The following is a 576716-nucleotide window of genomic DNA, read 5'->3' as shown; positions in this document are numbered from 1 at the left end:
ATTGAGCTGACCGAAATACTTTCTCTGTGTTGTCAAAGCCCATGGGGTTACCCCCCAGTCGGGGCAAGGCTTTGTAGTTAATTAGGTCCAAATTAGTTGCAAATCTATTGAGAATGTCACTGCCTAAGTAAGAGGCGGAGGTTACATCTGTCACAACCCAACAATTATGTTCGATGCTTTGGTTGCCCATAGACATTTTTAGCATGCACCTGATAGGCAGGAGATGTTTGGAATTGGGAGTTTCTAAGCCAATTTCCCCACTTAACAATCAACTTAAATGTAGGAATGGTCTGATCTTTTGGGAGTTTCCTGAATAAGGCTTCACTGATGAAGCTTCTTCCGTTATTCAGGCATACTCTGGGGAGATATGCTTCCCCCCTCATTTAACTGAATGGGGAAAAACAGCTGTTCACCCTTTGTCTGGATGTCGGTCAAACCGTGAGCTGGTTTTTCATCACCTTTTGTCACAGGATTTTTTTTTTTTCAGATTGTGGATTGCTATACATTCAGAGTATTTCCTTCCAGTGTGAAATGCCACTTAAAACAATTTTAAAAAATGGAGAGGGTTCCCATCACCAGTTTGGTCTCCTACAGAGATGACAATGATGTCTGGGACTTGATTGTTCCTAAAGTGGAATTCTATTTTGTCGGACCGTTGTTCAATCATGTGGCATGTGCCATTTAAACTCAAATAATTAGTACTTTGTTTTAATTTGATTGGCCGGTTAGCCTGAGTCCAGAGGACCTTGTTCACACAGTCAATCAGGGCTGATAACCAACAGAGAAGGTCATTCTCCAGTAGACAAGGTGTGCCCTCTAGAGTGATGGCTATCACTGGTTGTTTCACCCTATGCCGCTCAATATTTTCATCTCCAGATCTGCAGTCCCTTTAACGGAATATCATTTCCATTGAAGTTTTGGAGTTGTCCAGGAAGAGGTGTAAGGAGAATTTGGTGACTCACCCTCTTCCTGAATTCATTTGGCCAAAGGCCTTTTTTGACAGGAGGGTAGCTTGTGATCCAGCATCCACCAGCTCTGAGATTGCACAATGACCCTGTACCTTGACGGAAGCATAAAATGTCCATTTTCTCTCTTCAAAGGGACAAAGAACATTTTCATTTTGTGCCAACTTGACAGTTAATTATTTTATATTGAACTCCAACACTGTGTGATCTTGGACAGTTTTCTGTATCTGAGTCTGGGAATCTGTGAAGAAGATTTTGCGCTCAGATATCTGTGGGATTGGGGAGTCTTCCTTTTCCCCTGTCCTCCTTTTCCTGGAGACAGTTACCCGAACCTGTTTGTGGGGAGGATCCCTCATTGCTTTCAGGGTGATCGGGTGACATTGATGGGGTTCAAGACCTTTTTGCTCTGTGTCAGTCTACATACTTACCCAGTCTCAATCGGGGTCTTTTGGGACACATTTTTCCTTGGGAGGGATCCCTCCATCACTGAAAGAGAAGATTTTCTTCCCTGGATCCTCCAGGGATTCTTCCCCTTCAAACGGGATGATGCAGACTTCCTCCATAAAATAGGCTCTCTTTGGCTCTTGATTTCTCCTACTTACCCTCTGTTCCCTAGGTTCCAGCTTTTCGGGGGTAGGAGATTTGTGTTCAGGTTCAGAGTTTTCCCAGGGTTTTGCTTTGTTGTGAAAGGAAGCTTCTACTAGGGTTTTATCTCCTTTCCCCCTGAGCCCCCTCATCTGGAACCTGTTGGTTGTCAGGGGTTTCTTCCCGTCATTGCTCCGGGGCACCAGACCCGGGTGTTGAGCTGTTCTGGGCAGCAATTTCCATTTGAGGGCTCTTAATGCGACCTTGGTCTTGTGTCAAATGTTGGACCTGGCTCTCCAGTTGAGATAGGGTTTCTGGTTGGTAGGGGGTTCTAGATTCATACCTTTGCTGCTCCCAGAAAGGGTAGCTGTCCCTTCTCCCAGAGTGTAGCTCAGGGATGGAGAGTTTCCCTATATAGGGCTGATATAGGTGACAGGGTCAGATGGAGCATTCGTCGGATACCCTGCCTGGCTGCCATCCAATTGGGTTGGACCAGAGGGTGTCCTCTGCCTCTCATTCTGCTTATTTGTATTACCAGGAGGAGTATTTTTAGGCCCCCATTTCCAAGTCCAATATGGGGGTATTCTTCACCTCTGCCACCTTTGCAGCTTTTGGTGTGTTTGAGGGTGTGGGGTTTTTAGGGTTATTTTTGTTCTCAGGAGGCTTTTGTACTTCATAAATCCAGGTGGCCTGTTCTATCACCCAATACAGAGTCCTGCGCTCATGGAAGTCCCTTACCAGTTGGTTCATAATGTATCTCGGGAGTGCATGGAAATAAGTATTAATGAACTCCCAACTATTTGTTTTCACCCACCTAGAGGGTTGGGCAAATGCCTGTTTCAGCATTTGTTCAAACTCTCTAGGTGCTTGGTCTTCCCCACACTGCAAGTTGTAGGCCGCCTTGAGGGCCTCCTGAGGGTTCCTGTGGATTGTGAAATGCTTTAAGATAGCCACCTTATAGGTGGACCATCTTTGGTGATCTTGATCCTCCAGCCCTGCAAAAAAGCTGGAGTATTCTGGGGCGAATGTCCATTTGATGAACTCCATGGAATTGTGGTCATTCTTGATACCAAATGATGTCATCATTTGGTCATACATTTCTAGATGCTCCCATACTGAGTATTTGGCATTCTTGTGGTAGGAAGTCATAAAGCTCTTTATGGCCTTTATTTGCCAAATTGGGTCTTTCACAAGACCCCCCCCCCTTCTATTTGGCAGCCTTCCTTTTCCACTGCACCTGAGTCCACTCACACTCTGACTCAGAGCTGCTAGTATTGGTGGTCCACTCCCTGTCCTCAATGAGACTGGGAATCCCTCCCAGAATGACAGGTTATAGTCTCTTCTCCCCTGTGGTACTGTGGGCTATCAGGGTCACTTCCCTTGGACTCTTTTGAGGTCTGGACTATGGAGCTTCTCTGTCTGCAAAGCAGACCAGGTGGTCTTTTTGTAACTTTAGTTTCTCCCAGTCCAACTCCTTGATCTTCTCATCATAGGAGCCCTCCTTGTTAGAAGTGCCTGCTAGGGTATTTTTAAATCTGGGTAGAGATGCATATGCGTCAATGTCTGATAATGACTGGCCTTCTGGCTCAGTTGGACTAGGCCCGGTTGAGTCCAGTTGCCTGATGTTTCCCTGAACTTGTACACTGGCAGGCATGAAGTTAGCAGCACCCTGTGCATATAAGGTGGTGAATTGGCTTGAGGTCCCGGGTAAGGAGGACATAATTCCATGATCGGAGGGTGCTTTTCCATACTCTAACTGGTCTGGGTGCCTCAAAGCCTGCTTGTATTTGGCTATCTCCTTTTCCAATCTCTCAGATTTGTCTTTCTCAGCCCCTATCTCTTGGTGATAGGTCTGACTTTCAACTCTGATATGAGGGCTTGAGTAGCTTCTAGTACTTTGTTTTGTACCACTTTTTGGTCACTGAGTCCCTTGTTCTCCTCACAAAGGGTCTCATTTTCTTTCTTTGAGGCATGTATTGTCTGGGCATATTCAGACCTCTTCCTTTGCAGAAGACTAATATCCTCACCGTGTGCACATTTGGCCTGTCTTGCATGCTCGATGTCCAACTCTGCTTGCCTCACATGTTCCATTCATTTTTTTATTTCCTAACCTCATGTCAGTCAGTTCCTGAGAACATAACTCACTTGTCTTCATGTCAGTCCTTAACTGACACACTTCCTGATACAGGGCACGTTTCTACTGACACAGTTTGCTATTCTATTCCTGAGGTTGTTGTTTCAGAGTGCTCAGATTTTGGCACATCTGATCAAATTCCACTTGGGAATTGACCTCCCTAATGATCAACTGGCTATTCTCATCTTTCAATTGTTTAATCTGCATTTGGAATGCGAAAATGTCCTCTAAGCAGTCTCTATTGTGAACCACCTGCTCGCTTAATTTATATTGACTTCCTCTCAGCTTTTCAACACCTTCTTGATACTCCTCTTTCAGTGCATAAAATTGAGACTCTCACTCTAAATTATTTTGCTGCTGCGTCACTAACTCTTTTAGCTGCTGAATACTGTCTTTTAATTTCAACTCTGAATTTTGGCTCTGTTGCGATTTTTCCTCTAATTGTTTCAATCATCTCTGTGCTTGATCCAAAACCTCAGATTGGTTTTAGACATGTTGTGTTCCCCTATAGAAATAGGTAATTAGTCTGTAAATGGAACTAAAGTTGGCGCCCCAGTAAATCCTTGAGCATTAATGGCAATGTCTGACATTCAACGTTTTCCCTCACAGACACATGAACGAGTTGCTCCACTGTCCACAAAAATGAGTACGGCTTGCCTCCTATCGTCACCTTAACCCTTCTCTTGGGAGTCTGGTGTTACAGATAGTACTGGACACATCAAGTCGTCCTGTCCTATTGCAGGTATACATTTATCCCTGTGCCTGTAAAGGGATTCCCTCCTACCACAGTCACACTCCCTAGTTTGGGTTTGACTACCTTTGTAGCTCCCCTGTTTTTCTGTGACTTTAATGCGCCCAGCTGTTGCATTGGAATATATTGTATCTGTTGAGTGGGTGTCTTTTGCATTTGCATAGGTACTTGCTGTTGCTATCCCTGTAATGATTGCATTTGCATTGGTGCTTGTTGGAATTGCTGCGGTTGTGGCACTTGTTTCTGCATTGGTGTTTGTTGAAACTCTTGTGGTTGTGGCACATATGCTTCATTCTGCGTGTGATCTTGCGAATAATATCCTTGTGAATCTGTGTTACATTGTGAAGCATATCCTATCCCCCCTCTTGATGATTGCCAATTCTGTTGTTGCATGGCTGTTCTTCTACATACTCTAGCCATGTTCCCTAATTTTCCACAATTCCAACATAATGACTGTCCACCATTAAATCCATCCCTTCCTTGAGGGTTTTGAAAACCTCCTCATCCTCCTCCTCAGAGCCCATTTCCTCTGCCTCTCGGCACATAATTAATCTGATTCTGATCTTGGGAGTTTGCTATGTTATTTTGCTGTGGGAACTGTACTATTTGTGTAAAACGTACCTCATAACTTGTCAACACTGCTCCCTCTATAGCATACTTTGATAATTGTTTGGGTACCAACTTCCCCTTTTCTTGCTTGATGCCCTCAGTTTTCTTCTTGTCTTTCTCTTTTAGCATTCTGCAATAATGCACGATTGCCAATTGTGTCTCTGGACATGGCCTTCCTTACATTCCCACTTGCTCTGCCAGTCCCTGACATAATATATGGTAAAATAATGCTACAGTTTTATCCCATAGTTCATGTGTCTCTGCACTTCATTTATCTGGAATATTCAGAACAAAGGCAATGGGGTCTTCATCCACACTCATCTTCCTAGTCAATATCGCCCCAACATCCGATGTATCTGGATATTGTACTCTAAGCGCTAGCCATAGGTCTGCTCTACAATTATTTAATGGCGCTCCATCAATCACTGTGTTCTGTGTACTTAGTTTTGGATACCCTGTTTTTTTCCAAATATCATCAGATCTCTCCTCTAGGATAGCTGATAATAGGCCTTTTATATCGCCTATAGCTAACGTCATTCCTGGCGTTTTTTTCTCTAATTCCTTAATCCATTTTCCTGCACTTGAAGTCAACTCGGCGGTGTGCATTTTAAATTATCCTTATCCATCTGGGACCATGGAATATATTGTGGTCAACCCCCACCTTTTCTAATAATGGGAATTGTGAAAACCTTGATCGTTTGTCATAACTACACACACTCCTTGTATTCCAGGCACCATCGTCGTTGCCCATTTGTCTTCTCCTTGGTCATGCCCTTAGTCTACTTATATAAGGTGGGGACGCATCCCCCATACTATGCGATCGTACTGGTGGTTGCTCAGTATATGATACTGGTTCTGGTGTCTTCCTTATAGGGACCTCTAGATCTAACTATTTTACCCCATTGTCTGCGCTCGATTCTCTCAAAAATCCTTATGCACACTCTTCTTGCGTTTTCTTACTTTGTCTCCTTTCCTCATCTGACATCAAATCGTGGGACTATTATCCTCTTTCCCGTCCTGAAGATGTAACCGACTTAAGGATATAGGTCTATGATTGTCTGCTTTGATGTCATTTAAGCTTCCTCCTATTTCTCTAAAGGATGCTCCTTGTTCACCCTCTATACCGTTTCTTATCCCTCAAGTGTCTATATTATTTGCCCAGTCTTGTTCCTATGGTCTCCGTGTCTTCTTCTCTCCATGTTGGCATATCTAATGGTCCTCGCCACCCTTCACGAGATGGTTGAGACACTCTCTCCTCTTCGGTTCGCTCTTGCGTTTCTATGGGTACCATCCTTCTACAGCATACATTTTCAATCTCATAATTTTTTAATATCTGCTTCTGTTAATTTCTTCCTCCCGTCTCCTTATTTCCCTTAATTCCTCTTTCTCTCACCTTCTTTTCAACCTACGTGCTTTCAATCTTTGGGCTTCTACTTCTTCTAGTTTTTCTTCTTCTACCCTCTCTTTATCCCTTTCACCTCATGCTTTCTTCGTTCTTCCTTTTGCTTATATTACTTGTCTCGCTCTTGTTTATATAACCTCTCTTCTTCCTTCTCTTTCGGTCTCTTGTCTTGTTCTTCCTTTTCCTCTCTTGAACTTCACCAATACCTTTGTCATCTAATGTAATCAATATCTGTTCTCCCATCCATTTGTTCTGCACTATTCTCGTACCCTTAGCTATAACTGTCTTTCTTCTTTGTTTCTCTGCCTCTTCTTCTATCTCTGTTTTTTATATCTATCCTTTTCTCATCACGCTGTTTACTTTGATTGTGTGTCTCTATATATTTACATTCTCTACTCTTACTCTCTTCTCCTGTCTTTCACTAGTATAAGCATGGGGTTCATATGATAGATTAGCATACCCCACTGCTGCTTTCAATTCCTTTAGAGGGTAAAACCCTTCCTTTTTATTCTCTATGTTTTGTTTCTCAGGAGGGGAAAGAGGAGCCAAAGGCATTATGTCTTCCCCTTTATGTTGACTAAGCATGCACGCCTTATAGACTAGATCTTCTTTCTTTGCATTCTGGTACATTTTCCAAATTTCTAATACTGCCAATCTTTTCTCTTGCTTCTTTCCCTTATAGGTGGCATGCAAATATGTCATCAGATTTTGTAATACTATATGTGACAATGAACCTCCTGGAGGCCAGGGCATACATTTTTTTTTAATCGTTCCCTTAATCCATTCAGAATGGTACTGCATAATCGTAGCTGTATATCTTGACAGTGTCCTGCATAGGTGTGTGAGAGGTCTCTCTTCCATTATGACAAGCCAATTCAGACTTATGCAAGTTTTTCTCTTACTTCCAAATTAATTAAATATATTGTTTACATATTTTTGAGTAGGCACCATCAATCACCACTTTTTTCCAGAAAATCAGGACATTTTCCCTACCTTTATTTATTATTTTTTTTAACCAAAATGTATTTGACACTATTTTTCTGTCTCCTTTACACTTTCCGCTAATTATTTTTATATTGTCCTTCCTTTTTTAGTATCCGTAGAGTGTCTTCTTTACTTCTATTTTAGTTCAACAAATTCTAACCTTTTTATCAACGTTGATCCTTTGTCAAAATGTATAAGAAAAAATATTTGTTTATTTATTTATCTTGTGCTATTCTTTCGTTGTTTTTGCTGTTCATTTTAAACACATTGGGCCTCATTACGAGTGTGATAGACCAGAATTAAGCATGGCAGTATTAACATACCAGTACCCATTCCAGACCGCCACACTAAATGTCTGAGGGCGGGGGCCATTGCGCCCAGCAGGTCTGACCTGCCTGGTGCAATGGCACCTGTCAACAGAGTTTTCACAGAAGCACCAGCACCGTTACCAACAGTGCTGTTGCTTCCGTCTCCCCTCTCCCATGTAGTCCTATGGGGGTCCATGGGAATGGGGAATAAAATGTACCGCTGCTTGACCTCCCGATCCGCCGGGACTTGTAATGTCCCGGTGGCACCGTGAAGTCAGGCGCCAGTAAAGTGTTGCTAGTCCGGCCACAGTAGTGGCCGTGTAGTTATGGTTAAGTTGCTATTTCCATAGGAAGAGCACTTTTTGGGCGGCTTATAACTCCGCTCCCCCTGGACGAATCCACACCAAACTTTGCAAAAAAAGTGTATGGGCCACTGTGAATATTTTACAAATTATGGTGATGTTTGGTCCAGGGGCGGAAAAGTTATAGGGGGGTCCCAAAACGTCTTTTTTTCCCATAGACTGAATGGGGGAAAAAGTTTGCGCACGTCTACAGCCCAAACGGCTGGATGGATTTTCACCAAACTTGCGGCAGGAGCTTGGTCCCAAAAGCGTGCTTTTGTAAATTTGGTGCCAATCCGCCCAGTACTTTTCTTTAAAATGACCAACAAGGAAAAAATTAGTGATATCTATGTCCGCTCCGCTGACACACTTCCCTGTTCGCTCCGCGGACAAGATACTGATTGGCTAATCCGTAGCGTCATGTTCGCGGAAAATGGCGCATTCACTGATTGGGTGTTGAACGGCGTGAAGTGCGTCAGATTCGGTCGCTGCGCCCGCCATCTTTCATTCGTGTTTTGGTGTACGCGGACATCGCCGGTAAAACATATAAAACAACACAACATTGCACTTGTTAAACTTATGAAATATTATATCGGAAGGTAAGGGCTAATGAGGCTGGGATGGGATGTCACAGCAGGAAGGCAAAATGTGGTGTTTTCTTGTCATCTAAGTCATATGGTAAATAGCGTCGTAGAGTTTGAAATCTGAGGCAGCCACCTGCAGTGTTTGATGTAAACAGCGGCTCTGCAAGTGTATGGGAGTACCACTTCTCATGAATGCGTTGAGACATGTTGTTGAAAAGTCAGAATGTATTTGCATTCTGAGCGAAGGTCACTTGCTTTGCTTTTGTGGTTGCAAGCTCAGTAGGCCCACGCATCCGACTGAAACCAGAAGGGTCAATTGTTTTTTGACCTTGAGCGAAAGTGAAAATTCTGTAAGAATGCAGGGAGTACAAGTTTGGGAAAAATACCATTTGATAAGGTTATGTATTCAATATTCAAAACGTTTGTAAAACACATGTAATATCAGTTGAAGAAGATTATTTGCTGCAAGTACCTCGCTGTCTGGGTTTAACGAAGACAATGGAGACGGTAAATATTGTGTAAGTTTACTTTTGACGACTCTACACCGGAACGTGTTTTAATTTGTTAATACCAGAACAATAACTTTGGCATTATAACTGAGGTACTATCTTTTTGTGTAGTTGCATTTGTTTAAAAAAGTTATGGAGAGTGCAGATTCTCACCGTTTGTAGGCTATTATTAGGTTCACCCATGTGCAACGCTATTATTTCTTTATAATGTCATGTATGTCCACATCGATTGTGTATCAGTTTCCACGTTCTTTTTGTCTTTTTTGCAATTGTTTGGTAAAGGTTGGGTATTGATGTGTATTTTCTGTTACGTTTTCCGAACAGCTACATTCTGCCATACTGTGATTGCCATGGATTCCAGATGCCAAGTGATGGGTTCTTTGGACGCCAGATGCACGTACTCGTGACCGGCTGCCTAACCGTGACTGTATTGTGGGACGACCGGCCCGGCACCATTTGTCCATACGCTGGAGCGGCCATTAGGAGTAACATAACATCTTTTATGGTGGTGTAGTCCAAAGTTCATGCCGACGCTGAAGGGGTTTGGGATTGTCATTCCTCTGTTTGGGAGGGGGATGTGGGTGGGGGTGGGACATGTTAGGGGTGTTATTGTTAGAAAATTGGCACTGGCAGCGAAGGCGGACCGTGGCGCAGCACACACCCACTGGTCCTGGTCACCTTTTTCGACTCTACCACTACCACATCTATGGCTGAGGGGGACTTAACCTTTATGAGTTGGAATGTACGGGGGTTGGGGAATTATAGAAAGATGAGACAACTCCAGCTGCAGGCCGAGCGCCATGGGTCCAAGATCCTCTTTTTGCAGGAGACACACGCTAGATCAGCCCAATGCGTCCGATTTGCCAGGACCTGGGGCTCTCATAGATTCTTCACCGACTACTCGACTCAAAGTCGTGGGGTCATGACTCTCATTCATAAGAGTCTCCGGTTCACTCTCTTCTCCTCACACATTGACCCCCTGGGCAGGTATGTTCTGTTACACGCTACGCTTCAAGGGAGGGAGGTGGTCTTGTTGAATATTTATGGCCCCAATCTCGATGACCCGGAGTTCTACAGACAGATCACGTCTCTCCTAGATGGCTTCCCCCTTGTACCAATTCTCTGGGGGGGTGACTTCAATACTATCTTCGATGTAGCCCTTGATAGATCTGGGTCCAAGCCCCGTCATCTTTCCAGGGCAGCCTATGCTGCATTATCATCCCTGCCCCGGTTGGCCATGGTGGATGCATGGAGATTCTTCTACCCCGATTCCCGCATCTACTCATTCTATTCCTCAGTCCACGACTCATACTCCCGCATTGACCGCTGGGTGATCTCCAATGTCTTGGTCAAGGACGTGAAACAACTAATGATTTTACCCAGAACCTTGTCCGACCACTCTCCAGTGACCATCACCGTGAGTTGGGCCCCTGATCCTGGCCGGTCCCGCTGCTGGAGATTGAAACCCCTAGCCCTGCTCGATCCAGAGTTCCACTCCGAGCTCGAGGACTCAATCGTGGAGTTCTTTGAGCTGAACACGGGCTCGGTATCATCGCTTGCCACACTGTGGAAATCTTTTAAGGCCTATGTCAGGGGGATTGCACTCTCCAAGGAAAACGGGGTTCTTAAGTCAATTCGGAGAGATATAGCCTTGAGTGAAGCTAGGTTGTCGTCACTGGAGGCTGCATGTTCACTCGATTCTACCACGGGTAACCTAGCTGCCATCGGGGAGGAGCTGGACACGTTTCGTTCCCTAGCCGACCGTGAACAGAAGTTTCTGGATAACCCAGGCATCGCACGGAAATACGGTGAGGGCGAACGCCCTGGCCGCTTCCTCGCGAGGTTGATCCGACACGAGACAGGTTCCCCACACATTCCCGGGATTGAGAGACCGGACGGCTCTTTGGCTGTCTCCTCCCGGGACGTCAACACGGAATTTTTCAACTTTTACGGGTCCCTATACTCCAACTCAGACGAGGTGTCAGTGGAGGAGATTGACTCTTTTCTCGACTCCCTTCCGTTGGCAACATTATCCCCTGAGGCCTCGGGCTCTCTCGACTCTCCGCTTACACAGGAGGAGCTCTCCGACGCTATCGATTCCCTATCCTCCGGGAAGGCTCCCGGGTCGGACGGTATCCCAGTTGAATTTTATAAGTCCTATAAGGCACTTCTCCTTCCCCACTTGTTGGCAGTGTATGAGGAGTCGGTGGAGACAGGCGTGTTCCCCCCCTCACTGCGTGAGGCCACGATCACTGTATTGTTAAAGGCTGGTAAACCCCTTCACGTTGTGGTTCGTACCGCCCACTCTCCCTCATAAATTGCGACGCCAAAATATACGCAAAAGCCCTGGCCCTAAGGTTAGCTCCCATCCTTCCATCCATCATTCACCCCGATCAAGCGGGCTTTGTTCCGGGGCGGTCTACCTCCTTGAACCTGAGGCGTATATTCAACATAATTGACAGAATTAGCCCGGAGACTTCGGCTGTGGCGGCCACGTTGGATATGCAAAAGGCCTTCGATTCGGTATCATGGCAATTCCTCTGGCGGGTTCTCGAAAACTGTAAATTTGGTCCCTCCTTTCTCTCTTGGGTCAGGCTACTCTATTCGCTTCCTGTGGCTAGAGTCCGCACGGGCGACCACTGTTCTCCTCTCTTTGGGATCGCCAGGGGAACAAGGCAGGGGTGTCCATTTTCTCCCTTGGTTTTTGCGGTTGCCATGGAGCCGTTTGCGGACATGCTTCGTCACCGCCATGCTCACAGAGGCCTCCGCTCTGCCGGGAAGGCAGACATAGTTTCCCTATACGCGGACGACGCGTTGCTGTTCATCCGCTCCCCATCTCTTAACTTGTCTCCGGTCCTTGAGGATATCATCTACTTTGGTCGGGTCTCGGGCCTCAGGGTGAACTGCTCGAAATCCACCCTCTTCCCACTCACGGAGTGCACTCTTCCCCCTCCTGACACTCTGGGATTCACTTGGGCTCAATCTGCATTCACCTACCTGGGAGTAGTGGTGACGCGTCAACAGACACTGACCCTCGAAGAGAACTTTCGGAAGTACCTTTCACATCTGTCCGTTAAGGTTGCAGCCTGGGACAAGCTCCCGATTTCTCTTGCGGGCAGAATGGGTCTACTGAAAATGGTGGTGCTACCTCAGTTGCTCTACAGGTTTGCCAACGTACCCTTGTGGCCAGGCGCAGACTTTTTCCGAGACTTGACTCGCACAATTACCTCCTTCCTCTGGCACTCGGGGGCGGTTCGACTTAAATATGAGACCTTGTCCACCTCCATGGCTAGGGGGGGCTTCGGGGCTCCGGATTTTCTCAGATATTGGTTGGTATCTCAAATTCAATATGTCTCTTATTGGTTCGACACAACTGACCCCCCCCCTCATGTCCGGCTCGAGAAGTTGGCGGTCTGTGACCGCGAAATCCGCTCCTTACTTATTCAACCCGCTCCTCAGGTACTGGACTCACAGAGTCCGGTCGCCTGCACATCCCTGGCATTGGCCAAAACATGGAAACAGCTCGGAATAACCCAGGCTTTCCACGGCAACCTTCCCCTCTGGAACTTCCTCCCGGGGGTTCCTCAGGTTGCACCATCTACCGTTCGTCGCTGGGCCGAGGCAGGCTACGAGCTGTTGCGGGACGTGTTTGACCAGGGCACATTCATTGAGTGGGCTGATCTCCCCCTACCCTTGAGAAGTGACCGGAGCGTCTGGCTTCAATACGCGTCTCTCCGAAGGACCCTTAAGCGCAACTATCAAACATTCCCTGCGCTACCACCAGACGACCCGGCCATTGAGGAGCTCACTTCCCCTTCACCCATGAAAGGCAAAATCTCCAGGTTGTACTCCATGCTACAGTCCAGATCCTTTCCAGGATTTGCTAAACTTAGGGGGTCTTGGGAGGAAGACTTGGGGGTAGAGATATCGGACGATCGCTGGGCACATTTATGCGACCGCACTCACCGGGTGTCCTTTAACTCCCGATTTAAACTCATTCAGTTTAAAGTGTTGCACAGGTTCCACTACACCCCGGCCAGACTGCATCGCATGTCCAGCGGGCGTTCGTCTAGCTGCCCCCGCTGCGGGCATGTTGATGCGGACTACATCCACATAATCTGGTCCTGCCCCCGCCTCTCACAGTTTTGGGGTATGGTTTGTTCAACGGTTTCCGCTGTGCTCGATCACCCCATCGATCCTTCCCCTGCATTGTGCCTTTTTCACGACCTCCCGGGCCTTCCTCGAAACTCCAGGAAGCTGGCCGGCCTCTGCATGCTCTTAGCGGTTCGGTCCATCTTGCTCTGCTGGCTTCGCCCCTCTCCCCCCACGCATGCCCAATGGCTGAGGGCGGTCACTTGGGCCTCTGACACCGAGGAAACTTGGGCACACATGCAACCCACTCACTCCAGGCCTAGGGACGTCTGGCTTAGGTTCCGTTCCTACATGTCCGACTTCGTCACCTCTCCGGTGGCTTCCCCGCCTGCTCCTTCTCACTAGACTGGCATATTCCCGGTGGATCCCCCACCACCCCCCCCTTCTCACTGGTCTGAGAGCTCCTCCCGTATCGTTTGGTTTAACTACTTTCCCTCATATGTGGATTGAATCTCTGTGCCCGTATCATATTGTATGTAATCTTTATGTGACCATATCATGAACTGTAATGCTAATCTATATTTGCTGGGCGCTGTTCGCCTGTTGTTATGCTGCCATGCTGCCTAATAATAAAAAGAAGTTTAAAAAAAAACAAAGTTCATGCCGACGTCTTGCAAATCACTGTGCGACCGAAGCGATTGCTTTATCGAAAGCGAATACTTTATGTATGCAAAAGGATCAATGTGTGGCTCATGATCAACATTTTCGATGACGACCGAACAAAGAAAGTTACTAGTTGATTGAAAATGGGATTAGTCCGATGGTCTCGGACAGTTTACTGTGAAATTAAAATACTTTACAAATTCTAAAATTGTTAATGTTTTCCATTAAAAAACAGTTTATTGTTTCAAAATGTAACGTGCTACGTTGTACGTCGCTGTGTGTTCATTTGCAGGTTCTGAGTCACTGCACGTAGGTGCATATGGGTGCATTTGGCTACGCTGGAGAGGAACGTCATCCAGAAAGGTGTTGAATATCACTGGGGTTGGTTATGTGACGAGATGTGGGAGTGTTTTCATATTGCACAAGTGTCGTAAAGTAGTTAAAAAACGTTGCGGTATATGTTTATTGACTGAGGGATAGGCTGCAGCCATGGGGACTGGGCAGAATGTCGGGGTCATGGTATAAGGTCATGATCTGCACAATGTGGCTACTGGTCATGACCAGAAGGGAGAAAAGATAGGATTACAGTGGCCATGTCCACCTGGGACTGGCTTTGTGGTAAAATTGTTTGACATTACGATACATTTGAAAGGGAGGAAAAAAGTGCTGGTGGTAATATGTTAACAGTGTTTCCTTTTTGCTATTTGCAGGCTGCCATGGAAAGCGAAGTGGGGCCATGTATGGAACAACCGCCTTCCCTTTCTATGGTGGCTATCTTGGAAAATAAATCCTCTTTTTCAGTAGCACACGTTACTGCTTTGCAAATCTAGATTGTTAATGGTTGCCTACGAATAAGTGTTTGAGCTGTGCAAGCGAAATGTTGAAGGTGGAAGTTCCTACATCAGTACAGTAAAAAATGTATTTCCACACTGTCCACGAGGCATACATCTTCTTGTTAAGTGTGTACGGATTCTCGGACACGTCACCGTGCTGTGCGCCAGCATATGGTCATGTGGCATTCTCTGCAAGGTGTGCAATGAAGTCAGATGTTACTTTACATTATGGTTACTTGCTACTACTACAAAGCGATCAACTTTAGCAACAAAAACTTTGCTAAAGGAATGTTACACTTAAGTTGTGAGACTAAAAAACTATGCAATTCAGTAAAAAAACTTTGTTAAAGGGACATTATGGTTAGGTTGCACTTCTAAAAACCTATGAAATTCACAAAAAAAAACTTTGTTAATGGGACGTTATGGGTCGAAGTAAAACCCAAACACCCTTGAAATTCGCAGGTTATGGTAATCTAAGCAACCATAACTTGCGCGCCACCACCGTGCACTGGTAACACTAACAGCCAGGACATCAAAGATGACATCACAAATATCATTGATTACATTTTCGCAATGAAGAGACAAAAGAATCTCAAAGACCAACTTGTCCATGCATCTTCCTCACAAAAAATTTCCAGATCTACCACAACAAGTTGGGATCTTCGGCTGCTGATGGGTCATTTTCCCTGTGGGTCCTGTTCTATCTGCAAATTTGCAGTCAGGACTAAAACATTCTCTGTGGACGGTAAACCCTGGGAGCTACGACACTATTCAAATTGTAAGAATGCCTGGGCGATTTACTGCAATGAGTGCCCCTGTGGGCTCAAATACGTAGGCAAAACCACACGGCCAGTCCATACTAGAATCACGGAACATCGTTCCAGGATTCCTTGCAAGTCAATCAACTCACCGTTAGTGAGCCATTTTATGGAATATGGCCATACCACAGAGGACTTGCGATGGTGGGTGATTGACATTGTCAAAAATTCTCCCAATCCTTCTCAAGCCCTATCCAACAAGGAGGCTCGATGGATTTTTCAATTGGACACAATCGCCAATGGTTTAAATGAGGCATCTCCATTTTGGCGATAAAGAGCTTTAAATCTAATTTATTCTTATTCAATTATTCTGTATAATCGATGTTGATGCATTACACATGTTTTGGGTTTATCTGTGTCCAATATGTGTTTTATTTCCCCTTGCACGACGTGATTCCTTCTGCACAAAGTAAGATATGCCTGACAATGAATATCTCTTGGCACAGCAGCGCTAGCTTTAGTCCTCCCTCTATGTCCATTAATCTCTGAATACGGTCCACAGTTCCTGCCATAGCATTGTGAAGTTTCAGTCCTCCCTCTATGTCTGCTTTTTTCTCAATGCGGACCATGCCCCCGGAAGAGCGTTACGTCTCCATACCGGCGTCGTCCTCCTACACTGCCAGCAAACAGCTGACACCTGTAGGAGGCTCCAGAAGCAAGCCCCGTGCTGTATTTACTTGGATCTACGCCCTTGGAGGAGGCCCCAGCAGTAAGTCTAGTGCTGCACATGTCCTTATACATGACATGCTTGACTAGTGTGTCTGCTTTTCTCAAAACATTTTTCTTAAACAGTTCGTGTTTGTTGTTGCAGTCACGACGCGGTCCTTCATACTTTCTGAACGATGACTTGATACAAGCTGATACAGGCCCTGACTCTCCGTGTCCCTTGCACCTAACGTGTGCAATGCGCTTCCCTTTAACAAATACGGTGAGTCACTTTACTCTTTGCCTGATTTGCGCGCGGTCCACAAATTGTGCGGCTTCTATACACAAATAGCTGCAACGTTTCTGTTCTTTTTTCAGTTTAGCCTCATATTGAGATTCATTTCTCCCTGGTATGTCATCGCAATGCACTGACTGCATGACATTCTTCTCTTGGCAAGCACGTTATGTGCCATCTGAGGTACGACTCCGTATGATTTGTCCTATGTGTTCACCCTCCGCTTTGCACATCCCTGTGTATAACTATATATTTTTCTTCATAATAGCACATATATTGAATTCCTTCACGTGGGTGACTTTATCTCCACACTACTTGGGCTATTCTATATATATTTTTATATTTTTACTTTTATACTTACCTAAGGGGACACTGCATGCCAGGTGTTGGGGTACTGAGGCCTGATGTTTCCACCATGCACTGATATTTTCCTTGGTTTATCTCCCATCTTTAGCAAAACCTTTGAGCTCTAAATGTCCCCTGTAATTATTATTTCAGGTGGACCTCCTATTCTATTGCTCATATAAAGGCTGATTGTGAAGATCCTAGTACCTGATGAAGGTGGTCTCTATTCATGAATACACCACCGAAACGCCAACTAGTCCCACGTGATAACCGCAGGTGCCGTGTGCCCTTGCTCTTTGTCACTGTGTCCTTACACGCTTAATAGCGGTAGGCGTAGTACACCCCTTTCAGCCTGTGACATAATCTATGCCGGTCTGTGCAAATTACCATGTAACTTCTTGTCAAACCAAAAAGTAATTGTACATTTTCAATTTCACAAATGAATATTTGTGTGACACTGTTAATGCTGTTGTTTTCTTCAGCCAAAAATTAGGCCCAATACACAGCATTCTGTGTGATACTGTTTATGTTGTTGTTCTTTTTAGCCGAAATTAGGCCTCATACACAGCATCTATTGTTCATTCTGTGTGATACTGTGTATGTTGTTGTTCTTTTTAGCCGAAATTAGGACTTGTACACAGCATCTATTGTTTGGTTCATGATCTGTGTTATTGATTTTGATCAACTTTATCCCTTAGACAAGTAAGGGTCAGCCAGGGATAGTTTTATTTCTATCAGCTATCTTGACATTTTTTTGCCAATACCAAATCATTTTTTGGCAGCATGCATATGTTGGTTCCATATGTACAATCCAATGTGGGGTTGTACCCCTACTTTTGCTAATTTTCGTATGATTCTGTTTTCATTGACGTAATTGGTCAAACAGTGTGTTTCTTCTTTATAAACTGTGCTGTTTATGTATGTTCTCTGTTGTATTATGTACTTATCAAATTGGTATACTTTTTGTTATAAACAATAAAATAAAAGAAAGTTTACTTTTCTATATTAGTGTACCTATTTCATTTTCATAAGGTTACCTTGATTGGTGAGATACCAGAAAACCAAATATTGACAATTTGATATAATCTGCTGCTCAGGCTAGCAGCTGAATAGTTACTGATAGCTATGTAAACGATATCTTCAACTTAGTTTGTTCAGGAGCACCCTTGTGTCTTTAGATAGTTTTTGGCTCCATTAAGTTCCTGAACGTGTGGGAGCTCCTCTTTTGTATATATTGTTAAATTGTTTACCCTCTCTAACTTACTTCTCCTGCACTTTGCCTAACTCACATTTCCTGTAACTAGCACCTAGATGTGCGCTGCTATAAATACATAAATAAATAAATAAATAAATAAATAAATAAATAAATTACTACCCTAACCCACCAGGAACATTGAAGGAACATGGAATTGCATTTTCCCAAACAACTTAACATTGAGCGCCAGGAAACCAAGCCCCAAAACATAAACAGGAGCAATAAACTTGTAACACACCATTACTGTTATGAAGACAACCCGCAGGGAAAAAGTGGGTGGGGCTTAGCCCCCTTTTTAACATTTTGCGCTGCACATAAACACCCTGGGAGGGGAATTAAGACCCAAATAGGCCAGAGGACCAATCCCAGGAGAGGAGGGAGATATAAACTGGGGACAGGAAAAAGGAAGTGTGGTTTATCCGAGTAAGGTTAGTGGAGATGGGGGACCAAGAGACAAGCAGGAGGAACGAAAGAGCAAAAGATGTTGAAGGTGTTGTGTTGAGAAGGTGAGGGATTGGTTTTGTGATAACAAGGGTAATGTGGTGTGAATGAGCATGACTGGGAAATAAGGGAATATAGATTACTTAGTGTATGGAGTGTTTGTGACGTGACTGAGAAAGAAGGGGGTGTTGTATAGAGTGGGTGAAGTAGGATAGTGGGAGGAGTGGAGCAGTTGGTGGAGAAGTGTAGCAGTGGGAGGGAAAGTGTAGTAGTGGCGGGGGGAGTGTAGCAGTGGGAGATGGAGTGACATAGTAGGAGTTGAGAGGTATGAGTGGTAACATCTAAGGGTGTAGGTGAGAGCAAGGAGGAATGAAACATTGGGGGGAAAGGTGAGTGGTGGGTGGCATAAGGTGGAGGGTAAGAGAGCAAGAGTAGAAAAAAGAAGTAAGCGTGAGTATGAATGAACAAGGCTGAATCCAACTGACCAAGTGCGAGGCACTTCCCAACCTTCTTAGAACACTAACATCTGGATGGAGTAGGGACAGCTTGTAACTCCCTGAGGGAGTTTAGAGAGCCATTGTTTTAAGAAGTTGTCAATATCCTAAGGCAGAAATAGACAGTAGGGATGACCAGTCGGTAGAACTAAGCTGGGGTTACGGATGCCTGGGTTAGGAAGGAACCCCTAGGGAGACAAGAGAGAAGGGCGTCCCTAGTGCCCACAAAACCTTAATTTGTCCTCAAGCTTCAAGGCCTCATCAGGAATTGGGCAGTATCTCAGCGCTAATTGCGCCGGGATACCGCACAAGGCAATTTGCTTCACTGCTACTCTGTCTGGCGCAATTTGTGCCGGATCACGAGTAGTGGTAAGGCGGTAAATCCCAATTGCCCATTGGGTCCATCGGACCCAATGGGGTTGGGGTGGCACTATCAGCACAGGCATAGATAGTGCTGCGCTAATAGTGCTGAAAATGGCCCAAAAATGTAGATTTTTACCTCCAGCAAAATGCTGGAGGTAAAAATCACATTTTGCAGCAGACTCATATTGGGACAACCCTTAAATGCGGCAGTAATAGCTTTACCACTGCATTTAAGGGCTACGGCCCAAATCATGATGAGGCCCTCAGTGTTTTTTTGTGCCATTTGTGACAATATCCTCTAATTGAAAAAACGTCATTGGCTACCTATCTGCTCCAGGATCCACTTTAAGGTGCTCTGAATCACTCACAAAAATCTCTATGGAAAGGTACCTACATTTTTGCAATGCAAAATCTCCCACTACATTACTCCTGCAAAGGCCTGAAGGCTCGACTCCAACCATTTGGCAGTTCCACCTTCGAAATTGAGGATAACAAGGAGGCAAGCAGTTTTCTCTCCCAAATCCTCTACAATGTCACTCTCTTCTGCCATTCCTCATATATTCTCCTAATCTGCCATTGTCAGATCCAAGTCTTTTGTTTTCCCTTGTCTCTTTTTCCTCGCTTCCCTCAAATTATATTAAATTATTCTTGGAATCATAACATCTAGAAGCAATTTATTGTGTGGTGTGTGCTTTATAAATCAAATCAATGGGATCTCTAGCACAACCGGAATTGATGACTGTGGTGTCCACCAAGAGATCACAGCATCTTGCAACTATTTGTAAAGGTAGAAAAAGCTAACTTGTGAATACCATTTATCCATCTGTGGATAACTTTCATGGGCTGTGTACTCTCCTTACGTTTGTGTCTATATATCTTAAGTTTACAATGTATGTTTAATATGAGTTTTAAGTTTGCATCTTATCCACATAACACATGAGGTCACTAGAGTTACCTTTTCTGCACAGGTGGAATGCTGATTTTTGCCTTCAAAGCCACAATGGTGAATTAGTGATTGGAAATGTATACTCCCCTCCTCTGCCAAGCTTGACCCATGTACTACTGTTCAGAAAATTGAAAAGAAGGAATCGATCTAAGTGACCTTGGTCATGAAAGTGCCATGACCATTGAAACAGTTTGCGGTTTCATACTATCAATGAACTAGTGAACAGCTGGCTATGGGCCTCATCACAAGTTGGGCAGAGCGGTAAAAATGCTGCAGTAACGCTATTTCCTCTGCATTATCACTCTGCCCAAAAATGAGTTGGGTGGAAAGTCTAAGATTTACCTCCAGCGTAAGTCTGGTCACTTTCCGCCCATTTTCAGTGTTATTAGCGCCACGGTAATAGCGCCGATCCAATTGACCCAATATGAATGGGGACTTACCACCCAAGGCAATGCGCGATCCAGTGCTAATAGCACCATACCAAGTTGCGGTAACGCTATTTGCGTTGAGCAGTATCCCAGTGGATTTACCGCTGGGATACCACCCAGTCGTGATGAGGCCCTATGTCTTTAAATATTTCAGTTCTATGGGCTCATAAGAATCCCAAATTGTATTTTTGAAATGCTCTGACGTCGATATGAGTTATGGTTTTGGAAAGGAAATACATACTGTACTTGACATGTATTTGCTACATATATAGGATCAGAGCGGTGGCCTGTGAGAGACATTGTAGCATAAGCTTTACATTGCCGCCTTGTTGAAGATGGTACAGCATTGAAAATGTTACTGATTAAATACCCTGGAGTCCTTAGAAGTTGTTGGAAAACCGTTTCTGATCCACCAAAGATAGATGCAAGCTGCTTACCTCTTACTATAAAAGGTTGATGGACAGCACGTGTGGAAAAGATCTCTGGAAAAGAAGAAGGCGCACCCCAGCAAGGGTGTCTTGACAGTCAATAGGTCTTCTGCAACTGATGCGTTTCTGAAAAGGTATGCTGGCCCACGTCTAGGGTGATCCAACCCGAGACTTAAGTAGAATGGTAGAGTTTGAAGAACAGGGAGGGCTTTCCAAGTTGCACTTTGGCCATTATTCACTGATAAAATCATCAGATAAAGACTTGTACAGAATTGTCTACATTGACCATTTTTGAATTTTTTATTGTTCACTTCTCATGCCATTAATGCTGTCAGACTGTTGTCGTTCTTTGTTCCCCATCTCAGAAGTTCAATCACCTCTAGTTTTTGAACCTAGAGGAACCCTGTACCCTTCATTTGGAAAAGAGCAGTGAGGACAAACTGCATCATCACGTGTTTGGTGGTATCTCAACGGAAAATCCACTGAGATACCACCAAGCAGAATTACTGTTACCGCCACTTTGTGGGAGGTGGTGTTGCTCCCCATTAAATGGACTCCATTGGGATTTCGGTGGAATTTCTGCAGCAGTAATTCCACTGATTTTGCTATTTTGTGGTGGAAATGTGGCAAATTTACATCCAGCTTTTAGCTGGAGGGGAAGCCTCCTCCTCTCCGCCAAACTCGTAGTTGGGCGGTGTGGTAATGCAGCAGTAACGTAATTACTGCTGCATTCCAGCCAATTTTTACCACACCGCCCAACTTGTAATGAGGCTATACGTTTTTATACCTATTATTGGACTAACTAAATACCATGCTTAGATGGAATAATACGTTGCCTTTCGAAGTCACATCGATCTTCTTCATCATATGGTAAAAAACCAAAGTATGGGGAATGAACAATAATGAGAGTGTGACCCCCAACACTGGCATGCAATGAATGCAGTGAGGTGATCACCTTATGCAACGGCTATACACCCACACAACAGCGGAGCTAGCCTGGTGACAGCCGTCGGAAATGCTTGCACTTAGAAAAAGCAATGTTTGTGCTGTGGTTTGAATGGGTTTTTCCTGAACATTTGCTATACAAAGTTAAAGCTGTCCAGTTGTTTGTGCTTTTGCAAACAGAAATGCTTTCTAAATAAAGCAAAGCCTCGTGAATATGAAAGAAATCTACCTTTGCCTTCATAGTAAACCTGTCTCGGATTTTAGAGTTTTGAAAAAACTAAAAGCATATGTTTCTGATGCCAGCCGTTGAAAACAACATCTTGTAGTTCGCAGTTTCTGTGCTTCCAGAACCTGCCACAACAGGCCTTGCCTTCAGGACTCTCTTGGGTTTCTACTGTAGAGAGGGCCGGCTCTCCGCACTGAACCTTTTTGATAAACGCACGGCGGGGCAGGTGGGAGAGGTGGGGTTAGAGACAGGAGAGATATGCATTAATGCAGGGGCCAGTGAAGGAGCACTCCATCTCATCTCGCCTTATCTCTGCGACATACACCGACCTGCGCGGAGGCTGGAGAAGGAGATCCCCCCAGCAGTGCTCTCAGGGAGGCGGTGACCTTGAAAAGGCTGTTTAAATAAGAAATGAAGAGTGCAGTGCGACTGGAGCCCAGCCTCATTAATAAGAGTCGGTCAGGTGGCAGCTATGGACCGTGCCCAAGCACCTGAACAGAGAATGGGTCGCTGCGCCACCACCGCCTGCTGCTCTGACGCACAGCACGTAATGTTTATCCAGCGGCCCAGTGGGAATTTGGCGGGCGTGTTTAGAGAGAGCGGAGACATTGGAGTCAGCCTGTGACTGCGAGTCGCATGAGATAATGAGCAGGAAAGGGGGTGGGGATGTGTGAGAGCAGAATGAGGAAAGCGAGGGGAGATGTTAAGAGAGAGTAAAAATGGGAAAGATAGATATAACCCGACGAAGCCCTGTAAAGGAGGAGCCAAGTACCCCTACTCCAACCGCCCCACCCATGTTACTTGTCTGTTGGAAACCAGAATTTGAGACATACACGGATCAGTTGAGCAGACAAAGAGTATGGACTCTGTGCAGTACCAGTGAAAGTACCAATACCTAAGAAGATCTGGGAGGCAAGGTACCCATTGAGAAAACCGTACCTGCATACAAGAAAATGTGATGGCCATTTGAATGAGATTACTGAAGAGCAGATAAATGGCAAAGATGAATGGCGACATCACACAGAATCGAGCTGACGTCTGAAGAAGAGATGCAGAGACCAGAGAATGCAGATATTCTATAAGGCAACAAGAAAGTACCAAGGATAAGTGACATCTTGGGATCAAAGTGATGAAGCTTATGCCATAGAAACAGATGAAGATATTAAGTTAGTTTAAACGTGGTCAGATGTAAAAGAAACGCAAGCAGACAAAGTAATCTTGAGGCTAGCTTTATAGTGAATATATTGCGGTAAGCGCCAATATATATATATGCATATGGACGAGTAAAGGATGGATGTTTCCACTACACATTATAAGGCGTGCTGGACATTAGCAAGAAGGCCTCATTTCAGTGTGTCGCAGTTAAAAAGCAAATTGAACTATAAAAATGAATCTTAGCAGAAGGAGTTAGATGAGCCACAGAAGCCAAGGTCTTATCAAACTGGAGTGAACTGACATTGGATACAATTTGTGTGAAAGAACAGAAACTCCTGTTCAGAAGGCTTGATGAAAACAAAAGATATCAGAGGACTATTAGAAAATAGTATTTGAATAAACTAAAAGGCTTGATTCCATGGTCTACAGCCACATGGAAGAATGAAGTTGGAAGATTGAGGTCGTCACACCTACACAAGAGGGCAGAGTGTGCCACACTCCTTAAAATTTCTCAGAGCACAGTACAAACTCAAGGCCAGGCTTCAAAGCCCTAATTGACACTGGACAATTGAGGTGATGATGGATTGATTTGCTTATTGGTGGGAAGCTAGTATTAAGACAAGCTCACCGCACCTGGATGTTCAGTCTGCAAGCTGCTAGAAGTAGGTGGTAAAGTACTGACGGGGGTTAGAAGCCAGCCAATTGTAGAGGACCGCGTAATTAAGGGTCCTATAGTTTGTGTAGCCAATGGGACGTCGTGCATTTAGTGACGTTCATAGTGGCCATTTTAAGGGGAGGGCTTAGTTGCCCCACCTGATCTTAAGTACCCTATCACTTTCCTTCACTGTTCTATACTGATATGGAACTTATACTTAGATACTCACTTAGAGCCTATCACTTCCTCAATAGGTTTTTGTAGTTTGCCACGGAGGATGACGTTGGTAATGACGCAGGTCAACACGTTACTGATGACGATTTTGCTTAATATAACCTCAGTTTATTGTAAGACTCGTTGAGTAAGAGGATCAAGCGAGTGCTGATGTTTGTTGTACCCCCTGTTTTAGATAATTGACATTAAAACAGATTTCCTTTTGCCAAACTACCCGAGTCGTTTCGATTATTGATGTATGAATACAATCTGCATCCCCATCCATCTGTGGGTAATTGCTACTCATCAAAGGGGCTGGGATATCCAGTTCAGCCCGATTAGGGTGAAACGCGTTGTTCCTGTCTGTGTGTGCTGCTGCCCTCATGTCCACTTCCAAATGCTTAAATAAAGGACCTTTTCTGCACAGCAAGACCGCCTGGGCCTGAATGTGTGTACTTTTCTACACCCCTGCCTGGGTGATGCTGTATCTTGGACTGTGAGACAGTCCGTTTCCTGTTCATATATATATATATATATATATATGCACACACAGAAAAGCAAGAGATTGAGAAAAGGAGCGAGGTTGGGAGAGAAGGTAATGACAGATAGGCGGAACTATATGGGATGGAGAGAGTGATAAGGTTAAGAAAGAGAGGGAAGAATAAATAAAAAAGAAAGCTAAAGAGAATGAGCAAAGCGAACGTGTGAGAGTGCAAGAGAGGCATGAGATGGAAGAGAGAGGATAGATTACAGCAGACACAAAACAGAAGGCGTGAACAAGGGTGTCGAGAGAAAATAGAGTTGTAGGAAAGACAATGTGAGCGATAAAGCAAGGTGAGGGAGTGAACGTGCTATAAGGAAAGACAAACTGAGCAAGAGGGAAAAAGACAGGTGGTAAAAAGGAGGTCGACATGGAGCGAAAGTGATTGCGGGCGTGGTAGAAAAGATAGGATTGAACGTGAGGCAGGAACGAGAAGCAAATGAGAATGGGAGAGAAAATATGGAGAAAGATGAGATGTGATGAAAAGATAGAGGGGGAGTGGCCTGAAGGATGGAGATAAATAGTGTGTGTCATGTAAGAATCACAGGGAGCAATTGCAAATGAGAAAGAGGAATGGAAGACATGGAGTAGGAAAGACATCGAGAAATACTGACATGCAGCACGACCAAGAGGGAAAGCAGGAGTACAAGAACCTCTGAGGCCAGAGAGGGGTTCAGATACGTGGTGTAACAGGGAATGGGTGGAGTAACGCGATGCCTGCCAGAAGACAATCTTGGGTCACCGGTGGCCTCAAGCATGCAAAAAGAGTTCCATGTTTTGAAAAACCTTTTGTCACCCCATTGGATATAGAAAGATACCATCCATTCTTGAATTCTCCATTCCTTGCCAGGTGGTGAATACGTAGACTGCATAGAATTTTAGTTGGGTAATGATCAAAGACTTCCAACAACTATCAACAACAGGATATATTCCACTTACACCAAAGATGCGTTTTTCATTACTACGTATGTAGTTCTATCAGCATTCGGCATGAATCGCTGAGTCAATAAAACACAGAAGGAAAGCCTAACTTTTTGAAATGTCACTCAAAACCCTGAAGTGGACCATATTGACTCCTTCTCATCTTTCATTTTTATGTTGTGTGTGTGACAGTTCTTCCATTTTCCGTCCTCTGTTGCCCCCATAGAACAACAGTTCATTGTGGGAGAGGGCTGGCATGAAGAACCCACCCACCTGTCAGACTCCCCCATCACTTTACTATTACCCATTGCCCCAAAGCAAAGATATAGTTGGTGTCCTGTTACCCTACCCACTTCCATTATGTTCCCCCCATGTTATTTCACATGAGTGGCAAGAATGTAAACACTACAACAAAACGGCCTGGCTTTTTCTTTTTGTTCATGTTAAATTATAGAACCATGGGGGAAGAGGACTACCTGTCATTATCAATGGACCAGCAGCAATGTAATTCACCCAAGAAAGAGGAATCAAAGAATCCTGTGACATGGAAAGCAGGATTTTTAAACATTAAAAGCAAGAATGGCCTGCACATGCGTTTGCAAATAAAAATGGCTTTAAAAAACCACAATGGAAAAAAGATATCACTGCTCACAGAAAAATGGCAAAAGCAGAACTGATGTGGAGGAGTGACCAAAGCCAATGTACAGGATGTTTCGCCCACAGAACTCCAGTGACAGTTGGAGAGACACTTACTTCAGGAAAAACCTGTTTTCTGGCTGGCAGCAGAAGCTGCACAATGAAAAACCCCACTCCAGCTGGATGTCGCACCTCTGAGCTAACAACCCTGCAATAAAATGTGGTGCTGCTGAAGGCATCACACTCCCCTATCCTGCAGACTGGCTGGCACTAAAGGCAGTTAAAGCAAGGGATTTCAAAGAAGGCAATCCTTGGCTAAAGCATGACAAAAAGGTGTGAGCGCTTGTTGTACCCACTTCAAAAGAGCACACACTGACTTCAAAGGGACTCCTTAAAAAAATCTGGTCACATGCGAGCACAGGTGGACAGATGGCAGTGGGGGATGACGCAGCCCTCCCATATGTTAAGTTATGTTATGTTATGTTACTTGGCATTTATATAGCGCCCTCGGGAACCGCAGTTCAAGTCAGTAGGGAGAGTCATAAGGTGCATGGGCACACCAGATATGTGTGCCGCTGGTGTGGGAATTGCATGATAGCTGCTTCTTAGCGGTAGGTGTGGTGGTGAGGTGAGTCAGTTGGATGTGTTCAGTCTGGAGGGTGGACACCCAGACTGAGTTCTGGATGCGTTAGGTGGTGAACAGACACTCCCAATTAATATTAAAAGACTATTTCATTTTAGGCATTTTGCGCAGTCATCAGACTGAGGATTGATTTAAATTTTATGCCATTTTGGGGATATAAATTGTATTCACCTGTGACTCTGGCAACTCTAATGGCCAGTTAGACTAGGCTTCTGGCTGATCTGAACGTGTGACAATTGGGAGAATTGGTGAAAAGATGGAAAATGAAAATAGGAACATGCTTGATAACTTACATCTTCATAACTGTTGTACATTTTATAAAAATGACATAAATGTGACACATGTCCATGCTACATCATACGGATTTGGCGGTCGGCTTATCTAATTCCCCATGATCAGCTCAAACCGAATACATATTTTATATGGCAGTGGCTAGAACAATTATGAAGTTATCATATATAACTCGTTTTTGCCAAAAAGTTGTAAGGAGAACAAAAGGATGATGACAAATGGAAAAAGAAAGATGGTGCTCTCCTCCCCTGAACCAATCCTGACTGGGGGCGGAGAGAGGGATGGTAACTGTACAATCCTAGCAGCAGGAATAATTGCAGGGTACTCCCCCTAGATAGTAAAATTAGTGATGTCATTTCTGCTATACAAGGGGGGGCTGTACTAGGACAGATACACAAATAAACGGGGAGAGAGAAAAGGGGGACAGAGAGAAGGCTGCTGAACCTTACCATCTCTGAGAGTGGAGTGACCAGACCCCCTGCCCTTTCCTTCCAGAATGTCCTGAGATGCAGCTGGCATTCCTGAATCTTAAACAAAGGCTTGTAAGTAGCAATAACCCCAGCCCTAAATTGCATAAGCCCTTCATTTTGTAGCAGTGCATTCAATATTTCCCCATTGAAATCCCCAATTGCCTGTGTAGTTCAGTCATTTCCGATAGAAGAATCTCTTGTGTGCCTGTATATGTTAGCATATCTCCACTAAGAAAACCCTGCATTTGTCTCTTTAAATCCTTGGTATTTTTGTAAGTAAATCAATTAATTCCCCATTGAATTTCACGGTTAGGATTGTTGAAATTTGAAACCAACAATCTTGTTCCTTGTGTCTTTATTTAATTGTTATCGTCATTAAAGTGTTGCCCCAAAAGAATTATATCCTTTGTGAGCTGAAAACCGAATTTGTCCGTGTATTGTGTGCATTACCAAACAAATTCCTATTTGCATCTGTCAGTATACACCCCAACTGGTTTTCATTAGTGTGAACAATCCCTTTTGCCTAGAAGTCTCTGTCCTTGTCACATAAAATCGATTTTCCTATTGTAAGCTAAACTTCTTTCCCGAGCTGCCTGTCATTGTAAGCCTCAGTGTAGATGAATTTCCATTTGCCACTGTATTTTCCTTTTGCATGTGCTGCCTCCCAAAAAAACGATTTTCCTGCTTCATTCCTATTTTGCCTTGGTGTGCTGATTAGTATCCTCTAAAACTTTGCCTATCTCTAAGTGTAAGCAATACACATTTTCTTCTATTCTGTCCCCTAGCAGTTGTGAGAAATAATCAAAATCCCATTCTTCCATTTTGCTCCAAAAACGGGTTTTGCCTTTCTTTGCTGTGTTCCTAATTTGTGGTGGTGGCCTTCACCCCAAATCCGATGTCCCCCCTATATTCCTACTCCTTGCCACACCCTTCCATTCAAAGGAATCAAGTTTAATTGAGGTTTGGGGTGAGTGTTGCAGGGGGGAGTGCTAAACTGTAGGTGCTATCACTTTGTGGTAAATTGTTCTTTTTCTGTTCTGTCATTAAAAACCGGAATTAACTGTAATAGTATATCTTAATGTGGTTGTTTTGTAGAGATTATTGCATTTACACACCGACCTGGTTCCTGGTCTACTGGGACAAAGGGTGCTGGTGGAGGTTGGGTGTGAGATAGGTTGGAGACCTCCTCACTGAAACCTGGCTCAATGAAAGTTCGGGCCCTGCCCTATCACTGGCCATCCCACCTGGTTACTCCATCTACAGGAAAGACCGCACCTCTCAGAGAGGTGGAGGCGTTGCCCTCATCGCCAAAGACACCCTCTCCATCAGAGAAGTAGAAGGCATCCTTGACAGCAATAGCGACTACCTCCCTCTAAAAATTAACGCATCAGCTAACTGCACCATATCCATGCACATTGTCTACAGACCCCCAGGACCGTGCACCGACTTCCACGACACACTCATCTCTGCACTCTCTCATAACATCAAAAAGACCTCACAGGTCCTACTCCTCGGTGACCTTAACTTAGGGTTGAACGACCCCAAGGACTCCCCTGCAAAACACCTCAAGAAGGCACTCTCCAACCTAGGCTTCACGCACTCCATCTCCCAGCCTACACACATCAAAGGACGCACCCTTGACAGCCATCACAACTGCACCCTTCTCATCAAGGACAACAACCCTATTCCTTGGTCCGACCACCACTACATCCAATTCAACCTCGGAACTAACAAAGCTGCCTTCTCCCCGCCACCACCCTGCCCCGACACATACTCCAGAAGTTCACGCCTTCTCACAGCCGAAAACCTGGCACCCTACCTCCTTAACCCAGCCCTTCAAACCCCCTCTTCGAACAACCCCGATACCTTAGCTAACACCTTTAAGGATATCATCACATCAGCTGTGGATGCCATTGCCCCCCTAACTCTCAAAAAAGCCAAAAAAGCCAAACATGCCAACTCCTGGTTCTCCAAAGAACTCCTTGATCAACGTGCACAGAAGAGGGTTGCTCTCTCCACATGGAAAGCAAACCCGTCTGAAGCCACTAAACAAAAATTCAAAGCCATTTCCAAACTATATAAGACCAACATCACTCGAGCAAAGGCTGCCTCCTTTAACACCAGGATTGCTGACGCTAAGTCAGGCTCCAAGGAACTTTTCACCATCTTCAGGAAACTCGAAAAACCATCTGCCCCCCCCTCCTCTATCATCAAAGATGACAAATGGTGTAACAACATTCAATCTGCCATGCTTGAGAAGCTCAACACTCTCCAAAGCAAAATTCGTGGCCACCAAAAAGCCCTCTCCGAGATTACAGCGAACATGCATGCTAAACCACCCACCAAGACCACGTCCGCCCCGCCGTTCGAATTTAAAAATATCACAGAGCAAGAGGTCATCACCCTGCTCAACTCCATTAAACCTTCCAACTGTAAAGGGGATGCATGCCCCGCCAGCCTCATCAAGGATTCCGCACCCAGCCTAGCCCCCTTCCTCACAGCCTTTATCAACTCATCCTTCCAATCAGGCCATGTTCCACCAGGACTTAAGGAAGCCTGGGTTCGCCCGCTTCTCAAGAAACCTTCTCTTGACCCAACCGTCCCGGGGAACTACAGGCCCATTACGACTGTACCGTTCCTTCTCAAAATCTTGGACAAAGCAGCTTACCTGCAAGTCCAGAAGTTCCTAGAGGACAACCGCCTCCTCGGTCTACGACAATCTGGCTTCCGCACTCGCCATGGCACTGAAACGGTCCTCCTAGACCTGAAAAACCAAATGGACGATCTCAGAGACGCAGGCAAACCGGCCCTTCTACTGCTCCTTGACCTCTCTGCTGCGTTCGATCTGGTCGACCACAATACCCTGTGTCACCACCTAGCCACACAAGCCAACTTCTCCCCTAAAGCCTGCCAATGGATCACCTCCTTTCTCAAAGAAAGGGCCATGAAAGTCTTTTCTGAAGTTGCTGCTGCCGCCCCCAGCCTCCTCACCTGCGGTGTCCCCCAGGGCTCCTGTATCGCACCTACTCTCTACAACCTCTTCACGAGGCCACTGTTCAGCATCTTGGACTCCCTGGGTATCTCATACACCAATTATGCGGACGATACGCAGGTACTCATCCCACTCACAGGCGACTACCTAGCGGACTCTAACACCCTCTCCTCTATCTACTCTACCATCCAATCCTGAATGGCGGAGAATTGGCTTTGCCTCAATGGTGAAAAAACCGAACTCCTCCTTATTGGCTCACCTTTCACCATCGGCAATCTCGGAGAACAGTACACCTCTTTCACCATTGATAATATTCCAATTAAAGTCTCTAACCATGTTAAGACACTCGGAGTCTACCTTGACTCCGACCTGTCGATGGACAGACAGGTCAATGCCATCGCCGCCTCCTCAGCCTACTACACCAAAGTCATCAACGCAACCAGGCCTTTCCTGGCCCGTCAAAGCAGCCTCACGATTGCCAGGGCCATCATCGGATCAAGACTTGACTACTGTAACGCCCTTCTCGTCGGGACTTCCAACAAAAACATCGCCAAACTTCAGCTAGCCCAAAACAATGCTCTAAGGGCAGCCACCGGCACCGCAAGGAGAGCCCACATCTCCGAAATCAGAAGGCAAGTGCACTGGCTCCCTGTTAAAGAAAGAATTGTTTTTAAAACTCTTGCCATCACCCACAAATGCATTCACGAGCTTGCCCCCCCCTACCTGACGAACAGAATCACCAGGCACTCCGCCACCAGACCGCTTAGATCTTTCTACGCCAACACCATTGTCAGGCCTACCTCGCGGAAAGTGCGTGCTGGTGGCTCCAGTTTCCCCACCCTAGCAGCCACGCACTGGAATGCCCTGCCACCTCACCTCAGACTCATCGAGTCACACCTAGCCTTTCGGAAGGCTATCAAAACCAGACTCTTTGTATGACTTCAACCTGTTTCTGCCTATATGCCTGCTAACCTGTAACTAAGAGCCTCCTGCACCCGAATGTAATCTTAAATCTGTGTTTCCTCTGTAACAGCGCCTCGATGCCTCATGGGCTGCAAGTGCGCTTAACAAATGCAAATAAATAAATAAATAAATAAAATAATTTGGCTGTAATAATAAAAAGCATTATCTTGTGCGCCGCCTTCATTGCAAGGGGAGAGATCCTTGACTTGCTGGTGCTGCATAATATATCGTGACAGTTTGTGGGCTTGAGTCCGGGATTAAGAACAGAATGGCACATTGAAGGTACTGTTACATTTAGTGGATGGTAAGCTGTGTTACACCATGAAGCGCCAGCCAAACTTGTACCCTAGGTATCAGAGCTGTGTGGCCAAACAAAATAGCGTAAGCATAAAGTAGGAAGGAGCAGGGTGGAGATTTGCCCTTGCATAGATAACCCAGCAATTACAGGACACTCTTCACAATGAGCACTGTGGAAATTAACATGGCTAGAAAACACCTTCAGTCTAAATTGCTCATTAAAGGGGAATGGGCTGATCAGGGACATGACGCCTGGCATTCTAGTATGATGCAACAGGTGACCTCTATAAATATGGATGTGTGGCAGGGCAGTGGTGTAGAGGAGGAGCCAAGTACTCCCACTCCAACTGCCCCGCCTACATTACCTGAAATGTATGAACCAAAGTATGTGACGTATACTGAACAGTTAAACCAGCAAAGAAAAGAGCATGAGCTCTGTGCAGTACCCATAAGAATACCTATACTAAAGAGAATATGGGATGTGAAGTACCCATTGAGGAAACCATACATGAATTCAAGACAATATGATAGCCATTTTAACGAGATTCCTGAAGAAGCAAAGAAACTGAATGACCAAGATGAATGGTGACGTCACACAAAGTTGAATCGACACCTATATAGAAAGATAAACGGACCAGAGAGGCAGACGATTTATAAATTACAAGAAGTGCCAAGGATAAGTGACATCTTAGGATCAAGATGAAGAGACTTATGCCACAGACCTGATGAAGATATTTAGTTAGTTTAAACATGTACAGATGCAATGAAACGCAAGCAGCAAAACAATCATGAAGCTAGCCACATGCTTTTAAATAGAGTAGACTGTGGCAAGCGCCAACATATACATATATACCTCAATAGATACATATGGACAAGTAAAGGATGAATGTTTCCACTATGTATAAAGCAGTACTGAACAAGACGAGAAAGCCTCATTCTAGTGTCGCAGTTGAGACAAGACATTGAATTAAACAGAATAAAAGTGCAGGTCTTATCAAACTGGAGTTGGCTGACATTGTATACAATTAACGTGAAAGAACAGAAGCTCCTGTTCAGAGAGATTAAGCAAAAACAAAAGATGTCAGAGGACTATTGAGAATAAAATAAAATACACGAAAAGGCTCAATTTCGTGGTGTCCAGTCATGTGATGGAAGAAAGTTGGACGAGCAAGATGATCTCCTTAAAAATACTCAGTGAACAGTACAAACTCAAGGCCAACTTCAAAGCACTAATTGACACTAGACCATTGAGGTGATGAGGGATGATATTTTAATTGGAGGGAAGCTGGTATCAAGACATGCTTATCCGCACCTGGTTGTGCAGTCTGCATGCTGCTAACTTAGGTAGGAAACTTACTGACGGGGTTAGAAGCCAACCAATTGTAGGGGACCACGTAGTTGGGGGTCCTATACAGTGTGTAACCAATGGGACGTCGTACATTTACTGACGTTCGTAGTGGCCATTTTGAAGGGAGGGCTTAGTTGCCCCACCTGATGTTAACTATCCAATTATCTCTTTCTGTTACTCCATACAGATATAGAACCTATGCGTAGCTATTCACTTAGGACCAATCCTGCTTCCCGAAAGGTTTTAGTAGTTTGCCACGTAGGATGACGTTGGTAATGATGCAGGTCAGCACGTCAGTGATGACCACTTTTGGGTACAAAAGCCCAACTTTTTTATGAAGTAGTTAGAGTCAGAGGGCCTCATTACAACCCAGGCGTTAAGGGGTTAACGGCACCGTAAAAGGTGTCGGCGCCGTTAAACCCTTAACGCCTGATTACGAGGTCCCTTTGCGGGTTGCACTTTAACGCCTGCTTTTAGCAGGCGTTAAAAAACCAACCCGCAAAGGGACCTAGGAGCTAATTACGGCACTGTAATTTACGGTGCTGTAATTAGCACCTTCCCCATTCCCATTGAGCCCTATGGGGAAAAAATGGGAATGGGGAAGGGCCATGGCGGCATGGGGAATTACCGCACCGCCAACCTGGGAATGGGGTGGTAATTCCCCATTCCGCCATGGCGGAGTCGGTAAGTTACCGGCATGGACCATGGTGCTATTAGCACCATGGTCCAACGCCTGGGTCGTAATGAGGCCCAGAGTATGGAGCGATTGCTGATGTTCGTTGTACTCCCTGTTTTAAGATACTTGACATTAAAACAGACAAAGCTTGCCTATTTGTGTCGTCTTGATTATTGATGTATGAATAAAATCTGCATCCCCATCTATCTCCAGGGTACCGCTACTCATCTTAAAGGGCTGGAAGCCTCCAGTTCAGTAGCCTGTTACATCAAGCCCTGACCAATTTTTGCATGTTGCAGACCACTAAAGATGAGCAAACTAAAATGGTCCAACTCACTGCATACATGTTCTTCCACAGGATAATCATGGCAGAAATGTACCAGGAGAGTGTAGCCTCTGGGCAGCATCAGTGTGAGTTATTGGAGCAAGTAAAGAGTTAAGGCAGGTAGAGGAGAAAGTGAGAGAGAGCCAAAATTCTGAGTTGGAATTAGGAAAAATCATTCACGAGCTAAAGGAGGAGTTGGCAGTACAGCAACAAACTAACTCAGAGCGGGAGTCCCAATTATCTGCACTGAAAGAGGAGTGCCAAGAAAGGGTTGATTCCCTGAAAGAGAGTCAACTAAAATTAAACCAACAAGTGACATACAATACAGCCTGCTTAGACGACAAGTGTGCATATCAAAAGCAGATTCAGCAATTGAAAGAGGAGAATAATCAGTGGGTTATAAAGGAGGTCCATTTCCAAGTCGATTTTGACCAGGAGCGCCAGAAGTTGGGCGCTATGAAACAGCTGAAAGATCACGTCAGTGAACAGAATAGTAGGCTGTGTCAGGAAAAAGATTGCTGCGTGAATTCGGACAGGGCAGGAGCCCTTTCCCTCAGACTGCACCGTTCTACAGTCACGCCACCCGACTATGCTGCAGGGCAGCCAGATCAGCGGATGCGATCCGCGCTAGCCCAATCCAACAAGGTGAGCAGTCTCCAAAGGGCCGTGCTCTTCATTCAACTGCCCTCTTATCTGCATCACTGTAGCACCTTACGGCATCCTCAGCCCACAAGAAGCGTTTGTCCTGAAGCCTGCCCACCTCTCTAATGGACGCCGCCATTTCAATCACTCAGTTTTCTGGAATGAGGCTCTGATTTGTTGCTTGGCAACGCTCCCCTTTCTGTACCCACAACACCAGCCGGCAGGAAAACAGGCCCACTTCCGATAAGGTCCACTTGAAAAGGCCCTGTTCGTGCTTGAACAACCCATTGCTGCGTGAACTCGGACAGGGCAGGAGCCCTTTCCCTCAGACCATGCCGTGCTCCAGCCACGCCACTCGACTATGCTGCAGGGCAGCCAGATCAGCAGATGCGATCCACGCTAGCCCAATCCAACAAGGTGAGCAGTCTCAGAAGGGCTGTGCTCTTCATTCAACTGCCCTCTTATCTGCATCTCTGAAGCATTTTACGGCATCCTCAGCCCACAAGAAGCTTTATTCCTGAAGCCTGCCTGCCCCTCTATTGACCGCTGCCATTTCATTCATTCAGTTTCCGGAATAAGGCTCTGATTGGTTGCTTGGCAGCAATCTCCTTTCTTTACCCACAACACCAGCTGGCAGGCGGAAGCCGGCCCATTTCCGATAAGGCCCACTTGAAAAGGCCTTGTTCGCGCCTGTTAGCGCGCTGGTGTGCACCACGCCTCTAAGCACCCAGGATCCTCTAGGTAGGTTTTGTTCATCCGCATGACTATTTACCTTGCAACTGGCATTTGAGACTATAATATTCCTCCCCGTTCCATGCCACGTGCTCACTGGAGAAATCACTGCCTCATTCTGCATCCACATGCCCAGACCATACTGACCCGTACACTATATCTAACTATAACTGTCTACCTCTTGTTTGGTTTGCTTTATATCCCTGTATTTCAAGCGCAAACCTGACCGCATCATAGCGCACTCACCTGTGCGCAAACCAGCTTATTCTGCTTCGCTCGCACAATGTTGCATTGCAAATAACATTGACTGCAATTTCCTCATTGTACCGCTCCGCCCGCACGGGGTCTATGCCAATTGTCATTGCACCGAATGTATCGCTGTACCCACATTGCATTTACTGTTAATTGTCACTACATTGAGTGATACGCTCTGCTCCCATTGCATCTGCTTAGCGATTGTCATTGCCTTGATTGTGCCGCACTGCCCGCACTAGGGCCTTTTGCTGTTTATAACTCCCCTGACTGTACTGCACCCTGCCTCACACTCACTGCTCAATCTTGTATCCATTCCCCTTATCTCACAAATGTAACCCTTCATATCCTGCAGACCAGCACTTTCGCTTCCCTGCATTCACCCACCCAGCACTACCACGCTGCATCTCCCTATCCTCTCCCTAACTCTCTGTCTAGCCTCCCTCTCGCTCACCAGCACCATGCCTCCATCTCACACACACCTGGCTCCACCACCTTTCCAGACTCTATCCACCACGACCACTAATTTCCAATATGCCAAACCAGAAGACTATGCCCTGTTACACTCTACGCTCCTCAGACTCAGAGCATGTTCTGATCCTAACTCACACCCTTGCTCCCCGATCACCACAGTCCAAAGGAATCTCAGACTTAGCTCCCGCACCTACTTCATGTCCTTACGCCAACAACAGAACCAGCCCACCAACGAGACCTCTGGATCCACCCCTCCCAACCCCCCTCAGCTCACGACCATTAACTCCCAACTCACCTCACCTCCCAGATCCAACTTAATCTCTCCCTCATGCCCTGCCACCATTTCTCCTCCCACTCCCACCCTCAATAAACTCACTCCTACCCCAGCCCTCAAATGTGCCCTTATCAATGCACGCTCTCTCCCCGCGTACGCACTGGAGATTAATGACCTCATCTCATCCCTTAACCTCGACCTATTAGCAATCACGGAATCCTGGCTCAATGACGCAGCAGGCCCTGCTTTTTCCCTCGCTCTACCCCAAGGACTCACCATCCTGAGACAGGACCGTAAGATTGCCAAAGGCAGATGTGGAGCTCTCATCTATAAAAAGGCACTTCCCTCTAGACTCTGTAACCATCCCTCGGAAAAAAACACTGTCCTCCTCATTGCTAAACTAACTCTATCGTCCAACTGCACCATAAATATTCTAATTACTTACAGACCACCTCATACAGCCCCAGAATATCAAAGGAACCTCCTCCAAATCCTAGGTAACAACTTAAAGATCTCCACTAAAACTGTAATAGTCGGAGACCTCAAGTTAGGCCTGCATGACCCAAGGATAAAGCAGCGTCCTCACTTGCCAAAGAACTCACAGACTTAGGGTTCGCTCACAGAGTCACCAAACCAACACACAGTAAAGGCTGCTCCATTGATTGGATTGCAAACCACAGCTGCTCTTCTTCAATCACCAACATCTCAGCACACCCATGGACGGCCCACCACTGTATCCAATTCACCATTCCCACCAAACCTCCAGCCAAAGTGCTCACCTATGCCCCCCCAGCCAAAGTCAGAAGCACTAAAAAACAAACCAAAGTCAATCTCCTCCCTTTTCTAGACACCCCAGAACTTAAACCGCCCTTTGCCAACAACCTATCAACTCTGCCAACATCTACTCTCACACCCTCACCAAAGCCATTGAATCCTTTGCCCCATTGGAGGACAAGAAGGCAAAACAATCTATGCACTCCAATTCTTGGTTCACGGATGAGCTATCTGCCATACGTGCCAACAAGCGCCTGGCCCTAGCTAAATGGCAATCCTCGCCCAACCAGTCTACCCTGCAAGAATTCAAAAACATCTCATTGACCTACAAAAAAGCTATATTTAAAGCCAAATCTGAACCTTTCAACCGCAGAATCTCCTCAGCCAACTCCAAATCTAAGGAAATGTTCTCGATTTTCAAAGATCTTGTCACCCCTTCCACCAGTCCAGATGAAATCATTAAGGACAAAGCTTGGTGTTCTAGCATTCAGGCAGCTCTCCTTAACAAAGTCAAGCTTCTCCAAGATAAAATCCAATCTCAGTGCCAAACAGTACCCAAACAGGACAGCCTACCACCGCCCACTGCCTACTCTCCGACACACCTCGTTTTTTATTTAGGGACGTCACCAAAATGGAAGTCACAGATCTCCTCCATCACATCAAACCTTCCACTTGCAAAGGGGACATCTGCCCATCAGCCCTAATTAAAGAGTGCACCGATTCACTGACCTCGATTATCACAGCATTCATCAATTCATCCGTCTCCACAGGAATTGTACCACCCAGCCTAAAAGAAGCATGGGTCCGTCCCCTCCCTAGATCCGGCCTACCCCAATAACTACCGACCTATCACTATAGTCCCCGTCCTCCTCAAAATCCTGGACAAAGCTGCTCATTCCCAAACCCAACACTACCTTGAAGCCAATGCCATTCTAGGCAAAAGACAATCGGGCTTCCGCATGGGCCATGGCACAGAAACCGCTCTCCTTGATCTAAAAAACCAAATCACCAATATAATGGACAAAGGCAAACTAACCCTTTTGCTGCTTCTTGATCTCTCCGCTGCGATTGATCTTGTGGATCACAAAATCCTGACCTCTCATCTTTCCAAAGCAGCCCACTTCTCAAAAAGAGCCACATCATGGATAACTTACTTCCTAGAGGGCAGAGCCATGAAGGTCTACTCCGAGCAGGCTAATGCAGCTACCACCACCATTCACTGGGGAGTGCTACAAGGTTCATGTACTGCACCTACCGTCTACAACCTATTTACGAAGCCTCTCTTTAATAAACTTGACTCACTCGGCATAGCCTACATGAACAATGACGACAATACACAAGTACTCCTCCCTCTCACTGGCTCTTACGACCAAGATGCAGCAGCTCTCCTACACATTTACACTACCATCCAAACTGCTTAAATGGAGACAAAACCGAGTTCATCCTCTTAGGTCCCAAGGAAATACTGCCAAAACTCAACCAAAAATATAACAACTTTACTATTGACAACACCAGCATACCTGTCTCCACTTCAGTAAAAACTCTTGGAGTCTACCTAGGCTCGACCCTCTCTATGACACGACAGGTCAGTGCCATTGCCTCTGCCTCTGCCCACACCACTAAACTCATAAATGCCATAAAGCCTCTTTTCACCTCCCAAAACTGCCTCTCCATCGCCTTTGCCACTATAGGAGCGAAATTGGACTACTGTAATGCTCTCCTCGCAGGCACTTCTAAAAAAATCTTCACAAACTCCACATAGTACAAAACAATGCGCTACGCGCAGCCCTCAGTATCTCCAAAGGAGACCACATCTTACAGGCTAGGCTTGCAGCCCATTGGCTCCCTGTGAAGGAAAGAGTCAACTTCAAGATCCTCTCCCTTACACAGAAATGCAGCAGTCTCTCGGCCCCTTCATACCTATCAGAAACCATTACCAAAGACATCTCCACACGCCCAAAAAGAAGTAACCAAGCAAACCAACTCAGAGTTCCCCTCATTAAGAGAGCCAATGCAGGAGGCATTGGCTTCCCCTACATTGCACCTAAACTCTGGAATGCCCTACCCAACACTCTCAGAGCTGAACCCTCATTGTCCACCTTCCGCAAAACCCTCAAAACTACTCTTTTCAGATAGACTCAGCAGCTCTCACTCTCTCACTCTCTCCCAGCCTCCAGCCACTGCAACCTGTTTGCTCACACACACTCTTCCTTTCGCCATATCATGTAACTAAGTTTCTATGCATTCTCTGTAACTTTGAAGCCTTTCTACTCCTTGTAACCAGCAAGTACATCTGTAACAGCGCCACGATGTCTTAGGGCTGATGCACGCTCTATAAATGTTAATAAATAAATAAATAAATGCCCTGTGCAAGGAAGGGTGCCAGTTGAAGACAGACCTGGAGAAAAGAGAGGCATGTCTTCATGGAACTCATTGATATAAAAGTAGAGTATGAAAAATTAATGGGACATATGAAGCTAATAGAATTTGATGTAGAGCAGACAACACAGACCAAAACTGCACAGAGTGAGGAGATAAGCCTCCTGCAAAAGAAGAGGTCTGAGTATTTCCAGATCCTACAAGAGTTACAGAAAGAAAGTGAGGCCCATGGTGAGGAGAAAAAGGGCTCCAGGGCCAAGTAGTGGCCCAAGGTAAGGTCATAGAAGCCAGTCAAGCCCTGGTAGAAGAGTACAAAGCTCAGGCCTCTGCCTACTACCAAGAAATAGGGGCTGATAAATTCGATAGATTAGAACAAGAACGGGTGAGATTTAATCAGGCCTTGAGGAACCCCAAACAGTTAGGGAATGGAAGGGTGACCCATGATTATGGAGTGATGCCCCTGTACCAGGGACCTCAAGCCAGCTCATCACCTTGCATGCGCCAAGCACAGCTAACTTCTTGCCAATGAATCAACAAGAACCAGGAAATATGAGGCAGCTGGACCCAAGCAGGCCTTGCATGACTGAGCAGGAAGGCCAGCCCCCATCAGAGGGTGATGGACGTGCCTCATTGCTTAGGTTTAAAAATATTCTGGCAAATATATTTGACCAGGAGGACTCCTATGAAGAGAAGATCAGGGAGTTTGAATGGCAGAGACATCAGCTACCAAAGGACCACCTGGTCCACTTTGCAGATAAGAAGGAGACTAAGTTTAGGCCACAAAAGAGCATCTTGAAAACCTCCACCCGTTCAGGGAGGTGGGGGAGTTTTCCACCAACCCCGGAAGAAGGGAGGAGTCCGATGAGTACTCCCTTGTGCAAAAGAGGGAGTCCAAGGGAAGCAACCTAGAGAGCCCAAAATATAACAGGGGGAGAAGAGACTAGGCCCGCCACTCTGGGAAAGTCCCAGTCTCAACGAATCAGGGAGCGCCTAGACGATAGGGATGGGGCCACAAATAGTAGCAGCTCTGAATCTGAGGGCGAATGGACTCAGGTAAAGCGGAAAAAGAACACTGCAAAACAAAATAGAACTCTGGTAAAAGACCCCATTAGACAAATAAAAGCCATTAGAAACTTCATGACCCTTTACCACAAAAATGCCAAGTTCTCAGTCTAGGAGCATCTGGAGTTGTATGACCAGATGATGATGTCATTTGGCATCAAAAATTACCAGAATTCTATGGGGTTTGCCAAGTGGACATTCTGCCCAGAATACTCCAGCTTCTTTGCTGGGCACGAGCATCAGAATCATTCAAGGTGGTCTACCTAGAAGGCGGCCAACTTGAAGCACTTCTCCATGCACCGGAACCCCCAGGGGGCTCGCAAGGCGGCCTGCAGCCTGCACTGCAGAGAAGATCAGGCACCAAGAGAGTTTGTCCAAGAGTTGAATCGGGCAGTTGATCAAACCGCTAGACGGCTGGGCACAAACAGTAGGGAGTTCATTAACACCTATTTCCATGAACTCCATAAGTACATAATGACGCAACTGTTTAGGGACTTCCACGATGAAAGGACCCGGGACTGGGTAATAGAGCAAGCTACCCAGATCTATGAGGTCCAAAAGCCTGTGGAAAATAAGAATTCTCCCAAAAACCCCAAACCAACCAAAACCCCCTCTGCTGCGAAGGTGGCAGAGGTGAAGAATACCCCCATTTTTTACCTAGAAATGGGGGGGCCCAAAAATACACCTCTCTCTAACAAACCAAACCAGAGACAGAGAAGACCCAGTCCCAAGCAGGTGATAGCCAGCCAGGGTACCCCACAAATGTGTCACCTGACTCTGCTGACTACATTAGCCCAAGATACATGGGGAACAGACCCATCTTGGGGTACATATGGACTCCCCCGGCTCTAGGGAGGGTCTAACCAGGTGAGTATGGCCCAAGGTAATTTAACTCCCAACTTTCCCCCAAATTTCCCACAAAACTTCCCTCAGGAGGGCAGTAAAATTCCACCCTCAAATTTAAGTTTCTTCTCTGTGTTCCCTCCAAACCCCAACATTCAGAACAATCCTTCTCTCTCTCCCCGCTTTCAGGAGTCTAGACCCCAAACCAGGGAGAAGGGAGACCAAGGATGGATGGCTACACGGGAAACCCTCAATACCAAAGCTACTCTGGGAGAAGGGACAGTTACGCTTCCCGAGAGCCGCAAAGATTTGACCCAAGACACCTGCATCAGCCAGAGAGGGTGTCACAACTGGAGCGCCAGGTCCAGAGCTTGAACCAAGACCTGAGACGCCTGTTGAGGTCTCAGCAGAGCCCTCAAATGAACATGGCTGCCCAGAACAGCTCAAACCCAGGGTCTGGTACCCCAGAACAATGACGGGCAGAAAACCCCGACAACTACTAGGCTCCAGAGGAGGAGGCTCAGGAGGAAGGTGATGCAAAGCCATAGAGGAAGCTTCCTTCCTCACCCGTGAAAAGCGAATGGACTCAGGTAAAGCGGGAAAAGAACACTGCCAAACAAAAGAGAACTCTGGTAAAAGACCCCATTAGACAAATAAAAGCCATTAGAAACTTCATGACCCTTTACCACAAAAATGCCAAGTTCTTTCTAGGAGCATCTGGAGTTGTATGACCAGATGATGATGTCATTTGGCATCAAAAATGACCAGAATTCTATGGAGTTTGCCAAGTGGACATTCTCCCCAGAATACTCCAGCTTCTTTGCTGGGCTGGAGGATCAGAATCATTCAAGGTGGTCTAGCTACAAGGTGGCCATCTTGAAGCACTTCTCTGTGCACCGGAACCCCCAGGGGGCTCGCAAGGCGGCCTACAGCCTGCACTGCAGAGAAGATCAGGCACCAAAAGAGTTTGTCCAAGAGTTGAATTGGGCAGTTGAAGAAACCGCTAGATGGCTGGGCACAAACAGTAGGGAGTGCATTAACACCTATTTCCATGAACTCCATAAGTACATAATGACGCAACTGTTTAGGGACTTCCACAATGAAAGGACCCTGGAATGGGTAATAGAGCAAGCTACCCGGATCTATGAGGTCCAAAAGCCTGTGGAAAATAGGAATTGCCCCAAAAACCCCAAACCAACCAAAACACCCTCTGCTGCGAAGGTGGCAGAGGTGGAGAATTCCCCCATTTTGTACCTAGAAATGGGGGAGGCCCAAAAATACACCTTTCTCTAACAAACCAAACCAGAGACAGAGAAGACCCAGTCCCAAGCAGGTGGTAGCCAGTCAGAGTACCCCACAAATGTGTCACCTGATTCTGCCGACTACATTAGCCCAAGATACAAGGGGAGCAGACCCATCTTGGGGTATGTATGGACTCCCCTGGCTCAAGGAGGGGGATCTAACCAGGTGAATATGGCCCCAGGTTATTTAACTCCCAACTTTCCCCCAAATCTCCCACAAAACTTCCCTCAGGAGGGCAGTAAAAATCCACCCTCCAATTTAAGTTTCTTCTCCGGGTACCCTTCAAACCCCAACATTCAGAACAATCCTTCTCTCTCTCCCCGCTTTCAGGAGTCTAGACCCCCAAATCAGGGAAAAGGGAGACCAAGGATGGATGGCTACACGGGAAACCCTCAATACCCAAGCTACTCTGGGAGAAGTTACCCTTCCCGAGAGCCGCAAAGATTTGACCCAAGATACCTGTATCTGCCAGAGAGGGTGTCACAACTGGAGCGCCAGGTCCAGAGCTTGACCCAAGACCTGAGACGCATGTTGAGGGCTCAGCAGAGCCCTCAAATGAACATTGTTGCCCAGAACAGGTCAAACCCAGGTTCTGGTACCCCGGAACAATGACAGGGAGAAAACCCCGACAACCACTAGGCTCCAGAGGAGGAGGCTCAGGAGGAAGGGGGTGTAAAGCCGTACAGGAAGCTTCCTTCCTCACCCGTGAAAAGCCTCTAGAAACCTCTGAACCTGAACCCAAATCTCCTACCCCCAAAAAACTGCAACCTAGGGAACAGAGGGTAAGTAGGAGAACCCAAGGGACAAAGAAGACCCATTTAGTGGAGGAAGTCCGCGTCCTCCAGTTTGAAGGGGAAGAATCCCTGGAGGATTCGGGGAACAAAGTCCTCTCTTTCAAGGACAGGGGGGTTCCCTCCTAAAGAAAAATGGGTCCCAAAAGACCTAACTTAGACTGGGTAAGTATTGGGACTGACCTAGAACAGCCTATTCCCTGAACTCCAGAAATGTAATCCAGAGAACTCAGAAATAAATGAGGCATCCGCCCCTCCAAACCTGTTCAGGTGACTGTCTCCAGGAAAAGGGGGACAGTACAGAATCAAGGGAAAAAGGGGATTCACAAACTCCCCAAATCTCAGGATGCCACATTTTCTTCACAGATACCCAAACTCCGACACAAATAATTGCTCAAGTTCACACAGTGTCAGAGTTCAAAATAAAGAAGTTAACCGCCCCGCTGGCCCAAAATACCCATTTCCTTTGCCCACTGGAGTAGTAAGAAGGTAGGTTTTATGACCCCATCAAAGTGCAAGGGGAGTGTGCATTTTCAGCACTGATGGATACAGGATCCCAAGCCACCCCCTGTCCAAAAAGGCATTTGAGCAAATCAATTCAAGAAGGGGGAGAGTCACTAAATTCCCCTCACACCTCTTCCTGGACAACTCCAGAACTTCGACGGAAATTACATTCCCGTCGAGGGGACTGCGGATATGGAGATCAAACTTGGGCGACACAAGGTGAAACACCGGGTTATAGTCGTTACCTCAGAGGGAACATCCTGTCTCTTAGGGAATGACCTCCTTTGGAGGTTGTCACCCCTAACAGACTGTGTAAACAAGGTCTTCTGGACACAGACTAAGGGGCCAATAAAATTAAAACAGAGCACCAACTATGTAAAATGGCACATGTCATATGGCTGAGAAGCGGTCTGACAAAATTGAGTTCCACGTAAGGGACAATCAAGTCCCAGACATAACTGTAATTATTGTAGGAGAACAAACTGGTGATGGGAATCCTTCTCCAATCTTGAAAATTATCCTTCCTCCCAGTTTTAAGTAGCACTCCACACCCGAAGGAAATAGCCTGAAAATGTATACTGATCCACAATTTGAAGAAAACCCAAACCCCATGATAAAAGCTGATTAAAAACCAGCTCAAAGCGTGGCTGATATTCAGAAAAAGGGCGCGCAGCTGCTCCTCCCCAGTCAGGTAAATGAGGAGGGGGAGCATATCCTTGCCAGAATATGCCAGAATAATGTAAGAAGCTTCATCAGTGAAGCTTTGTTCAGGAAACTCTCAAAAGATCAGACCATTCCCTCATTTAAGTTGATTGATAAGTGGGAAATGGGCCTGGAACTTCCAATTGTAAACATCTCCTGGTTAGCAGGCGCCTGTTCAAAATTTCCATTGGTAATAAAAGCATAGACCATAATTGTGGGGTCGTGCGAGATGTCCCTTCTGCCTTCTACTTAGGCAGTGACATTCTCAATCGATTCGCAATTAATTTGTACCCAAGTCTGGTCCCAACTGTGTCCTGTGCTTTGGCAATCCTGAAAAGGCTTTTCGGTCAGCTCAATTGCTACTGTATGCAGTGGAAGTTCAAACTTGAGAAGAGGTCACCATCCCAGAACTGGTCCTGCAATTCACCATACCCCTAAGAGAGCAGGACTTGTCGCTGATTAAAGGACCCAGTGAGGGTAGAGCCCAGGAATACTCCAAAGAGTACAGGTAAGGAATTGGAACTGGGATGAAGAAAAAAATAATAATATATATATATATATAAATATATATGTATATATATATATATCTTCAAAGCACTGAAAATGTCAGGCAGGGTGAGTAGCACTCTTCACTCTTCCGAAATTAGCAAGGTCCTGACATCAAATTTAAGAATAAAATATAGTCTTTATTTATGCCTTGCAAATTGGCAAAAAGGTTAAAAAGTCATTGAAGTGAGGCTCTACCAAAGTGCAAAAATATCCGTGCTCGTTAGGAACGTTAACGCGTTTCACGGCTTGCCTCGCCGCTTGATCACAACAATACGTTCCTAGTAAACCACAGAGTTTTAAAACATTGTGCAGAGCGAGCGGCAACCAATTGTGCCGACATTGAAGAGTGACTCCATTTGAAATCGCAGCCCATTCGGAGCTGACCCACGGCGGACATCTTTGTAATGTTAACGCCACACTAGTGGGATGCTGATGCATACTAATGCCCACTGATTTGACTGTGAGGTCCCTTTCAACTGCCCTTTTTAATTCCCCCGCAGGGATCCGGTCCGGATTTGGCCTGATTTCATTAAACCCAATATTTGTCCGCCATAGTCTGCCTCAAAAGATGAGCGTGTCTCAATGGGGCCCCTCGATGCCGACTATCTGTTTAGAATGCATTCCATATGTTTGTTGACATCCTGTTTTTTCTCAGTTGCCAGAGACATTAAACATGTAGTAGACATTAACATAGTTTACAGATCGTAGGAGTCAAATTTTTCAGATTGCTGTTTCCCAGTTCCATACGTAATAGCATAAATGCTTAGTCAGCCCTTTATGTTGTGATTTCGATAAATCAGTATTTCAACAATAATATAATGGAAATGGGATCCTTCTTGAACAAGATAAATGTATGCCAAATCACATCATTAGGTGCATCAATAAACTTAAAATATACTGTGCATATGCATAATCATAGTGAACTTCATACGGTGTTACTGGCTTAGATGTTGAGACGAGACCTGTTTGTTATAAAAACATTTCTTATAAAAGGGTCCTAAGTGCGTTGCCTGTTGGCAGATTGCCAATCTCATGGCTGCCCAACTGAAAACGCACGCCTTCCGTGCCGTCTCCTTTTGCCATACATTATATTGTCTCCGACCCAGCGCTTCATATGCCACTAGATCTAGGATTGCATAATCTAATGCGAAGGTCACTATAAAGTGCATAATGCAAAAAGCATAGTAAAGTGCAACAGTGCCTTTAAAGTGCGTTAGTCACTGTAAAGTGCATAGTGCAGAATGATTTTGTGATGGTAAAAATGTATTGATAAATATAAAGGGAGTAATTTACTTGAAGTCATTGGACAAATGAAAAAAAGAAAAAAAGAGATACAAATTGTTTAGGAAACTAGAAGATGATATGATCTCTCTAAATTATTGTTGTTGGAAATTCTTTGTAACTCTTCTAGGACAAATGTGTGTAAAAAGTCCTGAAACTTGTTTTATTTAATCTTCTATTAGAGAATTAACCTCCTTAAATTGCAGCCTGGAGCGGAGAACCCCGAAGACCTGGAAGGGAAGGGAGAAAGGGGGTGCTGTGCCACACCATCCATCCCAAAGATGGAAGGGGAGGCTGGAGTGCCCAATCCCAAAAGAAGGAAGATAATAGGGTGCTATGCCACACACCCTAACCCAGAGACAGAAGGGGATACTGGACTTCCCACTCCCTGATGTAGGAAATTTACGCAGAAGGAAACCCCACTCTGCCCTGCTCTTCCCCAAAAAAGAGATATGGAAAATCAGGGGGGCATGTGGGGTGCATTTAAGGGCCCAAAACAGATGTCCCTTTCATATGAACAGCAGCTATTTAAACACTGCAACTAAAAACGGCCTGGATTTGCTTTTGCTGTCAGATAAACGGCAGGAATTTAAACTCTGCAACAAAAACGGCCTGGTATTTGCTTTTATTTCACATTAGGGGCAAGGATTTAAGCACTGCAACAAAAACAGCCTGGCTTTTTCTTTTCTTTCATGTTAAATTAAGGAACCATGGGGAAAGGGGCCTACCTGTCATTATAAATGGACCAGCAGCAATGTAATTCCCCCAAGAAGGAGGAATCAAAGAATCCTGTGACATGGAAAACAGAATTTTTAAACATTAAAAGCAAAAACGGTCTGCACATGTGTTTGCAAATAAAAATGGCTTTAAAAAGCCACAATGGAAAAAGATATCACTGCTCACAGAAAATTGCCAGGAAAGCCGAACTGATGTGGGTGGGTGACCAAAGCTAATGTATAGGATGTTTCACCCAGAGAACTCCAGTGACTGTTGGAGAGACACTCACTTCAGGAAAAACCTGTTCTGGCTGGGGGCAGAAACTGCACAATGAAAAACCCCACTCCAGCTGGATGTCGCACCTCCCAGTAACAACCCTGCAATAAAATGTGATGCTTCTGAAGGCGTCAAACTTCCCTATTGTGCAGACTGGCTGACACTGAAGGCAGTTTGTATTTGTATTTGTATTTATTAATTTTTATATAGGCTTTACACCAAAGCGCTTTACATAAAACAAGAGTACAAAATAAGCAGGAAAATACAATTCATTAATCAAATAAACAGGAACAGTACATGGAACAATTTGCTGAGGTCGTTAAGTACGAACCGGGGAAGGGGAGAAGCAGGGGAGGGAGTAGACAAGGACTGTCCGGAGGTAGAATGAAGAAGGTGGGATTTTAAGGAGGAGCGGAAGGAGGAATATGAGGAGATGGAACGGATAGCGAGTGGTAAAAAGTTCCAGTGAAGTGGGGCAAGGAGTTGAAAGGAGCAGAAGCGGGAAGGGGCACAATGAGAGGATGGGACAGAGAGTAGGAAAAGGTTGGCAGAGCAAAAGGGGTGAGGGGGAGAGTAGAAAGAGAGGAGGGAGGAAAGGTAGGGGGGCAAGATCATGAAGAGATTTAAAGACAAGACAGAGGAAGTTGAATTTAAGTTGAGAGTGAAAGGAAAGCCAGCCAAGTGAAGAGAGCGATGAGGAGATGGAATCGTAAGGAGAGAGGGAGCAGAGAGTGTGGATTGCAGAGTGGTAGAGGGATTTGAAGGGGGTAAGATGAGAGCTGAACAGTAGAAGAGACAGGAAAAGATAAGGGAGGAAATTAAGAGTTTGGTGGCGTGGAAGGTGAGGGAGGAATGGATTTTGTGGACATTATAACGATGGAAACAACAGGTGCGAGAGGTAAGAGAGATATGGTGAGTAAAGGAGTTAGAGTCAAAATGGAGGCTGAGATTGCGGGCAGAGGAAAAGATGGGGAGATCAGTAGGGGGGAAGAGGATGAAGGGAGGGGATAGGGGGGAGAAAGAGGAATACAACTTCAGTTTTATCAGTGTTTAGGGAGAGAAAGTGGGAAGACATTCAAGTTTTGATAGCATGAGACAGGAAGAGAGTTTGAGGTGAATATCTGGAGTGAAGGAAGAGAAGGAAAGAAAGAGCTGAGTGTCATCAGCGTAAAAGTGGTGAGAAATGCCAAAGGAAGAGATGATTGGGGTAAGAAATGAGGTGTAGAGTGAGAAGAGGAAGGGGCCAAGCGCAGAGCCTTGGGGAACACCAAAGTCCAGCGAGTGAGTACGGGAGGAACGCCTGCCGCATGAGACAGCAAAGAAGCAATTGGAGAGGTAGGAGGAGAACCAGTTGAAGACAGAGACTTTGAGACCAAATGAGGATAGAGTGTCAAGGAGTAAGGGGTGATCGACGATGTCAAAGGCGGCAAAGAGGTCAAGGAGAATGAGAATAGAATAGTGTGTGGAGTAGCGAGCAGTGAGCAGGGAATTAAGAACGGAGGTGAGAGCAGTTTCGGTGGAATGCTTAGGGCGAAAGCCAGATTGAGTAGGGGGGAGAAGGGAGGAAACAAAAGCTGAGAGTTGGGAGTAGACTAGCGGTTCGAGGAGCTTAGAGAGGAATGGTAAAACAGCGATGGGACTAAAGTTGGTAGCTAGGAGAGGTTTAAAGCAAGGGATTTCAAAGAAGACAATCCTTGGCTAAAGCACGACAAAAAGGTGTGAGCCCTTGTTGCACCCACTTCAAAAGAGCCCACACTGACTTCAAAGGGACTCATAAAAAACAACTCTGCTCACAGGTGAGCCCAGGGGGACAGGTGGCTGTGGGGGATGACGCAGCCCTCCCATATGGTGAACAGACACTCCCAATTAATATTAAAAGACTATTTCATTTTAGGCATTTTGCGCAGTCATCAGACTGAGTAATGATTTCAATTTTATGCCATTTTTCATGTAATTTCCAGGCAGTTTTGGGGATATAAATTGTATTTACCTGTGACTCTGGGAACTGTAATGGCCAGTTAGACTAGGTTTCTGGCTGATCTGAATGTGTGACAATTGGGAGAATTGGTGAAAAGATGGAGAATGAAATTAGAAACATGCTTGATAACTTACATCTTCTTAACTGTTGTACATTTTATGAAAATGACAAAAATGTGACACATGGCCATGCTACATCGTGCGGATTTGGTGGTCGGCATACCTAATTCCCCATGATCAGCTCAAACCGAATATATATTTTATATGGCAGTGGCTAGTACAATTATGAAGTTATGATACACAACTAGTTTTTGCCAAAAGTTGTAAGGAGAACAAAAGGATGATGACAAATGGAAAAAGGCAGATGGTGCTCTCCTCCCCTGAACCAATACTGACTGGGGGTGGAGAGAGGGATGGTAACTGTCCAATCCTAGTGGCAGGGATAATTACATGGTACTCCCCCTAGATTGTAACATTAGTGATGTCATTTCTGCTATATAAGGGGGACTGTACTCGGACAGACACACAAAAAACAGGGAGTCAGGAAACGGAGTGACCAGACCCCCTGCCCTTTCTTTCCAGAGTGTACTGAGATGCAGCTGGCTTTCCTGAATCTTAAACAAAGGCTTGCTATGTAAGTAGCAATAACCCCAGCCCTAAATTGCATAAGCCCTTCATTTTGTAGCAGTGCATCCATTATTTCCCCATTGAAAACCCAATCACCCGTGTAGTTTAGTCATCTCCCATAGAAGAATCTCTTGTGTGCCTGTATATGTTAGCATATCCCCACTAATAAAACCCTGCATTTTTCTGTCTAAATCCTAAGTATTTTTGTAAGTAAATCAATTAATTCCCCATTGAATTTCACATATCGAGAATGTTGAAATTTGAAACCAACAATCATGTTCCTCGTGTCTTTATTTAATTGTTATAGTCATTAAAGTGTTGCCCCAAAATAATTATTTCCCTTGTGAGCTGAAAACCGAATTTGTCAGTGTATTGTGTGCGTTAACAATTGAATTCCTATTTGCATCTGTCAGTTTAAACCCCAACTGGTTTTCATTAGAGTGATCAATCCCTTTTGCCTAGAAGTCTCTGTCCTTGTCACATAAAATCGATTTTCCTATTGTAAGCTAAACTTCTTCCCCGAGCTGCCTGTCATTGTAAGCCTCAGTGTAAACGAATATCCATTTGCCACTGTATTTTCTTTTTTCATTTGCTTTCTCCCAAAAAAACGATTTTCCTGCTTCATTCCTATTTTGCCTTGGTGTGCTGATTAGTATTCTCTAAAACTTTGCCTCTCTCCTAAGTGTAAGCAATACACATTTTCTTCTATTCTGTCCCCTAGCAGTTGTGAGAAATAATCAAAATCCCATTCTTCCATTTTGCTCCAAAAACGGGTTTTGCCTTTCTTTGCTGTGTTCCTAATTTGTGGTGGTGGCCTTCACCCCAAATCCGATGTCCCCCCTATATTCCTACTCCTTGCCACAGCCTTCCATTCAAAGGAATCAAGTTTAATTGAGGTTTGGGGGTGAGTGTTGCAGTGGGGAGTGCTAAACTGTAGGTTCTATCACTTTGTGGTTAATTGTTTTTTTTTTTCTGTTCTGTCATTAAAAAAAGGAATTAACTGTAATAGTATATCTTAACCTGGATGATTTGTACAGATTATTGCATTTTGTGTTGCCACAACATTGTTGGCTGCGTCATTGGTTGATTTTCCTTTTTCATTAAATAATAAATTCATAACTATCTTATTTATGAATCTTATTTATACACACCAGCCTGGTTCCTGGTCCACTGGGACAGAGGGTTCTGGTGGAGGTTGGGTGTGAGACGGGTTGGAGGCCTACTTAAAAGAATTTGGTTGTAATAATAAAAAGTGTTATCTTGTGCGCCACCTTCGTTGCAAGGGGAGAGATCCATGACTTGCTGCTGATGCATAATATAGTGTGACACTAATTATTGTCCCATCACTGACATACACCTTATTTATTTATTGGGTATTTATAAAGCACATATAAAGCAAATAGTGTTTCAAGGCGCATCAAGACACAGCTGAGGCAACAGGGACAAAAACAGAAATGGTGCTACTAGGCCTTGAGTCACTTGGATGGTGGAAATGCAGTAACAAAGTACAGGGGAGAGGGGCGTTACATTAAGTGCAGAGTGAAAAGGTACAACACAGCGCAAAGCTGGCAAAAGAAAAAACAATGGAGCGGGTGCCCAAATTGGGAAAGTCTCACCTCATGGTGCAGGCGGCTACATCATGTATGCAGATACAAGTAGAAAAAATGCAGCATTGGAATGCCTCTCCTCATGGTGCAGGGGGCTACATCAACTATGCATGTACGGGAAAGTAAAATGCAACATTAGAGTGGGTGCACACATTGGGAAAGCCTCGCCTCATGGTGCAGGGGACTACATCATGTATGCAGATACAAGTAGGTAAAATGCAGCATTGGAATGCCTCACCACATTGTGAAGGGTGCTACACCAATATGCAGGTACAAGTAAGGTAAATGCAACATTAAGGAAGGGTGCACACATTTGGGAAAGCCTCACCTCGTGGTGCAGGGGGCTATATCAAATAGGCATGTACAGATAGGTAGTACAGCGCAGGGCTGAGAATGACAGTGTATAGTGCAGCAAGTGCCAACGCACCTTTCATTTCACTCATTGCTTCGACCCTATCGATCTTGGGTCTATCCAAGATCTAGCATCAAGACATGCAGCTACATGTGGTTGATGGTTCCATGCATGCTCAGGAAGAGAGGAAGCCTCTTTGCTCATGCTCAGCAGCTTTCAATACACAGGACAATGCCAACCCATATGGGTTTGTGTGATATGTCCTCGAGTATTTTTTTGGTCTTCATATGCAGCCATACAGATACGATCTTCAAAATCCAATAACCTTCCCATGAAGGGTAGGGTCCCCACAGTTTCCATTGTTTCCCCAATATTATTTAAGATCTTACTGGAGTCTCTGTGGGATGTGAGGTAGGGCCTCAATACCAACCCCAAAACCCCAGTGGTGCTAAGATCCACAGCAGCCACCAGTATGTGGATGAGATGAAACATTACCTGCAAATGCCATCCGAGCAGAAGTCCTCCATCTCTGGGAGTGTCTTGTAACAAAACTGGATGTCTCTGTTTTCACAAAATGCAAACCCTCTAAAACGGAGCATATTCTCTTCTGTAATGTTTTACCCTCTCTCGCTGTCCAGCACTGCCTCTCTGCATTGTTATCACTTGGTATCTCTCTGACTCTTGCTTCTTCTGCTAAATCTCTAGGCTTTACAATTGGCAATTAACTACAATCCAATACCTCCTCAAACTCAAAATTCTGTTGATTCTATCTTTATTTCCCAAAGAAAATCAATCAGTTTCTTTGCACATCTAACTTCCATACAACTGTCCAAACCATTGTGTCTTCCAGGCTGGAAGGCAGCACTAATGTTCTATCATGGTCTCCCAGTATTTGCCCTTGATCCTATTAGAGCTATTCTTCACTCTGTGTCTCACCTCATCCATGGGTCCCACAACTATGAGCATATTACATCCATGCTTCATCAGCTTCACTGGTTACACTTTCACTTCTGCATCCAACTGCGGCGGTGCTACATCACATTCAAGGTCCTTACCCTAGTGACTTCCATGTACGATACGCTGTGAATCTGGATGAAAAGCTGTAGTATTCTGTGGCTTCAGATTTATTTGTAGCCAGAATATCCTTTGCTTGGAAATTCCAAAATTCTGTCTTGCAATGTTCTATAAACGGACACATTGTAGTGATATTGGCATCACATCCCCAGTTGTCTACCGCATTCGACCATCTTTATCTATAATGCTTGCATTTGTGGAATTGGCATAATGTACTGTGGCTTGCATCATATTCTTTTTTTATTTAGTGATCTGGTTTATTATACAAACCCTACACTACTTTAAAAACAGAAAAAAAGGCATTCCTCAAATGTACATTAATACATGCAATAATAATACATTTGTGCACAAACCGCATTACTAACATATCTTAAATATTTATCAAAAGTAATCCCCAGTTTTTCAACAAAATAAGTAATCACCAATTTCAATACTATCTATCAACCACACAACACCTCCAAATCTGGTTTAATTTCAGTGAAGATCCATTGTAATGAAAGTTACTAAAATGGTTCTCCCTCAGTCTATCTAATCCAGATCATTCAGTTATGATATGTTTTAAATATGTGTTAACCCCCTTACCGTTACACCATTTACACTAACCTTACAAAGAGATGTATTGTATTGTCATGTGTGGTCCCAAAGTTTACATGGTGTGTGGCAAGGTTAAACGAAACATCATAAATGTGTGTCATTTATGTTCATTTGGGAATCCCTTAGTATATAGTTGAGTCTGATGATAATCTGTGAACCATTTATCATATTCACCGGCTCGATTAATCTTTTCTCTTGTAGACCCTCCAAATTCACCCTGCGATCTCACTATATCTCCCTGTACCAACCACGTTGCTCCTATCTCAGGCCTTTTTAATCCCAATGAATATATACATTTGTTAGAGTGAGTTGCAAAATGATCCATGACTATATTCGTCCCTTCCAACATTTGCTCTTTAAGCCAATATATTAGCGTGTTTTCTTGAGCATTCATAATCTTTAAGAAATGTACCTTCTTTATGTGTGCTTGCGTGTCCAGTGCCATGAGACCCAACTCAGTTAGAATAATTTGGATTGCCCAACATTTTCTTCCAGATATAGGCTTCTCATTTAGTTAACTATCTAGTAGATACATTATGCTTTTATTTCAAAAGAGAAAAATCACTACATTGCTTAACAAATCTTATCTATGCCATGCACTCGATTATTTCATTTTCAATTTAAGGCATTTCATAGTATGTCCGTTTTGAAATATAGTGACCATATACAATTCCTATACTATTTCTAACTCAGTATTCTCAATGTACTACTTACATTGATTTGCTTCTTTTCTTTTATTTGTGATGCACATTATCTTAGTTTTTGCAATATGTATTTCCAACTTGTTGAGTTTGAAATATTTCACTGTTGCATCAATAGTTCTCTGTAGACCAACCTCCATATGATACAAGATTAAAACGTTATCTGCCTAGCACAGCTATAAAAAATAATCTTTACCTAATTAATTTTGGAAAAAATGTGTACATTTCCTTTAAGCTTATGTCAAGATCCAACATTTTTAATCCCTGCTCATTTTTAAGCTACGTCTACAGCCACCCTTCATAGCAAGTCTTACACATGCTTGTTTGTGTCGAACCAATTACCACATTTAAGCAGCACTCGCCCCCTATGTTGCTAATTTTGACCAAAGTAAATTTCAGTCGACCAACTCAAAGGCTGCGTTATAATCTATGAATGAAAATGTTACATAGGACCGGCTCTTTCCGGGCACTTGCATAATTTTTTTAGACTTCTGCTACCAGGATACCCTAGTAGTCTCCTTGAAAGATCTCTGAAAAGAGCTAAATTCTTTGATCGAAAGTCTTTGTTTACAAAAAAGAATACATCTGGATGTAACCTAACAGTATGTGTCACTATTTTCTGTTCATACAGCAACCAGCTGAGATCACAGATTTTGAGAAATTGGCAATTGTTATAGCTTTATGATCTAACTTTTGGGAAACTCCTTTTTGCTTTAAAATAAAAAAAAGGAGTGAATCTTGAACAGTCTCTGGTACATGCTCTTCATAACCTGATTTACAGGCAACAGAATTATGGAATCAGCTTAATTTGGACCCTGTTTTGGGTCATCGACCATGTGGTACATGTACTGATTGTCAGTTTACCAGTAAGATATAGGAATGTGAACATTAATAACACCTGACTACTTAGACACTTTACATACTGCAAAAGTAAAAATGTGTTTCTATACCTGTAATAAATGCTATGTAGGAATGACACAACTACTGATTCATTTCAGTATTACTGAACACAACTTTGGAATCTGCAATTCAGTTAGAAAAGCACCACTAGTCACTCATTACATATATATGAAACATCATGAAAATGGCTTCAGATGGATTGTTTTGGAGAAGGTTTTAGCAGAATGACATGGCTATTAAGGGCACACGTCTGGATTTATAATTTAAGTTTCCTAATTTATGGGTTACATATATTTTTGAACTGGACATTATAAATCTGATCATGTGTTTAAAACTGAAGCTACTGACAGTAACATGGCAATAATTGTATGTCACAAATTAGTATTTGGAGGCAGCATCATCAGATCACATGATGTGTTTTAGATACATTGCATAGGTTGATCTAATACAAGCTCACGGCCTCCATTTTAAGAGCATTTTTAAAGGTACTGGAGAAATCCTGGCAACACTAAAACTATTTCACATCTTACTGAATAGAGTCAGTCAAACAACTTATATTGGGCATATAACCTTCAAGTACATAAAACACACATAAAGAAAGTTAATTTTCATTTCCGATAGGGTTACAGATGTTAAAGGTAATAGCAAAGAATTAATAAAACCTGAGGACATGATAAAAAAATGATTATACATCAATTCATCAATACCAGCAAAAGTCTTAGTTTACACGAATATACAATAACAGAGAGACATGCGAGGAGAGCATGCTCGCAGCCTAGCAGCAAATTCCAAAATATTAACACTCTGCTCATCTGTGAGTGGGCACATCTCGTCATTAAGTACCTTCTTGTTCCACACTTTTCATAGATGCCTGGTTTATAACCCTAGTTCTTTGTCTCCAGGGTCTGTGTAAGTAGCGTGCTGTCGCAAAAGCCACATGTGGCGCCAGAGAATATGTAAGAAAATTCATAGCTTCACCACCAGTGCGGATCACAGTGAAACTTATAATTGGTCTCAAATCGATACGTTTAAATGCAAGGGTCATTAAACATATCAGAAAAAAGTGGACCACTGTTTCACTTTGAGCCCCACATAAAGGGCATTCACCGTTACCAGTGCCACTCTATTTTCTTGTGAAGGATGCTAGGGGGAGAATCCCCAGCCTAAAATGGATAAACAATGACCTTTCAAAGGCTGGCACAAATATATCTAAGTAGTTTTCATACCCAGCTCCTGTTTTATGACTTTGATATACTGTTCCCAATTTTAATCTAGAGGCCTGCTCTACCAGGCGTTCTGTTGATCTGCTGGTAGAGATTTTCTTTACCTTGGTGAGGGCTTAACCATCTAGACTCTGGGGGTTATCCCAGGCTCCGCTCTCCCCCAGAGAAAACAAAATATTCTTTAAATTTGAGATCCATCTTAAATCCTTACAACCCCTCCGGGTTAAAAGATCTTTCAGTGCCTCCCGGGATTTTTCCAGGCCCTCTGTGTGCCATAGTCTAATCCAGTACAGAACTGGCTTCGGAAAAACGAATTGACCCACCGGGAGTATGCCAAGCTCCAAATGTACAAGTGCAGATGGGGAACTATGTGGGAGCAATAACAGCCATTTCAGAAACTTATGTTCCAAAATGTCTAGTGCGTCAGTACTCTCACATCCCCACAATTCTGCACCATAGATGGAAGCGGGAAGGGCCTGCTTTTAATATAGATCAAGTGCTGGAGAGCTGACACGACTGTGTTGTTTATTAAAAAAAAGGACTTGGTGGCCCCACTATATTTTTCCAGAGTGATACTTGCCTTTACAATCTGGGCACACCAACCCCCATTCTCCTGAAATCTGAATCCTAAATAACCAAAGTGTTTCACTTGTTCTAAAATTGTTTAGTTAACTTTGATTTTCAGGGGGCAGCGCTTGATGAAATGCGGCCTGAAGACCATCACCTTTGTCTTCTCTGTATTCAATTTCAGCCTTAATTCATTACAGAAAGACATCCAATGTGGCCTTCAGTCCTTGTGGGGAAGGGGCAAGGATGAATGCATCATCAGCATTGAATAGGGCTGGGTATTTTTCAGCACCCATCTTTGGGCAGTTCACGCACCCCCTCAATAATGCATCAATGATCCCTGTTACATATATTCTGAAAAGCAGGGGTGCCAACACACACCCCTGCCTCACGCCCATATTGACGTTAAATGGGGATGTTGCTTCTCCACTCAGGCCAAAGCGAACCGCAGCCTGGTTCTCAGGATGAAGTGCCCGAATGATCTAAACCAGCTCTAAGGGGTCATTCTGTGATGATAGTAGATGCCATAGGGTGATCCTAGGTACCCCTTTGAATACTGTCCTGAGGTCTGAAAATACTGCATACAGCTTCATTTTCTTTAGAGCTATGTACTTTTGAACCAACAAGGAGAGCATAAAGCACTGATCTATCATGCCCCTGTTCCTCCTAAAGCTGGCTTGAAGATCATTGGCTTGAAGATCACTGATTACATCATTGGAATCAGCCCATTTGTGTGAGCGATTCAAAATGACAAATGTTGCCTGTGCTGTCCAATAATGATACTGGGCGATAGTTGGCTGGGGAGTCCCTGCTGCCTTTTTGTAGATCAGAACAATGATGGCTTTTTGCCAAGAGGGTGTTACTCTCCCCAAGTAAACTATGGTTAAAGAGATTGAACAATACTGGGGCCCACACTCCCTCCTAATCCTTGCATAAATCAATAGGGATAAGGTCTGGTCCTGCTGCCTTATCACCTCTTTGGGACCTCAATGCTGTCTACCTCTTGTACTGTTAAAACAAAATTTCTGTTTCCTATTGTTGACATCGCCTTCCTATCTCTCCCATGGGGCATGTCCTGTTCAATACAACTGAATAACTCTGCAAAGTGGGACCGCCAAGTATCAGCTAGGATACAACAATATAATATATGGTCCCCGTTCAGTTCAGAGTCAGTAATCATCTTCCAGAACAGGACACTGTCTCCCTCCTCACCTCAAGAGCCTTTGAGAGAGTGCTCCACTGATTGGATGAATTCTCTCTTTTAAGTGGCTATAAGTGCTTTGCACTCGGCCCTGAGAAGTCTGAGGTTGACTTTGTCCACTTTAGAGCATATCTAATACAGGCCGCTATGTTTAGCGTTGGCTCACTGCAAGCATTGTCATACCAGCTACCCTTACGGAAAGCTTTCTTCTTTACCCGGCCTGTAAGAGACTAAATATATGGGATCAGATTGTGTTTCTGGCGTTCAAATTCTCATACCATTTCCAGGGCTGAACGCCCCTTCTCACATACAACACCCAAATTATCTTGGATCACACAATACATAGCAGGTTTTACCGATTGTTCAATAATTTTGACTCACTTAACTGATTTACGGGCATGTCCCGACATGGTGATTGTTTGTGTCTTTAGCTCTATGGGGCAACACGCCCTTGAGCCTGGCTCCCTCAAGTTCTGAGGCACAGAGGGTTGTGGTCACTTTCAAACCTCTCTACTACCTCAAAATGTCCTATTCTTGCCCAGTCTTTGCCCGTGATCAGAGAATGTAATCGATGTCTAAAGCACTGTTGCTACCATTAAATGTATGCTTCACTGTTGTTCCTTCTGTGAGGCGGCCATTACATGCCCTTAAATTCAATTTGTAAAATGCACGGGCAGTGTCTATAGCAAAGTGATGGGATCTTCTAGGGTGGATGGCTGTCAGGGTTGGTATGTCCCATCCAAATCTTGATCTTCCCAAAGGCCTCCCAGCTCACTGATCAAATTGAAGGTTCACGTCGCCCACAGCTTCAGTATTCTGATTCATGGCATCTTGTTTGTTTATTCTAGTAGGAGTACTAGTTCCTGCAGTCCTTCCAACATTGCCATCCACCGTGTACTAGCGGGCCTATTATGAAGAGTATGCTGAAAGAGAGTACCAACATAACACAGTGTGTACCTTTACATTTCTGTTTTTCATAAAGTTTTGTCCAAGCTGGAGCAATAACAGTAGATGCTTTAGTGTTTTACATAATTGTCTTTGCTTATGCCACAAACATGAGTGCTGCAAATATCTAAATTGCAGGTTCAGAAATATCAGCTTGTGTCAACATTCTTCTCTCTATACATGGGATGATTAATTCACAAAGAATATATTTCTTGAATGTGTATGCTGCTACAGGGGAAAAACCATCTTTGTGGAATTATACCGATATGACATTTTTACGGGGTGATTTTAATATTGTACTCTCGCCGAGGTTGAATAAATCCCCTCCAGCCATGCAAATGGTATTAGACAATTTGATCTAATTTTACTGTTCGAATGGTACATCTGATCGAATTTGGCCAGTACCATTTGATCGATGCCCATCTTTGGCATTTTTGGCCTTGGGGGCGGTGCGGGGGTGTCCCCCACTTCCTGAGGATTGGAGGCAGGGGACGAAAGAAAAAAAAAAAGAAGTGGGGACCCTATTTCTATAGCGCCGGAACGCATAGGTATCAGTGCACTTCACAAAAACATACAAGGACACAGGACAAGCACGAGGGCGAGCAAGGGGGCAGGAGAAAGAATTATTCAAATAGGATGGTTTTCAATTTCTTGCAGAAGGGACGCAGAGATTCATCCTGTTGAAGTACCATAGGAAGGGAGTGCCAGGCCTTAGTGGCCACGAAGGTGAAAGATCTTCCATTGCCTCGAGTGGGGTTGGGCTTAGGACACACTAGTAGCCATTGGTTACTAGATCTCATGGTTCTATGTGGGTGGAAGTTCTTGAGTTTTTCCTCTCAGATAGGTGGGAGCTTTGCCATAGACACATTTATAGGGCCTTTAACTGAATTCACGAGGGTATTGGGAGTGAGTGGATTTGTTTTCTGTGCTCTTAGATGTGTTTGCCCCAGCTCGTGTTCATAATTATGCGAACAGCATAGTTTTTAATTATCTGCAGCTTAGTGATGTTGCCTTTCGATGCGCCACCTAAGAGCACGTTGTAATAGTCGATAGAGGATGGTTGCTCTGGCTAGGGTTTCACAGTTATTTTCTGAGATGAAAGGCTTGATTTGCTTGAGGAGATTTAGGTGACAATACGTGGTTTTCACTAAATTGAATCTACTTAAGTGCCTAAAGTTTTGACTTTGCTGAGTGTAGGGATGTAGAAACCATCAATCTCAAAGTAGGCATACCATGGATCTAATTTGGGTCTAGCTTGTTGTGGGCTGAAGAGTACAAACTCTGATATCAAACACTGTGGATAGGTCCAACAGCATCAGGAGGCCACATTGATTTTTATCTACCATGTTGATCATGTTTTTTTGAAGGTCTAGCAGCGCATTCTCTGTGCTGTGGTGGGCCCTGAAACTGTATTGTTTTGCATGGTGAATGGAATGTTGGTACGGGAAGTCTTGAAATTGTATAGTAGCCATGTTCGCGACTATTCTGAGAAGAAAACAAAAATTGATGATGGGTCTGAGATTGGAGGGATCTTCTGGGCTGAGTCCTGGCTTCTTGGCTAGTGGTGTAACAGTTACTTTTTTGATGCAGTCAGGAACAATATTGTGCTTAAAGGAAGAGTTAACAAACGGGTGAGAAAAGGAATAAATAGTAGTTTGTGATCGAGGATGGTCTTCGAAGGTAGCGCATCACCTGGGCAGGTGGTTGGGCGCATGGTAGAAAGAGCTTCTGCTATCTCCGAGGTGGTAATGGCTTTGAAATAGAAGGTTGGATGTTCTTTGGCTGAGTTCTAGTTTCTTGGGGTGATACTGGTTTGAGGTGAGCCACCTGGGGTGGTTATGTGGTTGATGAGGGTAAGGGTTCTGATTTTCTCCCGTGCTACTGAGATTTTATCGGAGAAAGCGAGCTGTATTTTGGGACCTGATGGTTCCATTTACATAAGGCTCAGAGAAATTCAATATAAACTCTTACTCAGGGTTTATCTGATCTCAATGATGATGGGAGTGGGAGATGCACCTGCATGCTAGATGTGTAGACAGGAGACCGGCTCTGTGGGTCATTTGTTCTGGTCATTCTCAATAGTTCAATGTTTATGGGTTAAAGCTCAACATTTAGCTGGATGTCCGGGGCTCACCCACAATGTGGCTATTCAGGGAGACTATTGGTCTATTAAGTGTTTCCTCTATTGAAATACGAGTGACTAATACACTGCGTTTTACAGTGATTAGGGAAATTCAGAGAGCATGGAAGAATCAGAGGGCCCCACCGGAACGTATTTGGCATAGGCAACTGGCTCAGCTAGCAGTAGCTGAGCAGCAAGGCTTAATAAGAGGTTGTTAGCACACCCAAAGGATCAGATAGAGGAAACCTGTGATAAATGACTGTGACATTCATAGGGTACAACCAGATTAAGGAAATGGTAAAGGTATAAGAATCCGAGTACAAGTCAATAATGGGAGGAAGAGGGGAAGTATGACTACAGAATTTGATGGGGAGACCGATGGGAGGGTACTGTATCTATGTTACACACTTCGAAAGTGAAGTGCCAAAGAGTTGCAACATTACACTATGCAAGTTTATTCCAATATAATGAGTGGAATAATGCAGCCTCACTCAGGAGCCTAATTCGTTGGGGGCAGGAAGTGAAATGTATTATGTACAACTTGCTGGGGTCAATAACCAAGGTTTTTAGACCGCTTTTCTTGTGATGTTAAGTTATAAAACGTCAATGAATATCTTATTGCTTTGTCATAAGATTAGAAGTTTAAGAGTCTTGGAGTCCCGGGTATTGAAGATTGTTGAAACAAGCTATCAGATATGGGCAAATGTGTACAAATGCTGCAAAACGGTTTCATTGTATTTAATGAATCTTATGACTAAATAAATTGTATTGTAATAAAATTAATTTGAAAAAAGAAATATCAACATGTACTGGATTCCATGTTACATACACGGAAAGTAAATACATGACTTCTAACATGACATTTTTGCTCTGACTTTCTGATGCATATTTCATGGACATTGCTACCTGCTTTTCCGCAGATGCTAATGTCCCAGGAGGATGAAGAGAAATGGGTTCAGACTTGCAAGTGAACCAGATGCAGCTTAACATTAGGAATCAAAATGGAGGGTTACAGTTTGGTCACGTCTAGTTGGACAAAACATTCTATACGCATGTTTGTGTATTCCTGCACACATGTTTACTTTAAAATTGATGCGCTTTTAAATGAATATATATTTACATGAAAATATATGACAACAGTGAGCTCTAATAGGAGCTGTAACATTATTTGTATCACTGAAGAAGACGAGGCCCATGAAACAACATTTGCTATTCGTCGAAACCAGTGAACACTAGTTGGCAGTACCATTCATGATTGGCAGTAAGTGTCATGATTACAAACAGATGGGGGCAGTAATGTTCTTGATGATGAGGAGATGAACTTATTGTGCCCGACAGTGATTTATTTTTAGTCTGGCAGTGGCTTCTCTTGAACAAGATGACATTTTGACATGAATAAGTGGTTGCAATGATGCAACATGTCTAGGAGTCCCTCTACAGATAACACACATGGCTAAGTGACCTGTTCCATGTGAAAGGTCACGTTTTAGCTCACTGTACCTTTCACATGGGAGAAATATCAATGTGTATATCAGTCTGGTTCCACCCACCCAAGCAGTCCAGCACCGACATGGTTGGCAGGTATCCTCTGAACAAGAGTACCAAGAAGAAAACCCAGACACGTGTTAGCCTAGTTCGGCCTTCTCAGTGATGTTAAGCTCTGCCTCTCTAAGCACAGTGAGCAAGGGGTCCTAGCACTGCTCCAGATTTAAAGTGGGGATATTTGACTCCCGATTTTTTAAAGTTGGGAGTAAAATGATGTTTAGTGAGTAAGAAAGCAAGTCCTGTTGCCAATAGGCATATTTAATAATCAAACAGAAATGTTTTAAATGTAAAACGAATTTCTATTAAATAAATATCTGCACCAAGTTATTTGTGAACATTAAAAATACATGTTTACCTCTTCTGATTAAGCAATAATAATAGTAGGGCTTCTACCTGTGGCACTACATGTACTATTGGGCCAAACATAACTATGTAACGCTTGGATGAAAGCAGGGTGCAGGCTCCTGTCTGTCTGGTTCCCATGTTTCTTGGGAGTATTTTTACTCCATATTTTCTTTTGGGCAGTATTTCCCTATTTCTAGGGAGTAAAAGTAGCTGTCACACCTCTTATCTGTAGGGCTGGGTCCACGTCTGGATTACCCTGAGTAACTTAGGGTGAAACTCTAAGTCCCATAAGGATCATGGTGATCCTATTGAAGAAAGAGTTGATGGCAGTGGATTTCTCAAAGGAGTGTGCTACAGGTGAGTCGGGCAGAGGGTTGATGCAGTGCTTGATGGCTTTGAAGATGGCTCCGCTTTAACTGTTGGCCTTGGCTATAGTATTTTGGTAGTAGTTGGCATTGGCAGTGGGGATCAGTTATCTGCGTGTAACCCAGAGTTACTTCAGCAGGGCGAGGTCAGATGCAATGCAGGATTTTCACAAAGTCTGCTCTTGTTTTCTGATGCTTTGTTTGTTGAAATTCAGTTCTTGAGCGTACCAGGGTGAGGAAGGTTTAGGCTTGAGGGTGAGTTGTTTCACTGGGGCAAGGCAGTTGATGGTGGTTGTGAGGGTGGCGTTGAGTGCTTGGAGGGGCGAGTCTCAGCCTGGTTCATCAGAGGTAAATCAGACATGAGGTTTGACTTCAAAGTGGGCGTCTGGTCCATCAACATTTCTTGGAAAAACACCCCTAGGAGAAGTAGAGAATTAAATGTTTTATGGTGTGGTGTGATGTTATTTCTAATTGAGACAGCATCTGGATACAGTCCAAGGTGGCCAGGATATATTTATTCCCATTCTTGAAGGACCAAAGCAGTCCCATGATATCCATCCCAACAGACGGGGAGGTCAATAATGGGGAGAATTTGCAGTGCTCTCTATATAATTGTGAGAGTTTATTAGGGGGCTCGAGTCAAATCACTGCAGGATGTTTTTGGAAGATTTGAAAAGTTTCATAGAATGCTTGATTTGTAGTTATATTCTGGGCCAAAAGAAGTACCTTAATATATGGTCCTATGTCTGTGCTACACACTGTTGTCCCATAGTCAGAGTGGAATGTGGCAGGTCTAATCATGCCTTTCAAGAAGGGTGTTGGACCAGCCTCTGATAACAACTTTTTTCTGTTCCCAGTGAGGTTGTTTTGTATACATGATGAATGGGTCCCCTTTCTTTCTACAAAGTATTGGCCCAGTCTTTGATGTCCTTCCCCTTCAGCTATCACATCCTTGTAGTGAGAGATTGTTTCTTTGGGCCACTGTCGCTGTGGAGGGTTTGTGAAGACTCTGTATCCCTCAACTCCCTCTGGGGGTGCTTGTTTATTTTTGGAGTTCTATGGGTAAGTAGATGGAGACAAATCTATGTTCCCCTCTTCCAGTAGAGCTGAGATTGGTAGTCTTTTCCTTTGTACTGTGAAGATACATTTCACATATAAGTTGTGCAATATGGTCCCACTATTCTGCTTCAAAAAGATGATTGCTGTTGTTAAAGAGTACCCTGACCAAGCCCTCAACACTCTATTACCCTTGTGAAGAGGGGGACGTAAACGCGGCCCTTGTTACACCCATCCCACTCTCAGCCTGACGGCAGAGAAACAAGAGCTGTACATTGCTCCTGGCTCCCTCCTCCCCGCCATCTTTGATGTATCGCAGGTGTGGGAAATGATGTTCACTCAAACAGCCATTCAGACCTTATCCTCATGACGTCATAGATAAGAAGAGCTTACAATCGATGGAGCAATTTGACTGATTTTAACCACAGAGAGTTGATGATGTCACAACTGCCATCATGAAATAGATGCGTTAGACAGGAAGCATACAGGCATCCATGCACGAAGTTACACAGATATTTAGCTTTATTGATGGTAGACACGAAGGGTATGCTTATGAGTCACATAGTTAGAGCACTGCCACACGTATATTATTTGCTACGCTGAAACCGCAAGATGCACAGAATACATATGAACGGCTTGCTGACGCTTAAATGCAACTAACATGGATGGCCATGCAATCAAAGATGGAAGTAACAGGTACATTGTGGAGTATGAGAAAAGCCGAGGGAGAGTTCAAGAACACATAGAAAACTAACAGACAGATCCTGCTGCAGCATGCAGATCATGTTCCCAATGCAGCTACCGTGTACAGTCGACCAAGAATACTGAGAGTAGGAATGTTTCCAGTTGACAGGGGCGATAGGACACCTGCAGAAAATTCAATCTGAAAACCCTCACAAATGGCACGCAGAGAAGTGCATTTCGTGATCCCTACGCATGTGACCTAAAACTGGCAGAAAGAGCCTATTCATTCCAGCCAGGCTGAGATGGCTGTTCCCATCGAACTGGAGGCAAGGAGATACAAAAGTAGCACAGGTTCAAATCCAAGTGTTCTGTCTCATGGCCTAAGAGATTGGAGAAGTTAACTAATTAGGAACATGCAGCACCTCCTGGGTCGTTCCCACTACCTTGAGTTGTTGCACTTGGCTTGGTACCTGTCCAAGGCTCCAAGGGTGAGAAGACCCTTTCTATCCAATCCCTATTCACCTTCCATGATAAGCTCACAGTTTGTTGCACTGGCCAACCGCCTTTCACTAACCTGAAACTTTGTATTTGTTACATGAAGAGGTGGTCTCAGGAGGAGCCACCAGATATGGCTCACCCAATGAGTGTACTAATCCCTTATAGAAAATATATTTAGTTCACTTCACTAACCAATCCCTTCCCCTGTTTTTGGGATGTAACCACCTTTTTGTGATGTCACGCACTAACAAAACTGGCTTATAACCGCCTAGACAGTGAGAGTGTGTGGAGAATGTTATGTTTTTCATGCTGCAATCCCTGTCATTTGAATTTGTAATAAAGACAGTAAACGTTTGTCCTATGGCTGGGTCTTCCGTTCTTGGTGCAGGGGATTTCCAGAGCCCAGTTCCTCTTGCATGTAGTCGGGGAGGCTGATAATGCTCCCCAGGCCACTTATAAAGGTGGTAGCAGAGAGGATGGTTGCTAAGATCCCTCTGCAATAAGATCATCTTTTTCCCACCACATGCTCGAAGGACTGCGTCGTGACCCACGAGGACCGGACCGAAAAACACATGTGGATACTGAGAGGTCGTCATGAGCCGCCTTGGATAAATTCTTGCCCGCTCCCTGTGGGACACCAAGCAGACCGGATGGCAGAGTGTCAGATTGTCGGAGAGGTGGTGCCTGAGGGCTTCAGCGGATCAATGGAGTGTAAGAATAGACCCAGCCATATAACAAATATTGGGGAGGGAAAGTGTTTGTCAGTTGTTTGCTGTCATTGTTAAGGATACTTGTTTCTGGGTGTTTTAGCTAGGTTACAGATGAAAAAAGAAAAAAGTATACCTGTTTTGTAGCCGCTAGCTTAGTTTGTGGATGAAAAACTAGTTTGTGGGCGGTGCACGGAGAACGCTTTTGTTAATGCTAGTGAGCCAAAGAGGTTGGTGAGATGTTTTGAGAACTGTTATGGTTTCGAAGAACTGCACTTGAGAATTGACAATAACTGTGAAATATACAAATTGGACTAATTGATTGAGTGTTTAAAAAATCCCGACTCGAGGTCAAGTAAGTATTGGCAGTCAGAAAGTCCATGTGAGGATACCGCTTAAGCATTTGTGCAAGTCCCTTCTGCGGTATCAAGACAAAATATGCAAGTATAGCATGGAATGGACTTGCAATACAAAGGGCAAAATGTCGAAGCCATGGCCCCGGGAGTTTCCAAATATGTGCTGCAACACATGACCACGTATTTACATGCTGCCTATAAAGGGAAATATTTGAGTAACTGGTTAGCTATATTGGAGCTATGGAAAATGTTTGAGGACAAGGAAGAGGACCCGCCCAGGAAGGAGTGGATGTTGAGCCAGCACGATGCAGGGGGCAGAGCACCCACATCTCCTCCTCCTAAAGCTCTGCAACAGAAAACCAGGGATTTTACCCCTTGAAAGAACTAAAAGCAGCAGTAGGGTATACCAATCCCATTTATGCACCACCCACATATAGCAGCGAGGACATGTCTAGTGGCACAAAGGAAATGAGCCAGAGAATAGACGCTATAGGCGATGAATGCTGAGAGCGTGGCGATCTGCAAGCAAAATTAATAGGGAATGACAAGAAGACATGGGGACGTAATGGGGATAACAACGTGACAGTCCCAGAAAATGAGTGGATAGGAGGACAGATACTGCTTAAATTAGATGGCAAAGATTCAGGTGAACATAAGAGGAGGAAGCTCAGAAACGCAAGAAGAAAGAAGAGGCATGGGAATGGGCGGATATCATGGAGGAAGTAGAGAACAGAGAGAGAGAGAACCAAGAGCTGCTAAGAAGGGAGAAGGACAAAGCAGAAGAGAAGGAAGAGGAGGAAAGAGAGAGGAAATGACACAAGGTGTTAGAAGCAGAAGTGAGGGGAAAAGCAGAAGAAGAAAAGAAGAGGCAATTGCAGGTGAAAAGAGAGAAGAGGAAGTTGGAGATCAAAAGGCTCGTTAAAGAGCATCGGCATATAGAGGAAGAAGAGAGGGACAGGAGACAGTAGAGGAAATGGGAGAGAAGTAGGGACAGATGCCCCAAGGAGGTAGCAGACATTAAGACAGGGCCAATACGGCAGGATGATGACAAGGAATAGGGGATGCGAAGATTAATAGGGGTACTGTATAGGAGCAGGAGGGATAGCGCTGCTACCCCTAGCCCAAGTAGAAGTATAGCAGGATCCCCATTGAGGGAGGGAGAGCAACTCACTGGACAGAATAACGGGGAGACAGCAGGGGAAACATCCGCCAAGGAGACTGAATTTTGAAGTTGAGGAAAGAGAGGACAATAATGACAGTGAGGGAATCATGGGATCGGATGAAGATCTAGAGGAAAGTGACGATGATGAAGGGAGGAGGCCATGTTGCAAGCCCCGGGCGGGAGACATTATGGGATGGAGAAGAAAACATTGGGAAGAGTAAGCTAGGACCCGAAGGGCACCTTGAACATCCTAAAGGCAGATCGCATAGTGCACACACAATTACCCCATAGGAGCAGAGGGTAAAAGTCTTACCAGTATGGAAAAGAGCAAGTAAGACTTTAGCGTTCACAGCCACTAGAGATGTAGGGAAGCATGAGAGAGGAGTAGAATTGACACAGTTCCCGTTATTAGAAAAGGGTGTCCGATGACCACAGTATATACCATGGCAACAGATGAGTATACAAGTTAGAAAGACTGGCGGCAGGGACGACAATAGAAGGAGGTGACATGAAGAGCTTACTCTCAGCCATTCTTGGGAAGGTAGCTGACGATGTCTGGAAACAAGCAGGGTACCCCGGAGTGACAGCACAGAACACAGTGCATAATGGTGCACCATTTAACAACTGCAGAGCAGTCATATGGCAAGCTCTAAGAGTACAGTACCCAAACACCTCTGACATAAGCGCGATTATGGCAGGCAAAATGCATGAGGACAAAGCCCCACTTCAATATATACAGGCAATACAAGAACATTGGCGTCTCGAGATGAGAGAGCTGTGGGATAAGAAAGGGGGGTTAATAAGCCAAGGGCAACCAGAGCAGGTACAGAAGTAACTAAAGAAGCTAGTGGGGATGGAAGCAAATCCATGGTCAGAAATTCAGTTGACTATAGTACATTACTGTCGATTAATGTAGGAGAACGCGAGAAAGAAAAGCGAGGAAAGGAAACAAGAAGAGGCAAAACTAATGCAGAAAAAGCTATCAAAGTGCCCAATGGAAGGGGCAATGTTGACGAGTGGAGCGGGAGCAGTTACCCAGAATGTGCAGAACTGACCACGGATGGTAGGAAGATGTTTTGCAGGAAGAGGAGTGACCAAGGGCAAGAGGAGGACAGCCCCAGGGAAGAGGGTTTGGATACCGAATGCATCAAGGAGGAGACAGGTTTAGCGGGGGACAGTCAAGACCTCTGGGGGATCCATACATTGCTGGATGTGCGGTAGAGTAGGGCCCGTAGTGAAACAGTGCAGGAATGGATGTCAAATGCAGCAGAATGGGGGGGCAACCTATCAAGCGACATGTCAGACTGATCAACCCGACTACTATGTCCAAGATCACACGCAGACACAGACATATGCACCGCAAATGGTGCCAGCGCAACAGATACCTGACCAGTCGCAACAGCCCATGGGATATACACCACAGACACAAAAGGACATCCAGGTGCTACAGGCAACACAGCAAGCACCAGTACAGCAGAACAATGTAGCCACGCCGCATACAAACTCTACAATGCAGACTGCCGTAAGGAAGCTAGGGGGAGCTACCGTAGTTGTGGGCAACCCTTTCACGAGGACAGGGATGACCCTGTACCCACAATAGGACAGCCCACAGATGGACCTGATGTGTTCATTCCTAGCTGGTATACCCGACCCGAGTGAGGAACCACGTGTATGTGTGACCATAGGTGACAAAACATTCTCTTTACTAGTGGATACAGGGGCGACAAGATCCTGTATTAGGGAAGGGAGATACCCAATGTCAAGTATTGCCATGAATGCGCAGGGATTTTCTGGGGCTACAGATTTGGTTCCTTTCAATGACGAGCCCCCAATCTCTATAGGAGAACATGATCTTACCATGCAATTGTTATATTCCCGACAGACACCAGTCAACATAATGGATACGGACATGATAAGCTGACTTAACATGACCACAAAAAAGGTAGCAGGTGCCCCTCTCTAGAAAGAACATGATAATGTGTCTATGGTTTTTACCCACACTGAGAGTCCACAGTCATTGCTTTTTGCTCACTGTACTTTTCACAAGGGAGGAATATCTATTTGCATATCAGTCTTTGTCCCGCCCACAAGGGCAGTCCAGCACCAAAATTCCTGGCAAACCTCCTTTGAACAAGAGTGCCAACAGAAACCCCAGACACGTGTTTCGGCCTAGTCGGCCTCTTCAGTGAGGTGAAGCTGTGCCTCTCTGAGTACAGTGAGCAAGGGTTCCACGTCTGGGTTCCCAAGCAGGGTATAGTGTACTCGACCCCAGGAATTCACTACATAAATGCATGAGAATTCTTTCAGGCATTTTGCGGTCGGACTGTGCATGGGGTGCCTATAGACCCAGAGTTATTGCAGTATGGAGTGGACGTACTATTAGCATGGCTTCCAAATTGCTTCATTTACCCAACAAGTTTTTATTCAGGCCAGAAAACCCATAGACAAAAAGGAGAGACAAATGTTCCCATAGACACCATAGGTGGCCATAGTGAGAGACGAGAGTGTGGTACTACATGGGACCAATGACTCAAGACAGTGCATTGAGAACGGAAATCACAGTAGGAGAAGGGCACAGACTGACTTGACAGACGAGGAATTGTTTTGAGATGACTATTCAGACCTAGAGACAGTATTCTTTATGAGCATTACCTATTGGGTGAATATTCATTATAGAGAGGTACCATAGAGAATGGCCCTACTGAAGAAGGTGGCACTGCCATTTCCTGAGGAAGATCTAGCACAAGTATAGATTAGCTTATGGACCAATGATGTGGGCCTGTTAAAGGTAGTAGGAGCTGTTAAGATCAAGCTCAAGCCAGGGGCAATCCTACCAAGGGCAAAACAATATCCCATGTCAAGGGAAGCAGGCAAAGGCATTTCTGAAACAATGTCCGAGTTAGTGCATCAAGGAATTTTGGTGCCCTCAAAGTCACAGTGTAACACAGCTGTTTACCCAGTGAAGAAGGCGACAGGGGGATCATGGCATTTTATTCAGGACTTGCGCCCTTTGAACAATATTGTTGAGGCAGGATTTCCACTAGTTCCTAACCCAGTGACGATATTATGTAGCATTCCTCCAGAAGCCACCCATTTCACAGTGATTGATCCGAATAATGCTTTTTTCTCTATACCACTACATGAGGAGTCACAGGACCTGACTTTGTTCCTATATAGAAACACCATGTGGAAAGACACAAGACTTCCTCAAGGGTACTGTGAATCGCCATCCATATTTAATAGGGTTCTCCAAATGGACCTAGGCAACATACACTTAGACAGCATGATCATTCGGTACGTAGACAACATCTTGATTTATAGCAGGTCAGAAGGACAGTGCCGAAAAGACTCAGTGGAGTTGCTGACAATATTAGAAGAAAAGGGTTACAAGGTGGAAAAGGCGAAATTGCAATATTGCCAGAGCGAAGTTTTGTATATTGGTCAGTTAATATCACAGAAGGCAGGAAGGTAACCCCAGAAAGAGGGGAGGCAATCTCCAGAACGCAAAAACCGTGGACTGTAAGAGAAATACAGCAATTATTGGGTCTCTGTATTGATTGCAGAGCTTCTGTGTTCGATTACAGCACATACACAAGACCACTGTTAAGCGGGTTTCGGGAGGCTCAGAGGGGGGATGGTAACCTGACATGGACACAAGAGATGACTGAAGTATTTGAGGAACTAAACAGGGCAATATGTACGGCCCGAGTGTTAGGGATTCCTGACTACCATGAAGAATTCTATTTGTTCTCACACTCCAATGGAGCAGTGATGACTGCATTGCTCACACTGAAAATGACCTTAGGGCACAAACCAATAGCATACTACAGTGGGCATTGAGACCTAGTAATGAGGGGACACTACACATACAAACAAGCATTGGCAGCTGCTGCTTTTGCAGTAGAGAAGTCAGAAAGTGTCACAGTGGGCTGTAGCACCAACCTTTACGTGGAGCATGCCCTTTTCGTCATTCTCGAAAAGCCCAAGAGTACACTGGCCACAGAGAGAGCATCGGGACATGAGGTGATTATCTTGAATCCGGTGATAAAGTCTGTAAGATGCAGAATTGTAAACCCAGCAACATTTATAGCAGAATCAGTAGAGGGAGGAGAGTATGTGTATGACTGTGTGTCACGCACGGCGGTCGCTGGCAGTTGTGGAGACGCTGGCGCTGGAGCGGCCATTGAGTAAGCCATTACGTCGCTGTGCGTTCTCCAGCAGCGGTCTAGCTTTCCGCCTTTTTTCCAGCGGCGTCCTTTATTACGAGCGCCAACCCGGAAGTCCGCGCATTGCAACCTATTCGCGTTAGGCTTCCGGGTTGGTACGATCCAGTCCTTTCTTCAGAGCCTTGCTATTCTCTTCCTTCTCCAGTGATTTTGTCCGTCTTGCCTTGCCTTCCCGGCTTCTCCCGTTCCTCTCTGGCTTCCCTCTCCCATTTCAGTCCTCCTGTTTTTCGCTCCCTTAGGCTCTCTCCTTTCTCCTTTCTTTTCCCCTCCGTTTACTATTCGCCTCTCCCCTCCTACTCCCCCTGTGGAGTTGTGTTCATCCGGTCTAATCCAATCATCCCGACCTGGTATCCTGTCGGCATCCTGTCACCATACCCAACAAGGAAGGGTTTTTTTGTGCCTGTGGGCTTTTTCCCCTTCCCCGGTCTGCCCCGGTTCGGGGGCCCCCCTAGGCCCCGAGTTAGAGGGGCTGGGTGGCTTCCTCTCGAGGCAGACCCCATCTGCATTCCAGAGAAGAGACCTTGAGGATTCGGAGATTCGGACTCCCAGCAGAAGAGGAGACTGCAGGTGAGCAGGAGGGCTTAAGGGACACTTGGGAAAGCGGTGTGGAACCAACTGAATTCGGGAGCGATTGTGACAGTTTGCAACGCCAAAAAAGAAGTATGGCCACCCCCGAACAAATACAAGAATTAGTGGCCGCGGTCCAGGCCATGAACGTTGAATTGCAGAACGTGAAGGCAGATAATGCAGTCCTGAGGCAGATGATCTCTAATCGGGAAGCTAGAGATTACGACTTACCTCCTATGGCCTTATCTACAGGCAAATATGACGGCACCCCGAAGCGCTTAAAAGAATTCTTGGAAGCCTGCTCCATTTATTTTGCCTTTAGACCTTCGATGTTCTCTAATGATCACGCCAAGGTGGGGTACATGATATCTAACATGATAGGAAATGCCTTAGCTTGGGCCACCCCCCTAGTGACCAACAATAACCCTATTATCAGAGATTATGGGGTTTTTTGACCTTACTGCGCCAGACTTTTGAACAACTCGAGATCACACATGTGGCTGCAGAAGAACTCTTGGATGTGCAACAGGGTTCCAGTGACCTGCTGACATACATCTCCACCTTTAAACGTTTGGCCTCTGAGGCAGGTTGGCCAGAAAGGGCCCAGTATACGATTTTCCGTCGAGGATTGAAGGAGGAGATAAAGGACGAGCTGGCCAGGATAGCCCGTCCTACTACCCTGTCGGACTTATTCTCCATCGTAACACAGATTGACTACCGCCTCAGTGAACGCAAGGCGGAAAGGAAGAAACAGAAAGCATCCGTCGCTCCTCTACCAAGTGCCTACCCTATGCCCTCCCTGTCTCACTCCGGTAATAAGGAGGAACCGATGCAAGTTGGGTCCGCACGATCCCCTTTGACACCTGAAGAGAGAAGACGCCGGAGGGATGCGGGCCTCTGCATGTATTGTGGATCCAGTAACCACTTGCTTCGGAACTGTCATGGAGTCCCGCCTAGACGCCCGGGAAACGAACGACCTCGGAACTAAAGGGGACGAGTAACCGAGGTCAGACCGCAAGTCCCTATGTTACAGTGACTGTAGCTTCTCATCCAACCACCATGGACTCCCGCCTTATGGCTGTTCCCATCCAGTTGGAAACCCCGACAGAAGTCCTTACCACCATGGCTCTACTGGATTGTGGCGCCGCCGGAGTATTTATGGATACCGAGTGGGCGCACAAACAAGGTCTTCCTCTGTTGAAACGGGAAGAAGTACAGAAGGTGGAAGGAGTTGATGGTTCACCGCTTTCATCGGGGCCTATCACCCATTCCACTGTATCCTTGAAGGCCTGCATTCTCCAGCATTCGGAACAGATACAATTCGATCTAATTCGAGCAGCCCATTTTCCAGTAATCCTCGTAATTCCATGGCTGAGGAGGCATAACCCGCTCATCGACTGGGCACAGAACACCCTGGCCTTTACCTCCTCATATTGTAAACAAAACTGTTTACTACATGTTTCAGAAGATCTGGTACAAGTCCTTACCCCCCAACAAGAAGGAGTAAATGAAATATGTAAGATTCCCCCAGAATTGGCTAAGTTCAAGGAAGTTTTCAAAGACAATTCTGTCTTGGATCTCCCTCCGCATAGGCTGGAAGACTGTGCCATCGAGCTGGTGCCAGATGCCCTTGTTCCGTTTAGTCGCATGTTTTCCTTGTCTCTATTGGAGAAGAGGGAGCTTCGCAATTACTTGAACTCCCATCTGACCAATGGCCTCATTCGTCCCTCCAAATCACCGGCTGGAGCCTCTTTTTTCTTCATTCCCAAGAGGGATTCCTCGGAGTTAAGACCATGCATTGACTATCGGGGTCTCAACAAGGTCACAGTCCGCGACCGTTATCCAATGCCTTTGATAGCAGACATATTGGAAGCAGTCCAGGGTTCAACCGTCTTCTCTAAATTAGACCTCCGGAGTGCCTACGACCTTCTCCGGATTAGAGACGGGGATGAATGGAAGACGGCCTTTCGGACGCCGTTTGGCCTTTTTGAGTATCGAGTGATGCCATTTGGCTTGGTTAACGCTCCAGCCATATTCCAGCGTTTCATGGATCACCTGTTTTCTGACCTATTATACCTCTGTGTCATAGTATACCTCGATGACATCTTGGTTTTTTCAAAATCCTCCTCCGAACATACATCGCACCTTCAGACAGTCGTACATCGGCTACAGTCTCAACACCTATTAGTTAAACCTGAGAAGTGCCTATTTAATATGTCTTCCGTTCCTTACTTGGGTTATATGTTATCCCAGGAAGGCATAACCATGGATCCAAGGAAAGTGTCTGCCATCCTAGACTGGCCCCCACCCACTTCTTTGAAAGAAGTCCAACGGTTCCTGGGACTAGCCAACTTCTATAGGAAATTCATCGGACATTTTTCACAGATAGTGCTGCCCATTACCTCATTACTTAAGAAAGATGCCAAGCCGTTTCACTGGTCTGAACCAGCTGATCAAGCCTTTATTGATTTAAAGAGGAGATTCTGTTCCGCTCCCATTCTATCTCAACCCGATCAGAACCAGCCCTTTATAGTAGAGGCTGATGCCTCCGCTAACGCCTTGGGAGCAGTACTTCTTCAACTCAAGGAGGGACAGGAACATCCTGTTGCATATCTTTCTAAGACCCTTTCCGCAAGTCAACAGAACTACTCCGTTATCGAAAGGGAACTTCTGGCTCTTAAGGTGGCTTGTGAAGAGTGGAGACACCTGCTTCAAGGCGGAGCACATCCATTTACTTTACGTACTGATCATAAAAACTTGAGGATTCTCAGAAATATGGAATGTGTCAACTCAAGGCAGGTTCGCTGGGCACATTTCTTCAGCCAGTATGACTTTGCTATAACCTACATTCCAGGCACCCAAAACAGCCTGGCGGACGCCCTGTCTAGTTGTCAGACTTTCGAATACCACTCTCCTTCATTTAGTCACCCTATGTTTCCCCGGAACAGAATAGTGGGGATAGTCTCTTCGTTTCTTCAAGAGGTTAAGATGGCAACCCAACCCGATCTGGCAACCACTGTGCCGGGTGCCTTACATCCTCAACTTCGTTGGTCTAAAGGTCTTTTACTGGTGGGACAGCATTTATACATTCCCTCTAGGTCCTTACAACTTAATGTTCTGGAATGGGGTCATAACCATGTTACCGCCGGACATAGGGGTGTCCGAGGTACCATAGAGTTAATGGGCCTCATTCCGAGTATGGCGGTAAGGGATAGCGGCCACCGCTAACGAGAGCGGTGGCGGTAATCCCTTACCGCCATACTCCGAGTTCCCTTAGCGCCATGGTGCTTTTAACACCTGCTTTTAGCAAGCGTTAAATACCATGGCGCTAAGGGACCTTGATGTTAATTACGCCACCGTAATTTACGGTGGCGTAATTGACGCCTTCCCCACTCCCATTATGCCCTATGGGGCAAGAATGGGAATGGGGAAGGGTAAATGGGGATTGGGGAATTACCGCCCCGCCAACCTTGGAATGGGGCGGTAATTCCGCCAACCACCAAGGCGCTGCCGGTCCGGGTACGGCGTCAACCAAGGCGTTAATAGCGCCATTGGTTAGCGCCGTACTCGGAATGAGGCCCAATCTCTCGCTCTTTTTTTTGGCCTTCACTTTCTCTCGATGTAAAGCAACACTGTAGGTCGTGTATGGTTTGCGCCCAGAATAAGAACTCCACCCACAAACCCTATGGGTTGCTGATGCAACCGGACTTGCCAAGCCGGCCATGGTCCCAAATATCCACTGACTTTATAGTAGACCTGCCCCGATCCCAGGGTTCGTCCTGTCTCATGGTTACCATTGATACCTTCACCAAGCTGGCCCATTTCACAGCACTGCAAGGAGTGCCGTCCGCCACTGAGATGGCCGAAGTTTTCCTTAGGGATATCTTTAGGCTCCATGGTCTGCCCGATAAGATCATTTCTGACCGGGGTAGTCAGTATACCTCTCGATTTTGGGGCGCCCTATGTCAACGATTAGATATTAAGAGGGCATTGTCATCAGGCTTCCATCCTCAGACTAATGGTCAGACAGAACGCCTCAATGCCTCCCTTGAGCAATACCTCCGATGCTATGTCAATAAGAACCAGGACAATTGGGTGAGCCTTCTGCCCACCACAGAATTCGCATATAACAACGCGGTACACTCGGCACGGGACTCAGCCCTTTTTTTTGTTCCTATGGTTTCCACCCTCGCAGTATTCTTCCGGTTTTTTCCTCACCCACTAATATACCCACCATTGAATCCACCTTAGATCAAATAACCACAGCCCACACTACCGCCCAACAAAGTTTAGTATCTGCCAGACGCAGGTATAAGGATTTGTCTGATCGAGGTCGTTTACCAGGTCCCGATTGGCAGGAGGGCGATCGGGTCTGGTTATCTACTAAATACTTGCCCAGATGGGTACACCCGACCAAACTAACCCCCCGGTTTATCGGATCCTTCAGAATAATCAAGAGAATTAACCCAGTGGCGTACAAATTACAACTCCCCAAGTCCATGTCTCGAGTACACCCGGTCTTTCACTCCTCCCTTCTCCGTCCAGTTGATCCAGGCACCCCTGTTAGAAAGACCACAGGGATATTGGGTAATCCCAAGTCTATACCAGAAGAATACGAGGTATCTGCCATCTTAGATTCCAGATATCGCAGGGGCAGATTGGAATATCTTGTGTCTTGGAAGGACTACCCCAGTTCCGAAGATTCTTGGGAACCCAGGTCGTATGTACATGCTCCTCAACTGGTCAAGCGTTTTCACCGGACACATCCGGGAAAACCCGGAGGGTTTGGATCTGGAGGGGGGCATACTGTCACGCACGGCGGTCGCTGGCAGTTGTGGAGACGCTGGCGCTGGAGCGTCCATTGAGTAAGCCATTACGCCGCTGTGCGTTCTCCAGCAGCGGTCTAGCTTTCTGCCTTTTTTCCAGCGGCGTCCTTTATTACGAGCGCCAACCCGGAAGTCCGTGCGTTGCAACCTATTCGCGTTAGGCTTCCGGGTTGGTACGCTCCAGTCCTTTCTTCAGAGCCTTGCTATTCTCTTCCTTCTCCAGTGATTTTGTCCGTCTTGCCTTGCCTTCCCGGCTTCTCCCGTTCCTCTCTGGCTTCCCTCTCCCATTTCAGTCCTCCTGTTTTTCGCTCCCTTAGGCTCTCTCCTTTCTCCTTTCTTTTCCCCTCCGTTTACTATTCGCCTCTCCCCTCCTACTCCCCCTGTGGAGTTTTGTTCATCCGGTCTAATCCAATCATCCCGACCTGGTATCCTGTCGGCATCCTGTCACCATACCCAACAAGGAAGGGGTTTTTTGTGCCTGTGGGCTTTTTCCCCTTTACCGGTCTGCCCCGGTTCGGGGGCCCCCCTAGGCCCCGAGTTATAGGGGCAGGGTGGCTTCCTCTCGAGGCAGACCCCATCTGCATTCCAGAGAAGAGACCTTGAGGATTCGGAGATTCGGACTCCCAGCAGAAGAGGAGACTGCAGGTGAGCAGGAGGGCTTAAGGGACACTTGGGAAAGCGGTGTGGAACCAACTGAATTCGGGAGCGATTGTGACACTGTGCCACATACACAATACATTATGAGTAAATCCTCAGTGTAGGAGAGAACGCACTTGAAGGAGGAGAGATACTCTTTATTGATGGGTCCTTTGCCAAATGACGGGGGAGAAACGAACTGGAAGAGCAGTAGTGAAAATGTACCCATGCGGGACAGTTGAAGTAGTAGTAAGCAGAAGATTGCCTTCCTATTTTTCGATGCAGGCGGCAGAACTAGTGGGACTGATGATGGCATCAGAAGCACATGAGGACAAGGATTTCACTGTGTACTCCGACTCCGCCTTTGTGACTTCAACAGTACAATCAAGACTGTCAAGTTGGAAAAGGATGGGCTATCAATGTGCTGACGGCATACCAGTGCAGCACGTGCCCATATTGGCTAGACTCATAGATGCACTACAACTCCCATCAGCTATGGCAGTCGTGAAGTGCCAGGCACACACGAGGAGGGGGATGCGATCTCCCAATTCAACAAAGCTGCAGACACAGAAGCAAAGCGAACAGCATATTTTACCGAAATAAATGAGTTTGAAGCACCACCTTATACACTCAAACGTGTGCTCAGCATGATAGTGAGAGATGGGTATAGCTCATCACCAGTCACCCAAATAGAGTTTTAGGGACGAGCACCAATGGAGAAAGAGCTATAGGTGAAGAGAGGGTGTTTGATATCCCCTACAGATGCACTCTGATGACAGGAAAGCATAGGGAAACTGGTGATTCCTGCTGAATTGTTGCAGATTTGCACTCACGCAGCTGCACTACCCCACTCATCTTAGTAAGGATGTTTGTTCTTGCTGCACATATAGGGGAAAATTGGCTCCATCCGAATCTGGCAGAACTTGTCACTGCTTTTATGGATTCCTTTATAGTATTTCCGAAATACAATGTGGGTCACACGTTGCGCATAGTGTGACGAGCAATACCATGCTCTAATAGGCCATTTCAGCATCTCCATATAGATTATGTGGCTATGATCCAGATTGGCCAAGGATATAGATACATGATAGATGTTGTATGCCCTTTTTCTCTCTGGATCGAAGCCGGTCCATGCTCTCACCCCAATGCTCTTATTGCAGTTTAATTCCTTGTCAGAGAGTTGTTCCCACAATGGGGGTGTGTAAGGTCATGCATTAAGGCAATGGGCATCACATTGTAAATCAAGTTTTTGAGCACATCACAGCCCTGTTGCGGATTAAGCATATGTTTTCTTGAGTTTACCACCCGCAAGCGAGCATAATTTGTGAACGCCTCAATGGCTTGCTCAAATAAAAAATGTCCAAAATAAAAGCAACGCTAAAAAGGGGATGGCTACATTGCCTGCCCCTAGCCTTGTTCGCATTGTACAATCAACTTGGATCCGACCACCACTTAACACCTCATGAGGTGGTGACAGGGTGATGCATGTGACTCCCGCTGGCTCCTCCCACTGGAGCACTGACAGATGCCCAAAGTACTGCTGCTGTCCTAGGTGATAAAATGTGTGTCTACCTCGTTTCATTGATGGCTAGTACTTTTTTTATCTCTCAACAGATTCAATCGTCCCGGCGGGGGAGGTCGAAGTAGGATGAGGAAGATAATGCACCAGTAAAAGACAGTGAACTGCTCAAGCAACCACAGGTTTACCCTGGAGATCAAGTGTTTCTCCAGCATTTCATTTGCTCCTGGTATAAACCTAGGCTTGAGGGACCATGGGCCTCATTACACGGTATGCGCTAAGGGATTACCGGCACGAGGTCCCTTAGCGGGTCCCTTCCTTAACGCCTGGTTTTACCATTACCTTCCTTAACGCCTGGTTTTACCATTACCATTTTACCAGGCGTTAAGGAAGGGACCCGTTTTGGGACTTCACAACTAATAACGGGCCTGTTAATAGTGGGCCCGTTATTAGCTCCTTCCCCATTCCCATTGAGCCCTTTGGGGGCTCAAATGGGAATGGGGAATTGTTCCCGGAATGGGGACTTACCAGTCCTGCCAGGGTCGGAATGACCTGGTAAGTCCCCATTCCGGGAACACGGACCCGGAATGCGTTAAGGGGGTAGCCATGGTGCTAAAAGCACCATGGCTACCGCCTACCGTGTAATGAGGCCCATCTTGTAGAACAAGCAACCGACAAGGCCGTGAAACTGAAAGGGAAAAAGGCCTGGATTTACCTTGGAGACATCACGCCATGCACCCTTCGACCCAACTCATAGACGATCAGAGGCAAGAAGAACAAGAAGAAACACTTCAGCGAATGCAAACACGATCACAGACTACAGCTAGACAAAAAGGAAAAGAAAAGTTAGAGTCATTTCCTCACACAAGGTAATCATTGTCAATGTTTGGACTGATTGTAGCAAAATGATTATATATCAGCACACACCGTGAAAAGCACTTTCTTAAATTTGTCACAACCAGTGGACTAATGATGCCACCTATGGTGTTCTTTTATGTCTTCATTCTTTATGTGGCACATACTTACCCAGCAATAACACAAGGTGATACACCTGGCATTACATTGCTTAATAGTGCAAAGATACTATTTGTTTGGGAACAACTGTTTTTTGCTGCACTGGCTCATTACTACCACAGGAGAGTTTGATTAACATAATGAAGCAATACTAATGTATTTCAAAGACTTTTTCAAGTGGTCTCTGGGACTCTATGGACAATATAAGAGACACCCAGCATTGCAGAAAGTGGAAGTAGTGACAAGATCTATTGTGTTGATATTTTTTGCCTTCTGCTGTCTCTACCACTTTGCCCTCTTTGCACTACAAAAGATTGTATTGTCTCATGCATATGCTTTGATATCTACTAACACAACCCCTATTCCTGCTGTTACCAAAGCCATATCTGGGCGGATGACTAACGCTGCCCGAGACGTAAAGAGACTTAGGCAAAGTGCAGATATAGATTCCAACACATAAACACATACCTAGCTGATTCAGCCCACATGTCTAACAATGTGTGATATCAGCACATGACCAAGGTGGGGAGAGAGACAACGAAGGAGAGCTGCTATTTGTGCTCTCTCATCCCACATGCCATGAGTGCTTCCAGAAAATTAATTGCCACAAATATCCCAAAAGCCAGAGCACAGTGCTTCATGCACCTATCACTATGCACAACAAGGGACCGATTCGAAGGAAGATGGGCCACACTAAGGCGGATGTCACAGAAGACGTTCTCGTATGAGTATAGCTACATCAAGACTCAAGAAATGATAGATGACTATTGGAGCACTGACAAGACAACATAATACATTTCTGATGGCCCAAACAAAGGAGAAGCAAGAATAGTAACACAAAATGAGTTACAATGCCCAAGGACAGGACAAAAGGAGATAGGAGGGATGCCATGGTGCTGGCAAAGAACTCAGCTGCTAGCAGACAAACATTCACAAGAGAAGGATGGAAGGAAGTGATGGTAGGGAGCAAGGGACATGCACTCCTGACAGTCCCAGTAGAAGTGGTACAGAAAGAACATTTTGATTGCCTCAAAGAATGGGCAGCAAGTGCAAAACTGCTCACCGCGGTGGAAAATGAAGCAGGTCCTGTACCGTTCATATGACTCCAGAAGGCCTCCTTACGTTTCTAGAATAATGGTCGAGTTATGGTTGGAGAAAATAAGGGATGCAAACAAATATCAAAATAACCAGGCATGAAGGTCGGTACCGCAGTACTAATGGATCACTACTTGGCATGTGGATCCAAGGCATACATGCAACTATCGCAAAATTGGCAAGGACTATGCTAGTCCAGTCAAACACTCCAGCATTAGTAGTGCCTCAAAAAAACATACAAGTAGATGGATTCCCCAAAATGGATGCACACCAAAGGATGAAAAGGTCTACAGAGCTGACAAGAGTGAAGAGAGGAAATTACATTTCGACGAAGATGGAGGAAGCATTAGACGCAATACCACCAGAGCACAGACTGTTTAGTGGAACTAAAATATTTTTTGCTTCAGTAATCCCAGGAATCCAGGCCAGCTTGAATGCCAAATGGCTCCAACCGCCTAGATGCTGAGAGCGTCTGGAGAATGTTACGTTGTTCATGCTGCAATCCCTGTCATTTGAATTTGTAATATAGACAGTAAACCTTTGTCCTACGGCTGGGTCTTCCGTTCTTGGTTCAGGGGATTTCCAGAGCAAAGTTCCTCTTGCATGTAGCCGGGGAGGCTGCTAATAGTCCCCTGGCCACTTATACACTTGCCTCTATGCCTATACCATACTTCATGGTATATAGGCAAGCCCATACTTGGCTGCTTTCCTCCCATAGATACCAGTGAAAAATGGACTCTAAACCATGTACAATGCTGGCTGCTCCTATGGTGGCTTAGAAGGGCCACTGGGCCGTCACTCTAATTTAACCTAGAAGTTTCATTGGAAGATGATGGGAGACCTACCACTCTGGATTCCATGGATCCCATTCTGCCACCAGCTGTGACAAAGCCTAGTAGATGCCACAGAGGGTGCAACTCATAGGTTATACTCAAAAATGTTTATTCTGGTTCATATCTGCGCAGGTGGGCAAATCAATAGTGGTCAGATCAGCAAACAAAACGTTTTCGAAGGATTCTTCAAAAGTCTTCATAAGCCTTTTCCAGTTCCACTCGGAGTATCTAGACAAAGATGGCTCCCCCAGGCGATGTCTGGGTTGCTGCTAGGTCTTTCCTCATGAGGCCATGAGCAGGGACGCACTGTTTAAGAGTTGTAGGTGTTTGTATTGAAGTTCCAGGGTGTATTGCATCTAGACCCAGAGCATCTCCCAAAGGTGAGGTCGGCTAGGATGATCTCAAAGATCATGTTGGCATTTAGTGTGCCTTTGTGTCTTAGTGTCCTGGCCCTGCTGCCACACAACCCTGTCTCGCTTTCCTCCTCACTGATTTGCTGCTCTCTCGTGCTTTGGGGGCGGACACTTGGCCTAGGCTCTGTCCCATGAGCTGGATGTTGACTGACCTCCTCAAAATTCTCCCACATGCTCTTTGCTCCACCCACTGAAAACTGACAGGCTTGTTTCTATAAACAACCCTATGTTCTCAGCATTCTCCCACTTTATCCTTCCTCTCTCCAGGTGTTGTATCAATCTCTCTCTGCTCTTCCTTTAGCTATAGCTCCTCCCTTACCTGAACTCTAACCTCCTCTGTAAACTTCACCCCCTGAAACATCTTCTGCTCTCTTTCACCCCCTTGGACTTCACCACTTCCAACATCCGTTCTTCTTCTTCTTCTTTGGTCCTCTTCACCACCAATTTCTTCTTCTCTCACCCCTCTTCTTGCTCGATGTTCTGATCCAACCTTCCTTATTTTCCCATCCTCTCCACATTTCTCCTTGTACTGCATTTCCAGCTCTCTGTCCGTCCTCCTCCTCCTTCAGATCTTTCTGCTTATCCACCGTCCCCTGCACCATCAGGTCTCTCCCCACCTCCACTTCCTCTTGCACCTTCAGCTCTTTCAGCACCCCTGCCCTACTCACTGCTCTGCTACTCCAACTCCGTACAGTGCTTCCCTATACCTGTGGGTTTTTATAACTCTCATTTCCCTCCCATGGGTTAGGTGATCCCCAGGGATCTGCAGCTAGGATTCCTGCATGTTCATTCTCAGTGATTGTTGGGGTCCACCTCTACTCATGTTCAGGTGGATCTAATAGAACCATGCGCGTGTTGCCTTAGTCACAGACCAAGCCCTTCAAAGGGCCCTTCTCTATCTTGAGCCCCAAGTCGCACATGCACAGTGGAAGGCTTGTGCTGGATCTTGTGGACCACATTAGCAGAAGTAATCCCGCTCCTAAAAAAGATTACATGGCAATATTGGACATGGAAGATACATACTTTAATCTGTAATGGATAGCGTCCTGCCACGGATTCCTCATCTTCAGATATGTTCTCACCAGCCTGCCGAACTTCGGTAACAATTTCACCCAGCAGAGAGTGGTGTGTGCCTCAGTGCTGACCATGTCCAGTGGATCATTAGGCTCAGGAAGGGACGAGGACTGCAGTACAAATAGAACACATGGCACCCAGTGGTCGCTGTTCCTTTTTTCCAGAACAATGTCTCATCAGAGAATGTTTCTCTGTCATAGTAGGTGCGTCCCGGGGGGGGAACGCGTAGCATTTCCCCCCGGGGTGGTTTTGGGCGCTGCACAGGCCAGCGAGCTGGCCTGCGCATAGCGTGTCTCTGGGGGGCATTTAAGGGGGCAGGGAAGGCTCGGGAGCAGGCGACCGTTGAGGGCGAGCTTTTGTCCGGGTCACCCGCTCCCAAGCCTTCCCTGCAGTGGGCCTGGTGGCAATTTTAGGAGGTGAGGGAGGTGAAGTTAGTGAGTGGTTGGGGTGGTAGTTAGATAGTTAGTTATATAAAAAAAAAAAAAGAAGAAGAAATATCTCATTGGGGGGTTGCCGTAGATAAGGCACCCCATCCCGTACCTGCATCGTGGGGGCCCCGCGTTGTTCGTCGCTAGTTGCAGGAGGGGGAGTTTTCCTTGGCGGGCAGGCGTGCAGGTCCATTTCCATAGTGGTAGGGAGGCAGGGTTTGGGAAGTGGGGCGGTGTACTGGCCATAAGGTCAGAGCAGACCGCTCTGGGGTGGTGAGAGTGCTCTGGCACCAGCATCGCGGGTGGCAGTGATGGGTGCAGGGCAGGGAGGCAGTGCTATGCCCTTAAAGGGGGCGCGCGGCCAGTGGGGCACAACAGTGCAGTGCAGTGCTTGAGCCGCTAGGTGGCGGTGTCCGTGGCCATCTAGGGAAGCGGGAACGGGGGCAGCCACTGGCGGGGGGCCCTGGCCTGCCCTGGGCTACCGGTGCGGACAGAAAAGTTTGATTAGGGGGCATTGTGTGGTTTGGTTGGGCAGGGTGGGCAAATAAAAAAAATAAAACATTTGTGAATAAAACTGCGGCTCCTTTATTAATTATTTATTAGTAGGAAGTAAAAAGTGGTTTCCTTGTTAATAGTTTGGGATAGTAGGTGGGAAATTTTGGATTGTGCGTTATAGTTTTAGAAAAGAAAAAAAAACAAGTTTTCGGTTATATATAGATTGAAGCTGGGATTTGGGTAGGTCTTGCATATTGCATTTCCAGGTTCCCAGTTGCACAGAGGGTGGCAGACCCTGGAATTATAAGCATCTTTCGGGGGGTCAACGCATAGGAGGGAAAAGGCTTGGGGGTTTGCTTTTGGGTGGTTTTAGTGGGGCATTTGCGCAAGGGCATGGTTGGACGCCCGCAGCAGGATGGTGGGACAAGGGGCTGTTCAGAAGGGGTCGGTTGATGCCAGAGCACTGAGGGAGGCCCTAGCAATAATAAGCAGGGCAACTAAGGCCCAAACCGGGCTCCATTACCGGATTCCCTGAATGGGGAATTACCGGGCCATTCTGAGTTCGGAGGGCCCGGTACTTCCTCCCTCAGGGAACCCGGGCCCTCCCCATTCCCATTTGAACCCCCACAGGGCTCAATGGTAATGGGAGAGGGAGCTAACAACGGGCCGATTACGACCGGCCCGTTGTTAGCTCCCTGGTCCCCTCGCGGGACCCAGTAACGATGCCTGGTTTTGCCAGGCGTCCTTACCGGGTCCCGCGAGGGGACCTCGTAATGGTGCGGAATGTTGTTAATGGATCCGCATCCATTAGCGGAACCCGTTAACCCATTCCGCACCGGTCACAATGAGGCCCAATGTGTTTCAAAGCACTTCAGGGCAAGGGAAGGGAACAAGGGAAAATACAATAAGGATGTGAAATTAACTATCGTACTCGGTCTGACGACATTTCAGATAGTGCAAGTGCTAAGACATAGATAAGGAAGGGAGGATGAGAGTAGGAGGTAAATGGAAACAGACAGGCGACTCCTGTACTAGGCCTGACGACATTTTTGGTAGAGCCGGAGAAAAACAAAAGGTGAGGGAGAGGGGTGCAGAAAGCCTGACAACATTTCAGATAGTGCTGGTACAGTAAGGGGAGGTGGGAGGAGAGAGACGAGGTTGCTATCATACTAGTACCAGGGACAATTCTGATACAGTAAGTGCATAAAAGAAAGTAAGGGGAGGAGGGGAGGAGATAGGAGAAGGGAGAGGGGATGATTATGGGATGGAAGAATATGTGGGGCAGTGGGAGGAGGAGGGGTACGGAGTGGCGAGGAGAAGGGATAGGGGAATTATGGGTTTAAGGTGGGAAGGTGAAAGGCAAGAGTAGGGTGGTGGGGGTGCAGGAGGGCGATGGGGAGATTTGCTGGGTGAGACTGTTGATCTGTTTTGTCCCCGCAGCAGGAGCCCAGTGAGGAAGGAGTTGAGGAGCATTGGAGTGGAAGCCAGGCTGCAGATGGGCGACGGCAGGACTGCAAGAGGTGAGCGGGAAAGAGATTGGTCAGCGGCTTGGCAGAGGGGGGGACACAAGGTTGGGGGCAGCAAAGGACAGTGTGGAGGTGCTGGGGGTGAGGAAAGATATTGGCCTGCAGCCTACGGGGGTCCGGGAGCTGGGGAAGAGGGTTTCTTCGGTGGAGGCGCAGACAGACAGGGTGATTGAGCCCGTGGCACCCGAGGTGCAGGCTACAAAGGAGAAGGATGCTCAGGGCAAGGTGAAGGAGAAGAGATTGCCATACATGGGCATTACGAAGCCACTGGGTGCGTACTTGATGGCATCGACTAAGAACAAGATTTGGGCAGGGGAATTTGTGGACGTGTTCAAGCTATTGCATAGGGAGGTCAGAGCCAATGAGGCTTCTAAGGAGGAAGAGAGGGAGCTGGCTTCGCGTCCAAAGGTGCCGGTGACAATTGAGAATTGGACGTCGGCTTTTATCATCTATGCTAGTGTTTATTGCGAGAAATTTTCGGAGAGGTGCGTGGCTCTGTTGAAGTATATGGATGTGATGAGAAAGGCGTTCATGAGATTTGGAGGTTTCGGGTGGGTACGGTATGATGAGGAGTTTAGGGCAAGTTTGGCGGAGGACAGCCAGGAGGTCTGGGGGGAGATAGACATGGATCTCTGGTTGCAGTGGATGGCGTGACGAGGCCAGCTCCGACTTTACATACAGCAAGAGGGTTACCCGTGCCTTACCGGCCCTTTCTTGGTCGACCCGCCCCAGAGGAGGTGGGGGAGGAGGCAAGGGTCAGCAATCGGCAAGATGCTGGGCCTTCAATAAAGATGGCTGCACAAGGACAGTGTGTAGGTTCAGGCATGAGTGCACCAGATGTGCAGGGCCGCACCCAGTCACGCAGTGCTTTCAGCAAGGGGATCGAGGGCGGGGGCGTGGTGCAGGCCGGGGGGTTGTCTGAAAAGGCTTTTACTGCAGTTAGGGTTGAAGTTCTGTAGAAGTGGCTCAGTTTCTATCCAGACAGGGAAGGGGCGAATATTTTGGGAGAGGATTTGTGGGATGGTTTCAGGTTAGGGTACCAGGGTCCAAGGGTGTGTATATGGGAATAGAATTTGAAATCAGCCAAGGAAAATGGGGAAGTGGTTAGGGAGAAGTTGCGCAAGGAGGTGGGCGCAGGGAGAGTGGTAGGTCAATTTTCAGAGTTGCCGGGTGATCTAGTGATATCCCCACTGGGGGTAGTGCCCAAGAAGGTGCCGGGGGAAGTTAGACTGATACATCATCTATCTTGGCCGGAGGGCTTATCGGTGAACTATTTAATTTCCCCTGACGATTGTGTGGTGTCATACGCGAGCGTAGATCAGGCAGTGGAGCTGGTAAGGAAGGCGGGTCGCGGAGCATTTCTGGCTAAGTGTGATATCAAGGCAGCTTTTCGGTTGCTACCGGTTCATTCAGAGGATTTTTGGCTGCTGGGGATGCAATTTGAGGATCGCATTTATGTGGATAAGGCTCTACCGATGGGCTGTGCTATCTCTTGCCCATTGTTCAAGCGTTCTAGTTCATTTTTGCAGTGGGCTTTTACGTATAGCTCGGGGGCAGAAGGTGTCCTGCACTATTTGGATGTTTTTTGTTCATCAGCTGGGCAGGCGATGAATTGGGGTGCAAGAACATGCTGGGGATTTTTCAGGCTCTGATGCAGGAGTTGGGGTACCATTGGCAGAGGATAAAACGGAGGGGCCTGCAGTGGTTTTTACTTTTTTGGGGATCGAATTGGATCCGGTGGCTATGACTTCACGCTTGCCGCACGACAAGGTGAAGGGATTGATAGGTTTGCTGGAGAAGGCGGTGGTTCCGCGGAAAATGACTTTATTGGAGATGCAGCGCCTAGTGGGGCATTTGAATTTTGCATGCAGGGTAGTGGCCCCGAGGCGCACTTTTTGTAGGAACATGTCGCGGTATATTGTGGGAGCAAAGTGCCTACATCATCGGGTAAGGGTTTCCGAGGCGGTACGCGAAGATTGTAGAATCTGGTTGCGCTTCCTGGAAGGTTTTAATGGGGTGTCCATGTGGTTACAAGGAGATCCGGTAGCATGGGAGGCGCAAATATTTTCAGCTGCGGCAGGAGCGGGGGTTTTCGGAGTTTTCTGGGGGGGCAGATGGTGCGCAGAGAGGTGGCCGCTGCGATGGTTAAAGGAGGGGAGGAGCATAGCATTTCTTGAGTTCTTTCCTTTGTTGGTGGCATTGGAACTGTGGGGCAGGGAATTTGAGAACAAGAAAGTTAATTTCAATGTGGACAATGAATGCGTTGTCAATGTGGTTAACAGGCAGTCGGCCAAAGACCAGAGGGTGGCGAGGCTAGTGAGGGAGTTTGTTTTGCACTGTATTGAATGGAATGTGGTGTTCAGGGCAACACACGTGCCGGGTAAGGATAATGGCATCGCTGATGCATTATCTCATTTTCACCAGGAGTGGACCTGAGGGGGCAGCAGATCCTGGAGGAGCTGTGGAAGATAGGAAGTTGAGAGCGCCGTCCTTAGTGGAGGGTTCGCTGGCTCTGGCGTCTAGGGCAGCATACAGGAGGGCATGGAAAGAATTCTTGATGGGGGGAGCGCGTAGCTGGAGGGGTAGGGAGGATGCTGAGGAACACAGAAGGGATGATGTGGTCAATCTCCTTTTGTGGTGTATGGATAGGGGTTGGTCGAAGACAACTATAGCTGGGAAGTTGGCGGGAATAGCCTACTACGGCAAATGGTTCTGGGGCTTCCAGCCGAGTAGTGAGGAAATGGCAAGGATGTTAGAGGGCTGGACGAGGGAAAATAGGAGGGAGAAGGATAGCAGAAGGACGGTATCGGCGACCCTCTTGGTCAGTTTATGCCAGGTTTTGGAAGGGGTCTGCTGGTCGGCTCGGGAAGGTGTTATGTTTCAAGTTTGTTTTACGTGGTTGTTTTTTGGGGCATTCAGGGTGTAAGAGCTTGTGGGGGTAAAGGGAGGAGCAGGTGGGTTGCAGTGGGAAGATGTCCATTTCTTGGATGCGGGGGGGGAAATTTGGATTGGGAGGTCAAAGATGGACCAGAAAGGGAGGGGCTGCGGGGTATCGCTGGGGTGGGGAAGTAGGGAGCTGTGCCCGGTCAGGTCAGGTCTGGCATGGAAGGAGCTATCCAGGTGCAGGTTGGGGCTGGTTTTCCGGCATGAGGATGGGTCAGGAGTTTCAGCAGTACAGGTGCTGGGGGTGCTAAGGAAGGCATTGGTGGTAGTAGGGGAGAATCCGGGGGAGTTTGGAACTCATTCATTTAGGATGGGTGCGGCATCTGAGGGTAACCGTTTGGGGCTATCAGAGGACAAGGTTAAGAGTTTGGGCCGCTGGAGGTCGGGGAAGTGTAAGGGATATATTAGGGATTCGAGGAAAGGTTCTGGATGAGATGGGGTAGAGGGTCGAGGGGAGGGTTGGGGGTTGAAGGGGTAAGGGATGGTGGGGTGACAATGTGATTTCTTTTTCAGAGACGGCGAGGAGGCCGGGGCAGATACTGCAAATCTGGATTGTCGGGCATTCTATTGTGAAGTGGGTGGGTGGAGAGGCTGAGAAGAGTATTTTTGGCAAGCAATTGGGCTGCAGCTATGAGGAGGCAATTGTGGGGTGGTCGGGTCTTGGGGGGTTGCGCTGGGATCAACTGCTGCCTATGCTGGCAGGGATGAAAGCATGTTTTTAGGTCCCGGATGGGTTGATCATACACGCTGGGGAGAATGACCTGGTACGGGATACGGGAGTAGCTCTGCTGAGGATAATGAAAAGGGACCTGATATGGCTTAGGGAGATATGGCCTAAGGTAAGTTTGATATGGACTAAGTTGTTACTGAGGAGAGTGTGGAGGGGGGGCAGTAAGCGAGGGTGCAGTGGAGTGGACAAGAAAGAAAATAAATAGGTAGATGATAAAGTTCTGTGGCTTGGCAGCAGTGCAAGTTTTGGAGCACAAGGAGATTGTATATGAGAATTTTGAGGTTTTCAGGGAGGATGGGGTTCAGTTGTCGGTTTATGGAAATAGCTACTACCTCTTGGATCTGACGTTGCAGGTGGGGGACATGGCAAAGAGTTGGAAGTAATAGGAAGTTTGGTGGTGGGGCAGAAAAGAACACCTCAGGGGAGGGTTTTGTCTGGTGCCGGGGGGCATGGCCCATTTGGATGAGGGCGGAGGCAAGCACAATGGGGGAATAGCGCAGGTAAGGATGGGGGTGGTGCTGTTTGCACGAATGGGCTACCCCGGGGGTGGAGAGAGCGGAGCAGGTCTTGAAGATGGAGGGGCATGACCCCAGGGAGATGATGGGAGAAAGCGGGTATGAAGGCTTGAGAAGATGGTAAGGGGGATGGTAAGGACCTGGGGATAGGTAGGGAGGAAGTTGGGTTTATTTATTTATTTGTTAGGGGGCATAAAGAGTTATTTATTTATTTAATGTTTTGGCAAATTCTTAAAGCAGTTAATTTTAGTCTGCCAGACCAGTGGCCAGGTTAGCGTTTATTTGTGAGCTTTGGCCTGTCACATTAAAGCGACCTTTTCCACTTCAAGTGAGTCTGGGCTTTTGTGCAGTAAGCCCAAAAGCACTGCTCTGGTCCCCTCTGCATTGCCTCCCCTCATGCGCGCGCGCGTAGGTGGGGGGGCTGGGGGGGGGGGGGGGGGGGGGGGGGGGGGGGGTGTGTGTGTGTGTGTGTGTGTGTGTGTGTGTGTGTGTGTGTGTGTGTGTGTGTGTGTGTGTGTGTGTGTGTGTGTGTGTGTGTGTGTGTGTGTGTGTGTGTGTGTGTGTGTGTGTGTGTCCACGCGCGTGTGTGTGTGTATCAGCAAGCCTTACTGTCTCTGCAATGTCAGCAATTATTATTTTGTGTATTCTTCCTCTGCACATTCTGCTGTACTTTCTACATGGGTCTGTCGCCACAGGTCCTGCCTTAAAGGACCCACTGGCCCTTTTGTAATTATTGGGAAAGCTATTTTCGTAGTGTCTTAATATGACACATCGCTAGTTTGACAATCCCCTGCCAGCCCACCCGTATGCTGGGGTGAGGGGTCCACCTCATTTTCCTCCTTGCCTCACATCATGTAGCAGGTGGCGGTGCTCAGTCGCCACAACAGCAGCCATGGCAAGGCTGACGACATCCTCACACCCACCACCTCTGTGCCTCAGGTAATGTGTGTCGGACTAAGGGCATAGGGAGCTTGAGGGCGATGGGCACCGCTGGCAAATATGGCGGGGCTAATGGAGAGGGAGTGAAATGAAACAGGTAGAAAGCAATTGTAAGGGGGAAAAATGAATCAGACAAAGGATACTTTCTGGGGACAATGCGACACAGGTATGGGGCGATTTTCAGGAGGCAATGGGGATTTTAGGGCATATACATGAAATGAAGGTGGGAGAATTTTCTATGGGCAATGGAAAAATACGTAGGCACATGTTCTCAGGGTAATGTGGAAACTAGTACGGCAAATCCTTTTTTGAGGATACACAGAAGAAGGCACTGTTAAAGCGGTCATGTCAGTATGTGATTAACTAGCACTTTTTGGAACTGGCTTGTTGATGAAATTGGCATGACAATGTTTAAATTCACAAGTTGGCACATTGAGCTGACATGTAGCATATCATGGAGTACTGTGGGCTATTTTAGAAGCACCACTGGCCCGTTGGTACCAGGGGTGCTGAGTACTGGGTTGCTTCGGTGCCCCGGCTTCCACCAGAGTTCTGGGCATGTCTCAGAGACAGGGCACTGCCCATCATTCCCGCCCCAGAGCTTTTCCTCACCCTTTCAATCAGGCCCTATTCATTCAGCACAATCTACGGCTCAGGCTGTCTCTATGAACTGTGGTTATATTCCCACCCCGCTGAAAGGCGTATGCTCTGCATTGGTCTTTACCTCTCCTGGGCAATGCTGCATGGGCATCCCACAAGCGAGGCAGAGTAACTGCTGTTACCATCGGCAGCTGGGAGAGGGGCAGCCCCAACCTCCCCGTGCCTGCTCCTCTCCTCCCCCAGCTACGGAGACACGCAGTCTCGGCAGCACAAAGCCACGGAAGGGTAAGGTGCGAACAGTCATCTCACCCTTCCTCCAAACAGCAAGGTGCTAAGCACCATAAGGAAAACAACCGTCAGGCAGGGCCCAGGTTCAAAGATCTGCCCCCACCAGGGGGTCAGACAGTCGGCTATCCAGCCGGGGGCTGTGACAACAGCAGCCCCCACCACATACACAACAAAGACCCAGGGCCTCCCTGGGTCCTATAAATGAGAGCAGCATGCTCAGAGTAAACACAATCTGTTTGTGGACCCTGAACGGGGACCCAAGCAAAAAGGAGGTTCACTGTTTACTCAGTGTCTTCCAAATCTTCTTGCTTCTTTACCACAGAACCCGCCCACCCTACAAAAAGGGGAGAAGAACAAAAAGAAGTACAAGGCACTGTACGGTGCCCACAACAAGTCGTGGGACACAAGAAGGCGGCATGGGTCAGAGGGTTTAACCTCAGGACCCGGTGCCCAAAAGTATGATACCAGCATGACATGTGATATTGTGTGTTTGCCATAACTCATATCTGTACAATAAAATCCTATGGCCTTTTATTGCCAACACTTGACACAAGTTGTGAGCCTATCATTACGGGAGAGGGTTTGGGGTTCGGCCAATACTAATGCATGCATATGGGTCCAGCAGTTACCTCGTACACATGCTATTCGGCCCTAAAGTCCAGACTCCCCCTGGGAAATGTGAAAGATGGCTCCCTTGGCTGGCACATTTGCCATCCTGTTCTTAGCAACACCCTGGATTATTTCAGTAAAATCTCAGCTATGCTTTGAAAATAACCTGGTATTTTGCAGCAGCACCGTTTCTTTATAAAATACTACATCTGAGTGTATTTTACTTCCTCATATTTTTATGGTATTTTAGGAAGAAGCACAAGGTAATGAGCAATGATGTGCATTACATCTCGAGGCACAATGGCCAACATTGAAAGCCAGTGTTCTTTCTAGGGATGGGTCACCCAGCTTGAAGAAGATGACAGAGTACCTAAATCATCGGGGTTCAAATCAGCTCGAAAGATTCAAACCATGTGGAGCTGAGGCTACAAATGCTATGACATCTTTTCACTGGAATTCGAGCTACCCCTGTAGATAGGAGTGCTTTATAGTTCGACTCAGCTCCAATACAGCTCTTTGGTAATATTGGATTCTCAGAGACCCCAACAGCACCCTAGAATTCAGTACTGCTTGTGGTTATGGAAATGGTACAAGAAGGACATAAAACTTAACACAAATTAAAACAAAACAAGGATGCTCTTTTTTAATATGCGTTCATTTTAGAAATGAGCAGATCTCCTTATCGGCAAAGGTGACCAGCACGTTTCAAAGGGACTGTGCAGCAGCGCACAAGTGCGCTGGACAGCTGCTCTGCTCTCCACTCTAATGGACGACAGAATCCCAGCGCCTACCTAGGCGCTGGGAGTGCATTTCACAATGGTGAGCCCTGAATGACCATGTCTTGCGTTGTGCGTCCCACTGTGCCCGCCCCAAACAGGCACGGGGAATGGGGCTATTTTCTGCTTATTTCATTCCGTTTGTGGATTTGGGATGTGCTTTGAAATTGTCCAAAACACTCCCTTATTTGTGCAACTGTGGAATGATGGTGAAAAATGGCACATGAATGTGCGCAAATTCAGACGCCCTTTGTGAATAAGGCTCATGTTTTATTGGAGGAAGTGATGAGATGCACACGAGCATCTGATCTCTTCAGCAACAAAACTCCCCTTATTCACAAAGATGGCCTGTGTATTTCAGGGTGGCAGTGTGGCAGAGCAAGCTATGCGCTGGCCCGCCTCTTTCAAAATATCACGTGTCCGGTGAGACGCCCAGATTTTGAAAGATTGCACAGGACTCGAACTGCAACACCATTAAAGGTATTCAAAGATTGTTGAAAACATGGGATAATGATGGGAGGTCAACTTTTACTCCAGAATGCGAAATAGAGACCAGGGGTCCAGACCTAAATAAACATATATTGGATCTGTGAATCTCCCATCAGACCACGAATAGAAACTTCCAATAAGCAAATATTATTGCAAATTCTAATTTGAATATCATTGGGATTTGCATTTTGAATTGGTTGACAACGGAAATCACTAATTGCAATGGAATATATTGTAAACTGATTTGGAGATTGTAATGGAATATATTGTAAACTGATTTGGAGATTAGATTTAGAACAGGGATTTTTGGAAATTTGAAATTGTATTGACATATATGTATAAATGTGATTCGGTTTTGACAACAGCCTTGATAAAAAACCCTCCGGGGTGAAACGCATGCGCGTGCACCAATTGGTTTGTGCCGGCATACAGAACAGAATTAAAATAAATCTGTATTATTAAAATCAAAAATTGACTTTGCTTTGTTATTAGGGCTGCTAGGACCCAGTGCGCCAGGCCTAATTGACTCCTGGTAAATCTGGAAGTATTATCCAAATGCTGTTGGGTTTACTCTCCAGTGAACCCAGCATTGGGTGGTACATGTAACTTCAGGAGTATTTCTAGGGAATATTGCGACTGGTGAAGAAGACAAATGTTCATCTTGAACACCTACCCATTGTCCTCCACCTCAGAGGTGGTGGAAAAAATTCCAAACCAGCCCCAAAAATATTGCTGACATTTTTTGATGTACTTTTTTGCGAAATGCAGGAACTTCCCTTCTGACCGGTTAAACACATTTTGCAGAATGTGCCATGGTAAAGGGATGACAAGGAGAGCATATAGTATCAGGTAGTATTATCCCCATACATATGGCCGCCATACATAAGGGCCCATGTAAAAGGTTTTGGCAACATTATATATGGTGACCATATATATGGGATCAAGGGGAACAGGGGTTGCGGGGGTGTCCCCCGCCTCGCTTAAGAAGAAAAAAAGGTTTTGAGGGTTGCAGGGGTGTCCCCTGCATGTTCAATGTGATAATGTCCCTGCAAAAAAACTGCAATTATTTGGCAACTTTTTTCCAGGCACCATTTTTGCAGGGACATTATTACATGGAACCGACCATATTGACCACCATTTCACCACCTTGACCATGTAATGCATAAAAGGGCCATCCTTGGCCTGTCTATGTTTTGTCATGTTGATATATACCGCGCACCATGGTCTCCCATCATTGCCCTTTCTATGTTTTGTCATGTGGATATATACCGCGCACCACTGCCATTTCCATGGTCTCCCATCATTGCCCTTTCTATGTTTTGTCATGTGGATATATACCGCGCACCACTGCCATTTCCATGGTCTCCCATCATTGCCCTTTCTATGTTTTGTCATGTGGATATATACCGCGCACCACTGCCATTTCCAAGGTCTCCGATCATTGCCCTTTCTATGTTTTGTCATGTGGATATATACAGCGCACCACTGCCATTTCCAAGGTCTCCGATCATTGCCCTTTCTATGTTTTGTCATGTGGATATATACAGCGCACCACTGCCATTTCCAAGGTCTCCGATCATTGCCCTTTCTATGTTTTGTCATGTGGATATATACAGCGGACCACTGCCATTTCCATGGTCTCCGAGCACTCTGGAGGATCCGGAAGGGAAATTGGGGCTTGGTTGGTTAGGGGCGACGAGGGAAAAGACAAAGACAGTCTGCTCTGCTGTTGGTGTGTGTAAAACCAGGAGTTACAGGTGTCTGTGCTGGTGTGTTTTCCAGGTGTATTTTGGTGTGCAGACCAGAGGCATACTGTTTCCAGACAGGAGATAGCCCGTGTTTGACTTCTCAGGGTTTTTTAGATATTTGCTGAGGTTTGTATGTTGTTGGTTAGAGAGTTGTGGTGATTTGGGGGGTTTTAGTGAGCTGCTTGTCTCCATCCGTCTGAGGTGTGGTAGGACAGTGTGTGGCTAGTGAGGGTGGTGCTGTAGGAGATTGTTAGTATGTTTTTGCGGTATCTGGTTGCGATAACCAATGGGCACATGCGGCTCATCCCCCGCTGGGACACCACCCTCACGTGGGCATGAAAAGTGCATAGTTTCAAACATGATGCGGCAACACTAAGCCCGCCTGGGCATGACGGACAACGATGGGGAATGCTGATGCTGCAGAATTTCTGTCTGTTATATCCCTATACCAGAGGCGTTGAAGCGTGGCGGCTGGGGGGCTAGAGCCCCGGGCCTTTTGGTTGCAGCCCCGGATAGAAGCTCAAGGGCTTCAACCACAAGGCTAGCTAGCCCCGAGTCCCGACAGTCCCGACATTAGCGCAGCCCCGCATCTTTTACAAACCTAGCAACACCCCTGCCCTATAAGGGTATTGGACTTACCCATCTAGTGCAACACGGTCACCATGATGCACCCGGTTTTGTTGCTTATCGAGTTAGATTATATGGGTCCTTGCAACAAAAAAAGTCATAGGCTCCGAGGTTTATAACGCATGGCCACTGTACGGAGACGCGCAACACACCCACAAGGGCAATCATATACAATTAGAGTGCAGCACCGGGGCAGTGCAATTTACCCCACAGGGTCACCTACCTCTGTAGTGCGCCGCAAAGGACAGATGTAGCGTGCGACTTTTGCTAAACCATAGAAGACATAGAGAACCCTCTCTCTATGCATGAATAAAATGCACAGTAGTGCTATGAACCGCTACTGTGTAGTATGCATTATTCCCACCTGCTGGGTGAAGTGGAATACCACTAACGGCATTCCAGAAATCCCATCTCCACTGGTGGCAAACTCGGAATAAAATGGATTTTCTGGAATACCGCTGGCGGAGGTGGTAATGTCTTCGTGAATCCTCCGTTCCTGTTCTGGGGCTAGAAGCGTGGGTGTACGCAAAGGGGTGCGCAGTTTGTTGACTGGAAGCGGAGCCGAGAGAAATCCCTGCGCGCCCCCCCCCCCCTTCCCGCTCCAGAAAGATCAGCCTCGGATGGAAATCTAAACCAAGCGGGAGTAGAAAAGAAAGAGCGGGTAATTTGCGTGCAGGGTGGAGGGAAGTGATGTGCAGGGCGGCGGTTATCCGATTTGCAGAGCCGCGGGGCGGGAGTGTGAAAGAGAAACTGAGGTCACTTTGGAAGATGCGGCTCCTGAGGCGCGCAGGCGGGCGCGGATCCTGGCATTAATCTTGCCGCCTCTGCAGTGACAGCGCCGGGGTAATCACAGCCTGCGGGAGCGCGGGCGAGGAGAGCAGCCTCTCCCGGGGGCCGCCTCGGAGGATGGAGCCGCACCTCCCTATTAGAGGCTCGGGCGCAAGACGCCCCATCCAGGGCGGGAAATGCGGCCTCCGCCTCATCTCCTGACGTACATTATCCGTCTCGAGATGTGACGCAGCGTTGGCAGTACTCGGAGCTTAATCGTCACCTGTGCATCTTCCTCACAGGCCTCCGTAGCCTCGGGGGTTCATTATCCATCGCTTGCGCCAGCTCGGCCGCAGTCCTTCCCAACCTCCGGGGTTGAGAACTCTTCGCTGCTTAGACCTTCAAGGGGTTAATCACTCTTCTCTGCTCAGACCTTCCAAGGAGCCTCACGATGTCCACCACTGGCCATCACACCCCCGCAGGTTAAACGTGCAGCCCGGTGTCTGCCACGTAGGCCTTCCTAAACTCAAGGTTCATCATCCATCTTCACACCCTCTCAGTCAACAAAGCATCTAATGGTGGAGGTCGGGTTTGCTGCCAAAGCGTTCCACGTGAGGCATGAGTCGATACCATTCCACTAGGCATGGGGGGTGCTCACACCAGGTTATAAAAAGAGCAGAGGGGACAACTAATGCCCCTCGCCTAGCTCCAACAATGAGTTAATTCCTGTGACTCACGCATGGCTCTTACACACCTTGAAGGACTGGTCGTGTCTTGCATTTAATGACATTCACAAGCCGCCTGGTTAACAACCCATCCAGTAGTAGAGGCAGGGTTTGTTGCCAGAGGGGGAAAGGGATGCTCATGGCGCACCAATCAATACCATTTTACCACTTTTCATGTGTGGGCGAGGCACACTGGAATACAAAAGGAGCAGGGCGGGTGTCAAGCAGCTCTGCGCTAGTTCAACCACCAACTCTATTCCTGTGTCTCACCCACCGGCCTCACCAACCTCAAGCATTCATTTTGCATTGCATGTAAAGACCTTCACATCCTCACAAGTTAACAGTCCACCTCCCTGCCTCCCACACAGCCCTCGTTAATCTCGGTGGATCACTCACTGTCTCTCACACACATGCCTTATTTACCTCAACAATCTCATCTACAGACCCTCACGTCCCCATATAGGTGAGCAAAGCATTGCTGTCTCTCACACATAGGGCCTCATTACACGGACGGCGGTGGACCAAGGTGCTATTAGCACCTTGGTCCATGCCGGTAAAATACTGGCACCGCCTTGGAGGAAAGGGGAATTACCGCCCTATTCCAAGGTTGGTGGGGCGGTAATTCCCCATTGCCCATCCCCATTCCCATTTTTGCCCCATAGGGCATAATGGGAATGGGGAAGGTGCTAATTACGGCACCGCAAATTGCGGTACCATAATTAGCTCCCTGGTCCCTTTGCGGGTTGGTTTTTAACGCCTGCAAAAAGCAGGCGTTAAAGTCTCCAACCCGCAAAGGGACCTCGTAGTAAGGCGGTAAGGGTTAACGGTCACCGGTACCATTAACGGTGACCGTTAACCCTTACCGCCGTCCGTGTAATGAGGCCCATAGACTTTACTAACCTAAAGGGTTAATTATCGATCTTGTGAACTGACTTAGCACTTCCACAGCCGACAAATCCCCCTCAGTCACTCACAGATACTTTACTAACCTGAAAGATTATGAACCCAACTCATATGCAGACCATCACGATTCCATAGATCATCAATGTTGATTATTCCTAGTAAATTATGAGTTTCAATTATACCTATACTATATGGTGTGCGTGTGTGAGTGTGTGAGTGTATGGTGAAAGGGTGCGCACATAAATGTATGGGTGACGGGGTTTGCATGTGTCTGTATGGTGAATGGTGTGTGTGCTTGTGCTCAGGGGCTGTAACGAAACGTACATTTTGGGGGGCTAGCCTTTCAAATGTTGGGAGAGGCGCTAACTTCACGGGTGGTGGGGGCAGGGCAAACTTATTTGTGCGGGGGCATCTAACTTCTTTTCACATTCCAATGAGATGATTCTACTGCAGCTTCAATGTTACAAGCAGTAACATTCTCCTTTGAGTCTGAAAGCATCCCTTTATTGACTGCTGTGAGTATGAGTGGTCTCATGTCCCCTCTCTACCCTTCCAGTCACTACCCTGGCATGCAAGTACTAAACCCACATCACAATTTCAATTGCCTAAAAAATGATGCATTTGAACGCAGGTACTAACAGTGAAATGCTTTACATTAGTAATTGCCAGACCTTTGTTAACATCGAAACCCGGTGCTGTTTAACATCTTTTCTGTCCGACAACGGCTCTGTCAGTAAGCTTGATTGAGTCAACAAAACCCAACATTTTGTTTTGGGGTTTGGGGGGACTGATGCCCAGTCAGCTCATTGGTGTTGCACCACTGTTTGTGTTTGATGACTTATTGGTAATCTTCATTACTCCCAGCTCTATTCTTTCTCGTCCCATTACTTGTGTATGAGGCACTTTGCATGATATCATGGCAAATGGAGTACTAGCATAGTGGGTTCCTTTAATCTTCATTTTATTGCTGGCGAATGACCCCATTTCAGTGCATAGGAACTCCTCAGCATATGCAGCCACCCCAGGTAAGATACCCCACTCCTTAGAATTCAGCTGAGGGATAGAGCTGGAGAGGAACATAGGATTACGCCTTGAATCTAGTAACTCAAATGGGCCAGGGTCATCTGTCAAATCAACATCAAACACTATGGGCCAACAACGGGCGAGTTCCTCTGCTCAGGAGGGACACATCGTAAATAGCATGTTCTGTGGGAAAGTGCCCACTCCGGGTGTCTCCAATCACTTTCTAGCCCACTATGCTTTACCAGAGAATAAATGCCCATGTGCACATCTGTCTGGTTCCACCCACAAGTATGGTCCAGGCGGTAGGTGGTGTGCAGCGCTGTGTGTTTTTCCTTACTTGCACCTTTTTTCCCTGGAAGTCTTGCTTCAGTGTCTACTGGTAATAGAAGGCGGTTTCAATCTCTACAAAAGCCCCAGACTGGTGCGGAGTGCGGCGCGGTGTGCAGTGCTGTGTTTTTGGTGCTTTTTGGTGCTTCCATGAGAGGGGATTTGAGAGCGAAGTACTGGTAAGGAAAAACAAACTTTTTTTATTGGTCAATATGCCAGTAAGAAAAGTAAGAAAAAGAAAGTGAGCCATTTTTTCTTTGTTTTTATCATAAAGTAACAATTTAAATTAAGATTGCCAATTCTTGTGATTATCTAGAGGTGACAGCGGGCTGGTGGCATTTGAACCTCTGGTAACTAAGGCAATTAAATGGTGGCTTTCTTTTTATCGCACATTGGCCACTCTGCAAGGACAGTTATTTTTCTACTTTGATTACCCAGACGTTACTGCAGGCTGGTGGCCTTTGAACCTCTGGTAACTAAACTGTGGTTTGAACTATTCTATTACTAAGCGGAGGAGGGGGCTGTGGGCTGTCTTTGGCCTTTGAACCTCACTGCGCATAAAACAGCATTGCACTCATGGCTTGGTGCTAACTGTTAGGATTGCAGTATAAAGCTTGCATCCAGTCGAAAATGTTCTCTACATTCAAAGGGACGTGCTGTGTGCACTGGAGTCCTGACAGCAAGTCGGATGCTGAAAAAGAAGGGGAAAGATGCCAAGAATAAACACCAATTGCAGGCAACATTGGCAGGAGTTCCACATTTGATTCTGGACATTAACAAAGTTGCTGCCTCAAAACGTGGCAGGATCACAGTTTTTCTTAAACCAATCAAGAAAACGAACACGAGTGAACCAGCTTTAGTTAATACCCATAAAGACCCAAGCAGTGCCACAACAACTGAGCATAACCAATCTGTGGACAATCCAATTGATAGCAACCCTCTACTGCATTCCTGCCTAAATATTCAGGTGGCGACTAACACAACAATTCAGCCACCCAGTATGGCGGAGCAAACCATAGGAAGTAATGATCCTTGCCCCATACCGCCTACCGATTTAGCGAAATCACCAAATCTTACGGCAATTGCAATGAGCGCCTACTCTTCCTCACCTAAACGCCATAGCAGTTTCTCTTCCAGCGATGCCTCCTCTTTTGATGAACCAACTATTTCAGCCGAGTTTATGACTCTGCTTAAAGCTCTGCTCTCATTATGTAATGTTATTTATAAAGATCAGCAAAACAGGATCTAAACGAGATCGCTGAAATGCTACTCCCTCTATAGACTGCATCGGTAGCAACATGTAATGAGGAAATTACAAATAAGCCAGAAGAGACGAACACACTGAAGCCCATGAGATTTCAAATGTATCCCCGCCATCTCAAGAAATAGTGGTATCAGATAAGAATTCGAACCAGAGGGCATTCAATCCTTTATTTTCGATCCTTTGACTGGACACCAGGTTACCAACTAAGAAATGCGTGTCAAAATCAAAAAGCTTTGTGGCGGCAAAAGGGGAGGTTGTTGGCAAAGTAGGGGTGAGTAGACAAGATATGGCAGCAGCTTTTCCTAGCTATTTGACTTGTCAGGAAACTTGCAAAGGAGTTTACCATTATTCCAAATAAGGTACAAGAAAACAAGAAGAAACCTATGCAGGGATATATACTTGGCCTACAGTTGAAGAATTCGACCAGCCCACAAAATCAAGCGAGGTTGGGCACTAAGGGCCTCATTACACGGTATGCAATAACCAAGGCGCTATTAGTGCCATGGTTGCCGCCGGTATTTTACCGTGTCCGCCTTGGTGGATGGCGGAATTACCGACCTACTCCAAGGTGAGCAAGGCCGGTAATTCCCCATTCACCAAGGCACTTCCTCATTCCCATTTTTGCCCCCATAGGGCTCAATGGGAATGGGGAAGGAGATAATTACGGTAACGCAAATTGTGGTACCGTAATTAGCACCAAGGTCCCTTTGCGGGCCCGTTCCTTAACGGCTGGTAAAACCAGCCGTTGAGGTCGGGTCCGGCAAAGGGACCTCGTAGTAAGGCAGTAAGCGTTCACCGGTACCGGTGCCCTTACCGGTAACGGTACCGGTAAACCCTTACCGCATACCGTGTAATGAGGCCCTAAGTCTATTAAGGATAACTTTTTTGCTCAGTGAATACACACAAATAAAGACAATAAGATGCCTGCCGCATCGGAGAACTTACATTTGGTTTGGGAGCAGGAAGATGGTGGAGATAATACCAACCATATCGATGCTGCTGCCTCAATAGAGGATAGAAACGTTAATTTGCTGGATCTTGACCATCTTTCTGGCCAAATAATCAGCATTGATATGATATGATATTTTATTTGTATCACGCTCATACACAAGTGTTTCAGAGCATGACAAGGCAAGGGAGCGGAACAAGGAAGGACAAAACAACGATCTTACTAGACCCAGTGACAGTGAGAACACGCAAGTGCCGGGGAGGGGGAAGGGGGAAGTGCAAGGGAGAGGGGAGAAGTGGAAAGTGGTGAGCAAGGGATAAACACAACAACTGGTAGTGCAGCCAGCAAGGTGGCAAGTGCAAGTTTAAGGCGCATAAAAGGGATGTCTGATAAGTGCAAGTAAGGGGACTGTAGTGTTGCAAATACAGACCCAAGTGCAGGGGTTGCCAGGAGGTAGTGCCCATGTGTGGTGGATTGGCAGGGACCTGGGCTTGAAATCAGAGGGTAACCAGGTGCACAGTGCCGAAGCCGACAGATCAGCAGGGGAGAGGAAGAGAGAAGGCAGAAGCAAAGAGGAAGGTCTTGAGGTGCTTCCGGAACCGGAGATGGTTCTCCTCAATTTTCAGAGAGGCAAGCAGGCTGTCCCAGAGGGACGCCCCAGCCGAGGAAAGAGAACAACCCCATCTCGTTTCTTGGAGAAGTGACTGACTCTGAGGGAGTTGGAGGTGGAAGAGCGAAGAGCTCGAGTGGGAAGGTATTTACAGAGGGAGAGTTGTAGGTATTTTGGACCCAGGCCCCAGAAAGCTGTGTGGACAATGCAAAGGGTCTTGAACTTGATCCTTGCAGCCACTGGGAGCCAATCAAGAGATATCAGGACTGCAAAGATATGATCTCAGGGCTTGAAGCCAAAGACAAGTCTCACAGTCCTCTTCTGGAAGAGTTGCAGAGGGCGGAGAGTAGAATCAGGCAGATTTAGAAAGAGGATGTTGCAGTAGTCAAGCCTAGACAGAACCAGAGCTCTGGAGACAGTGAGCTTCTCGGGGAAGGAGAGGAAAGGAAGAATACCTCGAAAGAGGTGCAGTTGGTAGTTTGACTTCTTAGAGACACCAGAGATGTGAGGAGAGAAAGAGAGTGTTGAGGTTAAGGTGACCCCACGGTTCTTAGCCTCACAGGTGGGAGCATGAAGAGGGGCAAGGGTGGCAGGCCAGAGAGAGACAGGAAAGGAGGGTGCAGGTCTACTGATGAGGAGAATCTCCGTCTTACTGGCATTAAGGCTGAGATCATTGGTGGCACACTACTCCTGAATAGCAGACAAACAGTCAGAGATGAGAGAAGGAGAAGAGGTGGCAGAGGGAAGCCTGAAGACGAGTTGAGTGTCAAACGCATAGCACTGAAAGTTGGAGCAAAGAGCTGCAATGCGGTGGCCAAGGGGTTCCAGTTATTGGTTGAAAAGCCAGGGAGAGAGGTTAGACCCCTGGGGAACACCACAGGTAGAGAGTGAGATAGAGGAAAGGAAGGACCCAAGTTGGACCTGGGAGGGTCTGTCAGAGAGGAAAGAGGTCATCCAGGCAAGGGACTGATCGGTGATGCCCAGGTTATCACAGACATGGTTGAGCAGGATGGCATGGTTGACCGTGTCAAAGGCAGAAGAGAGATCGAGTAGGATGAGGACAGAAGGGGTGTTAGAGTCAAGGTTGGAGAGCAGGTCTTCACAGACACAGATGTTCAGGACAGCAGTTTCCATGTTCCTGGCAGCTCTAAAGCCAGACTGATGGTCATGGAGACAACCAACAGAATCGGTGTGAAGATTAAGCTGGGAGATGACCAGCTTTTCCAGGAGTTTGCCCAGGAAAGGAGTGATGGAGATAGGGTGATAGTTAGCTGGGAATGAGGGGTCAGATGTAGGTTTCTTGAGAAGAGGGTGCACAAGAGAGTGCTTCAAAGGGGCGAAGAATGCTCCAGAGACGAAGGAAAGGTTGCAGAAGTCGGCCAGGGCAGGAACAAGGGTGTTAATGTGGTCCTTGATGGACAGGGAAGAATCTGTTTTGATGAGACTTTCATGGATTGGACTTGTTTAGAATCTTGTCAGGGGAGAACAGAGGAAAGGAAAAGAAAGAGGGGAGTGGGGGCTGCAAGAAGGCTAGAGTTAGCAGATATAGAGCGGGAAGAGGAGGAGATGAAGATAGGGTGGACAGGATGTCCTGGGTTTTTTAGGTGAAATGAGAGGCAAGGGCCGTGCAAAGGGCCTGGGAGGCGACAGGAGAGGTAGAGACTGCAGAAGGGTTGGCCAGCTCCTTGCAGATTTTAAAGAGTTCGGCTGAGTTGTTAGAAGGTGCAGAGACGTGGGCTTGGATGTGGGCTCTCTTCTTAGTTAGGACAAGGAGCAGGTATTGCCTTTGGAGCTGGCAGCAGGCCAGTGTGTCAGGGGATGTACAAAAAGCCTGCCGTTTCCTCTCAGGCACCCTACACTCACGTTTAAGGGGAGCTAGGTCGGAGTCGTACCAAGAATTGCACTTGGCCTTAGGCTTTAGGCTTCAAGCGGATTCTCATGAAAGGGGCAAGAACATCAAGAGTATCAGAGATAGAAGAGTAGAGCATGGAAAGGGCTGTGTCACGATGTGAGTCAGCCAGCGGAGAAGGAGAGGGAGAGTAAGTGGCGGCGAAGGCCTCAACTGACACACATTTCATGGGTCAGATGACCGAGAAGGTAGGTGGCAGTGTAGGGGTTGGCTTGGTCTGAGGGGTAGAGATGGATAAATGGGAGGAAAGGAGAGAGTGATCACTCCAGGAGAATGGAGTGGTCAGGATGGAGAGGGGGCGGTCAGAGGAGATCAAAACATCCAGTGTGTGCACTGCAGATTGAGTCGGGCCAGAGGGGAGAATAGAAAGAGAGAGAGAGAATCGCAGAGGTCACAAAAGAGTCCAGTAGAGGGACAGGGAGCATCCAGATGGATATTAAGGTCACCTTGAAGGAGGAGTTGAGTGGTTGAGGCAAGGAGGGAGGAGGCGAGGTCTGCCCACCCAGAGAGGAAGGAGGTGATCTGGCCAGGTGGCCAATAGATAGTAGCCACACTGAGAGAATGGCCAGGAGAGAGAGAAAGCTTGCAGACAAGGCATTCGAAAGAGGAGTAGGTCTGCATAGGAATGACAGAGGCAGGAATCCACTCAGGGAAGATCAGGGCTACACCTCCTCCGGAATGGTTGGATCTGGGTGCAGAGAGGATCTTGTAGCCATCAGGGAGGAGAGTGTCAAAGCTTGTGACCGAGCTGGCCGTGAACCATGGTTCGATAAAACCGAGGACATCAGGGTCAAGTTCTTCCAGGAGGTGGCAGATGTCTGAACAGTGTTTGACAGCTGAGCGAGAGTTGAGTGTGACAATATGGAGAAGGTTGCCATCGTTGAAGGACTTCCGGGGAGGGGTACAGATCAGAGGTATGCCCTGCGGAGGTGTAGACAGAGAACAAGGGGGGGCAGGAGAGGAAGGAGGAGAGGGCAAGGTGGCCAAGGGGGAGCCAGAGGTGCGAGGCAAGGGAGCCGAGGAAGGGAGAGAGGGGACAGCAGGAGATGAAAGGAAATTGATGAGGACTGGGAAGCGTCTATCAAAGATGAGGAGGTTGGATTGAGGGCCGTGGACCAAGATGGTGCCATTCAGGTAGACATTAATGATGACCTTAGAGGAGTGGGAGGGGGCCAGGAGGGCCTCCCATTGTGTGCCACCATTAATGGGAGAAGAGGAGAAGGGAGAGAACAAAGAGACCATATGAAGAGTCCATAGATCTGGCTAGAGAACGACAAAGAGGATGTCGCTGAGGGTCTGTCTGGAGGGAGCGCTGGTATAGGTGTCAGCAATAGGGAGCCCAGGGTAGAGGCCAGGATATCCTTTTTGAACTTCTTCCTACCAGACTTATTGAAAAGGGGAGGGTAGTCAATGGAGAAACAGAGAAGATAGGAGAAACATAGAGTGCCCTAAGAGGTAGAGAGAGAGGCAGATGGGGAGGGCCAGGGTCAGGCTAGGAATAGCGTGGCAGAGTAGCACAAAGCAGTCACTGGGCCAACCAAGTTAAAAAGAAAAAGCAAGCAATACAGCCAAAAAAGGGTCACAGCTAAGTACAAGTTACTAACAGTAGGTGAAACATGGCTAAGTTCAAGTTTCCAGAAATAGATGAAACAGTGTGTGTACAGTTGGAGGGAGGACTAACCCATTGTTATGGGAGTGAGAGAGTCATGGAAGTCCAGAACTCCACTGAAGGGTGTTGGAGCAGCAACATAACTGCTCCTGTGAGGGGCCGCAAGATCTCCACTTCACAGCGTACCAGGGAGCAGACAGGGGCCTTCGTTGAGGGCCTTGGGTGTATATGCCAGCCCCTGCCTCCCGGTTGCTGCAATTGGCCTTTAAGGACCAAGGCAACCAATGGGAGGGGGAGTAGGGACTGGCCAAGAAAGTTCACTCGATGTTAGGTGGTGCAGCAATCTTGGAAGGGCCAAGCATATGGAGGCAAGTTCCAGAAAGTAGGATAAATCAGTGAAACCTAGGAAATGGGTTATGAACAAAGAAGGAGAATGCTAGTAAAGCACTCATCTACCTAAACCTGGTGCCAAGCAGGTCCAGAAAGGTGGGATGCTGAATGAGGTTGAAGGATACCACATGTCTCACGGTTTTTGCTAATGTGGTGTGATGGTCCCAATTGCCAATTGTGTATGTATTTTTCTTCTGTGTCTGTTCCAAATGATTCAGTACTCTTCTGGAAAATAAATAATGAGGGAATGGGACCTGTGAATTATTCAACCCCCTTTGTCCCTGTCAGATTTTAATGTTGTTTTGGGTGGGTGGTGGACAAATCCATGTATGAGAGTGAGTGTGCTAGCTAGTGAGACAGCAAATGGATGAGTGAGTGAGTGTGGCAGTGAGTGATAGAATGAGAGAGGGAGCTTGGGGAGAGACAGTGAGCAGGAGATAGGACATTATTAAACTCCTTGAAGGCGGCTGGTGACCTGAATCACGTTTAGCCAAAAACATGCTAAAGAATTGGTAGCAGAAGAGTTAGAAAGAAACGTGTTTTCAATGTATTCTGAAGGCTAGGTGGAGGCATGCATTAATGCAGAAACAAACAGGTGCACGCACACATTAAAAGCACTTGGACCAGTGTGCTTGCCTCCGAGATTTGTAAGAAAATAAATTCCAGTGAGAAAGCAGGAAACAGCACAGGGAGGTCGAGATAGCAATAATTATGGTGTGTCACCGGAAAATTAACACTGCCAGGGGGCGTGTGAGGAAAACAACCACAGAATGCTTCCAGCACCTCTGCACTCCTTAATTACATTTTCATGTAAGAAATCCTATTTACAGCATGTGTGCCTTCACGCTGCTTGTCTGTGTTGGGGGCTAGCATTTTGGTTATAGCCCCTGGCTATATCCGGGCTACAACCAAAAGACCTGGAGCTATAGCCCCACCCCCTAGCGACGCCCCTGCCAATAAATCTTGTAATGCTGACAACACCATGACAGTTGCTTGTTAAACACAGAAAAACATGTTTAACTTTTTATGGCACTATACATGTATTTCACATCATGCAAATAAATGTGCAATCCTGTATCATTTAATTATTTGTTCCTTTTAATGTTTGAAGCACGGCCCTAGCTCAAGAGCAGCAGAGCACTGTACATGGTGTGGGTAGTATTTGGGCTGGTGTCTTAACAGCAGAGCTGAAGTGTGAGTTGTGGTCTGCTCATCAGTCTATACATCCATTGGGATTAGTCCTTGGTTAGGGGTTGTTGAAAAAGTCATGTTTTGAGAGATTTGTGAGATTGGAGAATTGTGGGCGCATTTCCGAGCCAATACCGGTATCCAGTTCTAGAAGGTGGGTGCATGACAAAAGAAGGATAGTTTGTGGGTTATCTCTATGCAGACTCTGGGAAAAATTGATTTGTTGATCTGTCGGATTTTGGCTATTTTTTTTTTAAGTTGTTGATGTTGTCACATTTATTCAGAGTTGCTGGAACTTCCGTGTCAGGTCAGGGTTTGGTACAATGCTTTGTACTTTAAAGAGGGCTTTGCTTCTGTTAGCGCTGCCACAATGGTGGTAGAGTAATAAGCAGCTTTGGCCGTGGTGATCAGAATCATATGGTTCACGCAGAGAAATTTGAGATTTGTGAAAACACAAAGGTTTGCTGTTTTTGTGCCTCCTTTTTTCTATGGCCTGATTGAGCGTTTGTCGTATGCGAGCTCGGGGATGTACCAAGTGGTGGATGGTTAGTCTTAGTGAAGCTGGTTTTAAGGTAGGCATAAGTATCCACCAGTTCATAGCAACAGTGTTGAATAATTCTAGGAAGATCAAATCATTACCTGTGGCAGGAAATCTGTCAAAGTTGCTTCTAGCTCATTGAACGGGATGGTTTTGAATGTGTGCCGCTGATTGAGGGACATTTACCTGGCCTTTGTGGGCAGTGGATGAGTGGGTGATAAACAGTGGGACCAGTGGAGTGGGATAGTGCTACACAGGTGATGAGGGGTGATGATGTGAAGACTAGGTGGAGGGTGTTACCTCTGCTGTGCATGGGGGAGAGCACAATTTGCTTGAGGTCCATGGATCTGGTCAGTGTGAAAAGAGAACTTCAAGTGTGGTTGTCAGTATGACACTCAGGCACGTTAAAGTCTCAGAGAAAGATATTATTAGCGTGTGCTAATTTGGCAGATGAGAGTAAGTTGGAGATGCTGTCAATGAAATAGTCACTCCTGTGAGGTGGTCTGTAGATGAGGTGGAAGGTGATGGATTTCTTGTGAGATAAAGGGAATCAGCAGGCAAGTGATTCAAACAAGCTTGCTCTGGGAGAGAGGATGATGGAGCATGGCCAATCGCTACTATGGATAATTGCCAGTCCGACTCCTGCCCTTCTTTGCTGGTCAGCATGCTGGATGCCATAGCTGTGACGGAGAAGAACATTGAAAACATGGGGGGAGGATGAGCTAATCCATGTATCGGTGATGAAGAGGGCGTCAAGTTTGTTGTGCGAGATTAGGTCAGTGATCATTGAGGCTTGAGCAACTGCTGGCCGAGCATTGATCAGCGTGAGGGGACGTATGGCATGGGGGATGTTGGATGGGCAAGAGCGATATTGATGAGGTTGGCTAGAGTAGTTTACTGGGGCTGCCCAGGGCGCCTGGCCATCCGCATCATAGCAAGAGTGAGGATGGGCTGTGGAGGGAGGAGAAACATGGTGATGCCTTTTGGTGAGTAATTGTGTAGTGACAACTTTTAACGATGCAATACAGGATATAGAGTATGGCCCTTGGCCCTATCCCGCCTGAACAGGTACAAACAGGTGAGGTACTTCATTTGCTGATGATGCCGACAATGAGGACTGTGGGGTATTTTCGGCTCAAGACTAAAGAAAACTGCATTTGGCTACGTTGGGCCTAGAATGCAGAGTATCGAAAATACAGAGAGATGACTGCCAAACTGAAAAGGCAGCATTTCATTTTCAACTGCTACATCAAAGAAAAAGAAATATACTTACTAATTGTGCCTTGATTGCAACTGTCAGAACTCAAAATCAGAGACCTACCTTTCAACACAGGTGACTGATGTCAAAATGCAGCATGTATAAAAGGAATTGTTTACTATTGCAATTCCTTGGCCTGAATCACTTAAATACATTATATAAGGTGTAGGGGACATTGATGTCATGGTGTGAGATTTACAAGGGCATCATGTACGATATAAATGTAATATTCAAAGTGCAAGCTTTCTCTGCCAGAAGAGCTGTGTTCAGCTCAATAAAACATTTTCAGAGGATATTCGAAGACATTTTCACCTTCCCTCCCACCAGATGCAAAGTTGAAACTCTGCCCCAGACCTTTTGAAGCTCAAAGAACCAAGATTAGTGGACTGATCTTGGGCCAGGCCACATGCTTTATGGGGTTAGCAGATGACCCCGTAGATAAACAGAAGACACATTAATGCAAGGAAAATCTTTAAGAAATTAAGGATTTAAATTCAATGTGCATTGTGGCCCAGGACTTGAATGACAAATGACATGTTGCAGAACTGCCTCCTGATGCCGTGGACAAAGGTATTCCATATGGCCTGAAAGACAAGGTCACTCCCGCAGACCTCTGGCTTTGCAAGCGTGATTAATGGTTATACACCAGGCCAGAGTCAGCCGAAGAAGAGAGGCCAAGATCTCTTGTTCAGTGGAGAAATGAAATCTAATGTACTTGCAGTAAAAATATGCATATAACTTGAAATAATTAGGAGGTGGATATTTGAGTGTATGCAGAATCCGAGTTCACAGATTTTATAGGAATCATAAGGCGCTCAGATATCATTTAAATATCACTGTAAAGCTGAGGACAAGGCCTTTCTGTTGCGACAACTCCCATCAAACCTGACTTTTGGAAACCAAATTACAACCTAAAATATGTTTCTAACTCCCCAGAAGATTTTATGAGGCAGAAACCTTGGGAGGTAGTAGCTTAGGGAATCGTGTAACTGCATGTAAAATGTGGTGACACTGACTTTTATTATCTGTGTGTAAATCATGAAAAACCGCTGTTCAAACCTGCAATCTCGTGCAGACATGGGAGTCACTTCATTAAGTCTTGCATTATAAGACAAATGTAAATATATACATATTGTTAAGTTTATTTAGAAATTAGAGAAAGTTGCCATGTAGGAGTTTTTTTAGTGCAAACTGACATGAGGCCTCCCATAATTTAAACTTAACCACGACAGGTGCCTATCCAAAGAGAATGGGCTAGGCTAGAATGAGCGGGTGGAAGAATGTTGTCCAATCAAAACCTATGACCAATGAGGTGGCATGTCATCATTTATACATTTTTGTGGGTGTGGTTTAATATTCTCAAGGAGGCATACAATGGAAATCAGGAAGAGCTGCCTAAAAACATCTGGGTGGAAATACTGAAAGATTGTTTCAGAAGTTAACCTTGCCTGGAAAACTGCTTGAAATTACCTGCGTTGGAACTGCTGATGAGATTGCCAGAGAAAACCAGTACGGGACAGGGGCTAAGATCTGTGACCAAGGAGAGGCAACATAGAGGAATTGAACCTGGAGATTCTGATGGTCCCTGTGCTGTACTTGTAGATGACCTGAGCTTGATGTCCTTTTTCCTGAGCACAAAAACCCCTGAGATTCTATGTAAGTGACTTATCCAACCCAACCCAAGTCTTGTAGGGATCTGTGTGATGTAATTTTCCCTTTATTGTTTGGGTCGGCCGGTTACAATCAATCCTTAGCATGTTATTAAACAATAATTTTATTAATTCCCATACAGCCAACTAACACAAGGTGACTGTTGAACTTCGACATTAACAAGATCAATCCCAGTGTAAATAAAAATCTAGTCTGTAAGGTTTCCTGTTTTTTTTTTGCCAACCCCAACATTCCACAAAGGGAGGGGTTCATTAAAAATGAAATTCCCTACTGCTTCCCATTCCCCTGAACCCTGCCTTCAAGCAGAGGGATCCCCAAATCATAAATGAACATCAGAATTGTTGACATAGAAATGTGTTTTGGCTAAATGGAATAAAGTGAAGTCCCTAATGGAAAAATACCCTCTCTATAGAGAGTGTGAAAGTGGTTCCTGGGAGAAGGGAGTTTTTCCCTGGCATAGTGATGAAAGAAAAAGGGTTGAAAATATAAATCAAAAGGGAAAAGCTTGCTGTGTTATAAAACTGCCAGCATTGCTCAGAGTGGAGTGCCAGTCAAAATTAATTTTATATGTGAGTAAGTTAAATAAATCTGCTAGCATTTTCAAGTGCGCAGAGCGATTATCTTGTAAGGTTTCAAAGTACTGTCTAACATTCTGACATTATGTACATTTCGTGTGTGATAGAAGGTGTGAATTGTTATTTGACCTATGTTCTAGTTACATGAGACCCAAAAATGGTTCTTAATGTCTATTCCCAAAAAGTGAGTTCTTTGTGTGGAAGCTTTGTTTTATGCCAGATAGAAAGTGATGTGTGTAGTAGTTGTGTGTAAATATTAATTGGACCTATTATTTAATAGATATTTACTCTTTCTGTACACCAGCCTGGTTCTTGGCTTATCTGTGGCACAGGGGAGGGATCTACGTGGCTCTATATGAGTCATAATATCCGAGAACAAGATGGGTGAGTAACACCCAACTAAACCGCCGGTATGAGTCATAGACAGGGCTAGATTGAACATCATAGATATATTGAATGGCGCTTTTGATTGGGGAGGGAATGAAATCCCTATTTTAAGGGTTGTCCATAGATATATCATTACAGGAAGCCTGAGAGGAAATGGTGAAATAGGTGGTGGGCGGAGTAGCGGACTGGAGCTGGCCTGGAGTCCTTAAGTAGTCTCCTGAAAGGCGGGAAAACTGGTGCTCCTGAAAGGCGGGAAAACTGGTGATGGGCAGAGCAGCTAAATGGAAGGACCTAGTCACATGACCTCCTCAATGCTTTCTGTAGTCCTTGCATAGGCTCCTGAAAGGCGGAAAAACTGGTGTTGGATGGAGCGACTGATTGGCTGGGCCCGGTCATGTGACGAGCATCCTCCTCAATGACAAAACACTGGTACTGTCACACTGGCTCATCAGAGTTCTATCTTTATATCTTAAAAGTAGAATAGGACATACATCCGTTTACAGCCTTCTGAAGTTTCCTCAAATAAGGTATGGCATAATCAGTCAGCCTGATGCTTAACTTCACTTCATATTGCATTCTGGTACTTGTAAGTATGCATTTATAATGCCAACAAAGGGCAGGTACTGTGCAAGAATGCAAAATGGCATATGCTAAAAGAAGCCAGGGCTGCCGAAGGCAAGCTTGAGTGCAAGCTGTAACTATCGGGATAGTGAGGCTAAGTGAGGAAAGTGGGGTATGGGTAGTGGCATAGCTGCAATTTGTGGGCTTTTGCATTTAATACTCTGCAGCTATTCTATGCCACTTCGCAAGCAAATGCAATTGTACAGCAAACATGGTAATTTTAAGGTGACTTTGGCATGCATGGCCATAGACAGGAATGTAAGACATTAGTAAATGAGAGTTTTTCTTCATGAAACCGTTGATATGTGTGAACTCTGTCCCTGTCCATGAGCCTCTTACAACTTAAATGATTCTACTTCTGTGATTTACTAAACAGTCCATACAAGATTTACAAGGCAGTCCTTTTGCTGTCTTGGCGCGTGTTATGCCCCCTGGTTCAGTCCTGCACATGAATAAACCGACCCCCCAACCTCTAAACCTGCATTCAAACAAAAACACAAGTATAATGCACAGAAACACAACTGAGATACACACACACATATACACCCGCTGGTGCAAACATACTCTGAGAAACTGTTATATGCTTTTATTCTCGCTTCCATTCTTTCGTTCGAACACACTGTACACCCTCCCTCCCCCAACACACACATGCAGCGCACGAGATTAATAGGGTCTCTAATTGGACATCATGGCAAGAGCCTCGTTTAGTTCCTCGGCTGCAGGCTCAGTGCTCCTGGCGCTAATTGCTCCTTCAGGGACCTGCCCAGGAGTTGGATTTCGACCTGTAATGCACGTCAAGGGGGAGGGAATGGGGCTCTGTTATGCGGCCTGCGCTCTGCTGCCTGCTGGGAACCGGCACTCGATTCCCTTCTATCAGACGCAACACAGAAGCCATTGCATAGAAGGGCTCTCCAAGCACGGCTCGTATCTAGCCTTATACACGGGAATAGGGGGTACACAGTGACATATCACTGGGCACCCAGGGGCACCAGATCAATGCAGACCCGTGGAGATCACTGGCGGGTCTCAATAGTTTAAACTGGTGCTTGCACCGGTGCAGCACGAAGGCCATGTTCACTGATAGAACGCTTGAGTGTCCTAGAGCCTTGCTGGACGAAGGCCATGTTCACTGATAGAACGCTTGAGTGAGTGTCCCAGAGCCTCGCTGGACAAAGGCCATGTTCACTGATAGAACGCTTGAGTGAGTGTCCCAGAGCCTCGCTGAACAAAGGCCATGTTCACTGATAGAACGCCCGAGTGTCCCAGAGCCTCGCTGGACAAAGACGATGTTCACTGATAGAACGCTCGAGTGTCCCAGAGCCTCGCTGGACGAAGGCCATTTTCACTGATAGAACCCTCAAGTGTCCTAGAGTCTTGCTGGATGAAGGCCATGTTCACTGATAGAACGCTCGAGTGTCCCAGAGCCTCGCTGTACAAAGGCCATGTTCACTGATAGAACCCTCAAGTGTCCTAGAGCCTCGCTGGACGAAGGCCATGTTCACTGATAGAACACTTGAGTGAGTGTCCCAGAGCCTCGCTGGACAAAGGCCATGTTCACTGATAGAATGCTTGAGTGTCCCAGAGCCTCGCCGGACGAAGGCCATGTTCACTGATAGAACGCTTGAGTGTCCTAGCGCCTCACTGGACGAAGGCCATGTTCACTGCTAGCATGCTCAAGGGTCCTAGAGCCACGCTGGACGAAGGCCATGTTCACTGATAGAACCCTCAAGGGTCCTAGAGCCTTGCTGGACGAAGGCCATGTTCACTGATAGAACGCTCAAGGGTCCTAGAGCCTCGCTCGACGAAGGCCATGTTCACTGATAGAATGCTCAAGGGTCCTAGAGCCTCGCTGGACGAAGGCCATGTTCACTGATAGAACGCTCAAGGGTCCTTGAGCCTCGCTCGACGAAGGCCATGTTCACTGATAGAACGCTCAAGGGTCCTAGAACCTTGCTGGACGAAGGCCATGTTCACTGATAGAACGCTCAAGGATCCTAGAGCCTTGCTGGAGCTGGAGGGCAGGACACACGTGCAGTGCCAGATTACCAATTAGGCAATGTAGGCACCGGCCTATGGGCCCCACTCCTTTTAGCGGCCCCGTGAGAAGGGATCAAAATAATATTTCATTTTATCTTGAACGAAGATTACAATCAAGCTTTCTTAAATTGTTTCAAAAAGATAGAAAAAATGAATCAACTCAAAGAAACAAAACCTTTGCATTAACGACTCTATAGAGAAAATACTGTATTCATGTAAGTTTTCCATTAACAACTTAAAGTACATAAACCAGAGACATCAGATTCACATAACAGTGTTTCTCTTAAAAGCTCGTCTTCTGGCAGCTGTCAGTTTGTAAAAAAATCTGTTGCAAACTACGTACGTGTAATGAACACTAGAGATGGTCATCTCCATCTAGCGGCCGACGTGCACACTTCTTAGTTTAATGTTATTCCACTAGAGCGCATGCATGAGAAACCTCCAGAAACAAAGCTTTGTGGGAGTTAGTGTTTCTGGAGTTCCTGCCGACTCCAGACCCTAGTAGAACATTTGCAAGTAGAAGCTTCGAGAACACTGACAAGTATAGATACCCGACGTCTGCGTTACTAGCTTTTCAGAGTTATAATGCAGTTTGATTAACTTCACCGTCTACCGTAACAGAACAAATCTATCTTGTTCAGGCACTTTTACTCATTTTTGGCTGAGATTTAAGAATTCTTTCATTTTCTTGAACAAAGCGTAAATATTGTTTGTCGTCACACTTTATCCTGAAATATTTCACCACAAACAATTGTGGAAAGTTAATATTTAAAGTTTTGTTGTTTTTTTTTAAATTAAAACAATTTAATTTTTGTTCAATAGCATTAATAATTGTTAATGTTTAGTTGTGTGGGATAAAATCGGTTTATTACAATTGTTGGTTGGTCAAATTAAAAACGAATTAGGAGATCATTTGCAAGGGGTGCCCCGAAATTTTGACTGCCTAGGGGCCACCACAAGGTTTAATCTGGCAATGCACAAATGTGGCATGTTCCTACTGATCGGAAAGTCTTCTAGTCATAGCGAGCAAAGCATTCCTCTATACAGGACACAGTACCACAAACGGCACAGTACAGCGCTTTAAGTGCCACTGGAAAATGAGCCTTGGCTCATCAAGAGGGTGTGGCCTATGGTGGGGGGTCACCTGCACCCCCATGAAGTGCCCTGGCTTAATGGGCTACAGGCACCCATTCCAGGTAGCCCTTTGTAGAGATCGGTACCCTCTCTGCCCCGGTGGAGAGGGTGCTGATCTCTGCATTCATTTACTAACGTCTTGCCTGGCAGGGGACAGTGCCTCGCCTTTTCATCCTTAATGGTGGTGCTGCCCCTCACCAGGCATCATGCCTTAGGAGTGGCAGGAGCACCATTAAGGCTGAAAAGGTGAGGCCGCTGGAAGTTGAGGCCTTTTTTCCTAAAGTTTGAAGCACCTGTGAATTAGTGGGAGCTTCAGTCTTTAGAAAAAAAGGGCCTCGGCTTCCAGCAGCCACACCTTTTCTTCGATAATTGTGGTGCCGACCCACAGACATCTCTTGATTGATTTCAGGTGCCGACACTACCATTTTGGATTAAAGCCATTTTTTTCGCAAGCTTGAAGGTCTCGCATATTATCGAGAGCTTCAAGATTTAGAAAAAAAGCCTTTTCCTTTAGAGGCCAGGGCTGCCAGTGGACCTTAGAGAGCCGCGGCAGGGACCCGCCTCAGAATGATATGTCTGAGCCTGCCGGGGCTTGTCCCGGATAGCCCTGGCCCACTTAAAGCCCAGGTGCAGCAGTCAACATACATGAAGACACATCTTTTTAAACCCAAATTGCCACAATGGGGCATACTTTGCAATGCATCTCTGCAGCGCCTTGTATCGAAATTGAGGATCCCTACTTGGGACTGGATCGTTGCATCTCTGAGTGGAAATATGTGGCTCCTGTAAAACAGACCTAGAGACAATGATTGCAAAATGTATCGCCTTAGAGGCAAATTGAAGAAACTCGTTTTGGGGGAACATTCGAGATCGGTACACGTTTTATGCTGTTCTCAAAGGTTCAACTGGGGATTACTTCAAAGTATGGAGGGGAGGCCTTTAAGTAGGTGAATGGGCAGGACAGTGAAAATCATCATGTGGAGACGATATTGATCAAGTATGCAGCCGAGGACTGCAGATGCCGTCCTTAATCCCATCTACTAGGAAGCCAAAGCAGTTAAGATGGGTCTTTCCATTTAAAAGTGTACATAGCAAGAAACCTGTGTGAAAGTACCATTATCAATGCCTCTCTAGCATTCTCTGCATATAGGTGCCTGTACTATCTCCAGAAATTACCTGCATATGGGTGAATATACTATTTCTAAAAATTGCTGCATTTAAGAGCTTATGTTATTTCTAAATAATCCGGGCATGTATGTACCGTACTATCTCTAAAATGCCCGTCCATGCAAGTACCCGTAAAAAACCACCACCAGATCCCGTGGATCCAATTCTAACTCATTCTTGGAAATCCCAAGATATAAAAGTGAAAGAGCTGGAGTCAGTAGTTTCAAAGTCCTAGCTCCCAACCCTGGAACACCCTCCCAATAAACATAAACAATGAAGCCTCCTTCCATCCCTTTAAAAAAATCTTTAAAAACGTGGGTCTTTAACCTTCTGTAATCCACTTAACCCATGACTGCATTATCGTAACATATGCTCCACTGTATATTACCATTGCTTTCCCTGTATCCACTTATGCAATTGCCATTTTTAAGTATGTATTAAGCTGTCTGTAACTACGCCGTAATACCTCAGGGTCTGGGCGTATCATAAATGTAAAAAATAAATAAATAATGCAAGTACCAGTACTATCTCTAAAATGTCCATCCATGCAAGCACCTGTGCTATCTCTAAAACGTGCATCTATACGAGTACTTGTATGATCTCAAATATTCTCTGCATTTAGCTACATGTGCTATTTCTAAAAAGGTTCTGCATACAAACTACCTGTACAATCTCTAAAAAGCCAGTGCATAAAAGTACATGAACCATCTCTAAAAATTCCCTGTATATAAGTACTTGCAGCATGTCTAAAAGAAAGTCCTGCAATACATGTACTATCTCTGTATCTAGTCTGTGTCCAAAGGGAAATTCTACTCCCTTTTAAAAATTCTCGGCATAAGGAAGGCCCCACTATCCTTTAAAATGGCATTGCACAAAAGAGCCTGAATTATTATTTTATAAATTCCTGCCGAGGAGCATGTGTTCTCTCCTTTTAGAATCTTTCTAGGGAGATATCTGCTATATGCTTCGGAATGTACTTGCATACAGACCAGCACACAGTACCCGGGTATTTCCAAACCACACATATGAACAAGGCAACAAAGCTATCTGCCATTTTTATTCTCTCCCCACACACCTGCCTGGAGGCCATACCAATGTCAGGGGTGTGCTGTATACATCCCAGTAGTACCTTGCCATATCTGTGCTATGCCCTGATACTCCCTGCACAGATCAAAAGGCAAACTCAAAAATCCACAAAGTGGCAGCAGAACAACAAAAACAGAGAAAATGCAGACCAGGCCCCCCCAAGAACCTGCTCTGGCCCCCCTAGAAAGGAGGCCTCTGCTCAGCCTGCACCTCCCTTTTTATTTTCATTCACGTTAAACGTTACGTGAGTGAAAAGAAAATGGTACATGATGATGCACACAGTGCACGGGAAGTTTAAGCCATACAGGCTGCTGCTGGTGCTGCTGTTATTAGATGCAGCCAGGCCAGAGCAGTAAATCACAGGGCACTCGCCACACGCACGCAGGGCAAAACACTGTAGCAACTTGCAAGGCTGCTGGTGCTGGATCTGCGCACAGGCTGACTTAGCCAGGCCCACGCCTGCGCATTGATTGAGCAGTGACTTTCTAATTTCACGTGCCCTCTCTATGCGCAGGCGTGGGCCAAGCCTAAGCACCCTTCCCTTGCTGGCACAAAATAGTACTACAGTGCAGTTGGCCTAGCCCAGGGGTGGAAACCTCACGCTGCGATTGATCTAACCAGAAACTGGCAGACGGGGCACTGGCAGAGAACTCAGGAGTGACAGTCTGACAGGTACAACAGAGAAAAAAAAATGCCTGTCATTAATCATACATGCTTTCCATGCTTCACTTTGCGATTGGGTGCGCCTGGGTCTGCTGCATTACACACAAGTCCTCATCAATTCATGGCTATGCCCACTTGCACTTGGTTGGCACACACTTCATATAGGCTGTGCAAGGGATGGACTGGCAAGCAAAAGAGGCCCTGGAAATAATGTTCAAAGTGGCCCCAAATTACACATCTTCAGCAAGCCCACCCGTTTTCCTTTGAGAGAATGTGGAAATGCCACACAAAAGAAGCCCAGTGTGATGTGGCCTACCAGGGAATCTCCAGAGTTCCCTATAGGCCAGTCCATCCCTGGTGAGTGAGGAGGGAGCGCCACTGATGTGAAGGGGAAATGATAGCGTGAGGCTCAGGAGGGTTGCATGGGGCACGAGGAGGGGCAAGGGCAGCCACTCTGGAGGGGAACTGGAGAGAAACTGGAGGCGAACTGGTGGTGTGTACAAGGGTGGTTGGTGGAGATATTAAAATCCAGGCGGGACATAGCATGCAAGTGGCGTGGCAAAAGGAATGCATCCACATTCAGTGCGCCCCCTGCAGGGCTGCTCCTGCACACACTATTGAACCAGCGATGCATGCCTCAACCTTTGAATTATAGTAGCCTGAGCCCAATGGCCAGTGTCATGGTGGACTCCATCACTTGGCGCTGGCCATTGAATTGATATTGCATTCTGGGACTTGTAGTTTGGCTTTCTCAATCTAAACATGAGACTACAAGACCCGACATGTAAAGTGTTGGCTGTAGCACGGGATGACCATGTCACTCATGCCATGTATGTAGCGAGGAATGTTGAAAACAGCTGGCGAAATCTTTCCAACCTTCCCTGGGGTTATTGAGCATGGCAGTTGCAGAAAGGCGGGGATCAGAAGTCAAACAGCTGAAAGACATTGCAAGGACGTGCTGCACGGATTGCACAGCGAGTTAAGCGCTTGCTGCTGTACTGAATTGCCATCTGCAGGACGCGGATAGGAATACTGTCTGCGCCGATACTCCCTGTGCCAACGTCGATATAGAAAGTACCCCCCCCATAAAAAGCGTGCTACTTGCCATGCTAAAAAAACAACAGAAATGGGTGTAAAAAGCGCTATAAGAAAATGCGCTGTTATTATCTTTGGTGTAAACCCCTAGATAGCAGCGCAGGAGGTCACAGGAAGGCCCCGTGAAGGGGGTGTAAGCTCCAAGTTTAGAAAGAGATTTCTGGATTCTTAAGTGAACAAGGGCAGAGCCGGCTGAAGATGTGTGGGAGCCCATTTTAACAAGATGGTTGGGGCGCCCCTATTTAGAGTGAAAACAACCTGCGGCAGTGACCTCACACTCACAAAAAAAATAATTAATTGTCATTTTGTAACCTGCACTTTTCACTCCATAGATTCCACCTCGACGCACTCAGCTGTAGGAGTGAGCTGACTCGGCCCTGGAAACCCTTAGCACTTGGCAGACAGATAGTTCGTACCATACCTGCGCTGAGCTACAGGCTGCCCTGGCAGCCATAGCAGCACATGCCCATACCTTTTTTGAGTTTGCTTGACTTGTAATGGAACGGAATCCGGATTCAGGCGGCAGCTAAGCCCACCTCGACGTCGGAGGAAGGTCAGCGCGCAGCACGAGCGGTCTGTGCTGCACCTGCACACATGCACATGAGGAGCAGTCAGTCACACGGACAATAGGGCACGTGCGGTTTGCTAAAGGCCGGGCCCCAGGCAGTAACCCTCACACATGCGCAGACGTGAGCCACAGCCTGCGAGTCCCAGGGAGAAATGCAGCAGTCTGTGAAGAGCAAACCATTCGTTCCCATTATGGATCCTTCCCCAAAGCAGGAAAAGAGGCCTTCTGCCTCGAGCCCTACCGGGGAAAGTCCTGGTGTCCTGGTGGGCCAGTCCAGCACTGGGCTGTGCACAGTGATAAGTTCACGTCCATTGGAAGTCAGGGCAGCTAATGTCCATAAGTGCCTACTGGGGTGGTTATGTGCCGTGGGGTGCTGGGCTTGGCTGTCTTTTCGTGCCCACTATCACTGCCACAGGATTTACATTTTGTCAAGACCTGGTGTTTTTTTTAGATAGTTTCACTTATATCTGTTCCCAATTTCTAAGAAGGCCGACAGGCTGTTTGGAATCTATAATCGCCCCCTGTGATTGCCATTGGGTACCGGGTATGGTTTTGCTCCCAGGTGTGTATGGGTGCCCGCCAGTTTATGACCATGCCCATTGCTATGCTGCTGTTGGAAGTTGCTCTCAACACGTCATTAACTCATGTTGTGCTAAGCTGGAAAAGGCACTGGGGGCAGCTTGTGCCAATAAACCCCCCCTCTTTCTCTGGGCCTCTGTGTCATTGATAGCATTCGTCATGGCAACCACGCAGGCTCCCGGGTTGCTGGAAACGTGTGCCCCTGCTCGCACCTTTTGGGGCGCCGTGAATCACCGCCGCACAGGGCTTTGTGCGCCCATTTCATGAGTTTGTTTAAAACCTTTGCGGTTTTGGGATTTTCCCTGCCTGAGCTATTGTGTGCACTCCCGGCCCGAAGCCCGTGGATGCCATGGTCACCCCGAGCTTTGAATTAGGGCCTAGTGTATTGTGTATTGGAGCAGACCCAATGACAGCCACATTGAGGGGGCGCTGGTGGGAAAGGTCAGCTCTCTCCGAACGCAGGGGGTAGGCTGTCCTGGGAGAGGACAGATGCGGATGCGGCTGAGGCTCACAGCAGCAGAGCCTGGAGGGGGTCATTCTCTGCTCCACACGCCCTGGCTGGCACCACACTGCTGAGGATAAATGTAATCCTAACACCACCATGTCTCGGAGAGGGCAGGGTCTGCTCCACAGAACTTGGCACCACACTGCTGAGGGTATATATAATCTTACCACCATCAGGTCTCGGAGAGGGCCTTGTCTGCTCCACAGAATTTGGCACCACACTTCTGAGGGTATATATAATCCTAACACCACCAGATCTCGCCTTCCGAGATGCATGCTCATCGCAATAAAAACAGCTTTGTGGAACATTTCCAAGTTTAATCCAAGAAAAAAACAGTTTCATTTCGGCTTTAGTTGACACCTGGTCAGGAATTGAATAGGAAATATTGCACAAATATATTTTAAAGGAATGCACTTTTACTTTGAAAAAAAAATTATTTTGAATTAAAAGCAGCAAGCAGGACAAATACACATTTTTCACATATTGGAACTTTTTAAGAGAGTGCAAAAGCCGATATAAAGCAAACGGTCCTTGGAAATTCCAATATACTGTAATTGTGACTATGGAAGAGTTTTCACCACAGTGAGGGAACAGGCCCACACAGACTAAATCACCCTTGGGTGTCGTGCTACCAGCTTCAGTGAGAACGAAGGACAGACTGGTCTGGCAGGGAACAAGGTTGGAAAGCCTGATGCTCTCAATGCCGGGCACTGCAGCTCTGCTGCCCTTCTGGGCTTTTGTATTTGCAGCAGGAGGAAGGCAGTGATACATGGTAGTGGGCTAGTGGCTGGTAGTTTGTTGTTGTTGCTTTCTTGGCTGTGCAGGGTTAGAAAGTGAAAGGGAGAGGTGCCATGCTTGTTGGGGAGAGATGCACCACATGTCAGAATGAGGTGCATGGAGAGCTATATTGCATGAGGAAGACAGCATTGTGTGGTGGGGTTGGGAGTGAGGAGGAAAAATGGGAGGAGGCGCCGTAGTAGAGTGGTGCACTTGACAGTAGGGTGCATGGGACGGTTGTAGTCATAGAGGGAGAAGTACACTGAGAATGAGCAGCTTAAGTAATAGTGAGGTAGGTTCAGAGAGCGTGGTCTATGAGAAATATAGCTAGCAGGACCTGGAGACAGGGTTTGCACGAGAGAACTCAGCTGTTTAGGAGAGAACTGTGCACTGTAGAAGTGAGAGTGTGGCAGTATATAGGGAGAACCCAGTGTTGGTTGCTTAGGGGAAGAGAGGAATATGCTGTCGGTGAAAATGCTAGTGTGAGAGGGTTACAGAGACAGGGACTATGCCTTTAAATGCTTTGTTGTGCTTTCTATGCATTGCCAGTCTGTTTCATGCACATTACTCTATCAACCTGTGCCATGCTACGCACAGTCCTGCTTGAATGCCGCGTTAAGACTTGCCATATGTTGTTATGCCATATTGGTACCTGTTATCAATGGTCGATGTGGGGCTAGCCTTTGGGAGCAGACTCCTCTACTTTTTTTCTATGTTTTACTGTTCCTATACTTTTATTTTTTAAAGAAACAGTTCCGGCATGGTTTAGTTTTAAAATAAAAGTGTGGGGAGAAGTTGAAACTGGAACTTCAGTGCACTGCAATGAACGTTCCCTTAAATAGCAGGTATGCTTGTTTGGGGGTTTGGACTGCACGTTGGAGGGGGTGTGGCAGGTCAGCAGGGAACATAGTTCCACTACTTCTTTTCGGACACTTCGACTACTGGGCGCAGATTGCTGGTTAACATATTGGCATACACTGTGGCCACAGTTTCCTTGCATCGGTTCCTTTCATTGGATTCCTGTTAAAACAAGCATTTGCAAAGCCAACAACATTGAACCTAGCATAGGTATTAGATAAGCATTTTCCAGGCGATGTCATACTATGCTCATGTACTAAGACGATTTACCTCCCAGCTGGTGCCGTATTATGAACAGGCAGTACCATCATGGCATTGTCTGCAAAATGCCCATGTGATGCCTGCAAAAATGCTAAAACTGTTTGCCGCTTTGCCAATGCGTGTTCACTCCCAATTGTTTTTTTGTATTGTTTCAATAAGTCCCAGGTGTTAAAGACAGCAGCCTCTCCAAAGAGCCAGAGAGAAGGATGGAAATCTTCTGGTGTCTGTGAATGGGCGATAGGGTATGGCCCAATATCAATGCACAATGTAAAAGCTGCTGCTGGGGGCAAAGTCCATTTAAGGCCCTGTATTCAGGGAGTCTAATCATGGTAGTTGTACTAAACATTACTAAACATCAGGAGAGCTGCAGGTTGCAGACTTCATTGTCTAATCATTCAGTGCAAAGCTTCATTCATGCAACGAGGGGATCAATTTTAATAACAAAACACAGGCCGCTTAGTTGGGTAAGCAGGAGGAATGTGTTCATGTAACACATGGCTCTATTTTAGTTGCACCTTTTCTTTCGCATACGTTTTCAAGGATCTTTCCAGGATCTCAAGAGAGCAACGCATGTTTTACTTTTGAGGAACAAAACAAAGTGCTTGCCATAAAAGGGCAGGTGCTGTGGCCTGCAGACATTTCTAACCAGGTCACTCTGGAGTCCATTTTACTATGCTTAGTTCATATCTAATTATCTTTTTTGTTTTGTTATGTATTGCAGTGTTTTACTCTAGCTCGAGCCGAGCATCATGGACAAATTCGTCATTAGAAGAGGTTCTGTAGAAGCCACCCACAGTGCATCACAGTTTCCATCAAGTTCTCTGTCCGTACCACCCTCTTTTTGTGCAAAAGAGATGAAACGGCCTGATCAGCTAAGCACTATTGACCAAGCACAGCATCAATCACGTGCTAACACAGACAATAGTATTGATTTGAATAGGGAAAAACCATCCCAGCCTTTACTGCAGTCCTAGCCAAAAAGTAAATTTGGTACCCGTGAAAGAGCATTCAATTCAGAATGGTACAAAACCCGAAAATGGCTGGAGTATTCTGTAAGCAAGGATGCTTGCTTTTGTTTTCCTTGTCGTGTGTTTACCACTGGGCAGAATGACAAGGACATTGTCTTTACTGTAACTGGTTTTTGCAATTGGAAACATGCCTTGGAATCTGGCAAAGGTTTTGCGAAACATGTTTTAAGCCAAACACACACCTAAGCTGCTCTTGCTTTGGCAGAAAGTGCAAAAAGAATGCAAAAAGGAGACACAATTTCCTTTTTATTAGATACAAAAGTAATTGAAAACAATAGGTATTACTTAAAGAGCATTGGAGAAGTGATTCAGTTTCTCGTTTTTAATGAACTTCCTCTTCGTGGTGACACAGAAGATGTGCTGTATTTCTCAGGTGGCTTGTTTTTAAAGCTGTTTCAGTACATTTTGAAAAAAGATAAAAATTTGGCTGATATTTCTCAATCCATTCCCAAAAATGCCAGTTATACCTCAAATGATATTCAAAATGAAGTAATAGATACTTTAAAAAGCATAGTTCTCTCTAAAATTGAGCAAAGGTATGACAATTGTGATTCAAAGAGTTTTTGTATCAAAATTGATGGTACTCGTGACAAATGCAACATTGAAAATTTGTCACTTATAGTACGTTTTGTAAGTAAAGCCAAGCCAGAAGAGCATTTAATCGGCCTTTTACAGTTAGAAAAGCTGGAAGCAGAACACATTGCCTAACAGATATTAAGCCACCTGACAAAATTTAATTTTAGACCAGAGCACATTATAGCTCAATGCTATGATGGAGCGTCAGTGATGAGTGGCTGTAATGGGGGAGTTCAGGCTGTCATACAAAGGCGGTTAAAACGATGTATACCCTATATTCACTGCTATAATCATCAGCTCCATCTTGTTGTTATACATGCAATTCAGAGTGAACCAAGTGCATGTCATGTCACGCGGGAGACTGGGGTCTGCCGCTCCCATTTCCTCCTGGCGAGTCTACCCGCGCGTTCGCGTCTGGGGACTCGCCGGGAGGGGAGCAACGGATTACAGGGCCGGCGGCCTTCGGCGCATGCGCGGAGGTCCTCTCTCTCGGTTCCGCGCATGCGCCGTGGGGGCTTGCCTTCCAAGCCTCGTTCTGGGTTCGCCGGCGCCCGGAAACGGAACGGTTTGCGTTCCAGGCCTCTCGGGCGCCGGCGGCCCATAAAAGAGGCCGCTAGTCAAAGCTGCCCGCGTCTCAACGCGGTTTGCTTCGCTTTCCTCGTTGTTCCTGCCCAGCCTTACCTGTGGCCTGTCCTGGGCCTACCTGCCTCCAGCCTTACCTGTGGCCTGTCCTGGGCCTACCTGCCTCCAGCCTTACCTGTGGCCTGTCCTGGGCCTACCTGCCTCCAGCCTTACCTGTGGCCTGTCCTGGGCCTACCTGCCTCCAGCCTTACCTGTGGCCTGTCCTGGGCCTACCTGCTTGCCTCCAGCCTTACCTGTGGCCTGTCCTGGGCCTGCCTGCCTCCAGCCTTACCTGTGGCCTGTCCTGGGCCTGCCTGCCTCCGGCCTTACCGGTGGCCTGTCCTGGGCCTGCCTGCCTCCAGTCCTTACCTGTGGCCTGCCCTGGGCCAGCCTGACTCCAGTTCTTATCCGGGTCCTGTCCTGGGCCTGCCTGCCTTCAATCCTCACCTGGGTTCGGCCCTGGGCCAGCCAGCCTCCAGCTACTACCTAGGTTTTGCCCTGGGTCAGTCTTCCCTCAGCCCATTCCGGAGTTCTGTCCTGAGTCATCATTGTGTAGAGGGGACTTATCCCACACTAGCCTGCATTCCCCCTGTTCCATCTTGGGCACGTTCCTACAGTTCTCTAATTGGCCAGACAACTAGTTCCAACTGTCCTCACTCTTTCCTGTCTTGCCTGACTCCGAATCTCATCCTGTGTACCATTGGAACTATCTGCACCAGCCAAGCTCCTTTGCCTACTACGAATACCTTTCTGCTACACTGGTCTATCTATCAACTATCGCTGCACTGAGGTTCTTGGAAGATTCATGGTCTGGACAACAAGCTCTACCTGGACTATGGTTCCCTCCATCTGAGCCTACATCCTCTTGTCACGCTTACCTGGGAGAGTGCCTTTGTGACATTGGGGGTTGGTCCATCCTTCACCCAGTTCCTCATTTGGGTGGTGGAGAGGCTGATTCCTCGTGCCGCTATCTCATCAGTTCCTGGACTCCAGACTGGCGACCTCTGCGAGACCAACCACCAAGACTACAGGTACGCGGTCCTCTCGGGCCAATCAGCTTGACAGATTGAGACGCCTTCCTCCTGATTCAGAGATGGATGAATCGCAGGACATGAGGAACGAGTTGCTAGCGCTCAGGGCCGAGATGACCGCCCTGCGTCAGGAGAATCAAACATTACGACAAATGATAACGCAAGGAGCACCTAGTACCTCTCAAGGAGAGGGATCATTGGCTCATACAACACCCATCAAATTCGACGGAGACCCTAGACGGGTGGCGGAGTTTTGTAACCACTGCAGAATACACTTTCTCTTCAGGTCTACCTACTTCAACACTGATAGGGCCAAGATTGGTTACATCTTGGGGAACCTAACTGGGAACGCATTAGCTTGGGCAACTCCGTTTGTGGTTACGAACAGTCCTATTTTGAATGACTTTGCTGCCTTTGAAAAGGCCTTTCTTGAGGTATTTCAGACGCCGAACCTGGCCTCCGTTGCACAGAATCAATTGATGGACTACAAACAGGGAAGCAATGACGTCATCACCTACATCAGCCGTTTCCGACTTTTGGCTACTGACTCCCAGTGGCCCGAAATTACACAGAAGACACTGTTTCGTCGAGGCCTGAGAGAGGAGCACAAGGATGAGTTACTTCACATCCCTGAACCAGAGAGCCTTCAACTCTTGATCGATCAAGTACTCCGTATTGACCAAAGGCTAGCCGAACGAAAGGCTGAGAGACGTCGGCTTGACAGAAGCGGTCCCCGGACAACCAACACACCTGCTGGTTCGTTTGGGTCGACCGAGTCCGGACCTGAGCCCATGCAAGTAGGAGCCATGAGGGGACCTTTGACGGAAGAAGAGAAGAAACGAAGGAGGTCTTTGCGTTTGTGTCTTTACTGTGGAGCAGCTGGACATTATTTGGGTACGTGTCCTTTGCGTCCGCAGAAGAAGAAGTCGGGAAACTAGGAGACCTGTCGTATACAGGAAGGGCAACGACAGGTCCCATTCCTTCCTCAGACCCTTCTGTTATTTGTTCTATACGTCTGCCCATGCAACCAGCGGTACTACAGACCCTGAAGGTCCGAATTAAACTACCAGACAAGAACCTGGAAGTATCCGGTCTACTGGACTGTGGGGCTTCCGGCAATTACATCGACGAAACGTTCGTCACCAGACATAAGATACCACTCGTTTCCAGACACACGCCTCTGTCGGTGGAGCTTATTGATGGTACTCCCTTGTCTTCTGGACCCGTTAGTCAGTTCACAGTTGGACTGGCCCTTCTGATTGCTGATCATTACGAGGAACTAGCCTTTGATGTTATCAAGTCACCGAACTACAAGATGGTTTTGGGATTACCTTGGTTGCAACACCACAATCCTTTGATAGACTGGAGAACCCAGACCTTGACCTTTTCATCCGAACGGTGTGCTCAAGAATGCAAGCTACCCGTTCCCACCAGGACCGTCTCGACTTCTCTAATAACGGACAGCAATGGGGTTCATCTATGTTCCACGTCTCTGGTCCCACAGGAATATTCCGAATTCAAACATGTGTTTTCTGAACCTGGCAACATACCCCTTCCTCCACACCGTTCTTTTGATTGCTCCATTGACCTGCTACCGGACCACGTTATTCCCCATGGGAAACTATATGCTTTGACACGTGACGAGAAGCTAGTTCTTCAGGAGTATTTGTCGGAGAGTCTAGAAAAGGGGTACATTGTGCCATCGAAATCGCCTGCAGGATTCCCCCTGTTTTTTGTAAAGAAAAAAGAAGGTACATTGAGACCCTGTGTCGACTACCGGCAGTTGAATGACATAACAGCCAAGGACCGGTATCCTTTACCCTTAATTCGCAGCATCCTTGAAACCCTGCATACTGCGCGAATCTTCTCCAAATTGGACCTCCGCGGAGCTTATCATTTGGTGCGCATCAGGAGTGGGGACGAGTGGAAGACAGCTTTCAAGACATCTTTTGGGCATTTTGAATACAGGGTTATGCCTTTCGGCCTATGTAATGCTCCCGCTGTTTTTCAACGATTCATGGACTACATCTTTGGTGACCTGTTAGGGTTATCCGTTTGGGTTTATCTGGACGACATATTGATATTCTCTAAATCCTTAGACGAGCATGTGGAACATGTTCGTGAGGTCCTTCATCGGCTGTCCGTCAATAACCTGTTCGCCAAAGCGGAGAAATGTAGCTTTCACCAACCCAGCATTGAATTCTTGGGATTTGTTATCAATCAAGAAGGCATTGGGATGGATCCCAAGAAGGTGCGAGCCATACAAGAATGGAGACATCCACACGATATCAAGGCTCTCCAACGCTTCCTGGGATTCGCAAACTTTTACAGGCGCTTTATCCCACAGTTCTCACAGATCTCGGCGCCCCTCACCAGGCTAACCAGCAGCAAGATCACGTTCGAATGGGATCTCGTGGCTTCCCGGGCTTTCGACGTATTGAAGTCGGCCTTTATGGCTGCCCCGATCCTGCGCCATCCCCAGGAAGAGTTGCCTTACATAGTGGAGGCCGATGCTTCCAGCTTTGCTGTAGGGGCAGTCCTTCTTCAGAAAGATCCTATCACGTTGGTAGAACATCCAGTAGCCTATTATTCTCGCAAGTTGAGTCCCAGCGAACGAAACTACGCGGTGATTGAAAGGGAACTGTTAGCCATCAAGACCGCATTCGAGGAATGGAGACATTTTCTCCTCGGAGCACGCTTTTCTGTGGAGGTGCGGACAGACCATCGCAATCTGCAATATCTTCGCTCTCTGCAATGTCGGACTCCTCGTCAAGCCCGGTGGGCCTTCTTCTTCTCTCCGTTTGAGTTCCATGTTACTTATATCCCGGGAACCTCCAATACGAAAGCGGATGCGCTTTCCAGGTCCCTGGAAAACGTAGATGGGACGCCCTGTCCAGAACAGCCACTGATTTCTCCTCGCCATTTTCTGCTGGCCTTGTCCTCTCACCTTAAGTCCATCGCGGAAGCCACTCGGTCGGATCCAGAAAGAACGTCCCTTCTTAGTCGGCAACTAGTATCAGAACGAGACGGACTGTTGTTTTTTCGAAGAAGACTCTACATACCCAGAGGAGCCATTAGAAGGGGCATTCTACACGGATTCCATGATTCACCCATAGGAGGACATCGCGGGGTCAGAGCCACTCGAGAGTTGATATCCCGACAGTTCTGGTGGCCTGGTTGGGCGACCGAGGTCCAGAAGTACATTGACAGCTGTCCAATATGTGCCCAGTGCAAGGTTCCCAGAAGACGACCATTGGGTTTGTTAATGCCCACCGAAGTGGCTCCCTATCCATGGCATACCATCGCCACCGATTTCATTGTGGATTTGCCTCCATCTGAAGGGTACACCTGTATAATGGTGGTTGTGGACAGCTTCACCAAACTGGCCCATTTCATCCCATTCCGGAAAATCCCTACAGCTACTCAAATGGCTTCAGCGTTTCTGCACGACATCTACCGGTTGCACGGCCTACCGGAGAAAATCATATCGGATAGAGGTACCCAGTTTCTTTCATCATTTTGGAGACAGGTGTGTGGTCATCTGGGAATACATAGAGCTCTAAGCTCAGGCTATCACCCACAGACAAATGGGCTAACCGAAAGGACCAATCAGACTTTGGAGGGGTACCTCCGCTGTTTTGCCAATGCCACACAGTCTAATTGGAAAGGTGGGCTAGATCTGGCCGAAGTATCCTACAACAACACTGTTCATGCCTCCATTGGAGTCAGCCCATTCTTCTGTTCCACTGGTCTACATCCTCGGTTAATGCCTTTTCAACCAGTTCCGTCTAGTACTGTTCCCTCTGCTGATGGTCTGGTCTTACACATCCGGGAACAGCAAGAACTTGCACACAAGATCTTAAGTGAAGCCAAGGATCGGATGAAGAGACAGGCAGACAGGAAGAGGAGTGCAGAACCTAATTTCCAGGAGGGCGACAAGGTGTGGTTGTCCTCAAAGAACCTGCCTCTCCGCAATCTGCCCGTCAAACTGGCCCCTCGATATTTGGGACCCTTTGTTATCACCAAACGGTTGTCCTCTGTAGCCTTCCGTCTTCACCTACCCTCTTCCTGGCGTGTACATCCCGTTTTTCACGTGTCCCTGTTAAAACCCTATGTGGTCGATGATTATGGCCGCACCTCTCCTCGTCCGGCCTCTGTTTTGGTGCAGGGGGCCCCTGAGTTTGAGGTACACGAGATCTGTGATGCCCGGTACCGTAGAGGGGTGCTCCACTATTTGGTTGACTGGAAGGGGTACCCGGCCTGTGATCGTACCTGGGAACCGCGCCAGCACGTGCATGCTCCCCGGCTGATACGTGAGTTCTACGTACGGTTTCCCTGGAAGCCTGGGGCCCCGGGTCTTCCTGGGAGGGGGCATAGTGTCATGTCACGCGGGAGACTGGGGTCTGCCGCTCCCATTTCCTCCTGGCGAGTCTACCCGCGCGTTCGCGTCTGGGGACTCGCCGGGAGGGGAGCAACGGATTACAGGGCCGGCGGCCTTCGGCGCATGCGCGGAGGTCCTCTCTCTCGGTTCCGCGCATGCGCCGTGGGGGCTTGCCTTCCAAGCCTCGTTCTGGGTTCGCCGGCGCCCGGAAACGGAACGGTTTGCGTTCCAGGCCTCTCGGGCGCCGGCGGCCCATAAAAGAGGCCGCTAGTCAAAGCTGCCCGCGTCTCAACGCGGTTTGCTTCGCTTTCCTCGTTGTTCCTGCCCAGCCTTACCTGTGGCCTGTCCTGGGCCTACCTGCCTCCAGCCTTACCTGTGGCCTGTCCTGGGCCTACCTGCCTCCAGCCTTACCTGTGGCCTGTCCTGGGCCTACCTGCCTCCAGCCTTACCTGTGGCCTGTCCTGGGCCTACCTGCCTCCAGCCTTACCTGTGGCCTGTCCTGGGCCTACCTGCTTGCCTCCAGCCTTACCTGTGGCCTGTCCTGGGCCTGCCTGCCTCCAGCCTTACCTGTGGCCTGTCCTGGGCCTGCCTGCCTCCGGCCTTACCGGTGGCCTGTCCTGGGCCTGCCTGCCTCCAGTCCTTACCTGTGGCCTGCCCTGGGCCAGCCTGACTCCAGTTCTTATCCGGGTCCTGTCCTGGGCCTGCCTGCCTTCAATCCTCACCTGGGTTCGGCCCTGGGCCAGCCAGCCTCCAGCTACTACCTAGGTTTTGCCCTGGGTCAGTCTTCCCTCAGCCCATTCCGGAGTTCTGTCCTGAGTCATCATTGTGTAGAGGGGACTTATCCCACACTAGCCTGCATTCCCCCTGTTCCATCTTGGGCACGTTCCTACAGTTCTCTAATTGGCCAGACAACTAGTTCCAACTGTCCTCACTCTTTCCTGTCTTGCCTGACTCCGAATCTCATCCTGTGTACCATTGGAACTATCTGCACCAGCCAAGCTCCTTTGCCTACTACGAATACCTTTCTGCTACACTGGTCTATCTATCAACTATCGCTGCACTGAGGTTCTTGGAAGATTCATGGTCTGGACAACAAGCTCTACCTGGACTATGGTTCCCTCCATCTGAGCCTACATCCTCTTGTCACGCTTACCTGGGAGAGTGCCTTTGTGACATTGGGGGTTGGTCCATCCTTCACCCAGTTCCTCATTTGGGTGGTGGAGAGGCTGATTCCTCGTGCCGCTATCTCATCAGTTCCTGGACTCCAGACTGGCGACCTCTGCGAGACCAACCACCAAGACTACAGGTACGCGGTCCTCTCGGGCCAATCAGCTTGACAGTGCAAAACATTTCTTTGATTTATGTAATCTTTTGCATACTTTCTTTCATTGCCATTACGTAAGCCAACGATATAATGGGCCAGCTTTTAAGAGATTGCTTGAAATCAGATGGACTAGCCATTATGAGGTAACCAAATGTGTAGTTGAAAACATAGATCAAATTTCTGATCTTTTATCAGAAATCTATAATGATGACAGTGCTTCATCTGAATTGCGTGCTGAGTCACGTGGCATATTATCTCACATACGAAGAGAAAATGTATATATTGTTGGTACATTTTTATTCAACTTGCTGTTAATCCTGAAACCAGCCCACTCTGCATTCCAAACAGCGCAAACAAATCTTTCAGTTGCTGTAGAGATTGTGCAATCCACGCTTGAGGCTCTAAAAAGTATGCGTGCTGATCCAATGTTTTATATTAAATATTGCTCTCCTTCTACTGCTGAAAATATTTCAGGTGATGTCACACATTTAGACAATGGACCAAAAAGACGAAGAACCCTAAATTGCCGATTTGCAGATTCTGTGGTATGTATCACAGTTGGACAATCTGAAAATGACAATGATTCATCAATTACAGAACAGCAAATGCTAAGGAAACCACATTCTTGACAGAGCAATTGCTGAAATGGAAACTAGATTCTCCCAGAAAAACACTATGCTAATAGAAGCTATTGCTGCTCTGGTTCCCTCATCACAGCATGTTCTGGATGTCAATACATGTTCACCTCTTTTAGACCTAAAACAGATCAGCAAATCTACTTTGGAGGCAGAACTGGTAGTGGCAAAACCATTGCTGCAAAAAAAATCACAGCAGATTCAAATATTGCCACAATTTGTGAAGTGCTAAACAATTATGCAGACGCTTTTCCAGGACTACATGAAATATATGTATCTGCACTTGTCATAGGCATTTCAACTGCGTCCTGTGAGAACTCATTTTCTACTATGTCCGTGTAGTCACAGCCTTTCAGCGCTCAATGCTTCATGATCGTAAAGAAAATCTGACCATATTAGCACACGAGAAAGAACTGACGGGAAATCCTTGCATGGATGACTTTGTAAGGGAGCTTTCAAAGATAAAGAGAAAATTACCCCTTTAAGTGAGTTGCCAAAGGACTATTCTCATTTGTCAAGAATACAGTTTTTTTGCATGGATGTAAATTTCAAAAGTTAAAGATGAAATTACCCCTTTAGTTTAAACCAGTTGTCAAAGGACTATTCTCATTTGTCGAGAATACAGTTTATTGGAGAAAAAAATGTATGTCTTGCTCATTTTTTACTCTATTGATTTTTTCAAATTATTTTTGTTTTTGGGGAGTACACCTTAAGTCTAACCTAATTAATCACAAATATGTATGCAGTTTGAATTCTACAAATGACAACAAATTGAAAGAACACAGATAGGCTGCTTGGTTAAAAAGGCAAGGGCAAAACCAACGGTTTGAGCTTTTGGTTAGGTATGTGGTAGGCATTTTCTAGGCACTAATATTATGGTGGTACTACCTGGCCATGGGTTTGCAACATTGCCAAGAAAATTATGTGATTACCTAGACATTTGATAGGAGTGCTTGGCAAATTCCTATGTAATGCCTATACATAAGCCAACTGGCTTTGTCAATGCTTGTTTTTAACAGGACTTCAGTGCAAGGAACAGATAATAATCAAGTGGCTAATAGCACACTTGGTTAAGACATGTTTATTACACCATTAGCCGTTTACTTCTGCAATACACTCTCAGCAGACTGCTTAGAAATAACTGGCAGACAAAAGTGTGATATTTCAGATTGCTAGAGTGATCTCAAAGAGATCTCAGGGGGATGTGTTTTGGGTGGCTAGGTGCAGGTAGTGGGTGTGGCCCTGGGCAGTCCATGGCTGTGTAAATAACCAAACAGCTGCAAGTTATGTGTCCTTTCTCACTTGCCAACTCCCACTTTGCTGTACTCAAATACAATAGTTTCAGATTAAAGGTGTCACTGAAGCGCCACCTAATAGCCCAAACTAAAAATACAATGGATAAGATGTGCAGGTATGGACTTTGCAGAGCTCTTAATTTTCACACAAACTGCATGCAGAGTGCCAACCTAATAACAATGCTTGATCACTGCCCTAATTGAAGATGCCAAGAATGTGACTTTCACAATGTCTCTCCTATACTTTTGGGTGTCAGGCAGCCTCCCCTGCCTGAAAATGTGTCACGGCAAGAATGATGACTTTGTTCCTCTTCACTCTAAGGGTACCTCTCATAATGATTCCTACCTAATCAGAATGTATTCTTTGTACTTGGGAGGGTTTAGCCGCTTGCCCTGCCTGACAGGGACTAGGGCAAGAGGTTGAGTATGGGCCGTGTTTCAGTGCTTTCTATCATAGGTAGTTATTGGTGGGTTTCTGACCAAGTGTGGAAGACTGCCCGGCCAGAGGATGACATGGATGGGTCTGTTTATAAAGTACTGATCTTTATTAGCTCATGCAGTATGGGTAACTGTCCATAGTGTTTGTATGGAAACAGAATCTAACCCGTGTATTGTTTGTGCTAGAGGTTTGGAAGGCTATATAAAGTAGCTCCAGGGTGGGTTAGGCTACTCTCAAACCAACTGGAATTTGTGCCCCCCCAATAACACCTCTGGCCCACCTAGATGATACATTCTGGAGCCGGGCCTGAGAAAATGGAATGGAAATAGTAAGAATATGTCATTCTGTTAAACTCTATGAATCACCAATTTAGAAAATTATTTCTGTGATCAACATGTATATTATTATGAACTATATTTTGAGTAAGTATACCTTGTTATTATCTCTTGTAAATAATTGTATTTCCTCTGTGGGGATCCAAAATGCTTCATTTTTGCTTCCTTGCATAGTTTCTATCTACTTTCCATAGTTGTAAATTCTACTAAAGTACAAAAAAGTCATAAAGTAATTAATTACTTCAGTTGTTAGATCACCCTTCTAAATTTCTTCATGCAGTTTGCAGTTCTTAGATACAATGTTTCTTTAACATATTGGTCTATTTGCTTTGGAGTCAATTTAAAGCCTAAACATAAGTATACAGAAATATAAAATATAGTATAGAAAAATAAATGCAAATAAGCCTATGTGCTTTATTCTATACCTTAAGTTAATTATATAGCAAGTTTGTTCTTTTCCTCTGGTTTGTACAAAAGAGGTAGCCCCAAATTCCAGCTCTCACTGGTTCGCTAATACCTGTGTTGTCACATATGCCCGAGCATGTATGTTCTCAGCAGCCTGTAAACTGCCTGATATAGGCGTTCCCAATTGAGGGCCACCATCTTGCATCTAGATGTACAGATCATTCTTAGTTGCTGAAACTAAAGGAAAGTTTAATTGTGTCCTCTAGGAATCAAACCACTGCTATTGGCATCTTTGGTGCAGTGAACACACATTATTGTGTGACTTAAATAATGGAAGATCTGGAAAAAAGATAGCTACTTACACTTTGAGTTGTGTTACCTTGGTACATCTTTGACCTTCATTAAACCTCATTCTTTCCAACGTATTTACCTCAAAAGGATTTTATTCTTGCAGGTCACACAATGAAAACGTATAATTTCACAAACATATCTCATTCTTGATGTACACAAAACCTGGTGCTTTACAATGCATTGAAGAAGAGTCGCGTTCCCAAAACTTAACGAAACGCCCGTGACAATAGCAGGCAGGTTGTGTTTTTCTTTCTGTAGTGCAAAACTATCATTTTTTTATTTCTTGATTTATAATTTTGAATGAAAGCAAATATTCAGAATAAAAACAGCCGTTTCTTGTTCCAGACTGTGGGGTGTGATTATTGGGGTGGGTGGTGTTAGGTCAGAGATATTTCTCCATAAAATGAACCACTGAAAATGAAATATATTCTGGAGATAGAAGTCCTGACGCTGAGGGCCAGTGTCTAGTGTCTGAGTAGGTAGACTTTGCAAGAAGCAGGTTACTCCAAATGTTCTCCTGAAGTGAGTCGGGGGGTCTTGCTCCTTCCTTGCAAATCCTAATCTTCACCTCAGTGGCTGAGGGGAGTCTGGACTCAAATTCAAGCGAAGTCCTTCGTCTCCTGAAGCACAAAATTGACTCACTTAAAGGAGGGGGGCTCGCCTCCTTATATACTCATTGTGTTACAGTGGATTGATACAATGCAAGCCTCTGGTAAGTGGGCAATCTCAGTTGCTGTAACCAGAGTTTTGCCTCATGATGTCAGGTTCCAGACTGCCTTGTCTGCAGGAATTGGGGAGCGGGGTGCAGGAAGTATGTTCGTCTTACAGTTTCCAAGATGGTAGAAGCGCTGCACTGCTTGTGTCTTCTTTACTAGGTTATCCTTCTTTCCCATCGCTCACTACCTGTGTTACATCAAAGAGGCAGACTCTAGTCATTGGGCCTCATTACGAGGTTGGCAGTAACCCACGTGTGCTGCCGGCGGGTTGGCGCCATCCCTGGAGCACTGATTCTGCCGCCTTACATCCCAGTGTCATAAGGATATCACAAGTGGCGGCGGAACTGTAAATCCCCATTCCCATGGAGTCCCATCAGGCCCCTACTGGCATGTCTCTCACTGAAGCCCAGTGCTTCTGTGTCCCCATTCCCATATGACTCCATTGGAATAGCTAGACAGAAGTACTGGCACCGTTGCTAACGCAGCCGGTGCTTCAGTGAGAGACATGCCAGTAGGCGCCTGATTTCCTGGCAGGTCAGGCCTGTCGGGGGATCTGTACCCCTATCAGCATTCTCGTTGTACGGCAGGCTGGAAAGGTTGCTGACACGTTGCTACCGGCACCCTTATTGCTGGACAGCCGCACTCGGAATGAGGCCCATTGTCTTTCTGGTAGGACATTCCCAATGTGCTGGCAGAGTTTCCTTTGAAGCTGTGATCCACACCCATTGCCCTCCTGTGCTCCCAACAGAGAACAAAGTATACCCTTTAGGGCTGAGCTCAACCTCTTGATGTTGGTGGACCTCAGCCCCAAACATCACCACAGAACACTCTGACAGTTTGCAAGGGACACAGGAAAGCCAGTTGAATAAAAGACAACAAATGGGGGTTGCCAATAAACGTATCCTCCCTTAAAAGCCACTATAGCAAACCAAATATAGCTTTATGTTTATCGATCAATCGAACTGCTAATAGGCTTTGGAGATACACAATTAGCAATTGAAAGCTGCTTGTTTGCTTTCAAAGGGATTCCAGTTTTGATTCCAAAATGGCCAATGCCAATTTCTCAATGGCTAGAACGTTTGTAGTAGGATTGACAACCAAAAATAAGTGTACACCTTTTATTGAACAGATCGGCTTCTGCGCTTTCTAAAAGTGGAGCCCTTTTGTTGCTGACATGCTGCTGGTGTGTCAATTACTGATGCCCCTTTTGTTGCTGACATGCTGCTGGTGTGTCAATTACTGATGCCCAGCAGCAGAATCCATTAGGGGCCTTACATGTGGATGTGAATAAGTTCATTTATACACGCGATGGGAGGTATCCCCAACTGGCTATACACCCACCAACCCCAGTGTCTAAAACACGGAGCACTGTCTGAAAGTGAGACTGTCTAGCAGTTCGGACTTGCATGGCAGAGTCCATTTAAAGAATCTGGGAGATTCCTCTAGCAGATCGAACTCTGTCTCAGGCTAAAACCAAAAAGCAGTAGAAAATGGGTTCCTGTCAGGGAGGTTTGTACTTCATAAGGAAGTACTGTGATCACAGTAGGACTATGAGTAATAACATTTACCACTAAGTAATCAGGGCGTTTGTTTACAAGAGGGAGGGATGTTGTAGTAGAGAGTGTCACTGTGCACTCCAGTTCATGCTAATAAGGCACTGTTGTATTGTGTTGTCTCTGTTGAGGGAGTCCATGCTGCAGGCTGATGGCCTTTATACCCAGTCCTGTGTATTTATTTATAACATGTGTTGTACGCCCAGACCCGGGGGTATCAAAGCGTAGTTACAGACAGTGTGAGCAACAATCTTAATATTTTTTTTAAATAAAACAATAAGGCACAAATGAGATCACATACATTATATATACAGTTGGTAGGGGGGGACTAGACAGGTGGGGGCCATGGTTAGCATTAGTATTGGTTTGATGGCCGCTCAACCCCTAGTCGGCTTAATAAACAGTGATCTGCCCCTAAACATTTTTTATACTTCCGGAACACCTGCCTTGGGAGGATAGCACTGTTATGTGGGCCATACTGCTGGGACGTCACCAAGATACCGGCACACTCTGACACATTATTGATATCTTAAAACAAGATGTTTCTATTAAAGGTTTGGAGTTTGGAACATTGTATTGCTTCTGCGTGAGTTCCTAGCACAAGCAGCAGCAGTGAGGAAATGCGCCATAGCTGTACACCCTTTTTACACGGCCATTAAGAATAGATGGAGCACTCTCTGTTCTTCGGAACAGTAAAATGTCAACGCGATAAAACAAACCTCTGAAACAAGACACGGATTTGTTTTACAAGAAAAGCTTGTAAAGGCTGCCCTCTTGTGTACAATACTGTAAATTGCAGCGAAAAGAACTGCAGATAATGAGGAAGGCAGGAAGCACATTATTATTTTGTTGCTGTCCGAACATGAACCCTATTGCACCCGCCTACAGCCAATTGATCTGTAATCATGAAATCAGAAACATTTGTTCTGAAAGGTAACAGTACAACATAGACCTAAGAAGCATTATTTCCTGAAAACATGAGGGTGACTGTCACATCCTGTACAAAACACTTACACTGAAAACATCCTTGTTTCCCTCTCTACTCCAGATGCTGCAGCTGCAGAGATATTCACAAACAACACTAGTTCCCTGGTACACCACATTTACAGCGCTGGACTTTCCTTTCCCAAATTATTGTTTTTAGCTGCGTAAATCCATTTTATTCCCATGGAAATGAAAGAAAGACGGCGGGTATCATTACGAGTTCGGCGGTAATGGAAAAAAAGTAGCAGTGACTGACTTTCTGACACCTTTACAGTTCTGCCAAAGTACAAGTAACAGAAACTGGCGGTAATTCAAACACCTGTAATTCCATCCGCAGTGCTAGTGCCGGAGGAATTAGTGCCAAAACCAGCGGTAATTCCTCCACTGCTGATTAGACTAGCCCCAAAAGAGACAGCATTAAATCCACTGTATCACAAGCGGAAATATTGCCAACATAGCACCAAAAAGAGGCAGTAATACCTTCGAAAACATTGTGCAGTTACCTCCAACTAAAAGGAGGTGGTAAAAGCATCCAGGTGATGAAAAAGAATCCACAGGGGCCAACAATTGCTACCCAAAGGGTATTTAAGGTCACACCTTTCTCAAACCCACGTTCAAGCAACATGCAACCAGAAGCAGGCATGAACTATGCCATCCACAACCTGCTACTGTTCATTGAGCTACAGCGGCATGCAACGCCAGAGCAGGGAAGGATAGAGGCACAGCAAAGGCAGAGGAGATGTGTTACCGAGGCCGCCCATATCTCATGTCCATCCGTACCCCTGGTCACTGACTGATGAACAATTAGACACACTGTATCACCTGAACCACCACACCAGACTTGCTGACCCTGACTGAGGGAGGCTTTCAGAGCGCCATCACCATCAGGGCTGCCATCCCACTGAAGTTGATGCCTATCCTGCACTTTCGCTGTACTGCATGGCATGTGCCAACCAACCTTCTCCACAGTGCAGCACAAGTGGTAGATGCATTCATAAGACATGCCCGTCAGCATATATCCCTGCCCACCACCCAGGCCCAGGACCACGTACATGCAGCAAAGGCACGATTCGACCCCACAGCTCACTTCCGCATATCATATAGAGCTGGGGAGTAGGTGTTGCTCGGGATAGCCAGGTAAAAAATGAGGCTCTGGCCTGACCTTGCTTTTGGGTCACTGCCGGCCCAAGGCAGGTGCCACTCAGAAGCCTCACCTACTGCCCAGGCACATCAACAACACCAGGTGTTATTGCCTCAGGGAGATGGACAGACACTTTTAAATGAATGCATAACATGTGCACCACTATTAAGCAAAGGGCCAATGACAAGCCCGTAGGGAATTGGCCATTGGTGGGAGAAGCAGGGGGAAAGTATATTGTACCCACCCCTGCTGATTCCGAATGCTGGCTGACCAAGTAGCAGCTTAAGCCAGGTGCTCCTGCCCTCCGCATCTATAGATAATTTAAAGAAATTACTATAAGCAAAAAGAAGATTGATGCAGCTAATAACATACCCCTAAAGAATCCAGGGCTGAAATGGAAGAAACCCCAGGGCACAAGGACATTTCTACTGTTTTGCTAAAGTTGGCACAGAAGACATGAAATCTACCCTAACAGACCTCTACATGAAAGTCACCAATCTTGATGGTAGAGTTAACAAGATTGAAAAGGACACTGTGGGCTTCGTCACAGAGATATCAGGCAGTTAAAGAGCCTACAACTACATGAAGCATGAACTGGCGAAGTTACAGGCAAAAAACATGGATTTGGACTTGAAAAGCAGACATCACAATTGGAGACTGGTGGGTCTAGAGGAAAGAGGAGAGTCTGACACGTTCCTGGAAGACTACATTGTGAATGTCTTACTGGAGGCGCATGGTCCGGATACACTGCAGTCTGCGGATGTGGACTTTGCCTCCAGAGGTCTTTGGTCCATTTGGATGCCAATTATGTAGGGTTTCAGTTTACGAACTGCCCACATGACCGCAAATGCCTCCTTTTCAGTTGCACTCTCACTTGGTCAAGCACCTACTGAGAAATGCACAAGGTTACTTTACCTAGTCAGAGTTTAGCTGCACTATCATCGCATCAATTCCAAACTCAAAAGCATCTGTCTTTATGATGAATTCTTGCCCATAATACAGTATCTTCTGAACTGGGGCTTGGCATAAGCCATCTTTCAAGCTCTGGAAAAAGCCTTGGCAGGAAGTGGTCCAAGTGACATTCTTTGGCATCTTCTTGGAGGTTACATCATTCAAGGGAATAGCAAGAGTCCCATACCCCTTGATGAAAGGTCAGTAGTACCCAGTGAGGCCCAGGAAGGCTCTCATATGCGTCTGGGTGTGCGGATATCCCAATCTATCACTGCCTGGACTTTGGGCTGGAGAGGCTGTTCCTTACCACTACCCACTTGGTGTCCCAGGTAAGTAACAGTACCCTGCACTATCTGGCACTTGGATGCCTTGATAGTCAAGCCTGCCTTCTGCATGGCTTGAAGCACCTGTTTCAGGTTAGATATATGTTCTTCCCAGGTCTGGCAGAAAACCGCAACATCATCAAGATAGGCAATGCCAAGTATTTTAACCCGGGTTGGACCTGGTTCACCCACCTCTGAAAAGTGGCAGGGGCATTCTTTAAGCCAAAGGGCATCACACTAAACTGCAGTGCCCATCTGGTGTGGAGAATGCTGACCCCTCCTTTGCCTTGTCCGCTAGGCCAACCTGCTAATACCCTGCTGTGTGGTCCAAGGTACTCATGAATTTGGTAGTGCCTAGCCGGTCATTCAGCTTATTTGCCAAGGGTCTGGGGTGCACATCTGTCTTCGTGATAGAATTGAGCCCCCTGCAGTACATACAAATGGAGACTACAATTTTCCCACTGCTGGACTTCTTAGGGACCAGTACCACTGGGCTAGCCCAGGGGCTGTGGGAATGCTCAATCACCCCTAAGTTCATCATCTTGACGCTGTCCTTTACCTTATCAGACATCCAGTTGATTCTGCTCTTCACCGGCTTATCATCTCCAGTGTCAATATCATGGATGCACCAATCAATTTTGGCTGAGCTCAGTGAGAACAGACTGGCGTAATGTCCCAGCAGCTGCTGGCAATCCTGCAACTGCTGTTCACTCAGCTCTGGAGAGATGTGAACTTCCCTGAGAGACCCATCAGTGGACCTTGCATGCAGCAAGTCTAGGAGGGGAGCTGTCTCCTCCTCAGTCTCATAGTCCATCCCAAGAGCCATTCCCAAATCATCCCAGTTATGATGAGGTGTGACGCGTCAGGAATGAAAGACGGACACAAGGTTGCTATGTTTTTGGTTGAAGATTTTCATTGGAAAGTAAAAGGCATTCGGAAAAAGTCCTCTATGACCCTGCACTACCTCAAAAACTAATGATGCCAGGATGTCAAAACCAAAACTGTCCTATGTACAAAGTTTTGATTATGACCCTCAAACTACAAACCTAACTCTAAGGTGAAAAAGGGAACTGTCTTTGACCATAAGTGGGTGGAAAAAAAGTGTCCAATAAGGAAAATGACTTAAACAAAAGTTTCCTCAAGGATGAAGTTATTGGTTCCAGAGGGTAGTTCCCTTCCCCTGGATTTTTTTTTCTACTTGAGTGTTTTTATAGACAACTGTTCTTTGGGGCTCTCTTGGCCAAGTTTAAACCTTGCATAAAAACTATTTTGCTTCACAATCTTGGTGTCTTTCAAAAAACGCTCTTTGAGCCTCTCTTGGCCAAGCAACACACTTGCACAACAACTGTTTAACTTCACAATTGTAATTTCTCTTCAGAACCGTTCTCTGGGCCTCTATTGGCCAAGTGCAACACTTGCATACCAAACTTGTTTGATTTCACAATGTTGGCTTCTTTCAGAACAGTACTTTGGGCCTCTCCTGGCCAAGTGCAACATTTGCACGCCAAACTTGTTTGACACAATCCTATTCAACTGCTTGTATACTCCCCTGCTATATAGGACTTTTGTTTGACATACTTGAAATTGTCTGGTGTATTTCCAAGCCAGGACTTCGGTTTCACACACTTGAGATTGCCTGGTGTACTCTCCCTCCAGGACATCTGCTTCACACACTTGAGATTGCTTGGTGTACTCTCCCTCCAGGACTTTCGGTTTCACACACTTGAGATTGCCTGGTGTACTCTCCTGCCAAGACTTCCTCTTCACACATCTGAGACTGCCTGGTGTGCTTTTTCTGGCAGGACGTCTGCTTCCCACACTTGAGACTGCCTGATGCACTTTGATGCCAGGACTTCTAATGTCCACACACTTGTGACTGCCGGGTGTACTCTCCAGCCAGGACCTCTGCTTATCCGGGTTTTCCACCCGTTCCAAAAGCTCATTGTATATTATATTGGATAATGTGTCTTCTTGATATATTATCCTCTTCAGCTTTTATCATATTGGCTCTTTGCACATTTACATGATATCAAATGGTTTGTTTGTGAATCAAGTTCCCTTTTCTCAATATGTCCATCTTTCTGCTTTCTCTCAGGTAAGTAACTTTCAACAGTCCATGCTGGGCGTATTCGCTGATACGGCAGGTGTCCCAGTTGCTCTCAGGAAGACTTACTGGTTTCTGTAGGCATTGATTTCTTCTCTTGCAGTCGGCCGGTGAAGGATACCCTTTTGCTTCCTTCTAGCGGTCTGCTTTCCTTCGGCCGCTGGTCCTCCAATGCATCCACTCGACATGCCAGCTAAATTCCCCGCTCCAGTAAGCTAAATGCTGCGTTTCACCTTCTGCAAATGGCCAGAAGTTCTTCACCGGCTCCTGGTGGTCTCGTAGTGTTCTTTAGCTCGGCAGTTCATTCTTCCTCCGTTGGTGCACCACCTGGCTCCACCATGCCGGTTCTGGCGTCTCGACTCTCTGCTCCATGCAGAAATGTGAAACTCTCTCTCGCCAGTGATCATAGAAACTGCCTTTCAGTCTCTGTTTGGGCTGCTTAAATATCCAGAGCACAGGTGTTTGTTTCCGGAAACACTAGAACGCTCACTAGGTTTGCAGTCTCACTTGTTCCACATTGCTTGATCCCTCCTCTTCTTTGTCTTAATACTTCCTGAACTCTTGTGAATTATTGTCTTGTGGGATTGGGATGATCATTTTTAAAAGGTTTCAATAGCAAGTCATTTCTGATAGACTGATAAGTGGAATTCAAAATGGTGATTCCATCAGATTGGCATGGTTGGTTGGCATGGTTGGTTCACAGATTTGGTGAAAGGGATTTCCCTGCTCTTCATTGGAAAGGAAGTGAAAACATGACAATAAGCCATGAGGGTTTCAGACATAGGGAGGTTATTCTCAAGTGAAAATGAGGGATACCATGTCTCACCTGATGGAGCCATGGCATCTCCCCAGAGGCTGTCTCCTCCCATGTGATCCTACCCCATACTGCCACCCCCAGGGTCCGGATCAGGCAGCGGCTGCCATTGCCGGGCCATATAGGAGGAGTTTACCACCGGGCAATCAGTGATTACTCCACTGGATTCATCACAAAAGCCTTAGCACATTGACATGAAACACTCTGTGCGTCTGCCTAATGGTATTTGCGTCAATGAGGTTGTTAACCTCACTGATCTTCTCAAGCACCATATAGGGCCCAGTCCACTCATCAGGAAGGGCACTGGGGTTTGATAGGCTCCATGATCCAGACCATCTGTCCTGGAATAAACTCTGTTACTGTAGCCTTCTGGGCATGCCAGTGCTTCTTGAACTAATTGTACTGTATTGTATTTTTTATTTATAAAGCGCCTAGACACAGGCAAGTGATGCAAAGCGCTCAACGAGGGTGGGAGCAATAGGAGAAAAACAACAGTCGCTCAGAGCCCTTGAAATTCTGAGGCGATAATAGTCTGCATAGGCAGAATAAGTGTGTAGAATGCATTTAACAGTTTGAGATTCGACAAATAGGCCTGGCGGCAATTCTGCAGATTATACCAGTGCAATTAAGGAGTGGAGACAAGGGAGGACAGACAGAAAATCTTGGGCACGGAGCGTACGGATCATGCAGGTGCACAATGATAACAGTGAGTGGGAGGTTCAAGTGCACCCGGTCGGTGGAGACTGGGGTAAGTGCAGAGAGAGACAGTCTCTAGGGATGTTTCTCAGTGCAGTGAGTGTGGGTGGGGTGTAGGGCCCTGAGGCAAGTGCGAAAGAGGACTGGCGGGGTGCCAGGGACCTGTGAGACACCAGGCAGCCAGTCAGCAAACTATGAAGGGTGAGTAGGGAGAGAGGGGAAAGAGAAGAGAGCTGGGTTAGCAGGGTAGAGGGAGAGAGAAGGAAGAGGAGAAGAGGAAGGTCTTGAGGAGTTTCCAGAATTTAAAGACATCAGGCTGAAGACGGAGGGCGGCAGGGAGGCTATTCCAAAGGGAGGCACCTGCTGGGGACAAGGTTTTCCTTCCAAATCTCTGCTTGGAGAACTGGCTCACCAGCAGAAGGTTGGAGGTAGATGAGCGGAGGCCTCGGGGGGGACAGTATTTAGGTTGGTATTGCTGCAGATAGGTAGATCCCAGTCCCCAGAAACCATCGTGAACAACGCAGAGGGTCTTGAACTTGATCCTTGCAGCCACAGGGAGCCAGAGAAGGGATTTCAGTGCTGGAGAGATGTGGTCCCTGGGCTTGAGGCCAAGGATAAGTCTTGCGGTTCTGTTCTGAATGAGCTGCAGAGGGCGAAGGGCTGAAGCAGGGCGGTTGAGGAAGAGTCTGTTGCAATAGTCCAGGCTAGAGAGAAGCAGGGCACTGGAGACAGTGAGCCACTGGGGGAAGGTGAGAAAGGGCAGAGTACCTCAGAGGATGTGTAGCTGATAGACTTTTTCTAAATGTCTGAAATGTTAGAGGAAAAGGAGAGAGTGGAGTCTAACATGACCCCACGGTTTCTTGCCTCGAAGGTGGGTGCGGGTGCAGGGCCAAGGGAGACCAGCCAGAGTGAAAGTGGGAAAGCGGGAGCAGGGGTCCCAATGTGAACGATCTCAGTCTTACTGGAGTTGAGGCAGAGGTGATGTGCAGCACACCATGACAAGATAGCGGACAGACAGACAAATATGGGCGGGGAGGAGAAGGAGGCAGCTGAGGAGAGCCTGAAAGATGGTTGCGTGTCATCAGCGTAACACTGAAGTTAGAGGTGAAAGTGGCAATCACACGCGCCAGGGCAGCCATGTAGTTGTTGAAGAACTACGGGGAAAGGTTAGATCCCTGGGGAACTCCACAGGTAGAGAGAACAATAGAACAATAGTCGAGAGTAAGGCTCCAAGTTCAACCTGGGATGGGCGGTCAGAGAGAAAGGAGGTTAACCGTGTGAGAGCCTGACCAGTGATTCCCAGGGTATCACAGAGACATGCAATCAGGATGTTTGGTTGACCATCTCAAAGGCAGAGGAGAGGTCAAGGAGAATGAGGACAGAATGAGTGTTGGTGTCAATTTTGAGAGCAGGTCTTCGCGGGTGTTCAGAAGAGCAGTTGCAGTGCCTCTGAATGCTCTAAAGCCAGACTGGTGGTCATGGAAGCAACAGTAGATTCAGTGTGGAGGGTCAGCTGTGAGATAGGCAACTTCTCAGGGAGTTTGCCCAGGAAAGGAGTGATGAGATAGTGTGGTAGTTTTCTGGAATGGATGGGTCGGCAGAGGGTTTTTTGAGCAGAGGGTGCACAAGGGAGTGCTTAAGGGCACTTGGAAAAACTCCAGTGGAAAAAGGAGAGATTGCAGAGGTTAGCCAAGGCTGGGGCGAGGGAGTCAGTATTGTCTTTGATGGTTTTAGAGGGGGCAGGGGTCAACCTGTTTGGATGAAGCCTTCATAGCTCGGACTTGTCTGGAAACCTCATCAGGTGAGACAGGTGAGAGAGAAGAGAGGGTAAGTGGAGGGGGGCCAAGGGAGGCTCTGGTGTTGGTGTATGCTGTGGTGTGGTAGAGAGGGTGGAAAGGATGTCTTGGGTTTTGGTGATGAAGTGTGCAGTCAGGTCCGAGCAAAGGTCCTGGGTGGGTGTGACAGAAGAAGAGGCTGCTGCATGATTGGCCAGTTCCTTGCAGACTTTGAAAAGTTTGGCTGTGTTGTTTGATGCTGCAGAGATGTGGGCTTGTATAAAGACTCTTTACGTGGAGCGGATGCAGAGTCGATATTGCCTTTGAAGGAGGCAGCAGGCCAGTTTGTCAGATGGTTCACCCGACGCGTTCCATTTCGGCTCAGCTACCCTACACTTGCGTTTAAGGGTGGCTAGGTCAGATTTGTACCCAGATTTGCACTTTTTGGAAGGCTTCAGTCGGACCCCCAGGACAGGGGCAAGAGTGTAAAGAGTGTTGGAGAAAGAGAGATTTAGGTTAGCGCGGGCTGTGTCAGGATGGGAATCAGCCAAAGGAATGGGTGGAGGCGTGTAGGTGGAGGCAAAATCAGCCACTGTCACTATTTTCATGGGTCTGGTGACTGAAGCTAAGTGGCTGTGCCGGGTGTGATGCTGCAAGAGAAGAAGAGAGCTTCAAGTTTGTTGAGAGAATAGAGTGATCAGTCCAAGAGAAGGAGGTAGTGAGAGGGAGAGAGAGGGGGATGTCAGTAGAGATGAGAGTATCCAAGGTGTGACCCACGTGTGCGAGGGCCAGAGAGTAGAATAGAGAGGGATAGAGAGTCACAAAGGTTGCACAGAGTCCAGATGGATGTTCAGATCACCCATCAGGAGGAGTGGAGAGGAGGAGGAGGAGAGTAGGGAGGAGGCCAGGCCAGCCCATTCCAAGAAGATGAGAGTGGACTGACCTTGTGGCCGATAGAAGGTGGCCATGGTGAGAGAAGATTTAGGGGAGAGTGAGAGTCTGGAAGCTAGGCACTCGAAGGAGGAGTAGGCCTGGATGATGGACACATGTATCCATTCTGGGAAGATAAGCACCACTCTACCACCTGTCCTCCTATGCCTGGGCATAGAGAGGATTTTGTAGCCTTCAGGGAGGAGTGTGTCAAAGCTCATGACTGAGCTATCCTTCAACCATGTCTCAGTGATGGCGAGCACATCAAGATCCAAGGGTTCAAGGAGGTTGCAGATGTCGGACGACAGCAGAGCTAGTGTTGAGAGTGGCAATGTGGAGCAGCTTGCCATCTTTGAAGGTCTTCCTCGGGGGGGCGCAGGGGACCATGGTCCCACCGAGGGTGGAAAGAGGGCCAGAGCAATAGTGGAGGATGGCGAGGGTCCCAAGGCTGACAAGGGAGCCAGGACAGTATTGCAAGGCAGGGGAACCTGTGCAGAGGAGGAGGAGGAAGGCACAGAAGGCAAGGGCGCCTGTGCAGAGAAGGAGGAAGGCACAGAAGGCGAGGGAGCCTAGCCAGAGGAAGAGGTGAGGTTAGAGAGGCAAGGGAGGAGCCTGTGAAAGAGAAGAAAGTTGGGTTGAGGACCCTGAACCATGATGGTTCCATTGGGATAAAGCATTAATGATGACTCTGGAAACAAAGAAGAGGTCAAGGAGAACCTCATAGCGAATGTCACCATTAATGAGGGAAGAGGCAATAGGAGAGAGAAAGCCAGCCATGTAGCGGGTCCATAGGTCGAGTGCGTTGACGAAGAAGAGGGTGTCAGTGATAGTTTCTCTGGCGGAAGCCGTGACATAGGTGTCTGCAATAGGAAGCCCTGGATTGGAGCCCAGTATGTCCTTCTTAAGTTTCTTCTGGACAGATTTAGTGATAGGAAAAGGATAGGAGATAGCGAAGCCGTTGGAGAGGATAGGAGAGATAGATAGCGAATTGGTTGGCTGAAATGGAGGGGGGGAGAACATTTACCAGTCTGAGGTGCTAATGCACTCAGAGGAAGGGGTGGAGTGGGAGACACAAAGGAGGGGCAAGGAGACAGAGGCAGAGGGTAGCGAACCAGCTAATGAAGAAACCAAGTAGTCCTAAGGCGAAGCTAGATTCAGTTACAGCAGGACAAGGGGAAAACACTATTCTACAACTGGGCACAACTAAATTTGAATTAAGCAGGGCACGGTGTAAACACGATTTTACAACTGTGCACAGCTAAATTCAAATTAAGCAGGGCAAGGTGAAAACACGATTTTGCACTGGGTACAACTACATTCAAATTAAGCAGGGTAAGGTGTAAACATGATTTTGCAACTGGGCACATCTAAAAAATAATTAAGCAGGGCAATGGGAAAACACAGTATTGCAGCTGAGCACAACTACATTCAAATTAAGCAGGGCAAGGAGAAAGCACGATTCTACAACTGGGCACAACTAAATTCAAATTAGCAGGGCAAGGTGAAAACATGATTTTGCAGCCGAGCACATCTAAATTAGTGAGAGTCCAGATGGGATGGAGTGAGAAGTGGGACAGTCCCATATGTGAGGGAGAGGGTAGATGCATTTATTGAGGGAACTGACCTTCAGAGAAATGATAGACGTTCCTTTGATTTGAGTGTTTCTGGAGAGTAGGGGAGATCTCCTCAGCCTCCATGTGCACTTGAGGGGGGTAGGAGAGAACCCACAGACCCAGCCAGGCAAAGGATAGGGGAACTGACAGCACCTTGGAAAGTGGGCCTATGAAGGGGTGGGCCGGCTAAGAGCTTGCCAATCCACCATAGGCCAATAAGTGTTGCAAGGGGCCAATGGCAGGCAAGGAGGCAGATGCTGATGACTGCAATTAGCCTTTCAGAGCTCTGAATATGCGGTGGCCATCTTTAAAATGCCACGAGGCTGCAGAGAAGGTCTCCTGACGTGGCTCTGACCTCGGCAGAGGGCTCGGTGGACAGCAAGCAGGATATTCATAGACAAAGGATATCTTGTAAAATAAAAAGAAACGCTCCATGTTTCCTTCATGAGGGGCCTTCCGATTGTGAGTGCTCTGTTCTCTGTTCTTGGCCATCATGGACCTCAGGTCAAGCACATAATCCACTATGTCATGGGAAGGAGTTCAGGGATTGCCCTCGCATCATTACTGCACCAGGCTTAGTGGATCCCTAACAGGATAGCCAAACAGAAGATCAAAGGGACTGAACCCTACTGCGCTCTGTGGCACCACCCAGTAGTCAACCAGTAGGCACTGCAGGAAAATATCCAATTTTCTCCTCAGGTGCTCTTTCAAGCCACCTATCATGCCCTTCAGGGTCTTGTTGAACTGCTAAACCAGCCCATTTGTGCGTGGGTGAAAGGATGAGGAGCAATTGTAAGTAACTCCACATATATCCGACCTAGCCTTCACATTTGTGGATATGGAGTATGATGCCCTGTCAGAAATTTCTTCTTTTGGGTATCCCACATGACAGAGTATACATATCAATCAAAATCTTGGACACCACTGTGTACTCATGGTGTACCAGATGGCATGGTCTACCACAAACAAAATGTACTGATTTCCTGAGGCGGTCTGGGGATCCAAAATACCCACAATGTCCATGCAAATTCTCTTGAAAGGTTGCCCAACCACTGGTAGTGGCATTGAGGGAGACTGGGTTGCTCCACCAGACTTCCCGAATGCTTGGCAAGTCTGACAGTACCTTATGAACTCCTTTATTTTGACACTCTTCTAGGTCCAGTAAAAATGGGTGGACAACCTGTTGGCTGTCTTGACCACTCCTAAGTGGCTGCCAAAACGAATGTCATGAGCCAAGTCCAGGAGGAACCTCCTGTGACATTGGCCCTGCCACAGGATTCTTGAGATGAGAGTACAGGAGACCATTCTCCCAATACACTTTGAATGTCCATGGGGCTTTCCCCTGAGCCTGTTTCTCTGCCTGCTCAATGCAGATCAGCCAGATTTGTACAGATGCATTGTGCCTTGGAAAGGTCAGCCTAGCGGGGGCATCGGGCTAAGGACAAGTCATTTAGCTCTTACAGTCCCTCACGGTCTAACACTACTATGTTCTCCACCCCAGGTTGTGGTTCTATGCTAGTAGGCAACCCTGGGGTCACTGACTCTAGTGCCACTGCGGTAGACACCTCAGTGGCCACTAGGTCCTCTCCAGTAAGAGCCGGTCCCTCGGTGGACTCTTGATCAGGACTAGGCAGTAGCGACAACACTGGTCTTTCGCCATCTTCAACTGGTAGCACCATCCATCGCTTTGAGGGTTACTCACCGAGCTGCTTCTTTGGCCCTAGATCTTGTGAACGCTGCAATGATTCTGGCTTCGGGCTTGTCATTCCCTAACAGATAGTCCACTGAAATTGCATCCTTGACAGTGACACGCAGCTGAGGGGGTTTGCCCCTCCAGCTAAAATCTATGATAGCCAGTTGGCATCTGGGGATGCCATCAAATCCCTTGACTAAGCTCGGAGTACCAGGAAGAATCTGGCACTTGCACACCCACTGCCGTTGGACGGTGGTGATACTCGCAGTGGCATCATGGGGTGCAGGTACTTTTCTCCCATTAATGAATACATTGTCCAAAATTATTGCTGTATTAGCGGGAACCTGGGTTTTCTGCTCTCCCAAAATAAGTGCATGAAAGTCTTGTCATTTTTCCCCAATACATAAATAAGGAATGCAGTGTGCTTTTTGGAACGTAAGAACTCATTCACTCTCTCAATTAGGTTGTAAAACTGGCGCTTATCTGGCCCTTTATTAACTCAGATAAATGTTACAGAATACAAAGAAAGATTATAGAAAAGGTTACATCGCCGTTGGCAAATATGCACTGCACTTTATCCCTGCCATGAACTTCACTGGACAGCTTCCCAAACCCAGGTTGCCAAAGAGAAAACCTGCACAACGGGAACAGACCGGACAAGATCCGTCTATCGTCTCTCAGCCCAGCACAAGTAATTGTGCCTTTCTCTGCTAACCGCATTCAGTATCCCCCAATCTAAAGCAGGACAGTAATTCACCAGAGAGGTCAACTGGCAATAGCATTTCACAGATACCCGGCCAGTGTTTGCTGCGGAATGCCAGGACAAGTAAACACTCCCTGTTTCTCATGGGAGCCGAAAGGACTGCTTTTGGCTCCTTGCAGAATGCAAAACAAACCTTGACTGACCTGTACAAAAATAAGATGTTTTTCTACTGTTTCAGAAAATGCAGACGATGTTCAGAACGAAAGCTTTCACTTGGAGTCAAATGTCCACTACTGCACCCAACCCAGTATGCATTTCACTCCATATTTGAGTCAAAGACATTACATTTTTAAATGCCTTACACTGGGTCTCGGTGGGAGACAAAGTACCTTTCCCACATAGCGATATTAGGGTGCATTCACCCAACCCCTGCCCTGGTGGATATTCATCAGCTATAATGCCCACACTGACTTTTGCCTTCTCCTCCATGTAGATTGCACTAATTACAGCCTGCTTGTGTCTAGTCTTGCAAACAGGATCTCCTCTCCAGTGTGGCATGTCCCCATGTAGAAAGCAGCCTCTTGGGGCTGTGGATACTGGTGCCGCAGTCCTAGGGGAGCCCTCACTCTTTCTTTCTGTGGGTGCTGATGAACAATGGGTTAGGGGTTTACCTTTGTGCTTTCGGGGCCCTTTTCTTGCAGGGGGTGAGAGCCTGTGCTCTTGCCCTCCTTTAGTTTGCTTTTATTAGCTGCCTTGTCATCTGGCTTAGATGTAGTTGTCTGAGCCTTGGTTTGGACTCCAATATTCACATTGCTGCCAGCAGCCTTTGCACACTCCCTTGGGTCTGTGATACTCTTGTTCACTAGATTCTGGTGTAACTCCGTTTTGCAGTTCTTAAGGATATTCTCATATACAATCAAATTGAACATACCCTTAAATATGTCAACTTTGTTACCTGTTACCCATCCATTCAGATACTTCAAGGGTTGATGTGCAAATGCCTCAAAGGTTTGTCCTCCTTTCTTGGTGAGCTCTCTAAAGCTCCTGTGGCATTGCTCGGGGGTCTTGCAGAACTTCCTGATGACGGCAGCCTTCATTTTCTTATAAATGTACCTCTCCTCACGAACCAACTGAATAATAACATCAATACCAGCCGTTGCTACACAGCTCATAAGTGCTGCACCCCACAACTCTTCTTCCACATTCTGCATGCAGAAGGCAAGCTCCAGTCTCTCAAGCCAACCAATTATGTCCTTCTGCATCTCATATGAAGGGACTAAGTGCATGGGGATGTGGTGGCTAGTGCGTTCCTGGGGTGCCACCACTGGAGGTACTCTCTTCCCCATTGGAAGACCTCTTTTCTTCCCTTTGCTGCTCTATCTCCATCTTGGGCAGCAGCTCAAAGTCCTGCTGTTTCTGCTCCTCTAGTGACACAGCAGCTTGGAGACAAGGGACCTAATTGAAATGCACTGACAGCTGCTGACCTACAACTACCATTAGAATTCATTCAAAAGGGCTTACTTGATCGCTCATTATAATGTAATGAGCACCACAAAAGAACTACATTTTTTTGTGTTATTATGGTTAAGTAAAACTTTTAGCATGTCATCATAATACATGATAAGATTAAGAACAAGAAACATAAATGTTACAAATACCAGTACAGTAAATAATATAAACATATTTGCTAAACATTTATATCCACTTACAATCCTATAAAAAATCACAAGGATTCATAAAAACACATTACAATCAATCCTAAAACCATCCTAAAACCATCTACATCATTAATGTTAACACCTAATGTACTTTCAGACAAATATGGCGTAAAGTAAAATTCAAGATTGGACATTCCACGGAAAACACCATTCCCCAAGATTTGATCGGAGGCAATATTTCCAAGTTTATATCTTAATTATGGAAACCATTGACATATACTTTGTGTCATTTTTCACAACCTATTAATAGATGTCTGGGTGTCTCAATTTCACAGTTACAGATCCTACATAAGCGCTGTGCAGAGGGTATCCCTTTCCAGGCACCAACACAAGAGACAGTGGGAAGCAAGTCCAGTCTAACCATCATGATGAACCATCTAACTTTACTATCAAAGTGATTAGATACATATTTGCATGGAGTATCTATAGTGAAACGTTGCATTACATATTTTTTATGTGTGCATACGTTGGTCACATTATTATTTCAGTCCCAGTTGTTCACACATTCATTCATTTGTTTTTCCATTACCAGAAGTGGATTCTGCGTATCCATCAAAAAGCCAATGTCATTGAAAAATACAAATATGTCATTTTTCCATCCATTTAAGGTGCTATTATGTTCTTTAAAATCCAGGATAAGTGTATAATCATAACATGTTGACCCTGGGTTATACATTTTAGATATAAGTGAAGGTAAAACATCCCCATGTTTATTCTGTTTTGCGTATTTAGTGAGCGCAACCCCAATTCACAATGTATCCATTCAATCCGAGAATTTTTTGGGTAGCCCTAATGCACTGCACCCTTCCAGTTTCTTTATCCAGTTAGTTTCTTTTACTGTGAATATTTCCAGTCCATAAAGCAAGCATGGCATAATACATGTTTTATGTAACCTAACCAAACCCTCCACATTTGTGTTTTATCTAGTTCAGTACTGATATGAATTTGTTCTCAATTTTCTGAAATACATATCTTTCAAGGTATATCACATTCATGGTTTCCAAGGTAAAGATTCCCAGATAGATGTAGGTTTGAACCACCGTAATGATCTCCTTGTCCAATCTCCATACAAATGTCATGTGCTTTCTCTTGTGGGGGTGGAATATCATTATTTCAGGTTTTTTTAATTGATACTGAGGTTATTCTTTCTGGAGTACTGGCAGAGTTTGTCCAAGCTACGTTGTAACAATATATAGGTTCTATCTAATAGGAGGGTATCACATGGCAAAGCTTTTTTTCAATATTTGTGTCATCAAAGCAAATTACACTCCATACAAAAAATATCATACGAAAACAGAATAGTATTAAAAACCAGACAGCTGGGGGGCGTGGCTTGGAGCGCCATCGATGTGGTCGCTCCTCTGAGGCCGCCCGTGGGATGTCCGCCGCCGCCGTCGAATTCTGGTGGTTCTAGGCGGGGTTTCGAGTCGCTAATGCCATCTACAGCGACCGGAACCGACATGGCATAACCTGGCTAAATATCGTCTTCGACCGTGGCGGCGTTCTACTAGAAATTCGAAGCTGAACTCCTCTCTCATACCCGACGGACGAAACTAAGATGGCCGCCATTTCGGGGCTCAGCAGCACGCTCCGCACCTGCCGATAGCGGCACCTTGGGAGGCAGAAGAACCGGAGAGGGGGAGCGGTACCTAATATAGAAACCCCTGATTTCGGTTGGGTGGCCTGGTTTCCTCCTGGGTTGTTACCGAGAGCAGGCCCCGCTTTGCAGAACGACTGGACCACTGCGGCCATCTTGGATCAGCTCTGCCGAAGTCCTGCCGAAGTCCTTCTCCCCGTTTCACCCTTCCTGGGGCGCCCCTGCCCACCCACCTATACCTGAGCGAGAGCGGAGACCAGGGTGACGGAGTTCTCCGGTTGTGAGCAACATGTCGAGACAAACGAAGGCGAGCAAAGGCACGGACATCTCCGCCATGTTTACGGCTACAGAGAAACCCAAGAAACAGGAACCTCCCAAACTGACCCCACAGAAGCAGCAAGAGGACAGGGGCGACCTTGCCACTAAAGGAGACTTGATAGCCTTCATGGCGGACATCAAGTCCGAGTTCCGCGCTTGCCTCTCGGAACTCGCCACCAAAGTTGATCAAACAGATCAGAGAGTCGCGGAACTCGAGCAGAGGTTCGGAGAGATCGAAGATCATGCCCAGGAGCACACCACCGCTATGGGGGGAAATGCAAAAATCGATCGACTCCCTACAGCACAAATGCGAGATTATGGAATTCAAACAGGAAGATCTCGAAAATAGGTCCCGGCGCAATAATCTCCGCATCCGGGGCATTCCATCCTCCGTCCCCGATAACAAGCTAGCGGACTATGTGGCAAATTTCTTTGAGGCTCTACTTCCAGATCTGGACAAATCTCAGCTCATATTGGACCGCACCCACAGGCTTCGCCAGCGCCGTGGGACAGATTCGGACCCCATTCCAGACGTGATCACCAGGGTCCACTTCTTTACAACGAAAGAAGCGATATCAGCGATCAGCCGCCAAGATGAAGAGATCACTTTCCAGGGCACCCCTCTTCAAATTTACCAGGACCTTTCGCCACTTACGCTCCAGAAAAGAAGAACACTCCGGCCTCTAACATTATTCCTCCAGGAGCAACAGATCCGGTACAGATGGCTGTTTCCGACAGCTCTTCAATTCACATATAAGGGCACCCTACGCCGAATCAGCCACCTGGAAGATGCGGAGAAAATCTTGCATCCGACCGCTCCCCGGGACCCTTCCACGCCACTCTTGGAGGGGACTGAGAACCCTGGTCCGCCTCCCTCCCCAAAAGCTAAACGCACGCCTTGGTCGTCGACACAACGAAATAACAAGAATTGATGCCTCCAAGGTCCCAGGCTCCGTCATCGAGCTAGCCGGGACACAGATATGCTCGTTTGAATTAGAACCCGCTATCTATTTGCCATCCTCTTTTAAGCACACGACGGCGGCGGGGCATTCCCATGGCTCATACCCACCCCAAGGATACTTTCCATCTTCTGTTCCTTGGGAACCCACAGTATGGGACATTTGGCCCTGTTGGCCTTAGGTATGACCGTACTGACAAAGTCGGTCTACCTCCCTGTTAAAGTTGCGATCCCCCGTTGGGATTTCGCGTTAAAACCTCAAGTGCAGAATGATTTTGTGAGTGCTTCCATCAGTCATGGCAGTTGAACCTCCACCCCAGGACCCCCCCCCCTAACGCAGGGAATGGAGAGTGAGCCTTCAGAGGACCTTCAGTCGCTTCGGATCCTCTCCCTGAATGTTAATGGCTTGAATTCTCCCAACAAGCGAAAGGCAATTCTGTTAAAACTCCGCGACGAGGAAGCTGCGATCGCTATGCTTCAAGAGACCCATCTGTTGCCCGCTGATGTATCCCGCCTTCGGTCTCGGCTATTTCCGCTTCAATTCTTTGCCTCCGGCACAAGCAAAAAAGGAGGCACGGCGATTCTCTTCAGGAAAGGCTTGAACCCACAGATTCTGGAAACAAAGACATGCCCAGAAGGCCGATTTATAGCGATCAAATGTCTCCTGATGGGAGACTTGTACACTCTCGTTTCAGTATACGCCCCCAACTCTGGACAATCACATTTTTATGACGCCTTGGGCACATCGCTCGCCAACTTCGTGGAGGGCCAAACGATCGTCGGTGGGGACTTCAACGGGGTTCCTGACCCCACTAAAGACCGATCACACCCCCCGACCCCAGGCGACTTCGCCCAAGCACTTAGCCTCCTTCGTCTCTTTAGGACCCTGGAGATAATAGACTCATGGCGGGTGTTTCACCCTGATGAAAAGGACTTCTCCTTTTACTCGTATGTCCACCGCACCTTCTCAAGGATTGACCTATTCCTGATTTCACCTCACACGTTCCCCTCAGTTAAGAAGGTCACTATCGGCACAAGAGCGATCTCCGACCACGCCCCAGTGCTCCTGGAACTTCGGGTTCAGAACCCTGACCCCACCACCCCGCGCAAATGGATGCTATACGACCCGATCCTCAACGACATGGCCACCAGAGACAAGATCGCAATGGAAATAAAGAACTTCTTCGTGGAAAACCCGGCCTCAGACACCTCATTAGCAAACAACTGGGACGCCATGAAGGCAGTAATTAGGGGCTCCCTGATATCCCAGGGTGCGGCCTACCATCGAGATAGACGACGAATCCGGACGGCCCTGGAACTTGAATTGAGAGAGGCCGAGGCACTCCACAAGGAGAAAGGCTGGTCCCCCAGAACACAACGGGCCATTCGCACGGCACGGAAAAGACTGGAAGCCCACTACGCGGAACAAACCGCCCAACTAATGGCGAAGGTCAAACAGTCGTATTATGCGAAGGGCAACAAAGCAAATAGGTTCCTGGTGGCCAAGCTAGCCAAGCAGAGACGCAGCATTGCGATCATGGGCCTGCGAGATACCAACGGGGCCATACTATACTCAGAACCCGAGAAGCAACGCCTCGCAATTGAGCACTTGGCCCAAATCATGAAGGCAACCCCACGAGACTCAGCACAACAGAAGGAATACCTTCGGCAGGCAGAGGTGCCCCAGCTCTCCGACGCAATGAGAGATGAATTGGAGGAGCCCATCACGGGGGAGGAAATTGAGGATGCCATCAAATCTCTCAAAACACGGGCCCCTGGCCCGGATGGCTTCTCAACCAGGTTCTACAAGCTATTCAGGTCGCAACTGACCCCCCATCTCACCACCCTATTCAACTCCTTCAGGGAAACGGGGGCGGTGACCCCATCGATGCAGGAATCGACCACTATCCTTTTGCCCAAACCTGGAAAGGATCCAAGAAGCATAACCTCGTATAGACCCATCGCACTCTTGAACATAGATGCGAACATTTACTCGAAAATTTTGGCGACCCGCTTGAATCGCATCCTGCCGAACATCATTCATCCAGACCAGGCTGGGTTTATCCGGCATCGGACCGCAGGCGATAATATCCGGAGAACCCTGAATCTGGTGGACCTCGCCTCCCGGAACGCTCAAAAACTAATCCTGGTGGCCCTCGATGCAGCTAAGGCGTTTGATAGGGTAGATTGGACGTTTATGGAACACACTTTAGGGGCCTTCGGCTTCGGACCGGCGTTCCGGACGATGGTGCTGGCCAACTATGATCGACCTACAACAAGCCTGAGGATCAACGGCCACTTCTCGGCCCCAATCCCCTTGTCACGCGGGACTCGGCAGGGTTGCCCGTTGTCGCCCTTACTTTTTGCACTCACCATGGAGCCCTTCGCACAAAAAATTAGGCGGAATGACCAAATCGAGGGCATAACGAGCGGCCCTTCACATCATAAACTTGCCCTATATGCGGATGACATCTTACTTACAATCTCGGAGGCCCCCTCATCGCTTGAACACGCGATTCGCGAAATCACCAGCTATGGCGAAGTCTCGGGCTTCACCATAAACTTTGATAAATCTTCCGCCTTGGGCATTGGCCTTACCCCAGCAGAGCGAGAACCGCTGACTAGGATGTGCCCGATAGTATGGGAAAGAAGTGCCATCCCCTATTTGGGGGTTTACATTCCGGCGGATCCAAAAGAGACGTACAAGTTCAATTTTCCCCGACTTTTCAAGGAACTGGAGGGCGACTTGAAGCGATGGGGGACCCAGGAGATTTCGCTGCTTGGGCGCATCACGGCATGCAAAATGAACCTTCTCCCGAGATTTTTATACATATGCGCCTCACTGCCAGTGGCAATCCCCACGCCGATTCTCCGAGGGATCCAGAGGAAAATGCTGAACTTTATCTGGAGAGGTAAGAAAGCGAGAATCCCTCTCAGAACTATGTTGGGGAGTCCCAAACTGGGGGGTCTAGGGGTTCCAGACCTTCAGGCCTACAGAGCGGCAGCCCAACTGGCTCGGGTCCAGGCCTGGCAAAATACGACAGACCGCCCGAGATGGGTGGAGCTGGAACAGTCGCGGACCCCCCTGCCTCTGCGATTTCTGCCACACATCCCGCCCCCCCTCAGGTCCCATGGGGGAGAGCTCCTGCTTTCGACCAAACACACCCTTAGCACTTGGGACTGGGCGCTGAAACGAAAGGGAGTGCCAAGAGGACTGAGCCCACACTCCCCGGTCTTTCTCAACCCAATGTTCGCACCGGGCATGCATCCCCGCAATTTCCGAAATTGGACCAAAGGCGGGCTAGAAACTATAGACCAGCTGTATACAGGGGAGAAACCACTCACTTTCGCCCAATGTAAGGAGAAGTTCCAACTTCGGGAAGGTGACAGATTTACTTATATCCAACTACGCCACTGGTGCTCACACCCCCAAACCTTGCAAGCAGCGACCCGTCCTTCCACTGCCCTGGAACTTACCCTAGGAGACCTTCCGACCCGCGGCAGCGTATCCACCCTCTACGGACGCTTCTTAAGCGACTTCCTAACTACAAGAACCCGATGTATGGCCCAATGGGAAGCGGACCTGGGACACCCGATAGAGGATCAAACCTGGGTGGACATATGGACCCGGACACATACCGCATCCACCTGCATCACCAACAGAGAATGCGCATACAAAATCATGCTGCGGTGGTACTACTCGCCCCTCAGACTCCACCATATGAACCCCCAGATAGACCACGCTTGCTGGAGAGGATGCGGCCTTCCTGGCTCTTTCTTCCATATGTGGTGGGACTGCCCGAAGATCCGACCATTCTGGAAAGCTTGTCTAGAGTCGATTTCGCTGATTACCGGAACAATGATTCCCTTGAAACCAGAACCGATCCTGTTAGGAGCTCCAATCCCCGGGATCTACCCGCGCTCCGGACCCAGAGCGAAATTATTGACTCAGTGCCTACTGGCAGGAAAAACGGTGGTGGCCCGAACCTGGAAAGCTCCGGAAGGCCCCCACATTGCCCAATGGTGGACCAAAGTATGGGACATTCTGATAGCGGAGAAGGTAACGGCAGCACGAGCGGGGATGCTACATCGCTTTCGGAACATCTGGGCCCCAGTCCTGGAATTCGACCAGCGCTTCCCCGCCCTGACCTATAAGCCCGCCAGAGCCCTCTGGATAGTGACGAACCAGGAGAGCCCGGAGGAAGACTCATGACCGCTGAGGCTCCAGCCGGACCGCCCAGGCGGGAGGAGCCCGCTGGCAAAGACTGTGGGACTGATAACTTAGGGAGGAGGATAGAGAAAGAAGACACAGGGGGGGTCTAAAGACTGGGGGTCAACTTGCTGAGATAATCCGTGCATATAATGTCTGTAATTATCATTCTGCCTTGATTTAAAATAAACAAAGTTAAAAAAAAAAAAAACCAGACAGCTCTACATCACAGCTAAAAAGGGGAACATCAACCCCTTGTTAAAATCAATTAATTAATCAATTATCAAGTTCATCCCCTCCATTCCGACTCAGACTAAACCTCCTTAGCCATGCCCTATGCAGGTACGAAGTACAGAAGGTTAAGATCTCCTCTTTTCCTGCAGTGATCCATTACATCTACTGTCCTTCAGATGCCTTTCAATTTAAATATTGGTTTTAAATACATAGCTCTGTAATCGTTGTAACTAGGACAGAGCAAGACAAAGTAGAGACCGAATCATTCAACGCCCCACACGCTGGGTATTTAGTGCCATTTTACCCAATCCAGTTCTTTTTGAAAGAAGCCGCTCACAGCGTCCCTATTCTCAGATCATAGAAAAGTGAGCAGGCGTGGAGTGTATTTAGAAATTGTAGGTAAGGTTCATAGCCAAATTTTGCCTTGGCCTGCAGTTATTGTTGGCCACAGGAGAACCTTATACGAGCTGCCGCCATTGTTTCTCTGCAGTCCTGCCTGCATGCTAGTTTGGCGACTGCCTTCGAGTTGGCTGGCACATTGAGCGGTTGTTCCCAAAATTACCCGAGGCACATTCTCATGCACCAATATTTTATATGTTTCAGCCATGGGGTTGACCGACTACCTTCCAGCGCCAAGTAGTTTGCCAGCAATTCTCTATACATGTGTAGCCCAGATACTGTCCAAATACGGACACAAAAGAGGAATGGTTTTATAGATATAATTTGCTCAAAGGGGTATAAATCACATTTCTTGTGTAGTATTGCATTGGGCGCACTTCTGGGCTGCAGCAGCAAGGATTTTAAGAATTTCTTTTCAACCACTCTCATGGGCCGGATTTGAGCATGTCCCCCAGATCTCTGCACCATACTGCGATGCTGGGGTCGCTTGAAGTCTATACATTTGTAATGCCTAGGTCAAAGCTCCCTGTCCATGTGACTAGAAAAACTCCCTGATACCCATGCTGTACTTATTTAGAGTACTGGTTGCTTTTGTGACTTGTTCACCCCAAGTTCCATTTTCTGTAAAACACAGGCCCAGATAGTTATAGGAGTTGACCTGCTCCAGTCTAACTCCCTCTATCTCTATGTTGACCTTGACATGATTGGCTGTCCTGCGTCTAAAGACTAGACTTTATGTTTTGCTTTTTTAATTGCCAAGCCAAGGTCGTTACATTTCTTCACAAAAACTGCTGTAGTGTGCTTTATGTCCATTGGAGTAGTCGACAGCAATACCACGTCATCTACACAAAATAAGGCAGGGAAGGGCAGGCTACCCACCCTCGGGGGCCCATACTGCTGGCCAATTATTTGGGGAAAATGTGCAGCATCCTTCAAATAGTGACCCATATCCTAAACATAAAGGTTATATAAAGTGGATGCTAATGGGCAACCTTGTCTAAGGCTAAAGTTAATTTTAATATTTTCGCTCAGTTTACCTTCCTGGTTAAGTTGCACTTGGACCACATTGCAGTGTAAAACTCTTGTATAAGTTTGGCCCAAAAAAGCTGTCGATAAACTGTATCGTAAGCACTGTTGTAATCTATAAAACATGCATATAGAGCACCTTCTTTCTTTTTAATATTCTCAGCAATCAGATATAATAAAGATCAAGCATTTTCATGCGTTCCCATCCCCTGTCTAAATTCAGTTTGTTGTTTGGACAGTATAATGTTGTTCTGTAGCCAAGTGTTAAGTTCTGCCAATAGTTTGAACTAGCATCAGTCACAGGAAGCAATATGTAATTGTTTGGGTCTTGCCTTGCCCCCTTTTTGAAAACAGGTATCAATATAGAAGTTCTCCAACGTACTGGATTAAATCCAGACACAAAAATGTACTGAAATAGGTTAGTAAAGATCGTCGGCAAAAAAAACAAATTTTTCTTATAGATCACATTTGGTATACCATCCGGGCCTTGGGCTTTAGATGGTTTCAATTTAACAATAATACTTTCCAGCTGGTCTACATCAATAGATCATTTAACAGTGCTATTTCTGTCGCTTGCCGTCAATTTACATTTGGATATAGCCTTTGTAGGGGAGGACAGGCCTTGAAGGCCCCCCCCCTCTCCTGCATTATCCTCCCCAGGTGAGGACCATGGCTCGATGAGCGTCCCCTCATGCCACCCGGGCCCAGGTGGAGGAGGGCTCGCCCGCCGATGACATTGCCCCCACATATCCATCATACACACACACACACACACTAAAGTTTAGACAGGCCTAGAAGCCATCGTGCCCAGCAAAGATGGCGTGAGTTCAGCACACTGTAGCGCGGCCCCCACCTTTGGAGGGCTTTCCAAGCATCCCTGCCGCCGCAGCACCATGGTAGATCCGCTGCGAGCGCGTTCCCATGAGAAAGCCGGGTATGAGCCAACCCGAGATGCTAACACTGTAACATTTCGTCGTTCACAATGTAATACTGCACCCCGCATGACCTGGTCCGCGAGGCCGGGGCGACGGGGAAGAAACTGTAGCATCACTATCTGAAGAAAGTAGAAAATAATTCAAGTATTGGTATTAATGAACTACCTCTTTTTAAACAGGTTCTGTAAACTGTGAATTGATCATAAAGATGTAACGTTTATATGATGTCACCCCAGGTCTGGACTAATGCTGCTATAACCACAGAGAAAGATGTCGACGAAACGTATAACCTTTATATGTATAAGTGTTCTTTCAGTTTTATGTAGAAACCTGAACTCGTATATGTTTTCTTAGTCCCCCGTAGCGGCTAGTATCAATCTCTGTAGGCCATAACCTAGAACTACCTCATGTAACGTCTAATGTACATAAAATAACCAAACAGTGAATATAATGTTAGGTAACGAAAAGGTACTCAGACTGAATATATGAACGAAATGCTCAATGAACTTGAAGTATATATGTATGGCACCGTAGTTTAAAGAAGACAAATGATATAGAAGTTTTTGTATTCAAAATTCAGCAACACACGAGGAAAATACCTTTTGTGAATATATGCAAGGCCATTCTCCCTCCCACCCTACGAAGCCTGCCAAATAGAAGAAAGCTAAGGCCTGTGCCGTGCTCCCCCACCTCCCCCGACCAAGCTGGAACCGCTTCAGAGAGTCAGAGGCCCCAACACAGCATCCAAGGCCACCGGCCGCCACCTGTGTTATTTACAGCACGGTAATAAACTCACGTTTGAATCCACTGATCTACCAGCACCCTCTCGTAAATCCCACAATCCCCCAGACCACCCCAAGAAGTCTGACCCCGCACAAACACTACCCCCGACAATGGGACAAGACACAGAGCCCCCTTCATAGTAGCCTCTAACTTAGTAATAAAACATGTACCACCCGGCCCAAGCCCCCAGAGCCCAGCCCCTCGACCTGAAATACCAGACGTCAGAACACCGGTAAATCCAATAGATGACCACCAGACCCCTCACAAGGTGCATTCCTCCTGTGTTGTATTTCATTGATTGAAAGATTTACTGTAGAAGTTAGATATGGGGTTTTAAGTAACTGCAATGTGCATGATCTAGGGCACCCAAGTCAGGGAAGGTATTCATCTTTGTCACAGGCTGCCCCAGCGAACCAACACCGCCCGGATGACCTCAAGCCGGCCTGCCAGGCCCAACCCTACCCACGAGGCTGACCAGTGACGTCCTCCCACCCGGACCAACCAAGCTGCAGCAACACCTATAGTTAGTCGACGCCACCCAATCCCAATTAACTTGTGCCCCCTATAGTGTGTAGGTTCTGATGACGTTTTTTGTATTAGAAATACGCCTGCCTTTGCGATTGTCAGGCAGAGCGCTCTCGGAGGTTGCAGAGTTCTTTGCATGCCATATTCTTTTGATAAACTCCCACTTACGCTCACCCGCACTCTGTCTTGGCCTTATTCCCATTACGGGAGTGTCCATTATTGTCTCCCATTGCGGGGAGGATCGTGCTAACTTGGGGGCGCTTCCACTCAGTGGTGACCCCGATAGCGTGATTTTTCCAAATTATTTTTCCTGAACTCCTTTTAACGACCCCCTTTTGGCACGAGAATCTCCGGTCAAAAAGGGAAACGCACGGTGAGCCGGCTCCGGGAAGCTACCCGCCAACGGCGACCGGTACGCTTAGAAGTGCGCACTCAAACTAGAAGGGGTACGGGATCCCGGTTGCAAAATCCCCTTTGAGTACCGCTCGCCGGAGCCGGGGCTGACTGTTGAGCAGAAAGGCAACACCGCCTGGACGGACCCAGTTTCGGAGACTATCGGTTCAAGACGGGCACGTGAGTACCGAGTGCGAGCGATCATAAAGGGAGAGGGAGGGGAACTTGTGAACAGGAGAACGTGGGCAGATAGAGGAGGGAATCACGGGTGTCTACTAAAGACAGGTCTTAAAACTTTCTTTATCTTTTCTTTGCATATGGCCATTAGGAGTAAGAAGTAAGTGAAGAAGTAGAAGTGACGGAAACCTAGCTCCGAAAGGGGGTGGAAGGCGGCGCCGCATAGTGCTATCTAAACTAGTACTGGGAATATATGAAGAAGTAAAAAATAAGTTATTGGTGTCTGGCAAAGGGAGACACTTAGGATACTTTTAGTGATTGCTATTCTTTCTATTTCTTTTGTTTCCGTTCCACGGGGTAAGGGGTGAAAGTGAAAAGGGTATAAGATAAATATACTTGTAGAAGAACTATAAAATAGGGAGCACATTTGTAGGAGTGGGGATTAAGTAGTGGCACGTACAGACGTGAACACAGTAACCTTAGCAGAAAAACAGGGACAGCTGGCCAGGGAGGAAAGGGAGGAAAAAGACGAGGTGTGAGTGGGAAAGTACTGTGAGGGGTGCGCGCACCGTGTGAGTATTGGAGACGAACGGTTGACCGCGAGGGGGGTGCCAGAGAGTGTTGGCCATAACTAGTAGTTGATTAGTTGTAAGTGAAATCACATGAGAGTGTATGGGAATGGGAAGGAGATGAGTTGTGGTGAGTGAGAAAGGATTTGCGCAGTGAATAAATTTGGGTGATATCGTTGAGACGTCCGCTCTTGTCTGTGCCATAAAGGTATACATACACATATCTACACCTAACTAAAGGTAAAGGAGGTGGACACGGTCGTTGCTAGTGATTTAGAATATGGGGGCAGAAACTCCCTTGTCACATATTTGTAAGAGCCTACCGGGGTACGCTGAACGAATAAATAAATATCACGATCAATGGGTAACAGAATTAAAAGGGGAGGGATTGCCCCAGATTTGGCCCGAGGGAGGGTCTTTTGACAAAAGCGTTCTTGATATGGTACGAACATGCATTAGCCTCAAGTACAAGGGAAAACAATGGCAAAACAGGAAGGAGATATTAGACCTCTGGAGACTGTTTGAGGAAGTACCCCCACCCAAAGATCCGGCACCAAATGTCGATCTGCCGTCCACAACAGACAACCCACTCATGATCCCAAGAGGGGAAAAGGACCAGTTAAGTACAGAACAACCAACGGAGGTGATTAGTTTGTACCCAATATTGAACAAGCCAGCCCCTGCAGCAGGATATAGTGATCCCACTTATGTGCCTCCCCCCACAACTGCTACACCACAACGACCAACAGCCCCCCCACCATACGAAAGCACTAGAGAACGTGCCCAGGCAAGCACACAGAGAGTGAATATAGAAAAGCTAACGAGTGACTTAGAATCGAGGCTTTCTGTGGCCAGGGATGAACTTTCGAGAATAAAGGATATATGTGAGCGCACAGCATGCGCCCCTACACTGTCAGGACATACGTCTAGAGCGTCAAGCGAAGGTAGACATATTGAGGACGGATGGAAAAAGGGGGAAATACTGTTCAGAATTGAGGAAGAGCCGACACGAATAATAGAGATGGGAGCAACAGAGGGGAGCATTGGTGATGTATCGCAGCAGAGAGGGATCAGAGAGGACTTGCTATGTGATGTTAGAGGAGAGGTGGACGAGAGTGATAGGTTGAGCATGGCAGTAGGAGGGGAAAGCGAGGAGGTGGACGGTGCATGCTCGCTAGGGACCATAGATGATGAATGGATGGGACGACTAAGAAATAGAGTGGGGAGGGTGGCGTCATTGAAGTCAGCAGCGACCAAAGTAGGGGAGGGTGCAACTCCAAAAGGGAAGTTACAACTTCCGTTGATACACAGAGGGGGGGGAGACCAAACTATATACCCTGGGCCCAGATGGACAAGGCTAATTTAATGAAATTATTGCCCCCGTTGTCAGGAGGGGCGAGCAAGTGGATATATGCATTTGAGAAACATACCGCCGGGATACCGTTGGCAGTAGGCGATGTGAAAAGCCTACTGGTATCCGCAGTAGGAGATCAAGCTGACAGAGTATGGGTTAAGGCGGGTTTCCCGGGCGTGACGTTGGATTGTGATCGCCATGACGGGGCTTCCTTTAATACAGTGCGAGCAAGGGTGTGGGACGCACTGCGGGAGACATTCCCAGATACCCCTGATTTACAGTCAGTAATGCAATGTACAATGAATGACGGGGAAGATGCTATGGATTACATTCTCCGGGTGCAGGAGATGTGGAGAGCGGAAACGGGTACGCCCTGGCATCAGTCAACGTCTCTGTTTTATTTTATCATCAAGAGAGGGCTCCCAAAAGAGGTGCAGAAGGCAGTCGACAAAATAGCAGGCGTTGAGGCGAAGGGGTGGCCAGAGATCCAAAGCATAATAGTACACCATTGCAAAAGAATAAAAGAAAGAGAGAGGGAAGTAGCACAGAAAAGGTTGGCAGACGAAGCGAAGTTGGTACAATCAAAGCTAGTGAAGGTTGCAGCAGCGGTAGCCGGGCTCCCACTCATGAGGGAGGGAGACGAAGGGGAGGAGGGGCAGATAGCAATACAAGGGAGAATAGCAGCTAATTGGGCCGGACAAGGCCAGCGACAGTGGAACGAACAAGAGCAGAACGGAGGTCTAGCGTGGCAAGAGTGGGCCCCACGAGGGGGAAGAGGTGGGTACAGGGGCCGAAGAGGAGGACAAGGGTATGGAGGAATGGGAGGAAATGGGTGGCAGGGTCCCAGAGGTCCACAGGGGAGCTGCTGGAATTGTGGGAGATGGGGACATTACTCAAGGGAATGCAGAAGCAGACAAAACAACGGGTTTCAGGAGACAGAGCAGTACGGTCACCCCCACCCAGGAAGCCCATACGGCCTCCCCATGGGGCAATACCAACAACCAGAAAATGCAGGACAAAGAAGTAACGCACAACTACACGGACATCAGTACAGAACACAAAACCACCCACAGAATAATGACAATATACAATACACGCCAGGTAACACTTTCGCCACAGTAGCTAATGGAGCGCCTGCCCCCGCACCTTATAGCGGCGTGTCAGTAGTTTCGGGGAACATTTTTGATCAAGGGGGGGCAAGGAGACATCCCGCATAGGACAGCCCACAGAGAGCACTTGCGTGTCCAGTACTATCTAGGACCCACAATGCATCAGAGGAACCATTGATAGGAGCGCAGATAGGAGACAAGCAATTCATATTCATGGTGGATTCGGGAGCGGAAAAATCATGTATTAAAGAGGGCCGGTTCCCGTTATCTAATAAAACGTTAGAGACGCAGGGGTTCTCTGGGGCTGTAATTGAAGTTCCTTACACAGAGGCATTGGATATGACAGTGGGGGGTAAAACAGTGAAAGCACCCTTACTGTATTATGAACGCTCTCCCATTAATTTGCTGGGGAGGGATCTCTTAAGCAAACTAAATATGACAATATCATTCACAGAAAGTGGTATCGTATGTTCAACACCTGGCATATGTCCCCTCCGCATAATGGCAGTGATACATGGCCACACAATCATGCAAGAGATCAGAGGGTTACCAAGAAACGAGGAGATGTTTATTGAGGGCATGAGAACATTGGCTCTTATAGTACCAGAACTAAAAAGGATGGATTGGAGGATCCCAGCCGAATTCCTTTTCCGCCCCATAGTGAGCCCCGACACAGCTCCCGGGTCAGTGCTATCGTTGGATTTACACGCAGTACACGTGTCAGCAAACAGAATATGTGTGATTGGCATTGACATGGAAGGATGCGAGTGGCGGACAGTACTGTGTACAAATGCAAATATCCCACTGCGGGAGCTATCGGACGAGGAGCTATTTTCCGACACTGAGAGAGATGGCGAAATAGTGATGGAACTAGCAATGCCGTGCGACATTGTAGTTACAGCCAGAAAAACTCAAGTTGAATTAATGGCAGTAGTAGGAGCACCACATACATTTTTTGATGACGACATGAGGGTAGTACCAACTAACATATGGACAAATGGCCCCCACGATGTGGGGTTACTACATGGGGTTCAGCCTGTGGTAATAAAACTGAAACATGGAGCAATTCTACCCCGGGTAAAACAATATCCATTGTCACGCGAAGAAGAAGAAGGGATCAAAGAGACAATAGATGCACTGCTAGCGCAAGGAATAATAGTGCCCTCAAACTCCCCATGTAACACATGCATTTACCCGATTAAAAAGGCGAAGGGAGGTTCCTGGAGGATGATACAAGATTTACGCCCACTCAATGATGTGATTCAGAAGGAGTTCCCTCTAGTGCCAAACCCGGCGACAATACTATGCAGTATTCCAAAAACGGCGTCCCACTTCACGGTCATTGACTTGAAAAATGCATTTTTCTCGATTCCCTTAGCAGAAGAGAGCAGGTACTTAACAGCGTTTACACTAGGGGGAAGGAGGTTCGAACATTGCAGACTACCACAAGGATATTGCGAGAGCCCAAGCATATTCAACAGGATACTACATGAAGATCTGGGGAACTTGTCTGTAGAAAGCACGGTGATTCAGTACGTTGATGATTTATTGGTTTGTGCACAAACTGAGGAAGAGTGTAGAAAGGATTCAATAACACTCCTGATATTATTGGCCAATAAAGGGTACAAAGTGGACAAGGGTAAGTTACAATACTGCCTGACAGAGGTCCTATATTTGGGACAGCTGATATCAAAGGATGGCAAGCGGATCATACCAGACAGGGCACAGGCGATTAGAGCAGTTGGGGAGCCCAAAACAGTAAAAGAGATGCAGAAATTCCTGGGTATGTGCAACTACTGCCGAGCATGGATATTGGATTATGCAGCATACACAAGGCCCTTATTACAGGCACTCAAAGAAGCCCAGCAGGAAAACAAACACATAGAATGGACAGAAGAAATGAACACATCATTTAACTCACTGAAAGAGCTGATATCAAGCGCTCCAGTACTGGCAAATCCAGATTATGGGCGCGAATTCTTCTTATTTTCGCACTGCAAAGGAACACTGATGACAGCAGTGCTGACACAAAAGACATCGTTAGGGCACAAGCCACTGGCTTACTATAGTGGCACTCTAGACGCAGTAATGCAAGGTCATTTCGCGTGCGAGCAATCACTAGCTGCAGCCGCGTTCGCTATTGAAAAAAGTGCCACGATAGTAATGGGCTGTCCTGTGACACTATTTGTGGAACACTCACTCTTTGCAATATTAGAGCGATCAAAGAGCACATTGACAACACAACGCGCCACAGCATATGAAATAATATTGTCCAGTGCAAACATCCATATAGTAAGATGCAAAACAGTGAACCCAGCCACATTCATCACAGAGGCGTGCACCATAGAAGACATGCAGAACCACAACTGTGCAACATACACAGGTGACGAAGGTCAGGACCAGGTAGTTTTTGAGAATGCCCTAAACGAGGGAGAGGTGTATTTCGTGGACGGGTCAGCCTCGATAGACATGGAGACAGGAGAGAAACATGTGGGTATGGCAGTGGTACGATTAGAGGAAGGTGAATACGAAACACTAGTGCAACACCGCCTCCCATCACACTATTCAGCCCAAGCAGCCGAACTAATAGCACTAATAGAAGCATTGCATGCAGCTAAGGGATGCGCAGTGACAATCTATACAGACTCAGCATACATGACAACAACAGTACACGGAGGGCTGGCACGGTGGGGGCGGAGAGGGTTTCGACGAGCAGATGGAACACCGGTTCAGCATGCAGAATTATTGAAAGAACTGATTGAGGCCCTGCAAGACCCCACGGCAGTGGCCATCGTAAAATGCCAAGCCCACACTACCAATACAGATCTTATATCTTTGGGGAACGCGGCAGCAGACGCCGCCGCCAAAGAAGCTTCATATTTTCAGAAAAGTGAGGTAGGAGAGTACATGTTGCACCACACAACAAGCCAAGAGGTCCCCACAGGATACAACATGATGCCCACACAAGAAATAATAGAGCTGCAAGAGGGAGCTAGTGCAGAAGAAAAATTGCTGTGGACTAAGAGGGGATGCAGCAAATCGCCGACAGATTTATTGTGGCGACAAGAAAGTTCAGGAAAAGCCGTGATGCCAGTCACATTGTTAGAAATAGCATTTCAACAACTACACTTCCCCGCACATAACGCAAAACAACACATAATGGCGGAGATACAAGAAGATTGGTTTGCACCTTGCCTCCAGGAACACATCACAAGGCTGACATTGGAATGCACGACATGTCAAATTTATAACTCAGGTATGACATTGCGCACACTGAGAGGTACGATACCAAAACCAAATGGCCCATTCAGAGAGCTCCACATCGATTATGTAGACATGGGAGAAAGATGTAATGGGGCTCGCTACATGATTGTGGTTGTATGTCCATTTTCGAGGTGGGTGGAGGCAGGTCCCTGTGCGCGTCCTGATGCGAAGGGCGCCGCAAAGTTCCTAGTACGGGAAGTATTCCCACGCTGGGGAATTTGCGAAGTCATTCGCTCAGATAACGGCACACATTTTGTTAATGAACTATTCAAAGAAGTGACTACGTTATTGGGAATAAAGCACAAATTATGCTCGATTTATCATCCTCAAAGTAATGGCGTAGTGGAAAAGATGAACGGCCTGTTAAAAAGCAGATTGTCAAAACTGTGTTTTTCCCTTAAAAAGACCTGGATGTACTGCCTACCTTTGGCCCTGTTCGAATTGCGCAATCAGCCAAGTAAAGACCACCATTTGTCCCCACATGAGATCGTCACGGGAAGGAGAATGCACACAGCGCACTCGCCTCTCCGTGAGCGTTCTGATGCACACAGAAGCGCAGCGATATTGGGAGAGGAGTTCACAGAGTACTTGAAAAAACTAACACGGGCAGCGCGCATAATAGCGAAGCAACTCGCCCCCCCCTCTACAAGAGAGGAGGGGAATACAACAGAAACAGTAACACTACCTGACAAACCATTACAGCTAATGCCCGGTGACTTTATATATGTCAGAAGTTTTGTGCGAAGGTGGAATGCGCCACGTTTCCATGGCCCTTATGAGGTAGTGTTTTGCACGCCCACAGCAGTAAAGGTGAAGGGCCTAAGATACTGGGTGCATTTGACAGACGTACGCAGAGCCTATAGCGCCGTGGAAGGTGAGGTGCAGGACGAGGCACAGGCAACAGCAGACAGTGGTGTTATGGAGAATGAGTGAAGGTGATTTTGTGTATGTGCAGCGATTGACAATGAATGCAACTGATGACATGGCATTCGTACGGAAAAAGAAAAACCTTTTTTTTATTTTTTTTGTTCTCTCATTTCTTGAAATTTTTCTTTCTTTTGAAGAAGATTTTATATATATTATACAATGATCTAAACGTATTGATTGCAAATACCCTTGTCTGTGGAAACAAACCCTTCCCCTACCCACGTCCATTCTTTATGAAAAAAAAAAAAAAAAAAAGTTAATAACGTCAGGGAAATGTTTACATGTCTGTACTTAATGCACTTTTGTATCTCAAACAGGAATTACCATGGCATCTAATGGGCAGCCTGCAACTAATAGATTTGTTAGGATTAGAGAAGTGTTGATAGATAGACTTACATATTCATACGAATGCGGATTGTCAATTTGTGTTATTGTGTTCTTCCTATCAATATTTTGCCTGGTGACATATTGGTTTATAGCGTTCATCTCTATCGAGATGACCGAGGGGGGAGGGGGGAGTAACATCACCCGAGCTCCTGGGAGCAATACAACCACAAGTGTAAATATAAAAGAAGGTGATTTTTTAGTATGGGATGGATCACACTTTGTATGGGGTTACTACACTGAACCACCAACTGTCGCCCTGTCAAACTCAAGAGGTATACAAACAGAGATGGAAAACAACACAATGTCCACACCTGAAATGTATAGCAGCCCCACTACCCTCGCCACCCCATTAGAAGAAAGTGATTTGTTGTTTATTGAGGAAGATGGGAATGTTATAACTATGACAGAACATAAGGAAACATATCAGAAGATTGACAAGGGGGGTGGGAAGGAGGAAGGGGGCCCATTGTTTCATTTACCAAAAGCAGACGTAGGAGAAGCAAGGATAGTAGGCGGAGAAGAGAGACAAGCAGGAGGGGGTATGATGAGTACTATGGGTTAGGCTTAGACAAAATGGAAGACCCACGGCACCCCCACCAAGCAAATAAATGGTATGCTGATATGAGTGCCACAGCCAAACAAACGACAAATGAGAGCTGTTATGTCTGCTCGCTCATTCCCCATGCATCAGGCACACCTAAAGTGTTGTTGCCCAGAGAATTGCCCATTGTAGATGCCCAGTGTCTCCTTCATCTCACGCTATGCCGAATAAAAAACACCTTCCAGGCACACGACGTCACTTTCAAGATTATACAGACGGAAAAAACGTGCTACCCAAAAGCAGCTGGAGTGGTATGTCTCAAAGAACCATTTTTTGTGATACAAGGGACACTATTTTCTGAAAACAAATGGAAAGATGAAGAAGTACTGTGCAAAGCGGAAGCACTGAGAAGTGTCCAACCAGCCAGAATGCGATGGATAGAAGAAACATGCACACCAGTATGGAAGGAGCACATTTCCAAACTGACATGGGTAACAGCAATGGAGAAACCCTTCAAACTACAAAGTGAGATCAAGAACGAACTATGTTTTAAGGGAGAAGGAAAAGTGGCAATAGGGACGAATAAAAGCTGCAACAAAACTCTCACCATCCCAGACATGAGAAAAGGAACAGCCGCATTAATGGACACATACTGGGTATGTGGGAACCAGGCCTACTTGCACCTTCCCCAGGCATGGAGCGGCAGCTGCTCGATGGCCACTCTGCACTCGGCCCTAATGGTGATTCCAGAAAGCCACGTTGATGAAAATAAAAGGACGCCAGGGAACATGCACCAGGGTGCGGTTCCTCCCACTGCAAAATCACACCTCTATGTCCTGTCCTCCGGAGGGAAGGGAGAAGAGCTATCACGGAACAGACGGGCATCAAATTACATATCTCAAGCTCCATCCGATTTATTGGCACAGATCCCAGACAGGTACCGACTGTTCAGCTCTGTAGAAACATTCTTTGCCTCGCTGATTTCAAGTGTCCAAGCAAGGGCAAATGCAAAATGGCTCCAGATAACACGGTGGGAACTAATTCAATTAGCCAATGACACTGAAGAAGGGTTCAACATAATAAAAGTAGAACTGCGAGCTCTACGCCTGATGACCATGCAGAACAGGTATGTTCTGGACCTGCTGACAGCGATGGACGGAGGTGTTTGCCGAAAAATAGGAAGTGCCTGCTGCACTTTCGTACCTTCTGAAGACGCGGAGAATGGTTCCTTATCCCACGTGATCGAAGCAGTACACAATCTGGGAGAGAAGATGAAGATGGAAGGTGGAGCAGAAGCCAGCACGTGGTTCGACAATATCTTCTCCTGGGTTCCCTCTTGGCTTGGAATGACGATGAAATTTCTGGTACCAGCTGTGGTGTTTCACCTCGTGGCGTTCTGCCTGTGCCAGGTGGGCCTCCGATGTTGTGCAAATGCGGTCCCTAACGGCGCAATGATGATGGTGACAATGGGCAACTCTGGTGGTACAATGAGGGCAACACAAGAAGTACAGGTGCAGACAGGAACAGACAACACCCCCCAGTACCGGTTAGTGCCTACGTACCGTGACAAGTACATAGTAGACAAACTATGGCATACCACTATCAAGGAACCCCGAGACGTGGAATTAGAATGGTACACAGAGGTCTGGGTAGATTTGGAGGAAAGTGGTGACTGTATATATTTAACGTGCACACCAGACGAATATGCTAGAAGAGGGGAGAGCTTGAGGGGGGTGTGCAGGGCATGGATGCCCATCAAGGGAACACCTGCATGGGATGACGCAGTAATAGAGGAACAAGAGTGCAGAAGGTTGGAAGGCCTGAAGAATTCGTTACTTTAGTAACGAAAGGGGGGAAATGTAGGGGAGGACAGGCCTTGAAGGCCCCCCCCCTCTCCTGCATTATCCTCCCCAGGTGAGGACCATGGCTCGATGAGCGTCCCCTCATGCCACCCGGGCCCAGGTGGAGGAGGGCTCGCCCGCCGATGACATTGCCCCCACGTATCCATCATACACACACACACACACACTAAAGTTTAGACAGGCCTAGAAGCCATCATGCCCAGCAAAGATGGCGTGAGTTCAGCACACTGTAGCGCGGCCCCCACCTTTGGAGGGCTTTCCAAGCATCCCTGCCGCCGCAGCACCATGGTAGATCCGCTGCGAGCGCGTTCCCATGAGAAAGCCGGGTATGAGCCAACCCGAGATGCTAACACTGTAACATTTCGTCGTTCACAATGTAATACTGCACCCCGCATGACCTGGTCCGCGAGGCCGGGGCGACGGGGAAGAAACTGTAGCATCACTATCTGAAGAAAGTAGAAAATTATTCAAGTATTGGTATTAATGAACTACCTCTTTTTAAACAGGTTCTGTAAACTGTGAATTGATCATAAAGATGTAACGTTTATATGATGTCACCCCAGGTCTGGACTAATGCTGCTATAACCACAGAGAAAGATGTCGACGAAACGTATAACCTTTATATGTATAAGTGTTCTTTCAGTTTTATGTAGAAACCTGAACTCGTATATGTTTTCTTAGTCCCCCGTAGCGGCTAGTATCAATCTCTGTAGGCCATAACCTAGAACTACCTCATGTAACGTCTAATGTACATAAAATAACCAAACAGTGAATATAATGTTAGGTAACGAAAAGGTACTCAGACTGAATATATGAACGAAATGCTCAATGAACTTGAAGTATATATGTATGGCACCGTAGTTTAAAGAAGACAAATGATATAGAAGTTTTTGTATTCAAAATTCAGCAACACACGAGGAAAATACCTTTTGTGAATATATGCAAGGCCATTCTCCCTCCCACCCTACGAAGCCTGCCAAATAGAAGAAAGCTAAGGCCTGTGCCGTGCTCCCCCACCTCCCCCGACCAAGCTGGAACCGCTTCAGAGAGTCAGAGGCCCCAACACAGCATCCAAGGCCACCGGCCGCCACCTGTGTTATTTACAGCACGGTAATAAACTCACGTTTGAATCCACTGATCTACCAGCACCCTCTCGTAAATCCCACAATCCCCCAGACCACCCCAAGAAGTCTGACCCCGCACAAACACTACCCCCGACAATGGGACAAGACACAGAGCCCCCTTCATAGTAGCCTCTAACTTAGTAATAAAACATGTACCACCCGGCCCAAGCCCCCAGAGCCCAGCCCCTCGACCTGAAATACCAGACGTCAGAACACCGGTAAATCCAATAGATGACCACCAGACCCCTCACAAGGTGCATTCCTCCTGTGTTGTATTTCATTGATTGAAAGATTTACTGTAGAAGTTAGATATGGGGTTTTAAGTAACTGCAATGTGCATGATCTAGGGCACCCAAGTCAGGGAAGGTATTCATCTTTGTCACAGGCTGCCCCAGCGAACCAACACCGCCCGGATGACCTCAAGCCGGCCTGCCAGGCCCAACCCTACCCACGAGGCTGACCAGTGACGTCCTCCCACCCGGACCAACCAAGCTGCAGCAACACCTATAGTTAGTCGACGCCACCCAATCCCAATTAACTTGTGCCCCCTATAGTGTGTAGGTTCTGATGACGTTTTTTGTATTAGAAATACGCCTGCCTTTGCGATTGTCAGGCAGAGCGCTCTCGGAGGTTGCAGAGTTCTTTGCATGCCATATTCTTTTGATAAACTCCCACTTACGCTCACCCGCACTCTGTCTTGGCCTTATTCCCATTACGGGAGTGTCCATTATTGTCTCCCATTGCGGGGAGGATCGTGCTAACTTGGGGGCGCTTCCACTCACCTTCTTCCTGTAATATAACTGTAGTATATGATTTATCCATACCTGCTAAATTATGGCATTTATCTCTTGTTTCACATCCTCGTTCTTTGTGCTGTGGGTTTTGTACAGGTCCCAGAATTTACAGGTATCTGGAGTTCTTAACATATTTTGTAGTTGGAACCAATCTTTAGATGATTTGGATGCCTTGTGCCTTTTTATAACATTCTTATATGTTGTCTTTAGGCTAGCTAGTTTCCTCATTAAGAGGACCTTATCAGCAGTCCTTCCATTTAATAATTAGATTGCCCTGTATTGTTTCCTATTTTCCTTGGCAAGCACTATATCAAAGGACCTGCTCTTTGTTAATACCCTTGATAGTCTTCTACTGGAATGCATTTGTATCTGTGATTTGGATATTTCAGAGATTTCTTTAAATGCTTTAAGTCCACTAGGGCATCACATGTAAGAATATATCTCTCTATGTTATTCACAGCCCAATGATTTCTGCTACCCACAGCATTCACAATACATTCACCCTCAATAGTTTCTTTTGTATAGAAAACGTCTTCACCACATGATCACTGATCACCGTTGGGACAAATGTGAGTTGACCTACAATTTTAATCAAAGTAGCTGGGGAGAGGATGTAATCGTTTAAGACGATTTATCTCATGCCGACCAGATAATCCTTGCATGCTCCTTCAAATATTGGTATAATCGATTAACCAAAGTAATGGAGGACTATGGATTCTTTATATCAACATTGTCATCAACATCCAATATAACAACCTTGCCTAGTTGGTTCGTTATTACATTGAATGTTCCTGCAAATTCCTGTTTCCTTGCTGTGAATCTTGAATAATTCAAGTCGCCCATAATTATATAATTTTCACTGCAATTCTCACAACACCAGTTATCAATGATCTTCACCAACCTATCAATGATCTCAGTGGTTATTGGGAGGAGTATACACATTAATAATGAGTATAATCTGTTCTACATTATTATACAATCCAATGTGGCTGTAAGAATATAAGGGTAGTTATCACCAACACTGTATTCCTTTAATGACGAGTAACTCTTTGCTCCCATTATCAGATCTCCAGACAGTCTACCTAATAATTTCCTTCTAGCTTTTCTTTTAATTATCTGGTAACTGTCTAGGACAAAATCCTGCATCAAACAGGTTTCTTGTAAGGCAAAAAGATCCACCTCTAGTGAAAAAGATATGCCTGTAGGATTTGAGACAAAAGAATGAAACCCTCTAGTATTCAATGTTATCAACCAAAGTTGATCCATGGCTGGACCTTTTTGTCAATCGTTACCTTCACAATTTCTATTCAATGAGCTAATCTGTTCACCATCATGCCCATTCATCACGCCCATGAAACACTTGTGTGCAGGCGCGTTATAAATGCCATTTAATTTCATATCACATTCATATCATTGCCTCTTAAGCCATCGACAATTCTTTGTACCAATATCTCTAAGTTCTATATCACAGCCATCTTTCTTGTTCACCCTCTTGACTTTCTTGTCAAATGGTTCAAGCACCTTGCCTTCCATCCTAAGCATTTCATAACCCAACTCTCTAAATGCATCGGCGTATGCTAATATACACTCAGATATAATAGGAGAGACCAGGTGTAATATAGGCTATACAATGGACCCATATATATATATATATATATACAAATATAACCAACTCATTACGAGTTTGCCGGTCCCGAAACAACGGAACCGGTAAGCTTGCCAGTACTGTTGTTTTCCGGACTGGCAAACTACAAGATCTACAAGCGTGTGCCATTGAGCCCGCCAGGTCTGACCTGGCGGGAGGGACGGCACCCACTCGCAGACCTTGACGGATGCACCAGCACTGTTGCACACAGTGCCAGTGCATTCGTCCTACCCATTCCCATTGAATCCAATGGGAATGGGGATTTTCTTTTTTCCAGCACCGGAAAAAAAATTACTACGGCGGCAGCCGTCCCGGTATTTACCGGCACGGCTACCGCCGAAGTCATAATGAGGCCCAATATCTTTGGTGGACAGAATTGACCCATCGGGTATCTGATGCAAAAGTTCTACAGCATTCTTTCTATTTAAGAAAGGGCTGGGAGAGGAGGAAAATGAATCAGGAATTTTAATCTTTTGTGTTTTAATTTCATTAGGGCAAAGTATCTTGTTTATATTCACAATATTTGATGGAGTTTCTTTCTCACATTCCCAATGATTTGTTTCAATAACCTTCATTTCAATCCGTTCTGTATTTTATTTGCTACCCATTGGCCGTTTATCTATCTTTTCTCTTCCTTCCCAAGGTTGTGTAAGCATGACTTTACTCTTGATTTGTTCATTATCTGTTTCGTTTTTCAACGAGGCTTCAATGGGGCTTTGTTTCTTGTCTTTGTCAATATTTTTACTTATAGTGTATCCGCCCGAGTTCTTTTCTGTGTCCTCTTCAACCAACCGGAAATATTCAGTTGTTTCCACACATGATACTTTATATAATAATAAGTGCCATGTATCAGGCAGGTGATGGACATCAACCAACAGGCCTAGACGGAAAGGTAGGTCAACTACATTTCTTTATTTTTTTCACAAGATAACATAAATTGGGAAAAACCACAAACTGGCACTTTAAACGTAACTCAGAATTTAAAGAAGGCTGTAGAGGAGCTAGTTCTCTATCATTTACAATTAATGCATTTTAGAAAGTTTCTTACATTATAAGTTTTGAACTAATTTCACTTGTATATTGTATGGATTTAAACAAAGTTATGTATTTTGATATGTAGATAACTTATGTGTTATAATGAAATGTATGTGTAAGGTTACTTGTTAAGCAAGAACACAATTAAAAAGGAAATTCAAACATTTAAATAAAGGAGGCTTCATGTGATTTAGAACAGCTCACGTTTGGCTTTGATGGGGTTCCTGCATCCTCTGTCTACCTCCTCTCAGGGATTCTCTCCAAGACTCAATTCAGGCTTCCTTGTTTCCCCCGTCCTTCTTCTATGTCTTGCTCAGGAACCCTCTCCTCCTTGGAGTTTCAGTGTCAGGTTTAAGGATTCCTGCCGCCCTCCTTCTTCCCTTTTGCCCTTGCCCTCTTTGCTATAAGTCCTAGGTGTAAAGGGTTGCTACATCTTTTTCTGGTGATCCTGCTTAGCTCTTCTTTTTTGGTCATTGGTACCAGGGGTTTAAGGGATCCTTCTACAGGCTATGGATATTAGGAGGGCCTCCGTCAACTCCCTCGCTTAGAGTCCTGACTCCTGCCCTATTTGCCAGCGTATTACTTCAGACATAGCCGTGCTCCTCCTCACTTCCATGCACATCCTCAATTACTCCTCCCACCATTGACTTGACCACTTCTAATTGTTTTTATTGTATTATTTATTTATTTATTTTGTTGTTTTTAGTTCACAGCACTTATACAACTATATTCATTCAATAGAAAAAGATATAAATAAAACATTAATTACAAAATGTCATACTGTGAAAGCAAAAGAAGAAATCGAGGCTGAGTACCCCAAAAGGAAATACGCCAAACACGGGTTACAAAGAAAGATACAGAGATCTTTATTCTATAACTGAATAGTTTCAAAGGACCAAGCAACAGATAGCCATCAGGCCCCCCAGTACGACACAGCGAGAATCAGCCCTGTTCGGTGTGCGTAGTGAGTGGAACTGTACATCACAATAATCGCACCTTTCATACAGTACAAAACATGATGTCCAGCCAACCTACAAGTTAATACATCACAGATCTAGGATTCGTGCCGAGTTTGCATCTTAATTTATGCATCTATACATTTAGGGGTTATCCTTAACATATTCGTAAACAAGTTACAATAGCAACAGTGTGTCTTTGGATTCCACATTGATCTTTCACATATATCTTAAACAATATAGTCAAACAAGTGTTCATATTGGATGCTCAAACAGTATTGTGCACAATATACGTTCATGGATTAGTTTCGTAGGTACAGGTAATCCTTTATACACAGGTCAACGAAGGACAAGGTCTCAGTACATGACCCTAACATTTGGCCTGCAGGCAGTTTACATATTAACTTGTACACAGAGGTCAAGACGGCCATGTTACATTCGGAATGACACTGTCCACCATCTCAGAACACAGGGTGACTTTAGAGAGAGAATCTAAAATGGCGGATGAACCTAAAATGGCGGCTTACACAGATCTAAGGTCAGGACCTTGCAACACAGATTTCCTCGTAGATCGACTTGGCCTAGGACTATATATATATATATATATATTATACACGATCTATAATATGGGTATAATATGATTTCCCGTTCGACAATACATGTACAATTCATTCTTAATACATACTAAGTAAAAGTTACATATTATACCACATAAAATTAATTCAATATTTCAAACAACTACACAAGTAACATTTCATTTTTGACAACCACATAAGCTCCAGCATGGACCCACTAAACTACCTTAATGGCTATAGGATTAGCGCTTATGATGAGTTCAAAATAATCGCTACATCAGACCATACCTGATATAATGCTATGAGGAAGGATTCGGAATAGGCATTCAAACAATATTGCCAGAAACTGTCAGATATAAATGAAAGACCAGTCGTGCACATACCGGCCATAATTCAAGTAGTACACATTTTGTAGTCTTGGACAACCAGCCATTACATGTCTCACTGTTTCTAAAGCATCAGTATTCTTACACATACGACAGTAACGCTGGTCATTTGACAATTTCCATTGTGTACCACAAATAGCTCTTACCGGTAGTTGAATCATTCTCAAGAATAACCAGAACTTACGTATTAAGGGATCAGGACAGCTTATCAGAAAATATTTGGGGTGTAAATAGCAGAACACTGTTATGAGGTACCCAATGTTTTGTAAAGAGCGTGCACTTTCACTATTTGAATATATGGAACAAAATCACAGTCATAAATAGATTTCATCTGATGAACACAATGCCAACACAAAATCTATGCAGCCCTTATAGGGTTATTTGTTTATTTGCACACATGAAATGTTTTCAAAGCTAATTATAGAAGCCCATCAAGCACATGGTATATTTACAAAGCCCATTTGATAAGCCAAGCACATGGTATATTTACAAAGCCCATTTAGAAAACCAACACGTGTTTCGACCACCTTGATTCCTTTTCAAGGCTGGACCTATAAAATCCTGAATCATAAAGTTCTTTTCAAAAATAGAACTTTTTTGTGTGTGTCTATGTCAGTAGATTATATTGCCTGAGTTGTTCCTTCTATGTACTTATATTTATGAAATTCATTCATACTCATAAAATTGGCTTCCCAATACTTTTTCCTTAATTTATGTTTGAATGCCAATTTAACCAGTTTATAATGGCCGCAACAATTACGCTCAGTGTTCCATTCTATTACAGTGAATAAAACACGACAGGTATTGTCATATATATTCGTGCGGTCATACTTCCTCAGGTTTAACTCTGGGGTTTTAACTCTGTGACTGGCTCAAGAACTTGACCCTGGCACAGAGGCAATGGGCACCCCCTTTCAACTTAGTGCAGGATGCCTGCTAGGTGGTGGCTTGTGTAAATTGGGAGGGCGCCGATCTCTGCCCCTTTGACCTGTGTCTGGTTAAACGATCCAAGTACCACTTTTTTGCCACATACCTGTTGCACGCTACGCGGTCCAGTGGTCTTTCTCTTCTTCCACTAGGACCACCAGAACCAGGGTCCCTAGCAGTAAAGACCTGAGCGTGCACTGCACCCGCGAAAGCGGCTGCGACAATCAGAATGGCTGATAAACATCACACATTCAACCAGCAATTTAGACGCTCCACTCAATCAGCATATGGACTAGGAAACTGACTATACCTTAACTTTAGCGGACTGCCATTGCCAAACACTGGTTCTCCTGTATATGAAAAGGGGCATGGCTTAAAGCTTTTCATATGCTCATTATATCATTTCTGATGTCTGTAGACTGGCCTCTGGGGAAAATGAAGCAAGCAGTTGGCCCAGGAAACCTGCTGAGGGGGCAGGGGGTCGCCAATGAAAGAAGATGGGAGAGTATTAACAGTGCAGAGGGTGCAAAACAATGTGGGTTGTTCCGGTAAGGTCAACAGAGGAGAAGGCGCGTAAAGAGACCAGGTGGAGGAAGGATGGTACATAGGAGCGTAGAGAAAACTTAGAGAGCATGTGAAAGTTCAGTTATAGGTTAGTAAAAGTGATACTTGGGTGTGAGAGTGTTTGTACGGTGAGTGAGATTAAGGGAGTGTGTATGGCTATTTCGAGTGATAGTGAATGGGAAGGCAGACTGAGAGAATGAAAGAAGGGTGACTGTGAGAGAAGGTGTGGGTGGAGTGTAGAGTAAGAGGAGGAGAGTGTAGTGTAGAGAAGAAAGTAGGAGAGTAGTGAAGGAGGCAAGTGGTAGGAGGGGAGAGTAAGAGTGAGTAGCAGGAGTAGGGAAGGGTAGGAGGGAAGACTAGGAGACAGCAGTAGCAGAGAATAGTGGGAGTAGAGTGTTTGGTGGAGAGTAAAGGAAGGAGTCTGAGGAGTAACAGACAGAGAAGAGAATAGAATAATGAGTACAGGGGAGAGAGGCCATGGGAGGGACAGAAGTGGAAGAGAGAGAAGGGAGAGACTGTGGGAGGAAGAACAGGGAGGAGAGTAGGAGGAATGGAAAGGATATAGCGAGAAGATCAGGGTGAGGAGTACTAGGGTGTGAGAGGGAAGGACAAGTGGATCCTGAACAACTGGAAGGAACCTATTTCAACTTTAAAGATTATTGCTATTCTTGTGGCACCCTTGGACAGGATCCACCTAGGAAATCCCAAAGGGAGACAGCTAAGTAAGGCGTTTGCCTTTAGGCCATCACAATCAGTCAGTCATCTGCTATATAGTAGGGGTTACCTATCTCTAGTGACCACCTTGCAGTTTAGGGATGGCTGGGCTAGGGAGGGCAAACCCCAAGGGAGACGAGAGAGAGAGGAATACGGCCTTAGTGAAGCCCTTCTCCAAAATCTCAATTAAAAAACCTTGAACCCTATTCAAGATTTAAGGTATACTTGATTCCATTTGCGGCACCTCTAACCAATGTCTTATCATACCTTCCTGCACTTGCTAGCTATGTCCCGGCGAGCCCATGGTGCTTTACTGATGTTCTGCAACCTCCTTCCTCTGCCTTACGCCAACCTCCTTCTGATGACTACCTTCAGCTTTCATCTCCAAACTCCACCCTCAAATGCAATTCTTCTCTCCAACTTTGTCCAAACCCCTCCCTTGCTTGCCAATTTCTGGCAAACTCCTGTCACCAACTACCACTCTGTAACACCCTCACTCTCTCACTAAAGGTCTGAGCTTATCTACCACAGTGCTTCCTTCTCTGGAATTGGGCTCCCTGCGAGGGCCTGTACCTGAGGTTGTAACTGGATGAAGGACTGTGTTGGGCTGTGCCTTATTTCTGCACGTGTGCAAGGTTTAGAGCCCTATAGTTGGACCAAGCCTTTTTAAGGGCCTGTCCCTCAACTTGGAAGCGTCTACCTCCCCCTCAGAGACCAATGTCGTTTATCTGATGTATCAGCCTAGGGGTGCGGTTTCACATTTCCTGCACTCCCTACATGAAGGTGAGATGTTTGAAAATATTGTTCAATCCTATACAGTTTCCCTGTCAGCGCGGATTAGCCACACACTGACTGCCAGAAACTGAATGCGGGTGAACTCACTTCGCAAGCCCCATGGAAAACGGGTCGATATATCATGGATGTTCAGGCAGACTCACTGAGCGACTGTCATATGGGATTGACGAGGGTCTCTATAGTCTACATGGGCTCCTCAAATGAGTGTCATGGAATTTGCTTGCCTCCCTGCACTCAGAATGAACTCATTAGATCAGTTCCATAGAAAACTGTGAAGGGCTTCCGAGGCCTATTCGAATGTTCACTACTGCTGTTATAAGCATTCTATGTCCTGTTACCTGATTCCTTGAACTCCCAGAGCTGAAATCTCTTAAAGAAACAGAGGTTGGGTTTGTCTCTGCTCTAGGAACAAGTCAGGGGTTTGCAACCACACCCCAGATGTTTTGGGCTACAACTCCCGGCAGGCTTAAACAGCATAGTCAATGATGAGGGGTTGTGGGAGTTGTAGTCCAAATTATCTTCAGAGTCAAAAGTTGCAGACCACTGAACTAAGTGAACCGCCTTCCCTTGGAAATGGGGAAGGCCATAGTATTCTTATTTCCCTGCAATTTCAGTTTCCACAGCTGGGGTGTTGCTCTTTAAATAAGAAGGGAACACATTCAGCAACTTTTAGGACACATATGAATACTTTCCTTTAGGTGTGAAAGAGCCTGGACTTATTGTCCATTAGTTCTAACGTTGCAGGGTCAAGGGCTGTCTTCCTAAAAGGCACAGTATCACTTACTGCCAAATGGAGGGGAAAAAAGAAGAGAGTTCTCCAAAATGTGTGCCACATGGTATTTAGGTATTGGACCTCGAGCATGAAACTCCCACTAATGTCCAGAAAACTCATGTTTTAATGACAGTGGGGTTCTTAACATTTAGGGGGTGATTATGAGTCTAACTGTAACAGCAATACTGGAGGTATTTATAAAACACCCCCTGAATTACAGTCTGGAGGTTCTGTTTTGTAAGAATACCGAATACCACCAGAGGTAAAGCCCTCCAGTTGATTTTCAGCAAAGTCTTCTTATTTTTATCTCCACCTAAAAGGGGAAGGGCAAACGTTTTAAAATGGTACCACAACCAAAAAATGCATTTTTTGACCGTACAGAATTTAAGAGCTGGTGCTTCCCTTTTAATACAGTTAAACAAACATTATTTGGAGTATAGTAAACGGATTATAAATTGGGCATCGCTGATGTCGATCCCACCAACTTCTCATGTAGTGCAAAAAAGGATAAGTGTTTATCCCTTTGCTTCATTAAAAAAGTACATCTGGGGTGTTGACTACTGCTAATTTGATTTGGTTCATGTATATTGTGCACAACCAGCCAGAACCACCTGCATCTGGGCCCAGTGTGGTACCAGTGCTTTACATTATCCATTTCCTCCTTCACATTGAAAATGTGAATGGGTAGAAAAGGGGTTTTAAAAATAGACTTTAAGTTTACCACTTATACAGATGGTATATATCGAATGTCTCTAATGGTGTCCATCACCATACCAATCAATAAGGGATGCTCCGAGTGAGCATAGGTCGATGAAGAGCCTCATTTTCAATTTAAATAAGGAGAGGACCATATATCTGGGTCCTATATGCAAACTTAAAAAGGCCTTTAATAAACTGCTAAAAATGAAAACGTTATAATATATTGAAAAACGGTGAGATTAATTAGAGCACGCAGTCCAGACGAATAATAGTAAACTGTTCTGGAAGTTAGTGGCTTCGTGGCACCTGACGAAAATAAGGTTGGCCATATTTCGGCTGAGAGGTGGAGATCGCACTTTCACAGGGTCTTCTTTGCTGTGGACAAAAAGGATCTGGAAACAGCCGCTGATTTCTGTGCCAAAGAAATCAAGTTCCGTCCAGGGGAGATTGAAGGGATTTTAGAAACCTTACCTTCTGGCGAAGCAGCCGGCCCGGATGGGACGCACTCTGAAATCATCAAGGGTTTTTCAAACTGATGCTGCCCAATGTTATCTAAGTTTATTAACGCAGTTACCATCTCAGAGGTACTACCTTCTTCATGGTCACAGAGCATTATAAGCCCCATTTTTTAAGAAAGGGGACTATATTGACCCTAATTGCTACACGCCAATAGTACTCTTAGATATACTGGGCAAAGTGTTCGCTAAATGATTATCAACCAGATTAGAAGAATGGGTGGATTCTTTCAATCTAATAAACCTCTAAAACAGGTTTTAGAAGAGGGTGCTCTATGGTTGACCATTGCCTACTGTTGACCACATTAATAAATAAATATTGTTTAGTTAGAGGCAGGAAGTTATGCGTGACCATCGATCTTGAGAAAGCCTTTGATTCAATTCAGCGCATGCTTCTGTGCGGGTATCGTCATGTGGACAGCTGACAAACCCATTTCAAACTAACAATGGAGTGAATGAGGGCTGTGCCCTAGCGCCAATGCTAATAATTCTGTATCTTTCCGATTTTGACTCTGAGGCATTGGGTGCCAAGTTTGATCTCTCCTCTCTTCATGGTACTACTATTGGATCACTTCTATATGCAAATGGCACTGCTTTGACTGACTTGTCACCCGAGTGGTAGCAACAAGGTCTTTCTTATGCAGAGGAATATTTTTCTGTCCATGGGCTGAAAGTGAGTAGGACAAAGACCAAGGTCCTGGTATTTGGTAAGAGACAACATCCTTAATCTTGGGCTCTCGATGGAGAAATGATTGAGGTAGTTAAATGCTATTGCTGCCTCACATTACAGTTCACGAAGAATGGGAAATGGTCAGGGCATATATCGGTCATTGCTAAGAAGGACGGCTGCAGGGTTGGGTGGATTGCTCAGATTTTCCCATATCTACCGAGGTCGTATGTTGGATAAATGCCTTGCATTCTATGAAGCTACAGTCTGTACCATGATGACATATGGGAGTGCGATCTGGGGTATTCCAACTGCTCAATTTTGGAAAAGATCTGAAATAGAATATTGAAAAAACAAGTTGGCCTCCCCCAAGGTGCTCCAAATAGCACACTGCAATTAGACTTGGGTATCCTCACTATTGAAACAGGTGCAAATTAGAATTGTCAGCTATTTTTTCAGTCTGTATGGGCTACTCAAATAAACCTAATTTGAAGAAGGTGGTTGGGGAACTTAGGGGGTCCCCTGCCTCATCAAAATTATGTATGGTATATTGAGGGGTGCAAACCATTGACTATGTGGCGTATTACATACATGTAACACATTGTGTATAGACGCTATATAAATAAACAATCAATCAATCAATCAGTATACTCCAGATTCCTTACTCCCTAATTGTGTGGCTGTGTTGAAACAGAAAGCAATAAGAAGGGATCAGGAAAATAATTTGAAAATATGAGTACTCTCCCTTCACTCTCCCTCTATACCACTTTTAGTGATGTCAACATCTGGGTAAGCAAAATATGTTCTATCAAATCTGATGCATGTAGGAGGATAGTTCTTATCACTAGGTTGAATCTGGTGCCGTTGAATGATAGGAAGAGGTGGGACAAAAATGTGAGGAGCAGGAATTGTCATTGTAATTCTGGCGTGATGGAGGACTTGGGCAATGTTTTTCTGCTCTGTATTTGCTACTCAGGCTGCCATAAGAAATCTTTAAACCATTATTTTTTAAAGTCTCACAATATTGGGTTTTATGGAGATGCACTTCGTTTTGTAATGATACTGTGCTGCATTATAATCTGTATAACTATGTTTCGAGAGCTCTTGCAAGATGGGCCATCACTCACCACATTCTGTAATTTAGCTTGTTTTAATTTTATTAGTTAGGTAAACATTTTTTTGCTATGTACTTCTAATGGAGAAATCCGGACCAAATAAAGAATTCATTAATTCTAAAGGTGTTCCAGAACAACCACCTACGCCAGTGGTAAGCTTGGAGTAGGATGGACTTGCAGAAATACTGCCGCTTCCAGGTAATAGTTACGGCCAGTGGTATGTCTACTAAAAAGTCCACCCAACTCGTATTCCTTTCGTCATTAGTGGATGTATGAAGAACACTTTGTAAATAACATTAATGAAGTATGTTTTGTTTAAAACATGATATGAATTAAATGATTTTCTTCTCTCCAAGGCTTTTTTGGTAAATACGTGGTAAATCATAGTCTGTCTTGCCATGTCTGTGTTTTATAATCAGCAATGGGCTTGTTTTTGCCCAAAGCTGCCCACACATGTGTGTGGTTGCTTGTTGCTGTTTTAGTCAGTTTATCACAGAAAGCATATGCATGTGCTTCGGCTTCTTGGAGCTCAGATGTGGGGGGATGTGGATCGTTGACTGAGGAGGCATCTTCTGCAATCTGCACACCGTACAGCCGATCACTGTGCAGCCAGGGCAGCTTCTGCCTACCTCTCTTACGACTGACATTTATGGCCCTCCCTCCCATCAGCTATCAGGCAGTTTGACACAAAATCATTAGGTGCTTAATTAGAAGGGGTCTCCGCCATGGCAGGCACACCTCATGCTGCTTCGGCTCCAATCAATAAGCAGAGCACCACATCGTTAGGTCTTTTAATTAGTGGGGGGTCCTGTAACAACAAAACTTAATTGGTGTAATTCCCCACCTACCTCACTGCAGCATTTGGAGAATATCAGTATGCAGAAGAGCATGCTTGCTGATAATAGTGTTACTTTCAAACAAAAAAAGTTGCAGTGATTAAGCGTTGTGGATACAGTTAATTTTCTGTTCTTAGATAAGAACGATCACTCTGACCACTCTGCCTTCTACTACTGCAGAGAAATGGCCTGCAGTGTTATTGTTTGCCTTCAGTCTTCTTGCTTGGGTCAGAAGTTTCCAGAATTGACTTGCAATTGTCAAGACACTGCTGCACAAACCGCTTAGCAAAAATCATCCGTTTTGGCGTCTATGTGGAAAGCCCTAGTTTTCAAACTGTGCACGCTACCGATGGCTTGGGGTGTCATTGAGTAAGTGCCTATTTGGATAATTTCAGTTTTGTAATCATTCAGATTTCTTTTTGTAACCGAAGATTAGCAGCACAACATTTTAGAATAATGTTTTCCATCCCACAACGAGGGATTCTCTGCTGATCGCCCATCTCAGACACCCATGACTCTCACACCCATTGTATGGCTGGTGTGTAAGAACACACGCCCACTGTTCCTGAGCTGACATTAATGAGAGCCTTTTCCAGTCTGATAAATTGCACACTCTCTTGGCACTCAGCACTTTAAGAAGGGTCTTGGGATTACGTTTGTGCTCAGAAGTGCCTTTTTTTACAGTTCCAATCAAAAGCCACACAGAGGCTCGGTTACCTACCCCATTCTCTGTCTTGCTCCAACAATTAAAGCGAGTCAAAAAATAAGGCTCCTTTAAAAGGTTAATTTATAGCCATGATGTTTGCAGCATGATACACGAAAACAGTTTTGCCTAAATGTGGAAAACCCCATTTTCATAACTTCAAGCAAAGAGCTGCAAGTTTGCGCCAAACTTTTTGTGGGCAGTGGGCCGTAAAAAACAATTCTGTTAATTCCGTGTGTTTAAGAGCTGAAAGTAAGGTGGTGTAAACCAAAGAGAATATTCAAGCTCCAGTCACGTCTTCTTCTGGGACTTTTTGTCGCCCATTCAGGTATGTAGTCGTTTCGGGGTCCATTTGTGAGAGTACGGCTCCCATAGCCATGCTTGAGGCATCCGTTTCCACCAGGTATGGGAGATCAGGGCGAGGGTGGAGTAAGATTCGGGCAGATGTGAATCTTGCTTTGAGTTCCTGAAAAGCCTCCTCGGCTTCTGTTGTCCACTGGAACTTTTTGTTGCTTTTCCTTAGTAATGACATGATGGGATGCACGATTTGAGAAAATCCTGGGATGAACCGGCGGTAGAAGTTTGCAAAACCCGGCAACCTTTGAATCCCCTTGAATGAATTTGGGGATGGCCAGTTCAGGATAGCATCTACCTTGTGTACATCCATTCGGATTCCATTCAGGCTGAGAATAAAGCCCAGGAATTCCACCTCGGAGACGTGGAATGAGCACTTTTCGAGCTTGGCGTAGAGTTGGTGTTGACAGAGTTTCTCCAATACGGATCGGACGTGTTTAACGTGGTCCTGCTTTGATGCGGAATATACTAGGATATCGTCGATGTACACTAGAGCACAGACATCAATCAATTCCGTAGGACATCGTTCATGAAGTATTGAAATGCAGCAGGCGCGTTGCAAAGGCCAAAGGGCATTACTTGATATTCGTACAAGCCGTATTTGGTGCAAAAAGCGGTTTTCCATTTGTCCCCCTGTTTTACGCGAACAAGGTGATATGCCCCCCTCAGGTCTAGTTTTGTGTAGATTTGGGCATCTTTGACTTGATCAAGCAATTCAGGGATCAGTGGCAGGGGGTAGCGATTTTTTACGGTAATCTGGTTCAGTGCACGATAGTCGATGCACGTTCTCAAGTCCCCCTCCTTTTTCGGTACGAAGAATAGAGGACTGGCTGCTGGAGACTTCGAGGGACGGATGAACCCGTTGGCCAGGTATTGGTCAAGAGAGGCCTTCAGGTGCTGGTTTTCTGGTTCCGTGAGTGTGTAAATTCGCCCACAAGGGATTTGTGCACTGGGTATCACGTCGATTTGGCAATTGTATGATCTATGCGGTGGCAGGGTATTAGCCTGTTCTTTCTGAAAGACATCTTGAAAGTCCTGGTATTCACTTGGTAGGGTGTCGATTGCCACAGTCGCAAGCGTGGAGTTTCTGTTGTCTATTGGTTGTTTCTCTTGGCGATAACATGTGTGGGCGCAAGTCTCGGGAAAGGCCAATTCTTTTGCTCGCCAATCGATTTGAGGATTGTGAGCTACCAACCATGGCATTCCCAAAATCAACCGGAACTGTGGTGCCTTAATGAGGTCGAAAACAATAGATTTTTGGTGCCCATCCTGGCACAGAAGGGTTAAAGCTGCAGTGCATTGGGATACTGGACCAGAAGCTACTTCCGTGCCGTCGACTGTGGTAACAGTGTCGGTGGTTGATTTAGGGCGTAACAGAAGCTGTATCTTTGCCACAAGATCCTGGTCGATGTAATTCCCAACGGCTCCACTGTCTATGTATGCTCTTACTGCGTGCATCCGAGATGGTTGTTGGTGATTGATCAAGACCACAGATAGTGCAAAATAGGAGGTCTGTAGTTCACTTTCTTCGCTCAACAAGTGGACCCCTACACTTGCCGGGCTGGGGAGTTTTCCGATTCCTTGATGGTATCTTCCTTGTCCGTGGCCCCTACCGTCCTCCTCAGTGGCTTCACAGGGCACTGTTTAAGGAAATTACCTGATCTTCCGCAGTACAGACATAACTGCTGCTGTCTCCTTTTATCCCTTTCCGCTTTAGTCAAGGGGGATCTGAACCCCCCCGATTTGCATTGGTTCTCCTGAACCTTCCGTTGTTCGGGCAGTATTGTCCTTTAAACGCACATACATAGGGCGAGGGTCCGGTCTGGTTCGATCTGCTCTTCGGTCCTGCAACCTATGATCCAGTTGATCAACAAGGTCAATGAATTCTGAGCAGTCTTTCGGGGGGTTCACTACCTGTGCAAGAACATCCTTGAGCTCCCCCCGCAACCCTCGATGAAATAACGTGGTTCTCTTCTCCACTGGCCATTCTGCTTCAACTACGAGTCTATTGAACGTGGCTATGTATGTTAATACCAACGTAGGGACAGAAGTTCGTTGTCTAATGCCTGCCCATGAGTGCGACGGGCGAACAGCTTTTCCATCTCCTGCTGAAAGCCCCTGAAGTCATGCAGCAAAGGATCGTCTTGGGTCACAAAGGATACAGACCAGTCCGCGGCGCTACCACTCAGGTAGGATAGCACAAAAGCGGCCCGTGTTTGGTCATTCGGAAAGGCCCCTGGCCTACAAAGGAAGTGCAGGCGGCACTGGTTCATGAACATTGCAAACCTCTTGGGATCCCCCATAAATCGTTCGGGCGGGGCCAAAGGAACTGCCCCAGGAAGGGTTATCTGAACGGGATTAGCTGATGGCGCTGGCATGGAGGGCACGCTTCCCAGCACTGGTGCATGCCCTGCTTGTGACTGGAGAAGTTACCGGCTTAAATCATCAGTGCGTTCTTTGGCTACTATCAGCTCTCTCCTCAGGATGTTGGTCTTCCGCCTGGCTGCATGTACTTCGGAACGTAGCTGCCCCGACTTGTGGGATAACTGGTCGGTTTCTGACGTTCCCATGGCGCCCAGGTGGATTTTGATGTGAGGCTTTGCGTTCTGTAACGCTCACCTGGTATCCACGGGGACGTCACTCAGCCTCTCTGACCTCTTACTTCCTCGAACCCTTCCCTGGAGGCTTTTTTGGCTGGAGACTGGGCCTGAAACACAGGATTGGTAGAGTTTAACACCCGATTAGACAATGTGCTTGAACCCCTTCTTCCCCGGGGACCAACCCTTCCCTTTGATCCACAGCTCACCTTGTTTTCTTGGATAGTGTGCTCTCCGTCCTGCCTTCAGCGCAGGGGCGCGTTGATTGATGTGGGCTCATTGCTGCCTAGTTACTTCACTTGCAAGAGTCCGACAGGTAAGTATAATGAGTCTGTTGAACAGTTCTCTAACTTCGTTCCTTTCCTTCCTTAGATGATGGCCGGCGTCCGGGGATGGCGGCGTGCTGCTGAGATGAGTAGCGCTGAAGGTGAGTGAGAGCGCGATTTGTATTGAACTGAGTTCTTTTTCTGTGTCTTTTAGGTGCCTCAACGTTTTCAGCGTGGATGCCGGTTATGAAGAACAAATGCGGTGGGTAAGCGCGGTATGCGGCGCCTCTAGATGTTTCCATGCTAACCTGGAGTGTCTTTTCCCTCTTGCAGATGGATGAGAAGTTCCGGAGACAGAGTTCCCCAAGAGCGGCTGGGATTCAGATAAGCGTTTGAAGCTCGTACAGTATTTAAAAATAAGCGAAGATTTGCAGAATGCTTACTAATGCCTTTTTTCTGTTCTTTTCCCTTTTCCTTAGGAAGCAGTGTGCCGGGATGGGAATGACACCGCCGAAGATGCCTGCAGAACAGAAGGAGTGATGACTGATGGGCAGAAGCGACGCAAGATCTTTGGAGGGATGGAGAGGCCCTTGAGGGCCATGTAGGTGATCGTGGCCTGGCTCCAGCCTGACATATTGGAGGGCTGGGGACATGAGGGGTAGGAATCATGACACTATCCGCAAGATCGACAATATTCGCATTATTTAGTCCCCCAGAATCTACATACCAGATTGGACTATGTGTTTGTCACGCATGAGTTAACCACGGAAATAGTACAGATAGAATACAAGGCGAGTGTCCTATCGGACCATTTGCCGCTTACATTGACATGGCAGTATCGACCTCTGAGAGCGAAAATACCGACATGGCGTCTCCGAGCGGAAGTGCTGAAGGACAACATTTTTAGGGAGGACATAAGAGAGGAAATAATAAGCTACTTCAAGACCAATACAGGTAGTGTGAAGTCGGCGGGTGTTCTCTTGGAAGCCTTTAAAGTAGTGGTGAGGGCAATAGCCAAGTCCAAAGGGCTACAAAGAGGGATCGTAGCGGACCTACAAGAAGCGGAAAGGGAGCCGGAAAAAGCATTGAAAGGGGGAGGTAGCACCAAAGATAATAATGAAGCAATACTTAGGTTACAACAGAAATGCGTGGGATATTGGGACAGGCTGTGCAATCTAAACTATAAAAAATACATAGAGAGACAGCATGCGGGGGAGATAAACCAGGGAGAGTTCTGGCATGGTTATACAAAAGTGAGACTCCCAGACCAGTAATAAGGACGATAGCAAAAGAAAATGGAGGTATAGAAAACACCCAGGAGGAAGTGAATCAAGAATTTGCAAACTATTACCATATCCTGTATGGGGATGTGGAGGAAAGTGATAATGATGCAATAAGTGAAATTTTAGGAGATATTGGATTGCCACAGATTTGTGCTGAAGAACGAGAGGAGCTAGACGCACCAATCACTCTAGAGGAACTGGAAGAAGTGGTGAGGCAGCTACCCACTTGTAAAACCCCAGCAAATTCTATAAGATGTATAAAAATGAGGTTCTCCCACCGCTCTTGGAAATGCTTAACGAATCATATGAAGTCGGAAAGCTACCAGAATCCTTGAGAGAAGCGATAATCATACCGCTCCCCAAACCCAATAAGCCTGTTGATGAGTGCAGATCCTACAGACCCTTGTCGATGTTGAACCAGGACAGCAAAATACTGACGGCGGTCCTGGCAAATAGAATGAAGAGGGTCATTTCTAAACTAATACATCCTGATCAAACTGGTTATGTCCCTGATAGGAATACATCCAACAATCACAGGCGACTCCATCGAGGCATTGAATATGCTAATGAAAAGACAAGTGAAATGGCAATTGTGTCGCTAGACGCAATAAAGGCCTTTTACTCGGTCAAATGGCCATGGTTGATTGCTACCTTGACAAACTATGGAATAGGGCCGGGGTATCTAAGATGGGCCAAATTGCTATGTAGCGAACCATTGGCCAGAGTGAAGACAGGGGCAGTTATATCAGAGAGGTGGCAGCTAGGTAGAGGCACCAGACAGGGATGCCCATGGTTCCCCATGTTGTATATCCTAGAAAATAGAATGAGATTTTGGGTGAAACTTCCCTTGGCGATGATGGGCAGAGGGGCAATGCTTAAAATGGGGGTCCTGCCAAGACTGTTGCATTACTTTGGGAATATCCCATACTTGATATCCAAGCGATTCTTTGCGAAGCTGAGCAGTATATGCAGGGAATTCCTTTGGCAAGGGACAAGGAACAGGGTGGCCCTTTGGAAGCTGCAAAACTCACACGAGAAGGGAGGCATAAAACTACCAAATTATTAGATTTATTATATAGCAAGCCAACTTCAGTACGTTGCTAAATGGCTCTCTGAGGAGCCGACATCGGAAGCCAGGTTGTTCCAACAGGATTGTGCCCCATTCTTCCATAAAGAGATGATGTGGTTGCCTAAAGCAGACATGGAGGGGTGCCCGAGAATGATGGTACTCGGGTGGGAAATATGGCGGAGAGCTTGTAAGAAGATGAATGACCCTTATCCATGCTCCCTGCAGGTGCCATTGGTAGCTCTGGCGGGAAAAAAAAAACAACTAAGACTAATGATTAGGAAGCATTGGGAGCCTGTGGGGATAGCGACTCTGGGAGATATATGGCAAGAAGAGAATATAAGGGATTTCGAGGGGTTGGTGGAAGAAACGGGGGTACATGCAGGACAATATATTACATATCATAGGGTGGTGCAGCGGATCAAAGAGACATGGCCTGAATAAATACTATCGAGTGAACCTGATACCGCCATAGACACAATATACGACATAGCAGAAGGGGGTCACGAAATATAAAGAATATATGAGCTGATGATGACCAAGACGGGAAAGGAAGTGGTACAACTTAGACAAGATTGGGAAGAAGAAGTGGGGGCCCCAATGAGTGATGGGATGTGGGAGCGCGCTCAAATATATCACAAAAAAGTGTCGAGAAATGCCAGGCTACAGCAGATACAGTTATATATCACCCACAGGGCGTATATGATGCCACAAAGGATAGCTAAATTTAAAAACGCAAGGCGACCAGCATGCCCCAAATGTAATGAAGAAAATGCTGGAATGGTACACATGTTTTGGTCATGCTCAGAAATAGAATGCTTTTGGGGAGAAGTAGCACACAGGATGGAAGATAAAGGGATCAAAGTAGAGGTAGATACAGCATGGGCTTGCCTATTGGGAGGATTCCCTAGATCACACAAGGTAAAGCATGTGAGTAAATTGAAAGACCTGGTGTATATACTAACAAAGAGGAAAATTGCACTGGGATGGAAAGCATGTCACATGGAAGGATCTACAAAAACGGACACAGGCGGAAACAGCAGTATGGCAAGAGGTGAGTAATGTTGGGGGGGAGGACGCAGGAAGCTTTATGGCCTGGAAACAACTAATTGCAGAATTATCTGGGCCCACACATGACGGGGCTAGTGACCAGGACCCAACGGGAATAATCGATACAGAAACCCTATCACGTGATGAAGAAACGGAACATGAAGTAAAATAGGCTTGAGGGGAGGGAGGGAAGGGGTGGAACACAGTGGACAAGATAAAATGATGTGTATTAATATTGTCATGAGCACTGTAAGTTTGGTTTGTGTTGGTTGTTGAAATAAAATCATTTTTAATTTTTTTTTAGTTTTTTATTTAAAAAAAAAACAATCCCAGTGTATCTTGTTTACAATTGTCATAAAAGAGTGAAGATAAAATATTATTGTCAACAGGCTGGACCAACACAGATTTCCGTGGATTGATATATCATCCTTATTGATATTCATCTTTAAGAACTGAAAAAAAATGGGTATGGGGTTGGTGTAACCCTTTGGGAGTCTCGTTCAGGTGTTCTGTAACCTATGGTATGAAAAAGCAAAAACAATATGCTTTTAGGGTGTGCTGGGATCAGGGCTTTAAGTGGGGTAAGAAATCGAAGGGGGGGCCCTCATTTGGGGGCATGGCTTGTCGGAGGGGCGTGGCCTGAAAACTAGGCAAACCGTAGGGTATGCACACAAATATATATAAATGTTATATATTTGTGTGCGTACCTTACTATGGTGTGTGTACTATATAACATTTATATATATTTGTGTGCATACCCTACGGTTTGCAAGCCATCTTTTCTAAACGTAGAAATATGTAACATATTTCTATGTTTAGAAAAGATGGCTTGCATAGTACACACACCATAGTAAGGTACGCACACAAATATATAACATTTATATATATTTGTGTGCATACCCTACGGTTTGCCTAGTTTTCAGGCCATCTTTTTTAAACATTTCGGGTTTATAAAAGATGGCTTTGAAAGTAGACAATTCAATCCGTCTTTTATAAAACTTTGACTACAGACAAAATTGTCCGTCGGCAAAGCTTTATAAAAGATGGCTTGAAATGTGTACTTTCAAAGCCATCTTTTATAAACCTCGAAATATGTCGAGGAATCCCCAGGTTCGCCGAGGGTTAAAGACGCCTCAGCAAAACAAAGGGACAGTAACTGCCTCTGGTGACTTCTCGCGCGAGGGGTCACCAGATGCAGTTACTATGACTGACGGAAGTAGCAGCCAGGCACAGCGTCGCTGTGGTTGGCTGCCACTTCTGTCAGATTGCCTGACTTCATGGCAGGCGCCTCTCCCGTCGCGGCTCCGTCCGCGACGGGATAATGCATCTTGCCATGTTGCGGGCGGTGGGACGGGGCCCCGGCAGGGCCCCGGCTCAGCCCCACTTTTTGGAGACTGCCGGGGCCCGGCCCCAGCAGGCCCCGGCCCACTTTAAGCACTGGCTGGGATAAAGAAAAAGGCAGAACAGAGGTTTACAACAGTAATGCAAGTAGCCACAGGTGGAACATATGATAGAATATAAATAGTATAGTAACATGATTTAGGACCACTGGGAAGGATAGTAACACTACAGTGTTGAATACACAGAGGCCCTGTACAAGAAAATAAGTAGATTCCAGCACTCTTTAACTAGGAGAACAGGTGTGTTACAAGGACTATCCTGGAAGTAATACCTTCCTCTGCTTTTGGACTTAACTGGTATTGAGGAACGCTAGGTAATAGCTTGGCATGGGCCACTTGTATTCGAAAGGGCTGTGTATTTGGCATGTACCCTACTTCATTGTTGTGTGAAAATCAAACATTCAAGGACCTGCAATAGTAATTCAGTGAGTTCTGTGAACAAGTGGACATCATTGGAGTTGCAGGGCATAACATCCTGTGGGGCTTCTAATACAGCTTTGGTATTGTTATCATGAATCTCAAGGAATACTTCTTTGGGTGGAGAATATATGGTGAAATGTAACTTGTATAAAATATACTGTCCTAATAAACTGACTGGTGCAGAGGGACCCAACAAGTCACATCCTTATCTATGATAGGACCAAGTGAGACAAATACAGGTTTAATGAAGGATGTGTTGCAATATAATAGTGCGGATGATAGGGCAATGTTTTCAGATTGTATAGCTGACTTACTAGCTACTATGTATATGAGACATAAAACAGACTTCCCTTCTATAACACATTGCACAAAGGGACCCTCTTGATAAACACGTATCAGGAGACTTGTGACAGCTTCATCATAACACTGACATTTGTTTGGGGCACTAGTTGCTGGTTTGGGCATTTGTTCTTCCAGTGACCCTATGGCTTTCAAGAACTAATTTCATTGGGGCTTTACAAATCAGTCTCCTGGAAATTCTGTAGTAATCCCCTACGTCACCCTCTCGCACCTCCACACTGACATCCTCCCTCCCCATCAAGAGGTCTTTCCTTGGAGGTCCTGCAGATGCAAATCCATGAGTGCGTTTTCAGTGTTTTCTTTCTTTTGCACCTGGCATGACAGACAGTGATTAGCCGCTGTACGCATTTCCATTAAGAGCTTTGTTTGCCAACCTATGCGTATAGTTTTTGGCTGCTGCTGCACTTTTGGCAATAGTCCCTAAACAAAGGTAATTGCCACGGCCTCTTCTGCAGTATTTGTTGGTTTCATTATGCCAGAAAGCTGCAAAAAACACCTTAAGCCAGTCCAAATAGCCCCTTGTTCAATTAGTAAAACTTTGGATTTCACCATAAGTAGCCCAGGGTAATCCAGACGTGCACCCCGTGCTCACTATGCCTTAGGGAGGTTCAGCTCCACAACTGATGAGGCTTGGCTATGCCGAAACCCGTGTCTGGGGTTGCTGATGGTACTCTTGTTCAGAGGAGAATTGCCTAGCATTTCGGTTCTGGACTGCCCTTGAGGGTGGGATCAGCATGATATGCAAATGATTATTTCTCCTTTGTGAAGGGTGCAGTGAGCTAAAACATGGTTGTAGACCCTCTTGAGTCAGAGAATTCCATAGAACAGGGTATTTGACCCATGTTCATTCTCAGTAGAGGGGCTCCCACACCCTTGTTTAATTAGTTAAACTAGGGGTTTTACCCCAAGTAACCCAGGGTAATCCAGACAAGGACCCCTTGCTCACTGTGCCTTAGGGAAGCTCAACGTCACTTTATTGATTTTCATGCAAGGCGTCATGCTGGCGCTGTGTACCTGCTTTCCTTTGAAATTGTTGTGATGAAGAAGCTAGTTTGCCATAGTGAAGACACCAGAAGACAATGTGATGCAGGAAACCAACCCAACGCTACCCAGGGAAACAGGGGAGTGATGAACTGTCCCCACGCCATGGGACGTCCCTTCCCTGATTATCGTGGTGCAAGGACAGTGCGGGACACTAGCAGGGAAGGTCAAACAATATCCTCAAGTCGAAAAGGCATATCGCGATACGACGTGAAGAAGGTGGTAGGCAGGATAGGCGTTGTGGGTGAGATCAAACTGATATGCCAATGGATATTTCTCCTTTGTGGAGGGTGCGGTGAGCTAAAACGTGGTTGTAGACCCTCCTGAGTGAGAGAAATTCCATAGAACAGGGTATTTGACCCATGTTCATTCTCAGTAGAGGGTCTCCCACACCCTTGTTTAATTAGTACACACATGTGTTTGTTCATATCAGCCCAAGAGCATTATATCACTTTATCACTAGCTTAAGTTCATCTGCAAATCTCTGTGGATCCTCATAATGTTTGGAAAGACTTTGATTAGGTGTCTGAGTTTGTTTGTTTGTTTGTTTTAATATTTGTAATGCGCGCCAGACCCGGGGGTATCAGGGCGCAATAGGCATCAAGAGGCTTGTTCAGCTTAGGTTACAATGCTGTGCAGTATCATACATTTATATACAGTCAGTAGTGATAAGGGCAGCTTGTACAGGATAGGCATGAATCTGGTTGGTTACACAATAAGAACACAAAAAACAATAGGTAGTATTTACAATATGTACAAAAGGAGTGAAAATTCCAGTGTGTATATATTGGGATGTTAGATGTCATTCTCCTTGATCCAGCGGATGACGTGAGATCTAAAGCGTGGGTAGGGTAGGTGAGCCCTCAGGGGTGGGGGGAGGGAGTTCCAACATTGGGCAGCTTTAACCGGGAAGCTGCTCCCACCAGTATTCGTGCGTTTAAACCTGGGCACTGTAAGTAGGTTGGTGTTAGTGGTTCTTGTGGGTCGGTTGGCAAATTGTCTCATAAATCTGTCTATGAGATATTTAGGGGCAACTTGGTGAAGGCATTTGTGTGTGAGGGACACTGTTTTGAGAAAGATTTTATCATTCGTAGATAGCCAATTATTAGATCTTCTGTGGTCAGAGATATGGGCTTTCTTGGGAATGTATAGGGCTGCTCTTAAGGCGGTGTTTTGCAAAATCTGGCTCTTATTGGTAATGTATTTATTACTCCCTAGGTATAGGGCATTACAATAATCCAATTTGGACAGAACAAGGGCTCTTGCCAAGGTAATGCAGTAGTTAGGGGAAAGGAAGGGCTTAGCTGCTCTAATTAGTTGGCAGGTGTAAGCTGTTGATGAGGCCATGGCGTTGATTTGCTTTTTAAAACCTAGGGTAGAGTCTAAATAGAAGCCAAGGGTTTTGACTTCCTTGGCTACTGCGATGTTATTATCATCAATTATGAAGTTGGAGTAATTATGGCCTAATTTGTTGAGATTTGCAGGGGTGCCCAGGATGAGGAGTTCCGTTTTGTCATCATTCAGGCATAGATCGTGAGAAGCCATCCATGCCTGGATGATGAGGTACACTCTATTCACAAAGGCCAAATCCTTGTTGTAGTCTCCCGTCAATGGGATGAGGATCTGAGTATCATCGGCATAGTTAGTGTAGGTGATACCCAGGTCGTCTAGATCATTAAAAAGGGGCTTTGTGAAAATGTTGTATAGCGTGGGGGACACGGAGAATCCCTGTGGCACCCCACAGGTGATCGGTATAGGGGGCAGCTGCTGCTATGGGAGAGAAGACACGCATTGTTCTATTGTCCAAGAAGGATTGGATCCATCCTATCGATTCTTGTGAGAAATGGGCGCAGAATCCAAGTGGTTGCATAGGATCTTATGGTCTACTAGGTCGAACGCCGCTGAGAGATCAAGTAGTAGCAGTAGTGCTGCCTTACCATCGTCTCACAGCGCGTCGATCTGTGCCTTGAGGTCTATTAGCGCTGTTTCAGCTCCATGTTGTGGTCTGAATCCTGACTGCTGTACTCCTAATAGTTTGTTGCATTCCAGAAATTGTTGGATTTGGAGGTAGGCCACCTTGTCCAGGATTTTAAGCAGGAATGGGAATGTGGTGATGGGGCGATAGTTGGTGGGTGTGGACGGGTCGAGGGTTTGTTTTTTAAGTAACGGGAGGACCCAAGACTGTTTCAAATTGTTGGGTATGGTACCAATGGAGAAGGAGGCATTTATGAGTTTGGAGATGAAAGGGGAGAGGTCACGTGCAGCGTCTTTTATAATTTGGGCTGGGCACGGGTCACTGTGGCAGTTAAAAGATTTGAGTCCCAGGATGATTTTTTCTACTTCTAAGATGGATACTTTATTAAAGTTGAAGCGAGGTGTATGTTAATCGGGAGGTGGTGGCGGTGGTTGGGATATAGGTTTGGATGTTTTGTTCGGCTTAGAGGCCAAGAGGAGGGTTTATTTTTTATTATCAATCTTCGCTTAGAGAGTTGCTACCTTATTCGATAGGGCACTCTGAATGCTGGTACACCATAGCTTGTCCTTGTGACAGGTATCTGGTGCTATGATGAGTGATTCTATTTCTTTAAGGATTGTGAACAATTCTTTAGTCCTAGAATTGGCTTGCGTAATGCGCAGATTGAAAGAGGATTGTTTGGCAAGTATGATTTCTTTTTTGTAGAGGGAGGCTATTTTGCTAAGGTTGTTTTTATTCGTCTCAGAAGGGTCTTGTCTCCAGATTTGTTCGCGTTTGCGTTTTTCTAGTCTCATAGCTTTCAAGTGAGGGGTGAACCAGGTGTTCACATGTTTTTTAGGTTTGCTCTTTCTATTTTTCAGTGGTGATATGGCGTCTAATGATGATAACGTTATTTTGTTATACTCCTCTACCATGGTGAAGGGGTCTGTGTTGGCGGGGAGCAAATTTTAGGTGGGAAGAATCAATGGGGTAAGTTTCTCAGCTGTAATGTTTCTTTTGTTTCTAGTGGGGATGGCTGGGGCTATGTTAGTGGTGGGTAATGGCGGCGTAGCCTCTAGAGAGAAAGAAATCAGGTGGTGGTCAGACAAGAGTTGGTGATTGATGGAAGTAATGTAGGTCTGGCAGTTGTACTCTGCTACCCAGTCAAGGGTTCTTCCTTTGGTATGGGTGGCAGCCATCACTTTTTGGGTGAAGCCCAGTTCCTTGAGGGAGCATTGATGTGCATGGCGTTGGTGAGAGATGGGTCATTGAAGCCTAAATTAAGATCTCCTAGGAGGAGACAGTATGAGGCGTTTTTGAGATTATCAGATAAAATATTAGTTAGGTCTTCTTCGAAAGAGCCTAGGGGGCCAGGAGGTCTGTATATGAGGTGGATAGACAGGGTCTGAGAGTTCGAAATGGGTAACTTGGCTGTGAGGGATTCGCAAGAGTCTAAGTTTTGGGGTGTGGAGAGTCTCAAGGACAGATTGATTTTGGAAATAATGGCAAGGCCTCCACCTCGGGACTTAGTATGATCTATTCTAAGGAGAGTAGTCCTCAGGGATGGCTAGCATGATTGCCGGGCCTGCTGCTGAGTGAAGCCAGGATTCAGTGATAGCAAGGAAGTCCATTTTGTCTATCTGGAGCAGGTCAGCAATTTCCGTTGCGTGGGCTACCATGGAACGGGCATTTATAAGAGCTCCTCTTATGCTACTCTGGGTGGATTCCTTGGATGGTGACTGGGAATCGTGGCAGTGTTTAGGGTGGATATTGAAGTCTCGAGTAAACCGGCTATTGAGCTGGAGTGGGTGTTTGGTCTTGAAAGGTTTGTGGAGGGAGATGTTAGTATTAGACTGTGGGCTACTGGAAGTATTATTTATGAGAGGGCGGTAAATATTAGCTAGAGGTTCATAGATTTTAGGGAGTGTAGCACAGAGTTTTAGGTTTCTCTGAAGGAGACTGCATGGTCTGGTGTCCAAATTATTGTGGCTTGGAGGTTTGTTATTATGGGACACCGGATAGGGTGTAATAGCTGCTAATGGCGAGGTAGGAGTCATGATGGGATGTTAGGTGCTGATACGGTATAGAATAGTCCTCAGCAGGACAGTATAGGTCATTGGCAAGTGCATAGTTTATTCGTATGATGACTAAGTGGCATCGGAAGTAACTTTAAGGCCGGGATGGAGTGCAGGGTGCTGGGGACTCAGGGGGGCACTGTCATCAGTGGGTAGCCTAGGTTGGCAGTGTGTCTAGGAGCTATATGGCAGACATATCAAAGATTGCCTGGAGCTGCAGATATGGTGGTGCCAGTCTGGTAGAATGCAGTTACAGACTAAGTGACATTGGTCAAATACAATGCAAAATCAACTAGGTGACACTAGGCAGATAAAATGCAGGTTCAAGGCAAGTGGCACTAGGCAGATAAAATGCAAGATCAACTAGGTGGCAATAGGCAGATAAAATGCAGGTTCAAGGCAAGTGGCACTAGGCAGATAAAATGCAAGATCAACTAGGTGGCAATAGGCAGATAAAATGCATGTTCAATGCAAGTGGCACTAGGCAGATAAAATGCAGTATCAGCTAGGTGGCACTCGGCAGATAAAATGCGAAATCAACTAGTTGGCACTCGGCAGACAAAATGCGAAATCAACTAGGTGGCAATAGGCAGATAAGATGCAAGTTCAGGCAGGTGGCACTAGGCAGATAAGATGCAAAATCAACTAGGTGGCGCTAAGCAAATAAGATGCAAGATCAACTAGGTGGCACTAGGCAGGAAAAATGCAATATCAACTAGGTGGCAATAGGCAGATAAAATGCAATATCAAATATGTGGCACTAGGCAGATAAAATGCAGGAATCAGTATAATGTAGTAAAGACATTACTGTGCAGCAGGGGGCTTTGCGCAAAAGGCGGCTGGCTTGAGCCTCATGGCAGTGGTACGGTGCATAGTACTATAGTACGTGTTATGGAATAGGTGCTTTTGAGTCTTACTGTAAATGCCTTGCAGGGCCAGGGGTCCGGGCTAGGCTGACAATCATAAGGGCTGGAGAGTACAAATGCAGGGGTCGAGGAGGCAGGGCTAAGGGACCTGAGGCATCAGGCAAAACAGCCAGCTCAGTCAGCTCAGTCAGCTGCCTTATTCTTCTGCCTTGTTCCGTGGGTCGGAGCTCGCCTGTGCCGGCGAGTAGTGATTGGCTAAATGGGTGCAGCCAATCCAGATGGACCAATGCTTATTAGTTCAGGGTGGAGGAGGTCACATACTGTGGGGCGGCCATCTTGGAGAGGGGTGCACCTCGTGTGGTGCAATGGCGAGTGCGCACAAATAGCGCAAAAGGGCACTCAGCTTCAGAAATCAGCGGAGGTAGATGATCCTGATACTTGTAAGCGGCAGATGATAAAAACGAGTAAATAGGTGGCAGGATGCCGCGCGAGCATGAAAGGGCCTGGGGCTGCTCGAGAATATGCCCAGAGGCTTACCTTACAACCCAGCATGGTGAGTTACCACAGTTGTCACGATGTGTGTACAGTAACTAAGCTTTTTCTTTCATCAAGCTTCCCTGGTAGCTGTCTCAGTGGGGCTTGAGTAAATGGAGTCTCTCTCCTATAGCTCGTGCCTATTTGTGTGACAGATAGCAGCAAGGGAGAGTAGGCAAGAACCACGGGGCAGCCATCTTCTCAGGTCTCTCATTCGTGGTATAGGTGGAGGATTTATTGTGGACATCTGACCTGGGATGTATAATTGGGACGAAAGCGGGTATGGAGCAGGAAGCAGCTACTGGAACACAGGCTGGTGGGCAGCTGTGTAGCGTGTTAGGATGAAGTCCAAATAGTTTGCTCGGGAGCCGTGTATAGTGGGGTAGATGGAGCAGTCTGTTGAGGATAAAGTAAATGGGGTTCCAGCCCCGAATTTACAATCTTCAATTAATTTACCCTTTGATTTCACATTTTTATTTGCTCTCTCATTTTTCTTTCAAGTCCTTTAATTCCTTTAATTTGGAGGCATTTCGTCTGCTTGATGACTCTTCGAACCACATAATTTGGGGCAGATTTGACTCTTTTTATATTCGAAAGCTCTCTTTAAGTTCTATCTTTTAGATGTCAAAGGTACCTTTGTGCAGGAATTGGTTATGCCGATTTTACTGTATTAAAGCATGACATTCCTGTAAGTACCTACATGTTCTACTTGTGAAGAAAAGAACATGTTTATTACTGTTCACCTCTTTGACACCACATTAGCAAACCTATTTCTGCCACTGCATTTCAATGGGCATTCTTATGTTTCAATATCACATTAAAGATTGCTTTGGGTATTGCTTGTTTCTAGAGGACTCTTGGGCATTCGTAGAACTTTGGACTGAAAAGTGTTGTCTTGTAGGAATTGATGCAAACGTCTTTTAGACGCATGTAACCAAATACTGGTTATGCCTGGGAAGGACAAAGGATAGCTAAGAGAGCATGGATGACTACAGAATGGGAAGGGTGCATATGCTCCTTGGTGGGAAGCGTGCAAGGACTCTTCATGACGCGGTAACTGGAAATTTATATCAAAGGAGGACCAGATGTGAATGAAAGGATTTGTGTTTATTGGAGAAGAGATATACCTCTGAGAAGTCCCAGTGAGAGTTTTCAGAATGATTTAAGTTTTAAATCTGTGAGATAACTAGAGACCTGTAAAGGTGAAGGGGTATAGCGGGCGGGCTAGGCTCAAGCAGTCCATTCCTGATTGACGTAGATGCTGTGTTCTGGTCTTGCGAGATTACCATTTAGCTGTCTCTTGGACATCTCCCTAAATGAATGCGTGAGTCTGATTTCTCTGGAATCCTTTTGTATTGAGCGTGCATGCAGTGTGCTGTGGTGCACTTCGGCGGTTTGTCCATATCTTTGGACTGACCTGTCCTGATTATTCTGGTTACTCTGATAGCTACACCCCAAAAACTCAAATCTCTCTTAAAAGAGCCCTACTCCTTGTATACTATACACAAGCACACACACACACACGCACACTCTCCACACATAGGTAAACAACGCTTTTCCGTGGCTCTCAGTGGGAAGATCTTCGGGAAGGAAATAATTCACTCACCAAAGCTCTGAAGATATGCAAAGTACAGGGAGAGAGTTGTCCATTTATGGTGTTCCCCAGAGTCCCTCTTGCTTTCGATACCTACTGCCAAGGGAGGTCCTTGGTTCGGCTGGAAGCAAGAATATTCCCAGACGAAAATAACTTCATACACACCCATTCACATGGTCTGGTGTACAATGCTATCCCCACTGGCTCACCCTTCCCACTACTAGCAATCAAGAGCTGACTACATATCTTACTGAAATATTTTCACAACGTGCTACTTGCTGATTACAGTCACGCCAACTGACTGCATGCATCTGATTAAGTGCAAACATTCCTAACAGTGTTGTGTTTTGTAATTCAGTACATTGCTCCTGTGCATTTTCTGTCGCAGACCTGACTTGACACGACCCTTACAGATTACAGGGCCAACCCCATAACTCTTACAAGTTACAAATAACATCACAAACCTCCCAAAAAAACCTAGTCCAACGCCCTTCTTTCTGCCCACATAAAAATACAGTTTCCTGCATAAACCCAAAAGGGGACACCAATTATGTTCACGGCTCGCTCCGACTACTTTGATGGATATTTATTTAGACAGGCCCTGAATGGCGGCCTGTCTGGGTTAGCACAGGTACAAATAGTGCATGAGTCCTGGGAAAGGGAATCAGTGTTGGAGGGCCAGAAATGTAAGAAGGAGGGGTCGGGTGAGGTTAGGAAAACACGGGAGGGGGAGAATGGAGGGTAGGGGGCAGAGGCACGGGAGAGCTAGGGTCTATTTCTGGAAGAAATCTGGGGATTACGGGGTTGTCCCCTGCTCTAAAGGAGGGTAAGGGGGGTTGGGGCTAAGGCAAGTGATTTCCCGCAGCACCAAAGACAGACCCTGGTAACCCAGCTTCAGCAACAATGGCTGTGGGGAAATCACATGGAGCCATGTCCTTGCTAGCCTACGCTGCTTTCCTCTGATGTTCTGAACCAACAACCCACAGACGAATTCCAACCTCCTTTTCCTGTCTTAAACCAGTCTCCTCTAGATACCTTCCAAACCCTTCCAGATGATGTGCATCCTCCTCTGTTTGTTTTATACCAACCTTCTCCAGGTGGCTTCCACCCCCTTCCATTATCATATAACACCCTCCATCCACTGTCTTACAAGAACCTCCTCCAAATGGATTATCTCCCCCTCTAATCTCCAACTTCCTCCTCCAAACTCCCGCTTCTCTCTCTCTCGAGCCAACTCCTTCCTTGCTCTCCAGTCTCCACCAAACTACTCTTGCATATTCTTACTCCAAGAACCTACACTGTCTAGAGTTCTGGGATGATAGCCCAGTGATCCATCCCCTGGAATTTGGGTTTCAGAGCGGGGGATATGGACTTGCAATTGTGACCGGCTGAGGGGCCATGATAAGCCTTGCCTTATTCTAGCATTTGTGAGAGCTTTGGTGCCTTAAGGCTGGATCAAGCCTTCAAACAGCTTGTACGTCATCTCCCACCTGTCCCAGCCTCTGGTGTCCAAGGACCATCATGGCATTTATCTGATGTAGCTAGGGGTATGATATGATATATGATATGCTATGGCATTTATAACGTGCCTGTATACAAGTGTTTCTAGGCGTACTGAAATTCGTCTTTGAGTAAGTGTTCGTCTGAATTCCAGCTGAAAATGAGATATTCGGCTTGGCCAAATACTTAATAATCACTCGAAATCGAATAGTTTCCCATACAAAACACATTAAATACTGCTTTGACTGGATGCCTGGAATCATTTAGGCATGTCATGTTTATCCTTTAAAAGGATCATTAAACAAAGGCTGCTGTCACTTTTTTGAGCACATGAAGAGCAGAGGTGTGAAAGTGCAAACAAAGTCCATGCCCTTCATGTGCTGGACAGACATTCATCTGGTGGTTTGTTGGGGAGGGGTGAGCTGAAGTAAAACCCTCAATATTTTGAATGCATCTATGGTCTACCCTGTATTTTGCAGTTAAAAACCTTTAAGCTGGAACAATAGTTTATGAAGTTGCTATTGGAAAATATTATTTACTTCAGGCAATTATTGATTTGCTGATGACCTGTGTGAGAAATCTGAAAGTTACAGTTTCCAAGCCCACCAATTCCCAATCCAAATAATATAATTAAGTGGATTAATATAGCTGTTGCAGAGAACCCAGTACGTTCCAAATCGAGAGTAAAAAGCGCAGGAGGTAGTGTGCCTGCAGCAAAGAACTGTATTCAGCCTGCAGGTCAAGGTTATAAAGCAAGTAAGATGGCTCAGCAGCAGAGATGTGCTTGTAATACTGAAAAATATGTTACAATTCCCACCCTCCAAATTTCTCTTGATGCCAAAATGAGTCCCTTTGAAATGAGTAAACGTGGCAGGAATGTGGCTATATTTCTTTTAACCAAAATGCACCAGTCTGTGGCAGCAGAAATATTCCTCCCAACATTAGGGAGTTTAAAAAGAGGGATGTTTGTGTGATAAAGACAAGGAGATGCAATTTTTCAATTTTGAAACATTGAACAAAATAGGTGTACAAGTGAAACAAATAAGTAAAATAAACATGCACATGTCATTTAAAGATCTGAAAATCAGCACTGTCCCTACCCTAGAGTGTCAGCCGAGAACCATGGAGGACTCAGCATTCCCTACAAATTTTTGCCTGGTGTTTTTTGCCATGCCCCAAAACACCACAAACATACCCCAACGGGAAAAGAAAGAAAAATACTATCTATTAATGAAAAGACATTTTTCACATGCCTCATCCCCACTCAGTACCACAGGACGAAGCATGGCTTTAGCATCCCAAAGGAGTGTATTCAGTAGCACTTCCGCATCAGCAGGGTTCTATTTGATGCAATCACTCCTTTTGTGTTTCAGTGCCTTGCTGGAGCCAGAAGTCTAAAAGGTGGGCAGGTCAAAAAGGAACATTTGAAAGTGCAAGTAGACACATCCAAGTCTCCCTTCTCAGTGATTGCATACATGCACACTATACTTTTGGGCTAGTCTTAGTTACTTTGGCCCTGCCTAACAAATGACACCTATGAATGCACAAACATTTAAACTGTATTGTTACTGAACAGTTTCTTTTCTGATAATGTATTCCTTTCATTGTTTACACTAATATCTTCCATAGAAAACAAAGAGAAGGAATGCAATAAAGAATTGGCATATATATGTTTTAAAGTGTGTTTTTAATTTACAAAGTGTTCTTCTTGTCTACATAACTTTATTGAAAAGGCAACTATTCGGCACTGTATTCGGCGTTGGACGAATACTTCTTTAACTATTCGGTACTTAAACATTCTATTCGGTACACCCCTACATGTAACACATTCTGGGGGTCTGTCCTAGCTTCCCCCAGATTTCCCTATACAAAGGTGAGGTGTTTAAAAGTATCTTTAAATCCTCTGCTGTTTTCCTGATCGCACAGAGTACCATTGTGTTGGCAAGAACCAAATGCTGCGCTCATTATCTGAAGTGAACTTGCTTCCAAAGCCTTGCCTTAAGGAAAAGCTCGGAGGTGTAGCTCTGATGTTCAGGTGGGCTCTGGGGGTGGTTGCCTTAGGAGATTGGTGAATGCCACGGTGGTCTTCACAGGCTCTCTGATCGAGTGTATAGAATTCCTTCGCATTAGTAACAGACCTGTTAGATGAGTGCCAAAAGAAACTTTGAGGGGCTTCTAAAGCTGAAGCAAGTGTTTGCTCCTTCTGTTGTACACATGCAATTCCCATGCTAGACGATGCCTTGCGCTCCCCGGGTTCAAATCTCTTAAAGAGACAGTGGTTGCAATTTTCCCAACTCTAGGGTTAAGTGAAAAACCTTTCCTTGGGAATGGGGAACATAATCTCCCTGGTTCTACAGTGCTCAAGGTTCCTGCTGCAGGGAGGCTTACTATTAAATGGGCAGGGAATATTGATCCCTCACTTTTATGACACTTAATTATACTTTCTTTTGGGTGTAGGGGTGTATAGAGAGTCTGACATTAGCAACAACTTGCAGTTCTAACCTCCCAGGATCAAGGGCATTCGCCCTTAAAGGGGCAGAATCACCTTCTGCCAAATGAGTGCCCAATGAGCTAGACTCCTTATAGAATGCTTCCCTTTGTAATTTCGTAGACTTTATATGCTATTCATATCTCCATAATCCCCAAGCTTTTGAGAAGGCACTTTGAAAGACTTGCATACAGTGCTCGCAATAAGGCTCTCTGATCAAGCACATAGTGAGCACATCTCCATCAGTCCCTGCTGAGAAAAAGGGTCTTGATGCATGCATACAATTCATCCCAGTTCCAGGTCTCAATATGGCCATTTAATAGACTTTACTGGGTGACAGATCTCTGCATGACCCATCTCTCAATAGGGCTTATTGATAGACTGGTACAGTGATCAGATCTTTCACAGACCCAGCACACAACAAGTCTCTCTTTTTAGCTCTCAATAAATCAGATCTCCTAGACGTGTTAGTTTCTGATGAGTATATTTTATAGATTTGTGTAGGATAAACTGATGCCACCTCAGTCTGATTTCAAGATACGACTGTCCAAAACTTTGGCACGGAGTCAAAAACCACCCTATTGCTAATTTCCTGAATTCCTTTGCCAGAAGTCTTTCGTGACACGGCTTTTGATTGATTGAATTGAACAGGGCAATCCAAACTGCCCCCAACCTCACGTACGGCTACTTAACAAAATTGTCCCAGTTCTTTAGATCCTGTCTGTTCCACTCTTATTTAGTGTAAAAAGCTGCATTGCAGAGGAAGATCCTCCAAAAGGATGTCAATTAAACAATTTTCAATTCTACTGAAAGAAGAATTCTTTAGGGTAAAGTCTCCCAATCTTTTGATTATCTAATTAGAATTGTGGGCGTGTGAACGATGCCCTCACAATGTTGCGGTGTGCAGTTTGTAACTACCCCATTGCTGCTCTTTTATTAATTCTTCACTCGGATTGCGGGAACTGAAAAAACGAGTCTTTGCAACTTAATGAAGGCGACGTTCTTCTCATAGTAGGCAGCTTCATTAATAAAGCTAGGGTATATAGTCGATTCTCCGTCATACAGGATTTCCTCCCCATTCAGCATCAGGAAAAGTGGGTCCCCAGGGTTCACAGGAAGAAAGTCTTTATCCTAAAAAGAATAAAAAGTATTTTAAAGGTGGATCTATTTTGAAAATTCATAACGGGCAATACTCCGGAGTCGGAGCTCTTTAAGCATTCGTACCCTCCCCAGTCACGATGCCACCACTTGCTAGTAGCGGCATCAACATAGATGGGATAAAATACCCACTATCTTTATAAGTTCACAAAACTCCAAGGTGACTTGCAATATCCTTTTTTATGTACAGTAGAGAATATTTTATTAATTATGATACAAGATCAAACTGTCAGCCCCTTCAATGCATGTGCCCTTGCTTACTCTAGTGCAATAGAGCTGCCAGTTGTGGATACATACAAATGTACATTTGGATTGGATGAAAAAAGACATTTATATGAAACTTGCAATATGCTGCAATACATATTGCAAACAGTTGTGTTGAAAAGCCGTTTTGTGGTATAAATTAACTGATAATATGCAGACAGATTCTTGCTCTTTGTGTTAAACTCCAAAATACATATTTTAAAAAACTAATACAAATGGAAAATGTGCTTTAGATGTGCTTTTCTGAACTAGTTTAAGAAAATATGCAAGTCACCTTATTCTAAAAAAGAGCACCTGTGCACTACAAGGGGGCTGCCTGACTGTACAAAAGGTGCAATGCGCAGCCTCCTTGCATACATTAGTGCCGGGGGCACGCTCCTGACACTAATGTATTACAGGATACCAGCAGCAACGTGGGTGCTGGCAACCCATTTCAGACTTTAAAGAACCTGTCATTGCAAAATGCGAAGAAAAAAAAACATTTCTATCCCTCGTTTGAAGGCTAGAAACGCTGATGTTCCACTTCAAAAGAAATGCATTAGAGGTGCCGGAATCCACCTGTAATGCAGTGCGCACCCCCTCGTGCCTGTTTCTGACAGATGCAGGGGAATAGCTTCATTTACTCAGCATTTTAAAGAATATCCTTCTCACGTACACAGAAGGTGCTTAAAGATACACAGATCCACCCCTGATTTGAGAAAATGTGCAAAGTGTGCATCAGTGACGTACACATTCAAATGCCCTTTCGGTGTTGGGTGCATCATTTTTTTTGGCAAAAGTTATGAGATGTGACAACGGATCTCATTCATTACACCAAGAAATGGTTTGAGAACGTACCCCCCTCCCCGAATGCACAAAATAAACCAACTACTTTAAACATTTCCTTGTCAATTATTGGCTGTAGAAAGCAGGAAAGCATTTCTGAAAAAAGGGAATCTGAAAAGCTAGTAGTGCCTTTAATTGTTGTGCCTGAACACCTGTGAACCCATGCTCGCAAATCTCGACTCCAACTCTCCCGCTGTTCTCATTCACCTTGTTCTCTCTTCTGCCTTTCGACATATCCTCATAAAATTACTCCATGATACCCTCAGCATCACTGGCCGGGCACTGAATTGGCTGACCTCTTTCCTCACTAACCGCCCTTCCCAGCTGCAACTGGGCCCTTTCTCTTCCACCACCACACTCTCCACCTGTGGCATCCTCCAGGCTCTATCCTATCGCTTTGACGCTTCAATATCTATCTTGCCCCTTTTGCTCACCTGATCTCCTCCTTCTTACCTCATTTCCAGTGTTATGCCGATGACACACAGCTTTCCTTCAAACTTCCCTCCACTACCTCCTCTTCTTCCTCTCTCATCCCTGAATGTCTGTTTGCCATTCAGGTATGGTATCCAGCTAATGATCTCTGTCTTAATGCCAGTAAGATGGAGATCCTTCTCATTGGAACACTAGCGCCCTCTTTTCCTTCTACCCTTTGGCCACCCTCTCTGGGCCGTCTACCCCCACCATCCTGTGAGGCCAAAAACCTTAGGGTTATCTTCGATTGTGCTCTCTCCTTCAACCCTCACATCATGGACCTCACCAAAAAGTCCCAGTTCCAACTCCACCTCCTCAGAGGCATTCTCCCTTTCCTCACCTTCCCCCAGAAGCTCAATGTCTCTAGAGCTCTGGTCCTCTCCAGGCTGGACTACTGCAACAGTCTCTTTCTCAATCTCCCTCTTTCCTCCCTAGGCCCCTCCAGCTAATCCAGAATAGGATTGCACGCTTTATCCTTTGCCTCAAGCCCAGGGACTGTATCTCTCCAGCCCTATAATCTCTACACTGGCTTGCGGTGGCTGCAAGGATCAAATTCAAGACCCTCTGCATCATCCACAAGGCCTTCTGGGGTCTGGGACCACGTTATCTCCAACTTTCCCTGCCCCTAAATACTCCCCTGCAAGAGCCCTACGCTCCTAACTCTTTGACTGCCAAACGCTTCTCCAAGCAGATAGTGGGGGGCAGATCTCTCTCTGCAGCTGGTGCATCTCTTTGGAACAGCCGCCCTGCGATTTGAACCAGGGTTTCGTAAGTTCCAGAAACTTCTCAAAACTCTGCTTTTGTTTACCCCTTTCCCTGTTTCCCTTCCCTGTTAATCACCCCACTGCCACTGAGACCGGTGGGCTGATCCTCATGAATTTCACAGGATTTCAGGACCTTCTTCCCAGTTGATACCAGCACCCTCCCCCCACTGCACTGCCCCTGAGGGGCCCTGCTTGGCGGCTCTGCATCCCACCTTTGGGAGTGCCCTGCACTAGCACATAGCCGGAGGTCTCCACCTTGACCTCCCCTTGGCACTTCCCTCCCGGGCACTCCACCAGCTCTTGTCTACTCCTCTGCTTCCCCTCCTTCCATCTCTATCTCCTGCACTTCTCCTCACTGCACTTGCACGTCCGAATGCCACAAGGCCTAGTAGGAACACAACTGTATATTTACTGTTTTTGACATTGTGATTCTTTCCCCTGTTCCCTTCCCATTTAGCCTTGTGGTGCTTTGAAACACAATTCTGTTGTAAAGGTCCTTAACAAAGGCTCAATAAAATAAATATGAATAAATAAAACGAAGGGCTCTAGTGTCAGCTGGGTTTCTACTCTATAGTGGCAGGATTTGTGACCTCACAAATAAACTGTAAGAAGTTATTACAGCTACAGTAGGGATTTCATGTTTCTACTGCTGAGGACTGATGTCATGACTATACTGGAAAAAGGACATTATTTACAGGCTTTCATACCGATGCTGCAAGCTGCCATGTATTTTATGAGCATGAATTGAGCTGCTAGTGAAACACTAAGCTTCTTTTCAATTAAAATTGAAATATGTCAGCTGACCACACAAGTAGTGTAATAATGGGTGCTTCCCAATTTTTTCTTATCGGGGACCAGTTTTGATGCAGGAAGAAAGCAAACAATATGCAAAGAAAAAAGAACAGGTTACCCCTTCCTAATAAACCTGTGACTAGGTAGAGAGTGACTTTCTGGAATACTGTTTCTTATTTCGGTATTGCATTCAAACCAAGCACAATTATTCAAATCCGTATTGCATAGTATATAAGTGTGTCCTTTTGTGTGCCATTCACAGAGTAGGGCCTGTAAGAGACCTATCCATGTGTTTATTTTCTACCAGGGTGCTGAAGAAGCAGCGTGCAGGCTGTTAGGTCTAGCCTGGGAGGAACATCGACATATGTTTCCGCCCTTATGTTTAATTGCGTTATCCCTAAAGCTTTTCAACTGTTGTTGTAGGGCCTTCTTCAGGACGAGATGGTACTGATTTTGTGATTTAACCTGGGAACCCACTTAGATATTTTACAACACCAGCACTATAATTCAAAAAAATATGAAAACTATTAGTTTTGCACTAATTAGTGTTTGGTTTCTATCAAATTACTCATGTAATTATTTTGACATTTGCTAACTAACCTCAATCTGAGTCACTGGGCAGATGGGCAGCATGTTCAGAGAAGTCACTTATGTCTGAAGGTGAGACGACTGGACGGTAATTCTGTCAGTCTGTGTTTCTAAAAAAGTTGCAAATATCATCTCAGTACGCATTTATACTGTGCAATGCGTGTTTTCTTTTGAATCACAGGTATGCGTTCATTCTGTCCAGTACAAACCTTATTTCGTCTATTTCATTCCAATTTGGAATGTTTCTACTGTTCATGTCACTACTTCAAAACATAGGTGGGCAGTGTGTGGAGGCGTTCTCCTGAAAATAATATGTAAAGGGCTGCATTAGTCTGGTGCCCGGTTATATAATTATTGTTTCTGATTTTTTTTAGAACATTTTGTTGCAAAGTTCAAAAGCGAGTCAAACTTCATAAGGTTTGCCTGATGCTTTTCTGCAGTACTAACATGTTCATAAGGTGCAGCATGTTGAATAATGCTGCAGAATTAACATGTTTTAAATGTTTACAGGGCCTTCATTACCAAGCTGTACTAAGTACAAGGCCGACTCGCGTTTTACCTTGTTTGTCCTCGAGGGACGTGTATCTTCTCGAAATTCCTCTGCTGCAGAAATCTGTAATCGCAGGACGACAAAGGTTTTCTTTTCACTTCATCAGCAAATAATGCGTCACATTTCCAGTCACGTGATTTCTGCCTAAGCGGCTTCACATGTCTCTGTGTCATGAATCGCAGGGTGCGCCCCTTTTGGGCCTCATGGTCCTTGTCACAACGGATTTATACTCATTAATACCTCCAATATGGCCGTACAACGCATTCCCTTCTCGCTCCATGCGTTGGACGTAACCTTCTCTATTTGTAGACCACGCCTTCCGCGGCTCCGCACGTCTCAATGCTATAGCGATTAGCGACCAGACGTGTGCTCCGTAGCTCGCGGTTCTTCTACTTTCCACTCCGCTATCCCTTCCTCGAACCCCCCCCCCCTCTTCTTCCTCCTGGATTCTAGTTCTAGCGAACTTACCTTGCCTCCTGGATTCCTGGATTCGACCTCCTGGGAAAACTGAACGCATTCTGGATTCGGCAAAGACACGGGCCGCCTTCTTCAAAACCCGATCCATCCGAAAGAAGGCAGCCTCCAAGGACACCGGTAAAGAACGGATTCAAGTGAGAAGGGGGGAACTCCTTGACAGTTTGAGACGCCACCCAATCGAAAGCGATATATCGACATGGAGGCTGCCGTGCAGAACTTGATGCCTCGTATGCAGGAACTATCAACTGAGGTACAGAATCTGAAAGCGGAGAAAGACGCTCTCAAACAATTGGTCCTATCCCGGGATTCTGCTACAAAAGAGAGTGTTATACTGGGCGGAGTCGTGGATAAATACGACGGCTCAGCAAAGACCCTTCGTACATTCCTGGATTCGTGCTTGGTTCACTTTACCTTCAAGCCTTACTATTCTGCGACCCACAGGGCCAAGGTGGGTTTTCTAATCTCTCACCTTTCCGGGAATGCCTTGACTTGGGCCACTCCCCTCGTTAACTCTAGTGATGTCCTCCTGGACGATTATGATGGGTTTATACGGGCCCTAAAAGACATGTTTGACTGCCCTGAGCAGGTCTATAGTGCACAAGAACGCTTGTTAGACTTTCAGCAAGGGACCCAGGATGTGCTCACGTATGTGACCCGATTTAAACAACTGGCAAAGGAAGCCGACTGGTCCACTGAGGCGAGTTTTACCCTGTTCAGGAGAGACTTGAACGAAGAAATTAAGGATGAGCTGGCCAGAGTGGCACGACCAAGCTCATTCCAGGCATTAATGGATCTTGCCATGCAGATTGACTTCCGTATCCAGGAAAGGAAGTCAGAAAAGAAGAAATCCAGGGGAACTCCTTCCAAGGTATCATTTGAGGGTACCCCCAGACCGGAAATCAACCCAAGCCCAGTTTCAGAATCCAAGCCCATGCAGATTGGGGCCTTTCGTGGACCCATATCTCCACAAGAGAGAATGAGGAGAATTCATACGGGCTTGTGTATGTACTGCGCCTCAGATAAGCATTTGGTTAGGGTGTGTCCTTTAGCACCCCCTCGGCGGTCGGGAAACGCCAGATCCCGATCCTAGATGGAGCAGAGCTTCGGGAGAGAGTTGTTTGCTCCACATCCATTCCATCCTTGAACTCTCCTGGACAAAACAATTTGGTGGTACTGCAGGCCTTTTTATCACCATCCAAGAATACAAACTATTCCATTTTGGCCCTGGTAGACTGCGGAGCTTTGGGAATTTTCATTGATCATGATTGGGTTGATAAACATCAAATTCCCTACGAGTCACGAAGCACCATGCAGCCTGTGGAGGCTATCGACGGAAGACCCCTCACATCAGGACCCATAAGCTTTCAGACCAAGGAGATCCAGCTTTCAATAAATCACCATCGAGAGCTGATCAGGTTTGACATTATTAAGTCAGCTCATTACCCCTTGGTATTGGGCATGCCTTGGCTACAGAAACACAACCCATATATCAACTGGTCTGCGGGTTCCCTATTCCTAGGCTCAGAGTTTTGCATGTCTCATTGTCTATCCCTAGAACCTCCATTAACACACCCAAAGGAACCAACAAAGGAACAACAGACACCACTAATGGTATCCAATGTCATACAAGTTCCTGAAGTCTACCAAGCTTATGCTGATGTGTTTTCGACTGCCATTGTCCAGGCCTTACCCCCACACAGACCTGAAGACTGCGCAATAGATACGGAACCCTCTGCAGTGATTCCCTTCGGGCAGGATGTTCATTCTTTCCGAACCCAAGAAGAAGGCCCTAAGAGAATACCTGGATACCAACTTTCAAAATGGCACCATAAGACCTTAGAAATCTCCTGCTGGTGCTTCTCTATTCTTTGTTCCCAAGAAGGATACCAAGGAACTCACACCCTGCCTTGATTATCGCGGGCTAAATCAATGTACCCTCAAGGATCGGTACCCATTACCCCTGATTTCAGATATCCTATAAGCCGTGAGAGGCGCAGTGATATTCACCAAGTTGGATCTCAGGGGCGCCTATCATTTGATCCGTGTCAGGGAAGGAGACGAATGGAAGACCGCCTTCAGAACACCCTTTGGCCATTTTGAGTACCTAGTCATGCCCTTCGGATTGGCTAACGCCCCGGCAGTTTTCCAATGCTTTATGGATAGGGTGTTCTCTGACATGCTGTTTCTCTTTGTTATTGTATATCTGGATGACATACTGATCTTTTCCAAGGATCCTAAAGAACATGAAGAGCACGTGAAGGCAGTGTTGCAGAGACTCCGAGATCATAAACTCCTGGCCAAATCTGAAAAATGTTTGTTTCATGTGACCTCCGTTCACTACCTAGGGTTTATCCTTACCCCAGAAGGAATCGGTATGGACCCTTCAAAGGTAAAAGCCATATTGACCTGGCCCGCTCCTACTTCCGTGAAACAAATTCAATCTTTCCTGGGACTCGCCAATTTCTACCGGAAATTCATATCTAATTTCTCCGAGATAGTTCAACCGATTGTTGCTCTCCTGAAGAAAGACACTCCTTTCCTCTGGTCAACACCACAAGATATGGTGTTCCAGCGTTTAAAGACAGAGTTTACGCAAGCTCCTATCTTGGCTCAACCCGATACTAGCCGTCCTTTCCTGGTAGAAACGGACGCTTCAAATTATGCCATTGGCGCAGTCCTGAAACAAGAATTAGGAGATAAACTGGAACACCCAATTGCTTACCTCTCACGAACTTTGACTCCTAGTGAAACACATTATTCAGTCCTGGAAAAAGAATTGTTAGCCAGCCGCCAAGCCTTCACTGAATGGCGACATCTACTTTTGGGAGCTAAACATCCAGTTCAGGTCCATACTGACCACTGAAACCTCCAGATTCTACAGTCTTTGGAGTGTAGGAACAGTCGTCAGGCATGTTGGGCATACTTCTTTGCCCAGTATCAGTTCCATTTCACTCACGTTCCTGGATCACAAAACCTGATCGCCGACGCCTTATCTCGAAGACCTGACTACGAGCCTACGGAAGACAAGGCATATCCTCAGATGTTTTCCCCCACAATCTTTGTGGCCCAGGCAGTCAACTTCCTCGAAGAAATCCAAGCCCAAACCCAATCCTCTGATCTGTGGAAGGACAAATCCAAAAGAAATCCTTGGAATGTAAGGGTCCGGGAAGGCTATTTGTTCAAAGACAATCTGTTGGTCATCCCTACAAAAAGACTACAACAGAGAATAATGAATCTCTGCCACGATACCCTACACTCCGTACATCGTGGTGTCACCAATACCCTCCGTCTGATACAAAGGCAATTCTGGTGGCCTAGGATGAGACCCGACGTACGGCAGTACATTCAATCCTGTGTTGTCTGCAGTCAAAATAAACACAATAACAAGAAACCAGCGGGCCTTCTACTACAACCTACATTGCCAACTAGGCCTTGGGAGATTATTGCGATGGACTTCATTGTGGAACTGCCACCATCCCGTGGGTATACCACCATCATGGTTACCATAGACCTGTTCACTCATATGGCTCATTTTACGCCCCTGCGTAAATTACCATCCTCTTCTGAACTAGCAGGAATCTTCCTGGAACACATATAATACATCTCACAATTCTGGAAACATCTCTGTCAATGCTTAGGGATCCAACGTGCCCTTTCATCAGGTTACCACCCTCAAACCAACGAAATCACAGAACGTGTCAACCAAACCCTGGAACAGTATCTTCGATGCTTCGCCACCAAGGTCCAGGATGACTGGTCGCTCCTGATACCCGTGGCTGAATTTGCTTACAATAATTCTGACCATTCGGCACTTAAGATCAGCCCCTTTTATTGCAGTCAAGGATTTCATCCGTCGGTCCTACCTTCTGTTCTTCCCCAATCTACACCAGTACCAACAGTTGACTGCTGGATTGAAACTCTTGTCAACCTACATAAAGAAGCCAAGGAATGTTTGGAGAAGGCCAGGAAACAGACCAAGAAATATGCAGATTCCAGAAGAAGACCTGGCCCTTCTTATGCAGTCGGTGATCAGATCTGGATGTCCTCCAAATTACTACCCCGACATCTACGGCCTAGTAAACTGGCCCCTCGGTACTATGGTCCATTTTCCATTAAAGAAATTATAAATCCTGTTTCTTATCGGATCGAGTTGCCTGAATCCTGGAAAAAGATACACCCAGTATTTCACACATCTTTATTGAAACCCTACTATCCATCCTCCCAAAAACCCTCCAGACCGCCTCCTATACTGGTCGATGACCAATTGGAATATGAGGTATCTCGGATTTGTGACTCCAGGTATAGAAGGGGCCAGCTTCAATACGTGGTTGAATGGAAAGGATATCCTCCTAGCGAAAGAACCTGGGAACCTCTCTCAAACATCAAGGCCCCACAGCTGCTCAGAAGGTTCCACCTCATCCACCCGGGCAAACCATGAGGGAAGGGTCTTCGGAGGGGGCATGCTGTCATGAATCGCAGGGTGCGCCCCTTTTGGGCCTCATGGTTCTTTTCACAACGGACTTATACTCATTAATACCTCCAATATGGCCGTCCAACGCATTCCCTTCTCGCTCCATGCGTTGGACGTAACCTTCTCTATTTGTAGACCACGCCTTCTGCGGCTCCGCACGTCTCAATGCTATAGCGATTAGTGACCAGACTTGTGCTCCGTAGCTCGCGGTTCTTCTCCTTTCCACTCCGCTATCCCTTCCTCGAACCCCCCCCCCTTCTTCTTCCTCCTGGATTCTAGTTCTAGCAAACCTAACTTGCCCCCTGGATTCCTGGATTCGACCTCCTGGAAAACTGAACGCATTCTGGATTTGGCAGAGACACGGGCCGCCTTCTTCAAAACCCGATCCATCCGAAAGAAGGCAGCCTCCAAGGACACCGGTAAAGAACGGATTCAGGTGAGAAGGGGGGAACTCCTTGACACTCTGATATTGAGATCGCCATATTCAAATGATCTCACATCTATCATAGATGTCATGAGTTGTTGATCTGTGGAGCCCTGGATGGTTGTATATGTGTAATACCTTACGAGTTATCATACAGAACCTTATCTATACACTATTTTGTGTTTCTGTGTTTCTGTATTTCCAAAATGTGGACTTCTTTATATGTTCTTTATATGTTCTCATGGTTTATTACAGTACCTCAGCATCGTGTTTGATTAAGGCTGTTTATCAATTGATATATTCTGTTGTGAAAAATGGACCACCCTGCAATGTGCCCAAAGGGCTTAGACACAATTAGCACACCTTTATGCCCAAAGGGCACAGTCAGGAAAGGGCTCTTTTGCATGAAGAGTCCACACTCTATACATGTGTTCAAACCATGTTGTACAGTGTCCAATCTGTGTATCCATTGTTGTTCTGCCTTCCTCAACATTAGATCACGGTCTCCCCCTCGTATTGGTGCTGCAATGGTTTGCATCACCAGGATATGGCTGATGGTTTGTGTTTTTGCTTAAATAAATGAGCAACCAAAGGTTTGTTGTCCACTCTGTTTGTGTTGTATGTGTTAAAGAAATGAAAATTCACATTCCGTACTAACCCCACAATACCACTACTTTTTTAATACTTAAATGTATTAGTTAGCCAAATGTAATTGAAGTATGTTGTGTTCATGTTTTTATAAAGTGTTTTTTATAAATTGATCTTAATAAATTTGCTATACTGATTAGAATAATTGTGTTTGGTTGAATGCAATACCGAAATAAGAAACTTTATTCCAGAATGTCATTCTCTATCTAGTCACGGAGTTATAAGGGTGTTGGGGGGGTAACCAGTTTTCTTTTTTCATTGCAAACTGACCACACAAGTATAGCACTATTAGGAGCAACTGTAAGGTTACCTCACACCCTCAAAACAGGTGCGTCAAAGGTAGCACCAGTACAAGTGCAAGCCTTTATGTGCAAACTCCCAACGCAGGCCTTGCACGAGCAGCAGCAGTGAAAACCTGACTGGCCCAGGTACAAAGCTAGCAGCAGTAGTACATGTCCCTCATGCACACAGAGCAAGTGCAGCACATGAAGAACCGGTCCAGACCCCCCCACACACACACACATATCCAGAACAATACTAGTGGCTGTGGTGTGTTGCCCAGCATTGTGAAATTTCCCTTGGGGTGTAATTGCCCTGGAGGGGGAACTGTTGCCCTAGGTCGAGTAGTGGCAGCTGCCTCCACTTCTTCTGACTGGCATAGTTACGTAGTATTACGTAATGTTACATGAGTCAGAGGCTCTCTGAGCCCCGGCCACCATTTTTGAAGTTTCGCACCACGCTGCTTGGGGACATAAATGGGCACTTCTCGCTGGTGGCCGCCTTTGTAATCCAGTCATCCTGCAGGATCGACACACCATGAAGGAAAGAAAGACGGCTGCAGTTAGTGTTCCCGACTCCAGTTCCTCTCTACCCAGACTGGTGCGGAAAGAAAGAAAGCTGCATTGCCACCCGGCTCTGGAATTGCTCTCTTGTCCTCTGTCATGTAAGGTATGTATGTTCGAGTGACCTGCATGTGACAGTGTGTGCATGTGTGCTGGGATGTATTGTGTGTGATGGGAAAATGTTCCCGGCAAGAGTTCCTAAAAGCTTTATATTTCCCTACCTCAGAAGGACTGCGTGACGGACCTCCAGTTCTGGGTTCACACAGGCCTTTTTTTCTAATCTAATCGGGTCAGAGGGGTTGGTCACTACCATTTCCTTACTTTTCACGGGTATAACTAGGAACTGTTAATTTTGTTAACATTTGAAGACCTGAAAAATGCTTACTTCCCTGCCTCATGCCTTCCGAGGTAAATATGCTCTATATCGGACTATAAGGCAATTCTACAGCAGACGCAACCTGCCCTGTCTGCCCCAGAGTCAGCAAATACCGGCCCTGACATCACATGGTATCCTTGGAACTTGCTTGGAGTTTATTTCTGTGGACAGTCAAAAGTATCCTTATCTGTAGTTTCTGAAATAAAAGCATATTGCTAGTTTGGACAATATGGCCAGATATATCCACCATAAAAACAAGTGTGAAATTTCTGAAAATACAGCTGTTCGCTTCAGTTAGAAAAGCACAATCACCATATTTTTGCAATGCCTGCCACAGTCAGATGGTGTTTTCAAACAAAGGTTTCAAAAAATCTTTTGCAAACAATATTTCTACCAATTACATCTGGGAAGAGATGTGTTCAAGCTCCTGAACTGCAGACTGTTCTCAAATTCTGGCTTCTCCACTTAACCAAAATGTGTGCTCCCGGCCATATTCTTTTATCGCACTATCCCTTATCTGCCAAAATTTAAATTCTATTTTAGGTATTCAGCTCACACTGTCTGCTACTTCAAAAAGTCTTTCAGCTATATTTCCATAGCCAAATATTAACAGTGACAATTCAGCACCCGAAACAACAGCCCAGAAAGCTCTTTGGGCTCTGAGCATTGCTCAAAAACTAAGTAAGTCTTCCTCTTCCAGAACCCACTCTTCCTCTTCTAGAAAGTGGTTACAGCATCAGTTTGAGTAAGACTATGACTGTGTCCCAACTTGTGCAAGCAAGTTCCCAGTTCAGATTCTCGCAACCTACTTTTACTCTTCTCCTACCTTCCTCCCCGGGAGCAATTGGAGGCCTTTGATACAGCTATAGCTAGATATTTGAGGGTCACCACTGCACAATCTCTGATCTGAATCTGCTGTGATAGAGCTTCCTCAACTGCACAGCATACAAGGGGTCCCTGCACTATGATTCTACTTTGGCTGCTCCCTCAGCCCCCGCCGCGACTCATTGTAATCTCGAAAACTGTGCTACTTTGAGGTCTGCATTCCATTCCTCCGGACCCAGGATGTTCTGTTGCTGCCCAGGTCCATCCAGGCGGGAACCGAAGCCTTTCCTGCCTGTAGACGTCAAAGCTCCTTTCTGCAATCTCCAGGGTGTAATGTGCATATGTGGTCCATGGGATAAGGATCTCTTCTGAGGGCTAGCCTTATCTTTCTCTAAGTCTTCTTTGGGCTCCTCAATCTTGGGCGATCCCTGCGTGAGACCTTGGACTTAGCTCCATTGGATAACATTGGGCTATTGATTTCTAATGGGCTGACGACTAACACAGGGGGAGGGGTATTGGAACTCTGGGAACTGTAGGGGCCTGTAAACTGCACCAAAAGCATGGTTGGACCTTATGGGCTTATTTAAAGATTATATGAACCATGTGGTCACGTTTTTCTGTTTCTATCATTCTTAAAGGTTACTCTTAATTACCTATAATAATTGTTAGGTATTACTTTGCACAACTTTTATATAACATAACTATTTTTCCTGATACATTGTGTGGGTATTCCCTTATTATTTATTTTTAAAAAGCGCACTGTGAACGGCCACTAGCACTGTCACTGTTTCCGACAACGGACATCAGACATCAGACAGCAACCTATACTTCACACGTATTCCTCAAACAAATGCTCGAACAGCAATGTGTCATGATGGTTGTGAAACTCAACAGAATAAAGTGTCAGTTTCATAGCTCCAGATGCCTTGGTATAACATGAGGGAGGGGTGAGTGAATGTTTAATAAAGGACTCTACCGAAATAGGGCCACCTCCACCCCTTGCTCCAAAGAGAGTCACAAATGAAGTGTTCATTGTCTAAAGGTTCAACAATCCAAACGTCCGGTGGCAGATGCAAATAAAATGTTCTAACTCCATCAATATTCTGATGGGCTAAAGCAAAAAAAAGGGTTCACAAAGTCTTTCTATTGGTGGAGGCTCCACCAATAGAAAGATCTGCAAAGGAAATATAAACAAAGAGACTTCCCTCTTCAAGGAGGGTGTCTCTCCCATGCTCCCATTCCAGGGGTTGGCAAGAGAGGGGTCTCTTGTCCTTCAACCTTCTCTTTTGGGCTGCAGGCTTCCCTGGGATGCTGACCACAGGCTCTCAGAGTGATTGAGGTGTAGGATCGGAGCCTGTGGGTTACTGCTGTGTACCTTGTTGGAGTTTGGTGGAGAAGCATGGCCCTGTGCTTTCTTTCCACTCTTGCCCCCTCAATGCTGGTACTCAGGCCCTGCTCTAGCATGCCTACCCCTAAGGTATAATATCCTCCCTGGTATAGCAGCACAGTGGCATTCATCCTCCCACCTGTACAGTCTCCCCTGGATCAAAGGGTTCTTCCAGAAACTCTCTCTCTTGCTATGTAGCAGGGTTGGCTCTCCTAAGTAGGATGGTCCAGCTCTATACCTGTCAATAGAGGCTCTGTCTCTTCCTCTCTCTCTCTTTTTCCCTACCCACACCACTCACTCCTCTGATAATATCTCCCCTTCACAATATTATTTACATCAATTGCTGACCCACTCTCTTCTTTGCCAGAGTCCACTCTACCCTCCTCCTCCTTCTTGCTGGCACTTCTTCTCCTCGGAAGGAATCACCAGCTAAGTTCCTGCCTCCTTTCTCCTTAAGTTGAAGGCTCTATCCATCTCCAAATCATTATACACCTGTTTGCCCAAGATGGCATCTTCTTCTTTGCTCTATCTAACAATATCTCAACCCGCCCACAATATCAAATCTCTTGCCTCTCTAAATTGATAACACTCTTCACCAACTTCTCCTTCCATCCTCTTCCTGTGTAATCTCTCCCCTGCAAAATATCTCTCTCCTCTTCCTGGGTGACACTCCTTGCTTCCTTTCACAAGTGGTATTGCATTTCCGCTGCTCAAAAACAATATCTATCCCCTTTAACAACACCATATCTCTCGCTCCAGCAAACTATTTTCTATCTCCAGGAAAAACAGAATGTTCTGCACCACACTCTTACTTCTGCTCCCTGCCTCTAACCACAAGCCTCTTCCTCCCTCTGAAATCTCTCCCTTCTCTCTACTCCATGCTTCTCCCTCCTTAACATACACCAGCATTTCAGCCTTCCCAGTCTGTGAGATCATATTTTCCTCTGTTTGGTTACCTAGTTTAGGGGTCTGCCCGGGTTGGCTGCTCTCCTCTTGTCAGCTCTTATACCAGTAGACACTGGCTGATAAGACTGACTGCCTTTTAAAGCCTGGTCTCTTGTGCCTTTGATGGTGCTTGGGACGTTGGTTGCACTCAATCTGTGTGGAATGGACAGCCTTGTAATTTAGTAATCAGCATTGGGTCATGTGTGATGAAAGGGTGGGCTAACCTTATATCATGCCCTGTGACCGTTCTGGATTTTAAAACAAGCGGCAGGGATCGGTATTATGATTGGATAAGCAGGAGCTAAAAGTAGCTCCTGGGTATCCAGCATTTTTAGCCAATGACCTGAAGCTACCACTGGTGATGGAGGAGCTGCACATATAACTTCCACATAAGATTCATGACCCCTTAGGCTTTAAATTATGGATAGAGGTGTCCTATTGTTTATTTACAGATTGTTCCAAAGGCACATAATTCAATTCACATAGGTGGGTTTGCTCAACATCAATTGGGCTGGGGAGCCATAAATTGCTTCTGAGGGTCCTGGTAGACTGCTCAGCCATACTACCACTTGGAGAGTCAGAATAACTCAGAGAAGCCACCCTACAAGCAAAGCAGATCGATATACTTGGACTCTAGAATTAAGGCTTATGAAAAATCTCCCGAACAGGAGTCTGTGGAACCGCACTCTGACAACTAGTGCTTGGAAGACAGATAGTGAACGCCCGGACAACAATACTATTAGCTGCCATCTACATACAAGCTGACTGAGCATTATATGTAGAGTACTGATGCTGGTAGGAGCATGTTCAAGAATATGAACAGTGTTCTGTAAATGCAGACACGGTACATATAAATGATTTACAGATTATGAGAGTATGTGCCATGAAAGGGAAAGGCTTGGTTAGTTGTCTTTGCCCTGCTGCATGGGACTAACATCAATGCTCAGCTGTCCAGTCACCCTTGGAAGTGCCTTGGTAAAGAGAGATTAATTTCATGGCAAGATATAAAGGTACAGCTCCTGATTTAGATCATATCCCAGTTGCTCTTAAAGAATGCACTTTTTCTGACTTGTTCAATTCACCATATTTGATCAATCATTCTTCACAATTCCACTTATCAATATCAACAATATTTTAATTTCAAATGGCCATGTGTTTCCTAGGTCCATGCAAATTAATCATTCATAACAACTCCATTCATCTAAATCGTGTACAAATTAATTATTTACATTTTAATGACAACTGTATATACAATATCAATAAACTTTTGATTCAACAAATCCATATCTTGCCTATGTCCATGCCAACATGTGTTTCGCTGAGCAGTCACATCTAATCATGTGGCCCCTAGTGAGCTTCTTCAAGGCCAACAACAACAAAAAAGAACTGTCATTTGAAAATTGTCAGTGTCATAACTGTCTGCTCTTTTCTGTGTGTTCTTTGCACCATGTATCCAAGTGAATATTCTGTAACCGCGCCACGATGCCCCAGGGCCGTTGCATGCTTTATAAATTCAAATAAATAAATATCAGGTAAAACAAACAATCTTATTACTATTAGTTTACAAAATGACTTCTAATGTTGAATAATTGTATCACCTAAACTAACAAATAATTGAATACAAGCCTTCTGGGGGATACAGATGATACACTTATTCAACAATAGAAGTCATTTGGGGAATTAAAATATTCTTGATATGGATAAATGGAATTGTGAAGAATGATTAATCAAATATGGTGAATTGAACAAGTCAGAAAAAGTGCATTCTTAAAACGCAACTGGGATGTGTTCTAAATATGTAGCTGTGTTTTCCTTTTGGGTGCTTGCAGGGTTGTACCAGATAATCCTGGTGCTGCTTGTTGTGAATTGCATAAAATGGTAAAGTGTGATGGAGTGATATACAATTAAATAAGTGCAACTTGGATCATTTGTGGTACCTGTACAAGATTGAAGATATAAGGGTATCTTTACTACTTGAAATGCTTATGGACTTATTTAGTTGAAGGCTGCCAATCCTATATCCACAAAGGCACAATATGTTCAAAGCAAGTTTCCAGTACATTGGGCATATTTTGTGATGTTTGGTTTAGTTGTTTTGGGCCAAGTTAGTGTTTGTTTTCATTTTTTCATTAGCTTGGAGGAGCAGCCATGGGCATATCTGAGCAGTGACCCCGAATACAGTACTACTGACCTGGTGGGGGGCTCAGTCCAGCTTTTGGTGTGCCTTATGCATTTCCATTTCCCTTCAGACCTTGGCAATAGCAGGGTGAGTCCTTGGGCATACCCAGCAAACGAAACAGGGAAAATGCCTGAGAAATGTGACCCGAAATCCCTAAAATTGACAACATGAGACATACAGGGTAATTCATAGAATTTCGCTGAAAAGTGTCGCAAGCGGCTGGCGCAGAGTGTCCGCGTGCGATTGACTGCGCCAGGCACGTGCGCTAAAACCGATTTCCGCGCACAGCGTATTCATGGATTTCATGCTCCCAAACCAGCCGTGGCGCAGAGTATCGCAGCGACCCTGCAGCAGCGCCAGTAACGCCCCCAAGAACGCCCTCGCGCAAGGAAAAGCCATCAAAATCGCTAAATCATCGCAAAGGGCTGCGCTAACCCTGGACCAGTTTACAGGGCTGCCAAACAAGGAACGCAAAGCGGGTAACGTGCATATCAGGGGTACGCGTGAAGTCATACACGCGATTAGCCAGGGTACGTGTATTACAGGGGTAAGCGGGAAGTTCAACACGCGATTGGCCAGGGTACGTGTATTACAGGGGTACGCGGGAAGTTTAACACGCGATTAGCCAGGGTAAGTGTATTACAGGGGTACGCGGGAAGTTTAACACGCGATTAGCCAGGGTACGTGTATTACAGGGGTACGCGGGAAGTTTAACACGCGATTGGCCAGGGTACGTGTATTACAGGGGTACGCGGGAAGTTATACACGCGATTAGCCAGGGTACGTGTATTACAGGGGTACGCGGGAAGTTTAACACGCGATTGGCCAGGGTACGTGTATTACAGGGGTACGCGGGAAGTTTAACACGCGATTAGGCAGGGTACGTGTATTACAGGGGTACGCGGGAAGTTTAACACGCGATTGGCCAGGGTACGTGTATTACAGGGGTACGCAGGAAGTTTAACACGCGATTAGCCAGGGTAAGTGTATTACAGGGGTACGCGGGAAGTTTAACACGCGATTAGGCAGGGTACGTGTATTACAGGGGTACGCGGGAAGTTTAACACGCGATTGGCCAGGGTACGTGTATTACAGGGGTACGCGGGAAGTTTAACACGCGATTAGCCAGGGTAAGTGTATTACAGGGGTACGCGGGAAGTTTAACACGCGATTAGCCAGGGTACGTGTATTACAGGGGTACGCGGGAAGTTTAACACGCGATTGGCCAGGGTACGTGTATTACAGGGGTACGCGGGAAGTTCAACACGCGATTGGCCAGGGTACGTGTATTACAGGGGTACGCGGGAAGTTTAACACGCGATTAGCCAGGGTAAGTGTATTACAGGGGTACGCGGGAAGTTTAACACGCGATTAGCCAGGGTACGTGTATTACAGGGGTACGCGGGAAGTTTAACACGCGATTGGCCAGGGTACGTGTATTACAGGGGTACGCGGGAAGTTCAACACGCGATTGGCCAGGGTACGTGTATTACAGGGGTGCGTGGGAATCATCACACGCGATTAGGCTGGGTGGGTCCTCACAGGTGTTCCCTGTACACCCTCCACGGCCCCTGCAGGCAGCCTACAAAACAGGGGACTACCCTGCACACCTGCTCATGTCCCCCTGCACCCCCACCCCCCAGCAGTGCAGGGGCAGCCTCCACCAGGCCCCCACTCATGTCTCCCACCACCCCCACCCTCCCGCCACCAGGGGCAGCCTCCACCAGGCCCCCACCCATGTCTCCCACCACCCCCACCCCCCCCCGCCACCAGGGGCACTCTCCACCAAGCCCCCACCCATGTCTCCCACCACCCCCACCAGTGCAGGGGCACCCTCCACCAGGCCCCCACCCATGTCTCCCAACACCCCCACCCACCAGCACTGTGGGGCACGTGGCCAGCAGGCAGTCAGGCAGCAGCAGATGGCAGGTGGGAGCGTGCTCAGGGCTCTGGGGGGCAGTAATTTGGCCTCCTGGCCAGGAGCGTGGTCTCTCGTGTGTGAACGCGTGGACAGCCTGATAGGGAGTGAAATCCCACACGTCAGCAAAGGCCCTTAGCGCGTAAACCCGTCAACAGCATATGCGCGCCTATAGTCACCTGCACGTGCAGGAAATTGTTGCGTGACACGTCCCAGTGTCAAAGCGTGTGATTGGTGAAAATGGATGTACACGTAGAAGTGACAAAGCGTGTGATTGGTGAAAATGGATCTACACGCAGAAGTGACAAAGCGTGTGAATGGTGAAAAATGATCTACACGCAGAAGTGACAAAGCGTGTGATTGGTGAAAATGGATCTACACGCAGGAGTGACAAAGCGTGTGATTGGTGAACGTACACGCCGCGTAAGTGACGCTGTACGTGTGGGCCTGTATATAAGGTACATGTAGAACACCATTTCCTTGTACGTGCTTTTCGTGGAGAGCGAGTGGGTGAATTCTGTACTTCTTGTCGTTTCACACGCGATTTACTTCACGGCGTTTCCAGTTCGTATTCCCTGTTACCTCTGACAGCTTTTTCTCTTTTTTCTCTTTTACTGGTTTACCTGGGCCTGTTCCCTCAAACAGTGTCCCCTTCTACTGTTGTCCTGTCTTCTCAGACAGCGTACACATCTTCTTTTGGCGGGGGTTTAGCCAGCCAAACGCGCTCATTCTTCACGCTCTTTTACCTGGCAGACGGTGAGTCACGCACGTATCCAACTTCTGTGCTTGCCCCGTGTGTAGCCTACCCCTTCAGAGGTCATTCTAGGCTGCGTGTGACACGCATACGTTCATTCTTGTGTTACTGGGTGCCACAGCGTAGTGCAGGTTTTTCTTTCTGCACACGTGGTCTAGGAGGGGTTGCGTGCACGTCATCTCCCTTTTTTGGGCCTCCTGTGCGTTGTGTGACCCGTCATCTTTCCCCAGGGGTTACAATCAGCCGTGCTAGAGCACTAGGGTACAATTACCATCTGGTACCCAACCCCTTTGACCCCCAATTGCCCAGGACAATTGTCTACAGCCACTCCCATACGCACATTAATATCAGTGCCATGGCTGGGAGGCGAGGATTCCGTAAGGGTGGCAAAGGTGGAAGAGCCACAAGTGGTGGCCGTGGTGGATCCGGTAGGGGACGTGGTCGTAACTTGCAGGGTGAGCCTGTCCCCCCATGTGTGGAGGACCAGTCAAGGGCACCCATCATCCCCCCCCCTCCCCCCCTCCCCCCCTCCCGTTGAGGCTGAAGTGGCTGACACCATCCATGCTCAGCCCTTGTTGGACCAGCCCATTGTGGCACCAGACCTGGCTGACTCCATGGCTGACTTCCAGGTCAGCAGGGCTACGACACGTGCGCTGGTGCACGTTGATGCCATCATGCCACGTGGATCTGGGGCAGCAAGGTCATCTGCTGCACCAAGGAGGCAGGGCGGAGTGGCTGCAGGGGCAGCTGCGGCTCCATCCACCCCAGCCCTCACACACCCAGCCAGGACAGTGTCGGTCCTAGTCCATGCTGCTGACATTCCCCCTGACACCATCACACTAGAGCCAATGCCTGCACCAACTCCCATGCTGAGTGTGCAATCCCACACTCCTGATACAGAGTCCACCAGGGCTCCTGCCCCTAGTGTCCAGAGCGGCGCAGGACACTCAGGATCACCACCACCTTCCAAGCGGAAGAGGAAGAGTGCTCGTCCGGCACAGGCTGATGCCCCAGACACGGCTACACAGTCCGGCCCGTCCAGGAAGCCCAGCTTCACGGATGACGAACTGAATGCACTTGTCGAGTATGTGTCCGGACATGACAACGAGATGGTCATTGTTGCAGGATCCAAGACCACACCTGCACAACGCCAGGCACACTGGCAGACCGTTGCGGACATCGTAAGTGCCCTTGGAATCGTGAGGCGCACAGCCAATGATTGCTATAAGCGCTGGAATGACCTAAAGCGCAGGGCAAAGAGTAAGCTGGCCTCAAGTCATGCCGCAACTCTAGTGACTGGAGGTTGGTCTCCAGTAGTAGACATGGAACTCACTCCACATGAGTCAGTCGCTGGGACCTACGTCACGGAGGAACAGATCCAAGGCGTGGGAGATCTGGCTGATTACGAAGCATTGTCCGGTGAGTGCACATGCATGTGTGTGTCATCCATGTGCATGGTGTGTGTGTGAGGGCTTCTGTTCGGGTGCCAGGTGAGAGTGTGTGCGCCTCAGTCGTATGGGTCAGCCATGTGCTTCATGCAATACTTCCTGCGCAGCTGCATTTGGCCATAGCAGTATCCCTTCTGCCAACAGTAGACATCTAGCACAACTGCACGCCAGTTGCCCTTGTAGTGTCACCTTGACACAACATATTTGCTTATTTTTCACTGTTCATTCAGTCATTTTGTTTGCATTCCACCACTTTCACTAGGCATGTCGCTGTCCACTAGTCACATGTCTGACATGGGTATGGTAAAGTGGAGTGACTTTGTTACCTGGATATCATTTGTACACACATGTCCCTGTGCAATTTGACCATTTCAGACTGGCAGCTCCAGGTGAAAAATCTGACCTGTTAGAATCAGAAAAGCCATTACATGCGGGAACTGGACTGAATGAATAGGTGCTGCCCTCCTCTCCATCTTCACTCAATAGCAATGGTACATGCCATCTGTGTGATGGCATGTGTGTTTCACCTGCCAATCACAGGCCAATGTGTGATGCCACTGCCAGGCAGCATGCAGAACATTTGTTCATCTTCCATCTTGGTGTCATCAGTGTGTGCCATTTGCCTGCACTTCATACGCAGTGAGGGTGCATGCATGGGAGGGTTTTAGTCATGTGGGACATGTGTCAATCAAGTACTGGTTCTCTTGCTTCTCAGCCCTCAATGTGTGCCATGGTGCTAATGCCTGTTTCCATTACTTTGTTTTCATGTCTTTGCAGGGGAAGACGCACCTGATACTGCTGGGGTTGTGGAGATGGTGCAGACCCAGGAGGTGTCCCAGGGCCGACCAACCACCAGTGAGGGACGTGGTGTGGTGGTGGGGGAGAACCCACAAGTGCTGCAGGTCGTGCTCTCAAGGGGTGTCTCTGGCTGCACCTCCCCCGAGGTGTACTCAGGTGTTGATTCGGATGAGACCTACGTGCCGTCGCTGGTGAGTGTTCCAGGGAGGGATTCTGTTCTGTCTCACCCACCTGCACCAGGGTCAGTACCCTCCATGGGGATGTCAGTGTTGGCAGCTACGCCTTCGGTGGTTACGGATGCAGGGTCACACTCCGCGACATCTGATCCTGTTCCTGGGCCAGCAGATCAGAGGGGGAATGCAGTCCTGCAGCCTCAGGCAGTGCCGGCACAGCAAGGCGCAGTTCGCCTTGCCCCAGACAGGTGTGGTGCCCGCCGACGTGGTGGCCGTACGCCACCCGGCAATACCGCATGGGAGCAATCCATTTACGGTATGGCTACCCAACAGGCTGCATCATCCGAGATGATGGCTCAGGCCATGGATAGGGTGGCCACTTCCATTGTCCCCCCAGAAAGGCTGATGGAGCGACTAGAGCAGGCAACCGACTCCATCTGCCAGTCACACAGGGAGGACATGTTGGGGTCCAACAGGGACAGGCGGGCGGCACTGGCGACTCTGCAGGAGGCCATCTCCATTGAGTCCCAGGGCCACAGGGAAGCCCTGAGGCAGGAGCTCCTACACCTCAGGACGACTCTTGTTGAGCTTGAGGCTTCAACACACCAAAGGACAGAACAGCAGCTGGAGCGTCTCACCCGTACGCTCTCAGCTGAGATGCAGGCAACGAGGGCGGAGGTCCGGGCATCCCGTGAGTTGTTGCATGGGGACCTCCGCACACTCATCCTCCAGAACCAGACCTACCACACCCGCATGCTTGCAGCCATGGAGGAGCAGACCAGGGCCTTGCGTGGGCTGCCTCCCATAGTGCAACCACCTCCGGATGCAGCTGCACAGGGTGATAATAGCGACAGCAGTGATACTCCCACAATAGGGTAGCCGTGTGGGCCATGAGCCCATGGAGGTGTTTTATCTTCCCAGGATCCACGCAGGTGGGTTCTGGTGTGCATCCTGTCCTCGGACCTCCTGGGTGGCCTCCCCAACCCCCCCGGGCCCATCAATGGCCATTTTTGATTGTTTCTTTTTTATATTTTTATTTTGATTTCTTTTATTCCCAATTTTTTTGGGACGATCTGTTGGCTCCGATCTGTTGGCGCCGATCTGTTGGCTCCGATCTGTTGGCTCCGATCTGTTGGCTCCGATCTGTTGGCTCCGATCTGTTGGCTCCGATGTGTTGGCTTCGATGTGTTGGCTTCCGTGGTTCCTGTGGGCATACGCTGCATTGTGGCTGGGCACATGCAGGCTTGTAATGTATTTGGTTCAGATGCTTGGGTTTGAGTCACACACACCCCTCCTGCTTCCCGTTTCCATGGGCTTGCAAAGGGTGTGCCCAAGTGACAGTGAATTACACAGTGACGTTGGACTCCCATGAGCTGTGTGGCCAGTCTGTAGTCAATACTGTGTATACATTCATAGTGCATATTGCTGTTGTGTTGTACACTGCATGTTGCATTGATGTGTAACTCTTCTTCTGTGTCTACCTCCCAATTTGCAGGTCCCTTCCTCAAGTCCACACAAGGACCTCTAGTCTGGCGATGGGGACCACGTTGGCAGCAGTGCACCTACAACTCTACATGGCGCCAACACTGCACAGTTGGTAGTGGTGGGAGTGCAGGCATTTCCAGGTGGTGAGACTACTAATATGTAACATTTTTGATGTCATGTTAATGGTACTACGTGCTCAAGTATGTTGTTGGTCCGGCATTGCTGTGAGCATTTCAGGTGTTGCAGGTTTCTAATAGTGCCACTGTACATAGTGAGAGTGATGTCATGTTGTGGGGATTACTTTGTTTACCTGCAATTAGCATGACATGGCACGGTGTGTCGTGTGGCAGTGCTGGGGTTGGGTTGGCTGACATGGCACTGTCCTCTTGTTGCATTTTGCAAGTGGGTATTCATTTTAGCTGCTTCAATGTGTAACTTCACAAAACTGCATTGGTGGTGTCTGTGTGGGTAGGGATGCACACATTGTGACACTTCCAGGTGAACAATCTCAGGCTGATATGGTATTCACGGTTCATTCTCCAGACATTCAGGATCAGTGTCAGGTTGAGTCATCATTGATTGTCAGATGGAATGTGCCAGGGCAGTGTGCACTCCACAGGGGTGTGATTTCTATGTGAAGTAATTAGCCACTAGCTGTGTACGGGCTGCCTCCCCCCGTGCCCTTTCCCCTCCCATGCGCAGCGGCTGTGCATGTGGTTGGGGATGTGGGGCCACCACCATGTCCACGGCCAGGCCCCGGCGTGTTGCAACGTTGTGCAGGACACATGCTGCCACTATGATCCTGCACACTACTGGGGGAGCGTAGAACAGCTGCCCGCCAGAACGGTCAAGGGAGCGAAAGCGTGACTTCAGCACTCCGAATGTGCGCTCCACTATGCCCCTGGTTGTAATGTGGGCTGTGTTAAATCTTACCTGGGGTGGCGTGGTGGGGTTCCGAATTGGCGTCATCATGTGGGGGCTGAGAGGGTAGGCACTGTCCCCTGTGGAGGTGGGGATTGGTATCATTGGTGAGGTTGTGACCTTGCTCAGTATCCAACATGCATGCATGTGCAGTGGCATACATACTCACCAAGCAGCCATGTATCGCCATGCCGCCCAGCTTCTAGGTCCCGGCTTAGGGTGGACATTCGGTAAATGAAGCTGTCGTGGGTGGAGCCGGGATAGTTTGCATATACTGAGGTGATGATTCCCTTGGCATTACATGCTACCTGCACGTTGATGGAATGCCAGTGCTTGCGGTTCCTATAGATGTGCTCAGATGCCCTGGGGGGACGTAGAGCCACATGGGTGCAGTCGATGGCACCTAGCACTTTGGGGAATCGTGCCACTGCGTAAAAATCCAGGGTGGCAGCATGCCTTTCTGCAGGTGTTCTGGGCAGGTATATGTGCCTGCGGACTGATGGGCGTGCAGTCATGATGTTCAAGACCTGGTGTAGGCAGCGTGACTGGGTGGCCTGTGACACCCCACCCACTATGGCACTTGTCCGCTGAAATGATCCAGTGGCTAAGAAGTGCAGTACATTGAGGACCTTCTCCAGGGGGCTGAGTGCTTGGGAGCACAGGGTGGGTGATGTGAGGTCATCCTCCCACTCACTCACCAGGTCCAGTATGATGTGTGGTGGAAACCTGTACCTCCCATACACCTGGTCATCAGGCATCCCGAAAAGGCTGGTTCTGGGTGTGAATATTCTGGCCCTGACTATCCTCCTCCTCCTCCTTTGGTAGCCCACTGCCACTGCTGCTAGGAACGGTATGTTCATCCTGGCGTCTGAGCTTGTTATTGTTAAAGTCCGCAATTTATGCTTAGCGCGTGTTCTAGGCGAGCGTGTGACCCGCGCACCCCTGGAATCCAGTTCCCAGTCCAATAGCGTGTGGAAATTCACACGCACCACGGGATACAGCGTGTGACCCGCGCACCCCTGGAATCCAGTTCCCAGTCCAATAGCGTGTGGAAATTCACACGCACCACGGGATACAGCGTGTGACCCGCGCACCCCTGGAATCCAGTTCCCAGTCCAATAGCGTGTGGAAATTCACACGCACCACGGGATACAGCGTGTGACCCGCGCACCCCTGGAATCCAGTTCCCAGTCCAATAGCGTGTGGAAATTCACACGCACCACGGGATACAGCGTGTGACCCGCGCACCCCTGGAATCCAGTTCCCAGTCCAATAGCGTGTGGAAATTCACACGCACCACGGGATACAGCGTGTGACCCGCGCACCCCTGGAATCCAGTTCCCAGTCCAATAGCGTGTGGAAATTCACACGCACCACGGGATACAGCGTGTGACCCGCGCACCCCTGGAATCCAGTTCCCAGTCCAATAGCGTGCGGAAATTCACATGCACCACGTGATACAGGTTCGCTGACGTACTTGCGTGTGTAAGTGGCCGCGCACCCATTAAATACACGTACATAGGCCAATCGCGTGTACGCGCACTTTTGTCCAATTACACGCGATGACACTCTGACGTGCAGTATCTCCACGTGTGCCCCGTCATCACGTGCTGAGTGGGGAACACCCGTGCGGGTCACGTCACAGACGCGCTTACGCGCTGAGGGACTCTGGTCCAATAGAATCGCGTATGCGTGCTGACGCGCTTACGCGCTAAGGGCCTTTCCTCGGATTTCACGCTGACGTGCAGGATTTTCACGTGCCAAATCACTCCGTATCAAGCTGGCCACGCGAAAACACACGGAAGCCCACGCTCCTGCCCAGAAGGCCGAGTTACTGCCCCCCAGTGCCCCGAGCAGCCTCCCACGTGCCATCTGCTGCTGCCTGCCTGCCTGCCTGCCTGCTGCCACCGTGCCCTGCCATTTGGTGCCTGCACATCAGCCATCTGCAGGGGTCCAGTTGCTGTGTCCACCCCTGCTGGAACTGAAGACTCCCGACTGGTATTACATCGCTCCACAGCCCAGCCCCAGGACCCAGTTGCCCACCCACACCTGCCTCTGGGGTTGCCGTGTCGGGCACTTCCACATCTGGCACCAGTGGCAACCCCAGGCAGAGGGGCACCAGCTTCACTGTCACCGAAGTTGGTGTCCTGGTGGAGCATGTCCTGGGGCAGTATGATGCCCTCTTTGGATCGTCCCGCGCCAGCAAGGAAGGACGGCAGAGGATCTGGGCCGACTGTGTGGTTGCCATCAACGCGGAGGGGGTGGCAACCCGCGACGTCCTGAAGATCAAGAAGCGCTGGGAGGACTTGAGGTCCAGGACCCTTGTGAAGGCCCGGCGCCTCGTGGAGGGGGGCCGGGGCCGCATGAGTTCCATCCAGATGAGGGTCCTGGAACGCGTACGCCCAGCGCTCCACGCCCAGATCCTTGAGAGGGAGGCCCGTCTGGAGTTGAGCGGTAAGTGTCCATGCATTACTGTGTGAGACAGGGCATGTTGCGGTGTGCTGGTTCTATGATACTTGCCTGTATGTGTGCCATAGGCCATGTATGCATGTATGTGTGCAGGGACATCATGGTAATGCATGTGCGACCAGTGATGTGTGATGCACATGGTTGTTGCATGTGTTGAAATGCCGCATGGGGAGCCCTATTCAGATTTTGAACATGAGAGCATGCCAGTCTCTGTACCTGGACATGGGTGGGGGTGAGGGATGGGTGCTGATGCCAGGTACATATATGGTAGCCATGTCTGTGTGCCTGACCTGCGTGTCTGTGACTTGTGCATGCCATGGATGCATGACACATGTGTGTGACAATGCACAGATTCAGTAAAGCAGCCAAATTACCCTTGTAACCGCTGTGTTTGGTGTGTTTGGGGCCAGATGGATGTGACTGAGGTGAAGTGTGTGCATGTGATGGGCATGAGGCATGATGCATGTGAGTTACATATCATTGAATGTTTCAAGAGTCCATTGGACATGCATGGAAATGTCCATGGCATGCACCATGCCTGTTACTGTGTGTGTTTTGCCTGGACTGACCCATGTGTTGTGGAGGGACATGATGGAAGTGTACTTTGACAGTGGTGCTCATCTGCTATTGCTTCCTGTCTAGGGGACCATTGTACAGTGCCCTGATGCTTGTGTTCTTTGTCTCCCTCTACGCAGCGGCTAGTGAAGAAGAGGGCGGAGACGGCGCTGTGGAGCAAGGCGGCGGGGATGCCCCCACGGCTGCAGCGGAAGGGGTGGGTGAGCCCCCACAGGGGCCTGCTACGGTGGGAGACGGTGAGGAGCCATCCAGGTTGGTGGTTTGCACAGAGGAGGAGGAGGCCGTCACTGGGGCACACATGGGGCCTGGTGGGGGCATCCCTGCTGGTGCAAGTGGTGCAGTCCAGGGCCAGGGGCAGGAGGCAGCACAGGTCACCGTGGAGGGGCCTGTGCATGTCGCTGTCCCTGACCCTGTGAGTGCACCACCATGCACCAGCAGGGATGCCCCGTCCCAGGCCTGTCCGCAGGTAGAGGGGATGTCCATGTCACCTGACTCCCCTCCACCTGCGGACGTGGGAACCCCTGGCCGTGCGGAGAAGGTCCTGATTGGGGTCGCGATGCGCACGGCTGTGATTCGTGATGCCGTGCGTGCTTCCCGGGAGGAGCACGCACGTCATCACGAAGTGCACCGTGCCGACGTGGCCCAATTGGGATCGGCCATGTTCGGGGGTTTCCTGCATGTGTTGGCCAATGTGGCGGCCCTCTCCTCCTCTGTGCAGGCTATCCACCAGTCGTTCTCCTTGCCGTCTTCCAGCCCAGATGACACCAGGGCCCCCTCTGGACCTGCCCCGACCAATGCAGCCAGCTCGGTGGGGATCCCATCCCTGCCACAGTCGGGAGTCAGAGATCCAGCAGGGGTGGACACCAGACCAACTGGACCCCAGCAGATGGAGGATGTGACGGCATCATCGGGCAGGGCACGTGCACGACGGCGTCGGTGGTTTCCATCAGCCTGGATGCCGTCGTGCTGGCACAGGCAGTTGCGTCGGAGGCAGCAGCAGGCTCAACGTGGGAGGCATCATGGCTCGGGGCCATCAACATCAGGGGTGCAGGCATCGGCCGGAGGGCAGGAGAACCCTGGAATGGGAGTGGCTTCCGTGTGGGAGAGGTTGTGCCAGCGGATAGGTGCGGAGCGGCAGCGGGCAGAGGAGGAACGGCTCACGATGGTCAGGGCGGAGGACTCCATGCGGAGGGCGCTGAGGCGGGCTGAGTGCCTCGAGGGTCTTCGCAGGGAGTTTGAGCTGGACACTGCGTTATCCCTGCGGGACCTCGGGGCCAGGGAACATGCCCGCCTCCAAGCCATTGACCAGGAGTTCGATGATGCCCTGGCCCATGACAACAACCAGTGAGCCGTCCGAATAGCCCGCTGCCTTTGTATATAGTTGTATAGTTAGGGTTAGGTTTCCTTTGTTTTTTTGATTTTTTTTTGGTTGCGATTGGACAATGCACCACTTTTTTGTATATAGTTCACTTTTTAGTTAGTAGTCAGTTAGGTTTAATTTGGTAGGGCTCATGGACCCAGGATGATCTTCTTAATTGGCTTATTTTAATTTTTCAGAATTTTTTCTTGGACATTCATCTTGTTTTGTTTGATTTGCTTTGTGTTTTTTCTTATTTGCTGTTCAATACATATTATTTTTTTAATCTTCAATGTGTCGTATCATCTCATTGCTTTCAGGCATGTCATGTTGGGTGTTTTGTCATTCACTTGCAGCCATTGTGTGTGACAGACATGTGTTAAATTGCATTATTTACATTGGGGGTGTAACATGTAATTGCCTTTGATATGTGGGTGGGTGTGATAGTTGGTTGGGCCTTTTGGCAGGGGAGGATGGGCATTACGGACATGATTGGGGAATGTTGGGACCCAGGTGCAGGGGGGCATGGATTGGACATGGGTGGGGGCCTGCTGGCAGGTCCCACACAGTGCTGGGGGGTGGGGGTGGTGGGAGACATGAGTGGGGGCCTGGTGGAGGGTGACCCTGCACTGCTGGGGGGTGGGGGTGGTGGGTGACATGAGTGGGGGCCTGGTGGAGGGTGACCCTGCACTGCTGGGGTGTGGGGGTGGTGGGTGACATGAGTGGGGGCCTGGTGGAGGGTGACCCTGCACTGCTGGGGGGTGGGGGTGGTGGGTGACATGAGTGGGGGCCTGGTGGAGGGTGACCCTGCACTGCTGGGGTGTGGGGGTGGTGGGTGACATGAGTGGGGGCCTGGTGGAGGGTGACCCTGCACTGCTGGGGTGTGGGGGTGGTGGGTGACATGAGTGGGGGCCTGGTGGAGGGTGACCCTGCACTGCTGGGGTGTGGGGGTGGTGGGTGACATGAGTGGGGGCCTGGTGGAGGGTGACCCTGCACTGCTGGGGTGTGGGGGTGGTGGGTGACATGAGTGGGGGCCTGGTGGAGGGTGACCCTGGTGGCTGGGGGGTGGGGGTGGTGGGAGACATGAGTGGGGGCCTGGTGGAGGGTGACCCTGGTGGCTGGGGGGTGGGGGTGGTGGGAGACATGGTTTGACATGGGTGGGGGCCTGCTGGCAGGTGCCCCACAGTGCTGGGGGGTGGGGGTGGTGGGGGACATGAGTGGGGGCCTGGTGGAGGGTGACCCTGGTGGCTGGGGGGTGGGGGTGGTGGGAGACATGAGTGGGGGCCTGGTGGAGGGTGACCCTGGTGGCTGGGGGGTGGGGTGGTGGGAGACATGAGTTGGACATGGGTGGGGGCCTGCTGGCAGGTGCCCCACAGTGCTGGGGGGTGGGGGTGGTGGGGGACATGAGTTGGACATGGGTGGGGGCCTGCTGGCAGGTGCCCCACAGTGCTGGGGGGTGGGGGTGGTGGGGGACATGAGTTGGACATGGGTGGGGGCCTGCTGGCAGGTGCCCCACAGTGCTGGGGGGTGGGGGTGGTGGGGGACATGAGTTGGACATGGGTGGGGGCCTGCTGGCAGGTGCCCCACAGTGCTGGGGGGTGGGGGGGTGGGGGACATGAGTTGGACATGGGTGGGGGCCTGCTGGCAGGTGCCCCACAGTGCTGGGGGGTGGGGGTGGTGGGAGACATGAGTGGGGGCCTGGTGGAGGGTGACCCTGCACTGCTGGGGGGTGGGGGTGGTGGGTGACATGAGTGGGGGCCTGGTGGAGGGTGCCCCTGGTGGCTGGGGGGTGGGGGTGGTGGTAGACATGAGTGGGGGCCTGGTGGAGGGTGACCCTGCACTGCTGGGGGGTGGGGGTGGTGGGTGACATGAGTGGGGGCCTGGTGGAGGGTGACCCTGCACTGCTGGGGTGTGGGGGTGGTGGGTGACATGAGTGGGGGCCTGGTGGAGGGTGACCCTGCACTGCTGGGGTGTAGGGGTGGTGGGTGACATGAGTGGGGGCCTGGTGGAGGGTGACCCTGCACTGCTGGGGTGTGGGGGTGGTGGGTGACATGAGTGGGGGCCTGGTGGAGGGTGACCCTGCACTGCTGGGGTGTGGGGGTGGTGGGTGACATGAGTGGGGGCCTGGTGGAGGGTGACCCTGGTGGCTGGGGGGTGGGGGTGGTGGGAGACATGAGTGGGGGCCTGGTGGAGGGTGACCCTGGTGGCTGGGGGGTGGGGGTGGTGGGAGACATGAGTTGGACATGGGTGGGGGCCTGCTGGCAGGTGCCCCACAGTGCTGGGGGGTGGGGGTGGTGGGGGACATGAGTTGGACATGGGTGGGGGCCTGCTGGCAGGTGCCCCACAGTGCTGGGGGGTGGGGGTGGTGGGGGACATGAGTTGGACATGGGTGGGGGCCTGCTGGCAGGTGCCCCACAGTGCTGGGGGGTGGGGGTGGTGGGGGACATGAGTTGGACATGGGTGGGGGCCTGCTGGCAGGTGCCCCACAGTGCTGGGGGGTGGGGGGGGGGTGGGGGACATGAGTTGGACATGGGTGGGGGCCTGCTGGCAGGTGCCCCACAGTGCTGGGGGGTGGGGGTGGTGGGAGACATGAGTGGGGGCCTGGTGGAGGGTGACCCTGCACTGCTGGGGGGTGGGGGTGGTGGGTGACATGAGTGGGGGTCTGGTGGAGGGGGCCCCTGGTGGCTGGGGGGTGGGGGTGGTGGTAGACATGAGTGGGGGCCTGGTGGAGGGTGACCCTGCACTGCTGGGGGGTGGGGGTGGTGGGTGACATGAGTGGGGGCCTGGTGGAGGGTGACCCTGCACTGCTGGGGTGTGGGGGTGGTGGGTGACATGAGTGGGGGCCTGGTGGAGGGTGACCCTGCACTGCTGGGGTGTAGGGGTGGTGGGTGACATGAGTGGGGGCCTGGTGGAGGGTGACCCTGCACTGCTGGGGTGTGGGGGTGGTGGGTGACATGAGTGGGGGCCTGGTGGATGGTGACCCTGCACTGCTGGGGTGTGGGGGTGGTGGGTGACATGAGTGGGGGCCTGGTGGAGGGTGACCCTGGTGGCTGGGGGGTGGGGGTGGTGGGAGACATGAGTGGGGGCCTGGTGGAGGGTGACCCTGGTGGCTGGGGGGTGGGGGTGGTGGGAGACATGAGTTGGACATGGGTGGGGGCCTGCTGGCAGGTGCCCCACAGTGCTGGGGGGTGGGGGTGGTGGGGGACATGAGTTGGACATGGGTGGGGGCCTGCTGGCAGGTGCCCCACAGTGCTGGGGGGTGGGGGTGGTGGGGGACATGAGTTGGACATGGGTGGGGGCCTGCTGGCAGGTGCCCCACAGTGCTGGGGGGTGGGGTGGGGGTGGGGGACATGAGTTGGACATGGGTGGGGGCCTGCTGGCAGGTGCCCCACAGTGCTGGGGTGTGGGGGTGGTGGGTGACATGAGTGGGGGCCTGGTGGAGGGTGACCCTGGTGGCTGGGGGGTGGGGGTGGTGGGAGACATGAGTTGGACATGGGTGGGGGCCTGCTGGCAGGTGCCCCACAGTGCTGGGGGGTGGGGGGGGGGTGGGGGACATGAGTTGGACATGGGTGGGGGCCTGCTGGCAGGTGCCCCACAGTGCTGGGGGGTGGGGGTGCAAGGGGACATGAGTTGGACATGGGTGGGGGCCTGCTGGCAGGTGCCCCACAGTGCTGGGGAGTGGGGGGGGTGGGGGACATGAGTTGGACATGGGTGGGGGCCTGCTGGCAGGTGCCCCACAGTGCTGGGGTGTGGGGGTGGTGGGTGACATGAGTGGGGGCCTGGTGGAGGGTGACCCTGGTGGCTGGGGGGTGGGGGTGGTGGGAGACATGAGTTGGACATGGGTGGGGGCCTGCTGGCAGGTGCCCCACAGTGCTGGGGGGTGGGGGGGGTGGGGGACATGAGTTGGACATGGGTGGGGGCCTGCTGGCAGGTGCCCCACAGTGCTGGGGGGTGGGGGTGCAAGGGGACATGAGTTGGTGTTCATTAGTTCAAGGAGACATGTGCCTTTGCTGGGGGGCATGCCCATGGTGGGTGGGCTGCCTGCGGGACATGACCAGGGATGCAGGGTAGTCCCCTGTGGTGTGGGCTGCCTGCAGGGGCCGTGGAGGGTGTACAGGGTACACCTGGGAGGACCCACACTGTCAAATCACATGTGGAACTTCCCGCGCACCCCTGGAATACACGCGCCCAGGCTGTTCGCGTGTGGAACTTCCCGCGCACCCCTGAAATACACGCGCCCAGGCTGTTCGCGTGTGGAACTTCCCGCGCACCCCTGAAATACACGTGCCCAGGCTGTTCGCGTGTGGAACTTCCCGCGCACCCCTGAAATACACGCGCCCAGGCTGTTCGCGTGTGGAACTTCCCGCGCACCCCTGGAATACACGCGCCCAGGCTGTTCGCGTGTGGAACTTCCCGCGCACCCCTGAAATACACGCGCCCAGGCTGTTCGCGTGTGGAACTTCACGCGAACCCCTGTGATGCACGTACCCTGCTGAAATCGCGTGTTAGACTTCCCGCGCACCCCGGTATACACGCACATGTATTTTTTGTCAGCGGGTGTCCGTGTTTGTGGGTACCCCTTTGCACGTCTTTTTTCCTGGAGGGCCACAGTATGGGACATTCATCATGGCAGTATATAGGTGCGATTTGTTGGCGCACCTTTTGGCGCACATTTCTTACAGCCGCAGAGACGCTACCGCCTGCTTTCTTGTGGCGGTCGTGTTTGTGCCTGTGCGCTGGTTTGAGCGTGCGCTTTTTTCCCCTATTCTATTCCATGAATACGTGTTGTAGGCGAGCGTGTGGGCGTTCCGCGCACTTGTGCCCTGTACTTCCCCCGTGACGCCCACGTTTTGGCAAGTTGTTCCCCATTCCGAGTGTTACGCCCGTGTTCCGCCTACTTTTGTTGCGTGCGCCGCGCTATGTGCGATTTTTGCTGTGGCCTGTGCGATTTTCGCAGTGACCTGGCGCACGCTGTTAGATGGCCTGTGCGCCAACGTGCGCCGCGCACTTTTTATCGCACATCCGCTGGTTTTCTCGCGCACGGCCTTCCATGAATCGACGTGCGCTGCTTTTCGTGCGATTTTCGCAATTGCACTGCGATTTTCGCTATTCCACTGCGATTCGCACGTTTTTGCCCACTTGCGCCGCGCTAATTATTCCATGAATCGGCCTCATAATCGGGAACACATCTTAGGAAGATGCACAGGTGAAAACCTATGGCCAGAAAAGGCACCAGAGTACTGATTAGAAAAAACCTAAAGCGTAAAGCCAGTGTGCAAGCATGCTTCTGAACCCTGAGCAAGAAGAAAGGACTGGCATCTGATATGCTTACAGGGGTGCGGGACAAGGGGCGAGCCACGAAAGTGCATGCACACAAGCTTTCCAATTTAACATCTGACTTTGTGCTGTGTAAGCGTATTTTGGTCCACACCTGAACCATGAGTGACTTCAATTCCCCTGGAGTAAAGGGCAATGGATGCATTATACACTGCTGCACTATCTTCCTGATTTCAAGGCAGCGTTTATGATTGGAGAAATATCACCCATCATGTCCATCTTCAGAAAAGATACACATTAACGTTCCTGAATACTTCCAGTGATATTTGATCTAAATTATATATATTAACTCAGCTATAATCCAAAATCATCAGCAAATGTTAACAGTCTTTAGCATATTGGGCATATCTGCACAAAAAGGCGTTAAGCTGGCTCCCAACGTCTGGGACTATCACTTCCATACTGCTGATTTGCACTCAATGTAAATCTCGTCCGCTTTTATGCTGACCACCCAATCGCCTTTTCCACCACTCTCAGGAACTCTCTCTACCACTTCAACACTGGGCCTCATCCCAAATGAGCAATGCTCTAGTCTCCAGGACTATATTCTGCGCCCTCTCCTTGCTCTCTCATTCTCAATTTTCGATCTCTTACCTCTCAAACGTTTCTCTCAATTCCATATTAAGTCATCTCCCTTATGGGGCCTGACCTGGGAAGCACTATCCTACATGCAAATTGTGTATCACCTCCTCAGCCCCCTGTCATTGGCACATGAGCCATATTGCCATAGCACGTCTTCTCCCTTTACTTCCTGTTCTCCAGACCCCTGTCCACATCCCATAATGAACCACAGCTGCTCCCATTTACTACTGATTTTGGCATCTGCTCTTCAATTCCTATGTCACAGCTCCTCCCTTCTGCCTCCTACTCTCTGGTACTCTTTCCTCACTGCTTTACAAAACCCTCCCCTTCTGTTTCTACACCTATGGCCTCTTCCAACAGATCCTCTCTTTGTATTGTCACCCAGGGCAGGGGGGACAACCAATCAGGTTGCTCGTATCGCGGGCTGAAGCCGATGATCCAAGCCCATGTTCCAAGAAACCGGATGGCTGCTTCCCCCACACTGCTATCTTGCCCTCAACCTCCCTTCCCCTTTGTGTATTGCCCCTCTCACGCCTAGTCCTACTTACCCGATTCCTTCACCAGCAGCGGCGCCCCTGTCGCTGCTGCTGCCGCTTCTTCTTCCTTTTGCCTGCCACGGACTTGGAAGATCGGCTCTGCTTGGAGCCCCAACTTCCAGCTCCGTGGCAGCTATTTTGAGTTTTTTGTGTGAATGAACTGCACATCACCACGCGTCCTGTTCATTCCTACAAAAAACATTTCTATCAGCACCCCGGGTTCCCGGATTGGCAATCCGGAGTGCTAATAGCAATAATAGCGGATCCGGCCTGCCAGATCAGGTGGTAACTGCACCAGGGCCCATTGGTAAGGCCCTCAATGCGCTCAGGCCTGTATCTTGGTCCCCGGGCCATTACCACTCGATCAGGCCAGCCAGATCGGCTAATAATCCTAAATTATGTGACATCCATCAATGCCCCTCTCCACATTACTACACCACACACGTTCTTCCCTCTCGCTCTAGCTTTATGGAATTATTTCTCGCTACAAACCCTAGTGGGCAATTTGCTCAACTTCTCGTAGATAGAGTCTGTGGAAATAACAGAAATACATCTAGGACAGATTAAATCACAATCACTTCACATAAAGTCAAACTGACCTGCAACTTGGAGTGTATAACTGCCTGGGGCTCTCCTGCAGCATTCCTTGGGTAATCCACTCTTTCGAGCACACCAAATGCCTCCATCTCAAAAGCAGGAAACTCTGCACCTGTCGGGGAAAATAGGGACAGGGCTGTGAGGTGGATTCTTGGAAACATGATGCAATGATGAGATTAAGATGCAAGGAATATTCCGATCAGGCTGCGGAAGTGGCCCACTATACCACGGAGGAGTGGAAGTAAATAAGAAGGCGATATGAGATAAGTTTACGAGGGAAGACTAAGGAAACAAAAAATGTTTGGCAAAAGTCAAAGGGAAATTGAGGGCAAAGAAGCACGGCAAGTGGAGAAACGTAGACGGGGAAAATTTGGACAGTATTGTGAGGGAGATCCATGTAAGATAAGAATGTCGAGCGGAGCAGAAAGGAGATCAGGACAAGCGTGCATATAAGCCAAGGAAACATGGAAGATTGGGGAATGGGATGATGTAAAGCAAAGGAAGGCCGGTGAGGCTGAGCCATGGAAATATGGGAGTGTGGGGAATGAGATCATGTAAACCAAGGGAAGAAGGGTGAGGTACAGCCATGGAAATATGGGAGAGTGGTGAATGAGATCATGTAAACCAAGGGAAGAAGGGTGAGGCACAGCCATGGAAATATGGGAGAGTGGGGAATGAGATCATGTAAACCAAGGGAAGAAGGGTGAGGCACAGCCATGGAAATATGGGAGAGTGGGGAATGAGATCATGTAAACCAAGGGAAGAAGGGTGAGGCACAGCCATGGAAATATGTGAGAGTGGGGAATGAGATCATGTAAACCAAGGGAAGAAGGGTGAGGTACAGTCATGGACATATGGGAGAGTGGGCAATGAGATCATGTAAACCAAGGGAAGAAGGGTGAGGTACAGCCATGGAAATATGGGAGAGTGTGGAATGAGATCATGTAAACCAAAGGAAGAAGGGTGAGGCACAGCCATGGAAATATGGGAGAGTGGGCAATGAGATCATGTAAACCGAGAGAAGACCAGTGAGGCAGAGCCATGGAAATATGGGAGAGTGAGGAATGAGATTATGTAAACCAAGGGAAGGCCGGTGAGGCAGAGCCATGGAAATATGTAAGAGTGGGGAAGGAGATCATGTAAACCAAGGGAAGACTGGTGAGGCAGAGCCATGGAAAATGGAAGAGTGAGACACAGGAGAAACATGGCAGCTGTAAGGAAAACCCATTGAAACGACATGGGCAGGTGATTGATTGGCAAGCTGGTCGAGGCACAGGTAAGGAAGCTATTGTACAAGTATCATGGATACAAGGTATCCATTTTGTGAAATGCAAATACACCTGCAATACACACAATGTAGTAATAGGTTTCATGCTGAAGCTATAAACTTAGAAGTAACTGACAAGTTATTTGGTTAAAATCAACTTGAGGTCAGGAACGTAAAGTACATGAAATAAGCAGAAGTTGTTTGGTAGGAAATATGGGAAGTCCTCGGCTTAGGCCTACGTTATTGTGTGATGGGTTCATTTTGATAGTCACACTTCGGAAAAAAGACTTGTACAGCCGTTTGGGAAGCAGTTGGGATCATAGCTCCTGAAAGAAATGTCAAGTAAATGGTATTTGAATGGGACGTTTGTGTGAGGCACGTTTCTAAGCCTGCGTCACATTGCAAATACATGAGGAGAAATGCTGTGTAACACAAATACCATAATTTTGTACTTTCAATGTAATTCTAAAAAAGGTTATCACACTTCAAAAAGAAATCAAGTATCTTTATTCATTTTCATAATTTATGGATCAAGCCAGCAGGCTGGAAAGCCAGCCCACCAACCGAAGGCCCTAAGCAAAGGCTGTCTGAGCTTGTCAGGGCCTGGAAGGGATCGGAGGGCCGCTGCTTTGACCCCCTCCCCACTGCATCATGGAACCACCGGTACTCACACAAAGCATGTAACCTGCACCTGCACGTTCTCTGCAGATAGGCGAGTGATGGCTGAACTCTTCCACTGCTTCCTACATTAACAAACCTGAACTATACCTGTGCCTTTCTTCTGCCCCGCCTCACTTTATCGTCCTCTTCCTTACTGCATTTTGTGCCCTGTTTTTGATCGTCAAACCTAGCTGTGTGCTTTTTACATCCTGCACCCCATGTTGTGCGCATTGCATTTTGTGCCCTGTTTTTGATTTTCAAATGTAGGTGTGTGCTTTTTCCATCCTGCACCCCATATTGTGCATTGGATTTTGTGTCTTGTTTTTGCTTTTCAAACCTAGGTGTGTGCTTTTAACATCCTGCACCTCATATTGTGCATTGCATTTGTGTCCATCCAGTAATCACCAGGCCGCTTGGTGAGTTGGCCAGAACAGTGCAGTGCAGCCTCTCCTCTTTCTGTCAGCTATACTCTGCCACCCTGATGGCACTCAACATCTCTCCTATCTTCTCCAACTACTACACTATCTCCTACCCTCCCTCTCTTACAGAGTCTGGAAGAAAAAAGCACAAAAAAGAAATACTGAGCGCCAACCCTGGCCTACCCATCGCAGACACCTATATCAGTGCAACTTCCAAACAGGTCTTCACTGACATCCTTTTCTCTGCCCCCCCCCAGATCTATGGACTCCTCATCTCATCTGCACTCTCCCTCCTCCCACATCCTCTCCCATTAATGGTGGCACCAAGTGGCCGGCTTCTCATCATCACACTGCATCATTAATGTCTACCACACAGGAACTATCTTAGTTCAGGGTCCTCAAACCAACCTCCTCATCTTTGACCAGTGCCTGCGTCCCTCATTAACTTCCTTTCTTCACCTGACTCCCCCCCTACCACTCTCTCTGGCCCTCCCTCTCTGACTGGTGTACCACGCCCCTGAAATCCACCTCGGAAAACCCTCAAAGGCAGAGACCTCCTTCACTTGACTACTCTTAACGCCCATTCAGCCAACAAACACTCCGCCAACATCTGCCTCCTTCTTGAAGACACTGACCTTGATATTCTCACCCTCACCGAGACATGGTTCAATGCCAGTTCAGTCACTGCTTTGGACTCCCTTCTCCCAGATGGCTTCAAGATAATTTCCAAGCCACAACATCACTGTTCTGGTGGGGGTCGGGGGGGATGCCTTAATCTTCCCGGAGTGGGTTCCTTCTTCCATCATGCACACCCAGCCTCACTCTTCCTTTGAGAGCCTGGTCTGCAAGTTGGTCATCTCTCCCTCCTCCTCTCTGACCATTGCCACTATCTACAGGCCCCATAGCACTACCACCCTGTTCCTCTCTGAATGGGCTGATTTCTGATCCGCTCTCCTCTCAACTACCTCCAAACTCCTACTCTTGGGTGATTTCAACATCCAGTTGGACTCCCCTGTCACAGCATCCACTCTCTTCCTTGACCTCTGCACTTCTCTATCCCTCTCCATTCTCCCCTCTGGTCCAATCCACTCAGCTGGACGCCTTCATACACCCTGACCTCTCTCCCCCCCCCTCTGGTCACACCACTCTCTTAGTCAGACCACTGTCTCCTCTCCGCTCAGCTGCGTGCCCTTGTCCCTCTGACCGCACCTCCGAAAACACAACAAAATGGTGGACCAGTGGATCCACACAATACACATATGTCTATATATAAACATTAAAACATTAGAAAAGAATACTCTAATCTTTCACAACTCAGGCATCCAAAAACTCTCAATCCTTCATTCATACTTCTATACGTAAAACCATGATGGCCAATTCAACAATGTGTAATCACAATCTGGTCCTACACAAATCTTTACAATTAATTATTCCACTTCTCACTTCGCTCTGACCCTGTCCTTGTTGAGAGTGTCATTTACAGTTTGTTTTATAATTTTCAAAAAGCTTGTGTGGTCCAAAAATGTTGTAAAAGTACCTGTATGAGATATAGTGTAACATAAAGGTTTCGGTTACACAGAAAAATAGATAGCTTTTGCTGATGTGGAAGTATGTGTGTGATCAAATGACAGAGAAACTTGCAGTGTGAGCTGAAATGTGTATTTGTATTTGATTTTATGATATTTGTATGTATTGGAGATTGGTAACGATATACACATTTATATATTTTTGTACTGATAAATAACATTTGTATTAAAATTAATTGAGTTAGAATATCCAGTCATCTTGGTTCACTTTGATATATATATCTGTGTTGACTTACTTAAAGAACCAGGGAACTCCTCTGCCTTTGACACAGTCAACCACTCCATCCTCTTAAAATGGCTCAATGATACCCTTGGTATCTTGGAGCGGGCGCTGGACTGGTTGACCTCCTTCCTAAATGACCATTCGTCCCAGGTCATTCTGGGCACCTTCTCCTCACCTACCTCCTTCTCCATCTGTGGTGTCCCCCAGGGCTCAAACCTTTCTCCCTGGCTCTTTAACTCTTAACTTGCGCAGCTGACACTCCTCATTTCCTCCTTCTCTCCAAAATTCCAACATTATGCAGATGACACACAACTCTTTTTCAAACTTCCTCTTGCATCTTCCATCATCCCAAACTGCTTATATGCCATCCAGTCCTGGTGCACATCCAACGATTTCTGCCTCAATGCCAGCAAGACTGAGATCCTTCCTATTGGGACCCCTGGCCCCTCCTTATTCCCCTCACTCTGGCCATCCTCTACGGGCTCCCCCCTTCACCTACATCTGAAGCCAGAAACCTTGGAGTCCTCTTCAACTCCTCTCTCTCCTTCCTCCCTCACACTCAGGACTTTGCCAGGAAGTCCCACTTTCAACTCTTCCTTCTCAAAGGAATTCTCCCTTTTTCTCACTTTCCCCCACAAACTCAATGTTACCCCAGCCCCGGTTCACTCTAGGCTGGTCTACTGCAATAGCCTTCTCCTCAATCTACCCTCTTCCACTCTATGACCCCTCCAGCTAATCCAGAATGGGACAGCAAGACTTATCCTTGGTCTCAAGCCCAGGGACTGCATCTCTCCTGCCCTAAAAACCTGTCACTGGCTCCCGGTTGCTGCACAGATTAAATTCAAATACCTCTGCATCATACATAAGGCTGTCTGGGGCCGGGGACCACGCTATCTGCAACTTTCTCTCACTAAATACTCTCCCTCTAGACCCCTACGCTCTTCTGGCACTAACTCTGTGTTTAAAGCGTTTCGCTAAACAGAGGGCCGGAGGCCGATCTCTTTCTTCAGCTGGCTCACTCTTATGGAACAGCCACCCCCTTCCTCTCCATCTTGAGCAGGACCTCCTTAAATTCTGGAAACTTGTCAAGACTTTCCTCTTCACCTCCGATTTCCCCTCTTCCCTACTCTGCTAATCTCACAGTCGCTGTGATTGGTGACCAGGGCCCTTTTGTGTCCTTCGGGGTCCTGGACTTCCTCACCCAGTCACCTGAGCCTCTGCCTACTCACAGCACTTGTGTCGGCACCCACCTGCCTACATCCTGTAGGCTTGCACTCACCTACCTAATGCGGCTCCATGGTGAACAGCACTTACTATACTATGCACTTACTTCTGCTGCTCACCCACGAGCACATTCACTCCAGCACCTACCGCCACTCCCACTTCCCCTCTTCTACCTGCACTTGCACGTTCCGAATACTCACAAGTCATAGTAGGTTCGTCTTTATCCTCCACTGTATTTATTGTTTCTATCCTAAATTCCCTCCCTGTTGCCCTGTGGGCGCTTTGAAACAGAATTGACTTACTGTATAAGCGCCTAACAAATGCACAATAAATAAATAAATAAATATGATGGCAAAATATATGTCCTAGCTTTATCGGATTCAAACCCCGGTCTACAGGCAACTTCGATCCCACTGTGATGAATGGGAGACATAGTGAAAACAAATTGAGTAAGGTTGGGGGGAGGGGCGGGAGGAGTCAGCTTCTAGCCGATGGAACATTATTGAAGCCTTTGACATTTGGAACTCATCTGTTTAAGGTCTCCATTTTGTGAATCTGTGAGGAAGTCAGAGTCAGTCAGTACTGAATGTACATCTCTCGGAAATTAATCGAATTGGCTTGAAACAAAAATGTGTTCTGTTTGTGTACCAACAAATTTAGATAAATTACGAAAGCTGGCATTATTGCACTGGCATAAACGCTTTATTTATTTTGCAGATTGCTGATCCTTCTCTATGAGCAACATGAAGCGATAATAGCTTATTTGAGATGAAAAGAAAGCCTGTGAAAGACAGGAAAATAGGAAAATAGAAAACGATAGTAGAGGAAATTACAGATCATTACCTAAAATGCCTATGCCATGTTCCTGTTGACTTATAGCAAGTACACTAGTATAATCAAGTTTACTTCATCGAAATTGTTCATTTCTAAAACACTAATTGCTTTGACCAATTATCATTGCCATTATTTTCAGTACCCAACAAGGAAGGCTATTGAGATTAAATTCAGCATAAACCTCAACTGACTCCAGACACTCTCGTGGATCTGAAAGAGTGGAGAGGGAGGGAGGGAGGGAGGGAGAGGTTAGGGGGTTAGCCAGAGGCAACTAGGCATTGCATTCAACTGTTAGTGTCGGTAGCGCCAGGAGGTACTGTCATCTGGGCGAGCGAGTTCTCAGTGTGGTTTCAGTTCTTTCCCTGGAGGTCTAGATATTCAGATGTGCAGTAAGGGAATCTATGGACCTCATCATGAGTTGGGCGGTATCCCAGAGGTAATTGTACTCGGATACCGCCCAATAAAATTAGCATTACTACAACTTGGTCCGGCGCAATTTGCGCCAGATCCCGAGTTGCGGTGGCGCTGTTAGTCCCCGTTGGTTATGATTCCATAGGACTCTATGGGGTTTTTCGTGGTGCCATTACCGCCAGCGGTAATAGTGCCGAAAATGGGCAGAAATATGGAGATTTACCTCCAGCTCAAAGCCCAAACTCGGGTTTGCGCAGAGCAGCAATGCAGCATTAATAGTGTTACCCTGCAATTTTGCTTCTCCGGCTAACCCCTGATGAGGCTCTATGTGTTCTGGGTGTGCTTTAGCAGTTTGATACGCATAGCATTTTGAGTGTGCTGTGGTGGGCTGAGGTATTTTGTTCTAGCAAGATATTGAGTTGACGAGTAGGTGAGCGTTTGTTGAGTCAGGTCTTTCCAAGCTGAGCTTGTTGGTTGGATTCTATGGATAGATCTATTGAATTCCGTTATGCTAGTGTATTGTAAATTGTCTTGTAAATTTGGTTTTGATTGTGTTTTTGTCTGACATAAAAATCTTGCATTCTTTAGCGGTGCCGGCAGTGGTAGTTCTGAAGGGGAAAGGGCTAGGCTTGGGAGATGTAGTCCTGTTTGGTGTTATTCGATTTTTGCGTGGTATGTCAATTTTGGTGTGTCATTCGCTCATAGAATGGTGGAATTGTTGTAGTTTGTTTCCTATCTTTAGCGTTTTGGATCAATCTGTAGCCTGCTGTATTAGAAAGCCAGGTTTTTAACAGTTTCCAAAAAGTTAGATCTTCTGTTTTCCCGATTTCTTTTGGGAATTGTAGTATCCTTCGCGCTACGCGCCCACAAGGTCATGTGACAGTAGCTAACGTGACCGCGGCGAGCGCAGCATTAGAGCTGTTTCAGTTCCACCACTATACTGTGTGGCTGTGTCTCCTTCCAGCGCACGTCGCACTGCAGGCATACCAGGTTGCTGAGACCCGAGATGGCGACAAGGTGATTAACCGTCACTGCCACCGCACTGTGCTCCACTCCAGCATGTCGCTGAGAAAGGTGCGACCAGCTGGAGCTATTCTCCCCGCGAGGGAAGGTCAGGGGGCAGAGCCTACGCCAGTCAGCCAGTACACATGCGCCGGGAGAAAAGGATGCTCATGCAGATCCAGCCCTGGACCCACACGCTGCCGCCTGTCTCGAGACACAGAACTAGAGATAGGAACCCTAGTTTCTGCGACGCCTCCATCACATGAGAGCGGGTGCTCCTGCTGAGCCTGCCCCTGACCTCCACATCTGCTACCTGCCCCAAACTGAGGCTAGAGGTAGCAAATCTAGTTTTCCCACACCGCCACAGCACCTGTAAGGAAAGAAACATGAGGCACACAGGGCTCCATACCAGCACACCGCAGCCCCCCAACACGCGTGCATAAAGTCACAGCTACACACAGCTCCACGTGAGGAGCGCCATAGACCCCAAAGAGAGTCGCCCGAAGGGACTGATCCTCCACCACTGGTAGAAGCATGAGTGTCCCTGCAGAGGCCCAGGATGCTGCTGCAACAGCACCACAAGGGAGGGATGCCATACCCCTGCTACTTCCTTTTGACACGACTGACACCACCAGCCTGGGACCACGATGGATCAGATGGATGAAAGAGGTTGACGCATACTTCTGTGCCCTTGGCCCGCAAGAGGACAATCGTATTATCAGCCTACTCACCATCACAGCTGGCCCAGAAGTGAGGGACATAATCTTTGAACTGCCAGAAGATGTCAAATACTCATAGCCGGACCTTAAACTTATATTGAATAAACACTTTGATGTACACGAAAATGTAGACTACGAGAGGCATGTGTTCCACACCACGATACAACTCCCAGGAGAGAGTATGGCCAAGTTCGTGACACACCTCCAATCCAAAGTGAAGCACTACAAATTTCACATCTACAGGAATGAGGAAGCCATCAAGTCACAAGTCATCGCAGGATGCAAATCAATGACCCAGAAGAAAAAGCTGTTGCAGACACCACACACTGTAGCAGAACTCCTCAATCTAGCAAGAACAACATCTGTGTTTGACCTCCAGATTTACCCTCTGGGCAAAATCTGCATTTCCTCAGCAGTTAAAATAAAAGAGGAGACAGTGAACAAGAACACGACACTGTCAACCCTGGAGCAGGATATCAAGATGGAAAAACAACAATGCTTCAAATGCAGCTACAACCTCCCACATGACGGATCCTGACCGGTCATTGGCAAAATATGTTCTGCCTATGGAGGAGAAGATCACTTCAGAATGATGTGCCGCAACCCCAAAGCTTCCAGGCCTAGCCCGATGAAACAAAGGGCACACCGGCACAGGACATCCCCCCCGACCGTCCCGCAAGCAAAGGACAAGATACGCAGAGAGGAGACACAACAAGGAGAGACGACACATCAGATCGAAACGGTCCCGTCAGAAAGGGAGAAGGCAGAATGCCCGAATGCAAATATCGCAAGCTCACACGAGCACCGGAACTGAAGGGAGCCCATGTGAACATCTACGCTTATGGAGTGAAACAGCCACTCCCATGCCTGGGAGCCTTCATGACCACCTGTCGACACAAAGACAAACAATACTGTGTGCTCATTCATGTCCTCGCCATGGAAGCCTTCCGCGGATACATTCTAAGTTTTAAGTCTGCAATACAGATGGGACTCATCCACATGCTGTACCAAGTGATTGCAAACAAATACATCACTCCCACTGCCAAGGTAGAAGCACATTTCCCGAACCTCTTCAAAGGCATAGGGAGACTGAAGGGGTACAAAATCCAGCTGCACATCGATAAATCGATAAAGCCCATAGTGCAACACTACCGAGGAATTCCCTTCAACATTCAGCATCAGGTAGAGAAGGAACTACTCGCCCTCATCGAAGAAGACATTATAGACCCGGCCTCTGGCCCAACCCCATGTGTCGTCCCCAGTGGTCCCAGTATCAGAAAAGGGACAGGAAGGACACATCAGACTGTGTGTGGACATGCGCGTGCCGAACAGAGCGATACTAAGAGAACACCACCAGTGGCCACACATCACAGATATGATGCACTTATGGAGCCAAGATCTTCTCTCTCTTAGATCTAAACAAGGCATACCATCAAGTGGAACTAGGGGAAGAGTCCCGCTACATCACAATCTTTGCAAAACACTTGGGCCTTTTTCGCTATAAACGTCTGAACTTCGGAATATCCTTGGCCGCAGAAATATTCCAGGAGGAAATCCAAAGTGATCTGTCGCATCCCATACTGTCTCAAATACAGCAACGACATCCTTGTCTTCGCCATTCGGAAGAAGTCCATGACGTGACGCTCATGAGAGTATACTCAGCCCTCAGCAATGCAGATCTGACTGTGAAAAAAAAAAAAATGCGCCTTCAACGGGACCACACTTAAATTCTTTGGACACATCTTTTCCGAGGAAGAGATACAACCTGACCCGACAAAATCCGGTCATTGACGGAAGCACCCTGCCCGACAAACACTGCACAAGTGGGATCCTTCCTAGGGCTGGCGAACTACTGCACACAATACTTACCCTTTTTCGCTTTCACCAGCACCCCACTGCGGACCCTAACTAAGAAAGACCACACTTTCATATGGGAGGAGGTCCAACAAAAGGCGTTTGACAAAATCCAGAGAGACATTGCCACAGCCATCTGCATGTCGTACCTCGACCCCAACCTGCGCACAGAAGTAACAGTCGATGCCAGTCCCATAGGATTGGGCGCCATCTTGGCTCAACACTCCGGCAGTGAACACGCAAAAAGGAAGATTGTGTCGTATGCCAGCAAAAGCCTCACTGAGGTGGAACAGCAGTGCTCACAAGCGGAAAAGGAAGCACATGCAGTTGTCTGGGCATGTGAACACTTCCTCCTATATGGAAAATCGTTCAATATCATCACGGACCGACTGGCCGTGGACACCATTTATGGGAATCCTACCGCACAGATGCCCTCTGGATCGCATGATGGGGAGACTGCATACATGAATACTGTTTTGGCATCATACACAAACCCGGCAAGGAAGAAAACCCAGAGGACTTTCTGTCCCACCACCCACCGCTTGGATCCCAAACCTCAAAGAACTGTGCCGATGGATACGTCAACTACGTCATCCATCACGCCATACGACAAGCTATGCCCTTAGCTGAACCAATGAAGTACACTGAGGATGACTCAACCCTGGCCCTCACGACTACCTGCATTCGGAATAGCCATTGAAAATCAGTGGAAGCCTTGATAGTGAACAACCATGCAATAGATGCACAACTTTTCAAAACACTAACATGATCCAAGGATGAGCTCTCTTTATCGCCCTCGTCCCTAATACTCAAAGGGGATCGCTGAGTACTGACGTCCTCCCTACACCAGAGAGCAATAGAGATTGCGCACGAAAGCCACAGGGGCAAAGTGTCAACAAAGTGAATGCTTTGGAGGAAAGTGTGGTTCCCTAGCATGGACAAAAGAATTGAGAGCACTTTAAAAGCCTGCCACATCTGCCTCAGCTAGCAACCACCATCATTCCCAGGACCGCTTCACATGACACTGCTCCCAGGTGGCATATGGGAGGAGGTTGCAATCGACTTCTTCGGCCCGCTAAGGTCAGGTGAATATGTACTGGTGGCTCCCGACAGACATTCGAGGTACCCAGAGATCCCCACCCTGGTCTGGATATTCTCTGCCTACGGTGTTCCGAAAGTGGTGAAAACTGACAGCAGCCCTCCGTTTACCAGCAACGACTTACGGAACTTTGCCATCTACATTGGATTCCACCACAGGAAGGTCATCCCACTGTGGCCCCAGGCAAACGGATCAGTGGAGCAGTTTATGGAAAATGTTAAGAGAGCCATCAGGATTGCCAACATCACACACAAGCCTATAGAACAGTCCCTATTCCATCTCCTTCAGGACTACCGGAACACGCCTCAAGACTCTACCTGGATGTGCCCGGCAGAACTAGTTTGGTCGCCCCATATGCTCCAGGGTACAGGGTGCCCTACGAAACCTATCCCACAGGGTTTAACCCACAGGAGTAGGGAGACACAGGAAAGGGACGACAGGGCAAAAGAAAAGATGAAAGACTACGCTGACTGCAGACTCCAAGCACGAGAAGGAAATCTGAAGGTGGGAGACCAGGTTCTCATACATACTAACACAGGGACACCCCACCGTTTGACCCGCAACCCCTCACCATCGTCAGCATGAATGGATCCATGATCACTGCGGAGAGAAAAAGACAGACAGGTGAAAAGAAACAGCTCATTCTTTAAGAAATCTCATGGTGGTCTTCCCCAGACAGAGGAGGAACAGAGCAAAGGGGAAACCCGAACCAGAGAGGAGTCGGGATACACGGGGATGAAGAGGAGTCAGAGGCAGAGGAGTGGGGCTCAACACCGAAGAGAGGCCAGCCCATGAGTTGACACTTTCCCGACCCGACGGCAAGCCCTGCCGCACCATGCAGCGGCCCAAACGATAGATTGAATAGATGGAGTAGGACAATGTTATTTTGGGGGGAGATGTAGCATCCTGTGTGCTACGCGCCCACAAGGTCATGTGACCGGACCTAAAGTGGCCACTGGTAGCACGGCAATAATGCAGTTTCAGTTTGACCACTATACTGTGTGGCTGTGTCTTCCTCCAGCGCGCGTCGCACTGCGCACATACAAGGCCGCTGAGACCCGGCAGGATTGAGTTTCATAGTTTTACTATGAGGATAGAAAAGGCCGTTCCTCTGTACTTATTTTTCACCCTTGATTCTTTAAGTATGTTTCTGCTTGATCTCAATGGGTTTCTTGGGTTGAAAGAGGTGAGTTGTGATTGCAGGAATTCTTCTCCCTGTCCATGCAGTGCTCTGTGAATGATGGTTTGAAGTGGATTATTTTCTTTGCAGGTAACCTAATCAGTGAAGGCTTCTCAATGCCAGGGTGATATGTTCCCTCTGGTTTATTCTTAGTATAAGTCTTGCTGCTGTGTTGTGTATGTGTTGTAATTTCTTGGTGAGGTAGTGGGGCCTTCCAAGGTATAAGCTGTTTGCATAGCATAATCTTTCCAGTATCAATGAAACGATGGCCAGGGTTCGGTGTGCAAAGCTTAGGTATTGAAGGGAAAACTTAACAAAGTGGAGGACACATCCGCATGAGGTGGGATTTAGCCCATGACTTACTACTACCCTGCATTATGCTTATATTCACGAAAGTGAGCAAGGCCTTGATTTGAGAAAGCCAAGTTATGTTTGCAGAAACATGTGTCATCCACTAAAGGCCATGCTTAATTAAAGCAATTTGAAATACTTCTTAAGACTTCTTTTTCTTTTTGTGAGAATCCTGCGGCGCATCAACAAGCGTAAGCTCACCTCATCATTGACATTCTGAACAAAGGAGTTGAGGGTCTCTGTCTCTGTAGATGCTTACATGGATGCGACCAATGAGCTAATTATGCAGCTACTATAACTAAGATCTCTCAATTTCTAACTATCAAACATATAACGGGTCGCGAGGTATTACCAGCAAAAGGTGTCAACCAAAAAGTCCCTCATCATCAGTCTAGGTATGGAAGGATACATCGGATTGATCATAAGTGGTAGAAGCATTTTCATATTATTGAGTCGACTTGTGGTTCCAGTGTAAATCAACTGTCCATGAGTATTTCCAGATGTGTTATTACTGTTGATGTTTCCGGTCTCGTATCCATTTCCGAGGGCCAATAGGGAAAAGTTTGTAGTTCATTGTCTTTGCGTGGGGTGAACAGTATTTGCACAAAACACATACACAAACACATCACAACATGCTGCACACAGCAAAACACCAAGAAACACACATTTGTAAACACACAACGTATACAACACAAGGCATGTATTGCAGTACACAAACACATGTACCATACAACACAAATACCACTCAACACACATACCATATAAGCAAAAACCACACAATGCACACAAAACACATACAAAAAGAAACTATGCACACATACTACACAATGGCATATCACATCACCCAATCCACATACCACACAATACATACACTGCAACATGAATGAAACACACACATCAAAAGAAATAATGCATACCACGCAATGTACACCACAATATACATACCAGGACACAATAGCCACACAATGTATATACAATGCATAAAACACAACACACATACTACAATAAACCATGACCATACTAAACCACACAACAAATATATAGAAGAATGCATATACCAGAACACAAAACATACATACCATAACACACCCATGAAGCACTAACCATAACTAGAGGAGTAAAATGTTGAATTTCTTCAGCCTAACTGGCATAATACATCATTTACAAAAAGCAAAAGTATTAATTTATTTTCAAATATGACTCGGGTATAATTGCTATAAAACAATCCTGCAAAAACGTAAATGTGGGATTTTCACCAGCAAAATAAGTAAAGCTCAGTGCAGCTGAGGTCACAAATGGCTGAAACCAAATAGGTAAAAGGGATTTTATTAACACAAAAGCCTTTCATATTAGAAATGGCTTTGTCCTTCACAGTTCACTCCCAAGGTCTTCAAGTACAAGGGTTGGGGAACTCCCCTTTATTGCACTTACTGTCCCTAGACAACAGTTCTGGGCTAGCAGGTGGTTTTGGGTCTCCACCACTTGCTGTGGTTAGTAGCCGAATTTCTCTTCAATTCCCAGAATCAGGCTTAAGGGTCTCCCTTCTGCAGTTGTCCTCTCAGCTCGCTCTTTTCTCTTCTCTCAGGCTTAAAGGGATGGTCTAGTAAAAAATTTTATTTAAAAAATAGATAGGCAACATAAAAAAAAAAATACTAGCATTCTCCGTTTTAAAACTTCCTATGTAAAATTTTGAGCTATTCAAGCTCAAAATTCGCAAAAGCAAGAACATGGACGCATCCATTTTGTGAAATGGAGGCCCTCCAGTGCTGGCTTTTGCTTTTGCGGCACCAAGGAAAAGAAAAGCCAGCCAGCTGTAGTAAACAAAGGCTACCGCTGGGTGGCTTTCCCTTCATTAGTGCTGTAGGAGGCGGACGGGGCCTGGAGACCAGCGCAGGTAAGCTGCAACTGAATCTCCGTAAATGCTATTTATTTATTTTTTTAAAAATAAGCACTAGCTGCGTTTTTTTTCTACGTTTTTCGGGCTGGAGGAGCCCGGAAAACTTAGAAATAAAACCGCAGCTTTAAAAACGTTGTATTTATGTTTGCCAGAAAATACAGCACACACACTGGAACCACACAAACACCCATCATAAAACAACCATACACGCACACCATAAATACACTCATGTGTGAGCAGCATGTGTGGAGATGAAAAACTAGCACGGCACATGTGGCAAATATGTTAAAAAAAACACAACCCCAAGAAAGTCCTTGGAGCAAAGCATGGTATGGCCTGACGAAAACTTGCATCAAATCCATACTTCTACATTGTCAGCGTGGAACCCATACATATATGCAAGCCGAAGGGGGTGCATGTAGCAGATATTGCACTTCTCAACGAGTGCTCTCAGACTCTGCGTGCTCCACTACTGTTTCACCCATTGCCACATTGCTTCAAACAAATGCATACCACTATTGATAAGCATACCAGCCCCATGATAACACCATTGTGAAATAACCTTACACAGCTACATATCTCCCTCTGTCCAGAACTGCTTTAGTCCCACAGCTACAGATCTCTCCCAACAATACAATCGAACTCCTCCAAAAGCACACACCTATAGGACATAGAGAAACATACCCATCACCCCCAGCGCTGCAGCTACTCCATGGAATACTCACCCAGGCACAGATCTGCCATAATATGACATCTGCTCTCTCGGGGTTCCTGGGACAGGTTCTATGGCTCCTTTCAGTAGTGGAGATTCTACGTCTGCTTGGAAGATCTGCTGGTGTTTCAGAGACAAGTTCTTGTGTCTTGGAGGATGATTGCGTGGTCATTCAAGGAACTCTATGCAATATCCTTCTCTTACAGTTGTTAGCACCCACTTGTCTGTTGTGATCTGCTCCCATGTGTGGGTGAATAGAGAAATGCAACCCCATAACTGGGTGGACATAAGAGGGGACCTGTATCTGTGAGTCATTGCTTATAGGGATATCCGAACCCCTAGTGGACTGGCTCCTACCCCTACTATGCCCTTGTCTGAACTGCCTCTGAAAGGAGAATTGGGAGGTTTGCATTTGCCCTTGACTGACATACCATGAGCTGCTTCCTGCACCTGGAAAATAACTGGACTGAGTTGATCTTGTTTATCATTGTGCATGAAAAGTGTGCCAGTTGCTATAAGTCCCTCTTTGTCTAAAAGGCTTGTTGGCAATTTTACCTACAGTTTTGAGGGTCTCGTGTTCTTTTTTAGCTGTTTCAAGGGCATCATCGACTACCTTCCCAAAGAGGATATTGGGCCATGTTGCAAGGTTGGCAGTAACACCGAATCCGGTGCCTGACTTCCCGATGCCACCGGGACATTACAAGTCCTGGCGGTGCAGGAAGGCAGGCACCGGATTCGGTGTTACTGCCTACCTCGCAGTAGTCCCATAGGACTTTATGGGAGTGGAGAGACGGAAGCACCAGCAACGGTGCTTCCGTGACGAATCTGCCCACCAGGGTGGCTGCGCCCGCAAGGGTCAGGACTGCCGGGCGCATGGGCCCCGACAGGCAGACGCGTAGTGTGGCGGTCTGGAAACAACCTTTGGCACCCTTGTTTCTGGACCGCCACACTTGTAATGAGTCCCATTGTCTTCTATGGGCATATTAAGGATAGTGACCTGTGTCTCAGACTTGTACCCTGAGTTCCTAAACCAGGTCTGGTGTTAATTAGTGTTCCCTCATCAACCACTGTCCCTGCTGTGTCTTCAGTGTCAAGGGAGCTTTTAATAATGGCATTAGCCACTTGTTTGCCCTCAGTTAACATCTTTAGGATTTGTGATCGCAAAGGCTCTGGAACCACACTAACCTGCTTTTCTACCTGATCCCACTGGGCTCTGTTGAAGCTGGCCATAAGGGTTGTGTTATTTGCAATACGCATTTGGTATGCTGCAGAATTTGAGCCCTTCTTCCCGAGTTCATACCTTTTTCTTTTACTCTCTTTATCAGGTGGCGCTTCGAAGGTAGCTAGTGGAGTACCGGCCCTTTTGCGTGTGGTTGTAACTACTAGGGAATCAGGTTTGAGGTGACCCTTATGAAGAGAGACAAATGAATGCATCATTCCTTTCTTCTGCCAGTCCCCATCGCAATGCTGCAGAAATGGCAGGTGCATATCACAGGTGATCGCTAACTCATCCCCACCACTGTACCACAGATGGGAGAGATAGTATTCGCTAAGATAACCCTACTGACCCTACCCTACAGGGGTCAAAGAAGCACTAAACCTGCAGGCTATCGAGAAAAGGAACGAGCTGTGATCAAAATGTCATCACTGCTGAATACTGACACATGTAGGTGCATTAGACATGAAGCACATATGCATCCATCACAAAGATACACAAACAATAGGTCCAAGTGAACTTGAAGAATATGCTTGCATCCATTAGGTTAGAAAACATATACTCTCTGATGAAACGCAAAGACGCACAAGAATACATGTAATGCTTGCTTATGCAGAACGCAACTAAAATGAGTGGCCATGCAAACCAAGATGGACGGTGCAGCCACATATGAATGAAGACAGTCGAGAAGCTTTGAGGTTGCAGGGTAAGCTGGCTCGCGGAGTTAGTGGAAAACCCAAGCAGAACTGAACAGACAATAAAGAGCATATGCTTACCAAGGTCTATGTGATTACTGCGACCCGCAGAAGTCTGACGGCCGAAAATGCAGACTTTTATTTCTTTCATCAACCCCCTTTACACCACATACATATCGGCAACTCCCCCATACTTGTATTATATCCCATATATATGTGGTGTGAGGGGGGGGGTAAAAAAAAAAGTCTGAATTTTCAGCAATCGGAATTTTGGAGGCGACATTTTGGTATATTTCCCTAACAAGGCTACACAAGAATAAAGGCCTGAATCAGCACCCAAAAGTACAGATTATAATGGTCCCCAGATGTGAGATACAGGCTTCTTAGATTAGTGAAGAAACAAGTAATATTGGAAGGTCAGATTCCCACCAACCCACACTTAATATTGAGAAGAAAAGTGGCTCGAACAAGTGTCTAGAGGCCAAAAGGCTGCAATAAAAGGGCCAAAATCCTCTTACAAGCTGAGTGGCGTATTCCAAAATGTGGTCTCCACACACGTGACCTAAGGTAGGAGAATAATGGGTCTCATTATGGACCCTGGCAGTCCCGTAATGAATGGTGCCGGTACGGGGCCGGCACCGTTCATTACGGGCTGCCTCATTACGAGGACTGCTGCGGGACCCGCTAAGGAATGCCTGGTCAGACCAGGCGTCCTTGGTGGATCCCGGTAGCAGTCTAGGATGCTAACAATGGGCCCGTCATTAACGGACCTGTTGTTAGCATCCTCCCCCTTCCCATTGAACCCTATGGGGCTTAAATGGGAATGGGGATTCATTTCTACCGGGTCCCAGAAAAGGGCAATTACCGGGTCCGCCAAGGTCTGCATGACCCGGTTATTGTCCTTTTCTGGGACCCGGTAGAAAATCATTACCGGCGGCAGCCATGCCCTTCATAAGGGCACGGCTACCGCCAGGGTCGTAATGATGCCCAATGTCTATTCATTAGAGTCAGAGAGAGACAGAGATCATCCTTCCCATCCATTTCCCAGTGCAGAATATACTAGGTAGTGCAATGTTGAAAGCTAAATGTCCAGACCTGTGGCCTAGAGAATCTGAAATGGTAACCTTACTGGGACAAGTAGCACCTTGATGTCGTTCTCACCACCCACATTCCATACGTGCCATGACTGAGTTCATCACGGTGCTGGTGCATCCGGCTTCCCCATTCCTAATGAGCCCTATGGGGCTCAATGGGAATGGGGAAGAATTTTTCCCGGTGCCCGGGAATGGGCCAATACCGGGTCCGGCAAGGCCGTAATGACCCGGTAATGGCCCATTTCTGGGTGCCAGAAAAAATGAAATACCGTCGGCAGCCTCGTGTACAGATTACATGTTTTCACCTGTTGCAACTTAGAAGGTGGTTCAAGGTGGAGTTCATACATAGTGCCTGTTCAATTATTTCAATAACCCCCACAAACTATACATAGTTGATTTCCTTAACCAACCCCTTCCAACCATAGGTATTTGTAACATGACACATCACTTATGATGTCATAGCCCTTTATAAGATGTTGTGAAGCTTGAAGTCGCTGAGAGCTGTAATTATTTGTCTAATGGTTGTGCTGTGCCTATTTTATATCGGTTTTGTTGAATTAAACAGGTGTTTGACAAATCTTTGGTCTCATCCGTTTTTTTGGCGTGGAATTTCCCCTGGTGCTTTCGAATCTATCCCTACTCCGAGAGCCACTCGCCGGAGTATGTTGAAGGGAAAAAACGATTTCCTCTTGTTGAGTTACACTAGACTTTCTTTGGAGTGTCTCGGACAATGGAGCGATAACTCCTGACTACCTTGACTCTTGTGTAATAATATCAGTCGGCGGCTGTGCTTGGGTAGGTCTTTGTGTATGAATGTTAGGCACAGAACTACTCTTGGTCAGCATGTTTGTGTTCTGAGATGTGTGCCGAAGGATGAGCAATGGACGCAGAGGTCTTCTGATGCACCAAGCCACCTGTTGAAGGGCTAGGTTCTGCAGCTGATTTGCCACTTTTCGGCAGGTGCGCCGAGGGGGTAAGATGTTTGTTTTTATGTTTCCATGCTTGTGGGACGCCTCCCCCGCAGAGCTTTTAGTGTGTGTGTGCTCTTATCACCAGCGGAGCCCTCCATAGCAGTGAGGGATGCCCGCATTCCGGAGCTGTGAACGAGCACCCAGGAGTATTCCATCTCCCGTTCGAACATCTCCCCGGCGTCACATATTGCGCTGGGGCTGTCATGTTCAGCCTCGGATTCCTCTGTGCCAGAGGGGTATTCCGATGATGCTTCAGCCTGCACCGTGTAGGCTGCCCAGCACTTCGACCACCAGTCTTTAAGGGTTTTCGGCCTGGTGGTCATGAGGGAGGCAGTGGTTACACATGTTGTGTGTGTCCTTGCAGGGTAACTTTTGGTGCAAGAGGACCAACATTTAAATGGAGTCCTCTCCATGATATGTGCCGGAAGACAGAGAGGCAGAGGGATTAAAGGGAAATGTGAATAGAGGCATTCTCTAAATGAGAATGTGAAATGTTATCTCCCCACGCCCCATACTGTGTAGGCCGGAGCCTGAAGGTAGGCTGTCGATGAAGTTGGAGGATGTCCGAATGGCTTTCCACTTTGTCGAGCTCCACTGGATGCATCAATCAAGGGCGTTGAAGCTAGCGATAAGTATAAATAAGCAATATTATGCTATGGATAATAAATAAATATGTCTCGGCAACTAATATTAACTATAGCGTGGAACCCCGGTGAAAATGCGACCAACACGATGGCTGAAAAAAACAATATGAGGACCTCGGCGCATGAAGGACCATAGGTACAGTACACGTCACAGTAGGGATAGTATTACAAACACTCTCTGTCGACGTCCCTTTTCAATTTAAAAAAACAAGTCATCGCACCAAACACTAGATGTCGGCATATGCAAAGCATGTGATTCTAAGCAGATCCACAAGCCTCAGGGAGATATATAAAAATAATTTGAGGATATGGGGGTCAAGGGTATTGTGTTTTACTTCATCTTAATTTAATAAGAGAAGATATAGAATTTTAAACTAGGGGACTTGGAATACAATCCCAGCTCCCATACGTGACGTGATCCTGGGCAAATCAGCTTATGCGATTTGGAGTGGTGGGCTGGGGCTGCCGCAGAATAGGCTGAGCTTTGGTCTATGGGCCACTAAGTTGTACGTGACCCAGGCCTAAATATGCCAGTCCCATGGGGAAATGAGTATAGAAGAGGGTATGAGGGTTTGAGGCATAAGGCGTTTGGGAGAAAGATGACTTATGTTTTAGAGGAGTTGATTATAAGGCAATGTAGCGCCATCAACTGATGAGTAGCAGATCGGTGGTTAGTTTTGTGAGAGGGGAGCTCAAGTGAGAATGAGGGAAAGGAGAAAAATATGCGAGTATCATTGCAAAAAGATATGAGAAGCCACAGTAGAAGATGAGTTTGATGAGAGAAGAGATATCGAGGTTGAAGAGGAGTGGACCAAGGACAAAACCTTGTGCGATACCTGCCGAGAGGAGTATAACGGATATGATCATAGAGACTCAGGGAATGAAAAAGACAGAATTGTTGAGGTAGGAAGCCACCCAAATGAGGACAGTGCATTTAAAAGTCAAAATGTGAGATTCTGAAGGAGGATGGGATGATCAACTGTATCAAAGGCAGCTGAGAGTTCAGGGAGTATGAGGATAGATGGCCTTGACATGCAGGTAGTCAGCAATGTGGTTGAGGACTACATGTTCAAGAACTGTGGAATGGCAAAAAAGGAAAAAAATGGGTCGATAGTTGCATTCAGAAGATGTTGAACCCTCATTTAAAATCAGGTCTCCTCATTTCAGGTCTTAAGTCACAGAAGTGATCCTTTTCCCAACTGCCCTTTTATATTTACAGGTGAATTCATGGATTTGCTCATTCATCTGGACTTTCAGCCCAATAAGAATAATATTATGACAGATCACTCTCATGTTGTGTTTTAGAACAGCGCGCTCAGCCTCATGCACCTCTACAGGAACTGATGAGTGGTAGAACTGCACCTATCTGACAAGTACACTGCAACAAAAATAACAGGAATAATGGAACAGCACATCTCAGCAGCATATACCTCACAGGAACTGATGATGAGTGGTAGAAGCACACCTCACAGACAAGTACACTGCCACATAAAACAAGGAATAATTGAACAGAACACATCAGCAGCACACACCTCTACAGGAACTGATGAGTGGTAGAACCGCACTTCTCTGACAAGTACACTGCCACACAAAAAACAGGAATAATGGAACAGCACATCTCAGCAGCATACACCTCACAGGAACTGATGAGTGGTAGAAGGGCCCACTCTCAGACAAGTACACTGCCACAAAAAACAAGGAATAATGGAACAGCCCACCCAAGCCATGTACACCTCTAGAGAAAATGATGTATGATAGATAAGGATACCTTATCAGCAAGAAACCGATGAACGATAGAATAGCCACATCCATCCCAACACTGACTAGTGCAAGATTCAGGAGCACACCTCAGCCAAGTACACCTTTATGACTTGAACGGCAGAGCATCAAAATGAAAGACATTTACAAGAGTGATATGTGACAGGGTAGCTCACATAAACCATACAAACCTCTACAGGAATTGCAACATGAAAGAACAGCACACCTCAGCCAGTTACTTTTTACAGAGAGCGAAGTCTTGATTGAGTATTGCTTGAGAAGACAACCCACTGCAGTCATTTAAGTAAACCTCTACAAAAAAGATGTTTAACACAATAGACCTTGGCTATTTAGACTTCAATAGATCATGAACAGCATCCTCGGGGCATGGCAACCTGTACTTTAGTGTGCTGTTTGGTGGCTAGGCCCTTCTTACCCTGGTTGAAGAGATCCATGAAGTCCAGGCTGCAATTCACTAGAGTCCTCATGCGAGTCAGGATGTCCGCCTTCACTACACCTTGCGGTTGAGGACCTACCTCCAGACCTAAACATTAAACAAATCAAAAAGGTTAATTGAGAATCTGCAAATGGAGATGGTTAATTAAACATCTTCTATTACCAACAGTAAGGGGAAATGAGGATTCTTGACCTCTCTGCCAGACTTATCTGCACAAAATGGCAGGAGAAATATCTCGGAATAGCAGTTTTCTTAGGAAGGTGCTGTTGCTATTGTTATGCACTGCCATGCATTAAAACCCATCAAGGAGTTTAAGGTGGATGGGGTATTTTGCCTAATACCAGGACTCTGCGACATGGAGGTGGCGAGAGTATCCAAGACCAAGTGATGGAGAGAGTCAGGCTGTCAGCCTCTGGGGATTTGGTCACTGCTATTGCACTACGAGGGCTGCCTTTGCCCGGGACTAGTGTGTCTAAGGGGCCCCAGAGACCCCTAAGAGGGGTTTTTCCACAGGATAAAGAAGCATAGAGCTTCAAACTACAGTCCAGGGCTCAAAGAAGCAGTGCAAGTGGCACTTTAAAACCCTATAACTTTATGGAACTATGAGATACCCTGGCAAAGGATCACTAAACTGTTAAAACACAGAAACGGAGGGAGACGAGAAAGAAAAAGTCCTCCTGTTGTTCCCAGTTTTGTATTGGCATCTTTTTTTTAGGTCGGCCCAAACCTATCACTGTTCCTGATACATATATATATTGTTTTGTTTAAATCTAACCAGGTGTGCCTACCTCAGACGGATCACACTCCGCCTTTTGAAAGTTCACATTTCATGCATTACTGTACCACGGGTAGATAGCTTCATGAGGCTTTATATTGCTCCTGATGGCTCATATGTTTGTGATGTTTAATCACTATGAGACAAGTGGATGCAAATTTAGCAACTTCAATGATTTTAGTAATCCTTTCACAATAACAACTTCCTTCGTCAATAGAATCGCCAAAATGGGCCATAAAGTTCCTCATGTTGACCAGTATTCAGTGGTAAGAGATCAGTTACTAGAAACATCAATGTATTAACTGACGCCATTCTTGCACACATCGCAAAACCTTGCCTGGTCACACAGGAGGCAGAGGCAATATAATTCGACAATTACAGCACGGAACAGAGTACCAGTACTATAGGTTGGTTTTATTTGGTGCGTTCTCACTCTACACCTCAGTATAGCACCAATCGGGTATACCAGCTACACCAGTCACAAACTTAGAATGTTTCTGTGAAAACATATTTGTATTGAACAACTATCTGTTACAACTTAATCAAGGTGTCGCCATTGGAGCCAAATTTGTTCCATCCTATATCAACTTATCATCGGTCCGTGGGAACTAAACCATTTGCAGATCACACCTGATTTACTGCTAACCAACCTCATTAAAGACTTTGGGCCTCATTCAGAGTTTGGGGCAGCAGCAAAAGACACTGAAACAGGCTAGAGTTACTCTCAAGAACACCAAAACCACCTATAAGAAATGTGCAGTCCAGAGGAGAAGGGATGCCCCAACATCTCGCATAGGGGACAATGTTTGGCTGCCTACTAAACATAGCCATTTGAAAGGTCCAAAAAGGTTCCACCCAAAATATATCCGTTCCTACCCAATCGGATCCTTGATCAATCCCGTAGAGGTTAAATTGAAGTAACCGTCTACCTTACGAGTGCACCCAGTTTTCCATGTGTCACTGTTAAAACCTGTTCAACCCGGGAGTCCATAGCTAGACCACCTCCGGTAACAACTCAGGATGAGGAACCTGAATACGAAATTGTAGGGAACCAGTGTACATGGGGAATCCAGGACACTATCAATAATGTCAAGACACAAGGCTACCCATGTGCAAGAGACAGTACCAGGTGTACACTTGATTGACCACAACGCTCAAATAGGGATACCATCCACTTCATCACAGCTTACAATTATCAGAGCAATGGCATATTTGATATCTTGCACAAACTCTGTTGTATTCTTCAAATAAGACATGCTCGACAACCTTAACTTGTCAATCTAGACAAGACATCACTTACCGACAGGTAGTGACTCTTGGCGACAAGCTTTGACCTATCTATCTGCAACCAACAATTTTACAAACATGGCTACCAGAAAAGTCCCAAGGGAACGAGGGTTTGTAGAAATGCAGAACCTGCAATGTCCCCCCATTATGCAGAAACAAAACTCTTACCAGAACAACAGCAGTCATATGCTTGCGATAGAAGCATTCACCAATTGCAATATCTATTTTACTTATCTATGTGATTGAGTGAACACGTGGCAAAGACTACACAGGAAATATCTTTCATCCATTACAAAACAGAATTTTGGAACACCAACTGGCAGTTTGGATTAATGACAACTCCTACTTTTTGGCCATACATTGGTTGCATTTACCCCCACTGCATCTTTTTATACATTGGTTGTATTTACCCCCCCCACTGCATCTTTTTGACATTGAACAAATACCACCTTTTAAATGCAGTCAACTCCAATTGAGACGAGTGGCAGCAATTAAAATCCACCAGCTTCAAGCGACTCAAAGGCCAGTCTGCCTTGCATCCAAAATGGAATCGCTTAAATACAATAATATACTATTGTATGCATACCTGACTGGTGTGAACTAGCGTACATGTTCTCAGATTATTTAAAACATTTTGTATAAATTACAAGATTTACGGTTTTTCATATCAAAACCCACTAAAGCAATTTACCATCAAGTTATTTGAGTAACATTGGATAATCATATGGTGCATCACGAGCAGCCGGAATTGCATACCACACCACTGCATCTTGACCGTTTAATATGAATGTCATACCCAGAACAGGGAGAGGGACATGCAGCTCTCTCCTGTGCTGCTTTAACTAGTGCAGATGCATCTCCCTCCCCCTCCCCCCACCCACATATGTACTCTACCAGGTTCTCAGGAGAGGGCAATTAACAGTACTAACATGATTCTAATCAAATAACATCATAATGTGTTCTCCAGTGCAACATGAGGTGGAAAAGACAGGCTCTGAAAGTCATTTTAAACGTGCACTTGGATTCATTTTTTTTTCTCTGTTCACTGTGTTAGCTGGATGCGAAATCTGCATGCCAGGAAATGAGTAGATACAGTTTCTAAACCGTATAAACCAAGCCATTGTTAAAAGAGGAGGATAGATTATTGTGCAATTTCATTGGTGACACGTCACCTTAAGGGCTGTAACAGAGGTCTCTTGGTACATTTCGGGGAGGAAGAAAGGCAGAGGACATTTTGCACAGCTCCGGGGAAGACTTGGCTGTTTCTATGGGGTTTCATGATTGAGAGATATTGTCCCAGTCCATTCCTGACTTTCCCAGGCTGGAGATTCCAGTCAATAAGCACCGGCTTGAGAGACCGCAGATCAGAACTGCATGTCCTCGCTGGGCTGCCTTGAAGGAAAGCCTTGAGCCATTTAAAGAAAGCGACCAGTCCGGGGAGTTCGCGTGCTAAACAGCTACAATTCGCTGCTAATTATCTTGTATGAAAGTGAGGGTGCGGTATGTGCATGAGACCTATTTTAGACAGGCAGTGTAGCGATAGCTTTTCACAGTGTTCAAATGACACATTTTAATGTTGCCAGCTGAAGGCAAAACAAACAATGTCATTTTTCTCTCTCTTGTGCAAATATGAAATGAAATTCGTAGTGTTCTTGCATTTTGTCTTTCTCATGTTTTTATTTCAGAGAGGATTGTCTCACGAATGGTAATGTATCATTTTAAAATGAAATTGTGATAACACAGTCTGCCTAAGAGTATTCTTGTTTCTGTTTCATTTGGTGTCTAAAAAAAATATTATGCCATAGAGGGAATGATGTTTAAAGCGCCAGGTTTCTATGCAGATAAAGTAATGTTATGAGCAATTATAAATAGCTGTGTGTGTGGTTCCATTCTGTGTATATACTTGTGTGTGTTTCTGAGTGGAACATAATTAAATAGTTTGCTGGACGTATATGAGTCAGCAGAAAGAGAGGCCTCTGGAAATAGTTTCACTAATGTAAATAAATTAGTGATTATACCACATGTTATTGTGAATACTTTATGAAAGCATAGCTCACTGGTGTAGATAAATCAGTGATAACAGCCATAAGTGGCATTCCATATGAAAATGTGGTGTTCTTGAATAATGTAGAAGCCTGAGGCCTCTAGAGATCACAAGAACAGTCTAAACAAAAGAAAGGGGTTTTGTATGTTGGGGCCACAAATAAAACAAAGAAATTATGCTCATCACTATACCACAACGAAATGCATACCAACTAAATGTATCTGTGTACTGAAATAATGCATAGCCACTATATTACTATAATACCAAACCCAATCTGAATACAAGGGGTGATTATTGCTGAATTACTTTATTTTTGGCGGTAAGAAAATACCGCTAGGCCCCAAATATACACAAAATACCCTAAAGGACTCAGGCCATGCACCCTCCTAATTGATCTGCTCTCACCTTCACCCTTGTTTGCAAGTATAGGAGCACAAGCATTTTCAGTAGGCTGGGAGGTATGTTTCATGATTCTAATTTCCTCCAGAGTCTGTTACGGTCTACAGTGTTGAATGCTGCGCTCAAATCAAAAAAAGCAACGTAGAGAGGAACCCTCCTCACCATCCATGCTTGCTTGATTACCATGGTCAGAGCCAAAGTATTGATGCTGGTGTGGGACTTCTTATGGAAACCAGTTTGGAAAATGGGGATGATGCCCAGCTGTACTTCCCATTGTGACAATTCCTCCAGCAGTATTCTGGCAAAGGTTTTACCCGGAACATCTAGTATCACTAGCATGCAGTAGTTCTTGGGATCATCGTGGCATCCTTTTTTTAGGACAGGCACAATGATGCTGTCCTGCCATGATGCCAGAATGAGCTGTAGTGCCTCAACGCAACTGAAGAGAGAATGCAGCCGCCAAGGTTCGAGGCTCTGCCTTGATGACATTGCTACAAATTCTGTCCAGGCCTGGACTCTGGACACCTTGGTGGAACAAATTACCAACTCGATGTCCTCCTGCAATTTCTCGTAAGTCCATTTATTCCCTGTGTGTTGCCCCCTAAAGATGTTTAACTCCTTGCCCCCCAAGGCTCAAGCCAATGTGCCTGATCTAGTCGGCCTCGCTGACTCCATTTAGGGTATGGGTGTTTGGGTCCCAGTGGTTCACAATCTTCCAAAATGCAGCAGGATCTTTATTCAGGCTGGTTAACACGAGCTGTGGCCAGACTTGCTTTTGCACTGTGGACCAGTGGTAGGTATTCCATTGCTGCTATTATACGCAGCTCACCTCTCAGCTTCCTCTTTGCATCCCTGATTGCACAATCATAGTGATGAGAGTGCTGGTGCTTGTTCCCTGCGGCCCTCCAGCTTGCTCTGTTATTAGGACGAATAGGACATGCCTGAATCTCCTGTAGATTGGCTTCCAATTGGAGCATTACTTGCTCAGGCGAGGACCCCGCCAGATGCAAAGGCTCTACCAGAGAGGGGGCAAAAAGCGTCCTGGCCAGCCTCAGGGCATTATCCAAGCTAGCATCGCACCATCTAATGGGGCTTGCTCTGGGGTCTATCGTCAGCATCCCGTATCTGTGCCTTCCACAAATACCGCCTCAAGCTTTAATTTTGCTAAGATGCTATAGTGGTCACTCTCAGCGCATTGATTTATGCACATGTCCTCCACCTTGTCTGCTGAATTCGCAATCAACATATATTCCAGTCTGCTACTGCCTCCTTTTCTCATCCTGGTTAGGTTCGGAGGGTCATCAGAGGGGTAGGCTCTGTTGATCATACTGAACCCATAGGAGGATAGCATGTAGGTCCATCCCATCCCCCACTGACATGCCCACCGGGTACTGCCCAGCTGACCTGATGAGGGTTCTTCAGTGTCCCAACTTTAGAGACAAGGGCATTGTTGCATTAAAGTCTCCACACAATATTACTGGGCCTGCCGGATTCAGGCTCCTCAAGAGGGTTTCAATTTCCCGCATTGTGCTCTTCACAGAGGTAGAAACATTTATCCAGATCAGTTCCCGTGCGATGCCTTTTTCTGTTACCTGCATGTGGGTTACTCTGGCAGCGAGGATATTAGGAGAGGAGACCGGGTGCTTGACAATCCATGTTAGACGCTTGCTCCCCATAGCCAGGACACCCTTGGGTCTCCCACGTGGGCCCTTGCTTGCTGGTCTGTGTATGAAGTTCCACCCATCTATCACTAGAGGGTCCATTTGCCAGGTTTCCTGAAGTAATACTACATTGAGGCCTTCAATGTAATTAAATAGGCCATCTCCCTGGAACAGATGGTTATGGCCCCTGGTGTTCCAGCTCATCAGATGGATGGGTAAATGACCCTGGTTAGGAATGTGGCATCCCCCTAGATTTAACTACGGCTTATAACCACACCCAATGGGATTCATTAGAATCATGACCCTGTGCCCCTGCCTCCGCGCTTCCCCTTTATAGATGGACCAAGTAGGACAATCATGCTGACTGCCCACCCACTCCTTCTTCAGCTCGCCCCCCTGGGCGTGCTGGAAATGCAATTCCATGGGATTTCTTAGGGTATTTTGAACCTAATGGACTGCCAAATTGTTGAATGGAACAGTCATAACCCAATTTATATATCTCTTGCTGGCACTCCATGATATAAAGCGGGACATTTGAGTCAAAGAAGTGAACAAATCTATTGGCTTATGAAGCATCCTCACACATGTCCACCAACCTAATGTTTCTGCTGTTTATGGAGCGGAGAGGCAGTACCGCATGGAGTAGCATCATTACTTTGGTGAGGTTCGGGAACAGGATATTTCCCCCGCAGAACAAGCTCTTAATCTTCAGGGCTTTCACTGATAATATTGGCAGTACTCGGTTTGTGGTCAACCGTGTATCCTCCACAGGTCCTTGGGCCCCTATATGGGTTTTATCTAGTGACACTCCCTTCACGGCAACCTGTGGGACTTCAAACAGGGAATCTAAGTTGCAGACTGAGGCTTCGTTAACTCTGCCTCCCTGAGCCGGGCAACAAACATTTTCCCATATGGTAATGCTCCTCAACAGCAAACGGCTCCTTCCAAAAGGTTCTTTTTAGGCGATTAAACCTTTCCTCCAAACAATGTCTTCTTCCTAGATATTAAATAATCCCTTCCAAAGTATCCTCTTTTCTTCCAACTTCAAATACCTCCTTCAACCTCTTTCCTCAATATGCCCCTTGCTTTCCACTCTCTTCCAACCAGTTTCCTCTAGCTCCTACTCGAACAACCTACACTTTCAGACTATTTAAGTCTGCTTTTACAGTGTGTTTCCTCCTCTCCTGAGGTGAAGAGGGGAAGATGTTACACCTCTGTAGTTTGGACTGGCTTGGTCTGCTGTTGACCTATGTGTCTGGGGGTCATACGGTCTACAAGGGTCCTGTCCTGAGGTTATATCAAGTCCTGCGCCGTCTTGGATTCCAAAATGGCCCTGGCCACATGAGGGCAGCTCTCCCTCTCTCCTTGAAACTGTGCTGAGATTGCCTGCTTTCATGCTACTTCCTCTGCCTTTGTAGAATGTGAATTAGGAGTCACATTATACATAGTTGAGCCAGGGAAGGGTTTCTACAATGACAAGCTTTAGTCATGGCAGAGTTGCCACTTTGTAAGCCGCAATACTAGCTAGAACAGGAGAAAAATGGGAGTTTGACAGTGTAACTGTGAGAGTCCAGCAGACATGACGAATTGTGTTTCCAATCATTGTTTTAAAAGTGCATCACAGTCTGTCCTGTGGTCAGCAATGGTCTGGCTATCTGTTTGCGTAATTTCTCCTGCAGCCATACTGAAGAAATTCTTCGTGGTAAGTCAAAAGCGCTCACTTTGCTTTATATGGGGAAACCAAGTTACAGAGGACAGGGATGGGCAACCACTACCCAGTGAGCCGCTCAGAGGGAGGATAGAGAGTGAGCCTTGGGGCTCAGAATCCCACGAGAGGCACAGAATATACCCAGGGTATAGACATCTAAAAGAAACTACATAACTCAGTATTACTGAAGTTGAAATATCATATTGCAGGGGGAGGCATCAATAAGGAAGAGTGGCATCAGAGAAAACTCCCTCTCTGAAAGGCACATACTTTGGTGGATTGTTTTGTAGTATAGACTGGACATTATAGTTATACGTTGTGGATGATTCAGTTGGCTGGAAAATTGCTCTTGTTGCCTAGACTAGTGTTAGACTGGGGGCTAACAGAACTGCAGCAGATTATTTTTTGGGGGAATATATTGATTGGCCTTCTCATTGGAACATTTATTTGGCTAGCAGAGAACATCCATAGAGGCAGGAGGACTGATAAACCAATTCAAAGTTTGGGAACCCCTTGATCCCCTCGCTTTTGTGTTGAGCCAACCCTGACATGTTTCCATCACCATTCTCTAAACCCTATAAGTGTTTTACCAACCCCATTCCAAGATTAACTTTGAATAAAGCTTGGTTGGATCTTATCTTACGTTTCCTTGCTTGTATTGTTGCTCATCATCATTAATATGGTATCATTAGTGGGATTTGAGGATCTGATACATAGTCAAACCGACCTAGCAAACATGACTCCAGCTTTGGTTCAACCAGAAATCCCAATAAACAAGTCCCAGTTCCACCTGAGGAAATACATAAGTACAGCAGAGAGGAAAGTATGTTCTACAACAACTGGCCCAGTATTATTTCTCTTTGGAGGCATTTGTACCAACCTGTATCTCTACCTGGGGAACCTGTTTCCATCTTTATAGCTCCCACCAATATGTGATAATAGGGAAACAAAAGTCCCTGATTTAGACCTATTTGTAACTGCGGTTACCATCCAACTGTTGTGCCTATCGCTCTCATGGATGTGCCGCTCAAACACCAGATGGCACCCCTTGTAGAGTAACTGGGACTGGAAATTCATCAGCATAATCTGCCCTAAACAATACCCACTTATATTAGTGATTTAAGATTACCTTTGCAAGACTTTAGTACGTCCCTAATTCATTTAACAAACTACATATCCCATAATGAACCTTTTGGCAGTTCACGTTATCTGGCTATTCCTATGCAGCAGTGTGAGCAGTACAATCCCCAGAAGCCCTGTAGATCAGTGCAACTTGCACTTTCTGAGGTTCAGATGGCTAGGAGGCTTATTACCTTCAGGTGCAGTGATCCGTGTGCTTTGCACAAGTCTGTTTCAGGCTCAGCAAAACAGCTACCTGCAGTGCTCTTGCATTGAGTTTGTGCCCTGCCTCTCATGCTGTGAACCATGGCTCCCCCTGTGACCTGTTGCTAGTGTTCCCAGACCCTGCGCCAGTTGTTTTGTCTTCTACTGTTTCCAGACCCTGCTCCCGTTCTAACCCTCTGCCCTCTGCCTGCAGTTCTCGGTCCTCTGCCTACAGTCCTCTGCTCTACACCTGCAGCCCCTAGTGTATTGCCATCTGTACCCTTGTTCTCTACCTGAATTTCCTTGCTCTGTGCCTGTAGTCCTTGCTATCTGCCAGTAGTTTCCTTGATTCCAGATGTTAGTTTCCTGGTTACCAGCCTACAGTTCAGCATGTTTTTCCAGTCTAGACTTTCCATTCCTGGTGTTCCTAGTTACAAGTCTGCAGTACGGTAATTGATATGAATCCATGCTCAGTTTCCTTGTTCTTAGTCTATAGTTCAGTCCGCTGTTCCTTGATTCTGGTCCATAGTTTCTAGTCCCCAGTTCCAATCCAAAGTTCCCTTGTGCCTAGATTGCAGTCCTCTTGCTTATGCTCTTACTTTTTGTTGTCTATCTTGATTCTTTCTTAGATATTTCAGAAATTTATCTGAATGCTTGTGTTATTGCTCTTGACCTCACTTTTGCTTGTGAAATGACTTTGTCCGGAGTTTGCCTGCTGGGTAATCCTGTAACAGTGTGCTGGTTACTGTTTAAGGGGCAGTCCCTGTTCTGCTGTACCTGTACAGGCTTCAGTCTTGCGAGTATCGTTTGCTTGTTTGTGTCTTAGGATCCACACAAAAGTCCACCACGCCTACTCTTTTCCATGAGCATTCATAGTGTAGTCCTGTACTAACCTGCTCAGAAGGCTAGAGATTCACCTGACCTGTAGTAAACCCATCCCCCATTCTGTGTACACCCCAAGAAGGAACCTAACATGTTTGTCTTCCTTGTTTTCATCTGGCCCTTTCCCTTCACTGGCATTGCTGCCTGTCTATAGTTAATGGCTATCATCTCTTGACTGCAAGACTCCTTTCACTTTTGCCTCTTATGCATTATTCATCCTTCAGCTTGGGAGGGAGGCACTGGTCTGTCGCTAAGCATCTAACAAATTCACTGTATCATCAAGTAAAACACAATTCCCCAGTTGCAAGTGCTTAACCCCTCTCCAGCCAGTTGGAAGGGGATGCCTTTGTGGAATAGTAGGGCCACTCTCACTTTCTTAGTCGGGGCTGAGGAATTGATTTGTAGCGTGTAACTCGCCCCCTTCTCTGTCTAAACTGGTCCTGTTCTTTTGGGAGAGTCTCCTAGAGTGCAATTATTCTGATACTTTTACTTTTGTCCTAAAGTCCTTAAACAGTTGCATTCTTTTGTTAGGGGTGTTGAGGCCTCTAACAATTAAGGATCCTATCAAGTCTCCCATTGAGTTGTTTTGCTTTTGTAACCCTCTAGCCAAGCTCCTCTTTCTCTCAGCCCTCTGTTCCCAATTCACCTCCCATTATCTGTGCTTTGACTCACCCTTGCCCTCCCTTTACCTGTTGTGTACCAATTAGTTTTGTTTTCCATACCTGGCCTTGCCTTCCCCCTGAATTTCAACAGTTCAAAAACATGCCTAACTACAACTCCAGTAATCGCCATATAAACAACTTTTAATTAGTTTATTCTCGGACTGGAATCCCTCAGCTCTCACTCCGGATTAATGCCATCAGACATTAGCTCTTTTTAATTACCACATGCTGGGCCCATTATGATTTTCTTCCTGTTTCTCCCATTCTTCGTCACCCCCCCCCCACCCTTGGTATTCACCTTGCCCACTGCAGCTCCATGGAGGAGCTATCCTAAGCCTCAAGTATCGCCCGATTGGGTTCCCCCTCTTTCCCTCCACCCCCCCTCACACATTCCCCCTTACCTTCAGGCCTCCCTGACAATCTCTCCCCTCTCCCCGGGGAGATACCCGGGAGGGCATACTCCCTCCAACGCTCAACAATATCCTGTATAGGATGCATCTCTTGTCCTTTAACACCATTTGCTCTATAGGCGCATTATAAATACCCAATAAATAAATAAACAACTTCTTGTGTTGCCTTCTATAAAGTCCTGTCCAAAGTCATGCCGTGGGGTCTCTTCTTGGTCTTTTTGTCTGCCACAGATCCGGGCGTTAGTCTCTTGGACCTTCTTGGTTAGAATTAATTTGTTGGATGTGGAGTAGCTTGAGGCCATTGCTTTAACAATAGGACATTATATATCTGACTGTCGATGTTGAATTGTAGTCCAAATGGGTATGTCCATATGTACTCAATGTCCCTCTTCTGATCTTCTGTGACTGGTCTCATTTCCCTTCTTCTGACCAAAGTGGCCTGTGCTAAGTCCTGAAATATTTGTATCTTGCGGCCCTGGATTTGATGCAACACTTTTTTCTGACGCTGATCAGAATGGACGCCTTCATTTTATACTGATGGAGCTTGACCACTATATCTCAGGGGGGGGGGTCTTTTTCTGACTGGGCTGGTCCCACTCTGACGGCCCTGCTCATCTTCATCGGCATGCTCTGCTCTTCTCCCAGTACGCTCTTGAAGATATCTGAGACACTTTCTTCTATGTCTCTCTCTCTGTACCTTCCTTTAGGAAACAGATTCGTAGATTGTCCCACTTTGCCCTGTTTTCCAAACCCTCACATTTTAGTTAAAGTTTCTCCCTCATATCCCTGGTAAGGTCACTTCTTTCATTCATTTTGGTGGGTTCTTCCAGTGTGGTAATTTGCCTTTCTTCCTGGTCGACCCGTTCCCCCAAGCTGGTGATCTCTCTTCTGTTATCTCCAGTTGCTTCCGTAGGTTCCAATCTGCCAGGATAAATCTGCCCGTAGCATCTTTTATATCTTCTTTTATAGATTGAAGTGTGCTAAGCAGAAACTCTGTGGTCAGTGGCGTTCCCCATCTCTTTTGGCCTCAGTCTTCTCATCCATCTCCTCTCGACTCCACCTGGATTCGCCAATTGGGTCAGTTTTCTTTTTCACTGGTACTGTTCCAGGCTAGCCCCCCAGCGGGCTGGGGAACCACTCCATGGTTTCCTTGCTCTGATCTGCAAATGTGCTCTTTTAGATGTAGGGCTGGCCGGGACAGGGGGTGTGAGACTCCTCAGTCACTTTGGGCTGTGCTCAGCTTCAATCCTTTATGTATGGGAGATGCCTAGCCCTCCTTACTGCCTTTCATTTTTCGCAGTGCTTGTGGGGTGGAATCTGCTTGCACCAAGTCTCCTCTTCAGCTCTTCAGCTGCTTTAACTTAGCAGCCGCTGTGGCTACATATGTTCTTGGGCAATGGGTCAGTGAGTGGTGTCGGAATAGCTGTCAACTCACGCCAGTATCTTGGCCACGCCCCTGTTGAAACTCTTTTACATGAAGAGTGTGGTACATATGAGGTAGCAGATAGGTTTACTGGAAATTATTTATATGGCAAAAGTATAGATATTAAATGGATACGCTTAGGATGTCCAGAAAGTAAGAAGAGTATTAAAAGTTTAACATGAAATATGAAGGATAGCAAACACAAAGCCTAACATTGTGAAAATAGTTAAACATAATAGGCTAGAGGATCATTAGGTAGGAAGGACAGATCAGTTACCAGGTCTATGTTTTTATAAAAAGCATCATCATTACACATACAAAGAAAATATTCTTCCTAATGTTGAAAATAGTTATTGTAAATGTAAAAAAACAAATGGGGTGATTAACATAATAAAACAAGTTTAATAAATCATCAAATACTAACAATTAGCACAACCAAAACTAAAACGCTATTAGTACCTTCTTCTGTTATTTTTACCCTGTGTGCAAGAAACTGACCCAATATAAGAATATAATAGCAGAAAGGAATCTTTTCACAATGTAAAAAACTCAAAATGTCTACAATTTCTAGCTGGAGATCTAGAAAGAAGATTCATAGAAGCAGAACATTAAAAGGACACTCAAAATTGCCTCTCCAATCTTATTCCCAATTATTTTGGTTCTTTAGTTGAACTCATTCTCCAAAACCGGAAAGCAATTGTCATCCATGATGTTGTGTCCACAATTATATAAACACATAATGAAACATTGCATAATTTAATTTAAAGTTAATCAATGAACAAACCAATGTATTTACACAAACAGTAAAAAGACATAGTTCATACATTTGTGCATGATCCAATTGAATCTAACTGTGAAAATTGAAACCCTAATTTAATGTATATAAGAGGGTAAGCAGGAATGGGCAAACGTTATTTAATCAAAATAATCTCCACATTTGTTTGCAAAACATTTAACAGTTATTTTGCAAGAATAGTTTCCGCTCAAACCTTTCAAGCAGCATTCAATATTGATGGACTAACGTTACATTGCCTGTTCATGTTACCAGTTGAACACAACAAACAGAGTATTCTAATTACATGCTGAAGCTGCTTCTAAAACATCACAAAGTTTGAAAAAAAGACAGTTATAATAATTGATGAAGTCAAAATGCTTTATAATGTTTCATTTTCTTAAGCATTAAGAAAATGGTAAGATCAAATGACACTCAACTTCCTGGGAGAAAACATATGCATTTTATTTGGTGATTTGCTACTGTTCACCCATTTAAAGGCCAACCTATTTATAAAACAAGAACTACTACAGGCAGCAGGAAGATACTGGGAAGTATTGATAATATGTGAATTTGCAGAGTTACTTTTCATTTAATGAATTAAACAAAAATGTTTGTTAAAGTAATAATGATATACATGCCAATATACTAAAAGAAATGTGACCAGGTCAAATGAATACATTAAATACATGACGTATATGAAATTTATATAGTTCAAACAAAAAAAAGGGAAAAGGGCTGTGTGTTTAAGGTTAACAATAGACGCTCACCTTCAATTATTATTCGAGGATATCTTCCTATAATTAAAATTAAAGCCATTGGCAAATTCATCAAGATGGCTTAACCGGCACAATGAATGAACAAGCTGAAAAAAGATTAAACAATTCAGAAGGCTGAGTTTCTTGAACTGGTGGATCAGAAAACACTCAAATGTACCCTTTTTACAAAGATGTAATCTTGTGGTTGAATGTAAATGTTTAGGAAGGGTTAGTAAATGAAGCCCTGGAATATATAGTAACTTTTCAAAATCATATCTAGTCACTTGTTTATTGACAGTTTCAAAGTTAAGTTTTGAAAACAGTACGGGTGTTAACAAATATGATTAAAAGTGTGTTTTCAATTCATTACAGCAATGCATGTCACTATAAAACAATTCCCACTCACATCAGCATTTGCTGTAACATGAATCCAAATGACTAAGTTTAATTGCAGCCGATGTAATCTTGTGGTTGAATGTAAATGTTTAGGAAGGGTTAGTAAATGAAGCCCTGGAATATATAGTAACTTTTCAAAATCATATCTAGTCACTTGTTTATTGACAGTTTCAAAGTTAAGTTTTGAAAACAGTACGGGTGTTAACAAATATGATTAAAAGTGTGTTTTCAATTCATTACAGCAATGCATGTCACTATAAAACAATTCCCACTCACATCAGCATTTGCTGTAACATGAATCCAAATGACTAAGTTTAATTGCAGCCATTTTAGATATAGGTAATACAGTATTTACTGATGGTGTGTGTTATGTAGCACTTTCCAGATTATGTACATTTGAAGGATTATGAGGATTATACATTTTGAATTTAAACCCATATGACAATACTGCCCATGTTGCTTGCATTAATAAATATAAGAGATTGCATTATACAATGCCTTACTGACCTCACATTGACCTCCCTAAAAGCATAACTAAAGCAAAAAAAGTAAACATCCTCCATGAAACAAAAATGGAAACAAAACAAAGTAGGGAAACAGCATCTTTAAAAATGGGCAGAAATATCTCAAAGAATATACAACATTTTCCAGCGTTCCATTATAATGCAGGAATAAACTTTTAGGAAAATGTAACAATGCATATAGCTCCTTTAATAAATCAAGCCAACCCCAGCTTTTAATAGTCCATTACTGGAGTCTGCAACATGTGGTTCTCTGGATGTTTTGGATTACAACTCCCAACAGCCATAGCCAGTTAATAGTGAGGAGTAAAGAGTGGTATGACCAAAACATCTGGGGAGCTACAGGTTGCAGGCTCATGGTCTAATTAATAACTACTTATACATTTAAGGTTTATTGTTGGACTGCACTACTTAGAACAAACATAAATCATTCTAGGTTTTCTTTGAATGAAAAACAAGGTCCATTACAGTTGTTACAAGCAATTACTCAAATGTTAGAATTACCAATAACTAATATACATGAAATAATTGGAGTAAATTATACTTGTGTTACAAATTTGACATGAACCAGTCCAGAAACACCACATACAAAATATAAACACAGTGTTTGTGTATATACCAAATGTACACAGCATATCCCTCCTTGTAAACGCATTATGATGTTACGAAATGTGGCAATAATGAAACGAGGCATTGAAAAAATAACCTACATAAATAATTCTGGAGAGTATTTAATTAAGGTATTGCTCAAAACTAACCTACTAGAGCAATATTACACACATTAATTACTCAAAATACTCACAACCATGTTTATATATCTGGAAACAACTAAAACATGCTGCAAATGTATACCACCATTGCAATACAACTACCCTTCATTTTTACATTGTTTACATTCAAATCAAATCTTTATGGTATGAATGAAATGAGGATACCATAACTATCAAAGAAAGACTTCTGTGAAATTAAGTAATGCTTATACAAGTCTATTTAAAAGAGCCACTACAGTTTAGGGGACTTTCCAATAAAATACAATAACGTGAAACAAAACAGGTGTTCTACTTCACAGCTTATAAAGTCTTACACATTAGATTAAAACATATAAAGTGCTTGAGGAATGTTATATCCATATGGTGTACCTTTGAATGGTATTTAAAAGTAATCTATAATACATTGGTACAGTACAATCCACATTCTATGTATTATGAGAATGTAGACTATAAAACAAAAAAACAAAATGAAAACCACCCTTGTTTAAAAATACAAACAATGTTATTGAGAGAAAGTTATTCGTATATTGTAATCCTTGTAAACATCAAAATAACAAAATGGCAAGTTTTCTGAGTAAACTTCTTTGCATGCCAAACGCAAAAAGTAGAAATACAGGCATGTTGACATTATATGCTACTCATAAATATAAAAATAAAAAATGTAAACCGTTTCCAAATGTAACAATTTGCTAAGTCAAAAGTTAGTGGCAGTCGCATTGTGCATTATAAAAAATGTGGTGGCACAAATGAAATGTCTACAGTTAAGATACAAAGCTGTTTACATTTTTGTGTTCTGTATTACATACAGCGCTTACACTTAGAAATTGCGGGGAAGAAAAAAGAAAAGGGACTATGCGGGTACACTTTTTAATGCACCAAATTAATGCAGTGAGTCAAGTAATTTGAGTACAGCTTCTAGTGTGAAATTGAAACAATGCATTATATTTTATTTGTTTGTGTGTGTGCATATATATATATATATTCAGTAAAAAAAACTTTGTTAAAGGGACGTTATGGTTCAAAGTAAAACCGAAAAACCCCTGAAATTCGGCAGTTATAGTAAGATAAGCAACCATAACTCGCGCCACTGTGCACTGCTAACACTAACACCCAGGACATCAAAGATGGCATCATAGGTTTTTAGTAGCGCAAGTTAACCATAAACTCCCTTTAACAAACTTTTTTCATTAGCACGCAGACAATATACAAAGATGGCGTGTAAAAAGCAATTTCTCAGGGATGGCTTTACACAGAATGTTGCAAAGTAAGAATTTATGCTCGTTCACAGTGAGGGTCAGCTGCTTCCATTTTTTGCCCGCGGGCCGGAGTGGCCCACGACTCGCACTATAAGGTTCTATTGTTTTTTGACCTTGACTGACAGGGATCGTGCCAAAAGACTTCTTTTGAAGGAGGGGTGCAAAAACGTAAGAGACGATAAGGATGACATTTCTGAAACGAAACCGCTTTTATATATTATATCACTATGAGAAAGATCGTTGGCACAGACGGAGTCTTATTTAGGGACTGCATTACGCGTAGACAATGGAAAAAGCCAATATAATGTAAGTAACCCTTTAAATTATTTTATACCGGAATATAATAACAATAGCGCAGCGTGAAAGCCCGGTTAAGTTGTACTTGTTTGTTCAATGTGGCATATTGTTTTGTACCGCGCACTATCACCGCCGAAGTTGTCCACTGGTGCTCAGACGGCTCTGAAAAAGGCACAGGAGAGAGGGTGGGTTAGTGGGAATAAGTTAACATACTCCGTTGCACTATCCTTGCTAGCAAATAGTTTGACGCCCTAATAAATAAAATGAATATTTGTAATGAAGATTGGCTCGTGAGACTAATTTATGTTTTTAAAACAGGTACATCCTTCCCTACTGTCAATGCCACGATTTTCAGACCCCGGCCAACGCATTTTTTAACTGCCATGTGCAGCTCCTAGTAAACAACTTCATGACCCTCACCATTATATGGGACACTCGCCAAGGACCAATATGCCCTTACGCAGTACTAGCGGCTAGAAGCAACATACCAACCATTATGGTGGTCTAATGCCTCGTTGTTGGAACAGCCTTCCGATTATCAGTGCGACCACAGTCCTTTTATCATAAACCAACACCCTGTGTAACGCAAAGGAACAGCACGTGACTCAAGATGAACTTTTGCAGATCGACAGCAAAGACAAATGCAAATCGCTGAATATTCTCTAAACAATTGATGTCAAATAAATGTACTTTACGAAATGTACAATCTTGCTGTTTGCTTTTAAATCACAGTTTCATATTCCGAATTGTGGCGTGCTGTGTTTTGAGATGATGTGTGTTGTTTTCCGGGTTCTGTGTAAAGTCGCGTCGGACCAGAGACGACTGGGCGCGTTTGGCTACGTACCCTGTAATGTCACGGAGAGAGGCGGGGAATATGAATGCTTTGATAATGTCAGGCTTAGGGGCGGGAGATATGATTTAGTGTCGCAAAAACAGGTCAGCCAGGTCGATGGGGCAAGTGATAGGATTATCACATAATGTCGGCGCACAGCAGCCTGATTTATCGTTTGTTTAGTGGACAAAAAGTCAGGTAAGGCCCATAGGAAATTGTAATGTCAGCGGACATAAGAAGGGTTCTTAGAACACTTTCAACCTGACAACGAACAATACGAACAGCGTTCTCAGAACACCCCCATTTTGTTTAATTGCAAACATTTCAGCACTGCAAGTGTTCTTAGAACACATTCAACTTGCCAGAATACAATACGGACACCGCGAGTGTTCTTAGCTCAATTTTAGCTTGCTTACGAACAAAACGGACACATACTCCGTCCTCGGAACACCCCACCATTTAGTCTATATAGAAAATTTCAGAACAGCCGTGTTGTCCGCAGACAAATCGAACACAACAAAAGCGTCTAGCGCATAAAAAAACAGAACATTGAACCTATCTCATACTCCCCCACCCTCCCCAAACACTCGTACACACCAACACACTCCACTAAATACATTTTTTAATCCAAGTACCACCGCGCTGTCCGCGGTTGTCGGCGAATGCAAGATGGCGGGCGCCACAAAAAATCTGACGCGCTTCATGCACCACGCCGTCCAATTAGCGAACACGTCGCATGTCCGCGGACATCACGCAAGCCGCTTGGCCAATCGGGGCGCTGTCCGCGGAGCGAACAGGGAAGTCCGTCCGCAAAGCAAACGGAGATATCACACATTTTTTTGCCTTACATTTTGGTCATTTAAAAAAAAACTATTGGACGGATTTACACCAAATTTGCAAAAGCACGCTTTCGGGAGCAAGCCCCCGCTCCTGCCACAAATTTGGTGTAAATCCGTCCAGCGGTTTGGGCTGTAGGCGTGCGCAAAGTTTTTTCCCATTATGTCTATGGGAAAAAACAAAAGTTTTGGGACCCCCCCTATAACTTTGCCCCCCCTGGACCAAACCTCTCCTTGCAAAATAATTCAGAGTGGCCCATATACTTTTTTTGCAAAGTTTGGTGAGGATTCGTCCAGAGGGAGCGAAGTTATAAGCCACCCAAAAAATGCTCTTCCTATGGAAACACCAACTTAACCATAACTACATGGACGCTATCGCGTCCATGTAATAATCAACATGAAGATAAAACCTCATAAATAACAGCTGGTAAGACCACATTAGTTTCTTTGAAAAACAATGAAAGAAATGTAAATGAAAATGTAAGAAGACAGTTAAAGTTACCACCTTGCAAAAGTTAACATTTACAAAATGCTTAATATTCCATTAAGGTTTAAATATGCGCTTTCCAGAAAACCAACTACAAGAACAAATCCAACATAAAATTCAATAAACAGTTAAAACAACAATGTTGTAACCTTACTTGCAAAAAAAGGGCTCACATATTTTTGTAAATTTTGAACAATAAAAATGAGTTTCGTTCCAAATTATTACTCACTGTGGTTTGAGAGGCATAGCGCAACAGCCACATCTCACAGATGCTGCCCAACAAGGCAGAAACATGTGTCTGGGTTGCTGGTGGTACTCTTTTTCAATGGTAAATTGCCAAGTATTTCAGCATGGACTGCCATTGTGAGTGGCACCAGACGGAAAAGCAAATGGATATTTCTCAGCTGTGCAAGGTACAGTGAGCTAAAACGTTGTTGTAGACTCTTCTGAGTAAGAACAGGTTATATGGCCATTTTCGTTCTCAGTAGAGGGGTCCCACTCTTTTGCAAACATTGTTAAGCCTTAACTCGCCCTATAAAAAAATTCTACAAACATGAAACACTTTAAAATTGTATTGGTTATGTAAATATTTTTCATACTATGGTTTGCAAAATAGTTAATTAACTGTAACTTGTTAACAACTTTCCATGATATTTGATATCACAAAAGGTTAAAAGACGACTGTACATACTACTTGTATAAAACTATCACCAACATAACAAAGACATTTTACCCATTACAAAATATTATAAGGCACTTATACAAAAGTGTTCTAAAATCATAAAATCCACCCCTTCACATCAAGCGTACACTTGATATCAAATGTTACGTCATAATAATAGTCAATTACATAGCAAAGTAAAACATCTTCATTCAAATACATGCAATGTGCGCATGCCACGTGATTGCCTTCAAACAGAAAGGTAGCATAATAAAGATTGCCCAAGCACTCAGCGCAGGAAGTCTTGATTCTATTAAAGACATGAAGCCGAGCATTATGCTTATTCTTCTTTATTACGGCATGACCCCAGCCTTTTAAATCTTTCATCATTTATCTTTTTTTTTTTTTAAACAGTGCCAACATGGTATAAAAAATTAACTTAACAAGAAAATCTGATGAGAAGGGGTGACCAAACTACTTCCCCCATGAACCCTAGCAGCTTCGTAGTCCACAGCCTCACTCCTGCTGTCCAATGAGGGATACCCTGATGCCATACATCCTTGCTGCACTAGGTCCTTTCCTCTTCTTTTTTCTCGAGCTGCTTTAAATCTTGAACAGTCTAAGTCCACAGTCTTATATAACTTGAATTATTCTCGCTATTATGTGCTGCTCTGCACTCCTCCATTGCCCTTGAATTTCTTCTTCATAACCTCTCCGCTGAGATCTTATGTAATCACTCTCGAGCATTCTTTTGCTCATCTCCTAAATGAAAAAGAGATCAAAATTGTTAGGGAGGGGAATTCGCCCAAATCTACATTCATATAACATTATACTGTTCATTTGTTCAACCAGTACGAATACCCAGTGGGAGGGATAATGCTTGCCTCCGTGTCTTTAATAGAATCAAGACCTGTGCTGAGCGTTTGGGCAATCTTTGTTCTATGACAAGACCAGAGGCAAGCATTATGCTTGTTCAAAGCTACGCACTACTGCTAAAGCAATGTTGGAGACTGGCTTGAAATAGAAGGTTCTGAAAACCGAGTCACTGGACCAGTCTGCTGCCTTCATTATCTCCTGCAGCGGAACTCCGACTGCAAAAGCTCTGGAAGCCATAGCTTCCCTGGTCGAGAGTGCTCCAAAGACAGAAGTGTCTATACCTGCTAGCTCCAAGACCTCCCTTACCCATCTTGATATAGTAGCTGGAGCTACTGCTTAATAAGGCTTCCTGCACGCTATCAACAATTACATCACATTCCGTGGCCTTATCGCTGCTGTCGCTGCCTCATAGCATTTTATGCACTGAGCTACACATAATTGGGAGTTGTCGGGGAAATATGGGTAAGTGATAGCCTTTGAGTTGGTCTTAGTACGGTGCACAATATTAAACGCCACTGCCTCTGGTTAGAATATTTTTCTGTCTACTTCTAAGGCTTTGACGTCGGATACTCTTCTGCATGAAACTAGGCAGAGTAATGTGGCTAATTTCCCTGATAGCGTTTTTCCTGACAAAAGTTTATTTCTTGGCCATTGCTCAAATAACTGCAGGATCTTGTTCACATCCCAAAGGGATGAGTATTTAGATCGAGGGGGTTTGCTCACCTTGACTCCTTTAAGGAACCTTGTTACTGCTGGGTGCTCACCTACCGAGAGTCCGTCTACTAGCTCATGTCCAGCTGAGATAGCTGACATGTATACCTGTATACCCCTATTGTCCTAAAAGCTTTCCCTCCAGCAGGTAGGGATGCTAGGAAATGTATGACGTGTACTATAGGAGGACCCCTCCCCCTGCACCATAGTTCCCAGGCCTGCCAAGCGCAATTATAGCTCTGCACTGTGGAAGGGGCCCATGAGACTCTGATAAGCTCTGTAGCCTCCTCTGAAAGTCCTGGCAGGCACCACCTTCGCCTGAAATTCTGCAGGCCAGGAGGGTTAGCATCTGCTTCTGAATTAGAGGGTGTGAGGCTCCCGCTGGATCGGATAGGAGATCCGCTCTGTGTTAGATCCTCTGAGGGAAATCCGTGGAAAGTTCCATCAGAACTGGAAACCAAGCTTGTGATTTCCATTCTGGTGTCACAATGACCAGATCTGCCCTGTCCCTGTGTACCTTTGCTAGTGCCCTTCCCAGCATCGCAAAGGGGGGAAAGGCATAATGGGCGTGGCCCCTCCAGCTGTGCAGAAACGCATCCGTCCCTGTCGCGTCTGGATCCAACCTCCACCTGAAATATCTCGGCAAATGAGCATTCAGCATCGAGGCAAATAGGTCTGTATGCAACGGTTCCCGACTCTTTTGTAATTTGACGAAGACTGATCTGTGAAGCCTCCAGTCGCTCGAGTCTATTAAATACCGGGAGTTCCAGTCTGCTACTGTATTCTTTGCTCCCGGAAGGTATTCTGCCTTGATCGATATTCTTTTGTCCAGACAAAAGTGCCAGAAATCCTTCGCTAGCTCTGCTAGTATCTTGGATTTTGTGCCTCCTAACTTGTTGACATATTTCACCGCTGATACGTTGTCTATCCGCAGGAGGATGCAACATTGTGCTCTGTCCTTGGTAAAGGCTTTGACTGCGAAGGAACCCGATAGGAGCTCCAGCCAATTGATATGGAGTGCTAGCTCCTCCCAAGACCATTTTCCCCCTGTTTCTATGTGCCCACATCTGACTCCCCAACCTGACCTGCTGGCGTCTGACTCTATAGTAAGTGTCATGATTCCTGCCCCTCATGTCCCCAGCCCTCCAAGATGTCAGGCTGGAGCCAGGCCACAATCACCTACATGGCCCTCAAGGGCCTCTCCATCCCTCCAAAGACCCACTTGGAGTCAGACTTGGTGCTTGTGGCACCAGACTCACTCACTCCCATAGGATAACATTGGGGATTGGACTTGCACCTGCAGCGTGACACTCACTGTGTTCGGTTCGGTCTCCAGTAGGCCTGCATCTTTCTTCTGCGCTCAGCTCCTGCAAGAACAAGAACACTGTTAGGAACAGCCTTACCTTGCAGCGCTTCTGCCCATCATTCATCGCTCCTTCTGTTCTGCGGGCATCTTCGGCGGTGTCATTCCATCCCGGCATGCCGTTTCCTAAGTAAAAGGGAAAAGAACAGAAAAAAGGAATTAGTAAGCATTCTGCAACACTTCGCTTATTTTTAAATACTGTACGAGCTTCAAACGCTTACCTGAATCCCAGCCGCTCTCGGGGGAACTCTGTCTCCGGAACTTCTCATCCATCTGCAAGAGGGAAAAGACACTCCAGGTTAGCGTGGAAACATCTAGAGGCGCCGCATACCGCGCTTACCCGCCGCATTTGTTCTTCATAACCAGCATCCACGCTGAAAACGTTGCGGCACCTAAAAGACACAGAAAAAGAACTCAGTTCAATGCAAATACGAAAGGGGTGCGTCGCGCATCGCGCTCTGACTCACCTTCAACGCTACTCATCTCAGCAGCACGCCGCCATCCCCGAACGCCAGCCAGCATCTAAGGAAGGAAAGGAACAAAGTTAGAGAACTGTTAAAAAAACTCATTATACTTCCCTGTCGGACTCTTGCCAGTGAAGTAACTAGGCAGCAACGAGCCTGCATCAATCAACGCGCCCCTGCGCTGAAAGCAGGATGGAGAGCACACAAGGTGAGCTGTGGATCAAAGGGAAGAGTTGGACCCCGGGGAAGAAGGGGTTCAAGCACACAGAGACAATAGGGAGTTAAACTCTACCAATCCTGTGTTTCAGGCCCAGTAGAATAGCCTCCAGGGAAGGGTTTGAGGTTGTAAGAGGTCAGAACAGGCTGAGTGACGTCCCTGTGGATACCAGGTGAGCGTTACAGTAAATTCTGGTACGTCGCCAAATATAGCGCGGCCGTTCCATGCCTCCATGTTGTGGAGCCACCAGAGAAGCTCTGTTTTGCTGCCTGCATCTAGGGGAACCCGGTGATGGTATCTCCATCCTCTGTGCAAGAACTTGATCTTGAGCCTCTGAAGGGCTCAATAGTGTAATGGGCCTGGAAATATTGCCTGTATAGAGGCTGCAAGCAGTCCAACTATCCTGGCTAGATTCTGAAGCGATATAGCCGGTCTCTTCAGAGCTGTCCTCAGATTCTTCTTTATGGACCTTATCTTGGGCGCTGGGAGCTCTAGGGTAGCCATCCTTGTATCTATCACGAATCCCAGAAAGTCTATCCTTTTGCACGGCCTCAAAACCGATTTCTCCGTACTGACTAGAAAACCTAGACCCGCAATCAAGGATGTTGCACTTGCTTTTGCAACCTCTCCTTGTCTTCCGCCATAAGGAGGATGTCGTCCAGATAGATGATCATCCGGATCACTTGATCTCTCAATGCTGTTGCCAGTGGTCTCAGAAGCTTCATGAAGGCCCATGGCGCTGACGCTAGCCCGAATGGCAGGGTCTTGAATTGCCTCAGTTCCTCCTCCCACCTGCATCTTAGGAATGGTCAGAACTGAGGCGCTATGGGCACCGTCAGGTATGCGTCCTTTGGGTCTAGACGCGCTAGCCATTCGTCTTTTCTGAGGAGATTGGCTAACAGATGGATTACCTCCAACTTGAAATGTCTGTAAACTAGCCAACCGTTTAGCTCCTTTACGTTGATTAGTGGTCGTACCTTGCCCTTGCGGTGCACCCGAAACATGTTGCTCAGGAAACCTGCTGTGTGCGGATGAGCTCTTTCTATAGCGTGTTTGTCCGCTAGCGCCTGAATTTCTGCGTCTAATAGCATAATTGAGAGCTGTACATGCGCGCAGGGGGGCTTCGCTGCACTGGCGCTTCTAGGAATTCTAGATGCAAGCCGTGCGCTGTCTGTAAGACTCATGCGTCTGCTGATAGCTCGCGCCAATTGCATATGAAAAGCGAGGTTCTCCTTCCTACTGGTGGTTATATCGCTATGCGCTGTCTCACCTTTGGTGTTATTCGGATGTCTGAAGTAACCTCTGCATCTGCGGCCCCTGAATCCTCTACTTCGGTTGGGAAAGAAGGCGTCTTGTTGGTGCGTCTCTCAGTATTGGGCTCTCGGACCTTGGGGCTTTCTATTTGAATTGCACTGGCCAGACGAGCGCCCTTCTATATTGACTGGCCTCTGCAAAACACGTCCAGGGAACACTTTTCTTATTGATGCCTGGGCTTTTTCTAGCGCAGTGCAAGTTCCCACAAATGTGTTAATTTCTTTTACAAATGTGTCTCCAAAGAGCAGACCTTGAGCACACTCACCAGCCTCATGTGAGGCAAGATCTCTGAGCTTGTTGTCTATCTTTAGTAACATTGATCTACGCCTCTCGGCTGAATTTGCGCTGTTTGCGTTCCCAAGCAAGCATACGGCCCTCTGAGCCCAGCCGGCTAGGGTAGCTAGATCTATGGGTTCCCCCATGTCCTTGGACCTCTCTGCCAGGTCCATAATCTTCACGATGGGTCCTGTCAGGTCCAGGACCTTGTCCTGGCATGACTTCCAGGCGCGGTCCATACCTTTCCTGCCATCCTTTTCCAGCTTTCGTAACAAAGGTCAACATTTTAGGGTCCAGCTGTGGTGTATCAGTTACTTTGCCAGCAAAGTCTGGTCGAGGACACTCGGCTCTAAGGCGGAACCTGGTCTCCTTTTCAAGTGGTTGCCACTCTTGGAGATGGGGTCCATTTTGTGGACCTTGGGTGCCTAATAGTGTCTGGCTCAAACATATCAGATATATCCTCATCCTCTGGGGTACTCTCCACTATGCTGGCTTTATTCTCGCAGTGTACCTTGCTCTACGATGTAATGCTCTCTTTACCTAGAATTCTGTCGTCATCCTCTCTATCTTCCTCTTAGTCAAACTCCTCTGAGGATGAAAGAGCATCCCTATGTTTTTTGCCCCTGGTGGAGGGGGTACGAGGATGGGCACTGCTGATTTTGAAAGAAAAGCGTTTCTAAGCCTGCTAAAGGCCTCCACCGCCTCCTAGGGCTTTTCTCTCTTCCCCATCGATGGGCCCTGGGTGGTAGACAAGTGTTTTCTCTTCCGGGTGAACTTACACCCCCTTGTGGTGGTTTCCAGAGGCTTATTGGTGGAGGTACCCTCACCTGAGACGTCATGTATGCCAGCACTGGTGCCCAGCATGTTCTCGAGTGCTAAAAGCCTGTCTTGCAGTGGTTGCACTGCTTGAGCTACAGCCTTCCCCATAGAGTCTCCTAATACTCTCTTAAAACTTTGTGAAAGGTCAATCTCTTCCTCCTGCAGCTCTTGTTCCTGATCGCTATATTCACTCCAGTCTGCCTCTCTCCTGTCACAGGCCATAATTATACAGTGAGTAGGGAAATCACTGCTGCAGGCTCTGTTAGTCTATTGATTTATGCCTGGCTGCACCGTACTTTGCAGTCCGGGCTAAGCATTTCAAAATGTTTTTTTAATCCTACAAAATCGCAGTGAATTTCGCTCTCTAAATGCTTCTGAAATTCACTGGCGCGTTGAGGGTTCTCTGCCGTCCGATTTCGGAACGTTGGGTGACTGGAGGCTCTCGCGCATGCACGCGATAAATATGGTGCGTCATAGATCTGTGGAACTGATTCTCTCATGAACTCCTAGATCCCAGAGAATGCGGCCGGAGTCTATATGCGAGCAAGATCACTCGCGGCTCGTCGTTTCTATGAGTAAATGCCAATAAAAGGAAATAATTAGGACGCCGCCACGTTAATACGCATCCGTCCTGAACACGAATGCTCCGTTCCTTGCAGTGAAAATAAATCACGCTGCGCTTCTTATCTGAACTATTATTATTGTTACCTGAAATAGCACTTTACGCGCTACGCGCCTCCTGTATAATTCTTTATATTCTAAATTACATTAGTGAAAGAGAAGGGGTACTTAGCTGTGACAGCAGCAAAAAAGAAGAGGAAAGGACCTAGTGCAGCAGGGATTTGTGGCATCAGGGGATCCCTCATTGGACAGCAGGAGTGAGGCTGTGGACTACCAAGCTGCTAGGGTTCATTAGGGAAGTAGTTTGGTCACCCCTTCTCATCTGATTTTCTTGTTGTTTTGTATGCCATGTTGGTACTGTATTAAAAAAAAAAAAAAAAGATAAATGATGAAAGATTTAAAAGGCTGTGGTTATGCAGTAATAAAGAATAAGCATAATGCTCGCCTCCGGTCTTGTCATAGAATACACCTTTACTACATATTTCTCTTGCATACAATCACAGATTTGCAAAGACAATTACACTTTTATTACAAAATCTTTTAAAAAGCTCACAATCTTGTAAAACTAAGTCAACAAACAATTGAAATATACATACTAAGATTTAAACATGGGAATGCTATAGAGTACTATTAAACAAGGTTTAAAGATGTAAATATCACCAGACAAAATCTCAGTAAGCCCATTCCAAAATATGCATACTTTTGAAAATGCAAAGGAGCATCTTAACCTTACTTTATAAGTTTGCAAATCAAACACCCTCAATTACACTAATAGCCACTACTTATTTCAAATACATTCAAAATATACACCTACACAGTACAACATTACAATTACCAATTAAAAAACACACACCAGCAAGTCATATGTTAACATTCTAACCTGAACAAACGAGCGGAATGGATAATATGGATTTAACCCCACCGTCAGTGGGCGGACATGTGCAGTAACATGCCACCAGATCGAGTTTAGGTAGGCCCGAACGAAGCGAGGGCCTCACCAAGGGCTGGGGAACGTTACCAGCCATGTCCACCGCAGACGCATGGGTGAAAGCCTTTGACACCCTGGAAGTTTATCTGTGGTGCAAAAGGTTTCTTTTTTTTTTCCTCAGGAGATTGGCTGCACTTAAAAAAAAAGAAGATGCCCGCCACCTCATGGAAAAGGGACTAAGTCCCTTTTCCATTTCTGTGGTGGTGGCCGGAAGCAGGAGGCGTGCCGGGACCAAAGCACGAAGCTCTGGTCCAGCAGGTAAGTAGGGAGGGACTGAGGAAGGGGTATGGTTTGTTTTGAAGGGCTGGTTGGGTGGGGAGGCAACAGGGATCAATTTACACCCAGAGGGTCATGTGACTGACATGAACTTTTTTTTTCTTTGCCACATCCTGCTCAATGGGTCTGTGAGTGGCTCTCAGTGAGCAAGAGGATCTTGTAACTGATTGGAGGTGTGAATTTTGTTCTTTCTTTTGGCCACATCTTGCTTTTCCAGAGGACACTGTGCACCACCGGATGGTTGTGCCTGTAACATGAGCTCCTTAGGCTTACAACATCTAGAACTCTGCCTGAAAGTAGTCTCGTAGGCTCCCAGAGGGCCATGATGCACTGCCCCACTTATTCAGTCTCCCCTGGTCATCCTGGGTGTTTGCAGCAAAGGGACAAAAGCAGCGGAGGACATCTTCTTGTTTGGGCCTTTTAGGGCTGGTGAGGTTCTAGGGGCAGAACCCCAGCCCAAGACAGGACTTATCTGAGCTTACCATTTCCCCGACTCCTCCTTCCACAAATAGGGTTCCTTCCACATTGGCTATCCGTTCCCTGCAAAGCTTCTCTTACCGCAAAGGAACACAGAACATTACTGTTTGGGTCCTGTTAACTGTCTTTAAGTTAGTTATAGCCCCATTCTAGCCCAACTCAGAACTTAAACCTGCTTCTACTCAGCCAAGCATCCGCCCTTTCCCATTCACACACCTACCCTCTGTCTCTCTCTCTTGAGCTTCACCATTTCTTCATTGTCTTCACTTGCCTAACTCTTCAACCCTCCATCATGCAGCTTCACTTTGCTCCATTCCTTCTTCCAATCACTCTTCTGCCTCACACTCTGGCCTCCCCAGCTCCCTACTTCTCCCCTGCACCCACACCCCTCAAACAAGATGCTCCCATTTTCATGGGATCTCCAACTTCATCTATCCCTCTCACGTACCGCAAAATACCTGCTCCTCTCCCCCACATCCAATCACTCTTTCACATGGCCTCTGGAATGCACAATCCCTCTGCAACAAGTCTTCCTACATCCCTGACCACTTTGACTGTTATAACCCTCAATTTACACTTTTTGTTATAACACAAACCTGTGGTTGTTTTGGCACTCAAACAACCCCTTTCTCCTCTCAACTCTTCCGTTCCCGATCTGAACCTTCTTCTTGAGTCACTTCCTCCTGACATCCTCATTGTCACGCTGGGAGTCTTTAACCTTCCCATGCTGTCTGCAGACACAAGTATTCCACTTAACCCCTCCTATCTGATCACTCCTTCCACGCCCAGCCTACCCATTCTGATGTGCACTCAAATTCACTCTCCTACTCTGACCTCTCCATTGACCCCTCTCCCTCGGATCACACCGTTGTTCCCATTTACATGTCAGTCAGCCACCACTCCCCCCTCCTCTCCTCTCTTCAATGACAGAGGAAATTCAGGCCAGACTCTCTTTGCCCTTACCTTGTTGATGTGAAGACCTCACTTCTGTCTCTTTTTTTCCCTATTGATGCCTCATACATTGCTTTTTTCTGACTTTCACTATGCACTTATGACTTCATTTGACCTCAGTCTTGAATTGCATCTAAAAATCAAACCATCAAAACAAACCCGTCCCGTGACCTATGACACTGGTAGAAATTAGAGACCCCTACCTTACAAAATTTCCCTTGACACCCCTAGCTCTGCCAAATCCTCCTACTTCACAACGATAACCTCACCCCACAAACGTTCATCTACCCCTCAAGTTTTGCTCACACCTCCAAAGACAATATTTATAGCCTCCTCCCTTCCTGCTAATGACCTTACTCACTACTTTTCCTCTAAAATCCTTGACTCTCACAGCCTTCCTCTCTCTCCCTCCCCAACCCTCCTATCCACCACCTCCCTCAACTCTTCTACCTCGTCTACTCTTGACTATTTTCCTATTGAATTAGCACCCATACTTCATAGCCCCAACCCATGTTGTGCTCCTATCTACCCTTTGACTCTCCAAATAGTCAAATATGTAACTCTCTATCACCCGACTTTATCTCTCTGAGCTCTTGAACCTCCCTCTCTCCACTGGACTCTTCCCTGTCTCCTTCAAAATCTGCAATTGTCTTATTGCCAACTTCTCAAAAGAGGCCATGATCTGGATTGAATCCTTCCTGAGTGACAGGAATGGGGTCTGCTGCAGCTGAGGGAGCAAAGACCCTCATAGTTCTATCAAGTGTGGTGTCCCCCAAGGGTCCTGTGTCTCCCCTACTCTATACAACATATTCACTAAACCCTTCTTCGATGATCTGGATCTTCTTGGTATCACCTACACCAACTATGCAGATGATACCCAGAGTCTCCTCCCACTTTCAGGGGATTATGGGGAGGATTTGGCCTTGGTGAATAGGGTGTATCTCATCATCCAGGCATGGATGGCTACTCATGGGATATGCCCGAATGATGAAAAAACAGAACTTATCATTCTGGGCACCAACACCAACCTAAAAAACTAGGACAGGCTTACTCATCCTTCATCATCGATGGGAATCTCCTTAAGGTATCCAAGGAGGTAAAAACATTGAGCTTCCACCTTGACTCTACCCTCTCCCTAGCTCAACAAGTCAATGACATGTCTTCTGCCACAGCTTACACATGTAAGCTGATTAGAACGGGTACACCTTTCATCTCGGATGACTATTGCATTGCCCTAGCAACAGCCCTAATCCTATCCAGGCCTGACTATTGCAATGCACTATATATTGGCGCCAACAAATCTGTCATCCAAAAAATCCAAACCCTTCAAAATAATGCCCTAAGAGCAGCACTAGGCGTGCCTAAGAGATCTCACATCTCAGCGATAAGGCGCCAATACAACTGGCTCTCTACTATGAACAAGATCCACCTAAAAACAGCCTCCCTGACACATAAGGCACTGAAAGATGCTGCCCCAGCTACCTCATAAATAGATTTCAAAGAAGAACCTCTACTAGACCCACACGATTCATCAATACTAACTGCATCATTACTCCAAGATTTAGGCTCTCCAAGGTTGGCGGTAACAGCTTCCATGTCAAAGCTGCCCGACTATGGAGCTCCCTTTCACCCCACATTAGGGAAGATCAATCCTATCCTAAGTTCAGACTAAGCTACATCAACTGGCTTAAACTGAAGGACATCTAACCGCTATCTCTCACAGATACTCTATCCGGAATTACACTGCGGCACTATTGCTGTATATTTCTGTATATTTGTTAATTACTGGGTATTTTATATATTTGTACTTTGTTTTGCCTGTATTGTGTACTAAACTGTAATGACTGTATATGTATACCCTGCATAACTATTTAACCTGCTAAAAAAGCCCCGCATTATCTGTACTGTTGCACCCTGTTACCCTTGGGTCTGGTGTGCATTATAAATGAATAAACTAAACTAAACTAATCTAAACTAAACTAAACTAAACTTCTATTGAAGAAAGCTTTTGCTAACCCAAACATTCCAGCAAACTATCGCCCAGTGTCTCTTATTCCTCTGCTCTGGTTTCGCATGGATCATCTTCTTAGTGGAAGGTCGATCCTTTAAAATCAACTGGAACGTGGATGCCTCTGACCTCACCCTTCTCCCTGCCGATATCCCTGAAGGATCAATCCTTGGACCTCTGCTCTTCCCCCTCTATACCTCTGTCCCAGAAGAATTCTCATTCTTTGACTTTTACAATCACCTTTTTGCTGATGACACTCAAATATTTGTCTCCCTTCCCTTCAGCCAAGCCATCTCGGAACAGTTTACCAGCTGTCTCAATACCATTCATCACTGGACGGCTCTCTGCTGAATCATACTGAACTCTTCAAAAACTGAAGTCATTTTCTCCCAGTCTTCAATGCCATTCCTCCCTTCCCTCTCCTATATCTTCCTCCCTCGCTCAAGGCTCACAACTTTGGGGTTCTTTCTGATATCGACCACCTACTGCTCAGAAAACTTGACTACTACTTAAGCCAACTCTTTGCACTTTCTCTATACTCCTTCCTGCCTGTATATGTGCCTCATTAAGAGTATGGCGGTACAGGGAAAACTGGCAGTAGAGTGGTGGTAATTTCATTACCGCCTCATTACCGCACCATCATACTACAAGTTCAACAGTGGGGTGGTGGATTTACCTCCAGCTAAGAGCTGGGGGACAATCTGCCACCTTACTGCCAAAAAAACAAAACAAAATCAGCGGTTTTACCAGCAGTGTCAATTCCACTGAAATCCCCATGTAGTCCTATGGACTCCAATAAATGGGGACTAACGTTGCCTACAACCACTTGTAATTCCGCTGGACCAAGTGGCAGTAACGTTAAATACGTTTGGTGATATTTCAGCGGATTTACCGCCGAAATACTGAACTCATAATGAGGACAAACTTTTCTGACCGCCCTTTCTTCAATGTACCAAGACCCAATGCTTACCCCATCGCATCTACCTACCGACAATATGCTGGATGGAACTCCATGCACAATATCTCCCTTTTCATGTTCCTTCTCCTGGTGTACAAGCTATCAATGGTCTTGCTCCTCAGTACCAGTCTACCTATATCTATGTTTACTCACCATCTTGTTTCATCCGAACCTCCTCTGCATTCAACCTCACTGTCCCATTCCCTCCTGGCTGCTCTATTCCTCCATATTCGTCAGGCTTAACTGGAAACCGCTGCCCATTACAATTTAAGCCAACCCAGCTGTTTATCTTTTCAGAGCTCGGCTTACATTTCACTTACTTGCTAAACAGAGAGCAACTCCCTCCAGTGACGCTTGATAGTGTAATTTTGTATGATTTGATATTGATATATTTTATTTATAGCGCACCTATACACAAGTGTGTCACAAGTATATTTAGATAGCACTCCTCTTTAGTTTGAAGCACTTGCCCACTTAAGTCAATGTTATCTTAGTAAGTCACCTGTTTTCTTACTTTATATTTCTCCGTTTGTTTTGTTTTGTCCCTGGTATATGTCCCACTTTTTCACATTCTCATAATTTGGCTCATCTCTTGTTCATTTGTTGTCATCTTTGTGGTATTGGACAGGCACCCTTCATGGGAATGCCTCCACCATCTGCAATTGTGCTATTGTAAGTAATTTCTCAATAAAATTGACATCCCTGTTCTTCAAATAAATAAACAAATATACTTATATATATTGAATCCACACTGATGCACAATGATGTCAATTCACCACCGGCACACCATATAAGCATTTACACAACTTTATATCCCACTAACCCCCTTGCAAAGTGCTCTGGGGCAGCATTGTACACAATCAATCAATCTCTCTCTCTCTCTCTCTCTCTCTCTCTCTCTCTCTCTCTCTCTCGCTCTCTCTCTCTCTCTCTATATATATATATATATGTATATATATATATATATATATATTCAAGGAAAACACTTTAGTTGCAGGGACGTTAAGGTGAGCAATACATTGTAACAAAACCCTTCAAAATTCAAGGAAAAATCGTTACTTCGAGGACGTTAAGGTGAGAATTTATTGAAACAAAACCCCAGAAATTCTGCTAAAGCCACCTTAACTTTGCACCTCCTGTTGCGCAAACTATGACCACAATGATGACATCAATTCAGGAGCGCGCTGGTACTGTCTCTTTCCGCCCCAACTGCCTTTTGAACATATATCTGACAATATACTTGGACTGGGAAATTGCACATCTGAATTTCTCAGGACTCCATCTCAATGGAGAATAGTCTAATCTTACAGGCTCAGACAGCGGCAGCTGCTCCCCCTTTTCAGAGCCTTGTCACGTTAAGATGGCAGACAAACTTTAGGTTACACCAATGTTACAGGTTCAGACCACAGAGAATAGAATTAGACACAGTGAAAGTTAGGCAATATGAAGTCATCTTTACAGATCTTGAAATGCCTGGACAGAATTCCAAAAGATTTGTATTTTATTTATGTATTGGATACTTATAATGTGCCTATACACAATGGCCCTCATTACGACCCTGGCGGAAATTGAAAAACGATGGCGGAAATGCAATACCGCCATCGAATACCGCCCGTTGCGATTATGACCCGTCACCGTAAAGTACGATGCCATTAGCGACACCGTAGTGAACGCCAACGCTAACTGCACCAAGTACGCGCACGCGCGCACTGCGAAACCGTAATTACCACCATGGCGCAACGGTACGGGAATTCTGACCCTAGCGGACATGGACCTAACGCCATCAATCATGGCGGAAAGTACCATTCCGCCATGGCGAGAAGTACGGCATCGCAAACCAACCGTAAAAGGCCTTACTGAGTGCCTGTACACCACTCCCTGGCCACATTGCACAACTCCTCGTAGGTGCAATGAAGTCAAACAATGCAACCAGTGAAATGTACAAGTCACCCACGCATGCCAACGAACAAATTAATGTAGGGGCTCCAAGTGCCTTGTGAGTGGCCATCCATATTAGCCATGGCACCATTGCCGTACTGATGCAGCACAGGCATGTGAAGCTCCAAGTACAGCAACATGAACTGAAAACTGGGACAAACAAAAACAGGCCCCCCATCGCTTGACACCAGTGCAAGGCAACATACAAAGCAGTATCCTGAGTGAGACTGCACCAGCCCTGTACTCCTGCCAGTAAACAAACCAACCAGCAGCATAAGCATGTACCACACAAGTTGGCAGAGTGACTGAGCAGCCAGGCACATCTCAAGAGGGGCCAATGGGAGCAGCAGGGCACAGATGGCACGAATACAGAAGCCATTCCAATGGACATGACCTCAGTCTCCCTCAAAGAAACGCACGCAAACACAGGCACCTGTGACCAGCCATATTCTGAAAATCACATCATTACACCAATCCACCTGGCTGACCGGCATCTGTTACACAAAAGCCAATCCCCCTCCCATGAGCATGACATCATTAAAACAATCATAATGGCAGCCCCTATCCCTGACCTTACTGGCCTTCGTAGGCAAACGCGCCCAGTACAGTACCACGCGACTATGCTCAGAAGGCCGAACCCAAAGCAGATCTCCTCACAATACATCGCTCCCCAAATAGGAAAATGCTACATTACTTGCAAAGAATAACGCTACAAGGTCAATATCATGATCAAAATTTAATGCACAACAAAATCACCCGGCCCATACAGCTATTAGGTCATGAACTCCAAATCATATCTCATAATTGTGGGCTGCATCCGCAATAAATGACCAGCTTCTTCTTGTGTGACGCCCTGTTCCTCCATGGTACACAGGGGCTACATCCACGGTCAAAAAGGCAACATGGAAGCGCCTAGAACCGCAGGGCCGTCCCATTAGGTAGGCACTAGTCCAGCTGAAAGCTCGAAATGTTGCTCCTAGCCACTAGTACTGCGTAAGGGCATGTGGGCCATTGGCGATCGTCCCATAAGATCGTAATGGTGCTCCACTGATCAACACGAAGCAGCAGGTGTCGGGAGTAAAAGCCATCTGCAGGAGTGGCATACAGATGGCAGCGGCAAAAGGGGAGGAGATACCTGTCACCCAAATGAAACGAAAAAGAATAGTATGAGCATCTGAACTCCATTTGAATTACTCACTTCAAAGATCACACTAAATCCACAACCATATGCATGCTAGCCCACTCAAAAGGATTATTCGCACACAATAATCACTTGCGAATCATAACCATATAAATCGAGGTGAAAACGCTATTACAAACGAGTGTTTGTGTGCATGCGTCTGTTAAAACAGAATCCATTAGATGGGATTAGTAACGTGCATAGACACAAGTGTTTGAAGGCGCGTCGAGATAGGGAGGGTTCAACAAGGGCAGATAGACGATGGTCCCACTATGGCAGCCCTGCATCACATAGCGCAGATGAAGTTGATAGATTCCAAAAAGCCATGTACATGGCAGACTCTCTATTAAATCATCTGTCCATGCATCCATACATCATTCCCTCATCCCGGTATAAAAACGCCTGATTATTTACTCACATCACATTAGAAATTTCCATTGAATCTGTGCTAAATGCAGTCTGCAAAATCCACTGTGCTCCAGGCCGGAATTCTAGTGTTGTGAAGTAACATGTATTTGGGAACGTCCTGCCTTATCCTCCACTACGCTATTGCGCATCCCATACTATTCATATCAATCATTGCATTCTCGGCATGGCCCCTGTCCCAAGGACATGAAACAATAGAACTTTCTATCTGCAGTCAGACCTGTGGGCGTCTCCTCGCCGCTAGCTGGAAACCGAAAGCGCTGTCCTTCGAATTCCTCATTTGCAACATCACGTCGGAAAGGCACCTGTGACCGCTTGAAATCACAAATCCATCCATTTAGTGCGGCAGTGTGTGAAAATGGCAGCTGGCTACACTCACAAATGGGAAGCCCCGCCCGTCGGTGAACCGCGGTACAGCGCTGCATGAGGGTCCACCGTTAATCGAGTACTACATTCCAGGGACCCTTCACAAGTATGTTCCCGACTGCAAAGATAGTATGTGAAACAATGGGAGCATAGCAGATTTAACATATGAAGCAAGATCTCGCTGCCATCGGGATGAAATACATGATATTAATAGCAAGATGCCATGCGTCGATTTGCAGCGTTGTGTGCGGGACGTGCTCGCCCAAAGGGGATTGCAGCTTGCACAGGTGGAATGAATCACCACAGGTGGAGGCTATACAGCTTGGAAACACATAAATTGCACACCCAACCCCCTCCCACGACCACACCCACTCCAAATGAAGAAGACGAACACCAACTACTACAACAACCGGCCGCACAGAGGAGACGCAGGAGGAGGAGGAGGGCAAGGCAGGGCCAGCAAGGCCCACCAGCACAGCCACTACCACCACGCAGGCAGCCCGCAATCCCACGCCTCCGAGCACATCCGTTCAACCTCACTGATGAGCAGATCCACACCCTCTACCGTCTGGACCGGGACACCATAACCGCCATTGTGGACATGACACACGCTGACCTTGTCAGCATGATAGATAGCCCAACCGCCATCCCACCCCTACTGAAGGTGGTGTCTGTACTCCACTTCCTGGCCACAGGCACCTACCAGCACACAGTCGGACAGTTGCATGGCATTTCACAGCCACTGTTGTCACGGACACTATTGCAAGTGCTCGATGCCCTCCTGAAGCACGCAGACGACTACATCTCTCTACCACGCTCGGAGCAGGAAATTACGAACACAAAAGTGGGATTCCATGCACTTGCCGGCATACCGGGTTGCATTGGTGCTATCGACTGCACCCATGTGGAATTGGTTGTCCCACATGCCATGGAGGCCCAGTACCGCAACCGAAAACAATATCATTCTCTTAATGTACAAATGGTGTGTGACTCAAACCGGATCATCACACATTGTTGTGCCCGATTTCCTGGATCAACCCATGATTCCATGGTCTTACGGAACTCTACAATACCACGCTACATGGAGCGACGTGCAGGGAACAGATCCTGGCTACTCGGTGAGTCTCTTTTCATGCATGATAATGTGGGGTATGTGATGCAGCAATGACCTGCCAGGAAGGGGGGGGGGTGCTTACGTAGCAATGTCATTCCTCAAACATCCTTTATTGTCCACATACAGGTGATGCCGGGTATCCACTGAAGAGATGGCTCCTTACACCACTCCGGAACCCACAGGACCAGCATGAGGAGGACTACAACCATGCCCACTCACGTACCCGTGTAGTCATAGAACAGGCATTCGGCCTACTGAAGGGTCGTTTCCGCTGCCTCAGCAGGTCTGGCGGGGCACTCCTATACCGCCATGAGAAGGTTGCTAAGATGGTCATGGCATGTGTCATGCTACACAACATGTGCATACGTAGAAATGTGCCCATGCCCCCTGACGCAGAACTGCAAGCACCAGAATATGGTCATGATGTGGGTGGGGATGTGGCAGAACCTGAAGGAGTCAGCGAGGCACAGGAGGCCCGTGAAATTCGTCAGATTATCATAGATTCATGCTTCTAGCACTCACGCCTGGTGGTTGATACATGGACACGGGAGTTGTGGCACTGTGTGTGTCTGGAACATGCACATTATGAACTGTACGCCTATGATGGCCTTGTACACAAAGATCAATGTCCACACATCTCATTGGATGATTGTGAAATGTTTATAGCAAATGTGAAATTGTGTTACACACCCCATCGACCCGCCACCCAAGTAAGCCCAACACACCCCCTCCACCCTCCTACCTCCCCCCCGAACACCAGTGTCCAAGGATGCTCATTGTCAGTGGGCAGACGCTATTGCAAGCCCCCTCTCCGGGTATCAGGGGCACCCCTGCCTGTGGAGCGCAGGTTCCTCCCAGATCTACGTTGGGGGCTGCCCTGGACGGAACTTGCAACGGATGATGTCTCTGCCTGCTCACGTCCATGCATGTCCCTAAGGGTTTGTGAGAGCTCAGTGAGCACACGGCGCACAGCGGCAAGTTCAGCACATACGTCTTTGGACGTCGCATGCAGTTCCCCCCTCAGGCTCTCGGTGCTTCTCTCCATTTGTACTCTCAGGCTCTCGGTGCTTCTCTCCATTTGTTCTCTCAGGCTCTCGGTGCTTCTCTCCATTTCTGCCCTTAGTGTCTCTGTACATGTTTCTATGGCTGCCTTGGTACCCCCACATTCATCAGCATGGTCCTTGAGGAGCGTGGCCAGTTGCTGCTGTTGCACGATCACCTGGTCGAGGGACTGTTGCCTCTGCTGGGCCATGGACATTTGCGGTGGTGTCACAGAGGGGCTGATCACCTCATGTTGCCTTGACACAGGGCTTGTGGGGGATGGCCAGTCGTCGTCTTGTGAGTGCCCCTGCGTGGTATCCTCATGTTGTACGGGATGAAACAAACAGGGGGATTGAGACAGGTCATGGATGGATCGTACATCGACATCACCGTTTTCTGTGTCAGAGCATGCTGCCATTAATGCAGTGTCACCTATGGTGCTGCTGCCACCAGAAGCAGTGCCTTCTGTGGCATCCATTGGGGGGGCCTGTGGTGGTGGTGGTGTTGTGGCCATGCTGGCTGCTGGGGTGCCTGTTGAAGTCCCCTGCTGTGTGCTGCCACTTGATTTGTGCTGCTGCCGTGTCTTGATGCGTGCAGCTGAGGTGGAGGGTCTTTGGCCGTTGGTCTTGGCCCTCTTTGCAGGTGTGCTGGTAGGGGTGTCCTGGAGCTCGTCGTTTGAATCGGACCCTGTGGTGGAGTAAAGGAGGGCGAGCGTTATTAATGGGTCTGTGGAAATTGGAATGGCAATGTATCACATGCATTGGGGTGGTACCTGAGGGTGATTTGGGTCAGGGCCTTGGAGGTGGTTTCATTTTTGTGTGGATTGAGGGTGCAGTTGTATTGCAGCCTGCAGTTAGGGGGTGCCTGCTGCACGTGTAGAGGGTGTTTTTAGGAATTTTAATTATTTATTTATTTAATTTGACTTTTAATGTCCGCTATCAGGCCAATGTAAGTGGACGTTCTCCTGGACATGTGTTTCTGTTGCACTATGTGGACACATGGTACTTCACATGATTGGACATTGTGGTTTTAGCATAGTTTTATTTGGGCCACCTACCTGATTCTTCGGATGTCTGCACTCCTTTCTCCATCCCTCCGACTCCCTCTATGGTCTCCATTCCAATGGTGGAGGCACAGATTTCTTCCCAGGGGGTCAGCTTGATGGGTGATTCCGATCCTCCCCCGGTAGCTGTGGCAATGTTACGGTTGGCGGATAGTATGCTCCGTACGCGTATCCGCAAGTCGTCCCATCGCTTTCTGCATTGCTGTGGGTTGCGGGGTGCGGTCCCCACCGCACTTACCCGCTGTGCCACCAGGGCCCATATGGCCTTCTTGTTCGCAAGTGCCGTCCTGGTCATTTGCGTCGAGAAGACGACGGCAGCATTCTCCTGGAGGGTCTCTGTGAGCACCGTGAGTTCCTCACGTGAGAAGTGGACCTGCCGCTTGCGGTCGCACGCTTTTTTCGCTACTTTTCCCATTGTTTTGGTTTCACTAGGGTGGATGACGGGTTGGGATGTCTCTCAGGGTAGTGTTTTTAATGGTTGTGTGAATGTTCTGATTTTATAGGTATACGGCGTGCTGTTTCCCGTTCCGGGACCATGTTTTTGCTTCCGTTTCCGTATATTTACGGTCACCGTATTTTCCGATTGCCGCTCTCTACGGTGACCGCTATGTACGGTGGCGGAATTGCACCTAGGTCGCCGTACGACGGCGGTGAGGGGCGTTTTGGGGACATTTCCGCCATCGCGGACTTTGCACTTCCGCCAAGGCGTAGTGCTCGTGCCCGATGGGTCAGAATTAGCCGCACTTTACTCTGTCGTGCCATGGCGGAAACGCTATTTACGCTATGGCGGTCAGGTCAGTTGCTTTCCGCCAGGGTCGTAATGAGGGCCAATGTGTTTCGAGGTGCAGCAAGACAGGGGGGAAGGAGAACAGGGAGGACAAAACAAAATAATCCTACTAGACTTTGTGACATTCGGAATGTGCAAGTGCAGTAGAGAAGTGAAGGGGAGAGGGGACGGTAGGAGAGGGTGAAAAGGCCCGCGAGAAAAAGCGAGTGCCAGGGGAGGCCAGGTGGACAGAGTCTGGGGAAAGCAGAGAGTGCAGGGGAAGGAAGGTCCACAAGCTAAGTGCGAGGTAAGGGTCTGGAAGGGCTGCAGGCCCAGCCAGGCAAGTGCAGGGGGAGGGGAGGAGAGGAGGAGGGGAGGAACAGTGCAGGGGTAGATTAGAATGGGGGGCCTGGTGCTCTGAAGACTCTGAAGGAACCAGGCAGCCAGTCAAGAAGCAGACAGGACCCTTAGCAGGGGAGAGGGAAGGAAGAAGAGAAAATTAGGGTCTTGAGAAGCTTCCGGAACTTAAGGAGATCCAGCTCAAGTCTGAGAGGAGCAGGGAGGCTATTCCAGAGGGGGGCACCTGCAGAGGAGCGAGATCTACTCCCACTCTCTGCTTGGAAAAGCGTCTGATCTGCAGAGAGTTAGAGCTAGACGACCAAAGGGCTCTAGCAGGCAGGTATTTAGGGAGAGAGAGATGAATGTAGAGGGGTCCCAGGGCCCAGAAAGCCTTGTGGATGATGCAGAGGGTCTTGAACTTGCTCCTCGCAGCAATTGGGAGCCAGTGGAGAGATGTTAGGGCTTGAGAGATGCGGCCCCCTGGGCTTGAGGCCAAGTTTAAGTCTTACAGTCCTATTCTGGATTAGTTGAAGGGTGCGAAGAGAGGAGTTAGGCGGATTAAGGAAGAGGCTGTTGCAGTAGTCCAGCCTGGAGAGGACCAGAGCTCTGGAGACATTGAGTTTCTGGGGTAAGGTAAGGAAAGGGAGAATGCCTCTGAGGCGGTGCAGCTGAAAGTGGGCCTTCTTGGCAAGGTCAGTGATGTGAGAAGAAACGGAGAGAGAGGAGTTGAAGATGACACCATGGATTTTTGCCTCACAGGAGGGTGAGGGGAGGGGGCCAATGGAGGGCAGCCAGAGTGAGAAGGATCTCTGTCTGACTGGTATTAAGGCAAGATCGTTGGCAGAGCACCAAGCCTGAATAGCAGACAGGCAGTAGGAATGAGAGCGGAAGAGGAGGAGGTGGAGGAGGGAAGCTTGAAGGAGAGCTGCATGTCATCCAAATAACACTGTGTCATGCTACTTACCTGGATGGCTGGACGGGGTCGCCAGGTCCGGCGGACCCCGCCATGGAGGTCTACCCTTGGTATAGTCTGTGGAGGCGCTGTATTCTTGCTACCTCCATTTCCTCGGGTACCTCTGTGTTAACTCACCGTGTCCAGCCTTGCACGCATGCATGGTCCGTTTGGCACTGAGCAACGCGGGCTTGGTTTGCACGCCCCATTCTGGCCACAGTGCCACATTGGGGCTCCGATCACGGAAGCAAGCCGCGTCTCAATGCGGTTTGCTTCCTGATCGCTCATTTTGCTCCATAAAGCTCTCCTAGCTTTGATCCTGTTCCTGCCTTTCCTTGTGATCCTTGCTCCTGCCTCCCTGGGTAATACCCCATCCTGCTCTCTGGTCCTTGGGCCCTCCTGCCTTCTTGCTTCTCTGGCCTGCCAGCCACCTTGGTTCTTTTGCTTTTCTGGCTCCCTGGGTTCCCTATGTCTTCCTGGCTCCCTGGTTCCTTGGCCTCCCTGGGTTTCTGGGTTCCCTTGGTCTTCCTTGTTCTCTGTTCCTCTGGCTTCCTCGATTTCCTTGCTTTCTCAGGCTTTCCTGTGCTCTCCTGTCCATCCTTCCCTAGCCTGGTATTTCTGTCTCTTGATTCCTTTGGGATTACCCTTACCCTGCCTCCGATCTATGCCTGGGTACCTTGCCTCCAAAGACCATAGTCTGCCATTTAAGCTTTGGTCTATAGCTCCCGAGTCCAGTAACAGACTACGGAGCCCAGCGTATCAATACCATCAAGAGGTTGGCCTTCCCTGCCAATGCGTGCACTGTCCTGACCCCACACTAATCAGGGAATCACACATTCGTGGCGGTGGGAGCCAGTCCACTTCCGACCCTTTTGTTTCTACGGGTGGGTGTTGGACTGGTTCCTTGTGCTATCCCTCCTTCTCTTCAAACCTTCTGGACAGACTGGCTACCTCTCTGCATCCCTCATCTGGAAGTTCAGGTAGGCAGCGCCCTCGGGACGCTTTTCTTAACACACTGGAAGTAAGGAGAGAAGGTGGAGATCAAGTGGGCTAGAGAAGCCAGGTAGATGTTGAAAAGCCAAGGCAAGAGGATAGAGCCCTGAGGGACATTTCCTGCCTTTGACACAAGAGTATGGCCAGCCTACAATGCATTGCTCTTTCGGGACTTTGTTTCTGCAACTTTAGGGCCAACTAACTCCTCTTTCCCACTGTTTTTCTGCTCTTTACCTTTATTGTCTGTGGAAAATGATCTCCCATATCTTCATGAACTGATCTAATATCCAATGAATACTTTTTTGACTGGAGAATTCACATGCTAATTGCACTACAATCAGCTGATGAAGGCAATCAAAAATGTATTCTTGAAATCAATCGAATTGACATCAAAGGCGTCATCAAAATGTTAAAATGCCCTTCTTAGTGTCTGTAAAAATTGCACAGGGATTCATCTGGACCTCCCGACAATACATAAGCCACTGGCTTGGCTTCCTGAAATGATTTGTAGGATGAAAAATATTTTCTCACCTCTTCTTGGTATCTCTCCCACGAGACAACCTGCTGCTCAGTTAGACTACGCAAAAACCCAGCATGTGTCGGGTCGGCTGTCCAATGGAAGAACCAAATGCACTGCTGTTTTGGAATATTAAGTGTTTGATACATTTGTATGACCTGATCAAAATGCTGCTCAATGGATGCATCAGAATCCTTTGTAAATGGCCTTTTATTCTCTTTAAGTGACTTCATAACCTTACCTGTATCTATATGTATTGTATTTTTTTGTTAAGGCCCATAGCTGTGAGATCTGTGTAGAACTCTGTCTGTTCCCTTTTCCCAATACCACACTTCTGCACACTTCATGTTTAGCTGTGAATCATTTTTCCTTCTCATTTGTTCTGTTGTGTACATCTCTCGCCACTGAGGGAAAATTCTTCTCTCCTTCTGACTCACAGTCCCCTCACCTCTCTATGCCAGCTCGAGGCGCTTCACATCCTTTCCCCACTGACCCTGGCAGTCAGCCATTTTTTGGCAGCTCAACTGCTGTTGGCTCAGCTCCAAGGCCCTGGAATACCAGAGATTCACTAATTGACACATTCTTCAGTTCATTATGACGTAAATGTGTCCTTTTGAATCTGTTTTGTGTTTTTAATCCTCTTATCTGTGATTCTAAAGGTTTTATTTCATCCTGAATAGTGTCAATTTTAGATTGCTCCTGTTTCAGTCTCACAATCAATGCATTAAGTTCTGTGACTCGCTCCTTATAATCAGCGACTATTTTTAGGCTTCTTTTGCTCTCTGCCATCAAATTAGTGATTTCATCTTCTAAGCACTGAATTGTTTATTTTCTTCACGTAACGATTTAATTTCTACTATGGCCTCATCCCTATCGATCTGAATCTGACCTATTTCCACTTTTAACTGTTCAAGGTGTTCTGAATAGTCCTGTATGTGTTTCCGTTTAATTTCCAACTCATTCCGCAATGTGTCCTATTGCTGCGGACTAGTTTGTAAATGTGACAATTCCTCCATTAACTCCTTACATCTGATTTGCAGTTGTAAAAACTGCTGCCTCTCCTCGCCTGTGGTATTTTCTAGTTGACACAATGTTTCACATACTTCTGTCAATTCATTTTGATACATTACAAGCGTGTGCAATTCATGACTCCAAATTTCCAATATCCTGTTCAGAATGAACCCTACTTTTGCACCCATCCAAATCAAGCTGTCCTTCTGTGACCTTTTATCATCGCAGTCGCATAGTTTAACTAGACATGAAGACCGTGCCCTCTTGAAACAAGTGATCTGAAGACTCTTTTTCAATCTCTGAAATTAAACTTTTATGCCATAAATTCATAGTATCTGTGACCATGTTCCTAAACCAAAGAATTTAGATACAGCATAGTCTTGTAAATCTGCCATGCTAACCTCAGACATATTTCACCCTGTTTGCGCAACGAACAATGCCTAAAAGACACTACAATACACCTTTATCTTTAGAGTTTACGTAAAATACAGCACATTATTGGCAATACAATGTCACGACTGGCTGGTGCACTAGCTAAAAAGTCCCTGGCAGCTCCACTAAATATGTAGGAAGAAATAGCCTGCCTCTTCCTTTTTGCTAATTTTATTATTTCCCCTCGGTACTTCAGCTATGCACCATCAGGCTTAGTACTGTGACCTTTTGTTAATTAGGCTCATTCACGTCTAGACGCAAAAGGGACGGGCCATAGGCACAATTGAAACCGCTAAACACTTTTAATTTACGCACTTTATATAGTTAATCATCAGCTTGTATCCGTCAATCTTGTTACATCACTTCTTGCACATAGCCACAAACATATGAAAACAGCAAATATAAAGCACATGTGCAAATTAACATTTACTTTAGAATAGCATTCACAGCACATGTGATTTGTTAGAATCCTAAGCGACCTTCCCGTGCATTCATTTGTTATTACAGTGATATAAAAACATTTGGATTTCAGCCTTCTGTGATCCTCCTTTCCTCATTTATCATTGGATGGCACGTAATACTAAAACCCCTTGCACCAAAGGGACGAACTCCCACTCAAAAATTTAAACGCAGCTCACTTCATTAACCTTTTAGTACAGTAAAGGCTGAGAAAGTATTGCTTTGTGTCCAATAAAAAACACATTCTTAGTTCAAGTCTCACCTGTAATCATGAGCCTAAAGTGGTTTGGCCACATGTCAGCAGTCATGAAGATTTTGCATTGGAAACTAATTTAGGAACACATAGGGCCTCATTACGAGTATGGAGGTAGCCATGCCCTTATCAAGGGCATGGCTGCCTCCATACCGGGTCCCAGTACCGGGTTCCTTCAATGAGGAATAACCGGGTCATTCTGACTTTGGAGGACCCGGTAATTCCTCCTTGAAGGAACCCATCCCCATTTCCATTCCCATTTGAGCCCTCATAGGGCTCAATGGGAATGGGGAGGGAACTAATTACGGTGCCGTTAATAACCAATATCACGGTTGGTTCTACAGCAAAGCAATACTCAAAGCCAAAAGGTCATGGCTAACAGGGTCATGAGTGGGGCAACCGGGTGGCATAACAAACAGAACATCTGGCTCCATAACCAGGACGAGGGAGACTCCCAGCATGTGCATTTGCCTGAGGCTGCGCAAATCCTTGAACCATCTTTGCACAAAACCTAGTGTGAATTTGCCAGAGGAAGCCCAATGTTTAAAGGATGAATTTGCTCATGTTTAAGACTCCTCCAGAAGAAAATGTCCTTTTTTCCACCCGTCACAAACATGAAGAACTACATTTCAGGAAGGCACTGAAGTTTAACTTATGTTGGGTCTAGAGAAATTAAGCTGATGGCCTCACCCTCTGACGCCTGAGATGTTCCTTCTTCTTCATCACCTCTCAGCCGTCTGAAGTGGCCTCCTATTGGCTTCACATGCTCATGTACCATCACCAGATGCCTTTGTACTCCCATAAGAAGTTCAATGCCCAGCTTTTATCTTCAGTTTCAGCCTCACATGAGCACAACCTGCTATCATATTTCAGGACAAGATTTATATGCCTAAGTCCCATCAACACATGCCATAAATAGCTAACTATTCCCATGTTCAGCCTCACATGCACAGTGACAGCTGTATACAGTTGCTCAGTTGACTAATTGCCAGTTGACCCCTGCACCTCTTTCGTTTTGGTGCTCCGGTCATGGTGGGGTTAAAACATCAGGCTGGATCTTCATTGGCATCCTAAAATGTGGATCATAATTGTGGTCTTTCCTTAATTCCCTTTATTAAGGCATGTCACCAAAAACGAGTCCAGTCCTTGCTACATGGTGCATCATTTTCTCATGATCTCTTTTTTAAATAGCTAGATTGTTTAGAGGAACAACCTTGGCGTAAAGTACTAGGCCTACCAAAGAGCCTTAGGATTCACCTATTAAGGGTTGAACTTAGTCTAACATAATTAGCTATCCTATTAAAAATTTGGAAATTCACATCATTTGTAAAATATAAGTTTGACACACCGGATAAGTTACTTGCTGGTTTTTTAGATGCTTAAGGAAAGTGTGAAGGCATCATGATACAAGACACAGATAACAGATTCAAAATTCAAATAAAAGATCTTTATTAACTCAAATGTCAGGATGTCATAAGGCCTAACTTGCAAAAACATGGCCTAACTTGCCCTATACTAAGGTGGGATTTCCCTACGGGTCCCCAGACCCCTTTTCCATAGACTTTCGCTTGACCGGCAACTACCGTTAGACACACCATTTCCCCTGAAATGCCGCGGCCTGAGTGATGCTTCCCTGTCACTCACCAATGTGCATCCGTTCCTCGGGGTGCTCTGGTTTGTTCTCGGGTTCTCGCTGTCTCTGCTCCCTCCACCACAGAGCTCTGGCGAGCAGCGCTCGCTTTCCCCAGACCTTCCAGCAGCTTCTCTGTTCTCCCCACTCCCAACGGGGAACAGACAGCAATGGGCTCTGCTCAGCTCCAGACCCTCTTGTGGCCCGCGCCGGCCACAATGTCTTTCTGGCTTCTCTGCAGTCAGGGTCCTTTTTACCAGCTCCAACTCTGATTGCTGTGCTCTCCTGCCCAGCTGGTTCCCTTCTCTGCTGCCTTCCTCCTCTTTTATACACCTGCAACCATTTAACAGGTTGCAGGTGTGAGCCCTTAATTCTCATTTCCTGACCATAGTTATTGTGACATGCCTGACCCATACAAAAGTCCTCAGGCCTCCTCCTCATCTCAGTTCTAGAGTGGTGAAATAGCATGTTAGTGTGCATTACTCCTAGACGCCTCTTCCTCGTCCCAGTACTATGATGGTTTGAATGGGGAAAATTGAGGGAAGACAGTTTGCAACAGCCTATAAAGGCAGGGGGAGGGTACGGTTGGTTCTCCTCAGAAAAAGAGGGATACCATGCCTTGCCTGCGGATATCCTTTCCCCAAAATGCACTGACCCTCCACCCAGGTGATCCTCCCTCGCATCTCCACCCACAGGGTCAGGATCCAAAAATCAATGACCTTTCCCTGGCCACCTGAGAAGAGGATCAAAGGGAAGTAGGTGTGAGGATACCCTCAGGTGTATCACAAAAACCAATTACAAGGCCTTGATGGATTTTAAAATAGGAAATGAAACCTTTGGGGAGGATTTAGGGGCAAAGATTAACTGGTCACTCCCAGCTAGATCTTTAATAATTCACTTCAATAAGAAAGCTATTTTTCAAGATTGCAGTAATAACGTTCAACACCTAAAATCCAAATGTCTCTTTCGCAAATACATCTAATATTTCCTACTTAAATATCCACACAAAAGTACATTCAACTCTTCCCAGACAAGAACAAAAGAAGGGAATTTATGTTGTTTCGTTTTAATTGTATTCGAGAATTTGGATGGGTTGGGGTTACCCAGTTGACGGAAAGGATCCCATATGAGTTGAAAGGAGACAGGAAGGGGAGGAGAGCGAGGAAGCGGGAACGGAAGTTAGCTCATGTAAGGAAATAAAAGAAGTAAGACGTATGACCACGTCTCTGTATTTCTTTAAGTCTAGGCCTAGAGAGCAGAACGCAACAACTGGCGATGAGCCAGGAACCCACTCTGGCAGCCTCCGCCGCAAGGAGGTGTGCAGAAAAGTAGAAAGAAGCATTCGGCAAGGCTTGCAAAGTAGACCAGGGCCGACGGACACAAGCGGGACGCAGAAGCTGGGAATACGACCTGCCAGCTGAGGAGGGTACAGAGCCCCCAGTGAGAAAAAGATGGAAGCTAAGAGAGGTAGTGGCAACGGCTACAAAGAGGGAGAGAGACGCCACCGAGCAACAAGGATGCGGTAGACAGCACGCAGACTGCAGCGGAAGACGGCATCACGCGTCAGGGTCATCGGCAGAGCCAGCAGGTATGCAGCACGCAAAAACCCACTAGAAAGCAGGGACTCGGAAAAAGAACGAAAACTAATCGCATATAAGCCACTAGAAAGCGAGGATCGACGCCATCACAGACATGGCGCACGCTGACAAAGCACAACACATATAGCGAGGATTAAAAAAAAAAGGAAGCGCATGTAAGCCACTAGAACGCGAGGATCGACACCATCAGTGACACAGCACACAACACATATAAGTCATTAGAGCACGAGGATCACCGCCATCATGAGCACGGCACATATAAGCCACTAGAACGCAAGAATTTATCCAAAAAAAAAAGGCTAAGAGCCCACAGGCTCAGGAAACATCCAAGCCACAGGACTAGGAGCCTCAACCTTTGCACAAGCTGCTCAGTGCTCTATGAAAAGGAAAGTAAGAGCGCTGCGGAAGCTGACCAGAAAACAGTAGTCACATCACACACCAAGGAAAACCGACATGTCTCAGCCAGTAATAGAACCAGCAGACCAGGCAGCCCAACCCGCTGCAGGTGTCCCACCAACCAGGTATCCTTCCTACGCCGCCTGAACCCTTTCACATTGGAACCACATGAGGACCAAGGCCAAAGATGGCCAAAGATGGCAGGAATGGATAGACGAGTTCAAAGAATTCATGAGAGCGGTAGGAAACCAAGACGCGCCCAACAAACTAGACATCTTCACCAACCTAGTGGGGAAAGAAATGAAGTGTCATCAAAACCACCCCCCCCCCAGAAAGGTCTACCTACCAGCTGCTCACAACCGCAATCCATGGCCGCCTGGTCGTACTCCCCAACAGGGACTACAAACGTTACACCTTCAACCAGTGTACCCAGAAACCCCACGAAACGATCGGACAATTCATAATACGTTTCCAAAGAAATATAACATTTTGTGACTTTGTGAACTTTAACGATGACGAGGCCATCTGACTAAGAGTGATAGAGGGGTGTGTATCCTCGCAATTTAGGAAACACCTGCAAAAGAAACCCCTCCCATTAAAGGAAATAGCTGAGCTGGCATGGGTCTACGAGCGGGTTGACGTACAAGCAGCCCAGATAGAGAACCTAAGGAAGACAGACACCATTGCTGCCATAATCAACAGCCCCCAAGGGCAAACTCACCAAACAAGTGTACAATCCCGCCAAGACACCTGGAGCGTCACCGGCCAAACCCAACCCAAAAGACAATGCTAGAGATGTGGGTTTGAATTCCCCCACAAGGGACAATGCCCCGCCATTGGCCAAATGTGCCTAAGATGCAGCCAGGAGAACCACTTGCAAATAATGTGCCGTGAAAGGGATCCCCTGCTACCAGCCCAAAGACTGCCACCTCAAAACTCTCCCGGAGATACAACCCAACAAGAGTGTCCAACCCACGAGCATACCTAGACAGAGGCAACACAAGAACTAGCTTTGGTAGAAACACTGCAGCATACCCAACGCACCTTGGGTTCATACGGGCTGTCGAGAACCTACAAGTTGGCACGCCCAACGGAACATTCGACAACCAAGAACAGCTGTATTATGCACAACCTTACCAAGGGGAAGAACAACGACATCAATTCCACACAGACAACCCGTATGAAAACCCCCTGATAGAAGACAATCCATTGTGTGCAGACCAATACTACGAGTATGACCGCTACAGTAAGGAATAAGTCCGGCTCATCTATGACGCCTCTGTCGACAGCGCAGCCCCAAAAGTGACGGTACTCCTTGGATGGAATGACACACCTTTCCTCATTGACACAGTGGCCACCGTCAATGTGATGAACGAGAAGACATACGAAACACTGGCTGGCGCGTACCCACTACAACCATCCCGGGCCCGCAACTTCCAGTGGGGTCACCCCTACCACTTCAATCCCGAGGACAATTTCTACGCAACCTGATACATAGAGAGCAACGTATTCCCGTTGTGATTCACGTCAACAAGAGCCCAATCACAGGAAGATACCTCCTTAGCTACAAAACGGCCACCACGCTACAACTGATCAACCTCGGATATGACAAGTCTGAAAAAATCCAAGGCCTCCCGCCACAGACTCAGACAATACGAACAGTGACTCAAAAGACAATGGACCTGATTGAACTGAAAGGGATGGTTCCCAGCCTACTTGAGGGCGTAGGCGTGCTGAAAAATACAGTCATCCGCCTTCACATTGACCCCACAGTGCGTCCAATGCCACAGCACCCCAGACGAATTGGGTTTCACCTCCAAGCAAAGGTGTCACACGAGCTACAACTGCTACTACAGAATGACATTATAGAAAGAGTCGAAAGTCTGATCCCATGGTAGTAGTCCTCAAACAAGACGGGTGCCTACGCCTCTGTGTCGACATGAGGATCCCGAACATGGCGATTCAGAGGGAGAGACACCCAGGACCCAACATAGAGGACATGCTGGTGAGATTGAACCAGGCCACCCGGTTCTCAAAGCTGGACCTGAATCAAGGATACCACAAGCTGGTCATTGATCCCGCATCCAGGCCGATCACCGCCTTCACAACCCACGATGGCCTATTGTGCCATAAGTGGCTCAATTTCGGCATATCCTCAGCCACTGAAATATTCCAGGAGACAATACGAAGGTTGATAGCGCCAGTCTCCAATGCCTTCAATTACAGTGACGACATCTTAGTGTTCGGGGTCACTCAAGAACGAGGCACTAAGACAAGTGTGCACCATCCTCCATAAAGCAGGCCTCACGTCCAATGGCTCAAAGTGCACCATCAACAAGCACAGCCTATGATTCTTCGGCCACATCTTCTCAGACTGAGGAGTCAGAGCAGATCCAGAAAAGATCAGCGCTATTGTCGACCTGGAACCCCCGAAGGATGTATCTGAGCTGCGCTCCTACCTGGGGATGGCAGGCTACTGCGTCCGATACCTGCCCCACTATGACACAATGACAAGCCCACTCAGACTACGCCTCAAGAAAGATCTCCCCTTCACGTGGGACACACAGTGCCAGGAAGCATTTGCTGCGATAAAGGAGGAACTGGCCAACAACCGCCAACTCACATATTTCAACCCAGAGTGGCACACCGAAATAACTGTCGACGCCAGCCCAGTCGGACTGGGCGCCATCCTGGCCCAGACAAACCTGCAACAGAAATCACAAACACGTATAGTGGCATACACCAGCCAAGCGCTCACGTCCATCGAGCAGACATACTCACAAGCCGAGCGAGAGAGCCTAGCAGCAATCTGGGCATGCAAGAAGTTTCACCACTTCATAAGAGGGAGGAGATTCGTCCTCATAACGGACCACCAAGCGCTCCTGTCACTCTTTGGTAATCCAAAAATAAAGATGCCAACGAGGATAGAGAGGTGGTGCATTCGCCTCCAGGAGTACGACTACACCATCGTCCACAAACCTGACAGCGAGGCCAACCCGGCACATTATTTGTCAAGGCACCCCAGTGGTGCCACAGATCCTGTCATGCAGCTGGAGACAGAATCATACATCGCCTATCTGTCTCTGAATGCCCTCCCTCCCGCCGTCACCAAAGACCAATTTGCTGAGATATGTAGGGCCGACCCTACTATATAAGCGGCTGTTCGCCTCACGAACACCAACCGATGCCGTCACACGGCCACAGAACACTTTGAATTGGGGGAGGTGGACAGGAGAGATCTGCAGAGAATGACGCGAGTACAGAAGGAGCTGCCCACACCAGAACAAGGGACACTGTTGAAAAGAAATTGGCTGGTAGGCCCCGAGAGTTTCAAAAAAACCCTTGTCATCATCGCATACAAAGGACACAGAGGCATAGCCAACACCAAGAAGATTCTACGGAATTAAGTGTGGTTCCCCTACATGGACACCATAGTCAAGGACACATTGAGACACTGTATACCATGCCAAGTAACGGCGACACCTGCACTGCCATGCCCGCTCTAAATAGTCCTGCTCCCCGAAGGCCCCTGGTAAAGGGTGGCCATGGATTTTTATGGACCTGTGGAAGAAGGAGGCCACCTCTTAGTGGCTATAGACGAATATTCCCGATTTCCACTGGTGAAGCATGTCACATCCACAGCATTTCATCAAGTGGTGACAATAATAGACTAACTGTTAAGCGAGTGGGGCGTTCCCAACATCGTCAAAACGGACAATGGTGCGACATTTCAGGGACAGGAGTTCATGAAGTTTGTGGCACACTTAGGGTTCCAACATCAAAGAATCACCCCACTATGGCCACAGGCCAACGGCATGGTGGAGCGGTTCATGGCAACCATAAAGAGAGTATGACAGAAGGCAGCAGCGGACCTGGTTTCCGTGCCGCAAGTGATCTCCCAAATGTTGAGGAGCTACAGGAACACTCCTCATGAAGCAACTGGCAAACCCCAGCCGAACTCATGATCAAATACAAACTACGAACACGACTATCCCAGCTGGAAGATTACACCCCAGTCGAAGACGCAGAGATCAGACAGAGAGAGGCTGAGGGGAGGAGAAAAGCCAAAGAGTGGACAGATCGAAAGCGGAAAGCCAAAGAGCACCAAATTCCAGTAGCCAAGGTTGTTCTAGTCTGGCAGACGCAATAGAGGAAAACAGACTCCAGATACCGACCTGAAACCCTCATAGTCACTGAGGTCAGAAGGCCTATGGTTATAGCCACAGGAGAGAACGGGGACATAACAAGGAATGCATCGTTCTTCCGCAAGCTGTTTCAAGAGGACCAAGAGGAGGAGACACCTGTGATCGAAGAGGACATAGAAGACAACAAACCCCAGCCAAAACCTCCCGAGGATCCTCCACCCAAGGCACCAGATGAAGAAGCCGAAGACCTACCCAGCAGTCCAAAGCGAAACATACACAGGCTGCCCTGCCTCATCGAACAGATATAGTCCACATACTTTCATGATGAGTAAGGGGGGTGTTATGTTAATAAGTCAACACACTACCATCATAATGCTATTAAGCCCACAATACTCACTGCATCCCACAGAATACAAACTCAGCCTGCTGAAACCCACAGCTCTCACGTTGCAACCTACAGTCCTGATCAGTGATGGAAAAGAGGTGATGGGGCATCTATGGGAGATCAGTTCAAGGGATAAGAAGGATCAACACAGAAGAAGGCAACAGCCCAGTGTGGTCTCTGTAGAGCACCCAACTGCAGATAGAAATGTGACATTTTGCATAGACAGAAACAGAGTCTGGGAGAAACAACCATATCAGTGACATTATGAAGGGGCTTTGCATTTATTTAATGGACTGATTTACCCTACACTTTTGCTGCACATTTAACCAGTCGACGCATGGATTACATCCATTTTGTTGCTATGCCGCCAACTTGTGATCTCCAGAACTGGGCAGAGCACTCTGGATGTGCTGTTGATGGTAATGCATTGGAACCTCATTTACTGCTGGGTCATCTTAGCAAGGATAACAAAACTACTCTCAAACAAACATTAAACTCCTATAGAGGTTCTTAGATGCATGAACAGAACTCCATGTCAAGGGACACAAGGCCTGAGGCTCTGCCAGAGCCGTCACCATTAGGTAGCAGAGGGGACTTACCTATACCGTGTTTTCCAACAGTGATCAAAGAGATGGGGTCTCTTATCATTTCTTTCACCATGATTACCCGACAGGGGCTTGAGCTGTCCTCGCAGCGACTCTACAGAAAGATGAAGATAAAGAGGACTCAGGGTGAAAACTCGACCACTGTTGCAGAGCTCTGTCGTACACATGGGAAAAATTGACATATACGCAAGTGGACGGATTAACTTTGGAATAATAAGCAATCGCCACTGCAAACATACATTTCCGAAAGGATTTACAATAGAAAGCATAGTACAACAGACGGTTATGTTATTCCAGCCTACAGACACCACTACCAGAACAGAGAACTCCCTCCTTCCTTCCTATCAATTCTGCCCTCCCACAACTCTCTGCTACACCTACCTGTATGGTTCTTCTCGCTATCCAGCTAGGTCTGTGCTATAGAAGCCCCTGTTTATAAATAGATGCATACAGTTAGTTCATAAGGAAGATGGCCACACTCGTTCTAATGCATACATGAATGATTCTCTTTTTTCAGGTAGTTGGTGTCTCAAATAATCACACTGGCATCAAGAGGTTAGGAGTTTTTTCCTCCTAGACCTGTACGTGAGATTTCTTAAGTTCTCATCAATGTTTATACCCACCGTGATAAATTCACTCTGGCCCCAGCAGAAAAGAGAGACTAGGGGCTATAGGGGCACGGGGCCACCCGCTCCATGACGCAACGCCCTAAAGGCAGTAAATGGGATCCTCAAAATAAGTTTCCAGGTGTGACATGGCAGTCGCAGTGCTTTTCAGGGCCGCCCTCTGAGGAAAACATATGGTAATATCAGAAACCAGGGGCCTGTTTACTGCTAAATTTCCCACACGGAATACCGGCTCAGGAAAGCAAGTTCCCCATGAACTTGGCAGGCATAAAACATGGTAAGTAAGCAGCCGTGGTAAGCCTATCTGACCCCAATATCGTGGGCATGCCAAATGGGCAAGCCAAACTAGGACATCTCCTGGAATTAAGAAGAGGGAGGGGTTACACAGAAGGGGAGGAGGTGGGCACACACGATCAATCAGGGACTGGGAAAATCAGAAAGGAATCGTCTGTTATTATCCTAATCATGTATTACTCGCACTATAAATGGGGACAGAACGGATAAAGAAATAGAGAGAGAGAGAGAGAGACAGAGAGAGACAGAGACAGAGACAGAGAGAGAGAGGGAGAGAGAGAGAGCAGGAGGAAACGAGGGAGAGGTTGAAGGGGGACAAGGGAGAGCAAGAGCAGGAGGAGGGGAAGGCACCTACCCCATGATGTGAGCCCTGGAGGGGGATCTCCCAGAGCTCCCCCAGTCCTCTCAATGCTAGCAATAAAGATCAAAAGCACCAGTGCCTCTTATATATAGCTCATAAAGTCTCCATAGCTGGATTTCAAGGTCAGAATACGCACATACACGCACAAGCAGTAAATTAGAGGGAGAAACTCCCGTCACCTAATGGGAAGAAAGGATGCAGACCCAGAGTTGAAGTCCCATCATGGTTCGACCCCGAAGGACAAAGCCCAACATTCAATTCAGACCAGCTTCACAGGAAAACGTACAGCAGCGACAAAAAACAGGCATTTGGACAGGGCGCTGTGACAAAGTCCCCTGCCTGTGTGTGAGAAACCTGAAGGGTTCTCCCTGACCATTCCCAGAGGATCTGTCATCCAGGTGGCCAGGACACAGCCATTGCTATTGGATCCAGTTCCTGGGGGTGGACCAGTGCGGGAGGAACACCTGGATGGGGGGCCCTCAGGGAGTGGAAGTGGGACACTGACGGGTGGGACGCAGTATCCCCCTTCTTCCAACACCTCTTCCCCATTCTACCCCATAGGATACTCAAAAACACTACCCCCCCCTTTTCCGACACAAACATTTTTGCATATCACGAAAGACAACGGACTAACAGCACAGCCATTTACCTGACATGTCCCAACATAAGGGTCAGGCAAAGTTAGACAATTGACCAGAACCACACACACACCTGAGGATCCTTTGCTTTCCCCACAGGGATAAAAGGTGGAGCACGAGAGCACACTACGAGCAAGGCAGACAGCATGACGAGACAGCTATCCCAGTACGGCAATTCAAGAGGAGGAGTAAGGGACGAGAACCGAAAGGGCGACAAGGAGAGAAGCGACATTGCCCTTTCCAACCAAGACCAGCAGAGCCTCTGAGAAAGAAATCGTAAGAACAATAGCTGATGTATATTGCAGCAGATGCCAAGGGTACACAGAGCCTTCCTACACTGATAATCAGAACAGTGAGAGACGCCTGTTACCGTGGTGCCATCCTTAACTCTAGAGAAAAGAAAAGCCCAGCGGATCATCACAGCCGATGAGTCGAGGGGAGAGCCGATAAGAAACCAAACTGTGTTGATAAAAAGTAAAAAATAACAAATTAAGGGAGAATCAAAGAACTGTTAACTCCATAGGGGAAATCAAGCTGCAGAGGGGACCAGCACCACGTGGGTGCCCATTTGAGAGACTCTGGTTAATTTCCCCATTGATGAAACTACCAATACCAGAAGGCCTTGGGAAAAATGGTCATACAGGGGTCTAGCAAAATCCTCTGTACAGTCGAACGTCTTTGACCGACAAGAAAAGCTGGCAAACGTGAACTCAACGGAGCGATGCCGGTAGAACGGGGCAAAGCATGATGCCCCAAGGAACATTGTGAATAAACGCCATAATGAACCCGACAGAGAGAGGCGAACTTTGAAAGGAGGTTCGAGCCCGTCAAAGGGAAGCCTCCTCTGAGAGAAATTTTGTGAGCTAAAGCCATAGTGAACCCGACAGAGGGAGGCTGGTATTTGAAAGGGATCTGAGCCCGGAAGAGGGGGACCAAGGGGTGAGAAACCATCACCCACTGTACATGCAAAAAGGAACTTTTGTTTCATTATTCTGAATCCATCTGATCCTCAGAGGCAAAATACTTTTTGTAGAAAAGAAACTTAACCACCAAAGATCCTGACACTTCAGAGTGAAACTGTAATCTCATACTGGGAACACTCGGGAGTGTGCTCTGTTCAGGAATCCCACCTTTTCCCATTCTCAAAACGTGGGGAATGAAGACCCCGGCTACTACATCCTGACGTATCATTTGTGAACACTTCTTTCTTTCTTATGAACATTATCCCTCACTCTTTTCGTATTTAGTTGTGAGGTTTAATAAACACCCTTTAACTGTGATCACTTGTGTCTGTCTTTACTGTTGCCACCATGAGTAAATTACATGCGTCTCTGGGTATGGGATCGGGTGGCCACAGGGGCCAGGTACCAGCACTTGTGGTGTGATTTTGGGGCCGGAGACGATATTTATGAAATAGCCTGGCCATCTCATCATGCCTAGCTGTGTGGCAGGTGACTGTCAGAGTGTCAGAACATTTGCAACCTTGCCCTTTAAGTGATGCCCCAAGATAAATTGTAAAAGCTGTTTGAATGCTTTGCACATGCCTATTATTTATACAGACCACCTGGGTGGCAAGAGGAAGATCGCAAGGCTTACTATGGCTTCATGATTGATTGACTCAGGTTCAAGAGCCTGCCGAGTACTATGGATGTCAAAGCAGTCTGGTGGCGGGGCACTGCACAAGAGTCAGTTATTCGGCGGCTCTCACACTACACTCTGCATGTCAATTCTAAGATGGCAGAAGAGCTGGATGAACGCTCAGTCCGTGGCTTTCACACCTGTACACAACCAGGTCCTGCTAGTAAACCAATTGCAAACATTTTACCGCTCAGAGGTGCGCAGCCCAGGCGGAGGAGCAAAGGCTCCATAAACACAGAGAGCTTCTAAGTAATGGTGTGGGAATTTGGAGTTAGTGACAAAGGCACAGAGATCCTGGAGAGGTTCTGGTGGTGGGTATGGGAAAGAAGGTGATGGAGACTGGTGGCAGAAGGCTCGATGGAGGAAGAGACACGAGGGAAGAAAGAATACAGAAGGAAGGTTGGAGAGAACATCCAGAAATGAAGACAGTTTGTGAGATGAAGGTGGGCAGAAGGAGTGAGGTTGTTTAAGGTGCTATTAAAGAAGTGTGTAGAAGTTGAGAAAAGGAGGTGGGTAGAAAAAGAAGAATTACATTGGTAAAGGAGGTGGGCAGAAGCTCATACAAGGCAGTTAGCAAAGGCTATAAGGATGATGGTGAAAAGAACATCATAGTAGAGATTGCTAGGAGAGATGAGTAGAAAGTTGGGAGGAGGAAGGAGAAGAAAGCACTTAGCTGCAGTCAAGCTGGACAGTCAGGGAGACAATGAAAAGGATTACAATGGAGGCAGTAGAACCACAGGAGAAGAAACATGCAATTAAGAACCTACAGGAGAGTGAGAAAGAAGAGAAAGGAGAGGAAAGATAAGCTCCCTTAGGAACAAGACCATTGTCAATCGTCAAGGAGGTAAGCAAGAGTAGAGGTTTGGGGGAACAGCAAAAGCATACTGGAACAGGGACAAACACTGAAAGAACCTACAAAGAAGGTCAGGTCATCTATTCCCAAGATGTGGCAGGCCCTTTCTAATACCCAGTAACTGTTCTTTGAAAAGACTAGCATGGGGTAGCACGCAGACTCTGAGGTCCAGGCACAGGCCATCTGTGGCACGAAGAATGTGGACCATACAACCAGAAATGGAAGAACCTGGAGACAGTAACAAATTGTTGGGAACACTTAAACCTGTGAAACTGGAAGTGACTGGGAACATATTGCCATTCCTAGGAAGGGAACCCAAATTGTGATTTGATGAACTAAGACATTTGGAATCCAAGCCGAAGTCATTGTGTTGTTACCTGACATTGCTTTAAGTTGCTCCTTAATTTGCCTGAAACCAGTAAATAACCTCAATAAACTCTACTTTAACAATACCTTTCTATGTGCTTCCATTGAGAGCACACAGTCTCGAATAGCAGTTGCATTTACCAAGCAGAAAAAGGAGAACTTGCTCAGTGCAAACTTGCCAGGCAGCGTGCCACCTTGAGAGAATCAGTTTCCCAGGAACTTGGCAGGCAGAGTACTGTTTCAGGAGGAAGCCATGGTTCTCCGGCCTAACCCTAATATGGTGGGTTAGACATGAACTAAACCATTAGACAACTCCCCTCAACCGGAATTGATGGTGCGGCAGTTTAAGCCACAGCCGCAGGAGGCTGTCATGTTTTGCTTACCTGTTGGGAGATAGAGGGTGTGGTCACATACACTGCAACATAGGAAGAGATGCACAGAAGGCGCACACAGCTCACTCTGTTCACTGGAGCGTTCCTCCTCAAAGATGGTGGTCGCCATAATAACATTTGACCTTACCAAGATGGCGGACCTCTGTTTCTGGGATGCTGGGAGCGCGACGCCAGGCACCTTCACTAGCGGCTCCACTGGGGTACTCGGTGTGTCTCAACGCTTAGGTTAGTGTGCTTGACGCTGTTCATGTTCCTTCTCCTTGTCCCTGTTCTTCTTATATGTGAGTTCCTGGGATTCTGCTGGCCCCTTGTACCTTACACTCTTTGCTGCTCACCCTGTTTGTCCTGCCTTGCATGCTAAGCTACAGCCTGCCTCATACTAATTGGACTGCCTTAGTTGCTACGATCACCAAACCTGCTCTGATCCATCCAAAGGTCCCCTCACCCCCTCAGGGGGCTTTTTGCTCCTCTGATTTTGGATTCACTCCCTAAGCCAATTTTCTCCAATTTTCTCCAAATCCAGACCAAATCCCATCCAGGTACCACTGCACTTGCCAGAGGTGGGCATGCAGGGTCAGGGCATATCAGGGCAAACCAGCATGAAATGAGTCATCCAGAGCTGCTAGTGTACCAATCAACTTATTACCCACATCATAAAAGGGGCCAGAACGCCACTGGCTTTCTAGTGAGAGTCGTGTGAGAGGATGACTTCCTGAGAGCTAGTTCTGGAGGGAGAGAGAAAAAGAAAGAAAGAGAGAAGAAGAGATGGAGAGAGAGTGGAATGGAAGAAAAGGATGGAGAGAAGAGCAAGGGTAAGCGAGATACAAAGAGGTTAGAAGAAGATAAGGGAGAGTTAGAGATGGAGGGGCAGGAGCAAAACTCAAGCAGGTTTTGGATGAGCAGAGGAGGATCATGAGTAAGAGCAAGAGTATGGGGGCAAGGGCTGAGGTTTATATACAGGAGGATCACCTGTGGTCAGAGGCAGTGATGAGGAGGGAGTCAACTCCAGCGAGTCCATGTGGTCCAGAATCCAGGAGGGGGATGCAGGCTAAGACAAGGTGCTTGTTGAGGACCTAGGGACAGAGGCTAGATAGACAGTGGTGGTCAGGTTGCTGAAGGCGAGTTAGGGGCAGTATATTCCCTTATGTTTGCAGAAGCTATTGAGGAGCGCTACATGCCTAAAGGTTTGCAGGGTGAGCAATCCTCTCTATTCCCAGGACCTGCAATAGCAAAGAGACAGGATGGGGTTTAGGCTAGGGTGGCAGTGAGCGCGCCATCATCAACTCCCACAAGAAATTAGAGTAAGCACCTAGGGAGAGAAGGCAATAATCTATCTATATCAACCAAAGTAGAGGGGGCAATACCTACCTAAATTGTCCCAGCAGGAAAACCAATCCCAGGAGGCCCATCCAGCCAGAGGGAGGACTATGTGCCTGTCCATTCCAGACCCTTAAGGGAATGAGTGGTCTAGGGGCCACCAAATGCCATTAACTGTACCAGAAAGCAATCTAGCCAAGTCAAAGATGAGCTATGACCAGAATACCCGAAAGCCAGCCCCATCACAATGAAAGACGTGCACGGGGTCCCTGCCATCCTGAAACTATGGCTGCCTTTGCTGGACAGTATCCTAGGGAGTTCCTCGGGAACCTTGCTTTATAGAAAAGTGCCTCAACCCTAAAATTGGTCCTTATTGAGAAATTGATATACTGTATTCGTTGACCCATCCTGGCACTTAGTTTGAAAAGAGAAATGTCCCTTTTGTGTGTAAAATACTAGGTTGCTTTGGATTTACATGCCTTAATTGGGATGGATAATCTCTGGCTGCCCAGGCCTGCAAGCTGTTGTAAGACAGAACCTGAGCAGGGAAACTCTGAGATAGCGCGAGACTTGATCATTTTGTGAGTACTTCCCTGTTGCACAAAGAGCTTTCTATGTCATTATTCCTAGAGGGGTGCAACTTCCTTTTGTGTTGTAACAACATCCCCTGCCTTGATTCTGGGGACTACTAGCGGGGTAACAGAGGGGCCCATGTGCCTCCCTGAGTCAATGGATTAAGGCCCCGGAAAGATTATGAGGAGGACCCTGCCAGTCACCTCCACGTAGCCCTTGCAGCAGGATGGGCACTAACATATGCGTACACACAAGGTTCTTGGCCCTTTAAGGAGAACTGTGAAATTGCTGAACAAGGGTTTTGGACTCCGGAGAAGATGTCCAGGCAGGGTTTGAGTCGATCGGACGCCTGTTGGGGATGTGGCCATTCAAATGAAACACTTGAACACATGACATGGCACTGATATAACAAGGACTATGATTACAGTATTGGGAGTGTACAGAGAATATGACTTTGATTCTAGGAGAGGACACAGATCTGAAAGACTTGTCTTATCAACAATTAACTTGAATTTAAAGGGCTTCCATGGTAGGGAAAAGGATCATATTGCGAAATTGGAAGTCAGCAATTGTTCCCACTAAAGACATGTGGTTACAGGAAATGTATTTGCTTTGTAACATCGAGAGAGTGCCTATGACAGTACAGAAAAGGGCAAAACATTTGATGAAATTTGAGTTTTTTTCCTGAATCGGATTTGGAATGATATGCAGTTCGGAAGAGTACGGAAAGATAAGTGTCTCTTTTTGTTTTTGGTTTAATGATTTTATTTTTCAGGGATTTTACATAATGTTTAATGGGGTGGAGGTGGATTGTGCCTGTTTTGGCTATTTCTGCTGTGAATTATTTATTGTTATAATGGTTTATTAATACTGATTTTAATGTGCGAATGTATAATAAAACCAAAGAAATAAAGAAGAACTGTATGGCAGAAAATCTTGAGTCTGGACTCTTATGGAGAAAAATCCCAGAGCAAGAGAAATTTAGAAATACGTTTCTCCTGCACACGCCTAGTACATTGTATTCTGCAGGAAAGAAAACATAATTGGCCATTATGGCCTCACAATCACATACCCACCTAAACAGATCAGACGTGGCACTGCTCCCACCATGGTGAACACCTGCACATGAAAGCACTTCAGTGACTTTTAAACTCAAACCAATGGACAACCCAAGAAAATAATAATACACACAAAAAAATTGAGCTGGAGAGGGGGGGAGTTTGGAGCAAGAGACAAGTGGAGTCCGGAGAGAACAGAGCAGAGCTTGAAGAAATGTGATATTGGAAAAAGGCTACTGGAAGGAGTGGGGTGGAGGATGAGAAGAAGGAGTGAAGGAGATTGGCGGTGAGGTGGGGAAGAACAAACAGCAGGTGGAGGAAGGTGGAGACCAGAGGATGAAAGAAGGAGGAGAACATCATATGATGGAAGGAGGGAAACAGCATGATATACGAAAGAGAACAGCAGAGGGTGGAAAAAGAATAGCAAGTGAGGGAAAAAGAACAGCAGAAGGAGGAAGGAGCAAAAGAGCAGACGTTGGAAGGACGGAAACAACAAGTAGAGAAAAAAAAGGGAATCCCCTCGTTGGAGTCATAGTAAGTTAGCCAGACGCAAATGGATATAAGGTGGCGGAAAAGACCAGTAAAGTCTAAATATGTCAGAGGAGGAAGGTACAACTGGAAGAACATTGCCTCAGGCAGTGGGTATGGGTGAATTCCGATCGGAAGGGGCATATCTCATGTTCGAAGGAGGAATAAGTATGTGACAGGGCAACTATGAGGGGCGCGGGCAGTGCCGGCTCAGCAAAGCAGGGCCAAGGGTAGAAATCAGTACCCTAGGGAAGGGAGGTAATAACCTCGAGGGCCCCTCTACGTAAACTGGGCCAAAAGGCAGTGTGGGTTTCCCCCATCAAAGCTGTCAGTCCAGAGCTACTATTACTTCTTGTGGTGAAAACAACGCTGCAGCTATAGGGACTGGAGGTGATCACTTCTCCACTAAATCTTGAGAGATGACCAGGAGAACATTGTTGTGAAGCAAGAGACCAAAAGACTGTCAGGGAGTTACCCCAAACTCCATATGAACCTTTGAAGAGGAGGCTACTTGTTCAGACCAATGAGCCTTGGAGCAAAAGACTTGATGAACTTTGCATTTCTGAAGATACAGAGTATTTATCCTTTACGTTTTACCCATTGCTATCCCTTTCGTAAGCTTGCAAATCCTAAGCAGCCCGGTATTTTACACACAAAAGGGTTGGACCAACCCTACAACTGGTCTGTCCACCATCTTGCAAGTTACTCAATCCTCCTTAATCCACTCTGGTGCTACCTGTCCGGAGTCCTGGTCCAATACTTTACTAGGATATGACTTAAATTCTCAAACATTGGAAACACTTAGTAAGTTGTTGACATTCTTAATTTGTAAATAAACTGTGTGCACAGTGAACTCCCACCATGTTATCTCTGATGAGAGAACACTTGGTAGAGAGAGAATGCTCTGGTACCTTTGTCCCGGGCGTGACACAATTCGCAGATGAAAATCAGAAAGCCTGTTACTATGTATCTACAGGACTTGGTGGCTCACTGCATGTCTTTGACATCTTGAAATGGCTTTCCTGAAGTTGCAGGCTTTTTGTAACAATATCAAAGCCATCACTATAAATGCAGGATAAACGAATCTGACTCCACTTAGGGAGACAGTTGAATGTTCTTATTTTCAAATTTTGGGCCTGCTCAAACAGTATTTCAGGCTCTTACTTGAGGGGGGTGAATCCATGGCAGTTCCATGATTGCCCATTCCATGAACTGAGGACCAAGGACAAATGACCTGGACGATCATCCATGTACCGTCACTGGGAGCATTGTCACTTGCTCCAGGAGAAAATTGATCCTCTGAGTCACCCCCAGCAAGGAATCCCTTTTTATAGAACCAACTTTAAAGGGGCTCTCCCATCCATTACTATCTTTATACAATGATGTGGCAATGACTTGTGCCTCCTAAAAGCATAGCAATAGATACAAATCTATACATCTTTGCTGACCCTGCAAAAGCCCTGTAAACAAATGTATTTTTAAGTTACACTGAACACCGTCCACAGGAAATTGATACATTTAAATGCTGCAAGGGAAAACATTGTTTGAACTGCTCCCGTCTGAAACAAATGCCTTGTTTTTTTATTTTTGTTTTTTTTACTTGTGTTTGGTGCAATAGAACCTTTACAAATATATAGAAAAAGTGAATACATAATCACAAAAAGAGAATAGAAAAACTGAAGCATAAAATCTCATAAATTATACAATATACAAACAAATAAGATTACACTATATAAAATCATCATACATTCATTACAATTTCAGAATAGTTTTCTGTGCTTCTATCCTCAACAATCGTATCGATATGACTTATATCTTAATGTTGTTCTAACCTTCTAAGCGGTCTCTTAATCTCAATAGCTTGTGTATGACATAAGCTTGTAGCATACTTATCTTCATTCTATATATGAGGAATATTACTAATATACATTCTTAATATTTCATTCCTCAAGGTCACTGATTTTTAACTGAATACAGTCAAGTAGACGTACCAACGCAAGAACTAGGGTAGTACTGCGTCCCCACATGCATCTCACCCATAACAGTTCACAAAAAAAGCATATATCGGAGGACAGATATTTTCCCAACATTAGCAATCTCTGATTTTCAAAGAATCCACAAAATATTACTAAATGCTTTACTGTCTCCAATTCAGTAGGACTGTCACAAAAGCGACAGAGGCCATCATTTTCAGGGTCTTTGTTTTGTTTCTAGTTTTTAAGACGTGCATTAGTGAGAAATAGATTAGATATAAGCAGTGAACTGCGCCAATTGACAATAATACAATAATAATTGAATTATGTTTTTAATTCCATTCCACAGCCTGACACGTGTTTCGAGCAAAGCTCTTTTTCAAAGGCTGTACATAGTAACAATTATACAACCAGTAACCCATTCATTAGTGATATACATCATGTCAATTGGGCAAACATCAAGGGGTAGCAAGGGAGATGGCCAGAAGAAATCAGGACATCATGGCATTAAATTAAAAGGAACATAGTATAATATAAGTCATTTTACATACAACATTTACCGTTTAAGCAGATGATCCATCCGGTTACAAACCCAAAAAAAGAAGAAAAAGAAACATAACATAATAAGATAATAAGAGATTAGGTGTGTGCGGTGGAAAGTCAACCATAGATAACATAATTTGTAAATCAACTCAAGGACGACTGACTAGATAATTACCGTTGAACCTTGTCCAAAGGAAACTATACGGCAAAAAAGATAAATTAACAAGGATTATCTAATGTCATGTGCATTCAACCGACAACAATTATCCCACAGTAGATATTTCTAAGTCCCCTATGGGTTTTATTACTAAAACTTTCCGTAAACCTACCTCGGTCAATGCAGTTTTACATTCATCTAGTTCTCACATACGCTCTGTTATTAACAACATTCCGAAAGGTGAATATATTAGAGCCAAACGCAATTGCTCTCTGGATGCTGATTTTGATGCGGAAAAACTGTTTATTCGCGATCAATTTGTACAACGGGGTTATCAACCAAACCTTCTTACTAAGGTTGAACGCGAAGTGTCCAGTATGAAGAGGGCTGATTTACTTAAACCTAAAACTAGAACGAACTCAGCTAATACGCGCTTTAATAAAATTAGGCTGATCACTAGATACACCAGTGATAGTAATGAGGTGTATGCTATACTAAAACGTCATTGGCACTTACTCCATTTAGACAAGGATCTCACCAAATTATTGGAACCTAATCCATCGATAGTTTTTAGTAGAGCTCCTACTCTTAAAAATCTTCTATGCCCCTCTTTCATGGCACCAGCACCTACTGTTAGAACATGGTTAGAACTGGGTCGTGCGAATGGGTTTCACAAATGTGGGAGTTGCAACATGTGTTCACATGTATTTGAATCTGAGGCATTTGATTTTGGTACAACAGGTAAACATGTTATCAATTCATTCATTAATTGTAACACAAAATTTGTGGTGTATTGCATTATATGTGTCTGTGGCTTATTTTATGTCGGGAGCACTATTAGGCCACTCAAAATGCGTATTCGGGAGCATTTGGCTTCTTTGCACAAACAGGATGCCAAATATCCACTGGCATCACATTGGCAGACTTTACATCAACTCGATGACTTCAAGGCTTTGAAATTTATTGGGCTGTCTCAAATACGTCCATTAAAAAGAGGGGGCAATATGGAACTTAGACTTAGACAATTAGAGGCTAGACTTATTTGTAAACACAGATTAGTAAATTTTGGACTTAATTCCGATCATGAATTTCATGTGTTCTTATGATTTAATTTTATATTTAGAGTTGGTTTGGTGTCATTGATACTTAGGTAGCTACACCTGAACTACCGTGCTTCATATTATTTAATTTCGGTTCTGAATACTTAATTGTTTGTATATTTTCTTGATGTATTAATGGATGTGTGCGGCTGAATACACAACCTGTGATAACATATTCTTATACATTACCAAGATTAATCTTTTCATCATCAGCTTAACAAGTGCGCTCTATGTATTGCTCACCTTTAATTTTATTTTCGACTAAATTATGATGCTCAGGTGTATAGCACCGATAGATTGTGTGCTTTATACATAACTTGGCCTTATTGATCTAATCAATAACCGGCTCTTTCCCTCACCTAACATGGCCGCCGCGGTATGCCTTGTGCTGTTGCTGCCTATGCGATCTATTTCTCTTTTTAACTACTACGAGATGCATTGCGCGCGCGCACTCTCTCTTTGTACATTGTTGTTGCCGGAAGGCTGGTAAGAAACTTTTGTGCTCTTTCGATATGATCCCTATGTTGTAATTAATTAATCTTATTTAACTAAGAGCCGGTTTCCTCTCTTTTTCTTTTGGTAAATTGTCCAATTTAATATTGGTATTGGATACGTGACTCGTCCGGAATTGGTTGGTTGGTGTTATCTACGCGCAACTTTTCCTTTTTGGCTGTGGACTTTTTGCAGTAATTAATTAATGGTTATTGCAACCGCAAGTAATATTAAGGTAATTATACCTAAATTTTATATCTACTGTGGGATAATTGTTGTCGGTTGAATGCACATGACATTAGATAATCCTTGTTAATTTATCTTTTTTGCCGTATAGTTTCCTTTGGACAAGGTTCAACGGTAATTATCTAGTCAGTCGTCCTTGAGTTGATTTACAAATTATGTTATCTATGGTTGACTTTCCACCGCACACACCTAATCTCTTATTATCTTATTATGTTATGTTTCTTTTTCTTCTTTTTTTGGGTTTGTAACCGGATGGATCATCTGCTTAAACGGTAAATGTTGTATGTAAAATGACTTATATTATACTATGTTCCTTTTAATTTAATGCCATGATGTCCTGATTTCTTCTGGCCATCTCCCTTGCTACCCCTTGATGTTTGCCCAATTGACATGATGTATATCACTAATGAATGGGTTACTGGTTGTATAATTGTTACTATGTACAGCCTTTGAAAAAGAGCTTTGCTCGAAACACGTGTCAGGCTGTGGAATGGAATTAAAAACATAATTCAATTATTATTGTATTATTGTCAATTGGCGCAGTTCACTGCTTATATCTAATTTACTTCTTATCGAGGGTCCTTGGTCCGGGTTCCCTCACACTCTCATGTTGAACGCTGCCTTTTTAAACTTCTAACTCTTGTGCAGTTGCGCTGGTCGTTCACATAGGCCTTTGGACCATCTTGTTTACTGTTAGTGAGAAATAGGTTTGACCTAAATTTCATATAAACGTTCCTTGCTCGATTGCAAGGAAAACATGTTAAAACAAATGCCTTGGCCTCACCTTCGCAACATAAGCAAGCATTTGTATATCAGTGTGCCCTGGTGGAAAGTCCACTTGGCTATTTCGAAATTGTTTCTTCTTTATTAAAGTTGCTGATGTATGGGTTGTTGGAAATCTCTATAACCCTATTAAGAAAGTTTCAGTGGTGATTTACACACTGGATCCCTTCCCAGTTTGTTTCAAGCTAAGGATCAGTTCTTGTCATGTCCCAGGGTAAGAGGGTGTTGGAGTGAAACAGTGCCATTCTTTTATGAAGCGATCACAATCGCAATAAATTAACTTTTGGCAAACTCAATTCGTTGACCATCTGACCATAAAATGCTGTATGTCGTCCAAGAATTCCATAACCACTGTCTGTGGTATCCTCTCAGGGATGCTGGAGCTTTTCTTGATGGATTTGCCGTGGAGATTGGAGATTTTAACCGTAACACACATTATTTGACTTGATTCAAGCTTTTGTCTTCTTATTATCATCGGAAGGCCCAAATACTAAACCTGGATATCAGCTGAACTTAGCCCTAGCAAAAAGGAAAGGGGCATAGTTCAATTCTCAAATAATTCCTCTTCGTTGGTGGGGACAGTACTTTGTCTTTTTTCAATTCTCGGTCTTTCTCTCATCGGCAAGCAGACTGACATGGTGCCCGCCACCAAGCAGGTTCAGTATTTTAAACCTTGTTCACCCAATGCCGTTGCCAGAGGCTACTTGCAACTTCAAAACTGCCTGACCAGACCTATTGACATCAATGGCATCTAGTCCACCATCATGACCCTTCACACTTAGGCCACTTACCTTATCTACTTTAGAGACTGTGTTACCCCAGCTGACCACCAATGCTTAGTCATCTCACATGACCCATGAAAATTGCTTGCAGGTGAGTTTTGCCAAGATGTATTTTCCCTCATCCGGTATTGGCGCGGTGGGCTGTTTGCCCTGGTACCCTGCTCCACCCCCTGACCATCGTTTTGAGCAGGGAACAAACCACACAGTCTCTGCCCATCTGCCCCTTCCCCCTCCACACACCCCCTCTGCTCTGTTGTGCAGGGGCACCCCTGGATCCGCCAATCTCCTGCTAGGCACCATTCTTTTCACACCTTTACCCTGAACCAGACACCCTTCCCCTGTGTAAGGAAAGGCTTGGTATCATCAATGAAGATCAACACAAATGAGACACAGTTCAAGGGTGTTTATTGAATTTTAAAGGGTTGGTAAAAATGCTTATTTAAACCTAAATCTAAGCATGGGAGCAAGCTACAACCATGAAATAATAAAAACGCAGTCCTACTCGAGTCTGTCAAAATAAAAGGAGCTATGCTAATAAACCTTTTGTCAATCCTTACTTCTAAATACAAAATGGTGTGGGACAGTAGTGCATGCAAAAAAGGAAAAGTGTTCAAGAAACAATATGTCAAGACAGTGGAGCAGTTGGCCTCCCTTCTGCATGCTTTCAGCACGGTACAAGGCAGCACGCTTGAGTCTCATGCACACTCTGGCTTCCTGGGCATGAGGATACAGATCAATGGTTCAGCTGGTGTCACACCACTCTGGCAAAGTATTTAAGAAACAAAAAGGATTCTCAAAAGAAACGTCTCTTGGCAAAACACAGAATTCCTCTGCCTTGAAACAAAGTTCACTTTACTTGTAAAACACTTACTTCCTTTGTCAGAACACACAGTATTACCTTCTATCCCAGTGACTGCTGGTACTTGTAGTTCCTTTTGTTACACGTACAGGTCAATATCTCAGTATCAGGACCTTCTGTGCCATAGTCTCTTTGCCATTTAAAGTCTCTTACTGCAGAGGGTCTGATGTAGCAAGCAAAACACAAAGGTTCTTTTCCTTGATCAAGATTCTCACATTCATAAGTTCACGATTGGTCTCCATCCTTCAGGCTCAGACCATGGGTCACCCGCCCCGTTCGTGCTCAGACCCCTTTTCTACAATGTTCACAATTCCCAACTTGGACTCCCTAATCCGGGCTCGGACCATGGTTCCCCCTCACCCAGGCTCAGATCCCTTTTCACACAATGTTCAAAATGTGGTCTTTTGGCACCAGAATCGAAGACTTTTAACTGAGTGCAGGATTTTGCTTGCCCCGTCGCAGGACCACTTTGATTTACAATTTTTTACAACTCTTCCACTTTTGGTACTTCTCAGCTCGATACCTTACAGAGACCTTCGACTGGGCACACACACCCGGCACCAGTCCACTCTGTCTCACAGCTTTCCTCTTTTGGACTACAAGTCCCAGAATGCACATTTGAGGTTTTGCTCCCACTTCGCCAGTTACAGGCACTTTTGGGATTTACACAAAGTTCTTGATATGGTATTATATTTGTATCCCGCCCATAGACAAGTGTTTCAGAGACAAGTGTTTCGTGACACAACAGGTTATCCCAGCCTTAGCTTCCCTTGAATCACAGGGTCTCCATCTTTTACCTTCAGTGATGAGGCGTTAGCGGGTCCTCAGTGGGATTCACTTGAGGTCAGGGTCCCAGCACCTGCCCCTCAACTACATGGGTTTCTGGAATTCACCCACGGCTCCCCTGTCACATTTTAGCACCCTGAGTATTCACAGGCCTCAGTGTCTTGGCAGTCCATCCCCCATTCTTGCTTCCCAAGGTTCTCCCAGCTACTGAATTCTCCTTCTGGGCTTCACAGTTCCTTCAACATCCCCTGCTCACTCAGTGTGTGCCTTCGTGGCTGACCTTTTCTACTCTTTAAAAGAGTTGATTGGAGTCAGGTGTGAGTAGTTGTCCCTCCCTGCCTGGCTCTGCCTGACCTCTTTATCAGGACAACATAGAGACTGCCCATTGGAATCCATTGCCAATAGATTTCTATGGGCAATCCTCATGACTCCCATCTGCCTCTTCTTCGTCCCAGTAGTGGGATTTCTCAAATGGAAGTAGGGATAGTGGAAGTTGTGGGTTTTGCTGGAGATCATTGAAAAACCATGTAGGTTTTTGTCAGGATGAAGGGGGTATTATAATGGGTAAATGGATTTAATATTGGGTTTTAATTTCCCTGTTCGTTTTCTCCTTTCCCCTACAAAAAGGTTCTGAGGTATGATGCTGACAATATCCCATGACAACCAAGGAGATGTCAGGTAGGGGTGTATTGGAACGGGAGGAATACCATGTCTCGCCCGGGGCGTATCTCCCATAGTCCCAGAGGACCCCCTGCCTAGGTGATCCTCCCTCGCTCGCCCGCCCCCAGGGTTGGGATACAAGAGCGATGGCCCTCCCCTAGCCACCAGAACAAAGGATCCCCGGGAATAGCCTGGGAAAAATGCCTCAGGCTTCTCACTCCTGTCCCTGTGCCCTCCGACCCATAAGAAACCACACCTCCTGCAAACCCCTGTCCCACTTCTTACCTCCACACTGTACCTTGCTGCTCCAGCTTCTGCTCTTTCCCCAGCCATGCGTGCAGAGGCGTTGCTAGGGGGCAGCTAAGGGGGCTATAGCCCCTGATCTTTTGGTTGTAGCCCCAGATAGAATCTCAGGAGCTACAGCCAAAAGGCTAGCTAGCCCCCAGTCCCGACAGTTCAGACATCAGCGTAGCCCCGGGTCTTTTCCAGACCTAGCAACACCCCAGCATGCGTGAAAAGTGCATGCAGCAATTCAGGACATGCTAACAAAGCGGCCTGTCAGGAAATGCCCTACCGCAAAAAAGGCAGTACATTTCACAACATTCACCCCAGCTGAGGCTTTTCAAATGTTTATGAGCTAGTGCAAATTATCTTCTTGCTTTGGCCCTTACCCTAACTCAATTTTTAAACTGCTTCTCTGTGCTGCATGAATTGGGTAATGTTTTACTTCCCTGGTACATTTGAGCTTTGCCAACAACACCTTCAATCCCACTAGAGCCAAAGAATTATAAACGACCACCTGCCTGTCAAATGTGGGGATTACTTTGGAAAAGCCTGTTACTTAGTAACTCCAACAACACCTTCAATCCCACCATTTTCTCCACAACCCCTGATTAGTTTGTGTCCTTGAAAGGAACTAAAACTACCTCGTTGACATCATAAAACAGCTGTTTCAGCAGCATAATGCTTTTGGCCCTTCGTTTTTATCTTGTGGATCAGATATGATATACAACATTCTTATCAAATGCCTTGAGTGCTATGGTGTGTTCAGCAGCAATAAATAGGTAAGTGCAGGCCTACACCGGTGTAGGCCAGTGGGTGCCAAGGCAAGATGCTGTGTGTGACCGGAGGCTGAAGGTGATTGGGTGTGGGAGGCCAGGGCCCCGAAGGACACATAAGAGCCCTGGTCACCAATCCCAGCAACTGTGGGATTAACAGTGGAGGGAAGAAAGAAGGAGGAGGTGGCTCAAGATGTGGAGAAAGGGGGATGCTGTTCCATAAGAGGGAGCCAGCTGAGGAAAGAGATTGGCCATCGGCCCTCTGTTTAGCGAAACACTTGACACACAGAGAGTTGGTCCCAGAGGAACGTAGAGTTCTAGAGGGAGAGTATTTAGTGAGAGCAAGTTGCAGATAGCGTGGTCCTCAGCCCCAGACAATCTTATGGATGATGCAGAGGGATCTGAATTGGCAGGAGAGATTTTGTCCCTGGGCTTCAGGCCAAGGATATGTCTTTCTGCCCTATTCTGGATTATCTGGAGGGGTCGTAGGGAGGAAGAGGGTATATTCAGGAGAAGGCTATTGCAGTAGTCAAGCCCAGAGAGAACCAGAGCTCTGGTAACATTGAGCTTCTGGGGGAAAGTGACAAAAGCGAGAATCCCTTTGAGAAGGAAGAGTTGAAAGTGGGACTTCTTGGCAATTTCCTGAATATGAGGAATGAAGGAGAGAGAGGGGTCGAAGATGACTCCAAGGTTTCTGGCTTAAGATGAAGGAGAACGGGGGGGGAATGGAGGATGGCCAGACTAAGGGGAAAAAAGAGGGAGCCAGGGTCCCAATAGGAAGGATCTCAGTCTTGCTGGCATTGAGGCAGAGATCGTTGGAAGTGCACCAGGACTGGATGGCAGATAGACAGTCCGGGATGATGGGATGATGGAAGAAGTAAGAGGGTCAGCGGGAAGTTTGCAGAAGAGTTGTGTGTCATCTGCCTAGCACTGGAAGTTAGGAAAGAAGATGGAAATGAGGAGTGCCATTAGAGCAAGTTAAGTGTTAAAGAGCCAAGGGAAGAGGTTGGAGCCTTGGGGGACACCACAGGTAGAGAAAGAGGTAGGGGAGGAGAAGGTGTCAAGAATAACCTGGGATGGACGGCCACTTAGGAAGGAGGTCAGCCAATCCAGTGCCCACTCCAAGATACCCAGGGTATCGTGGAGTGGTTGACCGTGTCAAATGCAGAGAAGAGGTCAAGTAGAATGAGGACAGCTGCAGAGTTAGAATCCAGAGATGAAAGCAGTTCTGCACAGGTGTTCAGAAGAGCAGTTTCTATGCCTCTGGATGATCATAATCTAGATTGATGATCGTGTAGAGAAGTAAGTTGGAGTTAGGTCAGCTTCTCCAGGAGTTCCTAGAGGACGGGGGTGATAGAAATAGGGCGGTAGTTGGCTGGACAAGTGGGGTCTGCTGAAGGTTTTTTCAGGAGGGGGCTGTAACACTTACCTTGGACTAGGCAGGAGTGCCTGGACTCTCTGATGACAGTTCCTCGCCTCTTGTCGCTCCACTGCCGTATAGCGCTAAAAGTGAACACCATCCAAGTGTGGGGCAGAAGGAGCGGGAGTGTTGTGTAGGTGCAGAGGTGCAGCAACCCAAGGATACTGGCATTGTGCAGGATTTTGGGGGTTATACCCTAAAAACAAAACACGTGTGTCAAGCGCCTGTGTAATGCTCCCTGGCTATCACCCCCTTCTGTGGAAGGCTGGACTCACCCGTCGGTTGTTAAAGGGGCGCTTGGTTCATATTCTTCATCCACTCTAGTTGCTTCACTAACTCTGTCCAGACTGGGCTTGTCGGATGAGGGTTGGCTAATGTCTGCTTTTCACTTTGGCCTCTTGTCTTTGTCTTTATTGTCTCTGCACTGCACTTTGGATGTGCGCTGTTCCTTTTTTTGGTGCCTTTAATTTGCATACACTGCTGCTTTATTGCATGCTTGCTAGCCCTTGAAACTGCTTGGTATCTGCTGCTTAACAAGTCTTTGTATTGTCTGTGTGCTGCACTCTGGCTGTGCGCTGTTCCCTTCTTGGTGCTTTTAATTTGCATGCAACGCTGTTCCTTTGCGTGCTTGCTAGCCCTTGAAACTGATTGGTATTTGCTGCTTAACAAGCTTACTGTGCGTGTTCACCAACTTTTCCTCCTTCTCTTTTATAGGTGCCGGGCCCGAGTCGGGATACCTGGAGCTGGGAGTGCTGGAGCAGCTGAAGGATGGATGCAGCAGCGGGACCGGAGCTGATGAAGCCGGGAGCTGTTGAGTGACAGATGCGGCGCCGGGACCTGAGCGGGACAAATGCGGCACCGGAATCACAGGAAATGCTGGAGAAAGAGATGTGCAACACGATAAGCGATCTGTGCCTTTGTTGTTTGTTTCCTTGATGCGATCCGTTGTAATCTGCGTTTTCTTTTTTCACAGGACCGGATTGCTGGAAGCTGGAGCCTGCGGTAAAAGTCACGCTGCTGCAAGCAGAGTAACGCAAATCAAGGAGGAAAGCATGGGTGTGGTTTAAATAATCACCCACCCATGCACACTAGACTGCAGATCTGCAAAAAGATTAGTGGCCCTGCTGCCGGCCATCTTAGTAGTGAATCCGGATAGGCATACAGGGCAGCCGTCTTGGAGGGACAGTTCATACAATGTTCAGGGTCCAACCTATGGCCGTGAAGAGCGCCTGGCGCGCAATAGTGAGGTCCAGCCTTCCCTTTTCTTGGCCCCAGGTGTAGTATGGATGTGAGGATGCGGGCACCCCCTAGTGATTATGACAGGGGTGCACAAGGGAGTGTTTGAGGGAGGGGGGGAGATCCAGTTGCAAAAGAGTGGTTGCAGAAATCAGCAAGTGCATGGGCAAGAGAGCCAATGTTGTCCTTAATGGTTCTGGAAGAGCAAGTGGGATCCTGTTTGGAGACCTTCATGGAGCAGAGAACTCTGGTGACCTCATGGGGTGTGATAGGGGAGAAGGAGGAGAGCGAGGAGGAAGGAGGGTGGGAGGCCATAGGAGGCAGGGGAGTGGAGGAGGGGTTGGGGAGAGGGACACAAGGGTTGCTCAGGATGTCCTGAGTTTTGTAGTAAAGTGTGTGGCCAATATGTTGCAGAGGGCTTGTGAGGCAGAGACTGCGGATGGGTTGGCTAGTTCCCTGCAGATTTTAAAGAGTTCAGCCATGTTGTGGAATGAAAAAATGAGAGGAAATATCATGAACAATTATATGACAGATTGATTCAAAGAGCCTCAGTGACAGCAGTAGATGGTGTATTTTGGAGCCTGGTGACAAGAGATAACAGCTCCTTTACCGAGGATGCTGCACTCAGCAAGATAACTAAAAGTATTGTTTTTTTTTAAATGTGTGTTACTCTGTGTTAATAGTTTCGAGAGCATCTCAGGACAATAGTCCCCACTGTGATTGGAATGATGACAAGTAAAATCCTTTTCAGTCACTTTTTCTCTTGTTCTTTCAATTTTGGGTGTACTAGTGTTTTAGTGGTACTTTCCTAGCAGATTTGGGCAGTGCAAGAACTAAGCCTTATGTTATCCTATTTGTCAACAGTTGACACTGTGTCAATGTTCGATAGGCTAAGTACCACAGATGCTAGACTTGTTAGACCATCCACAAATGAGTCTACAGGAAATGTGTTGAATTTTCTGGTCAAATCTGTTGCAAATGCTACTTGGATAGATTTGAGTGGTTGAAAGGTACAGAATAATAATCTTGCCACGAATACGGGGTAGGGCGCGGGAACAAGAACATCTGGACTGGAAAATACAAAAAAAACACAATCCAACGTGTGTCTAGCTATATGGGTTGGCCCTTGGACTTGTATAAAATGTAGAGCTTCATGGTTGGGTAAAATGTTTTTGAATAAGGTACAGTTATGTTCTTCAGCGTTGATGTTTAAAGCCCTAAGAATGGGGAGATTATATGTAGTAGTATGTCCGTCGATGGGCCTACCCGAAACCTGCAAAACGAAACTTTGTACTAGTGAAGTTGGTAGACGAGAATGTCAGCTCCTGGGCTGATGTACAGGAAAGGAGCATAGTATAGATTCACAATGAAATTGGTTTGCAGGATGATATAGTACATTTTTTGTTCCAATATACAATCATGGATACCTATTGTATGTTTTACCCTAGATTTCGAATTCAACAGTGCTATGGTTTTGGTTATGTGCCTTATCCTATTCATGGAGGAATTGCCATGAGGAAACAAAGGGCAGAAAATATGGCAAGGGAAATGTGCACAAGATCACATAGCCAGTAAGTATGTATCAAATAACGTGCACTCAGGGACTAAATATACATGCAGGCTAACACCAAGTGTGTTGGATTGGAAGGTAATACGAATGGGGGGGAGGGGCAGGAGGATAACTCTGGGACAATGTGTCTGCCTTGGCAGCAAGACAACACAGAGCAACACAGGTTTGAATCCCTGTCTTATGCTTAGAGGCTGATCTGCGGTATAAGCACATTATAAAAGATGAATTAATTAACTTGTTATAGATATGCAAAAAGAGATGAGGGGTGAGCAAATTGAAGTTCTTCATGATAACAATGAAAGTCAGGAAGCTTCTCGCCCACAATTGCTTTAGAGGTACCGTCAGCACTAAGCCAACGTATAGGGCAAGCAATGACAGGGCCTGTAAGATAACACCCTGGATGGCTTATATAAGACAACTTAAAGGCAGTACTCACGAGAACGAGAAACACCACCAGGGATGCCTGTGAAACCCACAAACCTGCCAAGCAAACATGAACCTGCGAAAGGCTATCACAGCAAAGGGAACAAGTAGGAATAGTGCTTGCACAATAGATAGGAAAACATAGGCATTCGCACAGGAGCAGGATAAAACAGCACACCATGCCTAATAATTAATAATGAGCAAATGGAGAAGTGAAGTGGAAAACAAGAAATAGATTCCAAGAGGGAATCAAGAAACAGGAAAACACAATAAGAAACACAAAACCTCCCTCCTCCCAACTCTGGCCAGGAAAAGGAAACAAATCGAGGCCTCTCAAAGAGGGATGTCTCAAGAATAGAGTTTAGACTGCAACACAGCAAGGTCAAAGAACTCAAGAACACAGACAAACAGGGCTGTACAGAAAGAGGGAAGCAATGAAATGTGCAGTCTTCAAAACAGAGGAAGCTAGAAAAGGAACCCAGGAAGCAGAACATTCTAATACTCACACATTGGGAAATCCTGGTATCCAGGTACAAGAAACAAGGAGTTAGCAACTAGAAACAAAGAAGAGCCAGTAGCATGTGGCCGGACACAAACAGGAACACTGCAACAACGACCGGCACTAGACTTTAACTGAGGCTTTTAAACCTAACCAAAGACCATATGCCTCAGGTATCATGATTGGTAGCACCTGCCAGCCACAGGTGTTTCTTATCCTCCACCCACCAAGGGTGGATATACAACCGTGTGCAAGGCATTCTGGGAAGTATTCACTTGTGATTAAAGCAGCATACTGGCCCTACAAAACCCCAAAATGGATCCAGAAGGGAAAGGAAGTACAGGATATGGTTTACGACCTCCAAAACCACCACAGTAGTGAATTGTAATGTTCTGAAGAAAAGTTCAATAGGGAACAGACCCCAAAGCATGGCCCCAAGTGGTGGGAACGAGAACAAAGTGGCAGTAATGCAGGGTGCGGGTACAGGTTTGAATTCCCTCCGTCTGCCTTAACTGCTCAGAAACAGTTGTCTTGTTAACAGCTCTAATCACTCCATGATTGCCTCTACCAAATCCATTACATACCATACCCCCAGAGTACTTTGGGTGTTCGTGTTGATGAGAAATGTAAACCGCCAGGTCCAGACTGCTATCAAGAGTCTGAATCTCCAACTCAATTATCTAATTATCTGATGGAGCTCTGCCCCCCTTCTCTTGGAATATCATGTTACCTCAGCCAGAGTCAGATCCTGTGTCAATTGGCCTACAGAAACAATGTTATATATGCTTGTCAAAAAATACCTACACCTGTTGCAGAGTGTAACAGGGCAATAAGGCTTGTCTAGACGTCCCAATACCATGTCACCACAAAGAGCGTCAAACTGCGCTTGTTATGGGTAGAAGGCCAGATCAGATTGACGGTGATGGGAATGCTCTACGAAGCTCTACAAAATGCTGGGCCATTTTGCAATCTTTGGATGTTCCCTATGTGCCAACATACTCCCTTCATTCGGCAGCACTTTACAGTCTGGAACCATCCCATTGGACATGTCGTGGAGCAGATGCCAAAACATTGGCTGCCTGGAGAACCACCTTCTGCAGTTCTCTGCTGCAGCAAGAAAAAGGGGCAACTGGCTAAGATGTAAGACACAGCAGCAAATCAGTTATTTAGGGAAGCAGGTTAACCTGTGAATTCATACTGTCTTGAAGGACCGGTTGCTTTGGATTGGTACACGTAGGGATGTTCAGTCATTTTCTTCGTCTGCCTTTTTTGCTTGTTTAATCACTTTACATGTATTCCATTACTGTATTGTATCTTATTGTATTTGGTAAATAAGTATATTGTTTATATATATAACTTGTCATTTTGCTGCTCTCTGTGACTAGGTTTGTGGTGTACATTTCTGATTCAATTTTTATTGATTGATTGAACTGACACTAACAGGCTCCTTCAATAAGCACCAAAAATCTGACAGGGGTGTTAAAAGTCACATTTTCATAGCAATACACCTTTCCAATTGGGATTGGCTGTTTGGAGGGGTGGATAGAGTGAGAAATCCGCTCTGTGCGTTTTCAGAATCTCTGCAGCAAATCCATTATGGTCTTGGCCAACATCACATTTAGATGCGGTCCAAGACGCTGGGGTCCCTGTGGGTTCTGCCCACTCTTGTTCATTATAAAAGAACTAGCGCAGTGCATATGAATGCATGTAAAGAAAGTCTCCAGATGACTGCATGGAGGCCTACAATTGCCAATCAATGTTATGTGGACCTGATGGTGAACATTTCGCATTTAAAGCAGGAGACTGAGTAAAATACCAAGTCACGCAGCCGTTCTCCGTGGAACCCAGCATGGGTATGTAGTTAGTCAAAATTGCTGTCAATTCAATCTTGTAGCAACGGAAATGTATTTAGTTTAGAAAAGAAAAAAATGAGGTTATGTGGTTTTTCAAAACTTTTTATATCGAAAATAATCTCAAAGTAGAAAAGTCACTAATATCTTCTTAGTGAGGAAGTAATTGGCACAATTAATTAATCAATCAGACCAATATTGGCAATGCATTTCGGAAACAAATGTCCTTCATCAGGGCCAGTCTAGAGATAATATATTTGAGTTCAAAAGTAAAACCATTTCAAATCATGCAACATAACGTATAAGTGTCATACAGCAGCATAGTGAAGCAAAAAAACATACTATCCAGTTGTAGTTTCAAAAGAAGATGAGTAGTCAAGGAAAAGGATTAATAAATAAAGAAAAAAGAAAAAATAAGTGACTGTTCAATGCGGATGTAAAATAAATAAATAAATAAATCAATAGGGAGAAGGCAATTTAACTGAGATTGGTAACTTGCATGATGAATGTGTGGCAAAGTGTAGACATGGAAGCCATGTGGTTTACGAAGTAACTGCCTGACAGGGGATCAGAGCAGAGAAACAGCCGTCAATGATGTGGCTGTAGGCAAAAAGAAAGCCATCATAATAAAGGGTTAAGGTCCAGGATTGAGGTTAATGGGGGAGCGTAGAGAGTCTTACCGTGTATCACACGGGAACGGAGAAGTTCTCCTGCTGCCGGCATGCAAAGACTGCGGCTGCTGCATCGAAGCGTTGCTAAAGCAACGCTTCCTTTAAACAACATGTGACCGCATCGCGACCCAAATGGGCGCGTGGTCAAAACCTCAGGCTTCTATCAAGCCAATAAGCTTGATATAAAGAGGTCAAAACACTTGTCAGGCCTCATGTGTATTTATAACAAATTGTCATGTGTTAAAAAATAAAAATTAAAAAATGTCGATTTTCATAGAAATAGAAAAAATACTAATAGTGAAAAAATGTGTAAAAAAGGGAGAAAAAGAAAAAAGAAGAAAAGAAACATGCACAACAATAAGTAGGAACATATAGAAAGATGGTGAACAATAACATTAAACCCTGCTGCAGTTGGTGTCGTCAAAGGGCGGCACCTTGGGTCTCAGACTGGAAGTCCAGGATGTGCAGCAGGATAGCTGATCAGTCCACAACATTAAGAGTCCAGAAGAGCAGTCATGATAAAAATATACACATATATCAATGTTATAATGTGCAACCCTGCAGTGGTCGGTGTCGTCAGAAGACGGCACCTTGGGTCCCAGACAGGGGCTCCAGGATGTACGGCAGAGTTGTTGGTTTGTCCGCAACATATCGGTTGAGGAAAGTACAATGCAGAAATCAATGACATAATCTTATACAGTATCATCTTGGAACATAGCAATCATAGCAGTAGGAATAACACAGGATCATAAAAAAACAGTGATAATTAATTTCTTCATTAAGTCCATTGGGTGCTAAGCTGCCAAGTTTATCAATCCAAAAGATCTCTCTGCGGTTGAGTCGCTGACCCAAGTCTTCGTGCGGATTATTTTTTGTTAGTACTTCCAGAATCACAAATCTTATCTGTGTCAGGTTATGTCCATTTTCGACCCAGTGGCGTGCCACGGCCGAGTTAGTATTTGCATTCCGGATGCAGGACCGATGTTCATTCCACCGTATTTTGGCCATTCTTGTGGATTGGCCCACATAGTATTTCCCACATGGGCATTTAATGCCATAAATGGTGTTAGTACTGTCGCAGGTTCCATATGTTTTAAGGAGAATCTTCTTCCCTGTTCTAGGGTGGTAGATGACATTACCCTTAATAACCGAGTTACAGTTAATGCAATGGAGACAAGGAAATGTGCCGGTCCATTGTGTTATTGGTTCTTTAGGGGGTGGTCTCGTGTGCACCAATTTGTCTCTGAGATTCTTACTTCGTTGGTAGGCGAACACCAGTAATTCACTGAATAGATTTTGTACCCTGATGTCATTCTTAAAGATCCCCCAGTGTTTCTTGATAGTTTTCTTGATCTTGTTGCTTTGAATAGAGAATTTGGATACATAACCGGTGACTTCAACTCTCTCTTGTTTTTTTGGTTTTGGGTGGATAGTAGGGTCTCACGTTCCATGGTACTGATCCTTGCGGATGCTGTGTTGAGTTCCTCTTGTTTGTAACCACGTGCTAGGAATTTTTCTTTCATCTCTAGTTGTTGACATATACAATCATCTGGATCACTAACAATCTTTTTGACCCGTAGTAGTTGGCTATACGGGAGGTTTTTGAGCAGACTAGGTTGATGAAAGCTTAGGCGGTGTAAAAGGTTATCACGGTCAGTTGGTTTGCGAAATAGGGTGGTGCTGTAGCCAGTTGCTTGCTTTTTGATGAGAACGTCAATAAAAGTGATTGTGTCATGCGAGATCTCTCTCGTAAATTGAATGCGCTGATCAATGTTATTCAGGTATTCGAAAAAATGTCATCAATGTAACGCGTCCATAAATGAATGTCCTTATTCCATTCCTGTTTATTTAGTACATTGTCCATCTCAAACTTGTACATAAAGCAGTTGGCATATGTCGGCGCCATGGTGGCACCCATCGATGTCCCTGAAGTCTAAGTAAAACTGATTGCGATATTGGAAGTAAGAATTCTCTGCGATGAATTGAAGGAGAGCCAGTATAAATTATTTCTGTGCACGGACATCAGGTGTTTGTAGTACCAGCCATTCTACTGATTCAATTCCAAGGTTGTGTGGTATAGAAGTGTATAAACTTTTGATGTCAATAGTAAACATCAGATCATTCTGTTGAAAAGTTGTAGAGTTGAGTTTCTGCAAGAAATAAGTAATGTCACGGGTATATGTGGGGGTTTTCTGGATAAGTGGCTGCAAAAAGAAATCTATGTAAATACCTAACGGTTGGTTAAGGCTTTCCATTCCTGCAACTATTGGTCTTCCTGGTGGTTTTATGGCATCTTTGTGGATCTTCGGTAATGTGTAAAAGTTCGGGATCCTAGGGTGACTGTTCAGCAAAAGACTTCTGTGTGTGTTCATTGATCCATTCTAGCTCAAGAGCTTTATCCAATAATGTCTCCAAGTTCTTTTTGATAGCAATAGTCGGGTAATAGTCCAGAGTGGCATATGTTGTGCGATCTTGAAGTTCACGGCTGTTTCTCTGCTCTGATCCCCTGTCAGGCAGTTACTTCGTAAACCACATGGCTTCCATGTCTACACTTTGCCACACATTCATCATGCAAGTTACCAATCTCAGGTAAATTACCTTCTCCCTATTGATTTATTTATTTATTTTACATCCGCATTGAATAGTCACTTATTTTTTCTTTTTTTTCTTTATTTATTAATCCTTTTCCTTGACTACTCATCTTCTTTTGAAACTACAACTGGATGGTATGTTTTTTTGCTTCACTATGATGCTGTATGACACTTATACGTTATGTTGCATGATTTGAAATGGTTTTACTTTGAACTCGAATGTATTATCTCTAGACTGGCCCCGATGAAGGAATTTTTTTTCCGAAATGCATTGGCAATTTTGGTCTGATTGATTAATTAATTGTGGCAATTACTTCCTCACTAAGAAGAAATTAGTGACTTTTCTACTTTGAGATTATTTTCGATATAAATAGTTTTGAAAAACAACAGAACCCCATTTTTTGCTTTTCTAAACTAAATGCATTTCCGTTGCTACAAGATTGAATTGACAGCAATTTTGACTAACTACAAACCCATGCTGGGTTCCACAGAGAGCGGCTGCGTGACTTGGTATTTTACTCGGTCTCCTGCTTTACATGTATTTTGGGTCTGGGTGTCTCCAGACTCGTCGCAGCCAGCTCCTTCTTAAGTTTTGATACAAATGGTCTGGAACAAGTTCTCTTTTTGTTTATAATGTTGAATACTGGATACAAGTGGATTGATTACCAAGTGGTGCCTACTCACTTCACTTTTTGAACATTTCGCATTTACCATATGATGCAGTGTATGGGCGGGAATCGGGGGAGTGCCTTGCACCTGCTGTTTCCCCTTCGTTGGAGGGATTTTGATCATTGATAACATTTGTCAAAGGGTTCTCTAGGTGGTATGTAGGTCTGAATTGAAAGTGTATATGTACAGTGAACAGGACATTAAACTTGTTAAGTACACTTCCAACTGAATCGCCCCAAGACACTCCCTTCACTGGTTCACGGGCTGGCTGGCCTGCTTAGAGCAAGTGGGTTTTAAACCTTTCTAGTATGGGCAGGCGGCTGTGTTCTTTATGAAAGATGGAAAAGGGAGGTGAAGGCCTTCCACCGCTGAGGGCTATGGACTGTAAAGCATTACCCTTGTAGGGTAGTTGAACAGTTTCTTGGGTTACAATTTAAGATTTAATTTACAAAGCAGACAGCACATTGTGGGCATTGTTATTTCTTGTTACTGCAGATGCAGTGAAAACATTTGAATTAAAACCATTTTTATGGACTGTAAGCAAAAGGGTTGCTAAAATCATCCGAAAAATTTAGAAGGGGCCATGCAGACTGTGTGGATTGCCTGCTGTTGGCCTTGGAGTAGAGTTTTGGATGATCTAGTAGATATCAAGTGGGGCATGCTGTAGCCCTGGGATGAAAAGGGTGTCAATGTGACCGCTACTGGCTGGTTGTCCACAGCAATAGATGCAAGGCCGACTTCTGCTGTCATTTTATGTGAACTCTGAAGTAGTGCCTTCTAACTTGGCCCCCATGTCCCTGAATGGATTTGCTGGATACATTTACCCACTCAGCAGTACTTCCCCACATCACCAAGCTGCACTTCAGCAGTTAACAGCAGAATGGCTGTGCTGGCTCCTTTAAGCACCATTGCCCTGCATCAAAACTGCTTTTGCAGCTACATAATGTTGGCTGCACTGCCTTGCCAAGCACCTATTGGGCAGGATGGAACAATTAGATACACTGAGAAAGCCTGCAGTGTGTTTCTTACATGCAACAAGAAGAAAATTGAGAAGCAGCACTGCTTTGCTGCTAGATCCACATTCCCCCTTGAAAAAGGAAATATTTGGCCTTTATAATGATGGCGCCCTGATGCTCTTTCTCATCTGTTCAACCTTACACAGTTCGGATCTCGGGAGATCTAGCTGTGCCCATCCACATTCAGATTGTGCCAGCAAAAGAGAGCACCGTCACAGAAAGCGCTTGACTTTTGGGCTACAAAATGTCAAAAATCACTGCTTAAAAGAAACACTAGATCTAAGGCCATATCTCAATTTAGGGGACCTGTGTCTTAAACAGATTGCGGTATAAGTGTAACTGAAAAGGGCTGCAAAACGATTTTGGGAAGTCAGAAGGAAGAGAAAACCTTTTGAAATGGTCAGCCCAGCAGACTTCACCATGTGTTAAAATGCGCTCTTGCGAATAAGGAAAAATGTGTTTTAAAAGTGTAATGTTGAAAGAAGGCCCCGTCTTGGCCTAGCAATGTAAAGGGGGTTTTGCTGGGAAACATATATGGGATGTTTATTTGAACAGGCTTGCTGCTGATTCAAAACAAAATGAAATAAAGAAATAAAGGCATTGGCTATGCTGGAAAATTAGCCAAACAGGGTTCTACTATGGCTCAAGGGACAGTTGGGGGCTGGGGGCTTCCCCCAACTGTCATGGCCACAGGCCCCAGAATACAAATACCACACCATCTAGTGATGGGGCAATCAATCACTTGAATCACTTATGTCCCATTGGGACCCATAAACACATGGGCCCTGGCTGGACTCAGTCCTGGCCCCTTTGGCGCCAGGCTCATATAGAGATGTGAGCAGGAACACTTTATTTCAGTGCAGGAGTGCTTTTATTTTACAAGAACTTTCCAGGAGCTGAAAGCGTTTATTCCAGAGAACATCATCATGTGCTGACTCATCGGGTGTAGCTCCCTAGGCCTGGTCTTCATGTGCTGACTCATCGGGTGTGGCAGGGTGTGGCAGGCAGGCTGAACCTGGTGGGCGTGGCTTCAGAAGCTCAGCCATATAAGCTGCTCCATCCTTAAGGCCGGTGCTTCGCGTAACTGTGCACTCGAGTGCAACATGACGCTCACCGCAGCTTGGACCAGTTTACTTACCTTTGAAACCAGGCGTTCTCCTGCATACTCACCTCCAGGAAACCAGTGCTTCATCGCTTCATCTGCAGACTCATCTCCTGACATCCAGTGATCTTGATCCTGACGCCGCAGCACCGCACTCTGCATCCACGAACTCGGACCCTGCAAAGAAGAAAGACAAGGTTAGAACATCCGTCCTAGGGCCATGCTGCATGTGAACTTCGCGCGCCCCCTAGTTAACAATTTACCAGCTACTGTACCGCTGCAGCTTTGTTCCTCATTCCCTTCGGCTGCCGCCTCGAGCTTTGCAGCTTCTGCCAGACCGGCAACATCACCTGCAAGGGAAGAATGCAAAAGCGCAAACATCAAAAGTGGAACGGACAGCAATACAAGACAACAAACTTTACAATACAACAAAAACAGATGAGGAAAGTCAAAGGCAAACAGGAACACTTGCCTGAAGTATGGTGGCTTAGTCGCAGCAGGACTGGACTACCACGTGCAAGGGACCAGTGAAGGAACGCGGCCCAGACCATACAAGCGCCCCTGCCAGAAGCAGCAGGATGGCGTGCTCGCCAAAACTAATCAGCAGGTGAGCTTTCTAGGGACAGCGCATCCCACGGGTACCATGGTTTGGGAGAAGGGGTCTCGAAGGAGATCAGGCGCACAAGCTGGCATTCTCACGCCCCCTATTCTCTATGCAGGAGCAGTCCCCAGCAGTATCACCTATTACCACCAGTCACAACATAAGCGCAGAGGGCGAAGTCAGACCCGAGCGACCTCACCCCCGGGAGGGCTGCAACCGTGCCCCAATGCTTCCGCAGAGACCAGGTGAGCATAACACCAACAGGATCCACGAGGGAGTTCTGGGACACCTACATGTTAATGGTTGCCTTGAAAACTTTGAATGGACCAAGAGAAAGAAATATCACTCTTGTCAGACTTCTGTCTGGACTTCAGCTTTAAGACTTTTATCTCTGCAACAGGACTTCGCAGGAATGTAAAAAGTTAACAGCTTAAATGTAATTTTTGTGGCTTTTAAGCAAGACGTGGTAGCCTTCACTGGCATATTGTGGACAGAAATGGCAGAAAATTGGATATTCTGAAGAAAGTGTATATCATGCCACTTTGAAATTCAGTATTCACATGCCATATGATAATATATACACAAGTGTAAAGTTATAGAATTTTAGTTTAAGTAAATGTGTCCTTTCTTTCCAAATGGATTTTCTCAATTTAACTGCCTTATTTTACCCAAAACCAAATTTCGTTCTCCTTGAAAATCTCATCCAATTATCCAGCTATAGTCACTCTTTCACTTCTATATTGTCACTTTGATGTGCATCTATCAACCAGCCTAAAAACCGTATTCCAATTCTATGTATTTCACCTGTTTAAAAAAAGAAACGTTTTCACATTTAAAACTGCAAATGTGTAAATTGCAACTTTTCAACGTGTGAATTTGGCAGCACTGTGTTTTCATTTCAAGTTGTTTTTGTCACCTGTACGCTGTAAAACTCTGGGTTCCCAGTAATGACTCTGACCTCAGGTAATGTTCCAGTTACTTCTTTATTGAAGTTCCAGTACATAGTATTAGGTTTAACTTGTCAAGTCCATCTGAGCTCCAGGCAACATACACCGGCATCCTCTCAGGTAGGCTGCATATCTCCAACTCACTCACTCAGAACACAACCATACATCAACATTCTCACAGACTGCATTCTATGTCACTCATCCAACATTCCAAACATACTTACAAAAGCAACAAGGAAACCAAATCACTAAATATGCCTTTTGTGATACCTTACTTTATAGTTTCTAGTGATATAACATTCCTGATAGTGTGATAAAACATATGTACATAATTATTTAAACACACATATAATTAATTATTTGTCAACATCTGAGCGTCATTTATGCCATTGCAAAGGGTTTTTTCCTCCTATTTTGTGAGGGAAGGTTGGATTGATTCTGTTTGCTGCCTCATATCCCTAATTCCCTGCTGCTTCTTTCTGTCCACTCAGAATTCGATTAATTGGGGTTTGAGGGAACATTGCAGCGGGAAATCTTAACTCAGGTGCTATCTATCCTAATTGTAAAAGTGCTCCTATTCATGTGTGCTTTAGATAAGTTCTTGTAGAAGGTTACTCAAGTGTATTTCAGTAGTTTTCATTGTAATTATCACCCCATTGGTGACTGCTGCCCAATATAAAAACTGTGTGATTTCCTTTGAAATTAAAATAAATAAATCTTGTATTCCCATCAACCGGCCTGGTTAATGGTCCATTGTGACCCGCGGTATTTGTAAAAGGTGGTGTGAGACGGGTTGGGTATCGGCTCAATTCGAATTCGTAGAAAATTAAGGGAAAGTATTCTAATTGAGCGCTACACCCTTGTCTAAGGGCAGGAGTTCTGATCCGGTGTGTGACGCCCGGTTAGAATCCTTCACAGATTGCTTGCCTTCCTGCAAGCAATGTATGGAAAAGTCAGTTTTAGAAGGGGTTTAACCTTTAGAGCACCAATCACTCAATCCTTGGGAACCAAATGTGCCTTGGAGTGCCCGTGACTAGGAGTGGAAGGCACAGAGCTTCCTGCCACATCAATTTAGGATATGTATATACAAATATATATATGCACTGAAAAACCTTTAAGAATCCATTAAGTTGAATCAGCCCAATGCAACAAAACCTTTAAAACTCAGGGGGGAAAAATCTTTAGTTGGAGTAAGGTTAAGGTGCTGATTTAACACAATAAAACCAGAAATTCTACAACTGTTGGAAGATACACCACCATAGGTCTTAGCCCTCTCGCTGCACAGCACATGGGCACACTGATGACTTCACAGAGGACCTCACTGATGAGATCACATATGACATCACGTATGACCACATTGTCGCTTTGGCAGTAGCAATTGTATACCCGGTGATGACTGCAAAACCATAGAGCAGAGGGAAGCGTGCATGTAGCTGCGCAGCTTCCTTCTCCAACCGTGTCCATTTCCAGCATGGGTACTGCCATGATGCTGACATTTCTCAGGCACAAGGGACTTACAAAACGTTTCTATGTCTGGCACAGTGGAACTCTTTCTGGCGGCCGTCTTGGCAAGCGATCGTAACAAGGCACAGCCTCACTCGGACCAGGGAATCATAAGAACACCTTTCCCACATCAAGCAGAACCATCTTAATCTCTTCTTGCCGGGCTGTTTCTCCAGCCCCAGTTTGGTTCCGCTCTCGCTCAGTCCCATTTCCGCCCTCTAGTTCTCCATCCTACAATTGTCTGGCTACCTCTATGCCTGCTAGTCTTCCTTCATGCTTGTTGCTGTTCTACCTGCGTTCCCTTCCTGGCCCGGCCTTTGTGGTCCTCATTCGTACTAAATACTATCAGTGCTAGCCACACAAGTGAATTCACCATACTTACACCACAATAATCGTGGGTGGTGCCAGTTTTGTGTTGTGCAGTGTTCGTCCCATCTTGGGATTTTCTATACCACCTTTTGTGGAGTGTGCATTTTGCATCGCTGTTTATCTACAAGAATCCAGGCAGGCAAGCAGCCAATGAACCCCCAGCCAACTACATTGGACCTCTTGGAGCATGTAAGAATCTAATGCAAAGGGGTGTTATTCCTTACCTTGCACACAGAAATAAAGTGAAGATTTAGTGCTGCGCTCGAGGCGCGTAGTCATGGATCTGGGTTGCCATGCCAGGAGTGACCCGGGTTCAAGGTGACGGTCCAGGGGTGGCTCAGTGACTTTGGAGTCTCCAGTATGCATCTGTCAGGTGCTGCCAGGGCTCAAGTCGACGGTACACGCGTTGGGACTGAGTCCACCCCCTTTTTTTCAGAGGGTGAACTCAGTCCCTCAAACCCCACCAGCTAAAAGAGAAACATTGGAAGTCCTCTTTGAATTTATGAATTAAAGCTGACCTCAGGGGTAAAACCACAGTAGTCAGGTTTGTAGGCCGGCCACTTCACCACTGCACTGTATAACCTGATGAAAAATAACAAACAACTAAAGGTGAAATATTCCATTTCGGTACTGCAAGTCCCAGGGTAAACATTTGTATTGGTTCTAGAGTTTAAAACATGCACACCTTTTAATGTTTTCAAAAGCACTATTAGAAGAAAATATCCTGTCTTGGTTTTGTGCGTGTGTTGATTTATGAAAGGCAAATGCCATTCGTCCTGTTCAATTTGGGTGGTTATGCAAAGCCAATTTAATGAAATGTGCATATTTTACCTTGGTATGCTAATTTCTGGTGACATCATAGCCCATTGCATTTGATGAGGAGTCCCCCCACTTACATTTTAAAATTTGTAGGACTTGTTCCCTGGGTGCCTCCCATATGAGGAGGGGAGTGGCACTTGCGGCGGGTCTCAAATTGGCACTTCTGCAATTACAGGTAGCATCTCTCTGAGAGCCCTGCCAGCAGCGCACACCAGGGAACTCATGCAGCATTCTCCCATTGGTGAATTCCTGGGCTATCAGAGATTTTCAGGCATTCCATAGTCCAGACATTGCCCAATGAGGAGATGCCATGCCACACTCCAGGACATCATCTCTTTCATTGACCTCATAGCAAACATCCAGCATAACAGTAACCTAACAGCTGGCAAACTATTTTCTATTATTTTAACAATAAAAATTGCTAATAGCAATAGCATTAAAGAGCTGTGCAGTGAGCATTGCTCCACGTTAAAGACCCACCCCTCTCCCTATAATCTAGAAGCAGGGGTCAAGTCCTAAAAATTTAAGTGGGGGGACTAATCAACAAACGAATGGGATGTGACGTAGCCAGAAATTATCATATCAAGGTAAAATATGCACATTTCATTAAATTGGTTTTGCGCAACCACCCAAATTGCACAGGACGAATCACATTTTCCTTTCATAAAATCAACACACACACAAAACCAAGAGAGGATATTTTCTTCTAATAGTGTTTTTGAAAACGTTAAAAGGACTGCATGTTTTAAACCAAAACCAACACAAATGTTTTCCATGGGTCTTGCAGTACCGAAATGGGGCATTTCACCTTTACAGGACGATTCATGGAATCAATGTGCGCTGAAAATTTCAACGCAAGCGTGCGAATCGTAGCGCAAGTGCGAAAATCGCAGCGAAACCCGCGCACAGCGATTCATGGAAGTCCGTGCGCAAGTAAATCCATGGATGTGCGCTAAAATCCTGCGTGGCACAAGCTGGCGCACCCGTCTTCAAACAGCGTGCGCTACGCACACAGCGAAAGCGAACATAGCGCAGCTCACACAACAAAAGTAGGCGTAACACGGGGTGTAACACGCGGAATGGGGAACAACGCGTGAAAATGTGGGCGTCACGGTGGAAGTACAGGAGGCAAATGTGCGGAACGCCTACACGCGCGGCTACAACACATATTCATGGAATCGAACGGGGCTAACGCATGCGCCAAAAAAGAGGCGCTAATCCGGAAACAAGTACGCCAGCAGGAAGCAGGCGTACGTGGACCCGCGCAGCATAAAAGTGCGCGCAAACAACAAACAAGCTCAGACGCTAAGATGAATATACCGTTTCTCGCAGCAGTGGTCGTGGGATACCGCAGGAGGAGGAGGAGGATAGTCAGGGCCAGAATTTTTACACCCAGAACCAGCCTTTTTGGGATGCCTGATGACCAGGTGTATGGGAGGTACAGGTTTCCACCTCACATAATACTCGACCTGGTGAGTGAGTGGGAGGATGACCTCACATCACCCACCCTGTGCTCCCAAGCACTGAGCCCCTTGGAAAAGGTGCTTAATGTACTGCACTTCTTGGCCACTGGTTCATTTCAGCGGACAAGTGCCATAGTGGTGGGGTGTCACAGGACAGGCAGTCACGCTGCCTGCACCAGATGTTGGCCATCATGACTGCACGCCCATCAGTCCGCAGGCACATATACCTGCCCAGAACACCTGCAGAAAGGCAGGCTGTCGTCCAGGATTTTTACGGGGTGGCACACTTCCCCAAAGTGCTAGGTGCCATTGACTGCACCCATGTGGCTCTACGTCCTCCCAGGGCAACCGCAAGCACTGGCATTCCATCAACGTGCAGGTAGTATGTGATGCCAAGGGAATCATCACCTCAGTATATGCCAACTATCCAGGGTCCACCCATGACAGTTTCATTTACAGAATGTCAACCCTAAACCGGGTCCTAGAAGCTAGGCGGCATGGCGATACATGGCTGCTTCGTGAGTATAAATGTCCCTGCCAATGCATGCATGTCAGATACTGAGTAATGTCACAACCCCACTAATGATACCCATCATCACCTCCCCAGGGGACAGTGCCTACCCTCTGAGCACCCACATAATGACGCCAATTCGGAACCCCACCACACAACCCGAGGTAAGATACAACACAGCCCATATTGCAACCGGGTGCATAGTGGAGCGCACATTCGGAGTGCTCAAGTCACGCTTTCGCTCCCTTGACCGCTCTGGTGGGCAGCTGCTATATGCGCCCCCAGTAGTGTGCAGGATCATAGTGGCAGCATGTGTCCTGCACAACATTGCAACACGCCGGGGCCTGCCGGTGGACATGGTGGTGCCCCCACATCCCCAACCACAAGCACGGCCGCTGCGCATGGAAGGGGAAGGGCACGTGGTGAGGCAGCCCGTACGCAGCTGGTGGCTAATTACTTCACCTAAAATCACACCGCTGTGGAGTGCACACAGCCCTGGCACATACCAGCTGACAATCAATGATGATGACATAAGGGACAGTCAACTGTCACAACCATACCAGCCTGAGATTGGTCACCTGGAAGTGTTACATTGTGTGCATTCCTACCTACCGAAAGACAACCAATACTGTGTCACAAAAAGACACACATTTATGCTGCATGAATGACTACCCCCTTGCAAAATACAACATGAAAATAGTGCCATGTCACCCAACCCCTCCCCATCTCCGCCACCCAACACACCATAGCATGTCCTGCAATGTGAAAGCAAACAAAGGAATGCACAACACATGACACAAGTGTCACAAAGTGCACTGTCCCAAATGGAAACAGGCCACAGACAATATGTTCCCAGTAATCAATAACAAACAGCACACATGACCAAATACTTACCAGCAACACAATACAGCAACACAGCATGAGACATCGCCAAAATATGACAGTACAAACTCAAAGTAATGTAAGTCATACAACCTCAATAAGCCAGCACATCAACCCCTTCCAACTCCAGAGTGTTGCTGTCAGGCAAATGTGTCAGTGTACTGTATACAACATGAACTGCATATGCAAAGGAGACAGCCTTGTGAAGACATGAAGAAGGTACCTGCGGATAAGGAGGAAGACATGGATGCACAAGCACATATCAATACACCATGCAGTGTTCAATACAAAAACAAACCCCACTAGGGATGTCCACACAGTTATGACTACAGACTGCCCACACAGCTCATGGGAGCCCAATGTCACTGTGTAAGTCACTGTCATTTGGTAACACCCTTTGCAATCCCATGGAAACGGGAAGCAGGAGGGGTGTGTGTGTCAGGAACCCAAACATCTAACCCAAACACAGGACAAGCCTGCATGTGCCCACCCGGAATACACAGTGGATGCCCACGGGAGCCACACAAGGCAACACACTGTAAAAAAAGAAAAAAAAAAGAAAAATCAAAAATGGCCATGTGGGGGCCAGGTGGGGGGAGGCCACCCATGAGGTCCGAGGAGAGGGTGCACACCAACACCCACCTGCGCGGATGTTGCGAGAAAAAAAACATCTCCATGGGCTCATGGCCTGCACGGCTACACTACTGTGGGAGAAGTGCTGCTGTCGCTCTCATCACCCTCTGCTGCTGCAACAGGAGGTGGTGGTGCTATGGGAGGCAGCCCACGCAAAGCCCTGGTATGGTCCTCCATGGCAGCAAGCATGCAGGTGTGGAAGGTCTCGTTCTGGAGGATGTTAGTACGGAGATCCCCATGCAGCACCTGACGGGTTGCCTGCATTTCTGCACGCATGGCCTCCCGTGATGCCCTTATCTCCTTCCGAGTTGCCTGCAGCTCAGCTGAGAGTGCACGTGTGAGCCGCTCCAGCTGCTGTTCTGTCCTCAAATTTGTGGAAGCCTCAAGTTCAACAAGAGTCTCCCTGAGGTTATGGAGTTCTACCCTCAGGGCTTCCCTGTGGCCCTGTGACTCTATAGAAATGGCTTCCCGCAGAGTCTCCAGTGCCGCCCCTCGGTCCCTGTTGGATGCCAACATGTCTTCCCTGTGTGATCGGCAAATGGAGTCTGTTGCCTGCTGTTGTTGCTCCATCTGCCTTTCAGGGGGGATAATGGAAGTGGCCACCCTCTCCATTGCTTGAGCCATCATTTCAACTGATGCTGCCTGTTGGGTTGCCATACCGTACATGGAGTTTTCCCATACAGTATTGCCTGGTGGCGTACGGCCACCGCGTCGGCGGGCACCACACCTGTTCGGGGCAAGGCGATCTGCACCTTGCTGTGCTGGCACTACCTGAGGCTGCAGGACTGCATTCCCCCTCTGGTCTGCTGGCCCAGGAACAGGATCAGATGTTGTGGAGTGTGACCCTGCATCCGTAACCGCCAAAGGCGGACTTACCAACACTGACATCCCCATAGAGGGTTCTACCCCTGGTGCAGGTGGGTTGGACAGAACAGAATCCCTGCCAGAAACACTCACCTGCGACAGCACATAAGTCTCATCATCCGATTCAGCACCTGAATAGAGGTCTCGGGAGGTGCACCCAGAGTCACCCCTGGACAGTATGGTCTGAATTACGAAAGGGTTTTCACCCACCACCACACCACGTCCCCCACTGGTGCCCGGTCGTGCCTGAGATTCCTCCTGGGTCTGCACCATCTCCTCAACCTCAACAGCATCAAGTGCGTCATCACCTGCAAAAACATGAAACACAAAAAATGGAAAAAGGCATTAGCACCATAGCACACACATAGGCCTGACAAGCCAGAGATCCAGTACATGATTTACACATGTCCCACATCACTATAACCCTGGCATGCATGCACTGTCACTGAGTTGGAAGGGGAGGCAAAAAGTAGACACTGATGACACCAAGATGGAAAAGCAACACATTTGCTGCATGCTGGGTAGCACTGGCATCACACATTAGCCTGTGAGTGGCATGTTCAATACACATACATGACACATGCCAGCACACAGATGGCATGTTGCATAGCTATGGTACATTTGACAAGTACAGCCATATGTCAGTGAATGAGTACTGTCAGCCATCCATGTGAGATGGACATGATGAGATGAACAATGCTACATAGTGTGACAAAATACGCATGTGCCACTCACTGCAACACATCCAGTGTACAAGAATACAGTGATTGCAGGCAGATGTACACATCCATGGTTGGTCACTTAAACATCACAGGAAACAACTATCAAATACCACATACAAACAGGCACCAAAAATCAATGTGAGCAGGCCAATACTCAATCAGCCTGAATGGTCTAATCATTCACATAACAAGGTAACAAATGTGGGCCAATGTGGGGTGTAATCAATGACAGAAGCATGACACATATGTGACAATAGGGCTGAAAAATGCGTTGCAAAAGTGGGAGAATTGATACAATCAGCCTGAATGAACACTGAAAAATTCTGAACAATGTTGTTGCAAGATGACAGTTCAAGGGCAACTGCAATAATGAGGCGCTAAATGGCTACTGTGGGCAGAAGGGATACTGTCATACCCAAATCCAAGGCCAGTGGATGTTTTGGAGGAAGCACATGGGTGACCCATAGCACTCAGGTGCACACACCCTCACCTGGCACTCAATCAGAACCCGTCACCCACACAACATACACATGGATTACAAACACATGCATGGGCACTCACCAGACAATGCGTCGTAATCTGGTAGGTCTCCCACGCCTTGGATCTGTTCCTCTGTGACGAAGGTTCCAGCAACAGACTCATGTTCAGTGAGTTGGTTGTCCTCTTGTGGAGACTCACCGCCAGTCACCAGAGTAGAGGCATGATTTGAGGCCAGCTTGTTCTTTGCTCTGCGTTTCAGGTCATTCCACCGCTTGTAGCAATCATCAGCTGAGCGCCTCACAAATCCAAGGTCACTAATGATGTCCGCGATGGTCTGCCAGTGTGCCTTACGTTGACCAGGTGTGGTCTTGCACCCTGCAGTCACCACCATTTCGGGGCTATGTACCGACACATAGGCCACTAGTGCATCAAGTTCGGCGTCATTAAAGCTAGGCTTCCCCGGAGTTTGTAGCCGTGTCTGGGGTCTCAGCCTGTAGTGCCAGAGCACCCTTCTTCCTCTTTTTCAAAGGTGGTGCGGATCCTGAGTGGCTTACGCCGTTCTGGTCAGTAGGGGCAGAAGCGCCGGTGGACTGGGTACTAGGAGTGTGTGAATGCACAATGACCATAGGTCTTGGTGCAGGCATTGGCTGCAGGGGGATGTTGGCAAGGGCAACTTCGGTTTGATGGACCGGGACCGACACTGTCCCGGCTGGGAGACTCAGAGCTGGGGTGGATTGAGCTGCAGCTGCCCCTGCAGCCTCCCCCACCCTGCCTACTTGGGGCAGCAGATGACATAGCTGCCCCAGATCCATGTGCCTGGTGACACCAACTTGCACCGCCACACGTGGCGTAGACCTGCTGACCTGGAAGTCAGCCTGGGAGTCATCCTGTGCCGGTTTAGGTGCCACAATGGGCTGGTCCAACAAGGGCTGAGCTGGGATGGTGTCAGCTACGTTTCCCACAACCATGGGGGGGGCATGGGTGTCCCTGATTGCTCCTCCACACATGGGGGTCTAGGGGCACCCTGCAAATCATGGCCACGTCCCCTACCGCGCCCACCATGCCCACCTTTTGGAGGTCGGCTAACCTTTGCCTCCCTTACCACTTGGGTCGCCTCCCAACCATGGCACTGATGTTGTTGTACAGATGGGAGTAGCAGTAAACGATTGTCCAGGGCAATTGGGGGTGAAAGGGGGTAGGGTACTAGATGGAATTCGTACCCTAGTGCTCTAGCAAGGCTGTCTGTGACCCCTGGGGGAAGATGACGGGTCACACAACGTACAGGCACCCCGAAAACAAAAAATAACGTGCACGCAACCTCTCGTAGACCAGGTGCATGGAAAAATGAACCCGCACTATGCTGTGGCACCCAGAAACACAAAAATAAGAATACGCGTGTTACACGCAGCCTACAATGACCTCTGAAGGGGTACGCGATACACGGGGCAAGCACAGTTGGTAAATATGTGCGTGAATCACCGTATGCCTGGAAAAAGAACATGAAAAAGATGGCAACACCCCTGCCAAAAGAAGAAGTGAACGCTGTTTGAGGAAACAGGCCCAACAAAAAAAAATGAACACTGTCAGAGGTAACAGGGAGTACGAACTTGAAACGCTGTGAAGTAATTGCGTGTGAACCGACCAACTCGCTCTCCACGAAAAGCACGTACAAGGAAATGGGATCCTACACGTACCTTTTAAACCGGCCCACGCGTACAACTGACACTCGGACGTGCAGTTTTTGGATGTGTACGATGAACATGCACCCGTGTTGAGGGAAACGCCTGCGCGTGTCACGTCACAGACGCACTTACGCGCTACGGGCCTTTCCTCGAATTACACGCAGACGTGCAAGATTTTCACGTGCCAAATCACTCCGTATCAAGCTGGCCACGCAACAACACACGGAAGACCACGCTCCTGCCCAGAAGGTCGAATTACTGCTACCCAGAGCCACGAGCACGCTCCCACCTGCCATCTGCTGCTGCCTTCCTGCTGCCCACGTGCCCTGCTATTTGCTGCCTGCACATCATCCATCTGCAGGGGTGCAGTTGTTTTGACCACCCCTGCTGGAACTGAAGACTCCCGACTGGGATACCATCGCTCCACTGCCCAGCCCCAGGACCCAGTTGCCCACCCACACCTGCCTCTGGGGTTGCCATGTCGGGCACACCACCATCTGGCACCACTGGCAACCCCCAGCCAGAGAGGCAAAGGACCACCAGCTTCAGTGCCAGGGAATTTGGTGTCCTGGTGGAGCAAGTCCTGGGGCAGTATGATGCCCTCTTTGGAAATTCTCGCGCCGACTATGAAGGACGGACCAGGATCTGGATGGTGATGATGAGGAGATGGTGGCAGTCTGCGACATCAAACATGTCAAGAAGCGCTTGGAGGACTTCAGGTCCAGGACCCTAGACAAGGCCCGGCGCCTCTTGAAGGCAGCGGATGCCAAGGGGTGCCGGGGCCACCTGTCCCACCACCAAATGAGGGTCTTGGAACGCATATGCCCAGCGCTCCACGTCCAGGTCCTTGAGAGGCAGACACGTCTGGAGTCGAGCAGTAAGTGTACATGCATACTGATTGGACGCTGTGTGTGTCGTGGTGTGCCAATAGTGTGCAGGTTGCACATGTGTTTTTGTAGGGCCATGTATGGATGTGTATGTACAGGGGCATGAGGCTGACACATGCGAGTCCTCTCATGTGTGAGACACATGGATGGTGTATGTGTGGGTAAGCATGCAGGCCAAATGCAGATGTGGGAGCACACATGTTTGAATTACTGTGTATGTACGTTGGCATGGTTGTGGTGTCACACATGGATTTTGGTTCCAGCTGCATGTATCTGCACTGTGTGCATGTGCATGTGTGTGTATTTGACAAGTGTGCAACTGTGATGCAACATGGATGCATGTGGCACTGACATGTAGAAGGCTGAATGCCAGATGTGACATGGATGGCGATCTCATCACTCTGACAGTTGGTGGACATGCACACATGCATGTAAGTGTGTTGGTGTGTGTGCATGTGTTGTGTACTCCCCGTGTTTCATGTGACCTCAGGCTTACCTTCGGATGCTGATGTTGGTGTATGTGTATGGATGGTGGTGGCCTGGTGCAATATTGCTGTGGAATTGCTCATGTGTGTCAGTAGAAATGACATGTGTGTTAGGGAGTGTGATGCCATGTCTGAAGTTTGACACTGCCACTCATGTACAACTGTCATGTTTGTATCAGTCCATTGTACAGTGCCCTGATGCCTGTGTTCTATCTCTCCCTGTCTGCAGCGTCAACTGATGAAGAGGGCGGAGAGGGTGCTGTGGAGCAAAGCGGCAGGGATCGCACCGCCAGCTGGAGATGCAAGGCCCGGCTCCCCTCCCAGATTATCATCTCTTCGGGGAGTGAGGAGTCTGGTGCCGCGTCCCAGGCCACAGCCGCTGAGGGTAGGTCCAAGAGGCGGAGGTTGGAGATGGACTCCTCGGCAGCAGAAGGGGCATCTGAGACCCCACAGGGTCCGACGGAGGAAGATGGCATGGAGTCATCCAGGTTGGTGGGAGGTTTGGAGGAGGAGGAGGCCGTGGAAGGGACACACACGGGGTCTGGAGGTGGGGATTCCACTGGTGCCATTGGTGCAGTGCAGGGGCAGGGACAGGAGGCAGCGCAGGCCGCCGCGGAGGTGCCTGTGTGTAATCCTGTCCCTGATCCTGTGACTGCATCATCCGGCACTAGCAGGGATGCCTACGTCAAGACCCGTTTTCAGGGAGGGAATGTGCGCACAACAACTGGCCTTCCTCTCCCTGCGGACGTGGCTATCCGGGACCATGTTGAGCCTGTCCTGGCTGGGATAGCGTTGTGTCAACGGGGCATGCGAGGTGACCTGCAGTGTTTTCGCGAAGACACTGCACGTCATCTCGGATGCCTCTTTGACCGCGTTGACCTACTGGGATGGGTCACCAGTGCTGGATTCCTCCGTGTGCTGGACCTTCTTGCGACCCCCCTCCTCACCTGAACCCCCTGCATGCCAGTCGTCCTCCATGCCATCTTCCCACCAATGTATCACCTGGGTACCCTGTGGAGCTGCCTCTGACCCAGCGGCCAGGCCGGTGGAGGACACATCCCTGCAAAAGTCGAGAGTCGGACGTCCAGCAGGGGTGGCCACCACGACAACTGCACCCCAGCCGGAGGAGGACGTGCAGGCAGCAAGAGCCAGGGCGCAGGCACAGGCACAGCAGCAGCAGCAACATGGTGGGAGCAATGATGGCTCGGGTCCTTCAACAGCGGAGGGGCAGGCATCGGCCAGAGGGCAGGAGGACCCAGGATTGCAAGTGTCTTCCGTGTGGCAGCGGTTGGGCCACGCCATAGATGCGGAGCGGCAGCGGGCAGAAGAGGCACGGCTCACAATGGTCAGTGCGGAGAACTCCATGCGGAGGGCACTGAGGCAGGCCGAGTGCCTCGAGGCAATTCGCATGGAGTTGGAGCCCAACATGAACCATCGGGGCCATGGAAGAGGACCGCCACCAGGACAATGAGAGGGAGTTCGATGATGCCCTGGCCCGGGACATCCAAAAGTGATAGTTAGTTAGTTAGTGTTAGGTTTCATTTTGGTTTTCATTTTTTTTTGGGGCGCTTGGACAATACCCCACATTTTTGTATATAGTTCTTCATTAGTTAGTGTATTTTTGTAGGTTTCATTTGGACAGTTGGGCTCATGGACCCAGGATTTCATCCTTGTAAATAGTTGGAGTGTGGATTTGTCGGCATTTTCTTTTTTAATTTTTTTATGGAGCAATGGATTTTACTTTTTCATTTCTGTTTGGATTTGCTTTGTTGGAAGGGGACTTTGGAGACATTTTTGATTTCATATATTTTGGATTCTGATTTCCTTTTTTTAATCATTATGTGAAATTCTGCATTGTTTTCCTTATGTCCATTGTTTGGTATTTGATTTTCTTTCACCACATTTTTTGTTCAATACATTTGTTCCCGTACTTCAATGTGTGGTATTCTCTCATTGGTTTCATGCATGTCACGATGTGGGTTTTCATATTCACTGGCACCCATTGTGTGTGTGTGTGACGGACATGTGTTGATGTACATACATGCCATTTGGGTTGTTTCATGTAATGGGCATTTCAATATGGGGTGTATGTTATGCTTGGTTGGTTATTTGGGCAGGGGTGGTGTGCCGTGGGATTTTGGTGGCCATGAGGGACATGATTGTGGGTCACGTTGACATGTTGGGGGGGAATGAGTGGGGGCCTGCTGGCAGGTGCCCCTCACTGCTGGGGGGTGGGGGTGCTGGGGGACATGAGTGGGGGCCTGCTGGCAGGTGCCCCTCACTGCTGGGGAGTGGGGGTGCAGGGGGACATGAGTGGGGGCCTGCTGGCAGGTGCCCCTCACTGCTGGGGGGTAGGGGTGCTGGGGGACATGAGTGGGGGCCTGCTGGCAGGTGCCCCTCACTGCTGGGGGGTGGGGGTGCTGAGGGACATGAGTGGGACATGAGGGGGGGCCTGCTGGCAGGTGCCCCTCACTGCTGGGGGTGGGGTGCAGGGGGACATGAGTGGGGGCCTGCTGGCAGGTGCCCCTCACTGCTGGGGGGTGCAGGGGGACATGAGTGGGGGCCTGCTGTCAGGTGCCCCTCACTGCTGGGGGGTGGGGGTGCAGAGGGACATGAGTGGGACATGAGTGGGGTCTGCTGGCAGGTGCCCCTCACTGCTGGGGGTGGGCTGCAGGGGGACATGAGTGGGGGCCTGCTGGCAGGTACCCCTCACTGCTGGGGGGTGCGGGTGCTGGGGGACATGAGTGGGACATGAGTGGGGGCCTGCTAGCAGGTGCCCCTCACTGCTGGGGGGTGGGAGTGCTGGGGGACATGAGTGGGGGCCTGCTGGCAGGTGCCCCTCACTGCTGGGGGGTAGGGGTGCTGGGGGACATGAGGGGGGGCCTGCTGGCAGGTGCCCCTCACTGCTGGGGGGTGGGGGTGCCGGGGGACATGAATGGGACATGAGTGGGGGCCTGCTGGCAGGTGCCCCTCACTGCTGGGGGGTGGGAGTGCTGGGGGACATGAGTGGGGGCCTGCTGGCAGGTGCCCCTCACTGCTGGGGGGTGGGGGTGCTGGGGGACATGAGTGGGACATGAGTGGGGGCCTGCTGGCAGGTGCCCCTCACTGCTGGGGGGTGGGGGTGCAGGGGGACATGAGTGGGGACCTGCTGGCAGGTGCCCCTCACTGCTGGGGGGTGGGAGTGCTGGCGGACATGAGTGGTGACCTGCTGGCAGGTGCCCCTCACTGCTAGGGGGTGGGGGTGCAGGGGGACATGAGTGGGACATGAGTGGGGGCCTGCTGGCAGGTGCCCCTCACTGCTGGGGGGTGGGGGTGCTGGGGGACAGGAGTGGGACATGAGTAGGGGCCTGCGGGCAGGTGCCCCTCACTGCTGGGGGTGGGAGTGCTGGGAGACATGAGTGGGGGCCTGCTGGCAGGTGCCCCTCACTGCTGGGGGGTGGGGGTGCTGGGGGACATGAGTGGGACATGAGTGGGGGCCTGCTGGCAGGTGCCCCTCACTGCTGCGGGGTGGGGGTGCTGGGGGACATGAGTGGGACATGAGTGGGGGCCTGCTGGTAGGTGCCCCTCACTGCTGGGGGGTGGGGGTGCAGGGGGACATGAGTGGGACATCAGTGGGGGCCTGCTGGCAGGTGCCCCTCACTGCTGGGGTGTGGGGGTGCTGGGGGATATGAGTTGGTGATCATATTGCAACGTGACATGTGGCTTGGCTGGGGGGCATGCCCATGGTGGATGGGCTGCCTGCGGGACATGACCAGGGGTGCAGGGTAGTCCCCTGTGGTGTGGGCTGCCTGCAGGGGCCCTGGAGGGGGTAGAGGGGACACCTGGGAGGACCCACACTGCCATTTCACGTGTAGGACTCCGCACGCACCACACTGGATACACGTACCCCGCTCTGACAGCAACATCGCATGTGAAACTTCACGCGCACCCCAGAAATACATGTACCCCGCTCGCACAGGGCCAATCGCGTGTGACACTTCCCACAAACCCCAGTAATACACGTACCCCGCTCGCACAGGGCCAATCGCATGTGAAACTTCCCGGGAACCCCAGTAATACACGTACCCCGCTTGCACAGGGCCAATCGCGTGTGAAACTTCCCGCGAACCCCAGTAATACACGTACCCCGCTCCCACAGGGCCAATCGCGTGTGAAACTTCCCACGAACCCCAGTAATACACGTACTCCGCTCGCACAGGGCACGTATATTCAGAGGAGTGCGCAGGGAGTTTTACAGGCGTTTGAGGTTGTGAGCCTGTATGCCATGTATGGGATTTGTGCGCTGTACATGGTGCACGGGGAGGGGTTGGGGGCGTTACTGGCGCTGCTGCAGGGTCGATGAGCCACTCTGCGCCACGGCTGGGTTTGGATGTTAAAATCCATGAATACGCTGTGCGCGGAAATGGATTTTAGCGCACGCGGCTGGCGCAGAAAGTCGCACGCGGCTGGCGCAGAAAGTCGCACGCGCACACTGTGTGCCAGCCACGTGCGCCACTTGTGTGCTGAATTCTATGAATTACCCCCTAGTTGTTTGCTATTCTTCATCAGGTTACATAGTGCAGTGGTAAAGTGTCCGGCCTACAAACCCAACTACTGCAGTTTGATCCCCGAGTTTGGCTTAAATTCAAAGAGCACATTCAATGTTTCTCATTTTAGCTGGGGGGACTGAGTCCACCCTCGTCGCCCCTCGTGTACCCTCGACTTGAGCCCTGTCTAGAAGGGTCAAATAGTTTTACTGTGTGTTCTGGGGCGTGTATTTAACCAGTCAACTCAGGTTCTCCTCGACGGATCAGTGTCCTGCTCCATTGTATGTTATGGTTTACTTACTTATAATGCACTAAAGACCAGAAAGTCTTGCAGCACAAATAAAAATCTTAGTTTCAGCAGAGTGATACTGATAGAAAACAGCTTGGGTTAGTATGACTTTTTAAATGTAACCGAAACAGAACGTTCTTTAATTGTTTCTTAATACAAGTTAACTGAAGGATGTTTCACAGATGCCGTGGAAGAGCATTCCATTGCTTTGCACCATGTATGAATATGTGTTTACCACCTGCTGATATAAGATAACTTCTTGTTTACCTCGCTTCTAGTAGGCAAAAATAAGAGAGCAGGGTTCTAGCCAGAGGAGTAGCCAGGATTGTCTAACAAGTGGGTTCTGAAGCTAATGTAGTTGGGCACACGGCACACCTCAGTGACTTTAGCATCTGTAAATGTCCACACAGTGCTGCTGAGTGGGCATTTACAGATGTTGGGTGGGCCTTGCCCGCTCACGCCCTATCTTGTCTACGCCTCCAGTTGTAGCAGATGTATATTTTTAGAATCTCTTGGTAATCAGATGCTGCTCCATGGATATAAGAATGTACCATGGAAGCCATTTTAAAATGGATGCGCGCTTGAATAGGCAGCAGATGAAGACTGTAAAATGTGCGCGTAATGTATGAACCAAATAAATATTTTGTGACTTAGGCACATTTTAGCCGTCGCTTTATAAATTGAATTTCGAAATTTAATTTAGCCCCAACAATGGCACAAAGGATATAACCAAGTTGTATAACGAATTTAATAACCATTGGTGCTAACTAGAGCATAACCATGAGTAGATAATTGCCTAATAGCAATCTCGGTTTTACTGCCCTCTAAGTGGAGTAAAGTCAGCTGGATCCAGCTTTTTAGAATACCAGAAATGTGTGCATGCGATTGTTAGTGGACGTATTGTCTCCTGACAGTTTAAACAATAATTGCGTATCATGTGCATAACAATAGCATCCTGCCTTTATTCACTGTAACCAATCATGAAAGGGCCTAGTGTAAATATTAAATACAAAGATAGTGAGAGACTGCTGGGGAACCCTACTTTGTATCATGGTCGGTTGAGTTCAAGTCTAGACAGGCTAATGCAATGTAAAGTCTTCAAGAACAGATCAGGACCACTTCAGTGCATTAACAGATGCCCTGGAACAAAGTTTAAAAAAAATAATCTGGTGGTCAAGGGAATGAAATGCTGCAGAGACATTTAGTTGGTTTGTCAATGTTCCACAGCAGATCTATGCAGACCTCTAACAGACCTTTTTCTGTGTTTCTGGAGGTTTGAAGCCATACTATTTGTCATCTAAACGTGTATTAAATTCTACAAACGATTTTAACTGAAGACCTACCGTTTAAGATGCTTGTTAAAAAAAAGTATGTATTAGTAATGGGCCTGGATCTGGCTGGTAGACCTAGATCTCTTGATGGCTTTTGAAATAAGGATGTTATGCAAGTGAAGGAATGAGGCCTTACCTAAGTCAAGTGTTTCATCAACATCATCAAAACATCTGTATTACGGTATAGAAATCGTAAAAGATACAGAAGACACATGAACAAATATATTTGCTAAAATATTATAATTAAAAACCATCCGAAGATCAAAAGATGATTATCCTATAAAACAGAAGACCGACAGTGAATCTCATTGTTCAATTGTTGTTAGATTCTTCATCGTGCCATACAACATATTTGTTTATTATTTACGAAAGTAGTGAGCAAGGGAAGTAAATCAAAAATACAGTCCTTGACAATGGACATGGGTCAGGAGTTACCTTGGCATGATGTGCCATTCATGCTAGAAATAATATCCATCTCTTTGTGAGTCCCTACATGAAAGTCAAGCATTTATTTGCTACTATTCATTTCATTCGACAGATGTGATATGTCAGAGGTTGATTTGAAGTAAACATGTGTTTTTCTAAACTATTTGGCGAATATTTGCAATTTTTCATTTAAAGGCAGACATTATTTTGTTCAACAAAATCTTCAGTGTAAAAACATAGTTAGAGCCTAAGTAAATTATTAAATGAACATGGAACTACTAATAATAAACTTTACAAATGTTGTGTTTCATTGTTTATTTAGGAAATGTAACTAAACAATCACTCCTAAACCTTTACTCAGCTGAAGGCAACTGATTCTGTGCGGATTGTCAGGCTGCTTACTGCTCTCATCTGACTGAAGGTTTGGAATTAGGTTTACACCACTGATTACCGACTGTATTCCAAAAACTTCTGATTGCCTGTGAGGAGGTCTATAATGGAATACAACTGCTAATTAAGCAATAAACCTGGTGGTTTATTGCTTAATCCATCAAGGGATGGTGTGGTATTGTGGGGCGATGTCAGGCCCCACACGCTGACACACACACACACGCATCCAGCACTCACACAGAGAGACACGCCGGAGACGTGTTGCTGCTCTGGTCTCCTGCGCGAACTGCCAGCCGGGACCGTCTTTATTCAATACGCGCATGCGCGAGCCTCGTTGTGGGCCGCGCATGCGCAATACCGCGTATTCACTATGAAACATCCCTCCTTTTCCCCCAAACAATGAACATTAATTAACAGTGTAACTTAACAACGTATTCTTCAAACATAAACATTCCAGCACGACCTTGATTACGAAGCAGGATCCATAATAAAGTCTTGGAACCTCTGCGGCGGCTTGCGCCCCGCCCGGCTCGGGTACCTGCGTGCCTCGGCCTGAGGCACCTCTTGTGTCCCTTGAGTCTCGCCAGTCCATCGTGTCTCGGTGGCGGTCCATCACTTGGCTCAGGTGCCGGAGGGTCGACTTCATCCGTTTCGGCAGATCCCACACGCTTGAAAAACAAGATGTTCCTGGTGACAGTTCCACGTGCGTTGGCAACTGTGACCATCAAGCCTTTTACATGCGTCACCCCCAGGGGCTGGGTTTCATAGGTTAACGATAACTTCCCTTCTGCTCTCCTGTTTCGCACCAACACGGTATCCCCCACCGCACTCGGCCTCTCCGAGAGCTTCCTCCTGATCGTCTCATTTTCGTTCCGCGCCGCCCTCTCCGTTCGCACGTGATAATTTTCAATCTCCCCCGGCTGGCGGCCTTCCATTTCAGGCAGGAGCCCTCTTGGTACACGCTTAAAGAGTGCTTCGGCTGGGGCGACCCCGGTTGATTGATGTGGGGTCGAGCGATACCCTCGAAGGAAGTCAACTAAGTTGCGTCGGAGGTCTGCGCCTCCATCTGCTGATATGCGGAACACTTTGTTGAGCGTTCGCATGAAGCGCTCTACCTCGCTATTTGCCCTCGGCCAGAGAGGTGTGACTTTCCTATGGCGTATTCCGCTCTCCTCACAATATTGAGCAAAACGTTGCCCCCGAAATGGTGCCCCATTGTCTGAGCATATCTCCACGGGAAATCCATGCGTGGCGAACATTTTCTCCAGCGCCATGATGGTGTGGTCACTCGCCGTTGACTACACCAGTTCAACCTCCAGATAGCGGGACCACTGGTCTGTCACCACTAGAAAGTAGAGCCCTCGGCCGGTGGATCCAAAATCGGCATGGACCGTCCCCCATGGCTGGTCACTTCTCGCCATAGTTTGGATTGGCGGGGCCCTCTCCACCGGGTGTGCTGCTTGGCATGGGATGCACCTTCTCACAAACTCCTCCACTCTACTTTCCAGGTCGGGAACCAGACCTTGAGTCTCAGTCTTGCTTTCATCTTGGCCATCCCTTGGTGCCCATTGTGTGCGAGCTGCAGAACCTTGTCAACCAGTGTTCTCGGGATGACAATCTGGTGACCCCTTAGCAGGAGGCCATCCTCGGCTACCGAGAGCTCAGGGCGCGCTTTCCAGAGGGCCTGCAGGTCTTTCTGAACCCCTGCGTTCCTTCGGGAGTTGTCCTGGAGGACCTCTCGCCATTCTCCATTTGCCATTGCAAGCTTGATCCTTGTGAACGTCTCGTCCATGTTGGAGTCTTCAGCGATCTCCTGGCGGGATAGGGCAATGGGCAGCGCCGATTCGACCGCGAGATGCATTGCTTCAATACCCTCTACCACTTCCACAGTGTCCTTTGGCCTCCCTGCACCTGGATGGCGGGACAGGTAGTCTGCCGGGTTGTCAGGGCCTGGTCGATACAGCAGTTTGACCCCGTACTCCATTAACAACAGCATCCATCTCTCTATTCTAGGCGGTGGTTTGGATGATGTTCCGGACAAGATCGGGATGAGAGGCTTGTGGTCGGTTACCACAACGACCGGTTTTCCCAAAATATATATCCGGAAATGCCTGCACCCCCATAGGATGGCCAGAGCTTCCCGTTCAATCTGAGAGTACCGTCTCTCCGTCTCTGTTAGCGCTTTGCTGGCATATGCGATGGGCCTCATGGTTCCTTGATTGTCGGCCTGCATGAGGACAGCCCCCAGTCCTACGGGGCTGGCATCGACTACAATTTCAGACTCCCGATCCGGATTAAAGTATGCCATCGTTTCTTGTTCCGCTAGGGCATTTTTAATGTTGTCGAAAGCCCTCTGTTCTTTCTCCACCCAGTTCCAGGCGATGTCGTTTCTGGTGAGCGCTCTCAGGGGTTCCGACAGGGAGGCTAGGTCGCGGATGAAGCGACCACAATACGTCACCATACCTAGGAAGCTTCTGATTTCAGATGGTGAGGTTGGTGGGGTCACTTCCCGGATGTCTTTCACTTTTTCGGGATCAGGTGATATGCCCCCCGCGTGGAAGACGAACCCGAAAAATTCCAGCCTGTCTCTCAGGAACTCACACTTCTCTTTGTGCAGTGTCAACCCTAGGTCGCGCAGCCTCACCAGTGTGCTTTCCAGGCGCTTTAGGTGTTCAGCCTCGGAACGGGCAAAGACCAGAATGTCATCCAACATGTTTATCACTCCCTTGAGTCCAGACAGGGCTCCCCTGATGGTATTCTGGAAGACCTCTGCCGCGGAAGAGATACCAAAACTGAGTCTTTTATATTGGTATAACCCCTCGTGAGTCGTAAACGTTGTAATGTATCTTGACTCGGGGTGGAGCTCTAACTGATGGTACCCGGATCTCAAATCCAGTTTTGAGAACACTTTCGCCCCTTGAAGCTGCCCAATGATGTCGTCCAGGGTGGGTGTTATGTGGTGCTCTCTTTTGATCGCTAGGTTGGGAAGCCTCATGTCCACGCAAATGCGTACCGCACCCGGCTGTTTGGGCTTTGGGGCTACCACGATCGGGCAGACCCATGGGGTGGGGCTCTCTACCTTCTCAATGATGTCCTTGTCTATCAGGGATTGCAGCTCGCGTTCCACCTCTGTCCTCAGATGGAAAGGGACGCGGCAGTGTTTGAGAGCCGTTGGTCTCACAGACCCATTGATGTGGAGGCGTATTGGGTCAGCCTTTAGTTTCCCTTTCCCTCGGAATATCGTTTCAAACCGACTCAACAAATCTCCCAAGTCAGTGTGGTAGACCGCAAATGAGAAGTGTACAATGTCCAATGCCTCAGCCGCAGCACAACTCAGAAGGGAATGCGGGCTCACATCTGTGACAAAGAACCTCGCCCTTATTCGATTTTGTCCGTGAGTGACTGGGGCCACAAATGCTCCTTGGATGGGGAGCGGTGTGTGTCCTCCGAAAGCGTATATATGTGCTGTGGACTCGGCTAGCCTTGGTGGACCAGGGAGTGCGTTGTAGTGTTCCGTCGCCAGCACACAGACGGACGCTCCAGTGTCTATCAAGACCGGTGTGGGTGTTTCCCCAATGTTAACTGTGCACTTGGGTTGTCGTCTTCTGCCGGGGCCTTCAGCTATGCTTGAGATGAAGAAGATTTCATCTTCCTCCTCCTCCTCCTCGGCGATGTTTAGGTCCTGCATACCTTGTTCAATGGATGAGACACCCCTCACTCTCCGAGTGCTGCCTCTGGCAACCCTTTCGGGCCCTCTCGATACGGCGACAGGTGCTGTTGCTCTGCACACCCTAGCATAATGTCCTGGTGTGTTACACCGGCCACAGGTTCTCGATTTGGCTGGACAGTCACCCATGTGTGGCAGGTCGTACCCACAATATTGGCACGAGGGAGCGTTGCTATGCCCCCCGGGGCTATCACCTCCTCTTGATGTCCACCTTGAGTTTCCTGGGGTAGTGCGGCCAATTGCAAAAGCCTCACCTTCCTTTCTCCCATGCGTGACTGCATCCATTTTCGCACCCCTCGCGTCAGCCAGCTCACAGGCCCTCCCTGTGTCCAGGATCTGTTGTAGGGTCAAACCAGGTTCCCTCAATACCTGCCTCCTCAGTTTACCGGAGCTGCAGCCCTGCAACAACTGGTTCCGAACCATCTCCTCTTCATTTCCCCATCTACAGGAGCTTGCCAGAACTCTGAGTCGTGCACAAAATTGATCCAATGACTCTTCCTCTCGTTGTCTTTCCGCACCTATCAAAGTCTACATTCGCCATTGGCAGAAAGTGATCTCGGAGCGCCTGCTTCACTGCAGCATATGTCGCAACCGGAATGTTCAGAGAGTCATATATCTTGTGAACCTCGGCCCCTGCCGAGTACACCATGATTGCAATTCTTTCTTCTTTCAATTCTTTCTTCGTCCTCCATGATCCCCGAGGCCGTGAAGAACATCTCCAACCTCTTCACCCATAGGAGCCATTTAGGCCCCAACTTGGAAGGTGGGCCCGTGGTATCAAATTCGGGCATGGGGGCTAGTGTGCTGCTCACCCTGCGAGGGATGGGGGCAGGAGCGCCATCCTGTTCTTCTTCCTCCCCCATTTCTCTGCGTGGTACTCACAGGAATGCGTTGAACTGCTTTGAAGATAGGGCCCTGGATCACCCTTGGCGCAATATTTTCTCCAGTGCCACTCTTCTTTCCTTTTGACAGAATGTCACAACCTTGCAGCTGCACAAGCTGTGGAGGGTCCAAAAATTGATGTTTTTCGGTGCAAATCGCAGGTGGCGCACGAGCACCCTCACGGGCCGCAACCACTGCGTTCTGCGCACAATCCAAAATGGCCGCCGGCCACACGTGTGGGCCCGTGCCGACACAGAGCAGCGTTCTCCTCCCTGGACGCTCCCGGAGCGGAGGACGGCTCCAGCGCCGTCCTCGTCACCAGTGTGGTATTGTGGGGCGATGTCAGGCCCCACACGCTGACACACACACACAAGCATCCAGCACTCACACAGAGAGACTGTAACGCTCACCAGACACCCATGGGGGCGCTGGCCTGGTTCGCGCTGCTGTGACCTCGTCTAAGGTGATGCGCAGGGTTCGGAAGACGGACTGGACCGGGCCCCAGATCTGGCTTGTCTGACTCGCAGAAGTATCCTTCTGTAGGTGAGAATAGGGGGTTAACTGTCTGCGGGGTAATGCAATCGGCCTCCCACTTACCCCTCTCACCCTCCTCAAAACCCTTCTGTGCTTCCCCGTAGCGTCTCACCTTAGGGTCTGGAACGACGAGCTCTCCATCCTGCTTCTGATGCAGGGGCGCGTTGGTATCCAGTTACGTCACTGGATTTTCGGATGGGTAAGAACCAAACTTGCTTGGCTTCCAGGTAAGTTTTTTCTATAAGTGGTTCCCCTTGTGTCCATGCATTAATGTTCTAATGCTAGTGTCTTTTTCCCCATAGGTGCCGGGGTACGGAATGCCGGGGAACAGGCACCGACCCGAGGTGAGTGGTGAAATCCTTGTGGAAATCAGGTAAGTCTTTAATGAGTGTTTTGGTAATGTCTTTTCATTCACTCATTAACGCTGATGTCTTTTTCCCCTTAGGGGCCGGGGTCCGAAAATGCCTGGATGCGGCGCGGACCCGAAATGAAAAGGGAATGACCCAACAGGTAAGTCTTGACATGGAGTTTTAGCTTCCCTTTTCCCTTCTTTCTCTCACCTTTGTTCTTGTCTTTTTCTCCCTAGGCGCGGGGGCGCGACTGCGAATCCGGATGGTCGCTGCTGAACATGGAGGCGCCCTGTAAAGGTGAGTAGAATGCGGCGCTGCAGCGATCGATGCGATGTGCTTTTAAAAATAAATGTCTTCCTTTTCAGGATTGTCGGCGAAATGTCTCTGGGATGCAGATTTAGCAGGTGAGGCCTTTTCCTTCTTCTGTTCTCTTGTTCCCTTCCTTTGCAGGTGATTCAGGATGCTGGCAGGTGTGGCAGAAGTCAAGATGCAGGAGCAGACACGGTGAGCGTCCGGCTGCTAGATGCAGAACAACGCGAAGCACGTGTGGCTGATCGGGTGTGGTTTAAATAGCCTTGGAAGAAGTTCCTAGAATGTGTCCTTCCTCCAATCAGGTATGTATCCTTCCCCGACCACGCCCGGGTGGTAAATGAGTCCCGCAGGTAAAGTAGTTCCTTTCAGGCCTCAAGGAGGCCGGGGTTCTGCAGCATGGTCTGCATCAGGTAAGTGCACCCAAACACTTTCATAATGAGCCTGGCGCCTATGGCGCCAGGACTGACGTTTTCTATGAGCCTGGTGCCATAGGCGCCAGGACGCTGTCCATAGGGCCCCTATAAGGGGTTGCTGGGACCTTCCCCGGGGACTTGATGTCCGCTTTCGGGGACGCAGGGCCTGAGCCGGCTCCCCGGGAGCGGGCATCGTGACTGCACTCCCTCCCAAGGTTGTTCCCTCCGGGGTTTTGGTTTGTTTGGGAAGAGTCGGTGGAATTTCCTGACTAATCGAGGTGCATGCACATGGTCACTGGGTTCCCACGACCTCTCCTGAGGTCCGTACCCCTTCCAATCAATTAGGTAGAAAAGCTTTGACCTAAACATTTTTGAATCTAAAATGTTCTTCACTTCGAATTCGGGTTCCCCATCTATTTGAATAGGTTCTGGAGGTTTGAGTAGTCGGGTTCTGGGTACCACTGGTTTCAGAAGTGACACATGAAAAACAGGGTAAATTCGCATATTAGCTGGTAAATCAAGTTTAACCGCTACTGGGTTAATTATTGCCGTAATAGAACAAGGTCCCAGATATTTTGGGTTAAAAGTTCGAGGCCCTTTGAGCGGTAAATGTCTGGTAGATAACCACACTTGATCCCCAATCTGATACGGAGGTGCTTCACTCCAATGTAGGTCAGCATTCTCCTTGTATTTTCTCTTGGCTTGTTGTAAATGCGTGGTTGCCTCTTTGAAGGCTCGGGTAATGGCAGAATGCAGATGTTCTACTGCGGGCACTCCGAGGTTCTGAGGTGAGTCGAGGTTTGAGGTTCGAGGGTGATGTCCAAACAAGGTATAAAAAGGACTATGGCCAGTTCCAGAGTGTACCGAATTATTATATGCGTATTCGGCTATCCAAAGAATGTCTTTCCAGTTGCTTTCAGATTGCTGTAACATACACCGTAAGTACTGCTCAAGGGTCTGATTTGTCCTCTCGGTCTGACCATCGGTCTGAGGGTGGTGACTGGTCGATAATCTTACGTCGATTTGTGCCATTTGACATTTGCGCCAGAAGTGGGAAATGAATTGGCTTCCCCGGTCAGAGATTAGTATAGATGGGAATCCATGTAGCCGAACAATATTTTCGAGGAATTCTTTGGCTAGGACAGAAGCTGAAGGTAAACCTTTCAAAGGAATGAAGTGGGCCATTTTGGAAAACAAATCCACAATTACCAGAATGGTATTGTATCCCGAACAAGGAGGCAAGTCCGTAATAAAATCCATTGATAGGGTGTGCCAGGGTGCTGGCGGTATGTCTAGAGGTTGAAGGAGACCGGCTGGTCTTTTCTTTTGACCTTTATTTTGGGCGCAAACACCACAGGACATCACAAAAGATTTAACATCTTTTCGCCAAGAGGGCCACCAGAATTGTCGTTTCACCTTTTCCATTGTCTTGGCAATACCGGGGTGTCCCTCTATTAATGTATCATGATAACCTGAAATAACTAGTTTGTGTAAATCCTTGTGCGGCAGGAATAAGCGTCCTTGGTAATAAGGTAAACCATTATCTATGGTAAAGTCTGATCCCTTTTGTATCCAATCCTGTAGGACTGTAGGGTCCAGGAGTTGTTTCACTCTGACTTGAATGTCTTCAAGCGTCTGTAACGAAGTCATGCCTAGAATTCTCTGTTCGGGAATTATTGGTACTGGTTCTGAGTTTGTATCAGATTCTCCCATCCAATTCGGGATAAGGCGTCTGCTTTGCCGTTCTTGCAGCCAGGTCGATAGGTAATCACGAAATCAAATTCAGCGAAAAACAAAGCCCATCTGAGCTGCCGTGATGACTGAGCCTTGGCGGTTTTCAAATACTGTAAATTCCGGTGATCAGTGATCACCGTGATGGTATGTCGAGCGCCAAGCAGGTAATGCCGCCAGGCTTTAAAAGCGGACTTTATGGCTAACAGTTCTTTGTCAGTGATTGCGTAATTAATCTCTGGTGCCGAGAATTTTCTGGACCAAAATGCTACGGGATGCAGTTGGTTGGTTTCAGGATCTCTTTGAGACAGAACTGCTCCCATGGCTAGGCTGGATGTGTCAGTTTCCACAACATAGGGGAGATCTGGACGTGGGTGTTTCAATATAGGTGCGGAGGTAAACTAAGCTTTTAAATCCTGGAAGGCCTGCTCGGCTTCTTCAGACCATTCAAAACGTTTATTTTTCCTCAAGAGTGCAGTAATGGGTTGTACTATGCGTGAAAATTCCGGGATAAACCTGCGATAGAAATTGGCAAAGCCGAGCATGCTTTGAACCCCTTTTACAGAGCTAGGTGATGGCCATTTGAGGATGGCATCCACTTTTCTTGAGTCCATTCGGACTCCTTTGGGTGTCAGGATGAAACCGAGAAACTCAACTTCTGTGGTATGGAAAACACATTTCTCCAGTTTAGCAAATAGTTTGTGTTGGCGCAGTTTTTCCAGAACTGCCCTAACGTGTTTTCTGTGATCAGATTCCGAAGAGGAGTACACTAGAATGTCATCGATATAGACGACAACACAAACATCGATGAGTTCCCGAAGGACATCATTCATGAAGAATTGGAAGGCAGCAGGCGCATTGCACAACCCGAAAGGCATTACCTGGTATTCGAATAATCCATATTTTGTACGGAAGGCTGTTTTCCATTTGTTGCCTTCTTTTACTCGCACCAGATGATATGCCCCCCGGAGATCTAACTTGGTGTATATGCAAGCGTCCTTCACCTGGTCAAGGAGTTCAGGAATCAGAGGCAGAGGATAACGGTTTTTAACCGTTATCTGGTTCAATGCGCGGTAATCGATACAAGTTCTAAGGTCGCCTTCTTTTTTAGGCACGAATAACAAAGCCGAGGATGCCGGGGACTTTGACGGGCGAATAAAACCATTGGCGAGGTATTGATCCAAATATTGTCTCAAATGCAGGTTCTCAGGTTCGGTAAGGGCATAAATCCTGCTACAAGGGGGTTGTGCACCGGGCACCAGATCGATTTGGCAATCTTACGATCGGTGAGGAGGTAACGTGTTGGCCTGTTCCTTTTGGAAGACGTCCTGAAAGTCCTGGTATTCCGGAGGTAATTGCATGGAGGCAGAGGTTACAGATGCTAGATTAATCTTCAGGTTTTCTGAGTAGCAGGTTTGTGCACAATCCGGGAAGGTTATTCTCTTAGCTCGCCAATCAATTCGAGGATTATGTGTCTCTAACCAAGGAATTCCAAGAATAACCTGAAACTGTGGAGCCTTGATTACATCAAACACAACTGCCTCCCGATGGCCGTCAGGACCAATAAGAGTCACCTCAGTAGTGGAATGTGTTACCGGTCCAGAGGCAATTTCAGTTCCATCGACTGTGGTGATGACATCTTTGCTGGTTTTAGGACGGAGAGGGAGGTTAATCCTAGAGACCAATTCACGATCCACATAGTTTCCAATAGCCCCACTATCGATGTATGCCTTTACTGCATGCAACCGCTTAGGCTTTTCTGGATCTACGAGAACCATTGGCACAATGAAATGCGAGGTCTGAGAGTTAGTTTTCAAGCTCGGCAAGCGGACCCCTACGCCTGTCGGGCTGAGTCGTTTCCCGAAACAGAGTCTTCATGGTTTTTATCAGCGGCTCCTACCGCTTTTCGGGGCGGTTTTGCCGGGCAATCTCGTAGAAAGTGTCCAGAGTTCCCACAATAAAGACATAATTTTAACTGCCGCCTCCTTTCACGTTCCTTTTGAGTTAAGGGTTCTTTAGCCCCTCCAATTTGCATAGGCTCAGAGACATCAACTCCCTTGGCGTTAGCGTGGGTCTTGACCAACACCCGGGTCTCAAACCTGGACCGATCTGTTTTTCTGTTTTGAAGTCTGTGATCCAATTGGACCACTAAGTCTATATATTCTGTGCATTCTTGGGGCGGATTTACAACTTGGGCCAAGACATCTTTAAGTTCTCCGCGTAGACCTCGATAAAATAACGTGACTCTTTTATCCTCTGGCCATCCCGTTTCCACAATTAGTCTATTAAAGGTTGCAATAGGAGGTCCTGATTGCCTTGTCGCAGGGATAGAAGTTCGTCATCCAGAGCCTGCCCCTGAGAGTGTCGAGCAAATAACCTTTCCATGCTTGCTTGAAATCCTTGAAAATCGCGGAGAATCGGGTCATCTTGAGTAACCAGTGGAACTGACCAATCGGCAGCGCAGCCGCTGAGATATGACAATACAAAGGCTACTTTGGTCTGATCATTAGGGAAGGCCCCAGGTCTGCATAGGAAGTGCAAACGACACTGATTCATGAATACGGCGAATCGTTTCGGGTCCCCAGCAAAGCGTTCAGGTGGGGCCAGCGGCATGTTTCCAGGTAGATTAATCTGCACAGGGTTACTGGGAACCACAGGAGCGGGGTTCCCTCCGGAACAGGGTAGAGGAGTTTGTCCAGCTTGACCTTGCAAAAGCTGTCTGGCCAGGTCATCAGTTCTTTCCTTTGATATTATTAATTCCCTCTTGAGGGCATTAATCTCTTGACGAGCGGCTGTACTTCGGCCCGTAATTCCCCCAGTAATTGGGCCAACTGATCAGTCTCAGAAGTTTCCATAGCGCCTGGGTGGGAATTTGTAGGAAGGCTTCGCGTTCTGTAACACTCACCTGACTCCCACGGGGGCGCTGGCCTGGTTCGCGCTGCTGTGACCTCGTCTAAGGTGATGCGCAGGGTTCGGAAGACGGACTGGACCAGGCCCCAGATCTGGCTTGTCTGACTCGCAGAAGTATCCTTCTGTAGGTGAGAATAGGGGGTTAACTGTCTGCGGGGTAATACAATCGGCCTCCCACTTACCCCTCTCACCCTCCTCAAAACCCTTCTGTGCTTCCCCGTAGCGTCTCACCTTAGGGTCTGGAAGGACGAGCTCTCCATCCTGCTTCTGATGCAGGGGCGCGTTGGTATCCAGTTACGTCACTGGATTTTCGGATGGGTGAGAACCAAACTTGCTTGGCTTGCAGGTAAGTTTTTCTATAAGTGGTTCCCCTTGTGTCCATGCATTAATGTTCTAATGCTAGTGTCTTTTTCCCCATAGGGGCCGGGGTACGGAATGCCGGGGAACAGGCACCGACCCGAGGTGAGCGGTGAAATCCTTGTGGAAATCAGGTAAGTCTTTAATGAGTGTTTTGGTAATGTCTTTTCATTCACTCATTAACGCTGATGTCTTTTTCCCCTTAGGGGCCGGGGTCCGAAAATGCCTGGATGCGGCGCGGACCCGAAATGAAAAGGGAATGACCCAACAGGTAAATCTTGACATGGAGTTTTAGCTTCCCTTTTCCCTTGTTTCTCTCACCTTTGTTCTTGTCTTTTTCTCCCTAGGCGCGGGGGCGCGACTGCGAATCCGGATGGTCGCTGCTGAACATGGAGGCGCCCTGTAAAGGTGAGTAGAATGCGGCGCTGCAGCGATCGATGCGATGTGCTTTTAAAAATAAATGTCTTCCTTTTCAGGATTGTCGGCGAAATGTCTCTGGGATGCAGATTTAGCAGGTGAGGCCTTTTCCTTCTTCTGTTCTCTTGTTCCCTTCCTTTGCAGGTGATTCAGGATGCTGGCAGGTGTGGCAGAAGTCAAGATGCAGGAGCAGACACGGTGAGCGTCCAGCTGCTAGATGCAGAACAACGCGAAGCACGTGTGGCTGATCGGGTGTGGTTTAAATAGCCTTGGAAGAAGTTCCTAGAATGTGTCCTTCCTCCAATCAGGTGTGTATCCTTCCCCGACCACGCCCGGGTGGTAAATGAGTCCCACAGGTAAAGTAGTTCCTTTCAGGCCTCAAGGAGGCCGGGGTTCTGCAGCATGGTATGCATCAGGTAAGTGCACCCAAACACTTTCATAATGAGCCTGGCGCCATAGACGTTTTCTATGAGCCTGGCGCCATAGGCGCCAGGACGCTGTCCAAAGGGCCCCTATAAGGGGTTGCTGGGACCTTCCCCGGGGACTTGATGTCCGCTTTCGGGGACACAGGGCCTGAGCCGGCTCCCCGGGAGCGGGCATCGTGACAGAGACACACCGGAGACGTGTTGCTGCTCTGGTCTCCCGCGCGAACTGCCGGGACCGTCTTTATTCAATACGCGCATGCGTGAGCCTAGTTGTGGGCCGCGCATGCGCAATACCGCGTATTCACTACGCAACAGATGGGTGGGCATTATCGGGTGACGTGGGCCCTGAGCCATCACCAGAACTGGTAATGCCTGCCCATCAAGGGGTTGATCGCTATTGGCTTATGATTTCCGGGAATGCTAATCGTTTTTTTAAGTTGAAAAACAGCATGGTTGTCGCATCTCAACTTAAAAAAAAGCTGCAAAACAAGATTACCTCCATAGACAAGCAAGAAGGGTAAAACCTGTCTTCTGAGCTTCATGACAACACCCCTTCCTGCGTGCTAATAAGCAATAAATCCTGGCGTGGGCACGCATTACAGGGACAGGTAATGGCCCAAGTTACGGCCCGAGCGAAGCACTTGCACTGCATGGTGATATATTTAAAGTTAACTTCTTTTGGGACACATAAATCAGCTACTATGGACTTGACACTTAAGATTTCGTCTACAGGGTTTTTGTGTCAATAAACGATTATTTGTTATGGCAGAAGCAGATTCTCTATATGGTACTCACTGATGTCCTCCAAATATTAAAGCTGCTACTCCCAAATGAAATGCTTTGGTTCTTATTTTTATTAACTACATTCATGGTTTACATATAAAACCCTATACACAGAGAAAATATAATTAAAAATGTGTACATATAATACAAAAAGGGATAATTCTACATTTTCAAATTCATATCAATTTATATCTCTTAACAATAGGTTACAAAGTGTATCAAACCATTTCACATTCACGGGACAAAGACTGATATGCAAATGGTTACAGTGAGCAAAAAGCGTGTGCTGCAAACTCTCACCTCAGAACAGGTTATCATGCCATGTTCTCTCTGGAGAGGAGCGCCTGCTACCTTTTGTGAAATATGTGTAAGGAACTTGGGGTTGGTCACCCTAAGTTACCTGGGGGCAACCAGACGTGGTCTCCCTGCTCACTGTGCTCAGAGAGGCACAGCTTCACCTCACTGATGAGGCCCAACAAGACTGAAACACGTGTATGGGGTTGCTGTTGGTACTCTTGTTCAGAGAGGAATTGCCATAGCATTTTGGTGCTGGACTGCCCATGCGGGCGGGACAAAGACTGATATGTAAATGGTTATTTCCCATCTCTGAAAGGTACAGTGAGCAAAAAGTGTGTGCTGCTGCACACTCTCACCTCAGAACAGGTTATCATGCCATGTTCTCTCTGGAGAGGAGCGCCTGCTACCTTTTGTGAAATATGTGTAAGGAACTTGGGGTTGGTCACCCTAAGTTACCTGGGGGCAACCAGACGTGGTCTCCCTGCTCACTGTGTTCAGAGAGGAACAGCTTCACCTCACTGATGAGGTCCAACAAGGCTGAAACACGTGTATGGGGGTTGCTGTCGGTACTCTTGTTCAGAGAGGAACTGCCGTAGCATTTCGGTGCTGGAATGACCATGTGGGTGGGACAAAGACTGATATGCAAATGGTTATTTCCCATCTGTGAAAGGTACAGTAAAAAGTGTGTGCTGCTGCAAACTCTCACCTCAGAACAGGTTATCATGCCATGTTCTCTCTGGAGAGGAGCGCCTGCTACCTTTTGTGAAACATTTCACATTATAACCTGAATTAATCAACATATAATCAACATTTTAACTCATTTTATTTACTGATTCTTTCTATGTTAAAATAATTCCTCTCTGAGATTCCAAGATGGCCGCCAGTGAGTGAGACCCTCAGTTCTCTGCTCCGCTCTGGCGCATAAGCAGGCTGGGCTTGTTTTTGCATATTAAGTAGCTTTGGGTTTTCACCCTAAATTACTAGGGTAATCCAGACGTGGAACCCTTGCTCACTGGTCTTAGAGAGGCACAGTTCCACCTCTCTGACGAGGCCCAACCAGGCCAAAATACGTGTCTGGGGTTGCTTTTGGTACTCTTGTTCAGAAAAGAATTGCCAGGCATTTCGGTGCTGGACTGCCCTTGGGCAGGACAAAGAGTGATGTGCAGTGGACATTTCTCTTCTGTGAAAAGATGGTGAGCTAAAGACTCTGGTTGAGGCTCTAAGCCAAGATATAGGCCGGTAGTAGAGAAACCACCAGAACCCCCCTTGTTTTTGCATATTAAGTAGCTTTGGGTTTTCACCCTAAGTTACTAGGGTAATCCAGACGTGGAACCCTTGCTCACTGTTCTTAGAGAGGCACTGCTCCACCTCACTGACAAGGCCCAACCAGGCCGAAATACGTGCATGGGGTTGCTGTTGGTACTCTTGTTCAGAAGAGAATTGCCAGGCATTTCGGTGCTGGACTGCCCTTGGGCAGGACAAAGACTGATGTGTAGTGGACATTTCTCTTCTGTGAAAAGATGGTGAGCTAAAGACTCTGGTTGAGGCTCTAACCCAGGATATAGTCCGGTAGTAGAGAAACTCCCAGAACCCCCCTTGTTTGTGGCTTCTTGAATAACCCATGTAACCTGATATTGAGGCGGCTTCCCCATGGAGGTTGATGTGCACCCCTCACCCCCTGTGGTGCGCGAGGAAGGATCTGTGAGGCTGCAGGAACCAGGAGTCAGCAGCACGTGGAGCTGACAAAGGGAGGCAGCTTGCCAGTGTAGTAAGGTCCTCAGGGTGTGGCCTTGCATAAGGAGGTGGCCCTGAAGAGCAATGCGATGCTGGAGTGAGGGACATGATGAAGGGCTCACCGGTGAAATATGGACTGTCGCTCCAGGTAATATACGTGACCCCATAAGGTATGATATAAGTGCTCCCAAGCTGGAAATAGACTGGCTTCCCCGCCATGCCTGCAACTTGAATAATAACTGGAGGAGGAGGAGGAGGAGGAGGAGGTGAGCTGAGGTATAGGTAGCATTGCTCATGTATGCAAAAGGAGAGTGAAGGACAGAAGGCACAGAGTACTTTGTGCCATGAAAAATACACCTTTCCAGGTGTGTGAGGGTAGCAGGAAAGTGTGGGCCGCTGTGAAAGTATGAGAAGGTGCTAAATAGGTGGATCCTCGTGGGATGTGAATACAGACACCCCTCCATGAAACTATCTGGCAAGACTGAAAGTGGTGCAGGGGAGAAGAGATAGTGGGGTACAGAGAACTCAGAGCATTGTTGCACCTACAACATAGGATAAACATACACAAGGAAGGGCCCAATATTGGCCAAGAGGAGGCCCCTTGACACGAGAAGGCAGAATATAGGTGGGGGGGAGATGCCAAAACCCAAAGACAAAGGCACCCCGGCTGGAAGAAGGCAAAATCAAACTGGGCAAGAAGGACAACTGCAGCGCTGTTGGCAGCAGCGAGCTGAGGGCACAAAAAGGGCTAAAAAAGGATTGTGAGGAGGATAAAGGGACGCCCAAGAGAGAGGGGAGATGGCTCTTAGTAAAGATGATCTTAAGAAATTCCTCAGTGCTATGGAAGGGAGACTTACAAATACTTTCCAGGACCAGTTTACTTCGCCACAGGACACATTGAGGAACTCCCTGTCTGAAGTTAAAGGGGAGGTGAAAGTGCTGAAAGGGCAAAAGAGTGGATGTAACGGAACAGGGCCTTGCCAAAATGTCAGATGAGGTACGGCAGAACAGTGAGCTTTTGGATCAGTTGGTCAGGGTTACACATAATTTGGAACTGCAGGCGGAGGACTTGGAGAACCGAACGAGCAGGTCCAACATTCGCGTCAAGGGCTTAAGTGAGTCCATACAGGATACTTATTTAAAGAGCACGATCCAACATTGTTTTGGAAACTTATTTACGGATATACAAAAGGATGATACCGGTAGGTATTGACGGTGTGCATAGAGTGGGTCCAAGGAGAAGGGAGCCCCGGCGCTAGACCAAGAGATGTACTGGTTGCCCTAACCTCATACGGCCCAAAAGAGAACATTTTGCGAGCCGCAAGAATTGATGGGAACATCTCAGTGAATGGGGCACAGGTGAAGCTGTTCCAGGACCTGGCTTTGGTGACATTACAAAAGTGAAGAGACATGGGCCAAGTGACACAGGCTTTAATTGCGAAACAGATTTCATATAAATGGACATTTCCGTTTGGCTTACTTTTAACTTGGAGGGGGTACAGCACGAATCACATCGGGTGCGGAGGGGCTGGCACTTCTGAATATGGAGGAAGAAGTGGGGCACAGAGACCGATGAACGAGGCCCTTCTCCCAACGTGGGATGCGACATTGGGACTGGTCTATGGTGCATGGGAGGAGGGAGGACATGGGGTAAAGATAAAAGGTCTGCTTGGGAAAGTTCAAGAAGGCGGGCATGGGAGGTGGAGCCTCCTAGCAGTAGAAGCGAAATTCAAGTCTAGGATGAGGAGGGTGAAGATGGGGAATAAATGATGGTATGGGCCTGGAGAGCAGGGCTTGTGGGTAATGTTTTGGAATCAGGGGCCGGTGTTAGGATACTTCCCAGTGGGGGTGACCTCAGGGTTTTCCTTAGGCCAGAGCTTTGGAGTTGGTCCCCGAGGGTATCGTATGATCTTTGGCCTATTCCTGAGATGGTTTGTTGGGGGGGGGATTCAGTTGGGGTAGTTGGGGGGGTTGGAGGGAAGGGAGGGGGACAGAGGTTGTGGGAAAATGTTTTGTTTTGGAGGTAGGCAATCAGTATAAGCATGGCATAAGCAGGCCAATTGTGCATAAGCGTTCAAGGTTGTGCCATATAATGTGAGGGGGTTAAATTCCCCTGTAAAGCATAAAAAGATGGAAGCCCTAATGAAAAAGGAATGTGCAGATGTTATTATGTCGCAGGAGACACATATTAAGAGGGCCGACAAGTCAGAGTTGAAATTGCAGTATTTTTCTCGAATTTCTCACTTCAATACGATGGAGAAGACATCTAGAGTTTTGGTAGGGCTCTGAGATTCATTAAGGGCTACGATTGTACAGGTTCTGGCAGATGCTGAGGGGAGGTATCTATTTGTATTAGTGCAGATGGAGCCCGGACAAATCACTTTGGTAATGTTGTATACACCAAACACAGGGCAAGTTGGGTTCTTGTGGAAGATAGTAGCGAAGCTAGAGGGTTTTGCAGTAGGGAAATTATGCTTGCAGGCGATTTTAATTTGTCGTGGGACCCCACAATAGATAGAAGCACGGGTGCGGGGAAAGGAACAGTGCTCCCAACACGGGCACTGAAGGAGAGCTTTGAATCCTTGACATTACGAGATGTTTCGCAAACTAAAAGGGGAGAAGAAAGGGGCTATCTGTGCTTTTCGCAAGTGTATCAATTCCTGCGTAGAATTGATTATGTGTTGGTAACAGCTAGGCTAATAGGAGAGGTAAAGAAAATAGATCTGGGTTCCATTTCATTGTCTGACCAAGCCCATCTGCTAGTGACAGAGATGCAGGGCCGGGTAGGAGGCTATGGGCTTGGATGTTTCCAATCGAGTTGTTGAATGACACAGTGGCGGCTGATGTGATTGGGGACAAGATCGAAGAGTATTTTCTTATTAATGACAAACAAGCTGTCTCACCAGAAGGGACCTAGGATGCTTTTAAGGCATTGATGCGTGGGGAACTTATTGCCTTGCGTTCTCAGCATGTGAAGCAGAGAGGGAGAATGGAAAAGGACCTGGAGGATCAATTGTGGGAAGTCCAACAAGCTATAGCAAAGGGTAGAACGATGGCTCTGTATAAATAAATTGAAGGAACTCCTTAGCTAATCAGAATTGCTGCGAACCCGCAGGGTAAAGGATGCTGATGACAAAACAGAGGTATTATGTGTGCCAATAAAGCGGACAAGATGTTGGCTCGGCAGCTGAAGGGATCAGAACGAGCTAGGAATATTGTGGATAACGCAATCTGATGGCTCGAATGCTGCCAAATCGGAGGCTGTGATAGAGGCTTTTGCCAAATTCTATGAATCGTTATATGCCTCGGAGCAGCCGGACCCTCGGGTGATAGATAGGTATTTCTCGGATATATCTATGCCAAAAATAACTCTGGTGGAGCAGGAAGTTCTAGAAGGTGATATTAGGGAGGAGGAGGTAGAGGCAGCCATTAGGGCATTTCCACAGAATAAAGCCCCGGGACCGGATGGGTTCCTGCCGGCTTTTTATAAAAAGTGTGCCAGGCAACTGTTCCCCAGGTTAGCAGGGTTGTTTAACACGATGGCGGCTAGCGGGGGGTAACATCATCCATGACTGAGGAAAAAGTGTCGGTATTTGGGAACCCAGGTAAAGACATATCAAAATGTGGGTCCTATAGACCTATCGCATTGATGAATATTGATGCGAAATTATACACAGGTATTTTGGTGGCTCGATTGGCACCTTTTCTTCCGGGTTTGATCAACACTGATCAATCAGGGTTTAACATAGGTAGACAGACCTGGGACAACACTAGGAGGGTCATCTGTTTAATAGAGAAGGCCAACACAAAGCAGATTCCATTGGTGCTTGTGTCATTGGATGCTGAGAAGGCATTTCACTAGGTGTAGTGGCCTTATCTATTTGCCGCTATGGGGCGAATGGGAATGGGACCTAAATGTATACTGATGGTACAGGCAAATTACCAGGCCCCTAAGATACGTTTGTAAATTAATAACAAAATGTCCCGTAGCATAGCAATAGGTCGGGGAACGAGACAGGGGTGTCCCTTGTCACCCCTTCTATATGCAATATATCTAGAGTGTACTTTAATGGCACCGAGAGGTGGGGGCGGGGTGGGCCTTCTGAATTTTATCAAATATATGAAGCTGCACATTTACGGGTACTATGAGAATGGTTTACGGGAGATACCTCGAAACCTTGGGTAAGGATGGATAGGGCGGTTGCGGGTTGTCCATTGAAGGGGGTTCTTTGGCTGCACAGACAGGATAGGCCCAAAAACATGTGGATCAGCCAGGTTCTAGCAGTGGTTTGTGATGTATGGGACCGACTATTAGAAAAAGGATTTCTATCCACATGCCCGTCTCTGTTTACCCCACTTTTTGAGAATGTGCAATTTCAACCAGGGACGATACAGGGAGCGTTTATGCAATGGCAGAAAGAGGGGTGTACAAAGTTGTGATATACAATGCAGGGAACTGATATTTGTACGTTTGGAGAATGTAAACAGCTGGTGGGTCTGTCTGAGAAAGATGGATTGGAGTATTATCAAGCAAGACTTTGGATGGCTAGTTTAGGGGGAAAAGCAGTAGTGGGGAGAGAGCTTCCGGTGTTTGAGAAATGGATAACCACACATTCGGGTACAAACAAATGGTGTTGAAACTATATTCGATTCTGATGGAATGGGAGTTGGGACGTTATTGGGGTTACATGCGCAGGTGGGAAAAGACATTGGGGATGGACCTCACAAGGGAGCATTGGGAACATTTATGGCCAATTATCCCCAAACTGACAACGTCAATTCAGGTTAGGGAAGCGTGGTATAAAATAATGGGTCAGTGGCATTATACCCCAGAGAGATTGCATAACATGTTTCCTGCATCCATAGAAGTGTGCTGGAGGGGATGCGTAATGAAAGGGCAATGGATGCATACCTGAATGGAGTGTCCGACATTGGGGAAATTCTGGGAAGAAGTCACAGCCCAGATAAAGACAATGGTAATCCTAATGTAAATTTGACACCTAGGGAATGGATGAGTGGTTAGTTTGACCCAGAGATCCGCCTGCCTACTAGAGTACATAGCAAATGTAATGGTAATGGCGGCATGGCTGGTGATAGTGTATTGCTGGAAACAGAGACGGCCACCCTCGATAGGGGACTGGCTGTTTAAACAGTGGGGGGTTTATGGTGACGCAATGGATGACTTATAACCTGTAAGATGTTTAATTTAAACATGCAAATAAAAATATATTAAAAAAAATAATAATTCCTCTATTTGTTTCCATAGAAATAACTATCAACATTTTGAAGGACATTTACTACCAATCATGCACCTTGCCCAGAAGCTTTCAGACTTTTGAAACTCTTTATTGAATATTAATTTCAAAACAGATTATTTTGTTCTAAATTAGCAGGTAGATTAGGAATAGATATTTCAATAGGTCTATTCCTGATGGATTTTAGCACGAGCTGCAAAAACGAGGATCCACTGCAATTTGTAATCTTGGGCCAACAACCTCCAGCGCCTCCAAAATCTGAAAAATGCCTAATGTTTAGTTGTAAAGCATGAGGTTGAGGCAAATGTTTCAAATATTCTTGTGTGCGTTGCAGTTAAAAGAGACTTTCAGTATTTTGTTTTCAGTCCCACAATTTAGCCTTTCTTAAAAAAGACCTTAAGTGTTACTTTCAAGGAGCCCTCAGCATTCATAGAAAAAATAGTTTCTTTGGAAAACGATTTATTACGTTTATAAATACAAAGTAGCTGTGGTCTATTCCCACTAAAGATAGTGTCAGAACCTTGAGTGGTCGATGGTATAACGCACTCCGAAGGCGAAATTTCACTCAAAAGTCCCAGAACTGACGTATAATAGACTTTCCCCACAAGAGCGCGGCATGCAGGATAATAATGCACCTGACAGGCCAGGGGCTTGAATGAAAAGGCTCTAGTAGAGCAGCAACAACAGAGCTAAGGAAACAAAAAAAACAATAACAACAGTTCAAAACAGCAGCCCGATAAGTCAATCCTTGGTTTACAACCACCCTCAATTACCCACTCTTACCTGCTGATAAGAGGAGAAAGCCAGAGACTTACTTGATGCCAATAGAAGTGAATGAAGAGTTTGAATACTTGTTGATAGTTCAGAAGATCCAAAATCCAATTTCCAAAGTCCAAAAGAAATCACCTAACCCGAACGGCATGAGGGCGCAAACTAAATCAAAGTCCAAATCAATCCAGTGGTGATCGGCAGAGCGTTCTCAAAATAAATAGAACAATAACAATCCAAGGGAAAAAGAGACCAATGGTGAATGCAGGAGAGCGTCCAGGGATTTGCCTACTTTCCAGCCTAGTATTCCCCAAAGAATCAGCAGAGAGTCCTTAAGGGGTGCAGAAGGAAAAGAAAGCAACTTAAGGGAAGTGGCAGGGGAAGTTAATAAAAAAAACTGACAAAGGAATACAAAGCACAGGGAATGCTTATCAGATGGGTGTCAAACGCAAAAAAGAACATTGACACGCAGAGCGGAATCAGGAGGCCAATAACGTCAATGAAGAAGGGCTCAGCAGGAAGAATACCGTAGATGCAAAAGCCAAGCGTCTGGTAACCAAGGGGAAACAACAACGGGGACCAAGCATCGGATCAGAAAAGGGCAATTCCAAAAAGCAGAAGTCTGTTTGAGCAAGCCGGGTCAGAATGCCAGATTCACACCAAAGAAACAGGAAAAGGCACACTCAGAAACTAAGCGTCAGGAACTCAGTTAAGGAGCACCTGACAGCGGCTCGGAAAATCATTAAATAGTCGATGTACGCGAAGATGCGTAAAGCACGTTATGGGCACGTTACGTGCTCGCTATGTGTGAGGTTTGCTGGGAAATGTAGTCCGATCAGGACCGCGGCTCGTGTGCGCTGGGAGAGGTGCCAGGGCAACCTCCAGGGAACAAGGCATGACAGATAGATTATCTTAATGTATCTGTTATTTTATCTTCATCAGTTTAAAACCAAGAGAACAGACCTAATTCACACCTCAATAATGCCATAGGGGGTACTTTTTGAAACCCCTAACATAGAACGTCAATAATTACCTTTAATTTTTCTAATGTATCCTTCAACATTGTCAGATATCGTTTCCAACCCATATAACAAAGTTGGAACATATTTTTGTTCATATAATGTAATCATAGGCGTTACTGAAAAGTCCCCATACTTTTGATTCAGGCCCTGCCCAATCACCTCTAGGAAAGCCACTCTATTGACTATTATGAGCATAATATATTGATCTGTATCTCAGTGATTCATTTCAAATCCTAAATACTTATATTTCTTAAGCACCTCCACTGAAGATCTAACCAAATGATTTCTTTATTCTCCCCTTCCTAAATATCATGACTTTACTTTTTGCTGTGTTAAGAGTTAAATGGATGGTGATGGCAAAAGCTGCAACAGCATTTAGGGAAGCTTGAAATCCCAGGTCTGTATGGTCATACATAACACACTTGTTGGCATATGGGGTCCAAGCCATATGCATATTGCAAATTTTAGGTGAAACTGATTTTTCCTTTATAAAGTAGTCATAAACATCTGCCATATAAATATTAAATACAAATTTAGCTAAAATGCAGCCCTGTTTTACAGCTTTGTTAGTGGAACTATTAACCAGTAAAGTAGTCTTGTTCATCCAGTCTCAACCTCAAAGTAGTATTTTCATGTAAATGTTTAATACATTTTAACTAAGGCATTATCTAAACCTTCCCTTGACATTTTCCTCCACAAAACCTTCCAACGCACTGTCAAATGTGGTGGAAAACTTGATGAACGCCACATACAAAGGGGGACAGGTTTTCAATAATGCTGTTTTGATTAAGCAATTAAGAATCAATAAGTCATGAGTTGTTAAACATGATTCTCTAAACCCTGTTTGGTTTTTACCAAAAATGTTACATTCTGTCACCCATTTGTGCAATCTTGTCAATATAATTGCCACAAAAATGGTACTAACCCCTTCGAAGAGAGCAATTAACCTATAGGCTTGCAGATCAATACAATCACCTTTTTTGAAAATAGGAATTCGAAAGGCGTCCTGCCAGGAGCAGGGAATGTCTCCCATCTTCACTATGTTTTTAAATAACAGGGTTCGATATTTAGCCTAAAAGGCAGGTTGGTGGCAGAATGCAATGTAAGCTAGCCTGTCAGGTACGGGAGACCGATCTTTCTTCATGCAGTTCATTACTTCCACTACTTCCTTACAATTAAGAACCACTTTAACGTCATTATTCATAAAAAAGCAATCTTAATATTAAATCATTTACAATTCGGCTCTTGGACTCTTTTTTCAATATAGATTTTCTAGCTTAACTCATTCTCGACAAAATTTGTCATTGCTTCAGCTTATCATTCCGACTATTAATTAAGCACAAAATCTGCAAGAATCTCTTTTATTAATGATGTTCATAATGTCACAACCCCGGTGAAAGCGGTTTATTGTGCACTTCTTTAACCAATTGTTATATTCTTGTAACTTCTTTCTTCTAACGTAACAATGCTCCTCAATTGTAAGCTCATCTTTTTAAGCTGCTGCTGATTATTAGTTGTTTCTTCTTTCAACTAATCAAAAGGGTGGTACTTCGATCTATCAATATTTATTTTCCGGGCTCCAACTCATAGTTTTTGCAGGTTACTAGCAATATGTTCTGAGGTCCACAGTCTTATTTGCTGGGCATAAACTTGGAGGTCACCTGGCTAAGAATAATGTCCTGCTGCAAGCTGGGTCCTTCATAATTTCACTGTATGAATCTAAAGAAGATAGCAACATTCTTATTAGTCCAGATCGTTTTATTTTCCTTGGACATTAGTCTCCAGTGATCCAAGATGTTGGCTTCTATCCTGCGTCACGAAATGAAACTCCTTAGTTAATGATAAAAATGCATCATCACCCGGTTACATTTCCAGCAAAAGTACGATTTTTAATAATTCGAAGTGTCCAGCGCTAACAAAGTAATCTATGGTATTTTTTATGCATACATTGTATCAGGAATAATTTTCAGGTATGTCCCCACTTGTTCTTCCATTTAAAATTACTAAGCCTCAATCAATCACTAAAAAGAAAACATTTGCTCAGAAATTACCAATTCCATTGCTAGTCTGTTGAAGCATTAAACTTGCTTGATTGTATTAAAATGTTGTTCATTATCTTCACTGCAAGCATTTTTTTCTGGCCATCTCACATTCTAATCGCCACCATACAGAATTAATGTCTCCAGATGTGTGTTTACTCTCTTATCTAATAATAGCCATGATATTGGCCAGTTTAACTCTTTCTGAGGAACAAAGGGGAGCATAAAGGTTAATTATAAAACACTTTGCCATAGCATTTAGTTTATTATAATATATATATTTTACTGCAAGTACATTATTCCCTGTAACATGTCTCATATATTCTGCTGATGGGATAGACGTCAAAACCCCAAGGGCCAACTCCACCTTTCTGTCCTACCCAATGTATCTTTCTTGGCAGGCTTGCTGTGAATAGTATACCTATCAACAAATGTAGGACAAGTATGCCTGGTCTCTGGATTGAAAAAGTTGTTATGTATTCCAACCCAATAAATAAATTGGTGTTTAAATATTAATTGGCTATGCCCTCTCAAGTTCCATAAAAATATGCTAGCATAGCCAAAATATATTAGGAAGATATATTTTCATGTCTACTCAATGTTCCCGGCAACCATTTCCAACTTTTTCATTGTCAAGGCCTTGTGACAATTGTTAGAGCAGACTTTTATTAGTCTTCAATTGTCATTATTTTTTTATTTTTTTATTAGCACTTTGGTTTATCCAATCTGAATTAAAAAAGTAAAAAAAAAAGGAAATAAACCTTTGGCTATTCAGTTCATAAAACGTCCATATGGTTCAAACCGTCAACTCATGGCGAACAGGCACATATCTGACAGATGCTTCGTCATGCAAGGTACAGCAAGATAACATGAGTAAAAGGCTCTGCATGGGTCGGACAACTGGCATTCTATTTGTTGTTCCATATTTCTTTCTCACAACATCCCAAAGGTAAGTAGATGTGCACCCTAATTTCCAGGTTTTTAAGAATCTACTGTTCTTGTTTCATTTGCACTTTCCGTCGTTGTGTTTGCAATTTTCTCGAATATTTTCAACATACATTTTGTCACTGCTAGGTTGATTGGCATTTTTTCCCCTTGAAAGAGGATTCTCCACCAAATGTCAGTCTCTCTCAGACTGTATTTTTCCCAGATGTCTCCAAGATAGATTTATCTTTCATGACACTGGGTTGGACATTGAAGTGTTAAATGTTTCAGGGTTTCTATGACCTTCAGGTCTTGACAGAGTCTACAGTGCCTCATTGTCTTTTACACAGGACACTAATAAATTATCTTTTGCTTTACAGCTACAGGTCAAAAGCGTCTTAACTACTTCAGACTAGACCATCCTTTCTGGTAATGTGCCTATATCAAAACCCATAACACAAAAATGATCAACATTCTCAGAAACCATTTGAGTTACTAGAAGCAATGTAAAATGGATTTTGACAATCTGTACATTTTCAAAATCAATAAATTCAACTTGCATAATATCTTTTGAAGTTATCACTCACAGCTGTGAAATATCATGGATAAAGGCTAGGAAAATAGGTTGATTTAACCATTCCACAAATATCTCTTCTAGAATTAATTGAAACTAAGATACTATGGGTTCCGCACTGCAAGTTCTCGGCAGTTCAGTCCAATTAATTACAAAGCACAGTCCCCATCCTGTTGATAACTCTTAGTAGGATTTAAAGTGGCCTTGTTCAAAGCAAGGAATATCCTGGAATTCTGTCGTCTATATCAATTTCCTTGCATTGATCTACCTCCATTTTAATATTAAATAAAGCACATTAATTAAACACATTTCATTTACATTCTATGTTACTAGAATAAAAGACCTAGTGGTGGTGTGTAAGTTGGTTTTAGAGGTGTAGAATTTTTTTGTTTGATGTCTGTAGCAGGGAAATCAAATTACTCTATTGGGGCAAAGAATGTATAGGGCAGGCATACAATTAATTTGGATGCTACTGAGAAAAATGCAGTGTGGCAACAATCAAAGTACGTCAAACAATGCAACTAGAGAAAACAATTCATATGATGTTAATGAGTAAAATACAAAAGGGTAACAGTTAAAGTAGGGCAACATTTTCAACCACTAAACTATTAATTTAGGATGCTAAACAGCAAAATATAGTGGGTCAACAATTAAACTAGGGCAAACAATTCAACTAGAGCAAGACATTCATACAGTGGTGTAAACACTGCACTATTTCAACTAAAACAAACATTCATAGAGTAGGACAGTTAATCTACCAGAATGCTAACGTGGGCGTGTGCGCACATGTGTGTGTGCACACGTGCGAGTATAAAAGTGTGCACATGTGCGAGTATAAAAGTATGCACACATATGCGAGTGTGCAAGTGTACATGTGCAAGTGTGCAAATGTTTGAGTATGTACATATGTGTTCAAGTATGTATGTGCATGATATGTAGAAATGTTCAAATATGCGAGTTTGTGTGACAATTTGCAAATGTTTGGATGTGTGAACATGCAAATGCCGTGTAGAAGTGTGCAAACGTGTGTGTGTGCACCTGTGCATAGCATGTGTGAGTGTGCAAATGTGTGGGTATGTAAATATGCATTGTTGGAGCATGTACATGTGCATAGGATGTGCGCATGTGCATAAGGGCGAGTGTGAAAATGTGTCAGTTATTGCACATTTGCGAGTGTGTAACTATGCATGCACAAATGAACATTTGTGCAAGTTTGAACATGTGTGAGTGTACACGTGTGTGTGCAAATATGCAAGTTTGTGCACGTGCGAGTATGCAAATGTGCAAGCACATGTAGGCAAATGTGCAAGCATGCATATCTGTGTGCAAGTCTTCAAATGTGTGAGTGCACATGCATGTATGGACATGGTGGCGTATACAAATGTAAAATTGTCCAAGTGTGCCAATGTGCAAGTGCATAAATGGTACATGTGTGTGTGTGTGTGTGTGTGTGTGTGTATGGATAGGTGAATGTGCACATCTGTGCCCAAATATGCAAGAGTGTGAGTGTTGTAATATGGGAGAGCAATGATACACACCAGACACGTTAGTATGACTGTCACAAAAATAGGTTCTACTGGTCAAAAACACAACGAACAGGTTGGCAGAATACCTGTAGGATTTATCATAGTTCCCTGTAAATGACAGTGGGAATGATGGGCTAAATTAAAATGAAATTTCCAGGGCTGGTGTTCTATGCCTTGCTTGCTCTAAGTCATAAAGTTCCAAAACACCTATTCTTAAGTCCTTGCTTCTCCTGGGACACTCCATTATTATATGATATATGATATAATATGGCATTTATAATGCGCCTGTACACAAGTGTTTCTACAAAGTAATGTGAAAATGTAATCGCTAACTAAAAATGTAAAATAGTCTTAAAGCGTACTTAGCCTCCTTGGTACCCTTTCCTAATAACAAACATTCCAAATATGGCCAACTCAAGAGTTATTCTTAGGAGTTGGACCCTATCCCAATACAACAAATACAACTAAACAGTCCCCAGAAAGGCTCATTCAGGAGTTACTCACCGCCATGGACTTCTCCACTGCCCTCTCTGCTTTTGCCTATTGACTCCCAAGACCTCTTCCTGGAGATGATCACACTCCTGCTGTTTCCTACGCCATGCCAGCAACTTTCAGTGACAGAATTATCCCTTTCTCTGCTTTTTGCCTTCCTGGTGTCATCACAATTCTCCTTCGTGTCTAGTCAATGCACTTAGACATCCCAAGACCATATGATTCACGGATTCTCACAAATGCCCTCTTCTTCGACCTTCACGTTTTGTCACATTCACAAGTCCCTGGACCTTAGACATTCTCAGGATTCACAATAGGCTCCTCCTTGACCTTAGCTTTCTTCCAGATTTCAAACAGGTCCATCCGGGAAGTGGCTTTTCTTCATATTCACAACAATATCCTCTTGCTCACGATTCACAACCCTTTACTGTGCCTTTCTCTCCCCATTCAGGCTCCCCATCAGGCAGTCATATTTTGTCACCCTCCTGCCAGGGATCAGGCATCCAGGTCAGTGGTCGCTGGTCATACACCTTAAAGCATGGCAGGGTCTGGGAGAGGCACTGGTGTACCAATAGGCAAACCCACCCTTCTCGGTTTCTCCAGGTATCGTCTACTCTCACAGATCTTCTCCATGTCTTTAGGGTCTCTACTGCTCTCCTTTAGGTAGCGGTGCCCTGCACAATCTTTAAGAATTTCGCCTTATATCAGGCAAGTAGTGCTTCTCCAGTTTCCCCTTGTATCAATAGTGGTGTGTGCTGCACATCGCTGCACTGGGATTCTCAGCTATACTGACATTTCCCCACTGCTGTTATACATCTGGTTATGGGTAGGCTCTTTCGAGATAATTTCAATTGGTATTCCCATGGTCTTATGAATCCCTTCTGGGGATTGGTTCAATCCCTTTGCATTTCTAATTGTTCTCATTATTTTAGTCTTAGTCCAAGGCATCTGTATCATACAGCACCATTCTGGATCTCATATGTTCGCTACACTGCTTCATGTTCGATATTCGGTTTGTGGACTGACTGTTAGCAGACCATGAGAGGACATCTTTGGTGCATTCTGGCACTTTGCTTTCAGACAGTAAGAGCCATTAGTCTCTTCAAAGGTTTTATCTTGCTCTGCAGCATGACTCCGAGAGTTCAGTGCTTCTTTTTCAACTTATTAGTTCCACTCATAGAACTGGTTGTAGTCTCTGACGTTTAAAGATGTGAAGGCAGTCGCTCTGTTACCAGTCTTTAGCTTCTCCTCCTAACGCACGTTTTCATGACTTCATCAATCTTCAGGGAGGCTGAGTTTCTGTGTTTTTTCAGGCGAGTCTGCATTTCTGTTTCAAGTGTGACAAGTTAATTAGCTCTGAGGATTCTGTTACTTGTATTTTTCGCACTTGATTTTGCTGGCAGGTGACTGGAAACAACTCCCTCCATAGCACAAATCTTCCCCTTGATGGGTGGAGGGGGAAAGCCATGGTTGTGGCTCTCCAATGTAAGGCATGATGGCCCTGCCGCACTGCCTTGTGTGCCCGGGACTCCTGGAACAATGTTTAAAGATCTAAAAAGGTTTAGTTGCAAGGGAGAGGGGGCTGAAGAGTTCTAGATCTCCCGCACAGTAAAGCAGGTAAGCATTCATTCTCTTATTTAATGTGGTCAATAAGCTATGCATGCATGCCCTATGTGAGGATCCCTCCAGGATGGGGACCACCACAGTCCCCATCCTGTCCTCTATAAAAGATGGAACAGACCCACCTTGCTAGAGCATTGGCTGTGGCTGTGGATCTTTATGTGGGGAAGCTATTGGGGATATGTGGGGCGGCAGGGCCTGCAAAGGGCAGGGAATTCCTTAACATAACATAACAGGCGTATTTAAAAGGCGCACGTTCACCCCCGAAAGGGCATCTTTGTGCTAATAAGCGAGGTTTATTGTTACCCAACACAATGGTACTCATTTTATAGACCTCAGAAGGATGAAGAGCTGAGTGGATCTGCTGGGATTTGAACCTGTGACCATGAGGCTGAACACAGGCCCTTGTAGTGAATGCATTAGTCCACAGACCTACATTCCCAGCATTTTAAGCCTTCCACAAAGCCTCATTGCGTTGAGGATTCTGATAGTCACATCTTCGCGCCAGCTCCATGAGGAGCTAGGAGCCATGCACTGTGGTGTGTGTGTGGGAGATGTAGGGGAGTTGGCCCTGGGAGTGAGAATGCATACAAGATCCATCTTAGAGAGATGTTGTATTTATCTGGGGTAGGTGAACTAGATTGGCTTAAACATATGGAACAGGGTTTTACAACCTGGGTCTGGATTGCTTGAGGGAGGAACTTAACCAAACAATGACATATAATATACAGATATTGACAGAAAGGTACTAAGAATAGCTGGCAATAGTAACACAGCATCTGCAACCCCATGCAGGGTATGTACTTTGATTTGAAACCAGAGCATGCTTATGAGCACTGTATGAGCGCAATTTTTACACCAATAGTTTATCGGTTTACATAAAATTCTGTATTTGGACACTTCCACTACAGGAAGAACGGTAGGGACATCATTTGGCGGTCACCAGGGGACGTAGCTGCGACCCCTGAGGTCTCCCTTGCTACAACTGAAAAAGAATTGAAAAATAAAAACTTGTTTTTAATGTAAACTACTGGGCTGTGGCCAGCTCTTTGTTTCTGGAGTGTCTGGCTTTCTTGTTCAGGCCTCTTAAAAAAAACAAGGGTTCCACAAGTTTAACACTTTGAACAGTGACTAAGAAAGGGTAGGAATAACAAATAATTTGTCTTTCTGGAATTCTGTATAATAATTGCTAGACTCATGAAAGGTCTATTTCAGACACACTTCCTGGGGTGAGTCACCGATTTAGTATGTTCTTAAACACCTCAACTCAGCCTTTCATCCTTCTGAGGTTGACAAATGAGTAAAAAACCAGGTTGGGTGATACTGTATGTATATTTGTTCTATATAAAGCGCTTAAGCTTAAGCGCTATATAATAACACATCATTATCATTTGGCCTTGGACGTCTGCTTGCATTCACAGTAATTTGGTAAAATGGGCCGATACACACTGATAATAATGATACATATGGTGATCCATTGTTGTATGAAATGTATATCACATTATAGTGATATGGTACCATATTTTTCGTAGTGTTCTTAGGGACAATGCTTTCTGATGCCACTTCCTGTTTTGCCAAGGGGTGAAAGGTTCTGTTCCATGGCTTCCTGTGATGTCACTTCAGGGTGGAGTCAAATGACATCACTTCCTGTGATGTTATCAGAGATCAAGGGTCGTGTGATGTCACTTCCGCTACCCCTTGCATTTAGGTGAAATGACGTCCCTGAAGAACGGGTCTGGACCCCTCAAAGTGGGGATGTGTTTGCCAGGCACCCCTAAAAATGCTCCCCCCACTTTCTACTTCTGTGTCCGAGTTAGTGTGGTGCAAGGACCAGGTACCTGAAAGCCCTGCTATGAGGCGTGGGCCAAACGCACAGCTATTCCAGTGGCGATGTTCAAGTCTCTTCATATTTCTGGTTTACCTGGAGGATGCTATGGAGACAGGAGTCTGGTCCAACTCGAGTCAAAGGCAAGTTTGTATTGGCGTTTTATAATAAGTGCCAAAGCAAGTGGCATAGGCATGAACATGTTTTTCTATTCTATCATCTTGTTTATTAAGTGCCATGTAGATTTGACATGCATCAAGGATTTTGGTCCGTATGGGAGGTTTATATAATGCTTTTATATTTATTTGATGTTTCATTTTGTAGCAAATATGGTCAGCTGATCCAATACATTTCGACTACTTAAATCAACTCACAGAGAATAGGAGGAGGAAGGAGTGTGAAAAACAAACATTTACACCAGAAGGCTAAAAGGACCGAGTGCCCCTCCAGAACATCCACACCAGCCACAGTGTAAATGTGATAGTTTCATTAACATGTTCTGGGACACCACAGGGAAGGAGTTTCTCTCTGCCAGACCAGAGTAGCTTCCAGACTTCCCATGGAGGGAGCTCTAAAGACCTCAGGGGCTTCCTTACGAGGTAGCGCATAACAAGTCCTGAAACACAAGGCAATCCATCTAGAGATCAGCCTGCAAAACCCATAAAAGCTGACAGACCACATAGCATTCTTTCACCCTGACCACATAGAAACTCAAGGCCCTCATGCAGTTAAATCGGTGGAAATGCTCCTTCGCCTATGTAAGGTGGGGAAGCACAGCTGAAAGTGGATTTGTTGCTGCAGATGAAATATAGAAACGATCTCGGGGGTTAAAGAGGCTCGGACCATAAAATAACATCCTTTTGAGAACTCCAGATAAGGAAATGAAACTGACAAGAGCTTGAAGATGTGATAACTGACCAGCGGAAGTAATAGCTAGTAAAAAGCTTCCTTAAAGAGTGCATTGGCTCAAACGGAGTTTCAATCATAAATGTCAGCAACAGGTTACCATCACACAAAAGCATCATGAAGGGTTTAGGTGCAAATGCATTCAGGCTCTTAAGAAAGTGCTTTACTGTAGAAACTGAAAAATATGAAGACTTTTTAGGAGTCCTATTGAAGGAGAGGATATCTTGCGGTCTAACAGTGCCAACATTGAGGCTTACCGGTGTGGCACAACAATGACCGCAGCTCCAACTTGATGACATGCTCCAGAGCAAGCATAGATGGACCTGTTGGGCGAGTGGTGAGCATATACGGTCACATCAAGAAGCTCCTCTGGGAGATCTTACTTCTCTTATCAACCGCTTGAACAGGCATGAAAGGTTCTGCTCCCGACTTTAGGGGAAAGCATGCTGCTGAATGCCTGCGACAGAAGATCTTCCTTCCAAGGGGTCCTACAAGGGGGTTACAGCAGCAGGTGCAGGAGACTTGGATACCAGGTCCTCCTCAGACAGTCCAGAGTGATCAAGGTTATTGTTGCCCCACTATGCTTTTAATTCCTCAGTAGCAGAGTAATCGGCGGGTATGGGGAAAAGGCTACCTTAACTGGAACTCCAGAGCGGGTCACTAGTGCATCCCCCAGAATGACCCTAAGAGGGAACTCTATAGTGCAGAAGCTCTTGTACTTCCTGTTCTTACTTGAAACAAACAGGTTGATTTGTTCATAAAGATGTCTTCTACACAATCCCCCTAGAAGGTAGATCTCTCTCCTCTGCAGGTGCCTCCTTCTGGAATGGCCGCCCTGCCCCTCTCAAACTTGAGCCAATCTCCTTAAGTTCTGGAAGCTTCTCAAGACCCTCCTTTTCTCTTCCTCCTTCCCTCTCCCACTCCAATGCTAATGTCCCCTTCAGCTTCTTGAGTGGCTGCCTCGTTCCTCAGATTCTTACAGTGCACCAGGCCCTCCTCACCGAGTCTTCCCCTGCACTCTCTGCTGGGCCTGCACCCCTGAGCCCTTGCAGCCCCGTTCCTCGCACTTAGCACATGGACCTTCTTTCCCTGCAATCTCTGCTTTTCCCTGGCTCTGTCCACCTTGCCTCCCCCGGCACTCGCCTAACCCATGGGCCCTTCTGCCCTGACCTGGATACCCTCCTCTTCCTCACACCTGTTGTTACTGCACTTGCACGATCCGAATGTCACAAGGCCTAGTATGACCATTTTGTTTTGTCATCCCTCCAACCTCTTGTCTTGCTGCGGCTTGAAACACATTGTGTATAGGTGCATTATAAATAGCCAACAAATAAAAAATACATACACAATCTACCTGTTCAACTCTGACGCGTAAGGCACCTCTAAGAGTCCACTCGAGTCTTCAGATCACCTTCCTGATGGGCCGCTGTTCTATACATATCAATGGCGATCACACATAACAACAGGAGCATGCACGGATGACGCCAGTGGCACTGAAGAGGTGAGGCTGGAGGGTGACACCAGAGGCTAAGGCACCAATGATACCAGCTCTATGTGCTAACCCTGAACCGAGCCCCTGGGTCTTGACCTTGCCTGTGCCTGTGCTGTTCTGAGAGGGAACAGTTGACTGTGAGGCTGGCATCAGTGGGACTGAACCCGATGAAACACCTTTGGAATGGCTCCACTAAAGCCTTGCATTCCTCCGGAAAGGAAACCTAAGTGCGAAAGGTAGGCTTGGCCTTTACCTCTTCAAGATGGGAACCAGATTCTTCGCCCGAGGTCAACCTCAAAAACCCAGATCTGTGCCACATGGGAAACATCATTATCAACATCTTCGAGGTGGGGCCTGGTCAGAAGTTGCCATGAGGGAAGATTTCTCTAGAGTAGACATCACATAGGTCCTCTTACTAAGGGCCATAAAACGTTGCCCACCCATTCCCTCCCAGCCTTGGGCGTATTGATGTGCATCAGCCACAGTCTTCGAGGTCATGGTCCTTGCCTTAACACCACGCATCAGAGAGGTCAGTGTCAGACCAATATTTGTTGCCCCGCATTCATTGTAGGGCTAAGTCGCAAATTTAAACATGACCAAGATTGTAAATGGCAAACTATACCTCACCTATGATGCACAATGATGCCAAAACATGGCTGGGGGTTGCTTTGGTCCTGTGCGGAAGGGATGCGACCAAGCAGTTTGGCTGGACTGCCCCCTTTGAGATGGGACCAAGCCTGATTTTCATACAGTCTTTCCCCTTTCTGTAATGGCTTGGCAGGCTGAAGAGCGATTTTCTGGATGGTTGCCCATAACTATGCCAGAGATTAAGATCAATTCTAAACCTTCAAGCCATCACCTGTTTTGTTTTGCCTAGTCATAAATAGTCAAACATGACTGTTCCTCTAAAAACTCAGCATCTTTACTTCGGAAAAAAGGAATAGTGGTCAGTGGGCATACACTGCTCAGTAAATATACACACCAGGGGCCTTAATTCTGACACGAGAGGTGCTACTGGCACAGTGAAGGGCCAGGCGTGGTACCACCTCGCATCCCCTAGTGGTTGTTGTTAAAGTATCTGGACCAATCGGAGCCTGTAAGGCATTTCAAAGATGGGGAATGTGTAAGAGGAATGTACCCATTAGAAATGTCATATGCTCCACCCAGAGACGTATGAGGGAACTCAATTGGATTTAGAGATGAAATAATGCACTTAGCAATCCTCAGAGACAAATACTTGTGCCATTTTATAATATGCGTATTGGGTCGAGTGTGTGGTGAGTGCTGTCGCCTGCTGTTCCTGCTTACCTGCTATACACACTCATTACAAGTGTTAAGCATTTTCCAACATCTGTTATAACCTACATGCTGGGATCGGCATTGGGATATTATTAGTAATCCTCACTGGCCAGAACAACAGAATTAATTCCATTCATTCATTGGACAGAATCCACCTTGTCCGGCCCTCCGGCCGCCAAGTACTATAATTGCATTACCCGCACGCATTGGGTCGAGCGCGTGGTGAGTGCTATCAGCTGTCTGCAAGTCTGTGTGTTGGATCAGCTATTTTGAGTAAGTGCCAGTTGTAATTTTTAAAACAAAGAAGGTTGTAAATGTCACCCAAACAAAAAACTAAGTCTATAAGATATAACTTCAATGGCGAACAGGAGCCCACAAACTGTACTTTAATCCCTGAATTAGTATTGAGGCCTGCAAAATCTGTGCTCAAACAATCTGAAACTGTGTCAACAAACGCGAGTAAGCAAAGGGGAAAGATTGCGTCATTTTATCAGGCGATACCTGTGGTCGTTACACCTAGTGTAAATATGACTCAAAAGATTCTGGCCCAAATCTGGCGGGCGAATGCGCGCGGGACGCAGCATGGCAGGCGCCGCCCCTTAGTGGGGGTTGCCGGGCCAGAGACCCTCCACCCCCTCTCCCCCCCCCTCCCGAGGCACCGCCCTATGGCGGCGCGCGGGGGGGGGAGGGGAGAACTCACGTTCACCGGGGGGGGGGGCGGGACGAGGGGGAATGGGCCGCCCGGAAGTGGCTGGGGCACCTGGGGAGCGATTGGGGGGGGAAGGGGGCAGCTAGGGGGGGGGAACAGGAAGCCGGGGGGGGGTAGACCCTACAAAAGGGCAAGGATCGTCCGAGAACGGTCTCTTCTTCCGGCTTCCTGCTCCCCCCTTCACGACCGTGGACAAGCAGAAGCTTTTCCCACCCGCCCTCCCGTTTTGAATAAATGTAGTATAATTGTTTTGCTTTCTTTTTCAGGTCGCCCGGCGGAGTTACAATGCGATCCCTGTAGCAAAGCGCTGTCCGGCCCATAGGGGAAGGCACAGCCAACAGATTAGATCTTACGGTGCCCCAGGAGTACTAGACTCAGGGGAGGCCCTGGGAAAAAGGGGAGGGAGATAGGGGTCTTGGGAACCATTCCAAACCCAAAAGAGAGGGCCGGGGGGGGTCAAAAGAACGAAGCTCAAAACACAACTAAGGTATACAAGGGGAAGCCCTCAGGGGGGGGGGAAGGAATTGGGGAAAGAGGGCCTCAAGTAGAGGCGGTGCTAGAGAAGAAGGGGGGACGGCGAGTCTCAATAGCAGGGGACACTAGGCAGAAGGACATAGCAGGATGATGACCGTTTAGGCAGGGAGAAAGTGGTGGTGGGTCGGCACCGGAGGTCGGGGCCTGCCCGGTGTATGTATGAGATGTATTGGGACGCTGTTGGTGGTGTCTGTATAGGAACTTGCCAGGCGCCAAGGGGCGGCCTGCGGTAGATAGAAGGGGACCTGGGGGACGCAAAGAGGGGAGGGGGCGGTCAGAGACGTAATTGGGGGTATATGGAACCAAGTGAAGAGGTGTACTACACGATGGAAGGGGCAAGGGGCAATCAGCGACAGATGAACGCGGGGTAGAGAGAAGATAGACAGGGACGGGGTACCCCGGAGGAGTCCTATGGACGACGACGGGGAGGAGGGGGGGGGACGACCCTAGGTAACCTCACACGGAGTAGAAGAACCTGTGGTGTGGCGAATTACGGATCGTATGTAAGATAACTCCAAGACTTTATGCAAAATAAAGCTGCTGTGGCATTTACATTTCCAAATCGTACAATTGTCTCCGCCTGTTATTGCTTGCACGGGGGAGGAAGGGGTAGGGAGAAGGCCGGCACGGGAGAAGGGAGGCGGGGGGGGGGAGAGAGAGCGACAGGGGTGGCGGAGGTGCCGGTCTACACCCACCGGGTCGATGGAAGGGAGGGAGGTGGGGTGAGCGAGTTGTGGGGGGGGGCGAATGGTGTTAGGCTGCCCCCGCTATGGCGGGCGAATGCGTGTGGGACGCAGCATGGCAGGTGCCGCCCCTTAGTGGGGGTTGCCGGGCCAGAGACCCTCCACCCCCTCCCCCCCCCCCCCCCCTCCCGAGGCACCGCCCTATGGCGGCGCGCGGGGGGGGGGAGGGGAGAACTCACGTTCACCGGGGGGGGGCGGGACGAGGGGGAATGGGCCGCCCGGAAGTGGCTGGGGCACCTGGGGAGCGATTGGGGGGGGAAGGGGGCAGCTAGGGGGGGGGAACAGGAAGCCGGGGGGGGTAGACCCTACAAAAGGGCAAGGATCGTCCGAGAACGGTCTCTTCTTCCGGCTTCCTGCTCCCCCCTTCACGACCGTGGACAAGCAGAAGCTTTTCCCACCCGCCCTCCCGTTTTGAATAAATGTAGTATAATTGTTTTGCTTTCTTTTTCAGGTCGCCCGGCGGAGTTACAATGCGATCCCTGTAGCAAAGCGCTGTCCGGCCCATAGGGGAAGGCACAGCCAACAGATTAGATCTTACGGTGCCCCAGGAGTACTAGACTCAGGGGAGGCCCTGGGAAAAAGGGGAGGGAGATAGGGGTCTTGGGAACCATTCCAAACCCAAAAGAGAGGGCCGGGGGGGTCAAAAGAACGAAGCTCAAAACACAACTAAGGTATACAAGGGGAAGCCCTCAGGGGGGGGGAAGGAATTGGGGAAAGAGGGCCTCAAGTAGAGGCGGTGCTAGAGAAGAAGGGGGGACGGCGAGTCTCAATAGCAGGGGACACTAGGCAGAAGGACATCGCAGGATGATGACCGTTTAGGCAGGGAGAAAGTAGTGGTGGGTCGGCACCGGAGGTCGGGGCCGGCCCGGTGTATGTATGAGATGTATTGGGACGCTGTCGGTGGTGTCTGTATAGGAACTTGCCAGGCGCCAAGGGGCGGCCTGCGGTAGATAGAAGGGGACCTGGGGGACGCAAAGAGGGGAGGGGGCGGTCAGAGACGTAATTGGGGGTATATGGAACCAAGTGAAGAGGTGTACTACACGATGGAAGGGGCAAGGGGCAATCAGCGACAGATGAACGCGGGGTAGAGAGAAGATAGACAGAGACGGGGTACCCCGGAGGAGTCCTATGGACGACGACGGGGAGGAGGGGGGGGGCGACCCTAGGTAACCTCACACGGAGTAGAAGAACCTGTGGTGTGGCGAATTACGGATCGTATGTAAGATAACTCCAAGACTTTATGCAAAATAAAGCTGCTGTGGCATTTACATTTCCAAATCGTACAATTGTCTCCGCCTGTTATTGCTTGCACGGGGGAGGAAGGGGTAGGGAGAAGGCCGGCACGGGAGAAGGGAGGCGGGGGGGGAGAGAGAGCGACAGGGGTGGCGGAGGTGCCGGTCTACACCCACCGGGTCGATGGAAGGGAGGGAGGTGGGGTGAGCGAATTGTGGGGGGGGCGAATGGTGTTAGGCTGCCCCCGCTAAGCAAGCACGGCCCAAGGTTTATCGAGCAATGACCTCATTTGACGACATGACAAAATTCCCTACTAAATCAGTGCTATTCTTTGCAGCAAAACATGGCAGCGCCTGCCGACAAAGCAAACTTTTACACAGGTTTAACTACAGTGGTGGAAGCGCAAGTAATTCAAGCAGACACGTTTTGAATCGCTTCAAGATACAAATCGCATATCCACTTCACCTAAGATGCTAATGCATTCCTTACCACACAAACTGAATGAGAAATCAGTCAAAAGTCAGGCACTATCCACCGAAATGCAATCCTCGCTGGCACCAGTACAACAGTTTGCTTGGAAGATCATTTTAAAACTCTGTGGTAGAATCTTCCATCATGTGCACCCGCGAGCACCTCTGCCTGATAGCGACCCAGCAACCGAGGACGCGGGTCTGCAAAACGAATTGGAGATTCCTATTACATTAGAGAACAGTCCCACATAGCTGATGGCGATTCCAGAGAGCAGCAATTCATGCCCAAGAGATGGTAAACGTCTCAGTCCAAGAACCAGATCCTTTCTATTCCCGAAGACAAAAGCGACTGGCTAAGCGTGTTCTGGCAAGACAGACGGGGCAACCTGCAGAGACAAAGGGCTCAATAATCGGCGCACAGCAAAAGGGCTCCAAACGTGCTAAAAAGACAGGTGCACGAAACAAAAAACCGCAACTCAAGGAAATAGGAACATTTACTAGCTGGCTGACCACAACGAAACCGGAAGAGCCCTGCGCGGCTGTTATTGAGAACCATGGTTTATCCCGGGACTTGTACGATATGTCTAGCTCAGAAGGATCAATAGATCTGATGCCACCCGCTACCAACATTAGCAAATAAGGTGGAGAAGCAAGGATCAAATGTACAAAAAGATGAAGATAAGAAAATCAAAGAGGCGGTCCCCATGACAGACGAGAAATTCTAAGGAAAAGAATTAAATTTTTAAAAAAAAGGTTGTCGTGGCTGTGTAGATGTGCATTTCTAACCCATGTGGGCCTTGTTCCACATTTATGCATTTTGGTTTCAACCATTGCATTGCACTAATCCAAGTGTATCCATGATTTGTAAAATCCCAGGCACTGTTATTACTTTGCAGTTTTAAAAATCTTCTTTATAGATGTGGAGTTGGGCTGCTGTCATGATCTCTGCTTCCAAAAGGTCAGGGTTTTCCCAACTCCCTTGGAAGCAGATCCATAACCCAGGTTCCGAGTGCCAACAAGTCCCAATTGGGACCTTTTGGACCCAGTCCTGGCGCCAGTGGCACCAGGCTCATAAATATGCCCAGTCCCAGCGCTGGAAGCGCCGGGCTCATAATGCTTGGGTGGACTTACCTGCAGCAGACCATGCTGCTTACTTGCCTGCCAGTTGAGCCTCTGATCCTCTTCTGTTTGGAACTACTTTTCCTGTTGGGTGGGGCTGGAGCCACTCCCTAGATTTAGAACACTGGAACTCTTCTGGAAGGCAGGAACTCTTTTCTTACCAGGAACTCTTTTCTTACTTAGGCGTGGCTGTGGAAGGAGACACCTAAGCACTACAGGAGGCTATTTAAACCACACCCGGTGGATGAATCTTGCTTTGCGTTATTCTGCACCCTCTGCAGCAGGACGCTCATCGTGTCTTCTGCATCCAGTCCTGGGCCTAAGGAAAAAGGCTTACCATCCTGAATCCAGTCTTCAGCAGCACCTATAAAGACAAGAAAGAACAGGTTAGCATTCCGGCATCTGAAAGGCAAAGGCTTACCTACTCTTCGTGCGCTCCGGAGGTCTTCACTCTGCATTCCGGCATCTGAAAGGCAAAGGCTTACCTACTCCTCGTGCGCTCCGGAGGTCTTCATACTGCATTCCGGCATCTGAAAGACAAAAGCTTACCAACTCTTCGCACGCTCCGGAGGCCTTCAGCGCTGCATCCCGCATCTGAAAGACAAAACAAGGTGCGTTTAAAGACATTGGGGAACTTTAATACTCACGTGCCATTACTCCTTTCCACATCTAATCCAGTGGGTATTCCGGCACCCTGCAGCCGCTCCGAACTCGTACCTGCAAAATAAAAAGACAGTTAGAGCGCATCGTGAAGCAGGCAACAAGCGCTTACTCACGTGCTTCCAGGCGCTTCTATTCATCACACGGGCTCCATCTTCAACTCACTTCAGCCCGTCATCCGCCATCGCCGGAACCCTGCAAAACAAGAGACATCATTACTAAAGACTTTAAAAAGACATTTGAATGACTCGAAACTTACCGTTCGTGCAGTAAACGACGGACAGCAGTCCTCTGAAGTCAAGAGGCCTGCGCTACCTATCCAGTGAGGAAACTGGCTACAGCACACTGCCCCGAGGCAGATGGAGAGCTCGGCATTCACTTACCTAAGGTGAGAGCGTTAACCTTTGGGGGTCTACAGGAGAGGAGAAGAGGAAAGAGATAGGGACACCCCAATAACCCCAGTTCATTAACCCCATATTTTCTATCTGCAGACATCTTACTCTACACGTCAGGCATACAGTGCACAGAGGTCCAGCCCAAAGAGCCAACCGGGTGCTACACATCACCTGTGAAGATACGGTAGTCGCCCAGTCAAGACCGGCGCCTCTGCGAGAATCAGGTGAGCGTTACAGAACGCAAAGCCTACCGCAAAACTCTCGCCCAGGCGCTATGGAAACCTCGGATACTGACCCCCTAGCCCGGTTACTTGGGGAACTAAGGACAGAAGTGCATGCAACTCGTCAGGAAACGAATGCTCTAAGAAGGGAACTAATTATTTCCAAGGAGAGAACAGACAATCTTGCTAGACAAGTGCTACAGTCACAAGCCGGACAGACCCCGTTACCCGCATCAGGGGCAAATCTTCCTTCAACATCCTTTATGAATCCAGTACAGATCAACCTACCTGGGAATGTACCTCTGGCTCCGCCCGAGCGATTTTCTGGTGACCCAAAGAGGTTTGCAGTATTTATCAATCAGTGCCGGTTGCACTTCTTATGCCGGCCAGCAGCCTTTCCAACTGATCAAGCTAAAGTAGCTTTTGTACTTTCGTACCTTAGTGGCAATGCGGCAGACTGGTCGATCCCTCTAGTTCATCAAGATGATCCGGTTCTCCATGATTTTCAAGCCTTTCAGCTTAGTATGGAAAAACTGTTCACAAGACATTCACAGGGGCAGGCCTTGGACAATGAGCTCCTTTCGTTGCGACAAGGTAATCAAGACCTATTGGCTTATATTGCATCTTTCAATAGACTAATAGTGGAAACTCAATGGCCTGAGGACAAAAGGATTACGCTGTTTTATAGAGGTCTACGTGGAGAGCTCAAAGACGTTTTAGCCCAAGTAGTGAATCCCCCACAAGACTGTTCGGATTACATAGACTTGGTCGTTCAAATAGATCACAGGCTGCAGAACAGGAAGGCCGATCGTTCCAAGTTTGATGCTCGAGTATTTTCCAAACCGCCAACTCCTTCCAAAGGAGTAGACTCCGGGCAACCCATGCAAATAGGGGGTCTGAAAGGTCCTCTAACACAACGGGAGCGGGAAAGGAGGAAACAGTTGCAATTATGCCTATATTGCGGAAACTCAGGGCACTTTCTTCGAGACTGTCCGGTGAAACCTGCCAAGAAGGCAGTAAGAGCTGCAGTTACCAAAGTTACAAACTCTGAGCAGGGAAACGACCTCGCCCGACAAGAATAGAGGTCCTCTTGCCGAGCGTAAAAACCAGTTCCGTGACCTCGCATTTCGTGATACCTATGGTCCTCATTAGCCCTGATAATCCGGATCGATTACATGCAATTGAAGCTTACGTCGACAGCGGTGCCATCGGCAATTATGTGGATCATGAAATGGTTTTGAGGATGAATCTAACTCTTTGTGCCAAGGCTGTAAAGGACGTCATTACTACGGTGGATGGTACGGAGATAGCCTCCGGGCCAGTAACGCATACCACTCAAGAAGTGACGCTAGTAAGTCAAGATGGACACCATGAGAAGATCGTGTTCGATGTGATCAAGGCCCCTCAGTTTCAGATTATTCTGGGAATACCTTGGTTAGAGAAACACAATCCTCTGATCGATTGGCGAGCAAGAACGGTCCAGTTTCCAGAATGTGTCTCTACTTGTCACCCTCCCCTTGGTGTTGCACTGGCCGCAATTTCTTCAGAGACTCCCCAGTTACCTCCAGAATACCTAGAATACCAAGATGTTTTCCGGAAGGATCAGGCTAACTCTCTACCTCCTCATAGGTCTTATGACTGCCAGATAGACCTGATACCTGGATCTACTCCCCCTTGTAGTAGAATTTATGCCCTCACCGAGCCTGAGAACCTTCACCTTCGACAATACCTGGATCAATACCTGGCAAATGGGTTTATTCGTCCTTCCAAGTCCCCTGCTTCTTCAGCTTTGTTCTTCGTTCCAAAAAAGGAAGGAGACCTTAGAACTTGTATCGATTATCGCTCCCTGAACCAGATCACCGTTAAGAATAGATATCCGTTACCTTTGATCCCTGAACTCCTGGACCAAGTCAGAAAAGCATGCATATATACAAAGCTGGATCTTAGAGGAGCTTACCACTTGGTACGAGTAAAAGAGGGCGATGAATGGAAGACGGCCTTCCGCACCAAGCATGGGCTATTTGAATATCAGGTCATGCCCTTCGGACTTTGCAATGCCCCGGCCGCCTTTCAATATTTTATGAACGATGTCCTCAGAGAGCTCATAGATGTATGTGTTGTTGTTTACATTGACGACATCCTCGTTTATTCTTCATCGGAATCTGAACATCGGAAACATGTGAAAATGGTCCTCGAAAGATTGCGTCAACACAAACTTTTCACTAAATTGGAAAAATGTGTTTTCAACGTGACTGAAGTTGAATTCTTGGGATTCATATTATCACCTGGCGGAGTGCGTATGGATTCAAAGAAGGTCGATGCAGTTCTCAAATGGCCATCACCGTCTTCCGTAAAAGGTGTGCAAAGCATGTTAGGCTTCGCTAACTTTTACCGCAGGTTTATCCCCGAGTTCTCTCGAATAGTCCAGCCCATCACTGCCTTGTTAAAGAAAAACAAACGTTTTGAATGGTCTACCGAGGCGGAACAAGCTTTCCAGGATTTGAAGACTAAATTTATCTCTGCACCAATCTTAAAACACCCTCGCCCCGAATTCCCCTACATCGTGGAAACCGATGCTTCAAGCCTTGCCATGGGGGCAGTTCTATCACAAAAGGACCCGGTAACCAATCAGTTGCATCCCGTGGCATTTTGGTCCCGCAAATTCTCACCTCCTGAGGTCAATTACACGATTACTGACAAGGAACTTCTGGCTATCAAGTCTGCCTTTAAGGCTTGGCGGCATTATCTGCTGGGGGCCCGACACACCGTTACTGTGATTACGGATCACCGAAACCTGCAATATTTGAAAACCGCAAAAGCCCAATCCTCTAGACAACTCCGTTGGGCATTATTCTTTGCCGAGTTCGACTTCATAATTACCTATCGACCTGGTACAAAGAACGGTAAAGCCGATGCCCTTTCTCGGATGGGAGTGGAAGAACACTTGATCAACCCTAAACCTGTACCAATCATTCCCGAACAAAGAATTCTGGGTGTAATCGCCACAGAATCCATAGAGGAAGTTAAGGATAATGCCAGGCAACTTGTAACTCCAGCAGATATAGAGAATTGGCATCTGCAGGGAAAGGACTTTGCAGTAAAGGACAACTTATTGTATTTCCAAGAACGATTATACCTACCCAGCACAGATTTACAGAAAAAAGTAATCTCTTGTTATCACGACTCTCTAATGGAAGGTCATCCCGGTATAGCCAAGACCTCAGAAAAGATCAAACGCTACTTCTGGTGGCCGTCTTGGAAAAAAGATATCAGAGACTTTATAATGTCCTGTGGAGTATGCGCCCAAAACAAGAGTCAAAAGGAAAGACCAGCAGGCCTCTTACACCCTATTGACATCCCACCTCGCCCTTGGCATACGCTTTCTATGGACTTCATCACCGATCTACCTCCATGCTCCGGATACAATACGATTCTAGTAATCGTGGACTTATTCTCCAAGATGGCGCATTTCATTCCGCTCAAAGGCTTGCCAACAGCAGCAACTCTGGCCCGAGAATTTCTCGAAAACATCGTCCGACTGCACGGTTTTCCTTCGGTTCTAATTTCGGATCGAGGTAGTCAATTTATTTCTCATTTTTGGCGAAGTTGCTGTCGGTCGGCTCAAATTGATGTGAGACTATCGACCAGTCACCACCCTCAGACCGACGGACAAACCGAGAGGACCAATCAAACTCTGGAGCAGTATTTACGCTGCATGCTGCAACAAACTGAAAAAACTTGGAAAGATATCCTTTGGATAGCCGAGTATGCCTACAATAACTCTGTCCATTCGGGAACTGGGAAAACCCCGTTTTTTCTTTTGTACGGCAGTCACCCTCGAACCTCGGAGTTGGATCCCCTCCAAGATCTTGAAACACCAGTAGTAGACTACCTGCATTCCACAATCACCCAAGCCTTTAAGGAAGCTGTTTCTCACCTTCAAAGGGCTAAAGAACAATACAAGAAAGGAGCAGATCAACATCGGAAGGAAGCCCCTCACTATCAAGTAGGGGATCAAGTCTGGTTGTCCACCAAATATCTATCTCTAAAAGGGCCACGCACATTCAACCCAAGATACCTTGGTCCCTATTCCATCACTACCATAGTAAACCCAGTAGCGGTCAAGTTGGACTTGCCCCCGCACATGAAGATACATCCGGTCTTCCACGTCTCTCTATTAAAACCCGTGCAACCTCAAACCCGACTAACCAAATCTCCAAAACCTATCCTAGTGGATGGAGAACTCGAGTTTGAAGTCAAAAGCATTCTGGACTCCAAGATCTCCAAATCTAAACTATTCTACCTAATTGACTGGAAAGGCTACGGCCCCCAAGAGAGATCCTGGGAACCTGCTGAATATGTCCACGCTCCTCGCCTAATCAAAAGATTTCACCGAACATTTCCTGACAAGCCAAAACCCCTGGAGAAGCCCGGTTTGGGAGGGGCCTTGAGGGGGGGTACTGTCATGATCTCTGCTTCCAAAAGGTCAGGGTTTTCCCAACTCCCTTGGAAGCAGATCCATAACCCAGGTTCCGAGTGCCAACCAGTCCCAATTGGGACCTTTTGGACCCAGTCCTGGCGCCAGTGGCACCAGGCTCATAAATATGCCCAGTCCCAGCGCTGGAAGCGCCGGGCTCATAATGCTTGGGTGGACTTACCTGCAGCAGACCATGCTGCTTACTTGCCTGCCAGTTGAGCCTCTGATCCTCTTCTGTTTGGAACTACTTTTCCTGTTGGGTGGGGCTGGAGCCACTCCCTAGATTTAGAACACTGGAACTCTTCTGGAAGGCAGGAACTCTTTTCTTACCAGGAACTCTTTTCTTACTTAGGCGTGGCTGTGGAAGGAGACACCTAAGCACTACAGGAGGCTATTTAAACCACACCCGGTGGATGAATCTTGCTTTGCGTTATTCTGCACCCTCTGCAGCAGGACGCTCATCGTGTCTTCTGCATCCAGTCCTGGGCCTAAGGAAAAAGGCTTACCATCCTGAATCCAGTCTTCAGCAGCACCTATAAAGACAAGAAAGAACAGGTTAGCATTCCGGCATCTGAAAGGCAAAGGCTTACCTACTCTTCGTGCGCTCCGGAGGTCTTCACTCTGCATTCCGGCATCTGAAAGGCAAAGGCTTACCTACTCCTCGTGCGCTCCGGAGGTCTTCATACTGCATTCCGGCATCTGAAAGACAAAAGCTTACCAACTCTTCGCACGCTCCGGAGGCCTTCGGCGCTGCATCCCGCATCTGAAAGACAAAACAAGGTGCGTTTAAAGACATTGGGGAACTTTAATACTCACGTGCCATTACTCCTTTCCACATCTAATCCAGTGGGTATTCCGGCACCCTGCAGCCGCTCCGAACTCGTACCTGCAAAATAAAAAGACAGTTAGAGCGCATCGTGAAGCAGGCAACAAGCGCTTACTCACGTGCTTCCAGGCGCTTCTATTCATCACACGGGCTCCATCTTCAACTCACTTCAGCCCGTCATCCGCCATCGCCGGAACCCTGCAAAACAAGAGACATCATTACTAAAGACTTTAAAAAGACATTTGAATGACTCGAAACTTACCGTTCGTGCAGTAAACGACGGACAGCAGTCCTCTGAAGTCAAGAGGCCTGCGCTACCTATCCAGTGAGGAAACTGGCTACAGCACCCTGCCCCGAGGCAGATGGAGAGCTCGGCATTCACTTACCTAAGGTGAGAGCGTTAACCTTTGGGGGTCTACAGGAGAGGAGAAATGGAAAGAGATAGGGACACCCCAATAACCCCAGTTCATTAACCCCATATTTTCTATCTGCAGACATCTTACTCTACAAGTCAGGCATACAGTGCACAGAGGTCCAGCCCAAAGAGCCAACCGGGTGCTACACATCACCTGTGAAGATACGGTAGTCGCCCAGTCAAGACCGGCGCCTCTGCGAGAATCAGGTGAGCGTTACAGCTGCATGTAGACAGGAATCGTGAAGATACAACTCTTCCAGAGAGTAGGGTAACCACAAAGAGTACTGGGCGATCTATTAATGCTTGTCTCGGTATAAACACAGCAAATGTTCAACTTTCTGACATTCAGTCTACATTAAATGGTTGGCAGAGTCTCTACCGGCCGTGTTCTCTCGTCAGAACTGAGGTATATCTATAATGACTTGGAACACCAATGGTTTTACTCACCTATTTGCTCCAAATGGCTTTGTAAACCATTTATTACAAAATCAAGTCTTTTTAGTACAGGAGACATGGCTCATGTCTAATATGTATATTGATGGTTACGCTATGTATCAAATTACGGCAAAGAAAGGAAAAAAGGGAAGACCATAAGTCGCGAAGAATTCCAACTTTAGACACAGAACATGTTCTAGCAGTTCAAGTGGAATTTCCGTCACTTATGTTTAGGTGAACTGCGTTGATTCCCAATATCTATGACCCCCCAAGGGATGTTACATAGTGACCAAATACAAACAACATTACAGGAGCTATTTATGGCATGGGCGGAGGGTGATGGTAAGGACATTGTAATCATGGAAGGCGATTTTTACTTGCACTGTATTTGTTGAGAAGACCTGGTTGGATGGAAAAGTATAAGTAGCCAGAGTCAGATGAGGCAATGCACGCCGAATAGTTCTAGCCTAAATTGGAAACAGTTTGTGGAAAACTGGTACCTTTAAATGCTTAATGTTACACCTAGAGGCAAGGACAGAGGAATGCAACGTTAGTACTTTTAAAGATACTGTTTGATAGCATTTCTATTGAAGGTATGATAACCTTATCTTGGCATACATCCATTATGATCCCAGTGTTGAAGAAGGGGTCCTGGCTATCCCTGTGCAATTATAATTTACTATCTAGGCTTGCTTGCACGGGGAAACTATTCTCAACATACAAATGTTGAGAATAGTTTCCCCGTGCAATGAGGCATAGACAGATAAACAGAAGTTAAGAGGGTTACAGAGATCGGTGGATGACACAGGTCTTCTTGATAGGTTCCAGAGTGGTTTTCGTCCAGGGTACTCAAAGTCACGTAATCTTAGGCTGATCGATTATCTCACAGAGAGAGCACGAATGAAGGATTGACTAGGGCTGTATGCTCTCTTCGTGGATTTTCGATCCGCTTTTGATTCGGTAGACAGAAACAGACTATGGAAGAAACTGGAGCTACATGGCTGTCCATCCAGCATCCTGTATTTTGTGAAACTCCTCCATACAAACAATACAGTTAGCGTGAAGTTGGATGGTGTAGGAGCCTTGAATGCACCCATCCCCATTGGTAGTGGGGTGAAACAGGGGTGCGTTCTGCCTCCCCTGCTTTTCAACTTGTACTTGGCAGACCTACCCAACAGTTTAGCTAAAGCAGGGTGTTGTCCCCAGAATATTCATATGGTTCATTGTCAATTACTAGCTTACGCTGATGATCTGGTACTATTAGATCATACTTTTACTGGACTAAGTCGAGCAGCTAAGGCCCTATGGAACTCCCTTAAAATAGAGACAATTGAGTATGTTGCAGAATATAAATATCTTGGTTTGGAACTGGAGTCTCAGCAGGGTTATCATGCATGCATGACTGCGTGTATAAGAAAAGCAGCCCAACTGTCATCCTTGGTCCATCGCTTCATAATACAAACAGGGGGATTTTCCCTGGAAGGCACCAGTCGACTTTATTTACATTGCTTTGTGCCAGCCATTTCATGTGGTTTGGAAAGTTTGACAATGACAGAATTTGATTGCTTACAGCGTATAGAGGGTATGTTCTGGAGAAAGTTACTGGGTCTAACTTTTTTTGTACAGTTGGCCATTTTTAGATTTGAGCTTGGGGTGCTTTCTTTACAGTCTATGGTTTTGAAAAAACGCGCTCTAATATTTGTACAGACAAAGACTTGCTCGGAAAGCCATTTCCTGAATAACGTGAGTCTCGACTCACGTAGTAACGAAGGGAATTTAAAGTACGAATCTAGTATAGTTAAATACTTTGACTTGTTGGGTTGGTCTCCAAATTGGGAGGAGGGGTTCTATTATGAGTTAAATAAAAAATTGAGCAAGAAAATCGACTTGTGGGATTGGGGAGAACATTTCTGGCATTTGTCAACATTAAGGAGCTATAACTTTGTATCTGAAACATTATAATCCTTCAAATAAAACAGGTTATATTTGACCATCTGCCCATCTAAGAACCTTTGTTGTTTCATACTTTTGCTTCGGCTCCATCGTCTCTCTGTGCTTTCAGTGATGGGCAGTTTAACTAAGGTGCCATAGGCAGAGAGGTATTGCTGAATCTGCCAAAATCACGGTGGCATAAGACACTCGGGAAGAAATGCCTGTAAAACATTGGGAGAACCTCTGGGAACAAATACCGAAATTAACTAGATCCATTCAAATTAGGGAGGCATGGTACAAGGTAATGGTGCAGTGGTACTACACCTCCGAAAGATTCCACTCAATGTACACAGGGGTAACACAAGAATGGTAGAGGGGTTGCTCAGGGAGATGGGACTCGAGACATGTATGGTGGGAGTGCCCAATTCTGGAGGGTTTCTGGGAAGAAATTAAGGGACAGATAAAACAAATGGCAGGTGGACAGCCAATCTACTCTCCCAAGGAATGGATGTGCAGTCGTTTTGATCCTGAATTCCAGATTCCCACGAAAAGCCAACGGAAAGCATTCATGATTCTCTTCATCTGGCTAGTTTTGGCTGGGAAATGGAAACAAAGGAATGGGCGCCCACCACAAACACTGAATGGTTGCACACAGTGGTCGAAGTGTAGGAAAAGAAGTAGTGGAGATATCTTCCCTGACGATCTGTTCTGCTCTCCACAAACCCCATCCCTGCGTCCCCTCCCACACACAATCCAAACCCCAAAACAAACACACCTATTATTTAAGGGAATGTTCAGTGCAGTGCAGTGAAGTGCAAGCTTCAACTTCTTCCTACACTTTTATTTTAAAGCTAAACCGTTCCTGAACAGTTTCTTTTTAAAATAAAAGTATAGGAACAGTGAAACTGAAAAATAAAAAGTATAGGAGCACCGCTCCCGACCGATCACGCCCACTTTGACCTCTGGTTGCACAAGATCTGGGGGATTCTAGCCGTGGAATGTGTGGCATATGGGATACAAGAGGAAAGACATACATTCTGCAAGGGCTGGAAAATTATATTGGACTACCTTTGGGGAGACTATATGCAACAATGGTGTCCCCAAAATTTGAAAATACTGGACATAATGTAAAAAGTCAAAGATGCAGCGGTGGTGACATTATACACATGGGGCTTCCTTACAAGTTTGGCGGTAGCCGTGCCCTTATTAAGGGCACGGCTACCGCCAAACTTGCTACCAGCACCCACAAATGGGCCATTACCGGTCCATTATGTGATGAATGGCCCGGTAATTGCCCATTCGTGGGTGCCAGTGTGGGCGGGTTCCCGATCCCCATTCTGAACCATAGGGCAGAATGGGGGTGGAGAGCATGGTTGCACCGGCACTGTTTATAACAGTGCCAGTGCAATCACGAGTTCTGCTCGTGGGTGCCGCTCTGCACGCCTGGTCGTGCAGAGCGGCACCCGCAAGCAGAACTTGTAATGTGGCGGTATGGTAACAACGGCGCTGGTAGCACTACCGGCGCCGTTGTTGCCTTACCGCCACATTCGTAATGAGGCCCATGGTCTTTACTGGAGCAGAAATCAGGCACGGAGTGAAGTTGGGGAAGGGGGGGATGGATATGTTTTAGATATGTTAAAAATAGCAATAAAAAAGAAAATCACATGGTGTTGGAGACCTCAAAAACGCATCCTAACTGAGTGTCCTAAATTAGGTTTCATTTACATGCGACATCTGGGAGAATGTATATATATCATTTGGACACAATTAAGTCGAACTCCTTCCGGCGACAATGTCACAATACTCAAAGTGAATCCGTGCAATTGGACCTATACAGGATCTGACTAATAGCTCGAGAGAAATTGCAATAGTAGAGGGTTGGGCTGGTTTTCAGTGTATAAGGAGAGGAGATCGGACTTGCCATGCATTAGGAACCAGCCCAAAGATGTTGGTATTAACGAAACTGATAAATTATGTTTTCATTGTATACGCCAAAGGTGCGTGATGAATTTTCGTTTTTAGCTTGTACCGACGTAAAGAAAAGGAATGAAATGAGTTTTGATTAAATTCATTTTGATGAACAGATTTTATGTACGTTTTTATGTAAGAAATTATGAATGCAAGTCGAAAATTGTTTTTGTTTTTGATTTTAGTATGAAAATGTGTAAAGTTGTGTATACCAAAACACATCAATAATAAATAAATAAAATAATATGCTTTGAGACATAAATGGATTATACATCTCTGTCAGCAAAGGCAGCAAGGATGTTAGGCATGTTTCTGTAAAATCTGGACCAAATGTTTGCTTTATTTGTCATGCATACCTGCAAATAGTGGCTCAGGTGCATTGATAGATGATCCTCAGGTGTCATGATAATAATGGTGGATCCCATGTTGGCCGTTGTGTTGTGCAGATCGATGACAAAATCCCAAGCATTCACTGATCCTCTTGGCCCATATTGCTGGTTAATTTGTCTTGCGTGTCTCACCTCGTGGGCATCATGATCAGAATCCGTGGACCTTTCAATAGAGAGAGAAGAAAGGATGGAAGGTCTAAAAAAGTGCACTTGTTGGCTCCTGGCAAGTACAAAATTGTGAGATATGTGTGTGTATTGAGAACTGGGGGAATGAGTAACATTTAATACCTAGCTGTTGGCTTTCGACTTGAGAATATGCAACCTGCAATGAGGTGGGTTTAAAGTATATAATTGCCATGGCAACCGGGTCTTGAAGTGGGATGGGTCCTGCTGGGCTACAGACTGCCTAAAATCTCAAATCCAAATAGTAGGTACCTGATTTGTTCTTGAGATTGGCATTGGTAGTGAGAGCTCAAAGTTTCCCCTTTTAGTTCTCTGTCTTTCCCTACTGGTTTCTTGTTTGACAAACTTGGCCATCCCCAAAGCAGATGGTGAGCCATCAACATAGGGTCCTAACAAATGTACACATGAAAAAGAAACTATGCTAAGCAACTTCGGTTAATTGATGGATTGATAGTCAACAGTAGAAAGGTCATATCAGCCAGATGGCATCTCGATTGTTTATTTTGGTTTTTAGAGGAACTGAAAGGGGCACCCTGCTGGGCCCTCTTGCGAGTTTCACTCAACCACTATCCTCCAACATGGAACAGTTAAGCTGATGTAACATTTGGAACCAGAAAATGTGGGTTCCATTCCCAATTTCCCCAGGTCACAAACGTGTTAAGATTCTTAGCAAAATATCTCTTCTCCATGTGTCCAAACCCACCTACTAAATGCTGTTTAAAAACTAAAATATGGGAATTCTGTTCTCCCTGGAATTGTCTATGGGTTCATATTGTAATGCTGAAATATGGGCACATCTTCTCACTTGTAGCCTTACTTCTATCGAGCAAGATAGGTAATTAGGCAGTAATCATCCATTCCAGGAGCTGTAAAAGGTGCTAATGGCCTGGGCCTGAATTAAAAGATCGGAGCTTGGCAACAGTCTTTAACGAGTGTCTGCAGACCGTTACCACCAGGTACAGCCCCTGGCGCAGCCCGTCCAATAGGGGATTATTGCTATTATGCCCCCGAGTGTGCTAAACAGAGTGCTGATTACAATTTTCTTGTCTCAAATAAAGGCCTGCATCGAGCATGGTACCCATTGTTTGAGAGAAAGAAAAAAAAACCCAGTTAAGATAGCCCCCATGGAAATGGAAGCTGAGCTCTGTATGGTGCCTCTCTTCCATTTCCATAGCTCGATCTGCAGGCCAAGAAGTGGGGAGATAAGTAGGGGAGGCTGGGCTGGGGGAGTGGCAGCAGTGGGCAAGGTTTGGGTGCTATCCTCAGACAGGCAAGGGGGCAGATGTGAGCAGTGCAGAGCTTGCTCCAAATCAGAGCTTGGAATGTTAGTCAGTCGAGGTTAGGAGCAACATGACTGGCTGCTGGGCCCACCTAGGGTTCTAATACCAAAAAAGATTGTGCATGGCTAAGAGTAAGTAGTAATGGAAATTACATCCCCCCAATTGTGATGCTTTAGGAGCCTGAAATGTTGTGTTTATTTGTGAATCCCTTACTGCTACCAATAATGATGTGTGGCTTGGCAATACTAAAGTGAAAGAACTGCATTAGCTTTCCATTCCCCCACCTGCAATAATTTGTGTAAACGCCCTCAAAGTGTATTGACTGGTCACAATTCTTAGGTTCAACAACATCCCTTTATAACATACCAGGCAGCTTTTTTTACTGGTTGGCACAAGAACCCAGTCACAGATGGATTTATGCATAGATAGGATCACATGAAAGCATCCCAATAGCACAAGTGATCCATACTACTTATCCAAAACTGTACTACACTGGTTGTAGTTAGAAGCAGATTGGAAAGTGATTGGAGAAAAAAACACTCACTGACTATTGATCTCATTCACAGAAATAGGCTCACATTATAGCTATTCCGATTTCAATTGTGCTCACGATATAGTTCAATGTGAGATACTACGTTAATGTGATAGAAAAAACATTTTGTAAATGTGTATTTAACATCCAAATATATGTATTGACGTATTTAAGTACTAACATTAATCATAGATATCTATGTTTTGTGATGATATCACGGCAACGAAACGCTGTTCCTGATGACATCATCACAGAGACGTGATGATGGTGTCACGTGATGATGTCATCACGCACAAACGTACACGTGTGTGTGTGGCTTTGCAGCATTGTGGATGCTACTTAGTGGCAAAAACCAAGCTCACTTATCCCGTTGTCTCCAAGAGCTATGCGCAAACACAAGGGATTAAACAGATTGTGACCAGGTAAGACTAGATAAAGGGACTCTATTCTTACCTACCATTTTTCATTCAGTGATGGAAAGTCGTTAGAATAGCTCGCAATCAAGCATGAGAACAGGCCACACATTGGTCTCTCTTATTACTTTTCTAGGCCAGTCCGTGGAGACAAGAATCACTGAAATATACTGGTCTTTTTACGCTATCAGACTACACCATATTGATTTATATATATATATATATATATATATATATATATATATATTGTATATATAATTTTTTCAAATAAGGAAACATCTAACATTTATCTTTTCTCTCTAGGAAGGCGAAAAATTGCATTTGCACCTGGGAAAAACAGATTGACAAATCACAATCTGCCTTTCCTGGGCGCGATTGTGGTTTAACCGCCCGCACCACCGACATTAAAATCGGAAAGGGACGAGATCCCTTTTCGGATGACGGCGTCCATTTTGGAACATGTTTTTCATGGCCGACGTCATCTGAAAAGTGGCCTAGTCTCTTTTCCATTTTAATGACAGCGACCATTAAAAAAAAAAAAAATTCTCAGATGGGAGATGGGCTCGCACTGAGCTGATCTCCCGTTGGACAAAAACAAAAGAAAACTATCCGTACCCCAAGTCCCATGGTGCAAATAGCTTTCATGTCCTGGTGGGAGCGGGGGGGGGGCGCACATGGACCTTAACAGATTGCAGCCCGAGCTGAGGCCCTTGCTTCGCTCAGGCCTACCAAAGTTCAGGCTGGCAAGCTGCCCAAGTCCACCCCTCGGCGAGGCGTGAACGCTATACTCTCTTGTATATGTAAACCTATGTACACAGGTATCTTTTTGAACAACTTAAATTGGGGTGTAGGGGAGTGCTAAAATACAGTGTTCTCTTCAAACTTTTCTCAGCCATTTACTGCTTCTGATGAAGGTTAAAGAACTGAAACACGTTGAGCATCAGCACATCTACCATTTGGCTTGGTGAAACAATTTATCTAGAAGATTGGCAAGAGTTATCATACTGTGGAGATCCACGTCTGTGAGATTCTAAATTGGAACATTCACCATTGATTTGCGTGTTATTACTATTCTTTGAATGTTGATTCTAAATGTCATTATCGTGTTGTTTCTTTGAAATATGGGGAAACTTGATTTCTTTACAACAATATTCAATGCTTTATAGCTAAATCATTAAATGTTATGTTATGTTAACGTTTTTCACACCCGAGGGTGCAGCGCAACCGACACCATAGGCAACCTGGCGCTAAAAACTGAAGACCCATGATCATAAAACCGGAAAGAGGGAGAACTAAAAAAGTAAGGTTTTCAAAGCCTTTCTGAATTTTAAATGGGCAGAGACCATACGCAGGGATGTGAGAAGAGCATTCCAAAGGACAGCTGCACTGACAGAAAAGGACCGACCGCCAGTTCTAGCTCAATTAAACCTGGGGTTAGCCAAAAGAAAGCGGCCGCCAGAGCGCAATGCACAAGCAGGGACATAAGGCTTGAATTTTTGCTGCAGATATTTTGGGCCAGCACCATAAAAGGCCCGATGCACCAAGCACAATGACTTAAGTGGACATGTTTAGTCACTGGAAGCCTATGAAGTGATCTCAAAACATGGGAGATATGTTCCTGAAACAAGGTGCCTGTGACAAGGCATGCAGCCGAGTTCTGAAGAACCTGCAGACGCTGCATCAAATAATCAGGTTGGGCCAAATACAAGGAATTCCAGTAGTCAATCTTTCTAAGGACCAAAGCAGAGACTACAGGGGCATGCAAATGAGTGGGAATGAAAGGGAGAACCTTCTTAAGAATTTTCAATTGTAGATAGCCCGATTGACAGACCGTGCCAACCTGAGGGGCCATAGACAGGCAGGCAGAGATCTTAACGCCCAAGTTCTTCACGACAGAAACAGCAGTGGGGAAAGGGCCAAAAAAGAAGGCCAAAAAGCAGGAAGCCAGAAAGAAGAAACAGAGGAAGAGCCCACAACCAACACCTTGGTCTTGTCGCCATTTACTTTAAGCCAGTTTTCTGACATCCAGCAGCCCACGGCTATGAGACAGTCGCGCAGCTGAGAGGCATGGGCTGGATGATGAATATCCAGCCTAACCAGAGTCTGTGTGTCATCAGCGTACAAATAACATCTGAAGCCATGGGCGCGGATAAAGGCGATCAAAGGCCGAATATAAATATTAAAAAGAGTGGGAGACAGGGCAGAGCCCTGTGGAACACCACACAGGAGGGCTGTGACTACAGAGAGGAAGGGTTTTAACAAAAGATGTTGTGACCGATCAGATAGGAAAGATTGAAACCAAGCAAGATCTGGGCCGGCCACGCCAGCAGCAGCTTACCGGCTGACCAGGATTGTGTGGTCGATGGTATCAAAGGCAGCCGAAAGATCTATCAAAATCAGCGCCGCAACTCCACCCTGATCAGCAATGAGCCGGAGATCGTCAAATACCGAGACCAGAACGGTCTTGGTACCCTAGCCCAGTCTAAAACCCGACTGGAAATTATCAAACAAATAGGATGACTCACAGAAACCAACCAGAAGAGGGGATACCATGGACTCAAGATTAATTCCTTTGTGTATCGTGGGAATGGGTGGTCTGTCCTTACATTAAACGAGCCTAAAATGTCATTGACCTCCATTCACACGATGGTCTTTGCACTGATTAAGACAGGGTTGCAACCTTAGTAAATACAACTAATTTGCTACTAATCTGAGACCCTGGAATTGTGAGGTCCCCTAGTGAGGTTCCCTAGTGTCAGCAAAACACTCTTGTGGCACATTATTGTGCACATTATTATAAGCCATCTGCTATCGGCTGGAGCTAAAGCTATTCAATGACATGACAAATCACCAGGCTGTTATGAAATAGCTTGGCTTTCTTATGGGGAAAACACTTCATCCGGGTACTATAAAGGCATTCAGACAAGTGAATTCAAGTTTTGGGCTATTGACTTTTATTCAACAAAAAGCAGGTTGGAAAAGGGCCTAACTTGCCCTATGCTAAGTTGTCTGTCTCCATCCAAAACCTAAGCATGCCCCTCACAACTATTTGTATACAATGTGCAGGGATGTCAGCGTCAAACCAAGAAGTGCTCAAATAAAAGTTCAGAGTTTCTTCCAGCTCATAGTCTTTGAGAGGGCTTTCCCTTCTCCAAGGTTCAAGATAGTTCACAATGCAAAGGAGTTCCTTTCCCCACGCTTTCGTGTCTTTCAGCTTTTCCAAAACACAGTTCATTGTAATACTTTTCAGCTCCTCTGGGTTGGTTACCTTTCACCAATTTCACAAAGTACAGTTCCTTAACTTCAATTCAAGTACAAGCTGTTTGCCGGTATCTTAAGTGGCTTTCACATAAGTAGGTGTCCTCTGTCCAAGCACAGTTGTCAGACCACACAGTCCACCAATTACAGGTCACACTACCAAGGCACCTGTCTTGCCTCTTCTTCCTTGTATACACGTTGCCACTGCTTCAGCTCTACCGTGGTACTTGGGTTCTTCCCATTTCACATCTTCATGATGCTTTACCATTTGCTTGTTTTTGCACTATTCACTTGTTGCACTTTCATATCTTTCTATGGCTCTTGCCAATGCTGGTTCTCTCAATTCATACAGTTCCTTTATAACGTAGGAATTCACAAAAACTGCTTTCATTCAGATCAGTTTTCAACAGTACTTGTTTTCTCTCAGATCTGTATTCAAAAAAGGCTTATTTTTTGCTTTCATTCTCTTAGTCTTGGCAAGGCTTACAACCTCCTCTTGGCACTTTCATAAAGCTTGCTTAAACTCACATTTTCATGTAATCCACGTTAGGGTTTTGCTCGGCTCCAGGTTAGCCTTTCTTTCATCTCTGTTGCAGTTTGATATTCACAAAACCTTTCACTCTTTTCTTAGCAGTTTTATGTCATCATTATTATCAAAAGTATACAGCAATTTGTCTGAGTTCAAACTTGACCAGCATTCATATCACCCAAACGGCCTCTCGCGAGATACCAAACCTGTAGCAACTACACCTCAGCATTCCAGAGTCACTCAGGCTTCTCTGGCTCAGCGGGTAAGCTGTTTCCAGGTGCTCTTCTCCACGTTGGCAGGCTCGTTGTGGCTGTCGCTTCTCCCGGCTCTGCGGGCCTCTCCTCCAGGGTTGCTGCCGTCTCTGCTGCACAGAGAGCAAGTGTCTCTCACTCCAATTGGTATACAGACTAGCTCTGCTACCAGTGACCTCTTGAATGCTCCCGCCACAATCAGCTTCCGCTTTAACGACGCTGCAGCTCGCAGGTGCTTCAGGCGTGTGTCTCTCTGGCTTCACTTCCAGCTTCTCTGGCAAACCTCCACAAGTGATCCTTTTAGCCTCACCTAAGTGGGCCATTTATACTGTCCCTTTGGCTTCAGGTGTAGGCAATATTCATTCATTACATAACGATCTTGGTACTTGGCATCCCTCTTCCTCGTCCCAGTACCACAGTGGTGTTATTAGGGAAATATTTTTGGGAAAACCACGGAAGGGATTGACAAAAGGCCTGGGAAATTCTAGACTCATTACAAAAGGGAAATGGGGGATACCGTGTCTCACACAAGGGTGCCTCCCCCACACTCACCAAGTCTCCTCCACCCAGGTGATCCTGCCTCGCACATCCACCCCCAGTGTCAGGATCCGAAAGCGACGGCCATTCCCTGGCCCCCTGGGGGGAGGATATATTGGGGAAAGAAGTGAGGATGCCCTGAGATTCCTCACAGCACTGAACTGCAAAATGCAGCCTAAAATGTTAGTTATATGTCCTCTAATTTTAATTCAGTGCAACAACAAGTAAAGACAAAGAGAGTCCAGATTGAAAAAGTGAAGGGAACGAAACACTGGGAAGAAGCGTTTTTGATTAAATATCAGACTAATTTGTTTCAGTGAACTGGTGGTGCTGAAAAACTAACGAAACATGGACCGGGGTGAAAGGTCAGAGTCCAAAACGGCAGCTCACTTGACCATCAGGATAATCTGATACAGACACAACTTCCCTCCCACCACCAATAATCAACGGGGTAGAAGAACCCAAACCTTGACAAAGCTCTCTGTCACCATGAAACACTTGTTGGCACTACCAACACCCTTTGTTGACCTTCTCTGGATGCTAAATTAAGAGTGCACCTATATCTAGGAGTTAATTTGTACACAAGAAAAACAAATCTGGGCAATGGATTTTCGACTGGTGCAACTGTGCAGGCAACCATATAAACCCTGTTAGAAATAATGGGTTTGTTGGCAAAGAGTGGTGATGAGGAGTAAGAGGTGGGCATGGAAACTTGATATTAAACAGGTAGTGGAGACAAGCAGGGATAGGGTATGTCAGGTAGAGTGATATACAGCCTCTTAAGAGGCCTTTCAGAGGAATCTCATGCTGAGAAATATCTCCAGTGCCCAGGAGGGCCCGTCTGCTTGTTGGAGCATGATATGATATGATAGGTTATTTATAACGCGCTTAATACCCAGAGGTTTCTAAGTATGGACCCGGGGATCGAACCTGTGGTGCTCCGTGTTGTCTTGCTTCCAATGCGAGCACGTTGCCCCTGAGCTATCCTCCCAAGCATGGGGATGACGGGTGTGAGAACTATGTATGGGACATGGCCAGAGAACCATGCTCTGTTGGTGAAATTACTAGGCGGAGAGGTGGCCTGAGGCAGACTTGGATGTTTGGAAATTGGAATGCTCTCCAAACATCAGGTGCCGCTTCTAAGTCAATCTGGCTGGGGAAAGAATCAATGCAAGATATGGCTGACATCTTCCCACCCATGTGGGTCTTTAAGAAGAACTTGCTTATTGGGAAATCTCTCCATTAAACGAAAGGCCAGACTGCCTCAACAGGTGCAGAAGACTTGGGTTCCTGTCATTCATTACATTGCAGGTTTGAGAGATGAGAACACACCAGTGTGGGCAGAGAAGATGCTGTGGGGTGAAGTGCTGAAGTATAGAGAAAGGTACAGGTTTTTGCATCCTCGAGTATGGTGGGAAGGAAGAGTAGGAAGGGGATATGAGCCGACACATGGTGTAACAGACGCCACAACAAACATGTGGCCCTTTAGAGCTTGCAGGCTTTTGGCAGAATTAGTCACAGGTCAAACTTCAGAATTTTAGATTGACCTTCCTCCAACTCTACCAGCCTCAGGAACTTGCGTGTTCGTTAGTTTTGTGCTCACTAAAGGACGATGTGCCCAAAGGGGTAAGGAATGAGAATTGAGGGTAGCTTGTCTTTGCTGTTAGGAGACCATCATTTGGGTACAGATTTGCAGACTGGCTTCATGGTAGTGCTGTGATCAGGCCCGTCACTGTCCCTGTCCAGGGTGTATTCATCTTGTGCAGTGCAAGGAGCAGTGAGGTGTGATATAGGATTTTTGATGAGGCAGCTCTTGCAAGTTTTACAAATTGCATGCAACACTGAATGAAAATGAATGGCCTGCAGGGGGTATCTAGTATTTTTACTGAATATTTTTCACTGCAGTGTTTTTACCGTCATATGTATACCAAATGATTGCAGTGACAATACAGGAGGGGTGTTGGCGTGAGGATCTATGATATTGGTGGAGAGTGCGGTGTGTGTGCATGGGTCTGGATGATGGTTAGGGGTGGCGTTCAACCCCCACATTTTGGCGGCAAAAAACGAAAATCAGAAAAAAATGCTGCAGCAAAAAACTGTGGGAAAAACACATAGATCTGAAAAATCAGCTCTCGGAACCCACATTTGGATTCACAATGTGACTTTCATGGTAACCACCAACTCTGAAGGTCAATGGATCATAGTGTTCACCTTCTACAGGGCAAACGGCTGTCGTCCTCTAAAATATATCGGTCCATTTTGGTCCCACATATCAGACAAGGTTTGTTGCCATATCCTAGTTTTGGAATTCATCAGCACCATTATTGCTTTGTACAAAGTAGGACATTGGCAGCCATTATAAAGCTGCAATGCTAACACTGCAGCATCTACCATGCACAATGCACAAGCACAGCATTGCACTTTTTCTTGATTAGTAACTAAAAGGGGTTTCATAAATATAATATCTACTGAATTTTTGTGGTGTGCAGCCTACATCTATCGACATCGAAGGAGGCGAACGTGAGTGTAGAGCCTGTGGCCCTGTCCCTGCCTCTTATTGGGGTTGTTGGTTTTAACTATTTTGTGTTTTCAAGTTGCGCTGTCGGGGATAGGGCCCTTTATAATACTGCTATTGTTTTGTCAAATTTCACTATAGTTAGGACCAAAATGTTGTTTTAACCAACCGCTTCTGTTAATTCTTTTTCTGGCAGGCGGTTTATCTGTGTATTGACTGCTGAGCCGACTAAAGGGAGGAGCAACACATTTTAGTGATGAAAATAAATAATCAAAACCTATCTGTCTTGAAGAAATCAGAAACAGCCGACATTTTATTTTTGCAATCATCTCAACCTAAAATTCCACATTTCTTTTGGATTGGAAGATCATTGTAAAAGGTATTGCATAAAAAGTAGCTTTCCTTGTGGCTATCCATCAAGCCCACACTCTGGACTTTAAGTAGGCCAGGGATCCCTACAGTTGAACACCCCAGCAGAACTGAAACTCAGTCTTGAAGTGGGACAGTGCCGGATGCAGCCCCCCTCAGCCAGAATCCCCCCTTCACTTCCAACATCCTGCCTCCACTGCTCTAAGGTTTATCCTTCAATGCCAGGAGGCAACGACAAACAAATCAAAACAACATACCAACTCCTCAATGTCAATCACTGGACAGTGCTGCTAGCAGGAAACACTTTCTGTTATCAAAATGTGCCTTGATCCATTTGTACTAAGTGGAGAAGATGTTTTTTATTTGTTTATAAGCAACACATTGGATTGGACATCATCAGTTCTTGTAGATGGGTTAGAATATTGAACGGGAAACCGCAAGTCTTCTCTTTTTTTCAAGGGAACTGCGCTCTGATTGTTTCCCGTGCGACGCTGATCTTGAAAGTGGTTGAGTCCATCTATCGTTTCTATCCTGGGCAGTTGCTCCTTTCAACATAAAACATCTTCTCCGAACACGGAGCATCGCAAAGTGTTGCAAGGGTGTTTCCTGTTTGTAGCTGATCTTGGAATTGGTCGAGTCTCTCTATACTTTCTATCCTGGGACCTGGCTGCTCCGGATGAGAAGCTTTGCAGAGTGTTGCAGGAGTGTTTACCGTGTGGAGCTGATCTTGGAAGTGGTCGAGTATGTCTATCCTTTCTATCCTGGGACGTGGCTTCTTTCAACATAAAACATCTTCGCCGGAAGCGGAGTGTCACTGAATGTTGCAGGAGTGTTTCCCGTGTAGAGCTGATCTTGGAAGTGGTTGAGTCTGCCTATCCTTTCTATCCTGGGACGTGGCTCTTTTCAACATAAAACATGTTCCTTGGACCTGTAGCATTGCAGAGTGTTGCAGGAGTGTTTCCTGTGTTCCCCAGGCTCCCGGCTCTGGGCTCTTTGCACCTTAGATGCCGGGTGTTGTGAGCTTTATCCATCTATCCCTCTGATTACTGGCAGAGTGATTAGAAGTGTAAGACTGCTCCTCGTTTCTTGTCCAGCTTGCAGGTCTTCAAAGGTAAATTGAAAGGAGCCACTTGATTTTTCTTTTTTCTTTTTGGAACCTGTAACTGATTAATTTGACTTATATTAGAACTTTGCTTCATACGGTGGTGACAAAGCAGATTCTGTTTGTGGACTACCAGCAAAACGCTTATAACTGTTTATAACTGCGCATAAACTTTGGTGACAGTGTTGTCCACATCAAAATTGGTCATGAATTTGGACCCACTGGCTGCTCCTGGTCTACTTAGAACAAGGCATCAAGCTAAGCGTCTGGAAGGATGTTGCAATTATCTGCTAATAAGTAGAAACCTCCAGACGCGGATAGCTTTCCGGTCTGCTCTCTGTATTTAATTGAGCGTTCTGCCTTAAGAGGTGCCGAAAACTGACGGAAAGACTCAGAACGTGGAATTGAATGTGGGGGCTCATCAAAAGTTGTAAAATTAAAGAAATTGCTGTCAAAACTAGTGGCTTCCCTCCCTTCTCCACGCTCTAACTTACATCCTCTTTCATCCCATAAGCCCTTCAAAATTCGATCAGCAAAGGCTAATAATGAACTGGAAATAGAAGATATAGGGGTCTAAATTTAACGGATGCAGAATTACTAGAGGCTGACTTATCTTTAATAATTGAGGCCAAAATCCCAATTTTAAGGAGTGAGGAGTCTGACCTAATGCCCTCCATTGGACCGACAGATATCCGTCCAGCTGCGGCAATACGAATAAAGGCTCTGTTCTACCTTCTCGCAAGAGGGTGGCTAACGAAACCAATGATCCTGTGACTCAGTCTCTTGAGCCGACTGTTCTTGTCTCTCCACAAATGATGATGTCATGATTTTCTGCTCTCCCTCCATCATAGCTGAAATTATCCATACAGAACTCTACTGTTAGGACATCCTCTCAGTCTCCTCTTGTACCAAATGCATAGGGGGTGTCTTCACCATTAACAGTTTGTTTAGCCAGAGACATTGCTTTTATCAAGAAGCCATTGGATACAAAGGAAAGGTCAATGAAATCTGAATCACTGACGAATCCTCAGAATATTAGGTCACAACATTAGCAAGAAATTGGGTCTGACAGGAACAAAACTACTCATAAGGTAGGTCTCGGCTTGTAAAGAAGGGTTGTCTGTTGACAGAATAATGGATTTCGACCCGCTTTATAGTCTCGATTCTCGATCGACACTTTTACCAACTTTGACTGCGGAAGTAACAATATCCAAAGATCCTAAGCGATATTCATCTGTTTCATCTTCATAATCGCTTGATGATTCCATATTCTCTCCAATAATCTCATCGGGTCCGGCAACCTTTAAATTCCTCGGCCATCCAAGCCCATTGTAATGTTATGGCGGCATTAACTATATCTTTGGCAACATTTCTTAAACTATATGAAGCAATTAATGAAAACGTTAAGGATCAAGCAACCCTGATGGTGATGATCCACTCTAAAATGATATATGTGGAATCCTTTACCACTTCACTACAAACTAGAGTGGATGATGAAGCGATAAGCTCTGCTCGATTGCAGAGGAAACTTCAGGAGTCTCTTGAATTAGAAAGGGCAGATAAAAGAAACATACTAGGCTCTCTGTTCGAAATTCCACAGGAAGAAAGGGGGATCGAGCCTCCTCGATTAAAAAGAACCACATAACAAACACACCTATTTTTCTGCCATCTAATCTAAATGGTCCTAGAGAGATAACTCTCCAACATTCAGCTATGCCAATGATTGAAGGGAGTCTCCTCTCAAATGAAGAACAGCTAGATGCTGAAAATTCTTTCCACAGCTCATCGTCAAATCAAAAGAAACTGATAAAACCATCTTTACTTGATTCTGAGTTTGTAGAAATACCTTTTATCCTTTCAACAACGGGTACTATAACAGCTGCTACTTTATTGAAAGATCAATATTCAATCTTTCAAAAGAGAAAAAAGAAAACTCAAAAAAAGCAATAAGGAGGGTGCTCAATTAAAAAAAACCCAAAAACAGCAAGTTAAATTGGGAAAATCTAATGGTTCGAGACCATTTCTGCATAATATACCGCCTATATATTTGAAAATAATTTCTGGAAAGGAAAAAAGTCCTCATCTCTCTGTGCATGCTCACAAAAATAACTTAGTGAGCAATTTGAGACTTCATCTAACACGCCTAAGGTAATCCAGAGGACAGAGCAAGAGAATGTTGATATCTTAGATTTTTCAACTTACACAGTGGATGATGAAGGGACTAAAATGATGAATTTAGAGCAGGAAGATCAAGATGTGAATCCGATCGAAAATGAAGGAGTGGGCCCTGAAAATGAAGGAGTCAAATACAATGAAAACTCACCTTTTCTTAAGTTAAATGAAAAACAGAAAATGTTTGATTTGAAATTCAATTTGAGGAAACCAAAAACCACCTAATGATGATCGCATTCAGACTTTTGAAAACGTAAACATCGACGAAAAAGACTGTTATAAATCTGAAATTTTTAAGATATGGCAAACCAAATTCTCGTCTAAAGCTTGGTGAGAAAAATCTTGCCGAGAATCCCCTTCTCTTGTACCGCCTATTATCAACTGAAGACAGTCTGGTATTAAATTGACATAATTTTTTTGCGACTATTCTATCATAAACCCGTATTACATTTTGTCAATACTGAGGACATAAAGATTGTAGAATTCCCTAGTGAGTCCCGACTGGATAAAGTCATCCTCCATTTAACGTCTAATGTGGTTAAAGCATCTTTGTTGGAAATGGCTCATCTTCTTCTCCCTTTAGGCCTTGAATTAGGAGAACTGTTGACTTATAAGAAATCCACAACACAAATGTCTCCAGACTATAAAAAGCCAACTTCTAAAAAAAAGCTATGTAACCTAGAAAATGCCATTGCTTCAAAATGTGGGAGATAACTGAATATACCTGCGAAGTTCAGTGGGAGAGAACTGAGTGATCTGTGTGTCGATGTAATTCATCCTCTAATGGTCACATTTAGTTGTTCGAATGTATCGAACCAAAAGGTTAAAGTAGTCTCGGGGAAATCGCACTGCTCAGTGGACCTGCATGACGGAGCCCTGAATTCACGCAAAAAATAACAAGTGACAATTCTCAGCGGAGATTGGACTGTCGCCTCTTGGAACACTTGTGGCTTTTCCCACTTATTCAACAACTGTGAAATTGATGTTCAATATTTCGATGTTCTTTGCTTCCAAGAAACCTGGTTGTAATCTTTACCTATTCTTGATGGTTTTAGTGTATATCTCAATTCTGCTTATAAGGGAGCTAGAAGGAGACCCACTTTCGGCCTCGTTACCTTGGTGAAAAGTGGCTTGGGTCTACAGGTTATTTCATCTTGGAGTCTGAATGCTTTTATTTAGGGAACCCTTTTGGAATTTGACCAAGGTAATGCCCTGAAAACGCTACGGGTACTAAGTCTTAATTTATATTGCAACCCTGATACAATAAAGTGCAACTATTTTGTAAGACTCTGTGATGGATGTTATTGACAAGAATTCTGCGCTACCTAACCCTCCTTTTGTAGTTATATGCAGTGATTTGAATATTTCTTGTCTTGACAAAAGAGTTCATATTATCACCGACTTCGACATTGTGACTAACAAATCCCATGCTAGAGCTGCAAGTTGGGCCAATGCAATGCAGACTAGAGATTTTCAGATCCTAAACGGTCAAATGAAGGGTGACACTTGGACTAATGGTGTCCATTTTGGTGTTTTGGATAATTTTTTTATTTCTGGTAACATGAATGTAAGGACTTTAGCATGATTGAAATGAAGAAACGTGATTACTGGCTATTAAGACTGTCATTTAACATTAAGACATCTGCTTAACTGGAGTATCCCTCTACAAATCTCGAAATTTCTGAAGGGAGAAACAGGCTGCATAGAAATCTGAGTGATGTTTCTACTCTTTTGATCAAATACAATGAGAACTTGAGAGCTCATCACTGGGGTGTGAACTACGTTCCGCTGTTGCTTGACTTCATCGTTTCCAACAAAAAAGGTGTTAAACCGACTTTCTTGGCAAAACATACTCGCAATGAAGTGATTGCAACAACAACAAAAAAGCTGCGGATAGATTTACGGGCAATTCCTTGTTCAAATTCAGAGTTTACTATAGAATTGTGTATAAAGCTGAAGCAATAATGTAAAAATTGGTTAATTCTTTTTAGATCTCAGATTCCACAGACTGATGCAGAACTTATGCTAAGGGCTATAGAGAATAGAAATTCAAGAGAAATTTGGCAGTTGTTCAACAGGAAACTCTCCTCTAAATCTGCGCTCTTGACGAGCGCGGTGACAGAGGGAGACTGGGTACAATTGTTTGGTAAATTGTTTAGACCAGATGGGCAACCTAAGAATGCTCCAGTAAAGATAGTTTAGAAGGTGTGGTCCATCCCTCTAGACATCTGTGATATGGACATTTTGATTAAGAAAACAAAGCGGTTGAATGCTCCGGGCCCATACCGCCTCATGAATAACATGATTAAAGTGGCCCCGGAGTCTTCAATTCCGTTTATTTTTAAAATATTTGAACAGGTGATGCGGCTGGGAGTCGTACCCGACTCCTGTAAGGTCAGCAATGGTAGTTCCTATATTTAACACGGGCAATATGGCGGACCCTTACAACTACCGCCCTATTGCCCTTTTGGATGTTTTGGGCAAGTTGTTTGCTGCAGTAATCTTGAGGCATCTCCATAAGTGGGCAACCAGTGTGGGTAGGTATGACCCCCGACAAACAGGGTTTGTAAAAGGTGTAGGAACTTACCTTAATTTGTTTCTTTTAAATTTTCTATAAATGAAAGCCATAAAAAGCGGTACATACATTTATTTGGCTTTCATTGACCTTATGAAAGCCTTTGATAGTGTCGACAGACAAATTCTGTGGTCCAAGCTGGAGGCTTAGGACTGCCTGTCTGACCTATTATTGGCAATCAGGGCCCTTTATTCATCGACTAAGATACAGATTACATTGAATTCCCAGAACCTTTTGACTAAGGAGATTCCGGCCTATAGAGGATTGAAACAGGGCTGTCTTCTAGCACCAATATTATTATTATTTTTTCTTGTCAGACCTGAACGAGACGTTGAATCTCACGCCTGCATTTCCTCCTAAAATGAATAGCCATGTTTTGGCATAGATTCTCTATGCTGATGACCTAGTTTTGATCAATCAGACGCCTATAGGGCTTCAACGTAGGTTATCTAGCCTCCATGAATATGTGACCAAAAATGAGTTGGAGATAAATGGTGAAACAACAAATATCTTGATTCTACGCTCATTGAGTGGTAAACAAAAGCTCCCCTTCAGAGGGTTTTTAGGTCGTGATGAACTTACCCAAGATGAACTTACCCAAGAAAATACTACTACTTATTTGGGTACATGTACAACTCCAGTATTAATCACAACCCTCGACAATTGGAGCTGAAAGCGCAAATTAAGAGTTTGACTGCACAGGGTACAGTAATACATAATAAATATGTTATTATTAGGTACTAACTGGGTTTAATCTCAATCTACGCACTAACGATGTGGAAGACTCTCTTTCTATATCGGAAATGTGTCATGTCGGAAACACCATTACCCTTTCAGATATTGACTGCCGATAATGTGAAGGAAGACTCTTCACTCCTTGAGCAATGGAAATCGAGATGTTTGCTAATTTTGGATTACTTGGGAACCGCACAGGAGAAGTTACAGATAAACCCGGGCTTAGTCAAGAGAAAGTTAATGCAACAAGACTGGATCTTGACAGAGCAATCCAGAAATAGATATAAGCTACATGCACATTTGAGAAGATTCTCGCTGAGATATTTCATCAAATTTCCAAGCCCTTTATATCGCTACCGCTACCAGTTTATGAGATTCTGCTTGAACATATTTCCAACAAGGCAGACTTTAGCGGCCCATACACAAGAGATGGCTAATCTTGGTTGTAGATTTTGCGGTGTTGAGGGAAAAGTGGAAAAATGTAAACATATTCCATTGTTTTATACAGGATTGACCATGCTAAGAACAAGGTATTTGGGGACTTTTATTGTAGAGAAGCAAACTTACACAATGAAAGAATGGTGGTGTACGTTCTTATTGGGAGAGAATTTTACAGTAACGTTTGGAATGATTAAGTTTTTAAATCAGGATTTTTCTATCAAAATGACATGAATAATTGTAGATGAAATTATAAGGATTTTAAAAATGGAATTTACCTGAGAGGAATTTTATGTAATTGCAGGACATTTTTATTGATGTTGAGATTAATATTGATGTTAATGAAATATAATAATAAATTCATGTGTGTTATTACGTACTGTATAATGTTTTGTAATAAACAATGTACCTTAATAAAACACACATATATATATATATATATATACACAGGTTCTTTACTTACTCCTCTCAGCCTCAGGGCACACCTGCAAATAAATATTGTTTTGTGACATTTTATCCCTCCAAACATCTCTGTATTACAGTAACTGAGCACAGACAGCAGATGGCCTTCTGGAATTAGAGAAAGCAGCGGACATGGGTTTAATCTTCTGAGCACAAGGCCACTTCATCCCCTACATTCGAGGTCTGTAAACTGCGGCTATCCAGATGTTTGCTTACAACTCCTGTGATCCTCCTCCATTTACTATGCTGGCTAGGACTAACAGGAGTTTTAGTCCAAAATCTCTGAAGAGACAAAAGCTACCAACCCCTGCCCTAAATTTATCCCAGACTCCTTGAGGGTTCAAATTTCACCCATAAGCTAGTTTCAGACCTTACTCACGCTAGGATTTCTTCTGTAAAGGAGCGGTTCAAGTCCTGGTCAATGTAGCGCACACATTTCTCCACAGCCCTGGGATTGGCCAAGAAGGGGGACGCCGTGACTGTGCCTCTGTGAAGCTCTGTAGGGTCTTGCATCCAGTGCCTGACCAAGTAGATGCCAGACATCTCATTTCCGTGAGTTCCACCTGCGACTGCCACCCGTCGGAGAGGGCTATTGACCACTGTTGAGCTCATCTGTACAATCGTGCTATCTGGAACTCACAAATGCAGAGCACGGGATCGCCAACAAAATATTTCTAAAAAAGAAATAAAAAGTGTTGCTTTTCAAAAAACATGATTTAAATATTGGATATTTTTTCAACTAATTAAAGGTTCCGAATTTTGAGTGCTGCATTCAGCTGAGATCATATACAGTCAGTGTTGTCGATAAAACGTCCCCTACACATTAACAAGGCACAGTGGGGTAATATATTTCATGTGAGAGCAGGGGCATAAAAGGGACGAAGTCCAGAGTATGGGAAATTCTCATAGAGGTTTCGTTTGTGTGTGTGTATTTGGCCAAGATTAGGACTTAGGTGGGCTGGCTAGGCTCCAGTAAGCAACCCAAGAGGTCAGGCACATGCATGGGTGCTGAGAAAGGCCACGAGAGTGCGCTAGTGCAAAAAACATGTTATGTGTCCAGCTAGACTGAATTTGTTGTAGATAGTCGCTATATACTAATGGCAAAGGTGTTGAGGCAAGTCTGGTTTAAGGAGGCAAAGACGTAAGGGACCAGCTAACAAGATATGGACTGTTCCCACACTAATGTTGTAGTCATAGTTCCCAAATCCTTGGTACTGATGATGCCGGGTCCAGCACAAATCTCTTTGACATTGGTGCCAGCTAAACCCAACAATGAGCCACTGTAATCACTATTAATTTGCACACAGTTACTCTAGAATATACTCTTACCCCACTTCAGACCCCTGTTGCAATACATCTGTTATGTTGTCTCGCATTTGTATATCGTCTCCTGCCATAGTTTATGGCGTCAAAGCACATTTGCCTGTCAGAGATGTAAAGGAGGAGTATGACAGAACATTCACTAGTGCTAGGGAGGAGCAAAGCCGGGTAGATAGTTGGGGTGAGAGCGAGGGATAGCGCCAGGAGGTATATGTCTGAAATTTACTCACTGGATGTTGCACCTGGGCATGTTGAAACCATGCTCAAGAAAACACAGACAGCAAAGCTGTTCTACTTACTTCCTGAGGCGCCCAACAACATTTGGAAGGGGTTGTATGTCAGAAATCCAAATTTGGCAAGTTTGCAAAAGCTCCCTGAAAAGTGAGCAAAAGCACCTCACATTCTTTGGTTTCCTTCTTTATGTCATGGTTACCAAAACCCCAGGCTTGTGCTTAAGTGCAAAGTGCTTAGGGGCAAAAACCCTCTCTATGGCTTAGCAGTGGTCAAACGTTTCAGCCTTCCAGTGTCATTGTGAGCCATGGCATGTAAAAACCATTCCCAAGAAAACACAGCATGCAAAGCCCCGCTACTAACTCCCCTAAGCCCCAAAGGGCCACAAACCTCCCGGTTCTATAGATGTGAAAGCTGGGAGGAAATATGGGCACATTTAACTGAGGTTGGGATTTCGACCACTGCTTCCTTTGGGCGGGAGCCCCAGTCCGGCCTTCATGGAGGTTCCTGAGTCCTGGTAGGACCTATAAAGGTAATGGTTATATTTGTGTGTGGGGCAGGAATCCTCTTAGACTGAGCACTAATGGGAGTTAATTTACATAATCCAGCCTTTGACTAGCCTTCTCATCGTGGGCTGCAGTTACTGTGTCCTGTTAACAGAGGGCACCATGGGAATGTTAGGCCAAAACAAGGGTTTATGGTCTAGTTAACAGATCAGAGTTCCAATCATACCCCTCTGTTTTTTTTGTGTGTGTTTAGGGAGTAGTTGCTACCTACTTTCTTATGGCTGCTTCTAAGGTGCTTGAAAATTATACATTTAAAGCAAAACATTATAGTGAAAACTCATCATAATGTAACATGACCAAACCAGCTAGTATAAAAGGAAACCACATCATATTCCCCCCTCCCGAAAGGAGTGAATGAGTACATACAGTAGCACTCAGGTAGATTCTAGTTAACATGCATTTAGCTTTGGGAAGAGAAGATGAGTTTGGCGGTGTGGCCAAATACAGTGGTAATGCAGTGATAACAGAGTTACCACTGCATTACCACCACATTACCACACCGTCAAACTATGGGTTTGGAGGTAAGGTGGAGGAAATACCTCCATCAAAATGCTAGTGCTGAGTCTGCTACCTTACTGCCAATAAATGTCAATTTTGGTAGTAATTCCACCAAAATCCCCATGAGTCCTATGGACTCCATAAATGGAAACTAACACGGCCATACCGCCACTTGTAATTGAGCGGTAATTCCGCGGGACAAAGTGGCGGCAGCAGTAGATCTGCTTGGTGATATCGCTGCAGATTTACCACTGAGATACCACCAAACTCATAATGAGGCCCAATATTGATGCTAACAGAATAAGACATCACACAACATGTTTCTGCAGCTTAAAACATGACATGGCGTAGCATAACATAATACAGCGCAACATACCAAACTTAACTGAGTGCAGCACGGGGCAGGGCATAGCTGATATAGCTCATTGCAAGCACACAGGAAAACATGCCCTCGCTAGGCATCCCAAACAAATAATGATGCAACTCAGCGCGCACACGCACACACACAAGCACGCACACACACACACCGACACACAGAGATTGAATGTAGGTTCATTTGAAACAATTCCCCAGTCCTTCTAGTCTTTTTGGGATGCCTCTTTTGACCTCTCACACAATGCACACACCTGGGACATGAATGATTCCCTACCTCGACACCTGGTTATAATAGTCGACATAACCAGCTTTTGTGACAATATTTTTAAGACAATACCTCATCCATCTGTGAGCCTTCCCTGGGGGTTTGGAAGCCAGTTCTATGATAAAATATCCTGACAATAAATGACCAGACTGAAAATGAAACAATATAAATGAAGGGGTACAAATAATTAATTTAGCATTAAAAATAATTGAAAAGGTAAGATATTTAAAGGAACAATTTAAAAAAAAAATATTTATATAGCATTTCACTTTTTTCTAAAAATGCAAATTTTGTACAAATGTGATTTGTTATTAAAAATGTGTTTTTGATTCAATGCTGGTGTAGCAATACAAGCATAAAATCAACCATAGCACTTCAAGCTAAACCCACCAACACATCATTGCACTTAGTTATTTCTAGCCTTGAAGCTATACTTTCAAAATGGTGGCCACCTCACAAATCCACCATGCAGTGTTCCAACTCTACTCTATCCCCCACCCCCGATTTCACAGGGGATTTTACTATTTTTTAAATGTAATATTCAAGATGGGATATCTTTGCTTTCTTCGTTTTTCCCTTAGTTATACATTCACTTTCAGTAGTTAGCATTCTGGCCGAGCTATTTTTACTGTGTACCTGAAAGCGGCCATTATGGCCAAAATAATTTGTATCACTTTTAGCAGACTTAGCTCCAAATAGGCCATGAATACAGTTCTTGAGAAATCAGTGCTCTCAATTTCCAACTATCTCACCATTGAGCCACTAACTCAAATAGGGTGTACCGACAGTCAGCTAGGGGTGAACTACAAAACTTGGGAACAGATGAAAAAGCAAAACAATTTTAGTATATTGGTTCTGAAAAGGTGAATCACCACTTGGCTTCTAAATTGAAATGTAACCAAACCCGTAATGCTATATTTTATTGCACGATGATCAGCGTATATAATTTCTAAGAATCTAAATTGGGGATCCTTCTGACTATTTTGGTCCCTATTTTCTGCCCAACTATTCAAACTTGCTTCGCAAGGAAGCTCTCTGGACATAATTAACATACCCATTCTCTCAGTGTAAGATGTTGCTGCCCTTGATCTACCTATAATGGCCGAAGAAAGAGCACAGGAGATCAAGAAAGTCCCGACCAATAAAACTCCATTCTTATATGGATTCTCCAAGAAATTTGATAAGAAGCGTCCAACCACCAGGATCCCTAGACAGGTCTCTCTTTTTCAAAGCTTCTTGTCTTACGGGGAGATTACTCCAACCATGGGTAACTCAGTTTTAAGCATAATGGTCAACCCGGATAAAAATCCTGTCAAATGCACAATCCGAATACAGTGCCTAAATACAATGCGTTTAATTACTCAATGATATGGGCTAACAGGCTAACCTCAAGTCTACCACAACGTATTCAAGAAGATCGATCTGGTTTGCCTTGAATCAACACACATTCAATATAATAAAAGGGGACTGGTGAACATTATATATTATGTAGGTAGCACAAAACTCTCATGCGCTCCCTTCTTGGTCCACTTTTTGAAGGCTTTTGACAGGATTCCCTAGACTGGCCTTACATACAGGAGATTCTGCAAAAACATGGGTTTGTCCTAAACAGTCATATATCCATTACAGCAGTCTCTCCCAGTGTATTCGAATTCACAGGGGTATCAGGCAGGGTTTCCCTCGGTCTACTTTGTTTTTTGCCTCAGCGATAGAGCCCCTAGCCCAGAAAATAGACCAAAATAAGGGGATTTTGTGTATAGTACTAGGTCCCATATGCTGCAAACAAGCTTCATTTGCAGATATCATTTTAATGATGAAGAACTCAATAATAAGTCTCCCTTTGATAACCAAGGACCTCCTGACCTGCCACATGGCATCTGGTTTTTAAATTCCTTATTCAAAATGCAAAATAATGGATCTTTTAAACACGAATTTCCCAACCATCTCTTGAATACAAGTGGGAATATGATGAAATGTAATACTTGTAGCCTTTCTAACCGACTTATTTCAATCACTCTTGGGGCACAAAGTGCCTGGGTTGATTTCTATGGCATGGAGAGATAGGAAGAATGATTATATATATTTCAATCACTAACAATTAACATCACAGACAATACTATTAAATCCATTCAACACGAAATGTTTTGGTTTATTTGGGAAAACAGAATTCCTAGAGTTCTGGGTAAAACTCATGGAATTGTCAAATAAATACGGACTAGCAGTGCCTAACTTGGAATGGTATCCATATGCAGCACACCTTGCATTGGCAATGCATTGAGAAAACGAGGCACAAGACACCAAGGGGCTGTCCAGTGAACAAGTCAATTTGGCTCCTCCAAAGGGTCAGGTAGTTTGAGACTATGGTCCTTCAGTAAACCCATGCAACATGATATTACTGGAATAGAGTGATGAGGAAAAATTGAACTACTACCAACCCCTGTCCACTTACCCAGATTTGGAATAATGAGACTTCTCCCCTGGATTGGCTACATCGCAGCGTAAATCATACACAAGTGGGCATTTTCAGGGATTCGGTCAACTCTCTTTTCAGGGTCAAACACAGGATTTTATAGCAGGTAAACATGCCACTTGCCTTACAGAATCAGATAGATTTAATTATCTCTAACATTGACAGGGTAATTCCCCCAGGACTCCAGAGCGAAAAAAAAAACGAAATGTGAGAAGTCACCTTCCTAAAGGTCCACACAATTAATACAATCTTGCAACTCTATCTAATCCTGGTCATTAAAAATAGTATTCTAACACACCACTACATGAAAATGCTGGATACTGGTCTGGGCGCGGATGGTCAAGGACACTCAAAATCCTCTGCATGCACCCAAACAAATAACAATTCTTACATTCATTTTCAGTTGAAACTTCACACCAGCTTCCCTTCATAGGATTTTTACCATTACTTCTTCTATTGTCACTGCGGCTGGCCCGGGGAATTTGAATATAGATTTAGTAGGAAAGCTGCATAGCTCAGGCCTTGCTGGGGGGAGATTATCTCTCACATGAAAACTATAACTCTTAGTTCCTTACCAATGGCACCCTAAATATTGGCAGGGAACGTAAACATGAAGGAGACTTATTAACTAGGTGGACATCACTCCAATTGTTCTTAACATGTTGGTAGTAGCAACACTTACCATTTGCCATTAAAGGAGACCACCTCCCCCCTCAGACACAGGTGAGTGCGAGTTCAGTGTGTGGTTCACAATCACAAGGAACAAAATAACAGCAATCCCTAGCAACCAAATGCCCAAGAACATGAAGGTCTGGACTCTCTTTATAGCTTCAGGGTGGTGGTAAATGACTAGTTACGTGTGCACCAAATACAGTTTGATGCACTGTATTTAATCCTTATTGGATGGGATGGGTTCTTAGTTGGGGTTGTTTAGCAGGAGAAGGTATAGTTACTTATGTCCTAAGATCTGCTTATAGCTAGTATGTTATGTGTCTTGATTTTGACCATCCTTGCATCATATTCTGGAATACAGTTGTGGCCTACTGCCCACTGATATCCTCCTCTGAGCATTAAGATTGGCACAAGTTAAATGTTTTGAAGGCTGTACCAGGAAATGGGCATGTTCAGACTTCGGTTAAAAGGTTATAAAACACAGTACGCACTGTAAAGAACTCTACCCCTGTCATGACTCTTACCCCTGGCCCTCACTGGCAAGTCAGCCGTCCAGTTAGGGCCAGGTCCAAGGCCTTAAAACCTCATCCAAGACTCTCTTTGAGTCAGTCCTGGCCCCTTTGGCGCCAGGCTCATAACCATCATTAAGACCAACATTAGAATGGGACTATTTACTTGGGACTATTTAACTAGGGGGGGTTCAGCCAACATGGAGGCACACACATAGCTCAGTTACAAGGAACTGAGCTATGCGGTCTAGTCTTTTGGGTGTGGCAGGTCTGGGACTACTTTACCTGGACTACTTTGGGTTTGGCAGGCCTGGGACTATTTTACCTGGACTACTTTACCTGAGACTATTTAAACCGCACCCAAACAGCAGGACATGCTTTGCGTTATTCTGCTGTGGGCAGCGTAACGCTCACCGTGTCCGGTTCTTTGATGCCAGTTTACCTGAAACCAAGGACCTGCAGAGAGAGAAAGAACTCTACGAAACTTATCTGGAACAGTATCCTGTCTTCAATCCATCGCTAACTTCAGTTCCACTCACCTCAAGGTACGAACTCCATCATCCGGCATCGCATGCATCCTGGAATACCATAACCTGGAAAGAGGAGAAAGAAAGACAGCATTAGTAAGCGTTTACTCACGTTTCCTCACATTTCCTCACGATCGAAAGAAAGCCACACAATTCTTACCTGGGTAGTCATCTCCTGGTCAGTATCATCGCTGGAACATTACGGCGCTTGGAAAGGAACATAGCGACCTGCAAGGAGAGAAAAGACACAGGTTAGGAATATAAAAATCGAAACAGCGCTGCGCATCGCGCATTACTCACCGGACAGCATCGTGCACACCGCGCTTTTGCCTACCGGCCCATGCTCATCTTCAAACTGCATGACAACACCAAAATACCTTTCCATACCTAAAAGGAAAGAAGCAAGACATTATTATTCGAACTAAGAGGAACATAAGAACTGCATATAAAGACTGTAAAGCAGCAAACCTACGGAGTCGTAGCAGGCCTGGATTCCCACAGGGGGGCTTGCACCAGTAAAGTAACTTGGTCGCTGCTCGCCCCCCACACCTACGCGCCCCTGCCACGAGGAGCAGGACAGAGAATCCACCTTTTACAATATTAAGGTGAGGAAAAGGCCCAAGGGGGAGGAATGAGTTGAGGCCAAGGGAGGTTGGAAAACATAAAGACAATCTGGTATTGAATCCAGCTCTCCTATATTGCAGACCCATCTTTAACCAGAGGCCTTACCAAGGGACCGGGAGAGGGTTCGAGAGTGCAAATCATCCAAAGAGGGCTGGGTGGCATCCCCGTGGATACCAGGTGAGCGTAACAACCCCATACGAAATTGACATAGCAATGGTGGTTTGATGTCTCTTAATTTTCTTTTTATCGTCACGGTCACCAATCGATAAGCTTCTTGATCCCTAATTAGTGCTAAACATGTTGTACTGCTTCATAATTGTGGCTTAAAACCCAATAACAATTATCAATTTAATTGGAAAAAAAGATGTCCCTGACAAGTAGGTGGATTCGCTAGTCAGTCACTCCATTAGCCTCAATTGAATTAGCATAAATTGAGCAGTCTTAGCAACTGAAAGGATCAGTCTTATGTGGCAGTCATTTTGCTTTTCTGCCGCCATTCCTTTCCTGTGACGGACTAAGTGGAAGAGTTGCTCTGTATGAGTGAGGCAATATGATACTCATCCTCCTGGTTCAAAGCCAGTTGGCATTGAACTACACCTTTGGTTCTGCTTCAAGATGAGAGGGCAGAACATGTCAGATTTATTTGGTAACTTATCTTGAGGACCTTCAATTAAAAGGTTAATGGATGAGGTATCAAGACAGGAAGGATTTAATTCTAGCATGAGCTCTCTCCGTACTCTTTGTGTGCAATGAACATATACCGTCGACAGTATAGGAAGTAGCACAAACACAAATGGGTCTGAGATCACTCCGGCTAGCTAAATGTCATCAGCTAAAGGGAAGGCATTATTAAGCACATATCCATTCAAAATAATAGGGCAGAAGTCTGAGATACATGAGATGTACCTAGGCACGTACGTTAAGAGTAATCCAGCGTAATTATATCTGCATATGATGTGCATGCTTAAGACACTTAAATGCATGCAAAGCGGTAAATCAAACTTGTTGTGCTGGTTCTATTTTAGTCTGTTGAAAACACAGTCTTAAATTCTGGCTTAATTATGACTGTTATTTGCTCTTGTTAAACACCAACATGTCTCCTTGCAGCTAATTCAGAGTACAGGTTGGAAGTAAAGGTTATCTGGCTTGACTCCAACTTCGGATACTTGTGCGGAGACCATTAAGTTTGCTGTTGTATACGTTTATTCAGATAATATATAATCCATTAAACATGCAGATAAACATACAGTACACAATTCATAATAAAGCATTAAAAACAATTTAAAAAGACATTTCCTGATTAACTGCTCAAATAGATCAAATCAAGGTCGCAATTTCCTAACTCTCTATGCTATTTTGATATAGGACAATAATGTCCATGCTACTGTCATTTCTTCAGCTTGCAGCAGGTACACTAGAGCAGAGTGACAGGGTATAAAGTTTACAGCATTTAGGACTGGCACAATTGTTTGATTTCTGATGTGAAAATATGCAGGGCAGTACAGAACGAAATGTATAATATCTTCCCGGGGATGATCACACAGTGGACAGTTTCACTCTTCGGGAAATCCACACCATTGCACCGTATCAGCTATGAGCATAAGAAGATTGAACAGGGCCCCTGTAATGGCCCAACTGTCTGATCTCAGAGTGCCAAAAGCGGGATAGGGCTGCATGCTATCCGCCCTACTAATTAGAGCAATGCGTCTGTTTGCCCTAACCTGCAGTCCCTGTGTCTCTTTCTTAAGAAAGTTTCTTTCCTATACACTCAGAAGATCTTCCTGGGGCAGAAGCACAAGAGCATTCAACTCTCCCAACCTAGACTGCATGTATTTTAACCAAGGAATTTTACAGTAGCCTTCCTCTTCCATGATGTTCCCCAATATATAGTGGGTCATGGACGCTCTGCCGTCAGCAGACAGTCTGAGCCAAAATAGAACCGGGGCCAACGAGCAGTCATCCTCGATCTGGCTCAGGCCCATCTCTGTATGGACAGCATATGAGGGGGTGGATAGAGGAAGGCCCAGCAGACTCTTAAGAAATGTGTTCTCTTTGGTTTGTAACTCAGAAACATTTTCAGAGCCCCAGAGAAAGACACTGTAGTTATTAGATGCCTTTGTCCTGGCCTTATAGACTTCCAAAATCATATTCAATGGTGTTAAGACAGGGTGTGTGTACTTCCGCTCTCTATTTGGTAGAGGAGAGGCACAGAGGACCCCTGCCAAGATTCTCAATAATGTAGTAATGGACGAGCAATCAAGGCCTAGCTTCTCAGGAGGTGATGCAGGCTTAAGTACAGTGTAGTCCCCACAAAGGAATGTCTGCACACTGTATTGTTTAAAAAACAGTCTCTATATAATTAATATTCAAAGTCATGTACAATATCATGATTACTCACTTTGTACTCGGTTATCTATAATGGCAAATATACCGTTCTACGTGGTACCACAATTACTATTAGATCTCTCTAAAGTGCATCAACTGTACAGTTAAATGGCACACAAATCAGTTCGTAACGGAAACCAACAATAGAGGTAAGAGGAAAGTAGTCGATAAGAACAATTGGCTGAAATACTGGTCACTACCGTTAAACACAGTTCTGTGTGGAGATCCCCCCACCTGGGCAACCGGTAAAATAAAGATACAAGCCCAGTCCATATATTGTTCACAAGAGACTTCCCAATAGTTCTGCAACCCCAAAGTACCTGGCGTTGTAGCGTTCCTCGTCGGGGAATTGACGGCCCTTCTTGAGTGTCCTCCCTTTAAGGCAGGAGTCACGGGTCATTGAACATCCGACGGAGAACCGGGTGAGCTACGACGGTGAAGTGGCAGCTTCGTTCCTTGCGGTGCTCGTCGGCGACAGAGCGTAGATGTCCTGCAAGGAAGAGGCATGCGGGGCACCTCGGTGTCGATAGTTCTGGACCGCAAAGAGTTTGAAAAACTGTGACCCAGCAAGGGCATCGAGTCGTCGGCGTCTCCGTGGTCTTTGGGTGGCAGGAAACCCACCTGGCGGATGCTCCTCGGCGCGTCGACGGTCAGGCCTTCTCCAGCAGGATAAGACGGCGACGATGCGGACGAGAGTGTCCTTGGATTCGAAAGTTCTTAGGCAAAACAGGAGCACGGCGGCTCCGGTCGGCGACAGCGGTCGTCGACAGTAGCGGACAACAGTCCGGGCGCTTCTCCATGGGATTCCGCGGCAGTCCCCGTCTCGGATCAGCAGCCTGTCGAAGGTCTGTCTACCAGGGAGCTTTGGCAAAGATCAGCTGGTGCACAATGATCCGTCGTAGCTCGGGAAGAGGGTGCCTTACCAGGTCCTCTCTGGGTCAGTCCTTGCAGACACAGCAGCTTTCAGATTAATGAAGGAGAGCAGCAGCAATTCTTCTCTTCCAGCAGGGCTTCAAGGTCAAGCGTCAGTTTCACTCCAGTTACTCTTCGTAGTTTGGACTTCAGCTCTGAACACTTCTGAACACAATTCCTAGCAGTGAGAGGTCCCCAGATATACTGTTGATCACCCATTAATTCCGCTAGGTCACACTTAAGCATCCAATCACTACGAAGGGCATTCATGCAAGCACGCAACCAATCAGGTGCATAGTGCATTCAGGCCATTCACTTCTCTCCAGACACTCACAACAAGTTATGTGTATTGGGACAAGTACCCAGCCATTCAACACTCCACACTGCATTCATACCAGATCCGGGCAGGGCTGTCTTAGCCATTGTGTCAAATACCAGATACTAGACATCCACAACTCAGAATGCATATTCGTCACACACTCTATTCACCCAGGTCCCACCCACAGGCGTACCCATAACAAACGGTCGTTGAGAAGGCTCCAGCCAGTCTGGTCGGCACTTCCCCACTCTACCATACATGGAACTTCCACCCAACAGACAGCAAGGGGGAAGGGACAGAGTAAGGGCTTCCTGGGACTTCGGGAAACAAGGTAACAGGCGATGGAAGGCAAGAGGCCACGGGGCCCATTTTGCCTCCATCAGGAATCTACTGATTCCAATGACAGGGCCTGGGCATGGGCATCCCAAAATGGAGGATACTCAGGGCACCAGTCAAGTCAGCACAGAGCTGCCACCAGCCCGTACCCTGCTCTGTGGGCCACACACAGGTGCCCAAAAACATACACTAGGGGCACAGGGTTGTACCCCCACCCATGGGTGCCATAGGGTATCCCATGGGTACGTTCACCAAAACCAAAGGAGAGAGCTGCACCGCCAGGAGTCCCACATGAACTCCTGCATGGAAAAAACACGACAGAACACACGATAAAAAGCAGTAAAGGACAAGGATATGGAGGCCCTGTCCCTCCGATGCATTTCCAGCATCCCAAATGGTTGTTCTTGACACTTGGCCATGAATCGAGATAGTCCTACCAGTAACTGGCCCATCTTAGTGACTTGGCTATGGATGTGGGCCTGGCCCAAGACTGACGAAGTAAAACGAATACCAAAATAATAAAAGTCATAGGCCCTCACTATAGGGTTGGTGGAAAGGGTTTACCGGCACTGGTAAAGGTGCCGGTAAACCTGTTCCGCCCTATTACGAGGTCTCCTCGCGGGACCCGCAATGGGCGCCTGGAAAAACCAGGCGTCCTTACCGGGTCCCGCGAGGGGACCAGGGAGCTAACAACGGGCCCGTCATTAACAGGCCCATTGTTAGCTCCATCCCCATTCCCATTGAGCCCTATGGGGGCTCGAATGGGAATGGGGATGGACCGGGTCCGGGTTCCTCGGACGGGGAATTACCGGGTCCGCCAAGGTCGCGATGGCCCGGTAATTCCTCATTCGAGGAACCCGGGCCCGGATTGCGGTATGGAGGCAACCATGCCGCTAAAAGCAGCATGGTTACCTCCAACCTTCTAATGAGGCCCATAGACACGGGGTATCACTGACCTGTCACTTACCATGGGTCGCATCTTAATAGATTTCCTCCTATATCCACATGCCATTACTGCTGACTTAGATGTGTTGATCTTTAGACCTAGGTAGTTCATAAACCTGGTATATTCCATAATCAATTTCTGAAGGGCATTGGGTGTCTTAGCGATAAGGATGGTGTCATCTGCATAACCTAGTAGTGGGAGTGCTGATTGACCACCATTGGAAAGTCCTCACCAGTGTTAACCAGTTCCTGGTAAAGACAGTTTATGTAGAGGGTGAAAAGAACCAGGCCTAGCACATAGCATTGACAAACCCCCAGATTCACAAAGAAAAAGTGTGTGCACTGACCCTGGTCATTGAATCTTACATAGGGCTGATTCCCATTATGCACCAGTCTCAACATCTGAATCAGTTCCTCAAGGCAATCCATGGACCTAAGCACGGCCCACAACTTCACCCAATTAACTTTGTCGAAGGCTGTGCTCAGGTCCATGAAGGCCAAATAGATCGTCTCTCTGTGGGCAAAAACAGACTTGGCCACTAGCAGTTACAGGTTGAGGGACTGTTCGGCTGAACCAACCCCCGGCCTGCAGCCACGTCAGCTAGAACATTGCAATCCAGTAGCCACCACTCCATATGGCCAAAAATAACTCTTCCAAAGATTTTAAAGGAAGTTTTGAGAAGAGAAATGGGTCTGTATGCACTAGGGAAAGTTTGGTCACCCTTCTTAAATATCAGGAAAATGATTGCCTTTTCCAAGGAGGGTGATATCCCCATAACCAAAATTGTATTGAGGTTGCATGTTAACAACAGGGCCCACAGGTCTCCCCAGGACTGAAACAGAACGGCGGGTATAGCGTATGGTCCCCAGGCCCAATTATGGGCTTGTTTCTCAATAGTTTGCGAGACGTCACTCATGGAAAAGGCCAGGGCCAATATGGGGGGAAAAACTACCTCCGGCTCGGGATGATCCAAATAGAGTCCTCAAATATGGTGTACCCAGGTCCCAGCTGCTACAAATGTTTCCGTGCCCACTGATGTTTGGTTATGGGCCGGGCCACTAGCCATATATTGCCAGAGTATTTTGCCATTGTTCGCTTCCACTGCCTTCTGCAGTGCCTACCACGCTTCAACCTACGTATCCTGTTTACTCTTGACTATAGCATGGCGATATGCAGATCTTGCCTGAATAATATCACAACTCTTTCATCTTGGTGCCTTCATCGAATAGAAGTTCACATTTGCACTTACGACAGTTCTCATCAAACCATCCCCTGGCCAGTCTCTGCTTGGACGCAAAATCCAGTTGGAAAAAACAGTCAGTGTGCACATGAGACTACAAAAAGACTTTGTGACCACCAAAGGATATGCTGTCGAGTCTAATATCTGCAACAACCACAGCAAACATACATGGCCCATCTTCTGATATAACCCATCGGGTCAAACCTTTCCCACTTTTTTCACATTTTACAGAACGGGTTGACTGGTTGTATGTGGGACGTTAAATTCAAATGCCCCCTCTGCCATAATATTTTAAGGCGATTGGGAAAATGGTCACTGTGTGGTTAACTCGAGACCTGGAATTCCTGGATCAAATGCCAGTTTTTCATCTCCATAAGGATATAATCAATTGTCGAGGTTCCAATTTGGTTACACAAAAAAGTCCTCTGCCCCAGGATATCGGGGCACACACGTGCATTAAGTGGTTCCATCCCCCATTGCAAAACCCAAGAGAGAAACTGAAAACATTTGGTCCAAGTTCGTACATCTACAATGGACGGTGCTTGGATCCCCCATGCAGCATTTTCATTAATTTCATTCTTTTATATTGAAATCACCCCAGATAATTATAATTGTTCTTTTATAACACGCTTAATACCAGAGATTGGTGTCTAAGTGCAGAATCGTGATTCAAACCTGTGTTGTGATGCGCTGTCTTGCTTCCAAGACAAACGCGTTGCCCCTGAGCTATCCCCTCTCACCACAATAAGAAGACTATCAGCTTTTAGACCTGGGAGATCACACACCTCAATGTACGCCTTCAGGGTGCCTAATCGGTCAACCTCAGATTTGTGAGGACTTTTGTAGAAATTAATAATTGACAACGGATGGCCCTTACTGGGAATAATGTCAGTATGCTGCAAACTAAATGACTCTGGACCCTCACCACCCCCTCTATTGATGCCTTTACAAGGATTAACATTCCCCCATAGCAACGACCGCGTTTCTTCTTAGAGGCGCCCACTGAGAAAGATCTGAAGCCATTGAGAAAAAGGTCTCCCCCTGATTCTACCCAGGGGTCCTGCAGGAGGACGACATCAAAAGATTTTTGAATTAAAATTATTTCATGGTCCTGAGATTTTGTCTTTGCATTGGCAATGTTCCAGGAAAATCCATCAATAGCCGTCTTCACTGGACTCACCCCTCCAGCCCCAGAGCAAGTATCTGGGGACTCTACCAAAGGCACACAATGATCCCTGAACCTGTTAAATTTCAGTCACTCGATCTCCTCAATGGTCTACAAGTCCTCATAGTGATTCACAACCACAACCGCCCCTATATACGATGTCAGCACTTTGGACATGGAGAAAATAGAGGTTGGGACGGTCATAGAGGACACTAGGTTAGATAACGACATCCCCCCCTTTTCACATGCCCTCCCTCCCTAGTAGTTGGAATAACAGACACTGAATTGGTTTCCACAGTGCATTCAATGGGATATTCTTCCTTTCCTCTCCTTCCCCCAGAAGCTCACTGTCTCCAGAGCTCTGGTTCTCTCTAGGCTGGACAACTGCAACAGCCCCTTTCTAAATCTGCCTGCTTCTACCCTCCGCCCCCTGCAATTTATCCAGAACAGGACTGCAAGACTTGTCCTTGGCCTCAAGTCCAGGGATCGTATCTCTCCAGGACTGAAATTTCTGCACTGGCTCCCAGTGGCTGTGAGGATTAAGTTCAAAACCCTCTGCATCGTCCACAAGGCCTTCTGGGGCCTGGAGCCTCAATATCTTCAACTCTCTCTTCCTAAATAACTTCCTTCTCGAGCTCCTCTAACTCCGTCAGGGTCAGTCGCTTCTTCAAGCAACGATTTGGTGGTAGATCTCTTTCTTCGGCTGGGGCCTCTCTCTGGAACAGCCTCCCTGCCCCCCTGAAACTTGAGGAGAATCACCTTTGGTTCTAGAAGCTCCTCAAAACCTTTCTCTTTGCCCAGGTTCCCCCCCGCCCCCTCCAGTTGCACTCCTGCACTGCCTTCCTGGCAACCTCAGCACTTGGGGACTGTTTCTGTTTCCCTACAGTCCCACTTCCAGCACTTGACACCTGATGTCTGCACTCACCCTGCACTTGCCACCGGCTGGCCTTACTTTCACTTATTGTTATTTATTCTTATCCCGTGTACTGCACTGTCCTCCCCATGCACTTCTCCCCCTCCCCTTCCCATGCACTTGCACGATCTGAATGACACCTGGCCTAGTAAGATCGTTGTCTGTCATCCCTCTGTCCCCCTCCCTCTCCTCGTCGCGCCTCAAAACACTTGTGTATAGGCGCGTTATAAATGCCATATCATATCAAAGGAACTATACTACTCTTTGATGCTTCACTATGGGAAATCCGCCTTCTAGTGTGGTTTGAATTGGTTAAATAAGAAAGCAGTGAGGGTCTGGCCATGGTAACAACCACACAGTCACCCTAAATGTTTTTCCGGGAGTGACCCACCAACCCCACTCTCCTAGCGATTAGGATAGACTGTGGATCAACTTTGTGCCCCTGAAGATTAAGGTTTGTCCAATGGCTGACCTTATTCAGCAGGGCAACTGTGGGTTCAATCTGACCCATTGGAATCAAAGGTACTCCTACCATAATCCCTACCAGAGGTGCCGCCTCAGGGGGCAGATCCAAAACCTCACAATTACCCAGGCTGCATGTAGGTCCATGGGGTGTTTGTTTGTTTTATTTATTTGTAATGCGCGCCAGACCCAGGGGTGGCAGGGCACAGAGGCTATATGAATACTTTCAGCTTGATGTTCCACATTTACACAGAGAGAAGGACAGGCGATTACTGGTGTATAGCATCAGTCAGCTATTTGAGAGGTATATACATACAATCAAAATCATTACAACATTACGTAATATAGCATCAGTCAGCATAATATACAAGATTGAGGTTCAGCATCTTCTGACTTAGTAGTAACTATTTACAGTGCAGGATAAAGACATTGGGACAATAACTGGGTGCGCTAGTGGTCATTTTCTTTAAGCCAGTTAATGATGGGCCTCATTACGATCCAGTCGGTTAGGGGTTAACGGCGCTGTAAAAGGTGTCGGCGCCGTTAAACCCTTACCGCCTAATTACGAGGTCCCTTTGCGAGTCCCGACCAAGGAACCCGCAAAGGGGCTTTTGAGGTAATTATGGTACCGCAATTTGCGGTACCGTAATTACCGCCTTCCCCATTCCCATTGAGCCCTATGGGGGCAAAAATGGGAATGGGGAAGGTCCAATGGTGAATGGGGAATTACCACCCCGCCAACCTTGGAATGGGGCGGTAATTCCGCCATTCACCATGGCGGAGTTGGTAAAATACCGGCGGCAACCATGGTGCTGCTAGCGCCATGGTTACCGCCTGGGTCGTAATGAGGCCCATTGTGTCTGAAGTTCAGATAAGATTCGTCCGCTCTCAAGGAGGGAGGGAGGAAATTCCAAGTCTGAGCAGCTTTAACCAGGAAACTGCTCCCTCCAACTTTAGACAATTTGAACCTAGGTACCACTAGGGCGGTTTGCGTTTGCAGTCCTAGTTGGCTGATTGGGTGGTCTTCTATTGATTCTTTCAATGAGATAGCTAGGTGCAGCAAAGTTGAGGCACTTGTGTGTTAGAGAGGCAGTTTTGAGCAGAATTTTGCCGCCCGTAGAGAGCCAGTTATTCTGTCTTCTTACCTCAGATATGTGTTATTTTCTAGCTATGCCCAGTGCCGCTCTGAGGGCATTGTTCTGGAGAATTTGAATTCTGTCGATAATGTACTTATTAGCGCCTAAGTATAGGGAGTTACAATAATCCAATCTCGACAGAATTAAGGCCATGGCCAGAATGTTGCAGCTATTCTTAGATAGGAATAGTTTACCAACTCCAATTAACTTGCATGTGTATGTAGAGGCCAAGGAGTTGACCTGTTTGGCAAAGTTGAGGGTGGCGTCTAGGCAAAAGCCTAATGTTTTTACCTCTTTAGCAACTTTAATAGTGTTGCCATCAATGTTAAAAGAGGGATATTTTTGGCCAAGTTTATTGAGATTGTTGGTAGTGCCCAGAATGATAAGTTCAGTTTTGTCATCATTCAGGCATAGACCGTGGATAGCCATCCATGCCTGAATGATAAAATAGATTTTATTTACCAAGACCAAATCCTTGTCATAATCCCAGTAAGAGGTATGAGAATCTGGGTATCATCTGCATAGTTAGTGTAAGTGATACCAAGATCATCCAGATCATCGAAAAGGGGCTTAGCAAATATGTTGTACATTGTGGGAGAGACGGAGGAGGCCTGTGGCACTCCACATGTGATCTGAATAGGGTTTGCAGCTGCTCATGGTGAGAAGACCCTCATGGTCCTGTTATTCAGAAAGGATTGAATCCTGATTATGACCTCCAGAGAGAAGTGAGCTGCTGAGTACAGGTGATTGCATAGGACCTTATGGTCCACCAAGTCGAACGCAGCCGAGAGGTCTAGTAGAAGTAGTAAGGCCGTTTTCCCCTTGTCTCTGAGCGCGTCTATTTGGGCCTTAAGATCGATTAGCGCGGTTTTGGTGCCGTGTTGAGGCCTGAAGCCTGACTGTCATGTTCCAAGGAGGTGGCTGAACTTCAAATACTCCGGTATCTGAACATAGGCCACCCTGTCTAAATTTTTAAGAAAAAATGGCACTGTAGTGATGGGCCTGTAGTTGGTGGGGATATTTGGATCTAGTGTCTGTTTTTTGAGGAGGGGGGGGAGTACCCAAGACTCCTTTAGGTTGCTAGGGATGATCCCAGTGGAGAACGAAGCATTAATTAGCTTAGATATGAAGGGTGCAAGGTCTCTTGCAGCATCTTTGATGATTTGGGCTGGGCATTTGTCTCCCTGGCAGTTCGAAAGTTTAATGGAGAGGATAATTTTTTCCACCTCCGGAATTGAGACTTTGGTGAAGTTAAAGCGATGTGATGGTTTATGGGAAAGTGTGGGAGTACTAGTCGGTATGTCAGTTGGATAATTTTGCTTTTTTGTGGGTGATCTAATCCTGCAGTTTAGTTACTTTGTTGGTTAACGCCTTCTGAATATTAGAGCACCAGGTTTTGTCTTTAACACAGTTGTCTGGTGCAGGGATCGGGGCTTCAAGCTCTTTCAGGATAACAAAGAGTTCTTTAGTGCTAGAATTAGCTTGCAGAATTCTCTTGTTGTATGTTTCCTGCTTGGTAAGAAGTATTTCTTTCTTATAAGTTGATGAAATATTGATAAGGTTGGATCTGTTTTCATCAGAGCGTAAGTGCCTCCAGGTAACTTCACATTTTCTTTTTTCCACTCTTAGTGTTTTGAGGTGCAGAGTGAACCAAGAGTTCAAGTGCGCTCTAGGTTTGCTTTTCCTCATTTTTAGGAGGGCAATGTTGTCTAAAGCTTCCGTCATGGTTTTAATGTGTTCATTGACCAGGGTAGTAGGATTGGTCGTATTGGTCGTTTCATGTAGTGAGTAGAGCCATCTATCTCACCAGCCCCGGCACCCATCTTACTACCCTCCTGAGTAAGGCCAGGCCAAAGTGGGGGGCGGGGGGACTATCACTCACTGTGAAAGGAGCACCAACCCTTGTTCCCTGTACCATGCACTCGCCCTTTGGGACAGTGGCCTGAACCATCTTATTCACCTCTGAAAGAACCTGTCTAATTGACCCAATAGAGTCGTCAATAATGGTCAAAGAGCCCATCATTACTTTCTTAAATGAGGGTAAAGAGTTTAGCACTAGCTGCAGTTTTTCCTCATTCATATCCTTCAAGTATTTGAGCTCATTGCATATGGATTCAGTGCTATCCTGGGCTGACACACTAAGTATGGGGACCTGTTCTATCCTATCTGCTTCTGGCGGCACCCGTAAATCGTTGTGGCCTTGCCGGACAATCTTACCAGCACATGCAGGGTCATCTAGGCCCATGGTCAGCTCGGTGGGGACAAGAATATCAATTGCCGCTTTCTGCTCCAGTATGCCCAAAAAGGCAATAGGTGTAGGGCACCGACTCACCCTACCCCCACATTGTCTCCCAAAGTTGCTGCTTCAATGGCACGTTCAGTGACCATAATGTGCTCCTCAATCTTCCCTGCCATCAAGTACACATCTAGCGATGGCTGGGACATCTGAGACCGCCCCTTTCTGGTAATCTTGACACAGTTACTGGACACATGCCCCTCGTTGACGTTACGTTTCCCCATGATGACAATTAGTCACAGGAGGTGAGACAACAAATCGAATAAATCCAAAAGGTCAAATAAAGATGGCCAAGTCTTCCACCCTCCTGACCCTCCTGACCCAGTCTCAAATACAATCTCTGCTCCTAATCGTTTCAGGTATAGACAAAGGTATAGGCAAAGTATGGGCAAAGATACTTAAATATGCAACCAAGCAAATCCTAAAAGCAGCTAAAAACAGCTCAAATCAGCTAAAGTCAACTACAACAGCTAAAATCATATGCAATAAAATTAAATTGTCCAATTATCCAAGTACAAAGATCACTAGAAATGTGAATAATCAGAGTCCATTTGGGCAGCATAGCCACGGAGACACAAAACCAATAAGCACTTATTATGGGGTCCACACAGAAGTCTGACTGCCCCCCCCCATCCCAGTTTTAGAGTTCCAGGGTTCCGTTTTTTCCAGTGTCCAGCTCCTTGTACCATAAGTACCATCCCAGAGACACTGTAAACAGACCCCACGGCCCACTGACAAAAGGTACAGTCACCACTCGGACCTCCAAACCTCATAAACGGGTAGGCGTAGCTCCTGATCCAATCCTCGGAGGCCCAGCAACCTGCGCACGGCTCGCTACTCGCTCAAAAGCCAAAGGTCCCTGTGTTTTTCTGATCATGTCAACAGACTCCCAGGCTTCAAACTTCCCAGCAGACTGGTAAGTCAAACTTGTTTTGCTTGTGTGTTCTATTTTAGTCTGCGGAAAACAAAGTCTTAAATTCTGGCTTCAATAGGACTGTAATTTGCACTTCTTAAACACCAACATATCACTGTGCAGCAAATTCAGAGTACAGGTACAGTCTGGAAGTAAACGCTATCTGGTTTGACTCCAACTTCGGATGCCTGTGCGGAAACCTGTAATACTGCTGATAGAATTGTTGTCGTGGTGCATCAGGGACACTGTTTGCATAGATTCACTGGCTGGTGTCATTTGAGTTCTTCAAGCCACATGACTACTGTGGCTCAATTCCAGTTTATCGGCAATGGATGCCTGATCCTAGAAACTTGGCTGTACTTTCTTCTTTAATATTTAATTCGGATCTGGTTAAAATTTGCTTGGAAATGAAAGGCAACTGATCATTTACTACCAACCATATTAACAATATTCGAGGACGGATCTTGTGTTAATGTCTGCTTCTGAAACGAATATATATCAGACTGTCAGAAAACAACTATTGCGTGGTCTAACCATTACGTGCAGGTGCCGTCAGCATTACAGTCTGTGTGAGAGTCACAAAGGGACTGACACAGGTTTTTACAGTTTTCGCAATTCTTTTATTCACGGTATAAACACAGCAGTTTAAAAAACTGAAAGGCGGGGTAGCAAACAACTTTCTTATAATGTCCAAGAACTTGGCCTCTACTGAACAAGGATTGCAGTTTGTATCAGTACCTGTGTCGTTGAGCCCTATGAGGATCAAATGGGAATGGGGAAGAATTTTTTCCAGCGGCCAGGAATGGGCAAATACCGGTTCCGGCAAGGCTGTAATGACCCGGTAATTGCCCATTTCTGGGCACCGGAAAAAATGCAACTCCGGCGGTAGCCGTGCCTGTTTCACAGGCACGGCTACCGCTAGGGTTGTAATGAGGCCCTGTTTCTTTGTTTGTAGACAATGGGCCTCATTACGAGGAGGGCGGTAAGGGGTTAACAACGCTGGTAAAGGTGCCGGAGCCATTAACCCCTTACCGCCCCATTACGAGGTCCGCTCGCGGGACCCGCTCAAGATGCCTGGTTTAACCAGACGTCCTTAACGGGTCCCGCGAGCGGCCCAGCATGCTAACAACGGGCCCATCATTAACAGGCCTGTTGCTAGCATGCTCCCCATTCCCATTGAGCCTTCTGGGGGCTCAAATGGGAATGGGGATGGACCGGGTCCGGGTTCCCTGAATGGGGAAATACCCGGCCCTCCAAGGTCGGAATGGCTCGGTATTTCCTCATTCAGGGAACCGGCATCCGGACCCGGGTTTGGGGGTAGCCAGGCATGGCTACCTCCAAACTCGTAATGAGGCCAATTACGACCCTGGCAGTAGGAGGTTAACAGCGCCGGTAGAGCTGCCGGTGCCGTTAACCCCCTACTGCCTCATTACGAGGTCCGTTCGCGGGACCTGCTCAGGACGCCTGGTTTTACCAGACGTCCTTAGCAGGTCCCGCGAGCGGCCCAGCATGCTAACAATGGCCCCATCTTTAATGGGCCCATTGTTAGCATGCTCCCCATTCCCATTGAGCCCCCATGGGGATGGACCGGGTGCGGGTTCCCTGAATGGGGAAATACTGGCCTCCAAGGTCGGAACGGCCCAGTATTTCCCCATTCAGGGAACCCGGACCCAGGTTTGGGGGTAGCCATGCCCTTATTAAGGGCATGCTACCTCCAAACTCGTAATGAGGCCCAATGGGCCTCATTACGAGTATGGCGGTAAGGCAACAATGGCTCCGGTATCGCTACCGGCACTGTTGCTACCGTACCACCATCCTACGAGTTCTGCTCGCGGGTGCCCTTGCAGCCACCAGGTTTTACCGGGTGGCCGTACCGGCACCCGCGAGCAGAACTTGATGGTAGCAACGGTACCGTTGCTACCACCCTCCCCATTCCCATTGCGCCCTATGGGGCTCAAATGGGAATGGGGAATCATTTTTACCAGCGGCCAGAAAAGGGCAATTACTGGGTCTGACAAGGTCGTAATGACCCGGTAATTGCCCTTTTCTGGGCGCCGGATAAAAATCAATACCGGCGGCAGACGTGCCTGTACTACAGGCACGGCTACAGCCAGCCTCGTAATTAGGCCAGTTTCTAATAGGCTGCTCCTTTATTAAAGCCTCAAGCAGACACTGCAATAGTGTAGGAATGGCTCTTTTTTTCTGACAAGTCGTGGCTACTCTTAAGTATTAATATTCTGATGATTAACCCTAAATTCACTTTGCAGGGATCGCAGGTGATCCCATAGAGCCCCGTAGCCTGTGCGGAATAATCCATCAGTCATGACTTTTCGAATCAGTTAACATTGCATTCTAGTATTTGCAGAGGCGTTGCTGGGGGGAGGGCTATAGCCCCTGATCTTTTGGTTGTAGCCCCGGATAGAATCTCAGGAGCTACAACCAAAAGGCTAGCTAGCCCCCAGTCCCGACACTTCCGACATGAGCGTAGCCCCTGGTCTTTTCCAGACCTAGCTACACCCCTGAGTATTTGCATTCCGGGTATTAAAATGTGTGCAGAAATACAAAATGGGATGCACTAGAAGTACCAAGACGTGATCGGAGAACGCTCGTGTAACATATTATAGTAAGCACGAGTGTGAAAGAAGTGGCGAGGATCGGTGAGTAGAGTGGGCAGTGCTGTGTCTGCATTACTAGCTTTAGCGATCTTAGAAACGTTCAAACTCTACCCTTACTTTGTATTCAGATGAATGCGAAGATGGCGGAGCGAAAATAATTACTTTGGACGATTAGGTGGGTCTTTCCCATAAGGCTAGGTTACGTGCGCGTATATGTAGACCTCCAGAAATCTTTGCTCAAGCAGATATGTTTGAATTGTGGCAGGGCCATCTGCTCCTTTCATCCTTACTGAGGTCAGTTAAATGCGTGCCATTGAGTTAGGTAATAGTTACTTGCAATGGCATGACGCTAATTGCACTCAGTAGGATGGAGTGAAGTTAACTGCCTGCTGCAGATCGCATTTGGTGTCTAAAACCTGCAGCTCTCCAGATGCTTTGGGACTACAATTCCCATAATGCCGCACCATGAACAATGCTGGCTAATGCAAGTTGTAGTCCAAAACACCTACAGAAACAAAGGTTACAGATCCCTTTGTACTACATTGGCAATATCAATACGGACTGTGGAGGCTCAAGGACATACTGGGCTATGCCTTTCACCCCTCTCTGACCACATATATGGTAAGGCAGGCACCCATTAAGACAAGCAATGGCAATTTCAACAGTTTGGGCTTTTGTTTAGGCATTTGCCAGCAATGCCATAATGGTACTAACTGGACATTAAAGGCATCAGCTGCAAAATGCTGTGGGTACCCAGACATACGACGATAGCAGTAGCACATGCCTATCTAATACTTATTCACAAGCCAAATGGCTTTGCCCATGCTCGTTTTAACAGCCATTCGGTGCAAGGACACACATATTACTTTTAAGACAAGTGCTTGAAGGCACACTTAGTTAGGACATTTTTATAACACCAGTAGCAAATGTACTGCTCCAATGATGTCCCTGACTCTCAGCAGAATACCTAGAAAAAACACTGGCAAGCGCTTACAGCACAAAGTTGAGTTTACAGTTTGATAAAGCGAATGTGTGGGCTGCAAGTGCAGTTCGGCAGTTCGTGCAAGCAGCAGGTCAGCAGGTAAGGCTTACACACTAATTTAGGATGTGTGGTCTTTCTCCTTACTATGCAAAGCAGTCCAACAAAAGGTTTTAGCGTGTTACTTGAAATTCATTCTGATTTACGATACCAGCGCTAAACCATGGCGCTATTAGCACCATGGTTGGTGTCGGTATCGTAACGTATCCGCCATGGTGAAATGGGGAAATACCGCCCCGCCAACCTTGGAATTTCTCCATGGCCCTTCCCCATTGCAATTTTTGCCCCATAGGGCATAATGGGAATGGCGAAGGTGCTAAGTACAGTACCGCAAATTGCGGTACCATACTTACTGCAAAGGTCCCTTTGCGGGTCCCTACTTTAACGGCTGGTTTAGACCAGCCATTAAGGTCGGGTCCCGCAAAGGGACCTCGTAATTAGGCGCTAATGGGTTAACGGCGCTGCAGCCTTTTACGGCGCCGTTAACCCATTAGCGCCAGGGTCGTAATGAGGCAAAGGGTCCCTGCCCCAGTTAATTGAATCTGCTTTGACAAAAAATCACCTAGGGCAGGCAAAACTACTAACTATGTGCACTCGGCCTTAGCACGCTCAACTTCCAGGCATGGAACAATTCCTCAGAGGGGAGCCGTCTCTTCCTCGTCAATTCAAGATTTCATTCTGCTAGGCCAAAATCCAATGCTAAATAGCTTCATTGATGTTGATCGTTCAAACACGACGACGAAGACGGCCATATATGATGTTCTCCAATCACTAGTACAACTAGATGATGTCTTAAATGCCCAACTAAAAACAAACACACATTTATTTATGTATTTTTGCATTTATAGAGCGCGCTAAGCTCGGGGGCATCAAGGCACTGTTGCAAGACCAGTTACACACAAGACATAGTAGTTGTACATTCCAGGTAGAGAGAGTGACGGTGTTTTTTGCAAAGGCTGTTGCCCATGTGGCTTAAGCAGAGGACCGTCAAGTGAACAATAATGTTTTTAAGGATTTACGAAGGGTCCAATAGGTTATTTATAACATGCTTAATACTCAGAGGATTCTTAGCGCGGACTTGGGGATCGAACCTGTGGTGCTCCGGGTCGTCTTGCTTCCAAGGCCAGCAGGTTGCCCCTCAGCTATCCTCCCGAGGCTCAATAAGAGTGCTCAGCTCGCATGGCAGGTGGGAGAAGGTTCCAATGTTTGGCAGCAATGGGAGGGAAGCTGGAGCCCCCAACTTTGGGCCATTTAATTTTGTGCTTGGTGGGACGATGAGCATAAGCTGCCCTAGTAGATCTAGACGAGGCAACTTTTGAGACTTTTTGGGATAGGTAGAGTGGGGCATAATTGGAGATGCATCTGTGCGTAATGGAGAGTGTTTTAAAGAGAATTTGCTCACGAACAGGGAGCCAGTGGGCTTTTTTTCCTGCTGCTGTGATATGCTCCAGTTTTTGAATGTTCAGAGCTGCTCTGAGTGCGTTATTTTGTATAACTTGCATCTTTCTTATGTTGTTGACAGAGATGCCAGCAATGAGGGCATTACAATAGTCAAGCCTTGATCCTATTGTGGCTCTGGCTATAGTGAGGCAGCTGTCCGAGGAGAGGAAGGGTCTAGCTGCATTGATTAATTTTGTTGTGTAGGCAGCTGAGGAGGCAATGGCACTTACTTATCGCGAGAGGGATAGTGTAGCATTCAGGTACACTCCTAGCGTCTTCACAAAGGGTGAGACTGGTATCATGATGCCGTCAATGTTAAGGGCGGAGTATTATGTATCAAGCTTTTTTATCACCGAGGGGGAGCCCACCAGTAGGATCAACATCTTGTCATCATTTAAGCATAAGCGGTGAGTGGCCATCCACACCTGGATAGTCGTGTATATGGTTTTTAAGGTGGTAGCGTCCTTGAGGTAATTGCTGGAGAGGGGGAGTAAAATGTATGCATCGTCGGCATAGTTTGTGTAAGATATGCCGATTTAGTCTAGAAAGACGACTAGTGGTTTTGTAAAAATGTTGTACAGAGTTAGGGATACACAGGATCCTTGAGGTACACCGCAGGTGATGGGTGCAGGGGGGGCCCTGGCATTCTCTGCAAATACTCAAATTACTCGTCGTTTAAGAAAAGAAGAGTCCATCCACGTTGTGGCCTTCAGGGAGAAGTTAGCCACAGAGGAAAGGTGTTAGCCATGGATTTTGTGGTCCACCAAGTCAAATGCAGCAGACAAATCAACGAGTAGCAGTAATGCAGACTTTCCATTGTCCCTGAACTAATGGATCTGTAGCTTTAGATCAAGTAGCGCTGATTAAGTCCCTTGGCCCAGGCGGAACCCCGACTGGCGCATTCCCAGGATGTGACTGTTTTCCAGGTAGCTCCGAATTTGCAGATAAGCTGCTCTGTCCAGAATCTTTAGTTAGAAGGGGACAGTGGTAATTGGTGGGAGTTGTAGGGTGAAGTGAGGGTTTTTTGATGAGAGGGTGAACCCAAGCTTCCTTAAGGCTGGTGGGGACAATGCCAGTGGTAGAGGAGGCATTGATGAAGGAAGCAATGATGGGTGCCAAGATCTCGGCGCAGTATTTGATGAGGACTGCAGGGAAGATGTCACCTTTACATTGAGACGGTTTAAGACCTTTTAGAATAGATTTAACATCATTTTCTGAGACACTGGTGAAGTGAAACAAGGGCAGATCCTGGGGACAGGAAGAGGAAATTGTAGCTGCTGTGGATGAGAGTAAGGGTTTAAGCATGGCTTGCTTAGTGTCCATTTTTCTGTGTAGCGTTTCAATTTTAGTGAGCTTGGCGTTCTGAATATTGGCGCACCAGGAATCATCTTTCAGGATTGCGGCTGGGAGGTTGGTAGGGGTTTCTAGTTCCCTGAGAATGATGAACATCTCACGAGTGTTGGATTTCATATTGGTAATGCAGGCATTGTAGGTAGTGGCTTCGGCGAAGAGGGTGGCTTTTTTTTATAGTGTTTGGCAGCAAGGGAAAACAGTAGTTTCTTGGCTTCTGATGGTGATTTCTTCCAATCAGCTTCTGCTAGCGAAGTGTTTGGAGTTCAGGGGTAAACCATGAGTTTCTGTGTGCAGATGGTTTGAGTTTGCGTGGTCTTAGTGGTGCAATAGTGTCTATGGCAGCCGCCAAAGTCTTACAGTACAAGTTAGCAAGTGTGTTAGGGTCAGTGGCAGAGGGTGGCTCAGGTAAAAATACTAAACATACATTCTTGAGATAATTGGCAAAATGTCGGCACCATCAGCAACAACTGCTGCTAAAGACTGTGGCTGTGAGGACCTGCATGCTTTTCCAACAATGCCCCATCTTCACTCTTCTGACTCCCCTCTGGCTTCCAAGTCTCCTCTCGTCAGTGTTCTTGACCAAAATTCTAGTATTGCGGACCAAATTCAGATGCCTTGGAATTACCTGCAATTATTGACTAACAAGAGGAGCAGGTGCCTCTGCCCCAAAGCATAGGGAAACCAAAAGCTAGGAAGGAGAAATAAAAAACGACCCAAAGGGTCCCAACACGTAGGCACGTGAAGAGGTTGTCCCAAAATCTTAATCCGAAAAAGATTTCATGTAATGGTACTTCCAGGAAGTAGCAACGGCACACCTGGTGAAATATTACTTCTACAACTACTACTAGGAAGGCAATAAATAAGTCTAAGGTGTCCACTACCCAGCAGAAGTCCATCCGTGAAGGAGGACTTCAAGCTTCTATGTAGTCATTTTTAACACCGAAGTCTGGGCAATCAACTGTCATGAATCTGATAATGTCATCACTTCTTTCCATGGTGTGGCCTCTCCTCATGTAGCCAGGGGATGGCAGCCGCTACCTGATCCTGACCTTGGGGCAGCTATGCAAGGGAGGATCACATGGGGGAGGAGAACCTCATGGGTAGAAGTTGACATCATCGGACGAGACATGGTAGCCCCTTTTATAGGGATGTTCCCTCCATTCCTCATGCCTTAATGGCATGCTATGGTAAACCCTTTCCACAGAACACAAGACCTACTAATGAAATGTGTCAATACTCCATGAATAAGCCACCAAGAACTGCCTATCAATCCCATATGCATAGAAGTACTGAGACGAGAAGACGGACCATAGTAATGAAGATCACTCTTCAAACCTCCTCCAAATCTACTAATTAAATGTTTCAATACTCCATGAATAAGCTACCAAGAGCTACCAAGAACTGCCTATCAAACACATGTGTATGAGCGCGATACAAATAAAATATCAATATCAATCCCATTTGCATAGAAATACTGGGACAAGTAGTCTGAACAGAGTAAGGAAGATTGATGAGTCCAAAAGACACATCACACGCTCTGGTGCTTGCAAACCTATGATATGTGCAGGTACATTTAATAATCCCAACCAGCATGCAGAGCAGTGATGCTGCCTTGATATGTGTATGAAAGGCATTTGCCTTGGATATGTCTATGAAGACAACTGCCTTACCTATCCACCGTGCCATTTTTAATCCTACAAGCAAACCACAATCCGTGAGTACCTGTCTTTGTTTTCCCTCATGTGCAGGAAGCCAACATTCTGATCAAGAATTGCCAAAATTAATTTCATCGCGTTTCTTCGAATTCGTACCAGCAGCCACCACTTTCTCCCTAAGATGGCCACCACGTTCTCACCTGCTTGTTAACAAGCCTCAATTCATTCAATCTTGCAAGCTGCCTTTTGATTGGCAGTGCAAGTCTGTATAGACCTACAGGATTCGCCGGCAGGCGTGAGCCAGGTCCTGCAGCCTAAGGGCCTCTACATAAGGGCCTGTCTGTACCTGTCCGGGCCGTGACGGTGCCTCGGAGCGCGTTACGCTGCCTGTACCAGGTCCTGTTCCAGTGTATGCATCTGACCGACTTTGGGGTAAACACGTGCCTCATTATTCACATATGTACTCTCTGAATCACCCATACAATAAAATCTCACTGCAGTGCCTCCAAACTCGAATGCAATCATTAACGTGTGCCCCGGCACATCTTCTGCTCTGCTTACCCTACCACCACGCAGCTGAACAAGAACTTGAGCCTACCTCACCACCCAAATGCACAAACCTACTGGACAATGACTTTCCAACAATGCAGCTGCATCACGTGGTATTACGAGGGTTATCCTCGTCTGCCACTGCTCACGGCCACAGATACTTAATCTTCTGAACCCGCAGCCTTTTCTACATAGACTGCAATGCGTTCTGTGACATTGTAACTTGTCTGAATATCTGATCTCAAATATTCTTTGCCTACCTACGGCTACAATGTCCTTTCATGGCGGGACGTTTTTTCGCTGGTTTTTTTACCGTGAATTTTTTAACAAAAAAAAACATCTAATTTTTATGGGGGGGTTAGAACATTATATATATGTGTTGTGGGTGTTTGGGAATAGATGTTAATGTTAAAGGATATTTGTACCGTGCACTATCACCACCGGAGTGGTCCCCTGGCGCGATAAACAATTAAAGGAAATGGGTGCTCCCCAAAAATAATTGTAAAAAAATTTGATGGGTTTTTTCATTAAAACATTCACAGTAAAAAACCCAGCGAAAAAAGATCCTGCGATGAAATGGCATGGAACCCTACCTACGACCACTTAGCTAATCATGTGCACCTAGATATCCACTGCCAACTGTTTAACCAAACATTTTCATGCTTGCAATTACTTGCAAATCGATTGTATGGTATTCATTGTAAAAGTACCTTGCTAACTATTCTTGCCATAGCAACATAGGTCAAGTTGTGCATGATCTATTTCATCTGCCATGCTTCTGCCACATTTTTTTGCCGCTCACCGCCAAACAGCTTTTGCAGATTAGCCTGAGCCACTACTATCTAGCTAACATCTGAGTTAGTCGCCTGCTTGAGACTTTAGCCTTTATCTAAAGTCTGGATTTACTAGCTTACGTGGCATGTCAATAAGCTAACATTTAACAACTGTATAGCCCCTAGGACCTCAACTGACATTAACCAACACGTACTCTTCCTAGTCATGTTCATGTCTACCAAAATTATCACATGCCTCCTAACTATACTTAGCGCCATGCTCCCACCCATCATGGCCTTCAAAGTTGCCAGTAACGACTTCTTACTGCCAAACATTAACCATTATGCTACGTCTAGATCTCATAGTATCTCACTCTCCATGTCTATGACACTACCCTTATCTGACAACATACCACCTTCAGTATTCTTACCCGCCTGCCTTCCAGCAGCACCCAAACCTAGTCGTCACAAACCATCATTGTCTAGTAGCTCTCATCCTCTCACTCCTGCCCATTGGATCAAACCATATGCCACGAGACCTACACCCTACCAACCAGGGCCCAATGAAAATTAGGAATCTAAGACTTGGCTCCAGGTTCTTGTTAGCTCATTCTGCACCGAACACTAAACATAATACTGCTTAACCAGGGCAAATTGTTCAACTGCAAGAACTAAAGCAATTAATACTTCTAACAGTTTAGCAAACAAAGCACCTTCACCTAGAGAACCCGCAACCCACACTAAAATCAATCTGCCTAGCGCCACCCTTTTGATTAAGGGTACACTCATTAACTCTAGATCCTTGCCAGCCCACGCACTAGACATTGCGGATATCATAACCTCCAATGACCTACACTTCTTAGCCATTACGGAGACTTGGCTGCACGCTGCGGCAGGGCCTTCTCTTGCGCTTGCTATTCCAGATGAGTACTCCATCACACGACTAGATAGAGAGACCACGAAAGGCGGGGGTGTCGCATTCATTGCCAAACCAACTCTAGGCATTAGACCCATATCTAACTCAACTTTCCCATCAGGCGAATTATTATCTATTAAGCTACCCATCAGAGCATCCTGAACGCTCACTATCCACCTAGTATATAGACCCCCTGAGCCACTCTCTTCCTTTCAAGAAGACATTACATTTCTCCTCACCAATAATACCAAATCTAGCTCGCAAATTTTACTACTAGGTGACTTCAAGCTAAGCTTTCAGGACCCCAAAGATGATAAAGCGCTAGCCCTTACCAAAACCATTTCTGAATCACCAAACCCAAACATAACAAAGGTAGGACGCTTGACTGGTTGGCGGATTTCAACTGCAGCATTAATATTGTTTCTAACACTCCATGCGCCTGGTCAGAACATCACCTCATCTCTTTCACTATCAAGGACGAAAATCACCTCAATCACCAAACACCTTTTGCCTCTCCCATGTGTACGAGGAACAACCGCAACATAACAGCAGAGAAATTACTTCCCCTGTAACAGACGATAATCAACTTTTCATCCACTAACCTGGACCCAAATGCTCTAGTAGACTTATACAGCCCTACTTTACTTAATGCCATCAACTCTATTGTACCTTTAAAAATGTGCAAAGCCAAAGCCCAGGCGCACTTAAACTCTTGGTTTACCCCCCACCCCAGAACCCTAGGTAAAATCAAAAGAAATGCAGAAACCATTTGGAAGAACCTCCCATCAGCCCATAACAAAAACAAATTCCTAACAGCATCTCTTAACTATAAAGAAGCCATTATCCAGACCAAAAAAGACGCCTACAATGATAGGATTATTAAAGCCAAATCTAGTACGAAAGAACTATTTAACATACTGAGAGAGTTGGAATCTCGCTCTTCCTCACCTGACACTTGTATTAAAGATGGTATAGGACGTTTTTACCGACTATAAATGGTCGCAATGACCAAAAGTTCTAAAAATGCTACCACCAAAGGATCGAACACCAAAAGTTCGAACCTTTGGTGGTAGCATTGAAAAAAAAAACAGGGGCTGTGAGGGTATCTCCCGCATCTCCCCGCCCACTATACTTCATAGTATAGTGAGCGGGTGTTGCGGGGGACACCCCTGCAGCCTTCCGTTTAAAAGAAAGAAGAAAATAAACGGGGGCTGCGGGGGTGTCCCCCGCATCGCCCCGCTCACTATACTTTATGGTATACTTTATGGTATAGTGAGCGGGGTTTGCGGGGGACACCCCGCAGCCTTTCGTTAAAAAAAAAGAAGGAAAAGGACCCTACGGCACCAGTTCCCGATCACGGAAGTGAAAGGGAACTGGCACTGCAGGAACCCAACATGAAGAGGAAGGTAAGTGGGGTTTGTTTATGTTGGGGGTGTGGTGGGGGGTGTTCTGGGTGTGTTGTGTATGTGGGTGTGACTATGTATGTGTGTTCACATGGGAAAGGTGCAAACCTTTGGTAGTTCGCACCTTTCTCATGCGAACGTTCTGGCCGCGGCTAATTCAGCCGCGGTCGGATCACTTAGAATCAATAAAGATACCACATGGTGTATTAACATTCAGAAAGCTTTATTTAACAAAATAACAATGCTACAAGCCACAATAGAGTCCAAAAAACTCAGTCTCTCTGCTGACACAGCGCAACCCTTACCCTCTACTCTACAGCCTAACGCTCATATTCTGTTCAACTTCTCCCCTCTCACCATTAAAGAGGTAGAGGACATTATCTTGAAACTGAAACCTTCAAGATGCCAGGGAGATACTTGCCCTGCTCCCATCATCAAAGAAGTAGCAAAGGAACTGGAACCCTTCATCACCACTTTAATCAACACTTCTTTTGAAACAAGTATAGTACCCTCTAACCTGAAAGACGCGTGGGTCCTTCCCTTACTAAAAAAACGCACCCTAGACCCAAATATCCCCACTAATTATAGACTGATCACAACAGTACCATTTCTACTGAAAATCCTGGACAGAGCAGCCTATCTGCAAATTCAGGAACATCTCGAAAGTAAGAACCTCCTAGGCCTAAGGCAATCAGGCTTCAGACCGAGACATGGTACTGAAACGGCCTTGATTGACCTTAAGACGAAAATGGACAACTTAAAGGACAATGGTAAACTAGCCTTACTACTATTACTAGACCTCTCAACTGCATTTGACTTAGTAAATCACAAAGTCCTTTGTGCCACCTCTCAGCAGCAGTGCACTTCTCCGACAAAGCAAATGCCTGGATACAGTCATTCCTTGATAACAGATCCATGAGGGTCTTTGCACCCTCAGCTTCTGCTGAACCAGCACCAGTCACATGCGGAGTCCCTCAGGGGTCCTGTGGGTCTCCAACATTATACAATATGTTCACGAAGCCTCTCTTCTATGACCTGGACTATTTGGGTGTCACCTACACGAACTATGTGGATGACACCCAAATACTCATCCCCATCACCGGTGACTACAACATTGACTCTTAAGTACTAAATGACATCTATCTCATCATACAAGCCTGATTGGCTAAGCATGGACTCTGCCTAACAGACTAGATGGACAGTTCACATCCTTTAACACCGACAGTGACCACATAAAGGTATCTAAGGATTTGAAAACACTAGGCATCTATCTTGACTCTTCGCTTACCCTCACAAGACAAATCAATGCGACAGCTTCCTCCACTGCCTACATCTGCAAGCTTACTAATGCTTGCAGACCGTTCCTATCAACTACTAACTGCATATCCATAGCCAGAGCATTAGTCCTTTCAAAATTAGACTACTGCAATGCGCTGTATCTAGGAACTAACCAGCGCTATCTAAAAAAACTGCAACTAATCCAAAATAATGCCCTTAGATCATCCCCGAACCTAACTAGGGCTCACCATATCTCTGAGCTAAGACGCAACACGCACTGGCTCTCTGTCAACCAGAGGATTGCGTTTAAAACCCTATCACTCACACATATGTGCCTTGCCAACTCTGCGCCTAGTCACCTGACTAACAATTTCTTCTGTAACTCCTCAGACCGTCCAACGAGATCCTCACAATTACACTGCCTAAATATTCCCAGGTTTAAGCTCCAGAAGGCAGGAGGCAAAAGTTTCCCGGTGCTAGCAGCCAAAGTTCGGAACACTCTGCCACTAGCCTCAAGATCAGAACCATCCTACCATCTATTCAGAAAAAATGCAAAAACCTGGCTCCTCGCGCAAGAGACTTAAGAATGTTTGTATCTCCTTTACTACTATTTGCCTGTACTCTTCTATTGCACTTTGATGATTCTGTTTGCTACTCTAATTTGTGGTATATTGTTGTAACATATGTATCTGTAAGAAATGTGCCCAAATGCCTCAGGGTTCGGTGAGCTATATAAATGAATAAATAAATAAATAAATAAATAAAATTTGAAGCTCAATTAATGGAAAAGGGAGGAAGACTCCGTACGCACGCATTTCCCAATCCAAGAGAATGTGGTAGCTGGTATAAAGAAGCGTTAAGGAAGCATTGTTGGCAAGACAAATGGGCTGTGCAAAGGAGAATGATAAACCAGCATACCAAAAGCCAGTAGAAACTATGTGAAACACGCATTGGCCTAAGCCGGTAGAATCGGTCAAAACCAAGGAACTAAGTTTTGTGAATCTAATGAATACTTGATCAAACAAGAGGGGCTGTGATGTACCCCTTGCTTGTAAACAAACCAAAGTGAATAAAACCCTAAGAAAGGGGTTTTTGTTGAACGGTGTCCGGACATTTGGTCGAAAGACATTTGGTCGAAAGACAAATGGTCGACGGAATTTGGTCGAAAACCAAATGGTCGAATTGTTTTTGTTTATTTATATATATATATTTTTTAGGTTTTCGTTTAGGGAAAAAAAGGGTTTTTTAGAAAAAAAAGGGGGTGGGGGGGCCCCCAAAAAAATAAGTAAAAATAAAAAAATTAGACCATTTGGTTTTCGACCAAATGGTTTCGACCAATTGTCCTGTCGACCATTTTTTTTCGACCAAATGTCTGGTAACCTTGTTAAACAACATGAACTGTGTAATATTCAATACCGAACTGAATAAAAACCTTGTGGGCCTAGCTACGAGCTGATGAAAGTTAAATATGAAAGTGCCCATTTGAAAGCAACTACGAAATAAGAGCGTGTGAAAGAGCATGACAGAAAGGTGGGGAATAAATAAGACCGCCATAAAGTGAACATTATGAATGAATACAGTGCGGCAAGGTCAAAGACTGGCAGAGGATGTGTCAGACATTGTGGCAAAGCCAAGAGGCTAACCTGGAGAGGCCAGGAAAGTGTTTAACCTGCACATAAAGCCAAGGGGCAAATACAGAAGAACCTGTGTGGACTGAAGAGCCAAGAGTTCCTGGTTGCGCGACCTGTGATGGGTGGACTGTGTGGACTGACAACTCCACCTAGACCAGGGAACCCTCAATTGTGAAAGTAAAGACATTGTGGAAATAAACCAAGAAGGAGCACTTTGAGTGAATTGTTAATGCAATCCAGAAGGAGTGTCAAGTTGACCAGGAGTTGTGTTGAACATTGAAAGACTGAAACCAAGTATAATTTGAAACATTAAGGTCTTCGGCAAGGGAACCCTGGGATTGACAAACTGCATGTTGTCTTGAGGACGGAACCCTCAAGAGCCTTGTCTGTGGAATTGTTTGTCTTGAACTTGGGGAACAGAACCACAAGGACTGTGTGGTACTGTGTTGCCTTGAACTTGGCAAGAAAACCCCAAGGATTTTTGGTACTGTTTAAACTTGGGAAAGGTAATCTTGAGACTTTTGTTGAACTTTCTTGAACTTGGGGAAGGGGAGCTGAAAAGGAACTAGGAGCTGAAAGAGGTTCAGAACTTTGTTTTGATCACCATTTATTTTATTGTTGACATTGCTACACATTGTTTAGCTTTAGTTGTGAGAGCAAGGATAGTTTTTGGACACAGACAGATTTTTAAATTGAACTTTCCGACTGAGATTTTCCCTGGTTTCTTCAGGTAGGGAAATCCCACTTTAGCATAGGGCAAGTTAGGCTTTCAACCATCCTGACATTTGAACTTTGAATATGTTGTCTGTGTCTTGCTTCATGATACCTCCACAGTCGTCACAAGAAAAGGAAGATGCTGAAGACCCTGGGAACTGTTTAATGGCTTCCAACTCCTCATCACCGGATACTCAGAACCAGCTATCTGATATAAGGTGCATTAGATGGGCTATTGCCCCCGTGGAAAGAAAGTAAAAAAAAAAAAACCACTGATAGGCTGGAAACCTGACTCAATCTTGAACTCAATAATCGCCTTTGACACTTCGGGGACCACATGTCATGACCACTGTGAGGGGGCCCAAGTTGAACCCTGAGGGCCTTAAAACCACTGCAAAAGGGCTCCTGGAGCCAGTCCTGGCACCTTTGGCACCAGGCACATATGTAGGAAGGAAGGGCTGTTCAAACTAGGTCCCATTTATGTACATGGGACTTTAAATCCAACATGGAAGCAACCACAAAGTCTAGTTCTAAGAACCAAGCCATGCAGTCTAGTGTTTTGGTTGTGGCAGGCCTGGAACTACTTTCCCTGGTACTACCTTACCTGGGCTATATAAACCACACCCTGACTGCAGAACACGCTTCGTGTTATTCTGCAACCAGCAGCGTGACGCTCACCGTGTCCAGCTCCTAGTCTTCAGCATCTTCCTGTAATCCTGCAAGAACAAGATTATTCTGTTTTACCTGAGAAAACACCATACAGCACTCAGCATCTCAACTGGGCTGCAATCTGTGGAAACTGAGAGAAGAAGAAACATCACTGACCTGTGAGTACTAGCTTAAGGACTTCCGGAGAACCGCTACCACAGCTGCTGTTCGAACATAGCGACCTGCAATAACGAGAAAGGGAAAAACAATATTAGAATGCGCGCTTCCAAAACATTGAATTCCATCATTCTTACCTGAATTCCATCGCGCTACGCCACGCTCCCATCCGGAGCACCACAGCAACATCTTCAAAGGAAAAGAGACATATTCAGGTTTGCTTTCAATATTAAACAACCGCACAGCACTGTACTTACCTTAACGGATTCCAGGGGCCTGTTTTTCATCGCGCTCTCATCCACTCGCAGCACCACAGCAACCTGTGAAGAGAAGAAGGAAACACAGGTTATCTTTAAAAGACAATAAAGGCGCTGCACTTCGCGCTTTCTCTTACCTAGAAACGTGCCTCTCCATCCGGCACGCCAACATCAAGACCTTTGCACCTGAAAAGAAGGAGATAAAGACATTAACAAATTCCCTCCATAAACAGAACAAAGACTTACAATTAACAAAACTACCTGCCTACCAGCAGATTCAGGGTTACAGCAGGCCTGGGCCCAAGGAAGGCGTACTGCACCAGTGAAGCAACTCGGGCAGCTCGCCAACAAACGTCAAGCGCCCCTGCACAAGTAACACAGGACAGATAGCTCACCCTATAAATAACTAAGGTGAGAAAAGAACCCAGTGGGAAGGGAATCGGTCAGAGGGAGGTGGGATATTCACCCATTAGAGACAGTTATCACAAATCCTCCTTTCTGTAATTGCAGATTTATTATTCAGCACTGTGCAACTACACATCCAGGGTTCCAGATCTCAGAGCCTTCCAGACGCCCCCGGGGATTTCGGGTCAGCATAACAGAACACAAAGCCTTTAAACCTTATCCACCTGGGCGTCATGGAGGCATCTGAAACTGATCAGTTAGCCCAGCTTTTGGGACAATTACGTGCTGAGATACACGCAGCCCGGCAGGAAACCAATGCCTTAAAACAAGAGTTAATAGTCACAAAAGACCGTACTGATGAACTAAGCAGACAGCTACTACAAACACAGGCGGGGCAGGCTCCATTGCCCGGATTCGCCCCATCTGTCGCTACACCATCATCAGTCAATCCAGTACAGATAAGGTTGGCGGAAGAAGTACCCCTGGCACCACCAGAACGGTTTAATGGAGACCCCAGAAGGTACGCAACATTCATGAACCAGAGTGCCGCCTCCATTTTCTTTGTAGGCCTGTGGCTTTCCCAAACGACCAGGCGAGGGTGGCCTTCGTGTTATCATATTTGAGTGGATGTGCCGCAGACTAGTCGGTACATTTAGTGAGCCGGGATGACCCATTACTGCAGAACTTCAGGGGTTTTCAACAGAGGATGGAAAAGTTATTTACTCCACACTTGCATGGACAAGCTCTTGATAACAAACTCCTGGGCCTCTGCCAAGGGCATCAAGATTTGCTGACTTATATTGCCACCTTTAATAGACGGGTTGTAGAAGCGGGGTGGCCAGAAGATAAAAGAACCACGTTGTTTCATTGGGGCCTACGAGGAGACCTGAAGGATGCCCTTGCTCAAGTGGTAGACCCACCTTAAGACTGTGCAGAGTTTATCAACCTGGTAGTTCAGTTGGACCACAGATTAAAGGATCGAAGAACAGACCGAAGTAGACTTGAAAATCATGCCATGTATGTACGTTTGTTTGTTTTTATTACTTGTATTGCGCACCAGACCCGGGGGTAACCGGGCGCCTTTTATAAGACAACTTGAAGCTTAGTTACAGGAGCAAATGGCAAAAATAGAGAAACAAAACAAGGAAATATATAGTAATATACAACAGACATGTACAAAAATATATAATAGGCAAAAGAGGATGCATGTATTTACAGTCCTGACCAGGAACTACTATGGATAAATAAGTCCAGGAAATGGGTGAACTAGTGTATGACTGCATTTTTGATCCACGTTATGAGGTTATGTCGGAAAGTGAGGTAGGGTTGGTCGGTCTTCAAGGTGGATCGTAGGGAGTTCCAGAGTTGAGCTGCTTTCACCTGAAAGCTAAATCCACCGACTCTAATCAGTTTAACTCTGGGTATGGATATATTGTTGGAGTTAGCGGATCTGGTGATTCTTGTGGGTTTTGTTCTCGTGAATCTTGCGGAGAGGTAAAGTGGTGCGGCGTTATTAAGACATTTGTGGACCAGCGAGGCAACTTTTAGTTGGATTTTCTCCTGAGTGGAGAGCCAGTTATTGGCTCGTCTAAGTTCGGTGATGTGGGCTCTCCTGGGAATACCTAGCGCTGCTCTAAGCGCATTGTTCTGCAGAGTTTGAATTCTTTTGACAACTTCCTTATTAGCCCCAATGTAGAGTGAATTGCAGTAGTCCAACTTTGATAACACGAGCGCTCTCGCAAGTGTGATGCAGCTGTTGTTTGATAGGAAGGGTTTGCCTGCTCTTATCAATTTACAGGTGTAGGCAGTTGCAGAGGCCATTGTGTTGACTTGTTTATTGAAAGAGAGGGTGGAGTCCAGGTAGAAGCCCAGAGTTTTAACCTTGTGGGCAGTTGTAATGTGGTTGTTGTCAATATTAAAGGAAGAGTAGTTAGGGCCCAGTTTTTTTAGGGTAGGGGGTGTGCCCAGGATGATGATTTCAGTTTTGTCATCATTCAGGCATAGCCATAGAGTGGCCATCCATGCCTGGATGATGAGATACACTTTGATCACCAAGGCCAAATCCTTGTCGTAATCACCAGTAAGAGGTAGGAGAATCTGAGTATCATCTGCGTAATTAGTGTAGGTGATACCAAGATGGTCCAGATCATTGAAAAGGGGCTTAGTGAAGATGTTGTAAAGTGTGGGAGAAACACAAGATCCCTGTGGCACACCACATGTGATGGGGATGGAGTCTGCTGCCGCAGTGGTGGAGAAGACTCTCATAGTCCTATTGTTGAGGAAGGATTGGATCCAATTTATGGCTTCTTCTGAGAAGTGCGCAGCCATATCCAAGTGTCTGCAAAGGACCTTATGGTCAACAAGGTCGAATGCAGCTGATAAGTCCAGGAGGAGGAGGAGTAAGGCTGGTTTGCCTTGATCCCTAAGCTCATCAATTTGCACCTTGAGGTCTAAGAGGGCAGTTTCGGTCCCGTGCTAGTAAATTGTTGGTTTCAAGGTGTTTCTGTATTTGAGAGTACGCCACTTTATCTATAATTTTTAAGAGGAATGGCACAGTGGTTATTGGGCGGTAGTTCATAGGTATGGCTGGGTCTAGCGTCTGTTTTTTAAGCAATGGGAGTACCCAAGATTCTTTTAGGTTACTGGGTATGGACCCTGTAGCGAATGAGGCGTTAATGAGTTTTGAGATAAAGGTAGCCAGGTCTCTAGCTGTGTCCTTTATCAGTTGTGCTGGACATTGATCCCCCTGACAATTAGATGATTTGAGTGACAGTATGATTTTTTCAGTCTCAATAATAGATACTTTAGAGAACTTGAAGCGAGGAATGTCGAAGTTATTTATTGGAGGGATGGTAGTTATTTTGGGTTTAGTATCCAGACTGAGCGATGATTTTTTCATGGCAATTTTAGATTGGAGACTTGTCACTTTGTTAGCTAGGGCTTGCTGAATATTGGTGCACCATATTTTATCTTTGACACAGTTGTCCGGCACTGGGATGGGAGATTCTATTTCCTTTAGGATAATGAAGAGTTCCTTCATGCTAGAGTTGGCTTGGGCTATTCTAGTGTTGTAGGTTTCCTGTTTTGCCGACAGTATTTCCTTTTTGTAAAGGGTGGAGATGTCTCTCAGGGTGCTCTTATTTTCTTCTGATGATTGCGATTTCCATGCGACCTCGCATTGTCTTTTTTTGGTGCGAAGCGTTTTTAGGTAGGGGGTGTACCACAAGTTGAGGTGGGCTTTAGGTTTGCTTCGTCTCACTTTCAGTGGAGCAATTACGTCCAGAGCAGAAGACATACTCATTCACTAGAGTTTCAGGGTCCAGGTTATCTGGTAATGAGTTGAGAGTGGGGAGTATAAGCGGGAGTAGGTTATCTGGGGTGATGTTTTTCTTATTCCTGGTCGGGATGGCTGGTGCAAGCTGGGCTAAGGTAGAAGTAGGTCAGTCTATTTCTAGAGGAAATGTTATAAGGTGGTGGTCTGTCCAGATTAGTGGGGAGATCGATAGGACGGAGGCATTGCAATTGTGGTCTGCCACCCAGTCAAGTATTCTACCCTTGTTGTGGGTAGGGTGGAGTACTTTTTGTGAGAAGCCTAGTTCAGAGAGTAGGTTAGCCACTCTGCTTGCTAGTGGGTCGTTTTGATCATTGAAGCCCAAGTTTAGATCCCCTAGTAGGATGACTTGTGAAGATTGTTTAGGTCATGCGAAAGAATGGTGGAGATGTCCTCCTCGAAGGTACCAATAGGGCCTGGAGGTCTATAAATGAGGTGGATGGTGATGGTTTGGGTATTGTTAATAGCAAATTTGGCTGTTAGGCTTTCGCAAGATTTGGAGTCATTAGAGGAAGCTAGCCTGGTGGATAGGTTGGTTTTAACAATAAGGGCTATGCCTCCACCGCGGGCTTCGCTTCTGTCTGCTCTTAGGATGGTGTAGTCGTTTGGGATTGCTAACATAATAGCTGGTCCTGCCGCGGCATGTAACCAGGATTCCGTAATGGCCAGGAAGTCAAGGTTTTCAGTCTGGATAAGGTCAGCAATCTCTGTGGCGTGAGCAATCATGGACCTAGCGTTAATTAGTGCACCTTTTAGGTGGGGGAGAATGGATGGCGGTGTACATATCTTTTCTTGGGTCGTGATAGAGGTGTGCATAGATGTATTCTGTGTCTTCAAGTTTAGACTGTGTGGTTTTTCTGTGCCCCTAGTATGTGTAGGTTTGCTACGGTTAGATGAGGTCAGTGTTCTGGCGCGTGGTTCGTAAAGTTTGGCCAGTCTGATGAGGTACTTCAGTTTGGTTATTACGACTCAACAGTAGTTGGGTTTGAGTCTGTGTCATGGCGGGGTAGTGGGCTGAGTGTTGAGGGGTAGTGTATTCAGTGGTGGGCGCAAGACTAATTCTGTAGACTATGAGTGTTGTTAATGTGAGAAGGGCAAGTATGGCTTGTGAGGTTTGCATCTTGTGGCGTTACCGTGGAGGGGTAGGCAAATAGTAGGCGGCCCCTAGGTTTGGGATAGTAGCAACTGACTAAAAATGCAATGGGCAGTGCATTTGACTCAAAAGCAGTAGGCAGCAGGCAACATATGACTCAAAAAGCAGTAGGCAACATAAAGTGTCTCAAAGCAGTGGGGGCAATTGATTCAGGAGGCAACACCTAGATTTGAGAAAGGTAACAACTGACTAAACAATGCGATAGGCAGTACATATGATTCAGAAAATAGTGGACAGCATTTGACTCAAAAGCAGTAGGCAGCAGGCAACGTATGACTCAAAAAGCAGTAGGCAACATAAAGTGTCTCAAAGCAGTGGGGGCAATTGATTCAGGAGGCAATACCTAGATTTGAGAAAGCTGACAACTGACTAGACAATGCAATAGGCAGTACATATGATTCAGAGAATAGTGGACAGATCGTAAGTGCACAGTGCAGAGGGACTCCAAAATAATTCACTCATATATAAAGGGCAACAACTAGGTTTATGATGGGGGCAACTGACTGAGGTGCAGTGGGGCCGCACATAGGTACTCAGAAGGCATTCGGGCAACACAGTTGGCTAGGATGCTGGACAGCACGTGATAGTAGCTGACCCAAGATCAGGGGACAGCACATAGGTATATAAGGTGCAAAGACACTCAAAAACAATGGGGTCGATAGGCTCTTATTTCAGAATTCTGGTCATAGAAGGTCACAGTAGGCAGATTTGGTTATTGCAGTGAGGGATTAGAGCGCGCACATTATACAAATAGTTGCAGGATCGCATGCTAGCATTAAGCATATTAGAGATCTATTATCTATTGCAGTGATAGCGTGTTCAGTGTAGGCACAGCTTGGTTCGAAGAAGAGGAAGTCATGCAAACCAAGACTGGGCACATTTAGTGAGGGTTGCAACGCAGGGCTCTCAAATTACAAACATAGTTGAGATCAGGGCGGAGCCGTGCCAGGCCGCTTAAAGCATTAGCGCGTATGATTGAGGATGGAACAGATGAGGCAAGTCTACTTGTGGTGTAGCGTCGATGACTTGTGGCACTATGAGTGCATGGATGGGCGGCCCGTGTGTGCTTTGCCAGTGCAACAGTAGAAAGGTAGTTAATGGTTTGCACTAGGTTGCGGATGATGTACTGGTGGCTGTGGCCGGGATTACTTAGCCAGGAGGGGCCCGAAGACGTTTGTGACACAGGTAGTTATTTTGATGTACTGTGGGAAGGCTAGAGCCGTGGGCATTGATCGTGCAAATGCAAGGTGCGGAGTGCTGAGTTACCTTAGTGACGAGGCAGCGATGCAAGGCCAGGGGGACTGGCAGACGGCAGCCTCGGCAGAAACAGGCTGCAAACAGGCGAGGGCCTTGATCAGGTGGGCCTTTGTCAGTGGTGGGCCGGCTACGCCTGCCAGCCACCAATCAGGGCAATAAGCAGGTGGGCCAATGGGGCGGAGGCTGATGGGCCTGTTTAGGCTCTGGAGGAGCCCCAGTATAGGCGGGCAGCCATCTTGGAATGGAAAGGTACCTCGTGTACCTTAATGGCGAAAGCTGCGATCGGATGCAGCATTCTTAGTTGTATCGCTCGTCGGTGGATTATTCCGATTCCCCAGTCGTAGGGGGGGCGTGTAAGCGGCATGCAGTTTCGGCATGCAATATGAAGGGTAGGCACAACGCTTACCGCACGCATTCATAAGCACTGCAAATCAGCTGGGCTTGGAGCGGGGATGCCGACTGCTCCTGCAGTGGCAGGTCCAGCTCGGAAGGAGCTCCTGCTCCGGCGCTGGATGTAGAGAAGTTCAAAAGATAATGTTCAACGTCCATCAGAAAATACCCCAGAACCCATGCAGATTGGAGGAGTACGACCCCCTTTAACCAATGTTGAAAGAGACAAGAGGAGACAGCTACAGTTATGCCTATACTGCGGTAAATCAGGTCACTACCTCAAAGAATGCCCAGTGAAACCTCCAAGGAAGGTGGTAGGCGCTGCAGAGAAAGAAGATGATGGAAAGGATTCGGAAAACTACCAGGCCCGGCAAGCGTAGAGGTCCGCTTGTCGAGCAAGAAGGATGAGTCACAGACCTCACATTTCACCCTACCAGTAACCTTGATCAATCACCAACGACCGTCATAGATGCATGCCATAGAGGCATATATAGACAGCGCAGCAGTTGGTAATTACATAGATCGAGATCTGGCAACAGAAAAGGGACTTCCCTTATGCACAAAACCAACAACTGAAACGGAAACTACTGTTGACGGTACAGAAATTGCTTCGGGACCAGTAACCCAATGCACAACAGAATTAACCCTTCTGTGTCAGGATGGACATCAAGAAGCAATCATGTTTGACCTAATCAAAGCTCCTCAGTTCCGGTTGATCTTAGGGATGGTGTCCAGTCATTATTTCGAATACAAAAGGGTCGAACACAATACATTCGAATCAAAAGGATTGGAAAAAAAATGACCGAATGCTTTTTTTTTTAATGTATTTTTTTTGGGGGGGGGTTGGTATGGGAAAAATGTGTGGTTTTTCCCCTACAAAAGGGTGGTTTGGGGGTGGACTGCCCCCCCCCCCCCCAAAGAAAGTGCTTTCAGTCATTTTTTTTTAATCCTTTTGATTATAACATATTGTATTCAACCCTTTTGTTTTCAAAACCCTTAGGGATGCCATGGTTAGTAACTTACAATCCCCACATAGACTGGCATGCAAAGAGATTGACCTTTTCCGACGAATGCACCCACGCTTGCTACCCGAAATATATACCACAGCCAAACCTGAAATCTGTTCAAGGAATAGCATTGAGGATCGCGGAACCAATGACCACCTTACCAAATGAATATCAGGATTATCAATATGTTTTTCAGAAGGAACAGGCTAACACATTACCGCCACATAGGCCCTATGAGTGTCAGATCGACCTGATATCTGGCGCACAGGTTCCTTGTGGTCGAATTTATGCACTTACGGAAACTGAAAATCTCCACTTGAAGTCCTATCTGGATTAATACCTGGCTAATGGGTTTATCCGCCCGTCAAAGTCACCGGCAGCCTCTCCCTTATTCTTCATACCCAAGAAGGAAGGAGATTTGAGGACTTGCATCAATTACCGCACACTTAATGAAATCACAGTAAAAAAAACGCTACCCTTTGCCCCTTATCCCGGAACTGTTGGACCAAGTCAAGGATGCCCGAATCTATACCAAACTAGACCTCAGAGGAGCATACCACCTTGTACGTGTTAAGAAAGGGGATGACTGGAAAACCACGGTTCACACCAAGTATGGCCTGTTCAAATATCAAGTAATGCCTTTTGGGCTGTGCAACACTCCCGCAGCGTTCCAATACTTCATGAATGATGTATTACAGGAATTAATCGATGTCTGTGCCCTCGTCTATATTGACGACATCCTGGTGTATTCCACCTCTGAAAGAGATCATGTGGAACATGTTCGCTCAGTCCTTGCAAAACTTCGCCAGCACAAACTGTACGCTAAACTCGAGAAATGCTCCTTCCATGTCACCGAAGTTGAGTACCTCGGTTTTGTTCTCTCGCCAAAGGGAGTCAAGATGGATTTACACAAAGTAGATGCCACCCTTAACTGGCCGTCACGTTCTTCACATAAAGGAACCCAAAGCATGCTCGGCTTTGCAAATTTGTATTGCCGATTTATTCCAGATTTCTCACAGATAGTCCACCCAATCACATTGTTACTGAGAAAAAAACAACAAAAAATTCCAATGGACTGAAGAGGCGGAACAGACCTTTCAAGAACTCAAGAAAAGATTCACCTCCGCGCCAATTTTACGACATCCTCGCCCTGATCTCCCCTGTGTAGTGGAAACTGATGCTTCCAGCATAGCTATGGGAGCAGTTCCCTCTCAAGAAGATCCAGAGACAGGTCAATTACACCCTGTGCCTTTTGGTCACGTAAATTCTCACCACCAGAACTTAACTATGCAATTACAGACAAAGAATTGTTGGCAATAAAATCAGCCTTCAAAGCCTGGCGGCAGTATCTATTAGGTGCCAGACAAACCATCACAGTAATCACAGATCAACGAAACCTTCAATACGCAAAGTCAGCAAAAACCCAATCGTCACAACAATTGCGGTGGGCTCTATGCTTCGAAGAATACGATTACATAATAACATACCGACCGGGAGTTCGGAACGGGAAGGCCGATGCCTTGTCTCGTATGGGTGTTGAAGAGAAAACCAACAGTACCCTGGATGCTGTTGCCATCATCCCAAGTGATAAACTACTGGGACTCACCACCACATTGACTCTGAGTGAACTTCAAGATAAGATTAGAACCTTAATGAACCCTGAGATCTTGCAGAAATGGAATTCCCAAAATGAACATCACACGGTTCTGGATGGATTACCCTACTTCAGGGAACGACTATATCTATCAAGTAAAGATCTGCAAGAATTTGTCATGTCTGGTTATCACGATTCCCTGATCGAAGGCCATCCCGGAATTGCTAAGACTCTAGCCAAGGTTAAACGGAATTATTGGTGGCCAACCTGGCGTAAGAACATTGCTCGATTCGTTCTATCCTGTGGGATATGTGCACAGAATAAATCACAAAAACAGAAACCAGCTGGCCTCCTACAACCACTGGATATTCCACCGGCTCCCTGGCATACTCTTTCTCTTGATTTTATTACAGACTTACCGCCCTGTCAAGGTTTTAATACCATTCTGGTGGTTGTAGACCTGTTCTCTAAAATGGCACATTTCATTCCATTCAAAGGACTTCCTAACGCTACCGGTCTGGCAAAAGCATTTCTTGAACAGAGTATAAAACTGCATGGTTTCCCCTCAGTCCTAATCTCAGATCGTGGAAGCCAATTTGTATCCAACTTCCCACGAGGAAATGGTGTACCATGGCACAAATCGATGTTCAATTAGCCGCTAGCCATCACCCTCAAACGGATGGACAAACAGAAAGAACAAACCAGACATTAGAACAGTATCTACGTTGCATGCTGCATCAAGTGGAAGAGAATTGGACAGACTTGTTATGGATAGCGGAATACGCATACAATAACTCCATACACACCAGCACAGGACAAAGCCCGTTCTACATAATATACGGAAGACATCCACACGTACCTCTGAACTAAACTCCCCCACGACCTTGGAAATGCCAGCGGTAAAGACTCTACACACAAGCATAACCCAAGCCTTCAAAACGGCAAATGAACATTTACTGCAAGCCAAAGACAGACAAAAAGAATTCTCGGACTGGCATCGAAAGAAAGCTCCCGATTACCAAGTTAGAGATGAAGTCTGGTTGGCATCAAAACATGTGCCCATAAAAGGAACCCGGACCTTTCGTCCAAGATATCTAGGACCCTATACCATCGAATCAGTGATAAATCCGGTGGCCGTCAAGTTAGCCTTACCACCAAGCATGCAAATTCATCCGGTGTTCCATGTGTCACTTGTAAAACCTGTACAACCAGGAACCCGAGTCTTAACACCACCAAAACCTGTGCTAGTTGATGGAGCGCCTCAATTTGAAGTTAATTCAAAACGTACCAGATCTAAGCTATACTATTTAGTGGACTGGAAAGGGTACAGGCCTCAAGACAGAACTTGGAAACCAAGTGAACATATTCACGCACCACGTCTGATTAAGACGTTTCACCTGGATAACCCCACCAAACCTGGACTGGACAGGAAGGATACCATGAGAGGGGCCTTGGTGGGGGGAGTGCTGTCATGACCACTGTGAGGGGGCACAAGTTGTGCCACAAGCAGGCTCCCACCAGAACCCTGTGGGCCTTAAAACCACTGCAAAAGGGCTCCTGGAGCCAGTTCTGGTGCCTTTGGCACCAGGCTCATATGTAGGAAGGAAGGGCTGTTCAAACTAGGTCCCATTTATGTACATGGGAGTTTAAATCCAACGTGGAAGCACCCACACAGTCTAGTTCTAAGAACCAAGCCATGCGGTCTAGTGTTTTGGGTGTGGCAGGCCTGGAACTACTTTACCTGGGCTATATAAACTACACCCTGACTGCAGAACACGCTTCGTAATATTCTGCAACCAGCAGCGTGACGCTCATCGTGTCCAGCACCTGGTCTTCAGCATCTTCCTGTAATCCTGCAAGAACAATATTATTCTGTTTTACCTGAGAAAACACCATCCAGCACTCAGCATCTCAACTGGGCTGCAATCTGTGGAAACCGAGAGAAGAAGAAACACGACTCACCTGTGAGTACTAGCTTAAGGACTTCCGGAGAACCGCTACCACAGCTGCTGTTCGAACATTGCGACCTGCAATAACGAGAAAGGGAAAAACAATATTAGAACGTGCACTTCCAAAACATTGAATTCCATCAGTCTTACCTGAATTCCATCGCGCTACGCCACGCTTCCATCCGGTGCACCACAGCAACATCTGCAAAGGAAATGAGACATATTTAGGTTCGCTTTCAATATTAAGCAACCCATAGCGCTGTACTTACCTTAACGGATTCCGGGGGCCTGTTTTTCATCGCGCTCTCATCCACTCGCAGAAAAACATCGGCCTGTGAGGAGAAGAAGACGAAAACATAGGTTAGCTTTAAAAGACAATAAAGGCGCTGCACTTTGCACTCTTACCTAGAAACGTGCCTCTCCATCTGGCACGCCAGCATCAAGACCTTTGCACCTGAAAATAAGGAGAGAAAGACATTAACAAATTCCCACCATAAACAGAACAAAGACTTACAATTAACAAACCTACCTGTCTACCAGCAGATTGGGGGTCACAGCAGGCTTTGGCCCAAGGAAGGCGTACTGCACCAGTGAAGCAACTCGGGCAGTTCGCCAACAACCGTCAAGCGCCCCTGCACAAGTAACGCAGGACAGATAGCTCACCCTACAAATAACTAAGGTGAGAAAAGAACCCAGTGGGAAAGGAATCGGTCAGAGGTAGGTGGGAAATTCACCCATTAGAGACAGTTATCACAAATCCTCCCTTCTGTAATTGCAGATTCATTATTCAGCACTGGGCAACTACGCATCCAGGGTTCCAGATCTCAGAGCCTTCCAGACGCCCCCGGGGATATCAGGTGAGTGTAACACCACAGCCTCTTAGAAGACCTTTAGTGGAAATGGCTGCACATAATTAAATTGCAATATCTACGATATTTGAAGATATAAAAGTCTTGGTATTAAATAGACCAACCATTTTGGCATTGTTTTCAGAGATTCCAGCATTAAGATTTATCGAAACCGTAGATCTGAACCAAGTGGAATTTGAGGCTGACCACAGACTTCATTTTGTTGTAATACAGGTTAGATCAAAGCAGACACAAAATCTGGAATTGAATGAAATTGTGGACCTCCTAGGTTTAGGTTTTGAGGTGTTCATTTATAAAAGAGCTCAGAGGGGGCGAGCCAGGAAATAATTATAAATATTATGCTATCCGAGATGCCTGGGAGTGAAATAAAATGTACCATCTCAAAAGAGGGGACCAGAGTGGTATCTAGGAGGGAAAGTAGGTTGTGCCATGCTTCTGCTAATAAGGGAGAAAATAATTGGCCATGCATTGCATCTGCTTTAGCGAATCCACTGTAAGATGTGGGTGAAATCAGGTCTAAATATCTTTAGCAATCATCCAATAAAACTGTTTTCTTAGAATAGCATTGGCTATTGAATAAAGAAGGCTGAACGTAAACGATAGAAAAAGGCTGTCTTTTTTATGTGCGACCTTCCATATTCAACATTATCACATAGAACCTTTACTGCACATGAGTTTCATATTCACTGAGATCTCCACATTTTATGATTCTGATAACATTCCTCAACTCTTGTTTTTTGTGTTGCACAGAAGGGTTGAATGGTTTATAAAATAAACATAACGATTCTCCTAATCTTACAGATTATGATATCTTCGCACTCCAGGAGCTGTGGGAAATGGATACCCCTATAGTGGGTGGCTATTGCTTGTTCCTAACCAAGGCCAACAAAGGCCCCAGGAGTAGACCCCATTTGGATCTTTTTTTGGCCATAAATAAAGTGTTTTGTCATTGGATTAATAGATGGGAACTGAATTCAGATTATATGTTAATTGTGATGCTAGATTGTCCAGCTATCACACATACAACAGCTTCTAACATGTTATTAATGCATCTTTATTGGAATGCGGATAGGACCTCGGTAGTAAAATTGTTCTATCAACTCACTGAAGTTTTGAGTGTGTGGTCTGACGTCTATGGTCCGAATAATATAATCCTAATGGGGGACTTTAATTGTTTTATCCCAAACCAGTTTGATGGTAGGGTTGGGCCAACAGATCTTAATGGAGCAAATGAAGGAAAGAGGAAGGCTTAAGAAGGGGTGAAATGATGCAATTCTGATCCCTACATACATTAAATGGGAACATACACGGGGACATCCCCACAAATCCAACTTGGCAGAGAGGGAGATGTAGGTCGTACGTTGATTAAATTTTTGCACCTGAGGACCTTGTACTTAGGATACATAGATTGAAGGTGAGATTCTGCACAACAAGTGATCAAGTATACTTAACTCTAACTGCAATTGGTGCCCCCTATTAAAACTAAGAAGGGTCTGAGAGACCCAACTGTTCCACTGAAAATTGAACATATTTAAAAAAAGAAAATAGAATCTTATGGGCAAACGTGGCTACAAGGGGGTGGAAGGATAGCTCAGGGGCAACGCATTTGTCTGGGAAGCAAGACAACGCAGTGCAACACAGGTTTGAATCCCGATTCCACGCTCAGAAACCACTCGTTGGTATTAAGCACGGTACAGATGAACAATTATAATTATAAATACATTTAAAAACAATTGAAGTAGTATATACGGAGTGCTATTTTTTTGCTCTCTTGGTTCATGATTATTTTTCTTATCATAGGTTTTTATAGTGTTGACTTAATTACCTTTCTTTCTCTTTACTTCTTTTTCTTCTTTTCTTTCAATCATCTTCATCTGTTCGTTTTGTGATAAAGGTGGAGGGGGAGATGTTATAATGCATACTTCTGTATGCTTTGGTGTTATGATGACGCACTGCATGATTCTAGAATCCTGTGATTCACAATCATACAGAGGCGTCATACGAAGAGTGGAAGATGCACTCACTGGGGGCCTCCTAATACAAATAAACTACTTCAAGTTAAGCACGTCTTGGAATTACTTACTTCACTTAACAGCCACCTTTCATAAACATAGAAATATGCAACATATTTCTATGTTTATAAATGATGGCTTGAAGAGTACACAAACCATAGTAACACAAGTGTGCATACCTTACTATGGTTTGTGCACTTTTCAAGCCACCTTTCATAAACATAGAAATATATAACATATTTCTATGTTTATAAAAGATGGCTTGGAAAGTACACAAACCATAGAAAAGTATGCATACAAGTATTTAAATGTTTAAATAAATTTATATATTTGTTTGCACACCTTACTATGGTTTGTGCACTTTTCAGGCCACGCCCACAATGGAAGCCACACACCTAAATGAGGGCCCCCCTCAATTTCTTAACCCACTTAAAGCACTGGGCGTAGTGGATGGAACATTTAATATAAAAATAATCCCTGGTGGGCTAGCAGGGCACCTTTGTGGCTGCAGACATAGCCTCATTACGACCCTAGCAGTAGGGGTTTAATGGGTCCGGTAGAGATGCCGGCCCCGTTAACCCCCTACCGCCTCAATACGAGGTCCGCTCGTGGGACCCACTAAGGACGCCTGGTAAAACCGCTGTTTAAGCGTCATTAACGGGTCCCGCGAGCAGCCCCGCATGCTATCAACGGGCCTGTCATTAACGGGCCCGTTGTTAGCATGCTCCCCATTCCCATTGAGCCCTATGGGGGTTCATATGGGAATGGGGATGTACTGGGGTCGACTTCCCTGAATGGGGAAATACCGGGCCCTCCAAGGTCGGAATGGCCCAGTATTTCCCCATTCAGGAACCCGGACTCGTTACCCAGAATGGGGGTAACCATGCCGCAAATAGCGGCATGGCTACCACCATTCTTGTAATGAGGCCCTCTGCTGGAGCCTACTGGTGTGGTATGCTGCGTCAATCCTTGTTACGTCCTGCGGCTGGTGTTGTGGTGCTTTTTGGCACCCTTTGAACAGGATGCCGCAGCAATCTCCGGTTTCTTCCTGGATGCGGTGGGGCTCTTCCTAGCCCCGCCAAGAGCATCCTCTTCTGCTAGGAAGCTGCCCCACTTTGTTATCTCTGCAGGTAAGGAGGAGTGGGAAGGGGGCCTGTCTGTATTCATGCACGCGTGTTTAGCTGTGGTTGGCCTGCTCTTTCCCCCCCTTGACACGCCCACTATGATGGCCCTGTCACACAATCACAAAACCTGTGCAAAAGTAATAGTTTGCAATTTCTTTTTTACTGCATTGCAAAGTCAGATGGTGTTTTCAAATGAACTTTTTCTTTTTAAACCCAGCAGCAACCAATATATTACCAACTGCAGCTGGGAATTAGTGTTCAAGTGCCTATGCTGGAGATAAAGTGGTGATGCCTGGAATGGAGGCCAAAGTGTGTGGTTGCAGGCGTATTGCTTTATCTCACCATACCGTATCGGCCAAAATAAGAAGCCTCAAGTGATTCAGTTCGCACTGTTCACCCCTCCCAATAAAGCTTTACTTGTGATATTACCCCATATATAACTGTGACCATATATTGGACATCACAAAGTTCATTTGAGCGACCTTGGTCGACCTTCCTTTTTTTTGTGACTCAACCTAAACCCAAACATATATTGTTAAGTTGCTCAAAATGAGTAGAACCTATGTAAAACAACCTAATCAAGGCGTGTTAATCACTGCATGCCATTCCTTAGGCTTACGCCTGGCAACTTGTTTGAATGCAACTTTTCCATGATCCACTCGACTATCAATCGCTCATTCTGTGATGTTATTTTCTATGATATTAACATATATGCAAATTAGCGGGCCCTGCAAATCCTCGGGCGGTCTGGGGTCATATCAGAGCAGACTGGGCAATATGCTCTTCCCAACATTTGAGCCAATGGAAGCTGGCTAAATGAGCGGGTACAATGGGGAGAGGCGGGCCAGTAACTCGGTAAGAGGTATTTTATTGTGCTTTTTTGACACAGCATCTGCCGATGGTCTTCAGTGCCAGGTGGGCAGGGCTTGTTTCTTCTGGAGCCACAGAGCAGGACAGACCTTACTCCCTACAGCTCATCAGGGTCGGACTGGGCCAAGAAATAGAATGGACACCAAAAAAAGAAAAAATGGCCCACCCCTCGCCTCAAAAAAAGTGGCCCCCAAACCATCATCGGTGAAATGCTACTTATGGAGAGTTTGGGTCTGTTGCATGTTATGTTTTGTGTAAACGCTTGAGAAAGTGATAACATTCCTTTTGTGGGCTAAATCATAGATAGTTTGTCACAAAAAAAGGAGTAGAGCATCCAGGACCATAAAAGCTGTATCCAAATTGAGCTAAAAAACAATAGAGGATGATTTGTGACGTATGGTTGATACATTCCTTGTTTCATTTGGAGGATGTAAATTGCTGAAGAATTTCCAGATAGTAATGTGCTAGTGCAGGGAACTCTGGGATTGCAGTAAACAGGTAAAAGTCATTTGAATATAAGCTTTCAAATAGACAGCAAGGGGTTGTAAAAAACAGAGCGAGAGAGAGAGAGAGTGTGTGTGTGTGTGTGTGTGTGTGTGAGAGAGAGAAAGAGAGAGAGTGAGAGAGAGAGAGAGAGAGAGACACACAATTGGGGTGCTTTGAAACACAATTTACTTGATGTATAAGCACCTTACAAATGCACAACAAATAAATAAATAAATAAAATAGAGGGAATGAGATGGAAGAGAGAGGAGTAGAGAGGGGGATGGAAAGAGAGAGATAGATGCTAGTAGTGGGAAAGAGAAAGACAGAGTGAGACGGAGAAATAGAGTCAGGTGGTAGAGAAAGAGAGTGAGAGAGGGTGAATCCGAATCCAGGGGATTGTTCTGCTGACATCCACATGCTCATTAGATAAATACTTCAAGGCACAAGCTGCGTTTTCAAGTACAGCAAACATCAGGTTGGCTCATTGATTGAAAAGTAAATGCACAACATGTACCGGCCTTATCAATCTGTGCTTGCATTACCACTGTAAGACATGTTCATGCTGCCTCTCATCCCAGTTCTGCCCCACCCATGTCACTCTTCTTGTCCAAGTATTGCTGAAAGTAGCTATCCCTGCTCAAACTCTACCCCAAGGCTGCCATTGTGCTGCCCCATATGAAATTGAATGGAAACTCGTTCCACTAAAACATGTGCATAACAAATACAGGCTATTACTTTTATGTATGTTCGTAGGTAGTAACACAATGACATGCTATTCCCAACTGTGTATGTTCCAACTTAACTGTAAAGTAGTTATCCTTCTATGCGGATTCATATGAAGGCAGGCACTAGCAAGGGAACAAGGAGGTTTCGCACAGTTTCTGGCTTGAATGATGATGCTCTTTCACCCAATCATGTAACAGTAAGCATGCAGCAACCTTTCCACACAGTGCAGTACTCACTGCCCCTGTGCAGTGTCCTCCATGGTCGAACCAAACACGGAAAATGCTGGTGTGGGCCCATTTTTTTTGTCAAAGTGGGACACTTCTTAGCTAATGTGGTCCAGTTTGATGAGCTACTTCACTATGGGCTTAGTTGTTTTGACCAGTGTTGCTGAATAAATATTCTTTAAAATGCACAATTTACATCACATTTTATTTTAAAAGAACTCCCAATTGTTCACTATTCAAACAGTGTCACAAAAGGAATGAATATCCATTTGCAACGGTGGGCCACTTTTTCATTGGTGCTCGACTTCCGAGTCACTTTTATAGCCCAGTCCGACCCTGCCTGACAAGGCTTTAACCCTCAGTTCCGCCGATGGAAGCTGGGGCCTCGGTGATCTAATCTGCTCCGCGTGTTTGCAGGTTACATTTGATCAGCATGTATTCTTTCCTCTGGCCTGAAAGGGACACCGCAGGAATCAATGGGCCATGACAATCACTGGAGTGGGGGCCATTTCTGTTAAAAGCAGGCTTCTTACATGCTAGGCACACTAAAAAAAAGCATTTCCAAACTCGAAAATGATGCTTAAACTTGAATTCACTAGTTTTCTTTCAAATGTGTTTCTTTTTTTGCCAAACTATCACACAAATATCTTGTAATTTGTGTGCCCCTTTCTTTATGTTTTATCACAGGTTATATTTATAAAGATGTTATATGCTTGTCAAACTGCTGAATCATAAATACATGCTTCTGTTGTGCTGACAGCAGTTATTAGGAAATTGAACTGTGGGTTCATGGGTGCCAACATTGATTTTCACTACCGGGGCAGAAATACCCCCACCTCTGCCCTGAATAATAGCAAGCGACCAGCCCAACCCATGCCCTGGCCAAACACATTTTATAGCAACAGTGTTTTTTAAGGAATTGCACAAAGTCATATCGATTAACAACCAGTTTTTAATGTATAACATCTCAGCAACAATCTCTCAACCTGCTGAGCTACCACGTTAGCCTGCTACTGTAGAGCGTGTCTAAGATTCCCTTAATGTACTAAAAATCACTGCATTACCAACAGTATTTTGGGTGCACCACTGCCATGGAAGTGATTTAAAGTAGAACGGATGTACTGTGTGGAGTTTGGAAAGAAGCAGCATGAAAGAAATTGCCTCATTTTAAAACTATTATTTTGAGCGGTTCCTTTGAGTTGAGTTCAACTGCCAGCTCTGACCCCACACCACCCCTACCCCGGCCTTTGTGCGATCCCCCTTCACATATTTTCCATTTTCACCACTTCATTTGGATAACATAAAGAAAACAGCCCATCAGGTTGATTTCATAAAGCAACACATTTGTGCGACTGTCCAATCGCAAAGCCCTTATCTGTGCCATCGTGCCCAGGCAGGAGGCCTCATTTTCACGAATGTATCCATTTCTGGGGGCCTTGTGCTGGGTAAGAGTTCTATGGCGGCCTTATGTGTACTATGGTGTGCATTGCAGCCCTGGAGGCCTCATCTGCACGACTGTGGCCACCTCTCCAGAAAAGTGGTCAGACTGTAGAGTGAGCACAGTTGGGCGACTTCAATGGTGAACCGTGGCAGAGTTACAAGTCCCACGAGGAGGGGCTGAGGAATGTGGGGTGAGGTGCACACATCACTGTGGAGGGGCAGAAGGGGCGCTAAATTCCAGAAAGAATAAGCACGGGAGTGGCGCTGAAGAAGGCACTGGGAGATTCCCGTGTTCCATTGAGTGGGAGGAGAAATGGGGGAGTGGAGGTACTCGCTGCACTGTAGTCTGTACCCCGGGATTAAAGGAAGTGGAAAGCTTGGGACGCAGGTGGGCAGAAGTAATGGAGAAAAGCATCAGTGATTGGTTTACGGACGGCTGGTGAAGTCAAGGTGCAGGGGTAAAGCCGGAGACCAAGGTTGCTATAGGGCAACAGGGCAATGCCGGAACCAAAAAGCAAAATGCCAGTGTAGGCCATTTTGTTTGGGTCAAAATGGGCCCGATTTTTGGCCAATATGGGCCAGTAACAGTTTCATGAGTTACTTCACTGAGCGGCTGGTAGTTTTGACCATTTTTGCTGAATCAATATTCTTTAAATTGCACAGTTTGAATTACGTTTCATCAAAAAATCCCTGGGTACTAGTATGCTCGCATAAATCAATCATCAAGTCATATCTACATTTAAAAAAAACGAGAAATATACACTCCTATGTGTAAGAGAGTAGAATAGGCAATTTCAGCTAAGACACACACAACACAGCGCCACGTGAGACTCACAGCTCTGTAGGAAACAACAACCAAGCACCTACACGTTTTTACGCTATCAATACGGGTCAGGTTGACATCCTTTAGAATGGAGCATTGGGATAGAATGAAATAAAGAATACATGTTGGGTAAAATTCATAACCCCAGATGTAGAGTCAGATATGTCGAGTGCAGAGTTGATAATATATGGGATTTAATAAACACAATTCTATTAGTCGGCTGCTATGCCTGGACCCAGTGTCCGCAGCCATAGAGTCATCCGCACAGGAGTGTTCCGCTATACAACCATCCAGTATCTCTGCATTTGGGCACCACCACACACACGGTTTACAGTTCCCCCAACAAGGTCAGTGCCTAATACATAAATGGCTTCCAGTTCCTTACTATGTGCCAGGTCCTGCGACCAACTCATGAACCAAACCTCTCTTCCAAGACAGAGCAAAATAGACAAATGTCTGCTCTGATTCATTATCTTCTCCATCAACCACATGGAGTTGATGTACAAACTAAACTATATTAACTTATGTCTATACAACCTTCATTTGGCAGCAAATATACCCATTGTTCTTCGGTGATACCCTCACAGGTCTCCCTGCTCCATTCTAATCTGTTAAGTATTTTTTTTATTTTAATCGCCTGAAATGATTTGTAAGATACCAGTCCGCCAGTGCCCCTACCCTTATCACCCAATTCATCAGTGGGTAGATGGAGGCTTTAGCAGGGACAGAGTTCCATGCCAAGTCTGGCGTGTCTCTCTGTGACTGTCATTCAGAATGAATATATGTCAGACAATGCCTGACACGCCATAGATATATTAACCCTCTGCAGAGGAGCTCGTCAACAGTCAGAAACCTCATTTCATTGTGTAAGAGATGGGATTGCTTGCTTGTGTATAAATCTGAGGAAAATGGGTTCATCATAAAAGAGCAGAAACCGAGTGACGCCCTGCCAAAAGGATTAATGAGGTGAAAGGCCTATCTGGCATAGCCCCCGATACCCAAGGAGGAGGAAGTGGAGTGCTGAGAGCAGAGTGACGTTGTGGCCGTGACATTACTATTTGTTGTGCCTTGACTGCTCTTGGACTCCCCTGAGTGACGTGCATCCACTTCTGGGATAAAAGCAGAGCCCTGTCCGTCACAACGCGTGGAAGGAAGTGGTGTTGTGGCAGTTGAGACGGTGGTCCTACTAAAACAGTCTGTCACAAAAGGAATGAATTGCTGTTTGCAACTGGGACACTTTTTTCGTTGGTACCCACGGCCGAGACAATTGTATGCCCAGCCCGCCCCGCCTCCCCCTGTCCCTGAAGTCATAGTGTGTCGTCGACCGACAATCTATCCTGAATCACCCACCCCCACAGCCTCACTTCCTTGCCGAAGTTGCTGGTGAGGTGATGACACAGTGTCACATTCGACTCGAGTCGACGTCTCGTCGACGAGGAGACTGCATGCCGGCCCAGGCCAGTGGTGGTGGTGGTGGTGGTGGACTCGGGACCCCGGCCCGGGTATCGGTGTGCACGTGTGGGCCAGCAGTGGGCCACTGACCCAGGAGTCCTGCCACAGCACAGTCTGCATGCAGGTAGCCCCCAGCACCTGGCACCCACCTGACCTGACCCCAATTCCAAGGCAAGCAAACCGCTGCCAAAGTAAATCAAGTGGTGTGGTGGCGACTCGAGTCGACGGCTCTGACGTCCTCTACTCCCAGCTAGAGCTGCTGATGAGTGTCTCGCCATCAGCTGCCCAAGATCAGGAGGGTCATTGCCCCCAGATTTCCCTGTTGTGTTACTAGTTGCTCACATTGTTTTACGCACACGTGTCGAGTGAGCAAGTGGGCAGGACCATGACCTGAGAGAGCATGGGTGAGCCCTTGGCACACATTAACAAGGGAGCAGCCGGCATGGAGACAATGCCCGATCCTGCAGCCCACTCCTGAATGCATAGTTAGTGGGCACTTAGTGATATGGATAAATAAAGATTTGCGTTCACTTACCTGTGCCTGTAGTTCCTTCCCCTATCCGAGTGCTGCTAAACTGTGGGCAAAACCACCACAATTAGTGACGAGGACAGGATTAGAACTACACACCAACACAACCCCAAGATTCAGGGAGAAATACTGCCACCTTTCCTGGAGCTTCCAAGAGAACACTCCATCCCCTGAGGGGGATGGTTACTGCTATTTACAACATGCATTGATGCTATTGGAGGTACAGGGTTTGCTACTCAAAGAAAGAAGGTAATACTTCATAGATGAAAAGAAGTTCCCCTCCCAGGCGTGATGAGAAGAATGGCACTAGGATACATGAATAAAGAGAAGGTGGTGCTTCACAAGGTTGAATTCTGCTCTAAAGTTCAAGCAACCAATTAGTAAATAGACGATGACATAGTGCAGCACAGGGAGAAGATGTACTGCAATTTCTGTGACATAGCGGAAGAAGTTATAAGGGACATGCTTCTTGTCCATGTGCACAACACGAAACCCCAGGCAAAGTATATCTAAGAGAAAGATGTTACGGTTTATAAGGCAGTGAAGAGAGCCAGATCATACGAAGAAACGACCTTGAGGCAGAAGGAGCATCCGTTGCAACAACAGAAATTCAATCCATATACAAGGTACAGGCCTTCATGATGCACAGAGCCTGGCCACGAGCACAACAACATTGTGACTTCAAAGAATTAAAAGTAGATCTGTTCAGGCCGCACATGTCGTGCTACCATTGTGGCAGCGATCGACATTTTGAAAACGACCATGCATGTCCAGCAAAAAATAAAGAATGCATCATTTGGCCATTTTGGTCAAGTTTATAAGCAAAGTTGCAAAAGACTTATTGCCACGGCAGATAATAAATAATGTTACGAATCAGACTCTACTGAAGATGAGAGTACAGCGCCCAGCCCACACTGCACAGTGTGCATAGCTGAGAAACCAGTGGATCTAATGACATCCCCTGGATCAGCCCTCACAATCATCCCACTAACCAATGTAAGGGTGCAGAAGTAAGGCTCGGACACAACGGTGGCATGTTTCTGGATATAGACTTTTATTAAATAAGAAAAGGTTGGAAAATGCCTCTCTATCCCTAAAGCTAAGAGGGTTCTCCCTACCTCAAAGGAAACTAGTGACATTGTCAGGAAGAGAGTCTGTCACTGTCATGTCTAAAAACCTACTTCTGACCCCAACACTAATAATCTACACTAACTGTGTAAGGATAGTCTCTTCTTAGAGTAACAAGTGTTGTTTTTGGTTTCAATCAACAGAAAGGTCCCCAATTCTTTCTGGTAGTAAAAAGTGATGAAATAAACAATGTTAAAAATTATAAAATTCCCAGGATAGGGTTCTGCTCCTTTTCCCCTAAAGTTCTTCTCAGTTTCCCTCCTTTTGTGCTGTTGAGCCTTTCTAGGATATTGGATTCCAGTTTCCTAACTCTGCAGTCCTTGGCCCTTTTTGCCTTCACATGGGTACGAGTCCCAGATCCAGACTATATGTTTGGTTCACGCCTGCCAAACATGTAATCCTCTTATCTTGATTGATCTCAGTTTCTTATATGGGCGTGGATCCCAGACTTGGAGTTTGTCATCATGTAGGTTCAGTTCACTTTCCTGCCAAAAATATGATTCTCTGCTTTTGGCTTTTTCCAGGGTCCCCAACCCACTTACAATATATGACTCTTGTGGGTGCAAATTCCAGACTCGCAATGTCTTTTCAGGGTCCCAGAAACCTCTTAATCCAATGTATATAAACACTAGCTTTCCCGGTACTCCAACGCCTCTTGGTAAACCTGAGTGCCTGTTTTCAATCTCATGACAGGCTACCAGTCTTTCCCCAGCTTCTGCGTTGCTCTTCGAGGCTCCAGCAGCTCCCTGGTGAATGGCGGGGTCTGCAGCGGTTCTGCAGGCGTCTCTATCATCCCGGTTGCATGTCCTTGCTTTCAAGCAGCTTCCCGGAGCTTATGGTGCCCTGAAATACGTATCAGCAGCAATCCGATTGGTCCCTCCTGTTTGGACCACGTTCGGGTTTGGGTTCTCCTTCTCCTCGCTATGCGGGTTCCTCCCCTCTGGCTTCTCTCAACCCATACGGTGCAGGAGTCCCGCAGTTCCTCCTCGGCGGATCGGTCACCTCAGTCCCTTGCACTTTCTTAGCACTCAAGGGCCCCCTGCCCACTCTCTCTGGGAGACAGACTGGTCTTCTTGGTTCCCCCAGTGAGAGAGACTCCAACTCCCCTCCATTCCCCATAGGCTGCTGGGGTCCAAGGGTTCTCTGGGTCGTACAATTGTCCACAGCCCCTGTTATTGCAGCAGAGGATTCCTGCTGGTTGCTCCTCCAGGGAAGGCTTGACAACTTCCTGAGTCTGTCTTTCCTTTTATACTGCATCTGCCCAATAGGACTTGGGGAAACACTGGACTGCTGAATATAGTTCTTACAGGTCATTCTCATGCCTCCACACTTCTCCCTCATCACAGTACTGATTTTATGACTGTCCTTAGGGTTGTTGGAAGGGGGTCTAGTGTCAGGTGATTGGCGGTGATACAGCTTTTCTGGGGAGCTTCGTCGATATTGCCATAAGGGGCTTCCTCTCCCATGCGATCCTCCCCCGGTGCACCACCCCCAGGGGGATTACGTTCTGTGGGCGCACCATGTCCCCATGGGAAAGGTCTCCCCCTAGGGGAGAAGGGACAACATCCTCAGATTTGTCACACCACTTAAACATTTTTTTAGGGCTAGAAAATGTCAGAATGAAAAAAAGTAGACTTTAAGGCCACTGCCTATGGAGGTCATACAGTCAAACTATTAGGGTAAAAGAAGTACTTGTTGGAATTGAATGGCTGAAAGGCCAACACCAAGGTGTACTTTATGGAACATGGCCAGCCCGAGAAGTTGGGCATTAGACTGTACCTCAAATGCCAAGAGCTTGTCCTGCATGTGGAAGATTCTGCTTGGAAGCAGACAGAGAATAGACATGAAGACCTATTCAAAAACAGACCAGGGTGCATGAAGAACTATATCGACAAGATCAGACCACATTCAGGAGTGGTGCCGAAGAAATAAAAGGTCAGGCTGGTTCCTACCACCTCCTGGCAAGTTCTCCAAGAGCTCCTACTGAAGTTACAAGAGAGACAAAACCATTGAATCCTTATCTTATCAGGAAACCTGGCACCAGCAAGGTTAAGCTCTGTGTATACCTTAGAAACCAAGAAGCAAGAAATAATTACAGTTACCCGCTGCTGAGCATTTCTGAGCTAATATTGAAGCTGAAAAATGCAAGCATTTTCTCTAAGCCCAGTATGAGAGACTCTTATTCCCAAATGAAGCTCCACAGAAACTCAAGTACGCTTTCCGTATGTATCTTATCTTTAAGCACCTTCAGGTACACGAGAATGCCCTTTTCAGCCTGTTCTTGGTGTTCCAAAGGATGACTGGCTTCTTGTTCAGAGATGTCCCAAACGTGACATACTTCCAGGAAGACATACTCATTTCTACATGGTACAATACCTTCGAATCACATCGTACTGGTCGAGAGCCAATGGTGACATGGAAAGATTTATTTGGTTTCTTAATAAGGCATTCCACATAGCACACGACAAGGTCAGTTGGATGCTGCTCTTACCACGTTCTTAATGGCCTACAGGACACATCGCAACACACATTCAGGGAAGTGGCATTTGCAGAGGAGTTCCACAACTGCAGTATCTTCCTTTCTCCTTCCTTCCCAGGCTCTCTGCAGCGCTTTGGCTTCCCATTTTCCATCTAAAACTCAGGACATCCTGCCCTCACCCACCACCACCCCCACCTCCACTCCCGCTCCTACTACTGCGCTCCTGCCTCCCTTGGCTACCCTCCCACCTCCCCCCGCACTCTCCTCCATCCTCTCAATAGCACCTGATGTGGCCTCCAAAGTTGTCTGCTCCACGCAGTTCTCATCCAAACAGGTGCTCCCCTGCATTAAGGACGTCTCCTCTCTCACCCCGGCTCTTGACGATACTGTAACCACTCCTTCGCCACTGGCTCTTTCCCTCTATCCCTCAAGCACTCCCCTGTGCACCTCTCCTAAAAAAAAGCCATCTGACGACCCTTCCTGCCCAGCTAACTCCACCACCCCCTTATTGGGTAAACTTCTGGAGAAGCTGGCCCTCCCCAACTGATCCTTCATACTGAACTCATTGGTTAACTCCATGACCATCAATCTGGATTACGACCATACAGAGGAACGGAAACTGCTCTACTGAACACCTGTGAAGACATGCTCGCACATCTGGACTCTAACTCTCCGGCTGTTGTCATTCTCCTCGATCTCTCCTCTGCCTTTGACATGGTCAACCATTCTATCCTCATACAACAGCTCCAGGATGCCCTTGGTATCACGGTATGGGCACTGGATTGGCTGACCTCTTTCCTCACTAACCGCCCCTCCTAATTGCAGCTGGGCCCTTTCTCCTCCACCACTTCACTCTCTACCTGGGGCGTCCCCCAGGGCTTATCCTAGCACCATGGCTCTTCAATATCTACCTCGCCCCTCTTGCCCACCTGATCTCACCTTCTCTCCTCATTTCCAGTGTTATACTGATGAAACAAAGCTGTCCTTCAAACTTCCTTCTACTACCTCCTCTTCCTCCTCTTCCTCCTTTTCTCATCCTTGATTTTATGACTGCTATCGAGGCAGGGTGTGAGGCTAATGGCCTCTGTCTTAATGCCAGTAAGACTGAGATCCTTCTTACAGGGAGACCAGTGCCCTCTTGAACAGTTTCCCTCCTACCCTCTGGCCTCCTTCCTTAGGCCCTCTACCTTCTCCTACCCGTGTGCCTAGAAACCTTGGGGTCATCTTCGACTCCTCTCTTTCCTTCCCCCCCTCACATCTTGGACCTTGCCAAGAAGTCCCACTTCTAGGTTCACCTCCTCAGAGGCATTCTCCCCTTCCTCACCTTTCCCCAGAAGCTCAATGTCTCCAGAGCTCTGGTCCTCTCTAGGCTTGACTCTAGGCTTGACTACTTCAACAGCTTCTTCCTCAATCTCCCCCTTTCCTCCCTGCGTCCCCTTCATCTAATCCAGAATAGGGCTGCAAGACTTATCCTTGGCCTCAAGCCCAGGGACCATATCTCTCCAGTCCTAAAATCTCTCCACTGGCTCGCAGTGGCCACAAGCATCAAATTCAAGGCCCTCTGCATCATCTACGAGGCTTTCTGGGGCTGGGACCACGCTATCTCCAATTTTCCCTCCCTAAATACTTCCCTGCTAGAGTCCTCCGCTCTGCTACTCCAACTCTCTGCTTGTCAAACGCTTCTCCACGCATAGAGTGGGGGGCAGGTCTCTCTCTTCAGACCTCCTCAAATTCTGGAAACTTCTCAAAACTCAACTTTTATCTATCTCTTTCCCTTGCTTGCTATTCACCCCACTGCCACTGAAACTGGTTGCTTGGACCTTCATGAATCTCACAGGTACCAGGCCCCTGCCCAGTAGACAGCAGGACCCCCACCCCCTAGCACTGCCCTTGTGGGCCACCTACCTGGCGACTGTGCATCCCACCCTTGGGATTCCTCTGTCCTTGCACTATGGCCTCCGCTCCTGGAACCCCTCTGCACTTCCCTCCTGGGCTCTCATCAGCACAAGCCTTACCTTGCTCCCTCCTCCCCCCTATCCCCTGCTCTTCTCTTCGTTGAACTTGCATTTCCGAATGTCACAAGCCCTAGTAGGACCACGATTGTATATTACTGTTTTTGCCATTACTTACTCCCATGTTCCCTCCCCACTTTGTCTTGTGGCACCTGGAAACACTATCTTGTTGTATAGGCGCCTAAGACATGCTCAATAAATAAATAAATGAAATAGAAAAATCCAGTGCCTAGTACTGGAAAATGAATCCAAGCAGATGCCAGTTATAGACACACGGCCTACTAGACAAAACCACAATAACAATGAGAGGTAGTCTATAAGAAAGCGATTGGTCCCGTCTAACATCCAGGTGGGAGATGAGGCATTGATACGAAACAGAAGGCCTCAACACAAGCTCAAGCTAGGTCTCCCACATGAGGCAACACCATGGAAAAGCATAAACAAAATGGCCCTGATTGTCAGAGCAACAAGGAATGGCGAAGAGGTCAACAGAAACTGCAGCGGGTTCCATCGATTATCTACACAAAACATGAATGATAGATGTATCGAAGAAAGAAAAGACCACATCGTAGTATGTCCAGGGGAAGGCACCGACAGTCAAGAAGAGGGTGATGCCATCCCACCAGACAACAATGATGCCCCACGCGTCATCTGTGATAATATACAATTGCCAGTCGCCAGATATCCCTGGAGGAACAATAGGCAGATGCTAGGCTGGACTAGCGGACTATATAACAGAGAAATAGTATTGGGAACTCGACTAAGTAGTTTGGGGTTGGCTGTTATTTTCACTAGGTAGCCTGAAACAATGTTCATTTGATGTCTGGATGTTGCCTGGTAAGGTTTGTTTCTGTTACAAATTCGTTTGTGGCTAAAGGAGGGGGATGTTATAACGTCATAGACAGCGGGCGGACATGAGTGACAGTCTACTAAAAAGGAACCACCCCTCCGGGGGCAGGCATACATACCAACCCTCCAATTTAGGCAAGGGACTCCTGATTTTTCAATAAAAGATATTGCTATTGTTCACATTCTCCTGACTAAATTCATTCTAACCTCAATGCATTCCTATGGGAAATTTTATTTCTCCAGTTTTCTCTGCAGAAATCTCCATCCCAGGTGCTTCAGAATGTTGGCATTCTTGGGCACAGAGCCGTTTCTAGAGGCGTGCTGAAAGGCAGCTGCCCATGGGTGCATTGGAGGGAGGGGCACAACAGAAGTAGGTGACAATCATGCCCAGGGTCTCAGGTAAAGAGCACACCATAAACACGGGGGCCATTCATATGCAGACGCTATGCATGGTGAGCAGCATGTGTTCTGCTGAGGATTGTGAATGAAGCACATCGAAGCCTGGGGGCAGGGAGTGGACAGGCTTGCAAAGTTACTGCCAGTTCTAAACAAAGGAAACAGGCGCACGGTGTGAGGCCGAGGCTCAGCAGGTGCGGGTCAAAAAAGGTGCAATTATATACACCAATCAGCAGCTGATAATCTGCGTCTCCTCCACCCTCTCCCTCGTGGTCGTGGCAAAACAGAACTTCCAAAGGTCTTCCTTTATTTATGCGCTGTCAGAAGACAAGAATTTCTGCAGGTCTAGTGCTTCCATCATTTTCAGTTCATGGATTCACAGTGGAGTCCACAGGACTGCAAAAGGGCACACTTAAAAACACATACACCTTGGAAAATCATACTGAAATGTCAGTTTATTCAGCGATAACAGGGCGGCAAGGCTTTGTTCTTTACATGTAATTATTGTACGTGGAGTGGAGCATTTTTAAACCTTTGTAATTTACCTAACTGGCTTTTCAATATGCTTGTCAAGTTGGAGGACGGACAAAGATGTAATGTTCTTTGCTAAATTATATAATGATCCAGCCAATGACATTAGGCCTTTATTTGCCTCTTGGCTTGTTAGTACATACTATTACAGGTACAATCACACCAAACGCTCCCTAACCAATATTTAGCTGGTCGGATAGTGGACTGAGTAAAGAGTCCACTTCTCTTATGTGTTTCGCCTGGTGTATACCATTACATTGGGTAATAGTAACACCTGTTATGTACACTGTAAAATCCATGGTAGCAGGAGCTTCAGCATACAGAAAACAAAGTATTTTATTGTTTATAGCCACCGATAATTACGGTTTATGAAATCACTTTGTTATATAGCCCTTCATGATGGAGTCTTCCAATTTGTAAGCACAACAATATAGGTGTTATTACCCTTTTTGTTGCTACTCGGTAATGGCTTGGCAGATAACATTGAAGCAGAAGGAAAGACAGGAAATAAAATCAAAAGAGAGAAATTGGTAGAGTAGTGAAGTACATACAATGCTGAGTGTCCAAAGTTGAGGGGAGAAATAGAAACTTGATGGAGCAGATGAAAGTAGAGACTATGATAAGGGAATGGGAGACTGGAAGGTGGTGAGTGAGAAATGTTGAACACTGGAGGTGTGATACTAAAACTAGGACGAATTTAGCTGAGTCTTACAATGAGTGAGATGGAGTCAGAGCGAAACTGAAATAAAGTTGATAGCTTTAGACAGATTGGAGGCAGGGGTGATAGGCAGACCTGCACAGATAGAAGTTAGAAGTGGTGATGTGATGTTGACTGCAAGAGATAAAAATAGAAATAAGAGATGGGGTTGGGGACAAATGAGCTATATCAAAAAGAAAGGTGCCAAGAGCGGAGGCGGGGCTGGGAGAGAAACAGGGTTAAAAAGGACACAAGAGGTGACGGTGTAAAGGAGACTGGACAAGAAAGAGGCATAGAGGGAAGCAAGATCCAATGCTGATGGGGAAATTGGGAGAGATAGTCGAGAGAGCCGGTCATAGGCTGTGTGAGAGTAGTGGGTGAAAGAGGAAACTTGATGATCGTGATGTAGATGGTTATGCAAGAGACAGGATGGTTATAGAGAGACGCGCTGTATGTGTAACTGGGCAGGATGATGGAAGGAGCAGTGGAAGGGGAATGACAGGGCAGGATGAAGAAATGTGTAAAAGATGCATGTATGTGTGAGAGGCAAGACTGAGAAGAAGCAAAGAAAGGAAAATGAAAGCAAAGAGTGGAAGTAAAGGCTAGAAACGGCGGCAGGAATGAATAGGAAGACAGAAGGTAGAGACCAGTGAGGGACTTGGGGGAATAGGAGAAGGAGATGGGAAGAAGCAAACCACCTGAAGGGAGAGATGAGGACAGTTTATGACATAAGACATTGGTTTGGATAATTAATTTGTTACTGAAGTGCCTCTTTTTCTGTGGGTTACCTCTTCCAATGGAGCCGATTCCATGGCCTCATAACCATAATGTAATATCCAGTCAAGTGTAGCAGTACTTTCACCACTTTGCATCTAATCATCTAGTACTGTACATGTGGCTGGATGTTTTCCTGGAAATGTTGCATTTTACCTACTTGGTGGTGGTCAGGGTGGACGAAGTTACAGCCTGCAAAGCGAAACAGGCAACATTCTCCTGATATTCTGCTTTGCAACTCAGCCAATCTCAGCCTGGTGAAACACCTTTTTTGATGGAATTATAATTTTGAGTGACTTTGCATTAGACATGTGAAATGTTGGCCTGTTAGAAGGCCAACATGTTTTGTGGCTCCCTATTTGGCTGAAATTGTGCATGCCAAATCAGGAAAAACACAATTTTGGGCCCGAAGAATCTAAAAATTGACAATTTAGCTATGCAGGCAAAATGGCGGTATTGGGTAGGTTTTGCCCAGAATTGGCAACGTTTTCCAGTAGGTGAAATCTCCCAGTTTCACCCACCCCTAATGGTAGCCTATGGACGTTTTTGAACTCTTCCCTATCTGATTATTACTGCTCTCGTAAATGAGGCTTGTGCTCTAAAGCTCTGAAATGTTTTTAGATCAAGTCTTCCTGTGGCACTGAAGGCAGTAATGGAATCTATGTAGGGCACACTTAATTAATCTATGCCATCCGGCTTCTGGTTTGTTAATATCTGAAAAATATCAGGATTTGTCCTAGGCCACAACAAATTATCCTACACTACAAAAAAGTGTTACTCATAAGCGATTTAATGGATTGCAGTATCCTGCATTACATATCTTCGAAGTTTCCGAGTTCCATGTGTGATACCTCGAGCCACTCCTGGTTTTTCCCAATGCGTGCATTGACTTGTAGGCTAATATTTACAATGGGGGGAAAGAAACTACAAGTCCCAGCATGCAGTGGAAAAAGAATCAGGACTGCTCCAGGTGCCATGAATGGAACTGGGAAACCTGACAGTTATGCCATTATACAATGTTGATCATTTGTGTGGTAGGCCGAATTGTCCCTTGGCTCACTCATGGCATCACTTATGGGCCATCATCCTGACAGAAGGATGAGGTGAATGATATACTGCAATGTTTGGTAGGTGTGGGGGAGGGGGTCTGGCTGGGGCTAGGTACTGATTGAGTGGCAAGTCTTCCTGTGTGATTGCTTTTAAAGCCCCAAAGTCTGAGCCTGTAGCTCTGCAGGGTCTACTTGCAGCCATGTGTGTGCCTGCAGTAAGAGGGCACACTGATCTTGAGCATTACTTTTGGGTGTGCTTGCACTTTGAAGTTTGTGTCATAGGGGTGAGACGTACACGCATGGCGGGGCGGCGCAGGCATTTTCGTTGTCTGTCTTGGCCAACATATTGCCTGGAAATTGCCCTGTATAGGCAGGTCACTTCGACCATTATACTGTGTCCAACACAAGGCCGCCACGAAGGTAAACAATTCCCAGATGCATCGGTTTGTTAAATGAGCGTCCTAGACAGAAATAGGTTTGTTTGTTTGTTTGTTTTATTATTTATAATGCGCGAGCGTACCCGAGGGTATCAGGGCGCAGCCTTTACAAGAATTTGCGAAGCTTGGTTACAGGTCATAGGGTATACAAAGAGGGATAGAGGGTACACCGAAGTTATATACATACCAACAATGAAGGAAAAGGGTACAGAGATGTTATATACAGATGAGGTACAAATGAGGTACATAGAAGTTATATACAAATGAGCAATAGGGCACACGTGGGTTGTTGTGAGATGGGCGTACTTGGCGTAGCTGTCTCAACTCACATGCTTTTGGCGGGTAAAGGGCTGACTCACCCACCAAGCCTCCTGCACGCCCATTCATTTCAATGGGCTCTCACCCGCCAAAAGCTAAATCAGTATTTTCACCCGCCTTTGTCATTGTGACACAAATGGTTGAGGGCTATGACTTGGTTAGCCTATGTAACACTCAAGACATGGCACTTATAACCATGGAAAATCAGGTTTGAAACCCTTTGTTCTTATTTTTAATGAGACCAATGAACTGAAACATAAAAGGGAAGCCGTTCCCTGCTGGCCTCCACTGATGCAGAACCCTTAACTAACTCACACTATTTAAAAAAAAACATGTAATTGTGTTTGGGGATGTCAGTGCAGACTACTCAAACGCTTGTACCAAAACACACACCGAATCTTTGAGACTCTCGCAAACAGAGGTCTGGAAAATAAGCCGCTTCCATGTTGTGACGTCAGCACTGAGCCGCAGGGCTCATGCTAAGTCACATGATGTAGGTCACATGCCCGACCAGCATCCATTAAGGGGCGCGGCCACCTACTGTCGGCGGTGCGGTGGAAGCTAATCTAGTGGCTTCAGTTTTGCGCACCACGCCTCACGCGAGCCACCCCACTAGCCAGAACGGTCTCACACCCTCATCGTGGTGGCCGAACAGGCGGCCCCTTAACATTCCGGTGTTCTCTTTATTACGCCAGCGCCCCCTCGCTGCACCAAGCCTGTCCACGTTACCCTTCTACCACGGGTACTCCTGTAGCTGTCGCCGCCGCTCTCCCGCACGCACCTTGGCTCTTGCCGCTGCCTGGAAACCTGCAGTGGTTCCTGTTTATCAGTCGAGAGTAAAAATACCACCTTCTTTGACAGTAACACAGCTCCTCCTCCCACCGGGCTGGAGAACGGTTTTACATTCATTGAAGAAACAGCGATTACGGGGTTTCTAATCGACCCAGAGGGTATGTAGAAGCGAAGGGAGCAGTGCAAACGTAACTCGCGCACAGATAAAAGCAGTGCAAGCCGCCCTAGCCACTCACGCACAGACTTGTATAGCACAGTTGAGATCAGTGCAATCTTCACTCGCACACTCAAAACTCGGCACATACCTGAAACCAGTGGTAGAAGTAGAGAAAAGAGACTGATTTGATTGGTAAGGGGGAGGGACCTGACGGAGCTTGACCTTTGGGTTTGCCATCTTCATTGGTACTAGTTTTATTGCCGCTAAACTAGACCTTGCCTGGAAAGATACAAAATGGCTCCAGATTCCTCCTTGACAGAAATATCAAGATAATATATTAAAAATATTTGCTTCCACTTTGTATGGAAATTAAACAAGATTCTATTTGACAAATCTCTTTATAACATGTTAGTGTTATGTGAGCAGGCAACAAAACCTACATGAGGGGGCGCTTCAGAAAATACGCGGGACAAACTGCAGAGGCTCTGCCCCCACAGTTCTACCTCACCCAGCCCCACCAATGGTCTGGTGGGGGGACCAACTATCAAATAGTATATTTTAAAGCACAATATGCAGGGAGGCGATGGAATTATTTCTTGAAAGTAGCAGCTTTAAAGTTTTACTGCGTTTGTTCAAGTACATTTATCTGAACAAACAAAGTAAAACTTTAACACCGCCAGTTTCGGGGAAGGTTTATGTGGTGGCCTCTAAGGACGACAGGACCCTTAGATGGGTTCTAACTGTCTTTATTAACAAGACAAACTGGTGGGCATAACTTGTCCTTGAGCAGGGCAGGGGAGTTACTCACAGTTCTATTCTGTGCCTCCCAGTTGCTTCACTGGAGGCAGGATGTGCACATGGATGGCACGCTGTAATCTTCCAGGGCCCCCCATGAGGCCTCCTGTGGCATTGGACTTATGCCCTGGAAGCTGGAATGTATATCTTCTCTGGGCCTTAGTATGGTGGCTCCTTATCAGGAGCAGTGCTGTCTGCAGACCTGTTTGTCTGGCGCTCCACCAATTCTGACGGCAACGTTCTCCCCGTGTTCTCTTGCGGAGCGCGGGCTCACGTAACGAGATCTCGCGAGATCGCGCTCCCGTGACCACGTGACGTCCCCACACACCTCCTTTTCTGGGAAAAGGATAGCTCGGCATTCCATGACAAAGTCTGCAAACTTGCTGGGTTTCCTTTTCTCTCTCTGAGGTCTGCTTTGATCTGGAAACGGGGCAGAGCTGCGGGAGCACTCTTGGGGAGGTGCGGGTGATTCAGGTTCTCCTGGTCTTGCCCTTTGCTGTGACTCCCTGAGTGGGGTTGGGAAGTTGGCGCTTGAGAACTCAGCGCCGTAGGGTGACTGCGAGGCATCTCTTCCTGACTAGCGAGGGTTTTCAAAATGGCTCTTGTTGGTCTGGGTCTTCTCCGGTTTCCAAGTGTGGCTGCTCAATGTATTCTTTTCTGCGGTACATTGCCACCCTTTCTAGATTCCATTTCCTTCCGTCGCTGGTGCAAATGTGGTTTGACCCTTTCTCAATGACTTCTATGGGACTGCTGTATCTGGAGCCGGTCGAAGTGCCTTTGTGAGGGAGACGTATCTTTACCAGGTCGCCTTTGTTAACTGCTGTCTGGCGAGCGGCTCGACGCATGTCCTCTTGAGCCTTCATGGCTTCTTTGTTACGCTGCATACAAAAAACCACGTCTTCCATGTCCACATCTTCGTCAGCCCTCACATGATGGAGCCAGGGTGGCACCAGTGTGGATGCTGCCCTTCTCCCCCTTAGGAGATGCAATGGTGAAACGCCGGTGACGGCGTTGGGGGTGGGCTGCGACAGCCTCCTTGACCGTCTTGTACGGGTTTAGGCCCGAGGCTTGCGATAGATGCAGCGCCCCTTTGATGAATCGGTTCGCCCGCTAGACCAGGCCATTTGCCTGTGGGTGGTAGAGACTTGCTCTCCGCTGTCGAATGTTGTTGAGTTTGAGGAATTTCTCCATCTCTCGAGAGACCAACTGGACTCCATTGTCCGTCACAATTTCCTCGGGGAGACCTTCGCGCTGGAATATGGTGGTGAGTGATTCGATGACTGTGCTTGTGGTGTTGTCCGAGGTGAAATCAATTTTGACCCACTTGGAGAAATAGTTGACTGTGACTATCCCATATTTATGTTCTGGGGGCATGCTGTCCAGAGGCCTGATGAAGTCCAACCCTAGCTTGTGCCACACCCCTTTGGGGACTTCGGTGGGCAGCATGGGGGCTTGTCTCACAGCCAGGCACTTGTCACCGTTTGTGCACTCTAAGCACCTTTCGACCGTTTGTCGTATGTCCTGATCCATGCCTGGCCACCAGTAGGCGTTGCATATCCTGTGTCTGGTCATGTTGCATCCCAGATGGCCTACAGTATCACTTTGCGAATTCCGCTGGGCGGGATCACTTAGTCGCCTCTCAGAATGAGACCATTCATGGTGGTGATTTCGTCGTTCACCTTCCAGTAGGGACGTAGGCCTTCAGGGATTGTTCTTTCGTCAGGCCACCCTTCGTGGACCCAGGCTGCTACGTGCCATAGAGCGTCATCCTGCTCGAACTCTTGCTAGTGGCACTCACTTAGGTCCATGTACTCGCTGTTCCTCAAGTCACTTATAGAGGCTACGACACATTCATCTTCCAAAAATATGGTCCCAAGGGTGTTTTGGTTCAGGAGTCTGGACATGCAGTCCGCTTGCGTGTTCTTCCAGCCAGCAATGTGGGCTATCTCGTATGTGTACTCTTGAAGTTTTGCGGTGATCCTGGCCAGTCTCGGGGTGGCAGTCTTGGTGCCGCACGGGCTCAACATGTGAATGAGGGGTTTGTTGTCGGTGACCAGTCTAAATTTCGTGCCCCAAACATAAGATCTGAAGTAGTCGACGGCCCAGGCACATGCTAGCATTTCTTTCTCAATGTTGGAGTAATTCTTCTCCACTAATGATAGGGCTTTTGATGCAAACGGCACAATATTTTCAGTGTCGCCCTTCTTCTGGGTCAGAGTGGCCCCAAGCCCGTAAGCGCTGGTGTCCGTTGTGATAGGTGTCCCATTCAGGGTTGAACGGTTTCAGGCATGGTGCGTGTAGGATTCTCCTTTTGATTTCAGTAAAGGCTTCATTTTGTTCTGGCCCCCAGGAGTTGGCTGCCCCCTTCTTCAGAAGCTCCCTCATGGGGGACGTGGTTTCGGAGAACCTTTGGATGAATTTTGCATAGTACTCGGCTAGGACCAGGAACAAGCGTAGTTCTTCTCTGGACATGGGGGCCAGGGTGTCTGTTATGGCCTCCATAAGATTCTTCTTGGGGCTCATCCCTTCGCTTGAGATGCAGAACCCAAGGTATTCTACCTTGCTCACTCCAAAAACGCATTTCTCATGGCGTAGAAGGACACCTGACACTTGAAGCTTGCTCAGGACTGCCCTGAGTGCTTTGTCATGGGTCTCGTTGTCCTTGTCGTACACGAGGATGTCGTCCTGAAAGAATGAAACATTTGTGAGTCCTTTAAGCAGGGAATTCATCATCCTCTGGAATGCGGACTCTGCTGAAGACAACCCGAACGGCATGCAGGTATATTGAAAAGTGCCGAAAGGAGTGATGAACGCCGTCAGGGGGCGTGAAGATTTGTGTAGAGAAATCTGGTGATAGGCGTCACGCATGTCCAGCTTCGAGAAGATTGCCGCCTCTTTCATCATGAGGACAATTTCGCTGATGCTGGGGAGCGGAAAGCTATCGATAACAACCTCTAGATTTAGGCTTCTCAGGTCGATGCATATTCTGAGGTCGTCACTGGATTTCTTTTTAACTAGAACCACTGGACTCAACCACTCGGAGGATTCCACGGTCTCGATGGTTCTTTCTTCGACCATTTTCCGCAGGTGGGCATCTAATGCAGGTCTCGCTGTGGAAGGTACTGCTCTAACTTTGTGTTTCACCAGCACCGCATTGGGTTTCAAACGAATCTTGTGGACAAAGTTTCTCACTTTCCCCCGGTTCTCGGAAAACAGGCTAGGGAAAATCTCCTTGAAATTTTACACTGCTCCTGAGGAGACCATGAGTACCTCTTCTGGAGTGCTGGGATCCAGTGTAATACTGAGTCTGTGCTGATCGTCCCATCCAAGCATGGCTGGACCTTTTGGTGAGAAGTACACTTTGGTGGTGGTAGACCTCCCTTTGAATTCAATCTGGGCTCTGATGTAGCCCAGCAGGTTGACAGTTGCACCTCCGAAGACTGTCGGTTTTTGCCTGGTCGTTCTGATTTCCACTTGTGCTTGCCCCATCATCTCCTTATACGTGTCGATGGGAAGGATTGTGAGGTCTGATCCCGAATCTGCCATGACATGTGTTTCCATTCCGTCCACTTTAATGTTGCAGATGGGCTTTTCTCTCCTGGCGTGGAGGGCGTTGACCATGATGACCATGGGTCTGTCCTGTAGGACGTCATCATCGCTTGAGGCGCGGTCGCCATCGACGCGGGAAACGGTTTTCTCCCACCACGTGCATGCCGGGGCTACATGACCAATGCGTCCGCACTTGGAGCACTCTTTATTCCTGACAGGGCAGCCACTATCATTCGCCATGTACTTGGTACTGGCACATCCTTTTGCTTGGGGCCTTTGTCTCTGGGGCTGTTGCGGGACTGCTTGTCTCTGCGTTCTCTCCATTGTGGCGCCAGAAGTTCGGGTACGGGCAGGTGGCTTCCCGCCTCTTTGCGCCTGCGGGAGGTTTCTTCCTCCGCCCTGGCAATTTGGATGGCCTTGTCGAGGGTCACTTCTTTTTCTTGGATGAACTTGTCCTGCACTTTCCTGGAGTTAGTGTGAACGACCAGCATGTCGCAGATAACTTGTTCTGCATTTTCGCCGAACGCGCAAAGAGAAGCCAGCTCCCTCATCCTGGTGATATAGTCATCCAGGGGTTCGCTCCCTTCTTGTTTACGGGTGTAGAACCTCAGCCTGTGTAGCACAAAGTTCTCCTTATTGGTGAACCTCTTCACAATGCGATGGGTCGCCTCCTTGTAGACGTCGTCGTTGTCATCGGCCACTGGTATGGCTGTTAAACTGGCAAAAATGCGCTGACCATCAACCCCCATTGCGTTCAGCACATCGCCGTCTTCCTGGCGGGGGCATATCCCGTGCCGTCCAGAGCCTCCAGATACGTGGAGAAAAGGGGCTCCCACTGCATCCACGGAATGGCTGGGGTCCCAGATGAGGCGAGAAACGCAGGGGGCGGTGTGGCGCCTTGCATGGTGGGCCCGTGGGTCTTTTTGTATCCTTGTCGCTAATTATGTGGTGGCCTCGGACGCTTAGATGGGTTCTAACTGTCTTTATTAACAAGACAAACTGGTGGGCATAACTTGTCCTTGAGCAGGGCAGGCAAGTTATTCACAGTTCTGGTCTGTGCCTCCAAGTTCCTTCACTGGAGGCAGGGTGTGCACATGGATGGCACGCTGTAAGCTTCCAGGGCCTCCATGAGGCCTCCTGTGGCATTGGACTTATGCCCTGGAAGCTGGAATGTATAGACTTCTCTGGCCTTAGTATGGTGGCTCCTTATCAGGAGCAGCGCTGTCTGCAGACCTGTTTGTCTGGCGCTCCGCCAATTCTGGCGGCAACGTTCTCCCTGCGTTCTCCACAGAGCGCAGGCTCGCGAGATCTCGTTGTATCAAGATCGCACTCCCGCGATCACGTGACGTCCCCATAGCTTCCCTCATCTCTGCCTAATAAAATGCAAGTGCGCACATCCAGGGTTGCAGTTAGGCAAACATTTAGGTGGGGACTAATCCTTCAAATATTGGGAGAGGCACTAACTTTAGAGACGGTGTAGGAGTGGTATACTTACTTGTGCAGGGGCATCTAACTTCATTAATTTACTCATTGTAATGAGACTATTCCAGGAATCTATGTGATCACTGCACCGATGAAAATGTTGATGCCAATTGCGGCGTGGTGCAGTGATCAAATAGATCACTTTACTGACCCTGCATACCTCTACCCAACCCCCCCACCCCACTTACTTTCGCAGTGGCACACTTCTGCGTGCGCCGCTGACTCCCCGCTATCCCTGTGGTGTCGGTTCCTCCCACTTGCGTGGGTCGGAGCCGATGCTGCAGGTGCTTTTTTTTTTTTTTACTTTCTTGTCCCCCGCTTACCTAAATGGTAAGCGGGGAGCAACCCCCGATTCCTGTTACTGCGTCCAAGGAGAGCAGGGGACACCCCCGCTCTGCTTGTGGGGCAGTAATGGGAGTCAGTATTTTGTGCACCCCCAAAGTTGCAGTTGCTGCAGGGGCACACAAATGAGGGCGACATTATGGCACATTACCCTATTCCAGTGCAGCTTCAATGTAACAATCAGTTAACTCTCTTATGTCTGAAAACGCCCACTTCCTGCAGATCCTGAAGGCCCTAGAAAGTGTGAAAATGGCTGATGATGTGCAATGAAAGACTCATTATCCCAGCATAACAGGACATTGCAGAGTGTAGGGCAATACTCTGGACGGCCTAAGCACCTTCAGTGGTTGGGAGCAACAGGGGAGAAAATGTAATGTTGGTTCTACCACCGTCCGCTATACTAGAATCTCTGGTGGCTGGTTGTTGAGACTATGGGCCTCATTATGAGTGTGGCGGTCAGGAAACAAGGGTGCTGGTAAACTTACCGGCACCCTTGTTTCCAGACCACAGCACTCCGAGTCTGCCTGCAGGGGCAGCTGCGGCCCACAGGTCTGACCCGGTTGGCAGACTCATCACGGAAGCACTGGTGCTTCCGTGAACCCATGGGGACTAACATTTTCTGGCACCTAGCTCCCCTGTCCGCAGAGACTTGTAATGCCCTGGTGGCACAAGGAAACTAGGTGCCGATACAATGTTATGAGTCCGGCGGCAACCCGCCGGAAGCATTGGCAGGGTTACAGCCGGACTCGTAATCGGGTCCTATGTCTGCCTGTCAAATCAAGTGTTACAAGACTGGACGAGGGCCAGTGCAGCAGTAATGAAATTCTATGTGACCGCATTGGAGCAACCAGCAGAGGAGCACCAGAATACACCAGTTTGTCCCTACGCTTATTAAAACGATCCTATTGTAAGGGTGTAAACATAATCACTCCAATTTTTGCAGTTAAAGTCAGGATGAGATTACATTATTTGGCCGGGATCACACACTTAAGCTATACAGTGAAGCAGGGATTTTAACCCACTCTGCAATTTTGGCACGGCCACCTTCTTCCACCCTTTACTTGGAACAAATATGTACGTTTTAGATGTCAAGACCTACAATAATACTGTCCTATAGAGTTTACTTGCAAAATACACAAATTGCATATTTAAGCATCATGACAACATGTAAATCTGTTGGGCCAGAATAATATTGGTGTACCTTTATTTTCCACATACTGAATGGAAAACTATAAGATGCAAAAGGCAAAATATCCATTTACCCACTTTATTTTCACTGCTTTAAGACACAATAAAACTCACTTAAGTTTGGAGATTCATCACAAACCTCCAGCGTGTTGTTATGTATGGTTTTAAGAACATTCAACTAGGGACATCAAAGCAAACTACTTTTTAGCATATCAAGCTATTAGATGTTATGGGTATGAACACGTTTTCAAAGGTTGCTTTATTTTGTTGCTCACTTTAACTGTCACAGATTTGCAAGGTGACTGGTGGTCTTTCAGTTGGAAATTCACCATCATGCATAAGAAAGGCTATGCTGCTGAGGACGCTGGAACCGTGTTGTTGAGTTCATTACGGCACTGGCTGCAGAGCCAGGGACACAGCCTCTGTGTCTCAGGGGGGCTGTGCTGTGACTCGGGGGAAACATGCTGTGCTTGATAATCGGAGCAGATAGTAGATTTGCCTCAGGAGAAAAGAAAATGCATGCACCCAGAAGCATGTTCGTGATCCTTTGGAAGCCCTGCCCCTGAGGTAACATTTAGAGGGGGGGGGGGGGCTTTAGCCCGGTCAGCCCAGTGACGTTGCATGCCTGCATGTGAGCCATTATTTACACTAGAACACACCATTACAAACAGATTACACATACTGTGCTTGAAATTATTTAAGAACTGCACAGGGCTCTAAATGGTGACAGTAGGAAAAAATGTCATTTTCCTTCATGAATACTAATGGCATTCAATCCAGCTATGACGGAAGCAGCGATGTCCATTTTATATTCTTTCTCTAGCCTTTTCTCTTAACAAACAATTGTATTTATAAATAACAGTAATACAGCAAAACATAATGTCAATACTTTGAGCAAGTCCATACCTGTATCTTAAACTTTATACACTTTGTAGTTGCCAGTAATCGTTTGGCAGCAGTCACTTCATCTGAATGAAACACTCGTGTATAGGCGCGTTATAAATGCCTTATCATATCGTTATAAATGCCTTATCATATCATTGGCAAAGGAACCAGTTTTATTTTTTTTCCAGGTATGGGCTAGGCATTTGCTTGGCACTACCATAACGGTACTACCTGGCCATGAGATTGCAAAGGCTGGACAAAGGTGTGACTACCTAGGTGAATACCTGCCCCTGCTTTCCCTCTCTCACTCTAGCTGCCTGCCTTGGGCCCTCTTCCTTCGCCTTCCTGCGAGGAAAAATACCTTGGTGTCATGTTCAACTCCACTCTCTCTTTGTCTCCTCACATTTCGGACAACGCCAAGTAGTCCCACTACCAGCTGCAACACCTCAAAGGGACTCTTCCCTTTCTCACTTTCCCCCAGAAGCTCACTGTCTCAAGAGCCCTGGGTCTCTCTAGGCTGGACTACTGCAACAGCCTCTTTCTCAATCTGCCTTCCTCTACTCTCCGCCTTCTGCAACTGATCCAGAACAGGACTGCAAGAATTATCCTTGACCTCAAGCCCAGGGACCGTATCTCTCAAGCCCTGAAATCTCTCCACTGGCTCCTGATGGCTGCAAGTATCAAGTTCAAGAACCTTTACATTATCCACAAGGCTTTCTGAGGCCTGGGCCCGCACTACATCCAACGCTCTCATCCAAAATACCTTCCTTCTCAAGCCCTTCACTCAGCTACCTGCAACTCTAAGGGTTAGACGCTTCTCCAGGCAGAGAGTGGAGGGGTAAATCTCTGCTGCAGGTACCTTCCTCTGGAATGGCCTCCCTGCCCCTCTCAAACTTGATCCGGACCACCTGGAGTTCCGGAAGCAGCTCAAAACTTTCCTCTTCTCCCTGCTGTACTGACTGGTTGCTTGGCTACCCTCAGAGTCTTGCTGGGTACCAGGCTTTTTCTTGGTCAGTCACCCTTGCAATGCCTCCGGGGCTACCATGCATTTAGGGGCTATAACTTTAACCCCACAGTCCCTTGTTCTCCTTGCACTACCCAGAGCTGCGCTGCCCCCTCAAAGCATTGCTGCCTTGTTTTCCCCTCTCCTCTCGCTTGCACTTCCCCTTGCACTTCTCGTTCTCACACTTGCATGATCTGAATGACACAAGACCTAGTAAGATAGTTTGTCTTGTCCTCCCTCTGTCTTCTCTCCCTTGTCTTGTTGCGCCTTAAAACACTTGTGTACAGGCGGGTTATAAATGACATATATAATATATCATATATGCCTATCTAATTTTAAACAGGACTTCAATGCAAGGAGCATGTATAAATCAAGTGGTTGAAGGCACACTTGGTTATGACATTTTAAATTACACCAGTAGCTCATGTACAGCTGCAATTAAGCCATTAACTCACAGCAGACTACTTAGAAATAACACTGGCAGGACAATGTTTGATGTTACTGCTTGACAGAGCCACCTCAAGGGGTGAGTAGATGTTGGGAAAATTAAATTAATCCTCTGGTTGTTTGCTCTCTGGTGAGTCACTGGCAAAAACAAACAGAAGCAAAATACTTACTTTTTATGTGTGCTGTGACTTGAATGCCCCAAATTACAAACGTTGCATTGTGGGTTCATGCAATGAAATTTGGGACTGATTGGAGAAAGATACGGTAACAATAACCACTTCAAAACATTTCTACCTTCCACCCTTACTGACAATACATCACAACACATAATCCAGCCAACAAAAATAGCACAGGTTACACATTGGAATGGACACTATCCAAAGGCACGTGTCTGCACTAAACTTCCCTAGCCACCACTGGTACATCAACAAAACTCCCCACACTCCTTAAGCATCGTTCTTACAGACATATATACAACCACACAAAATATACCTTAGCAACCTGTAGCGTGCATTTACCACTGCTCCAGACAGCTCGAAAAATAGCTAAAACTTAAACGGCACAGAAAGCCCTATATTCTCAGCTCTGCACACATCAATGTTAGCTGGTTGAGCCTGGTGAGGCTTGGGATGGCCCAGGTCAAAACTAGGGCTCTGGCCTGACCCTCGCTTCAGGTCAGTGTCTTCCCAAACCAGGGGGAAAGCCTTGAGCCTTACCTGCAACCTGCAGCAAATGGGAAAAAGCATGCATTGGCAATGCCAACAGTTTGGGCGTTTGAGTAGGCATAGGAAAGGCACTTATCAGGTACTGCCGTAGTAGTATTAAGTGGCCATTGAAGGTAGCAGGTGTAAAATGGTGCAAGTACCTGGACCTTTAATAGCAGTGCATGGCAACTGCCTAATACATATATGCAAGCCAAAACTGTTGGCTTTGCCAGTGCTTGTTTTTAACAGGACTTCAGTGACGGAGAAGCATAGTGCTTATGAATTGAGTGGCTGGAGGTGGACTTGTTTAACATATTTTTAGTACACCAGTAGCATGTTGGCAGCTCCAATAAAGTCATTAACTTTCAGAAGACTTCTTTGAAAAAACACTAGCATGCCCTTTGCGTGCAAAGTTTAATGGTAAGTTTTGATTAAAACGAGCTCAAAGAGCTGCCAAGAGGTGTTTTTGGTGGGGAGGGATGGGAACTGTGCAGGAATGGCCATAGGGAAGTGCAAGGGAAGAGCTTTTCATCCTTTAGAAATTGGGAACTGTGATGCAATCTTATCAGAACCTCTGAGAGGAAAAGAGAGAGTGTAAGATCAAGACCTATAAAGTAATAGTACCTGGAAGGAGGGATGGCAGCCTCCGAATCAATGAGGAGACTCGGAATGGGGTCCTTACTACACAGGGAAATACCCCACTCTGGGCCTCCTCAGAGCAGGAGCACGCCATCTTTCCTCACAGGGAATTAAGGTAAGGGCGCTCCTCGCATCCCCTACCCCTTTCTTCACACTGCTTTTCCACATATCTGCTCCCCTCCCTACCCCAACCCCACTTACCTGCACTGCTCTGTCCCTCGCTGGCGCCGGAATCAGTTACTGTTTCTGGCACATCTCTACCGCCATGGAAAGTGTAGTCCCTTCTCCACGTTCCCTGTCGCCCATTTTCTTTGTTTACTTTTTGCTTTTTTACATCTTTTTAGTCTTTTTTTTTCTCGAGTTGAGAAACGCTGCTTCGCAACATGAAAACAATAACTATTAGTACCCTGGTACAACCTGTCGTGGTAATAATAGCAATAGAACCCTCTTGGGGGCGGGGGGCATTACTGGTCTGGTAATGCCCAGGGTTTACGCTAAAGCATAGGGCAAGGGAAAACTAATTTTCCTTGTGGAACTTTATTCATATTTCTTTTGAAACTTTAGTAAATTACGTTTGTTTGGAACTTAACTGACATTCCCATTGACCTATTGTATTTAGTTTAGCACGTGAGGGTGAGTTTAGAGTTTTTGAACAAAGGACAGATGATGCTTTATTTGTTTTACATCCTGACAAAGACTATCCTTAGTTGTGGTGAGGCAGGGAAACCCCTCGTAGAGTTAGGGACAGATAGGACTTCACCAACCCCTATTTCGTTTGTGATAAATAAAAGTTTATAACCCAAACTCAAGATGCCACTGTGTCTGAGTTTACTCTCAACCTCTTACAGCACCTAGATTCAAAGCATATACTGTGACCAAAGTACACCTAAATTCATAACACATATATATACTTTGAGCGGAGTACACCTAGATTGAAAGCATATACTGCGAGCAAAGTACACCTAGATTGAAAACATATATATATATATATGTATATATTGTCAGCAAAGCACACCTAGATTCAAAACATGTACTGTGAGCAAAGTAGACCTGGATTCAGAATGTACACTTTGTTTAACGTATATGTAAAACAAAGACATTGTACAAAATATTAGTGTGGTAGTAATGTAATAGTGGTGAGGGTTTCTGGAGCCCAGTAATGACTGTGCTCCCCACCTGTACAACCTTACCTGGTTGTCGCTCACAAACTAATTTCCATCAAATGAGCTGGGAAACAACCAATTACAGGGCCTTCAAGTCCAGTTAAACATGTTAACTAACAATGCTAGCCAATTTGATCTTAGCATTAACATCAATAAAACTACATTTTGTGAATTTTCTGCATGGCAAAAAACACCAGAATACAAATTTTACCTGGAGACTGCTAGGAAAGCCGGTTGCGAGTGTAATGCAATATTGCTATTTTGAGGTAATCAATGACCGCCAACTCAACTGAAATTTACAATTTGAAAAAATTGGGGTGGAGGTGCGTCAGCAAGTGGGGCAATTAGTTCCTGTGCGGTAGAGCATGCTGGGTTATCTTTGTCTTCCTTAACTGTTATATATATGATGCAGATGATGCCAAAATGTCTGTATGGAATAGAATCGTGGGGTGCAGGTCGAGAAAAGGATCTCAAAGAATTGAAGGGTTACTATCTAAGAGTAATGATTAATTTCCCTTAACATCTCCCAATGGAATTTTTACTGGGAGAATTGGACATTTGTTCTGTAAACTCTCTTAGAACACTTTGTTGTTCTTTGTTTTATAGGAAATTGATGAACATTGGTAATAACACACTTATGAATCTACTGCTAGAAGTGCTGACCAAGAAGTATAGGAATTCAAAGAAAATGACTTGTGTACAGATTATGAATGAGGGATCGATATGGTGAAATCAATCAAATCTTGATCTTTTGAGAACCCCAGTGCCCACATTTAAAAGACTCCTTAAAAGAGCAATTGTAGAACTGAATTGGGGACCAAATACGGTCAACCTGGCCACCAAGTATCAAACAGGGACTACCTTTCCAATAGTTAGCTTTATCTTACTTACTTTATCTTTACTCCTTTATGTACATAGGGAATCTTACTTCCCTATGTACATAAAGGAGTTTCCTAGTTCCTTTATTCATACAGAATGAGAGTCAAATATAATCTGGTAGAGACCCTAGATGTTTTGTGAGTCAGGGTTTCTTTAAAGAGAAAGCACCACATTTGTAGGCTGTGTGACGCTACAGCTGTGGAAACTGCTAAACATTTAATGTGCTCATGCAAGGCTTTGTTAGTTCTGAGAAGGACGTCTCTGAAAGCTGTGGGAGATTGGAATGGTTTATTTCCTTGTGAGCATCTTTTTCTGGAAGATCTATATGGATGGTAACCAAATTGTATTGATCTCCCTTTGGGGATTATGGCAGTTAAAGGGCCTCATTACACGGTAGGCGGTAAGGGTGTACCGGTACCGGTAAACCCTTACCGCCTTATTACGAGGTCCCTTTGCGGGTTGGAGAATTTAACGCCTGCTTTTTGCAGGCATTAAAAACCAACCCGCAAAAGGACCAGGGAGCTAATTACGGTACCGCAATTTGCAGTGCCGTAATTAGCACCTTCCCCATTCCCATTATGCCGTATGGGGCAAAAATGGGAATGGGGAAGGGCAATGGGGGAAGGGGGAATTACCGCCCCACCAACCTTGGAATAGGGCAGTAATTCCCCTTTCCACCAAGGCGGTGCCGGTATTTTACCGGCATGGACCAAGGTGCTAATAGCACCTTGGTCCACCGCCATCCATGTAATGAGGCCCAAAGTATCTTCCACAGCGGTTGACCTTGAAATTCGACCCTAATACGGGACTAGCAGAGGGATGTTCCTAATGGTAGGGTTATACTGGTTGGGGATTATAATTCAGATTGTTGTATATCAATTAATCACAATGAACCATGGGAGACTTTGCCAGGTATGGTTAAGGGAAATCTAAAGTGACAATGGGGGAGAATGGGTAATTTATCACTTGAGTCTATGGGTTTGGTCTGTCTAAATGGGGGATTTGATGGCACGGATTCTAAAATACCAACCTGGAAAAGAGGAGATAGCTCTTCAACTATAGATTATATTTTTGTTGATGCTTTTTTATTCAATCTTAATATAGGCGTTCGAGTTCTCCCGAATGCATGGAGTGACACTAGTGCTCTGAAAGCGGTCTTTGATATATTGGTAAACAGGATGGCCAAAGAGGATCTAACTGGCCTTAGAACTGTGGGACAGGGTAAAGGGATTAGATGGTGCGCTCAAAATATTGGGGATTCTCTATACAGAATTAGTTTCACTTATGAATTCCTGTCAGGCTCACTCCTGGATTCAGTCAATTTCACCCCACTTCCCTGAGTGCCCCTTACACCCTCCTGCTCACCTGTGGTCTCCTCGTCCGATTTGAGTCTGAATCTCTTTATCCTCAATGCCTCCTCTCTGGAGTGTGGATGAGGTCTGCCTCGAGAGGAAGCCACCCTGCCCCTCTAACCCGGGGCCAAGGGGGCCCCCGTACCGGGGCAGACCGGTTAAGGGGAAAAAGCCGAAAGGCGCAAAAAACCCCTTCCTTGTTGAAGATGGCAACAGGATACAAGGCAGGACTGTGTACATTGAAGGATCCAGCTGATAAGGAAATCCACAGAAAGTAGTGTTAGGCGACAGCTCCAAGGGAAAACCACACTACAGAGATGGGGTGTATATTGAATGAGCTGAGAGGGAAAGAACCAGGAGAACTGGGGAAAAAGAGAGAGAGCTAAAGTGGAGCGGAGAGAAAGCTCCAGCAGAGCGAGGCGGGCCAAGTGCAGAAAGAATGCCAGGAAGCAAACGGGAGAAGAGGAAAGGGCGCAGCGACGGCCGCGGAGGAAAGGACTGAAGCGTACCAACCCGGAAGCCTAACGCGAAAAGGTTGCAACGCGTAGGCTTCCGGGTTGGCGCTTGTAAAAAGGACGCCGCTGGTCGGAAGGCTGGAGGACTAGACTGCTGCAGAGGAAAGCGCGGGCGGCGTGACGGCTGCTGTCAATGGCCGCTCCAACGCCAGTGTCTCCACAGCTGCCAGCGACCACCGTGCGTGACAGTATACCCCCCTCCAGACCCGAACCCTCCGGGTTTTCCTGGATGTGTCCGGTGAAAACGCCTGACAAGCCTAGGCGCATGTACATGAGACCTGGGCTCCTAGGAGTCCTCTGAACTGGGATAGTTCTTCCAAGACACAAGGTATTCCAACCTGCCCTTACGATATCTGGAATCTAAGATGGCAGATATCTCATATTCTTCAGGTATAGACTTGGTATTATTCAACAGCCCTGTAGTCTTACTAACTGGGTGTCTGGATCAACTGGGCAGAGAAGGGAGGAGTGAAAGACCGGGTGCACCCGATACATGGACTTGGGGAGTTGTAATTTGTAAGCCACTGGGTTAATCCTCTTGATTATCTTGAAGGGTCCTATAAATCGGGGGGGTTAGTTTGGTCGAATGTACCCATCTAGGCAAGAATCTAGTAGATAACCAGACCCGATCGCCCTCCTTCCAATCAGGACCGGGTAAACGAGCTCGATCAGATAGATCTTTATACCTGCGTCTAGCCGAAGCTAAACTCTGTTGAGCTGCAGTGTGGGCTGTGGTTATTTGATCCAGGGTGGATTCAATGGTGGGTATATTAGTAGGTGAGGAAAAGACCGGGAGAATACTGCGAGGGTGATAACCATAAGAACAGAAAAAAGGGCTGAGTCCTGTTGCCGAGTGCACAGCGTTATTATACGCAAATTTGGCGGTGGGCAGAAGGCTCACCCAATTGTCCTGATTCTTATTGACATAACAACGGAGGTATTGCTCAAGAGTGGCATTGAGCTGCTCTGTCTGACCGTTGGTCTGAGGATGGAAGCCTGATGACAAAGCCCTCTCTATCCCTAACCGTTGACACAGGGTGCCCCAAAATCGAGATGTATACTGACTACCCCGGTCAGAAATGATCTTGTCAGGCAGTCCGTGGAGCCTAAAAATGTCCCTGAGGAAAACCTCGGCCATCTCGATGGCAGACGGTACTCCCCGCAGTGCGGAAAAATGGGCCAGCTTGGTGAATGTGTCAATCGTAACCATGAGACAAGTCGACCCCTGGGATCTGGGCAGGTCTACTATAAAGTCAGTGGAAATTTGGGACCATGGCCGGCTTGGCAAGTCCGGTTGCATCAGCAACCCGTAGGGTTTGTGGGTGGAGTTCTTATTCTGGGCGCAAGCCACACACGTTTTACAGTGTTGCCTTACGTCATGAGAGAGTGAAGGCCAAAAAAAAGATCGAGAAATTAACTCTAATGTACCTCGGACTCCCCTATGCCCTGCGGTTACATGGTTGTGACCCCATTCCAGAACCTTCAGTTGTAAGGACTTAGAGGGAACGTACAAACGCTGCCCCACCAGTAAAAGACCTTCAGACCAACGGATTTGAGAACGTAAGTCACCAGGTACGGTGGTTGCCAAATCAGGTTTGGTTACTGTCTTAATCTCTTGAAGAAACGAGGAAACTATCCCCACGATTCTGTTTCGGGGAAACATAGGGTGGCTAACGGAGGGAGAGTGGTACTCTGCAGACTGACATCTAGACAGGGCGTCCGCCAAGCTGTTTTGGGTGCCTGGAATGTAGGTTATGGTAAGGTCATACTGGCTGAAAAAATGCGCCCAGCGAGCCTGTCTTGAATTGACGCATTCCATATTTCGGAGAATCTTCAGATTCTTATGGTCAGTACGTAATGTAAATGGATGCGCTCCGCCTTGTAGCAGGTGTCTCCACTCTTCACAGGCCACCTTGAGAGCCAAAAGTTCTTTTTCGATAACAGAGTAGTTCTGTTGACTTGTGGAAAGAGTCTTGGAAAGATATGCTACAGGATGTTCCTTGCCATCCTTAAGTTGAAGGAGTACAGCACCTAAGGTGCTAGCAGAGGCATCGGCCTCAACTATAAAAGGCTGGTCTTGATCTGGTTGAGATAGAATAGGAACGGAGCAGAATCTCCTTTATAGATCAATAAAGGCTTGATTGGCTGGTTCCGACCAGTGAAAAGGTTTGGCGTCTTTCTTAAGTAGTGAGGTAATGGGCAGCACAATCTGGGAAAAATGTCTGATGAACTTCCTGTAGAAGTTGGCTAGACCCAGGAACCGTTGAACGTCTTTCAGAGAGACGGGTGTGGGCCAGTCCAGGATGGCAGATACTTTCCTCGGGTCCATGGTGATGCCTTCCTGGGAAAGAATGTATCCCAAATATGGAACGGAAGACATATTGAAGAGGCACTTCTCAGGTTTAACTAATAGATGTTGTGACTGTAAACGATGTAGAACAGTCTGAAGATGTAATGTATGTTCGGAGGTGGACTTCGAAAAAACCAAAATGTCATCTAGGTAAACTATGACACTGAGGTATAACAGATCAGAAAACAGGCGATCCATAAAACGCTGGAATATGGCAGGAGCGTTGACCAAGCCAAATGGCATCACTCGATACTCGAAAAGGCCAAACGGAGTCCGGAAAGCAGCCTTCCATTCGTCCCCATCTTTTATACAGAGAAGGTGGTAGGCACTCTGGAGGTCTAACTTAGAGAAGGTGGTAGAACCCTGGACTGCTTCCAATAAGTCTGCTATCAAAGGCATTGGATAGCGGTCACGAACCGTGACCTTGCTCAAACCCCGATAGTCAATGCATGGCCTTAACTCAGAGGAATCCCTCTTAGGTGTGAAGAATAGAGAAGCAATTTGGAGGGACGAATGAGGCCATTGGTCAGACGGGAGTCCAAATAATTGCGAAGAGCCCTCTTCTCCAGTAGAGACAAAGAAAACATGCGGCTAAACGGAACCAGGGCATCTGGCACCAGCTCGATGGCACAGTCTTCCGGCCTATGTGGAGGTAGATCTAAGACAGGATTGTCTTTGAAGACTTCCTTGAATTTGGCCAATTCCGGGGGAACCTTACAAATTTCATTTACTCCTTCTTGTTGGGGAGTAAGGACTTGGACCAAATCTTCTGAAATATGAAATAAACAATTTTGTTTACAATATGAGGAGGTAAAGGCCATGGTGTTCTGTGCCCAATCGATGAGCGGATTATGCCTCCTCAGCCAGGGAATACCAAGGATTACTGGGAAATGGGCTGCTCGAATTAAGTCAAATTGTATCTGCTCCGAATGCTGGAGAATGCGGACCTTCATGGATACTGTGGAATGGGTAATAGGCCCCGACGAAAGTGGGGAACCATCTACTCTTTCCACCTTCTGGACTTCTTCCCGTTTTAGCAGAGGGAGACCTTGTTTGTGCGCCCACATGGTATCCGTAAATACCCCAGCAGCACCACAATCCAGCAGAGCCATGGTGGTGAGTACTTCTGTCGGAGTTTCCAACTGGATAGGAACAGCCATGAGGCATGAGTCCAACGTGGTTGGGTGTGAAGCTACCGTCACTGTGACATAGGGTCTAGCGCTCTGACCTCGGTTACTCGTCCCCTTTAGTTCCGAGGTTGTTCGTTTCCCGACCGTCTAGGCGGGACCTTTGGACAGTTCCGAAGTAGGTGGGCGCCTGATCCACAATACATGCAGAGGCCAGCATCCCTCCGACGTCTTCTCTCTTCGGGTGTCAAGGGGGATCTAGCGGACCCAACTTGCATCGGTTCTTCCTTGTTACTGTAGTGAGGCAGGGAGGGCAATGAGTGGGCACTTGGTAGAAAGGGGCCAGGGGCTTTTTGCTTCTTCCTTTCCGCCTTGCGTTCACTGAGGCGATAGTCAATCTGAGTAAAAATGGAGAATAAATCAGACAGGGTAGTAGGGCGGGCTATCCTTGCCAGTTCATCCTTTATCTCCTCTTTCAAACCTCGACGGAAAATTGTATACTGGGCCCGTTCTGGCCATCCAGCCTCTGAAGCCAAACGTTTAAAGGTGGAGATAAATGTCAGCAGGTCACTGGAACCCTGATGCACATCCAAGAGTTCTTCCGCAGCCACATGTATTATCTCGGGTTGTTCAAAAGTCTGGCGCAGTAAGGTCAAAAAGCCCTCATAATCTCTGATGATAGGATTATTGTTGGTCACTAGAGGGGTGGCCCACGCTAAGGCATTCCCGGTCATGTTGGATACCATAAACCCTGGTGTGATCATTAGAAAACAACTGAGGTCTAAAGGCGAAATAAATGGAGCAGGCTTCCAAGAATTCCTTGAGGCGCTTCGGGGTTCCGTCAAACTTGCCCGAGGATAAGGCCATAGGAGGTAAGTCGGAATCCCTAGTTTCCCGAGTAGAGACCATCTGCCTCAAGACTGCGTTATCAGCCTTCACGTTCTGTAATTCTACATTCATGGCCTGGACTGCGGCCACTAGTTCTTGTATTTGTTCGGGGGTGGCCATATTCCCTTCTTGGCATTGCAAACTGTCAGGCTCACTCCTGGATTCAGTCAATTTCACCCCACTTCCCCGAGTGCCCCTTACGCCCTCCTGCTCACCTGTGGTCTCCTCGTCCGATTTGAGTCCGAATCTCTTTATCCTCAATGCCTCCTCTCTGGAGTGTGGATGAGGTCTGCCTCGAGAGGAAGCCACCCTGCCCCTCTAACCCGGGGCCAAGGGGGCCCCTGTACTGGGGCAGACCGGTTAAGGGGAAAAAGCCGAAAGGCGCAAAAAACCCCTTCCGTGTTGAAGATGGCAACAGGATACAAGGCAGGACTGTCTAAATTGAAGGATCCAGCTGATAAGGAAATCCACAGAAAGTAATGTTAGGCGACAGCTCCAAGGGAAAACAACACTACAGAGATGGGGTGTATATTGAATGAGCTGAGAGGGAAAGAACCAGGAGAACTGGGGAAAAAGAGAGAGAGCTAAAGTGGAGCGGAGAGAAAGCTCCAGCAGAGCGAGGCGGGCCGAGTGCAGAAAGAAAGCCAGGAAGCAAACGGGAGAAGAGGAAAGGGAACGGCGACGGCCGCGGAGGAAAGGACTGAAGTGTACCAACCCGGAAGCCTAACGCGAAAAGGTTGCAACGCGTAGGCTTCCGGGTTGGCGCTCGTAAAAAGGACGCCGCTGGTCGGAAGGCTGGAGGACTAGACCGCTGCCGAGGAAAGCGCGGGCGGCGTGACGGCTGCTGTCAATGGCCACTCCAACGCCAGCGTCTCCACAGCTGCCAGCGACCGCCATGCGTGACAATACCATTGCCCTAGAATGAAAACCATGTTTTCAACCCTGCCAGGTTTGACTCCTTCCTGGGCTGTTTGATTGATAGGGCTAGAACCAATCCTAGTATGAGGCTGGGTACACCAAGTCGTAGATATAGGCATATTTTTAACCAGGAGTTGGCATGTGCGAAAGCTTCTATGCATCAATCCTTGAGGTCGATTCGCTGATCTAATTTAGATAAAGTCTAAAGAAATAATAGAATTAGACTGTAGGCCCAGAAAAGCAGCGGTGTTGCAAAAGGATGCTGAAACTATGTTGTGTACCCTAGTTAAAAGCGATGTAAGGGCTCTTCTGCACTGATTAATGGTCAATAGTTTTCCACCATTGTTGGCCAACTTAATGTGGTCTCTGAAATCCAATGGGTTGCCTTTTTCTCAAATTTGTATGGGGTTAAACCAGGGGTCACGAATGAGGATATCAGATGTTTGAACACAAACTATGCTAGACAGTGGCAGCCCATTATCGATGATTACAAAGTGGTGTTGGGGCTTATAAAAAGTGCAAAAACCTCCCGGGCTGCAGGCCCAAATGGTCTGACCAATAACACCTTTAAGGGTCAGCCGTTCGTTTGGGCACATGTTCTCACCATGCTCATCAAGAGTATCCTTCCGATCTTGTGGCAAACCGCCTACGTGGTTCCTATCCTTAAACACGGGGAGAGAGATCAGACTAGGAACTACTGCCTAATTGCATTAATAGACACAGATTGCAAAATGTTTGCCTCCATATTATTAATCCACTTAAATGAGTTGATGAATACTACACAACGATTAAATACATTTCAGATGAGGATCCGGACAGGTCACTCTACGAGTGTGAATGGTTTGATTATAAGGGCGTTACAGAAAACTGCCTGGGGAAAGTATGGTGGAGACATTTATGTGGCCTCAGTTGATCTCTTGACAGCCTTTGACTGTGTTATCCGGAGCGGACTATGATCTCAGCTCACAAAGTTGTTACGCTCACCTGGTCTCTGTGGGGACATTGAGGCACGGTTGCAGCGCTCCCTGGAACCGACTCCCCTTGGTCAGGCTTCTTCCCTTGCTCCCGTGTTGTGGACTGCGCTGGTTGTTGGTACTGCCCCTGCGAGAATATGAGAGGCAGTGAGAATGCTGTGATATGGCTGTGGTCTCCCTCAAACCCTTCTTCCCAGAATGTGGTGAGCATGCACCTACCCATATAGTCTCACCTGTTTAATTATGATGGTGAACTCTCTGTCCGGCTTCTCTCTGCAGGGGCACTTTTAAATAGACCGAGTTTCTTCACTGGTCCATGTGCGTGGCAGCCCAGACCGGCTTTGGCTGAACCACTTCAAAGGTAAGTATCCTTCGATAATCATTATTGTCCGTGTTCTTTTGTAATGTCTTTGGAGAAAAAGAGCGGTCACGATGTCCCAATAGGTGGTAAGTGTGGTTCTTAAGTCAAGCGCGAGGATTGGTTTGAGCGCGACCTTAGCATAATGTCTTTATAGTTTTTTCTAACCTTGTTTGTCCATTTCTCTTGCAGGGATGGCCTGGCGAATTCTGACCGGGATGCTGTTATCCGAAGATCTGCCGGTCGGAAGAATCTGCGATGATGCTGGCCGAAGATGGACTCCCGAGTAAGTGTTGAGGCTGCAAGTCGGGATCAGGTAAGGATGTGCTCTGACTGCGGTTGCTGCTGGAATCAGGTAAGGATGCGCTTCAGGCAATGGTTATTGCTGGAATCAGGTAAGATGCGCTTCAAGCGGCGGTGAGCGTTACGCTGCTATAAGCAGACTAACGAGAAGCGCTTCAATGCGGGTGGGGGCAGGCTTAAATAGCCTGGTCCCGGCCACACCCATTTGTTCTGACTTGTGGCCCCACCCTGCCATTCCCAGAAGATACTGCACGTGCAGCCCAATGCATTCCTATGGCCATGCCCGACCTGGAGGCACGTGGAGGCCCTGCAGGGGAGAAAATAGCATGTGCACCAGAATAAAAGTGTGCAGAGCACACTTTCTCATGATCCTGGTGCCAAAGGTGCCAGGACTGGGTCCAACTGGACCCTTTATGTAGTGGACATTGTGGTTCTTGCCCTGTGGCCATGACAGCACTCCCCCTCAAGGCCCCTCTCACGGGTGCTCTTCCTCCTGGTCCTGGCTTGGTGGGGTAGTTACGATGGAATTGTCTGATTAGTCGTGGGGCATGGATGAATTCACTAGGTTCCCATCTACAGGCTTGAGGTCCATAACCTTTCCAGTCTATAAAGTAGTACAGTTTAGATCTCACTATCTTGGAATCTAGAATGGTTTTGACTTCGTATTCCGATTCTCCTTCCATGATGTCGGGTTTGTGTGGGGTTTCAATTTGAGTGTCTGGTTTCAAGAGAGAAACATGGAACACCGGATGGATCCGCATATTAGATAGTAAATCCAATTTCATGGCAGCAGGGTTAATGATGGCTTGGATGTGGCAAGGTCCCAGGTACCTGGGACGTAAGTCTCGTGGTCCTTTCAAGGGAATGCTCTTGGATGCCAACCAAACCTTATCCCGGACTTGATAATGCAGAGCCTCTCTTCGGAGTCGGTCTGCAAACCTTTTCTGTTGTTCTTTTGCTCTGGTCAGGTTTTCAGCTGCTTCTTTAAGGGCAGTATTGTCTTGTGCAAGGTTGTAACTGCTGGCATTTCCAATTCGGCAAGTGAATCAAAAGTGGGTGTTCGAAGATGCTGACAATGCACTGTGTAGAATGGGGTCTGGCCGGTGCTAGTGTGGATGGTATTATTGTAGGTTAATTCTGTCAACCAGAGGATGTTTTTCCAGGATTCCTCAGTTTGTTGTAACATACACCTCAGGTATTGCTCCAAGGTCTGGTTGGTTCGTTCGGTTTGGCCATCAGTTTGGGGATGATGACTCGTGTATAACCGGAGGCCAATTTTTGGCTATTTTGCAGCACCTCCTCCAGAGTGCTGAGCCAAATTATGTTCCACGATCTGAGATTAATAATGATGGGAAACCATGTAACTTGAAAATTTGATCCAAAAACATGGTGGCAAGGGCGGAAGCAGTGGGAAGCCCCTTCAATGGAATAAAATGGGCCATTTCAGAGAATAAGTCTACAATAACCAGGATCGTGTTAAACCCGTTGCAGGGAGGAAAATGGGTGATAAAACCATAGAGCACGTATGCCGTGGTGCTGGCGGTACACTCAAGCGACGTAGTAACCCTGCAGGACTTAACTTCTGAGATTTGTGGTGTTGTGCGCAGACACTGCAGGTCGCAATGAATTGGGCAATGTCTTTTCTCCAGGTTGGCCACCAATAGCCCTTTTGTATTTTAGCTCGAGTCTTGGGTGTCCTTCCACTAAGGACTCATCGTAGTTTGCTATTATCTGGTCTTGTAATTTCTTGTCCTGAATTTATAGTCTCCCTTGAAAATAGGGTAGATCGTTTTCGATGGTGTATCGGTCTCCTCTAGCTAGCCACTCCTGTTGTGCTGTTTGGTTCATCGGAGATCGGTTTTCAAGTCATCCAAACAGGCGGTTGCAACAATTTGGTTTTGGATCCGTTCTTCAGGAATGATGGCCACAGACTCAGATGTACTGAAAGCTTCTTTGTCCTCACCCATGCGTGACAGAGCGTCAGCTTTCCCATTGCGCACTCCTGGTCTGTATGTAATGACAAAATCGTATTCTGCAAAGAAGAGGGCCCAGCGAAGCTGGTGTGACGATTGGGCCCTGGCAGTCTTCAAATATTGTATATTGTAGATTACAGTGATCTGTGATAACTGTGACGGTGTGTCTGGCTCCCAGAAGATAGTGTCTCCATGTTTTGAAGGCTCCTTTGATCGCTAGCAGTTCCTTGTCAGTGATTGCATAGTTCAATTCTGGCACGGAAAACTTACAGGACCAAAATGCTATGGGATGTAATTGCCCCGTGTCCGGGTCCTTCTGCGATAATACTGCTCCCATGGCTACGTTGGAGGCGTCTGTTTTGGCCACATATGGCAGGTCCGGTCGAGGGTGTCGAAGAACTGGTGCTGTGGTGAAAGCAAGTTTCAGCTCCTGGAAAGCGTTTTCTGCTTCAGGGGATCAGAAGAATTTCTTATTTTTTCTCAGTAAGGAGGTAATTGGATGAACTATTTGTGAGAATCTTGGAATAAACCGACAATAAAAATTGGCAAATCTGAGCACACTCTGTACTCTGTGGATGTTGGTGATGGCCGTTGAAAGATAGCGTCCACCGTGCGTGTGACCATGTGTACTCCTTGTGGTGTGAGCATGAAGCCCAAAAATTCAACTTCCATAACATGGAAGAAACACTTTTCTAATTTGTCAAACAGTAGATGCGGTCGAAGCTTTTCCAGAACTGCTTTCACATGGCCGACATGATCCTCCTTGGACGTTGAGTAAATAAGAATGTAGACGAGTGCGCAAACATCCAATAATTCATGAAGCACATTGTTCATAAAGAATTGGAATGCAGCTGGGGCGTTACATAATACAAAAGGCATGACCTGATATTCAAACAGCCCATATTTGGTTCGGAATGCCGTCTTCCATTTGTCTCCCTTTTGAACTCTCACAAGGTGATAGGCTCATCGTAGGTCTAATTTTGTGTAAATTTGAGCATTCTTCATCTGATCTAGAAGCTCCGGGATGAGTGGCAGGGGATATCTGTTCTTTACCGTGATTTGGTTCAGCGCTCTATAATCTATACAAGTTCTTAAGTCGCCCTCTTTCTTTGGTACGAAAAAGAGAGCTGAGGACGCAGGGGACTTAGACGTGTGGATGAAGCTGTTAGCTAGGTACTGATCCAGGTAAGTTTTCAGATGCTGGTTTTCTTGCTCCGTTAGAGTGTAAATTCGACTGCAGGGAATTTGTGCTCCAGACACCAGGTCCATCTGGCAGTCGTAAGGTCTGTGTGGAGACAGGGTGTTCGCTTGCTACTTCTGGAACACATCCTGGTAATCCAAATATTCAGGGGGTAGGGAACCAGAGAGCCCCAGGATAGATTGTGTCTTGAGTTCCCGGCTCTTCACCCTTTTGTGGTAGCAGATGTTAGCTCATTTTTGAGGGAAGGTCAGCACTTGTTTTTACCAGTCGATCCTAGGGTTGTGGATTTCCAGCCAAGGCATTCCTAAGATCATCTGGAACTGGGGAGCTCCAATAAGAACGAAAGAGAGGTCTTCCCGATGACCATCCTGACACATCAGCATGACTCTTTCGGTATTTTGCATCACTGGGCGGATGACAACTGAGAACCATCCATTGCTGTGACGTTTTTCCGATTTTAACTTTTGCTGGAGAGGAAGGCCAATTTGTGCAGCCAGATCTTGATCAATATAGTTTCCTCTCCGCTATTGATATATGCCTCCAAGGCATGTACCTTTGATGGTTGTTGGTGGTTTACCAAAAGTACTGGGATGACCAATTGCGACGTCCGTACAGATTCCTTCTTTTTGCTAGACAAGTGGTCCCCTATGCTTGTCGGGTGTTGAGTTTTTCAGGTTTTGTTCCTTTTCTTCGTTGACATTGTCCGTTGCACCAACTATCTTCTTAGGGGGTTTTACTGGGCATTTCCAGAGGAAATGTCCTGCTCTTCCGCAGTATAAACAGAGTTGTTGTTACCTTCTCTTTTCTCTCTGAGCTTTGGAGATAGGAGCCCGCAACCCCCCCGAACTGCATAGGCTCAGTTTGTTCATGGGTTTTAGTTTGGTTGTCCCGGGGTCGCATATAGATTGACCTCCCTTCAGTCCTTGTGCGATCCATTTTTTTTCGATTCTGCAATCTGTGGTCAAGCTGCACCGTCAGATTGATGTATTCGCACAGCCTCCAGGAGGATTGACCAATTGGGCTAGAACATCCTTTAGTTCACCACGCAATCACCGATAAAAGAGTGTGGTCCTCTTATCTTCTGGCCAATTTGTCTGTGCTATGAGACGGTTAAAAAATAGCGATATAGGTCAGCAGATCTTGGTTTCCCTGCCTGAGTACCAATAGTTTGTTATCCAGGGTTTTGTCCATGGGTATGTCTAGCAAACAATCTTTCCATCTCCCGTTGGAATTCCCCAAAGTTTCGTAGTAGAGGATCATCCTGGTTTACTAATGGTATCGACCAGTCCACTGCGCTGCCTCCTAAATATGAAAGAACAAAGGCGACTCTTGCGCTATCGTTGGAGAAAGCCCCAGGCCGGCACAGAAAGTGGAGGCGACATTGGTTCATGAATATAGCATACTTATTGGGGAACTGGTGGCGATGGCTGTGGCTGTGGCATAGGAGTCTGTGCAAGCCCAGGTAATGGAACCTGACCTGCGTGGGTCTGAAGCATCTGTCTTGCCAAGTCATCAGTTTGTTTTCGAGCTACAATAACGTCCAGTCTTAAGGCATTGGTTTCTTGTCTGGAAGCATGAACTTCTGCCTGTAGTTCCCCCATTAGTTGGGCCAATCGGTCTGTTTCCGAGGTTTCCATAACGCCCAGGCAGATATTCGGAGTGGCTTCGCGCTCTGTTACTCTGACCTGGTCTCTGCGGGGACATTGGGGCATGGTTACAGCCCTCCCGGGAACCGACTCTCCTTGGTCAGGCTTCTTCCCCTGCTCCCGTGTTGTGGACTGTGCTGGTTGTTGGTACTGCCCCTGTGAGAATACGAGAGGCAGTGAGAATGCTCTGATATGGGTGTGGTCTCCCTCGAACCCTACTTCCCAGAATGTGGTGAGCATGCGCCTGCCCATATAGTCTCACCTGTTTAATTATGATGGAAAACTCCCCGTCCTGCTTCTCACTGCAGGGGTGTTTTTAAATAGACAGAGTTTCTTCACTGGTCCATGTGCATGGAAGCCCAGACCGGCTGTGGCTGAACCACTTCAAAGGTAAGTATCCTTCGATAATGATTATTGTCTGTGTTCTTTTGTAATGTCTTTTCCCTTGATTATTGTCTGTATCTCTTGTAATGTCTTTCCTTCTTCCCAATAGGTGATATGAGGCCCAGTGGAATTGTGGTGCAAGAAGCAAGCCCCAATGGAAAAAAAGAGAGTTCACGATGTCCCAATAGGTGGTAAGTGTGGTTCTTCGGTCAAGCGCGAGGATTGGTTTGAACGTGACCTTAGCGTAATGTCTTTACAGTTTTATCTAACCTTGTTTGTCCTTTTCTCTTGCAGGGATGGCCTGGCGAAGTCTGACCGGGATGCTGTTATCAGAAGATCTGCGGTTGCTGCTGGAATCAGGTAAGATGCGCTTAAGGCGATGGTTATTGCTGGAATCAGCTAAGATGCGCTTCAGGCGGCGGTGAGCGTTACACTGCTATAAGCAGACTAACACGAAGCGCTTGCATGCGGGCGGGGGCAGGCTTAAATAGCCAGGTCCCAGCCACACCCATTTGTTCTGGCTTGTGGCCCCACACTGCCACTCCCAGAAGATGCTGCACGTACAACCCAATGCATTCCTATGGCCACGCCCAACCTGGAGGCCCTGCAGGGGAGAAAATAGCATGTGCACCAGAATAAAAGTGTGCAGGGCACACTTTCTCATGAGCATGGTGCCAAAGGCGCCAAGACTTGGTCCAACTGGACACTTAATGTAGTGAAACATGTGGTTCTTGCCCTGTGGCCATGACAGAAGTGCGGGCTACAGGGTGTCTATTGCGACCAATCATGGGTCTCTATGACAATGCAGGGATATGTGTTAGACTTAACCTTGATGGTAGCTTGTCCCGCAGGATTTTGACCTGGATGGGTCTGAGACAGGGATGTGCTTTCGCCCTTGTCTCTTTAATATACATGTTTCCAACATTGGTGACTTTCTGGCTGAGGCGGACCTGGTTACCCCGAAATTGGGTGAGTTGCTCAATCCCTGGTTGGCTTATGCTGTCGATTTTTTTTTTACTCCTCGACTGTACCAAAGTGGGCCTTCAGTGTCTAATTAACACATTTGCAAAGTACGCAGAAGAGAATGGACTGACTGTTAATCCCCAAAAAACTTGTGTATTGGTGCTGTTGAGAGGCCGGAAAAAACCCAGCGGAGCTGGAGTATGCAAGGGGTTCCCATTGATAATACATCTAGTGTGCTTTAATTGGGGTTCCGCCTTTTGGGCCACTTTCGGGATCTGGACTTCGCTCTCTCCTGAGACAAAAGGCCATAATTTTCTCCAATCAAATGACTAAATTGAACCAAAAATTCTGGCATCCCTCCATTAAGTCCTTGGTTACCTTTTATGAGGGCAGAGCAGTGCCAAAACACGTTTATGGGAGATGGCTATCACTCTTTCGTAGTTTGATTGCTCTGCTGCCTAACATGCTTTATGCAGAATTGGGTACATTATTAGAAGTGTGTGGAAGAGGAAATAACCCCAATAAGTTTCTGACTGGAACCCGGGAGACTTGTGATCAGTCCCTGAGAGATCTTAATGTGGATACAGAGATCTTGGTCACAAATCCTGAAAAAGTTAAGATTGCTATATGAGAAAGACTGGATTACAACCATAGATAGATTTCACTCGTATCCCTCTTTGACCCATTTAAAATGGGAACATAAAAGAGGCAAGGTTATCTCACCCCTTCTCCTGCAGTTTCTGAATCAATACTATTGGATGATTCTGTTAAAACCTCACTGGAATATTTTGCCAATGCACAAAGTTTTATTACGTAGGACAATTATAGGCTTGGAAGATTCATGGTGCCGATTTTGTAAGAAGGATGGAGTAACTGAAGCTGTGAAGCACTTACTCCTTTCTTGTCCTGCATTATGTAACAAAAGGTCGACCCATATGGCAAAATTTACAAACTGGGGTGTCAATGGGGATGACAACTATATATTGTCCCACTGTATTAACATTCAGAATACGTTAGAAGGTTAAGCAATTGCGTAATTTTTAAAGTCTATGGATTTATATAATGAATGGGATACAGTATAAATCGGTCCTCCTATCAATTCCATTCTGTAAACACACTATTATTTGTATCTGTTCTCATCTATGAATTTTAATAGGGGTTGAATCTTGCTTTTAAATGTAGTAATTCGTTTTTAATCTTTTCACTGGTTCACGTGTAATTTTGATGAATTGGGATGCATCAACTCCATAGTAATAGGTTTTATAAGTGTTATATTGTATGAAATAGTTTATAATGGTGCACTATTGTTATTTTGATGAATTGAGAAGTATTCAATGGTTTTAACATTTTTTAGGTTTTAGGTGTTTAGTTCATGTGTTTTCTCATATTATTATGTAAGAATGTCTGCGTAATACCTTTATTATAGAATGCTGTAAAGGGTTTTTGTAAACCATATACAATGAATAAAAAAAAACATGTATCAGGTCACCAAATTTTGGTTAAAATTTAAGGCCTTAATAAAAATCTAATATTGTGACGGTTAACTTTCCTGAGGTCTGATTGTACACCAGAACCTTCATTTTCTTTATTGGATTGTAATGCTGATATTCACATTTTATATTTTGTATTAATCTGTATAAAAAGCAAAAAAGTAAAAAAAAGTTAATTGTTTTGACTGTATTATAGAATAATAAAACAAATACTTTTATAGAGTTTACTTTCAAAATACACAAATTGAACAGTATCGCAACATGACAACATGTAAATCCTTCTAGAAATATGTTAAGCCAAAGGAATATCTTTGTAGTTTATGTTACACCTCCTGAATAGAAAACTTTAAGTTCCAGAATGCAAAATAATGCAAGACTGTGAAATAAATTCAGTTAGGTATGGAGATCCTGTGTCACAAACTTCCAGATCATTACTATGACCGCTGTTAAGAATATGTGACTATCGACACAAAAATAATGCTTTTTTTTTACATGTCAAGCTATTAAATATGGATCTACACAAATCTTTAAAAGGGAGCTTTTTTGTGTTACTCACTTTAACTGTCAGAGATGTTCTAGGTGACTGGTGCTATGTGGGGGTCTCTCAATTCGCAACATCCCATCACCCACTCGAAAGGCTATACTGCTAACAATAAAATAAATGTGTTAGTGAGGTTGTTAGGCAGCTGGCTGTGGAGCCATTGATGCTGCTTGTATCTCTCAGCCTGGCTAAATGGAAAGTGCTTGACTGAAGAAAGAAAATGCACCCAAGACGCTTTTTGTGAGCCTTTGAACTAAAGATACGCACTTTAAAAAATAAATGAAGTACTGGTACGGCGTGCCAATGATTTATATTACACTTCCATCCCTGGTTGAAAGCAGAAAACCAGCGCATTGCATGCAGCAGCAGCATTACAAAGCTCACCCTTTTGCTTGAGGCAGAAGTAGCGTGTTGTGTGCACGGAACGTGTGCACACATATATTTGATGTCAATCCAACAAGAGGCTTCAACAACAAGAAGGACACCGAACGAGGGATTCAATTATACATCTTTTTATTTTCCTATTCAACTCCGTACTGTCTCCTTCCTTTCCTGTCATGTGTCGTTCCCTCGCGGACCCAGAGTTACCAACATAGACATATGATACTACATCTCCCCCTCACATAAATCAAAACATAACACATTATTCCATTTCTTCAAACCACCTTAGTGGTTTTTTGATTACTCTCTTTAATGGACTCTGAGACGTCTCCATCTCAATGTCTGTACTACAACTATCATCAGTATCTACATCTGCATCCATGTAGTCAGAGCAACTTACTTGGGAGATGACCACATCAGCCGGTTCTTTGTGATCAGTGGTACCTTCTGCAAGTATCCTGAAGAACGATGAGTTTCTGGTGGTGGAACGACCAGAACCTTCCCCGAGCACCATAACCCTTGTATTACGGTCACAATCAATTGACTGGAACCATACCCAGACACATTGGTCTGTGCCTGCGGCAGGCATACTAGTGACCTATTTGTATATACAATTACCTGGCCCTTCTCCGAATGTCTGAATAGCTCTTAATTTCTTTTTGCCTACGTCATACTTTTCCCAAGCTTGCTGATCCAAATCTGGGCAAATCACTGGGTCCATCACTTGTCACAACCGAGTTCGCACCACTGTGCCAAACAACACTACCTAGGGGCATACTCCCGTCGAGTTGTGCAATGTGTGCCTGTAATCTCGCAGCAACATGTAGGTGGCTTGCGTGAATGACCCTCGGGTGATGGCGCAAACTTGAAGAGTGCATTTGATGTTGGCTATGAATCGTTCCACTGTGCCATTGGCCTGAGGCCATAGTGGGGACATTCTTCGATGTTGAAATCCCAGATATTCTGCGAACATGGAAAACTCTCGCCCACTGAAAGGCGGACCATTATCCGACTTTACAGTCGAAGGAATACCATAGTCGGCAAACATTTTGTTGAAGGCTGGGATTACTGCATACGCAGCAGTGGAAGAAAAAACATGTACCTCTGGGAAACAAGACATCTCATCAATAGCCACAAGGGGGAAAGTGCGGGGGTAAGGAGGAGGGCACAATGCAGTACATGGGATAATAGAATTAATAACAATAATTAAAAGTACGGCCAGCAGGTGGCAAGTGCAAGGGTAAGTGCAAACAAGGTGTTAAGTGCTGGTAGTGGGACTGTAGGGATACACAAACAGTCCCCAAGTGCCGGGGTTGCCAGGAAAGCAGTACAGCTGTGTGTGACTGGCGGGGGAGGGACCTGGGCCAGAGTCCAGAGGGTGGCCAGGTAACCAGTGCAGTTTCGGTTTCAGCCAGAAGGTCAGCAAGGGAGAGGGGGAGAAAAAGCAGAGGCAAAGAGAAAGGTTTTGAGGTGCTTCCGGAACCGGAGATGATTCTCCTCAAGTTTCAGGGAGTCAGGGAGGCTGTTCCAGAGGAAGGCCCCAGCTGAAGAAAGAGATCTACCACCAACTTGTTGCTTGGAGAAGCGACTGACCCTGAGGGAGTTGGAGTTGGATGAGTGAAGAGCTCGAGAAGGAAGATATTTAGGAAGAGAGGTGGAGGTATTGAGGCCCCAGGCCCCAGAAGGCCTTGTGGACAATGCAGAGGGTTTTGAACTTAATCCTTGCAGCCACTGGGAGCCAGTGCAGAGATTTCAGTCCTGGAGAGATACGATCCCTGGGCTTGAGGCCAAGGACAAGTCTTGCAGTCCTGTTCTGGATGAGTTGCAGAGGGCGGAGAGTGGAAGCAGGCAGATTTAGAATGAGGCTGTTGCAGTAGTCCAGCCTAAAGACAACCAGAGCTCTGGAGACAGTGAGCTTCTGGGGGAAGGAGAGGAAAGGAAAAATAACTCTAAGGAGGTGCAGCTGGTAGTGTGACTTCTTAGAGATGTGAGGAGAGAAGGAGAGCGTAGAGTCGAAGATGACCCCAAGGTTTTTAGCCTTGCAGGTGAGAGCAGGAAGAGGCCCAAAAGAGGCCGGCCAGAGATTGACAGGAAAGGAGGGAGCGGCTGTGCCAATGAGAGGATCTCAGTCTTACTGGCATTAAGGCAGAGATCATTGGCGGTACACCACTCCTGGATAGCAGACAGACATTTAGAGATGAGAGAGTGAGAAGAGGTGGCTGAGGGTTGCCTGAAAATGAGCTGGGTGTCATCCGCATAGAACTTGAGGTTGGGGCAGATTGCGACAATACGGTGGGCAAGAAGTGCCAGGTACTGGTTCAACAGCCAGGGAGAGAGGTTAGACCCCCTGGGGAACGCCACAGGTAGAGATAGAGATAGAGGAGAGGAAGGACCCAAGTTGAACCTGCGAGGGTCGATCAGAAAGGAAGGAGGTCAGCCACGCCAGGGCCTGACCGGTGATCCCCAGGTTATCACAGAGACGTTTGAGCAGGATGGCATGGTTGACCGTGTCAAAGGCAGAGGAGAGATCAAGTAAGATGAGGACACAGGTGGTTTTAGAATCAAGGTTGGAGAGCATGTCTTCACGGATGTTCAGGCGAGCAGTTTCCATTCTTCTGGCAGCTCTGAAGCCAGACTGGTGATCATGGAGACACCCAACATATTCACTGTGAAGATTGAGCTGGGAGATGGCCAGCTTTTCCAAGAGTTTGCCCAGGAAAGGAGTCATGGAGATTGGGCAGGACGGGTCGGCGGAGGCTTTTTTAAGAAGAGGGTGCACAAGAGAGTGCTTCAGGGGTGAAGGGAAGACTCCGGTGGCGAAGGAGTGATTGCAGAAGTCAGCCAGAGCAGGAGCCAGGGAGTCGATGTGGTCCTTGATGGTTTTGGAGGAACAGGGGTAAACTTGTTTTGACAAGACTTTCATATATGATATGATATGATTTGATAGTTTATTTATATATAGCGCCTATACACAATGTGTTTCAAAGTCTTCAAGGCAAGGGAGGGAACAAGGGAAAATACAATTAGATTCTTACAGGCCATGAACAGTAAGGATGTGAAATTAACTATTGTACTCAGCCTGACAACATTTCAGATAGTGCAAGAGCTAAGACATAGATAAGGAAGGGTGGGGGAGACTGGGAAAAAAATGGAAACAGACAGGTGACTACCGTACTGGGCTTGACAACTTTTCTGGTAGATCCGGAGAAAAACAAAAGGTGGGGGAGAGAGGTGCAGAAAGGGAGGGGAGGAACAAAAAAAGCGATTATCGTATTAGGCCTGACAACGTTTCATATAGGGCTGGGGGGGCGGGGAGGGGACAGTAAGGGGATGGGGAATCAGCAAACAAGGTTGCTATCATACTAGGTCCAGGGACAATTCTGATAGAGTAAGTGCAGGAAAGTAAGGGGAGGAGATAGAAAAAGGGAGAGGGGAGGGGAGGAGAGAACAGAGTAAGCAGTCAAAAAGAGTGGAGAAGCAAGAGGGGAGAGTGAATACAATTGCAGAAGTCAGTAGAAACACATAATGTTGCAAGCCATGATACAAGATGAAGATGGGAACAGCATGATTCAGGGCCACCATGAGTACAAGATGCAAAGGAAGTCCAGCATGAGAGTTGAGAAAGGGTGACACTGTGAATCAATGAAGTCCATAAAAGTTAAATCCAGCATCAGACTTGTCTAGAAACCTTGTCTGGTGAGAACAGGGGAAAGGCACAGAAGGAGGGAGGAAAGGTGGCCGCAGAAGGGCCAGAGGAACAATAGGGAGTAGATGGAGGAGGGGTAGAGGAAGAGAGAGTGGACAGGATGTCCTGAGTTTTAGAGATGAAGTGAGAAGCCAGGGTCGTGCAGAGGGCTTGGCAGGGGACAGGAGAGGTAGAGACTGCAGAAGGATTGGCCAGCTACTTGCAGATTTTTAAAAAATTCGGCCGAGTTGTTAGATGCCACAGAGACACAGGCTTGGATGAGGACTCTCTTCTTGGTGCGGCAGAGAGCCGGTATTGCCTTTGGAGCAGGTGGCAGGCCAGTTTGTCAGAGGATGTACATGAAGCACGCCATTTCCTCTCAGCCACCGTGCACTTGTGTTTAAGGGTGACGAGGTCTGAGTCGTACCTGGAGTTGCACTTGGCTTTGGGTTTCAGGCAGATCCTCATGACAGGGCAAGAACATCGAGAGTATCAGATATGGCAGAGTGGAGCATGGAGAGGGATGTGTCAGGGTGAGAGTCGGCCAAAGGGGGACAAGGGCGGTGAGACAGTGGTGGCGAAAGCCTCAACTGACACGCGCTTCATGGGTCAGATTACCGAGAAGGTGGGTGGCCCAAACATGTCAATAGCCACTATGTCGCACACTTTCAGCGGTAGCAGTCATTGTCAGAGGTTCCGGGAAAGTGCGAGGGGCCACTGACTTGCAGATGATACATGTTTCGAGCGTCTTCTGTATTTTGTCATCCATTTTGGGAAACCACACCTTTGTTGGGAACTGTTGCTTGGTGGGCACGATCCCTCTGTGCCCTACATGCACAAGACCAATTACTTGATCCTGCACGGATGAAGGAATGACAATTCTGTTCTCCTTTAAAAGTAATTCCTGTGGAGAGATAGACAGCACATCCTTTATGAGATGAAATGCCTTCAGTGACTTCCATTCACTCTCTGAAAATGATTCATCACCTCTGCACGATTCATGCCCACCTCCCTGACATCACCTTGTCTTTGACTTGTGGAAGAACTTTGTCCTGTAATAACTACTTGACAATGACCGGAATGGTCAGGGACTTTGGAAGAGCTTTGTCCACCATATAGTTAATCCACAGGTCTGCTTTCGAGGACTGAGCCTCTTCCTTCCCCGGAAGTGGATATCTAGACAGGAAATCCACAATTTTATTGCTTTTTCCTGGTTAATGTATTATATCAAAACAATATTCTTGTAGCCTAAGCCCCCAACATGCAATCCTCAGAGGTATTTTGGCATTAGATTTGCCGTAAATTGTCAGGAGCGCCGATGGTCCGCGACCACAGTAAATGTCCTCCCATATAGGAACAGGTGGTTATGTTCACATCCTCACATGACCACCAGACTCTCTTTCTCGGGCTATGACTAGGCACATTCGGCAGACGATAGACTCTGACTGGTATATGCAACAATGTGGTGATGAACCCGTTTTGACTTGCGCTAGTATGGCTCCTTGTCCTAGTGGACTCCCATCAACAGTCAGCTCCGTTTCCAGCTCAGGATCATAGTTGGCCATGCAGGTTGCCGATGATATGCAAAATTATATCTCCATGAAGGCTTCTTCACATTCTGAAGACCATGTAAATTCCTATCCTTTGCTGGTAAGGAGTTGTATCGGTGTACTAACTGAAGCGAAGTACTGAATGTATCTTGTGCAGTCGCTGGCTATGCCCAGAAATGACCATACCGCTGATGTGGACGTGGAGGTGGGCATTGCAACTAGAGCCTGCACCTTCAAAGGATCAGGTTGCATACCTTCACTCGAGAATATATGTGCAAAGAAATTCAGTGTTGATTTGCTGAATTCACATTTGGCTGCATTCATTGTCAAAGCTGCATTCTACAATGCCATGCATACTCATCATAAAGTGTTGTCATGAGCCTCCTGTGTGGCCCCAAAGATTAGAATGTCACCACAGTAGTTTAGGCAACTTGTAAAATGTGAATGATTTGATGAATTTCATTTTGGATAAAGCTCAGCTGCTGATGCAACCCCAAAATGAAGCCTCTTATATCTGAATAATCCAAAGTGTGTTGTGATAAAACAACATTAAGGGTGCAATTCTAACTGGTGATACCTTTTGTTGACGCCCAGTTTTGAAAATACCTTTGACCCATGTAACAGATGCATCATATCCATCAGCCTTGGGGATAGATGCCTTTCTCTTTCAATAGCAAGGTTGGGTGGACGCATGTCAACGCAAATGCAAATCCTCCCACCATTATCCTTTTTGGGTACAGGGGAAATTGGTGAAACCCATGGAGTGGACCCTGTTGCCTGTTCAATGATACCTTGTTTCAGTAACAACTGTATTTCATCTTCTACCTGTGTTTGAATGTTCAGGGGGACCCCCAAATGTGTTGTGCTATGGGCTTAACATCAGGGTTGATGTGCAGTTTAATTTGTTTTCCTTTTAGTTTTCTCAGCTCGGTGAATAGTGAGGGAAACATCTTAACAATCATGTCCTTTGGATCTGCAGTGTATACAGACATAATTTGATACATTATGTGCACTAATCCCATTTGCATGGCTTATTTGAAGCTGGGACTACTTCCTCCTGGAACCTCCCCTTTCACAACATAGATAGTTAATTTCTCTGTCCGGAGATCCTTTCCTCCTTGGAGCAGGAGATCACCGTTTAATTGAGCGGGACAATCTGTGCCCCGGCCTGAGCTTCTGAGATCTGCAGATCGCTGAACATATTTAATATTTTTGCACACTGACTGGAGGTGATTCTTACCCCCACAGGCATCACACACATGCCCAAATGCTGGACATGGTCTGTGCTATAGCACCTTGAAGCTTCTTCTTTGTGCTGAATGGAATTACCAATAATTATCCCAGACCAAATAATCGGACAGCGCAAAAGAAGATTGTAAAATACTGCTTTAATCTCATTGAAAGAAAGCAGGGAGAAATACAGCTATCAAAGTAGATGCTGGACATTCACATCAGATTGCACAGAGTTTATATATCTTTACACATTTCATTCATGACGTTATCCTACGTGGCATTTTATAAAACCTAACGCCGGGAGGGATTGGATTAGGGGAACATATCTAGCTATAGGATTATGTAAGTATTAACATCTCATTGGCTGCCCCTTGTCTGTAGCCCTGAACTACCTCTACACATGTGTCACACTGATTATAGAAAGAATAGGGCAACAGGATAATAACTCCAACATTGTATATTAAACGGTGTAGTAGGCCTTGTGATTGATTGGCAACCCTATCCAACTTTGGACATTCGGCTTGTTCTATCAGCACTGTGGGGTGCATTCAAAGGCCCCAAAATGAAGTCCATTTCACATGAAAAGCAGGTTTTTTCAGCACGGACACAAAAAAGGCTTTGCTTATGGCTGCACGTGAAAACTGAAGGTCTCTTTCACTTGAAAAGCAGGGTTTTTAAACACTGTCCCCAAAAATAACTTCACATGTGCATTTGCAGTTTAAATGTGAAAAATGTACCACTGCTAACAGAAACATTTTCAGGGAAAAAGACATGATGGCAAAAAAGTAATGTATATTATGTTTCACATACAAAATAACAGTGACATTTTAAAAGCCAATTTGTTTTCCATGGAAAGATATCAGCCCAAGGCAAACCCTTTTGGCTTGTGGGTGGGCAAACTTCACAAAGAAATCCCCCACTGCAAGTATGGGTGTTACATCCTCCATCTAATTACAACTGCAATAAAGTGTGTCCTGCTAGAGTTGTGTTAACCCCAGTTTTCCACACACTTGCTGGCTCTGAAGACAGAGATACAGGACAGTTCCCATTGGCTGCAACATTTCCGAAATGTGTGAAAATGGGGACTACAACTTCAAAGAGCAAACAGCCAACTTCAAAGAGACTCATAAAAACCTCTTATCACAGGGGCCCAAGGAGACAGATGGCTGGATGAAGCAGAGCTCCCATTCGCTGACATACGGATTTACAATTAATTTAAAATGACTATTTTAACTTAGGCCTTTTTCCCAGGACCCATAAGGTGGATTTTCTTCATTTATGTACCATTTTGTAGGTAATTTCTAGGCGATTTTGGAGATATAAAGTTCATGCACTTACGAGTTAGGGAACTGTAAAGGGCAATTAAACAAGGTTTCTGGCTGATCTGAAAATGTTCTGAATGTAAGTTGGCAAACTGGTGAAGGGTAAAATTAGGAATATGGGTAATAAATTACATATTCATAACAGTTATGCTTATTACAGAAAAGGCAGAAAATTGCCACAACGTCTTATTTAATTCCCCATTATTAGCTGAATCAGAAAATATGCATATTATTAGTTTTCTTAACGGTCTTGATGTCCCCTCCTCTGGTGTCGGTTCTCCCTAAGTCTCCACTGTTATGTACGGAACTCTCTGCAACACTGTCTTGCTTTCCTCACCTTGGGGGTCATCCCTCGCTGCCTATGTACATCCCCATGTATTACACTTGTCTTGCACTGTTATATCATAATCGGCCTAATGTGTGTATATGTCATCCACCACTGCCAGCAAAAATAAAAGTTTAAAAAAAAAAAAAAAAAAAAGAAAATATGCATATTATTGCAGTTATTAGTACAATTATGAAGTTTTGCAACATAACTAGTTTTGCCAAAAACTTGACATGAGAACAAATGGGGCTTGTAAATTAAGCTGCCATATGTCTGCTCCAGACTCTTAAACCAATCCGTATAAAGGGGCTGAAGTGGGGATAGAGAGAGCTGCTAAGTTTTACCATCAAAAAAGTGCTGCTGCAATTTACATTCGACAGCTGCAAGGAAACACCAGAGGAGATTGCTGAGAGTGCATCTGATTGGAACTGTCTATTGCTAGGAAGCCCTAAATGCTGATTGGGTCCTATGGTGGAGAGCGGGAGGCCATCCTTGAGAGTGGAGTGACCAGAACCCTGGGCTTTTTTTCCAGAGAGTCCTGACATGCCGCTGGCTTGTCTGAACTTTAAACAGAGGCTTTTTATATAAGTAGAACTGAGCTCAGGGAAACCAAAAGGTGGGGGAGTCTGCTTGCCTTAAATCCTTTCTCTTTATAGTGGGCCAGGGGGAGGGGCAAAACTGTGTAGATCCTTAGCCTACTTAACTAAAAATATTAATTTAATTAATTCCCCATTTGCTGGAACACTACGGGGTAGTTTTTGTTAAAATTGTAAATTAACAAAGTTCACGTCCCATTGTGCGCTGAAAAACTATAGCCTATAATTGTATTGGGTAATCCTTTTTGTCCTGTTGACCCCGACTTCTTTAAGAAATGGGGGTCTCTTTATTCTTAAATCAGTCCAATCTTTTTGTCCAACTTTCCCCTAACACATGCCTTTCAGTGGAGAGGGGTCTGAAATCCTAAATCCCTCAAATCATTCAAATTTTTCTGTCTGACTTCCCCAACCCATACCATAGATGGGGGGAGTTCTGAAAAAAGAACCGCTAAATCACTCTGTTTATTTTAAAGGGAAAGTGTGAGTGAAATAATAATTGCCATATGCATTTGCACAAATTTGTAAAAAAAAATAAACTGCTAGTCTTAAGTGCGCAGGAAAATTAAAATTGCGCAGCACTACATCCATAAATGTGTTCACTGACCAGCGCTAATTATTTCTTCAAGTGAAATTTGTAAAAAGAAAAGAATTGTGATTTGTGTTCTTTTCAACTCACTTTTGTGATTTATTTATGTTCAGAGAAGTTTATTGTGTGTGCCACGGATAAAGTGGTGTTTGGCATTTTCGTGTGAATTTATATCACTTTTAATTTAAATAAATACAAATATATTTTCTTAAACTGACCTGGTTCTTGGCTCAATGTTAGCTCAGGGGAGAAAGGATCCAAAGGGCATGATATATGTCTGAAGTAGGGCTGAATAAAAGAATCAGTTAAACACTTTGTTGCGTCACACCTTGAGGGGGGAGGGAAGGAACTCCCTGTGTGGAGGGTGGCTTCTAAATAAACAGTTACAACACATGACCAAAGTGAAACCTAGGTGTTCAAGCTGCGTCAACGTGTTCTCTGTTTTCCCATTTAGTCCATTGTATGTCATCGACCTGATCCTCATCCTAGCTCCATCGTTTGTAGTTGACCTCATCATTTGCTTACTATTATGGGACATTCAAGGGAGTGTGAGCACACCACTATCTTCACTCAAAGCTCTAGCCTTTGTTTTGAGTTCTTCATCACGTGTTAGGAGACCACGATTTGGTCCATTTCTGCCTCTCAATTTCTGCTATTTGATTTAATTAACGAGGGTGCCATTACCCTCTCTGGCCTTCAGAGACTTGCTCACTCCACCTCACATATCACATCTATCGCTTTCTGAAACACGTGTATGAGCACAATAGAAATAAAATATCAATTCAATGCAATAGGCTTTTGCATTTGTGGTTTGTTCAATGCTTGGCATCCTAATGTTAGCAGAAATATGTCTCATGCACATGGTCTGTTCATTCACTGCCCCTCTTGTTTTGCACCCATCTCTCAGAATAGCCTTCTTGATATCAGGCCAACGTATTCCTTCATTCTACACACAAAAACAGCTTCTTCAATTTGTGATCCTAGGCTTGTTTTGTAGTAGCTGGGTTAATTCTTTAACACGGGCCGTGTCATCCATGTTCTTCCAATGGCCACCCTAAATGTTGTATATATATATATATATATATATATATATATATATATATATATATATATATTCACGATAACTTCATCTTTTGGTTCATGTTTCTCTTATTGCTTCTGTTACATCGTCAGTCCTAATTATATTCATATCTTTACGACCTAGGCTTATATGTCCTCTTCATGACATTAGGTTGCTGTTGTCAGACTTTTGTTTAGAGCTCATCCATGACTCCCCTAGCCACTTCCTTGCACTTCGGCACTTGACATCCTTCTTGATAACTTCCTCCCATCGCCTCAACGTGAGGGTATCTTCTGAATAGCTGTATGAGAGCATATTGTCTTTCGTACAATCGATGTGGTACAGACATGTAGCATAAACTCTTGCATGAATCACCAAATGTAGATCTTCATCTACTACTCCAATAGGATGGTGGTGAAGGGCACGTACTAGAGAAGAGGCCTCCACCTGCTCCTCTACACGTCTGACATAAGGGAAGTTGTAGCCACAACAATAGCATTTGTGTTGGGCCACATGTCGCTCATCTGGACCTGGCAAATGGGTGCAGCCGTTGCTATCTGTGTTGTCTTGATGTTGCCTGTTGACTTTGCTTGCATGGAAATGGCCATATCAGCTCTTGCAAGCTTTAGGATTTGTTCCAGAGACTTAGCTTTCTGCAATCATTTCTTTCTGAACTCTGCAGACTTGCAGCCTGCAAGCACCTGTGATTTCAGGGCTTCATCTGTCAAATAATTGTCAAAGTCACAATACCTGACCCTCTTTCTCAATCTCATCACAAATGTGTCCAATGTCTCACCTTTCTCCTGAGTGGTTGTGTGAAACATATGTCTCTCATAATCAACATTCTGATGCGGAGCAAATTAGGTGTTTAATGAGTCATTAATTCCTGCAAATGTGTCTGTAGCTTTGTCTGGCATCTTACATACAATCTCTCGTACTATTGGCCCCAGCGAGTGCATGAGAATGCCTCTCAAACGTCTTTCTTCCCTTACCCCAGTGGCGTCAATGCAGATGTACAATTCTTTTAGGCATCTGTTCCATCGTGGTGCAATACTACTGGTGTCTGAAATATCAAATGCTGGAACAGCCTGTAACTACAGAGATTCCTGAGACCCACTCCACTGAGTAAACTGGGCAAAACATGGTGGGTGGGGTGGCATTGGCACTGGCAACATCACTTTCTGACATAATTACTTCTTTCAGGGTTTGATCACAGCACTGACTTGCATCTTGGTTTTGTGTGAAGTGGTCTGTGCACGTGTCTTGTAGGACACTGGTCTCCACTGGGCCTGGTGTCCGGTCTGCTGTGACATGGATCCTCCTCCAGTATGCGGTCACCTTCCTTCTGCAGCATACAAGCAGACAGACACTGCTCTGGGCTCCTTCACATTCACTGACGCAGATGGCAGCACTTTATGAACTGTGACAGTGTTTTTGATGCAACTTGTCAGCATGTTGTACAGTTAAACAATGTTATTGATGATATTGCCAGCAAGGGGGGCGTTCAATCAAACACAGTGTCGTAACTTTAAGGAAAGCACAGTATCAACAGTAAGACAGACACAAGTGAACAAAGGTTCAGGGTGTTTAATGAACTTAAAAAAAAAGATTTGAAAAATGCCCATTTAATGTTAAATCTAAAGATGGGAGCAAGCTACGACCATCAAATAATAATACAGCAGTTCTGGTGGTGTCTTGCCAAAATAAAAGGGCCTATATTATAAAAAATAAAAAAAAAGAATATTGCCCATCCTTACCTCTAATTAGAAATAGTGTGGTAAACAGTGTTATGCAAAAGAAAGAAGTGTCCAAGAAATGCTAAGTCAGGATATCAGGCCGTTGACCTCCCTGCCCCACGTTTTCAGCATGGGGCAAGGTGGTACACTCAAGCTTAGCACAGTCTCTGGCTTCTATAGCACGAGGGTGCAGTTCAAACATTAGCATCAGGGCCTTAGGTGCCCAAGTCTCTCTGCCTTTCAAAGTCTCTTCTTTCAGAGTGCTTGATACGACAAACAAACAATAAGTATGTTTCCTCTCAGAATTTCCCATGCACTCAATTTCTCAGGTGATTCACTATTCACCTCAGATTCCCCTCAGCCAGGCTCAGATCCTCTTTAAAACAATGCTCGTAGGAGTTTCATGTATCTAATTTCTCGGGTGATTCACGGTTCACCCCGGACCCCCCTCCGCCAAGCTCAGATCCGTTTCAACTCAATGTTCAATCAGTCTCCCTCCACCGGGCTAAGACCAATTTTAATTTACTTTACCACAAATTTGCTTTAAGCAAAAGCTCTCAGCTGGTCTCCCTCTTTCAGGCTCAGACCAACTTTAATTTACTTTGTCATCAACTTTCTTTACTATATTAACATCGAAGACTTTCGATTATGCATGGGATTTTGCTTGACCCTTTGCAGGACGACTTTGATTCACAATCCTTTGTCACTCTTTTGCTTTTTCCATCTCTCAGTTGGATACCTTACAGAGAGTTTCAAATGAGCACGCATGCGGTAGTGGACCACTCTGTTTAAGGTATCATATCTTGGTTTCAAAGTTCAATCACTCATCTGTTGTCCAGTTTTACTTGCGTCGGTTATCACATGCGTTTCACACACTGTTCGCTTCAGCGTTCACCATACAATGTTGCTGCTTGCCCGATCTTCAACACAGACTGGTCTGGTAACGGCCTCCCCAACTCACTAGCTGTGTTGATATCACTGGCGCTGCTTTGTTGTAGGAGCCAAGGACAGTACCACGGCAGCAGGCGATTCTCTATGCCTTGATTATCGACACAGCAGAGCCCCTTGCTACTTCTGACACACAATGCAGGACTCTTCAGCCTGGTTTTCTGGTCTTATGTTTTCTATTCTCGAGGTCCCGTGAAAGTAACAGTTCCTCTTTGGTAAAGGTCGAGGGCACTTCCCTCCTTGGGATCCCCTTCTGTTTTGCTGTCTTTCACCTCGTGTTAAACTGCCATTTCGGAACTGCTGCTTCCTCATGTGCTTTGTCTCGCTCAGAGTTTTGCTCTTGTGCTCTGCCTTTTATCTATGTGGGGAAATGTAATGGAAGTCAGGTGTGTGTGATGGTCAGTAATTGCCTGGCTATCGTATTGGGACATGTCAGGAATACAGATCGGGTTTTAGTCCATTTTCTCTCATAGCAAGCTGTCCATGAGAAAGTGTTTGTGTTGTGAAGGGGGGGGAGGGGAGGAATCTGAGTTCCTAAGTTTCCCACCTACTAGGATGGGACAAAGATGTTACAGGGGAATGGATACTGCGTCTCACTACTCCCCAAAGACCCATCACCCAAGTGATCCTCCCACACTGGTTCACCCCCAGGAACTGGATCCAAAAGCAATGGCCGTGTCCTGGCCACCTGGATGACAGATCCCCGGGGACTAGCGGGTGAGACACCTTCAGGTTTCTCACATGCCCTTCCCCTATGCAATGTGGATATAGTCAGTCTTTGTCCCGTTACTTCAATTTGAAGACCTGGGAAAGAACGAGATATATCTGACGACTCTTGCATATTCCACAGGTTTCTTTTCCTCTGTGCTGACAGAGGCAATGTGTTTCTATTTGTCTTTTGAAGATATCCCAAAAATAGGTCCCGAGGGGGTAAGTCTGGATTTATGGGTTCTTTATGTCTCGTGGAAGGTTCTCAGTAAATGGTTGGTTCACAGAGTACCATCTCCTTCCAATCCCATATTGAAGAGCTTTAGGAATAACAGAGGAGTGCCAGTAGTCTTGAGGTATACATTCCCTATGGGGAGTTGGGGATTCCTGTAAAAGAGTGGAGCATGCAGGGAAGTCCCTTCCCACAATGACTTCTTCAACGAGCACAGAAATGATGGCTGATGATATCAGACATTACTCTCCCCTGATGTTAATGTATATGGGTATTTTATGGTACATTTTGTTATCCCCATGTACACAGGTTACTCAAACTATGGTGGTGTTTTCAAGGTCTGTTTTTGTGACCAAATCAGCCCTTATGGCCATTTGTTTGCTACCCGAGTCAATTAATGCTTTTACTTGTTTCCCATTTTACCCAGGCCTTTTCATATGTGAAGTCAGCAGAGGACTGACACAAACGAATGCTAAAGGTTTCCAGATCTTCAGGTTCTTCCCACTCTTCCCTTGTTAAACAGCCTATTTCTTTGGGTTCTTCTTTTACATTTTTCAGAAATTATCTGGACAAATGGCCAGTTTCTCTGCACAAAAAGCAGATAGAAGGAGGTGGCTTGCTTCCTTTAGGTTCCTCCTTTTTACTTTCTACTCTACTTCTAGGGTCAGGACCTTTAACTTCCATTCTTTCTTTCTGTAAATGAAGGGATTTATGCGTCGTCTCATTGCCGACAGGGTTACGCAGAGGACACTTTTGTCCCAGCCCATGCCATAATCCCAGACAGACTGGAACGTTATTTGAGGCTTGCTCACAGTCACCTTTTAGGAAACGTTCTAACATTGATGGGCCCTTAATGGGCCTTATTACAAGTTTGGTGGTATCTCGTTGGTGAATCCGCCGAATGGATTTACCGTTACTACCATTACTGCGATCGTTACAACCGTTACCACCACTTAGAATTAGAGCCGGATTACAAGTGGTGGTAGGTGGTGTTCGTCCCCATTTATTGAAGTCCATAGGACTCCATGGGGATTTTGGCAGAATTACTGCAAGCAATAATTCCACCAATTTGGCTGTTTTTTGGCCGTTGGGATTTTTCTCCGGCTTACTAACAGACCCATAGTTCAGCAGTGTGTTAATGGAGTGGTAACAATGTTACCACTGCATTACTACCATTTTTGGCCACAATGCTGAACTCATAATGAGGCCCAATGACTTGCTGATTTTATAAGTTTCTGTACGCATCCACTGGCGGAAACACTGCGACCTACGGGGTGGTGACCATGAAGCGGTCCCTGAGCATGCCTGTGGCCTCACCTGCGGATGGACATGTTGATCCCTTGGGCCACCCTGAATAGCCTGTATTGTCCACATATGTGGATAACCATGACAAACCCTATCAGGGATGGTCAAATAGCATCTGTGGGAAAATGATGGCAACAAAGCTGGAAGATGTAGCTAGAGGTATGCCGAGACAGGTGACCCTGGTGCATTCTGAACTCCTGTTGCACGCAGATGTATTTTCAGGAAAAGAGGTGGATCCGAACATTGTAGTGTTTGGCCTACTAAACTTGAGGGGCATGAGTTGAGCGCTCCACCTGACTGGGGAAGAATTAGGTGGTTTGTAAGTTATATTGGTTGACCTTCAGGTGGCAAAATGTTTTGCCCTATGCTAAGCATGGGACCTCCAGAAATACTTTTCTACAGAGGTTCAGGGGGAGTGCAAGCAGCCAGTAGGCCCCTTTCCCTGTGGCAGTGTTGACGAGGACGAAAGCAGTTTGGATTACATCAGTGATATGATATCTTTCTTTCTTTTATTGCTTTATTTTCGACAAAATAGTCATAAAAGCAGTTCACAGAAAAGTTGAAAAAACACATTATTTACATCATCAAAATCGCTTAGCTCATAATTACTCCACTAAAATTACACAATCAGTGCTTTACCTTAAAACCAAATAAAAACAGGTCAACATTATACAGACAACAGAAGCTTGTACAGAAAGATGTCTTTACCCCATAGCACTGTTCAGCACCTTAACCTTCCTCATAAACATTTTTCTTGCCCAGCTCAGATAACTTGTAGTGGCAAGCACGGCCTCTATATCCGAGGCATCCGGGAAAATTGCCATAGCAGCAGCTAGGGTCCTACATCCACGGCTTAAGAACAGAGCCTTCAGGGAGCACTTCCTCAGAGGCATGGTGGCTGGACAGAGTAACAAATAGACTGACCACAAAGGATACATGACGCGGAAACGGCAATATTCCCTCTATGCCGAAATACAGCAGTCGTCAAGATTCCAATACGAAACTTTATATATAATGCTCTTTCCCACCTGGGTGAGACATAGTCCAGGTATTCTACGCAGCCTGTCCGCATCTTTATTGAAAGATATCCGGCCAGCTGCTCAGAAGCCCTGGGTCTTCCCCGGATGTCCTCCTGCGCCTTTGACCCTGCTGCGCTTTTGATTGCTTCCTTTGCAAACAGTATGATGATTGAGGTATTTGACCAGTAATCCTCCAAACCCAGCAAACCCAGATTTCCTTTCACATGGGCAGCGCACTTTAAGGAGCTGCCCCCCTGCTGGGTCAAAACATCTGTAACTGCCTCTTTGTATTTACGAAGGTGAGGATTAGACCAGAGGTGAGCCCAGTAAAGGACCAGGGGTAATTTACAGATCATCTCAAACCCCTCCAATCCAGTTTCCAAAAGCACTGGGCTGCTCGGGCCGCAGTGGGCAATCCAAGGATATTCTTCAGAAATGTTGTCTCAGCCACTGCGAGGGACTTGGTCTCCACGTGCCCCCAGAGTTCCACCCCAAACCTATGCTGCCTGGCGTGCTTGTGCTCTGTAGGCCTCCAGCGAGACCCGCACTGCCCCATTCCCATGTTCGTTGGTGAATCTAGTGAGGGCCCCACTATATATAGCCAAGGTGAGGTTGGCCTTCTTAACCTGTATTTTCCAACTGCATGATGCCATAACTCTCAGACCTAGATGATCATAGGACTGAACCTGCTCAATTGCACCCCCACCCCCTACCCATAGAGATAAGGGCTTGTGCTTCTTCTTAGAATTGGCATTGAAGATAATAGCCTTGGTTTTTGTGATATTCAAGGCAAGCCCATTCTTCTTTGCGAGAGACACAGAAATCTTCAGTTGTTTGTACACACCAGCCCACGTGAGAGAGAGGAGCACAGCATCATCAGCAAACAACAATGCAGGACACTTGTCACCTGCTAGCAAAGTGGCGTCAGTCTGGGCGGCCAACAACCTCTTCAAAACTTCATTAATGAAAATGCAGAATGGCCTCGGCCCCAACACACATCCCTGGTGGACTCCCTTCTTTATAGCAATACTACGGGAAGTGCTTCCCTCTTGGCTCCAGCGGACCACCGTCGAGTTCTCTGCGTGAAAGCACAGCCACAGGGATCCCAAGCTCCTCCAGGACCTTCCAAAAACGTGTCCGTGGGACCGTACCAAAAGCCGTGCAGAGGTCCACAAACACAGCATAGACGCTGACCTTTCTCAGAACAGAATACTTTTCACAGATCAAGTCAGACAAAAACTTTCATCTTTCATGCTCATGCCCTCACAAAATCCCACCTGACGATGACACAGAAGCTCAATACCCACTCGTCCAAGTGGAATAAAAGTGCCCTGGCAAAGCATCTCCCCCCCCACGAGCATCCAGCAAGGAAATCGGTCTAAAGTTGACCTGGTCATTGCGCGCACCCTTTTTATGCATTGGGAGACCCCGGAACCATGGTGCTGGCCAACACAGCGTTAAATAACTTGATCAAATAGGGCACCCATATTGAAGACTCATTCCTGAAAAAATCTATCGGTACTCTATCTGGGCTGGGGCCTTGACCAGCTTCTGGCGCGCCAACGCATGCTCCACCTGGGCCTCTGTGAGCGTCATGGGAGATAGGGGTAGACCCGGGGCCAGCACAGGGCAATCGCAAGCAGTGCAGAACTCCCTCAAAGTCCCAGGTCCTCGCGGTAAAGGGTACCATAATAATCTGCCCATACTGATTCCGGAATTAAACGATACAGCTGGGTTTGGCTCCCCCAGTGTTCACCGCCCATCTTGGACTAAAATCCCCTAGAATCCCACGGGTAGTTGCTTTCAGGAGATTCCCCCATAGCTCCTCGTGCCAGCCCCTTTTCTTCTTGCTCAACAATGTGCGGTAAGCAGATCTTGCCTGTCTAACCACAACGCATCTCAGGGGCCCTTTACACTTAGAAGCAGCTATAAGGCGCCCCTTGGCTTCCCGACTCTCCCTGTCGTACCAGGGTGTCACTTTCTCCCTAGGTTTATATGTGTTCGTTGCAGGTTTAGAACAATAGGCTCCTACTGTCCCCATGATTTCCTCATGGAACTTAATCAAGGCTGCAGCATCTCTCGGGTCTGACCTTGCAAAGTCCTTGAGAACAGGGCAAATTGCAGCATACACCTGCGGGAGAACCCCTTCCAGGTCCAAGCAACCCCACCTCACATTCTTTCTTGCCTGGTCCAATAAGTCAGGGGCAAGTGTTATGTCATCCTGGGTGCCCTTACTCCCTCCAGTATCCCCCCAGAAATCCTTAGTCACCGTCATACATAGGGGGGTGGGGGGTAGTCGCTCTCCACCCTCCTGGTAATTTCAAATGCCTCAATAAATCTCCAGGCCTCCAGATTAACAAACATATAATCAATTTTGCTAGATGGCGGAGCATTGTCAAAAGTATGTGCCGCAGGGCGGTCGCCCGCAAAACGTCCATTACACGCCCTAAGATTAACTGGGGTTAACAGGATGACCATCTAATTCACTGCTTCGTACTGCCTCCTTGGGGGGCTAGTAAGCAGGGGAATCACAACCCAGACATTATCCATCTCTGTCATGGCGTCAAACAAAGTGGACACCGGCTTAATTTGGGCATTGAGATCCCCCATAATCAAAATTTTTGGAAGGCCGGAGGATTGCTGTAAAAATTAACAACTACAACAGGGATGTTATCCCACAATTCCAAGTCCAGGGCCAATACATCGGGAGAATGCATATCCAACACTGACAGCTTTGCAAAGGAAGTCCTTGACCCAGATCACCAGGCCCCCTGACGGGTGTCCCCTTGGTCCTTTGAGTGCAGGTACAAAAAAGGTTGCATACCCCTCCAGAATATTTGATTCCAGGGTCCAAGTTTCCTGCAGCAAAACCACCTCAAACCCCCTAAGGAACAAATGCCAGTCCTCGTCAATAAGATGTTTGTCGACCCCAGCTATGTTCCAGGATAAGACCCGCACCCCAGGCAATGTGTCTAGTGGAAACTCTACCACACCTGGGTTGGATTAGCTTGCAGCACCCTGTCGTCCACTTCCCGTGTAAGTGCAGAAGAAATACAAGTCCAACCTTGCTCAGGGTGCCCAACACTTCAAGTGCTATGACCCCACCACTGGTTTACACTGAGGCAAACAAGACGCTGCTGTATCCCCCACGCTGTTTGGGCAAACTTCATTAGCCGGCCTTCTCCAGTTTTCCGTTCCCCCTGGGCGACTCCCAATACATGACCGGGTGGTAAGCTTGCAAGACTGGTGCTGAACTCCTGGTGTACAATGGGGTCCAAGCGGGCTCCTGGCATGAGGCGGGGTGGTGGGTGCCTGCTGATGACGGACTGTGGTATGCGATAAGGTCCAATCGGGCCGCCAGGGACACACCTCAACCCACCCGGCTGGGAACTCAATATCCATTTGGGGGGCGACATTATAATAGAGATATGTAGGTGAGAAGGGGGAAGGGCTTGTTGCTCCATTTCCAGGAGACCCTTTTATGAAACGGGAATCCTTTACTGAAACCTTAATGGCATCCACCCCCTGCAGGCCTACTAGTCTCTTACAGGAAACTAGGTCACTGTGAATCAATGATAGACACCCCCTCCAATGCCTTCACCAGTGACTAACTTTATTCAGCAAGCTATCACCATGTTCATGCCTGGAGGTCCGATTTTTTTCTGGACATTGATAAGATAGAACGATTCCTGGGTCTCAGGACCAAAAGCCTTATGAGCTGGGCCTGAGCTCCCTTCGACCCCACCATCCCCTCTACCACCCTGACAATGAGGAAGAGCTCTATTTGGCGAGGAAGAGACAACCCTATTTGCAGGAAGTACAAGAATCTTGGGCGGAACGCTTAGACCATTAGCCTGCCGTCCTCCCTCATCCTGCTCCTCCCTCCCCCTCAACTCCCCCCTACAAACCCATGTGTCCTCAGGCACCCACAGGGTATTGGGAACCTGTAGCATCACACACTCCACCAATTTATTCAGCTTGTGTATATCGCACCTGAGCTCTGCGTTTTCTTCCTGCATGAGCTCCAAAAATCTTAAGGCATGCTTACACCCCCCACAGCCCCTCTTTGCCGTATCGCCCTTACCCATACTATCAATCAGCTGGGGGCCCCCCTGTCAAAGAGGGGGTGTGAGGTGGGGGGGGGTCATCTTGGCCCATCAACAAAGCCCCACCTGAGTTTGTAGTCATAACTTCGCCCAAGTTAGCCAGGACCTCAAAATTATTACTAGTACAAACCCACTGTTGGTAAGACATGTGCCCAACTTGGACGCCACCTCCCTCACTCCCCTCTCCCTCCCTTACCCCTGAGGGGGCAAGCTTCCCCTCTGCCGTCTGGTGATGGAGCTGCTACACTGCCGTAGCTGGGCTAAGTCTGGGCACCGCAGATACTCCCTGCCTCGCCAAGGGAGTCGCTTCAATTACACAAGGTGCAACTCCTTTTCCTGAATCACAGCTCCCTGCCACCAGCCTATACATTTTGCCCTCCAGTTGACCTGCCATTTTCTCAACCACATACCCCTCCAGTGATTCCTTAGAAAGGGGTATTCGTTTCCCCATATTATTGCTTTGTGTAGGAAAAATTGGAGGGACAGTCAGGGGATCTGGGGTGATCTCGGTAATACCTATTGCATGATCCTCTACTACACAGTTAGATTTGGCTATAAGAAGGGGTGGGCCATCCCATATATCTTGCAATAGCCTCTCGATTTCTGAAATCAGCACATTAACATCCCATATCGGTTTAAATATTTTAACCATTTTCCGTGGCCCACCACCCGGAGAAATCTCTGTTGTAGCTTTTCTTTTCAGCATAATGGCGGGAGATTGCAATGATACTCTTGGTGTTACAACCTTCGCCGCCCTACTTAGTGGCTAGTTTACCAGCAGTTAGAGCTCAAGGAATTACTAAGTAATTTGCAGCAAAGAAATGACACAGTTATCTTACACACTTAAACACTAAGCATGTGGATTGCGCCTGATGCGAAAGATAAAAGAACACTACACTGTAGAACAGCTAAGCAGATAAAAGAATAAAAAAGGTTAAAACACTAAAAATGTGATCTTTTAAAAGTCAAAAAGACGCACTATCAGGCAGGATAAAGAGACAATCTTAGCCACCATGCATGTTGACCTACGATATGCACGTTATCCTATAATGTGTATGTAAGTCTGGCATACGGTGTGCGGTGGAGGAACGCCCGACAGGCTAAAGGGGCATCCATAGTCCATCTCCCCCTCCTCCCCAATTCAGGAATAAGTAAGTACAACAGAAAGTACCAATGTGAACCAATAGAAGCCAATCCAACCCAGGCGGGAAGTGTCCCGGGAAAGTCTCCACGCACCAACTGCAAACAATGGTAACCACAACGCCCTGTGCCAGAGAGTGACCGCCCGCGGCCAGCTCAGAGCTGCACGAACAAGAAGGTCACTCTGTGTAGGCGAACTGCCACGGGGAGAGCCGTATAAATTGGGAGGCACACAGGTGGAAGAATTAGTCAATTCAAAAGGGAAAAGCCAAGTCACGTACTGCACATATTTGGTTTGTCTTCAGCAACAACGCTGCCTTAATGCTATGCATTGGGTCTCCCCAAAAGGTGGTTTCTCAATTATTCACCAATCCAGTCCAAATGTATTTGCAGCATGTGTTTGCAGAAAACCTGACAGGGGGCAGCACACCATCAGAGGTAAAACTAGTCACGTAGATCCAGCAGTGTTAAATGTGAGAGGTGACTCAGAGGGCAGTACCCATGGGTTCAAACACAAGGTGGTGGACTGTTTTGCTTCCTGTGCAGACTGTGCTGACTTCAGAAGACTCTGCCCCACCAACATATATCCAGTGCTTCCACAGACAGCCTGCACCCTTCACCTGCGAGCTTCAGCCGCAAGGGTGAGTGCTGGTGGGTTTTGTAACTTCCTCCTCAATCGAATTTGCGGCAAAAAAAGGGGCATTGCCTAATGGGCAGAGAGCTCTAGAGACCCATCAACAGCCAACACAGCCAAAGACAGCCTGCGCCCTTCACTTGCGGGCTTTCGCCGCAAGGGGGAGTACTGGTGGGTTTTGTACCCTCCTCTACCTCCTCAATCGAATTCGCTGCACAAAAGGGGGCGTGGCCTAACAGACCAAGAGCTCTAGAGACCCAGCAACAGCCAACACAGCCACAGACAGTCTGCACCCTTCACATTGTATGGGATATGTAATCGTGGTATTTTTTTCCTGGAGGTGGGCGAGGGTGCGGTCACCCATCCTGGAGCCCAGCTGGCAGGGACAGTGGACTGGTACCACTGGTTGCCTATTAAGAGGGTGGGGGCAGGTTCTGAGACTCTGGTATCCATCCTCATACATCTGGTACTTTGTGTGCATATCCCATCTGAAAAATATAATATCAGTCCTAGTTTGACCTACAGATTTTCTGGTACATGCAAAGGGTATCTGGGTCATAAGAAGCACTGTGTTAGGCAATGTGCTATGATGGCCCAGGAGGTGTCCCCGTCAATACACTTGTTTTGATTGTGAAGAAAAATCTAATTTAAATAAGTGTAGCCATTTAACAGCCAGCTCCACGTTGCATCATGTTCTTATGTGCTATAGACAAGGGCTACACTTGTTGCCCTATGGAGGAGACACTGCAGCCTACAGGTTGGCGACCATTAGGGGTCACTGAGTGAGCCTATGGTGGCATCTGTCAATGGATGGTTTGGTCATTGGAGCTCCTAGCCACGGAAATAGCGTTAAGGGCTGAATGGCATGGCGTATTGAGCCACACACTTTTAAAGGTTTAATGGCCACAAAGCAGCCTTTTTTGCTGCCTTGCCGTGACCCACTACACGCCTCTCCCCCACCCACCTATCCCTTAGCATGTATATGTTAGTGTAATGATATTATATTCATGGAATGTGTTGTCATTATTTAGCATTGATGTTTGGTATGGTAAATATTGTGATGTGTGGTGTTTGATTTTGTAATTGTTTACCAGTATATTTGGTCAATAGCAGTATTGTAATGGTTTCATTCATGAGCTGTATATGGCACGATGTTTGGGAGTGTTGACGGGGACCAAAGTTGTTTGGAATTCATCGAAGTGTTGTTTGGATTTCATAAAAGTGCCATAATGTGTGGGATTTGTAATCCTGATGTTATGGGCCGTTGTCATCTGTCTTGGAGGCCAACCGGCAGGAGCAGTGTGCTGTTACCCCCAGGTTGCCCTAAGGTGCGGGAGCAGGTTCTGGGGCCTTGAGAACAGCCCACATAGGCCCCATACTTTATGGGATTTCATATCTGACCAATATAACACATGTATTGGTTAAACCTACAGATATTCCAGAGCATGCAAAGTGCTTCCATGTCATGAGAAGTACCACTAGGCCTTGGACAATGTTCTAGGATGACCTCATGAGGCAGCTCCTTCAATACTACAAATTATTTTTGATTTTGACATTTGATCATTAAGATTTAACCTCCTTCCTGTACTTATTGTCACTAGTGCAAGGTGGGAAATTCTGACTTTAGAGAGAATAAAGATTTTCCATAATAACTTACTAGAAATTCTTGATTCTATTAAAGACACGGAGGCGAGCATTATGCTTCTCTTTCTTTTATTAATATATAAATAGAAAGCTCAGCAGCAAGTGTTAATGCACCTTATTGAAAGCGCAGGAGTGCGTGGCAGACAAAAGGTGCATGAAAAACACAAAGAACTTAGTAAACATTAACAAAAACAGTGTAAGTCCAAGAAAAACTCCATTTCCCAAGATGCTTCAGGAAAGGTCCAGCCAAAGGGTCACTAACATGTGACTTAGTCCACCAATGAATAACTGGCTGTCCATATAAACAGTCATACAAATTATGTCACTTCCTCTTTCGAAAGCTGCAAACTTGAAAAACGGTGAAAAGAAGGGCTGTAGCTGAGGTCATCTCGAGACTGAAGCTGAAGCAGAGCTGATTAGGCAATCAGGAGGGCTTGTCTGGAGCCGCTGTCAGAGAAAAGAAAGTAACTAGAATTAGTTTCTGCATCAGAGAACCCTAGTGGGAGAGAAATAGTGTGTTAACTTGACATACATAAGTCAGTCCAATAAGCAGTAACATTCCCAACAAGTCGCACAATTATAACCCAAAGGTGGTAGCGCTGTTATTTCTCTTGCTGGGCGGGATAATGCTCGCCTCCGTGTCTTTAATAGAATCAAGAATTTCTAGTAAGTTATTATGGAAAATCTTTATTCTATGTCAAGACCGGAGGCTCCCATTATGCTTGTTTAAAGCTCACTTACCACGATAGATGCTGGTTGTTCTAGCGGTTTCAGGTAGAATTCCTTGAATATTGATTCACCTGACCAATCCGCCATTCTCATGATATCTTCTAGGCGTACTCCGACCTGAAATGCTTTGGAAGCCATGGCTCCTCTAACGGAGTGGGTCCCGAAATGCAGGGTATCTATTCCTGCCTGAGTCAGAGTCCAGCGCACCCAGCGTGCTAGGGTTGGAGACGAAACTGCCTTGTGCGGTTTACGCGGGGCTATTAGCAGTTGCCCGTTAGGGGAAGTCCTAAGCGGGGCAGTCTGCTCCTCGTAAACTTTTAAGCATTTAACTAGGCAAAGCTTAGGTTGATCTTTGAAAGCGGGGTACGAAATAACCCTCGAATTACATTTCGTTCTCCTGTGCAAATGGAATACCACCCCATCAGGAGAAAAGGTCCTATCCGCCAGATCGAGGGCTCTAACGTCAGAGACCCTCCTGCAGGAGATTAAGCAGAGCAGTGTAGTAAGTTTGCCTGACAAGGCAGTCCGAGACAGGTCCTTGTTATGCGGCCATGACAGAAAAAGATTCAGAACCTTGTTGACGTCCCAAAGCTTATCATAGCGAGACGGGGGCGGAATTGTAAGTCTTATTCCTTTAAGGAGTCTGCAGACGAGCTGATGCTCTCCAGCTGGAAGCCCTTGAATGAGATCATGCCCGGCGGAAATAGCCGAGCGGTAGGCGTTAACCGTCCTATAGGCGAGGCCTCTTTCAACTAATGAAGCCAGGAAATTTAGGATTTCCTCTATAGGTGCTGAAACTGGATGTGAACCGTTCCTATGGCACCAGTTACTCCAGGCGTTCCAGGAGTTAGAATATCTCTTGAGGGTAGCAGGGGCCCAGCTTTCCTCAATGAGGTTGATTGCCATGGCTGAAATGCCGGGAATCCTCCACCTTGACCTGAAATCCTCCAGGCTGCTAGGTTCAGTGATCCGTTGAGGAGAAGGGGGTGACGCTGTCCTGACGGATCCAGAAGGAGATCCGGAAATTGGGGTAGAAGGATTGGAAAATCCGAAGAAAGTTCCAGAAGAACTGGATACCAGGTCTGAGAGGTCCAGACCGGGGCTATGAGGACCAGGTCCGTATGCTCCTGACGGGCCTTCGCCAGGGTCCTCGCTATCATTGTAAATGGAGGAAAGGCATAGTGAATCCCCTGGGTCTACTGCTGTAGGAATGCATCGGTCGCAGCTGCTGCTGGGTCCGGTCTCCAACTGTAAAAGATGGGTAGCTGGGAATTGAGACGGGATGCGAAGAGATCTACAGACATGGGGCCCCATGTTCGCTGGAGGCGGAGAAAGACTTCTCTGTCGAGCCTCCAGTCGCTGAAATCTGTGGAGTGACGGGAGTGCCAGTCCGCCACTACGTTTGTGAGCCCTGGAAGATATTCCGCTGTCACCGAGATCTGATGTTCCAGACAGAAATGCCAAAAGTCCTTGGCTAATTCCGCTAGAGGTCTTGACTTGGTCCCTCCCAGATGATTGATGTACCGTACTGCGGAGATGTTGTCCATCTTTAGTAAGATACAACAACTCGCTTTGCCTCTGGAAGGAGCGCACAGCGAAAGAGCCGGCGAGAAGCTCCAGACAGTTTATATGCATTTTCAGCTCCTGAGGTGACCAGAACCCTCCTGTGGCTACAGAGCCGCATCTCGCTCCCCAACCGGAGCGACTGGCGTCTGATTCTATGATAATATCGGGGGTGGATCCGAAAATGGCTCTGCCGTTCCAAGCTTCCATATGAGTGAGCCACCAATTGAGCTCCGTGCGCGCAGAGGTCGACAGTGTCAGACGTTGAGAGTAGGAGAGGCTCCGTCTCAGATGTTGACCTTTAAGCCTTTGCAATTCTCTGTAATGAAGAGGACCGGGAAAAATCGCTTGAATGGAAGACGACAGGAGACCGATTACTCTTGCCAACTCTCGAAGAGATATGAGGTCTCTCTGTAGAAGTCTGCGGATCTCCCTCCGTGTCGCATGTATCTTGGCCACGGGAAGATGAAGTTGCGAGTTCAAGGTGTCCACCAAGAATCCGAGAAATTCTAGATTCTGGGATGGACGGAGTACAGATTTCTCCCAGTTTATGAGGAAACCAAGACTGTGCAGTAGGTTGATGGCTATTCTGGCCTGATGCACTACTAGGGCTTGAGAACGAGCCATGAAGATAATGTCGTCTAGATAGACTATTAATCTTACTCCCAGTTCTCTCAAGCGAGCTACTACGGGTCGCAGAAGTTTGGTAAAGGCCCAAGGCGCTGAGGAGAGCCCAAAGGGTAAACTCGTGCACTCCCAGTCTTGGTTTTTCCAGGAAAATCTGAGATAGCTTATGTGGGCCTGGTGAATAGGAACTGCTAGGTAAGCGTCCTTCAAGTCCAGGCGCACAAGCCAATCGTTTGGCCTCAGGATGTCCCTGAGCATGTGTATCCCTTCCATCTTGAAGTGATGGTAGACAATGAAGTCGTTGAGAGCTCTCAAATTTATAACTGGGCGTACTTTTTGCTTCCTGCAAACCAAGAATATGGGACTGAAGAACCCGCCTTGGCTTGAGCAGGGGCGAATCGCTTGTTTTAGATGTAGACTGCGTATTTCGCCATCTAACGCTTCCTTGTATGCTATGGACATAACTAATGGTGCAGGACGAGTGGTTTGATGAGGTTGAGCGAAAAACTCTAAGCGCAGGCCGCGCGCTGCGTCCCTGATCCATGCATCTCCTGATAAGGAGTCCCATGCCTGTGCAAAAAGAGCTAATCTCCCCCCTATGGGTGTCTGTGGCGCAGGCGCTACTATGGGTACACTGACCTGTAGTTTGCTGTTGGGCTGGATATCTTGCACTTCTTCTCCATCCACGACCTCTTCCCCGCCCTCTTGAGGGGAAGAAAGTGTCTGAGCGGTCCTGCCAAGAATTATATTGGTCCCGGGATTGCTGAGGTCTTCGATCAAAGGCGAAGCGGCCGGAGGAGCGACCTCTGCCTCGTCCGGCCCTGGAGAAAACCTTAGTAGCGAAAACCCTTCTGATGGAGGCTTGAGCCTTATCCAAGGCTGTAAAGGTGCCGACGAATTTTGACATTTCTTTCATGAATGGGTCTCCAAAAAGCAGACCTTGGGCTGCTGCTCCTGATTCTGTATCTGCTAGCTCGGTTAGTTTGCCGTCAATTTTGTATAAAATACCTTTACGGCGTTCAGCCGAGATGGCGCAACTGGCATTACCCAGTAGACAGAGGGCTCTTTGCGCCCAACCTGAAAGGATTGTTGGATCAATGGGATCACTAGAATCAATGGCCGCCTCGGCCAGGTCCATAATCTTGGCTAGAGGACCAGTAATGTCCAGGACTCTGTCCTGACAGGACTTCCAAGCGCGGTCGATACCCTTTCTCGGGTCTTTCACATTCTTTCCTAGAAATGTGATCATCTTGGAGTCTAACTCCGGGGTGAGGGCTACTTTTCCAGGAATATTGGGACGGGGGCATTCTGCCTTTAATCTGGCCCTTACTTCCTTATCTAGAGGCTTGCGAAGTCTGTTCATGATGTAATTGGTTGTTCTGGACGAAGGTTCCCAGTCAGAGGATCTGGGGTGCACAAGATCTTCTGGAGCAAACATCCCACTGGAAGTGGGGGGTTCCTCCGTTACCTTCTTGGGGATGGGGACTGCCACAATCCCAGAGGTAGAGGGTCGCGACCCTATAGTTTGAGAATCCTCATCAGAGGATGAGAGGGGATGGTAGTTATCGTAGACCCCTCTATCTTCGTCATCAGTGCCCTGTTGTTCTCCCTCCGGGCTTGAGGGTCTAATACCCCTATTGTCTTCCTCGGGGTAAGAGGGTCTTTCGAGGGAAGGGGAGTGCTTCCTGTCCATGAAGGCTTTTTTAAGCCTGGAGAAGGCGTCTGAGACGGCAGCGGTGGCAGGAGTAGGCTGGCTCGGGGGGGTCATGGAGTCTCTGCTCCTACGAGCCGGAGTACATCCCCCATCTATAAGGTGCTTTCTTTTGCGTGTTTTCTTTTTCCCCGTTGGGGAGGTCTCCTGAAGATGCTCCTTCATACTGTCTAGGCGCTGCTGGATAGGCAGGAGCATCTCGGATACTGCCTTCTTGATGGTGGTCTCCACTGAGGATCCCAGCACCTTTTTGAGGCTGTCTGCCATTGCCACCTCATCAATGTGATACTCTTCCTCCTCATGATCAGACCAATCCTGATCTGCCTGGGGAAAGTACTGAGCTGCCATAATCAACTTCAAATGCACCTCTTTTTTTTTTTTTTTTTTAAATAAATGTAAATGCTCTTAGTGGGCAACAGACAGCCTTCTCTCAGCCCACTCAATTTCAGACAAGGAAGGTTTATAGCACGATACCTTGCCGAAAAGAAAATCAATCTGTTTCTGTGGAAGTTGTGACTTCCTTCGATTTCGTTTTCTTTCTTTTTCTTTTTTTTTTTTTTTTATAATGTTGAAAGGAAAGGAAAGGGGGCTCGTAATTGCAGCTGGCGCTCGCTTTCAAAATCCGTTGTGAAAGCAACGGAAATGACAAGCGAGCGCCAGCTGTTTGAGGAAAGGACTCAGGGAGCAGAGGCTCCCTCTAGTGGCCACGGAAGGCCACCGCAGCGAAATGTAGCGAAATGCTCTCCGTGTGTGGCCTTGCCGGGCTCTGTGGGAGTGAAGAGCGAGCCGGAGGCCGCGCACGGAGGGGTGAATAAATTAAAGGGCCGCTCGCGAACGCGAGGGCTCCTGTCAGCAGCAGAGATCCTCTCGCGGCAGCGAAGCTGCTAACGCGGAGGATCGAGTGAAACTGACAGACAATGAAGCGCGTTACGCAAGCGCGTACTTATTATATTTACGAACGCTAAATAAAATATGTAAATATATCATTCACCTTATTAAAATATATTTAAATATATTTAAATTAAAATATTTTTTTTTTTTTTATATAAACAAGGAGATAAAAAATGGGTACTTATCTTTGCTGTGAGCAGCAAGAAAGAGGAAGTGACATAATTTGTATGACTGTTTATATGGACAGCCAGTTATTCATTGGTGGACTAAGTCACATGTTAGTGACCCTTTGGCTGGACCTTTCCTGAAGCATCTTGGGAAATGGAGTTTTTCTTGGACTTACACTGTTTTTGTTAATGTTTACTAAGTTCTTTGTGTTTTTCATGCACCTTTTGTCTGCCACGCACTCCTGCGCTTTCAATAAGGTGCATTAACACTTGCTGCTGAGCTTTCTATTTATATATTATTAAAAGAAAGAGAAGCATAATGGGAGCCTCCGGTCTTGACATAGAATCTGCAGCGGTGGGTGCTGTAAAACTACTTAGGAGCCAGACTAGCATGTGCTTACACAATGTCCTAGGTTTGGTCCAGTGAAATGGAAGCACCTGAATAGTTTTGTTAGGAATATTGATACAACAACAACGGAAGACCTTTGGAATGACTATCTGAGGTAGATCCTTCCCACTAACTAATGCTCTCAACAATGTATGGAATTCTATTACAGTGTATTGGGAAAATAATTGAAATCAAATTGAGAAGTTACACAATTTTAAGATAGATTCATGGATGTATATGTTTCCCCTTTTCTCTTTTAATCTTTTGTTATTACCAGGCTTAAACGTTTAACGTATAATACATATGGTAATAATTTTATATTTTATGTTTGTGATTTTCTTTATGATGTGTAAAGTTAGTTCTCTTTGATAACTCTGTCACATCAGTAAATACATTTAAAAAATGTTTGGGATTGTGAAGAAAATATAATTGAAATACATGCA

General features: G+C 46.4%; 1 protein-coding gene across 4 annotated transcripts; it reads right to left on the bottom strand.

The window, feature by feature from the left end:
• Positions 1-211591: 211591 nt before the first annotated feature.
• Positions 211592-516163, bottom strand: LOC138488157 (N-acyl-aromatic-L-amino acid amidohydrolase (carboxylate-forming)-like). 4 transcript variants are annotated; one of them, XM_069614944.1, is made up of 7 exons: positions 516077-516163; positions 445520-445814; positions 427757-427952; positions 325704-325803; positions 271601-271708; positions 249351-249460; positions 211592-213542 (listed from the first exon to the last, which is right to left on the bottom strand). In XM_069614944.1, exons 2-7 carry the CDS (start codon positions 445750-445752, stop codon positions 213348-213350), a joined length of 942 nt encoding a protein of 313 aa, XP_069471045.1. In that variant the 5' UTR covers positions 445753-445814; positions 516077-516163; the 3' UTR covers positions 211592-213347. The 4 variants fall into 4 exon arrangements, with proteins under 4 accessions (XP_069471045.1, XP_069471046.1, XP_069471048.1 ...); XM_069614945.1 differs by lacking the exon at positions 516077-516163 and adding an exon at positions 496449-496579; XM_069614947.1 differs by lacking the exon at positions 516077-516163 and adding an exon at positions 515709-515786 and having other exon boundaries at positions 213213-213542.
• Positions 516164-576716: the final 60553 nt, after the last annotated feature.

This window comes from Ambystoma mexicanum, chromosome 9 (assembly GCF_040938575.1).
Source record: "Ambystoma mexicanum isolate Mex_15411 chromosome 9, UKY_AmexF1_1, whole genome shotgun sequence".
NCBI classification, from domain to species: domain Eukaryota; kingdom Metazoa; phylum Chordata; class Amphibia; order Caudata; family Ambystomatidae; genus Ambystoma; species Ambystoma mexicanum.
Note: the sequence above shows the minus strand (reverse complement) of the source record. Positions and strands in the feature narration are given on the sequence as shown.

What these genes read in the sequence shown, in the direction of transcription:
- LOC138488157 (XM_069614944.1), bottom strand. Translation starts at nt 445,752, where the DNA reads ATGAGCTCAACAGTGGTCAATAGCCCTCTCCGACGGGTGGCAGTCGCA. An exon ending in TGTTGGAAAACACGGTATAG is followed by an intron (nt 271,709 to 325,703) that starts GTAAGTCCCCTC and finishes TTTAATGTTTAG; the next exon opens with GTCTGGAGGTAGGTCCTCAA. An exon ending in TTATACACTCCAAGTTGCAG is followed by an intron (nt 213,543 to 249,350) that starts GTCAGTTTGACT and finishes TATTCTTTTTAG; the next exon opens with GATAAAGACTTTCTTCCTGT.